Source organism: Sesamum indicum, linkage group LG12 (genome assembly GCF_026168435.1).
Source record: "Sesamum indicum cultivar Baizhima isolate 11 linkage group LG12, ASM2616843v1, whole genome shotgun sequence".
NCBI lineage: Eukaryota > Viridiplantae > Streptophyta > Magnoliopsida > Lamiales > Pedaliaceae > Sesamum > Sesamum indicum.
The window spans coordinates 16,169,471-16,657,689 of record NC_142668.1 but is presented as its reverse complement, the minus strand read 5'-3'; the positions used below and the strand labels follow the sequence as shown (position 1 = coordinate 16,657,689).

At 36.6% G+C, this 488,219-nt stretch overlaps 74 protein-coding genes, 3 long non-coding RNA genes, 3 other non-coding genes and 3 pseudogenes across 139 annotated transcripts; 37 read left to right on the top strand and 46 right to left on the bottom strand.

Moving 5' to 3' along the window:
- The first annotated feature begins 4,787 nt into the window (after positions 1–4,787).
- On the top strand, positions 4,788–5,943 carry LOC105175564 (ethylene-responsive transcription factor 4). Its single transcript, XM_088876751.1, has one exon. It carries the CDS (start codon positions 4,871–4,873, stop codon positions 5,570–5,572), a length of 702 nt encoding a protein of 233 aa, XP_088732877.1. The 5' UTR covers positions 4,788–4,870; the 3' UTR covers positions 5,573–5,943.
- Positions 5,944–13,496: 7,553 nt separating this feature from the next.
- On the bottom strand, positions 13,497–14,413 carry ERF12 (ERF domain protein 12). The gene has a single exon (XM_011098041.3). It carries the CDS (start codon positions 14,226–14,228, stop codon positions 13,776–13,778), a length of 453 nt encoding a protein of 150 aa, XP_011096343.1. The 5' UTR covers positions 14,229–14,413; the 3' UTR covers positions 13,497–13,775.
- A 2,371-nt stretch (positions 14,414–16,784) lies between these two features.
- RLP4 (receptor like protein 4) lies at positions 16,785–22,228 on the bottom strand. Its single transcript, XM_011098040.3, has 9 exons — positions 21,880–22,228; positions 19,949–21,007; positions 19,121–19,268; positions 18,710–18,781; positions 18,390–18,461; positions 17,880–17,951; positions 17,728–17,805; positions 17,449–17,630; positions 16,785–17,302 (listed from the first exon to the last, which is right to left on the bottom strand). The coding sequence occupies exons 1-9, from the start codon at positions 21,947–21,949 to the stop codon at positions 17,181–17,183; spliced, it is 1,875 nt and encodes a 624-aa protein (XP_011096342.1). The 5' UTR covers positions 21,950–22,228; the 3' UTR covers positions 16,785–17,180.
- Positions 22,229–26,149: 3,921 nt separating this feature from the next.
- On the top strand, positions 26,150–33,624 carry FES1 (Zinc finger C-x8-C-x5-C-x3-H type family protein). Of its 4 annotated transcripts, none has more exons than XM_020698302.2 (7): positions 26,150–26,493; positions 28,307–28,477; positions 28,638–28,851; positions 28,980–30,132; positions 30,232–30,444; positions 32,691–32,919; positions 33,055–33,624. In XM_020698302.2, exons 1-5 carry the CDS (start codon positions 26,277–26,279, stop codon positions 30,259–30,261), a joined length of 1,785 nt encoding a protein of 594 aa, XP_020553961.1. In that variant the 5' UTR covers positions 26,150–26,276; the 3' UTR covers positions 30,262–30,444; positions 32,691–32,919; positions 33,055–33,624. The 4 variants fall into 4 exon arrangements, with proteins under 4 accessions (XP_020553961.1, XP_088732439.1, XP_020553962.1 ...); XM_088876313.1 differs by having other exon boundaries at positions 30,232–31,658; positions 31,814–32,919; XM_020698303.2 differs by lacking the exon at positions 30,232–30,444.
- Positions 33,625–35,145: 1,521 nt separating this feature from the next.
- Positions 35,146–36,176, top strand: DYL1 (dormancy-associated protein-like 1). 2 transcript variants are annotated; one of them, XM_011098036.3, is made up of 3 exons: positions 35,149–35,315; positions 35,420–35,636; positions 35,761–36,176. In XM_011098036.3, the coding sequence occupies exons 1-3, from the start codon at positions 35,210–35,212 to the stop codon at positions 35,795–35,797; spliced, it is 360 nt and encodes a 119-aa protein (XP_011096338.1). In that variant the 5' UTR covers positions 35,149–35,209; the 3' UTR covers positions 35,798–36,176. The 2 variants fall into 2 exon arrangements, with proteins under 2 accessions (XP_088732600.1, XP_011096338.1); XM_088876474.1 differs by lacking the exon at positions 35,761–36,176 and having other exon boundaries at positions 35,146–35,315; positions 35,420–35,746.
- Positions 36,177–37,385: 1,209 nt separating this feature from the next.
- Positions 37,386–42,730, bottom strand: LOC105175559 (E3 ubiquitin-protein ligase). Of its 2 annotated transcripts, XR_848911.3 has the most exons (11): positions 42,443–42,730; positions 42,266–42,308; positions 40,644–40,702; positions 40,323–40,404; positions 40,122–40,242; positions 40,014–40,055; positions 39,187–39,708; positions 38,776–38,883; positions 38,480–38,674; positions 37,642–37,731; positions 37,386–37,551 (listed from the first exon to the last, which is right to left on the bottom strand). XR_848911.3 is itself a non-coding variant. In XM_011098035.3 (10 exons), the coding sequence occupies exons 1-10, from the start codon at positions 42,576–42,578 to the stop codon at positions 37,705–37,707; spliced, it is 1,335 nt and encodes a 444-aa protein (XP_011096337.1). In that variant the 5' UTR covers positions 42,579–42,729; the 3' UTR covers positions 37,386–37,704. The 2 variants fall into 2 exon arrangements, 1 of the variants encoding a protein (XP_011096337.1); XM_011098035.3 differs by having other exon boundaries at positions 37,386–37,731; positions 42,443–42,729.
- Positions 42,731–43,791: 1,061 nt separating this feature from the next.
- On the top strand, positions 43,792–51,304 carry LOC105175558 (uncharacterized). Of its 7 annotated transcripts, none has more exons than XM_011098029.3 (7): positions 43,793–44,003; positions 44,610–44,672; positions 44,784–44,900; positions 45,637–45,996; positions 46,082–46,340; positions 47,385–47,469; positions 50,942–51,304. In XM_011098029.3, exons 1-6 carry the CDS (start codon positions 43,941–43,943, stop codon positions 47,429–47,431), a joined length of 909 nt encoding a protein of 302 aa, XP_011096331.1. In that variant the 5' UTR covers positions 43,793–43,940; the 3' UTR covers positions 47,432–47,469; positions 50,942–51,304. The 7 variants fall into 7 exon arrangements, 1 of the variants encoding a protein (XP_011096331.1); XR_016063330.1 differs by having other exon boundaries at positions 43,795–44,003; positions 47,279–47,469; XR_016063326.1 differs by having other exon boundaries at positions 43,792–44,003; positions 46,082–47,469.
- A 5,506-nt stretch (positions 51,305–56,810) lies between these two features.
- On the top strand, positions 56,811–63,722 carry DEG15 (protease-like protein). 2 transcript variants are annotated; one of them, XM_011098028.3, is made up of 15 exons: positions 56,811–56,968; positions 57,097–57,237; positions 57,404–57,450; positions 57,586–57,757; positions 57,854–57,901; positions 57,994–58,059; positions 58,322–58,465; positions 59,730–59,852; positions 59,996–60,096; positions 60,253–60,338; positions 60,553–60,647; positions 61,212–61,941; positions 62,318–62,516; positions 62,742–62,833; positions 63,121–63,722. In XM_011098028.3, exons 2-15 carry the CDS (start codon positions 57,172–57,174, stop codon positions 63,381–63,383), a joined length of 2,232 nt encoding a protein of 743 aa, XP_011096330.1. In that variant the 5' UTR covers positions 56,811–56,968; positions 57,097–57,171; the 3' UTR covers positions 63,384–63,722. The 2 variants fall into 2 exon arrangements, with proteins under 2 accessions (XP_011096330.1, XP_088732035.1); XM_088875909.1 differs by lacking the exon at positions 63,121–63,722 and having other exon boundaries at positions 62,722–62,833.
- A 654-nt stretch (positions 63,723–64,376) lies between these two features.
- Positions 64,377–74,737, top strand: MBAC1 (Mitochondrial substrate carrier family protein). 6 transcript variants are annotated; one of them, XR_016062974.1, is made up of 12 exons: positions 64,384–64,799; positions 65,716–65,805; positions 66,105–66,206; positions 66,336–66,440; positions 66,515–66,613; positions 66,683–66,871; positions 67,022–67,120; positions 67,197–67,522; positions 69,147–69,369; positions 69,629–70,271; positions 71,086–71,462; positions 74,347–74,737. XR_016062974.1 is itself a non-coding variant. In XM_020698548.2 (8 exons), exons 1-8 carry the CDS (start codon positions 64,695–64,697, stop codon positions 67,253–67,255), a joined length of 840 nt encoding a protein of 279 aa, XP_020554207.1. In that variant the 5' UTR covers positions 64,377–64,694; the 3' UTR covers positions 67,256–67,821. The 6 variants fall into 6 exon arrangements, 2 of the variants coding, with proteins under 2 accessions (XP_020554207.1, XP_011096329.1); XR_016062972.1 differs by lacking the exon at positions 74,347–74,737 and having other exon boundaries at positions 71,086–74,167; XR_016062973.1 differs by lacking the exons at positions 69,147–69,369; positions 74,347–74,737 and having other exon boundaries at positions 71,086–74,167.
- Positions 70,088–71,360, bottom strand: SPL3 (squamosa promoter binding protein-like 3). Its single transcript, XM_011098026.3, has 2 exons — positions 71,068–71,360; positions 70,088–70,227 (listed from the first exon to the last, which is right to left on the bottom strand). Exons 1-2 carry the CDS (start codon positions 71,358–71,360, stop codon positions 70,125–70,127), a joined length of 396 nt encoding a protein of 131 aa, XP_011096328.2. The 3' UTR covers positions 70,088–70,124.
- Positions 74,738–80,619: 5,882 nt separating the features above from the next.
- Positions 80,620–82,600, top strand: LOC105175554 (dof zinc finger protein DOF1.4-like). The gene is made up of 2 exons (XM_020698520.2): positions 80,620–80,793; positions 80,969–82,600. The coding sequence occupies exons 1-2, from the start codon at positions 80,722–80,724 to the stop codon at positions 81,968–81,970; spliced, it is 1,074 nt and encodes a 357-aa protein (XP_020554179.2). The 5' UTR covers positions 80,620–80,721; the 3' UTR covers positions 81,971–82,600.
- A 6,240-nt stretch (positions 82,601–88,840) lies between these two features.
- Positions 88,841–91,094, bottom strand: LOC105175553 (uncharacterized). 4 transcript variants are annotated; one of them, XM_011098022.3, is made up of 3 exons: positions 90,734–91,094; positions 90,051–90,172; positions 88,841–89,966 (listed from the first exon to the last, which is right to left on the bottom strand). In XM_011098022.3, the coding sequence occupies exon 3, from the start codon at positions 89,960–89,962 to the stop codon at positions 89,087–89,089; it is 876 nt and encodes a 291-aa protein (XP_011096324.3). In that variant the 5' UTR covers positions 89,963–89,966; positions 90,051–90,172; positions 90,734–91,094; the 3' UTR covers positions 88,841–89,086. The 4 variants fall into 4 exon arrangements, with proteins under 4 accessions (XP_011096324.3, XP_088732127.1, XP_088732128.1 ...); XM_088876001.1 differs by having other exon boundaries at positions 90,860–91,094; XM_088876002.1 differs by lacking the exon at positions 90,051–90,172.
- Positions 91,095–92,498: 1,404 nt separating this feature from the next.
- On the bottom strand, positions 92,499–93,721 carry LOC105175552 (uncharacterized). The gene is made up of 2 exons (XM_011098019.3): positions 93,513–93,721; positions 92,499–93,416 (listed from the first exon to the last, which is right to left on the bottom strand). The coding sequence occupies exons 1-2, from the start codon at positions 93,642–93,644 to the stop codon at positions 92,634–92,636; spliced, it is 915 nt and encodes a 304-aa protein (XP_011096321.1). The 5' UTR covers positions 93,645–93,721; the 3' UTR covers positions 92,499–92,633.
- Positions 93,722–94,391: 670 nt separating this feature from the next.
- On the bottom strand, positions 94,392–107,355 carry LOC105175551 (transcriptional corepressor LEUNIG_HOMOLOG). Its single transcript, XM_011098018.3, has 17 exons — positions 107,085–107,355; positions 106,890–106,943; positions 106,470–106,567; positions 105,738–105,847; positions 105,262–105,653; positions 104,761–104,809; positions 104,586–104,682; positions 100,115–100,161; positions 99,811–100,011; positions 98,435–98,582; positions 97,908–98,017; positions 97,650–97,796; positions 97,141–97,296; positions 96,785–96,901; positions 96,509–96,709; positions 94,891–96,352; positions 94,392–94,807 (listed from the first exon to the last, which is right to left on the bottom strand). The coding sequence occupies exons 2-16, from the start codon at positions 106,913–106,915 to the stop codon at positions 96,206–96,208; spliced, it is 2,046 nt and encodes a 681-aa protein (XP_011096320.1). The 5' UTR covers positions 106,916–106,943; positions 107,085–107,355; the 3' UTR covers positions 94,392–94,807; positions 94,891–96,205.
- Positions 107,356–109,039: 1,684 nt separating this feature from the next.
- LOC105175550 (uncharacterized) lies at positions 109,040–111,266 on the bottom strand. Of its 2 annotated transcripts, none has more exons than XM_011098017.3 (3): positions 110,971–111,266; positions 110,672–110,829; positions 109,040–109,746 (listed from the first exon to the last, which is right to left on the bottom strand). In XM_011098017.3, exons 1-3 carry the CDS (start codon positions 111,016–111,018, stop codon positions 109,647–109,649), a joined length of 306 nt encoding a protein of 101 aa, XP_011096319.1. In that variant the 5' UTR covers positions 111,019–111,266; the 3' UTR covers positions 109,040–109,646. The 2 variants fall into 2 exon arrangements, with proteins under 2 accessions (XP_011096319.1, XP_011096318.1); XM_011098016.3 differs by having other exon boundaries at positions 110,938–111,259.
- A 424-nt stretch (positions 111,267–111,690) lies between these two features.
- LOC105175549 (Telomerase activating protein Est1) lies at positions 111,691–116,867 on the bottom strand. 4 transcript variants are annotated; one of them, XM_088876305.1, is made up of 7 exons: positions 116,512–116,867; positions 115,995–116,197; positions 115,439–115,540; positions 114,757–115,347; positions 114,451–114,573; positions 114,045–114,256; positions 111,691–113,832 (listed from the first exon to the last, which is right to left on the bottom strand). In XM_088876305.1, the coding sequence occupies exons 3-7, from the start codon at positions 115,463–115,465 to the stop codon at positions 111,828–111,830; spliced, it is 2,958 nt and encodes a 985-aa protein (XP_088732431.1). In that variant the 5' UTR covers positions 115,466–115,540; positions 115,995–116,197; positions 116,512–116,867; the 3' UTR covers positions 111,691–111,827. The 4 variants fall into 4 exon arrangements, with proteins under 4 accessions (XP_088732431.1, XP_011096316.2, XP_088732430.1 ...); XM_011098014.3 differs by lacking the exon at positions 115,995–116,197; XM_088876304.1 differs by having other exon boundaries at positions 115,439–116,197; positions 116,632–116,867.
- Positions 116,868–120,339: 3,472 nt separating this feature from the next.
- Positions 120,340–121,510, bottom strand: LOC105175548 (VQ motif-containing protein 4). The gene has a single exon (XM_011098012.3). It carries the CDS (start codon positions 121,312–121,314, stop codon positions 120,556–120,558), a length of 759 nt encoding a protein of 252 aa, XP_011096314.1. The 5' UTR covers positions 121,315–121,510; the 3' UTR covers positions 120,340–120,555.
- A 2,658-nt stretch (positions 121,511–124,168) lies between these two features.
- LOC105175547 (pistil-specific extensin-like protein) lies at positions 124,169–125,201 on the bottom strand. The gene is made up of 2 exons (XM_011098011.3): positions 124,805–125,201; positions 124,169–124,713 (listed from the first exon to the last, which is right to left on the bottom strand). The coding sequence occupies exons 1-2, from the start codon at positions 125,157–125,159 to the stop codon at positions 124,394–124,396; spliced, it is 675 nt and encodes a 224-aa protein (XP_011096313.1). The 5' UTR covers positions 125,160–125,201; the 3' UTR covers positions 124,169–124,393.
- A 2,646-nt stretch (positions 125,202–127,847) lies between these two features.
- LOC105175545 (eukaryotic translation initiation factor 3 subunit D) lies at positions 127,848–131,180 on the bottom strand. Its single transcript, XM_011098010.3, has 2 exons — positions 129,320–131,180; positions 127,848–128,209 (listed from the first exon to the last, which is right to left on the bottom strand). Exon 1 carries the CDS (start codon positions 131,061–131,063, stop codon positions 129,321–129,323), a length of 1,743 nt encoding a protein of 580 aa, XP_011096312.1. The 5' UTR covers positions 131,064–131,180; the 3' UTR covers positions 127,848–128,209; position 129,320.
- Positions 131,181–132,938: 1,758 nt separating this feature from the next.
- On the bottom strand, positions 132,939–134,112 carry LOC105175544 (basic helix-loop-helix (bHLH) DNA-binding superfamily protein). The gene is made up of 3 exons (XM_011098009.3): positions 133,853–134,112; positions 133,408–133,755; positions 132,939–133,294 (listed from the first exon to the last, which is right to left on the bottom strand). Exons 1-3 carry the CDS (start codon positions 133,970–133,972, stop codon positions 133,217–133,219), a joined length of 546 nt encoding a protein of 181 aa, XP_011096311.1. The 5' UTR covers positions 133,973–134,112; the 3' UTR covers positions 132,939–133,216.
- A 7,725-nt stretch (positions 134,113–141,837) lies between these two features.
- On the top strand, positions 141,838–144,047 carry LOC105175543 (uncharacterized). Its single transcript, XM_011098008.3, has 3 exons — positions 141,838–142,159; positions 142,612–142,843; positions 143,427–144,047. Exons 1-3 carry the CDS (start codon positions 141,908–141,910, stop codon positions 143,855–143,857), a joined length of 915 nt encoding a protein of 304 aa, XP_011096310.1. The 5' UTR covers positions 141,838–141,907; the 3' UTR covers positions 143,858–144,047.
- A 1,902-nt stretch (positions 144,048–145,949) lies between these two features.
- LOC105175542 (L-type lectin-domain containing receptor kinase VII.1-like) lies at positions 145,950–148,427 on the bottom strand. Of its 2 annotated transcripts, XM_011098007.3 has the most exons (2): positions 146,226–148,427; positions 145,950–146,143 (listed from the first exon to the last, which is right to left on the bottom strand). In XM_011098007.3, the coding sequence occupies exons 1-2, from the start codon at positions 148,309–148,311 to the stop codon at positions 146,085–146,087; spliced, it is 2,145 nt and encodes a 714-aa protein (XP_011096309.1). In that variant the 5' UTR covers positions 148,312–148,427; the 3' UTR covers positions 145,950–146,084. The 2 variants fall into 2 exon arrangements, with proteins under 2 accessions (XP_011096309.1, XP_088732506.1); XM_088876380.1 differs by having other exon boundaries at positions 145,950–148,427.
- Positions 148,428–153,754: 5,327 nt separating this feature from the next.
- LOC105175541 (strawberry notch protein (DUF616)) lies at positions 153,755–158,335 on the top strand. The gene is made up of 9 exons (XM_011098006.3): positions 153,755–155,018; positions 155,278–155,532; positions 155,668–155,878; positions 156,027–156,136; positions 156,217–156,416; positions 156,828–156,931; positions 157,214–157,401; positions 157,504–157,703; positions 157,901–158,335. Exons 1-9 carry the CDS (start codon positions 154,760–154,762, stop codon positions 158,138–158,140), a joined length of 1,767 nt encoding a protein of 588 aa, XP_011096308.1. The 5' UTR covers positions 153,755–154,759; the 3' UTR covers positions 158,141–158,335.
- Positions 158,336–158,699: 364 nt separating this feature from the next.
- Positions 158,700–161,158, top strand: NFD1 (Ribosomal protein L21). 3 transcript variants are annotated; one of them, XM_011098005.3, is made up of 5 exons: positions 158,709–159,220; positions 159,340–159,420; positions 159,885–159,986; positions 160,451–160,525; positions 160,679–161,158. In XM_011098005.3, exons 1-5 carry the CDS (start codon positions 158,813–158,815, stop codon positions 160,781–160,783), a joined length of 771 nt encoding a protein of 256 aa, XP_011096307.1. In that variant the 5' UTR covers positions 158,709–158,812; the 3' UTR covers positions 160,784–161,158. The 3 variants fall into 3 exon arrangements, with proteins under 3 accessions (XP_088732338.1, XP_088732339.1, XP_011096307.1); XM_088876212.1 differs by lacking the exons at positions 160,451–160,525; positions 160,679–161,158 and adding an exon at positions 160,241–160,444 and having other exon boundaries at positions 158,700–159,220; XM_088876213.1 differs by lacking the exons at positions 160,451–160,525; positions 160,679–161,158 and adding an exon at positions 160,214–160,443 and having other exon boundaries at positions 158,702–159,220.
- A 215-nt stretch (positions 161,159–161,373) lies between these two features.
- LOC105175641 (uncharacterized) lies at positions 161,374–164,674 on the top strand (annotated as a pseudogene).
- A 320-nt stretch (positions 164,675–164,994) lies between these two features.
- On the bottom strand, positions 164,995–171,704 carry LOC105175539 (callose synthase 11). 2 transcript variants are annotated; one of them, XR_848907.3, is made up of 3 exons: positions 166,006–171,704; positions 165,623–165,694; positions 164,995–165,273 (listed from the first exon to the last, which is right to left on the bottom strand). XR_848907.3 is itself a non-coding variant. In XM_011098003.3 (2 exons), the coding sequence occupies exon 1, from the start codon at positions 171,344–171,346 to the stop codon at positions 166,013–166,015; it is 5,334 nt and encodes a 1,777-aa protein (XP_011096305.1). In that variant the 5' UTR covers positions 171,347–171,703; the 3' UTR covers positions 164,995–165,273; positions 166,006–166,012. The 2 variants fall into 2 exon arrangements, 1 of the variants encoding a protein (XP_011096305.1); XM_011098003.3 differs by lacking the exon at positions 165,623–165,694 and having other exon boundaries at positions 166,006–171,703.
- On the bottom strand, positions 168,294–168,372 carry LOC148784914 (small nucleolar RNA J33). Its single transcript, XR_016063449.1, has one exon. It is a non-coding gene; the product is annotated as a small nucleolar RNA J33 (small nucleolar RNA).
- Positions 171,705–174,709: 3,005 nt separating the features above from the next.
- Positions 174,710–177,228, top strand: LOC148784913 (uncharacterized; annotated as a pseudogene).
- Positions 177,229–179,599: 2,371 nt separating this feature from the next.
- Positions 179,600–182,650, bottom strand: LOC105175538 (putative 2-carboxy-D-arabinitol-1-phosphatase). The gene is made up of 7 exons (XM_011098002.3): positions 182,269–182,650; positions 181,296–181,447; positions 180,737–180,856; positions 180,552–180,651; positions 180,195–180,334; positions 180,028–180,107; positions 179,600–179,934 (listed from the first exon to the last, which is right to left on the bottom strand). Exons 1-7 carry the CDS (start codon positions 182,411–182,413, stop codon positions 179,808–179,810), a joined length of 864 nt encoding a protein of 287 aa, XP_011096304.1. The 5' UTR covers positions 182,414–182,650; the 3' UTR covers positions 179,600–179,807.
- Positions 182,651–184,270: 1,620 nt separating this feature from the next.
- On the top strand, positions 184,271–191,460 carry LOC105175537 (DNA-directed RNA polymerase II subunit RPB2). The gene is made up of 19 exons (XM_088876244.1): positions 184,271–184,680; positions 185,529–185,750; positions 185,850–186,140; positions 186,237–186,434; positions 186,788–186,852; positions 186,941–187,027; positions 187,110–187,230; positions 187,319–187,363; positions 187,447–187,584; positions 187,679–187,751; positions 188,001–188,077; positions 188,182–188,289; positions 188,406–188,522; positions 188,751–188,906; positions 189,016–189,120; positions 189,202–189,327; positions 189,403–189,480; positions 189,562–190,764; positions 190,902–191,460. Exons 1-19 carry the CDS (start codon positions 184,429–184,431, stop codon positions 191,019–191,021), a joined length of 3,582 nt encoding a protein of 1,193 aa, XP_088732370.1. The 5' UTR covers positions 184,271–184,428; the 3' UTR covers positions 191,022–191,460.
- A 527-nt stretch (positions 191,461–191,987) lies between these two features.
- LOC105175536 (DNA ligase-like protein) lies at positions 191,988–194,895 on the bottom strand. The gene is made up of 8 exons (XM_011098000.3): positions 194,496–194,895; positions 194,302–194,391; positions 193,442–193,501; positions 193,279–193,318; positions 193,087–193,180; positions 192,564–192,623; positions 192,393–192,484; positions 191,988–192,310 (listed from the first exon to the last, which is right to left on the bottom strand). Exons 1-8 carry the CDS (start codon positions 194,603–194,605, stop codon positions 192,224–192,226), a joined length of 633 nt encoding a protein of 210 aa, XP_011096302.1. The 5' UTR covers positions 194,606–194,895; the 3' UTR covers positions 191,988–192,223.
- Positions 194,896–198,293: 3,398 nt separating this feature from the next.
- On the top strand, positions 198,294–199,766 carry LOC105175535 (E3 ubiquitin-protein ligase RMA1H1). The gene is made up of 2 exons (XM_011097999.3): positions 198,294–198,439; positions 198,889–199,766. The coding sequence occupies exon 2, from the start codon at positions 198,934–198,936 to the stop codon at positions 199,636–199,638; it is 705 nt and encodes a 234-aa protein (XP_011096301.1). The 5' UTR covers positions 198,294–198,439; positions 198,889–198,933; the 3' UTR covers positions 199,639–199,766.
- A 1,235-nt stretch (positions 199,767–201,001) lies between these two features.
- LOC105175534 (pentatricopeptide repeat-containing protein At2g20710, mitochondrial) lies at positions 201,002–203,369 on the bottom strand. Its single transcript, XM_011097998.3, has 2 exons — positions 202,867–203,369; positions 201,002–202,419 (listed from the first exon to the last, which is right to left on the bottom strand). The coding sequence occupies exons 1-2, from the start codon at positions 203,152–203,154 to the stop codon at positions 201,157–201,159; spliced, it is 1,551 nt and encodes a 516-aa protein (XP_011096300.1). The 5' UTR covers positions 203,155–203,369; the 3' UTR covers positions 201,002–201,156.
- Positions 203,370–204,453: 1,084 nt separating this feature from the next.
- On the top strand, positions 204,454–205,721 carry LOC105175533 (heat stress transcription factor A-2c). The gene is made up of 2 exons (XM_011097997.3): positions 204,454–204,831; positions 205,220–205,721. Exons 1-2 carry the CDS (start codon positions 204,598–204,600, stop codon positions 205,586–205,588), a joined length of 603 nt encoding a protein of 200 aa, XP_011096299.1. The 5' UTR covers positions 204,454–204,597; the 3' UTR covers positions 205,589–205,721.
- Positions 205,722–207,007: 1,286 nt separating this feature from the next.
- LOC105175532 (Tetratricopeptide repeat (TPR)-like superfamily protein) lies at positions 207,008–209,605 on the top strand. Its single transcript, XM_011097996.3, has 2 exons — positions 207,008–207,397; positions 207,942–209,605. Exons 1-2 carry the CDS (start codon positions 207,143–207,145, stop codon positions 209,139–209,141), a joined length of 1,455 nt encoding a protein of 484 aa, XP_011096298.1. The 5' UTR covers positions 207,008–207,142; the 3' UTR covers positions 209,142–209,605.
- A 1,609-nt stretch (positions 209,606–211,214) lies between these two features.
- GRXS17 (thioredoxin family protein) lies at positions 211,215–214,480 on the bottom strand. The gene is made up of 3 exons (XM_011097995.3): positions 214,185–214,480; positions 213,083–213,157; positions 211,215–212,638 (listed from the first exon to the last, which is right to left on the bottom strand). Exons 1-3 carry the CDS (start codon positions 214,365–214,367, stop codon positions 211,406–211,408), a joined length of 1,491 nt encoding a protein of 496 aa, XP_011096297.1. The 5' UTR covers positions 214,368–214,480; the 3' UTR covers positions 211,215–211,405.
- A 1,182-nt stretch (positions 214,481–215,662) lies between these two features.
- LOC105175527 (stem-specific protein TSJT1) lies at positions 215,663–217,347 on the bottom strand. The gene is made up of 5 exons (XM_011097991.3): positions 216,981–217,347; positions 216,655–216,890; positions 216,297–216,537; positions 216,079–216,199; positions 215,663–215,983 (listed from the first exon to the last, which is right to left on the bottom strand). The coding sequence occupies exons 2-5, from the start codon at positions 216,852–216,854 to the stop codon at positions 215,784–215,786; spliced, it is 762 nt and encodes a 253-aa protein (XP_011096293.1). The 5' UTR covers positions 216,855–216,890; positions 216,981–217,347; the 3' UTR covers positions 215,663–215,783.
- Positions 217,348–217,492: 145 nt separating this feature from the next.
- LOC110013000 (DNA mismatch repair protein MutS, type 2) lies at positions 217,493–222,262 on the bottom strand. The gene is made up of 6 exons (XM_088876143.1): positions 222,123–222,262; positions 221,174–221,688; positions 220,105–221,038; positions 219,478–220,002; positions 218,181–218,636; positions 217,493–217,915 (listed from the first exon to the last, which is right to left on the bottom strand). The coding sequence occupies exons 1-6, from the start codon at positions 222,189–222,191 to the stop codon at positions 217,595–217,597; spliced, it is 2,820 nt and encodes a 939-aa protein (XP_088732269.1). The 5' UTR covers positions 222,192–222,262; the 3' UTR covers positions 217,493–217,594.
- On the bottom strand, positions 222,069–227,651 carry ALN (allantoinase). Its single transcript, XM_011097994.3, has 16 exons — positions 227,236–227,651; positions 226,127–226,220; positions 225,883–226,003; positions 225,587–225,660; positions 225,073–225,149; positions 224,720–224,756; positions 224,557–224,642; positions 224,310–224,369; positions 223,945–224,078; positions 223,683–223,809; positions 223,187–223,342; positions 223,008–223,118; positions 222,769–222,879; positions 222,602–222,700; positions 222,383–222,516; positions 222,069–222,290 (listed from the first exon to the last, which is right to left on the bottom strand). The coding sequence occupies exons 1-15, from the start codon at positions 227,317–227,319 to the stop codon at positions 222,385–222,387; spliced, it is 1,503 nt and encodes a 500-aa protein (XP_011096296.1). The 5' UTR covers positions 227,320–227,651; the 3' UTR covers positions 222,069–222,290; positions 222,383–222,384.
- A 1,651-nt stretch (positions 227,652–229,302) lies between these two features.
- TRNAV-UAC (transfer RNA valine (anticodon UAC)) lies at positions 229,303–229,375 on the bottom strand. Its single transcript has one exon. It is a non-coding gene; the product is annotated as a tRNA-Val (tRNA).
- A 152-nt stretch (positions 229,376–229,527) lies between these two features.
- Positions 229,528–231,055, top strand: LOC105175526 (tetraspanin-19). The gene is made up of 5 exons (XM_011097989.3): positions 229,528–229,908; positions 230,099–230,198; positions 230,298–230,378; positions 230,476–230,580; positions 230,750–231,055. The coding sequence occupies exons 1-5, from the start codon at positions 229,658–229,660 to the stop codon at positions 230,891–230,893; spliced, it is 681 nt and encodes a 226-aa protein (XP_011096291.1). The 5' UTR covers positions 229,528–229,657; the 3' UTR covers positions 230,894–231,055.
- A 137-nt stretch (positions 231,056–231,192) lies between these two features.
- On the bottom strand, positions 231,193–234,653 carry LOC105175640 (sphingolipid delta(4)-desaturase DES1-like). The gene is made up of 2 exons (XM_011098143.3): positions 232,948–234,653; positions 231,193–232,351 (listed from the first exon to the last, which is right to left on the bottom strand). Exons 1-2 carry the CDS (start codon positions 233,110–233,112, stop codon positions 231,518–231,520), a joined length of 999 nt encoding a protein of 332 aa, XP_011096445.2. The 5' UTR covers positions 233,113–234,653; the 3' UTR covers positions 231,193–231,517.
- A 5,731-nt stretch (positions 234,654–240,384) lies between these two features.
- LOC105175525 (3',5'-bisphosphate nucleotidase AHL) lies at positions 240,385–245,193 on the top strand. Its single transcript, XM_011097988.3, has 3 exons — positions 240,385–240,924; positions 241,628–242,315; positions 242,590–245,193. Exons 1-3 carry the CDS (start codon positions 240,531–240,533, stop codon positions 242,891–242,893), a joined length of 1,386 nt encoding a protein of 461 aa, XP_011096290.1. The 5' UTR covers positions 240,385–240,530; the 3' UTR covers positions 242,894–245,193.
- On the top strand, positions 244,311–245,193 carry LOC105175524 (uncharacterized). The gene has a single exon (XM_011097987.3). The coding sequence runs from the start codon at positions 244,372–244,374 to the stop codon at positions 244,885–244,887; it is 516 nt and encodes a 171-aa protein (XP_011096289.1). The 5' UTR covers positions 244,311–244,371; the 3' UTR covers positions 244,888–245,193.
- A 447-nt stretch (positions 245,194–245,640) lies between these two features.
- On the bottom strand, positions 245,641–249,689 carry SC3 (secretory carrier 3). Of its 2 annotated transcripts, XM_011097985.3 has the most exons (13): positions 249,574–249,689; positions 249,376–249,465; positions 248,739–248,891; positions 248,571–248,633; positions 247,769–247,802; positions 247,512–247,634; positions 247,040–247,102; positions 246,872–246,965; positions 246,639–246,684; positions 246,481–246,548; positions 246,264–246,312; positions 246,061–246,126; positions 245,641–245,961 (listed from the first exon to the last, which is right to left on the bottom strand). In XM_011097985.3, exons 2-13 carry the CDS (start codon positions 249,430–249,432, stop codon positions 245,875–245,877), a joined length of 903 nt encoding a protein of 300 aa, XP_011096287.1. In that variant the 5' UTR covers positions 249,433–249,465; positions 249,574–249,689; the 3' UTR covers positions 245,641–245,874. The 2 variants fall into 2 exon arrangements, with proteins under 2 accessions (XP_011096287.1, XP_011096286.1); XM_011097984.3 differs by having other exon boundaries at positions 249,376–249,666.
- Positions 249,690–251,231: 1,542 nt separating this feature from the next.
- On the bottom strand, positions 251,232–258,082 carry LOC105175522 (uncharacterized). Of its 2 annotated transcripts, XR_016063241.1 has the most exons (17): positions 257,658–258,082; positions 256,298–256,391; positions 256,047–256,162; positions 255,821–255,856; positions 255,577–255,687; positions 255,288–255,371; positions 255,090–255,208; positions 254,589–254,690; positions 254,041–254,157; positions 253,891–253,956; positions 253,324–253,390; positions 252,711–252,764; positions 252,309–252,398; positions 252,023–252,126; positions 251,915–251,941; positions 251,730–251,756; positions 251,439–251,523 (listed from the first exon to the last, which is right to left on the bottom strand). XR_016063241.1 is itself a non-coding variant. In XM_011097982.3 (16 exons), exons 3-16 carry the CDS (start codon positions 256,134–256,136, stop codon positions 251,389–251,391), a joined length of 1,125 nt encoding a protein of 374 aa, XP_011096284.1. In that variant the 5' UTR covers positions 256,137–256,162; positions 256,298–256,391; positions 257,658–258,077; the 3' UTR covers positions 251,232–251,388. The 2 variants fall into 2 exon arrangements, 1 of the variants encoding a protein (XP_011096284.1); XM_011097982.3 differs by lacking the exon at positions 252,023–252,126 and having other exon boundaries at positions 251,232–251,523; positions 257,658–258,077.
- An 861-nt stretch (positions 258,083–258,943) lies between these two features.
- Positions 258,944–262,879, bottom strand: BRD4 (bromodomain 4). 4 transcript variants are annotated; one of them, XM_011097979.3, is made up of 6 exons: positions 262,742–262,879; positions 262,507–262,669; positions 261,264–261,313; positions 260,824–260,901; positions 259,734–260,334; positions 258,944–259,633 (listed from the first exon to the last, which is right to left on the bottom strand). In XM_011097979.3, the coding sequence occupies exons 2-6, from the start codon at positions 262,666–262,668 to the stop codon at positions 259,088–259,090; spliced, it is 1,437 nt and encodes a 478-aa protein (XP_011096281.1). In that variant the 5' UTR covers position 262,669; positions 262,742–262,879; the 3' UTR covers positions 258,944–259,087. The 4 variants fall into 4 exon arrangements, with proteins under 4 accessions (XP_011096281.1, XP_011096280.1, XP_088732265.1 ...); XM_011097978.3 differs by having other exon boundaries at positions 262,507–262,814; XM_088876139.1 differs by lacking the exons at positions 262,507–262,669; positions 262,742–262,879 and adding an exon at positions 261,884–262,475.
- A 1,074-nt stretch (positions 262,880–263,953) lies between these two features.
- Positions 263,954–272,671, bottom strand: LOC105175519 (Transducin/WD40 repeat-like superfamily protein). The gene is made up of 18 exons (XM_088876138.1): positions 272,359–272,671; positions 271,630–271,760; positions 270,783–270,900; positions 270,261–270,487; positions 270,081–270,183; positions 269,913–269,983; positions 269,022–269,096; positions 268,795–268,938; positions 268,499–268,682; positions 267,914–268,402; positions 267,026–267,082; positions 266,550–266,947; positions 266,091–266,216; positions 265,704–265,778; positions 265,500–265,612; positions 265,163–265,279; positions 264,977–265,045; positions 263,954–264,349 (listed from the first exon to the last, which is right to left on the bottom strand). The coding sequence occupies exons 1-18, from the start codon at positions 272,381–272,383 to the stop codon at positions 264,289–264,291; spliced, it is 2,583 nt and encodes an 860-aa protein (XP_088732264.1). The 5' UTR covers positions 272,384–272,671; the 3' UTR covers positions 263,954–264,288.
- A 1,150-nt stretch (positions 272,672–273,821) lies between these two features.
- Positions 273,822–279,073, bottom strand: LOC105175518 (protein STRUBBELIG-RECEPTOR FAMILY 1). Of its 4 annotated transcripts, none has more exons than XM_011097973.3 (17): positions 278,674–279,073; positions 278,389–278,560; positions 277,967–278,096; positions 277,815–277,886; positions 277,571–277,636; positions 277,362–277,433; positions 277,190–277,261; positions 277,033–277,104; positions 276,804–276,869; positions 276,653–276,718; positions 276,141–276,517; positions 275,702–276,054; positions 275,170–275,441; positions 274,851–274,989; positions 274,574–274,695; positions 274,333–274,489; positions 273,822–274,195 (listed from the first exon to the last, which is right to left on the bottom strand). In XM_011097973.3, exons 2-17 carry the CDS (start codon positions 278,489–278,491, stop codon positions 274,121–274,123), a joined length of 2,214 nt encoding a protein of 737 aa, XP_011096275.1. In that variant the 5' UTR covers positions 278,492–278,560; positions 278,674–279,073; the 3' UTR covers positions 273,822–274,120. The 4 variants fall into 4 exon arrangements, with proteins under 4 accessions (XP_011096275.1, XP_011096276.1, XP_011096273.1 ...); XM_011097974.3 differs by having other exon boundaries at positions 278,719–279,073; XM_011097971.3 differs by having other exon boundaries at positions 278,779–279,073.
- A 4,486-nt stretch (positions 279,074–283,559) lies between these two features.
- Positions 283,560–284,655, top strand: LOC105175639 (uncharacterized). The gene has a single exon (XM_011098142.3). It carries the CDS (start codon positions 283,703–283,705, stop codon positions 284,546–284,548), a length of 846 nt encoding a protein of 281 aa, XP_011096444.2. The 5' UTR covers positions 283,560–283,702; the 3' UTR covers positions 284,549–284,655.
- Positions 284,656–285,755: 1,100 nt separating this feature from the next.
- On the bottom strand, positions 285,756–289,086 carry LOC105175517 (uncharacterized). The gene is made up of 2 exons (XM_011097970.3): positions 288,400–289,086; positions 285,756–286,202 (listed from the first exon to the last, which is right to left on the bottom strand). The coding sequence occupies exons 1-2, from the start codon at positions 288,700–288,702 to the stop codon at positions 286,044–286,046; spliced, it is 462 nt and encodes a 153-aa protein (XP_011096272.1). The 5' UTR covers positions 288,703–289,086; the 3' UTR covers positions 285,756–286,043.
- A 6,717-nt stretch (positions 289,087–295,803) lies between these two features.
- LOC105175516 (large ribosomal subunit protein eL34) lies at positions 295,804–297,623 on the bottom strand. The gene is made up of 4 exons (XM_011097969.3): positions 297,456–297,623; positions 297,168–297,247; positions 296,235–296,344; positions 295,804–296,137 (listed from the first exon to the last, which is right to left on the bottom strand). Exons 1-4 carry the CDS (start codon positions 297,532–297,534, stop codon positions 296,044–296,046), a joined length of 363 nt encoding a protein of 120 aa, XP_011096271.1. The 5' UTR covers positions 297,535–297,623; the 3' UTR covers positions 295,804–296,043.
- A 2,391-nt stretch (positions 297,624–300,014) lies between these two features.
- On the bottom strand, positions 300,015–302,905 carry LOC105175514 (protein GID8 homolog). Its single transcript, XM_011097968.3, has 6 exons — positions 302,732–302,905; positions 301,944–302,103; positions 301,737–301,843; positions 300,889–301,020; positions 300,528–300,684; positions 300,015–300,345 (listed from the first exon to the last, which is right to left on the bottom strand). Exons 1-6 carry the CDS (start codon positions 302,780–302,782, stop codon positions 300,224–300,226), a joined length of 729 nt encoding a protein of 242 aa, XP_011096270.1. The 5' UTR covers positions 302,783–302,905; the 3' UTR covers positions 300,015–300,223.
- Positions 302,906–308,800: 5,895 nt separating this feature from the next.
- Positions 308,801–314,373, top strand: LOC110012996 (uncharacterized). Of its 7 annotated transcripts, none has more exons than XR_016063375.1 (4): positions 308,801–308,904; positions 309,365–309,593; positions 310,113–310,244; positions 310,815–314,373. It is a non-coding gene; the product is annotated as an uncharacterized LOC110012996 (long non-coding RNA). The 7 variants fall into 7 exon arrangements; XR_016063377.1 differs by having other exon boundaries at positions 308,840–308,900; positions 309,136–309,593; XR_016063376.1 differs by lacking the exons at positions 308,801–308,904; positions 309,365–309,593 and having other exon boundaries at positions 309,600–310,244; positions 310,815–311,027; positions 311,344–311,451; positions 314,136–314,373.
- Positions 314,374–318,771: 4,398 nt separating this feature from the next.
- Positions 318,772–324,351, top strand: LOC105180249 (uncharacterized). 4 transcript variants are annotated; one of them, XR_016063386.1, is made up of 6 exons: positions 318,772–318,882; positions 319,343–319,571; positions 320,091–320,222; positions 320,793–321,005; positions 321,322–321,429; positions 324,130–324,351. It is a non-coding gene; the product is annotated as an uncharacterized LOC105180249 (long non-coding RNA). The 4 variants fall into 4 exon arrangements; XR_016063385.1 differs by having other exon boundaries at positions 324,114–324,351; XR_016063384.1 differs by having other exon boundaries at positions 320,793–321,429.
- Positions 324,352–325,138: 787 nt separating this feature from the next.
- On the top strand, positions 325,139–335,140 carry LOC105175513 (helicase-like transcription factor CHR28). Of its 4 annotated transcripts, XM_088876271.1 has the most exons (14): positions 325,141–325,376; positions 325,448–325,601; positions 326,555–326,597; positions 326,957–327,409; positions 327,544–328,161; positions 328,270–328,685; positions 329,592–329,663; positions 330,700–330,789; positions 330,863–331,730; positions 332,290–332,420; positions 332,515–332,736; positions 333,389–333,994; positions 334,076–334,285; positions 334,539–335,140. In XM_088876271.1, coding segments are annotated over exons 1-14 (3,993 nt in total). In that variant the 5' UTR covers positions 325,141–325,374; the 3' UTR covers positions 334,647–335,140. The 4 variants fall into 4 exon arrangements, with proteins under 4 accessions (XP_088732396.1, XP_088732397.1, XP_088732395.1 ...); XM_088876270.1 differs by lacking the exon at positions 334,539–335,140 and adding an exon at positions 334,352–334,532 and having other exon boundaries at positions 325,139–325,376; positions 327,544–328,685; XM_088876269.1 differs by having other exon boundaries at positions 327,544–328,685.
- Positions 335,141–335,687: 547 nt separating this feature from the next.
- On the top strand, positions 335,688–335,759 carry TRNAQ-CUG (transfer RNA glutamine (anticodon CUG)). Its single transcript has one exon. It is a non-coding gene; the product is annotated as a tRNA-Gln (tRNA).
- A 391-nt stretch (positions 335,760–336,150) lies between these two features.
- On the bottom strand, positions 336,151–337,450 carry LOC105175512 (alpha/beta-Hydrolases superfamily protein). The gene has a single exon (XM_011097965.3). The coding sequence runs from the start codon at positions 337,195–337,197 to the stop codon at positions 336,205–336,207; it is 993 nt and encodes a 330-aa protein (XP_011096267.1). The 5' UTR covers positions 337,198–337,450; the 3' UTR covers positions 336,151–336,204.
- Positions 337,451–340,750: 3,300 nt separating this feature from the next.
- Positions 340,751–345,277, top strand: LOC105175511 (serine carboxypeptidase-like 31). Of its 3 annotated transcripts, XM_088876328.1 has the most exons (11): positions 340,751–341,043; positions 342,294–342,431; positions 342,986–343,093; positions 343,297–343,392; positions 343,525–343,617; positions 343,699–343,781; positions 343,864–344,151; positions 344,260–344,390; positions 344,473–344,568; positions 344,663–344,768; positions 344,894–345,277. In XM_088876328.1, exons 1-11 carry the CDS (start codon positions 340,947–340,949, stop codon positions 345,041–345,043), a joined length of 1,386 nt encoding a protein of 461 aa, XP_088732454.1. In that variant the 5' UTR covers positions 340,751–340,946; the 3' UTR covers positions 345,044–345,277. The 3 variants fall into 3 exon arrangements, with proteins under 3 accessions (XP_088732454.1, XP_011096266.1, XP_088732455.1); XM_011097964.3 differs by lacking the exon at positions 340,751–341,043 and having other exon boundaries at positions 341,062–342,431; XM_088876329.1 differs by lacking the exons at positions 340,751–341,043; positions 342,986–343,093 and having other exon boundaries at positions 341,270–342,431.
- A 1,979-nt stretch (positions 345,278–347,256) lies between these two features.
- Positions 347,257–348,838, bottom strand: LOC105175510 (NAC transcription factor 25). The gene is made up of 3 exons (XM_011097963.3): positions 348,554–348,838; positions 348,158–348,465; positions 347,257–348,065 (listed from the first exon to the last, which is right to left on the bottom strand). The coding sequence occupies exons 1-3, from the start codon at positions 348,738–348,740 to the stop codon at positions 347,478–347,480; spliced, it is 1,083 nt and encodes a 360-aa protein (XP_011096265.1). The 5' UTR covers positions 348,741–348,838; the 3' UTR covers positions 347,257–347,477.
- Positions 348,839–350,813: 1,975 nt separating this feature from the next.
- Positions 350,814–352,073, bottom strand: LOC105175638 (putative 2' cyclic ADP-D-ribose synthase BdTIR). The gene is made up of 2 exons (XM_011098140.3): positions 351,405–352,073; positions 350,814–351,162 (listed from the first exon to the last, which is right to left on the bottom strand). The coding sequence occupies exons 1-2, from the start codon at positions 351,896–351,898 to the stop codon at positions 351,072–351,074; spliced, it is 585 nt and encodes a 194-aa protein (XP_011096442.1). The 5' UTR covers positions 351,899–352,073; the 3' UTR covers positions 350,814–351,071.
- Positions 352,074–357,537: 5,464 nt separating this feature from the next.
- Positions 357,538–362,260, top strand: LOC105175509 (disease resistance protein (TIR class)). The gene is made up of 9 exons (XM_011097962.3): positions 357,538–357,819; positions 357,929–358,111; positions 358,462–358,595; positions 358,898–358,935; positions 359,016–359,062; positions 359,148–359,300; positions 359,547–359,764; positions 359,971–361,664; positions 361,760–362,260. The coding sequence occupies exons 1-9, from the start codon at positions 357,761–357,763 to the stop codon at positions 361,976–361,978; spliced, it is 2,745 nt and encodes a 914-aa protein (XP_011096264.2). The 5' UTR covers positions 357,538–357,760; the 3' UTR covers positions 361,979–362,260.
- A 136-nt stretch (positions 362,261–362,396) lies between these two features.
- On the top strand, positions 362,397–367,357 carry LOC105175508 (uncharacterized). Of its 3 annotated transcripts, XM_011097961.3 has the most exons (9): positions 362,397–363,252; positions 363,645–363,839; positions 363,944–364,039; positions 364,114–364,237; positions 364,331–365,804; positions 365,899–366,064; positions 366,161–366,325; positions 366,447–366,599; positions 366,713–367,357. In XM_011097961.3, exons 1-9 carry the CDS (start codon positions 363,187–363,189, stop codon positions 366,899–366,901), a joined length of 2,628 nt encoding a protein of 875 aa, XP_011096263.2. In that variant the 5' UTR covers positions 362,397–363,186; the 3' UTR covers positions 366,902–367,357. The 3 variants fall into 3 exon arrangements, with proteins under 3 accessions (XP_011096263.2, XP_088732426.1, XP_088732427.1); XM_088876300.1 differs by lacking the exon at positions 362,397–363,252 and having other exon boundaries at positions 363,813–363,839; positions 364,151–364,237; XM_088876301.1 differs by lacking the exons at positions 362,397–363,252; positions 363,645–363,839; positions 363,944–364,039 and having other exon boundaries at positions 364,125–364,237; positions 364,326–365,804.
- Positions 367,358–370,066: 2,709 nt separating this feature from the next.
- On the bottom strand, positions 370,067–372,066 carry LOC105175637 (aureusidin synthase). Its single transcript, XM_011098139.3, has one exon. It carries the CDS (start codon positions 372,025–372,027, stop codon positions 370,270–370,272), a length of 1,758 nt encoding a protein of 585 aa, XP_011096441.1. The 5' UTR covers positions 372,028–372,066; the 3' UTR covers positions 370,067–370,269.
- A 5,405-nt stretch (positions 372,067–377,471) lies between these two features.
- Positions 377,472–396,558, top strand: MOR1 (ARM repeat superfamily protein). Of its 2 annotated transcripts, none has more exons than XM_011097959.3 (54): positions 377,472–377,890; positions 378,064–378,169; positions 378,310–378,433; positions 379,206–379,285; positions 379,376–379,553; positions 379,689–379,753; positions 380,257–380,339; positions 380,515–380,600; positions 380,724–380,837; positions 382,050–382,169; positions 382,667–382,769; positions 383,336–383,472; positions 383,863–383,928; positions 384,023–384,140; positions 384,233–384,273; positions 385,171–385,242; positions 385,427–385,531; positions 385,645–385,750; positions 386,203–386,315; positions 386,401–386,488; positions 386,740–386,840; positions 387,819–387,926; positions 388,037–388,142; positions 388,219–388,298; positions 388,380–388,529; positions 388,615–388,690; positions 388,764–388,888; positions 388,969–389,079; positions 389,163–389,312; positions 389,418–389,492; positions 389,582–389,663; positions 389,775–389,902; positions 389,979–390,080; positions 390,164–390,238; positions 390,544–390,639; positions 390,725–390,826; positions 391,129–391,230; positions 391,446–391,628; positions 391,734–391,845; positions 392,011–392,087; positions 392,170–392,249; positions 392,962–393,024; positions 393,172–393,295; positions 393,548–393,670; positions 393,751–393,828; positions 394,000–394,158; positions 394,264–394,422; positions 394,583–394,680; positions 394,776–394,932; positions 395,018–395,137; positions 395,239–395,334; positions 395,457–395,528; positions 395,628–395,922; positions 396,008–396,558. In XM_011097959.3, exons 1-54 carry the CDS (start codon positions 377,731–377,733, stop codon positions 396,259–396,261), a joined length of 6,084 nt encoding a protein of 2,027 aa, XP_011096261.2. In that variant the 5' UTR covers positions 377,472–377,730; the 3' UTR covers positions 396,262–396,558. The 2 variants fall into 2 exon arrangements, with proteins under 2 accessions (XP_011096261.2, XP_011096260.2); XM_011097958.3 differs by having other exon boundaries at positions 377,474–377,890; positions 395,628–395,925.
- Positions 396,559–397,537: 979 nt separating this feature from the next.
- On the bottom strand, positions 397,538–399,128 carry LOC105175506 (uncharacterized). Its single transcript, XM_011097957.3, has one exon. It carries the CDS (start codon positions 398,690–398,692, stop codon positions 397,811–397,813), a length of 882 nt encoding a protein of 293 aa, XP_011096259.1. The 5' UTR covers positions 398,693–399,128; the 3' UTR covers positions 397,538–397,810.
- A 2,588-nt stretch (positions 399,129–401,716) lies between these two features.
- LOC105175504 (proline-rich spliceosome-associated (PSP) family protein) lies at positions 401,717–408,257 on the bottom strand. The gene is made up of 18 exons (XM_011097956.3): positions 407,880–408,257; positions 406,506–406,625; positions 406,261–406,383; positions 406,086–406,148; positions 405,341–405,448; positions 404,505–404,582; positions 404,307–404,399; positions 404,057–404,143; positions 403,858–403,959; positions 403,617–403,736; positions 403,467–403,529; positions 403,214–403,356; positions 402,965–403,046; positions 402,818–402,876; positions 402,679–402,724; positions 402,349–402,440; positions 402,198–402,267; positions 401,717–402,098 (listed from the first exon to the last, which is right to left on the bottom strand). Exons 1-18 carry the CDS (start codon positions 408,117–408,119, stop codon positions 402,027–402,029), a joined length of 1,761 nt encoding a protein of 586 aa, XP_011096258.2. The 5' UTR covers positions 408,120–408,257; the 3' UTR covers positions 401,717–402,026.
- A 784-nt stretch (positions 408,258–409,041) lies between these two features.
- LOC105175503 (putative polyol transporter 4) lies at positions 409,042–411,765 on the top strand. Of its 2 annotated transcripts, XM_088875951.1 has the most exons (3): positions 409,042–409,563; positions 410,124–411,001; positions 411,240–411,420. In XM_088875951.1, exons 1-3 carry the CDS (start codon positions 409,362–409,364, stop codon positions 411,249–411,251), a joined length of 1,092 nt encoding a protein of 363 aa, XP_088732077.1. In that variant the 5' UTR covers positions 409,042–409,361; the 3' UTR covers positions 411,252–411,420. The 2 variants fall into 2 exon arrangements, with proteins under 2 accessions (XP_088732077.1, XP_011096257.1); XM_011097955.3 differs by having other exon boundaries at positions 410,124–411,765.
- A 416-nt stretch (positions 411,766–412,181) lies between these two features.
- Positions 412,182–414,813, bottom strand: LOC105175636 (uncharacterized protein At4g19900-like). Its single transcript, XM_011098138.3, has one exon. It carries the CDS (start codon positions 413,733–413,735, stop codon positions 412,371–412,373), a length of 1,365 nt encoding a protein of 454 aa, XP_011096440.1. The 5' UTR covers positions 413,736–414,813; the 3' UTR covers positions 412,182–412,370.
- A 136-nt stretch (positions 414,814–414,949) lies between these two features.
- VIP5 (plus-3 domain-containing protein) lies at positions 414,950–418,179 on the bottom strand. Its single transcript, XM_011097954.3, has 2 exons — positions 417,964–418,179; positions 414,950–417,165 (listed from the first exon to the last, which is right to left on the bottom strand). The coding sequence occupies exon 2, from the start codon at positions 417,153–417,155 to the stop codon at positions 415,272–415,274; it is 1,884 nt and encodes a 627-aa protein (XP_011096256.1). The 5' UTR covers positions 417,156–417,165; positions 417,964–418,179; the 3' UTR covers positions 414,950–415,271.
- Positions 418,180–419,927: 1,748 nt separating this feature from the next.
- On the top strand, positions 419,928–422,096 carry LOC105175501 (epoxide hydrolase 3-like; annotated as a pseudogene). The gene is made up of 4 exons (XR_016062986.1): positions 419,928–420,332; positions 421,155–421,322; positions 421,426–421,661; positions 421,765–422,096. The product of XR_016062986.1 is annotated as an epoxide hydrolase 3-like (transcript).
- A 140-nt stretch (positions 422,097–422,236) lies between these two features.
- Positions 422,237–423,411, bottom strand: LOC148784912 (uncharacterized). Its single transcript, XR_016062987.1, has 2 exons — positions 423,189–423,411; positions 422,237–422,554 (listed from the first exon to the last, which is right to left on the bottom strand). It is a non-coding gene; the product is annotated as an uncharacterized LOC148784912 (long non-coding RNA).
- A 657-nt stretch (positions 423,412–424,068) lies between these two features.
- Positions 424,069–426,157, top strand: LOC105155235 (epoxide hydrolase 2). Its single transcript, XM_011071107.3, has 4 exons — positions 424,069–424,479; positions 425,115–425,282; positions 425,428–425,663; positions 425,754–426,157. The coding sequence occupies exons 1-4, from the start codon at positions 424,192–424,194 to the stop codon at positions 425,998–426,000; spliced, it is 939 nt and encodes a 312-aa protein (XP_011069409.1). The 5' UTR covers positions 424,069–424,191; the 3' UTR covers positions 426,001–426,157.
- Positions 426,158–428,444: 2,287 nt separating this feature from the next.
- LOC105175500 (epoxide hydrolase 2) lies at positions 428,445–429,948 on the top strand. The gene is made up of 4 exons (XM_088876394.1): positions 428,445–428,833; positions 429,002–429,169; positions 429,250–429,485; positions 429,569–429,948. The coding sequence occupies exons 1-4, from the start codon at positions 428,546–428,548 to the stop codon at positions 429,813–429,815; spliced, it is 939 nt and encodes a 312-aa protein (XP_088732520.1). The 5' UTR covers positions 428,445–428,545; the 3' UTR covers positions 429,816–429,948.
- Positions 429,949–430,545: 597 nt separating this feature from the next.
- Positions 430,546–433,306, bottom strand: LOC105175499 (4-hydroxy-tetrahydrodipicolinate reductase 2, chloroplastic). Its single transcript, XM_011097952.3, has 8 exons — positions 432,868–433,306; positions 432,434–432,671; positions 432,202–432,335; positions 432,033–432,107; positions 431,685–431,786; positions 431,240–431,349; positions 431,045–431,132; positions 430,546–430,847 (listed from the first exon to the last, which is right to left on the bottom strand). Exons 1-8 carry the CDS (start codon positions 433,090–433,092, stop codon positions 430,779–430,781), a joined length of 1,041 nt encoding a protein of 346 aa, XP_011096254.1. The 5' UTR covers positions 433,093–433,306; the 3' UTR covers positions 430,546–430,778.
- A 2,092-nt stretch (positions 433,307–435,398) lies between these two features.
- LOC105175498 (RNA polymerase II C-terminal domain phosphatase-like 1) lies at positions 435,399–446,292 on the top strand. The gene is made up of 17 exons (XM_011097949.3): positions 435,399–436,165; positions 436,915–437,391; positions 437,699–437,909; positions 437,996–438,153; positions 438,240–438,310; positions 438,404–438,509; positions 438,736–438,819; positions 439,031–439,603; positions 439,701–439,764; positions 440,315–440,445; positions 440,523–440,576; positions 440,784–440,880; positions 443,771–444,003; positions 444,128–444,214; positions 444,528–444,593; positions 444,794–444,867; positions 445,620–446,292. The coding sequence occupies exons 1-17, from the start codon at positions 435,905–435,907 to the stop codon at positions 445,726–445,728; spliced, it is 2,856 nt and encodes a 951-aa protein (XP_011096251.1). The 5' UTR covers positions 435,399–435,904; the 3' UTR covers positions 445,729–446,292.
- A 140-nt stretch (positions 446,293–446,432) lies between these two features.
- Positions 446,433–449,494, top strand: LOC105175497 (clathrin light chain 2). The gene is given in 4 exon segments (XM_011097948.3): positions 446,433–447,399; positions 447,401–447,670; positions 448,666–448,819; positions 448,924–449,494. Coding segments are annotated over 4 exon segments (936 nt in total). The 5' UTR covers positions 446,433–447,307; the 3' UTR covers positions 449,344–449,494.
- A 43-nt stretch (positions 449,495–449,537) lies between these two features.
- Positions 449,538–454,184, bottom strand: LOC105175496 (cold-responsive protein kinase 1). The gene is made up of 7 exons (XM_011097946.3): positions 453,909–454,184; positions 453,024–453,241; positions 452,617–452,729; positions 451,761–451,971; positions 451,433–451,667; positions 451,073–451,223; positions 449,538–450,205 (listed from the first exon to the last, which is right to left on the bottom strand). The coding sequence occupies exons 2-7, from the start codon at positions 453,106–453,108 to the stop codon at positions 449,879–449,881; spliced, it is 1,122 nt and encodes a 373-aa protein (XP_011096248.1). The 5' UTR covers positions 453,109–453,241; positions 453,909–454,184; the 3' UTR covers positions 449,538–449,878.
- A 1,567-nt stretch (positions 454,185–455,751) lies between these two features.
- SFR6 (sensitive to freezing 6) lies at positions 455,752–466,490 on the top strand. 3 transcript variants are annotated; one of them, XM_088876162.1, is made up of 16 exons: positions 455,752–456,517; positions 457,419–457,487; positions 458,185–458,273; positions 458,543–458,655; positions 458,842–458,943; positions 459,038–459,122; positions 459,828–460,424; positions 461,464–462,085; positions 462,242–462,321; positions 462,815–462,897; positions 463,044–463,280; positions 463,407–463,578; positions 463,716–464,236; positions 464,358–464,534; positions 464,695–465,072; positions 465,688–466,490. In XM_088876162.1, exons 1-16 carry the CDS (start codon positions 456,189–456,191, stop codon positions 465,832–465,834), a joined length of 3,801 nt encoding a protein of 1,266 aa, XP_088732288.1. In that variant the 5' UTR covers positions 455,752–456,188; the 3' UTR covers positions 465,835–466,490. The 3 variants fall into 3 exon arrangements, with proteins under 3 accessions (XP_088732288.1, XP_088732290.1, XP_088732289.1); XM_088876164.1 differs by lacking the exon at positions 455,752–456,517 and having other exon boundaries at positions 457,463–457,487; positions 458,566–458,655; positions 459,043–459,122; XM_088876163.1 differs by lacking the exons at positions 455,752–456,517; positions 457,419–457,487; positions 458,185–458,273 and having other exon boundaries at positions 459,043–459,122.
- A 775-nt stretch (positions 466,491–467,265) lies between these two features.
- Positions 467,266–469,699, bottom strand: LOC105175493 (stem-specific protein TSJT1). 3 transcript variants are annotated; one of them, XM_011097942.3, is made up of 5 exons: positions 469,460–469,699; positions 468,601–469,381; positions 468,137–468,377; positions 467,910–468,030; positions 467,266–467,775 (listed from the first exon to the last, which is right to left on the bottom strand). In XM_011097942.3, exons 2-5 carry the CDS (start codon positions 468,810–468,812, stop codon positions 467,591–467,593), a joined length of 759 nt encoding a protein of 252 aa, XP_011096244.1. In that variant the 5' UTR covers positions 468,813–469,381; positions 469,460–469,699; the 3' UTR covers positions 467,266–467,590. The 3 variants fall into 3 exon arrangements, with proteins under 3 accessions (XP_011096244.1, XP_011096245.1, XP_088732070.1); XM_011097943.3 differs by having other exon boundaries at positions 468,601–469,350; XM_088875944.1 differs by having other exon boundaries at positions 468,601–469,699.
- Positions 469,700–472,058: 2,359 nt separating this feature from the next.
- Positions 472,059–474,053, top strand: LOC105175634 (CBS domain-containing protein CBSX5). The gene is made up of 2 exons (XM_020698258.2): positions 472,059–472,528; positions 473,041–474,053. The coding sequence occupies exons 1-2, from the start codon at positions 472,203–472,205 to the stop codon at positions 473,867–473,869; spliced, it is 1,155 nt and encodes a 384-aa protein (XP_020553917.1). The 5' UTR covers positions 472,059–472,202; the 3' UTR covers positions 473,870–474,053.
- A 210-nt stretch (positions 474,054–474,263) lies between these two features.
- LOC105175492 (uncharacterized) lies at positions 474,264–477,363 on the bottom strand. The gene is made up of 3 exons (XM_011097941.3): positions 475,284–477,363; positions 474,988–475,078; positions 474,264–474,649 (listed from the first exon to the last, which is right to left on the bottom strand). Exons 1-3 carry the CDS (start codon positions 477,249–477,251, stop codon positions 474,459–474,461), a joined length of 2,250 nt encoding a protein of 749 aa, XP_011096243.1. The 5' UTR covers positions 477,252–477,363; the 3' UTR covers positions 474,264–474,458.
- A 1,378-nt stretch (positions 477,364–478,741) lies between these two features.
- Positions 478,742–481,104, top strand: LOC148784911 (uncharacterized). The gene is made up of 3 exons (XM_088876702.1): positions 478,742–478,836; positions 479,029–479,160; positions 480,848–481,104. The coding sequence occupies exons 1-3, from the start codon at positions 478,761–478,763 to the stop codon at positions 481,039–481,041; spliced, it is 402 nt and encodes a 133-aa protein (XP_088732828.1). The 5' UTR covers positions 478,742–478,760; the 3' UTR covers positions 481,042–481,104.
- Positions 481,105–488,219: the final 7,115 nt, after the last annotated feature.

The window sequence follows — 488,219 nt, the reverse complement described above, 5'->3', positions numbered from 1 at the left end:
TAATAATAGTAATAAACAAAAAGTGGTAAGTTAGAAGGTAGCTTTCTCTTAGGTAACAACTTGACAAAGTTTAAGTCTCTTCTTTATCTTTACGCTTGAAATCAGAAATGGAATGGAATGTTCAAAGAAAATATAGCAAGTGTCCATATGTCATATGCCCATGTTGACTAGCAACTAACCTCTCCAAATACTTTTTTTATTTAAATTACTGTTATATTTTATGTATATAAAAAATATATACAACCAGTAATATATTTTTATTTAATATGTGCATAATAGAATATTAAATAAATTAAGAATTTTAGACTGATAACAAAGTGATAATCAAGAAATAAAAATTCCTTTCCGGTTCTAACCTAAATCGACTTCGTAGAAAAATAAATAATATTATGCAAACAGAATAATTTAAAATATTTTATGTGTTATTTTTGGATTTTAGTAAGAAAATTATTCCAAGTCAAAAAAATTTTATGTTTATATTATTTAAAATTATGTAAAAGAAAATGAAATTCTTTACTTTTATTTAATTTAATCTGAGAATATAGTGGATTTGATGTGAATTTATTGCCCTTGATTTTATTTGAAAACATGTTGAGTATTACTTTTTGTCGCCCATAGTGTGATGTTGACTTTGACTATGTAGCAATGTGAATGGAGGGTAGTGGAATACGGCGGCTCGTGACTTCTGTAAGGCTCCGGCTCCACGCCACATGGCAACCAGCTACTTGCTACTACTCCCTATTTGAAGTTTTAATTGTTATATATTTACCAAGAAAAACAAATAATTAATTTGGTGACATAATTTTCTTTCTATAGTGAAATTGCTGCTGAATTCAACAATTAATATTAATATAATTATGTTTTACGGAATATAATTTAAAATATTTAGTAGAGACAAATAAGTTAGCTAAAAAGATAAATAATTAATTAGTGGGTAGTAGACGTCCATCTTTCCACATCATTCCACCATGTTTCTCCTTTTCAAGTCGTAAAAGGTTGATATGCTCCAACAGCTTTACACACATATGCAGACAATACAAGTTAGAACTATTAACATTAAATAATAATATAAATTAGTACGTGAAATAAAGGAAAAGAAGACAGGTTTCCTCGTATTTGCTAATTAATCCATTGATTGATGAGTGGGTGGAATGTGGGAATGTGGGAATGTGGAATGTGGAATGTGTAGCGTGGATGGAGTATGAGATGCGGAGGAGGCCTTGTGCTTCACGGGCTACCTGAGTCTGAGGATTCGTGGAAAAATAGGTAGTAGACCTCAAAATATTATTATTATTGTTGTTGTTTGGATTAATTGCGCAGTAGCACGTAGTAGTAGGTTGTTAGATCAAAGTTGGCGCTTTGAAAATTTGGCCCCACATACTTACCAACATATTTTAACGCGTACGATATTAATTTTTAGGGATAATTACACTCACTTCCTTTGATATTTGGAGTAACCGCATTATACCCTTTATAGTTTGTGAAATTATATATAATATTTTTGAAATTTGCTTCCGTCTAACAAATAAATCCCTTTCATTAGTTAAAATTTATTTAATTTGTTGATATTAATAAAACAATTGAATGAAAATCAATATTAACGTCAATTGACTGATTATTAACTTATTGCAGGCCAAACAATTCTTTTCAAACTAAACTATTCTTATAAAGGTGAAGATATACCTCATCACATGCATTACGCGTAATGATTTATGAAGATAATTTGATCATAAAAAGATTTAGTTGACCTTCAATAAGTCAATTAGAGATTAATATAGATTTATTAAGTGAATTTAAACTAAAGGGGGAACTTATTTGTTGGACAGAAGCAAACATCGAGAATGTTAGATATAATGTTTCAATCCACAAAAAATCTGCGTGTAGTTACATCAAACCTTAAGAGATGAAAGTGTAATTATCCCAATTTTTTATTAACTATTTTATCAAAATAATTAATATATTCGCTGTTGTAATGGGAATCAAAGACTTAATAGCGTCAGTCAACTCATCCAGATATTACTTGCTCATTTCTTTACCTAATAATAATATTGCATATATACATATATATATATATATATGAATTATCACGAATACATCAACATAAGTCAATCAGTTTATACATATATATATTGCTGTAATAAAGTGTTTGAAAACATTTAATTCATACTCATATTTTTTATGGATCATTCAAATTGAACTAAAATATTAGTCGTATTTTGAAACTTATTCTTAATTACAAGTACTCTGCTATTTTTGAGAGATGTTTTCATCTTTTAAAGTTGTTCTATGACATTAATTTACAATTTACACGGCTATCAAATCCTAGTACACATGCAGTGCAACTTCATGTGATTTGAAGTTGATCGTATCATTAGGAAATAAATTCTTACAAGTGATTCAAGTGTTGGATGAATTAATAGTGAAAATGATGCGGGGAAGTAGTTAAGTTACGGACATATGAACGCCTTTGTGACTAACTTTGAATTCATGGTTGAATCAAACATGAGCCGCCAAAATATATGGGTGGTTGGTTTTGTTTCCAAATGACTTTTCCCGCGCCCGTACCCTCACCGACCCCCACTCCTACAATTATTGATTTCAGAAGTTTCGATGCAACGCTGTCGTTTCAAAGATATGATTGTGTTATTTCTTTTATGAGTTAAAGTTTTGATTTGATAGTACGAAATGGATCTTTATTTAATTGTCATTTCGCTAATTTCAGAAATAATTTAATCCATAATTGTAATTCCAAATTTACAGATTAGTTTTAGAAGGGAAAAGCCTAATTCAATTATTATTATTATTGATTTATTTTATTAATATATAATTATCTTATTATTTTAATAATAATTTGAGATAATTATGAATAGTTGATTAATTAACTAAAAGAATTAGGACAACAATTCCACACGTTACTAGAGATTATGGGGCCTAGAGAAAATAATTGAAAGAAAAGAGAAGCAGGATACACGAGGCGCGTGCCAGGCAACAGACATGGAGCGAGTGGCGTAATGACGTTTTCAGACAAAAAGCGAAAACTCTCGGCTGTCATACAATCATGCTGGTTTTAGCAGACCCTTGGGCGGGCATGCCGGCTTTGGGGTGAGTAGTATTCTACTTTTTCCCAACACGCGTACACTGAAGCCCCCTTACGTGTCTAATTTTTATTAGCCGGCTGTCTGTCCATCGAACGAGCGGTTCTAGAGGGAGTGCCCAAAAAGCGTGCGCCACCGTCGGGAAGCGAATACGATAAACCAGCCGCCGCTGTAATTATCTAATCCTAATCTGAAAGCGAAACGGATCCACGTCATGCGGCGAGATAACGGAATATGCCGATAATTAGTTTTACCGCCTGTCACCCATTTCCACTGCACTGCTCACTCGCTTAGCTTCCACGTGTACTTGTTCATCTTTTCCTATTTCATTTTCTTTTATTTTTAAATCTTCGTTAAGAGGAATTTAAAATTCTTAATTAGTTTAAATAAGTATACGTGTCCATTGTACATAGAATTTTTAACTACTGCAAACTTTATAGTGGTACGAATTTATCAAATAAATAATTTAAAATAATTTTATTAGTATGAATATTTTTGTTTTATGAATTTATTTTACTTAATTATTAAAATTTTATAAAAATATGTTATTAAATGAACAGTAAATTATTTGGTAGTGTTTAGGGGAGGCATTATTATAATGTTTAAATTCATTTTCTAAATATTTTGTTAGATAAAGAGAGAAAAATAAAAATAAATAAATATGTATTAAAAATAGTATGTATGTTTGGATTTATTTTTTAAGATAATTTAAAATAAGTATTGTATGTTTAATGTTGTATTTTGAAAGACAAAAATTACTATTCAATGTCAAATCATATCTTTTTTTATATATATTTATGTATATATATAAGTATATATATATGTATGTATTTATGCTAAAACAGTTTAAAACAACTAGATAAAGTATTTTTGAATAATGACAAATATTGGATATGTTTTGACTCGTTTTGAAGATAACTTGAAAATGAAAACAAATATAGTGTATGATATTTTTGAGTGAGATCAATTCCACTTTACTTCCTTAAATTCCGACTTTTTATCATCACTTGTTTCCCATCATTTGTAGTGTATTTCAAGAAAATAAAATTACTTTTATTTTAAGAAAAATAATAATTAACTTATCCAGAATTGCCCTCACCAAACCAACCAAATAAGGAAAGAAAAACTAATACCGACCTCGGAATCCAATATTGCTCAAAATTTTGCATTTTGAATTTGAATATTTACAATGAATGATATTATTGTGTATTTATGAAGATGATATTAGGTGATGAATAAATATTAAATGGCTATAAATATTTTTTTGTTATCAAATAATTCAATCGTTTTGATAAATTTTAAATATATTTTTGGGAAAAAAGTGTGAATGGATAATTAATTCAATCCAACAATATAATGAATTGGTAGTAGGGTATATAAAATAGTGAAAGCTGGTGAGAAAGAAGGAAAAAAAGGGATAAAATAGGAAGAGGGAAAAAAACAAGAAACACCTCCAAAGGTATGGAACACATGCCGATTAGGCATCATAGTACGACAATACGCCATGCAAAGTCCTTACAGCAGTCAGACACACAACATAGACACTCCTTCCCACCCCCACGTATCCAATTAACTATGCCGCCAACAAATCCTTCTTGCCACGTAAATTCGCGGGTCCCCCTACCCCCACCCCAATCCCACCTCATGGGCCGGCATTCCTATCTCACCTTCTATTTATTTCCCCCTCTACCCTCTGCTCTTTTCTCCATCTCTTACCCTTAATTCTTCCCCCCTCCCAATAATCAAACATCCAACTGTACAACTGTGTACATGTCATGGCGCCAAGGGTCAGGACGACGGCGGCCTCCGCTGGCGGTGATAATGAAATGCACTTTCGTGGGGTGAGGAAGAGGCCTTGGGGCAGGTACGCCGCCGAGATCAGGGATCCCGGCAAGAAGAGCCGCGTTTGGCTTGGGACATTCGACACAGCGGAGGAGGCTGCCAGAGCCTACGACAACGCCGCCCGCCAATTCCGTGGCCCCAAGGCTAAAACTAACTTTCCTCCTCCAGATTCGGACGTCAAGAAAGCCGCCGCAGATGGTTTGGTCAACAATCGCAGCCCAAGCCAGAGCAGTTCGGTGGAGTCCTCCAGCCGGGAGACATTTCCTCCGGTGGCGGTGGCGGTGGCGGTGCCGGATTCCACACTATTGGACCTCACTCTCGGCCGGCGGCGGATGAGATTTCCCTTCCAGAATAACCACAACCAACGCCCCGCCGCAGCCGTCGCGGCATCCTCCGCCGGTGGATTGGTCAGGATCATGCCGATGCAGAACACGATGCTTCACCTTCGGCCCGAGTCGCGGCAAGAAATCATAGAGCTAATGAACAAACTGCGACGCGTGCCCGCAGAATTCCATGGCGGCAGTGCGGCGCAGAGCGAGTCCGACTCATCATCCGCCGTCGTCGACCTGCCCAAATCGCCGCTCAGCAAAGGCATCAATCTGGATCTCAACCTCCCTCCGCCAGAAAATCTTTGAGCTTCGGCCCCAGAATCTCTCCATCATAATTAACTATAAATTAATTAATATTTTTATTTCTTTTTGTCAAAACCCAGAGGCGAAAAGAAAAAAAAAAAAGAAAAAGAAAATAGAAGATATGTAGATGGTTTAATTCACAACGGTGGCTAATTTTGGTTGATGAGCTTGTTTTTGTGATGTGATTAAAAGCTCACCGTTGGATGTGAATAGTTAAAGCTAATTTCCCCCTTTTGATCCGCGACGCCCAAATGGAAAACCCGACCCGATTTGGGGCTGTTGTCCTATTAACTGCACACTCTGTCTGCTTCATCCCAATGTAATTTCCTGCTCTCTTAGCTTAAACAAATTTAATTAAAAATATATTACTGCTACTTTCTGTCTCTTTTATTTTATTTGAATTTTTAATAAATTGTGGTGATATTAATTAGGAGGAGTAGTAAGTACTAACTTAAACCAACCGGGCTATTTTGGCGGTGCAGTTAAGGCACGTGTGGTCCACGTCAGTACGGACAGTGCCGTGATTCTAGTGTCTGAACACGGGTGTTGGATTCCCTGCCACGTACTCTGCTTTCTGTCCCTTCCTTGACAGCATTTTTCATCCTTTTTTCTTTTTCTTTTTCAGCTAATAATACTTAAAAGAATTTAATTAAAAAGGTTCCTTTTTTCTTATTTTAAAAAACATAATGATTTTATATACCGACAAAATACGTATGCCCATAAATGAATTTTATTATCAAGTCTAGATGCATTAATTAAATAGCGTAAAAAAACTGGAGCAGAAAGTTGTAAACATTTAAGGATGAGGGGACTACACTGAAGTATCCAAAAATTAAAGATAGGATTATGCTGTAAGAAGTAATTAGAATTAATTAGCCGACAATAATATGTCAGTTAAGATTGAGGAGGACAGCTATGTCTAAAATTAATGGCCCAAAAAGTGATTAGGAAGAATAATTCGTTCACTGCCGTTACCCTCACTTCTCTCTTCTTATTTAGAAGAAACATTGTTTCTACCCCAATCACGTCATATATTAATATATACAAGTTATTATCTTGTAGACACAATTAATAAGTGCATGAATGTGTATCAATAATTTTTAAGATAATTTATCCGAGTCAGATTTGGGCATATCCGTAAAGCCAATGTTTTTATTAACACAAAATGGTAATAATTCTTAAAAACTATTCATAGGACATGACACTCACACTCCCCCCTCTGATTCAAATGTTGGGCCGCCACAAATTTTCAAGATATTTGGGCTGGAAGAAAGATTACGAGAACCACCCATAGGCCGTTGTAAATATATATTACTTCCACAATATCTACAATTTTAAATAATATTATCCTATATATTGAATCTTATCATACACTTATTTTCTTATTCAAGAAAAAAAAGTAAAATACTTAAAAACTCGAGAAATATGGTCCATACAAGAATTTAAATTAGTTATAAATATGAACAAAGATACTTTTTTGGGAACCTGACATATTTTATTAATGTCTGAAAAAATGGGTGAAAACTTGGCCTCCGCCATAGTATAAACAAGTGGACTAAAATAACTGATAATGATGTTGAGTATGAAATGATTTGAAGTCTGAAAGGTATTTTGGTAGCCCACAATAGACCATCACATATATATATATATATATATATATAGTATTGAAAATTAAGAATAGTTGAATTATGATGAGTCAAAATAAGGTTCTACATCTCCCTCCACTTCATTCATCATTTAATTCTGTACTTTTAAAGCCGCGTTTGCATGCAAAATGTGCATATAAAAGTACCAAATTTTCAATTCGAGAATAAAATCTTTCAAATATGTCGCGTTGTTTCGCCTCATCAAATTGAATCTCTTGTTATTAGAGAATTATATATTTTGATACATCCACAATTTGGTTTGAGAATTCTGTCGTAAATATTTTTATTAAAATAACTCGTTTTGAATTACAAATAAATATATTTTTAAAAACTTTTAACATGTTTGATTAATATTTTTATATTAATGTAAGATAAAAGAAACTAAATTAAAATATATTGAATTATATTTTTGAATGAATTTTAAATAGTGAAAGATAGAAAAACAAAGAGAGCCACATATCCAGATCTGTTGCGGCACTGTACAGGACGGAGCAGTGTGCAAAAGTGGGAAGATGAGAGTGATGTAAAGGGTAGGGTGGGGTGGGGGGTGTGGGATTAAGACAGGCAGTTGAGAGGGTGAGGCGGCAGCGTGTAAGACACCAACCTCATTACACCCACCAATTTCGCTTTCCATTCTTTTTCAAAAAGAAGGGAAAAGTAAATCATAGACATTATCCCCCCAAAACCGATGAGAGTTAGGTGAGGGCGGCTGCTTCTTCCGACCATCACTTTCTCATTACTCACATAATATTAATCTCATTCCATTTAATAATTCATGATTTTATGTTCTGTGTTTAAATATATTCTTTTTACAAAATTATATGTACTCATTATTTCTTTGTCTAAATTATATATGTGGCACTAAATCTTATTACATAAATACGATAATTGAAGATGTTTGATATAAATGAAGACAGATTGTACGAACAAATATTAGGGAATTATGTAAATTGTTTCTTCTTTCTTTTAGTCAAATATATGTTAGTTTCTGACGTACAATTATTCCTCAACCTCTAATGAACTACAAAATGATATATAGTTTGGAACTCATTAGTTTTGTTACTAATTAGTATATTCATCAAAGTTAAAATAAAAAAAAATAGACATTCTTGAATTATCGAGTAATTTGACACTGATAAAAATAAAATTTCGACTAATTAGGAAGGGAGGATTATTTAATTAATTAAGTAGTCAAAAGTTAAGAGTCCCAAACATATGTTCTTTTAATTGCAAAAATGCGCGTAAGGAATAGTCAAAATTATGTCCGAGGAAAAGAAGTTTGAGGAGCGCAGTGGAAACTTGAGGGAAGGGTGAAACGGGGGATGATCCCTCGGTCAACGCATGGCGGCGGCCACCCACACCCTCTCTGCTCGGATTCCACAAACACCCAAAATAAAAACTCACGCTACTGTTATTATTATTGATATTATTGTTTATGGGTAATTATTTAACGTAAGACGCAGGCAGCCGCGGAGTCTCCCCTGTTGCCGACAATGTTTCTCTATTGCAAATCGTATCCTCCCTGTCCCTGTCCCTGTCCCGGGCCCATTTTGATTCACCGTATCGCAACCGCGCCACGTACCCTTACCCGCCGCTACCATCTCCTTAAAACTTTCAACATTTCCGGCACCATCTACCATCAAAACGTCGTCTTTCGCTTACCATTTAAAAAATAAATACAATTAAAGACACGCAGAATTTCATTAATCAAGATCCTGAGACGTAAGAATTAAGTTGTACTACTAAATATTCTGGAAGTTTTTTGTCTAAAAAATTATATTATTCAGTATTAATTAAATGAGTGAGGAAGAAAAGAAAAAAGAGACGTATCTGTACGTAGGCAGCAGAGGTTTGATTAATTGATGTGGTCCATTGCCCATTCCCACTGTCCCTCGCAATTTTATATCTGGGATTCTACTTTGCCCAATACTTACTTTTTGATCATAGTTATACGCCTGAGTTTGAGCACATATTCTATTGTAATAGGATGTACACTTTTATTACATTCGTTTAAGTCCATCAACATTGTACACATGCGGAAAAATATACTTGCCAAATTTTTTAGGGATTTTTTTTTTTTTTTACAAAAATCAATTTTAAAATGAAAAAATGATCAGAATTTCAATTGGGAGGTCGAGTTTGAAAAATAAAAATAAAAAATTTTGAAAATCAAGTAAAAATACGGGGACTAAAATAAAAATAACCAGGCTTAGATCTAACTACTAATCCACTTCCCATACTTTAAATGGAATGAGTGATTTATGAGTCCGCCCACTATAATCAACTTACAAATAATCTAACTATAATTGATTTCATATTTTTTATATTATACATTTAATTTTAATTTATTGTATTATCCAATTATCTCATAAGATCATGTGAATGGGGCCATAATAAGAAAGAAAAGCAAAGTATGAGCAGGTTGGTAGGTGGGAAGGGTGGAGTGTTGAAATGACGGCCGGCTGTGGGTGGAATGATAGTTGCATTTGTATGTATATATATAATAATAATAATAAAATGAAAGCGGCGGGTGAGGGTGAGGGTGAGGACTGAGGGGTCGAGAATCTCAGACTTTTCTGTGCGGCTGCTGCCGCTTTATTAGGTTTAGTGAGAGAGAGTGTTTGTGAAATGTGGGGACTTGCGTGTCTTACTACACAAAATTTCTCACCCCCCCCCCCCCTACATGTCATTCCTCACCCTTTCTTCTGACATCAATCTCTCTACCCCCAACTTTTTCATTCTTCTTTCTATTATTTCCCTCCTCACTTCTATCAATTTACTCTAAATTCAAATCTCATTTCAAGAAATTAAAACTTTTAAAATTAAAAAATTATGAATCAATTCGAATATCACAAATATAATTATATGTATTTAAAATTATTAAACAATATAATAAATTGTATTTCATTAAAAAATAAATAATTTCCACTATTATGGTCCTCAAGGTTGCAGTAGTGCCATATATGATATGGACTACTCGTAAAAAAATCATTACATAAATATTAACTTTGAATTATAACCCAATAATTATAATTTGATTTCATTCAAATCCCTCGTACTACTCTACATGCTTTTAATTAGTTAATGTCAACTCTACGGAATAATTTTATTATAATATGGTCATAAAATTAAAGTGAATAAAGTTGTTTGAGTGAATATGACAAGTTCAACACATAGTGATTATTTAATTATATATAAATATATCCAATCTTGATTATAGTATACATAAACATGCAATTATTAATAACGGTGGCCGCCCGCGTCCGGCCCTTTTCAATACTTGTTGGTCTTTTCTCCTCCCTAATTAATGGACCACATAAAAAAACATGCAAATAGCGTATTGGTACAAGGAATTAAGAAGGTGGTACAATTAAAGAATGCATGATTATGACATCCAAACATAAATTTATCCTCTTTTAGCACCACTTTTCCACCCCCAAATTACTTTATCATTAATGTTCCCTATTGTAATATTCAGTTGGCATCGCCAGTAGCAAACACCTGACAACATTTAGTAATGAACTTAGACTCCATTTTGGAAATTTCGCTACTGCCCATTCAGCTATTCAATTCATATTTGTTAATACCCTTATTTATATAATTTATAATAGATATTTTGTTCGATTTTATCGTTCGTGCAATATTTTCAAAAAGTATGAAATAAGCCTGAAATCAATACAACACATTAAAGGTGCCTGAATTATTTCCAACAAAAATAATTAACCATCAAATTATGTGCAGATGCTGCTTGGGACTCCAATAGATGATGTGGCATGCCATCCATTGGAGGGCTGAGATCTAGGGTCTTGGGAACGAGTCGATTTGATCCCATCTGTCCACAAAAGATACAAATTCTAGATTAAAAAAAAAATTGAGATTTTATTATTTTGTTTTTATAAGATATTAATATGTCAAATCGGATTTGATAATACTCACAGTCATAGCATAAATTATTGATATTATTAATCAGAGTTTAATGGTCCGTAATTGTAGGATAATAATGTAATTCTAAATAAATAATTTAGTGAATGGTAGTAGATATAGGTAATATGTGGGGAAGGGGCGATTAGGGGCGCAGCGCTGGAGATATTGCTATAGGTTAGAGCTACCCTATATTTAATTACGTTAAGCATAAGACAAATCACTATCTTAGGTTTGGTCCTATAAATCTACCAGAATTGGGAATTAATTCAGAGACAATTAATATTTATTTATTATTATTTTAGTTTTTTTATTTTTTGTGGAGAGTGGGGGCTGATTAAAATTTTCTCTGACACTGACGTTAAATCTTGGGCCACTCCATCCACCATCTCTTTTATTAATTTATTATAGATATGGAAATTAAATTATGTCCCATACGCTAATCTAAAGATAAATTATTTAATAATTATTTTACCAGCCCATCACATAGGAGAAAAGCATGCATCGCCTTTTCATTTGTTTTTGTTATTTTTTTCGGAATTACATTAATTTTGTATTAGAATTTCAGATCTAATCAATTTTGAGTGGCTAATTTTCCATGTATGTCCTTCTATAAAAAATTAATTATTGGAAGAATGAATCTTTATTATTTGCGGTCGGTAAGTCATTATTTCGAAAACTAGATAGGTGATAAATTTGATTTAGAGGGTATTCGGCTAAATTTATTTATTTTATAAAAATTTTTTAAAGTAACTAACTACGTTCATGAAGTATTTAAATAAAATGGGATCATAAAATTGATGAAGATATTAATAAAATCAGGATTTGTTAAAAAAATAAATTACAAACTCCCTATCTTTTTTTCAAAAAAATACAACATAATATATTATTTTGAAAATTTACAATTTTTTTAAATAAAAACTATTTATAAATATTTTAAAATGCTTATACAGTGAGTCACCTAAACATCCTGTTAGTCAAAATAATAAGAGAATTATTGAAATAATAATAATAGTAATAATAGGGATATATATATATATATATATATAGAGGGGGGTGGGAGAAGGCGACAGATTCTGAGGAGACAGAGACTCAAAAGCCGGCATGCACATGACCCACGCGTCCGAAACCCTTTAACTATGACGTCTTCCATTCTCCAAACTTTATCCATTTTCAATTGCACCACCAAATTCTGGGCATAAATCAATTTGGTCCCCCACCATACATCAATGTCCTAACATCCATCATATCTCGTTTCTATCTCCTCTCTCTCCTCCTTGCAAACAATTTTATTCATGTCAATCTTCATTATTCTTTCTCTAACTACCTTATATGCATCTAATATTTGCGTATTCTTAATACTTATTTAACAGCTGAGCTCACACCCTGTAAATACAATCCACCTAATCATAATTTTTACATCTCCTTAAAATAGTCAATTTCTAATTTTATCTTGTTTTTTTTACACATAAAGATCTCCGCATATTATCATATATAATTGATCAATATTCGAAGAAGGGCAATATGTTTTTTACATATGTATATGAATATGTATGACGTAATTTTAATGATATACATATATGTACTTTAAGATAAACCATTGAATCGAATAAAATAAAATCTAAATCATTATTCTACTATTTAAATTTATACCCTCAAGTTAAATCAAAATCTTTTTATTTTTGAATGATTGTATAAATATCAGTGTATAATTAGGAATAATGTTTTTATATAGGCAGAAATTGAGACCTACCCACAAACAAAGTGGTGTGAAGGACAGGCAGGTAAATGACGGGCATTTCCATAGGGCTCAAACCCACGTGAACCGAAACCCCAATATCCCCTCCAAACAAATCCAACCGCAATGAATATACTGTGTTCATACAAAGTGTATACTGCCTCACCCCGCGACAACTTTGTACGATTCACCCTCTCCCTATGAAAATTACCAATCACTCCCCAACCCACATCCCATTATATTATTATTATTATTATTATTGTCATGCCCACACGCTTGCTTTCCTCCATCTTTTTCCATCACCCTACTCTCATCCTTTGTTTTTTTTTTCTTACAGCTTTTTCTCAACTCTTGTTGGTTGGCGCGCGAGCCACCAGAATAGTTGTGCGTGTAAACATATCCATGTGTGCCTGCCTACACTCACATCCAAATCAATGTTGGTGTCAAGCATTAAATAATTAATTACTGATTATCGATTTTGAGATTTGGATTAGTGGGACAAACACAGCTTAACCGTTGCCTAAACAACTGCTTCATCCACTCAATTGTTCATGTTAACAGCCCCGACAACCATAAAAATGTAATTCAGTATAGACCAGAACTGTGCATGGATTTCAAGGGCTGTAGTGAAAAATTTTACGCCATTCATTAAAGGAGAAAAAGGGCATTCTCCGGAACACAACTCCGGTAATTCAGTCTCATGATAATTATCATAGTAATAAGAACCTCGGAAACCAAATATGTACAAGCGATGTGATATTTCGTCTGATCACAACGACTTTTGCTAAGTTAAGAAAATCTCCGTTTGTCCAAAACCATTAACATCATGAGGACTTGCTAAGAAAATCGTAACCTAGCGATACCCAGCCAGCTGAGCCCAAAAAAAGAAAAAGGAGAATGCCTACATCCAGAGAGGCGGAGGTTCATTCAAGTCTATAGGCAACCCGCGCTTCACAATCCCAAAATACTTCGCCGGAGCGTCTGCCTCAGCCACTGGAGCTCCGGCGGTGGCAGGCACCTGGCCGCCATTGCCCTGAGGATTCACATCTTTGAGCACCCCGGTGTGGAGGAAGTCGTTGATCACGAGTCTGCCGGACGGCGCAATCCACCGGTGGTCGGACGGCAGGTTGAGGTCAAGGGACAGTCCCGATGCAGGCGCTGGGAAGTTGGTCTTGGCCTTGGCGCCGCGGAGGGATCTGGCGGCGCCGTCGTAGGCTAAGGCAGCCTCCTCAGGGGTGTCGAAAGTGCCCAACCAAACACGTGTTTTCTTCCAGGGGTCGCGTATCTCGGCGGCGTAACGGCCCCATGGACGCTTCCTCACCCCCCTGTAGTGGCCCTCGCGCGTGGAAGCCATGGACGAGAGGAGGTGATTGTAGAGAGAGAAAAGAAGATGGGAAGGGGGGTAGTGAGAGAAATAATAATGGGTTTGGTTTGGTATGGGGGCTGAGGAGGTGAGGAGAGTTTGTAGAAAAGAGAGAGGAGGGAGTTATGTTATGTGGCAGTGTGTGTGTGTGTGTGTGTAAAAGTGGGGGGGACCCACCGAGTCTCCCGTAATCGTCGGCTGGACGGCACGAACCGCTCCTTAAATAAACAACTGCGAGTTATCGTGTGTGAGTCGAGACCAGGTCTTGGCGTGGGCCTTCGCCGTTGATTTTGATTGAAAATCTCGTGGCATCAACGGATTCATCATTCAACACGCAATTAATTCCTTTCTTTTGCGGTTCGGCGCGTGAGCCCATCGTAAATGGGAAATATACGTTCAGACATCATGGACGACAAAATTTATTCCTTTTTTTTTAAAAAAAAAAAGAAAAAATAAAAATTCAAACTATTACCAAAGTATTGTGTGCGGAAGTACATCGCCATTAATTGTTTCTTCTTAATAAGTGAATGAATTTACTCATTACTTTGATTGAAATTAATGGTGGTCTGGTCAAACAAGGGACTCCCTCCCCCTCCATAATAATTTCATCATTATAAATTTTTTAATTAATAAATTCAATAAATGTGATGTTATATCTAAAACTCAATGGTCTGAATTTATTCAGTTGTTACAAAACTCAAATTTATTTCCCTTTCATCAGCTCAAATACTATTTCTTTATGGTATTAACAAATATTACGTCGCTTTGGGAATTAAAATTGAAATTTTACAAACAAATCTGAGATAATAATTTTGGATGTATTCTTTTACTTTATATAAATTTATTGATTTCTAATGTATTGAATTGATGTATTATTAGATTGATATATGATTAATTTTCAAAATATTAATACAATTATGCTATATCATAAAAAATAATGATAATAATAATATAATAAGAAGGAAAGCATTTAAAGGAGCAGGTAGGTTGCAGTGGCACCAAATAGTTGAATGATTGCACACATAGGTACAGTAATAACAAAAAGCAACTACCTCCGCTTCGGCGATGACTAATAATTATTAGTGCAGGGCGACCGGTCCTGATCAACACACAACTCCCCGAGGAGCACAAAGGGTAGAGTAGGAAATCAAATAATAATAATACACAATGGTGGGCCTTACCCTCTCAAACAATGTTGATGGAGAGAGAGAGAGAGAGAATAAAAAAAGCAGTAGGCAGTAGGCAGTGGGCAGTGTGCGTGTGTGTGGGGTTGGAGGAGGCAGGCAGAAGCCGCCGCCTGATAAGACGTGTCGCGGCTTGGAGGCGTGGGCTTTTGTCATCTCAGTCTTCTAACACGTCCCCTACACCCATGCTTACGTATGCCCTACCACTCCCTTGTACGGCGCTGCTCACCGGCGCCTCCACCTTCTCCCCCCCCCCCCTTACTACTTTTTTAAATAAAAATATATATTTTATATGTTTTAATATTATTTATTGATTTTGGAGACTTTAGTCCCTTTTGTTTTTTTTTTCTTTTTTAATTTTTGAATGGATGATGTTGATATCCAAGATTAGACAAATTATTGGGGTATGTATAAGTGCGGACTAATCATATTCTCTTTTTTGTATTTTGTGAATGGAATTAATTAAGCGTATTGCTTATGTGGGCGGCTCTCTGTAAACTAGATATACATACTTTGATTATAATAAAGTCCGATAATATTTAAATCATGAGAAATAGAACAATATCATAATATTCATAAATAAATCAAAGGGTACACAATATGTAATAAATCAAAGTATGGGGGAAAATTAAAAAAAGAAAAAAGAAAATGGAAGAGGGTGTGAGGGAAATGGTGTCAGGTGGGCACGTGGGATGGGGGTGCATTAGGTGGTGTCCGAGTTGAAGGAGACAGGCCAGTGACGTGGGGGAGCGAGCCCTTATTATGGGGTCAAATCAACTTTGTGTGCTGGGTTGGGTGTGTCCCTACTCTTTCTTGTACCTTATTTTGACTCCATTCCCTCTCTCCCCAGTCGCCCTCTTTTTTCCTTTTTACCCAAACGGTGAGATAAGTTAGAAACTGCTGTGGTAATAAGTGACGTAAGTTTTGAGTGTTGAGTGGGACTTGTGCTGCTGCTGCTAGCGCCGACTGGATTTTGCGGTGCAGTGTTCATCAAACACTTTTTCTAATTAATGAATTAATTTAGGTTTTGGGGTTGTGGTCTGGAACGTTATTGTTTGATGGATGGATTGAACAGGAGTTGGGGAAGACACGTCTGCGGCTCTGCCTCTCATCTGTCTCTTTCACTTCCTAATTTCCTTATCTCTGTCTTAATGCTCCTCGCAGGCCATGGCCTTTGTACCCTTAAACACAGCACACGCCGAAAGAAATGGGCAGCCCAGTATACTGCCCACTATACATATCATCACACTACATTCAAATACTAGGAAGCAACGTCTCAAAACCAATGTTTGGACCGCCTCATATTTTTTCTCTAACTCTTTGATGTCAGTGCAATATAAATTTGAAACATAACACCAAAAAATTAACAAGGAATAAGCACAAGATGTCCTATAACTTACACTAATTTATAGTGAGATACATATGGTATAAACATAAAAACAAAGCATTGGACATCTGGAGTTGCCTTTGTCCAAAGCAGTAGCCAATAGGCAATGTGGATGTTTATGGAACCAATTTTCACCATTGCATCAGCTATATTTCAGAACTACACTCATATACAGTTCTTCAATCAGACGCAGTGAGTTAATCTTCACAATATAGCACTTTACCTGGGAATGTAGGCAGGGACATCCTGTTTTTTACACGCAGGACGACATAACATTTGATGTAGCATCGTAGGCTTCTTTCCCGTTTTCACAAAACAGACCAGGAAACTTGCACATGTATAGACTGCATGCGAATATCTCATGGCCATAAACTAGGCGAGCAAGCTAGGCCCATTCTCAGCTGCTGTCCGTGCATGTTCCTGGCTATGATGTCTTCCCATTTGTACTTCACGATTGAACTGTGTTCTGGCCTTTGCATATGGGGCGTCTCTCGCTGAACCAAAATCAAGAAATTAAGTCGAGAAAGAATGCTCTGATGTTGCAAAATTGGGGAACGTTTCTACGTTTGTGTCATTTGATTTATTCTTGAATCTCTGGATTCAAGAGAATAGACCAGAATCACACTAGCTGAGAGCTTACCTGCAATTCTCTGGGCTCGAAGAATATTCTGTCGCCTTTTCCACCAACACGTCAAGCAAGTGGCGATAAGTAGAAACGCCACACAAGCTCCAAGTGCGATGCCGACTTTAGCACCAGCTGAAAGATGTGGGCCACATTGTGGTAATCCAGGGATGCCACAAAGACCTGAATTATCAGTAAAGCTGCAACCGTCCACATATAACTATTCTCAGATAACAAAGAAAATTAAGTCTTATATTGGCAAGGGAAGGGATTATTAAGACATTCGGGAGAAAGTACTTGAAGCTAGCTCCGTGCAAGAGCCTTCCCCCAAGCGCAGCTGGGACTTTTCCTGATAATGAGTTGCCATTAAGGTCCCTGTGACAGAGCAGCACATTAGTCCACGTAAACTGTTATCAATTCAAGGGCAAATGAGAAGTTGAATTCCTTACAATATCCGTAATGAGGTTAACTGCCCGAGGCTTTCAGGAATGGATCCATTGAAGGAGTTGAATGAGAGATCCCTGTGATTCAAAACTTAAATCAGCATTCCGTGATGATATACCCCAAAACTCGTCACGCTCCAGACTCCAGTCCAAACTTGAGATTAATTGAAGTTGGACAAAATATATATTCAACTCAACTGAATGCAATCTTATGCCACACTTATTTGGTCTGGACTATGAGCAAGTTATGCTATAGAATAAAGTCTGCAAATTGCATCTTGCAGCATATCCTGGGGATAAGTGCAATGAACTGGAAAAAAGGAAAATCCTGATTCCTCTGTCAAGGTCTACATCATATGGTAGAAATCAACCAAATAAAACACACGAAATTAGACATCGCCAAAGAGAGAGTTGCTAACTTTAAAGTATTATTACTTTAAAATGTATCTTCTACCATGGGAAATCAAAGAAATAAAATGTATACAGCAGAGAGATGGTGGTGTAAAGTTTACTTACAGAATCTCCAGACTAGTAATTGTTCCAAGTGAAGACGGAATGACCCCAGAAATGCTGTTCCCACTCAAATTTCTGAAAAAAAAAAAAAGAAAAAACTAGTTAGAGATGTATGAAAACTGAGCTAAAAACTGAAACCAGATAATGGAGTGTTGAAGATATTTGACAGGTGGAGAATTGTTTATTTTAATTAACTCGTATGAAATGAAAACTTGATGTTTAGAGAAACTGCTCGAATCCACAGCCAAAAGAAAATACTTTTTTGTTCATGATGAGATGCATAGAAGGAATATCTTCAGTACCCGGCCTCTCATTTTACTTACATGCTCTGGAGATGACGAAGTCGGGATATATCATTTGGTAAGAAACCCTTCAACCCCTGGTTGTCAAGACCTCTAACCTCACAAATAGAAATAAAAGCATGAATAAGAAACAAATTCTCTAAACCATGTCTCCGAAATATATGAAAAGGACAGATATTAGCATATCAAACAAAAGGTGGATCACATACTCATTCAACAAAGTTGCTAGAAACTTATGAATTTTGGAATTCAACAAAGCTATTGAGCTAAAGACATTTGCAGGTCCCATTTTAGTCATTTCCTTACTTGCTCTTGACCAACAATTGTGGCAGTTTAACAACTGTGCTATCTATAGAATTCTGATTCGGAAGCAGCAGTTTTCTTATATGTCTTTACTCATACAAAAGATCTTTCTAGAGATAAGAAACATACAGTCCATCAATAACATGTTTTCTGATACTTCTGTCATACTGACAATCCACTCCACTCCATGGATGCTGTTCAGGAACACAAGGATCTCCATTCCAACCAAGCCGCAGAGGAAGGCCCAGTGTGCTCTTCAACTTTTGCAAAGCCTTAACTATAACAATGGGAAAAAGTTTGTTACAGTTGAATTCGAGGTTCTCAGTTGGAAAGAAAATAATATAAGAATGGCATACACCATAAGTTTTAGTTAGATAATCACCATCAAGGAAATAAACAATTCAAACAACAATCACAAACATGAATAGATGCAAGAAAAAGAACTGGTGGATTTGACACGTTAGCAGTAGCCCATACGAATCATTACTATCATTCCAGTATCATCAGACGCACAATAGGCCACTTTTATCATCGTTGCATTAAAGATATATGCTACAAGCTTGAAAAGTGAGAAAAACAGGATGCATGGCGGAAGTATTCAAGTGGATGGAACTTTTTCAAGAGCGAGTACTGGGCATACAAATAGGAGTATGATAAGGCATTGGCAATTTTCTTGGTGGTGGGGAGTACAATTAGTTTTTCCTCTCCTCAAACTGTATTCAAGGAAATTCTTTATCATGCAGAAAACTATATCCTTGCATCTCATAATGCACATGGCCATTGATTACGATAGTTCTGTGAGAATCAGGCAAACTACAGACCAACTTCTCAATGAAAAGCAAATGGGATAGAAAGTCCTATGTCGTTGAGATTATCATAGAGCAGAATTCATATAAAGTTTGATATGATGCAGAAAATAAAGGTGAAAGAATGTGAGAGAAATACGACTATGCTTACTTTCATCTGGCAATGTTTTGGATTCAGCCAAAACAAGCTCCAGAAGCTCAATAGCGCTGATTAGGGCATGATTTCCTTTTGTAGGGTGCAAGGTTATTGTCAAACTCCTGCCACTAACAACAACTGTTGTATTCAACACAAGAGCAGTATTAACACCGCCAGCCATACTGACAATGTCAACATCCGGAAATGCAATATCACCATTAAGCAGAATGTCGAATACCCTTTGTCCTGCTCCAGTGACTGAAGGATCTATTTCTGCAAAGTGTAACCAAAGAGAGTAATTTCTAGTGGGTTCAACCTCCATTGTGTATGCTAGATCAGGTTGAGTATCAGTGCTAATAAGTGCTGTTTGATAAAGAGCCTCTGGATAAAAATTGGGCGACTGAGAGATCTGTTTGATGCTGCTTTTGGTAGATATGACTTGGTCAGAACTCTGTCCAAATGTTGGGAGGGAATTCCAGAATCTATCCCCACCCCAGCGGTCTGCACTGTAATCGGCACCAAATTTCGGGTCCTTAGCACCACAGCTGAGTCTTCTGTCAGTTCTGAGAATCGTTCCTTGACCATACCCTTTACCAAAATAGTATGCTCTGTTATCTATCTGAAGAATTTCAATTGCAAGTATTGCAGGATCTCCATGTCCAGTGCTGTGGAAGCAAAGAGAGGCAGTTCCATCCTTCAGAAATATGAGGGCTTCAACAAATGCACGCTCGTCATCGTGGTTGCTCCAACCAGATGGCAGTGAATAAATTAAGGTTCCTTCAATAGACACATCAAACAGAGGTTCGTTGTCGAAGCTAGGTTCTGCAACCAATCCAAAGTAGATCCTCACCACATAATGGCCATGGGGAACCCTATTTATGCCGTAGCAGTTTTCTGTACCTTCAGACAAAGGGAAATAGCGAAGCGTATTGAGTGAAGGAGAGATGAAACTTGGGGGGGTTGCATTAGCAGGAATTCCGCCTGTGTAGGCAAAATCCTTATTCCAGAAAGTATTTGTTGGAGAACTATGAACATCATCACGAGCTCCGCAGCTTATTCGCAAGGCATATGGCGCTGTAGAGAATGAATAGTTCAGATACAGTAGAAGAGGGAAAGGGGTCTAAAATAGTTAAGAAGCACGTTCCGCTAAAGATAGCTACTACCTACTTAATTTATAATAAACGACAACCATTACTCAAGACCTAAAGCTCAGGTATTTTGGTATTCTAAAACATAAAGAACCATCATCCAAATATATCATGCACAGGCATGATGAATTGTCATCAAGGTTGTTTCAGCTGAAGACAGTGTCCTCAAAATAGGAAATGTCAAACATTTTCTGATTCCTCTTCCAAACAAAGGGAAAAGTGAACTAATGCTGGTCCTCTAGCAAACACAAAGGGAACTGCAAGCACTATGCATGCCTTCAGTCCAAAGTGAAAATTTCCCCTTAGGGCCTAGATCCACCGAACCGCTGGGCGCCCTGTTAGAATGTTGACAGACATACATTCTTTGTACTGCCCATGTAAGAACGGCATTACTACAGGTGAAGTTAGAATTCTCAAAGTTTGGCAAATTGACTAAGACCCCAACAAATCAGAAGCTCCCGAGTTTAAATTACACATCAAAACGAAAGAACTCCCCCAAATCAATTCTTGCATCAACCCAATCAAACAGTTCACTTGGTATAAAGCCAATTATATATAATCAATCTATACTCAATCAAGAAATCCAACAACTCATAACATTTGTCTGCATCAAAACAACTGCTGCCCCCACAATACACACACTCAAAGAATTAAAAGAAAAAACCCAAATCAAACTTGTAAAGCTCTATTAAATAATTGAACACCATCCCACCAAACCAACCAGCCAATTAGTTCAAGAAACTAAATTTGCATAAACTTTCTCCCGAGAGTGTGTTTTTTAATTGCGAGAGAGCTGACCTCGAGAAAAAGAAGGTCTGGGAGCCAAGAAAAAAGCAAGCAGAAGTAAGATCAGCCGGGCTTTCAGCATTGTGGCCCGGAGTTGAGATTCGCTAAATTGGAGTTATGTTCTGCTTTATCTACTTCCCATCCAAGCTTGAATTATTGAGGAAAAAACTGTGGCTTGACATTCTATCTTGGATCTTTCCTTTTTACTGCTACTGCTCAGATTGTGGGAGAGGGAATCTTGAAGTCTTGAATAATGTTGAAAAAGGGAGTGTAGTGTGTGGGACGTGCTGTGCAGGTAGAAGCAGTTGAAGCTTTTATTCTATTTTATTACTTAACAATTTTTGTCAAGTCCAGACAACAACTACTACTTTGTGCCCCCAAGAGATAAAGAATTCTGCAACAGTTGTGTTTTTTCTTGAGCATGTTGGGTCTTGGCCCGTGAAGTTGTATGAGGTAATGCTAATATGAGGTTGAGGGTTGTTCCTGGTGATGCAACCTACAATGGATAATTTCCACGTGGCCCAATGATCTCCTAACGATCAAGCTTTTCTTAAATTATCATCTATTTTAAATATTTCTAACAATATGGGAAAAATTATTTAAAAAATACATAAGGAAAAGAGGAAATGCCAATCGCCAATTTCTAGGAAAGTTTCCAGTATAAATTCTGAATGTATAAACAATTCCCATCACGGAGGGCGCACTGTAACAGCATGAGCCGACGTCGCATTTATACCCACGAATTAACGAATTAACTATTTTCACTCCATTTCTCGCTACTTCCAGAAACATGCACTTTCGCGACAAAAAGCGACGCGACGGATGAGGAAGATTAAATTGGGTGGGGATGGATCATAAATGTCCATAATTTAATCGGACGGTCCATATGATCCTGCAATTTTAAATGAGACTTTAACGATTTTTTTCTTCTTTGGACTTCTAAATATTGACTCTTTCATCGCAATCAACCTACACGAAAAAGAGAAGTTGCATGAATTAATGCGCAATCAACGACACCCGGAACCCGAAAATCCAAGCCCATTTAACAATATCGGGTTTGGTTCGGTTGTCGCTTCTATACAAGAAATTTTACTGAATGGGCTATGTGGGCATCATCATGGGCCGTGAACTCTTCGGTCTACGACTGGGCTGGGCTTGAATATGGATGAAAAATTAATGATTGATTCTATAATACCGGCCCAAAGGGCTTGGCCCATTAATACAAATCATCGATGTCAAAACGAAAATAATAAAATAAATATAACACTTCCTAATTTGTAATTCCTTACATTTAACATAGATATAAAATTCAAATTTGAAATTTTGTAATCGAAATAGTCGAGGTGAAATAAGAATATAGAATTGACTCTAGGAATAGAAAAATATTTAATTACAAACATTTGGAAATTTAAAATTGGACAAAAATGGCTCGTTAAACATAATGCCAGCCCATTAATTCAAATCAGCCATGTCAAACAAAAAAAATAAAATAAATATAACACTTCCTAATTTCTAGTTCCTTACATTTAATATAGATATAAAATTCAAATTTGAAATTGTGTAATCAAAATAATTGAGGTGAACTAAGAATATAGAATTGACTCTAGGAATAGAAAAATATTTAATTACAAGCATTTGAAAATTTAAAATTGGACTAAAATAATATGATGCCAACCCATAATGGCATTCAATTTTGGAAAGGCATAATTACTGCATTTAAATATATTCTAGCTATAGATAAAATTTGAAACGGTGCATGTGATGTACGGATATTTTTAAAATATATCACATCCATATCAAATACTAGAATGCACTATAATACTTCCAAATATTTATCTAGTATATATATGTATGGTACTGCATAATGCGTCCAAAATAGTAATAAAATATTGTTTTAAATAAAAAATGATGTACATATGTTGGGATGTGCCTAGTACAAGTAAAATATGAGTTATACAGTGAAATAAAATATAATATGTAAAAGTATTGTTTATTTGATTATCAAATTATTTGTCCCGTGACATATTCTTAAATATGTTGCCTTGTTTTAGTACTTTTTTGTGTACATTTAATTAATAATTCATTTTTTTCACTAAGTCGTAATAATATTTTAACATATTAACAAACAATGTTTTACTTATGATATTTTTAAAAAATTTAAAATAAGATATATTATTCAAAACCGCGAGCAAAAAATTGCTCGTTCAATAAAGTCCAACTTGAGATTTTTGGGCTTAACTTTCCACAAGTCTTGGAGAGGAGACCTATAAAAAAGTACGTTAGCACGCCAACACTCAAATAAGTAAACGCTGATAAAAATAATAATTAGAATTGAAAAGTTATAATAGAGATTAACAAATTACTGCTATGGAGTTCAAGTAATAGTATTTTTGCACATGTAACTGTTGAGATAACGTTTCTCTTTTATCGAGGAAAAATGACCTCTTTTTATAGCACTTGCCCTCTACCAGGTGGGAGGGTTCGGTTCCCTTGGGACTAGGAAGAGAGTTTGTTGGAGAGTATACACTCTTGTCTTTGAGGGGGCCTCTCAACTTCCAGCTTGGATCCCTGACCGTTAAAGACTTATTGCATCCAGATAGGTATGACTTCTTCTAGAAATAAGGCTTCCCACATTCTCGAGGGGCGATTGAGATTGGTTTAAAAAACTCCCTAGATTCTTCAATATCCTTTGTGGAAGAAAAATTGTCTTTCATTCGAGCTGTCCGGCTAAAGCTTGACCACGTGCAGGGAAGACTTTCCAAGTGTCGATAGGGTAGCCACGCCTACAACCCCTTAGGTTGTCCACGAGCCTTTCTAGGCTTCTGTGCACTTTATTGCTTAAAAGACCTCCTCCTAAGCGTGGGGTTTGAGGTCCTTTTCTCTTGAGGCCGCATGTAGCATTGGATCCTTATTGTGCTTTCTTTCACGTTGGGCTCTTTTTTGGCCCTTGCATCTATAAATTTAGCATGTTGTAATCATATTTACGTTGATGTGCATGCAATACTAAGAGACCATTGAGTACTTTCCTTTTTTATTCTATTATGATAAATATAAAGAAAACCCGCAGTTATGCTGGTCGTACATCTCGTCAGGCTTATTCAAATATAATATTGAATCGAGAAGTAAATAACGCGTTGAGAAAATTATCGTAAATCTTGATTAATCACGAAATGTAGTTTATAGAAAATAAGACTTGTCTAAAAAGGAGTCGAGCAATATAAAACTATAAATACTTATAATAAATGCGGATAAAACATTGGAGCTTGAAATATGAAGCTCATTAAATTAAGTGAAAATCATATGAACGTGGGAACTACTCGTGCTACTACTATCCACGACGAAATTCATTTATAATGAAAGTTAATCATTGTATTCAAGTCATACAATACCCAATAAATTTAGTATATCATAATCATGTTTGCATAATTATGCATACAATATCAAGCCGTTGCCTTCCGCTTAGTAGGATGCTCTTGTTGCTAGTTTCTATGTAGGGAATTCTATGTCGATCGACGTGATGATAGCTCTATACTGAAAGTTGATGCAAGAAGTATCCTAGTTCAAATTTAAGCTTTGGATTTTGTGACAAATAAAGCATCCAAGTGGTGAATCTAAACAAAGGGAGGCTCTCATGTTTCACACTTCAAGAAAATCGATACAGGAAGTAGTCCGACTGCATTAATCTCGATAGTTACAGCCTCCCCTCTTTCCTATCGACTGCTCTTCATTGCACTACAACACATTTGCGTCAGTATGCATGCGATATAGAATTTTACGTATAATTTTTTATATCAAGTATGACAAAATAAAGAAAATAGTGATCCTAGTCGTAAATCTCATTGGTCATAAGACGTTGAAAAAACTATCATGAACGTTGTGCTCATTACCAGAGTTTACATAACACATTTGTCTGCATTGAAGTCAAACAATATAAACATAAAAAAACACTTGTAATAAACGCGGGTAAGGTATTTGTGCTTGAAACGTAAAACTAACAAAACTGCATGAAAATTAGACAAGAATTGAAACTACTTGACTATTCCACCACAACGTTGACGAATACAATCCATGCACGTACACGTGATTATTTTTATCCACCCTAATTTATACCTTATTTTTTATTTATCCAAAATAATAAAAGCATAATTATTTCATCAGTTATCTAATATTACGTATTTTTTTTGGGCAATGCATTCAAATTATATTGAAAAATAGTTGGACATTGTTTAATAAATTTTGACGTCCGCATTTCGGGTTACTAGTATAAATTAAACAAACGGGCTCAAACCAGGCACGCTGACGTCAAATTCACAGACCTACACTCTCACACTCGCACACAAATAGAGAAAGATCCCAAACATTCGTACAAAAGCCGCCGCAAAAGCTTTTTCTGCCGTTGTAAACCCCTAATGGCCTCGGTGATGCCGCCCCCGCCGCCGAAACCCTCTACTTCCGGTATCGACGATGGCGAGGATGAGATTGAGTACGAGGAAATCGAAGTAGAAGAGGAGGTTGAAGTCGAAGAAGAGGTAGGGGAAGAACTCGAAGGCGAAGATGTGGAAGAGGGCGGCGAGCATGAAATTGAAGAAGGCTTAACTCCAGCATGCGACGAAAAGCAAGGAACGGGTTAGTTTTTCATTATAAATTGTTCTGGGATTCGTTTCTTTTTTCTTTTCTTTTTTTTTTTTTTGGATTATCTTGATTCGATGCGTGTTTAATTATCGGGAATAATTTGGTTTACTATGGGTTACATTGCATATATACTTGGAATGCATCCGTGTTTTTTCGTTCCTGACGTCTATGCTCTTTGATCATTGAAACGTTTGTGCGTTTCGTTGGTAGGTCTTTCTGGACATTAATTTTTTTTTCAGTAAAAGTTTCTGATTATAGATTTATTCCACTGATTTTGCGGGTTAGACTGTATTTCGACGCACTTAAATTTCCGCTTAGTTTGATTCCCTCTAATTCAAAACAGAGAACTCATATATCATTATTGTTGTTCCTTGAGATAATAGTTTCATAAGTGTGTTAACAGTTGTTTGGATCCGTTCAGTTATATTTCATAAGGGTATTTATGTTGCTAAATTTGAAGACTGATGCAGAGTTTATTTTTCTCGTTCTCTGATTCTTTTCTGTTTTGTTTAATTTTGTATTTTCTTGTTAAGTGCTTGTGTTACCCTTCCATCCTTTATAAAATCGACAGAATTAAGAACACACATGTAATTTAGAAAATCATTTCCCAATGGCTGAAAGAAAGCATTGAGTGGCTTGCACACCTGACTATGTTCACCTTTTCATGATCTGTCAAAAAGAAGAGATATCATGAGCACATTGTGTTGCGACATTTTTATAAGTGCCAAAACCTTCAATTTCTCAAACAAGGACTCTTTTGTAGGATTATTAAATGATCAGAGAAGTATTTCCGTTGTATAAATGGACGTGCATGTGAAAATGTCATGTCATTATGTAGTTTCATGATTATGCATAGCTGGTCAAGTGTAAGGGAGGACTTTGGGTGAATCTAGTTTCCCGATCTTGAAGATCACATCTAGCGGGAGACGTATCATTCACATGACACGTCATGCTTGGCACTTGGCATTGAAGGGCCGCCTTTTAGCAATTGGTTGAAAGGAGAGGTCCCACTGAGGTGCTTTGTGTGTGATCCACGTTTCATACGGTATTTGAATTTGGCTTGTCACCGGATGAAATACATTTGTAAGAATATTAATTAAGATGCCCCTACCTTTCAACATTACCACATGCCATGTGCATCTCAGGAAGAAAGGGAATAGAAAAAGAGAAAACAGTAGTATCCGGGAAGAAAGAAGAAATAACAAAAAAGATGACGCTACCTGAAGAGGTGGAAGGAAAACATTACTGTTTGAGCAAAACTGGCATACATTAGGGTTTTTCCCATCAACCCTTTATTTTATAACCAGACCAGCCTTTTAAGGTTGGGGTTTAGCCACATGCCCGAGAGAAAGGCACCCTGGCGAACACCATCTCTAGACCAAGCGAAAGCCCAGAGCCATCTTCTAAAGATGTTGCTAGGCTCTCACCTTTGGTGCCATGTGCCATGGTGATTAACAGCGTGCCATTTATAACTAGACCAACGCCATTTAATGAAAATGTTTCAGATTTTAGCATTTGTGGTACTACTGTATAGGATTCTTTGCTGCCAATCTTGGCATAGTCTGAGCATTCGGATGTAGTTGGCTTGTTTAGAATAAAAGTTTGCACCTCACCTTACTTTAAATGGGTCATTAGAGAAATAGTTTCGTGTCTTTGTATTTGTATTTCTTAGCACTACAAAAGCATGGACGAAGCCAGTCTGTAAGCTCAGACAACTTCCACAATTCTTATCAATCTGAAGGTATTGAGATCTATGTCTGGTGCTGTCTGTTCAATATTTACCTTGTTTTCTTTCTTTGCCTTGTAGCTACTGTTCAAATGTTGGAGCCTGCGGGACATCCCAAACAAAAACAATCAGGTTCTGCGAGTCAAAGCATATCTATTTCAAACCCTCCAACAGGTATCCCCAAAATACAGACAAGTACTGGTGGTCTCAAAATTTCTGGGTCAAGTGAGAAAGAAGAATTACATGTCTATGGTGAGGTTTTCTAGTATTTAATGGTGTGGAGATATGAAGCTTTCCCTTGAGGAGAATTATAAAGATTTATGTTCATTTCATGTCACACTGTAGTCTCTGCCCTTTCTGTCATTTGACTGAGAATCAAAACTCTGAACTTATTATCATGGGGCTCTTGCAGGGGAAAGAACCTCTAGGGACAATGATCCAAAAGCTCCTTTTTATCAAATTGGAGAAGTGAATCGTGGGAGAAGAAGTCCTTTTATTGGCGATGTTAATACTGCATTAACTGGTGACGCTTCTAGCCAGAAGGATAATGCTATAAATTCTGTTACTACAGAAACTAATCACAGAGCTGCAGAACCTGTGGCCAAAATAATGCAAATGTCACCAAGGTTAAATTCTGTTCTAATTTCAAACGTCACACACTGAAATATTGATGCATAGAAATTCTAGTTTTTCTGGCAGCCTATTTCTTTCTTCCTAGCTGGAATTATGTCCTAATGGTAACTAGGTTTCTCAGGCTGCATGTCCCTCAGATACGGCTGAGGGATCCTTCCCCTAGTGCTGAATTTGACAGGGATAACAAAAAACTGAGAATTCCCTGCGAATTCTTTGCGAAGGGCTGGTGTATCCGGGGCAATTCCTGCCGATTTCTCCACATCGGAGATGGATCAGCAGTGGTGAAGACAACCAAAGGCACATACGAAGGAAATTTCTCCGGTTCCTCTGTTGCATCGCATGACAATCACCATAATACTAGAATTTCTGCTTTTGGATCAACATTACAGGAAATGATTGGTAAGGAAAGTGATATAGAACACAAGGGTCCCAGGTCCACAGAGTTGTCCCATTCTCATTCTAGGCCTCCTTTATCTTTTGGTTCACCCTCTTGGAACACCAGTGCCCTTGGGACCCAGAACCTTTTGAAGAGCGGTGTAGAGCGCCATGCATCAGTATCCTCTTCCTTTAAAAGAAGCATTTCATCTGTTTCTGGTTCTGAATCAGAAAGGCTGTCAGAGAACCATGTCTTCAAGGATACTGATCTGGCCAAATATACATCTAAGATATCTTATGATTGGGAGCCATCTGCTCCTTTTCGCCCATCCCATGCTATAACTCGAAATTTGTTATTGAAAAAAAATCTATATAACCCCATACGTGATAGCATTGAGCACACAGGTGTCAAAGATGGGCAGGTGAAATTGTCAAGTTCCGACCAAGGATCAAATAAGAATGTAGATGTGCCATCAAACAGTTCGCGAGAAGAGAAGCTCTTGAATTCTGTTCATATTGAGGGTACTGTGAAAGATAATATATTTCTTTTGAGTTCTGACAATAAACTGAATGATAATACAAGGGACAAGGCAGAACTGAAAGTTGATGGGTCTGACAACAACAATGAAGCTGATGTTGATCTCAAGGGAGCTGATCAGTTGCAAAGTGAATCAAAAGCTTTCAAGTATTTCCAATCTGCACTTATCGAATTTGTTAAAGAATTGGTGAAACCAACTTGGCGTGAGGGCCTTATGAGCAAGGATGCCCATAAATTAATTGTTAAGAAGGCTGTAGACAAGGTTCTTAGCACATTACAGCCCAACCAAATCCCTAGCACCGGTGAATCAGTCAACTTATATCTGTCTTCATCCAAGCCCAAGCTTGCCAAGCTAGTTGAGGTTAGTCTCTTCACTGAATGCATGATAAATATTCAGAGTGAATTCTGTTGGTATCAATACGATCCTTCTCTTTTTAATATCTGGTCATTACCATTGCAGGGATACATTGATAAGTATGGGAAATCTTGAGATTGCTGAATGATTAGTCTTTGAACCATTTCCTATACCTTGAAAAGGAAAGTTTTGAACCCTATTCTGCGGGCACTTATTTTCCTTTATTTGGATCACAGCTAAGACACAGGCTGGCAAAACTATAAATGCTTTTTTTTCGACTTTTCTATTGATTCGCTTTGGAGATGCTTATTGATTAATGTGAGTTTCTGGAGCAAATTTTGGTGAATTAAATTGCATAAGTAGCTGCAATATTTGTGTGCTAACGCATTAGAGGCAACTATGTTGGTGCATGATGGTACAAGTTTTTGCCTGCATCTTTACTATAGGAGCCTTAGTAATTTCGACTCTTGATGAATGTTTTCTATTGAAGTTCTTGTGTCATCTGAACCTGATACAATTGGATTTTGGGGGGTCAATGGGTGGTGGAACCACTCTGCCCCTATTCTTTAATGGCCACTAGTGGACATGGATGCGTTGCACCCGAGCCACTGTAGAATCACACGTTAGCCTAGAGATCCTCATGGGTGGCTTATTAATAGTTGGCTGCAAATGATTATCTTGATTTCTGGTGGTGAAATAATAAGATGTAGCTCATCTAATGCAATTCACATATCTGTATGGGGATATTGCATTTCTTGGAATGGGATGGGATTCTTTATTCTAAATCCTATAATACTTAAACGTACATATGCGTACGAGTTATATTATATATTTTATTTAAAAAAGAATTTGTATGCATATACGTAAATTGTATTAGGAGACGCACTAAGATTTACAATAGAAAATCCAGACCCCTCAGCAATATGGCTTACTTGTAGTGTTAACTGTAAGTGATGTGCGAACCTACAAGTGGCAGTAGATTTTGTTGACTGTTTTAGCTGTAGGCAAAAGTTCTTGATCCGTATATGAGATGTAGAATCCCTGTATATATATGAATCTGATTCTGTTCGCTTACGGCTTTACAAAGACACTCAAAATTGAATAATACTTTTAAGGATAAAATGCTTCTTAGAATATTTCATATGTCCTTAACCCGTATGGGATAGGTGCAGTTTGGACATTGTCTACTGCGAATCCTAAACAAACGAAATTGATGTATCATCTAGGAATGATAGAATATCTTTCTGCTGGCGCATGCAAGGATACTAGTGCGGGTCTCGAATAATAACTCCCACTACCACTTAGTATTACTAGATCTCGAGTCAGACATCTAGCTCTGACGTCCATCATCATGAATGATAGCTGATCAAATGATAATTAATCATATTCTTCAGAAAAAGGTCTTCACTGGATTAGTTCATTGTATCGAGACCCACTATCATTTGAGGGATTGCTTACGGGTTTAGCATATGGGTCCACCCACATATAAACCCCCCAGTCCCTTGAGCGGCAGCTTGCGGTTGTTGGGATAGGTCTATATTAATCTGCCTATTCACTAATCTCATGTCCGTAAGCAGATTAATATAGACATATCCCAACAACCGTACGGTCCCTTGAGCGGCAGCTTACGGTTGTTAGGATAGGTTTATATTAATCTGCGTACGGACGCTTACGATTGTTGGGATAGGTCTATATTAATCTGCTTACGGACATGAGATTAGTGGATAGGCATTCATACAATAAATGATTTCTTTATTGCATGCTGTTGATTACAAGAATTGAGGATGATAGATGAATGAATAGAAAACCGAAGCACATTTCAAGTGTTGAGAAAAGTTGCTACAGAAGTCATGTGATTTTAATCAATCCGGCAAAACAACCTTATTTAATAGTAGGTGCTAATTAGATGCAGTTATGTGATCATTATATAAATCGTAGTTATTTATAGTTGTTCGACATAGATATTTGATATTGTTATCTACTTATAAAAGATAAATGATATTTGATCGTTTTCACTTAAAAAAAAGGGTGTGAATTCAACAAATAGAAATTAATGACGAGTTGAAAATGTTCTTTTTGAATTTGTAACCAGGTCAGAAAGAAGGAAAATTTTATAGCTTCCCCTTGGTTTTTTGTTGTTGGCTGTTAGATAGATACGGAGATAGTGTGGAATGAACACGCTTATCAATAATTGGTATTGTCAAAGATCATTGTATTTAAAGTGTCTATCAACAATTCAAGTTGCATGACAACATATTTTAGGAGCTGAGGGATTTATCAGGTTTTGTTTTGAATTTCATGTAATAACATGTGCTGGTGGATGTGTAGCCGTATGTCTTTCGGGAGTAAGTTCTAGGTTATGGTACGTTCCATAGAAATAAGAAGGAACATAAGAAGGGTGTTCTGCATGAGCTCTTATTGACTTGCATAAAGTTCCGGATGCACAATATTGAATGACTGATGTAACTAATTGAAGAGAAATCTTAAATATCGTACTGATAAGATGTTCTGAATTCTTCTAACATATTGCCTGCTAGAAAAGCCCTAACCTCAGTAATTTGCAGATGTGATCTTACCTGGATATGCCGGAACAGTTCGGCCAGACAAGGCATGAGCAGTTGCAAACTCGATCAATACAATGATGAAATGAAGAGAACGAGGGCTGGTATTTTGCAGTTTCTTCATTGCAATATATTTGTGTTCACTGGCCGGTTTGGTTCGAGGGTGCGACAATCTCTGCATGGGGTGGCAAATGACGAGAATAATTTTTGGCCTAAACTTTTTCGCCCTGCGGTGCGCTTCTCCTTTGCTATCCTTTTAACTTCAGAATTTTGCTTACCGTATGAACTTCTTGGATTTGTTGTCCTCCTGTGGTCTGGAACTGGTGACAACAAATCAGCTAAACCTATTTGCTTTGGATATGAACAGGTTTTTGCTGCAAGTTGACCGTCCGGAAGCTTTTTCCCCGCAGGAAAGTGGTTTGGGCTCCCAATTATGGAGCTGGCGTTGGAACGGCTGAATTCGAATTCCTGCTCTTGTTGACGCATTCCTGGACTTCCTTTTCCACGAGTTGTGGGAAGCAAATGCTCTGAAGGGCGTATTGAGTGCTGGTCTTGAATGCACACAAGGCCTGTAAAGGAAAGAGAATCACTTGAGGTAAAATCTGCACAAACAACTGGAGACATTTTCTTTGGCACGTTAGATTGAGGCATTTTGCTGCAGATACGCTTGCTAGATTTCTGAGCTTTTCTATATGCGTAGCTTAGGAACAGAGTCCATATGCTATTTATATCTCTTAATTTTGGCTTGTTCTAAGATTGTAATTGTATGTATTTATGTATGTACATTTCTCGTCCGGCAATTCTAGTTTCAGGTCCTCTGTCAATTTTGTGTAGTTTTCTCATTTCTCCTGTACATACGATTTCTTTTGTCCCATCCGAGGACATTATGTAAAACAACTGTTGGTTAGAGTGAAATATGATTCTTGATTTTTACGTACTGATTTCAGCTATCACTGTCACAACAACGACTTTTAGTTTTTGTGCAGAATTAAGTCTGCAGATTAATAACAGGTGATAAATTCAAGAAATTGGTGTGAAGTTGCATTACAGATTATTGTACGCTAGTTGAATTTGCGAAACAGGTTTTATTGGCGTCTGTATCATTAAACTGAAAACTGGTGAGTATGGTATAGATGACCGAATGGCCACGAGAAGTTTCTCGTGTTACCCAAAACGAGAAGGTGGGGAGGGGGGGGGTGATTAAAATACTAGTTGAATTCGAGAATCTGGGATACTCCGAATCATACTTGGAATTGACTTGCATTATTGCCGCATCTGATTAAACCCACTTACCGTGTCATTTTCTCTAGTGAAATAAAGCCAAGAAGCCGATTTTGTGAAGGTGAATGTTCCGAGGCAAACTATTTAGCAAATTTCAGTGAAAACATTCCCTGTGGGCCTCCTGATTTTTCATATTTATAGCCGTCCTTGTGAAATTACGTCTGAAGCCTAAGGTTGCCGTCAAGAAAACAATACATTAGATTAGACCAATCAAGAAAACCGGGGGACAACGATTCAATTGGTAGTAAGATCAACTCAGGTGCATTTTAATTTTTCTGGCGATAAAAGTTCCATATTTATTCCGAGTACCGTATTCAACATCCCATAGTGAATTAACGAAGCAAATCAGGTAAAGAAAAAAAATCTAATATGCATGACATAAAAATAGATTAAATATAAATTATATCATATCAGTATAAGTAATTTCACAACCCGTGCACGTCAAAATTCTCCAACGATGCTGGGTTAGATTAATGCTATATGCAATCAAATTATTGGTGAAGAAGAAAAATTTGGTATCTTGGCCTAATAGAGGTGGGTAAGACAACCCACTACAGAAACGAACTCTAGTCCATTGCATACGCAAAGCAATTGCATGTCTATGGTGTAGAGTGAAAAATCAGAAAAAGTACGCAAAAAAAAAAAGCCGCGATCGCCTGTGATTAGTTATACCCATTTTCGCTATAGCTAAGCTCACTCCTAATGGTCCTGATTCTGATATGGACACAACCCCACATGAACTACACCCATTATTGCATTTTTACAATCAATTAAATCACATCATTATTTAATTAAAATCCCTTTTTCAAAGATTGCATTACTTTTTCAAGATTGAAATTTTAATGTAAGAATTTCACTTCCCCCAGAAAAAAAAAAAGGGACAAAACCAGACACTTGCACAAAGACCCTTCACAATCTCACATCCCATGTATTATTATCTCAGGTCCCATTTTACTCGGTCTTCACTTTCATCCTTATCCACATTCATTTCCTCTTCTTCCACTCTCACTTTCCCTATGACCCCCACCCTCTTCAATTACTTACTTCCACCCTATTATGCTGGAAGTAGAAGTACTCAACTTGGAAATATCAATCTTGAAAATTTCTTCTGGAGAAACTATAGGAGATATTTCAGCACCGACACCAGATTTTTGTATTTATAAATACAAATCCAGGTGCATGGGCAACTACCAACTTCATACACACTTCACTCAAGAAGAGTAAAAACAAAAGAGAAGAAAATGGTGCTGCTTGATCAGCTTTGGGATGATGTCGTCGCCGGGCCTCAGCCCGAACGCGGCCTCAAACACCTCAAGAAGGTTTTCACCACGCCCTTGGACGTCAAAGGTCAGTCTTTTCTTTTCCTTTCTTAATTACTTGAATGCAGATAGACACACACAACACACGATGCGTATGCATGCGTACGTACTATGTTTTTTGGGGGTGGATAGATGGAGGAGAGGGTAGTATGGGAAAGTACCAGAGGTCTCAGTCGATGCCGAGTAGTCCAACGACGCCCGGTACCCCGACTTCTCCGACCGCGGCGGCCGCGCGTAGGGATAACGTGTGGCGGAGCGTGTTCAACCCTGGGAGCAACCTGGCCACCAAGAACGTCGGCTCTGAGTACTTCGACAAGCCGCAGCCCAATTCCCCTACTGTCTACGACTGGTATGCGTTTGATCTGATATCTCCTCCAGATCGATTTTACACAAAAATACATCTCTTCTCAGCTTGTCACAAGTAGAGGTACGTAGGTAGGTACTAATTATATGGATTGCATGGGCCGGGGCAGGCTTTACAGCGGGGATACCAGGAGCCGACACCGCTGAAGAACACGTGTTAGACTCACCGGCGGTTGCATGTGCATAGTGTCTTGGGTACTCGGCGTGTGGCCAGTGCACCAGCTAGCTATATAGCTGCAGTTGCAATGATTTTGGTTTCGTCTGATAAGTAACTAGGTTATGTTGGGTGGCTCTATCATCATCCTTGTGAAAGCTTACGCAATTCGGCGGTCACTTCTTGTCTGCCATGGACGGTGCAGATCATCACCCATGCTGTCTTTATCGTTTTCTTATTTATATATATATGCACCAAATAAATGGGATGTAAATTTAAGTTTTAGTATGGACGACTCCTAAATAGGAATCGCTATTTAAACTTAATTCATTCTTCTATTTGTTAATAAATTAATAATAATTGTTGAGACCATTAGATAATTGTTTTTCTCCAAATTCTTCTTCTTCCACTCAAATTATGTTCAATCATGTTATATTATGTGTGTTATTTTATTTATTTTGTAATTAATAATTATATATCAATTATCCAGACCAGTTTTTTTACTGACTGCAAAGTAACGAGAAAATACGGACAGTTCAACCATTTAAACTCCAAGATCTCTTAGGTGCGGGGTAGAATTTTTTCTCTTTTTTCCCCCCCACGAATTGTTTAAATTTGATTTTAATTTTTAAATTGGGTTTAAGATAGGAATTTAATTGAGTCTAGTATCAATTAAATTGAATTAGCTGATATTTTAGTATATAATGTTGATTTTTTAACTAGCACAGTTAAGTTTCAAGCGAATTTTCAGTTTTATCAGACCAGAAAAGTGTGTCCAAATGATGTGCTAATAACTGAAGGGTCGAATTTATACAAACTTGTAACAACTATTTATGAACATCTGTTTTAAAAAGATAAAAATAAAAAGATGCATTGCATATACTATTAATTACTAAACTAGTGTATAATTAACCGGTGTACGGAATAAATGTATTTTTTATCCTCAAATATAGTTACCAATGCGATTTTGATCCTCAGACAATTTAAGATTGCATTAGTTACTATAGTTGAAAATTTTAAATGCATTTATCCACCAATATACAGTAAAAAATACTGTTAAATGAAGATCGAATATCAACTATGTAGTTTCGGTTCTTATCGATCTCTAATGCCCTCTATCTGGACCCAACTCTACCACACACCACTCCTTTTGGAAAGATAATGCTGCGCAGGAAAACAAACTTCGACCGCAGTTTTTCCTTTGAGATATGAATTGGGGGCTTTTCCTATAGTACGTATGCAGAACGAAAAGGAATCATCAAAAGAAGCATGAATATTGATCTGATGGAGGTCCTCAATTTCAAACAAACATGACTAAGAGCAGCATCTAGGACCATTTCCTCTTGAAAGATGAAAATTCTGTATTACTCTGATCGCAGATAGAGCAGAAGAACAGAATCCCAATGTTTGTTAAACAGAAGCTACTATACTTATCTTGGGATCATAAGATGGTATATTATGAACAGATTCTAAGAGAATGAATGTTAAGGAAAAACACTGGCAACATGGAGTCAAAATTAAAAATGGAAGGACCAGCTTCTCTGGGAAATAACATTTAGATTAGGTATCAGGTCGCATATATAACAGGAACAACAGCTCTTTTCCATGCCATCAGTATAATTGCATAAACACAAATATTTGACATTTTCAAAACTCTACATACAAAGGCCTATACCAATATATAAAGCTATCGAATGCGAAGCCATCATAGAGGAACATTTGACCAGCTCTCCTAGTATCTAGTTGCCTGTATAAAAACTTTTAACTTGTAAAACCACTAAAATTCAAAATATACATGAATATGTTTAAAATATACTCCAGCAAATTTCATTCCTACATCATAGTTAGCAGCTTCTTTCAACATGAAGACATCAGCTCCACCTCGCCAGTTTCCTTAGCCTTACGCCTTTTGGCGGTATGCTAAAACCTGAACAAAGAGAATTCGAAAACAATGACAGTTTACTTTATATGCATGACTGGTGAATAACCTGATTTATTACCGAACAACTGTACAAACAAATCAAACAGCATTGAGACTATTGATAAAAACACAGGCATAGTACACCTCGATCCAATTACTTGTTACAGCTACGACAAGATATAAGAGCGTTAGTGGGTTACACTACATAGTCCAGAGAAGAAAACAGGCATGTCTCGCACTGGCATATTTTCATGGCTGCTGGTGGGGATAAAGGAGCCAACTGACATAGCTGCTTAAGAGTTTTCAAACGAAAAGTTGAATTTTAAAAGTTCGGTTCCTTTCCGCAGCTACTGGCCACTTCACTTGCAAGGTGGAGGCTGTTACATTCAAGCACTGGACTGGACTGTTTGCCGCACACAAGTCACATGCATAATAATATGCTTATGGAACAGTTACCAAACTGCCCAGGCATTTCTTCAACAGGGATGAAAGATAGATGCTAAGGTCATAAAGTGAAGTACTAACATCATCCTGCATAATCCAATGTTCTATACCCAAGTTGGGCTGCTATCCACATGGGCAGCATCGAAGCCCACGTACAGCTTAAAGTTTAACCCCCTATACCCCAACCCCCACAAAACAAAAAACAGAAAACAATAAGATAAACAATTAAAAGCTTATATGTATAAAAAGGCAAAATGGGGACCAGGATAATCTGTTTAATTTTTTGCACATCACAGTGAATCAATCTTACCAGATTTTGCTGAGTGAAACTGGCATGAATTTCCCCCAATGTCTGATGCTCACTCAACAGCTGCAACTCATGTTCGCAAGGGTTTAAGATGACAAGTTGGTTTTTGAAACTCAAAGGGTTGTTTACAGGATGAAAATCTTTTACTATTAGTATCTCAATTTCACCAACTTCCATGGATGTCTGCATAGCCACGTACTGCAAGAGAATTTGGATTTGAGCCATTGAGGATTCGTACATTACTTAATAGTTCGGAATAAAAAATAGAAGATCAAGAACTACAATGTTTGTGAAAATACCTGGCATAAGTGTCTTACTGATGATCTGGGGCTGCAGCAGAGATAAGGACGCTTCAGGCTGGGTATTTTCTCCTCAAGCAATGAAACAAGTGTGAGACTGATTTTCAACTGAAACGAGAAGATGAAACCCTTAAGTTACCTTGCAGAAAAAAGGGCAAATACTCTAATCAGATAATCTCACAAACTCAAATGTCCAGTTCAGTCAGCAACACGCAAGCGACTGAAGTTGTTCAACTGTCCGGAGGTTTCAAGATTTGCTTATATATCAAATCAAACCTCTCCCCAACCCCCTCGCCACCCCCAACCCCCCAGCCCATCACTATTAGAAAACCAATTCCATATTAAAGATAGACAAACAAAGTCAGGGTCAAATTTCCAATATTGAATGGAAATCTATTCTACAAATACCACCTCATCATTTTCATTTGAACATCGCAGATGATCTATTAACTTAGAGAGTCGGTTATTCCGGGAAAGTTTGCCGCCCGCCCAACTGAGACCGCCATGTCGGGTGTTACTACGCATTCCGCCTCTTCCCCAGGCAAGAATTTCTGTACCTGCAATAAGGCCAACAGAAGCACCAAGTAATTCTCTGTTGGCCTCTGAATCATTATCATCACAACCTCCATCTCCATTGGCTCCTGATGATTGCTGTGAAGTCCGACCTCCTCCCCATCTTTTATATCTCTTTGATTTGACTTCCGGAGAGCGCTCATCAGCGGACGACGTGTCTTTGCTACCATCATTCCCATTCGCTCCTTCCTCTTCATCAGATCCTTGGTGTTCAGGAACTCGATGGTTTCTCCGACCTCTCAAATTTCGATAGTTGCCCTGTCTCCTAACAAATGCCGCTGCTGTGACTCTGGCTGATGTACGTTTCTTCCCCAGTGCCTCTGCTTGACGACGAAAAGTCTGAGCAATTGAAGCTTGGATCTGTTACAGAACATAAACTTAAGCAGATGGAATATGGTTGTAGCAACTCAGAGATAGAAATGCCGGCATGCAATTCATGAATCATCCTATTGCAGCAGAAAAAAGAACACAACTGGTCCTCCCAGCCAAAAGAATGGACCCAAGGGAAGCTTGTGATTGATCACATTGCAGAGAGTGAGGGAGATGAGCTTTTCTAGCACTAACACATGCAGCACATTGATTGAAACATAGAACTCTGAACAACCATTAAGATTACACTGCATGATAGCTGCAGAAAGAATGAGACTAAACTTGAGAAACATCACCTGCTTATTACGAGCCTTCTCCTCTTCATGGAAAGCCAGTTCCTGCAGTGCCAATAGAACGGTTATTGATGAAGCAAAATAAAGTTAATAATACCCAATAACTACTACCTCTTCCTCGTATTTATCAATGTCGGGATACAAAGCAGCAATCAGGGCATCATAGTTTGGATCATCTCGCAAAGAACGGCGACTAGCACAATGTGTGCGGCAAGCCGGACATTCGTTATTCCTGCATTCAAGTCAATACTAAAATTAAAAGGCAAGATATAAGTAGTTGCTAGTCAATATATAAGAAGCACAAGAAAGTACCCTAGCCGCATGGATTTGTCAATGCATTCTCTGCAGAAACGATGTAAACATTCCATGACTGTCCTTGTCTTCCTAATGATACCTGTTCATGGTATATTTTCAATAGCAAGGCATCACACACAGGCTAGAAGCAAAGAGAAAGACAAGTTGCAACCTAAAGGACTTCCTCTTGTTTATTTCTAAACACATTATCATTTTACAAAATAATGAAACAACCAATAACAAGATGCAGATCTGATTGTAGCTTCTAACTACATGTACTTTTGTTGCATGAAGTTGTTATGTATGTGACTTTGACAAACTAAAATTAGAGAATCATACCTAAACATATTGGACACTGGACTTCCTTGCGTATCTCTGCCAACTTCACAACAATAAATCTGGAATTCAACAACATCATCTCTTAGAGTAATTCATACAAAATTTTAAGTGCAAAAATGGCCAAATTTGAAAGAACATATGCATCTAGTCTTTCTTTGCCTCACTGTTGGCCTTAGCTATCAATGTGAATGCAAAACAGAAATGAAGTGAATCACTCTATAGAGGTGCAGAAAAGAGTTCAGTTCTTCAGAAGGAAAAAATATCTCAAGATAATACACTTGCACTTCTCGTTATCACAAATATATTTTCTGCAACATTGTGGCACTTCTAGGTTTTGGCTGGTCATGATGCTCTTTTCATTGAGGTCTTCATTCATTGGACTAATACATTGTCTCTCCGCTCCAGCTCATAAATTGCTAATTTGAAGTATTAGTCAATATCTTGGACATGAATCATTCTTAACAAAATATTAGTATGTCATCTATGTCAATGCCCCCACAATGTGATTACTATAACCATCATAAACAGAGACACAGAGTTCCCTAAGCACAAAATATCAAAACCACTGCCCACATGCTGCATTAAAGTTGTCAAAGTTTACAGCCCACATAGAGGGATATTAAATATTCTCTACATCCTGGGTGTCAAAAGTATTATATTCTTATTAATCAATTCTACCCAATGGCCCAACTCTTTATCACGTTGTCCACATGGAAGAAAGCCGCCCTTTACCAGTCAACTACATGCATGGCAACCCAGAGCGGCCATCTCCATCAAATCAGATGAATAGTAGTTTAAACTGAAAGTGGCCAACTTTTGGAAACAGAAGCCACATGTGATTGCACAAAAGACCTAACTGATCTCAAAATTTTGCTGCCTCCACTCCTTAACAAGAAGCCAATATAGGTGGATATTTTCATATGCTGTATCAACATTCTAAGGTTGTGGCAACAATGGTTTGTGTAAATATCATGGCAATGATATTAGTATTGGGAAGTCAACTATCACGGTGCCACTACAAGTAAATGCAAAAAGCAAGAGCACAAGCACCTTATTAGGCCACATGTGAAAGAACTACGTAACTATGAAAAAGAGATTCAAATATCGATATAAAAATGCTAAAGACACTAGCAACACCAGCACAACTTTCATGTAACTACGCCTCACAACTTAATCCAAGTACAGATAGCATAATTCTGGGTCACTTCTATATAGACCACGCATGATCTAACATACAATGATCAAGTAATGAAAGGGGAGAAGCACATCCATCAGAAAATTCCAAAATCAAGGTTCATCGGCCTTCAACAGGAAATCAAAAAGCACTACAGATCTAAGTGTCTAATAATTCAAGAATAAGCCCAAAACTAGTCTTCAATGAAACTTAAGTAAACAAATTATATGGCAAACAAAACATGCAGATCTCAAGCTATACCTGCTCATACAAACATCAACCCGCGCCAAAATGCGCAGCATTAGCGAGCGGGTCAGAAATTTAACACAAATACATACTGTCAGTTATATGTATGCCTGAGAATTCGTACGTGAATGTGTGCGTCACCGTGTGTGTGTCTGTGTGCGTATGTAGAAGTATGGGCAGGAAGAGATAGAAATAGACGTACTCGTCTTTTTCTCCATCGCTAGAGTAAGGACTCTCATCCGAATCTGAGAAGCAAAAATACGTACAATAATAAATAATAAAAAATTCAGATGAAAATGCTGACCAAAACTCGAAATTACTGTAACCAAAATAACGCATGTGGGTAGACGTGTACATGAATACGCATTCAAGCACGTACCGCAGTCGTCGTCGGTTTCTTTATGGTTGTTCTCCTCGCTGCCTTGCTGTGAATCATCGGGTTTTTCTTCCTCGTGCGGTGGCGAAGGAGAACGAGGTGGAGTGGTGGTTTCGAGGGGACGCTTTTGGGCGGGCATTGACTTGACTAGGCGGTTGAGGAGCTGGGCGTCGGTGGCGGAACCGGTGGCGGTGGTAGAGGTGGTGGAGAGACGGAGTCAGCGAAGAAAGGGAGGCAATTGAGTGTCGCTTCGTTCTGGTGCTTGTAGAAATAGAATGAATATGTATTTTGTTTCTGTGTGAATTGGGCTAAGGTTACCTCCGGTTTTGTCCTGTCCAGTATTCTCCAATTTCGAGTGGGTGGTCCCATGAAGGATAATATGGGCGTTCACGATTTGCGTGTTTAGATTAGCACTTTCAACCGGTGGAATTTGGAAATGTGATGTGGCATTTGCATTGTTTAATCCAAATTTTGTAGAAAAATAGGCTTTTTATGAGGATAACTTTTTTGAATAATTTTGAACGGTTAATGATTTAGAAGAATATAAATCAAATAAATTTCATTTAAAATTTAAAACATTAAAGTACTTAATAAATTAGACAAAACCGATAGAAGTATTAATATATATTTAAATTAAATATTTTATATTTACTTAATTTTTATTTATCTCTCTTCTTTCTGTCATCTTCTCCATCGCCGACGGTGATGAAAATGGAAAAGCTTGTCCTCGTTGGAATCGTCTCGATGAGAGGAGTCGAACAGTGGCAGTCTCAGGCCGTGATGCGTCCATATGGTGGCGTATCAATGGCAAGAAACTTCACGACATAAATGAATTTAAATTATTTTATAGTTGAGATTAATATATGTCCACAATTTGCAGTAAATTCATATGTTTATAAATGTTAGCATTACATTGATCTAACTATCATCTTACATTGTTGAACCACATGGGTTAATCGGACCATCAAAATTTAGATCAAACCGTTAGATATGATCAAACTTATAGAAAAATACACTTGGTAAAGTTTTAGACATATTGAATATACGGATGTCAATATATTGTATTTGGAACATAAGAGTAATCATTCAAGTCGGTGTCTCGTAGAATCAGGCCATGTGATTTTAAATCAAATCGTCCGATATGATCTAATGTACATAGTCTTATATATATTTAAATTTAGTATGAATCGCATACCCAAATTTTAAAATATCGTAATTATTGATTAAATTTTTTGATCACATTATATATATATAATAAAATAATAATTAAAATAATTAAAGTTGTTATTAGAATTTGTACGCCTTAGTTAGTGAAATAGCAACTTTTAGTCTTCTAGCCGTTGAGAGTGTAGTCGTGAAACTGCTTCTTCCTTCTTCCTTCTTCTCTCTATGTATCATTTGGTGAGATACTGGGGAAATCGATTTCTTGAATCATGGAGTTAAAAACTTCTTTCCTCTTCTTCTTCTTCTTGACACTTTTTCTTTTACCAAGAATTGTTGAATGCAAGAATTCAATGAGTCCCAGAGGACGAATTCAACTGGAAATCGAAAGATCAAGATTCAGGTATATACGTGGCTGGTGTTTTTGGTGTTTCTTGAAAATGTTCCGTTAACCGCTGCGTGTTGTTTTGAATTTTTTCTTGAAGTTTTGCGTGGAGATTCCACTCTTTGGCTTTTAATTCCTTATAATATTCGCGTCTTGCTTTTCATGGAGGTCTCGAATATGAACCCACTTTCTTGTTTTTAGTTCTGTTATGTAGGGTTTGCAATTGCGAGTACATTGTGCCGCATGGTTTCTTGGTCTGATGAAATAACCGGTTCCCTTTTTTTGTTTAGTTTTTTTTCCCCATGTTTTCTTGTGGAGACGTTAAATCTTGGAAATATCCACAAACGAATTGGTGTTGTTTACAAGAGTTTACGCCATTATCTCTAATTTCCTTTGAAAGGATGTTCACTGTCGTTTCTGCTTTTCATTTCCCTGTTTTCATGGATGTGTTTTTCTATTATTTTCATCTTTGGTTAAAGAAAACTTTGCGGTCGACAAATTGTTGTGAATTAGATATGGTTCTTTTTTCTCTTTTTGGTTGCAGTGAATTAAATATGATATTGCTGGCGCCTCGTGGTTCTATTACAAAAATGAAGGAAATATTCTAGTATTTTCTATTGTCAGGCTCCAGTGCCTCTAGAACTTCTGGGAAAAATGAAGAAGATGGCACTTTCATTGTATCCCCAGGTGACTAATTACCTTAGTTTATATTTTTCAATCATCATTGTTAACAACATAATGATTTATTGACATGCTAATTCTAGAGCTGATAACAATGATACTAATACTGGTTACCAGAATCCATTGGTGGGGAATGGCACGCTGCCGTTCCATTCCTTCAATGGTTCATCCGTTTCTAGTAATGGGTGCTGGTCGAAGCATCGCAATGATGTGAGCTACAATCAGCTGCAGAAGGTATAAGCGTGTAAATGTATTCTTTACTTTGATTAAAATTGTTCGTACAAGAAAAATAATGGTTGTTCGTGGTATTTTCAATTGGATTGTTAAGAGTTTAATTTGGATCTTGCGCGTAAAAAATGTTATAGAGTTGAAATCTTAAGATTGTAACTGCATTGGAAGTCATTCCTATAACATTTGGACAAATCCAATTTAGTTCATCATGCGGAATTTAAATAGAAGTAGTTTTATTTTGTTATGTGTTTTGTTGATCTCGTGGGAAATCAGTTCTAGAAGGAATGCCCGTCCAAACCCTGTGTGATTCTATTAATCTGGTGCTGTGGAATTTGGAAGGTAGACAAATTTTGTAGCTAGAGTCTATTAATTTACACGAGCGGATTAAATTAGCATGTTCTCTGCAGCAGTGTGCATATCTGGAACTTTGCTATTCTGGTAGTCTGCCTGATCATTGAATAGCTCTCCCGCTAATACACAGGCACCACTTACACAAGTACATGCTAAGTTTTCAGTAGTAGGCAGCTCTGCGTTATATTAACATTTATCACTTATTACATTCTCATATCCTTGACCTGCTTCCTCTAGTATGTTCAGAATACGACATTATTTTTATTAGCTATTGAACCAGAAATCAAATAGGATTTGTTAAGTATTGATCAATGGCAAGCCTCTTTCTTAGTTTGCAAGTTAAGTTAAACTTGATTAGTTATGGAAGGTGTTTCTGATTTTCCTGCAGTTTTGGTGTGAGCTGACACCACAAGCTCGAAGGAATCTTCTTAGGATAGATAAGCAAACACTCTTTGAGCACGCTCGGAAGAACATGTATTTTTCTAGGTGCAATGGTTTGTTGCTTGAAGGTTTTTTTCAGATTGTCATGTATGGGAAGTCTCTACAGCAGGATGCAGCCGGTGGCCGCTACAGTGCGAGAGCAACAGACAATCAAAGTGATGGAGACCTGTGTATGGCAAATGAACGCCAAGATGATGCTCAAGATCCATCTGTCCATCCATGGGGTGGATTGACTGCGGTCAGGGATGGGACACTCACGCTCTTGGATTGCTATCTTTACTCAAAGTCTTTAAAGGGGTTTCAAACTGTAAATCTCTTTTTTGTGCTACTGATTCTCTGTGCTTATAATTTCTTCATGAGCACATTTAGTTTACATGCTTCTTGTGAATCAGGTGTTTGACAGTGCTTGTGCAAGGGAAAGGGAACGTGAATTGCTTTATCTAGATGCATGTGGGGGAGGTGGACGAGGATGGATAAACCAAGGAATTGCAGGATATGGTAGAGGTCATGGAACAAGAGAAACATGTGCTCTTCATACTGCCAGATTGTCTGTGGAGACTTTGGTGGACTTCTGGTCTGCGCTTGGGGAGGAGACTCGACACTCTCTTCTAAGAATGAAAGAAAAGATTTTATTGAAAGGCTCATGTATAGGTATGTTATGGTGTTTTCTGGCATTTCCTTTTTGTTTTTTTGGTTTATTTCAGTCTAGATTGATGTCAGCACGTATAAAGGTTATTTTACCTTATCATTACAGCCCAGTCTTGGTCGGTTTTGAATTGGTTTCTTTATTGTTTATTTTTATTTATCTAAAGTTAAATTTGTCACATAAGAAGCAACATTTTTTTTGGCGTAGGACTGCCTTTTAGGTTGTTTTACTCCTTAAGGAAGATAAAGTTTGTTTAGCTCAACAGAAGGCATTCGCTGTTCAAATTTTTGCAGACTTCATTTGTTAACAACATAATGATTTATTGACATGCTAAATCACCCACTACATGTATCTGATTCATAATGTGTGAAATCTGAAAGCCAATTTACAATTGAATTGTACATTTTGCACTTGTTCTTGCAGTCATGTATGTGACGTTTTGCCAAGTTCACTTATTCTTAATGCTAATCAATGGTTAGGCTAGCACTAAAACCATGTTCTATGGGCCGACTGCCATTGATTGTGGATGAAGTTGGCTCTAGGCAAATTTGTTAGATTATATATAGCTCTCGAAGTGATTTTATGGTTGAAGAATTTCAGTCCTCCACCTGTGATTTTCATGGTCATCGAGGTCTTGTTTTCTATGTACTTGATTACATTGACATGTTTGCTAGCCTTCTCTCTTATTGATGACCTAATGCTTCTAGCTCTTATATGAATATTTGGTGATTGTGTTCTTTTTTTAAACTGGTGGCGAGGCCGTGTATTGTTTTGTAATCTTGGTGTTTGGTTGATCTTCCCACGATTGGGATGGGAAAGAATAGAAGTTTTAACAAAATATAACTGCTGGTCTTTAATGGTTCCATGTTTATCTTTGCGATTGTAAATGGTACAACAATTTCTTTCTATGTCCAAGGCTAATTTTTACAGAATGGCTCAACAGACTGTTTGAGTTTGAATTAGTTGAGGATTCCCTTGTTTTGGAGAACGATGGACAATCATGTTTCTCTTCGGATTTGCTGCATTAGAGCGCCTGATAATGTTCGCAGGATGCAGAAACTTTCTCCTCATGGGACATTGCTGGGAAGCCGATTAGCACCATTATCCACTTATGGGCCATCTAAAACATTAAAGGTAAGAGAAACATCACTTTGCATCACCTAATCTGATAACAACTAGTAGCTGCACAACTGCCACAAATAATGATTCTGTAGTTTCTTCTTTTGTTTTTCTTCTTTTAATCTTGAAGAACAATTTTTATTGGTAGTATTGGAGAAATTACCTTATGAATGTGCTTAATTTGTTTGATTGGTATTTAGATAGAAAATCTGTTCGCCTAACATTGAACCTAAGTAATATTATTCCGTTCTCTGTTTTCACTGGGCACGTACTGTGGTAAAAAAATAACGGAAATGCTCTCGTCTGTCTATCGAATATTAGATGTTGATTTTTCATAGAAAGAAATCTGCACTTCTTGAAATTCGATAATTTCCGACTCTTTGTTGCAAGATGTTTACTTTTAATGTTTCTTTTCTAAAGTTCGAAAACTCACAGCAAACTGCAAACCCAAGTTCGGTGAGTTTTATCTTCAACTACTTAAAGCAAAAATCAAACAACCATTGTCTATATTGTATGTTGAGTTTGTCAATTATACCATGGTGATGGTCTTAACTACTCGAAGGTAATGGGAACTCATGTAGTGACAGCTTGACTTTAATCAACATATGTGTCACTTTCTGAGCCATAAGTAAGTTTTTATTTCCTACTATTATCCTTGTTACCATCAGTTTCAGCCCATCTCCTAACTTTGTATGTGTGTGTATATATATTAGACTGTAAGGGCCATTTGTATATTGTCTTTCAGTTTGAGTTTAAAAATCTGGCCGAATTGACGGGCCAACAAAGCATACTTTTTTATGTGCATCTTGACACGTTTCTTGATCGTGAAGTACTTTTGCCATGTTGTTTATGCCTTTCGACTGGAGAATGCTATGAGTAATGATTTCAGTCACAGGCGGACACTGTGGCACCCAATGACTTTCATATCTCAGTTTCTTTACAATTTTGTCTTAATGCATAGTATATGATATGAAGGCAATATCTGTTCTTTTTTTTTTTTTTTTTTCGGCGAGTATAGCATGCAATTACAGAAGGCTATCAACTTACATGAGAAATTGTTTTTCAGTACTATGTGTAACATGCATTCATTCGATTGTATAAGTGAAGCATGTTAGTGAGTATAGGTGATCTACGCTCGTTTATTAGAAGGCTGGGGGTTGGAGTCTAAACTTGGTTTGTCAATTTTGTGCGAACTAAAGTAATCTCATATTCTTAAGAATTGTGTGGGAATCAAAAGGATTGAGTAGGAAATTTAAATACTAAACTGAAACACACATGGGCTACAAAAAGTATGTATTTTGACAATATTTAGAGCTTAATGGTGGCCGGTGTGGCTATATGTTTCTCTTTCTATTTTTCTAACTGAAAGGTAAGTCATGTTTTCTATTCATTCTTCTCTGTCAATTTCTTTGCCATATTTGAAAGTCAAGATAAAGGTGAAAAACCATTGCTTTTATACTTTGTAAACTTCAAAACCTAAAGCTCTGTCTGGTTTCTGTGAAAAGCTCAACGTTATCATCGTTGTAATTTGGAAGAGATAGGAATTGCAATTTTTGGGGCATATTAGAATACGAGGATGCAAGTGTAGAGTTGAGTGTTAAATTGAAGAACGAACCTCCATTTGTTTTTGTAAATTTATCTTGGTTTATTCGTTGTGTTGGGTTTTGTTCATGGGCTTGCGTGGGAGTTTTTTGATGTCATTTATTTATCGTTTTGTATAATTATGCACAAGCATCATGTTTATTCATGTTGTTGACATCTTCGACTTTGCAGGTGTATCACATAAAATTTTGTTGGAAAATCTTTATTGTTCAATCATGTACTGTCTTATTTGTGAACTTTGATAATGGAACACTATATCAAAATATAGGATGGTTGTCTACATGCCAAGTACGTCTTTGTCAATATTATATAATTTGCAAAATTGTGAAACGATTTTAAAGAACATAGAATTTTGGTAACTATAATAGTCTCATACATGAGAAATCATATGATTTGCATTTGAGGAATTAACTATAGTCTATATTTCACAAATTTGTTTTGTCTTGTCAAATGCTTTTGTTTTTTAAAATAGTGAATTTACTACAAGCTTTCTACTTGCATATGCATGAATTTTGTCCAATTGCTAGTATGAAAAAATGTTTTTCCACCATCAACTCTTTTGTTTTGTCTTATCAAATGCTTTTGTTTTTTAAAATAGTGAATTTACTACAAGCTTTCTACTTGCATATGCATGAATTTTGTCCAATTGCTAGTATGAAAAAATGTTCTTCCACCATCAACTCTTTTGTTTTCAAATCAGCAAGAGATTAGATTGCACAATTTATTTAATTTTTTTTAAAAAATTTCTATATATTTGTATCTATAAATATATAAATAATTAAGTATAAAATCTATGTAATAATTCTTTTTCCTTAAGTGCATGATATGGTCGCATATTTAGACCTCCAAGAAAAACTATATATTATTTTTGTTGTAATGAAACTAAATATGAATAGCTTTTATAATTGTAAAAAGTACTTCAAAATCATTCGTTTGATTGAATGGACGAAATGTCACATTTGTATTAAATGTTTTATAAGTTTTTGAAGACGCTAATTAACAAGAGACATTATTAACTCTATTAACATTTGCCAGTATAAATATACACCTATTTGAAAAATAAATGAATTAAATTGGCATGTAGACAACCGTTCAATATTTTAGTATATGATGTTTTATTATTGATATTTACAAGTAAAATAAGTTGTGGTTTGTACAATAACGATTTTCTAGCAAACTTTGTTGTGGGGCACTTGCAAACTTCATCTGTCAATAACATGAATAAATATTGTGTTGTGTAAAATTTGTACAAAATTTTAAATTTATGACAACGAAAAATTTCTAAAAAGGCAAATCTTGGAACATAACTTAACACAAGAATAATTGAGAATAAATTTGCAACATCAGTGGAGAATTGTTCTCCAATTTAGGCTTCAACTCTCCAACTTGCGTCCGCAGTATTCTCTAAGGCCTCAAAAGATTGTATTCCCAGTCTTTCTAGATTATAATAGCGAGAACGTAGAGCTTTAATAATAGAAATCGGGGGACTTTTGGTTTTTAAAGTTTACAAAGGGAAAATGCAATGGCGTTAAACTTTACTTGATTTTCAGATATGAGAAAAAAATTGACATAGAGGAAACAAATAGGAACTTGGACTTATTATTCAGTAAGAAAAGTGAGAGAGAAATGTGTAGTTACATAGGTTATCATTTGGTTTTAAATGTTGTCAAGGTGCATCCTTTGAGCCGGCCAACGTGTGTTTAGTTTAGTATTTAAGTTTCTTACAATAATCTTTTGAACGTCCACACAACTCTTAGGAACATGAGGTTATTCAAGTAAGCACATATTGCAAACCAAATAAAGACTCTAAACACCTCAGCCTTCATGGACGAGTATGTAGAGAGATTGCATGTTTTTCTCATTCTTTTCTTTTTGATTTTTACAGGCTGACATTAGATCGAAAGATTGCAATTGGAAGTCGACATACTTGAAGGGAATGGCTTTCCGTACAACACCTAACACTATCGAAGACGATCTCAAGTTCTCAACACAAGAGCTTTTCCTAATTGTACGCACCAGTATCCACCTGATGAGTTCAAGTGATTCTGAATACGAGGCTCTCGAGGACAAATGAGGAGTCTTGCCTACTGTAAATTAGAATTTTCTGTTAGTATTTTAGCTTTTCTGGTATTAAAAGTTAGGCGCCTTAGAATTTTGAAGTCATAGTCAGAAAGATGTAAAAGGAAGGTTTCTCCAAGAAAATGCAATGCCACGTTGCTGGTTGAGATGAAATTTTAATTTCGCATAATTTTCGTCTATTTCCTCTTAATTTTCTCTATTCTTTCCACCTTCTTTTCGTCACTGTACCACACTGGCAACGTCCTCCCCTTTGAAACCACACATATACATGAACTTCTCATCTCCAAAAATATATGAAATACTGAGAGTTACAAGGAGTGAGTTCGTGTAACAAAGTCCACATGTCGTAGAATAAGTGAGAAATACCTAAAGAATTCTGTGTTTTCCCTCTTTTTAGAGCATATGAGTTTGATTCTGATCAGAACGTCTATTCTCACGTTTGTGATCTTGTTTTCGGTTTCTATACCAAAACAGAAGAAAGTATGTATTTCAATCATCTTCCTCCAAATTTGGTACAGTAGATATACGTCACATCTTGGCCTCAAACAAATGGGTGTTAAAAACTGCTTTCTTGCATCAAAATTTGGATGAACAAATATACATGAGTCAACCTTTTGGTGTTGTTAATAACAAAAAATTCAGATTATGTGTGCTTACTGAAAAAATCACTTTATGGATTAAAACAGTTTCCTAGACAATGGAATAAGAAGTAATTCATTCTTCAAAAATTCCAAAATAGCGCCTATGATCCTTGTCTGTACTTTAAATCCGATAATCACGTCCCTCTATTTCTTGTACTTTATGTGGATGACATGATGAATGTCAGTCCTAGCATAAGCATGATTAAATGTTTTCAAAAAAGAATTTATGCAAAAACTTTGAAATGAAAAATCTAGGTAATTCAAGAAAAATTTTGGGAATGACTATGGAAAGGGATAGAAAATATTCTACGATTTTCCTAAACAAATTTTTTTATGTAAAATCCGTGCTTGAAAATTTTTCTATGTCAAACTCAAAACCTTCTCTATTCCTTTGGCTGCTCGTTTTCAACTATATAAAGATCAAATTCCAAAAAACAGATTATGAGAAAGAACACATGAAAAATATTCCTTATTCAAATGCAATTGGTTCTGTCATGTATCTTCTAGTTAGTACTAAACCTGATATGGCATATGCTGTTAATTGCTTGAGTAGATATATATCAAATCCAGGTCTTCCTCATTAAAAAGCTCTTAAATGACTTTTGAGATATTTGAATGGCTCTATTAGTTCTGGTATTAATTCTCAAAATACTTTGACGGTGCCATGTGGATTCCAATTATGCAAATGATAGGGACAGTAAGAAAATCAACTACCTATTATGTGTTTACTTTGTGTGGAGCATGCATTACCTGGAAATCACAACTTCAACACATTTTTCCACTTTCTAATACTGAAGCTAAATATATTGCTACAATTGAATCTTTTAAAAAAGCTATTTTGCTTGAAGGATTATTATAAGAAATCAGTTTTCTAAATAAAAACACTTACAGTTTTCACTGATTGCCAATTATCAGGGATCCAATTGTGTAAAAATCCAATCTTTTCATTTCATTAGAGACATTTGTCATAAAAGAAATTATCAATCTTGAAAAAATCAATTCTGAAGATAACCTAGCTGATATGGGCACTAAGTGACTCCTCATTGAAAAATTAAAAAATTATCTTGACATACTCAATTTGTTATAAACTATTATTCTCCGCATATTTTGTCTTATCTCTTGTCGTTTTTGCAGGTATCTCTCAGGACTCCGAAATATTCAGGTTCAGATGAAAGCCCATTTTAAATCCGTCATCTTGGATTTGGTCCAAGGTGAAAATTGTAAATAAAAGTGTGGCCCAAACCGAAATGGTCTAGGCCCATCTCACTGGATGGTTTAAACTACTAGGCCAACTCCACTTTAGGTGACCCACTCAGTATACCCCAGTAGGTTTGACCCGGTCCGACTGCTTTAAATACTAACTCTTTCTCACTTTCTCTCATAACCCAAACCCAAGTTGTTCTCTCTCTCTCTCTCTCTCTCTCGTTTTAAACACTAACTTTGTTCCTCGTCTATATTGTGATATTGTTTCAGATATCTAATTTTAGGTTTAGATCTATATTATTCTGATTCTTTATTCTCGTAATTCATAGATCTGTAAACCCAGTGATATCTATAATTTAATTCGAGAGTTTGTAATATTTTGTTGGAGCCTGGTGTTCATCATATACCCAACAGTGGTATCAGAGCTTAAGTTAAGTTTCTGGCTCCATTGCACTCAAATGGTAAAATTGTTACTAATTCATAAGTCTATATTAACTGTGATATCTATTTTTTAATCTGTTAATACTTCTTATTATTCTCTAACCAAGATCAATCCTTGCTATTTTCCTCGCTTGGTCGGGCTCCCTGAAGCCGATGGGTATCTGGTTTGAGGGGTAGTGAGGTTCCCTCATTTCTCTGTTATTAAATTGTTGATTTTTCTGTTATTATTTTGCAATCTATAATATGATATTCTATCAATTTTTTCTGCTTATTACCCTGTGCTCTATGATTATTTTTTCTGTTAATATGAGCATAATTTCCAACATTTTGATGGTAAGACTAATTTTTCAATATGGCAACAAAAAAGTGAAATGAATTTTAATATAACAATTTTTTTTAAAAGTTATTGATGAAAAATACGCTGATAATGTTTATGATGATAAAAAGCTTGAAAATGATGAATATGCCTACTCCTCTATTATTTTTAATTTATTTGATTCTGTAATTATGAAAGTTGGAAAACAAAATTCTGGTAAAGAACTTTGGAAAAAACTTGAAGAACTTTACATTTTACTTCAAATGTTTTTTAGATACAAACTTAATCTATCTAAAAACATTGAAGAAAATCTTGATGATTTTAATAAGTCAATTCAAGACATTAAGTTAACTGGTGATAAGAGTATGAGAAAATTGCATAATACCCTCTGTGTTATGCTAAAAATTGCACAAGACTCACCTGTGTTAAATAAATAGCCATAAACGACCCTATGAATTTTGAAACCCTGCAAGAAAGACCCCCTCCTTCGAAAACTGACGGAAGGTGCTGTACACACGGTGAAAATGAGAGTAGGGGCCTTTTTTTTTTTTACCCTATTTCAGCTTTTTTAGCAGTGCAATGGTCCAAAATACCCTTCTCCTCCACTACATATACAACTTAACATCCTCCTACAAACATACCACACAAAATTAGAGTTTTAAGTGGGCAAATGTCCAATTTGTCCCTTTTGTTTGAATATAAATAATATTATATATTTTTAATTAAATTAAATTACTATAATTTAAATATATTTTAATATTTATTTATAAAATATACTAATCAATATAACAATACTTAAAAATTATATCAATTTCTTTTAACTTATATAAAATGTTATATTAAAATCATTAATATATATTTAAATTAAACATTTAATATTTTTATTATTTTTAAATTTTGTTAAATTAAATAATTCCATTTGAATATAAATAGCATGTCGTATTATATTTAATTAATAAAGTTTTTTACATTCATATATTTTCCTATTTAAATTAGAAAAAAAATCATATATATTTGTAGGAATTAATAATTTGAGAGAAAGACAAAGAAATCTATAAGTCAGATAAAAGTATGTTTTTATCCAATCTACAAAATATTCAAAATTTGTTTTCGTTATCTAACTAAATATGTGCATTTTTTTACTTAACTTCCAATTTAATTGAAACAGACCCAATCATAATATTTAACAACTTAAAACAATACAAGTCTTAACCAAGTTAATTATTTCAATATTATTAAAAATATAATTTATAAAAAATATATAATAAATTTATAACGAGTACTCAAATTAATCAAAAAATATTTAAAAAAAAAATGCATGTTGACTTGATGTTGTGGATGTCATCCACGACATCTTTATAAATTAATTTTATTCAATTAATTTTTAATAACATAATAAAATAAAAAAATTATAATGTTAAAATTGTATTAGTTTAAAAAGTACAATGAACTATAAAAATCTAATAGTGTATATTTGTTTATAAATTCTAAAAAATTACAATTAAAAAAGTCAATTATTATTGAGAACCCAACACTGGCACATTTGATTATGTAGAAAATCTCTTTGTTGGGTTTGTTGTCTTTCACGCGTTTGCGGTCAATCCATATCGTTGTGAATACGTGATGTTTGGTTTCGATCAAGGCGTGTAAAGATACATGGTAGTATCGTGGACCAACTCAAATTCCGGGGCATCACAATAATCTTCGTAATGCCACGTTCAAATGACTTAAAATATATATTTTGTAAGCCATTAAATCATAATAATCATTTACATTTGATGCAATATTAAATCATGTATGCAGGGCATACTTTTTTAGCATGACTGCAAGGATGCCAAATTTAGTCTACTTGCTGCATTAACATTTTTGGTTCGCAATTTTAACAATATTGGTATTCAGTTGAAGACCATTCTGACGTTTGTAACAATCAAAGCGGACTATTGAAGTTGATGGTATTTTATGACTGTATGCTCAACAGATACTTGTTGCCAACGTGTGAACATCTTGTATGTAAAATTCGTCCACAGTTGGTTGTTGTTCAACATTACACTACTCTTCGCAAACCTCTCACAAAAATAATGGACAGTATGTTGAATTGTCATCTCACCTATTGCTGTCAACGGTAGGCGGCGAGCCCTTCTTCAAAACTCCATTGATGCATTCTGACATGTTGGTCACCAAAATACCACATCGACATCCACTATCATGAGAAACTATCGATTATTCCTTGTTAATATGGTCTAAGAATTCAAATGCACCTAGTTTTTGGCTCTTTATCTTTTTTATAATTCGTTTGGATTTTCTGATTTGATATTTAGGGCCAACTCTCCAACAAAGATCATTCAATACGACATTTTTGTAATGACTATTTAAATTAGAACATATATACCTCAAGCAATATCGGTGCACTCCTTGAGCTGGCATAAAATTCGACTTTCATCTATTGCTTTAATGATACCGGGGTGATGGTAAAATATAAAGCACATCCAACATCGCCCCCTTATCACATGTCTGCTCATATTTACAATGGTGGTTTTCGTGAATATAAATAAGATAACTTAGTTAATACCTATTGCAGTTTTTCTTTTTTGTTTCGGGGGATATAGAATAAGGTAGCTTTAATTAATGGTGAATATAGTTTTTTTTGTGGGTACTCGATGATTTTTGATACATGTATCAAAATATGTTTTCACCTTTCTTCTATTTTCTCTTTGGAATACTTATTTAGTTATTTCTGTGAAAATAAGAATTTTAATTATATTTATAATTTTTTTCTTATTTATGTAGATGAAAGGTGAATCCATCTAGAAGTAAGTACAACTACAAATTGGAACGATTCGTAAATATAAAGATTTAATGTATGAATAAATTTCACTTAGTTCAATAGAATTCTATTGTCTTTCATTTGAAATTTACTCTTTGTAAAAATAATTATTTTATTGGAATTATTTTGTTTTCAGATTATTAATATTAATTTTTATAATCAATTTAAAAAATATGAATAATTTTAAGATTGCATCCAATAAACTTACATGTAAGGAACACCGTTGCTAGTTTGATAAAACATAAAGTTTGGTATACTAATACTGTGGTATTCCACTTCCAGTTTCTAATCAAATCATCATATCATACTGATTATGGAGAAAAAAAGTCCACGGAGACATATGTACGGGAAAAGATTCCAAGGAAGGAAAAGTTGCGGCGGACCGGAAAACGTCGTCGTCTACTCCTGGTATGCCTCGTGAATCGGAATTCTGCTCTTCGATTTTTATCCCACTAATGTCATGTCAATACATCACCACCAGGCTCGCCTGCGTAACGTTGTTATTCAAATTATTGATTGATTTCTTGAAACCCTAGATAAAAAAGGGGTATTCAAGAGCTGTATGCAGCTTCATCGCTAGACCCTCTGTTCTTACACCCTAGTACCTGGATATGGGTCTTCCTGAAGTTGCTGAATTTGCTCGCAAGTTCGCCGTAATGGTCAGAGTCCAAGGGCCTGTGAGTTTCTTTCCCCGCTCTTCACACATATCTAGTCGTATATTTTTGTGTAGCTTATTACTATGTATTTTCTCCCTTTCTTTAAAGTCTACGGGAATCTTGAATCAGTTTTCTTTGCAACGTTTCCATTATTATGCGTTGATGGGTTTGTGGGCTTTGTATTCAGGACCCAAAGGGTGTAAAAATGCGGAATCATGCTTTCCACCATTACAAGTGAGTCATTAGGACTTATATACACACCTCATAGATCATCTTATATTGTGTGTATGCGTGTCTGTGCTTGCTTGAATTTGGATTAGAACGAGACACTTTAATTGAAGCGAAAACAATACGGTTGTGTTTCTGTAGTTCTGGCAAAACAATGATCTCAGCATCAGGAATGATTTTCCCAGCCTCCAATGAAAGTGCTACTACAGGTAGTAGCTGTGACCTCAAATCTTCAGCGACTGTTCTGGTTTTGACGGCTGCTTCTGTGATCGAACCATTTGTATCACAACAATATCGGGAAAACACATCAAAGGTTGGAGTATTGATGCACTTATATCCGCAAGATGGTATTTCAACTAGTTGCTTAGGTCATTGATTTCTGTGAGTCTGTGCTCTTCAATCCTTGCAGGACAAACCTCGTCTAATACCGGGTGTTCGGATTGATGTACTAATGGAGGTATAACCTGCTATCAGAGTGATTAATGTCTAGTTAACTTTTTTGGGTTCGCAATATGTCGGCTGATCAGTGTATGTACTTTTGATGACTAGGGCAAATCTATGGTAGATGGAAACATGGAGGCTTTACCTTGGATTCCTGCCGAGCTACTAAAGATGGTAGGCATATTGCTACAATGCTGACACAGTTAGATATCTTAAATGCCTCTGAAACAAAGTCATTAAACTATTCATTATTTTAAGCCGTTTTCCTTGTGTAGTTGCTTTCACACTATATTAGTGAGTACATGAATTGTTCCTTGGATGTTATTCTGCTAGATTTTTTCACGCACAATATCTTTTTATGCATAGTTCTGTCATTTTTTACTGTTTAATATCTTTCAAGAAAGCTCTCAACAATAAATTTGTGGATCCTCTGAAGGTTAACATCCCCCAGTCATCTGCTGCTGTTCAATCACTGATTGAAGCTTCTTGTGGTTCACTGGAAAGTACTTGGGAAGTTGGTTGGTCTCTAGCCTCTCACAGCCGTTCTCCTCAGCATATTCCGGATAGTTCTCATGCACAGGTAGCTTGGTTACTTTTCATTTTCCACCTTCTTATCTGTTGTAAAAGTTTTCTCAAAAATTAAAGTTTACTATTTTCCATCCTTTGAAGGCAAAAGGTTTTCTCATGGGTTTAATTGAAGCCACTCTGCATCTCAGTTATTTTATTTTGTGATAGTAAATATAATTCAATTTTTGCGGTTGATGCTTAATGTCAAGTTGACATGCAGGGAGTGGGAACCAGTTTAAGCTCTCTGTCACATTATCCTTTCTATGCATGAAGCAACATTTGAGTACATGTTATATTGTGTAAATAAATACACATATAAGAATCACAGTTTCTAGTTACGAAGTACAAAAGAAAATTCAAAATAGAAAGTTTTTAGGGTAAATTACAACGGGCTTCCCTGAGGTTTGCCATAGTTACAAATACCTCACTGTTGTTTGAAAAATTGCAAACTACTCCCTGAAATTGCAAATACCCTAGCAAATACCGCCTTGTAACAGCTAATTGCAGAGGGGTATTTGTAGTTTCAGTTGGGTATTTGTAATTTTTCAAACAAAGAGGAGGTATTTGTAATTATGGCAAACCTTAGGGGGGCTTATTGTAATTTACCCGAGTTTGTATATGCTTTTCATGTATTAAAAATAACATATTTAACTTGCTTTTGATATTACAAATTGATAAGTTTATATTCACATGGTTTGACATACGTGGTTTCTGAAATCTGAATGTGAAAAGCATCCTTGCTGCACCATAAGTAGCTTTAAAAGGTACGATATATTCTTTTCCAATCACTTCTACTCCACACTTCCGCAATGGTTAATGAAGTCTTCACAGATTTCATTTGAGCTCCATTTTCATGGGAAGGTAGAACTTTTCCCTAATACAAAGCCTTTTACATCCAGTTGAACCTTGGGTGTATGCTAATTTTACCATTTTGAGTGGCTTCAGTCATTTAACCATGCATGGGCACTTGCTTTTTAACCTATAAGCCTCTGAATCTAATTTGATGTCTATGGTCAAATGAGGCTAGCTATTCATTGCAGCATTTGACAGCACATCTCGCACTCTGAGGCCTTTCTACTTTCAGGGTTCGTGTCCATCTAATATAGTATGCCCATGTTGGCTATTGCAGGAGTTCCTTAGCAATGCTAGTCGGCTTTCTTTGGAATTTTTTGGGTCTTGTATAAATAGAAGTTGGAAGTGTTTCTGAAAACACATAACAAAATTTGACTACATAGATGGTGTATTATGTAACAGGAACTATCAACTGATGATTTCAGGTTGAGCAATCATCCTTCCAGAGCCACTGGCCCATGGCGAGGATGGAGTCAAGCGATCCTAATCTTATGGGGCAATCAGCTACGAGGATTGCCCTACTAGCAATTCCCTCCAAATTTTCCATGGTACTATGAGATTTCCCCACTGGCTTTCTCAATATAATTGCATAATTATAGCAAGTTCTAATTGATTTTTGGTGCCATCATTTATTTAAAACAATTATCAGTTGCTATGTGCTGATAATGATAGCATAAATAATTGTTTTCAGAATTCCCTGAAGTTGCAAGCATCTATTCCCAATAGAGGAGACATTCTTCTGGCTATGGGTTCTCCTTTTGGCATATTATCACCATTGCACTTCTTTAACAAGTAACTTCTTTTTGTGTTCCTCCAGTCAATTTTTGATTATTGGCTAATAAAAGAAAATCCCTTTACACTCGCACACATCTTGAATGTCAAGTTGTGATGCACAATTGCTTATTATGATGATATCCTGATATAATGTTAATCCTGCTCTGACTGCAGTATTTCTGTGGGGTCCATTGGCAACAGCTACCCACCCAGTTCTTTCAGAAGATCTTTGTTGATGGCTGATATTAGGTGTCTTCCTGGTGCGAGCAACTAGCCTCAATATGTTATCCTTGAGGGGAACTTTATATGCACTGGGTATGAAAACACCAAGAGGTGTGCTTATGCACTGATATAATGTGGAAAGTAACATAATCCACAGTGTTTGGTTTTCCATGCCCGGTGTGTATAAGGTTTCCCATCCTCGAGTCATGTATCTTGTTGATCCTGATAGCATTCAAGCTCTGAATCTTTCAGGGATGGAGGGTAGCCCAGTTTTTAGCGAACATGCTCAATTTATTGGTATTCTGACAAGACCACTGCGGCAAAAAGTTAGTGGTACTGAAATTCAGGTAGGGAGGGTGTGGTCTCTCCCCCCTTATTTACTGAGCATCTTGTGTTGGGTTTATCATATGCAAATATGTGTCGGTCATAAGGATTAGTTTTCTACAAGTTAAAACTTAAAATTATTTATGATCTGACCCCTCTTGTGTGTAGCTTTCCTAAGCTATTATCATCTATATGCATCCAAATTTGCCTTTTATGGTCTTCGTCTTATTTGATGATAGAACAAAACTGAGGAAACAAGTTAATCCCGTCAAGTTTGATTATGGATTTGGAGAACAGCTGTAGTAACTATAGAATTTTTGTCATTATATTGTGAAATAATGAATTGAAATTTTGCAAGGTGGGCCTCTTGGTATGGACCTCTTTTTTCGGGGAAGGGGGAGGGGCATTATCTTTCTCGTGTCTTCTAAGAAAGTTTTTCTTAGTGCTGCACACAATATCTTCTTCCATGTTGAGGACACTGCTGTTTACTTTAATGTTTCCCATATTATTAACACCAAAACTGAACCTCTTTTCCTTGAAATAGCCATATGCCTACTTTATATGATAGTGGCTTTTTGGTTTGACAGATGGTGATTCCATGGGAAGCGATTGCATCTGCTTGCAGTGACTTGTTGCAGGAGGAGCCTCATATTACATGGAAAGGAGTCAATTATAACAATGGAAACTTGAACGCTCAGGAGAATAGTGTACCTAAAGGCTACTCAGATGGACTCTCAAATCATTTGCACGAGCAGATTCATTCTGGTTCCCAGCTTCTGTCTCCAGTTGATAAGGCAATGACTTCGATTTGTCTTATTACCAGTGATGATGGATCATGGGCATCTGGTGTTTTGCTCAATAAACAAGGTCTGGTCCTCACAAACGCTCATCTCCTGGAGCCATGGAGGTTTGGCAAAACAGCTGCAAAGGTTGACCGAAATGAGACCAAGCCACAGGCCAATATAATTCCAAACATTCATATGAGGCTCGAGACTTTTACTGGTGAAAGATCAAGTCAGAATCTGCTGCGAACAAATTTAAAAGCAGAAGACGTTTCTTTGAAATATGAGAATGCCCTCTCTGGATGCATCTCAGCCAACATAAACCACAGACTACGTGTGCGCTTAGACTTTATTGATCCTTGGATGTGGACTGATGCTAGAGTAGTATATATTTCCAGAGGTCCCTTAGATATCGCACTACTTCAGCTTGAGACTGTTCCTGATCAACTTTGTCCTATTATCATGGATGTTGGTCGCCCCTTACCTGGATCAAAGGCATATGTTATTGGACATGGACTCTTTGGGCCTCGTTGTGGTAAGCATTTCATCAGTTCTGATGTCTGTTCTGTTAAAGTTTGTATATGTACGTATTATAGAATTGTATCGGTGGTGGTCTGCAGTGGAATATTTTTTCATATAATGGCATATAAAAGGTTCTTGTGACTGATACTCTTACAATATGTGAATCTACTTTCTAGATCAATGTCTATTCCATTAGACATGTGGCTGGCTACAGTGGCTTTGACAATTAGGTTCACATCATTTTCCATTTATGGCTGAAAACTATTTATATATGCCTCTTTAAATATGTTAGTGATGGATGCGTATTAGAATCTCTCATTCTGATTGTTTAATTCTATATTCCTTTACAGTTAGCTTGACAATTTGATGGCTCTTTGGAATTTCTTCAGACTTCCTTCCATCTGTCTGCGTCGGTGTAATAGCTAAAGTAATTGAAGCAACTAGGTCTCTGCAGCCTACAACATACTGTGGACTGAATTCATGCCAGCAATTTCCAGCCATGTTGGAGACTACTGCTGCGGTCCATCCTGGTAGTAGTGGTGGTGCTGTTGTTAACTCGGATGGTCGCATGATTGGTCTTGTCACGAGGTATTGTATTCTGCTGAGATAATTGGCATGCTGAGTAGTTTTAATTAAGTTGCTTTGCAAGTTTGTATGCCACTTTTAGCACTTTTCTCTAACCCATTCCCCTGCCATGGACACCATTTTGTTTCTCTTTGCATTCTCTGATTTTGGAGTCTGTTCTGCAAATGGTTGTATTTGTGTTGGCTTGATGCACATTGAACTTTTGTAGTTATTGAATTGTTCTCACAGCAATGCTAAGCATGGAGGAGGGACGGTTATCCCGCATTTGAACTTCAGCATCCCATGTCCTGCTCTTGAGCCTATCTTGAAGTTCTCCAAAGGTTATTTTCTAACTTTTTGAGTACCCAATAGCATTTTTCAGTCAATTTGAGAAAGTAATGGTGATAAAAATATGATAAACCACTTAAATCAACTCAACATATCTTGGAGAAGTTGCTGGAGCAATCTTACCCTGGTGGCACTATTTTAGTTGAAATGCATGTGAAAAATAAGGATGGTTACAACATCCTCTGAGGATAGGTCCAATTACACCGTGACCCCTCAGTCTGGAAAATTGCATTCAGAAAATTTTCTGATTAATTCTGATGAATCCCTACTTCTATATCAGATATGAAGGATCTTTCGCTTTTGGAAGAACTTGACAAGCCTAATGAACACCTTTCTTCTGTGTGGGCATTGATGCCGCCACTATATCCTAAGCCCGAGCCTTTACCTGATACACCACAATTTCCTGCAGAAGACAACAGCAAAGGTACTAAAGGTTCTCGTTTTGCCAAATTTATTGCCGATAGAAATGAGTTGCTGAAAAAGACAGTGCAGCATGGCATGGCTGGAACCTTTACTAATGAACTTATACCCAGTAAGTTGTGATTGTTCGATACTCTTCTTCCTCAAATGAAAGGTAAACACACAACCGCACGAGCATTATACTCCTACACATAGAATAAATGGCACCACCAAATAATTATCTGGAGGAGTAATTTGTTTGTTGTACTTTAATCATGAGGATAATCCAGGCGTCATTAAGCTTGTCATGGACTATCCACCTCACTGTTTGGGTTATTTGTATTTATATACGGCAATGTTATATTTTTTTAAGTGATTGCATTGCTGTAATGTAACTTTATTGCCTGGATGTTTATATGAAGTATGTACAAAAGTATTTTGTGTATGCCAATGACATTTCGGAAAGTAATGATTTTATTTTAATGCTTTTCTCTCATTATGATTGCATGGAGGTACTTATAATTATGCCGCGTTCATGGCTCGCTTATATAATTTATGTGAGCTTTGTAACTTTTGGGCTGAAATTAGCCAAGATAAAAGTGGGCTGAAAGTCTTGGTCCGTGTCATGTGGTTTCTTCCATCCTTACACAGAAAGGTTACATTTTCATGTATTAGCATGTTCCTCCATAAAATTAATCAATACGATGCATATGTACGTGCAAATCTTCTCTTATTTTGTGCTTATGTGCTTTATTTTTTTTAATAAAATATAATAAGTAAAATATCTTTCTGAGTATTCTGAGTACCAAGTGGGATCAAAGTGGACAATTTAATATCTGTTTTCGATTGTTTTGGGCACGTCAAAAGTCCAAATCAGATTGAAAAATGGTTTTTGATTTTGGATAGTATTAATAAAAAAAGTTAAATTAGCATGCATGACGTATTATAATACTAAATGCTAAAACTATACTAAACGAGGTCCTAATAGGAGTTGATTCATTTCGAATTCATCCATTATTGACCCTATTCGGATCTGCCTTTTCGTGGAACCAAACCCGGACATACCATTTGCCAACATGATGAATAAAACTTACGAAACTGTAGAATTATAAAGTCGCCTATTTGTAAATGCGATTTAAATGATCCGTTGGAGGGGTAGAACGGGGTTTTTCCTGCTCATCCGCTTGGAACCCGAAAGATAATAGACGCAATTCAATCTAATCAATCAAGAAACCGCCGCCGCCGTCCCCGCTGCGATTGTTCCACCAAAGACCTACTGGGCCGGCGCCCTCGATTCGTTTGATCTGCGAAAATTCGTGGACATCGTGTGGTGATTTACGCCAATTTTTCATACAATCGGCTACATGATGCAGCCCATTGTGGTTTTTTATAGGTTCATATCTAGAGTTTGAGATTCCGGAGAGAGAAAATTCACTCGAGATAAGAGAATAAATAATGGGGGAGAGTTCGGTGTTGCGTTCGAGTTACAAGGAGTATGTCGCGGGTATGCTGGCGGGAGTTGCAACCGTCATTGTTGGTCATCCCTTCGACACCGTCAAGGTCTCTCTCTTTTTCTCAGGCGCACACACTTAGAAGCATACGTTTCTCTTTTGACTCCTTCGATTTTGTTCTTCCGTACTCTTCTTTGCTTCAGAGTCTGGTGAATGTGATATTGTACACCGCAATTTACTGACTGCTTGGTGTTGAGAATTGATTGTTTTAGTGAATTTGTTTAATCACAGATATCATATAATATTGACGCTGAATGAAATAATACCCCCCTTGGGTTCTGTTGACAACTTATCAACGAATTGGCTGATGTAACAGAGTGGAAGAATAGGCTGATGTAACAGAATGAAAGTGCCTTAAAATGCTTTCCGTTATCCTACTATTTTCAAATGACTTCTCCATCCTAAGTTCTATTAGCCTTAGGCAAAGGCACTATGAAAGTCCGATCGCTAATTACTAAGCAGAGAAATCATTGGTTGCCCTTTTTCATTAGAAACTCCTATAGAAGCTTCATCAGTGAAAGAATCCAGCCATGCTAGTATTCTTCACCTTTATCGTTAGTACTGATTGGGGTGAGTCATATACACTGCTGTCAAGATTCAGCACTTATGCTGTCAGTATTGTTTATCTTCATTGGGATCCGAGCTTTGACAATAAAAATATGATGTATAATGATTATTGTTTGGCATTTTGCAGTTGTGCTATGCACATTGGTTTCATAGATCTTTCATGCCACACCAAAAAAAAACCGTAAAAAAGGAGAAATGGTTTGGTACCTTTCTGAAGTTCTGAGTTGCATCGGCATTGTGGTTAAAGTCTTGAACCTATAACTTATTACTTTTATTAGTGGGAGGAAACCCTTTCAGTTCAGTGCATTGACGTAGTTGGTTAAGAAAAATTTGAAGCTAACCCCATTATTTATCTTCGCAAGGCCTTTACCTTTATCCATCTTGGTCTGTGTTATCAGGTGAAGCTTCAAAAGCACAATACAGGAGCTCATGGGATCAAGTACAAGGGTGGTTTGCACTGTACTGCAAGAATTTTGAAGACAGAAGGAGTACTCATCTCACTCCCTATGAGAGTTTACTTTCAATGTGCCACAGTCTTTTATTCGTGCATGCATGTGTGTCTGCTTGTCTCATCCAAGCTATTTCAAGATCTTTATGCCTCCATATTTTTACTATGCTATGTATAGAGTCAATTTTAGTTGAACTATTCTTCATTCTCAGTTTCACCATTGAGGATGTCATGAGCCTTATAGCATATTCTAGGTGATTTTGTGGGTTTGGTGTGACTAATATATGGTAGCACGTGCTTCCTCTTTTTGCTAGCACCAATACTTGGTTGTTATGACAGGTGAAAGGGCTCTATTGTGGTGCTACATCATCTTTTCTGGGAATGGCCTTTGAAAGCTCACTTTCCTTCGGAATTTATTCCCAGACAAAGAAGTCGCTGCAGGTTTTATTACACTGTTATATTTTGAATCTTTATAGACATCACCGTCCTCCATGCATTGAGTTGCTTCTTGGTTGAGGTTTTGATTACATGATTGATGTAATCAAATTAATACTTTTGTTGCCTTTATAGGGAGAAATACGCAATGAAAAGCCACAGCCTCTTGCTATAGTTCCTTCAGGGGCTTTTGCTGGAGCTATTATCAGCTTAATATTGTGCCCATCAGAGCTGATAAAGGTAAGAGCATCAATAGCTTGATAATTTGAACACTGAGCTGTTAAGGTTCGTTTGTGTAATTATGTGATTTTCAGTGTAGGATGCAAGTTCAAGGCGTTGATTCTTCCCTTCCAAGCTCCAGCAGATATAGTGGTCCTATTGATTGTGCTCTTAAAACTGTAAAAACTGAAGGGGTGAGGAACACTAGGGTCAGTTAAAATTAAATACTGGAGTACTTTCTAGCTGATAGAATTTCTCTTCAGATCACAGGCATATTCCGGGGAGGAGTTGCTACCTTATTAAGAGAATCTATTGGAAATGCAATCTTCTTTAGTATTTATGAGCATGTGCGCTATTACATGCATCTGTCGGTCGGGGACGGTTCCGGTGATCCAGAACATCTTATTGATGCGGGAATTGGGATTCTTAGTGGTGGTTTAGGTGGAATAGCAGTAAGTATTCAGTTAATTACACATATCAAAGACTATTGACTCGATTTCTCTTATTAATACTTGACCGCTTTCACTTTATCTTTTCCCTTTTTATTTCTATCTTTTCTCTTCTGATACTTTAAATTATCGGAATATTCTTGCACATGTCAGTGTTGGTGTGCTGTTCTACCGATGGATGTAGCAAAGACTATAATTCAAACTTCACCAGACAAAAACCATACAAGAAATCCATTTCGGGTTCTAGAATCTGTAAGCAACGAGGATCTTTCGTTTTCTAGGAAGTGCAGTAAAGTAGCAGCAAGTGCTGATTCTCTTTTATTGCTAGATTTACAGGAGATCTGGACTTGGTGGATGCTATACAGGTCTTGGTCCTACAATAGTTAGAGCATTTCCTGCTAATGCTGCTGCTATTGTCACATGGGAATTGGCTATGAAAATGTTAGGGATCAAGCGTAATTAAGCCTGGTGCATTGTCACCAGATCTGATGCAGTTCTTTCTTGTGATCTTGCTAACATATGGTGCTTGATTGTCATCGGCATTCTGTGTGATTCTTTCGGGACATGACGATCTGATGTGATACAATAGTGTTGATTGATTGATGTAATGAACTGAAGTCTGTATTGTTCAACCTCATGCTCTGCTTATCACAAGTGAGTCTCTTTAAAGTTGGATCACTTCATATCGCTGGGAATTCCATCTGGCCGGTTAGTTTGGCAGGGAACTGTTCAAGCATGTTTGAAGGTTTTGAAAGCTCCCTCAACTAACTGCAAATGATAATATGCTGGATGTTTTCGGTGCATTCTTCTTGGGGTTTGTTTAACTGGAGAATTTTCATTCTGAGGCTATCAACTGTTTAATTCTTTTTAATAAAGAACTTGTGAGTTCTTGATGTAATTCATAAACAATCTATTTGAAGCTTATCCAATGAAACAATGAATATTTTGTAAAAGGGTTGTTATTGCCTTTGTCTATTCTCTGTGTAGACTTTTGGTAACTCATGCTGGCATTCATCTTATTTTGTTCACTCTTAAATTCTGGTTTGTTTAGCGGGAAAATCTTCATTGTAAGGAAATCAACTGTTTAACTCTCTTTAATAAAGACTTGTGAGTTCTTGATGTAAGTCATAGACTATCTATCTGAAGCTTATCCAGTGAAACAATGAAACTTCTGTAAAAGGTGTTGCCTTTTGTCTATTCCGTTTCTGGAATTTTGGTAACTCATGCTCGCCTTCATCGTATTATGTTTACTGTCAAATTTGAGTGTCATTTTCATTTAGAATCTTATAATATCTTCTGGGATGGACCTTGTTGACTTATTTTGGTGGTATCATGAACTGATCTTGACTATTAACTTTGTGGGTTAAAAATCAGCACTACCAGGCTCTTTTCTTTGTTCTTTTCTCTTCTTCATGTGGGGTGATAGGTGGAAGAAGATTAATACTTTTGGTTACTTCTCTAAACCATTAGCACTGCCATTTGAGGGTGTCAACTCTGAACTATTGTAAATTGTCTTTTAAGTCCACGTGAATGAGCCAAGATTGTATGGTGAAATCAGTTCTATCCCGCCCAGATATGTTTGCAAGCGAGATAATTGGCTTTTCACCACAGCCGCGTCTCTTTCCGGAAGAAGTCATCCCTGCGTCATCTTTGAAGCTCTGAAATGACCTTTAGCTTCTCCCCGGTTCTATGTACCAGCCCCCTCGAATCAGAGTTGTTCTCCACCAGACCCTAATAATTCACCCTTTAGACCTCTTCCTTTCTCTTGTTGCCTTGGCATCCTGAGTTTTGGCCTGTTTTCCTGTAAAGAAGGTGTACACCATGTTCGACCTATAGGAGAGACCTTTTCAGAGTTGTGAGTAGCAAATGTTCTTTGTAGCTTGTTCCTTGGATAGCAGGTTTTGAAATGTTCGTCTTCTTTTAAGGTTTCCGTTGCTGCATTGTCTATTATTGATATTAGATAAATCTAATGTGCCTGATCTGTGCTTATGGTTGTGAATGAAAAGTTAGCTTCCTTTCTTAGAATACACAATGTGTACTAAGTGGATTGCATATCTTTTATAGCCATCTGGATATCACACAAGACATAAGATTTAAATAATTAATCATTTCCTTTTTATTTTGCCTATTGAAGGTAGAGGTTCTTGGACAGTACTGTTGTTTTTTCCTTGAGGTAGTGTTGAGAGTGGTGACTGCATTTGTTCTCGCTAAGGTTTAGAAACATTAATATATGATGGCTGTTCTTCATGGAAGATGTAATTTTGGTCGGTCTGCATAGGGGATTTGGAAGGCATAATTGTCCTTGTGGGGACAGCGCTTGGTTGTGGGCCTTGCTTACTGGACATATGTTTTTGTGGAACTCTGTCCTTCCAAACAAGCACACAAAATGTATCATCAGCAGATTTGCATCCACCGCCAAATATTCAAAGATGGTGGAAACAACAATTCTTTGTATCATTTGGTGACTTGGATCAGATCAACTTTAGCTTTGTATGATCCGGGTAATTGAAATAATGATAGTTGGTGCATTTTTACAAATTTACTTAACTGAACAATTTCCTGTAGCATCTCTTACTCAGTTCTGTGCTTTCATGATCACTTTAACTGTTCTAGAAATAGTTGTCTGTTCATCTGAATAATTGCTGAATTGGATTTGTTATCTTCAAAACTTTATGATTACAGAATACTAACTTTTGTTATTATGAAGAACAAGTATTGCAAAATGTGGTATTTGCTTGAAATTGGAGGTTGTGATTGCAGGCACTTGCCGTTGATTGCCAGTATGACTCTGCAGGATGTTAGCCAGGCATATGTTTGCTCAGTTGAATTTTCTAATCCTTGGGAGATCAGCTTTAAGCACATAAAGCAAGTGGGAATCTCAAATCTGTTAATTATTTTAAAGCTGTAGCTGTTGAGGAACAATAAGCAGTGTATTGCAAAGTATTTGGTGCATCATTATCGGTATTCGGTGTGGAAGATGCATGCCTATTTAGTACCCAACACCAATGTAAGCAAACCAAGAAGCAGGAGCACAGTCCATTTACTTTTTTTTGCTGATTGAAAAGTAGTTTGACTAATACAGATAGAGCTAGCGCTTTCTGAAAGAAATCTGGAAATTGACAGAAGATAGAGAGCATTCTCAATGATCAGAATGTTAATGCTTCGTTCTTCAAGACTGAATATGAGGCAATCTTCATTAGTGTTGGAGTTGATTTGTGTGCTCCAGAAAAATGGCATTAGTTTGATACGTCTCTTCTCAATGAGAATCATATGAGCTCTTGCGGCGTCGCTCGTTGTGTCCTGCCAAACGCCTGCGGCAACTTCGTTTAGCTTCATCAAACTCTTGTAACTCATGAAACCTGTAAGACACGGTAGCCAGAGGCAGAAAGTGAATGTTGAACAGGTAAAGCTATATTCCCTATTTCGTTCCTCATATCTCCATTTTACCTTTATCCTGGCTAAGTGAAGTGCCCATGGGAATTTACGTCTAGTGGTACATTGTAAGTGTAGATGGATAATTGACTATAACAATTACATAGTAGATTAAAAAGAACATATAAAGAATCATTTGAATGACATGCAGAGTACAATTTTGCTGATTTACATGAACGACTGATTCCTGACTGAGATGGACATGTACTGAATCATTCTAAAGTGACAGTACACTAGGAAGTGTTAATACAAAAAGTCTTTTTCTCGTTGAAACCTCAGCCAAAGGCCTCTGCGTGGGAATGCTTAATTCTGGACAATTTTATCGTTCTGCTCTGATTTTGAGTCATAAGCCATAGTTTTGTGCCTAGTACAATTTCCATTTTATTGTTTCACTATTGTGATATGTAAGGGTTCTCTTAATACCGTAGATCTTTTTTCTTTACATCTATAATATATCTCTTAGATACAAGATCCCAGTATTTTCACAGAAGTCTGAGCTATTAGAAATCTATCACTTCTTCAGTTAATTATTACTGTTCCATATCTGCTACTTGATGTTGTGCAGCATTGAAGTCTTATGTTCTATAGTCTGTCAAGTATCTCTGAGCCTGTTGCACGTCCGTTTTTATTTGTTGAATAGTATATGGTCTTTGCCTATTACCTTAAACCAGGAAAAACCAAAACCCAAAAAGCCCCAATACTTCTGTATTCACAAACATGTGGTGCAGAAACATAGAAGAGAACTTGAATGAATTTAAGAACTGAACCTGCTGCACTGCTGACAGAAGCGTTGTTGTAGCCCAGCAAGGAAAACCACTGCAGCCTTAGCATGGAATTCACAAACTTTATGCTGACGATGGTATGGCCTGGCATCAGCCATATCAGCCGTGCAGTCTTCCACCTGACAGGAACGCTGCGTTGACCCTCCTGCGCCAGACACCCTTCTTTTAGAGGGACTCAGAGCTCTTTTTTTCTTGTTATCTTCACCAGCGTCTTCATCTTCTTCACCTTCCTCATCCAATTCAGCGATCCGTTTTCCTGCTTCTTTGCTTGTTTCCATTTCTTTGGTAAGGAGAACTTTGGTGTCCGGACAAGTGAAACAAGGTGAAGAGAGTGAAGTTGAATGGTGAAAAAGAGATGAAGAATATGGCGAGGACCACAGGTACCATTCTTTTTTCTTCAATGCCTAGTCTACACTTGTGTACTGTATGATTTTGATGTTAAAGTTGCTAAAGTTCTCTAATTTGGTAGGGGTCGTTGTAATATGATTCTGGAGATGTTGAAAGAGAAATTGAAGTCCCCTCTTAGCCTTCCAATCACACTCAAAACTTTAATGCCCTATATAGTTTCTTGATAAAAAATTATGAGTGTACAGGAGTCGTCTGCCAGACTTGCATCTCTCAAGACTTCCTTTCACAGCTTTACGTTAGCTATAACTATTACAAGATTAATAAGAGAAAACTTTTTCCCAGAATTGGTAGACAGCAAGTTATAGCATCAAGATCACATTTGTTTATGCCCTTAATTTGCCTCTACTCAGTAATTATTTCTTGCTGATTTTGGCAGTCTTAGTCTAAGAGGCAGTTTCCACACAATTTCTTTTAGGTACCTGGCTGGAAAGTGAAAAGTGGAATAATAAAAAGAATTAAGCCCCACTCATATTTGGCCACGTGTTGTGCATGTGTCTGTTTCTATGATATGTCCTTGAGTAAATTTTTGCCCACATGAATTGTTGGGATGCTAGATTAAGTGCAACCAATAGATTTGAAACAAAGTGGGCACTTACCCTTGGTTGTGAAACTGGTGCATCTACCAATGTTTTGGTACCCTTATTATTAAATTAAAATTAGGCCAGTATATATGTACATGGTTTGGTCCACCCCTTGTACGAGGACAGCTGTTTGACTGATGACCCATCTAAGGTGCCTTTAAATTTACCCCAGTGGAATAAATACGTGAATGTGATTGTCAATACGGATTATTCCTAGTAACGGGAATATGTACGTCTGTGTTGGTCACGTGAAATTTGACGGTTGACCATTTTATTTAGCTAGCGTTTTAATCTATGGCACGAGTCCTAAGCAAATATGAATAGTAGTCCTTGTCTTGGTAAAGTTAACTTTGTGGTGGGAACTAATTGGAGTTTATTAGGCACCGGCGATTCCTTTGTTCTTTTGATTTTCATGTTGTTGGGTGTGTTATATGCTACACCCACTGCGTTCAACCTTGGTTCTTGTCACATATCCTCTATGGAGACACGTGGGGTGAAACATGTGGTGCAATATGCACCTGGTGTAGCATCTCATGAATCATTGTTTGTACTTTCTTCGTTATAGTTTGTTTATACAAATTGTTTCTTTTTTTTTTTTTTTCAACAATTGCACGTAAATTCATCAGAAAATATCAATATCATTTACAACAAATCATTAGGGTGTTCAGTTCGATTAACTGAATCTAACCAAAAGTTTGGTTAACCGAAATGTAATGTTAATTTATTGATTATAAATTATATAATAATTAGGGAGTAACTATAAAATTATTATTGTTTTGTTGTAAATGCAAATATTAAGATATTTAATGTATATATATGATATTTATATATTTTTTAAAATTAGGCATTCGATTTGGTTAATTGGCACAAAAACTGAAATTGAATTGAATATGAAAATTCTAAAAAAAAAAAAGATAACCAAATATTGGACAAAGATTAATCGAAAATTGCACACTCTCTACAAACCATCCATGTTTTTTTTGAAATTATACATATATTCTCCAAAAATATTAATGTCATTACGCAAATCATGCTTTGCTTGTTGGTTGTTAGGGGGTGTTTTGTAATTATGCAAGAGTGGTTTTTATAATTATGTAAAAAATGAGTGGGTTATGTAAGGAGATCATAGGTTTGGGATGTAAAAGTAATTATTCTTTTATTATTTCATAATGATATTTCACTTACAAAGAAAAGGAATGCCAATCAAAAGAAAGAAAAAAAAAAGTTAGTTAGAAATGTTGTGCTATAGTTCATTTCTGTCTTTCTGTGTGATCATCTTTTTTTTTTTTTTCTAAATATAGTGATGTCTTTAAAGCAAGTAATATATTATTACAACAGTCGATACGTAGTACAATAATATTTCTAAATGAGTCAATAATTGTAGGTGAAACAAAGAAACATCATACACATACTACTATAAAAGTATACAAACACATACACGCATATAATTAAAACTCAAAGTTTTTTAGTTTTGAGATCTCAACCTCATTATCCAGTGTGATTTAATGGGTAGGAACAATCGTATATTTTGGCTGAGTTGGTGGGAAGATTGAATACTTTGAATCACTTCTCCTTTTTTTTTTTTCTTCTTTGTTTTTTTGGATTTAATAATACTTTGAATCCCTTTCTTGATGTGAGAATTGCGTTTGGTGATTAATTTGTAAGTTCCACTATAAATAATTTATGCATATTTCTTGAGGTTTGCGTTGTTTGGATTTTGGAGAGTATCGGATTCACTTTTACCCTTTTCCTTTTCCGTTTATTTTTTCTTAAGAAATAGAGTTAATCATACAGTAAAGCATTTCGATCGTACGATCAAAAGCCAACTTTATTGGTGGCTGGTCTGTCGGCCGAACATTTTTGTCGGCCAAGAAGTGGAGAGAAGCCCATCTCAGATTCGAACTGCGGCCTACTTATTATAAATTCACTGTTGAGGCTCAAATTGAAATGTGAGACTCCAAAGCCCAGTTTAGACTGCGGTTGGTTGGGCTTTGCCATGCCATGCCTGTTTAATTTTGGGAATAGTTACATTTGCTACTCATGAATACATGTACGCATATAAATAATTTAATGGATGATCAGAGTTGATTCCTTGATTCGGGACTCGAATCCAAGACCTCTGTTATTTATGAAAACACAAGTATATGTTTTTGAAACGTCCAAACATCTTAAATTCTATTTATGAAAACTTATTTTCGCAATCATGAAGAAGCTTGGACTTTTTCAGTTTTGTTGTGGTGTTATGGAATTAAAAACAAAGTGTTCAATCATATAGGATGTGGAGGACCACAAATCCAAGACACAGACTTGTGGCGCGAAATGGTCCCCTGGGGTTTGGTTTGGCAATCAGCAGGTAAAATCAATGGAATTTTTCTAGGACATGCACTGTCGTAAAAGATTATTTGAATTTGACCCTCATAAGCTGTCATTGTATACATGCACTAAGTATGGATTTGTGGTCCCGTGACTACGGCAGTTGTGCTTAATTGCCTAGGTTTTGGTTCTGTCCAAATTGAAATTGCAATTGGGAAAAATGGGTGTAATTTCTACGTCCTAACCACCACAAAATTAACAGGTGATGTCTCTGGGTTTTTGTTTTTTATTGTCATGACTCATTCTTCCAACTTGCAATTTCTCCATTTTATTTTCATTCGAGTTTTTTCTTCTGTCCATGCTCTGTTAGCGTTCACTAATCATTTTGATAGTGATGTTTCTTTTTTCTAATTTGGGTGGTTTATATGTCTTTAGAATCGTAGATCATTTATAGAGATACTTATAGTTTATTCATCAACACAATTTTTTGGGGAATCGAAATCACAACCTTTTGATTGAAAATGATCTGTCTTAGTGGAATTGGGCCAATTGGGCCAACAAGCTTTGACGCTGATGTCTTTTGTGACTCTTGTCTTTTTCTTCACCTGCTGCCATACGTTGTATTTAAATTTTAAATGCAAGAGTGTGTACATAAACATTATATTTTGCAAACCTCAATTATTGACTACCTCATTTACATTCTTTCTTTAATTTGACAGTTTATTTATCATACATTGACATTTAGGTGTACAATTTTCTTAGTTTCCAAAGTCAACTGACAACTTAATTAGGAGATAAGGACTGTTGTCAGTGGCACATCATTAGTGTGTTTCTGCTGTAAACCTGTCCACTTCAATTTTAAGTGTAGTCTTGCTGAAGAAAATCTCCATCCTGCATGCTTAAGACCCCACACCAAATTCCCTTCCAATTACATGGTAGCCTCCGCCTCCGCCTCCTGTTTGGGTTTTGACTTTAGCCTATTCCCAACCATTTTAGACTATTCTTCACAGAAGAATGATAAGAAAATTTGTCGATCGTATCAACCGTGTGTGGTACCGTGTCTGAACTCACTCTTTTGTATCGATGCATCTTACTACGAACAGTTTTTTTTTTTTTTATCTATGATTGTCACATGAGGCTGCGGTCAAGCTCTCTTAGCGAAGGTCGTCTCAATGGTAATTCAATCTCAAGTTGTAATTTGAGTCTTTCGTTCCTATAGATCATGGATATAGGGCAGAGAAATACTAGGACAACTTCAAGTATAGCTCTCTAATGTCTGATTTGAGAATTAAATCTGCGGAAGATGCAAATGGTATAACATATTATAATTTCTGTTCAATTAGGAGCAATTCACGTGAAGATGGCGTGTATAATTGTAGGATGTTGATTGGATGGATATGTAATGATATTATTGGGTTGGTGTGGAACATAGAAAAGTTGCAGATATGTGGAGCGTAAGGTCATAATTACTGGAGGTATTTTGATCTTTTAACTGATAAGTTGATGGATCTCCGCACCAACTCATGTTCTAAATGTTTTGTTCATGTTCAAAGAATATTGACCCAAACGGTGCTGTCAAGTTGTTCAGAAATTTAAGAGCTAGTGTATATTGGTTCTATTCAAAATATGATTTACGATTGGTGGGTTGTTGAAAATCAATTTTTGCATCCTTATAGGATTTCAAAATAAGGTAACAGAGAATACAAAATCGTAAATGACATTCTGCTGTTGATACAAGAAAATATAACTGTTGATTCTTACCATCTTTCATGGTTGCTTATTTATTTGAGGTGAAACTAGAAAAAAAAAGGAAGAAACAAGGGTTTTGAGTGAATGGAGACGTTTGTATTTTTTAAGGAACAACTCAATGATTTAGGTTCAAAATTTTCTTGAAAAGGTCTTGTATTCGAATTTAAGGATGAAAAAAGAAACCTCGAATAGATGTGTCTAGATTATTTCTGATTTCTTTTTGTGTGAAAATATAAGTAGTTGAGTTGTACCATTTTGTGGGTAAGGTTAGAAAAGTCCTGAATTAGCAGTGGGGCCACTGTCCTCGCTATAATAATGCTTAATATAGTGAAGCATGTGGACTCATTTTGACCAATGCACTTTGGCGTGCCATAATTGAAAATTGAGGTGTTAGGTAGTGGGTGCAGCTCACCCTACGTACGTGTGACATTCTTTCTTAGATTCTAATTAGGATTGCATAATACATGCTCTACTACTACCACTACCAAAGTTTTAAATTTATGCAACATAAATATTATAATCAGTACCAATACTTAATGCATTATGCTATGATTAATAATAAACTAAATTATTAAGTTTTTTGGAGTTTCATTAAAAAAAATTATCCTTTTCTTCTTTCGTTTTTTGTTGGATGACCCTAATTCTAATCACCATTATAGATTAGCGCATACTCTGGGATTGTGAATCGTTTTGGTGAAATACTTGGATATTATCTTCTTGTATAGCTCTCACGATAATTAGTAGAAAAAAATCAAAATGAGATACATTTGATTCAAAGTTGATACGGTAAGCAATTGGAAATTGTTTTGCTTTGGAACTAAGGAAATGCATAGGAAATTAAAGGGGGGGAGGTTTGTCTGGACATGGTTTGTTTGGTAAAGGAATGATATGTTGATGGGTAAGGTTGGAATGGGAGTTTGGTCCCCCTGAAGAAATGAGTGTTTGCCAATTGTATTTGTGTACAAACCGTGCACGTTGAGTTTCTTTCATGTTCGCCATTTGGTTGGGATGGAATGGAATCTGTGTTGTCCCTTCGCCTCTCATGGACTCATGTGGCTGTGGGGTTGTCAGTGAATGAGTGATTGAGGGCCCTATAATTCGCATTCTAGTTTTTACCAAGATTTCGAAATCAATCATGTCCTAACATCACTTTTTCTTTTTATTTATTAATATTCATCATCTCATAATTTAATATTAAGTATGTTATTTGTTAACTACTGCTGCCGGATATATTAAGAAATCAAGGAGATTTGTAATGAGTATATTTTATTTAACTTGAGTTTGTTATATTCTTATATTATAATTTTGAATTTATTTATCGAACCGATATACGATCTTTAATTTATTGATATTAATATAATTATATAATCACTGTTTTTATCAAAATAAACGAGATTGTGCATTTTTATATAAAATGATTGTTTATCTGGATCCTTTCATCGATGTAATGGTTGTATTTGATGAGTTTTGAGGTCTGTCCTATTCATAGTGGTAATTAAAATTGAAATTTATAAAAGAAGATATTGTGAACAAAACTGATATATATTGCCATCTTAGTCAATATTTATAAGTGAATAAATAATATTATATAGTTGGAACTGATATTTCCAGGAACCAATTTTATGACGACAGTTTTGAAAAATTGGTTTCTTCTTCTCTCCTCTTATATCCATATCGAAGAGTATCTGAAGATAGGTGCAGTCTCAGGACATTATTAATTATAGCAATTTGTCGGTTTATTTCTGTATGTAACAAGACAGGAGCTTTAATTGTTGAAAGCAAAGCAGGGGAACCAGCTGATGACTCTTCTCAAATACTATAGAAATTTTCGCAATACCTTCCAAAAAGAGTTAGCTTATCATCTTTACATATTTATATACCAAGATACAATGAAAGTGAAAGACTTGTAATCGTTGACTTTATAATAATTGAATATTTTTAGTAAAAAGGAGGTATAATTTGATCGTAAAAAAAATTATTTAATGCGCAATAAATTAATAATAAGTCAATCAGGAGTACATATAAATTTTTTTATTATGTTTTTGTTAATATCAGTAAATTTGATGAATTTGACTAATAGAAGAATTTATTTGTTAGATGGAAGCAAACGTCAGAATTGCCAGATGTAATTTCTCAAATCATAAAAAATTTACGTTAGACCAAATTTTAGGAAAGGAGAGTGTAATTGTTCCTTCGATTAATACATCAAATAAATATAATTTTATATAAAACGGGACAAATATACATACGTATGTAGAATTTAAATTCATAAGATTAAACTTATTCATTATTTGTAAATCAGTTATTTTATTTGTAAATAAGTCACAATACAATCAATTCCAATGAAAACCAATCAAGTAAAGGAGAAGGTGACAGAAATAATTTATACACATAACCATGCAGCAGTTGGTACTAAGTCTGTTCGTATAATAATTTCATTAATTAAGATGCAAGATGTTGTTAATTATTCAATTTTTTATTATTAAAAAAGAAAAAAGAAAAAAGGAAAAGTGCAAGTGAGGAATAATGATGGGATTGTTAGAAGAATGAGAAAATCCCTTGGAAGACTACAAAATCGGTTTGTTCCACTTCCTAATTATTCTTTAATTTAAATTTTGTTTAATGCCTTTTCTCTTAGGTGCTGCCACCACCACATGCTTCCTTATTCATTCTCTCTACACTTTCTCTACTTTTATTATACGCACTTCACATACACTACACTCTACTCTCTACTCTCTACTTTCTACTCTCTTGTATTTTTTAGTTCAAGTTCTGCAAGTATATATGTCTTTAAGTTAACTTACGATGTTGTATTTATATAAATTTTTTAGCATATTTTATAATTTATAAAATGTTGTCAATATTTCTTAAAGTTTTTGAAACAACTTATTTTAAATATATTTTTTTAAAGTAGAGTGCTGCAATATATATATATATATATATATATTTAAACGGCAACAAAAAAATCTAATTGTTTGTTTATATTTTAAAAAATTCGTGATTTATATATATGTCTATGTCTATTACAAAATAATAATAAAAAACTGTTCATATATATATATATATATTTAAAAAGATAAAGATTTCCAGCAAATAAGGGTTGTGAATAAAGGCATATATGTATGTATTTATGTATAGATGTACGTAGGTAATGAGCAGAAGATGGATGGATGGAACCACATGGGATCTCTTGTCCCTTTTTCTTTGGAATTTTCGAGTCTCCCAATTCCAATTCTTTAGTATTAAAAAAATGGAGCCCGACAGTGTAGTTTTCTGCAAAGTTCACTCAACTCGTTTTTGCCATCTGAATTCTGACGTACTTGCAAATTCTTGTCAGATTCTTTATACGCAAACACATACACATACCTATATATATCTACTCCTCCATTTAAAGTCGTGAAAAAGCAATACATACACCCAAAAAGACATTTCACGACTTCTCTCTTTTAATGTCCCAGTAACTAGAAAATTTTGTGGCGTTCACATATGTAATTTGCGTTTTTAATTATTAGTATTGGAATTGAGGTAGAGGTAGAGGTAGGGCAGCCCGTATTAGGGAATTTGCTTCACTTTTGTTAGTGTGGAATGTTTTAACTTAAAAAATAGCCGACGAAATTAAGGGAGAATTGATGATGTGCATAGTTGCAATTATTTTAATACAAGAACAATAAGTGGGATTTGCTGTTCCAGCTTGGGGTATCGAGCCCTAGGGATTCCCTCTATCTATGTCTCTATCTCTATCTCTCTATTCTATAGTATTCTCAAGAACACTAGAGAGTAGAGATAGATAGATATATAGATACAGATTGTTGGGGTTGGGGTGGAGTTGTGTTGGGGTCTGCAAATTCCATGTAAATTGTTCTCTTTTTATTACTTTCTTGAACTTCTCGAGATTCATCTGTCATATGCCGCGCCTTTACTTCTCTGTCCTCTTCTTGGATTAAGAATGTCCCTACGCGTACCTCCCCTGTTTTATTATAATCATATATATATATGCATACACATTCTCTCATCTTAATTTTTTTCATTTAAGCGCTAATTACTTAAATATTTTGATTTTATATCAAGTTCATGATTTCTGAATTATTAATTGCTCAACCGAAACTCACATAAATTAACTTATGCCCTTATTTTTGGGCATAATATTATTTAAATGATTCATATTCGTGGTCCAGTTTTATAATTAATTATGATCCAACTCAAATATATAAATCAACTAATTTTATTTTTATGGAAAAAAAACAAAGTAATCAACTGGTGAAGTAACTGATTATTATTATCTATTTTATATTTGGAGAAAAATATTTAACTAAAATCTCTTATATATAAATACATATATATATATATATTTGACAAGAATCTAATTCTGATTCTGAAAAGGATATATAACATGCATCAACGCCTAGTTCATATAATTTATAATTAAAAAGTGAGTAATTCACGTGAAATTAGAATTAAAGAATGAGTGAATTCCCTTTCTAATCATTCTGTTTGAAAATATTTGAAGCCCGTCAACGAGTTCTCACGTCGTCACCTGCTCCTTGTCTTCTTACTCTTTGTACTCCTCTTTCTGTGAAGGAGAGAAGAAATGGTAGGAAACTGTGAGAAGATGATGATGATCGCTCCCATCTCTTCAACCACTACTAATCAATGGCCACAGGTTACTCTCTCTCTCATCTCTCTCTCTCTCTCTCTCTCTCTCAATTATTTACACAAACAAGATGACCCCATTTTTTGTTTCCTAGCATTTGTCGTAGAATATCCCTATTGTGTTGTTAATTTTTACCCTAAAAGCACGCCATTTCCTAACCTTTTCTTTCTCTTTGTTTGTTCAGAACCAGATACAGCTTGATGATCACAAAAGTTTCATGGCTTCATCATCAGCAAATAAAGCTATGGAAAAAACAACCCAAGATCCTCATCACCAGCCCCTCAAGTGCCCCCGCTGCGATTCCTCCAATACCAAGTTCTGCTACTACAACAACTACAGCTTGTCTCAGCCCAGACACTTTTGTAAAGCTTGTAAGCGCTACTGGACTAGAGGGGGAACCCTTAGGAATGTCCCCGTCGGCGGAGGTTGTAGGAAGAACAAGAGGGTGAAGCGCCACAGCGGCGATGGGATTTCCTCCGCCAACTCAACTGCAGCTGCAAACCCTAGTGTTCAGCCACAAATAGATCTGCCTCCAGCTTCAAACCATAGTAACAATCCCTTGTTTTACAGCCTGCCCACTAATCCTCTTGAGCTCAACTTTCCATTTTCAAGCTTTAGTTCAACTAGGGTTTCTTCCGACAGTACAGGTTTCGATCTTCATCATCAGCCTCAGATGAATGGTCTTGGAATAGGGTTTTCGTCAGGGCTCATGGCGACTGAAGCTCCGAACGATGAATACAAGAATGGGTTCAAGCAAATCCAGGATGTTATCAGTACTTCAAGTTCATCACTTTTTCCGAATCCTGGTAATAATTCTATCTTCTTCGGATCTTCAAATTTTCCCTCCACTTCTACAATGGCTTCTTTGCTTGCTTCTAGCCTTCAGCAGCAGAAATTCGGTAGTATGGGTCTAAAAGATAACGTTCAAGCTGCTAACAGTAATGTTCCGGGTTTGATGCCTTACGAGGATTCCCATGGAAATGGTATAATAGGGAAAGAAGTGAAACTAGAAGGAGAAAACAGGCTTGTCTGGAACCCGAATCACCCGAACCCGAATCCGAACGCAAACCCGATTCATGAACAGATAAATACTTCTGATCCTTCTTCCCTTCTATGGAACACAACCAACGTTGGTGCCTGGTTTGACCCTTCGAACATTGGTTCTTCAGTTCCATCTCTGATCTAGAACCTATATTTCTTCGCTTAATCTCTCTCCTTATTCATTGACTTGGATCTTTCTCCTGGAGGATAAGAGCTTTTTGCTTGAGTCTTTTTTTTCTTTTTTTTTCCTTTTTTTCCCTCTTTCTGCTTCTTTCAGATATAATAAATTACCAAACAAAAAAAAGATTAATGGAACTTAACGATGGTGGAGATAGTGTGATTTGGATCCGAGTGATCATGTCAGCAGCAAGAAAATTCAGCCTGCGTATTTTTTACCCGGAAGGCTGAGTATGCCCTTTTGCGCTGAGAGGAACCTCGGATCCTCTTCAACTCATCGGCCGAGGTTTCGTCATCAACCACATTGTCGGAAGGTCACATTTCCAGTTCCTGCAGGAATTAATCATGATGGGTTGATGAATAGCTAAACCTTTATATGTATGTATATATCTTTAATTTTCTTGGTGTATTTCAGTATGTTAATTTGACATGATATCGAAGAAACCCCGGAGCCTGGGTCTCTGATTAGGAAACGGTGTTGTTTTCTTTTCTTTTTGATTTTCAGTTTAGCCAAAATTCAGGGTTGGGTATAATGGTATAGAAGAGGGGGAGAATTCATGCTATTAATTTCAATTTCATTTCAGAGTTAGTTTATTTATATTCTGTTGGCATGCTAGCTTATACGTATGTACGTATTCTTCTCTACCTACTGATTTTCTTGCAATTACTCTACATAATTCTTTTATTCTCTTTTAATTTAATTATCCTCCCCAAATGTTCGTAACATTACCATCATATTTTTTGGCATTAATTACGTAAATTAAACTTGTGCATGAATTTGGATGGTCCATGTACAAAACTTGTCTTGCTACTGTTCTCTCCATCACTTTATTAATGTTTCTCCGGACAGTAGTTGCGCGGAGGGTTAGAATATTTACCCAATGATTAACTGATTTCCAGGAATTTATCTCCATCATAGAGTTAGAGTCCTTTTTTCTGGATTTGAATTTCTCTTTCGGCTACGATTTTCAGCGTCTGCTACTTTAGTTTGCTGTTGCACCAACGGCGTTTGATTTTCGAAAAATAGACATTTCTTGAAGCCATGAATTTGATTTCATATGATTAGTGTAGAGTTTAAGTTCAAAACAATTTGGGATTTTCGTTAATTACAAGGGATTAATGTCAAAATGAATTTTTACGAAAATTTAAATTTTTGACACTTTAATTTATAATTTATTAGGAATTTGAAATGATTATTTATCTTTTTTAGTTTATAACAAAGTTGATTAGAATTATAATATCACTTTCTGACCAAACTTCAAAAATTTCGACTAATTTTGTTGAGAATTTGTGAAATTAGAAAAAGCGAACAACTAATTTACAAACTGAACAAGTTCCAAAATTAAATTGGTAAAGCGATATATTTATAGGACTAAAAATATAATTAGATTTATTAATAATTCTAACCTAGGAAGTTAAAAAAAGAAGAGGAGAAATATATAAAGAAGAAGGGTAGAATTTCCCCATCTTCTCGGCCCAAATTACTAGATTAAAATGGGCCCATATAATAAACTAACAGCGTACGTGTAATCCGATGACCCCGGACTCTGTCAAATTCTTATTGGCTATCTCTCTCTCTCTCTTTCGACTAGCAATTGAGACACATGCAGTATGTTTGGTTGTTTGGGCATTTTTCAAGACAAGATAAAATATATATAATATTTATTTTTGTGTTGTTTACACTTTATTTGTATGTTTTTTTATTTTTCAATTTTTTATATATAATATAAAAAAAATATGATTTGATAGTGAACAATAATTTTGTCTTCCAAAAATCCCAACATCAAATCTACACTATTTATTTTAAATTACCTCAAAATGCAAATTCAAACATATTATTTATTTCTAACACACACTTATTTATATTTATTTTTTCTCTATTTTTAAAATACAAATCCAAACACTGTGATGATTTTCACACATATCTTTTCTTGAATACAATTGAGAAACAAAACAACTTTTGTAAATTAATGAAAATTACAGTAATGCCTGATTTTCAATTAAAATCTAATTTGTTTTACTACCAATTCATCATGGGACCTGTGGCCTGTCTGTTATTTAAGTTGTGCCAATACGCGGGAGAAGGAATCACGCGGTACATGCGTTGAAGCAATGGAATATGGACAAACTTACGAACTGACATCACGGCTGCAACATTCTTCCAGTTCCCACCACCATAAATGACGCCAGTCGCCCGCCACACCACAAAACTCGGGATTAATGTGTTGGGTCGTACTCTCGTGTCATGCAGCCTTTTTGGCTGTTACCACTACCCGATTTAATTTGTTAGTTTGGAGTAAAATAAATTTGGTACACTTCCACACCCATCCATCCTCCACTTTGATTTTCTTACATAAATTTGGTACACTTCTTCATTAATATAAGTAGTCAACTCAAACTGGTATGTCCGATCGAGGAGTGCACAGAAAATTCAAACTTGTCGCAAGGAATGTTCCTAGAGACGTGTTTTCGTTTCTAAAAAGCCACACACAAGACGACATCTTAGATATGCGTGATTAAGGAACATGCTCATTTCCGGACATGGGCAGTTGGATGTGGATGTGGATGTAATTAAATATTTATACCATCATATCATATATTCTTCATACCCTTAATGTCCACGTTAATGACGTAATAATTATAATTATGTAATACCGCCACAAGCGTGTTATTAGTGTACACACTTTTCCCCTACGCAACCGCATGTTTGAGCACTTTTTGGAAGGAAAAGGGTGGGGAGCTAGTTGGCTCGCTAACACTGAATTAAGTGGCGCAGAAAACATCATTAATTACTACTAAAGGAATAGATTACGGTAAAATTCTTATTTAGATAAAATTTGATTCAACCATATCAATCATATAATAAGTGTATTATATTTGTATTAGTCATTTGTCTTAAATTATATATCAGTTATACGATAATTGTATCACAGTACCATACAATTGATTCCAGTTATCATATCATTGGTTCTGATCTGGCCAAACCTGATTTAGGTTAAAAATTAACAATAAATAACAATTAATGCGTACTAGATTTTTTGCCACACCACAAAGATCGAAGGATTTCAAGAAAATTCTAAGGATTAGCCCTACAAAATAGATGTTAGCACTTTGATGCTTAAGTCAGTAACGATTTTCAAAAAAAGGAAAAATTTTGAATTAAAGTGAGAATAATGGTGTAACATGGTGATTAGGATATATATTAGTGTGAAGTGCAAAATATAAGGTCAAAATAGCCTAAAACCAAGAGAAAATTGAGAGAATAAGTGAGAATTTGAGTATGAAAAATGATGTTACAAAGTGATTGCACAAAACCTCTATTTATAGGCTTGTACAGAACATAATATAGGTTTAATTGCTGAGTTCCAGGTCAAACCGTTTATGATTTGGATAAATATTGACCAAGATATGTGAGGTTGGATTGACCAGTGTTGTATCTGAGTATAAATTTAGGAGTTTGTTATTTATAAATTTTTCAGTTCATTTGTCACCGATCCATTTGGAACTAACTGGAGATATTTCAGGGTGATATGAAAAATATGCTGATAAGTCATATGACGTATCCTTACAGTTGAAATGAGCTTAGTTCTTGAGTCTGTCAGTTCAGTAAAGTAGCAGGTAAGCCTGTAAGCCTTTCTTCTTTATCCGTCCATCTGATGAGCCAATTGGGCTCTTAGTCAATTGGGCTAGTATGCCTAACTTGTGGGTTTGACCCAATAATTTTAGGTACATCAAATATTACCTTTACCATATGCGTGCTTTATGCACCTTTGTTATGTGTATTTAATGACAATAATTTTTTAATAATAATTATAAATATCGTACAAAATAATCAATATTAATAATTGATGACGTACAAATAATTAGTACATACGGTTACCACAAAGTAAATACATATGTAATTAAGAAGATATAGAGAATTAAATATCAGATATTCTGAAAAGCATAGAACAAACAAAGTAAAACTAGTATAACTAAATTTGACATCCTTAACAGCGCCTTTTAATGTAATGATCATAGAAAGAATGGGAAGAAGTCCACATAATTACTTGGCAGGTGTATTAATAATAAAACAAGGAGAGAGAAGTTCTTGATTAATTACATTATGAAGCCGATGGAAAACTTAAAGTCGAAGAGAATTTGAAAGGCAAATAATTAACACGTGGGCTTGCAGAATCTAAGCTCGTTCTAAGCACTCACTACATATACATGATCACACACATATACAATCAAATGGAATTAGAATTATTCACTCAGTACCACTACATGCCCAAAAGCAGACAGTGAGGCTAGAAACAAGAAAAAAGGTGTCGAAATTGCTGTAGAATGGTTATCTCTGACTGCACAAATGAAACTATAATCATTAAACAGAATCGAATTGACCAGAAGACCTACGACCAAATGATGTCCCCAGCTCTCAATCATTTTGAATTGTCCTTTTCCAATATATATAATTACTTTTCCATCCACTACAGTATATATAATGAATTATTAACAAGATAAAAGACACAAAATGTGATGGGAATATCTTATGAAGGTCGTCTTACGATCTTCTTGAAAATAGTAATTTTTTTTATATAAAATCTAAAATACTGAATCATAAAAAAAATTAATAATATTTACCACATAAAAGAAAGTGCTTGATATTTTTTTTTAGCAATTAACATTATAAACACAAAACATTTAATTAAGATATATGGCATATAGTTATGTGGGGAATTAAAATGAAATTGTTGGCATGTAAAAGACAGTTGGGTCCCATTATCGTGCATGCCAAATGTAATTATAGGGAGAAAAAAGAATATGGACCCAGAGGCCAATGCGATACAAGGAATGGTAGTGTTAAAGGTGGACAATGGATTGTTCCTTGATGCACTTGTCACCAATCCCTTGCAAACATTAGGAAATTAAAGTTGTAAGTAATGGAAAAAGGAAGATTTTCCCACCAAATCATATCTATTTCGTGCTTTGCCTTTTATTCTCCTTAATTACTACTGCCTAATTAATTAACCTATATATATATATATATATACCACGGCCTTGTCAGTGTTGCCCACCATCCATTTTCATCCCTAATACCATAGCCTCTGAGGGTTTAATTTAATCAGATATGTTTACTGGAGTATTTCACGAAATTAACTGATAATTATCCCTTCAATTTGTATGATTTATTTTCTTGAATTATTTGGAGAAAGATGGATTTCGGTCAGGATCTCTATAGTTGAGTTACTGTCGTCAAAAACTATACATGGTCAGGACATTTAAACTCGGCCAATATCTTAACAAGAATTCAAACTCACATAGTTGGTGCGATAGCGTTCTACCTTAATTATTAAACTACAATGATGGTGGTGAGTGATGGACTTTAATGATCATAGTGCTGATTGCAGATTTTTAATGGTTCAGGTGCATGTCTAATTGTCAATGCACCCGCCAGTCTTGGTTAACCAAAACCATTGAAGTCGTGTTTCTAACATAGAAATTTGGAAAAGAACATAAACCATGAACGTGTGTATTAGTTAGGTGAGATCGCATGTAATGAGAAAAAAACTCAAGGGTTGTAGTCTCTCTCTCTCTCTATATATATTATATACTCTTTCGATTAATTAGTTTTGTCATCAATTTCCGAATGTTTACAACATACACACCAACTAATTATGTAACTTTTTTGCTACCACGGGCGGAGCATGTATTAATTACTATTGGTACTTTTTAACAAAACAACTATAATATATAAACAAGAAATTCTTAATTATATATTTGAATCCGATGTTCATATCCATTTATAAGTTTTAATTGTGGATATATTCTATATTGGTTGAATTACTAGTTGTTGAGCACGTCATCCACGCATGCATATAAATAAATAATTTTTTATATTAAAATATATTATAAATAAAAATAAATTATATAAATAAACAAATCATATTTTTAGAAAATAAAAAGGAAAGAAACAAAAGAAAACTAACTAAAAGTAATATTGATACAACAAAAAGATTTAATTTAGTAGTATTAAAATAACATAAAGTCACTAAATTTTTATTTAATTATATATAAGAGAAAAATATTAAATAAATAATTGATCAAACTAATCGATATTTTTGTAAATTTTTTTAACTTTAATATATATATATATATATATATGAATAGAATATTAGCATTAATAGAATTTTTTTACAAAAAATAAATTATTTGAGAATAAATAGGCTTTAAAGTATTTTAATTAGTGAATATTTTATCAGCCAAAAATAGTTACTCTGACCTTGTCGTTAAAGAATTATATAGGTGTAGATGTAAAAGAGATATATATTGGTAATTAATGAGTAGATGATATATACTGCAAAGTAATGGAATAATTATTATATATAAATGAGCATCAGCTTAATTTGTCGGTCGAATTAGGAAGTAGCCGCATGCCCACCACATTATTACACATATAATGAACCGTATTATCCAGATCAGCTTTAGGCTTTAGCTTTAGCCTGACATTTAGCTCATCCACCCATGCATTATTATTCTCTTGTCTCCGCCTCAATCTGTTCCCTTTTCCAGACGACTTTACACGCTCTACGAAACCCTAGCTATTTTATACGCAATAAAGCTACAAATTTAATTGGTACTGATTCAAATTAATTCTCCATCTCGATCGCTTTCTTGCTCACGACATATATGTTCACTTAGTAATCTAACTGAATAATTCTATAATGTCCAAAATGAAAATAATATAGCATCAACATTAAATATCCACTGATAAACTTTTTGATCAAAAAGTTGTAAGAAGAAAACCTAACCCAACTCAAATTAATTCAGGTTACGACTTAAAATACTTTCTCCATCATAACAAATTAATTTCCAATTCCTTCACATTATGCAATCAAAAGTTGAAGGGCTATATAAAGATCCAACCTTTTCCGAAGAAAAATAAAAACCAAAACGACTGGTTATACCCCAAGAACCCCAAATATTCGGACAAACAAAAGGGATGAAGCTGGGGAGATATCCACTGAAATTTGTGTACAAAATAGAAATTCTAGAAATTAATTTTTATGTTTCTGTCTTTCGATCGTTGCATGGCTGTAGCATTTCACTGTGAAGGATCAAAACCCGGATGATTATCCGACGACCAATGATTTGGATTGAAGGAAGAACTTCCCTGATTGCCTCCATCGGCGGCGGTGCCCATCCAGAAACTGGGGCTTGCGGTTGAAGAGCTGGCCGTGCCTCTGCTGAGAAAACCTTGAGTCCAAGAACTCAAAGACGGCCTTGGCGGAATAGTCAAGCTTTGGTGAGGTTGGAAAAAATCGTTTTGCAACAACTGTTGTGGCTCCTGTGGTTTCATAGTGGGAAGGACGTTTATCCCTTGCAAAAGCGCCATACTTACACCGTATTGGCCGCCGCCACCCAAATTCAACGCAACCCCTTGATTGATGCCGGCCGGTAAAGACTGCATGCTGGCCAAAGAAGACATAAACGCACCACCAGTGTAGAAATTAGAGTGACCTACTGACGGTATGACCGAGGGCAACGCCCTTAAAGCTGAACCCGAAATCATACCCGTCAAATTTTGAGAGGGAAGTGCGGGTGATAAAGATTGAGTTCTTGCGATCTCACTCGAGGATGACGATGGGATCGAGGGTTTCGGCCTCTTCGTTTTCCGGCAACCGCCTCCTACGGGGACGTTCCTTAGGGTTCCGCCTTGTGTCCAGTACCTCCTGCAACCCTTGCAAAAGTACCGCGGCTGCGAGAGGCTGTAATTGTTGTAATAACAAAACTTGGTGTTGGAAGAATCACACCGAGGGCACTTCTGAGGAGGTGGCGGTTGGTGCTGGTTGTGGGCTGCCGCCATCTGCATCTCTGCCGGCTTCAGCCGCCGCGACGGTGGCTGTTGCTGATCTTGCTGCTGCTTCAATAATTTCTCTTCATTTCTCCGTTGCTCCATGTTTGATTGCATAAACTGCATATACCTGGGGGCGTATATATAATAGTGAGTGATAGTCTTGGACAGAAGGGATTAGAGTGTAGATGCTTTAAGTGCATGTGGGCTTAACTCGAAGATTATTCAACGTTGGGGATATGTTTGTAATCCGGAGTTGTCTGTTGGGATTATGAGAATCAGAAATCCAGTAGGAAACATGCGGCGATGGTGCATGAGAGTTGATTTCTTCTATACCTACCCACAAAACAAAACCCACCTCAGAAACCAACAAGTCACTATTTTCCTGTAATGCAAAAAAGGCCAAATGAAATTTAAGAACTAAATCTTTCTTGCAATCTCTCTCAATACCAACAAAATCTGCACAGATTTACTGTCCTAAATGAAAGTTGTGGGAATCGAAAGAAGAGAGAGAAAGTAAAAGGTTGAGAGAGAAAATTTATGATATATAGAAAGAGCCACCTGCCCTTTTCTTGTTCTTCACCTTAAGACTTAAGGAAAAGAGAAGAATGTGAAAAGAGGGGTTATTTTGTACGGATATCACAAAATTAAGGTCTGTGTTTTCTCTCTCTTGATCATCGAGAGGGACACACAGGTGTGCAGATTCTGTTAAAAGTTCAGAGAGAGAGAGCAGAAGACATAATTTGGATTAATTCATTATGTAATAACCAAACCCCCCACCAAGAAATACAAAACCCTTTTCTATTTGATTTGTGGCTTGATCAGTGATCAAAGTTATCCAACATTTGCATTAATTAAAACGGCAGTAACATGCAGGGACAGTTGAGATTAACTAACCTCAAATCAGAATATTGTCACCAAGAAATGCAATAAGGGAGGAAAGCTATCTATATAGGGTTCAATATATAGCTAGGTTTAGAACAAGATATATAAGATGATAGGAGGAGACGTAGAGTGGACCACCAAGGGAGGAGTAGCAGAGACGGCGGCCGGCCGGCGGCCCGCCAGTTTGTGGTGGCGGAAGAGCTACCGGTGAGTGGTGGCTGTGTCAGCTTTATTGTCTTGGTCTTTTGATGACAGCACTGTCTTTCACTTTCTCTCTCATCCCACTTTCATCTTTGCTCCTTTTCTTGATGAGGATTCTATTCTATTCAATTGTTCTTTCTGACATCAGTTTGGCGGGGTCAGTTTGGACGCCCACCCTTTTGTAAATTCATGAACTAATTAACTGTCCTATTAAAATTGTGGGTAGACGACAAAACTTCTGTTTTTTATTTCTTTAAATTGAATCAAATAAATATATATTATTACTAATAATCAATTAATTTACGTAATTAGTAGAATAACAATCCCCACAAACCGAGTAATTAACTTCATAGCATATTTGATTTTCGACGGATTACAACAGAAAACCAACAGGAGAATGTTTTTCCAATAATTATATATATAACAATGTCCAGCATCCCTACACATTAAATTTATCGTATATATATAGGTTTCAAAATTAACCACCATTCACCAAATACGTATGTAACTTTTGTCAAGTGTTTTTCTAAATCATCGAAATTTAAGAAATCAACCGTTAATTCGTTATTATTTTGAACTGTATTTATTCTTATTAAAATTAATTTTCTTGAACTCTCGTTTTGTTAGTGCAATGGCAAATGAGGTTTGACATGTTATAGGTTTGAGTCTGGTTAATATATAGATATTGGTCCATTAATAATCATAATTGATCTGTTGTTAGCGTAGATGTCGATTTGTAAAAGAATTGTTAGGACAATGATATAACAAATTAATCCTCAACCCCTATTCCATAATCATAATTTGGTTAACATTTCAAAGTTTCAAGTACCGGAGACTCTTTTTAAAAAATAAAAAAAATTCAAAGTTTCAAATAGAAATTAATGCAAAAAGAAGTAACATGGTTTAGGCAGTCGGGACCGTTATCCTAAAACGTCGTGAGATTAAAGGACAATTGGGTAGTGTGCTTAGAGGCGAAGGCTGACGCTGTCTCCCGTTGGGTTGGTTAGAGAGGTTACACCTGCTCCACCCTGGTTGCTCTCTTGTCTTGTTTCCATTTTGGGACTTGGGCAACCCAATTGCTCCTGGGCCCAAATATAAGAGTGGGCTACTGCTATCCCGACATTTGCCCAATTCAATGTTGGTCCCAGTTACTGGTCAGAAGCCTGCGTCGAAGATGGGTCATATGTACATTGTCCATTTATTTCAGCTTTTGTCTTTTACTTCTCTCCTTCTCTTTCAATGTTCGATTAGTATCAATTGTTTCACCAGAATTATGTTCCAATACAATATGGATGCATGTACATTCACTACATGAAAGATGATTATTATTGTTGTGTGGCTCGAACCGCCTCATACACCCCCCGCCGCTAGTATCCTGCTCCGCTGTAACCCAACACCCCAATACATAGTTTACCGCGTGGCCCATATGCCTCTGCAGTTCAACTTGAGCATTATTCAGCAAAACCCTGCTTAACTACATATCGTTCAACTTATTTACTTCCAAAAATCAGATTTCCTGAATTTTTACCTATTTAATTTCGTGGTTAAGATCAAATGGACTTGGTAATCATCGTCATTATCCAACAAATAAAAAATTAACATTAATGACATTGAGAAGGCATACATTGTCAGAGTGATATTATTTTTTTGTCTTTAAACTTGCAAAAAGCAGAAATGGTAAGGAAGAAGGCAACAAAGAGACCAGCCCATTCTAGAGTTTGTTCTGGTCCTGCTTCTCCCCTCCCTGCCGCCTTAATTCCACCACATCTTCATCCATAGCCTTCTCCCGATCTTCTCTCGCCGGCTTCTTTACGTGATCCTCTATGTAATCATCCAAGTCCACATCGTCGGATTTCCCCACCACGGTCTCCTTAATCTTCTGCGTCGTCTCCTTCGCCGCACCCCACGCACCCTGCACTGTCTGCTTCGCCTTCTCCCCTAGGCTCTGCGCCGTGTCCGCCACGTTCCCGGCGGCATCCTTTGTCGTCTCTTTTGCCCCATGTGCATACTCCTTCGTCTTCTCCTTCGCCTTCTCCCCTAGGCTCTGTGCCGTGTCCGCCACTTTCCCGGCGGCATCCTTTGTCGTCTCTTTTGCCCCATGTGCATACTCCTTCGTCTTCTCCTTCGCCTCATCTGCGTATTCTTTTGTTTTGCCAGCCATATTCCCAGCGGCGTCCATAGTCTTTTCCCTCATTTCGTAGGCCTTGTCAGCCATGGGACCCAACTTCTCCTTGCTCTTTTCATTCATCTCGTGGGCTTTTTCTTTCACCTTCTCTTTGGTATCATGAGCGGAGTCCGCCGCCTTGGCTGCGGCATCAGACGCTTTGTTCTTCATATCCTCAGCGTTCCTCTCGGCTTTCTCCTTCATTTCTCGAGTCTTTTCTTTCGCTTTATCCATGGTATCTTGGACATCAGTACCTGCGGGTTCTTGGACAGACTCGTCCGCATTGTACGGACTGTACTCTCTTCTCCTATCATCATTCGCCCTTCCTCCCTGCAAAGCAAAATTAATATAATTAAAAAAACAAAAACAAAGAAAATGTTGAATATATATAGATGAATAAAGATGTAATGATAGACGCAGACGGACCTCAGAATATCTGGAAGCAGAAGTGAAGCAAACTCTAGAGAGTTTGGTGCGGAGAGGAATGGAGGGGTACTTGTGGGAGAAAGACTTGGAGAGGTTGAGGATTGCGTTTTTGGTTACAGACATGGCAGCCATGATGCAAAAACAAAACAGATGATAATTCAATAGGGTTTGATTGTTTGAGTTGATGTTCCAGTCTCAGCGATGTAGGAGGAGGCTTATAATGTGTAAGTGGAGAGAAAGGTGGCGAAGCAACAGTTGAACAGCTGTAGTGGGGAGTGCCACGTGCAGATAAATAAGTTTCACCAGTCAACACTTGTTATGCTTATCCCTTGCATTGCAATTTGCATGTATGTTCACTTGTTTTCCCGACTAGCTACCACTTTTATCACCTACGTTCCCCTGCCTCAAAACTCAAATACCTAATTAGTTGGGGTCTGGAAACTAGTGAAAACAAGTATACGTATAAGCCATCCATCTACACATTTTCTAGAGGAGTACTGATGCTCATTTTAAATTAATTTCAACATGTGTTTAAGTAATTTATATATACATAAAATTTCGGGATAAATTAAACACAATAAGAACATGTCAATAAATCTATACTTAAAATTTCCTGGGACCTTTTCTTTCAATATATATATTATATATTTGGTACTGCGTGTATTCATTATACTCGGAACCAACTTAGTTTCGAGTATATAAAATATCACTATTCAACTTATAATTATATTTTAATTTACTATAGTTGAAATATATCTTTTCTAATTTTAAAATATTTAAATAATTGAAAAAAGAAAATCTTTGACTATATAAACAATAAGAAAAATATTGTCCAAATATTTAGCGGGGAGTTAATTTAAAAAGTAACTGCAACCATAGTTGAAGGATAAATCTTTAATTAAAATCTGAATTGATGCATACTTGTTTTAGCCTTACTGATGAGTTGTCCTGTAAGCACTAAATATTCCTAACAAATAAATATAAAACCTGCTTCATGAAACATACTAGGTTGATAAATTAAGATGGAATTGCCAAAGATTCTGCAGCATCCAGCGATGACCTATCCATACCGAATCGCTAAAACTTTCACAGCAGCAGAAGCGCCAGCTGATTAGGCAGACGATGGTTTGGTCTCAACAATCGACATCCAAACACTAATGTCTTCACTCGTGATCCGCCCTGAATCCTTTGCTTTCATTCCCTCCATTCCTCCGGTTTTGTATTGTTTCGCTTACACTCTCATTGTCCTTGTGCCTCTCTCCTTCCTCTGCTGTTGTGAATAATTCTCTGGGGTTCTGTTCGCAATAATTATGTTTTGCAACTTAAAACAGCAAGGAAAGGAAGGAGTGCAGTATTAAATACAACTAATATACCCCACCTCGTGCTGCTGAGATGATTGGGAGGAATAATTGAGCTTGAGAATCTGCGGCTTTGGCTCATCAGGAGACGATGTTTGTTCCATAGATTCAGGATTGCGCTTTTTGTTAAACCCCTCTTTCTTCTGTCTATGGCGATTTTCTAATTTCACTCCACTTTTTCCCTGTTCCGGTGGGGAACCTGGTGGTAATATGTGGCGAAGCAAAGCTCCGACCACGACGCGCGTCTTTGTGGGCGGATGCTGGGGCAGCATGTCATGTCCACGCACTAAGAGTTAGGGTCCAGGCCCACTTATTCAATTGCTCGCCTTACTCTGCCCACAAACTGATGACAGGTGTAGGCCCATATTCAATGCTCAATTGGGTCTTGTATTTGAATTTTGTCCCTGCTGACAAAGTTGGGCTTATGTATCTTTCGGCTAGAAAATTTTCTAATAGCCCCAAAGGCGAACTACAATCCGGGGCCCTGCTCCGCCTATACCTCTGATCAAACACGTTCATGGCAGGGCAGCTGCTCTTCTCCTCCCTCTCCCCCTAACACCACCACCACCACCTCCGCCGTCACACTATTTTTATCCTATCTCAAACTTCCCTTTGTCTGCCACGAAATCAATTCCCTCAAAATACGAAAAGTCCCACCCCCCAAAGCTAACTCTCGGCGATGCCTCCTTAGTCCCCGAAGAAATCTTCATTCGGCCCCTGGAACCGCCTGAGGGCTTCATTCCACCGCCCACATTCGGCGGAGACCCTTAAATCAGAAAAAAAGATACTGCCAGATCGTATGAAGAAATATACGGGCCTGCTTATAATGGAAAATTTTCTGGGCAATGGTGTTTATCTTGTGACTTTAAGGTGACGAAAAATACTGGTTTGGGTCTAAAACGGAACCGAAGAGCTGAAGCAGACTATTGATCAGCGAAGATTACGACTGGCACTGGCCGGGTAGAGAATACTAAGGGAAGACAGTTTTGTAGCAAGAATGCTCTTAATAATGCCTAAGCCCCTTTGGTTGCCATTCAGAAGATGAGGCAATTTTCCAATTTTTGTAGGGAACCCGATAAGATGTTATCATGTTTTCCCATAACCCCTTTTGTCAATCTAACACAAAGTAACTGAATGTTTCCATGCATTTAAAACACTAGGCATCATTGTTGATATAAATAGAAACAGCAAATATGTTTGGCACTTATTTAAGGGTCCAAAGTCATTGTGCCTTAATAACTGCAGTCTTTTTCTATATGGTTTATTTTCCAGGATGAAACAGCACTTGTTTAATTATGTTGTAATATTTTGACTAAGCAGAAGAGTATAATTCATCTACTTCCAGAGCTTGATCCACTGATCATGGCTGACTGAGGCGATCATATTAGTCTCAGAAGCATTTGCCAGAGCAGAGATTATACCTTCATGGGCTTGATAGCTCCATGTCTTGTTTCCCATAGTTGGGTTCCAAATATCTATGTTCTGCAGAAAAAAAACAAGTACTTGAACTATTAGATTTATCTTAAATAATGACCAATGAAAACGTAGACTGCAGAAATGTGTGCAACCAGATGAACTGAGCTGTCCATTCAACTGACCGTAACAATTAGATTACTGTTGAGCTACATCATTGATTACCTGATAGGAACCCACAGCCACAACCTGGGAATAGGCGGGATGGAAGGTGCATGAAGCAAACTTGTTTCCACCCGACTTCAACTCATGCACGCATTTTCCACCTGACGCAACTGACCAAATACGTGCGCTGTCTTCACTGACAGAGACAAGGTATGCTCCACAGACATCCCAGCATAACGAACGGACATCTTTAGCATGTCCCTGGATTTAAAGAGGAAAGGTAATGTAATTTGTGCACGTAAGAATGAGACAAGAATCTTAATCTCCCTAGTATACCTCAAAGCGGTGGTGGATTATGCCAGTCTCCACCTCGAAAACACGGATGATGTTTCCTGAAGCGGCAGCCAAAAGGTTGCCTTGTCGAGGTTGGAATCTCATCTGTTGGTTGGCTCCCTGTCATTGCACCATCGGGGTCAGAAATGAATGGATAAACGAAATCCACAACTTCAGGAGAAAAACAGGTGTTACTTGAGAAACTCCAACATCCATATCATGATTCTTCGTCATGTTTAAAAACTTAAGATTTACTCTTTATAGGGAGAAAGCATCAGAAAGTTAAATAAAAATGCTAATAACACACAGGTAAGATGTGCACTGGGGACATGGTCTCCCAAACAATCACATAAATTGACCTTGAAAGAGTGAAAGCATGCAGATTCTTTGACGTTCCATAATCTGATCTCATCATTACTATCACAAGAGCACAGGAGATTGGGGTTCCTTGGGTGGAAGTCCACCGACATCACATGTTCTGCATGTCCAACAAAGTTGAAAAGTGCTCTTCCCGGCTAAAACATCACAAAATGAAACAGTAAGCATATTTTTGTAGCAGTAATCTGTTTTGGATGAACTGAATATACCAAACATTCTTTCTTCAAAATACTTATGACACCAGAAGATATTCCAAATTTGTAAAGAAGACCAAAACAGGAAAAAGAACTGTGAGAACTGTTATATAGCTATGAAAAGCTCAAGTCACTAGTGAGATATCATATCAGCAAATTTCACATGAACAAGAAAGTAGAAGTATTTAAAGCTTGGACGAAAATCAAGATGATCCAATGAAGTCATAAAGAATACTTAAAAAACAAAATCTGAAAGGTGACAACTATTAGACAGAAATGAGAGAAAAGTTTAGCACATTGGCTGCATCCCATATCTTCACGCTTCTGTCAAAGGAAGAAGTTGCAAACATGTTTGAATTTGGCTTGAATCGAATGTCTGTAATGAGTTGTGAATGGCCTAGGATACTATGCCTGGTTGGTTGTTTCAAGCTGCAAATGATCACCTGTTAAAAAATGGTAACTCTCATGAGAAGAACTCTGATGAAATATTCATCTGCCGAAATGCAACTCAGCACAAACAAAGAGCAGAAAAGAATTGAAGAAAACTGCAGAACCTTCTTCTCGTGCCCAGCAGCAGCAAAGAACTTTCCCGATGTTGAAAAATCACAACATAAGAGCTTGTTTTTAGTTAGGTGGAGACTTCTAACTTGTTCAAAAGGAAATCCTGCAACCACTTAAGTGTCAAGATATAAATCCTGATAAACAAGTTACCAGTAGCATACTGCTGCAGACAAGCATAAATACATTCATGATATCTCATATGCATGCACAAACATCCATGTACAAGTACGTACATGGACACAGACTATCACCTCCACAAAAGAAAGTACTCAGAGGATGAAAAATATTCTTCAGCAAATAGCAAAAGAGTTCATTAATTAAGAGTTGAAGGAAAAACATCTCATTTATAGGAGAAAACAAGATGAATAACCTATAGTTCTACAATTTTCTGTAGTTCTAATTTGGTTTGTATCCATTACTTTCATCTTAATTATGCACTCACATTACCCGTGCTTTTTTAGATCCCTAAATGACATACATTCTCACAGGAGTAAATTATGAAAGCAAAAGTTCATCTTGCCTTGCTGGTCAATCGTTTCGTGAGCTGAAGAACTTCGCAGGAAAGTGCGCCCAAAAGAAGTGCTCTTGTCCTCTGGAGCTTCATCATTTGAAAAAAAAGATTCAATGTCCTCATCCAATGGTTTCTCCATCTCTGCATTCTTTCCAACCTACAACTCAAAGCACAACATCCGAGAAACTAAGAAGGATGCAACAGATGAACTTTCTGTTACTAAACCAAATCTAATCAGCGAAGGATGAAAAATCTGAGGAAACAGTCCTGAAAAAGTGTAATAAACTCCAAAGGAATTCCTGGTCTAATTGTGAAGGACTTTCATGCTTGATAACCCACCTTTTGAGAATGAAATGTGGCTAAAATATTATAGTAACATTGAGATATGTTTCAAAGTCAGCAAATTGATTAAGACTACATGAATATGAATATATATATATATATATATATATATATTTGTGCATGAGGAGAAGTACAAACATGAAAAATATAAACCCAAACTGAAAGTGGCAAAATAACCTAAATGCATATATAATTACTATGTATCTATGTATACACAAATCAGATAATGCATCTACACACTATCAAGAATAGTAAGTCATGTACAGAAATGATGAATGTAGAATCAGTTAGATAAGAGGAAAACAATGTATTTTCAAGCTGTCCATGTGGAAGAACCTGAAATAACTAAAATCAATTGTGTGGCCAAGTCATTGCTCTCTCAGCACAATTACTCAGTCCATATGTGAAACAGTTCAAGCTCTACTGATGGAAATTTGCGACACAAATCCAGAAAGATATGACAGAGCTTCGTCCTAGTTCAATTATGACAGACTTTGATCGTCAAAAATAAAATAAGTATATTTACAGTGGAAGGTGCTCTGCATAAGTTCCTACAAGCTCTTATAATTCTTAAATGCGCAGTTCATTTCTCCATAAAAGTTAATTGTGATCATCATGGACTGGAAATCCTTTAAGTATCTTACAACTAATCATGTAAACTGGTGATTGTAACTCATTAAATATGGCACCTCCAAATTTAAGATAAATTTTCTTATTGTTTAATCAATAAGCAAAAATGGTCATCTCAAGCAGAGAAGCTACTGGGTGAAGAAGATCCAGGGGACTATGCAATAGAATGTGAGAAAAAGTGTTAAAGCCTTGTTCACAGAATAAAGGACCAGGTGAGAATTAATACACTGTCCCTAGAACCCATGAATGATACAAAACCAAATTATCATGATATTAAGATATTCTACCTAAAGGAGTTTGTTACAGCTGAGAAAGCTGGCATGGCAGGTAAAATGGTCCATGAAAGCACAATGATTTTGAAACAGGACAAGGATTATGTGTATTTAAAACTTGAAGTAACATTGTTAACTTACTTGTAAATCTTTCTCCTTTGAGACATCAACAACTAGAGCAGGACTCCCTGGCTTGGTTGAATGTTCAGTGGCAGATATTATCAGCTTTCCTGATGCTTGTGCTGCCAGCCCAGGAGTAGAATGTTGTTGAAAGTGGGCTGAAGCTGAAACTTGTTTCTGTTGATTTGATACTGGAGAATGGTCAGCAGCATACCCAACCCCCTGGAAAACATGAAAGAATAATTGAATTCAAAATGAAAAACATTTAAAACCAATCTTGCATCAACCAAGATTACTTGAGATACAAAAACTTGCAAGCTCTTACCGTTAAAGAACACCCCTGTGATGGAATATTGCCAACTTTGCCCCTTCCTGAAAAGGAAAGACCAAAGCAAATCAATCTAGAAAATAGGAAACTTCAGAAATATGTGAACTTTCCTTCGTATAACATGTTCACATTAAATAGGACAAAAAATCCATCACTTTGATGGCAATGCTTATGTTGGAAGAAATTCATGAACATACTACTTTGCCTGAAAATCATTTCAGTTCGACAATTTTTACTTTCATTGCCATAACAATGCAGGTGTAATTAATACATTATTTGCTGCATATGAGGTGACATATTTGTCAAAATAATTAATACTTTCAGGAATAAATATCACTCATCCTACGAACTTCTAGACTCCAATTTAGAGTTTAAGCACGAATTTAGAACATTGGATTGAAAACGATACAATTATTTATGTGGTTCAACCAAATTCAGCTACATTCATTCACATGTGAGGAGATGAGAATATCTCCGTATCAGAAAGAGGTTCAAAAAGAGTACAAATTACGACTGTAAAAGAAAAACTATAACCTAAAAGAGCACACAAGAACAGCCTGTTTACATCTACTTAAAGAGCACAGAAGAACAGCTTGTTTACATCTACTTAACAAATACCAAGACACTACCAAAATGGATATAGGAACGGATATGAAAACTCCCTATGTCCATGCTAATAAGTTTTTAGCACGCTCCGCAACATACCCCCCCAAAATGGATGTCTGGTTTGGTTTATTTGATAAGACAATATAAATGCTTGCGCACAACCAACTAAAAGCATTGGCAATCAAACTAAAACCACAATTGTTGTCGTGGCAAAAGACCAGCACCAGTCATTAAATTGGAAATAATTTTGTAAAGAGTATTCAATTGATGCATGTGAAAGATATATGAGAATGGATTATCATTTACACAATGGATCGCCATGTTCTCCCAAGTAAGCAATCATTTGTTTCGTGCTAAACCTAGGAACGGGGACTTCTTATTGTAACACAAGACTTGGGCTAATGTGAAGATTTGAAATTTTCAAGACCATAATTGCTAACAACTCTTTATTAGAAAAAAACAAAGCTTTTGGTTTTGTAATTGATATCAGATCCAACTAGTAGATTTAGTTTTATCATAAGGACATCTTATTGGAAAGCGTGTTGTTGGCTGGATATGACCACAATTGTTGTTGTGCCAACGGATCAATATCAATAAAGTCAAATTAGAAAGTGAAGCGTAAGAGAATTTTGAGTAGCAACACCTCTAACATCTAGCTCTTCTCAAGAAAAGCACACTTATGTTACATCTTAAATGCATCTAATTTGATTTCAATTCAGACTTAGTGAAGCATGATAGGTATGCTTCTTATTAAAGGTGTATGAATGAATATGTTGCATCATTTTATTTTACTAGCAATATTATATGGTTTTGAAACAATCTTTGTTTTTTGCTTTCTATTTTCCAAGAATATAATGGAGCTTACCATACTATTACAATTGTCTAATAACTATAGCTATTTTCTAAGAATGTAAGACATAGGATTGGCCTCCGACCATAAAAAAAGGGATAGGACTCAGGTAGGCAAGTCACTATCTATAACTCATTTCTCCCATTAAGCAAGCATCAAAGCCAACAAGTTATCTATCTTTCGGAATAGGCCCTGAAATATAAAGAGTTGTTAACTAGGACAGACTAGTGCAAAGAAGTGATGACTTTCTCTTCTCAGGCAAGTCACCTTCACTATCTTCGGTGGAACACGCCTTGATGTACTTCCGTCAAAAGAAGGTGGAGAGATGAGTTGCAAGATTAGTTGATGTTATTGAATGTAATGATTCATGTCCCTAAAGACTCCGGGATGGCATATTCAACACAAGATGAACCTTGTCCATCAATTGACCCTCCTAGAGGCAGGAAAAGAGTAGTGATCTACTTCTTCCGCGCATGCGTCTCATCCAAGGGCACCGTGACTGGTTGCTTTATTCTAGACACGCTCTTCTTCATTGTTTTATAGAAACCGTAACTATCCATTGAAAAATTTTGAAGTGAATTGGGACGTCACAATGTTTGATATTGTGAATGTCACATTTTGTACCTCTCCTAAGTTGGACAATGTCGTGTTACTCATTAGTAGCAACCTTTGGAGTAGATCATGTTCATCAAGCTTTCAATCTTAAAACAAGAGAACCTTGAGGAAAGGAATTCCAAGTCCGAATATAATTTTCCTTGTTATGTAGATATTTCAAATTCGGCGTTATGTGTGGTCTCACATGACACATTTGAGACATTGGTACAATATTAAGAGGTCTCCGTGACCACACAAAATATGTGAGATGGGTCCAATAATAAGAAGTATCCTAGATAACTTATACATATTTGGAAAAATACATTTAAAAAGGTTGTCATTTCACCAAGTCTAGGTAGTGACTTGCCTTGATGAATTCTTTTCCATTAATAATGACTTCGATAGGAAATTTTGATGCAAATATAGAAAACCTACAAATTAGAGGAACTAGATTTTGATGCAAAGGCATGAAAGAGTTTTGTATCATTGCATTAGGAACATGTCCGTTGCAAAAACCATTCTATCCTTGGACTAAGAGATCGGAAAAGTTATTCTTTTGTGTGGAGAAATTTAAGATAACCACCTCTAAAACATCTTAGTTACCAGAAGAGAAGATAGATTTAGTTGGAGCAACTAAATTTGGAAGCAAGTGAATTACACCTATACCACCTCTAAAACATCTTAGTTACCAACTCTTTTATAGGACGAGTGAGTCACGCGCATTCAAGACAAAATGCAAGAAATCAACTCGTCCTTTGGTAGAGAGGAGAGGCGAAAGCACTGTTTACTGGGGGACTAATAATAGTAACATCAGCACCGCTCAAACTTGACCAAATATTAATAGCATCAACCAAATCACCATCCAAACCATAGATACCAGATCCAGTCTTATATATAAATATGCCGAATTTGACTCCGACTACAAAGATGCTTCTCATATCCTGGTACTACAGCACCTACCCAGTAACCCCATAATAGCCCATTTTCGATATACACAATGCATCAAAGTACATTTTCATCCATGCCGAAACTCGAGCATTTACTAAAACGATACCCATGTCCATTAACGAACTTTATCGACTTCTCGATGTCCGTGAGGACTTCACCATTAGTAGCATTGCAACCAATCGCCATCCAAACCGTAGATACCACACCCAATGTTATATATAAATGTGGCAAAATTCACTCCAACTACAATGATGCTTCTCATACCCCAGTACTATGGCACGTACCTAACAAGACCGTAATAGCCCATTTTTCAACATGCACAATGCATCAAGTACATTTTCATTCATGCTAATACTCAAGCATTTACTCGAAAGATATCGAAGTCCATTAAGAACTTAATTGACTTCTCATGTCTTTGAGGACTTCACCATTGTTTCTATAAAAGATCACTTATGCCTGAGCTTCTCTTGTTGTAGCTCTTGGAATAAAACCAAGCTACACCCACCTTGTTATAAGATTAATCTAGATGGAATGCACATCAAATAACTCATGTGAAATTGAGTGAAACTAAAATTGAAGTAAAAGTAATTTCATAGGTCCAAAAGAAAAAACACAAACCAAATTTTGTCTAGTGTACAGATGTCCATTAATTTATTCGCATAACACTCTTACGATAAACATACAATGTTCTCAAGGTGATGATGGACTTTGCTCTATTTCAAAAGGCCAATAAGATTTCTTAAACACCAAGCTTAGAAGATATAGCTGCACATCGCTTCATTGCGTCGCCATAAGTTCTTGAATTCAGGTGCTGGTGCCAGAATATGTAGAGTTGGAACTTGTTGAAGAGCCTAATACCAGAACAACAGCAATTTGCTGTCATTATGAAGTGGCCAAAAAACTCCAAAATAATCGGAGTATTTGACACATAGTCTTAGAAGAACAAGCGTGATATTAATATATACCAACTTTGCTTCACCATTTTGTGCAAGTATATAAAAGGTGATTCTGTAGAGTGTAGGGAAATGTTTGTTGTGCATCCTCATTTCCGAAATTTCGCCTCTTCAGTTTAACTTGGGACACTTTTGAGATGAATTAGAGGCATCTTTAAAGGAACTTTGACAAGCATAACATCTATCATAAATATCAAGCTTTGAGGATCCCTTTACAGAATCAGGGGAAAAAACGAGATCTATATCTAACATTCCTAATTCATTGAAAGTCCTAAGCTTTCGGAAGATGATTTCAGATGTGAAAGATAAAAGATAGTGACTGGCAAATCCTGTATCTAGCGTCTCCGATGATATACACGAAAGCAAAACATTCCCCAAGATATACATGTGCACCATCAAGCAATTTTCCTAGATCTTCTATTCAAGCCAACAAATAATTGCAAGAATTTAACATGAAAACTATACGATCAACATACTTAGCAAAGATACAAGAAGATGAGTAAGCATGTAAACAAACCAGTATCTGCCCGTTCCATGTTGTATTTTATTAGCTTTGATGGATGAGTTGGCTCTCCAATGGTGGATCCCCTTAAACCAGTACCAACGTTGTCATCCTGCACAAAACAAAATATTTTATTATCTCATCTTTTTCTATGATGCTAACCAGAGATTGTATATAAATGTAGACCTACTCTGATAAGAGAAAGCTGTCGCTTACTATTAACTGCCTTCTGAGCATGGCTGCAAGATGGGATGCCCATTAAAGAAGAGATTAGCATCATGCAGTTGATATGAGTGAACATTTGTAATATTTGAAAAATAAAACCTGGAAGGAAAGGAAAGATTACGTTCCTTCCCTAGAATCATGCAGACCAAGTCATTGCAAACAAGATACTCACAAATTATATCATGCAAGTTAGTAAAGTTTTTAGCTAAAGTACAATTCCAAGCATATGAGAGTAGTTATAGATCATAATTCCACTACTAATCAAGCTAGTTGAGGTTCACCTTCCTACATGTCACGTTCATAAAAGAGGAGATTACTGATAATGTTAAACCTTTACACAAGTCACCCCCTTGCTAGGCTCGATCAAACTGATTGCTGACTCAGATGGCCATGAAAAGAGACATTGCGCCAGAAGTTGGTAGCAACTTTAATCAACAGAGAGGCAGTGGATTCAATAGAGCATTACCTAGAACTGGGAGATGGCAGCACATAAGCTAATTGATCAAGTGCGTTAGAATTAAGGTCCCTGGCAGGAGGCCTAAGATGGTCTTGCTCACGCATTGTTGCAGCCATAAAATTTGTTATACTTTGGTCCTGCTTCATATTGATGTCTGGAATAAGAGTAGGGCCAAACCTATTTGGGTTGAGTTCTGTCCCGACCATCATTGCTGAAAGAGCATCTTGTAGCATATACCCCATATCTGGGCTTGGCATTGTGGGTGGACTGACATTTTGTAGCGGATGAGGAAATGGTGGCCTTAGCACTGCAGGGCAGGTGTTCTGCAGCATATAACTCACATCTGGCATTGGCACAACAGGATGAACGTTTTGTGGCACATATCCAGCATTCTCAGTCGCCTGACAATCATGGGAAAGTCACCTCGAACGCATGAGTTTGATACATGAATGAGATAAAAGATAACAAAGTTCAAGTAATAAAACCTTTGATGAGGAGGGCTGTGCTTCCTGGGCAAGCTTCCTAAGTTTACCAGAGTATAAATCCCAAAACAAGGACCACCACTCTTGCAGAAATCCTTCAGGAGGATCGATAGCTGGAAAAGAAATTATGAATTCTAAAATGAGTGCTCACCACTATCAGGTGATTTTCTCACTATAAGTTTTCAAAAAAGCAAAAATTGAATGTGAAATAGGACCAACTACTTCAGTTAATGAACAGAAAACAATGCGACAAAAAAGAGCATCTTGAATCAATGCATCTTTCATCTTTGGCCATACACAATGCAACTTATTAGACAAATAATGCTGTAATCAAATAGAATACGGCATAACTTCACTCAAAGTCATCCTTATCTATCATGAAATTAAACATGCAAGAAAGTAAAAGCAATATTAGTCCTGAATTCATCAGGGATATAAACAAAAGAAGGAAAAGAAAAAGCAAACTCACAGGATCTGCAATTACCTCTGCTTTCTTTTTTATTTATAAGAAGTCTTTCTCAATTTAATTCAGCAACTGAGATACACTTGAATAGTTATTCAAAATGTCCTTACCTCTTGAAGAATTAAAGAAACGTAAGCAAAAAATCACTGAATCAAGAATGAAAAAGAAAAACTGCTTGCATTAATACATACATTAATTTCAAGACAACAATAAAATTCAAAAGTAAATGAAAAGAATCTTAAAAGAAGTGGCCACCGAGAGTGTATATATACCAACGGACTTGGGATGAACACCAGCCTCCCTGGAAAAAGTCTCGGCAGTGAGGTGCAAGTTCTTTCTGATCAGGTAATCGTAGATGTACAAGTCCAGCCTGCCCACAAAGAAAAAAAAAAGGCAATTAGAAAAGGCAAAAAAAACTAGCACATGATTTTAGAAAAACAAAGCAAATAAATAAATCAAGAAAACCGCAAAAACCCTCAAGAAAATCAAAGAATTTTCTTGAAGAAAAAGCAATGGCATTGAACTTGTATGAAAACTCACATCTTCTGATGATCCTAGTATGTATGACATATTAAAAAAAGAAAAAAGATAAATAAATTGATAAATCACGAAACCACAAAAACCCTCAAGAAAGTCGAGATTTTTTCTTGAAGAAAAAGTAATGGCTTTGAACTTGTAAAGCAAAAACTCACATCTTCTGAGGATCCCACTCTTCCATGACGACAGAAATCAAATCCTTCGCTTCACTGCAACAAAAACAGCAGAAGAAAGAAAGAAAAAGCCAAAAAAAAAAAAAAAAATCAAGAATCTAGCAGATGAACAGCAGTAGAGCGTTCTTGAAAAATCTTGATTTCTTGATAAGAAAAAGATAAAGGAAGAAACTTCACCCAAAAGACGAAAACCCGTATAATTTGGAGGAAGAAAATGAGATAATTTAGAGAGTGAAAGTGAGTGAGAGAGTGGGGGGGTGGTGGAGGTGGAGGTGCGTGACGAAGGAAGTTGGTGCCAAAGCCATGCAAAATAGTACTAAAGAGAAAACAAAAGGGATTCACTATTACAATAATCCCATTATATAAACTACGCTCCCACTATTTACTACTCCTGCAAGAGACAAGAATCTAGAGAGAAAAAACAGTCTCACTCCGAGAAAACAATGGGCCACTCCCGCTCATATTTTTCTTTTTCCTTTTTTCTTTCAATTGTTTTCCTTAAAACAAAACACACACACACACTATAGTATATAGGTTTCAATTATATTCCACAACTCTGTGTAATATTTCTTAATTGTTTGACTCTCTCTTACCATCTAATTTTCAAAACCAAATAACTATTCTTTTAATTATTATAATAATTATCAATATCCACCAAAAATTACTAATAAATCATTCATGAAAATAGAAAAAAAGGGATTACAGATTACAGTGATCAATAATAATTGTGTCTGTCTCCAGTTGTTGAATTGAATTTGAATGAGAAGATTTCCAAAACGACGACCCGATAAAGTTTGCTTTTTGAAATGAAACGGACAACCTAAATCAACTAATGTACGTACTCTCTGTCAATACCAATACCACCCCAATTTGTGGTGGAAAATAGGACAAAGATTTTGTGTAATGCAGGTTGGAGATAGAATCACAGAATCATGCAAGCATCAACCTGCTTAATTACATACATTCCAGCAATCTTCTTCTCTGCTTCTCCTTATCATCATCCCATTAATTATTAACATAGAATGGATTATGGGAATGAATTACTGCCTACGTACTGCCCGAACCAACCCCAGTAAGTGGTTTTGCACTATCTGACAAACACCCATTCAATACTCATATACGTTAGAAAACCAGCTTACCTTCCATGCACTAAAACTGCTTTTTTCCTGAATACAAGTAAATGTGGTTGGACTCAGTTGGCGTTGAAACCTATGACAAAATTACCAGAATATTGTTGTCATCACATATCCAGATGCTGATCTCTTCTGTTCACACTTATCCAGACTCGTGAATTTTACATAAATTTCGAGTAAGAACGTTTTAAATTCGGTCTGATTTTGGAGTCATTACATATAAATTAGTTTCTAGAATTGTCAAATGTGTGTGGATTCTGCATGCAAAGTGTTGTGTCCAGGTCCGACCTGTAATTATTGTATGATTGGATTTAATGTGAGTATGCAAGACATTTTGTGAATTGAATTTAAGGTACCTTAATTAGTAGTTTCCTTAAACTGTAGAATTGGATTAATGTATGACTCATGAATTTATTGGTTATTATTTTTGAATTAATTCGTGGTTGATTAATTTATCCATAATGTCAATTGAATTATAGAGTAGTGTTTATGAAATATAAATATAAATGGTAGTCAAAAGTAGGTACTACTCGAGAGAATCTTGAAACCAACTCATGAAATTAATCAATATTCCCTGATAGATTGCAGGTACGAGGAATGAAGTTGCAGTACGTCAAATGGCCACGGGTTTAATTATAGTATCTAGATCTCCATGGGTGTTGGTGTTTTTTTTTTTTTTTTTAATAATAATTTAGATATAATTATAAATTTGAAATTATCAGTTTATTTAAATATTTTTTATATTTGAATAAACTAAACAACATAATGAATTGTAGCTGTTTAATTAAAAAAAAAAAGAGAGAGAGGTTGATCATTAATATTTGATACTAACAAAAGAGTTTGATTGATCAAACAACAGGATCCTTCACTCGGTCCGGCCCAACATGGCAACACTCTCCCCTATGGGTTATATGGGCTCGGCCCAACATGAATTAACATTTACTGGACTTCAATTGGGCCCCTACACGTAAACACCAAGCTTTATTTAACACTAATGGCTTCTGATCAGAACAACAAGCATTCCTGTTTCTTATTTTTCCTTCAAGCAAAAGAAACTCAAACTGCATATACCTGGTGTCAGACTGTATCTTTCCTTGAATGGAAAGAATGCGAAAAGACTGCCTTTCCAGGGTATAGACTATAGAACAAAAGAACATAACAGAAGAATTGATCTTGAGCTGGACAAGTTAAGAATTTCTTCTGTTCTGTGAGAGAAGCTAAGCATCTTTCTATCTAAATGGAATCTAATCACAATGTACTGGTGGTACAAGAGGCAAGATGATGAACATCCTATATAATCGTGGTTTTACGTCAAAATAACAAGTCATCCAAGACTGAGAAGAAATGAAGTTCATGTTGCAGTTGCCATGGTGCTCATGTTTCTGCTTCATCAAGGCCAAAAAGAAAAAGTCAAAGGAGGAAGCCAAGGAACGCTGAAGCAAGATGAAGGGCAGCGGGGAAAGTATTGAAGAATAAACTGGAAGAACTTCAACAATCATTGACAGTTAACAAATTTTCCTTTGGTTCTTGCTAGAGAGGTGTCAACGTTGCTGATCTTTGTTAGGTCTTCCATCTGAAACTGTATGATGTAATGATCAAACTCGGATTAGTTGCTCTTCTTGCTTCCGTCCTTGACATCTTTTGATCCTAACCCCATCTCCTGCATCTGGTGTTCAACAGAGACAAGGCCAGTCTCTGCAAGGTAGCTACAGAACATAGATAACGAAATGTTAGAAATCTTAATAATCAATATTATGGCCTTCATTTAAACATGTCGAGTAATATGGTTATAAGCAGCAGAATAAAGATCTTAAATCACAACGCATACCATGTCTATTCATTTCTCAGATCACATGTTCACAATAAAAAGAAGTGGCGTAGAAACACTAGACATCAAATCGAAGAAAGGAGGATAACAAAAAGTAATGCTGCCAAAATTGCCACCCTGCACGAGTTTGTTAATAATGTACTATATGGCTACACCAACAGTTCAATCAAGAACCACCTAAGAATTATAATAGGATCTTGAACCACCTAAAAAGTTAGACTTTTTCACTCAACTCCTCAAATCTTGTCCCTGATCAGCAACAATAATAGGATCAGAGAGAGTAAAAAGTTTATGATAAACTAAATCAACAGATAGGAGCACTTGTATTATGCAAATTCAATCTATACAAAATTCACATTGCTCTTGGAGCCAAAATTTGCTGAGTACTACTTGTCAGGAAAGCGTATATGCTAGGAAACAAAACAACCCGTTTAAAGAAAAATTATTTCTTTGAGCAGGATCCCTACTCATATGAAAAGCCCAGACACTTCCACAAACAAAATACCAGTGAGCAACCAAAGAACAGGGGAGAAGAAATTGAATTTAAACTTTTTGATAAATTCAAGAAAACATAGCAATCCAAGAAAACACTCAGAAGTTTAACTTCAATGGAAATGAATATCAAGTATAGATTTCTATCTGTTTCTAGCAATCTGATCTAAGCCCCACACGTGATAAGGTGCTACTTCAAATAAATACAGTAGAAAGTATTCAATAACTTCTTGGGGCGAACATTTGGAGAACATAAAACAGAACACAATTCACATTAGTAATTGCAAAAATGAATCAAGACGTTAAAATACCCGCTAAGAAGCAAGAAAAGGGTGGCAGCGATCAGGACAAGGAATGTGACATGGAACATTAAGGAAGAATCACTAAAAGATAAGGCTAAGCCCAGCATAGCAGCAAGACACAGACCCAGCATAAGAAAGGCAATCTTCAGTATGTTCCAGGTGGGACCCTGAATTTGAGTTGCCAAAGATCAGAGTTCTATATGGTAGAAATATAGAGAAAAAGTTTAAATCTTGATTGAGGAAAAAGTTCTATATATGAGAAAACTTGTACAGACGTTGACTCCAGGTGCTAAGGCTCCAAGCATTACCGCTTCGGCTGAGGAGAAACGTTCTTTACTCGATGGCGTGGCCTCCATTCTTGGGAAAATTTAGATCGTAGAGTGCAGATTTTTGTGGGTGGAGCCTGGAGGGGAGGTGCGTGCTTGTGTGTGCGCGTCTGTGTGTGAGAGAGAGATAGAGAGAGAAGGAAGGAAGAGAGAGTTGGGCCGAGAATATTAAGAAACGCCGGATTTACGGTCCTTCAGTTTTCGTATAGGTATCAGCCCAATACATAACTTTTAGTCTTCATTTGATTTTCCCACCTTAAGGTTCTTGCTCTTTTTAGTTTCTCTCTTAAAACCCTCAATTGACTGAAAGGGGCGTTAATAAATACCATATGACGTATCAAAATTTTTGCTATACGCTGGCACTTGGATTATTTTTATAGACTAGGAAGTTGGATTGTTGCATAGTTTTCATCATTTTCTGATAAAAAAACATTACAGATTGTTTTCTCGTGCAGCATAATTGTTGAATCATGATATCCGAGACGATTCTTCTGCAGTGACAAACAGGTGGTGTTCATCAGTCATGCTCTATACCCCGATTCTATCTAGATTTATTGTCGACTTTATTTCTGAATAAGATTTCAAAAATTCAAACTAGACAGCAGGAATGACAATTTTGTAATTCACAAAATATATTTAAGAGAAAACTAAAGCAACATAGCAGGAAGAATCCCTGGAAAACCCTCCAAGAGAATGCAGTACTGCATGAAAATCAGCATGCATAAAATGACTTGTGTAATATCAACATTTGGAACAAGAGACGTGTGTTAACAGGTTACATGAAGACAGATTTAGCTGTGTATGCATATTTCAAGTATTAAATACTAGATATAGTTAACTCAGTTTCCCATGAAAGTAGGACCCCTTAGCTGTGAGCCTGGCTGCAGTTGTCTTTCTTTCTCTTTAAGATGCTGCAGCAGAGGTGGCTGTTCAGAGCTCAGTTCCCTACCAATGCCGCATACATAAGGAAATGGTCTTTGATAACCAAGGAAGAACTTATCCCTCTTTTGCTCTTCTGCTCCATAAACGAGAGGAGATTCTGGATAGATTTGTGGACTTCCAAAGTAAAGCATAGGACTTGATACCAAATGGTTTCCCCATTGATCACATAGATCAAAGCTGGAAAGCTCGTGGGGGTGAAAATTTCCAAAGGCAGGAGCACTGTAATGGATTGGAGATAAGTGATTGACGGGCATATTCTGACTGTTTCTATAGTGATAAAGCCATTCAGAAGAACTCATCCCAAGATATGGAGGGTATCCATCAACAAGACCTGACAGTCCAGGGACAAAACCTACAGGTGGACGAACAGTAGACCGGCCTATGTAGCCGCCAATTGGTGGTGCCCCTAGGATACCATCTGCCTCATTCCCAGTAGCAGTCTTGTACTCTGGTGAAATTAATGAATTTTCCCTCATCCAAGCAGCATCATCAGGTAACAAGGGGGCTGAAGGTGTTGGAGTAACACACGGAGAAGAGCTGTGAATTATTGTTGAAATGTGGCCCATTCCTACACCGGAGCCTGTGGTGTCATTAATAGAGAGATCAGAGAAGGATGTAGAAGCCATTTCATCGATAGGGCTTAGCTTTAGCTTATCAAAATCGTTCAGCCCTTTATCTCGTTCAATGTTTGAACTTCCTCTACTGAGGACCCAAGCACTGAGGGAGGGAGGTCCTGTGGGGTGTGTGGTTGAATCCTTCACTAGAGGTTCCTTCTGCTTGAATGACCTTTTGTGCCCAGAATTAGATGTAGTTGAGCAAAAACTGAAAGAATCAGTATCTTCCGTATTCTGACCAGATGACAATGATGTGGCACGTCGCAACCATTCATCAGCAAGTGTCGTTTGTATCTCTGTGCCTTCAGGACAAACTGGATCCTTCGCAGGTTTAGAAATATAAAGTGGCGCCGAGTTACGTCTCGTTATGGGCTTGAAGAGAATCACTTCTTCCTCTTCCATCGTATGTTGGGTTTTCTGATCAGAGCAAGATTCAATTTCCTCAGACATAGGTTTACCCTTGTTTCTTGGAGATCCATCAGCCTTCGCATCAGGCTCTTTTACTTCATGACTTGAAACAGATGCTGCATTTTCGGCATCCTGGTCCAGAAATTCTGTCGTCTTTACAGAGTTAAAAACTCTTCCCACTTTACCATAAGAGATCTGTTCCCAAGAACTTTTCGACATGTCCATAATTCTTGTTGCAGCATGATATATGCGCTGAGAACGACACTGATTTCTAATACTGTAGTTGTCCATGCACTCCATATGAGACGTGAAATCCAGCATTTCATGAACACGTGCTAATGGATAGAAACCCCTCAACTCATGATCTTCCCAAAGAGCAGTATGATCTAGAGGAGTTTTCTTCCCATTTTGCTCGATTCGGTCCAAGAGACCAGCCAAAGCACCAAAATAGTAAGACAAAGCATGCACAACCTTTTCATCAGCATCATATGCTTCAACTGTATCAAGTGCTCCCACTAACCACTCCAAAAAGACTAGCACAGCTGGTAAAAGTGGGCAGGTACCTCCATTAATTCCCCTCAGGCATCGTTCTGTAAGGCGACCCATGCAAATAAATATGGCAGCAAATGCCAACGGTGTCAATGCAGGATGCTTCTGATCATCTTTTTCTTTTGATTCCTCTCTTTCTTGGCTCTCCGTCAGGCTATGAACAACAAAGATGAACATCGAAACAAGCTGAATAGCATGGTAAGGGCCTCTTCTAGATGAATCCATTTTTTGGTAAGACTCCAAAGTGAGACCAAGTCTTGTATCATCCATTGCCAGCAGAGATTCTAAACTGTGCAAGGCTGAAGCAAGGGTGTAGGGAAATTCCTCCAAACTGCATTACATGAAAAGATTGCATCCAATAGCAGAACTCAATTAGAAACCTCACAAGACAACAGAGTGAGATTTAAATGTCCCGAAATCTAGACAAGCAGATAGAAAGAGTATTAAAATTCCAGTGTCCCAACTATTTAATTAACTGTTATTTAAACAATATGATAATAATGTAGTTTATAACTTAGAATACTAATATGCTACGACAGGTACCTGGATCCAGTTAAAAGGTAGCCTACAGTTCTGACAAGGATGGGCCATAAGTGGAACTTTTCAGGACAAACATTCTCCACGTCTTCTGATATGCTGTCCTGCTGAGAGCCATTCTCTTCATGATCTGTATTCTGCAAGTAACTTCTTTTGGAAGGGTTTAAGAAGTCAAGCTGCATTTGACTAGAAAGCGATTGCAACTTGGCAGACCTGTTCTGCAAATTCACAATACAGAATTGAAAAGTACACGCAAGGTCAAATAACAACCATTTCAATCCACAAGCAAAACGAAAAGAAAAAACAGTGCTATAAACTGACTATAGGGATTTGTCATTCTATGTGTTCATTAGAAGACTAGGTGTTGGACTGGAAAAGAATTATTACAAGAACAGATTATAAGAAGCTTTACCTCTTCGAAGAGTAACATAATGTTTCTCCAGGCATCAGGAAAAGGCTCCTTCACCGCCAGACTCCTTACACAATGGTACAATGCAAGGAAAGGATCACCAACATATGTTGCCAATAAAGCCAACTGCAGACATGCTCAAATTTGTAAAATTCATAGCCAATAGTGGTGTAAATAGTATTATAGAAAGCTTCAGAATGAGAAGGAGAGAATGATAACCAAGGTGCATAAACTATGCATAAACTAATCACACGAGATGGATGACTTGATATCCTGGATAAGGGGATATATATATATATAAGCATATACCTGATTATGGGGATTTCCACTATCTGGCCAAGTTCTGGTTGCTTCTAGGTAGTAGGTGGCTGCAGTTGACCACTCAGAGACATCAGGTTGCTTGGCAATTTCAGTATATCTAGCAAGATCCCCCAGACAAATTAAGAGGCGATGGCATGTATGCTGGCATGCATGCAGCTCTGTTTGCTTGGTAAAAAATGAGCTTTGGTTCTTATTGTCAAGGAAGATTTCTGCAGGAAGCCCACAACTTTTCCTAAGTTTTACAATCAATTTTGCATAGAATTCAGTTGCTTCAGATAAGAATGACTTGAATCCTTCCAAGCTTTTAACAGTGTTGCTCCGGGAATCGATACTGTGAGACGGATTTTCTCTTCTTATATTTTCTGACTGCTGCCTAATCTTTTTACGGAATTCATCTATGAGCACATAATGTAGCTTCCATAAATGATACTCAACTTCTTGACGCTCAACCACCTGATTGCTGTTCAAGAGTATTTTCTCATATCCAGTGCGAATTTTGCTGTATAGCTCCCAAACATCACCATGTAAAATACCCTTCAAATAGATCAATGTCAACATCTGTTTCTCACTATTAACAACCTGTAACACAAAATATCAGAAGCTAGTGAGTTTTTATTTAACGCGCTCTCGAAAAAAGTAAGTTCATACAAATGCAGCACCAAGAAATTACCTCAAGGAAAGACTTCTTTTGTTCCATCTTGTATAGCTACCGCCAATGCTACCGGCCAAGCTTCTTTCTTTTACAGCATAAACAACTTCCACCACAAATCAACTGTTAAAGCAATTGATTCAGCAACTAAGTACGGGATGGGAAAAGTTTTTACTTCAACAAAAGAACCCCACACACATACACTCATCACTATTTCACAAAGCATGTTCTTTCTCTTCATGAGTTCTAATGATCTAGTTTGCAGTTTCTTATAATAGAGAACCAAAATGAAATCTATACATTTCAAAATAATAAGAACAATAAGTGTTTTGAACAAGAAATAATCGAGTCGAAAGTAGAGAGAACAGTAATTGGCACTCTAAGTTTCAAGTATAATTTAGGACATGAATACGTGAACTCAATAAGTGGAGATTAATTGTGTTCATCTTTAATTTCCTGATAGGTATTCAATTTCTTGATAGGTCCACTTCTTTCGACGAGTAAATACATTCACTTCCAGTGTCCCCTTTAGTTTCTTTACGATCTCAACGACCCTTCTCAGCTCCATCACCCTTACCTCATTCGTGACCCAGAGTACATGTTCGAGGATATGAATCATAGGTATCTATCTCACTTCCTATTATTGCTCAGTACCATCAGAAAACTGGCAGCAGTTTGTAAAACAGAACACGGTGTCTGAATTACAAGCCTAGCTTAGCTTCTCTGGGTGATCCAATCATGATCAACTCGGACTAACAAAAACAGTTCCTAAGCCCAACCCTGAAGAAAGAAAGTATGTAATAAACAGCCAGAGGTAACCCTGAATACACAAAGACTGTGTTGATCATCATCATCATAACCACCTTTACCACTCAGTGAAATACTAAAGTCTTAAATTTTAATACAATACTGTAATAACCCATAAATGCACAAAAATAGTTTAGGTACAAACTTCACTCATCCAAATCAAAAGCAGAACAACATAAATCCGACTATAATTTCAAACTCCTCCTTGGGTGAAGAGGGGGGGGGGGGGGGCAGAAAACATGAAAACCCCATAATTCAGAAAGCATAAAGCAGTCAACCACAAGAACCTGAGGTTAGCTTCATTTATTCAACCAAACACCCCCACCAAGGCACCAAACAACACACAGCAAGAAAGTCGGTCTTTTCTTTTATCTGAGATACTGTATAAGCAATAAAAAACAGAGCACCTCAAGAATTTGCAGAGTCTAATAGAGTCGGACAGCAGTGATCCCTCAAGAATTGAGAACAAAGACACGTTTTACAGAGAGAGGCTGAGACAGACTGAGAACTGGCAAAGAAGGACATGGGGGTGTGTTTAACGGTGAAACAGACAAAAGGACATAGTGGGATTGCTGTTAATGAAGTTCGAGAAAGATTTTAGCTTTGCCCCTTTCTTTCTGGCACCTATATTTGAATTTTTAAAATATAGAAAACAAAAAGAAAAGTCGTTTACGTTAAAATGGACCCATCACCACAACCATTTTTATCTGAATATTTTGTCCTGAGATCACTTGAGAGGATCACTTGTAATCCAAGCTAAACTCCTCTAATTAGATTACACCACCTTTTCGAAAACACGCTTCTTTCTTTATTTTATTCATCACTGGCGGTTGTTGAATTTCTTTTTAGCCCTCATCAAGCCCCTATGTTAATACCTCGGAACAACTTTAATCTTCATCGTCAAAGGTTGTTATCATAAGGGAAAAAGGAATTATTATATACCTTAATCTCACATAATTTCATACGTTATCAGCGGCAAGAAGCCACTGTAATTAAATGATTAGAAGAAATTGGCTGGCTGTGGATTTCAATGGTTGGTTTTGAACTTGAACTTGTGTTATTTTATTATAATAATAACAATAATGAGGTCATTAGTTCGGGCCCTTATAAAATTTAAATTTTATTTGATAAACACATAAAATAATATTAATTAATATAATATTTATTGGAGACGGAAGCTTCCAGGATATTGCGGCAAGTGATGCATCTCCTTTGGACATTTTGGTGAAAGTATATATATGGTGGTAGGGGAGCACCAAGACAGAAACTAACCCCCATCATGAGATAAAGATCATAGGACGACATAACATGATATTAACAAATAATTCGTGGCTAGTCAAATTAATGCATGTAAAACAAGAATGGCCCCCACTGTAGTTGGTGTTAGGTTGTTGGGTTTTGTCTAAATCAACGCTTATTAATTACTGGGGATGTTTTCTGCTGCTGTACGTGTTTCAAAATCCTTCATCTTTGTGTAGTTGGATCACGCTTTGCTCTCAAAGATCATCAGATATTTATGGGTTTGGACGGTTAGATCGGGATAGCAACTGTTGTCCGAAAACTGAGCCACGCCGTATAGGCGCAGCAGCGTCTGAGTCTGAGATATTGTGGAAAATTCAGTGCTGATAATGTTCTTTGGTTGAAAGGTGGTAGTGGATGAATGGTCAATGGTGACCCGGTGGGGCCCCAGAGTTTGAATAAATAAAGACTTAAAAGAGTTCTAAAGCTACAAGGATAGCAGAAGTCAAAATTTTATATCATTTCTTGACTGCATGCATTTCTATTATGGGAACTCTTGTGTCCCCAAAAAAAACATTGCCAATTCTTATCTAAATTCAGATTACTAGATTTAAATTAATTACAAAATAAATATAATATATTTATTATGTAATTATAATTAAATAAAAATGGTCAATCACATTACAAATGTAATTCAAATTTAATTTGAATTTTTTAGAAAAATATTCACAAGATACATAGTTTTTCTTTTGTTATTTAACAATATTAGCTTCAAAGTAAATTCCATATTAATCTTTTTCTTTTTTTTGGGGGGGGGGGGGGGGGGGATGTGATGAAGAAGTGGGTTGAAAAGCAGTTGGATGATTTTGGCAAAAATAAGAATGCCAAATCCTGGGTATAGAGTACTAATATTACAATGCATTGTTTAAGAGAGAATAGTGAAAAATGAGGATAAGACATTGTTATAAGTAATTATTGGGAAATATCAGAAAGATCCAAAGAAATTATTTGATAGGACTGATCTCATCAATCAATTTCGTACCGTGTCATGGACTCTATCACTTAGGTATAGCCAACGTGCTGGTGGGTCATATTTTAATTTCTGAATTCATAATTAGTGGAATAAATTGAAATCAAATTCAAATAAAATTAGGAAATAGAAGCAGAAGAAAGTGAAGCGATTAATAGAAGTCCAATTGACTCACCAAAAAGAAGTCCATATTGTGCTGGGTTCGGGTTTTACTAATATAGAAGTAGAAATGTAAAAAGTTAGATAATACATTCAGATTAAAATTTGTTTTTAGAAAAGCGTGTTTCTGTTGCTTGATAGCTAGAAATAAAGCCTCCATTTTTAGGGTGAATTGAATTGCAGGCCACCAAATTGTTCGACTTTTGAGAGTATATAATACAACCTCTCTTACTCTGTATGCGAAAGAATAGAAAAAGTAGGGCCGGCCCAGACCCAAAAAGATGGATCCAAGTCTAGAGATTGAAAGAGTTGGGTAGGATCGGAGCATTATCTAATAATTTAGGACAGTCCTGGGCCCAATAGAGAAGGCTTGGTTCAACTATATTCATTCGAGCAGAAACTCCGAATCCGATCGAGATAACTGGGTTTGAGTGATTTGATGGCCCAAACAGCGCAAATGAGAATTTAAAGCCCACAAATAATTAACTAAAAAATAAAAAGCCACCCACCAACTCTCTCTCTCTCTCTCTCTCTCTCTCTCCATTCATTACCACACCACACTCCATTCGCTCCTCTGTGTTTTAGGTCAAAAGGAGAGATGAGTGTGTTTGGGACAACACATAAACGAAGAAGCACCTTTGCATGATTTTTTTCCAAAAGTTGCATTTAAACTTTAAACACCAAACATATTTCGATCCATTCATCATCACCACTGTTTATTTCTATCCCACTCAATCATTTTGAAATTCACAAATATTCACACTCTATTTTTTTTTTAATTATTAAAATATATATCCTATTTAGAAGAAGAAACTGAAACATGAGGTGGAAGCAAAATTTGAAAGAAAGAGAGTAGTTCAATTAAATTTAAATGTTGGTCCAGAAGTGAACAGCCCGGACTATAAATGGCATTGAAATGCAAGTAGCCGTTGCCCAACATTAATTAAGCAAGTCCACAGACAGACGCAGATGGAAATAATTCAAAAGTAATTATAACAAATCTCAATAAATCTATATCTATACACAAGCGAACATGCATTTCTTGAAACTACAAATATATCTATATATATATAATGCAAAATCAAAATAGATAAAAATCAGGAGCGCAATAATGCAAAAGGGCTGCCCCTAATTTGGTCCCCTTACAAACAATTCTGTCCTAAAATGAGAAAGTCAATGACTTAAAACTTGTAAGACTATTTGATAGCGATATGGCGCAGTGATAAAGACATGTTGGAGGAAATATATAGGTACCAAGAAAATTCCCATTTCAAAATTATGCTACAAATTATAATATAGAAATACAAAATCACAGTCTTCATTTATCAATTCTTGCAAAGAAAGAGAGTGAGAAGCGCATAGTAAAGGTGGGGGTGGGATGCCAGGCCATATCTTGGCATCTTTCCTTCCTTATCGGAGAAACAACAAAAGAGTCAAGATTCCTTGCCCCTTCTTTTACTCTTCCACTGACAGCTAATCCCATGTCCTAACCCCACTAATTAAAAAACAAAATAGAAAAAAAGACCCTTTTTTCCTCACTGTTTGCTCATGTGCACTAAAATTCTATCGTTGCCAATGCCAATTCAAAGTTTTAGCCCAAAAAGTAAGAATTTTATTATTGACTATTAATTTATGCATTCCGAAAACACCAATAAGAAGGTATTAAAGGTAAAATTCACGATAGATATGAACATTTTGAAGCAAAGATGGGTTCTTTTTTACTCATCTTTTTCTTTCAAATTGCCAATTACAGAACAATCATGAAATAACAACACGAGTTGCCTCATCCATCTCAAATCATATCTATCTGCTTTTACATTATAGAATGGTACATCATAAATTAAAACACAACTATTCCAACCCCAAAAAAAAGAATTTAAAAAAAAAAAAAAAAAAAACTCACTCAAGAATCAGCAGTAGTAGATGAACCCGCAAGTCTGGGTGAGGTAACCGGGAATAAGGGCAAAAGTCGGGGCTCCGAATCCCTCGGAGTATTCGCCGGCGAGGGATGCAAATAGAATCCCTTTTCTTTAATTGCCTTGTCCTCCGCCACCATGTCCAAGTTGTTATTCACAATAATATTAGAATTGTTAGCGCCCGCTACGCCCCGGTTAAACGGGTCTGGAATAAGTGGCGTAACCGGGCTGAGCACCAGCGACGGGAAATCAAGAATACTAGGGGAAAGAACTTCCGGCGTGCCGGGTCGGGGCGAGCCTGCGTAACCGGCCAAGAAACCCGGCCTCGTGTTGACCAACCCAGGAGCCAAAGGGCTGATCTTGAAGTTTTTGAGACTGTTTCTGCGTTCGTAGAGCTTGGAAGCGGATTTATCTTTTCTGGGCCCAGTCTTGATTGGCGGGATAGGGTTTCTGACAGGTTCCGGTCGGGAGGCGAGACGGGCTGTTTCGGTGGACCCTGTTAACATTTGAACAACCTGTTTGAAGGAGGAGGTGTCGGCCTGGACGAAGGTGGTCGGGTAAGGGTTATTAGGGTCGGATCTTGTTATAGGTACGTGAGGTGGTTGTGGTGTGGGCGGCGATGGGCGGTGGTGAAGGCCATTGCTGGTGGTGCTGCAACTGCTGCTTGAACTATTGGAACTATGGCTGGTCGGGGACGGAATTAGAGATGGGTTTAGGTTTTCTTGTAGTAATGATGAGTTCTCCATTGGTGGGTTTGACGTTGTTTTTGGTTGGAGAGTAGAGAGAGGAAAGGGTGTGTTTACGGAGAAGTGGAGATTTTAAGCACAAAGTATAGGAGTAGAAGTAGAAAGGATGAGAGGGAGAGAGAGAGATGGGGACTCCAGCATTACTTGCTAACTTTCTTTGGTTTGGTAGGAAACGTTCAGTTGTGTGTAGTTGAGGTCACCCCCCGTAAACCCCAACCGCAGGAATGCGCGTAAAATCCATCCATCTTCCTATATACTTCAAATATGAATTTCTATGTTATCACATATAGTACACTAATCTGTTATTTTCTTGATTCAAATTTTCCAATGATAGAATTTTAATAAAATATTAAAATGAATAGCCATCAGAACACTCAAATAATGTAAACAATACATACCATTTCAAACTTATTTTTGACCTCTTAAACTACCTATAAGTTATGCAGGAGAATTGGAGTATTTTTAGCGTTGACCGCGGACTCAATCATAATATATATTTACTTTATCTAATTCAAGTCCGCATGATAAAATTCAAATTTGAAATACATCCAAATTCAACTCTATCAAATCACATTTCACTTGAAGTAAACATAAATTATGAATCTTGCTGTATTCGTGTATAATAATAATATGAGATAATTACATTGTTCTCATTTTACATTTGTGTAATACATTATAAGATCGTATTTTATGCTTATTTCATGTGATATTGTGACATCTTTTGTGACTGAAATTCTTCTAATTAAATATTATTTTGCAGCATTAGTCTATTAAGGAAAAATGGAATGAAAAATGAAGAAATGAACCAAAATAAAAATTGGAGAAGACTCAAACTCGATTCCTGACAAGAATTTGGAACTGCTTGGACTGCCTTTTTTATAAATGAAGAGTTTAATCAGGATAATAATTTTATTTTCATTATTCTTTTAGTTCAATTAGAAACCTACATTTTTAATCTTAGTTGAATTAGGTATCTAGTTAGTATATATATGTGATGTAATTCTTTCATCATTTTTTGCCTAATAAATAAATTCATTCTTCATTTTTTACCAAAACTAATGATATTAGCAAAAAAACTTAAATAAAATTAATATTTAATTCAAATTGGCTTATTACAGACTTATTACATATCAAAATAATTTTTTTTCTGACCAAACTATCCTTAAACATCTTAAGATGGTAATGAATGTGAGATATCTTCACCCTCATAAGGGTAGTTTGGTTTGAGAAAAAAATTATTTAACCACCAGTAAGTTATTAATTAATCAATTTATAATAAATATGAATTTTTCGTTCAATTTTTTCATCAATATTAACAAATTCAATTAATTTAACCTAATAAAAAAATTTATTTATTAGATAAAAATAAATATTAAAAGTATTAAATATAATTACACCAAATATGAAGGGGTGTACTAAACAAAAACAAAGATAGGAAGGGAAAAGATAGATGAAGTTGACGCGGGTGAAGAGAGAGTAGGGATGAGATTAGAGTGAAGTCCAAGTGGAAGCAGGGTATTGGTGGTAATTGGAATTTTGAAGAGGAGGAAATGGTGGGAGTGGGACAGAGAAGAAATTGTCAAACAAGTTTCAATATTTGGCATTGACTTGAAAGTTGAAAGACCCCTTCCTTCACTGTACACATTGCTGCTCACCCTTACCTTACACCCCCGTCAAAATGGTGTGAACTTAATAGTCAAAATCAATTAAAAAATAAATAAAGAATTTGATGATAGTAATACAAAGTAGGGGGTATTTTGAAATACAATGATTGGGGGGGTGCTAATAAATAAATAATAAAATAGAAAGTTGATCCAATCTTAGTGTAGCATTCCAAGGAGAAAGCAACACCCACAAACACAAAATCAACCCTAAAATCCATACGCATCCATCTTCCCTACTATTCTAAATTATACTATCATTGTTTCACTAAATACGACTTATTTGGGTCCGCATAAATATTGATAAATGAAGCGAGGAGAACGTGAAAAAGAGCGATGAATCGTATTCTCCATTACTAAGCAAACAAAAGAAAGAAAGACAGAAAAGCGCGACTTTAAACAGAAGGGACCACCACCACCACCAACACCGCGAGCTTTTCCCTTTTAGATGTTCCGATGAGACCTCTACTCTATTTTTCCATTTTGCTGCTTTTATTTGTGACTTGAAAGTTGAAACACATCTCACCCTATATCATTTTTTTACTCTGAAAAAGGTATCCCTTTAATCATTACTTGTCTTTTTGTTTTTTTGGAAAATATTAGATCATAGATAGAAAGTTTTATTAGACGTTAAAACAATTAAAATATAGTAATGGATGGTAAGTCAGTACAGATTTTTTTAGAAAAGAGATTTTTGTAAATTATTTCAGTAGAGGTAGTCAGGGCAGTTATGGGCTAAGGCCCATAATTGAAAGCTGTATTGATGTTTGCTGTCTGTATTGTAGTCCTATTCATTTCAGGTTGTTTGTTAGGAATAATGGGCCTGTCCGAGGCTTGCTTGCTGAGGGCCAAGTTTATTTTGATGTGAACGTCAAATCCAAGAATTTGGCATTGGATACCAAATAGGAATAGGGAGGGGAAGAGAGAGAGTGGGTCAAACGTCAACTTTAAGAGAACCTGACCTGCTCTGCTCTGCTCTGCTCCTCTGCGCTGCTTACTATGTGTATGAATTCCTCTATTCACCAAACAAAACCTATAACTAGATACAAAATACACGCCGGGAAACGTGAGAGCCATATTTGAACACCACAAGCACCTGTGTCAATGCTCCTCCTTAGGGTGAATCCTTTGAAACTTATCTAATATTATTATAATTTAATTTAATTAAAACCATTTTTAATGAGAGAGAATCATTGCACCAATCCAACTTTATTGTTATTGTCACCAAGTTCGAAACGCTGCGTTTCACAGTACTGTACTCGCGACACAACATGCAATGCAATGCAACTACGGCCGAAAAGCTAACCCCATACCATAGCAAAGCTGCCAAACAACGTTACTACATAATTCAAATCCTGTAAAATGGAAAACAAATTAAAGAGACATGCACTTTAGCTCTAGCTACTTAGCAACAGTTTCTAATAATGGCATGGCATTTTCTTGTGCGGCTCGAAGGCGAACGGGCCAACGGTAAAGAGCTCAAATGGCAGCGGCTTGGTTGGGGCGGGGACGGGTGGCTTGGTGGTTGGCATCAAGATAGCCCCGACGGCTCCGCCGTGGAGGTTGGTGGGGACGCTGCACGTGGCCAGGGGAGAAGAGATTATAAACACCTTGCATTTGTGGGAGCCGGCTGTAGTCAGCTTCTGCGGCATGAAGAAGAAGTAGCCGTTCTTGTCGGTCTTGGTTTGCTCCACCAAGCTGTACTTTGTGTTGTTGCATTGCAGTTTCACTACCGCCCCTGAAAAACCAAACCAGTAAAATACAGCGTCAACAGCAAAACTTTAATACTCAAGAGTGAAGAGTTAAGAAAGCCTCGAGGGCAGACTAACCAGCAAGAGGAGCAGCTCCCACGAGTGTGTCGACACCCCTATACTTGCAGGACTTGCAGTAGACAACACCCTGAACAGCTACCTTCTTCCTCGGAAGAGGATAACTAGGTGGCTTCACGGGTGGGTAGGTCGGGGGCTTAACGGGTGCAGGAGCCGGTGGGGAGGTGGGGGGAGGGCTCACAGGTGGGTGGCTTGGGGGCGGTGTGGGAGAGTGGTGGTGGTGGTGGTGGTGATGGGGAGCTTCAGCCGGTGGGTAAGTTGCCAGCGTTTCATCACCATAAACGGTGAAGGAGGTGGAGAAAAGCAGAGAGAGCTGAAGAAAAAACAAGGCATTTGGTAAACGAAGAGAAGCCATTACGTGTAGTGTGTGTATGTGTGTAGTGAGAGCTGAAGAGGGAGTGAATTTATAGGAGTTTTTGGAAGCGGTATTTTTGTGGAGTTATTAATTGGGACAAAATAGTTTGGATGAAAAAGAGGGTTGCTGGAATCATAAGCGTGGGCCCTACTGCTGACGAGGCCCGGGGAAAAAGCGCCTTGTGTTTTGCTCGATATCTGATTTTTATTATAATAAGTGAACATAATATTGAAAAATCGTTATATATGATTGTAATCACAAAAGAGTTTGCATAAATCGCATTTAGGGGTTGAGTGAGTGGAGTGACAGATGTCTTCAAACTTCACATGCAGAGGGGAGAAGAGGACTCTCATTATACATCTTATTTAATTAATTATTTCGCACATATTTCTAGGCCTGTGTGGAAGTTTCCAATGACCCCTTTTTTTTTACTTCTCCTCTCTATAATAAGATTCTCTCGGATTTTAATGCTCAAGTTTCTCTGACAAAACACCTATTCATAATTTATAACAGCATTAATTATGAAAATACACATTATAAATAACCACAAATTACATTAATATCCCTCAAACTAAATTCCATTATACAAACACCTCCGTATACTCTTTATAAAATTACGAATATAGTTTTTAAACTATAGTTATCATTTTAATACTACATATAAATCCTTTAGGTAACACCGAGTGTATATATAATTCTTTTTATAAAAATAGAATTTATTTATATAATTTAATTTGATTTAAGAGAAAATACAAGTAATTTGCTTTGATTATAAAGAAAGAAAGGTAGAAAAATTAAAGTTTCAAAGGGTAGAGCAGTGGGTTGCATATGTAGATGGAAAAAGGACAAGTGTGAACCTTGGTGTATTTATTTATTCACTAAGTGGTCAGGCATTTCATTTATAGATAGACAGAGAGATAGCCACGGCCTTACATATATATATATATATTAATCCGGAACCCCCCTTTTCAGCACTATTTCCAGCAGACAGATTGCTTCACTTTTTTTTATTTCCATTCATTTCAAACTTATTTCTGGTGTAATTTTTGATTTTGATCTATTAATCCATTATTTTTGGGTCCAAATCTGATAACTTTTTCTTTATTTAATTAGTATGATTTGCAAATAAATATTTATGATTGAGTCAGAAAATAAGTAAATTATTAAGAGTTGTGAATTGCGTAAACGTAAATAAACAGTCAATTACAATTCATTTTTTAAATAAAAAACAACACCATTGATTTACGTGGAGAAAAAAGCGGTGGGATTAATGAATATTTCCAAGGCAATTAGCAATAATTGTTCACGTGACAGTGAGAGTAACCAATGGACAAGGAGAATAAAGGAGACCCTTTTTTTTGAATTGAATATAACACATTAAGACTCGGTATTGGTAGCATTGGATTAATACTATTCTCGTAATCTCACTCAGATCCCGCAATTAATCTCGTGTTTGAAGCCTCTACTTTTATTTATTTAGTTTTTCGATTTTTGCATCATTACTTGGCGCTTCTCCCCTCTGTTGTTTGTATATATTTTTGTTAACATTGGAGAGGGCAAAAGGGAAACTGTTGGACGTTGGATCCAAATAAGTTGAAGATGAATCGCTTGTTGGAAGATTTTCAGAATGAGCTTAATTTACACAGACCAATAAATGTTGAGAGATTCAAGAACCAGCAAACTATATACTTGTTAAGTTTGCAACAGGAATCTATCAACCATTAAAATAGAACACAACATACACAAACACAACTGTTGCATGGGAAAGCTGAAGAAATCGACGTCTAGGGCCAGACTGAGTCGACGCGCACACGGGCTTCTTCTTCTTGAACTTGATCTGAGCTGTAGCTTTTGCATTTACTCGGCAGACTTTTTGCAGTAGTACCACCGGCTGCCGTTTTGGCGGCTGGAGATGGTGATGAGATAAGGTTGTCGACAAGGTTTTCATGGCGAAGAAGCTCAGACAAGAGAAGGACCAGAGAAGCCATCTCCGACAGCTAAAAGAGATTAGTGGATTGCGGTTTAAATTTAGGAAGAAAAGGGAGTTTGTTGAATTGTAGACGCGAAAGGTGGTTGTTACAACTTCCGACGAATCTATAAGCATGGAATAGTTGTTGAAAATTAAACATACTAGTCAAAGTTAAACTTCCTAGAAAAAGAAAATAAGCGAGGCCGCGTGTAAAATATTTTTACAAGTACATAATATTAATATAAAGTATCAATAGTCAATAGATACTAATTTACAATCATAGTAATAAATAAATGAAATAGCTACACCAGAGATAGTCGGTGGATCTCATGCTGATGGGTTTTATTTATTTCCTTCCGGAGATGATTTCTGTTTGTGTAAAATGACATAGAAAGAGTAGTTGCGTAGGATTTATCAATTGTGTGCGTTTGTTGATAGCTTGGGGAACAATCGCATTTTGAGGACATCTACGAACAAGTTTGGCAGCCATCAGAGCATCTCCAAAGAGAGTCGCAACCTTCTGAATCCCACCAAAATCAATTATGTAGAGACGATTCAAAATGTCAAGACGCACTACTGTTGGTGATTCCAAAACCATTCATCTGGGTATATAAAGGCATGAATACTTGTGTAATGGATAGCATTTTCAGATGCCAAAATAATCGCTCACCGGCAAGAAATTTATAGACAGCAAGGGCATAATGCTACAATCAACAATGTGGACAAAATAATATCCCGCAATTTTATTTGGCAGCAAAAATAAACCCAAGTCCTTGATTAGCTCAGATAACTCTTAGCACCAAAATAACATTTTATACCGCAAAACAATAATAAAAATATTTCTCAGATGAGAAGCAACATGGATGGCGATTTTCAAAGGTCGTCATCCCTGGACAATAAAGTCAAAATTCGCTTGCACCTAAAAAGATCAGCAAAACATCACAGATGATGCCTCCTACAGTTTACGGGTGCTGGTTTTAGTTGCCCCCTTAAACAGACATTAAGGCAACGCTGGAGTTGAAGGTCGACAACATTAGCGACTGCAGGAGACTTTTTCTTGATGCCTCCTATGGCTTGTGGCCTGGAAAAGAAGACAAGTCAAATCTAAATATCAAGATGGGACAGGCGGAGTGTTAAACAGGAAACTTTTGAAGGAGCAGGTGATCGAGTAAGCAAATTGTTCCCATATCTATTCCAGCTTATAAAGCAGGAAGTTATCCTGCAGGGTGCATAAATGTCATTGCTAGGTTCGAATAAATCAGGAAACCTCATTGAGCCACATGAAACTGCACAATCACTAAGACAGGAATGAAAAATTATAGAAAGAAATGAGAAAATACAAACAAGAACACTCACTCTAGAACAGTAAATGAGAATTAGTGAAATGTGGTTATGCAGCATGCTAGAGATGTCAACTTTCAGACCGTAGAACTAATAAATAAGCCCAATCAGCATCATAAAATGACCATATAAAAAAATACTCGCACCAAAGGACACAGTACCATGAATGATACAGTTCTACATTGCCTAAAGTGGTCGCTAATCAGAATTACTACTCGGGAATAATACTGCAGATTCCACATAAGTATAAAGAATGCAATTAAGGTACATCACTAATACAACAAAACCAACAAACTAGAAGTTAGATGCAGCATGAATAAATTAATTACAACACATAAAACTTTAATATATGAGAATTCAAAAGTTACCTTTTTTAAGCAATAGAACACCAAAAAGACACTGAAAGACCATCAGACCATATCATATCATTATTCTGATATCATTGCGCACAACTCACAAGCCTATTTATAAAAGCCACCCACATGTCTCCTATCTTTCTTCTTACCCTATAGGAACTTCAGAGGAAAAGAATAAAACAACCGCAACATATCACCATGAACAGCCAGAATTTAAATGAATGCTGAAGAATCACTCAGCAACAAATACATAACTAAGGAACATCATGTGCAACATTTGTTGCAGACAACAGAATGATAGATATTGTATCATAAACACATAATACAGAGTTAAAAACTGTTGGAGCTGAAATATGTATGGTGACAGAGAAAATAAGAAAATAATCCTTAAAGCAGTATCACAGTTAAAAATTTCTGCCGCAAATGAACTATTTCACCATGATCATCATAGAACTGTCAGGATAGTAAAAAACAGATGTTGATGGATTAATAACCTTAAGCAGCTTCATCCTTGGTTTCCTTGTCTTCTCCATCATTCATACTAGCATTAGCCTCCCCTCCATCTGCATCCTCCGCAGGAGGCTGAACCTGATCCTCCTCTGCCAATGGCTCCTCTACATAATCATTGTCAAATGCGTCCTGTGGGACATCATATATTCTCACCTGAGGTTTAGATGGATCTTTAACAAGCACATACTTGCCTTCTTTCAGTTTCATACACAAGTCCACAATGCTCTTTACTATACCCCACATGTTAGAAGTGTTGAGGTTGATCTGCGTAGCAAAATCCCTTGGTTTGTACCCCACAACTGCCAATATTACATGATTAAAATGATCCCTAGGGTGAACCCTAGAGACATATCCCAATTTCATCATATCAGCACCTGCCAGCAGAGCCTGCGCAGTCCATTTTGCTAATTTATTAGCATTGTTCTTCAATTCAGTTGCCAATACAGCACCCCTTTGGGTCTCCAGCTTCTGCCTCCAGTCCACACCTGAATACTTGGGATCGAACTCATTCAAGGCATTAAGTGTTAAAAACGACCTCTGATTATTTATGTCCACCACACTGTGCACTTCACACCGTGAAACCAGATACATATCATCGTCCAATTTCCACCTTCTATACCTATAGCCAACTGGGGCGACCTCCTCTCCTTCACTTGCGAATGGATTGGGCTCCTCAAACGCCACTTTATTCCCATCCCTAATCAAAACCTGCTGCGAAAAGTTCTGATTAATATAAGCAGCCTCTACGCTCAATGAATGTATAGAATTAATATCATCCTTAACATCAGGCAAGGGCTCCTGGGAAGTCTCATGAACAGACAGCAAATCCAACTGCGACCCATCTCTCTTATCAAAGAACAACTTATTCCCCACTCTCTGAACCACGATATCCCATGAGTAAACTGACCTGGGGGCGCACATTAGTGTCGACAAAATAGTATCCGTAGCAAAAACTGTAGCTTTATCCTCATTAGCCAAGCGCCTAATAACTGGATCATCAGTTGTTGTAACTTTAAAGAAATTCCGACTCTTGAAACGCTCCAATGCACGGCAATTCTTTGGGGTAATCCGATCATAAGACCTGTCATAGAACTCGAGACCACCACAAATCAGCAAATCCTCAGGCTCCGGAACTGAAAAGGATAATTTTGAGAAAGTGGAGAACGGAATCTGATCGAGCATATTCCATTCAGGTTGAATATCAACCGAAGACTTAAAAACAGATGATTCACGGCGCTGCGGCATCTGCGAACGGTTTTGATGGTACAGCCTGTCGCGCCGGGCACGTTCTTTCTCGGCTTCGCGCTTGCGTGCCTCCACTTCTTCATCTCGCCGTTGGGGGAGCTGAGAACGCGCGTTGTGGGCATTGAATCTCCACCTTGGATTGAATTTGGGGCGATTAGGATTGTAATGGTGAGATTTAGCGGAAGTGTCGACAAGGCGGAAGGACGAGTCTTCGTCGGCGGCGAGGGTTGCGAAGGAGTCGTCACCGGAGAAATCGAATGCAGAATCGGAAGGGTGGTGAGCGCCCTGTTTTGAACCGGGCCTTCCAGGGTTGGAGAGTGCCCTGGTCCAGTCGGCGATCCGGCCCAGCTTGTCGGAGCGGGAGAAGGGGGCGAAGGGGACGTTGGACGGGTGGTTAGGGACGGAGAGCGTGGCGGACGTGGAATCTGGAGGGCCCCAACCGTCGGGGTTGAACGGCACCGGACCGACTTCAAAGCGCGCCATGATTTTTCTACTTGTTCAGATCGGAGCTAGGGTTTTTTGTCTTCCGCGCTTGTGATGGTGAGGTGGGGAAAGGAGAGGCTAGGAAACCCTAGAAAGAGGATTTTACAGTTGACAGAAAAGCTTTGAACTGGAATGACGGTTTTGTCCTCGGATACTGTGTTCGAACGCTTTGTCCATTAATGGGCTTCTTATATTCTGTGGGCTGGTTCAAAAGGACTAGTAATATAGAAGAGATCCATTTAAGAGTCCAATTGACAATTGGGCTGCCTTCATTTTCCATCACACCTCCTACTTATTTTCTTGTCCTAACTTTTAATTATTAGCAAATTAGAACAATAAAACTGTAAATCAACAATTTTTTTGTATTAATTTCAACAATGTTAACAAATTCTTCATCAGATTTTTTCGGATATATCTTAAATTCAATGTACTTTAAAATTTCAACTCTAAATTTAAATTATTATTTTCGTTTAAAATTTATGTATTTCAAAATTTTCTAATGTAGAATCGTTTGAAATGTTTGGTATAATAATTTATTTTCACATGAGTTATCAGTTGGAGGCAACATTACATAGAGTTCTCAGAATCCATAGATCAACTGAAAGCCAGATATTTTGTCGCTCCTATTGTATTGCTTGATTCTCTCAGTGACACCTTGATAACGTCTTTTGTCAAATTAATTTGGCATGAATATTAGGAAGTATACGTGTATATTTATCTTGTTTTATGTGAGTTTAATTCTAACACAAAAATATGACAGAAAGATCCTAACCCTGGTTCATTAATGCAGATCAAAAATTTCTTTCCGGCATTATGAAATTAGTAAAACTCTCATCTTGATATAAATGGAAAGCTCAAAACTTATATTGCCCTTGATAATATGTGGGATTAATTAACAGATTTTTTATCTTCGTAATTAAAAAGAATTAAAGTCGTGGGTCAAACTGAATTTTGCTTGGCAACGATGATTGGAGTAGTGTGGATACGTGACACTGAACTGGTGTTGTTTGTTGGGCACAGGGAAGGGGAAGCAGCAGCCATGCGAATGGCAGTGTGGAAATGGGACGCCGCATTTCAATTGTTGAAGGTCATTGTCATGATCAGCATAGCATGTCAGAGGAGAAGTATTTTGGGGTTAATTGCTCCCTGTGGCCTTAATGCTGCTGTTCTAATTCACCACATCTCCCACCAAATTGTTGTATTAACGTTATCAAGGATGAAGCACATCAAACATTAAAGTGAATCCACACAAACACACTTGAATTTGACCAAAAAAGTTGGTGGATGGGAAGAAACTACTGCTAAGTAACACTTTTCTCACACAGAGAATGCTACGTAACTCAATTCAAGACCACTCAATCATATCTATACCACTGCCCTTTACCTTCAAATATCTATCTTCAAATTCACTTGTCCGTATCAGTATCGTCATTTCCCTATCCCCCGTCCACCCCTTTAATTTCTTTTGCTGAACAATGCACTATCTATATATGTTAAATCAATGTCAGCAGATTCCACATAAAGACAACTAAACAACTTTATTTCTTACGCTACAACAAATATTATAAATAGTTAGTAACCACTTTAACCCATTATTTGTCCGACTGATTTTACGAGTGTAACTGATATTCGTCGTGATAGATAATTATATTTTTATATTGATTTTATTTAATTTTTGTTTGATAATATAGTTATTTACTACAATTTTTAAACCTATAACCATTAACATGTAGACAATATATAGTAAAATTTCTTCTAATGTTATATATATGCATGTGTATGATCGATAATGCATTGTAACAAATATAGGCAGATGGTTGAAATTTGCAGTTAACAAGCTTTTTATGAAGAAAATAAGCTATAATCTGATGCATGTAATTATTAACTTGTTTGCATTTCTACTCCAAGAAAGCTTACATACACATATATATATATATATATAAATTCTGTCTTTCTTTAAGCAGCCCAGTTCTGATAGAAGCGAGCGGAAAATCGATGGACAAAAATCCAAACAGCTGAAACTTGATGAGGAAAACACTACATTTATTGAGAAATGAGAATGTTGAGTCAGACAACAATAAATAGCACATGATCTACATATATATTAAACATCACCACATGGATTTTCAAATAAGATGTCTGGACTATAATGATCAATTAACGTCGTACACATACTTTCTCAGCCTCTCAGAAATCCTTGCGGCTCCATAACCTTGTGCAGGCTCTCCAATCTGGAAAAGAGAAGGATCAAAAACACATAATTAACTTCACCCCACTTGCGATTTTGGTAAGAAACTAAGTAAAAGCGCACAAGAACACAACTGCAACTTCAAGAGTTTTATACCTGGCAATGTATAGTATGGAAGATGGAATTTTCAAGTACAGAAAAGCTGGCATTGAGGACCTCCGCACCTTCTTCATGAAGCAGTCGGAGCGTTTGAGTGAACATGAATTGAGAATTGAGTCCAGTTACCAAAGCCACCTCCAGGGCGGAGCCCACCACGCGAACGTCGACGTTGGGTAAAACAAGGCCTCCAGAGTTTGAACAACTGGACCTAGCACTTGAATTTGCAGTTGCAGAAGACAGTCCCACGAGGCAGTTTTTCTTCTGCTTCATTTTCTCAATGTTAGTTTGCAGCTTCTTTATGTAGTTGGTGGCTCCTTCCAGTTGGTCCGGCAGCGAAGCAACTTCCTACACACACAACTCAGATATTAGGCCCTGCAGGTTAAAACACACATCTCTATGTCGTGCATGTGAAGAAGAGTAAAAGAGGAAAGCAAGTAAGAACCCTAGGGGTTTGATGGGGCACGAGGGAGCTGAGCCTGGAGCAGAGGGTCTTCATCTGATTTCTCCGGTTTTTCTCGATGGTTTTCCTGTCTGCTTTGGAGGGATTAGGGTTGTGATCCATTGTGTACGTAGCTCAACTGCAGATCGCGAGATGGATGCCGCGGAGTGTATTAATTTAATTTAGATTGTTGAAAAGTAGTAGAGAGTAGTAATAATATATAGTAATTAATGTCAAAGATCTGATGAGATTGGGAAGGTAAAGTCGAAGATGAAAAAGAGAAACAGCAATTAATAGTGCTTTATTTGTGGCGCCCACCTTTTCACCATCTTCCTCAATCCATCCATTTCATACCCATATCACTCAATCTCATCACCACTGTTTATATTTCGGCTTCCACATTACTATATTAGTTCACTGATTAACAAATCATCATTCATATGATCAAACTAATTTATTACATAAACTTACCTAATTTAATATGATCACATAAATATACATATATATATAATGTTTAGATTTGTATTTTGAAAATAGTGAGATAGAAAAATAGGCCCTTAAGTCAAAAGAATGGTTTAGTGCCATGAATGAGGAAATGAAGTCTCTTAAAGACAACCATACTTGGGAACTAGTGCCTAAACCTAGAGACCGCTCCTTAGTTACTGTTGATTGTCAAATTATATATCTTTTATATTATATATATATATATAAATGTGTATATATATTATATAGAAAGTTGAAACATAAAAAAAAACACACAGATTAGATATAAAAATACAAAAGTAAACATTAAATGTGTTTTATTTTGATTTAAGAAATACAAAAACATGAAACCAAATTGTTTTGTTGGACTGTAAATTTGAACTTGATCACATATTAAAAATTAATTAATAGCTCTTAATTAAGGGTGTGAAATTAAAACCAGATTGATCTGAACACGTACATAATTCTTACCTCATCCTTCTGACATCATATCGCTTTATCATCTGCGGCATCATCGGACCCAAACAACTTTTCTTTTATTATTATTATTATTTTGTATACTTTTTACTTAATTTGTTTAATAAAATGATCAAACACGTCCATATATTATTGATATCATTCAGTTATGGAGAGACAGAATTTTTAAATAAATAAAAATAGGGAAGACGTATTAGAAAATAACACGTGGAATTAGCTGTGTGAAAGATATGGGATTGGATTTTCTAATTTATATCTCATTGCATCTTATAATTTATATTTAATATATATGTGTCATATGTATAAACATATCATTATGTATTTTATTAGGATAGTAAATTATATACGTAGAGTGTATATATTAAATAAAATTAAAAATATAATAAAATTTAGGGAAAATAAATTCAGTACGTTAATATATATATACAGTAGGAATATATTTTATAATGGAGTAATGATCAGAAATTGAAGTCAATGATGTGAACGGTGTGACAACATAAGTCATTATAGTTCAATCCGATCAAGATCTGTGATGTAATAAACGCGTTTATGAACATAAGGTAGCAAGCAGTGTTGGGTCATGGAAATAAGTTAAAAACGTTTCTCAAATTAACGGACTTGATGATGCCAGAAATTGGAACTATGATTGGATTTGGTGCTATGGGATCAATGATCTCCGAACTTATGTTTGTCTCCTCAGATCTCCCACAAAAATTAAAAAAGCCCCTCAACTTCACAAACATCGGTTAATGATATCATCGTATTAATTTTTGTGAAGTCAAAAACACCCTTCAACTGATAAAATAACTAATTTATTCAATTTTTCAAATTTTACAGTAACTAATAAATTGGTTTTCTTTCTTTCTTTTATTTCTTAACGTAATGTACTGAATTACATATTTTTCTTTTATGTAAGCAGAAACGACGTGGTGCAATGATTAATATGTATTAATGCTATAGCACAGTTGGATGTATGGACAAGCGGTTACGAGACAGAATAGTGTAGGTGTGAATGGGGAAGGGAAGGGCAGGGCGGCCCCCAAAAAAAGCCAATATAAGCAGTAGGAGCATGCACTCATTCATATACAATTAGGGGGAAGACGAGGATGAAAGATGGCGGTATATATTCTTGGCTTTACCTTTAGTTTTCCAACCCAGTCCCAGGTCCCAGGTCGCAGGTCCCCACCTCCTGCGCCCTTTCTTTTCCCTTTTTATTTCCTATCAATTGTGGTTGTGTGTGAAAGCTGGTGGGATGGCAACCCTTGAACCCTAATTTCCTCAATTTTTCTCCTACCAACCTTACCTACAACCACATTGGACAAACACAAGGCACAAATTCCAAATCAATGTTGGGTGGCTATAATTATAATAAAAAAATATATAATCAATTAAATTCAACTATCTTCTATGACTGCTTCATTCTCAAATTATTCCATTTAATTAAGGCGTGCTCATTGGTGTCTTTAGTGTGTAATAATGTCAAATTCAAACTATAATTAGTATCCAAATGATTGTCCCTTTCACCCAGCTGCTACCAAATACAAAAATGGAATAGAATCAACTCTCACAATAATTAAATTATGGATCTACTAGTACTACAAATGACCTCGATTTCTTCGAATCAATTCAATTACCTTACCTAACTTGGGAGACGACACAGTCTGCTTTATTTAGACAACCACCTAATCAAAATTCTAACAGTCCACAATTCTCAACCGCTACCCCCACAACTTCTGATTGGGCCCATATGGAATTCATCTCAAGTTGGACTTTTTTAACAGGCCCAGTTTACGGGATTAAAAGCCCAGCCCATTAGGCTCGGTTTCGACGTCAAGGGCTTGTTAGTGGTGACTCTTTCAGGAGGGTGGATGTTTTGGAGGCTGCGGCGGATGAAAATCCATCACTAATTTATTTTAATGGTAAGGCCCTTTTTTATTTTTTGGCTCTTTTTCAATAAAATCTATTATTTTATCTTTTAGGACATTCAAACATAAAAAAATTAATTTTGTATATTGATATTTCTGAATCAACTAACATATTTAGAAATTATATACGCCATATTTGTCGGGTTTGTATCTATAATCTTTCGACAGTAAGACCCAACATTACCATTCAAATAAGAGCTTTTTATATATATATGTACAATTTAAAATTTCAAATATTAAAAACTTATATTATTTTATATTTTCATAATATGTATCTATACATACATTATAATAAATAAAAAAAATATTAATCGAGTTAAGTGCATGTTGAATGGAGTCAAGAACTCATTATTGTTTTTGTTCCAAAATCTTCTATAAACAAATTGAGTAAAGATCCCAATTAAATCAGGACCCATAATTTTCCCCCATTTGTACAGCGTTCCTTGCTAATAATAATAATAATAGGGTGGAAGTGGCAGGCACTTTTGTCCTAACATAAACCTGGTCACCTCACGTGAATCTTGTACCATTTACATCATCAGTCATCACTACCAGTACAGTACCTTAATTCCTGTCTATCCATGTGTGAAAGATATCATTCTGGATACTCACCCATATTTTTACTCCCCTCTTGACACCTAGAAGCTCCCCATAGATCTATGAACATCATGCACAAACATGGACACATTCCTCTAATTAAGTTAGCTACTTAGTATAAATTATGTGTCTTTTCCTACAACCTATGCAACATGACTATTGAGTGCAATTGTGGCCGCACCTGCGTTAGGTTAAAAGTGATTCTTGGAGTATGAAAGTGTATAATAAATTATATTATGTTAACGTGACATAAATGTGCATATACAAATAAATGAGGCCATAATTTTGTGTGTCGTATGTATTATTTTGTTATTGTCCCTTTGCAGCGGGTGTCAATAAAAATGGCCTACTTGCTTGCGAGTGATTGATAAATATTATTTTAGATAAATAATGAAGATGATGAAATAATAGAGTTACATAAAAAAATTAAGATAGTGTATTATTTACACTCGTTTCCATATTATTTATTAATAGGTATAATTACACTCACCTCTTATGAGGTTTTGTATAATTACATGTAAAATTTTTGTGATTTGAAAAATTATATTTAATTTTTCGTAAGTTTGTTTATGTCTAACAAATACGTTTCTCCATTAATCAAAATTCACTGAATTTATTGATATAAACTAAAAAAATATTGAATAAAAAATTATTTTTACCATCGATAGATTTGATGCAGGTCAAACGATTTTTTTTCTAATTAAACTATTCTTATAAAGGTGAAAATATACCTTCTCATATGTATTAATGTGTAAAAATAACGTATAAAAATAATTTAATCATTAAAAAAATTATTCGACCAGCAATAAATCAATCGATTGTAAATACGAACTTTTATCCAATTCATTTAATTAATATCAACAAAGTAATTTGATATATTTTAGCTGATGGAATAATTAATTTTTAGACGAAAGCAAACCATATAAATATTAGATGTAATTTTTAAAACTATATAAAATTAATTAATATATAATTATACCAAATTTTTAGGACAAAAAAGTGTAACTATCTCTTGTTAATAATATATGGTGCAGTGTATGAACACATAACTTATAGTAAATGTGAATTAATAATAATGATAGCGAGATCTACTAAGACGCATCAAAAAATAAATATAAGAAAAATTCTTGGGGTGCGTCATTGTTGAAATGACTGCCAATATCTTTCTGTCAGAATATTATATTACTTGTGGGTTTTCTATAATCCAAGTGGACTCTAATTAAATCTGTTCGATAACGTTTTACTACTCTTATTATTACCAAGTTTATTAGGTTGTCCAGTCCACCTAAACTATCTTTGTCGGATAGAGCTTTCTGGATTCCGGGTTCAGTAACAAAGTTCCGGGTCAAATCGTGATCAAACCCATATCCCCATTTTCGTGGATATGGGCAACACGGCAGTCATTAATTCCACCACCTCTCAGGTTTCCAGTGGAGTAAACTATGTGTGAAGACAAGACATACATACCCAGTACCCATGAATCATACCGTCCATTTCCACGTGTAAAATTATTATTTTCTCCATTGACAGCCTGTGCTACTTTTTTCTAGAAATAAATAATTACAATCAAGATTTAAACATCTTGGTTTAATTTTTAATTATTTCCTTGATCTAAGTGACAGGTAGGGTTTTGATTAAAATCGTGTAAATATCCTGTCAATATTTCCATTATTATGTTGATTTACACTACCACAATAACTTCAACATATAGTTTCTCGATTAATCATATTTGATCAAATTATATCGGAAGAGACTGTTTCCAAAACCTATCCGAACTAGTAAGAATCCGATAAAGTAATTGAGACCATTTAAGTGCGTAGATTTTTTATTATTAAAAGTCAACTTTGATCCCAATTGCTCAATTTGGACCGAACAGTGAAAACTAACAATCATCGTTGTTATCTATGATGTATTCGTGGCTAGACTCGTCTTGCGCACATATGTATAACAAATTGTCGTATATGATATTGCGCTCGTATATATCACTACATTCTATATATGAATGCGTCATAGGTCATTATCGACGAACATAATTCGATATTTGAATAAATAGATCTCACAATCCTAGTAATAATTCTTAAAGTTTTGAACTATGATATTATATTCCAAGGTAATAGACTAAGAGCAGTGGTAGTGAAAGTGTAAATTGCTTTAAATTTTAATGAGTAGTGTACCAATAAAGGTAGCAGTAAAAGAAGAATACTTTTTCATTTTTTTAAGGAAAAGAGATGAAAAAAATAGGACCTTTCTGGTAGGTCCAAGTGCTGGGGATAAGGACTTCATGCTACCTCACCTCACTTACTAAGTGTTTTTTTTATCTACTCTAAAATAATATAGAATTGGACCTACGTTTCTCAAACTTATCTCTTTACTATGTTCATAATAATAATAATGTAAAGGGAAAAGTATTATTTTAACCCGCTGAGTATGCCCAATTTTAATTTTAGTCTGATAACTATGTCCATTTGTGTTTAGGTCCAGTAACTTACGAATTGATTACTTTTAGTCCTCTGGCAGATTTTCGGACAATTTTATCCCTATGGGCAGTTTTAGTTCATATGCACTCATAGGGGTAAAATTGTCCGAAAATCTGCCAGAGGACTAAAAGTAAGCAATTTCGTAAGTTACTGGACCTAAACAAAAATGAACATAGTTATCGGACTAAAATTAAAATTAGACATATTCAACGGATTAAAATAATACTTTTCCCTAATGTAAAAAGTAACATTTGCAGTGGAAATGCAGAGTTGATTTGGTCAATCACAAAATGAAGCAGGCACTATATGTATATTTGATTTGGTGCAATTGGTTTGTGTGTCCAATCAGTGCCGATATGTTAATGTATTGGATAATATAAGTGGGCGTCTTTATAAAATTAAAAGAATGAGCGGTCCTTTTTGGAACAAGTTAAAAGTTTGGGTGTTGCATGTCAGGCTCATCTATGAGGACTTGATGTTGGTGGTAATTATTAAAGCAAAAATAGTAGAAAGTTTGTAGTGTATGCACATCTAAGGAAACTTGTGAAAATAACGGATATCTTATTTCATGATCTATGATGTAAGATAACCAACTTAGCCCAATTTCCAACAATTAATTAAATATGGCTATATATTTTAAATACATAATATTGTACTCAACGTTTCTTAGCATCTAAACTTTGGGGAACACTTATGTTTATTTTTAATTTTTATTGATGAAATATTATGTTTTTTTACTTTTTTTTTTTTGAATTATTTGACCCGAAATTGAAACTATAGTATTAGTAACCAGACAAGTAAGCTCCAATTAAAATTTTGATTTTCTTTTTAAAAAAGGAATAGTTACACTTTTCTCCTATTAGGTGTAGTTTAATTATACGTAAACCTCATTTAGTTTCAAAAATATCATCTAGCACCCATTAGATTTGTTTTCATCTAACAAATAAGTCTTTTCGATAGTACAAATTCACCAAATTTGATGATATTAACAAAAAAATTAAATAAAAATTAATATTTATCTCCAATTGACCTATTACTAACTTATTATAAGTCAAATAATTTTTTTTCTGACTGAACTACTCTTATATGATATACCTACTCTCATGTATTAATACGTGAAAATATATGAGAGTAATTTGATAATAAAAATACTTATTTGACCTGCATTAAATCAGTAATAAGTCCATAAGAGGTAGACATATTTTTATTTATTTTTTATTAATATCAACAAATTTGATAAATTTTAACTAATGAAAAAATTTATTTATTAAATAAAAATAAATTTTAAAAGTGGTAAATATAAATTTCAAATCACATAGGTCTACATTTAATTATATAAAAGGAGACTTTAATTATCCAAAAAAAGAAAAAAAAGGGGGGGGGTGTTGGGACAGTGAGAGAAATAATTGCGAACTCCACGCAATATTTGTCTGTTCGCCACATTCTTTGCTCCTACCTTGATTGACTCAATCCTGAAATGATTGAGCAGCAGAAAAACAAAAATACCCTCGTGTTTTTGTTCACAAGTTGAGGGGTATATTCCGGAACTCACCACCGGAAAGCAAAAAACCATGAGCCTGGCGCCGCGTAAGTATCGACAATGATTTTAGGTAGGAGAACAAGTTGGGCCCACCTCATCGGATAAACCCAAGCGGTTAGACGTCTCCGATGGCGCCACGTCCCCCTCCGTGGCTTTCCAATCCAAATTGAGGTGCCCCACAGACCACGAGATTAGGATAGGGTAGCAAACACATAATTACATTAAAATATTAATTTAAGAATATTCGAGTATATCCAAATGAACTGAGCAGATGAAATTATTGACCCTGACTGACGTGGATCCTGGTTGTCTGGTCCACCATATTGGACCACTAGATGCACTTTCACTAATCACAACTGAACATGTGGATCTATGTGGGGCCAGAGATGACCATGTGCGCCTCCTCTTGTTTTGTCCACGTAGGACAAATGGGTCCCACGCTTGCTTTTCCCCTGGTATATAAACCCATTTCCATGGATCGTTGAAAATGCAAGTCCTCTGATCACCAACAAATAAAGAAAGTAAAATTAAAAAAACAAGTACAGGCGTCGGCGGAAAAATGGGTAGAGTTCCCATAAACCACCGGATTCTGACTTGCAACGGCCGGGAGACGGAGTTCTCCGGCGAACCGGCGATAAACTTATCCGACGACACCGTTTTCCAGTTCCTCAGTGAAGAATGTGAGGGGTTGTCGCCGGCGAGTAGCATCGATGATAACGAAGATGATGAAGAGAAGGAAAACCAGAATGAAAACGAAAACGGAGGCTCTGAAGACGGCAAATTCTGGGAAACTCAACATCAGTTGTTGCAAGTAAGTTTTTTATGTATAATCATCCTTTGTTTTTCTCAATTATTATGCACGCAAAACAAAAACATCAAAATTCCACTAAACTAATTACCATTTTTTCAAAAGGAATCCAAATTGGTTTCGTTGATGATACATTCCTTTTCTGGATATAAATTTTTGTTCGACTAATTATACTTGCTCGTTCAACAAAATTGCTTATTGGACAATAGTTATGACTCAAACCAGAGATTTCGGAATTTAGCGTTCCTTTCTCTACACCCTTCAAAAATGTACAATGAACGATGAATCAAGCAATAATTGTTGCCTAATGATCAAATCAGGCAGCCTAATCAGTTCATTTCAGTTTTGTTAACGTAAAGACTAATCATTCCTAGCTACCTACCTAACTAACTAATCATTGGCCATTCGTATTCTCATGATCATCTACCTAATTATTGTTTGTCAATCTTTTGCAGTCGATAATATGCAGAACAACCTCTCTAGAGTCAAGAATCAGAAGTATCACTAAGGAAGCAGTGAACGAAGCACAAGAATCCGGCAACGTGTGCGCCTGCGGTAGACCATTTGACGACGACAATGGTTGCCGGAAATGTCTAATGCAGGTGGTTTGCCGACGTCTCCAGAATTCAGGCTTTAATACTGCAATTTGCAAGTCCAAGTGGAGGAGTTCACCCGATATTCCCTCAGGTACTTCAATTTTTCTCTTAATTCTAATAGCAGTACGTAATTGGAAATGTTAATGTGTTTATGCTGTATTGTACTCTGACAGTTCTCTTCTCTGATTTGTGACGGCAACATATACCATTTTAAATGATCAACTTGATTAATTATAATATATCATAAGATTTTTTATAAGATACATGCCTGAAACAGTCTGGAAATTGCTTGTTGATGTGAAGGAAGTTTCTTGTTTCCGGGGCCCGGAATTCTCGGTGGTTCTTGATGTATGATATTTTTGTGAGCCCAAACTGTAGAGAACCGCAGAATAGTTCTTGTTTTTATTCAATATTGAAATTGACATGAATACAAGAGACATCTGGAGAATTCGTCCACTACCACATAAATTTAACAAAATAATCACGTGCAGCATGGATATTGGATATTATTTGTGGAAACATCTAAAAATCGCATTCAGGGCACATCTTGAAAAAAGACATGATTTTTTCGTTTATTTTCTTGGTATTTGTATGTAATAATTTTGTCCATTTTTTCAATTGACTATAGAGATATTGATTCACATCAATAACCTTTTGGCCTGTAATCGTTGCAGGGGAACACACGTTTTTGGATGTAGTGGACAACTCAAATCCCAAGAAAGGAGAAGTGCGAGTAATAATTGAGTTGAATTTTCGGGCCGAATTCGAGATGGCCCGAGCCAACGAAGAGTACAACAAGCTGGTCAAGAGGCTGCCAGAAATATTCGTGGGGAAAATCGAAAGACTGTTGAGCTTATTAAAGATTGTGTGCGCAGCCGCGAAGAAGTGCATGAAGGAGAAAAAAATGCACATGGGCCCGTGGAGAAAGCACCGGTACATGCAAGCTAAGTGGCTTAGGACTTGTGAGCGGTCGGCTGCCGCTCCGCCGTTGTCGTCAGAGCACTCGGGCCCCCCAGCTCGGCCAAGAAGATCCATGCTCACCCTTGACATGATGGAAAAGGAAAACTTCTCCAGTTTGCATAGACCTGCGGTTGAAGTGGTGTAAATTTGGAGATTTTTGAGTTTTCCTTTATTATTATTTTCTTTTTCGTTTTCCTGTGTTGGCCTTTGATAAGGTTGTAGTTGAAGAGAAAGTGAGAGATCCATGTTTTTGGCAAGAAAATATGCGAGCTTCAAGTTTTGCGATACCATTACATCAAGAATGGAAGAAAAATATAAATTGGTTGAGAATGAAACTGCTGATTTACTACAAGATAGTTTAGCGTACCCACATATATTGGTCTAACTACCAGATGAAATTTAACATAGATTATTGCATAAATGTAGCAATGCAGAATTTACAGGAAGAACTCAATTTTTTGCATTAATGACTAAGCACAACTACAAGAAAAACTTATCCAAGGTTTGCACACAACACTCACTTCCAACTCAGACGCTAATGAATGTTTTTAAGTCGCACAAAACTGTAGTGCACATCCTCCAACTGATAGGAAAGACACTATCAATCATAATCAAACATTTCTCGAGCAAAGCATGCAGTTATCCACCATGTGTCAGCAGTTGTCATCAACGAGACAAGCACAACTGCCTCCACACGCACCGCAGGATTCACAACTGCAACACAACTGTTGTACTTGTACATCAATGAGCCTGAGGTACGGTGTTGCATCTGCTGGTTCACCAGTGTGCACACCTTCTGCCAATATGTCGCACTCAGAGTGCTGTTTGCGCGCACAACATCCTGTCATCTAAGTGTTGCCTATTGTGCGGTATATCCTGCTGATATAGGTCGCACAAAATCCGGATCGGGTCGCTAGATTCTTCTTTCGAGCTACCTGTTAGTGGATCCTGAAAATAAAGTAAATGTAAGACTAGTCGAGTAGCCCTCGGCGATGGCCCTCCGATGCCTAAGTTAGAAATGTGGGGTCGAAAAGGTGAGATCGAAAATAAATCGAGGTCGAATGAGATCAGAAAATGGTGATAAACAATAATAAATGTGTGTCTTTAAATAATCATAAATGAGATTATTTATAGCTATACAATACTGTCTGGGAGGGTGACACGTGGCTCTATTGAGATGTTGCTACCTCATCCAATCCAAGGGCAGCCACTGGAATTGACTTTCAACTTACTCAAAATTGGTCAAACTTGGTCAAAAATGATCAACTACAGATATATAAATGCCTTAAAAGGCAGGAGTATTTAGGTAATTAAATAATTTTCCTCATCACCTGCCTTCCGCATGTTGGATGCTATCTGGTCACAAAGCATCCAGCTTTGTTGTGCATGCCTGCTAGTTGTGCGCGCGGCACCCCGTACAACACATCCTCAACTTGGCCACCATCTAGCCGATGCCCGCAACCTTCCACACAGCCCACATTACATGCACGGCAAGCCTGTTTTCAAACAACCACAATCATGTACCACAACGAAATGAGACCACGATACCAGCACATTGCCGTCGAGGCCCTGCATAACTATTACTCTAACCGATGAACTATCTGCCTTAAACTTGTCCAACACAGCTAACTCGGGTGTCGGCACCCCATGCGACACTACCATGCAAGCTGCTTGTGTCAGCATAACTGGTTAATTGTGGATAAAAGCTAAAAGGAATGGCCGGTAAAATGGCCCATTGGGCTTTAGGGAAGAAGGACGCCAATCAGGATATACAAGGACTTTCTAGAGTAACGGGCTTGACGGTGTAAAGTCCATATACTTAGGTCCCGAATATTTCGTCTACTGTGGAAGCGAGCCCAACAGTTCTGCTACGCCACTGCTGCTGCTTTTCTAATATTTATTCATTACCAATCTGTGATGTGAAAAATTACAAAGAGCATGGAACTCAATTAGTTTATTAAAACTGAATCTAAAACACAGATCGACATAGTCAAAGCTGAATTATTGTTAGAAAAAGAGAAATACAGAAATCAGTATAGAATATGAGGAGTAGGCCTAAACCATTGGCAACGAAGACTAACTCAGTATTGAACATTAACAATGATTGTTCTAATTTTGTAAGAAATTCCCACCTAATCCGTTAGAGCAATCATCATCTTATACCAAATGATTCAACCTAATCATTGATCCATGTTTCGTTTAAGAAAAAGGGTAAGAGCCATGAGCTATCCATAGACTTTGTCTGTAAAGCCAACATCCAGAATATATAGAGAGCACCACCTTTTTACAGAGATCAAGTACAGTTTACAAGAATGAAGGTATCATAGATAAAAGAAATTTTCCGACAACCAAAAGATTCGTGATTCAATACTCTATGAGATCTGCATATGAACATCAGCACGTCCATTTCCACTCCCACGCAATTCAGGCCCTGAAATTTTGTGTAAACATTCAATCCACGAAGATTGATACAGGCAACTAAAACCAGCAGTCAATCAGTATTCATCACCTACCCTCTACAATATTGGTATTGGACCAAGAGAGTGACATTGAAGTGGACAATCCCCGTCTAATCTCTTCAAACGTTGGATGTGAACTAGAACCACTGCTAAAGCTCTGAGGATATATAGACCATATTTCGTCTGTTTTCATCCTTTCTAGGAGATACATGTCCATATCCTCCCCTTCCAACTCATCAACCTCAGTATTCCCTTCAAACAATTTCACTACTTGTCTCATTGTCGGCCTGGCGTTGGGGTCCGGATGCGCACATAACAGGCCTAAATGAAGCACTCTCTCCACTTCCTCTGTATCAACTCCTCTATCTCTTAATCGTGTGTCAACCACATTAAGCAATTCACCTCTTCTCAAGAGCTCCCATACCCACTCTACCAATGGTGGCTTGCCTTCTTCTATCGGTCTTCTACCACACATGACCTCCAAAACCAAGACCCCATAGCCAAACACGTCGGTTTGCGTTGATGCCTTCCCGCTCTTCACAATCTCCGGCGCTAAGTACCCGACCGTTCCCACCACGCGTGTAGTCCCAGCCACCTTATCATGGTCATGCATCTTGGCTAACCCGAAATCACCTAGCCTTGCATTCATTTCTTTATCGAGCAGCACGTTGCTGGCCTTAATGTCTCTGTGTAGCACCTTGCGCTCCCATCCATAATGCAAATACAGGATTCCGGAAGCTACTTGCTTTAAAATTCTGATTCTGTCTTCACAACTCAGCATCTTGCTCTCATCACATTCAAACACCCTCTGGTCAAGACTTCCGTTTTCCATGTAGTCATATACCAAAATTAGGCTGCCCTTCTCTTTTTTGCACCAACCTCTCAATCCCACCAAATTCCGGTGCTTTAATCTTCCCAAGCTTGATATTTCAGCCAAGAATGCTCTTATCCCTTCACTGTTCGCATGAGAAATGCGCTTCACTGCGACCTCTGATCCTCCAGGAAATGACCCTTTGTAGACTTCCCCGTTTCCACCAATACCAATTACATTTTCTTCTGAAAAGTTCTTAGTTGCTGATTCAATTTCTTGATAAGTGATTCTATGAGGCCAATACTCAAATTCCCAATCTTCCATTTTCTCCCTGTCCTTTCTAATTCTCCTATTCCTTCTGATCAACAAGAAAGCAACAAAAGAACCGGTACCGACTAAAACCAAAACACCCAGTGTCAAGCCCGCAATAAAACCTTCGGTTCTATGAATTGGAGTCCCGGGGAGCTCGAACGAAGGCAAACCCCTTGTGATCAACATCTCGCTAAGCGAAACATTTGTATTGCTAAAGCTCCAAGCTAAAATCTTGTGACTTTCAATCAAAGCTCCAGTGGCTGCAGTGAATCCCACGTACATTTCATCCTCAAGAACTTGTGAAAGATTAACAGAAACGCTCAACAACGGTTGATTAGGCCTTTTTATCCCCACAGGCGCCATAGTGACATTAACAATATCGTCGGCATAATCAATCCATACTTGGAAATTCTTCCCATTATTAAGAGTCAATTTCTTGAAGGAGTTCTCATCAGGGCTGCCGTCCTCTTTCCTCCGGTGACTATCAGGCCAATAGCCCGCTTCATAAGCGCTTACGGAATTGAGTGAGTTCACATCAACACCGACATGATTAGCATTAATATCCTGAAACTCTTCGTTCTTGAAAACATCAAACTCAACACCGAATACATGGTTATTAGGATTCCCGTTATTTGTGAAGTTGAACAGGCCCAAGTGTTGAGCTGAGCTGGCACCTTGGATTCCGTCATGCGGCACAAACAAGAAAACGATGCCGTGTCCAGGGAGCCTGCCCTCGTAAGGCGCCATGGCAAAAATGAAAGAAGTTGAAAACGGAAGAACGAGTGATGAATTGGGCTGCTTCGTGGGGATCTTGGAAGGATAAAGGGCACGTCCGATGGAGAAAGTCGTGTCATTAGTTAGTGTAAGAATGCGGGATTCGATTGTGGCGTTGCCGTAGAGTGATACATCAGAGGGGCCGAAGCCATTGAAGAGAAAATCGAGGGCGGAATTGAGTGGGATAGCAAGAATTGCAGTGAATAGGCATAGCAGAAGTTGAGGGGTTCGTTGTTTCTTCATTGGGAGCGTAGCGGAGATGGAAAGAGGTGACTCTCGTGGAAATTATTTTCAGAAAGTGGGGAGGGAGGAAGAGAAAGGAAATCCAAATGGAAAAGAAAGGGTGTCATGTAATGTTAGCTGCCGTGTGCTCCTGTTGAATGTTTTTTATCAAATTAATGTGGTCAGACTTGGCCATCGCAATTTACCTTTTTGCCCCTCGTAATTATATTTTTCTTATTAGTTTTTTACTTTTTCTGATGATTGATTATGTTATTAACGGGGCGGTGGATTCTTAAAGCTCAAATACGACATGCCAATGAGTAAAGGTTCAATCATATAAAATTTCTATCTTTTTATTGAGATGGGAATGAGATAAAATTACAAAGCAGCAATTGGCTGATTTATGTAAAGACAGTAGTTGACGAATTTGGAAGGTTGGATGTGGACAAGTGGATGACGAAAGGGCAATCCGGGGATTCTAGATAATGGTTGAATAAGGAAGAGGGAGGAGGGTCAAACTTCAAACAACAGGAAGCTTCCTCCACCTTTCATACTAAAAACAGGATCATATTAACATAAACACAGCATCAGAGGAAGTTAGCTGCCGTCGGGCCGGGCCCCCATTAACCTTTTGGCTCTACCAATTCAAAGTTATCGAGAAATTGAACGAATATAACTATATAGTGAAGTTGGATAACAGCCAATTTGTGGCTGGATATGTTGATGTACGGAGAGGGGGTCCGCCTGGCTATTTCGGCATAGCTTGTTACTATCGCCACATCTTTTAATATTGTCAACCCAAATAGTGGGTTGGTGATACCCCGGGCCCAGGACCCAGTTAGTCAACGCTTGCGGCTCCAAAATGAGTTCAGCCATTTCAACTCCACCAAACCCTAATTCTAATTTAAATTGAATTTGATTGACTAAAAATTAATTACATATTAAATATGTTATTTAAATAAGAAAAGAATTGTTCAAATAGAATTTGACCAAATCTACCCATTTCCCTAACCAGTGTATTATATAGAAAATATGATACACTTTTTATATAATTAGTGTATAACTTTTAACAAGACAAACTAATAACATAACATATATTTTACACGTACAACACGGTTGATTTGAAAAAAGGTTTTCAGTGCAGGTTGTCTTATAGTATTCGACTTTTAGGAATCCATTGCTCATTTATTTGAAAATTGAGCATATTTATGAAGTGGGACTAATTTGCCATAGGTGGGCGTGTCTCATTTTCAACAAGTTCTGAAATTTGCAGATAATTGTTGAAGGTTTTATTATTTTTGACCAACTTCGATTCCAGCCATGAGAGAGGGAGGCATCTGTAAGACCACCAAGTTCAGTTGTGTGAACTAACTGACCTTCAAATCAGGACAACTTTTTGTATGCACATATTTGTATAGTTTTGGATTTTTAATTTGTTGGACACCTTTAAATACATTGGAGTTGAAATTTTTGACAAGGAAATCTTCTTTCAGCATTTAATTATGAATTAGGACGGATGAGCTGACCAACTTCATTATTTGGTTAAGATAATAATCTCCTCACGGACTACTGAGAAAGGAAATGTATGGCATTCAAAAGATTTTGTTGGTACTCGTCTGTCAGTTCAGCAGCAAGACTTCTTGTACGTCTCTCCGGCCATTCATTTTTGGTATTACACACTGTATTTATTGTTTTATTTAAAATGAATAAAAATTGAAAAAAAAAAACTCATCATGGTTAAAAAAAAAATACATTTTTTTAAAAAATAATTACACTCCCCTCTCCTGAGATTTAATGTATTTACATATAAACACTTTGTGGTCCAGAAAATTACATATAACACCCCTAAGATATGCTTCCGTCTAACAAATAAATCCTCCAATTTATCAAAATTTATTGAATTTGCTTAAATTAACTAAGTATCTTGTATTAATATGTAGATCTCGAAAAATGTATTAATGTGGATTTGACCAAAATATTTGTAGAGTTCACTCTCTTCATGTGTACTCTGTGTATGATGTAAGATTAGCAGAAATAGGAGGCGGATGGTAAAAATTTATACTTAAGTTTTCAAAGTCCAAAAAAATTGGTCAAATGATTCAAATATAGTAAAATGGACATATTAAACATCCTTCCCTGTATGGACATCCAGAGGAATGTGTCTTATTTGGGTAGCTTATATCAATATTATATTATTATTTTTTGATTATTTAAAAAAAAAAGTTATAACGAGTTTTTGTGAAGCTCGTATGATTACAAATATTTTATCGTTGTCTGCAAATTTATAAATAGACCATTAAAATTAATAATCGTTTAACGAATATTCTATCGTGACAGCTCATGTATGGGAGTATTTATTAGACAATTATTAATTCTATAAAATTATTTGTACTTTTTTAAATAAGAAGACAATATTTATAATTACGATAAATATTAGGAGAGTATTTGTAATTACCAAAAAAAAGAAAAAGGAAAAAAGTAATTAGAGCATTTCATTAAAACCCATGAAAAGCAAATATTGGTCAACGTCAAATTGCATGTGAAAACAGTTATATATGGACAAAGCGAAATATATTCTACTCATTAGCTTTTAACTTTTTCATTGAAAATGAGGTGCTCTAGCCTCTAAGCTGTGTGCTAAGTGGAAGATATTTTCTTACAACTTACGAATTTTTGGACCACCACCACAAAATATTCATGGGCTGAAACTGAATGAATCAGCTCAAGCCCATATTTCAAAAGTTGGTCTCTGCCCATTAAAACTTCTGGTCCCATGTAACGGGTCGGAAAGCAACGAACCGAGATTAAGTTTGGCATAATTCAAACTAATTATATAATTAATTCGATTAAGACATATCTATACTCTATACTATTATAAAAACTGAAAGCCCTCCACACTCACAAACGACGATTAATAACACCGTTGCATTAAGTTTTTATAAAATCAAAAATATCATTCAACTAATAAGATAACTACTAATTATTCAACTTCTTAAATTTTACATTCACTCATAAATTAATTTTTTTAACTATTACATATTGATTTATATATTTTAGTCTTATGTATAATATATTTTAAAGTGTAAAAATTTATTTATTATATGCATGCAAGAACCAACGTGCCACAAGGATTATTAAAATATATTTTATGAGACCATGTTAGAATGCATGCAACCTCCTGTTTGCAGATGCTTCTGCCCCAACAGTCTGTTTTAACCCCATAATCAACGACTGTTTTTAGGAAAGCATTAACGGAACCCAATAACCCTCGTCATGTCTCCTGATGACGTACATATTCTCTACCAATATCTTGTGCACTCGACTGTTTTTATAGTTTACTGTAAATGCAATAATTAAAGTAATTTTGATTTAAGTACGTGAAATCATGTGCATACATGAGAACATGTTTATATCAAAGAAATTTCGTTAATGCAGTTTAATATAAAATTTTGGATTCAGGTTCCAATAATATCTAGGTCTCAATATAATTTAATGATAGTCATTTTATTATTTTTATTGTAATTATTCATTAATTATATAATAGTGTTGGGAATTTATCACCAGTGAAGAACCCGCAAAATTAAAGCCCTGGTTAAACTTTTACGAGTAATTACGAGTTATGAAAACTCTTAATATTACAATAATATTAACAGATCTAATAATACAGAAATGATAACAAAATATAATTACAGAACTAAATAATAATATCAGACAGTAAATGAAAAAATAAGAACAAAAAAGCAGATAATGGCTCAGGGAGCCAGATCCGGTGGGGATAGCCCACAGCCACCAAGGCCGACAACCACTGCATTGGTTGCTTGAAGCTAAACTCACCACACAGGCTCAGTCACTCAAAACAGCCACCAAGGCTCAATCACAACAACCACTCAGGTTTTTCCACTAAGAAACTAAGTTCGCAGAGAACTTTTGAACAAGAGAATTCTAATTACAATGCTTACAATGCTTTTTCTTTTTTATTGATGATAACTATAGAAAATTCTAATTATTGAAAACTAAATGGGTTTCATTGAAGTGATAAAATTCACAATTATAAAGTTGTGAGCATCAATTTCACAAATATAAACATTTAGTTTATTGTATATAATAAATTTTTGTGTTTCCTATTAAATGCATATCTTATCCAGAAATCATCGAATTTGGGTTTATTTTTGTAATAAAATATGTGTTTCATATTTGCTTATATTTATAAAAATAAACCCAAAATTAAAAAAATTAATTTAAAATGTAGAGAAGTTAAGTCTTTTTCTTAAAAAAAATCTATTACTACACCATTCATTATATTCAAACTGAAATATTAATTTAATATATCTGAATATTTTTAAATTAACAAAAATATTCAAAATAATTTAAAAAGAATTATATATCCACATTCGTAGACTGTGAGGCCTCCAATGACCGCTAAATCAAAACCTTAATAGCTGAGAAGTTAAGTATGTGGGGATTAATTGGGTAATGGTCGTTGTCTGAATTGGGTAATGGTTTGGACGACTCTATTTCCTTCACAATGTCCTTTTTATTTCCCCTAATAAGTAGGTACTTGTCACTACCACTCTAAAAGGACACTTCTTTTCACTTTTTCCTTAATGAAATATCTCTATCATCTGTAATGTTAGACTTAATTCATCTTAAAGACTTTCACAATAGTACACTGAATTTTGGGTTTTTTTTTTTTAAACCATATTTTTCAATGGGTCCATTCTCCTATTTGTACATTAAAATAATTGAGACCCACATCAATAAATGTTTGATTTAAGTTTTATTTATTTAATTGATTGTAATGTTTCTATAATATAAAACAAGGAAAAGAAAAATAGAAAGAAGTGCAATTTATCCCCTATAAAAATTCCATTGGTTAAAAAAATATAATTACACTCACACTCCTTATTTTATGAATCATAAGTTAAATATGTTAAAAATTATTAATTTATACCTACAAATTCTTGACCATTTATTTTAATCAATGGTTTATAATGGGATTGTTTGAGGTTTGTCTTAATTATAAATACCCCTATTGTATAAAAAGTTATAAATACTCTTTCTAAAATTATAAATACATTAACAAATACCCCATACTATTAGCTGTCAAAAAGAGGTATTTGTGATATTAAAAAATACCAGAAAAATTCATTGTAATTTACCGTTTAATAAAATAAAATCCTAAAATTTATAAATAAAAGGTATAAATATAATTATCTAATTAAAAATTTAAAATATTAAGAATTAGCACGTGTTTTGCATTCCTCTAGTGAAAGAGATTTTTTACTTATAATTTTTTTTATTAAGGGATTTATCAATATATTTATTTGTTTTTTGTGGGAGAAGTTAATCGAAAAATTGGGCAGGGGGTAAAATTGCAATTCTTGCATCATTGAGAGTGATGATTCAAATCGGTACCAAACAGCCGAATGGCCAAAGAGATTGCTCGCCGTCTATAACTCTGGCGCACATGGCGCATGTTAACCTCAATGATTTTCCCACTGATTTTATTGCTCTTTTTTTATTTTATTAAAAATTTATTATATTATTACAAGCTATATATTCCCAGAACTGCTTTGTCTTCTTGATCTCTCTATATATACCATCAAAAGAATTAAAAAAAAAAAAAAAAGAAATATCGAAACAAATACATTCCCCAAATAAACGCGATTCGTGAATCGTGATCTGTACAGAACTCAGACAAACCCTAGAAAGCAATCAACCCAACTCAGCCCTCAATTTTAGGCTTATTGATTTTTATTTACTTACTAATTTATACTCTCTTGTCTCCTCCATATATCTTTTCCTGTTCAGTCCATTGTAATTAGTGGACTTGGAGTTGAATGCCAAGTATTTCCTTTCTTGATGGGTGGATTTGGGAACCATTAGTGGGTTTTGATTGGATGCAAGTGTTTTCCTTGGACTTTGCTTTCTTAATCATAGAGTTCTGATTTGATTCAGTTAATACTTGTGTCTGTGTTCCCATTGGATGTTATTTATAAAGATTGGTATTTCATCCGGGTTTTTTCTCCAAGAATTGAAATCTAGTTGCGTTCTTGGAGTTCAAGATTCTACTTTAGTTAATCTTTATTTTATTTTTTTCCTCGTATACTGCGCCGCATTGGAGTCTAAAGTGGAGACTCGTCATTGTTCTTGATTCTTGATTTTGGGCGATTTCTTGAACTGGGTCTTAAATTCTTTTTGGAGAATTCAGCAAGTTATATTGTTTGCACGATAGGATTGGTTTAATTGGATTTGTACAGCGGCAAAGCGATAAAGATTTCAAAATCTGGTGAGTAGCCTTTGTGATTTGAGTCTAAGTTTGGAGGTAAAATTGGAGAGAGGGATAAGATACAACACAAATTGCCTTTTTGGATACTTCTTTCTTTGGATTGAATATTCAATACTTGGTAAAGTGTGAATGAGGGGAGGGGGAGATGAAAGGTGAAGCTTGGGGACTGAGGGGTCAACTATGACTACAGGGTCATTGGGTCTTCGATCTTCAGGAAGTTATGGGTCATTGCAGCAACAGCAAATTCAGAACGGTCCATTATCATTGCCAATCCAAACTACACCACCTCTCTCATCGAGAAAGCCTCCAAAGATGCTTAAGGAGAAGGATAGATTGTTCCACTGGATCTGCAAATTCGCCCCTCGAAAGAAGGTTGGGATGCTGCTCTTGTGTCTTGTTTCTGCTGCAGTTTTCGGCTGGGTCTTATATCTAGGCAAAGGTTTGGCTTCCTTATTTCTTTTCCTACTTTGATTTGGGCTTTAGCTTATAGTCAAGCATATTCAGGAGAAACCGTGAAGAAGGTGTGACTATGTGAATTGATAAGTCCAGACATGGAGAATAGTGGATAGATTAGATATTCTGATGTGTGGATATGATATGTTTGAGTACTGAACCATGCATAGTGCTCAGGGGATCAAGATGTTGATCAGTTATTTTATTTCAAGCTTTCTTTAGTTCTGATTTCTGGTTATTTGCAGGTGAAGATGCTTTAGAAACCATCGTTCAAAATATAAATATTCAATCTGGCCCAATACCTGGGGAGACGAACACGAGTGAGACTTTCTCTTATGAAGTTAGGGAACTGGAGGGAAGTGCAAATGCAACCATAGCACCTCCACCCCCACCTGCACCCCCTGCTTTTTTTACGGGATACACACTTCCTCCTGGGAATCCATGTGAGAGTTTTACATTGCCTCCGCCACCAGCAGATAAGAAAAGGACAGGACCGCGGCGTGAGTTTGACTTATCTTGCTTATTTGAATTTTCTTCTTTGCTTGAAATAAAATTGGTGTATTAAGACTCTTTGAAATTTGTCCTGTGACTGAGATTTTCTTTTTGGTGAATATGCTTGCTGTTCGTTCTCGCAGCATGTCCCGTGTGCTACCTGCCTTTGGAAGACGCGATTGCTCTTATGCCGAATGCACCATCCTTTTCTCCAGTTCTTAGAAATTTGGAATATATTCATGAAGAAAATTTAACAAAATCTGAATTTGGAGGTTCAGAATTTGGTGGATATCCTTCACTGAGACAGAGGAATGATTCGTATGATATAAGAGAGTCAATGAGCGTGCACTGTGGGTATGATAATTCTCTTTTGGGATAGTCTCACCACCTTGACTATTAACTTTCTTTTCTCTAAAAGAATTTTTTGGGCATTGTTTGCTTTATCAATTAAGCACCAGCTATCTAAATTGCTGGTTTCTGCTGTTTGTTGAACCTGATCAAGGTTTGTCAAAGGAGTGCAACCAGGCCGTCAGACAGGATTTGATATTGATGATTCTGATCTTCTTGAGATGGAAACTTGTCAAGGGGTGGTTGTCGCATCGGCAATTTTTGGTACTGGCCCCAACATTGTGGTTCACTTTTAATATCATTTATTGTTGTTAATTAACAACAAAAAGTGCATTTTTGACCAGGAGCCTTTGATTTAATACGTCAACCGCAGAATATCAGTGAATATTCCCAAAAAAATGTCTGCTTTCATATGTTTGTGGATGAAGAAACAGAAGCTTTTTTGAGAAATTCTAGTGAGCTTGACCATAACAAGAAAGTTGGGTTGTGGAGAATCATTCTTGTTCACAACCTACCCTACTCTGATCCCAGGCGCAACGGAAAGGTAAATGTTCTGAAAGACAGTTGGTAGATGTATTGTGCTCAGATAAGAGTTGTGTGTTCACATTTCCAAGCTAGAAGAATGAACACCATGCACATAAATTTGGGGGTTGTGCTGGGGTTTGGTGGGAAGAAAAAACTCACAACAAAAAATGATAACTTTTTAGGATGCTTGAAGGGGCTAAGATGGGTGAACTAATTTTGGTTGATCTTTTAAGATCAAATAACATTGTGTTTAGTGATCTTTTAGTGGTCGATGAATTCAACTTGCCAATTCATAAAAAATTGACTGAAGTCAGATGAGCAAATATTCGATATTCAGCAGATAATTTTCTGCCTTGCTGATATAATTTTACATTTCTAAGAGAACTTTTTCTGAAAATCTCCTAACTGAGGTTTACTCTTGCTGTGGCAGGTCCCAAAACTACTGCTTCACCGGCTTTTCCCTAATGCCCGGTACTCACTGTGGGTTGATGCAAAACTTGAGCTGGTTGTGGATCCAATTCAGATCCTTGAAAGGTACACGACTTGGTACAAGTGTGGTCATTGTAATTATGTAATATGCTCCTTTTAGTGGTCTGATGGTCGAATTCTCAGGTTAAGCTTCTTTTAGCAGACTTGGCTTCGATCTTCTTCTTATTGTTCCCCCCTTCTATCTTCCGTAAAAGCATGCAATAAGTTTACTGGCATAAATATTTAGTGATCATATGGATGATTGACACTGACATATTGGTTTATTGGATTTAAATTTCTCATTCTCTGTGAGAAATGTTTTCTATATTGAAGTTTCTTCTGTTTCAGGTTTTTATGGAGGAAAAATACGAGTTTTGCAATATCAAGGCATTATAAGCGGTTTGATGTATTTGAAGAGGCAGAAGCAAATAAGGCTGCTGGGAAGTATGACAATGCTTCCATTGATTTCCAAATTGAATTTTACAAAAATGAGGGTTTAACACCATATTCTGTGGCAAAATTTCCCATTACTAGTGGTAGGACACTGCTTGATTCTGTTTTTTCCTTTTTCTTTTATGCCTTTTTCATTTCTTGGTTATAGCTGCTACATGAATTAATGTTGATGATCTGATCTCCAGATGTTCCTGAAGGTTGTGTAATAGTTAGGGAGCACATCCCAATCTCCAATCTGTTCACCTGTCTGTGGTTTAATGAAGTGGATCGTTTTACATCCAGAGACCAGATAAGTTTTTCCACAGTCAGGGATAAGATCCGGTCGAAGACCAATTACACTATTAATATGTTCTTGGACTGTGAAAGACGCAACTTTGTTGTCCAGGTAATCTTGATATTCGGAATAGATAATTCACGTCTGCTTAAGTGTTGAGTGTTGTGAATATTTCTGATAATGTCTGGTAGACATGTTCAACTCAATGTAGTAGATATGGTGGTTCTGTTGAATGTTATCTTTCACATTTCAGTAGCTTTTTGGTTTTGCATATGCAACTTAACAAATCATTCACACCACTGCTGCAGGGTTACCACAGGGACTTGCTTGAGCACTGGTCTGCCCCTGCACCTCCCGACGGTGTTCATCCTCCACCGCCAATTACATTAATGGATGAAAGTCCAAAGAAAACCTATCCTGGGCTTTCAGCTGGCAATGATCTAAGTAGTAATCCAATGAAGAAGGCTCCCACGAGACATGGGAAAGACAGGAGGCCGAAACGTCATCGGAAAGTCATTGCTGGCAGTAGAGATGTCAATACCAAGTAAAAAATTTTGGTCTAGCCGAGATTCTTAATTCTTTCCTTCCCTGTTCCAAGATTGAGAGGTGCGGGGCTAGGAGCTTGTGTGAGACGAGAGAGTTATAGTTATATCTCCATACAATTATCCGTGTTGTTTTTTTTTTTTAAAGTATTTCTCACAGATGTCACATTTATCTATTTTTTCAATGTACATATTTATATATGATGTATTGGTTGGAATAATTAGCACATCGTTGAACGTGACTACTTAATTTGTTGAGATCTTAATTACTTACTGTAATGATACGATTCTATACAAATGAGCCCCATAATCCGGCCATTAATTGTATTGGTGAAGTGGGTGGTCGTTCATATACAAGTATTATTAGTTTGAAGAATGGTACGGTTACAGTCTGTCTACATTATAAATATTTTTCTTTCTTGTTATTTTTTATTTTCTCCTTTTAATTTTGCAATTGATTTTCATGTATCTCCAATCTCCATACAAGGACTGAAACCACCAGAGAACCATGCATTGGAACTCGTCAGATGGAATATCAATATACAACACTAAAGTCGCTTGTTAGGAAAAGCGCCTTTCGGTCTAAAAATTTAATTCCGTGTCATAAACCCTAGATTCAAATCACCTCTCAAAACCCTGCAAAAGGCAGAACGTTAAAAGAAATTCCCACCCCCATCAATGGCGAATCGACGTTGCTTTCAAACCCTAACCCGTTATTTCCATTCCATCAAATCCCCAACTCCGTTATCCCAAATCCTAGCTCCTACTTCAGCCCACGCCCTCCGTCAAACTCTCACCCAGAAACTCAGCCGCCACATTTTCGGAAACAAGTTTAGCCTTTATCCACCCTCTGCCCCATTCACGCGGCATTTTTCTTCGAGGGATACAGATAAAGACGGGGACGACGATGAAGATGACGAGAGCGAAGAAGAAGAAGAGGAAAGTGGGAGCGAAAACGAGAGAGCTGTTTTATCGGCTGAGGATAAAGAAAACGACGCTGCTGAAATCGGGTACAAAGTCATTGGTCCTCTCCAGAAACTGGAACGAGTTTTCAAACCTTATGAGCCTGTATTTGCCGTTGTCCAGGTTAGAAAGTCGTAATGCTTGTTAGTTTGTTTTGAATTTCTCCGATCACAATAACAGTACATTGACAGAATTATCATATTTTTGCCAATTTTTGCCTCTTCTCCACTCGAAATGTTTAGATTGGATCGCATCAATTCAAGGTCAGCAATGGGGATACCATTTACACGGAGAGGTTGAAGTACTGTGATGTCAATGACAAGGTCAGTGTTGGTTTCATGAACTTATTGTTGCATAATAGTTGGTTAGCTTCAGAATAAGATGGTTATTCCGAAATTTGAAAACGACTAACTGAAAATTTTGAAGTTTATTGGGATGAAGGGAAAACTTGCGTTGTTGATTAGATGGTGCGTGAGGATTGAGATTTTATATATTTGCACATGATACATCATGGGTACCACAAGTGAAAACTCCATACTTCTAATATTGAAACCTTTTCATATATTTTGAACTGTCTCAAATGTTTACCATTTATCCTTGAGAAGCTTCATTAGAAAACCATGAATCTTCTGTATCCTTATGTTTTGATGTTCATGAAGAAGAATGAATTAGGCTGCTTGGCTGTCTCCTTGACATGTCTGATGTTGATTACCAATTCTTTTGTGTAGTTATCTGGAGATTGCTAAATTGCAGTTGGACTAACAGTTAATGGTTTTATTTCATGCAGTTGGTTCTCAATAAGGTTCTTATGCTAGGTTCGAAGACTCAGACAGTCATTGGTCGTCCAATTTTGCCTGATGCAGTTGTTCATGCTGTTGTTGAGGAGCATGTAAGATAATTACCCATTGTACGTTATTTGTTTGCAACTTGTATGTGGTTTGACTATTTAGGACTTTTTGTGTTTTGAAATTGAAGTAATTCTTTATACCTTAAATGCATGTACGGTATTAAGAGAAAAACAAAGCTCCAGACACCCAAGTCTTTTGAACTGTCAGCTCATCCATTGCTTTTCTGCAAGCTTTTTGTAACTTAATATCTGTAACTTATGAGTATCAGGAACACTTCTGTTCATTGTGGAACTAGGTGAGCTGCCAAAGATTTATGGTGCTTCTTGTGAAAAGATGCCTTGTATAAGTTAAAGAGTGCATAATCTGACATTTGAAACAAGAAAGAAAGTGTCCTTCCATCATCAGGCAACTGCTACTCAGTTTTCACGATATTACCTATGTTTTGCTATTTTGTCTGGCTCATCTTTTAGAAGATTATTTGCATTTTATTTTATTCTTCTTGCAGGCATTAGATGCAAAAGTGATCATATTCAAGAAGAAAAGAAGAAAGAACTACAGAAGGACGAAAGGTCATAGACAGGTAATCAAGATGAGATTAATATAAAGATAGTTTCCTAATTTTTACGTTGGTGGTTGTGTTTCCTCCCATCTTTTGCTTCTTGTTTCCAACAGCAGCCTAATGAGAGATGCAGTAGATTCTTTGGCTCAAAACCTCTCTCCCTCCCTGTTTCAGGAATTAACTAAGTTAAGGATAACTGATATACAAGGGATCGAGAAGCCAGAAAAGATTACACCTGTAAAGATGGAGAAGAAAGAAAAGCTGGCTGTTGGAGCTTGATAGGGTCTTTCTAAGCACAAATGGCAGGCTGCTTTATGTTTAGGAACTCGCCTCCTCTGTCATCCATTTTGAAACTTCTTATTATTTCTCCTTGGTTTTCCTCCATTGCTGCCCATTTTGTCGAAGAGCTGAAGGCTGATATGGTATTTGAATTATGACATGGCTGCTCCTTGAGATACCTTTACTTCTGCATTCCTGTTTAGCAATTGCAAGGAAGGGGTGTGAGACAAAGAATAGTGCCCAAGTTGAGTTGTTGTAGGATTGACATATTGAATCTCAAGGTTTTGTATTTAGTAACAGAAATAATGTGAATTTTCTTGAATCAATATTCTTGAACTACTTGTATACTAAAAAACTTTGTTCGTGTTTCGTTTTTCTTGAGCGTGGTGATGTAGACTGATGTCTCATGTAGTTTGTGGGGAGACTGACTCTCTTTTTTAGTCCATAAAATTTGTTTCTTTAGTGCAGGATATGTACTCATGATTTCCCAGCTGACTATACTTCCTGGAGAAGGGGCCGTCTTTGTTGTGTTCTTGTAACCCTGCTTTTGCAGAGACCTGGCACGACATTACCTCTCTAATTGACGATCATCAAAACTCCGTCATCTCAATATGGATTTACTTCATACCCCAGTTCTGGAGGAAACTCAATAATTTTCCTCCATATACTGTTATCACTTTGGTCACTGGAGTATTGATTATTAATGACATTAATATATATAACAGAAAAATCAAATGCATCGGGGGCAGGTCAGGTTGAGTTCCTATAAGTCTTTGCTCAATCATCATTATTAGTGTGCGGGGATATGCTGTGCTAATGCTAATGCTACAGAAGAGGGGGAGGGGGTGGTGGTGGTGGTGTGGTGAAATCCTTCAACTCAGTGCTCAGATTCAAATCATCTCATCTATGAACATTCTCCACGCTCTGCTTTCTTCAGAAAGCACTATAACAACCAAGAAATTCCACTTTTCAGAACTACCCAAATGCATTCGGCGGTTCCCCGCGTTTCCCTTCTCGGCCGTCCTCCTTTTCCTCCTTTTGCCATCTTAACTCCGCCGCCGCAGGAGTCTCGTACTCGGATCACTGCGGCGCCATCTTACGCGATCCGCCCTTGTTTCCAAGCCGTAATCCTCCACTTCTCACCCCTAAGTTTCCCGCTCTTCGCCACGCCCATATTGATGGCAGTGCAAATAATATGAACAAGGGTATTTCTAAAGTCCCCAGTTCTCTATCATTCTCCTGCCACAAAGCCTACAGAACCCAGAAAGATGCTGTCTTCAAAATCGAAGCTGTTTTGAGCCTGACCGGTGTGGGGTACTCTCGTAATTTGACGCGCCGGGGATTACGCCTTGTGTATTTCCGGCCGCCGAGGATTCCGATGACGTCAGGTGCGGCGTGGAATTCGATCAGTTTTTCATTGAGTGGGTATTGGGATTCCATTTCAGGGAAGCTCTGTATGGTTGGGTCTGGTTTTGGCACATTCAGCTCTAATCATGCTGTTTTAAAGCTTGATTATTTGAATTCGTCCAATATATTTAATAGTCTAGTTAATGGCACTTTGGAAAGTATAAATGTAAATAATGAAATGAGTCTTAACCTGAACTTGATATCAATACTGGGTGTGAATTTGAGGACTTATAAGTATGAGTTGATTGATAAAGAAATTGAAAGTAATGGGTTTCAGTTGTTGGATGACCTCACAAGTGTTTCTTTAGGAGTGGAGGATTTGGGGCAGAATATGTGTACATATATTATATCTGCTGGAATAGTTGATCTGGTTTATAAGAGTGATTGCAATAATGTGAATTGCAATTTTCTTGGAAGAGGAAAAGTGGTAATTTCACACCGAGTCTGATGTATTTTAACCAAATTGAGTGTTTGGATGATGGTAGAGCGAGGTTCTTGTTGGGGTTTGGGGATGTCGGGCACAACGGGTATCGGCTGCCGTTTGAACCAAATCGGACTTTGGTTAGTGAAGGGAAGGGATGGGAGAACAGAAGGCTTAACATGGTTGGTTGCCGCATTTCCAGTGATGGGGATGAAGGTTTTGTTGGAGAGTGTTTGATCAGACTAAGTTTGAGATTTCCTGCTAGGTGGACATTAAGAGAGAGAAGCTATATAGTTGGGGAATTGTGAAGTAGTAGAACTGTTAATGAGTCGGGCTATTTTGGCAGAGTGTCTCTGTCAAGTATAAAGAATAAGAATGCCAGAGCAACAGGCTTGGGATACTAGTATAAAGAGATTGAGAATGCGAGGAAATCTTGTGCAAGTAAGACGATACGGAAAGGAGAGGGAGGAAATTACCCAGTCCCCCGTTATCGCCTGATATGAGATTTGACATGTTTGGCGGCAATGAGAAAGTTAAAGATCTTTGGGGTTATTCTTCTCCCCTTTATGTAGATAACCAGCCTTACCTGTTATCCGCTATGGTTGGAAGAGAAGCAGGGTCTACTCGGGAAGGGACGCAAAACCTTAGTAAAATGATAAATGTCAGCTATATACTGACCCTTGCAACTTCTCATGATTTCCAGCTCAACAGTGAATATTTGCAAATCAAGTCATTTGAAATCTCTGCTGAAGGGACATATGACCTTGGAAGTGGGCACCTTTGCATGATTGCTTGTATGCATGTCAGGCCACCTAAAGCGAGAATAGGGCGAAACTCATAATTGTGAGATTCTGGTTGACATCCAGTATCCTCCACTTAATGTGAGCAATGGAGGTGCCTTGAGGGGCACTATTGAAAGCACACGAGAGAAGTCTGACCGTTTTTACTTTGAACCTTTTGAAATTTTTTCACGTTCAGTTTATGCAGGCCAAGCAAAGGAATCCATATGGAGAATGGATTTGGAGATTACTATGGTTCTTATGTTAAAAGACATGCAGATTTCCTCCCCATGGTTTCTGTCATAATGCTTATTGTGCTCACTCTAGGACATCTTGTTCCACTGTTATTGAATTTTGAAGCTCTCTTCATGATGCGCCACAGCAATGTGAATGTTTACTTTGGTAATGACGGATGTCTTGAAGTGAATGAGGTATTAGTGAGGATAATAACTATGATAGCTTTCTTACTGGAAGTTCGACTTCTCCAAGTGGCCTGGTCTGCAAGATCTGGTGATGGAAAGCCAGAAGGACCTCTGGATATCTGACAAGAAAGTACTGTATCTGTCTTTACCTATGTATATTGGTGGTGGGTTGATTGCTTGGTTTCTTCACCTGTCAAGAAAGTCAGATCAGAGGCCAGGGATCCACCATCTTGGAGATAAAAAACAATCTTTTTGGGGTGATCTCAAATCGTATGCTGGGTTGACATTGGATGGCTTTCTGCTCCCCCAAGTACTGTTCAATATATTTTCCGACTCGAAGGAAAAGGCTCTTGCTCCTTCATTTTATGTTGGAGTAACTTTTGTTCGTCTACTGCCACATGCATATGACCTCTACAGGTCTCATATCTCTACTTGGTCGTTCAATTACATATATGCAAACCCAAGACTTGACTACTATTCCACCGCCTGTGATATTATCATATCAGTCGGAGGTCTTCTATTTGTTTTCGTTATTTACTTGCAGCAACAGTATGGTGGGCGTTCTCTTGTACCCAGAAGATTTGGGCAAAGGTCCACATATGAGAAACTACCTGTAGCTAGTGCTGAATGACTTTGAAAGTGGCATGGCTTTTAGTGAGTAAACAGTCTTTACCTAGGATCCATTTTGCCTCGCTCCTAGTGCTACACCCTCAAAGCATTTCATTGTTCATAACAAGAACAGTCAGGAAGTACCAAATTCTTTAGTTCCATTTTTCAAAGTGTCTATTGTACGGTGATATTCGTGGCCACTTGTTAACAAGTTCACAAACACTGATCAAAGCGAAGTTTTATCCTCTTATCATTTCTTCTTATATGAATTATGTGGGTTTTCTTGTATCCTGATGCTAATTTTTCTTACCTGCTGGCAAGGCAAAATAAGCCAGATTAGAAATGGCATGCAGCTTTATTTTGAGCAGCATAAAGCATGCGATCTCTTTTATATCACTTGATGGTATACTTTGAAACTTGACTTCTGATATGTTGTAATTTAAGTTGAGCCTTGCTTGTGATTTCGACAAAATAAAATCTTTAAGATTTGAGATTGTATTGTTGCCATTTGCCATTTATAGCCGAGACGCAATTGGATCTAATTGCTGTGGTGTTTAGGCCAGAGCCATAAAAGGCGAGAGAAAACAGAGACGCTGGTCATTAACTGATGCACAAAGGAAGCTACATTACTTATGTACAATCCCAAAACGTATTACCAACAAGGTTCTTTCAACATTTTCCTGCTTTTCCTACTGCTACCCAACTATTTTTTCGAGCTCATTTCCATAAGTAGACACCAGTCATCATAGTCATTTGATCTGCACTTTTCATTAACCAAACAATATTGGCAATGACCACCATCTGAACCAGCGCTGCTTGAATTCACTGAGACCCACGCCACAGTACCTGCAACTGTATGGATTAAAGTGTTATTCATCAGATGCAATGAACAAACAAAAGGCAAGCAAGTCTAGTTATAGAAATTTAATGGCTGTTGAAAGCACAACGAAACCTATTTTATTCAGCAGAAGTTTTGTGTCAATTATGTCCATCCAACAAGGCTATTTTCTAGAATATCAAGAACGTCGTCTTTATAAAATAGACATCAGACAGATAGGTGTTTGAAGTTGTTGGGGCGAGTTAAGATCTTTGTTGGCCCATTATTTTCAAGATTCAGCCTCAAACTTTTAAGGAAGTAATAAATAGTAAAATGCAAAATCTAATATATTGAGTAGTACATAAGACGAAGAAGAGTACACACATATGTTCTCTAACTCCGCAACTGGAAATGACAATGCAATGATCACGCATTTCTCATTTGAATTCAGATTTCCTGGAAGACACATGGACGCTGATTAATGGAACTGTCATTAATTGGAAAAGCAACAGAGATATACATAATCCATATGGCATCTAGGATTATCTGCTCACACGAGTCTTATTTCCAATTTGTCTCTCAAAGCATTTATGCAGAAGTCATGTGTTTGAACAAAATCTAAGGGGCAGCCTTAAATTACAATTGTGACAGCCTGACAGGAACGGCATCATGGTTATCTACCTCCACACAACTTGATTACCACTTGCCTGGTTCACTCTTTCATGTGTGCGACAGATATGAAGTAAAAGAGCCAGAAAAAGTGTTACCTCAAACTCACGTGTCGAAATTGGACTTCTTTCCAGTCAGAATACGAGAAATCTGAAGTCCCCTGCTAAAAGCTTCATTGAAGAGTATCCTTGTTTGCATTTCTTGAAATCCAGGCATCCATGAGAGAAATGCTAGCGGAGCCATGACTATTAATCCAAAAATCATATCATACAAACGAGCCAAGGAGACAACAGTTTCCCAAACCACACTGGACTGCAGAAAAGGTCTAAGGACCTGAGCAATAAGTATAATGCCCCATCCAGTAGGGACAAATGCCAAAAAACTTTTAATGAAATCAAGAGCACTGACGTCGGTGAAGTGAATGAGAAGAACGATCACAAGTATTGTAAGTACAATAACAAGGAACTGAACCAGCCTATAGTAGATGTGCTCATTTGCAGCGTATTTATCCCGAGCATATGCCATTACAATATATATACCCACAGCCACAATCAGATAGATCCAAGATAACAAGTACACAACAATACTTGTGTTGCCACTTGCAATATTCAAATGGTACACAATTCCATACTGGAAAAAGAAGAACCGAAGATCTAAAATAATCTCCAGCAATTTTCCCCAAAGACCAGTTGTCCTGAAGTGGTCTTGTTCCTCGTACCACCACGTTTCCCAGCTCTGGTCTGCTTTGACTAAAATTCCTCTGTACCATATCCAGTTCATAAAATCATCAAAGTCATACACAGTTTTCAGCCAGTCGAAGCCAGATGGATTAAAGACAAAGGGCGACATCATCCATGATACTACAAGGAACCAACTAGATATAGTCATAGCAATGTAGACAAAGGTATTTGTCGCCAAGGGGCTATTGGATGCATACACAATCAAAATCACTCCAAGTTCAATAGCCTTCACGAAATGGCTGCGGGCATATAGCCTGTAATTTTCAGCGAAGCTCTTGTGCTGCACAACAAAACCACGCCCTGTTGCCCGATACTTGGCACCCCCATGCAGAATGGTCCTACCAAAGAAATGCGAACGTGTTCCCATTGAGAAAGTATAAAAAACTGAAGCAAGCTCCAACTGCATTGTAACAAAATCCCAAACTGCAGGAAGGAACCCATGTTCCAGTGAGTTCTCCACAATCATGGGGAGGGCTGTGAAGACACCAATCTGGATAATGAACTGCTGATTCAAAATCGAACCAAGGGCTCTATTGTTATTGGCATTCCTAGCATAGTCCTCAACACCACTGAGGGCAAGGTACAGGCGTCCCCAGAGAAATGTGTAGACCATGACCACCACCATCATGGTGTTGAAGAAGAAGCCCACTGTTGTATAGAAAACAGAGAGCATGCGGAAGAAGTCAAGTCTGTGACCCAATCTATATATATCTCTGCTCAAAACCTGCTCGCCGTTGCCACTTGCAACCTTGGCCTCAAACATGGAGATCTGATTCAATCCAACATCTCTTCCCTTACCCACTTGTATGTATTCATGATGCGTCACATTGCCACCTCTCAGTGTACAATTGAACCCAGCATATATATCTTCACTTATATTAATCACTCTTGAAGCCTTGCTGATACCACCCCGAGTCAGAAACCAGAACCTGTCAAAGACATCAGGATGACCATAGTGCATTCTGACCTTGAGAGGATTGGCTAGAACACGTTGTCCCAGCGTGACAAAACTCATCTCTTGTGCAGACATAAACCAGGCAAGTGATGAAACAGAACCAGTAAATATATTTTCACGAACTCCCAGAATTGTAGGCTTCCTGATGCCATAATTAACTTTAAACTCCTCCAACAGATTCCGCATCTTGAGTGCCTCCTCGAAGTAGTTGTCCTGGTTCATGTCAATAGCCTGCAGAGCGTCACCACGGGTGAATATTATTGCATGGTTTTGATTCTCAGGTTTACCCTCCCCAAGCTTCAAAGGGCCAGGTAGTTTAATGCGATATATTTCAACTTCTTTCTGTTGCTGCTGGTCATACTTGACCAAAACAGAGTAGTACTCCACCTCTTCTCTTCCCAGGTAAACCTCATCGACATAAGCAACTCGAAGGGCCTCATTGTTTTTCATCAAATATAAGATCTCCTCCGCACGTGGATCACCTTTCCCCTTATGGACCCCATACATTTGGCACGCAACTACATAAGTGTATTTCATAAGAGCTACACCAAACTCATGTCCTTTAAAAAGCAGGCTAACACTGCTTCCTGCCCTGCTAAGGTTCCTAGCAATTGGTGTTGTGATGCCTTGACTATTGAATCCACTGTTCTGTTTCAGCGAGCCAAGTGAAGAAACATCTCGGGACCCTTGTCTTATATCCATCTCTGAAGCAGAGTCAAGAAATGAAAGCATTTTAAGAGCCCTGTAGTAATACATCATTCCTCTCACAGTACGAGACAGTGTCTGTCCCCTGTAGGATGCCCAGAGTCTGAGATCCCTTGTTTTGGTTGTCCATATCTCACTGTCATCCTGCATTCCTTCCTTGCGCATACGTTCCATAAAATTTTCCCACTCATCTGCATAAATCTTTTGCAGATAAAACAAGGTGGAAATACCATCTTCATTTGGACTTCTAAGCATTTCTTTTCCAAACAACACTTCTTCATCATAGTAAGGAGTCAAGACGCTGAAGGCCATCATTTTCTCAACTTGGGGTGCACGAGGCATGTTCATGAACAGTGAATTACTAAAGAAAGCAATCCGTCTTCGTGCCTCAAGATTTTTTGGGACATTGTGCATTGAATCCCGAGAATTGAGAATTGTGTGCAGACGACGCAGTTGCCTATAGAAGAAAGCATCATTAACATCAGGCAATTGAACAGCATTCTCAAATAGCAGCCCATCATCAGTATTTAGATTCACGGGTGCCAAACCTTCCTGCCTCAACTGAATCACAGACTTCTTCACCCTCGGAAGTTCCCGAACTGCAAGCTCATACAAGGCCTGCAGTACGTTCACCACTCTATCCATATCCTTTGCAGGCATGAGGAGAAGCTCAATAAGAGATATTAAATGCTCATGAATTTTGGGCAGAACTGTTGTCCTATAGGCTGCCGTGAATTTTTCAAATCGAATGTGATCGTCAACCTCCATGAAAAATTTTGTAGCTATGGAATGCTCTTCTGTTCCGTATTTAATGATCTCAAGAAGCAAGTATTTGATGCTATCATAAGCTTCTGTGACTGCACACCTTCTATACTCATTCTTGCATATACGAAACCACACCCATCTATCAGGTGCATCCGCCAGTTCTCCAGCCTGGCTCAAAGCAATCAGCAGCTCATTGCATAAAAGAGCACAGGGCCAACGTATCACTTTGATGTCCCAACAATTAGGTGGCAATTCAAGTAGCTCCAGTTCCTGATCGCTGATGAGGTCTTCTTCTCTTAAAGTGATGATTATTTCGTTCCATATTAATGCAAACCTAGTAGCCTCAACCTGACTCGATTCCATCTTCTTGTATGGCTGGCCAAGCCCATACCGGAGCTTAACACGATGAATTGCATCGCGTAGTTTATGCACAACGGTTGCCTCCGTACTAAGAGTTTGATCCTCTGGCATCAGATTGAACTGCAGAGCACTTGCAAAAAACTGGAATCTAAGTCTAAGCTGGTTAATATTTCGAATCTCCCCTAAATGTGAGAATAACCCTGTCATTGACCCCACAATAGAGGAGAATATTGTATACCAAATTTGCATATCCACTAAATATATCAAGAGAACAGGAGCCCACAACATTGCCACTGCCACCCTGTTGGTTCTAGTGAAAAATTCATGCCACTGGTATGTGACATCTTTGAGATTTAAGAAAGCCCTTGTTGGTCCAACAAGAGGTCTGATTTGAAGAAAGTAACTAAAAGTGAATTTCGAAGCCAGCACCATGATCCAGAACACAGTGTACTTTATGTTGTCCAAAAGCCCCTCCCTGACCCCTCGGCCCACAAATAATCTGGTGTGAAACCACCATGTTAAAACGTAAAGAATTGGCCAATCCGCCTCTTCAATCACATTGCGGATCCAGGGAAGAATGAACAAGATCAATGCAAGTAATTCTGGAATGACGAAGACTAAAGCAGCCTTAAGAAAAGTAAGAATTCTTTGGTTTGCCTCATATGACCATGACCCATCAGAATTCTTCTGGCTCCAAATCCTCCCATAGTACACACCAAAAACAATACCCCAAGTCAGAGCAACCACACTTTTCAAAACCATTCTGATCCCAAGCAACTTTGTGTCCCTCGTAACCAAACTATACTGAGTACCAGCATCAAGAATTGATTGCACAAATCTTAAACCAGCCCACGTGATAAAAATTGTAAGCAACTGGACTTGCACATCCCTGCTTTGCAATGCCTGCCACGGATACTCCCTCCCTGCCCAAGCAACAATGGCAGCAGCCTGAAAATACAGAATTAACAATACCCATAACCTGTCAAAGCTCCTAAACACATTCCAGAATGTTCTCTGCTCCACAAACCCCGTCTTCCCCACCCTGTTTTCACCACTAACCAGAAAAAAGTTGCTCGACAAATCAAAAGGCCACTTCACCCTCTTAAAGCATCTCCTACTCCAAAAGTACTCATTAATATCATCATAGTTCCTCCAGGCAGAATGTGGGGCAGTCCCATTTCTACTCCTCGCAACCTCACCCTTAATTGTAGTATAAATCGGTGTAATAACATCATTCAAGAAACCAAATTGTTTGCAAGTAGAGGGAACGAAAAGCTGTCCAGTATTCTCGTCAATATGATCATCAAGAATGTAATTGAGTTCCAATGCCATGTGATGATATATATAACACAAACACTCTGGGGTGAAACGCAAGTTTCCGGCTTCACCCCATATCAGTAGATAAAGACATACATACAAGAGCTCACGGCGTTGGAGATCGGGGTTGTGGCGATTGGGGAGACGCACTTGAGACCTTTTTCCCAAGTAAGAGCACCAAGAATTGTAATTCTTCAAGAGCTTCACGCGGAAGCGGCGAAGGACGCCGGGGTCTAGGCGGTCCGGGGCGGCCGGCGGCGGCTGAAGGCGCATTTGCGAGTTGGCCAAATGGAGCACCAAATGCTCCCTTTGGTTCCGAACGTTGTCGGCCTGGAAACCAAAGAAGAGCCCCAGCCAGTCAAAGAGGTCCATGGTGTCATGCCATGCGGTAAAAGGCGGCTTGCGGAGGTCCCCGGCTGAACGCAGGGCGGCGGCTGCGGCGCGTACCTCTGGGTACCGGAGGGAAGGATGGTCTGTGAGTAGGTTATGGATGGGAATAATGTTGAAGGGCTCAGACAACATCGGGTGCGGCGGTGGCTGGGGCGGCGCGTGGGGGGCACGGCCGCGCGTTGGAAGTGGGCGTTGCCTCAAATTCATGGCATGAGTTTCTTGGACAGTCAATTTACGGAATTCTTCCTCGAGATAAAAATATCTGCAATTTCTAGAGCTTCCAAATGGCGTAGGCGCAGTTGAAGAGCATCCTCACCTTTGCAGTTATTGTTCAAGAATGTGTATATACGCATATAAAACTGCCCATGTGCGTATCTATCTATTCCGGAGTGGAATATTAAAAGTGAAATTTGGGGGGTGGGGTTAAAAAGGTGAGACCTTTCCGCTTCCCAGTTGACTGGTTTAAGCTATAATGTGAGTTGTGGTGCGAGGGGGGCTGGGCTGGAGGAGGCCCGCCCGTTACACTAGTGAAGGAGTAAGTGTTCGGGACGCGCAACAGGGAAGCGAGTGTGTATAAAGGGAGCAAGGAGTGAGAAGTGGGGCTCTTTCTTTAGTTGGGGCAAAATCAGTTACATCAAAATGAAAAAATTTAACTATTGGATAAGACTTAAAAAAGAATGTAATAATAAAAAGGTAGATGCATTATTTATTTGATTTGCTGCTATCAATATCATCATATTCATCACTCATCCCTCCTCTCCTCTTTTTTTCATTAATTCTTCATAATCTCTGCCTGTAAAGCAAAAGGTGATTCCATTGCATTAACTAATGAATTTTATCCATTATTTATTGTTAAAACGTGATTGTAATTAATATTTATTTTTATGATAAATAATTTGTAGAAAAGTATGTGGATCATGGATCTCACATTATTATATCCATGTCCAAAAAAATGGAGCAAGAATAAGTGTAATATGTTCAATCATAGTGCGTTTTGTGTATGTTATGTCTTAAATACTTGTGTATATGTCGTGTGCGTTAGAACTTGGTTAGAAGAGAAAACAGGAGATGTGTATATGGATGGATGGATGGATGGATGGATGGCATAATGAGGGAAGGCAACAGTAGGACTTATGCTTATCCTTTGTCTGTCTTTTTCATGTTGATGTCGAAGCCACGCGCCCACTAGGGATGATTTATGAGTTAATTATTTTTTAATTATAAAAAAAAAAAAAAAAATTATCATAATTATTTTTAAATATATAACAAAAACATGACGAGTCGTGATTTCAAATCGCGACTCGTCATTAAATTAATCCCGGAAAATGCAAAATTTCCCAAGTCGGGAAACAAAATCCCGACTTCAAGTCGGGAGTTTGAATCCCGACTTGGAGTCGGGATCCTGAATCCCGACTTCAAGTCGGGATCCTGAATCCCGACTTGAAATCGGGATTTTGTTTCCCGACTTGGGAATTTTGCTTTTTTTTTTTTTTTCGTTTAAATTATTATTATATAATTTAATTTATATATAATTAATTTTAACAATATACTAAAATCCAAAATTAATAAAATTAACATTGCATTAACTTAAAAAATTACAATTAAGGGTACAAATGTAATAGTTATTTATTTTGTATAATTGTAAAAAATTACATTAAATTATACAATTACAAATATCAAAAATGTCCACCCGTTCCACAATGTCGTCTGTGGCGTTGACGTCGTGGTCTTCTAATTTCCTCGCCCACATTTTGAACTGGCTCATTTTCCGCCTCATTTTCTTCCCCAACAAACCGACTTGATGTTTCAGAACTTGACTCCACATTGTCACGATATGCACCAAATGATGGAAATGGAACTGGTGAAATATTATATCCTTGTGTATATGGTTGATTAAAACCAAGACCAAGGTCAAGAGAAAAATCTTGTGTTTGATTTGACATATATGGAGTCGATTGAAACCAATCACCTTGAGATGGTTGAGGCATATAATAATCTTGAGGCGGTTGAGGTACGTAATAATCTTGAGGTGGATATACTGTAGAAGGACCAGCTATATCCACCCCAAAATCACGACGTTCAACTGAACCAGTTGACATTCGGCTCGAACTTCTTCTTTGCCTGTGGGATGTTGTGGGAGCATCATCGGATGGAGAAGCAATTTGTTGTGGCTGTTGGGTTATAGCCTCCCTGATAATATGTAACCCATGTTCAAATCTATCCACCAATTGACTATATCCTTCGATATTTGGTGGTCTAGATCGACATAAAGTTTCAAGGGCATTCACCTCATTTGCCTGAAAAGTGTAGAAAAATAATTAGCCTTGTGTTGTTAAAAATATATATAAAATAAAACATGTAATAGTATATAATAACGTACCACAACTTGCAACATAGGTGCTTCTCCAGGTTGGTACCCGCTTTCCACACGTCTATCAGTAGATGACGACACGAAATTTCTTGTTATGTTGTAGTACCACTCCCAATAACCTCGTTCTGTTTCCCTTCTATTAGAAATGAGTGGCCTATGTACAACCGTGTCATATCGTCTTTGCCATCTATTGATGTATTGTATGTGTTACAGAGACCAATCTGCGCCCGCGTGATTTTTACGGGAAATCTGATGGAGGCTCATATCACGGGTATCCGTCGATTCTGGTACATTCTGCCTCATCCCGAATTGGCGAACAACTCGTTCGGGACGATGCATTTCAACTATTGCGTAGAATATTAACGAAACAGATGACCTCCACAACTGGGGGTTCAATTCATCGGCGTAAGCCATAATGACATCCGAGTCCATGTCATACGGCTGCCATATGAACTGTAATAAAAACAAAGATGTAAATTAATATGAATTTAAGGAAACGGTATAAATATACGAATAATATTAAAATTTAGTTACCTGATCCGCCTGCATCTCATCCAAAATTTCTCGTATTACTCGTACAGTTCCCCGAACTGTAGTGGTGAAAGTGTGCTGACAATTCCAAGTAGCACCATATGGTGCTGCTGGGAGCCAGCGATTATTGTCCATTTGCACTTGGCCCATAAATAGTCGTTGGGCACCAAGTCCAGGACAAAGTGGCGTAATCCGTGACCACGCCCAAATCTACACGAACAATACAAATATGTGTTATTAATGAATATCAATAGCAAAAAAAAATAAAAATATGTAAGACTTTTTAAGTAAATTTTACCTGTAGCAATTGCAGCGCTCCACCAATTGCCGCTTTGCCTTTTGTGCTGGCATTGCACAATTCGCGATATAAAAATGCCAGCACAGCACTCCCCCAACTGTAGTTCCTCGCGGTTTCTATATCTTCTAATTTTGAAAGATATAGTAATGAGACATAGTTACCTGAGGAATCTGGGCACATCAATCCCCCAAATAAAAGTAATGCAACGGCACGTGCGTACTGGACGACGACAGCCTGTGGAGTATTATATGTAATTTCGACCGCCGACAAATGAGATGTAATTGCCGATGTCTGTAATCTCGAGGGAGCTTTCGATTCCCGGCAGTTGGTGGATGACAACTCACAAATGAGTCAACAATGGGGGGAATACATGGCGATGTTATCCAATCAAGGATTTCCGTCTTCCTCCAACTACGAAAATTTCACTGGTACCTATAACTCTAATTTTGATGCAGGTACTTCTAACCCTGATTTTGGTGCATCACATTATGATACAGATTGTTATACTCCGAATGTGGTGTCTGTCACACAAGGGCTCGATAATATTGAACTTAATTACACAGAGCCCACCCACTCACATACTCCATCCACCTCCCATTTTATACCAACTTCTGCACAACACATTGCCGAGCCAGAAGACCCTATTGCGGACAGCCTGGCTAATGAATCAGATGCAGCTTCCGAACCGGATGAAGTGGATTATCCAATTCCACCTGAGGATGGAAACGAAGATGTTGACATAAATGTTGTCGCCGAAAATGTTGCACAAGGTACGTCAACATCCTCTCAGCCGGTTACGGCACAACGAACTTCTCAGGAAATATTTTACCGCTCCATACCATTTTTTGAACAAACATTCCCGGAGGTACCAGTGGATTCCATTGATGTACCGAACTTAAGGTATGCAAAATTTTATGACAAAAACGAAGGCAGACTTGATGTGGGAATGCTTTTCAAAAATAAAGAAGCTTTAATCGAGGCGGTGAAAGATCACTCAATACGACATGCCCGACGCGAGTATTGGGTACCTGAGAGTTCAAAGACCAAGTGGAAAGTATTGTGTAGGCATACCACCGAAGGTATAAATATATATATTTTTTTGTCGTATATGTCTAAACATACAAAATTATTCGACTGATTCGTCTTTATTTTTTGCAGCTATGCGGTGTAGATGGGAGCTGCGAGGCATTTACAAACCAAAAATGGGAAGGTGGACAATAACAAAATACGGAGGGGACCATACATGTATATTGAATCAAATGTCCCTCGAACACGGTAATTTAGATAGAGTATATGTTGCTTCTTTATTGTTAGGACATGTAAAATGCAACCCGTCGTACGGAATCAAGCATGTCATCCAGACTGTGAAAGACCATACCGGATACGATATAGCATATCAAAAGGCATGGTACAGTTTGAAAATGGCACGTGAGATGGTTTATGGCACATGGGAGAGCTCCGTTCAAAAGCTACCCAAATACTTGGGAGCTCTCCAAAAATATAATCCAGGAACGATTGTTGAATGGCAACATAAAGCCCGCGACACATCAACCGGTGCATATGTGATAGGGTACGTATTCTGGGCGTTCAAGCCGTGCATTGAAGGGTTCCAACACTGTCGCAACCTTATCAGTGTAGATGGGACCCATCTATACACAAAGTATAAGCACAAGATGTTGATTGCTGCTGCCATGGATGGAAATCAACAGGTACTTCCTCTTGCTTTTGCTGTTGTCGATGAAGAATCACTTTTATCTTGGAAGTGATTTCTTAGACAGTTGAGCAGACACATTATACGAGGGCGACGGGGTATCTGCCTTATTTCTGACCGCCATGCTGGTATCACAAGAGCTGTACGTGAATGTCCGGATTTCGTGCCACCTAACGGCGTGCACCGATATTGCTTGCGGCACGTGTGTTCCAATTTCAACAGTAAATACAAAAATGTCGTGTTGAAGGATCTTTGTTGGAGAGCTGGCTCTGAATATCAGATCAGAAAATTCAATCGCACTATGGAGGAGATAAAGAAACAGTCCCTCGAGGCGTTTCAGTGGTTAGATAGGATCGACAAGGAAAAATGGACAGCATCACATGACGGTGGATGGCGATGCGGAATTCTGACGACAAATATGTCGGAATACATAAATGGAGTATTGAAAGGGGCTCGCCGCCTACCGTTGACAGCAATTGCTGAGATGACGTTTCAGCGAAGTGTCCATTATTTCCGTGAGAGGTTAGCAAGAAGTACTGTAATGTTGACCAACAACCAACTGTGGACGGATTTTGCATATAAGATGTTCACACGTTGGCATCAAAATTCTGTTGAACATACCGTCACCAAATTCCATCAGTTCCAACAGTCCGCCTCGGTTGTTACAAGACGTCACGGTGGACATGGAGTCAACACCCATGTTGTCAAAATTGCGAACCGAGAATGTTCTTGCGGCAAATGGAGTCAATTTGGTATACCTTGCAGTCACGCTCAAAAGGTATGCGCTGCATTCATGATTAATGCTGCATCAATGGTGAAGGATTATTACGATATAATGACTTATAAGAATACATATTCTAAGTCATTTGAACCTGTACATTCCGAAGATTATTGGGATGTACCGGGATTTGAGTTGGTCCACGATCCTACTATTCGCATCTCTTCGCGCCCTGGTCGAAATCAAACAACACGTATTCACAACGAGATGGATTGGGCGCAAAGGCGTGCACGACAACAAGCACAACAAAGAAATTCTTCAACACAATCGGATGTGCCAGTACCGGGTAGCCAGGATTAATTGTATATTTTTTGTTTTTTTCACAATTGTACAAAATATTTTTTGTATTTAATGTAATTTTTTACAATTATACAAAATAAATAACTATTACATTTGTACCCTTAATTGTAATTTTTTAAGTTAATGCAATGTTAATTTTATTAATTTTGGATTTTAGTATATTGTTAAAATTAATTATATATAAATTAAATTATATAATAATAATTTAAACGAAAAAAAAAAAAAAGCAAAATTCCCAAGTCGGGAAACAAAATCCCGACTTGAAGTCGGGATTTTGTTTCCCGACTTGGGAAATTTTGCATTTTCCGGCATTAATTTAATGACGAGTCGCGATTTGAAATCGCGACTCGTCATGTTTTTGTTATATATTTAAAAATAATTATGATAAAATAATTTTTTTTTTTATAATTAAAAAATAATTAACTCGATGATTTATTATTGTGTTGAAAGATGATGTAAAGTGGATTCTCTTTAATTAGAAGGGGGCGGGCCCCACTTATCATATGTATATCCCGCTACGCTCCCCACCCCCCAACTATTTATATTTTTATTGTGAATTAAAAATGGTTAGTTTACCCGACCCGAGATCTGGCAATGCAACCGTTGCCTTGTCCTGTATCGCTCCACGTCACCATGCATAGCCCACTCTTCCCCCAAATATTCAAAATTCCCATCAACACTGATTCATCAAAGCATCTTTCCAAGTCTTTGAATCTTGAATTTTGTGCAAGGAATTTTTAATAAACAAAAGTCTTGCAAATATTTCACAAAACATGTGTATGTTTGTGTATATTTCTATACTATTTATAAAGGAATTCATTTACCCTTATGTTTCCGTGGAAAAAAGAAGTCCGCATTCCACCAACCAGTCTCCATCTTCTCAGTTCCAAACCCTCGTTCCTCCATCTTCTTCCTCGACCCACTCAATGGGCCGCGATTGTTAATGGCACAACCAGAATAGGGGAGACAAGGTTGCACGCTCAGTGTTGGGGTGGTTCTGTCCAGGGGTTTCAAGATGGGCTGAGAACCCAACTCATTTTGAATTGAGTTGAGTTGAGTTGGTTATATTTTAAAATGAGTTGAAATTAAATAAAATTATTTTTTATATGAATTGAATATGAGTTTTTATAAATCTAATAGATCCCATCCATAAACTAAAACGAGAATCCACTATTTTTCTTTTTTCATATACACACTCTGACGCATCTTTCACACACACAAACTCTTCTTTTTTGATATGCGCACCCTCACATCTCTCTCGCTCACACGCATCCCTCTCTATCTCTATCTCTCTCTCTCACACACACACACACAAGAACAGGCTCTCTTACACAACCTTCTTCCCCCCTCCCCCACACTCGCACAAATACTTGAAGGTTCAAGTTTATAATGTTATTCTTATTATTTTAAATTATTTAATAATTTATTTTATATATTTTTGTGATTATTTTAGTTTATATTTCATCTTATGAAAGTAAAAATTATCTTTCAATAAATATAGTGAATTTTATCATAACATAATATTTTTATATAAAGGTTAGTTCATTTGAGGAGCTAATATTGGTTAGTGGAGGGCTAATTGGGAGTCTGGTACAACTCACACATTAGATTAGTAGTGTCCTGAAAATTTAATTTAATTTTCACCACATGTGTATGTACAATGTCTACCAATCCCCTCCCACACTAACTTGTAAACTTGTAGAAAAAAGTTGAATGATTGAGTGTGAGGATGTGTACATAAAAATGTGAAGTTCAATTCTTTTTTCAAAGCTTCATCTTCTCTTTCTTGTAACTCAATGTTTTGTTGAATAACCTTTTTCATATTCATAAAAAGATTATTATGCATTGAATTTCTAATTTTTTTTATATTTATGTAGGTTCCAGATTAATCCAGCAGAAAACAAGTACAATTACAAATTGGATCATCAAGTTATGATTTTATTTATGAAATTTTTCATTTTAGTTCACAAAAACTTCATTGTCATTCAGTTTTCATGGACTTTTTTTTGTAAGAACAACCATTTTATAGAATCTTTTTTGTTTGCGATTGTTTACCATGTGCATTCAATTTTCTGATCAATTATAGAAGCTATAGGTAGTTCTTGCATTGCATCTCACAAAATTATGTGCTCGAAAACCGCATGCCACCGTTGCTAGTCTGTACTAACATATCAGAGAAGGTCTTTTCTTTCACAAATGATGGTTATGACACCACGTCACTAATTTTATTGCTATACCGATAGTGCCCCTAAGTTAATTTTTTTTTTGTTGCTTTCTTTCTTTCATTATTTTTTCTTTTTTGAAAATATGATATATTGATTTATATATATATTTTTATTCATGATATATTTTAAACATATGAAATAATATTTATTATATGCACGCAGTGACGGCATGTCACAACGGCTAGTTTATAAATAAAAAGATGGATCACAAAACTTGGCAAGAAGGAAGCTCCTAAAATAAAACTCTTCCGCCAATCAAAAATTCTTAGTCAAATTAAATTTAGTCAAATCAAACTAATTATATAACAAATGTGATATAGTTGGTTTCGATCTGGCTAACCCTTAGAATTTCTATCAACCAACATCATACTTCACTGCTTCTGTATAAATGCAAAAACATTTCCAAAATGACAAGCAGTAGTTTTTGTGTTAGAGAGCATGATCTCATGCAATCTCAGTAATGGTATCTGTGATCAGTGTACATATGGGCAGTCATATTCAAGGATTTGAGCATCGCCTCCCCACGTTTATTAAAGCTAAACACAGACAATCCACCATTGTTTATGTCGATTGCACGGAACCTGGATCAGCCAACAATCTCAAAGATCAGCTCTATGAAGTGTTCTCAAACTCAACCAAAACAAAAGAAAAGTCTGTTGAGCTTTTAGGCATACCTCTCTGGACCCAGTCCGAGAGCTGTGCAGATCAACGCCCTCAAGATTGATTTATGAGTGACAACCAAGAAATTCTCCCCCTGTCAGCCAGTCAAAAGGCCGAGGAAAGATGTAAATATGCATGTAAAGAATATGAAGTAGACATACTCTGAAGAAAAAAGCCATACCGGTGTGAATAAAATTTCCGACCAAGCTTCTCGAGCTGTCTCCCACAGTTTTCTTACAGGATAGACGCCATTAACGCAAAAATTACAGGGATCTTCTCTCCATTGTGTAAACTCCTTGGGATATTTCTCCCTGGCATCCACTGCCTCCAAACACTAAATGTGATTTACAAAGTGATCACCTGGAGATCTATCAAATTTTGCCTAAATTTCATTGTGAAGCATGTTAATTTTTTCCCCCTTTTTCCCTTCAATATTATTACTTCTGTATAACTCAACCTTCACTCGTAAGTATGGAAGTAAGAGTATTATATTCGTAACAAGCTCATTGAAGACCTAAGAGGGAGAAGGGAGACGTACCATTTCTCATGCCTTCAAGAAAATACAAATGAGCCTCCTTTAGCGAGTCAAGATAAACCAAAGGCTGCTCCCTCCCTTGCCATAAAATTTCAGCAGTAGACTGCATAATAAAGTGGCATTTTGAGAAGTTGAGGAAGTAGTTCAAAGCCTTGAGAACTAACCAATTTAATTGTAAGCAATAAAACCTTGGCACGAGTTATTGGACTCGAAAAACACTGGTCAAAGTGCATATCCACTAAGGCTGCCCTGCATCTTTCTGCTTGTCCAACACCTGCTTCAGTTAGGATGGACAGGTTTGAGCTGCCCTACATGCATAACTACATGATTAGCAGCTATAAAATTCAAGACTGGATGGTTGAACCGAAAAGGCACAGAAGGTAAGTAAGATGTTGGTTCATTACTAGATTTTACTTTTAAGCATTGTATCAATGTTTTTGTTCTTGTCATGATCTCACATGGGAAAAAAAAAATTATTTTTATCTTGTAAGAGGAATATTGTGGATGTCAAATCAGACCTATCAAAAAACAACTATGGTGTAACAACTTTGACAATTGAGATCTTTGGAACGTATTCCTGGCTAGAGACAACTGAGAAGAATATGGAACTTGACAAGTTCAGGAAATCATAGACTTCACTTGAAGCCAAAAGAGCAATTGGGTTTTCAGAAAAAGAAGCAAACCTCCTTAGATAAAACTTCTAATAATAAGCTTTGTGTAAGAAATGGCAATTATAAGGGAACAAACCTGAACCCTGCCTTCTTTGTTCCAAGAGCTAAGACCGTGTCGTACAAGTGTTACCTTCTTTGATGAAGACAACAATTTGTGTGAAAGTGAAGTAGTTGCTCTTTCAAAATCATATGCGCCACCAGTCAACGAAGCATTGTTTCCAGATGTCTCTGTGGTTTGATTGAGTTATGCATGCAGTCAAGCAAATACTCTGAACAATGGAGTAAACGAGAGAAAAAGATACAATAGAAAAAGAAGGCAGCATCTTTTTTTATTCACAGCTAACTTCTAATCATCAACAATGTCAAGGCCTAGAATTTAGGCATCAGCAATTTTAACATTTTTCAAGTCCATATCAATGCTATTTCCTGATTGATCAGTCTATCTGAATATATAAACTCATGAAAATGGCTGTTGGTGATCTTTGACGAATGTGGAGTATAAATGTGCGATCAATGGAACGAAATGCTATATTCTGTTGCGTTTGTAGCACATAAATGGAGGATTTCAAAGACATAAAGGATTTTATAGCAACTGCGCTCCAAGAAACATCTTTCAGCGGAATCCGCAAACAGAAACCATAGACCTCCAGAAAACCATGCTATTTGGCTAATGAAGAAACATGATTAGCAGTGTCTTAACTAAAGAAACATCATTACAATGGAAAATTTTAAGCCTTACGAGGAAGTCTACCAGCATGTTACATTTGTTTGGTTATGGATATCATATCATATTCATGAACCCAGAACTAATCTGCCAAAACCGCCATAAATTTGACTAAGACAGACAGCATTACGCTCCGACTGTAATTTATCGACGTTCCTTCAAGTTGGACATTGTTAGCTTATCGAAAGACTCCAGCCCCTAAACACCACATACAAAGAGAACAACATTTTCCAACACCAAAATTTCAGTAGCCTCTGTTGTTGGTTCATCGCGAAACACACATAAATAGAATAAGATTCAAGAAACGGAATGCTATTGCGAGTACCAGTTGCGGTGGAGTGATCTGGAGCGGACGATGAACAGAGAATTCGAACAGATGGATTTGAGCAGGAAAGAGCATTTGGAGGTTTTCTTGATTCTCTAATGGTGGAATTGGAGAAGAAGGGATTGAACACAAGAGTACAACTCATTGCGGAAGCTTTATCCTTCGTCCAGTTTTCTGCTAATGCTTAGGGAGCTTGTGGGCACCCCATTTCAAGAAAATCGGGAGATATTGGCTGAAAAAATATCATGAGGAAGACTGGGGTGTTGATCGTGTGGCTGTATCCAATTCCATGGTCAGGATTTTTCCAACTTATATCTTGATCCTTTCTGGAGGGTGAAGTAATGGTGCTGGTTCCTTGGTTTTTAATCGGCAATCTGAAATTCGTAGCGTAGTCAGGTATATACTTCCAAGTGATCAATGCAGATTCTTATTAGTCACCAGTCACCACCATCTTCTTTCTTTAAAAATTCCCACACGAAGAACTAATAGGGGCCCAAAGAGAAAATGGGCATTCAATGCTTCCCACTCCAGTGTTAGCTCAGTTTAATTACATACTGCTGACATCAAATATGGGCCTTGTCTGAACCCAAGCCCGATAAGTAGTTTCATGAGTTAAAAGTGAAGTGCACATTTCCCTTACGCCTGTGTAACTCATATGGAGTAGCCCAAACTTGAATAATTGTAAACAAATATAATATATTTATAATGTAATTTGTATATAATGAAAGGAAAGTGACTAATTACATAACAAGTGAATTATATTTGTTGTATGATTAATTTAGTTCGATTAAATTTGATTTAGATAAAAGTTTTTCAAGTATGATTAGCATGTTATATATGTATACAAAATCGCCATAAGTGAAAAATAAAGAGGTCTTGATGATGACAAAATTACAAGAAAATATTCTTGTGTTCCTCAATATTTAGTGCATGCACGGGCGCACGTCCACACACACTATTGCTAAACGCGCGGATATACTTGAATCCCAGCAGCAACCCATAATCTACATACATATAATGAAGAGGAAGAGATGACCAAATCAAAAAGCAAGATGGAAGTGAGCACATGAATTCCTGGAAGGGTGAATAACCACTTGCTATTGCATTCATCAACACAAAGTACCTGAAGTGAAGCCATCCGTATACATAAGATCAACTAGCTAGCTAGACTTAATTATTAAAGTATGCGTATACAGGTAGGTGTAGGTATAGATGATGAGTGAACGTGAATTACGTGTAGGTATAGATGATGAGTGAACGTGAATTACGTAGTTGAAGGTGGGTGAATTTGTATATCTGGATTCCAACTTCATGTTGAAGACGTCATGACTACAATTGCAGAAACAACAGCACCCAAGGCCACCAGCTTCACTGCAGCTACTATGGGAATTCTCTTAGACAAACTCAATTTAGATACAGATAAATACATAACGTAATATTTGAGGAAGCATATCAGGTGGTCAGCAATTAGCGTCTCATGGTCTGTTGAACTACTAGTACTACCCGATTACATGTATACGGCCCTTACCATAATTTATATATATATATTATTACATCTTTATTATATATGTATATTACATTATACCTCATAATTCATTTCCGATTATTATATATAAAAACTTATTGTATATTCTACAATGTACATACGTACAAATAATTATGTTAAATTTATATGAAACAATTTTCTATAATATATTGTATATATTACATGTCATTAATTTATTTTATATTTTTATTTTAAAATAAGATCAGAACTGATTCTCCAACAATTTCGTGCATATAAAAAAAGAGTTTGAATGAGTTTCAAAAAAAAAAAAGAGTTTCCATAAAGAAATTACAGAATATTAATAAAGATGGAAAGGGAGTAAACTGTAAAAGATCCAGCCCAGAGTGAAAATGGGCTTCCAAATGGGCCTGACCTGAACATGAGGGAAGGCTCGCGGCCCAGTACCCTGAACAGCTGGCTGCTGTAGCGACAATAAAAGACCGGACACTCGCCTCGCTTGTTGTCCCTCTTCTTTCGCAGGAGCGTCTCCCTTCCGGACAGCGAGACACTAATCCGTGTATCTATCTATCTATACTATAAAGGAGGGTTTTGACACTTGGGTTGACTTGAATTGAATCAGAGCAAGAAAGACAGAAATTCGTTACAAAAGAAAGATGGAGGAGGAGGAGTACTATGACCAGGACTACAACGAGGAAGAAGAGGATGAAGACGAGGAGATAACGCAGGAGGATGCGTGGCCGGTGATCAGTGCTTACTTCGAGGAGAAGGGTTTGGTGCGCCAGCAACTCGACTCATTCGACGAGTTTATACAGAACACTATGCAAGAAATCGTTGATGAGGCCGCCGATATCGAGATCCGACCCGAGTCCCAGCATAATCCGGGTCACCAGCCCGAATTCGCCGAGGTTCATTCATTTGTCGCATTCTGTAACTGGTATTCAAGGTTCTAAGAGAAACAAGGATTTTGCTAGAAGATTGTTAGGGCTGGACTAGAAAAGTTATCGGAACAGGGTTTTTCTAGTGTTTTTTAGGTTTTCTTGAGGAAATAGCAATGTTTTAAGAGAATATACAATTGAAGGAAGGGATCTTGGGTATGGTATATCTTGGCAACTGACGATGTTGTTAGGGTTTTGGAATGATTTAGTTTAAGTGGTGGTTGATTATGGTAAGTATTTAATCTTAAAATTTCAGGACCTCAATTAAATTACATAAAATAAAAAATTAGAAACAAGCGAAGCTTGACGATGTCCCCTTGTTTCCAGTCTTTTGACAAGGTTTTGGGGATAGGGGACTGGATTTGTAATTAATAATAGATATGGTGTTGGTTGATGATGCTGACCATATGCCACTTAAAGACCTCTAAATATCGGTTAATAAATTTTCAGTTCTTGGTGGTCGCGTGTAAAAAGATTTGAGGTTTGGATGGCATACTTTGTCACTGAGATCACTTTTAAAGTTCTTGAAGGTTTGTGCACAACTGAAGATATGGATGTTTTGTAAATTGGCTAATAAATTATTTCACTGGAGGTGAAGCTATAACACGACTCTGAGTAACTTTTGAAGGGGGAACTGGAGAATATGCTGGAATGGCATTTATTCATTATTTCAGTAAACAAAGTAAATACTTTATGTATTCAGAATGTTGCACAAGACTGAACTGTCTTATCGATACAATGAAGCTATTGGTATTGTGTATGCGAGATGCTTCAGCTCAGAATCTATCTAACTTGGTGTTGCTTCGTTATTTTTGCAGACTATTTACAAGATTAGTTTTGGCCAGATATACCTCAGCAAACCAATGATGACAGAGTCAGACGGAGAAACTGCCACATTGTTTCCTAGGGCTGCAAGATTAAGGAATTTGACATATTCAGCTCCTCTGTATGTGGATGTCACCAAGAGAGTCATCAAGAAGGGTCATGACGGTGAAGAAGTTACTGAGACTCAGGATTTCACTAAAGTCTTCATTGGAAAGGTACAGTTGTCCAGCATTATGTAATGTACTCCTAACATTTGATGGTTCAGGTTTTGCTTGAAGGTGCCTTGATCATATTTCTTTTCTGCTCTTACTTAGGTTCCTATAATGCTTCGGTCGAGTTATTGTACGCTATATCAAAATTCCGAGAAGGATTTGACAGAGCTGGGAGAGTGTCCATATGACCAGGGTGGTTATTTCATCATCAATGGAAGTGAAAAGGTGTTAATCGCTCAGGAGAAGATGAGCACCAATCATGTATACGTATTCAAAAAGAGGCAACCAAACAAATATGCTTATGTGGCAGAGGTCCGGTCCATGGCAGAGACCCAAAACAGACCCCCAAGCACAATGTTTGTCCGGATGCTTTCTCGGGCTAGTGCAAAAGGGGTAATGGAAAGATTTGGCTTCTGTCAATGCAGGATTGATGCTTATGTTTTGTTGCCTGCGTTGTTCTTTAATATATCATACTGTTTGTACTTGCAGGGTTCATCAGGCCAATACATACGGGCCACCCTACCATACATCCGCACGGAGATTCCCATTATTATTGTTTTCCGAGCGTTAGGGTTTGTTGCTGACAAAGATATATTAGAGCATATCTGCTACAATTTCTCGGATACTCAAATGATGGAGCTGTTGAGGCCCTCCTTAGAAGAAGCGTTTGTCATCCAGAATCAACAGGTACTTACAGTACATTGTTGCATCATATGTTTATGATTGCAACTGCTAGTTGCTGTTCCTTCCTCCATATTCTTGAATGGGTTCTTCAAATGGATGTGCCGGCAGTATGAAACAGAACCTGCCAAAGCCTCAGGTGGCTCCTTGATAATAGTTCTTGAATGATTAGTGTGAACATTACATTACATGTAAATATTTTAAGCTCCTCTGTGCTTAAAAAAGAAGATTGTGGGCTCTTCCTTAGACTTTGCAACACAATATCAAGCAAGCTGTATATGCCATATAGGTGTTCTATTTCTTTTTTTTCTTTATTCCTATTTCTTGTTTGGCAGCTTAATGACCAAACATAAATGCAGGTAGCTCTGGACTACATTGGAAAAAGAGGAGCCACTGTTGGTGTCACCAGGGAGAAAAGGATCAAGTACATGTTACTGAAATTGGGTTACTCATCTTATGGTTTTTCACTTGCGTCCAGATCTGATGTAGAAACTTTTTGTCTAATTGTGCAGGTATGCGAAAGAGATTCTTCAAAAAGAAATGCTTCCTCATGTTGGTGTTGGTGAATACTGTGAGACAAAGAAAGCCTATTATTTTGGGTACGTAATTTCCTGTTTGGGTCTGTTTATGTGGCAATGTTGATGTTGATGTTGAAGCAATGTTTGTGGTCACAACGTCCAGGTATATCATCCACCGGCTCCTGCTGTGTGCTCTTGGCCGAAGGGCAGAAGATGATAGAGATCACTATGGCAATAAGAGACTGGATCTTGCCGGTCCTCTGCTTGGTGGCCTATTCCGTATGGTGTGTTTCATAATGTTGTCTGATTATCATTTAACTGTACATCATAAACTTTGACATTTTGAGTTTTTCCCTTCAATTTATGATGCAGCTATTCAGAAAGTTGACCAGGGATGTGAGGTCTTATGTTCAGAAGGTTTGTACAAATTCCTAAGCCTTTCAGTAATATGTTAGATGTATGCCATGCTTTCTAATTTTATTTTACTTGTGCTCCCTCAGTGTGTAGATAATGGAAAAGATGTGAATTTGCAATTTGCAATAAAAGCAAAAACCATTACCAGTGGTCTAAAATACTCGCTTGCTACTGGCAACTGGGGCCAAGCAAATGCTGCGGGTACCAGAGCTGGGGTTTCGCAGGTTGACCCTTATGCAAATAAGTCGCATTAGAATATGATGTGCTTTAGAAATTTGTTTTCATGTGAGGCATTTGTTCACAGTGGTCATGTTGCAGGTGTTAAATCGTTTGACTTATGCCTCTACGCTGTCACATTTGCGAAGACTCAATTCTCCCATTGGCCGTGAAGGTATTTGTTGCTCTTGTTCCTGCTTCAGTATTTTCTGCTCGACTCTGATTAGCACCAGTAGATCTCCTTTTTGTTTGCTCTCCTCGACTCTGTTTCCATACGTAAAAAATTTATGACCCATGCAAGATTCACAAAAAGAATTAATGTGGCTCACATGGATTCGTATCTTCAATGAAGATTATGTTGTGTTTGTTCAGTGATCTCTTTTGTTGTCCTCTAGATTCAGCTCTCTCTTGTTTGTTTTCCCAGGGAAACTGGCTAAACCGAGGCAATTGCACAATTCACAGTGGGGAATGATGTGTCCTGCAGAAACACCTGAAGGACAAGTAGGTGATTTGTTTTAGCATGTACTGGATGATTCAGTTGCTTCTTTTGGTTTATTTATTTTCCCAATTAATAACCTATTATTTGTCTGGGGCTATATCGTCAGGCATGTGGACTGGTGAAGAACCTTGCATTGATGGTCTATATAACAGTTGGTTCAGCAGCGTATCCAATTTTAGAATTTCTAGAGGAATGGGGTACTGAAAACTTCGAGGTCAGCAACTTTAAAGCCTATGCCAATTAAGTTCCTTGTCTCTGTCTGGGTGCCTTGTTGAGATTATATTTCTATTTATTACATCCTATATTGACATGATTTTTCCTTGATTTAAGGAAATCTCCCCTGCTGTGATTCCTCAAGCAACAAAGATATTTGTGAATGGTTGTTGGGTTGGTATTCATCGTAACCCAGATATGTTGGTGTCAACTCTGAGACGTTTGAGGAGACGTGTAAGTGTTCACTTTTTCCAACTTTGCCGTCGGATGTATATCTCTACTGTGACCGACTCACATCTGTAGCATTTTTACAATTCCAGTTTCCTGATCTAAGCCAAGCAGTTCTTTGTTAATGAAGAAACAAATTGATTTTCTGTTTTGCGTATAACCAATACTGCAGTGGTAATTTTATGATGACAATATACCGGCTGATGGAGGTTGGGACTGTTGTTATGTGGACAGGTTGATGTCAATACTGAGGTTGGGGTGGTTCGAGATATTCGTTTGAAAGAACTTCGAATTTATACTGATTATGGTCGCTGCAGTCGTCCGTTGTTTATTGTGGAAAAGCAAAGACTGCTTATCAAGAAGAAGGATATTCGAGCCTTGCAACAAAGAGTGCGTGAGATGCCATATTTTGGGAACATTCCATTATCCTCTTTCTCGAATTTCCGTAAAGTTCTAATTTTTTATTTATGCTTTTGCTTATTCACATATTTGTTTCCAGGAATCTCCTGAGGATGGTGGTTGGCATGACCTTGTTGCAAAGGGATTTATAGAATACATTGATACTGAAGAAGAAGAAACAACTATGATTTCCATGACAATAGGCGTGAGTGATTTGACATACTGTATAGTATTGCGGGACATTATAGCTCTTGAGATGCTGACATGATTAGTTCTTTTGTTTTAGGATCTTGTAAATGCGAGGTTAAATCCAACTGAGGCTTATTCTGATACCTATACTCACTGTGAGATCCACCCATCGTTGATACTGGGTGTTTGTGCTTCAATCATTCCCTTCCCAGATCACAACCAGGTGATTTTGAATCTGCAATCCATTCAGTTGGTCAAAGTTTGTTCATGTAACTGATATCTGTTTTTCCTTCATCAGTCCCCTCGTAATACGTACCAGTCAGCTATGGGTAAACAGGCCATGGGTATATATGTCACCAACTACCAATTCCGAATGGTATGGATCTGATTTCTTCTCAAGTATTTCTACTCTTTTTCAGATCTTTTAAATTTTACTCTTCTTAGCCTTTTCTTTCAGGACACCTTGGCATATGTACTGTACTATCCACAAAAGCCTCTTGTCACTACTCGAGCAATGGAGCATTTGCATTTTAGGCAGCTACCTGCTGGCATTAATGCAATTGTTGCCATTGCCTGCTACTCTGGATACAACCAAGAAGATTCTGTCATTATGAATCAGTCATCAATTGACCGTGGGTTTTTCCGCTCATTATTTTTCCGTTCATATAGAGATGAGGAAAAGAAGATGGGTACATTGGTCAAGGAAGATTTTGGACGCCCTGATCGAGCCAACACCATGGGTATGCGCCATGGTTCGTATGATAAATTGGATGATGATGGACTTGCTCCTCCAGGTACTAGAGTTTCTGGGGAAGATGTGATTATTGGGAAAACCACTCCCATTTCTCCTGACGACGCCCAGGGGCAAGCTGCTCGCTATACAAAGCGAGATCACAGCACAAGCTTACGTCACAGTGAAACTGGAATTGTGGATCAAGTCCTGCTGACCACAAATGCTGATGGGTTAAGATTTGTAAAAGTGAGGGTGAGATCAGTACGAATACCTCAAATTGGAGACAAATTCAGTAGTAGGCATGGTCAGAAGGGAACAGTGGGCATGACGTACACACAAGAAGATATGCCATGGACATTGGAAGGCATCACTCCTGATATCATTGTAAATCCCCATGCTATTCCTTCCCGTATGACTATTGGTCAGCTTATTGAGTGTGTCATGGGAAAAGTTGCGGCACACATGGGAAAGGAAGGTGATGCTACTCCCTTCACTGATGTCACTGTGGATAACATCAGCAAAGCTCTTCATAAATGTGGCTACCAGATGCGTGGTTTTGAGACAATGTATAATGGTCATACTGGCAGGAGGCTTTCAGCTATGATATTCCTTGGGCCAACCTACTATCAGAGGCTGAAGCACATGGTGGATGACAAAATTCACTCTCGTGGTAGGGGTCCTGTTCAGATCCTCACTAGACAACCTGCGGAAGGACGGTCTCGTGATGGTGGTCTCCGATTTGGTGAAATGGAACGAGATTGCATGATTGCACATGGCGCTGCTCACTTTTTAAAGGAAAGGTTGTTTGACCAAAGTGATGCTTACAGGATCCATGTCTGTGAACAGTGTGGATTGATAGCTATTGCCAACCTCAAAAAGAACTCATTTGAGTGCAGAGGCTGCAAGAACAAAACTGACATAGTCCAGGTAATATTTGGATGTCACTCTCCATTAGTTTATCTGCTTGGTTGTGAGTGACTCATCTTTCATGTACTATAAACCAAGGTTTATCTGGAATTTCAAAATTGTTAAGTCTAGACTGAGACATTTTTCTTTTCTTGCAGGTTCACATTCCATATGCCTGCAAGCTGCTTTTCCAAGAACTAATGGCTATGGCTATAGCTCCAAGAATGCTCACAAAGGATATTAAACAATCCAAAGAGCTGAAGAAGAAAGGAGCTTGATGTTCTGTGCTTGGAGCAATTATTTTTCGTGGCAACGACCCGGAGATGCCAGTTTCTTTGCCTTTGGCAGCCTTATAATATATATGGATGTGAGTTCCATTGACAGGGGAGTGAACTGGTTTACTTAACTAAATGTCCCTCAAATTAGAGAGCGACTGGATAGAGAGGGTGTTTGGTTCAATGCAAAGCTTTGGCGTGGGAGTTTGAACTAAATATATTTATTGACTGAAACTCATGCTCCGAGTGCTTGTATGCCCTTATATGTACTCAAGATGTTTAGAATGACTTTTAAATTTATATAGCAAAGTGCTTGAGATTCAGAGTAGAAGAATTCGGAATCCATGGCGCCATGCTGATTTTGCAAAATATTACCAACTTACGTCAAAGCGCTGTTGATGTCATTTGACATTCAAGTTGCATTTTATTTTTTGCCACTTCAGGCGGTTTGCTCCTGCTTTTGAGTTTGATATGTCGTTCTTGTTGATTTCTGGCTTAGGAATATTTAGTGAATTTCAGAATGTGCAAAGAATCTTGAGAAGATAAATTGTTTGCTCTTGGATCTTATAGGTATGATCCAGGTGATAATTGTCAAACAGGTCGGGCTTTAATTTTGTCGAGCTGTAAGGAGGGGAAGACAAGAGTGCTACATCCCATATTAAACGAAGCTGTTTTCAGACATTTATGCTAATAATTTGCCTTTATATACAAAGTTAATTACGTGTTGCGCATTAAATCAGGACATCGAATGAATATTTTTTAAAAACAAATTATCCATTAAATACAGTCAGTAATATGCATTACAAACTACTTCATTATTTCTGCCGTTATTACTTAATTCTATTTAACAGTGGTAAGTATTCTTTCATAAATAATTACTTGAAATTTGGATGTATTTTAGTAATAGTTGAATATTTCAGACGGGGAGAGCAACTTCAAATGGAGCTCAGTTGTATTTACATCCATGTGTTGCAGCAGAAAAATGAAGATTATGGAGTAACGACAACCATCAACAACTCGACACATTGAAATCCAGTTTAAGAATGACACTAGCTCAATGAAATTCAGGGTTAACTGAACTAAAAAGCTTTCTGAAGGGGTATTAAATGCTCTGCATAAAAAGGTTGGATACCATTAGGTAGATTGCTTTCAAGCCGGGAAGTTAGAAACGGACTTCCCTTGCGACAGACCAATGGAAATATCCTTCAGTCATCGGGAGGGAAGTCCTCATCTGAGGCATTTCCAAAAAATGAACCCAGGGTCTTTCTTAGAATGGTGAAGGTTTTATCGTCCTGCATACAAAAAAATAAGTCACTGCAACTTCCTTCTGGACTGAACGAGCCAGTGAGGATGATTCACGTCGAGTTATTTCACCTGCTTCTTCTTCTTCAGGGATTCTTCCAGTTGAGCTATTCTTGCTGCACTTGCTTTCTCATGTTCAGATATCATACTCTTCTCTTTCTTCCCTAAGAACAGGTTTTAAGAATTATTCGTGCATTTTCTCCACATGCAAGGTAGTAGATAAGAAAAGTTTCCTATGCTCACTTAGCTGTTCATATCGCGCAAAAAATCTTTCCTTCTCTTCTTCATATTTGGCAATTACATCTGCCAAAATAAGATTTAAAAAATGTTACATTAGCTTAGAGCCCCAATTTTTAAGGTCCTTTCTGGGCCGGTACGCAGAAAATTCAACACTATTTGGTTTGATTATATACACTTACAAGCACTCTAACATGTGTAAATAGAGTAGAGATGTAACACTATCATTAATATAGTGTCTAATTCTAAAGAATGGTGTTATTTCAGGATAAACCAGCATCGCAAACATCACGTGAGAACATTTTTTATCTCTTAAAATGAATTCCATCTTCTCATTAAATGGGAGTAAGCAAATTTGTCACTTCCATGCAGCTGCGAGTCCTCCTATTTTCATCTTTTTCAATATTCTAATTCTGAATTTGAGGTAGTTATCAAACAAAGAGCATCAAGCTGTTACCCAAAAATTCAAATACTTTTTCACGGGCATGTTGTCCAGAAATAAGAGACAAACAAGATTTGGGAGAATTACCGTTCAGAGCCTGCAGATGTTCAGCTTTCTCCTTGCAGAACTTCTCATACGTTCCTTGGAACTTTGCAGTCTCATTCTTCAGTAAGTTTTCACACTGTACAGATGCAAAGTTCATTGGGTCAAAGTCAAGCATGGAATGTGGTATGAGATAACCAAATCCAATCACTTTTCTTTTGTTATTAAATAATAAACCTCTTTCGAGCTCTTTAAGAGTCCCTTCGCAAAGCTTTGCCTTTCAATTGGATTGAAGAAACAAGTCGGAGAATGTGAACCAGAAATTAATCAGACAAGTGTATTGATTATGTGATTGTGCAAACACTATTAGTACTCAGTTGATATGAGGATTTCATCTCACCTTTCTTTATCAAGTTTTGACTTCAACTCATCAAAACTTGATTTGATCTCTGAAGCCACACTGTCAAGAGAAAACATCAGAGTTTGCTTGAGCAACCTATGCTTGTGGTATTAATAACATAATGCAGGGCATGCCATAATTGAAAGAGAGGCAAATTACACTGTTAAGAGCCATTAGTATTTGGTAACTTATCTCTCTGCCAAAACGGAATTCTGATTCAAGGATCTCATTTATCTACAATATGAAGGATGTGAAAGTGATGGATTATACATAAAAGTGAATTCCATTTTTCTATTGGATTTTATGTTCACCTTTTCCTGGTTTTCCATTATCTTTCGATTTCTATGTATGAGATACAAGCAAAAATATCCTTAGTACTTATGCTTCCTGAGTCCAATTTTTTGGACAGCTTAGAGACACAGAGTTTGGTACGATAACCCACTAAACTTGAGAAGTTAACAAATGCGTGAAAAGCATGCAAGTTAACTAGATTGCTTAAGCATGTATTCGGATACAAGAAATGAGTGCAGTGACCTGGTAACAAGTTTCCATGTTTTAGTTTTGTAGTTGTACAGCTGAATGAGTCTGTGTGTTGAGATTGATAAAACCGAAAACAAAAAAAAACATAGCGTGAAAATTTCAAATTAGTTACAAAAAGCAGACTAATAACTGCACATACTTTAAAAGATGAATTCAAATTAAGTCCACGTAATTTGAAAGAAATAAGATCGGACACTCCTTTCGCCACAATGTAAATAAATCAAAACTTCATTCGAGATTAAAATATTATCGTCAAGATAAATAGACTTAAAGATACATAAAATCAATCTAGGTCTGAGGAAAGATACAGAGGTTTCCACCTAGAAATTGTCTCTTCATTCTTCTTCTGACCATCTTTCTGCGCCTTCTCTTTGATCTGCTGAAGAGCGCTCATAATACCTTTAATATCACTGCATTTGATCAGAACTTCATCAGCCTTATCATTTATGAGGAAAAATATTTGATAGAACTATATTAAATCAACAACGAGAAAGAGTGAAGTGTACAAGTCGACCTTGAGATGGCCGCATCAAAATCATCTTCTGCAATAACTCGCTTTCGCCGATCCGAATTCAAATTCTCCGACTCGGAAACTCGCTTCACGCTCGCTTTTGCTGCCGACATTGCGAAGCTCTTCTGACTTAAATTTTTAAAATTCTTCAGTCAAGCGAGCATGTACTCTGTTTCTGAGCCAACGAGAGACGGATGAAAAATTGTGCTGAATTTGAAATTGAAAACCGATATAGGTTAGTTATTTTTGGCGGGAAACAAGCTTCCGCGTGGATTACTCCTAATGGTGCGTTTAAACTTTATGTTTAAAATATCGCATGAAAGCAATCATACCTCACTCCTCAATTACTTAATTAATTAAACTAACTACACACAAACAATTTCCGTGATCTGAATATTATAGACATACTCATCAGAGTTTCATCATTTGAATTCTCATTTAAAGTATCAATCAAATATTATCAAAATAAACAATAAAATAAAGTAAATCGAGATTAGAATTTCTGTGATATTTAAACTGGACAAGGTCTCCGCCTAGTGTCATAAATTCCAGTAGTGGGGCCTATATTTTTCGCGTGTCGCTTAGTCTCCACTCTTCACCGACTCCACAGAAAATTCAGAGGCCAAAATGCAACGAAATGCCTCAATCACGTTCTCTATGTATACTACTATTTCCTACTCTTCTTTCTAGAACACAACACTGTTTGCATCGGCTCACAACCACAGTTGCGCATGAAATTTCCCACACTTTTCTTACGTCCACCAAAATGAAAAGTGATATGGGCTCCACAAAATTAATTATCAATGTCTCAATCTATCCATTAATATTGATTGAGAGTTTAAATACCCATTCGAGATATGTGAGTGTTTGTCTCATTTTATATAAATTTATTTTATTATTAATTTTTAATTATATTAATTTATTAATTGAATATCAGAAGTGCAACATTTCGTACATTATTTTGATATGATTAGACTAGGTGGACTCTAATTATAAATACCTTAACACCCCTTTAATAGATATGTAATTTCGATATTATTTACGTATGTTAGGCACCGCACCTTATGTAGTGGCGACATTCTAGAAGACATCGCTTTTCAAAGTGAAGTCCCTTTCGCAAGGCCAGCCGGCCACGATTAATCACTTCTAGAACCCATCAACTCACCAATTTTAATTTAACATAACTAATCTCTTCACCCAACCGAATTTAAAATTCCACCTACATAATTAAATTAAGTACATTGTCCTTATTCTAATGCAATAAATAATTTTACCTTTAATTTTTATGCGGTTGATAAGTCCAAAAGTTTGCCGCAATTTTTCGATTATTAAGACGAATGTGGCGAAAGTAAATGTGGGCATATTATCCTCATTTAAAAAATAATATAAATAACCCTCCAACAATATTAAAATACCAATAAAACATAAGAATTTCTGTCTTTTATTTGGGATCGGGATCCATTCAATAATTCGCTCCAGCGACTTAAAATCTATACCACAAGTCATCTGATAACTCATGATTTGAGATAATGACACGTAAATCAGACAAGTGAGCGCACATATAACTGTATAAATACCCTCATTTCTTGCGTTTATAGTGCAATACATTTATCACTTTTTACCTCAATTTGAATACATATATCTTGATCTTGAACTGATATTGGAGGATTTTAGCTGAAAATCTTTCAATTAATCTAATGTATTTTCTTTTTTCAAGAATCATAGATTTGTTTGAATTTATATAAGGAGATCGAGACATGTGACCTCATAAAAATTGTTATATTCAACCCGGATCAATTATAAAACTCTCACTTGTTTGTAAGTCTGGATCTACAATTTGTCATGGAATCAAATGAGCTTTAATTTGAGGATGGGAGAAGATTTAATGAAGAAAGCGAGGAGACAGATTGAAGTCAACACGTACATACATTCGGTTCCCCAGTGTGAGATGTGGTGGTGCCTTCATTTAGACATTTAGTATGATTTGGCAACTTCATCTAGAAGACCAGCTTACAAGATTTGGGATTTGAAACTGATACGGTGTTTGACTAAATTTTTTTAAAATATTTTATAATCTCCTATATTTTATAAGATATTTTAAAAATTTATAAAGTCTTGGATCTTATTTTAAAAATAAGTTTTTAGAGTGTTTGGATAAAATAAAATGTTAAAGTTTATAAGATATGAATATAAGGTATTAGAGTGTTTGGCATACTAAGATCTTTTATCGATAAAATGATATATATATATATATATACCATTAAAATCAAATAAATTATTTTTTTAATATATTTTATATTTAAATATTTTAAAATACTTTCACAAATAGTTCACATTAGTTTAACTCTAAATAAAAATTTAATAGATATTCTTTTACAAAAATAAAAAAACGAATTATTACCTAAAATGTTTGCTAGTGAATATTAACATAAATATATAATTGATATTTTCTTTATCAACGACTATTTCTAGTTGTAAAATTTATAATATCTTGAATATATAATTTTTTTCATAAATATAATTTGAATAGCAATTTTTTTATATTAATTATATATAATATTTTTTTATTAAAATAATGAAGTATTCTTTTTCAAATTAAAAGAAAAACAATAAATTTTTTTAATATCCTAAAGAGAGACCTTTAGAGAGAGTGTGTATATGAGAGAGATTCTAGGCAAACACCCTCTGAGTCAGACAAAATAATGAGATTCTAGAAGCGACGGTGTATTGACAAAATTGCCCCGCTCATGCCCATTTTGTTGCTCGCCTGCACACCTTTTTCACAGTGGTTTCTATTTTTAATTCACATGCAACTTGCATTTACAAATATTTACTCTCGAATTTTATTTTCTTTTATAGATAAGATTTGATACGTCATTTAACATATTTAAATATGAAAACCAAATTCAGATTAAAAAATACAACTATAAATAAATAAATATTCATATATTAATGTGACTCAAATTCAAAAATCTCGTCAATTGTAAGAACTCAACTGATTGTATTTATTGAATAGTTGACCATTTTTAGAATTTATCTCCACAAATTGGAGTAATATTGTGATCGCAAAACATCTTCGATTATCAAATAAAGTATGTATTAAGAAGATGTTTGACTAAACTTATAGGCTTCTCAAAACATCTTATAAGATATTTGAAAACTTATAAGCTCTAATAAAGTATTTGACAATTTCTTTTAAAGAGCTTATAAGAGAAAATGCATTTTTTCTCTCATAAACGACGGTTATATCACCGGAACACCAATTTTATTGTTATGCCAATAATATCCCGAAGTTATTTTTTTCTTGTTATATATATATATTTATTAATAATATATTTTAAAATATAAAATATTATTTATTATATGGATGCAGGGACGACTAATTTTTATCATAAGATCCAATATCTTATAAACTCGTAAAATATCGTATAAAATATTTTAAAAAAATTAGTCAAACACCCTATAAGTGAAATTAAGCCAATGCTTTTAGAATTTAGGAAGTAAGTCTAAGTTTAATGTTAAAATTGAATAAGTAGAATAATAGAACTTTTAATGATGACACTAAACAAGAAGTTTCCTTAGTATTTTATTACCAAAAAAAAAAAAGATAGGTAAAAAATTCCAACATTTATTATACATTAACGTGGCAAGGACGATCAATAATACATCATAGGCATGTAGTCATTGGTACATCTAGAAGCGAGCATAGTACCACCTATTTTTATTTTTATACAATAAAATAATAATAATAACACCTGCCCCGTCAGCGGAAGTCGTTTTCAGAGATTGGGTATCATGAAATGTCTTCTCCTTTATAAAAGCCCCTCAACCACCCATCGGCAATCAGCGTCTCTCAACAATTTCTCTCCTTTCTCCCAACTCTCATATCCCACCAACCGTCAAAAGCTTTGATTCTCTGAGAAGAATTTTACTCTGTTCCTCAGCTGGTATGTTTTCTAATTCGTTTTCATTTGTATGAGCTCATTTGTTTATGCGAAGAAGAAGCAAGGATTATGAGTGTGTTAAACGGCCCCTTTTTTTTCTTTTTTTAAAGATGTCGAACTGTATCGGATGCCTGAAATTCTTGTTAGTGTTCAATTAATGGTTTTTTTTTTTTTATAATCTAATTTTTTTCACTTCTTTTAACCACCTCGGCTCGGCGATGAGGCTTTACCTGGTTCTGAAATTGGATGAACTACTTTACTTTTTTCAATTTTTTTTTGGAGAAACAAATTTCTTTGCCATCTGTAATCTAGAGCTAAGCGAGTGTTTTAATGGTTGTGTGACTGTTGCAAAATTGGAGTTGATCCTTGCTATATTTACCATCAGATCATAATTACATAAAATCATTGATCATCTTGGTCACCAATTTGATGATTTATTCCTATCATTTCAGAGGTCAAGCAATTGGAAGCTAGGACAAGTTTTCAGAACAAACGCAATGGCATTTCAGCAGTATTTCGTGCAGGAATGGGAATCTATTCCGAAGCCAGCCACAGAATCCGAAAAGACTTCTGCTTGTTTTGATTGCAGTATATGCTTAGATTTCGCATGTGATCCAGTGGTGACCCTCTGCGGCCATCTCTATTGTTGGCCTTGCATATACAAGTGGTTTGATTCCCAACGTGCTTCCCTTGGTTCAGATGAACTCCCTCAGTGCCCTGTTTGCAAGGCAGAAATATCTGAAAAAACCATGGTCCCTTTATATGGCCGCGGACAGTCCCTTTCAGAATCCAAAACTGAAGAAAAGGTTATACCTCCTAGACCACCAGCCGGCGGTATCAAGGGTCTCATACAATTGTTTAATCCTGAACGGCAACCTGCATCTCATGATCAGTATCAGAATTCACACAATTTCCCAAATCCTTATACCACCTACGGAGAAAGTTCACCACATCCATTGTTTAATCTCCGAGGAACTGCAACAACTGCTCTTTCTCATCCTACAGTGGGAATGTTTGGGGAGATGGTTTACGCTAGAGTATTTGGCAATTCTCAGAGTTTATACACATATCCCAATTCATACCACTCAGTCGCCAGCAGCTCGCCAAGGTTGAGAAGGCAGGAGTTACAGGCTGATAAATCTCTCAACAGAGTTACAATTTTCTTATTCTGTTTTTTTATATTGTGCCTTCTAGTATTTTGATTTTTTTTCGAATGATCATCCCACCCGAGTATGTATACATTGTACAAAAATTACTCGACGTATTGTTGTGCCCATGGATAGATGGGATGACTATCATAGTGTTCAATAATGAGATAAGTTTTGCCTGAGATGCGAGCCTTTTCACTGGAGCCCATCCAAGTTTGATTCTTTTCTTGGCATTTGTAGATCTGTTACTAGAGAAGTTAGTCCGGATTAGGATTCTGCCTCAGGCCAATCGAGCAACTTTTTCTTGCTTATGGTCCTCTTTACTGTTTTTTTTCAGTTTCGTGTCAACTCTGGATTGCTTGTCATTCTCACCCTGTTCCTTATTTGATTTGATAATTAAATCTTAGGGTATGATCTGCCAAAGAAATCACTATATTTTATCTGAATCTTCTGCGTCATTAACCTAAAAAAGAAGATAACCGGTGATGCACGATATGTAGTAGATATTTGTTATCCAATCAAGCTCTAAAAGAAAGCTGTTTACAATGTTTGATTTTGTGTTTTGGCCCATTTTAGATATGGGCCAAAACACAAAACCTTGTTTGTTTTTGTGTTTTGCACACCTCCACTAGGTGTGCAATTGTAATTTAATTTTTTTTATTAGTTTTTATTCTTCTCTTAACATAAATATTTATATTATATTTCACTAACAAATAAAATACTATATATACATACATATATATATTACTAAATATATATATTAAAAGACATGATTTGACAATGAATAGTAACTCCTGTCTCCCAAATCCCAACGTCAAACCTACATCACTTATTTTACATTATTTTATATTATATCAAAACACAAATCCAAACATACTATCTATCTCAAAACACATACTTATCTCTATTTTTCTCTCTATATCTCCAAAACCCCAAAATAAAAACATTCAAAACATTAATCTAAACATAGTGGTTGGTTTCTGGTCCGAGCTTGGACTCCGCTTCACACCCAAGAATTTATTTAGACCAGAAAAAACAGAGAAACATCATTATAACACGACTCTCAGTCAAAACAGTTACTCTATTTTAATATTCTGGCAAATAGGTTCCGTTGAAGAATGCCAGACATCTGTATTCTGCCACGTATACAAAAATTCATATCAGAAACCTAATATAGTTAGCATTAGATGCATTGGCTGAATTCTTCACATGCTTGAATATCAGGGTTTATCTTTTATTTCATCACTAATCTTCGATCACTAAAGTAGTCCCCGCTTTGAATGAGAAAGTATCTATCTCCCCATGGTTGGGGAAAAGAGACAATTAATCAGCGAGAGCACAGCCCATGAGGAAATACCCTCTGCCTCCACGAAGCTTATGACTTTTCCATGTTTTTCCCAATATTCCAGACAGGAGATCCACCAGAACAAACAACTAAGTCAGATAATATATTTTGATCTTGGTGCAAAGTTCACAAGTGTTTCGCCAACATTATAACATCTCAACTTGCATGTGGTAGCATAGAAGCTGACATCTAAATATAAACTGTATAAGTTTATTCTGTTAAATCAATCATCCAGACAAGTGACGCCTGCTTGGCTCCCGCTCTGGGTTGAGGTTTCCATTATCATGTAATTCTTCATCTTCACAAACATTCCTTTGGATATTTTGGTCTTCTCCAAAGTATTGTAATTCCCCATTGTTAAACAAACTGCACAAGCCATCTGAACCAGCACCCCCTTGGAAACCCCACATCCTTATAAAATTTATTATATCCTCCGCCTTATCCATACAATCCCCATTTTCCAAATATCTCAAGCAAGTGGTCAAGGAATTTTTCCAAGCCATAAATCTAGCAGGGCATGCTGAGATTGCCTTCTTTAACGCTTCCACAGCCTCAGGAACTTGATTCTTTTTGAGATATCCTCCGGCCAAATGACACCACGTTGTCACCAGTGGTTCACCACCTCTTGATATTCCCTTGGTTAATAGGGCTTCAGCCTTCTCCAAATGACCATCTCTACAATAAGCATCAATCAAGAAGTTGGGAATCCGGAAATCAAAGAACAATACACCTGATTCCCACTCCTGAAAGATCTTCTCCATTCCTTCAATGTCATCAAGCTTCTTAAGTGACCGCAGCATGCCAATGTAAACTTTATTAACAACCACACCTTCTCTCTTGAACAGATTCCAGATTCGGTACAATTCAGCCTTCTTTCCAGCTTCAGCACATAGTTTGAAGAGGAAAACGAACAAAATGCTCTTTTTCTTAACGTTAGTTAATTGCTCCTCCAACTTCTTCACTATTACCAAACCTTTATCAATTAAGCCCATTCTCAAGTAACCTTCTGCTGCAATAACATATGTTCGCCAATGCACAACAACCTGTGGATTGGATTCCATATTCTTCAAAATTTTATCCATTCCCAAAGCATCAGAAGCCATAGCACATGCATTTAGGCGGACAGAGTGTGTGAAGTGGTCATAAGGGATGTTGTTTCCTTCCATTTCAATCAATAGATCAGCCAGCTTTTCCCTGTTTCCTAATTGGTAATGTAGATTCATCATAAGGTTGTACCATATTGGTTTAGTGGCATACCCCAAATCTCTAGCTTTCTGCATAATGGATTCTGCTTTATCCACAGATTTAGCAATGGTAAAGCAGTTAAGCAGGGCAAGATAGACATGATGCGATTTTAAATTTTCTGGGATCTTATTGAAGTAATTCTCAACTTCTTCCAAGCCAAAAATTTTGAATATCAATTTCAATCTTAAAGCAACATCAAAAGGAGCTATGCACAAGTGTCTTTTATTAGTCATCCAGAGGGATACCTGCAAATGATACAGAAAAACTCAAAGAGTTGAGCTACACAATAATCTGAGATCATAACATTAAGGAGAAGCAGCCATTAGAGGTTAAGTAGGCAGACCATTATGACAATGATTTCTTATTTGTTAAATTAAAAAAAAAGCTAGAATATTTCCAAATTTCCAATCAACTAATCCTTAGGCAAACAGATTGTGATTTATGGCCTGTTGGAATTTCAAAAATTTGGATGAACTCAAATATTTAGTTAACCAACAAATAAAGTAACCCTAAATTGAAGTAAAATAAGCAGAAAAACTACTAATACTTCCACCACCAAAAAATAAAAATGGTGTTAACAATGATAACTAATTAGAGAAATGAGCTAAAACCTGGGGGGGGGGGGTTGAGTAGAATGAGGTAAATAAATGCAAGCAATTCGGTAAACAAGAATGCAGAAGAGAAAAAGTAACCTCAAGGGCGTGATTGAATCTTCTATAAGCTGTCAATTCTTTGATAATTCCATAAAGCTCGTCTCTGCATGCAGTATTTCCTTCTCCAATCCACCGGTCAAGAGCGGGCACCACCGAAACACTGGGGTCACCCATGGGTGAGATTCTACGATACAGAGAGGCAGAAACGGACCCATTTTTTGAGAATCGGGTTCGAGGAGGTGCAGTAGCGAAGAGCTGGCTTTGAATCATTCGACAGAAGGAATATGCGCGCGAACTGAGTGAGGAAGAAATAGAGAAGAGCTTCATCAAACGAGACGATGGGCCGCGCTGGCGCTGGCAGTGGCACTGGGGGAGAAAGTGTTTTCAGAAGGGATCCACTACCAGCACAAGGACTTCACATGGAGGTTGAGGCGTACTGATTGGGACATTAGTAGAAATTTCTGAAAATTGGAGAGTTGTTGGTTCCCAGGTGCCTTTATTGGATTGTGGAAGTGGAGGATGAGGGCCATGAATGAAGCCCATTCTAAGAGCTGAGATTGAAGCCCATTGAGTTGGATCCATAACAATATGCAGCCCATTAATAGAAGGAAGCTGCTGCTGCCGTGCTGTAATGAAAAGCAACCAGAGAGGTAGAATGCGCAGCAATAATAATGGAAAAGGCAGAATCCCGGAATGATCATGCACGTGGTGTACTGTCGGCGGTTCTCCAACTGATCGGACCCAGAACCGCCTGTTCAGTCAAATAAAGTATGCTATCCTACCAACTCCTACTCTGCGACTGCTTCCTAATAATAATAATAATAAAATTGCTGTATGTTTATATATATATATATATATATATATATTGTTACAAATATAGAGTAGGGGCAAGTCCAAATAGATTTTAGATGATGTTGAGGAGGAAAAACATCAAACACAAAAACATGAATAATGTTGATCTCATTTCATTAAAATTGAAATCAATAATGTAAGATAGAATATTATATTGTACATGTGAGGAAAGTAGTGGTAATGAGTGTAGTGTATCCAAATCACGAAATCTTACTTCAATACTAATGTATACTGAGGATGATACATTACATGCACAAATATGGGAAATTGAATGTTTTGTGGAAATTGAATGATGGAGTCACTTTCCCAGATTCTTCTTCCAGTTCGTGTTTTCTTCTTTCCATTTCCACCTGCTGCTCTTTTGGAGTCCCCCCCCCCCCCCCCACTAATGCACACATTTTTTTATTTTCCTCTTCTTTTTCCTTGAGAATAGACAAATCCAAGGGCCTTGATTCTTTGACTCATCATCAGCATCACAAACTAATTTAATTATTGAGAAATACGGGAATTTCGTGCCAATTTGTATTTAATTTGAAGGGCTGATATGATATCATAATTACTTTCTTAATTTAATTAACTAATTAAAGATAATTTAAAAATATCATATAATTTGGTTGGGAGGGAAAATATACACATATATATATATTCTGGAACATGTATGTAATAATTAATTAGTCCAAGAGAAGACAAAAAAGTCGGAAGTAGCCTCCAGAGTCCAACACCCCCACCCCCTTATTAAAGAAAAGTGAAACGAAGAAAAACACCACTATATACAACTTTCCTAGAAAGATAAACACAACAGCTTTATTAATTGTTTAAATAGAGAAATATTTAGAGGGCGGGGTGCAGGCAGATGGTGAGTATTTACTGCTGCTACATAGATAGATAGATGAGCAGTAGGTAGTTGATTGAATTTCCATGAGCTGCAGGAAATCAAAGTGCCCCGCTCCATTTCTGTCCAAGACGTATGATCTCTTGGAAGAAGAGCGTGAGGCTGAGCGTGTCGGCGGTGGTAAGAAGAAGATAGTGTCCTGGAATTTGGAGGGGAATGGGTTTGTTGTGTGGTGTCCGGCAGACTTCTCAGACCTCATGCTCCCTAGATACTTTAAGCACAACAATTTCTCCAGCTTCATTCGGCAGCTCAATACCTATGTAAGTACCTACAATCTACATCCATCTACCTACCTTCTCTTCTCATCATCATGCAGTAGCTCGTCCTTGTTAATTTTGTGGAAGCTTTCATGTGATGATTCAAGGGTAATTAATTAATTACCGGTGATGAATAAACTCTCATGCATCTCATCAGATATTGTCATAATGATCTGTTCCTCTACTGTTGAGAGTCAAAATAGTCCTGCTACGCCCTTTGAACGTATTCCAGGAAAAAAACACAATAACAAGGATAGTGGACCCACTTATAACTATCCTCATCCCTCTTTTCTCATACTTTGTATATTTTTATACAACACAAAAGAACCCGGACTGGTCTTGCATGCATGGAACAATAGCATGTTATTATATTGTGTGTGTATATGTATAGGGTTTCAAGAAAACGGCTTCGAAACGATGGGAATTCCAGCACGAAAAATTCAGGAGAGGGTGCAGGCATCTGCTGGCGGAGATGAGGCGCAAGAAGTGCCAGCCCAGTGCCTTCCCATCCTATCTCAAACCTTCCGCTCATCATCCACCTACACAGGATAATAAATCCATTGCTGCTACTGCTACTGCTAGTGAAGTACTATTTATGGAGCTGATGGAGGAGAACAAGAAGCTAAGAAGGGAAAGACTCGAATTGGAATTGCAGATTGCTCATTTCAAGACTATGGAAATGAAGTTGCTGGAATGTCTTTCCCACCCCACCCCCACCCATCACTACCCACCTTCAATCCCCATAAACTATCTCAATTAATTAATTATCAGCCCCCTTCCTTTATTATATATAATTATATCTTGCCTATCTATCATCAAATAACCCAATAATGTTTAACAAGTTCCTTGCAAATACATACTTAATTCCACCTCTTTTTTCCCTTTTGATCAAATTCATGCTATATTCAATATTTCTGCACAGAATATCTAGGCCATGTTTATATCTTAGGTCCGGCACAGTTCACAATTATTTGTTTACTTTCCCAGTGTTCAACTCAAGATCAATTGCAACTTAAGGGCCGATACTGGTCCCAAAATCTTGACATACTATAATCTAGCTCATCCCACATCGATCTATCACCATTTCATCCTAGCTATATTACGATATGTAAACATAATCTTAGATGATTGACACATTATTTGGAAAAAGTTTGTATGTTGCATACTAAGCATAACATCTACAAAACCTGCAAGGAGAATGCATTGTAAGATCAATTATTTTGTGAATATTGAATAAGCATGGTGAGGAGGACGTGGGTGCACTTTGTTTTTCTTTTATTTTGACTTTCAAGATTGATTTATAAAATGTTGCTGCAATTCGTGGATGTTGTTTGTCCTTATATTTTCTTTTCCTGATTGTGGAATTTGGAGAACAATGTTTCTGTTTGATTTGGTCCAGGCCCGCTTATAAATGCATTCAATTAATTAAGAGACAGGAAGAAAAAGTTGGTATTTTCATGTTCCTATTAGGACCAGAGAGACATATACATACATAATGATAAATAAATTAAAATAATTCATCTCAATAATTAGGACGCTTATATACCTCAATTCAATCAATATTCATATAATTAATAATAATAGATAAATTTTAATAATTTACGTAAAATGAGATAAATACTCATATTTCTAATATTACATTCGTATAATTGTTCTAAGGTAGCCATCGCATTTCCCAAAAACTTGAACAGCCACTGTTGTCATCGCCAAATTATGGCAGCCTATCATCCACTTTTATGACTGAAAATGAGATATTCCATTCTAATTTCGCTTCTGTAATCGATTTTCATTGCAAAATCCGATCAAAAATTACATGTCAACAACAAAAACAGCATTGTAACAAATGTTGAGTTTTTCTTTCCCAAACTTTGAAACAGAAGTAAAATTGATATAACCTCTTTAATTAGTAAAATTGATCATATGATATGTACGTACAGCATAAATAATTATTATCTGGTAATATACATATATATATATAATATAATATAAATCATGCCATATTTTTTTGTACATTAATGATTTATTTACAACTTATTTTTGTACGTTTAGCGTTTCATTTGTGTCTTAATAGTATGATTGAAAGAAGAAGGACTAATCTGTCTCATCAGAAAAATTTTGGGCTGTAAAATGAAATGTTACAATTATCTGTTTAATCCTTTCAGATTCTCTTCATTACCATTTCACCCCGTCCCCTCCCCTAAAAGTCATAAACCCTCCCAAAACCTATTCAACTCGACTCTGCTGCTCTGCACTCTCCCCAAATTCCTCTTTGCTTATGTGAACGAGCAAGGTTCAGCTCCGGTTCCAATCTGAAATGCGATCCACTCAGCACGCATTCAAAGCCCTAATTCGAAATTACATAATCAGCAGCCGATGGTACTGCACGAATGGCACGCAAAAGAAGAAGGCGTCACTGTACGACAAAATCAGCCCCTTGGGAAATCCTAAAATCGACGTGACTCCGGAGCTCCAAAAATGGGTTGACACGGGCTATAAAGTTCGATTCGCGGAGCTCCAGCGCATTATTGTTGATCTCCGAAAGCGTAAACGTTTCTCTCAAGCCCTGCAGGTATGATATAAGCGATCATATTTAGTTTTTGGGATGTACTGCTGACTTGGTTAATTGTGCGAATTTTGTGTTGAAACCGCTGCTAGATTTAATTATTTTTAGAGTTAGATTCTGAGTGATGCGTTTATGTTGTACCTTGCTATGCATCTGTCGCCACCTTGCTCTCCCAGAAAATGGTTATGAGTCATGACCTTAGAGGTTCTTGCAATGATTGTGCGAATGCCAAGAGTTTGAACACACATATTTTGTGTAGTAATTTCATTTCTTGGGGGACGCAAGAATATATATTCGTTGTTTTACGACTCAAATGTATGAATTTCGTCTATTATACATAGATCATGCTGAAGAGTTGCTTGTGCATCAAATCTGTTTGCAGTCTTCTGTGAATTTGGCTTAAGCGGCAATACACAAGTAGGTTTTGTGCAGGACTTGCATGTAGTAGTCCTACAAGTTAACGACAAGAGTAATATGGCTCGCAAAATAAACCCACATATAAAGGTTAGAAAGGTTGCTCGGTTGCTGATATCCTATCTATGTCATACAGGTTTCTGAGTGGATGGGAACTACAGGTACCTACATATTCACCCCAGTTCAGCATGCTGTGCAGTTGGATTTGATTGGCAAGGTTCATGGATATTTGCAAGCAGAAAGATACTTTAACAGCTTGAGTGAGCCTGATAAGACTTGTAAAACATATGGTGCTCTCCTACATTGTTATGTCAGACAGCACCAAACTGAGCGGGCATTGACACATCTTAAGAACATGAGAGAGAAAGGTATTGCTTTGTCTTCTGTGACTTACAATGACATTATGTGCATGTACTCCAGTATCGGACAGAATGACAAGGTCCCGGAAGTCTTTAACCAGATGAAAGAAAATAATGTTCAGCCAGATAATTTGAGCTATCGCATCTGCATTAATTCGTTGGGAGTCAGATCTGACATCGAGGGATTGGAAAAGATTCTGACTGAAATGGAAACCGATGCCCATATTGTTATGGACTGGAACACATACACAGTCGTGGCAAAATTTTATATTAAGGCTGGCCTCAAATCTAAGGCGAACATTGTACTTAAAAAGGCTGAGGGAAGACTAGATAATAAAGATGGACTAGGATATAACCATCTTATCTCGCTCCATGCACAACTGGGAAACAGAGATGATGTTTTTAGATTATGGTGTCTTGAACAGAAATCCAGTAAGAAATGCCTTAACCGGGATTACAAAAATATGGTGGAGTCTTTGGTGAGGCTTGATGCGCTTGAAGTAGCAGAGAAAGTGCTTAAGGACTGGGAGTCATCTGGCAACTGTTATGACTTCCGGGTGCCAAGTGTGCTCATTGTTGGACATATGGAGAAGGGTTTCTGTAAAAAAGCTGAAGCATTACTTGAGCACTTGATGGAAATGGGCAAGGCAACAACACCAAATATTTGGGCCAGGTTGGCAACAGGATACTTTGAGAAGGGTGAGATGGGAAACGCCTTCGAGTCCCTAAAGGTAGCCCTTTCTTTACATGATTCGAGCAAAGAGATCAAGCTTGACGATAAGGTAATTGCAGAGTTATTAAGGGTGGTCTGTAAAAAAGGCAGCCGTGAAGATTGTGAAAAAGTTTTTAGTATTTTGAGACCAGTCGTACCATTGCAGAGACGGACGGACTACTCATTGCTGAAAGACTATGTTGCCAGTGGTAGGGAAATGGACAGACTAGGCCCGTCAATGGAGACATCCATTTCATCAGCTTGATTTTTGGTTGCAAGGAGGAAGATGTATGTACATCAGACGTGTTCAGGATAAAGGAGCCAAGATTAGCTGGCTGATGTGATCTCTCTCAAGCATGAATATGGATCTTAATAACAAAATTCTTGTTGCTAAGGGACTCATATCAAGATATACCAGGACATTAACCAAAGTAGCAATGGAAATTTTCGGTGAGTATATGTACAGTCCTTCGGGATTCATCTGATAGTTGCATATTTGCTCTGTGTTCCAATCACATGCAGTAGTAAATCCATATCCTTGTCATCTTTGCTAAGTTGTCCCATTGCTACCGTTCATCTTAAGGTTTGCTCCCTTCCAACTCCAAGTGGCCTGGACCTGTCGACGGTTGTCTTCCGTTTGCCGAGCACAGGCTCTCAAAGAGCGGCAAATTTTTCCTGTCTACTGATTAAATTTGATTAATTTATTTCACCAATAATTAGAAAAGAAAATTTGTGTTTTTTTTTTAATATCACTGCTCTCTAGTTTCGTTGCAGCTGAGACAATAGCAACATGCCCACCACCTACGTATACAATCAACTCAACGGGGGAAATGGGCGAGGTGGGTCCGATTTGGATCGGATTTAAAATGGGTCTAAATGAATAGATTTAAAATGACTTGGTTGTAAATGGTTGGGTTCGATTAGTATAAACTATTTTATTAATTTGAATATATAGATTCTAAAATTTCATACAATGGAAAGAGAAAAGAATAATAATTGAACTATTGAGAAGGTAATTATTACTTGTAATGCAATATGATTAAATTTGTATCACATGTCATTTTTGTTTAATGATCATGTACATTAAAATTTATTTGTTAATCATAAAATAAAAAAATTCCACTAAGTATCTAATAAAATACTATATTTTATCAAAATAATTTATAATATTTTGAATACTTATCTTTAATGAACAAGCCGTGCAACTAAATTTTCTATATTTGTTAGAGAGACATTTTTCATTTGTGTATGGGAGTCTGGAGATAGTGTATGTGAAAGAGATATGTGAGAGTGTGTGCATATAAAGAAAGAGGACTTGTAAAAGGAGTTATTTTGGAAAAAATTATTTAAATAATGCAAAATAAACAAAATTAAAATTGGTGTTTAAAAAATTTATGAAGTTAGGCAGAACTGCATTTTATTATTCTTTTAGTGCAAGAGGTTGATCTATTTGAAATAACAGTTCTAAATACTTATTATTCTTCTTAAGTTTTTGAAGTAGAAAATATATATATATATCTATACCATATATAAAAAAAAATTATTTTTAATTATAAATAGCAGCTACTTATACAATGATACCAATATTTTAAATCCATACCATACCAAAAAAAAAAAATCTATTTTTTACCCACAAGTAGCAGCGCTAGACCAATTCTTAATTATATACTATACAAAAAAAATTCTATTTTTACCATATAAGTAGCCGCCATTTGTAAGTGAAAATGAGTTTTTTTTTATATATAACATATATATATATATATATTCTACTTTAAAAACATAAAAAATAATTAATATTCAAAATTGCTATTTCATAACAATAAAAAATAGCAAAGCTGCAGTTTCATAAATTTAAACGCAAATCGCAATTCTGCCTAATTTCATAAACTTTTTTGAACAACACCAGTTTTATATATTTTTTTACTTTGTATTATTTAAATAATTTATCCATTATTGCCTGTGTATGTGTGAAGAAAGAAGATTGTACGCACGAGAGATGTAAAAATGTATATGCATATGAGGAAAGAGGTGGGTTGTTTTAATTTTTTTGTTATTAATTATGGATTAACCCATTAAAACTCATTAAACTAACATCTAATCCATTATCAGTCCATATCTAACCCATACAAAATATATTTCGCCTTGTTTTAGAATATAATAAATCCAATCCAACCTAAATTTAGTTAAGTTAGGTTGAACTCATGGATATTAACCCATTTTGCACCTCTACAATCAACCATGAGATCACAATAGGACTTATATTGCTCCTAAAGTAAGGTCGTAGGAGCCTTCAGCAGGTTAACAATTTATATCAAGCAACCCCACAAGGTCCAGGATATATCACATGAGAAGTTAATACCATAAGGAACAAACAGCAGTTATAGCTTCACAAAATTCTGCTAACACTTTCATGCACTCGGTAAATTAAAAATGTTCCTATTCCTTAACATCATGAAAACCAAAAGGACACCAAGAGGGACTACATGCATGGTTCATGCGGCAAATATTTTTGCTCGCTATTTAGTTCATTTACTCAGACAAGGTAACCTTCAATTCCCCATTGTTATGCAGTTCCAGCACAATATCACAGCCTCCAATCAACTCTCCTTTATAATATAACTGAGGAAAAGTTGGCCAATTCGAGAATGTCTTCAATCCTTGCCTCACCTCCTCATCTGTCAGAATATCAAAAGAACCAAATTCCAGACCATCCTTCTTCAGGGCATTTACTACCTTTGAGCTGAAACCACATCTTGGAGCATCTGGTGTACCTTTCATAAAAAGCATTATCGCTGAAGAATTTATCAACCGCTTCAAGCGATCCTTAAGAGTCTCACCAAAAGAGATCCCTTTCTCCACTAACAACTTATTAAGCTCTCCACTCTTTTGCATCTCCAATACTATATCTGATCCACCAATAAGCTCCCCCTCTATATATAGCTGAGGATAACTTGACCAATTTGAATACACTTTTAGACCTTGACGAACTTCATCATCTGTAAGAATGTCGAAACTCTCAAATGTAACTTTCTCCTGTCTTAGGATATCAACAACCTTGCGGCTGAAACCACAACGCGGTTCATCAGGTCTCCCCTTCATGAACAACATGACTGGGCTTGAATTAATTAGGTTCCGAAGGCGATCATTAAGAGCTGTACTCAAGCCCGATGCATCAACAATGCCACCCTTCCCACCATCAGGTTCAATGAGTTTCCCCTCATTTGGATCAAATACATTGATTCCATGATCTCTAAAGATCTCCCGAAGTTCTCCACTTTCATGCATAGCTATCGCAATGTCACAACCACCAAGCAGTTCTCCCTTACAGTAAAGCTGAGGAAATGTTGGCCAGTTAGCAAACTTCTTCAATCCCTCACGTACTTCATTATCTGTTAAGATATCAAAGCTTCCAAATTTGACCTTTTCTTTCTTCAAGATATCAACTACTTTTTGACTAAAACCACACTTCGGGGACTCAGGGTTGCCTTTCATGAAGAGCATGATCGGATGAGAATTAACAAGCTGCTGAAGTCTCTTCTTCAGCTCATCACCTATACCAGAAGGCAATTGAATAGGACTTGGTGATGCACCATTCTCTTTGGCAAGCTCCTTCACTGTTTCAAGGACGGTGGGCCCAGCAGCCATCCCAAGGCTAGCCGGAGCTGCAGGCTCCTTCGTACCGATTGATCCTGCAACTTTAGCAACCTTGTTGGCCAAACTGGAGGGATCAGCTCCTTCCAGTGTATCAACTGCTTTGCCATCCTAATCAAACCAAAATCACATCTATGGTTAGTGTGCTGACAGAGAGGAAAAGCAATAATAATGCCCCTACAATGCATTGGCTGGGAAGTACAGTCTGGCGGAAAAAACAGGTGCCATTTGGAAAGTGGGAAAGGTCCCAAATGTTGAGGAGGATCTGATTGTTTATTGGATGTCAACAAAGTTTGAATTCGTTAACCAGTACACAACATGAAAGCCATCAACTAACCAAAAAACTGAAAATGCTCTTCTCAATCCTCAAAGCACATCACGATTGGTTGAATCTGTTAAAAGGTTTCCAAGAATTTCTTGAAATAGTTGCTAATATTTATGCTAAAACAGGCATCAGCCACCACACTTTCAGAAAGGGAAAGGCCCTCTGCATGCAATAAAGTGAATTCCTTGTAGGGAGAGAACTGAAACTAATGATATCCTCTATCATCATACCTTAAAGAGCACAAAGAAAGGCACAGCAGAAACCGAGTACGCCTCAGAAATTTCAGGTTGTTCTTCAGCCTCTACCTATTATCAACAAGAAATTATGTCAGCAAGGCAGCACATGCTTGTACAACTTTCCAACAGCATTATGTTCCCTATTTGTCTTATAACTGATGTCACAAATTCAGTTCAGGTGCATTAAATCGATTCACAAGAGCAAGAACATCAACATGCAAAAGCAAAATATCCATGCGGAGACAGAAAGAAAATGAAATCAGGCAAGGGTCAAAACTGGAGCCCCCATTTACAAATTAATATGCAAAAGCAATCTCTATGACAAGGCTTATGCGTAAAGAAGATATCAAACTTGTTTTTCATATATACATACCCACTAACTTCCATAACAAATTTTTTCTCATCTTCCCATCTTCCAAAAAGGAAGAGGATTGAGATAGCAAATCCCCAGTTCTTAAGCCTGGGTTAGTAACCGAGGCATTGTAAAATATTTTTCCAATTGCTTCCTTTCAGGGGGTCAATTTTCAGACTCTTACAACCAATCAAACTTAATTCTGTAGAAATAGGGTAAGATGAAACTGATCTTATCAGCGCGGAGGACACACACAACTCTGCACCTTTAAATCCCTTAAATTGGTGCAACTCCTTATTTTTCAAGCATTCAAATAAAACTGTACACTCTCATCTTGGCTCAGAAATAGACTTAAGTTACCTTTTATTCAGAAGTTACCACAACAAACTGGGATTTGAAGCTTCAATACTTAATCGAATAATATATTTAAACTGATAATATATCAACATCACCCCTGTTGGTCACAAAAGTTAAATACTGCTTTCAAAATTTCCACGGATCGTAATTTCTCTATTCTAGAAGTTGAAAGTGTTAATGATCAACTGCAATCCACTCGGGCAATCATTTCTTAAAAAAAACCTTAAAAAAACACAGGAATAATAAGAGCATTCCCAATCATAAATCTATAGTTCTATATGCCAATACCCTTAATCAAACAAACACATAAACTCAATTTCACAATCACTCAAAACCAAGCGAGAGGGGATTACAATAGATATGACGAGAAGAAAAGAACATATATACCCTCAAGAAGCGGGCGAGAGGGAAATCGATGGAGAGGTGGGAGAACACTTGATCCATGTGCTTGGATGCCTCGCACCACGATGCCCAGAAGTGTAAAACTACCGGAGCACCCTGGGCGACAGTAGACTCAAGTTCCGCCTTCGATTTCACATCCTTCAAGGCTCCTCCGCCGGCGGCCGCCATATTGTCTGTGCACGAACTTCACCGGAGTAAAGGGCTACGCGACTGGTGAGAGCGAATCTATACTGTGGCCCTGGGTTTTATAAGAATATATAAAAAGGACTGATCCTCTTTACTGCTTTTCTGTAATCGCGTGTTTAAAATAAAAGGCGGTGGTTCTGGGAGAACTGCGACTTTTGTCCTTTCCAGAATGACGACTTAGAGTTGCGTGTGGATCGAACCGATATGATAATATCATAGCAATTGAATCAAAGGCTAACACCCAATGACCAAAAAATTAGACAAACTCATTTTTGAACTATCAAAATTTTCATTTGAATTCGCTACCATTTTTTCTTCACCTCATTCAAATTGGGTCTCATTATGATTTGGATGGTTTTAATAAATTTATTTTGAAAAAGTTATAAATTTATAAGATGTTTTTAAAGTTTTATAATATACATATATATATATATATATTGTGTGTGTGGGATATAGCTTATTATCTTGTGTATTTGTATTAAATGGTATGGTAACTTACGATAATTCAATGAAATGCTGAATAAATAAATATATTTGGAAGTCTTGAATATACTGAAAAAGATCGGGAGTAGGCTGCTCACATCACAAATGAATGTAGCTTACTATTTTTTTTAGTAAAAAATCAATTTACTCCATGTGATATGAGAAATAATTAAAAAAAATAAAGTAGTAAATTATTTCCTGTGTTTAAAAAAATAAAGCATATTACTCACTATCTAAACTATTGATAGGGGTAATTTATTTTATTTTTTGAAACACATGGGAATAATTTGGGCTAATTTTTTTTTACAGGGATGGTATTTGCTTATTTCACATAATACAAGAGGATAAATTGCATTTAACCCTTATTTTTTTCTTTCCAATATGATGGTTGTGATACTGCGATATCAATTTTTTTTATTGTATCGATGACACCCCTAATTTAAATTCTTTCTTTAATTTTTCCTTTTTTTTGTGAAATATAATAGATTAATTTATATATTTTATTTTTATTTATAATATATTTTAAAATATAAAAAATTATTATTATATGCGCTTAGGATGGCTTAGCACAAATAACTTTTACATAAAACAATCAATTATTGCTCAAGTTCATCCACTCAATGTGCTGCTTCTTTGAAAAAATAGCTGCAATAAAATGGCCTGTCCTTGCATTGATTCATCGTCACCACGAGCCAAACAATGTTCGATTGATGAAATTTCGACCACTATGATTAAGAAGTTGACCGTTTTGAGGAGAGGGCAACCATAGGTACTTGACATTATTCGCTGCCAGGTTGAAGTTTAAAGCAAACATGGGAAATCCCAAGTGTTTGAACTATATTATTAACGCACTAGAGTTATTACAAACAGAACAAGTAAAGTGAATCTTGGCACTAACAAGGAAACCATGAGCTCTTACTCTCCTTCGACGACGGTGGCATTGGCCCAATTTGCTGCACTGCCACTACGAGGGATGCTGTGAAGTCTGGTGAAGAGGTCCACTTGGAAAATAACAGCACTTATGTTTCCTTCCTCATCCTCTCTTGGGATTCCTCTTACCTTGTTCAGAGGATGATCAAAACTGATTAGCCCGTTCCCGCTAATGAATATGCACCCTGCATAATTTTTGGCAAACGAGATGGATAAACACTTTTCACAAACGACCGACGATTCAGAACACTAATGAGTTGGTAGCAAAAAGTGCCTTTACCAGGAGGGAAGGGCGTATAACATTTTCCACAAGCTGCAGATATGACATTAGGGTCATCCGTGCATACTAACGACCCATCGGCTGCAGTTCCCCAGTGAAGTTGCACGCATCCATCACGGTCCTGGAAAAGTTTTATCCAAGAATTTCAATCAGAAGTTAGCAAAATATTTTCCAAATAGCGATCTAAAAAGGAATCGAGCATGTAAAGTTTGGACTACCCTGGCAAGGAAAAGGGTTGAAGTTTTTGAATCAAACAGAATGAAAGCAAATTTTCCTTCGAGTTCTTTGACAACTTGATCGGGAGGATAGGGTGCACGATCGCGTAAAACTTTATAAGCCTCGATGATTATCATGGCTTCTGTAGCTTGTCTCGACAGCCCGTAGTGTCGTCTGAGGTCACAAGTGTTGTACAGTGCGCCAGAGAATATGCAGAAGATATCATCCATCACTATAATACACCTGGTAACAGAAACGATGATGATAATGAAGAGGGGTTAGGAAAAATTGATTGATAAATGAAAAAGTTTCCACACTTCAGATTCCTGTACTGATGCATGAGAGAATTGAGTGTAATACCTGGGATGTGCCGGATTTTCATCTCGATGCGACAAAGCCAAGAAGTTCCCACTGGAGAGGTTGTAAAAAGTGGAGTCTGATCTCCATGAGCGGAAAATTTCTGCAATTTCTTCAGGGGAGCTGTTCAAGTGATTCCTCCCAACAGGAAGACTCAGCTCTTTCGGGGGATTAGCGATTGATCTCTCGAAAACGGCCAACATCTTTTTGGAGCTGGGATTGGAAAACTATAGGCAATACTGGTAATGAAACTAAGCATAAATTCAGAATCAAATTCAAGTAGATAATGATGATGTTCAAGATAGTTGGAGCAGTCCTTATCCATATACCTATTTTCTGCAATTGAAAATAAATGAGAGCTGACAAAGTGACGTGCTACCACCAAAGGCAGTCATGTAGGTGGCACCTACTGCTCTGCTCGTTTCTGCGGATGTACGTGTAATAAGAACCTGTGAATAACAAGAATAGAACCAAGAGTGAAGTTGGTGCCATGTGCGATTTTGCAACTGCCGAAAATCATTTTGCGCTCTTCAAGAAATGGATATGGACTCATCTGTGTCACTGCCAGATGAATCCAAATAATTCTGCAGCAAAATTAGCTCGACCCATGCTGTTAGGCCTGGCCGTGTGATGACATACATGATAACTCATGTTCACGTGCTTGGTTCTGACTTCTGAGGTGGTTAACTGGCAATGCACCCACTAGTTAGTCGGAGTACTCCTCTGAGGGCCATCATTGTAAAGCCACATCTACAGTATACAGACGTTCGACTTGCTTGAACTTGAGGCTTTCCCGTCGTGTATTCTCCAAACACATTTTTTTTTATGGTCTTCAAGGAAATAACTCATCATTTAAACTATACATTAAAATAGAATATATTCATGCCTTTCACAAAATTCAAAGAATATCACTGCCTTCTTGATAGCTGATACAATCACACGTTCACTTGATATAGGCTACTGTACAACCATAATTCATTGGGCTTTCCTGTTCAAACTTTGCAATGCGTGGATGGTTTCTTAGTAGTTCAAGCACACGCTCCTTCAAAACTCCAGTGCCCATTCCGTGTATAATGAAAAGAACTGACTTAGACCCTCTGGCATTGATAGCCATATTTACATGGAGAGTAGCTTCCTCGAGTCGCATGCCCCGCAAGTCCAGAGTGTTTTTTGATGTCTGTACTGCCGGGCCATAGGAAACCTCATCATCTTTCGTGGTTTCTGAAAGACTTCTCAGATTCTTGAGTCTCTTCATCCCTTGACCCTACAATATTAATTCAATTACAACAAGCCTTTACAAGTCTCCATATTGCCATAAATTAACATGACATTAGGAAATCAATTTACATTAATTCTGTGCTGAATACAAAGAGCAAACACCCTCATAATGCACTATAAGTTATATGTTGATGTATGGTTAAAATTTGCATCCACATAGTGCACCTTTTTTCTGGAGAAAAATATGTTTTTATGGTTGTTGGTAGACAATTTCTGTGATTGCCAAGGTTCAGTTACCGTGCACAACATACCTTTCTTCTTGATCGTGGGGCTGACACCGTTGCACCATTACCATCTGCCTGTGGACTAATACTGTTTAAGTTCAAACGGACTCTGATTTTTCCGTATTGAACAAGGACTGTGTTATCATCAGATGGAGCTTCAACTACAGTAGCCAACTTATTCCCTAAACCCTTTATAAGGACTCTCTCTCCAATCTGAAGCATATGGGAACTACTGGCAGTTCTATCAACAGGAAAATCACCTGGAGGCTGATGAGCTTGAATAATGGATGTTATGGCAGATTCCGATTTCTTCAAAAGCATATTTAAGTGATCTGGGCTGCTATTTCTTAATTGCTTCTCAAACTCTTGTACTATAGTATCAATCTCAGCCTTCACAACCTTCAGCTCCTGTTGAATCAGTTGGGTTTCCTTTGCCTTAAGAGCTGCTTCACGCACATCAAGATCATCTGCCTCTTCATGAATCTTCAGTAGGGGGAGAGAGCAAAATTAAACATTAAAAAAAGCATGAAATATTGTGATTGTAAAACTGGGTACTATGAAGGTGAATAATTATTCCAGCACAAGTGCCCTCCTCCCATCACCTGCTCTTGTTAAGCTCAAATAGAAGGTTCCAAGCCTAATATCCACCTAGTCATAGGCAGCCTTAGATTATCAATTTATCACATCACAAGTTGTGTGAGAGTTGGTTATGGAGATCATTGTTTATGGAATTACCTCAGTGACACCGCTCCACTCTAGAGGGCTGGAAAATAATTGTACATGACAGTCTGAACAACCGGTCACATTATCACCCATACATGGAACAAAAATATAAATAAAATGGAAGCTTGGGCCAGAAAGTAATAAGAATTAGTTTCTGTCGGAATAAAATGCATGTGCATACTTATCTACCGTTTCAGTAACTTTTGGAGCTCTTCAGCGTGTAGGAAATGTTTGGAATAGCTAAGTTAATCGAGTTGTCAGGACAAATGCAGGCTCATTTTGATGAAACAGTTTGACTGGAACTGAGCTCTTCATTCCTAACTCAACTAATACAAGCATGCAATAAATATCGCTTCAATAGGCATGATTAGGAAGTAGTCTTCAAAACTTTAACAACAGAAAAACTAAATACATAGTTCAGTGCTAAGCCAAGTACAAATCTCATATAAGAAAACACAACATACCCTAGCAGTAATGGGGCCAAGACACCTCAAATAACCCCAGATCCTTTGGGACCAAGAATTGAACTTAAGATCTTGATGTATATGTGTTCAAAATAATAACGAGAATTCAATTTTCCACAAAATTTTGGAAGTCTTACCTCGTGATAAAGTTTCATTATGTCTGAACAAAGAGTGGCGGCTCTTTCTGCCTGAATTTCTAGTTTATTTCTCTCTTCAGCTAGAGACTGATAGAGCAAACTATTAAACTTCTGCATCTTTTCTGGTGTTAGCTTCTTTACCCAAGATTGTGCCCGCTCAATTATTTTTCCATCAAAGCCGATGGTTCTGGCAATACTTAGTGCATTTGATTCACCCATGCTTCCCCAAAGAATCCGATATGTAGGCTGCAGACTCTCCAGGGAAAACTCCATAGCCGCATTCTCAAACCGTGCATCTTTTTCTTTTAAACGAGTTAAATCCGCATAGTGGGTTGTCACAACAGCCAACTTTACTCTATCCTTGAGATATTGCAATATGCTGGCTGAGAGAGCCACACCTTCTGAAGGATCAGTTCCACTTCCAATTTCATCAAGAAGGACAAGAGATCTTTCAGAAGCCACTTTCAGGATTTTACAAATTCGTGATATATGTCCACTAAAGGTTGAAAGACTTTGTTCTAGAGACTTCAATAGGACAAGAGAATTTTTACATCAATATGTGTTCAACACCATGTTAGGGTCAAGTAAGGAAACAGCAAATGAGGGAGTGGTGACAAAATCGATTACCTGATGATCGCCTATATCTGCAAGAACAAGATCAAACCAAGGAACCTGTGGATGCTTTTGTGCAGGGAGGTACATACCAGCTTTCAACATTATAGAAGCCAACCCTAGAGTTTTCATGGAAGCAGTTTTGCCTCCTGTATTAGGTCCTGAGATTACAACCACTCGTACTCCATCTCCAATTTTAATGTCAACAGGCACTGGAGAAATAAAAGCACCAGGCACTGTATCAGATTCTCTGATGTCAGCTTCTGAAGAACATGAACTCCTAGACGTTGAAAGATCAAAAGGTTTCCTCAGTGAAGACTCAAGCAGCAACGGATGTTGGATACTATTTACATCTACTGCGAAAGAACTATGCTCAGAGTACTCACAACTTGCTGAACTGAAATTCGGATATACCCCATTCATCCACCGAGCATGAGCAGCTCTTGCAAATGCAAGATCTACTTCCAATACTCTATCTAACAAATGCTTGATCTGTCTACTAGATTTTGCAATTTCGGCGCTAAGAAAACTTAATATGGCTTGCTCCTCTACCTTTTCAGAATTTGATAGCCTAACTTCCAGATTATTCATGTCAATTGCCTCTCTCGGTTCCATAAAGTAGGTTGCTCCAGAGCTGCTGGAGTCTAATACTACTCCATTAGGAAGTAATGATCTATGTGTGGTTCTGATAGCCACACACATCCTTGATCTGCGTTTGGTAACCAGAGGTCTATCAACTCCGCCAGCCTGAAAGATTTTTGCTGAGACCTGCTTCAGCATTGCCTCTAAATTTTCCATGTTCGTTTTCCTTTCTGCCCTTATTATTTCCAGGTCTTCACTAGCTCGGTCAAGGACTACTGAAAAATTACAATCCAAGCAAAATTCTATCTTTTGTTCCAATTCCATCAGAAAATCGCAGTTTTGAAGAATTTCTAGCAGCGCAGAATACCTGTATGAAGACACAAAAAAAAAACTAAGAAACAGCCAATTACTTGCTAACCAGGGAATTTGCACCAATTTTTATAAAATTCTTTTCCCTTTCGACATACTGAATCAATAATAAGGATCAAGCAATACCACAAACCTGTCGGACGAGTTACTGCGCGAAGAAATCTCCTCCAACTGTTCGATCAATGATCTAGCCGATCTTAGAGTCCTACGTACCGAACAAAGCTCGCCTATCGAGAGCATTTCACCTGCAAGGGACACTTCAATAATCCGCGAGACATCTTCGATTCCCGAAAAATCCAACGGCTGAGAGATTGCCACGGCCGCGGAGGTCTGGGCGAGGAGACGCCGGCTTTCGCTTGGGCTTTGTCCCAAGGGAATACTTGCAGATTGAGCCGCTCTGAGGCCCATAGAGGTGGAGGTGAAGGCGGAGAGCTGGCGGCATACTGCGGGCCATTCCAGGATTTTGAGAGTCTCGGCTTGGAGTGACTCAGCGAGTTTGACTCGCTCGGTCAGCGGCTCAGCGGAAAGGACAACGTAGGATGTGGTGGTGTGGCGGGAGAGTATACGATGCGGCGGAGATGTGTTGGAGATGAGGAGGCTGTGGCCGAGTTTCATGGAAGGACAGTCGCAAGATTTGAATTCCTTTCCCTATCCAGAAGGAGAAGAGAAGAATTGGTGCGAAAATTCAGCTCAACATTACTCTAAAATCGCGACTTTTGAAAACGTGCACGTGAAACAACTTCTGGAAAGCCCATCAATTTCAACTCAAACATGAACCATCCATGGCATAATTTTCCAGAGATCAACCAATAATCGACAACTAGAAACATAGTTATAATAAGCAATCAATCATGAATTACAGATTATCAAGAACTCACGCATATTGAGGTGTTCTTTTTACTCAAAATCCAAGTTCTTGAGTTAGTTTGAGGAGAATGGTGGGGAGGGAGGGATGAATCAGTTATTAGGCAAAAGTAAACAAAGCAAAGAAAAGCTACATTATTTAGCCTTCTATTCAATTCATCACATTAATGGAATTTGAATGGAAAAACTTGCTCATTCAAGACCCGAATGTCAATTACATCTAGTCGTTCATGAAACTTCGATACATCTTTTGGGCTGCAATTCATTATGTACACTTCAGCCTTCATCAACAATTCTAGAAATTCACAAGCAGGATTGTGAGCAGAGTCCTAATACATTATTCCGGCAGCTGCTAAACAATCTTTTCAGCCATCTAACATGAAAACCTGGTACAGGGAAAAACAAAAAGAGGAAGAAACGATGAGAAGATTTCAATAAGGTGAAGTTAGCAAAAGCAAGAAGATGTATTCTGTTATACCTTCATTTGGCCAAGATTGGGACACCACAAGCAACAGGGGCATGCTTCCCCCCCTCTTGGTAGACAAGGTTACCGCTAACAAACGTTGCTAAAACCTTTCCAGAGAGTTTTGATCCCATGTACGCTGAAATATTCTGCATTCACAAGTAGAATTGAATGAGTGAATGGAGAGTTGAGAAAAAAAAACGAGTTAAAAAATGAAGCCAGAAATATGCAGACCGGATGCTTAAGGAATACGGGATGATTATCATCAAGTTCAAATTCAACTTCAGGTTCCCAGACGACGATATCAGCATGATTTCCTGTTACAATGGCACCCTGCAATAGCAACAAAGTTCATATTAAGCCTGACACTATCGACTCCAGCATAAGAACTTTGTTATTACCTTTAGATCTTGGCCAGCAAGCTTTGCAGGCTTCTCACTCCACCATGAAACTAATTGATGGAGGCTGATTCCGTGTTTACGTCCATATGACCATGTTACAGGCAGAACAAACTGCAAGAATTTAATGATGATAATGATTAGGATTCAGTAGAAACAGCTCAACAAGAATTTACATTGACCAAGAAAAATTAGATATTAATTAATTGGCCTGGAATGATTAGCAAGTGGTTGTGCTGCACCTGCAGAGAGGATATGCCACCCCATGCCTTGAGGAAATTGCCCTCATTGAAGAGCTTAAGTTGGGGAGCTGAGGGTGAGTGATCGGAGCTCAACATATCGATGTCGCCATCCTGAAACATAATAGTGAAAATTTGAAGATGTTTAATAGTGTAAAAAGAACTACCAAACTTGATATTACCATCAAAGCAGCCCAGAGTTTTTCTTTATTATCTGCATCACGGATTGGTGGAGCACACTTGAAGCGTGTATCTCCATCTTGGATTTCTTCAGCTGAAAAGGCCAAATAGTGGGGGCATGTTTCAACTGTAATCCTATCACCGCTACTCTTAGCTTCCTAGAAATGTAAATTTCACTCTTAAAAGGGATGAGAAAAAATGAATATTACTATAATAAAGTCATACCTCTTAAAACATTAGTATCTGAAATTCAAGAATCAAGCAGGCTTCAGAGTATGTAATGAGTTCTTTCTATCATTTCTCAGCACAATAAACCAGTACATGTCCCAGTTAAATGTTTGTTTAGGTGTCAATTCACAAATAGAAGATTATTATTTAGATGAATCACATTTCCTTTAGGATTAGTTTCCGAACTTTTTCTTCAACTTTGGCTTCCATGAGCAAATACACAAATGACATATCAATAAGTCAATTCCAACAAGCAGATGGAGAAAAAACCTTTATAAGTTGTAAAGAAGATCTGGCGTCAGCTAAGTGAACAATGTGAAGATGAGCTCCTTCAGAAGAACCTCCGGCCCTAGTGTCTTTGGTTACTGTTAAGAGCTCTTTTATTGCTGCTTGTTCCCTGAATAAAAAGCAAATGCTATCACAAAAGACTTGCCATGGTTGACATTAGCTAAGTCTTGAGCTCATCCTCCTAATTTGGGGCTAAGTATACCAAAAAACAATGCCTTCAACACAATATAAACTCAGATCTCACCATGACGCAGGCCTACTCTTAAGATAAGTGGAATAAGATCTAGGATTGCCAGCAAGGTCGTCTTCGGCTTCTGGTTGAATCTCAGCATGTACAAGCAATGGCCTTTTATATTTTGCCAGTACTGAGAGCCCTTCCTACAGAAAGCTACATATATCAGACCTTATCATATTAATGGAGGGAAACGAGCATCATACATGCTCATATATAATACCTGATGGCATGATGTTACATGCAGTGTAAGCTACATATATTGAGTACCACTTGCATGAGAGATATCTCAAAGAATTTCAATATCATATGTGTACAAAGTAATTGAAGGATCCATTAACTTTTATCTGATGGTAGAAAAATAGCCATCTGGTTACCTTTATGTGGCTGGAATTTGTCATGGGAAAGTCGTTGATTCCTGAAGGACACATGAAGGACTATAGAACACGAACATAAAACGTCAGATGGCATTCATGAAGTACAAATTGGACAGTAAAAGCTGAAGTATATGACAGTATACTCTGATCAAACATCTTTGGTTGTGGCCTCATCATAAAAGTGAACATTTTCATAAGTATATTAGTGGTAACAGCGTATTTATTTATAATTAGTGTTTGAGTGAACCTTCAGGCCAAGTGCTCCAGCCTCAAGAAGACGCTCCAAAGCAGTTGCATTAAATGCATTTTCCGGCACCAGACCTCCCCAGAAACCTGGTCAGGAAAAGAATCAATAGTGCGTACTAAAATTAATATGCCAAAGTCAATTGTAGTAAGTAGAAACAGCATACCAACATCGACAAAAATCCTCCCTTGAGCAGCTTTTGTCTGAATTCATGAGCAAAATGGAAAGGACAAAGTCAGAGTGGGCAACAATCAAATATAAATAGGTAATGACCATTGGTGATCAACCACGACACCTAAGAAAAAGACAGAGTGACAGCTAATATACATTAACTATAAGGCATAAAACCATGCCTTCTTTGTTATCCTCTACAAGTTTTAGCAGAGAACTTCAACTGATTCAGAATGAGGATAACTGCTAAAAGAGTGAGTCATTGCAAATGAGTAAAACCAGAAGCCAATTATGAAGTTGGGTAAAGGCTCCAGTTGGAGGAATTCGAATAAAATCGCCATACTGTACCTTAAGTTTGAGTGTCTCTTCTGAAACTGTGGAAGGAAAATTATTCAAAGGCATGTCAATCAATGTTGTGATCCCACCTGCAAAAGCATAGTGAAATAAATAGTTCATTTCACAAGAAATTAGGAACATAGGCATCTAAAAGCCATGTCATTTAAACACCTCCAGGTGTATGTAGTGACTTGACTCATTAAGAAGAATGGCAACAGTAAACACATATATGTTCTATTCACAATGAAACAGCAGGGCAAAGCAGCTGATGATTCGTATTTGGAAACTGGGTCCCGAACTTGATTCTACAGAACTTCTACATCAGTCTAATCTGTCCTGGGTGTATTGACGAGTAAATTTGAAACACGAAAGATAAGAAAGTAGAAGGCACAGACATGATTGGATGTTAGAGTCGTATGGACAACTTATTTTTTCCATATCAATGTGTGACCAGTCACAAAATTAAGTAGCCAACCAGAATGAAGAGCTGGAAAGAAAACCAATAATCTACTTAATATCTACCTACCAGCAGCAGCTGCTCTTGTCCCTGAAGGAAATCCTTCCCATTCTGTTCTTCCAGGATCGTCAAGATGTGTGTGCCTGCCATGCACAGAACAAATTTTCTTTCTCTCAAAATCTTTAAGAAAGTATCATTCATTAAAGGGGGCAAGGGTGAATTTTTCTTTTTCTAAAATAAAAGGGACCTCAGCTTTTTTACTCAAACTAGGAAAATTCTTAATTGAGTTAGTTCCCTAATCATCGATATTGTAAAAAGAGATCGTAAAAGGTAAACAGGTAGAAGGAAACAGTTTTAAATCTTACACATCAATCAATCCGGGCATAATAACAGCCTCCCCATAATCAATTACTTGCTTACTCCAGGTATTCGCACGCCAATCATCTCCCTCAACAATGGATTTGATCTTGCCTCCTTTTACTTCAACTGTTCATAATCCACATTCAAGAAATAGATTATGATCAAGCCAACTAAAACTAAATTAATGACATAAAGCTGCTGCTTAATAACATTAGCCAAAGAAGAAGGAAACAATATCAATAGACTGACCTGCACCAGAAATGATCGCACTTGGTGTCACAATACGCTTGCTAGCTATCCAATAGTGTCTGTACTCTATAAGGCTGCACCTGGTCCTGTAAGACTGCCAGAAGAAGCATTTATCCACTCTGAGCAATAACATTGAAAGGGCAGTGCTTTGAGAACAATATAGGAAGGAATTTGTGGTGTTGAGTTCTTCTTGAGGAGGGTTAAAAAATTTTAGAAAACAACAATCTGAGAGGGAAGCTGTTTCAAAATCATTTATTCTTTAGCCTTGATTCTTCTCTCCCATCAGACCCAAGAATCTTTGATTTTTTTCTCGTGGAATTCGCTGTATGTGAAGCATAATTATTTTCATGCCCTTTAATTCAATCAATGGGAGGTTAATTGAATGGCCACCGCTTTCAGTATACTTGAAATTATTTCACCAAGAAACAATCCGCTTTCAGTATTCTTGAAATTATTTCACCAAGACACAATCCAGTCACGTAGCACAACAAAGATCAGAAATTAGTATCAAATTTACAAGTGCAAAAGGCATAGAAACTCACAGGGGGCCAAAAATCAAACCGTGATGATATTCTTGGAAAATCTTTTTTTCTGGAAATCAAGAACTCGAGAAAACACTATACTCAAAATAGATTTCGGACATGCATGCACGATACACTGACAGAGACGACGCTGCGTGTTGCTAAAGCACAAAACTCGTGAAAGATTACTCCGATTTGGGAGAAAGGGTATCCAAGAATTTCAAGAAAAGCATATGCATATTCATGTGGTGCTGGGGAAAGCAAAATCTTGATGATCTTGAATCATCAATTAACCAAGAAATCAGATGAATATTCTTGGTCGTGCATATCCAAGAATTTCAAGAATAACATACATTCATATTCATCTGGTGAAGGAAAACCAAACTCTCGATGATCTTGGATTATTGGGTAACCACAAATCAATCCAAGAAAACGATATCAATATTTGTATAGCCCAATTTTCTTGAATCGTGTATACCCAAGAAACCATGGCGAAACAGCTTTTCCCATTAATGGAAAACCCAAGATTTTCCAAGAAAACAAGAAAAGAAAACATGGGCCTTGAAAACAGAAATCAAAGCTACAAACCTGCGGAAAGATATCGAAATACAGTAGGATAAGAGATGCAAGAACTGGCAGAAGAGCAAGAAGTCTCAACTTTCCAGACTTCATGTTCTCCGCCACGCTTTCTCTCTCTCTCTCTCTCTCTCACACACACACACACACACACACACACACACACACACTCACCCTTCCACTCCCTCTCGCTCTCACCCTCACTCTCACTCTTGTCTTATTACTTTGGTAGTTTTCTGTCATTCAACGCATCGACCTGTGTGTTTACATATATGTACTGCTATTTTCCAACCTCTATACGCAAAAATAAAAGGAAAGAAAATATGAACCAATAATAGCAACTCCAAATTTCATGGAACCAATAAAGATTGTGCGGTTCAAGACTGGCTCGACCGGTTCGCTTATCTTCGCCATAGTTGTAAGCCACTGTGTCACCAACCAATTAGATTGCACACAAGTTGTACCCCGTGACAGCCATCATCGACCTTATCTTACCACCTTACCTTTGTTTATAACCAAATAATTGCAAGATTCCAGTGGCAACTAAGACAAAGATGACCCCACATTTCTTTAAAATACCAGATTCCACTGGTTGGTGCTGATTACGACGTTTGTTATTAGTATCCGTGCAGTGGATCCGTCCCCAATTTTAAATTCATTTTTTGTCAGAATATTTATAAAAATATATTTTTAATTCCACACGCGACAGAGGTCAACATTTTTAGTTATTCGATTTATATGAATTTTAAAACATATATTTTTCAATAATTTTTTTTAAAAAATTGTGTAAAACGAATGATCAAAAGTGTAGACTCGTTGTTATGTGGGAGAATAAATACAATTTGCGATTTTGGTACAAAATAATTGAATTTAATAAGAAAAGGTAATGTGGAGTGATTGAGAATTAGAAAAGAGGTTGAAATGGGAAGTAGTGAATATTAGTGGATCATGATTCATGTCCCATTTCATCTAATTACAGTATCAGTAGCTACCTTTAGTTAAGTGGACATGAGGGAGCAGGGAATTCCCGCCAACCACTAGCATTAGTATACTACTGTATTGTTATTGTTAATAATTAAAACGACGGCGTGCGCATAGTTTGGAATAGGCCAACCAAGTGCTAATTGGGTTCACACAGTACAGACTACAGTTCACGTGACGGCATGGCGGAAACCTTTTTTTCTCTGTTGCGTTGCTTTGCTCCAATCAACACTTCCTAGTGGGGACTGACAGGGGTACTAACCCCCGATAAAGAATGGCAAAAATACCCCTCAATTTCAGACAAATAACAAAAAAAGAAAAAGATCCGCGTGCTAATTATTTGGTCGGGACGTTGAATTGACCCGACCAGTTCGACCTGAGATCCATACCCAGATTATTATCCGTTGGATCTTCTGACAGGTATTCTTTCAGATATTGCCACGTGAAGCAACCCAATATAGTATGAAAAACTATAAATATTGCAATCATAAACGTTTATAGTATGTGTATTTAATACTCTTTCGACCGCATTAAAGCCTTTCAAATCGTTTTTCACTCCACTTATTCTAACGTAAGCATCACGGGCCTTAGTTGGAGGCTTCACATCAGGCCTAACATGTTTCTTTGTTCTCAAAATTCACATAACAGGGAGCTTTTGGATCGTCAACGACCCGATCTACAACTATCAATAGTTCACGACCCGACCCATTTTAACGACCTAGATGAGGAACCACCAAAACCAACAAATCAATAAACAATTATATCCATATATTAAAAATTATTTAATATTAAAAGTTCACATTTTTAAGGGATTAGGATCCATAGTATCATACTTATTAATGGGCCGGAATAAGTTCTCAATTTCTTTAATTATGAAAAATAATTTCATAATATTAAAATGAAAAGAACTTCTTTTCATAAAATTATTCACTATGGATATAAAAATATTAACTTTAGATGGGATTCGAATCATAAAAAGGCCATATTACCGGGCCTGTATGTAGTGATTCGGAGCCCAAACCCAAATAGCTCTTGCTGGTAATAGATATTTTCAGCAAGAACCTCCTGATAAAATAAAAATATGATACCAATGAAAAATGATGCTGCCCAGGATCGAACTGGGGACCTTTAGTGTGTAAGACTAACGTGATAACCACTACACCACAGCATCAATTGACACTCACATTTTTTATTACACCACAGCATCAATTGACACTCACATTTTTTATTTATTACATACATATAAATCAGCTTTGCTGTCTCTATCATGTGCTACCAGCTATGCTTCTGTTGCCACTTTAGAGTTGAAATCACCTTTCGTCCGCCACATACAAACGCACGCTAGTAATTTCTGGGAAATTTCCTCACTCTTTCATCCATTCAATCTCTTGTTTCAAATAAATATCCATACCTAGTAAATCCTCCCATCATTACTCAACAACAAGAAACATAAATGCATGTGCTGACTCTTGCAAACACTTCCAAGGTATTACAAACGGAGCAAACTGCAAAAGCCCGTAACAGAACAGCAACAATTAAGCAGCTGGCTCAAATGGTTACGAATTGGCTCAAGTTAGCCCTCAAATTCTACAATTCCAGCATGGGGCTGGGGGGCATTGCCATAATCGTATACGGTGTTCTAATGATCCGAGTTTGGCAAACGGATGAAAATGGCTCGTCTTCTCACCATATTTCTATTCCATGGTAAACTTATTCTCATTCTTGATTATAATGTTACATGTTGTAGACATATATATGTAAAGGGGTTAGCTCGATTCTTGCATGGTGCCCATGAGAGAATTTTTCATCCTATTTCAGTTTGAGTGCATGTGTAAGTGCTAATCCCTTATTCTTCTTCCTTTCTAATTTTATCTCGTTCTTGATGCTTGTGCAGGTTCTTTCATGCTTTCGTTGTTGTCGGCATTGCTTTGTGCGCAACCACCTGCCTAGGCCACATTGCTGCAAAAACAGCTAACGTTCCTTGCCTCTCTTGCGTATCCAACCATCGCCCTTTTACTCATGTTGTGTTTCCACTCCGCTAGTGTTTTCTTGCACTATATATGTACCTTTGATTGCCTTAACACCAACCACAGTATATAAGTGTCGTTCTGCTGCTGTTCCTGTCAGAGATTGTGATCATGGCAGATTTGTTTCTGAATCCTAACTGGGAAAAGGTACTCGTGATGCTGAATAAAGACACGCTTGTTCCATTTCCAGACCTCTTAATTCTTCATCTTCAGCTTCTCTGACTGCTCGTGTTTGTCTTGTCAGGAGCTACCAGAAAATCTATTCGACAGGATTGATGAGTTCAATGATTTTGTCAAATCAAATGATTCCATCTGGAGATGGGTTATCTGGTCGATTTTTCTAGTCCAGGTATCATGACCGATTGATCGAATTATGTTATGCCCTGAAGTAATGAGGATGTCATGATATAGTTTTCTTACTGGCAAAATCAGGCAGACATTTTTTGTTGTCATTTTATTTTCGCTAGAGCATGTTTGATAACCTATAGTATTACAATGAAATTCTCCGAAAAATGCAGGGTGTTTGTGTCCTCTTAGCCACAATTCTGAGGACTCATGAAACAAACGAGGTTGATGGCTACGACGGTGAAACGGAAGACAGGGATTCGCGACAACCACTTCCACTTTTGGCCCGTGCGTCAGTCGATGCTTACATCATCTGAAGTAATCTCAGCCAGAAGGTGAAATCCTGGGATAAATTTGCATCTACTTGTTCTTGGGGATTTTCGACAAATTACTGATACTAAATTTTCATACTGTGATATGCTGTTCTAAAGCGTGATAACTGATCTCACTTTTAATAATACAATTTGCTTGTGGTATCATTTTGGTTTCTAGTATTTTTGTCTGAAAAGAACTTGTTTCTGTGAGCTGGAGAAGTGACCCAAATAGCATAACAAGGCATATTATAAGCAACAGCAGCTATTCATGGCAGGAAAGGTCAATCGAGAACCCAAAAACGCAGAAGAAATTATTACTATCTTGCCTAATGTAAACGAGTGCAGTATCTACATTCTGCCCGAATAATTCCTAGTAACTGTGTACTTGTAATTAACCCCAAAAAAATGACCCATGTTTATGGGAAAAACATTCGATTTGACTCTATTTGTCTCAACAAGAAACAAATAAGATCCACACGTCTAAACAATGAAAATTAATTGGCACCATATACAAACTAATCATCTAAAATGACAAAAACAAATGAGAGTATAAAAAATGAAATCACTCGTAGTAAACTAGTAAAAATGAGGGCAAGAGGGATTAGATAAACTTGCACCGCAGAGCACCTATTCAGATTTATTTGTCGACTTTGTTGATATATTCCTCTTCATCCGGCTAAAAGGGCCGATTGTTCTGTCCATGATATACATGTAGATGACCTGGCTCCAAGATCTATACGAATCCAAATGGTCATAAAATTCGGGTGCAATCTCCTTAACCTTGTGAAGCTTGCTCCCAGGTATTCTTGGGAAATCGTGGTGCTCGTTGTGGTAGCCTACGCTCCATGTCATCAGATTCAGAGGACCGTAGTAAGAGTAGGTCTCTTGATCTGGACTGAAAACGTAGTGTTCTGAGATAAAGTGGCCGGCCATCGGGTGCATCCCCCCTCCAACAAAGGTAGACAGAATCAAATAACCAAAAGACTTCCAGCTCCAGAAATAAACCAATGCAGCATCAAGGGCCAGTTGGATGATAAAATTAATGAACTCCCATAGGCCGGGAGGTTTTGGCTTTAGAAAGAGGGGCCGGAGTGCATAAAAGAATAGTTGGAGTACGACCCATATTGATTTCGTGATGACATTTCTCACAAGCTTGGCTTCAGTGAGACTAGGAACGTCCATATCAACTCCGTCCACACCTTGGAACCGGTGGTGTTCGAGATGATACTTTTGGAAGGTGACGGACATGGGAACCCCAATGGGAAGGTTAGCAAATATTCCTAGCCATCGGTTGTTGACTGGAGTTGAGAAGGCTAGGTTGTGACTAAGCTCATGAATAGCCAAGAAAAGATTGTGATTCAGAAAAGAGCCGAAAAAATAAGCCACTATTAATATATTCAACCAAGATGCATTGTAGAGGAAAGTTGCGGTCCATAGCTGAAGCAATACAACTGCGGCGATCTGCAATTCAAGAAACGACGATGAATAAACAATTGAAAATCCCATACTTTATTTCAATTAATGATCAACCCTGCAATGTTCAACTATGAATTCCACTTCCCAAATGTGTAACGAGGCCATAGCATTACAATGCGGAGGAAGATCAGCAATCATGTTGACGTCAAATATAAAACCATATTTTCACAAAAAATTGAACAAGAAAACAGGATTTTGTCTGAAAAGAAAATGGAAACTCTCGCCACCGTTAAACCCGGCCTAAAATACAACATGTGAACAAACAACATAGAAACTAGCAGTAAAATTGGATATCTTGACTTTACCAATCAAACAGTAGCTCAGCGGAAGCATCAGAGACAGACCAATTGTGCAATAAGATTAAATCTTTGACCCCATTACTAGGAAAACAGCAAGAAACAAAAATGTGGGAACACAAAAACAACAGAAAGAGACCCAATTACAAGAGTATATTACTATCATCACGGGTCTCCAAAACCAAAAGACGAGAAACAAATAAGAAACACTGATGTGATGAAAACAATGAATTTTGAAAATCTAAGGCGACCATTTGAGAATTGTAGGAAGATGAAAGTAGTTACCTTGAGGAAAGCAAAGGGGTCAGGGCCAAAGAGTTGTCTGATTTGAGGGTATTGAGAGAGGATCTGTCTTCTGCGAGAGGCGTGTGGCTCATCTGTGTATGACCAGAAAAAATCTGTACCCATTACGCCCTCCTCTTCTCCATTCTCTTTCCCTCTGTACCCCATTTCTCCGCTCTCCTCTCTCTCCCTCTCCCTCTCCCCCCCTGTTTTTTCACTGTAATAAGTTGTGTATTTTTTTACTTTCTCCTAAGAGATATTCTTGATGCTGTGTTGTCTGGGGGGATTTATGCAGATGAAAATCAGTATATTGTCAACTGCAGTCCTGCTAGATTAACGGGTTGCCTCTGAATCTGGTCCGAATATGATGGATAGTTTGGGGTTATCATGAATGGACCATGTTTCTTCATCGAAAGGATGGCGGTCTTACAGCTGAGCATGGGATCGGGGGAGGCGGTATGTTCCCTGTGTGAGGCCACGTGACTCGCCAAGAACGGCGGTCCGCCGCAAGAATTCATATATTAATGGTTGATTATCAAAATTAATAATATAATTGAAATCAATTCACTATTGGGCCTAATAAGTGATAACTTTGACTACTATAACAAAATGAAGTCACATTAAAGCCATTGGGCTTAAGAGAAAAAGTCGTTCAGAACCCAATATTTGTACTGGCCCTGAGCAAGAGGTCCATTATAGTCCGGCAGGTATCGCCCACCAACTTCCAGAATTTGGAATGTCGCTTTCCCTTTTCTAAATGAAATAATAATTATGAAGAGGGATTGATTGTGCATTGAAGTTCAAGTTCACATTCATCACTCGTAATTCTAATTTCTTGATCAAAATTTATGGTTGCTAATGAGATGATGATAAAGTTTAGGAACAGATAGCTCCCCAGCCATACAACTACTACATATGACTGGAATGGACTTCAAAAGGTCGTCCCCCTTTCTCTCTTTCCTTTTTCCTCTTTCTGGTTAGTCCAAAGCTCATCTTAAATTTTCGTAGCGCAGAAAAAAGAAGTATATCGGGAAACAGGAGACAGAAAACTCATCAATATCTCGATTAAGTTAAAAAACACCAGGGAACAACAACTCAACCCTCAAAATCTTACTTTAACTGCCTAAAACTGTACAAAGGATCAGCGACTTTAGAAGGGGGAAAAGAAAAAAAGAAAACCAAACTTCACATCACTCATCACCACATCCTCCAAAAATCGGCTCAAACTCTTAAAAATTGCCAAATTTTGGGAATTTTTTTTTCTTCATTCTGATCTTTGGTACCCAGACTCAGAGCACCATTCAAAATCACAACACCTCAGGAGTGCGAGCGAGAACCGGCGGAGAAGATAGAAGACAAAGAGTGGGCCAATCCCGACACAATCGCCGCCTTCACTTGCCCCCTCTTCGGAATCGGACGCCCGTACTCCATCCTCTTCCACGAATTCCCCCTGTTGAAGTTCATCATCTCTCTGCGTCCTCCTTCCATCTCACCAACTCAAATTTTCTTCAAATCAAATCGATTACCTCTTCAAAAACTTAAGTTAAAAGTCGCAAATCTCTTTCACTTCGATTTCTGCTAGTGACTTGGATAACAAATACGACGCAACCACATTATATATAGGCACTCAGTTCCGAAAATGCCCCTGGAGTTGCTCACAACTACCACTTTTTCCGTAGTGAGAACACTCACCTTGTGGAGGGCACTAAAGAATGAAAAAAAGATGCTTGTATTATGATCCCCCCCCCCCCCCCCCCACCAGTTGGTAGAGTGGTAATAATAATGATTAATTATTATTTAATTCTACACCTAAATTGACCAGCATAAAAAGATCACGTGGGATAATTCTATAAGTGGGCATGGCAGGGAGGGGGCCACGGTGGCTTTATGCCTGCATCTCATCTTTATGTCTCAAATTCACAAGTGTGTCGGATCTAATTAATGTTGTTGCAGGAATTAATAGCTCATACATTGAATTCTGACCATAGTTTTATAAGATTCCATGTATCCGGATTTGGCTTTTGTTCCTCAATTATTGTCGGAGGAGGCGGTTAGTGCTTCATAATTGCAATAAACTAATAACCATGCTTATCAGATTGCAATATTTTTTTGTGCCCAATAATATTATGTTTGTGTCTACCAGCAAGAATTGTCTTTAAATTCGAAAACTACACTTAATACTTATATTATCAGTTCATAATCAATGTGAAATATGATATTATAAATAATAAATCTTAATATATAATATTTTTGTTCCGTGTTTATTTATCTTAATTGTCCGGAAAGGGAAATTGTTCATACGTGGAATTTGGAAATACAAGTTTATAAAAATAAATAAACTTAGTTTAGGAATTGGGAGCAATAAAATTATGAGATTTGAGGTGGAGGGGATTGACCAAATCTTGACCTCTACTATGTTCACACGTCTTTGCATTATGAAAATAGCCGCTTGTTCACACTATACGGCATTAATTATGTAGGGTCTGAGGGTCACAGACCTTCCCTTTTTCTAACCCTGATATTGGCTGCATGGGCGGTTGGGCTTTGTAGGAGTACGAGGAGCGGTTTCAGCTATTTAAGGTTCCCACTAAAGTTTCAAGAAATTTAAGTAGAAGTAGAACAACATAAAAATAAGTAGGGAGTGTTTAAAAATAAAAATAAAAAGTGGGAAAAAAAGTTAAAATTTTGAAAAAATTGTTTAATATTATAATTTTATTAATAAATTGTTGAAGAGGGTATGGGTCACTGATATTAGGCTTAAATGGGTATAATTTAAATAGTTTAGAAACTGAAACACTAAAAGAAAATTATTATTTTTAATTTGTTTTTAAAAATTAAACTAATAATCGTTTATTTTGAATAGGGTCAAATATTTCTTTATTCCACTATGAATCTCTTTAATCGAAAATAAGTAAAGAATATCATTAAATTAGAGTAATATTTGGGATGGTAATTATTCATAACCACTATAAAATAAATGTCTTAATACCCAAATTGTAAAAATTATTTTGAAAAAAGTATAGAATCTAAAAAATTCCTAGTAAATTGCTAAGAAAACATAAAAATTTTACTAGAAAATTAATTTAAAAAAATAGAGAAAATTGGTATTTGACAAATGATTATCTTTTATTAGGTTAAAATAATCAATCATATTATTTGAAATAATAAAAAAAAAAAAGTAAACAAGTTAGGACTTAATCCTAAGCTACCATATTAGCAAAATAATTTTAATTTAATCTAAATGGTCTTTATCCCATACAAATTAGTAAACACGGCGTAGGTATGATGGGCTCCCTGCAATTCAAGCAACCCATGAAATAATTGCCCTCCAGGAAAAAAAACAATAAAGTAAAAATGTGGTGAATGTACGAATGCATGTACAAAATGTAAGCATATATTCACACAATAATCACATGGTACTGACACAAAACCCACATGGCTTGTTTCTCTCTCTCTCTCCCTCTCCTTTTGATTATCATTTTTGGTTAAGATAAGATGCCCTTTCCAACAGGATCGTACATTATTAGTCCTTCCTGTCTTCCCCTTCGCCGTGCAATGCATTCATCCATCATTCAAATCTAAATGCACTTATCTTTGGTTAGATTTAATATATTTAAATATATGTATAATAATCTTTTTAATAATATTTCAAGAAAATAATACTCGGGAAGTCAAAATATAATATTTGCGGTTTAAGAAATGTGATGGGGGCTTATTTGATAAAAACTCGATCCATAAACACTTAAAAATTCCTCAAGAACGCTGCTATATTTACCTAACACGACTAATAACAAACTGGATTAATTAACAGAAATTTCACAAAAGGAACCTCAAAAAGCACAACATTAATCTTGGATTTTTGGCTGTGGAATCCGGAAACAGTTGTTATAATTAATAAAAACACACATGATGCTGCTGTAAAGGAAATCTATTATGCGCTGCCTCATAATTAAAATATTGCTTACTCAGCAGTACTTAGCCACCAAGCAAACCTATTAACGAATGAAAGCAACACAAAGATTTCGAATCTAAATACGCATTTGCTTAACTTGGTGCAGCTCTTATCCCCATTGTCTAAAGAATCCACACACCAATTTGACAGAGACGTTATTTATGTATTTTGAATTAATGGAAATTCCATGATAGAATATTCTTAATTAATTTAGTCTACACAATCCGTATATCATGTGTAGGGATATACACACTCGACAAATCAATCATGTCGAATCGAATTCAAAAATTTCAATAACCAATTGTAGTGAATTTTTGTATTTGTTATTGATATACAATACTGTACTGAATTTTGATTGTTTTTTAAAAAAGCATAGATATTATATATTTATGTATAATTATGTAGTATTATCTTTTTAAAAAAATGGTTTAATTACAAATCAAACTGAATAGGATTTTGTTTGATTTTTATTGAATCGAATCGGATAATTTGGATTAGTATTCCATATGCTATCTTAGCGTATTAAATTTAAATTTGGTCATTATACACCCAAAATAACAAGTGCAGCCTCTCTAAAAGCCACTTTAATATGGTTCAAATATTTCCTGACCTTGATTTGATGCCCAACTACTTTTTTATTTTTATCATTATTATTTGAGCTCAAGGATAGTGAGTAAATTGAGAAAAGTTTCGGGGTTAATAAGGTCATTTAGAGGGCGGGGAACATGAGCAACGTGTGGGATTTGTTTTGATTCCGTCGCACGTGACAAGTTGGCATATAACACACGTGACTGACATTTTGTGATTCTGTCCTTGTCCTTTACAGAAGGTGCAGAGCATTTTATTTTATTCTATTTTTCTCCCTCCAATTATGTAGTTGGTGGGTCCGGAGTTTTTCCATCTCTTTCTATTGGTTACTTTAATTTGATGGCAATTGTGTATGTGCCCAAAGTTAGGGGTGTCAATTAGATCTGTATCTGATAGAATCTACCCTTGAATTTATTCTTAATGGGGCGGGTTTGGATTTAAAAGAAAATATTAGTGTATTTTCATCATTGGTTGTGGAATGAGTTAAATGGTAAGTAAAATTATAATTATTTTTTTGACTTTATTATATTAATAAAATATTAAATTTCTTATTTGTTTATTGTTAGGTACTTATTTAACAGTTGAAAAATTGAAAAATTATCTCACAATTCTTGACAAGAAAGAAGATGAATGATGATGTTGTATTTATTTTGATTTGAGAATTTATTTTTGGACTTGAATATTTGAGAAATAAATTTATTTGTAATTGATATGTTGAATTTTTTTTTAATATTTATACAATAAATAAAAAATAAAAATATAATTGGGTCCATTGAGTTAGACCCGCTCTTTTGTACCGAGATGGGACTGGTCCCGGATCCTTCCCAAAGTTGGTGGGACTGGTCTGGCTCCACCCAAACACACCCTCGACCTGCCTCGTTGCCACTCCTAGCCAAACCCCAACTTAAGATTTTTTTTTATTTTTCACATAATTAATTTATTATATTATTTGATATATTAATATAATTAACTATATTGATTATAATTATTATTTATATGAGTGGAATTCAAAATCCCCGACATATTAGGCTCTACTTGAATTATAGATTACAAAAAGAGTGGAGAATGAACTACATGGGCTGGTCTGGGCCGCTTTAGTTTTGGGTTTGGAAATTCATTAATTTCAGCCCAATAAAGAATCTAAGATCAACAAGTGAAAAACCTTGACCTGACTGTGACTCCTACCATGAAAATTAGTGGTCCTCTCTCGTGCACACTTTGAATTCATGTCCAATCACAATCACCCATTTCATGTATACTTCAACTTTCTATTATCTATTTTCATAATTTTGTATAGATTTAACATATCTGACTTTACAGAATTAAAAATATTGCAAATACCATCCCAAAATCTCACAAATTTAGTTTAATAGAATTCTTGCATAATCTTGTACGACAAAAATGTTAATTTTGTAAAGTATGGGACCAAATGTGCAAAATTATCTATTTTATGGGTATTTTACATAATATATAATATTAATTATACTTAAAAATGCAATTTTGACATCTAATTTTGCTCTAAACAAATTGGTACCTAACATTTATCTTAGTCCAAGTTGCTATTTATGTAATAGAATTGCATACCAAACTTAGTTTACAACCTCCCGACCTTTGCACATGAGACAATACCTATATCTATAATCTATTCTCTACACTATTATATTAAGTCCAAGTTAACTAATTTTGACCTCTAGAATGTAAAATTTTATACTATATTCCTTTAATAATTTAGCCACCAATTTAGTGTGACAAATGTGAAACTTCTAATATATTCCATTTTTTAATGTATTATTTGTCGTGTAATTTGTCGTAGTACATCTCTTTTTTTGGACGTATAATAGCTTATTTTTCATATTTTAAAATATATTATAAATAAAAATATAATATATAAATCAACAAATTACATTTAAAAAAAATTAATTTAAGATATTATCAACACTATAAATAAATTAATATATTGGTGTTAAAATGGAGTGGAGTGACTTTTGTAAAAAAATAAAAAAAAAATACATTAATTTTTAAAATGATTTAAATAGGAGTATTATGATCATTTTTAAAAATCAGTGTGACAATATCATTAACCACTATTTATAAATTTAAAATTTTTATTTTTATATTAATATATATTACCATTCTTATTGTACGCACAAATCGAGTGTGTCCAATTCTGTAAGTATTTGTGTCTTATTATAATTGAAAAGTATTTCTTGTGTTTTTTTTTAAATCAACCATTTTTTATTTTTTAAATTATTTCAACAATTTTTTTCCCTTTCCTCAACCTCGAATTCTTTCTATATTTCTTTTTCTTCCCTATTTTTCTCTCAATAACTATTTATAATCTCTATATTTTTAATATTTTTTTTCTTACTAAAATATCTATACTATTATTAAAAAAAAATCATTGATCGTACCAGTTTTTTATTATCCCATTTTATCATTTCAAATAAAATTGCCCATAATAGTAATAGTAATATTTTTTAATTATTTTATCTCAACCCATTACTTCATTTTTCTTTCTCATGTTCTACATATTTTTTGTCCTCATAAAATTTCATAATTTAATCAATCCTATTATAATTAATATTTTATCTCTCACATTCTCCATATTTATTTTTTCTTGCAAGCTTCCATATTTTTAATAAATTCATAATTATAATTTTTTTCTTTCTTACTTCACCTCACGATTCGTTTCTCTTACATACTTATGTTCTTTTTTATCACCTCGCTATATTTTATATTTTTTTGATAATTTTTTTTCTCTTCATTTTATATTATAATTTTTTATATGATTGCAAAAATTACGCGTAATAATAACTAACATATTTATTATTAATATCTTAAAATAATTGCACACATAGACAGCTATATTAATAAGGTGTGTTTACCCAACCAAATCACCGCTCACTCCCTTATCAATTATCAAAACAAAAGAGGAAAAAGACTAAAAAGATCATCACCACCATTCATCATCCATCAGACGCAAAAGTCCCCGAGAAAAAAGAGATTTTTCTCTGCGGTCCGCCCCAGTTCTGATTTTTTCTTTAAAATGTCGATTTCTTGCCCGAATTTCGCCTCCCAAATTCTCCGCTCACACGCTTCGTTGATTGCAAGAAAGAACATTTACGCTCCCCAGGATGTGGGAATTTTCCCGTCTCCTTCACACACAAACCTCCGCCCAACGTTAAGTAACTACCCGTTTGTCTTCCCTTCATCTTGCAACTGTAACCAGACCTTTTCTTCTACCACTGAAGATTATTACAGGAATAGTGCATTGGAATTCGACGACATGGACTTGGGGAAGTACTCGAAAGAGTTGGAAGTCGCAGTGAAAGCCGTGCAGATGGCGTCTTTGCTCTGCCAGAGAGTTCAAGAAAGCTTGCTCTCCAGAAGCAATGACCACGTCCAATCCAAGGATGATAATTCTCCTGTTACGGTTGCTGGTAATTCTCTTACTAACCATTCTGCTTTTCTTTACTTTTATTGAAATGGGCTGTCTTTGTTTTCCTTTTTAATTGTTCTTAAAATCGTATTATTCGGTTAATATTTCTGGTTTAATTGTTCTTGTAGTTGGATGGTTGTATGAATCTTGTTTTACTTTTCTGGTGGTGTTTGGCGCTGTTCGTTTTTGACCAGCTTTGAATTTATAATATATAGAGACGATATTCTGCATTACTAGTTTTGGTCATGTATATACTGTACATTACCACTAGGAAGTGGAGAAAGACAATGCATTATATTAGCACGCCAGAAACCGGATAGGAAATATTTATAAACTAGAGAATGATTGATTTGGGCACTAATCTTTGTTTAATATATCCCTAAATGCCTTTTGAGCTAATGAACTGAAATCAATTCTCCACCAAGCGTCTACAAAGTGCTTTCTCCATTGGACTTAGCAGGAACAATTAGTCAAGTTGTTGAATTCTCATAATTATAAGATCTTTGTAATGATTTGATGTTCTATAATGGTTTTTTATGTGCTTAGTGCACATTGACGAAACTTGAAAAAACTCCCAGATATGAGGTTGTGAGTGATAGGAAGCTTTTTGAATTGCGTCTGGTTTCTTCTAAAACGTCCAGCTCTAATAGGTGTGTATGACATAGGTTGGGTTGGCTAATGCTCCAAATGCTTCTTGTAAGCAGATTGGAGTGTCCAAGCAACTGTGAGCTGGGTGCTAACAGAGGCTTTTGGGAGTAAAAATGTATCAATTGTTGCTGAAGAAGATGTTCAAGCGCTGTCCAAGGCGGATACAGTTGGCTTACTCGAAGCAGTTGTGAAGACAGTGAATGAGAGTCTGGCAGAAGCACCTTGTTTTGGTCTTAGTGCGCCTTCCTCGGGTTTGAGTGCTTCAGAGGTTCTAGAGGCCATCAGTAGATGCAACTCAACTGGTGGGCCGAGTGGAAGATTTTGGGTGCTGGATCCAGTTGATGGTACATTGGGGTTTGTACGTGGTGATCAATACGCAATTGCTCTTGCTCTGGTTGAGAATGGTGAACCTGTTCTTGGAGTTCTTGGATGCCCAAATTATCCAATGGAGAAGGAATGGCTGAGCTACAGTAATGGATACCGCAGAATGCTATCCAAGTTGGCCTCGCCAGCATTGGGATTTCCAGGTAAAGGCTGTATAATTTATGCAAGAAAAGGAAGTGGTAAAGCCTGGATGCAGCCACTACATCAGAAGGACAAGAAGTTTATTTGGCCAAACTCTGCAAGAGAAATCAGAGTCTCAACCATTGACAACCCAGCATTGGCCACCTTTTGTGAACCAGTTGAGAAGGCAAATTCCAGCCATTCGTTCACTGCAGGAGTAGCTCATAGTGTTGGACTTAGGTGAATACATATTTACTTCTTTTTTCCGGTTTTGCACATGAAGTCCAATATACTTCATTCTCAGTCCACATACATTAAACCTGCTTCTAATCTAATCGCAGTATGCCAACAATCTAAACTACTATTTCAGGATATCTAACATGAAGCACTAAAGATCCACAGGAAAGAAGATTTATTCTACATGACTCTTTTAAATCTCAAGTACTCAGAGATATCCCTGCTATGTAATTGAGTTTGTTTAAGTGAAAAACTCAAGATGTGCATTAATTGGCAGGAACCAACCGCTACGTGTGTATTCCATGGTGAAATATGCAGCCATAGCCCGGGGAGACGCTGAAGTATTCATGAAGTTTGCACGAGCTGGTTACAAGGAGAAGATATGGGACCATGCAGCCGGTGTTGTTATCATTCAGGAAGCGGGTGGTGTGGTAACTGATGCTGGAGGTCACCCCCTCTGCTTTTCCAGAGGTATGTACTTAGAAAATCTTGATCGAGGTATCATTGCTTGTTCTGGAGCTAGCTTACATGAGAAGATCCTTGGGGCTGTTGATGCTAGCTGGAACTCTTCTAGCCTCTAATTTCTCCTGTATATTACCATACCATTACAGGTGTTATATTGCAGTATATATGTGATAATTATAACATGGGGCAGAGAACAAATACATGATCGTTATCATCTGCCAAAATAAGACATGCAATATGAGTTATTAATTAGTCTTCTCCTCTTTGCAATTGGCATTTCCCGAGTGCTGAAAAATGTAAAGGAATTTTTCGTTGGGAAGATGTTTGAGTAATAGGCAGACTCGGTCCTGAAAACTGCTGTAGCTTAGAAGACACGGGTTCTTCAACATGGACCATGACACTGCCCCGTCTGTTGAACAAGTAGAAAGTCTTGGTGCCAATCGTCGTTCATGTTTCTTGATTCTCGTTGTGGGTGAATTCGTTATCATGTTTGCATGACCACAATGACAAACATGTTCAGTGGGTAGCCCTTTGCTGCCTGGAGATATGAACTAACATCGATTGAGAACAGGTCGACCTTTCAAATCTGATGAGAAGTAAGCGCGTTAGAAATCGGAGAACTTGTGCTGGAAAATAAATGCTCGTTGTGCAAGTTGTATAATTTATTAATAATGGATGTGCATTCAAACCTGTCATCCAATATCAACTAAGTGGTCGGCCCCCCGACTTCAATGCCACGAAATCTCCTTACCAGTGGATATTTTTTCCATGTGCTCCTACATCGCAGCTGCTTCACTTTCAGTTTCTGATTAAGTTATTAGGAAGAAAACAAGTGCAGGGATTTCATATATCCTTGTCTTCTGAATTCTTAACCATGATTTCAAGTCCTGCTTCCAGTTGTTAGAGCTTGACTGGAGAATAAAGTCTCAGTTTTCAACGACATTGTAATACCAAAAGAAAATTGTTTTATGAAATCAACATGTGAGCAAGGAAGAAAGCTGCTTCTTGTCAGCAGCCATTCAATCCCGTCATTTTAGAAATTTCTTTATTTTTTTTAAAATTAATTTTTGTAAAGATAAAATAAACTTTAAAAAATGTCAATTATATCTAATACCTTATAAATTAATTGATGTGAGGTGAATGTTATCTGTATTTAGTAACTGGGATCAAGATTTTACAGTCTTTTGACTGGGTAACTGCACCTTGTACTGGGTGCCAGCCAAGATGATGCAAGTGCTTCATCAGAAAAAGAAAACGATTTCTTGAAATTACTGAAATTTGTAATAATACATCTCAATGTCTACCGTGGTCACATGCTACCATTTTCTGTGACCACTCTCCACATTTCGCCAACATCGCACAAAGAAAAAAGTCATAAAACAGTGTCCATATCATAATTACATATATATATATACACACACACACATAAGCAATTATCTCAATTAAAAGTTTTAAACAATAGTGTTTATGCATCTGAAAATAGGTGTCCATCCATCCGAAGTCCAGAGTTGCAGAGTAGCAGACTTTTTATGCTGTGCGAGTGCGCAATAACTGCAGCCCTACCTACTCTCTCCCTTTCCCCCCTACTTGACAAATGCCAAGTACTGTACTCTACTCCCTCTCAACTTCCATCCACTTTTCCTTCTCACTCTTCTTAAATGCTTTTTCACATCCTATTTCTTCTCTACTTATACTCCTCTCCTCCCCTCTTATCCAAACTAATCACAACATGACATCTAGTCTTCTCACTTTTCTCTTCTCCTTCTTCCTAATCTCCGCCACCCTCTCCCTTGCAACCCGACCCCAACCTGATGCTGGGCCTGGCGGATTCTTGGGTCCCGGAGGCGGGTTCAACATACCGGGGTTTGGGCCGGGTTTCGGTGGAGGGTATGGATCAGGGTATGGGGGCCCGTCTGGAGGCCACTCTAAACATGGCATAATAAGGACTTCTTTTGTGTGCAGTGAGAAGGGCCCGTGTTACAAGAAGAAGCTGACGTGTCCGGCCAGGTGTTTCAGCTCTTACGGCCGCTCTGGCAAGGGGTACGGTTACGGCGGCGGAGGTGGCGGGTGCACTATGGATTGCAAGAAGAAATGCACTGCTTACTGCTGAGGAGCTCATCGGCTTCTTAAGAACATCTATATATAGATGGTGATGGTTTCCATCATTACCACTACTACTACGGTACTGCTCTGTCTGTCTCTCTCTCTTTCTCTATATATACACAAAAAAGTTAGGATGTGAGATGTGGGGATGTGGTTTCCAGTTTTCCACTGTAAAAAATGTTGCTTTGAGTTTAGTTCTATGAACAATCTTATGCAGCAGAATTTGGGTTCTACAGCTGTTCCTGTAACATGGGCTGTAATAATATGATGATGATCCTATTCCTATATCAGTATCAACACTTATTCCACTTTATTTTGTTGTTTCTCTTCTTTCTCTACCTTCGTTTTCAGTTTTAACCGCTTTTCATGTTTGGGGAGGGCGGGTTTCATGCAATTTTTTTATCAACCCATTCCACGATAATCGCGATCAACTTATCATAATCTCGCTTCGTGAATTGTATACCACTTATTGTATAATTAATTCAAATTCGACTAAACCCAATTTAAATTTCAGTTCAACTTGTAGCTTAGGTGGCAGCGGTAGTAATGTTGGGGGGCAGAGAGGTCGATGGGACCTAATTTGATTTGAGTCATTTTCAGTTGCGGGAGTTTCAAAGAAAGCATCAACTCAGGCTCCAAACTAGAGTTTTAGGGGCCGGCCCTTTCAGTTTCAGAGGAGGCACATATCTCTAAATATGGATCGAGGTGGAAAAAAACACCAAAAAAAAAAAAAAGAAAAAAAATATGAAGCTTCATAAAATGGAACGCAAACGAGAGCATTAATGCAAACAACACCATTTACAAACATAACAAAGGTCGGGCAGGTTAAGGTAGAGCTTCTATCTCTTCTTTCTACTTCTTCCCTCACAAGTCTTCTCACCAATAAAACAGTAAACTTATTATCATTACAAAAAATGGAACACTCAATACATGAAATACTCTTTACGTGGGCTAAGCAATTCGTCTGTCTACATTCATTGGAGTCGTCAGTCGTCTATATTGCTGCTCTCATCGCTCCCCTAGCAGCTTCGCGCTTCATCTCTGCTGCTTTCCCACTGCCTCGGAAATACATGTATACTTGCTGCATAATCAGAAGCATTTTCATTTCATGCATGCTCTCTAGATATACAAGCAGATTTGTATTATAAAATGAATTAAGCGTAGGAAAGCACATTTGAACCTGTATAACCCAAATGCTGAGGACCGACTCCAGGCAGAACAGTCCGAAACCAATGAAGTAGAAGATCTGCGCAGCCAAGCACAATGTTAGTAGAGAAAAAAGTACCGCCAGTACCTCCAAATTTGAGATCAGGTCATTAAAGAGATCATGTCATAATTTAGAGTTATGATCATATCCTGCCCATTTATAGGGATTGAACCTACCCCAACCAAAACATGCTTGCCTATGAGATCCACGGCTGGCAGGATACCTCTGTACAATCAACATCCACAATCAGATCAGAAACTATCAATTGAAATGCTAAAGATCGTACTCTGCCGAAATATATATCAGAAGAGTAATTAGCATCTTGGAGTACACATTCATCAAGCTGGTATGCCGAAAACAACTGTACTTGAAAAAATTGGAAGGTGCACTTACGCCAGAGATTTTCCTTTGAAAACGACCGGAGGCGCAACCGCAGCAAAGATACAGAAGCCAATGTGAAGCTGCAGCAGCAGTTAATGATAAGTTGTCGTATATTCAGCAACCAGTTGAAGAAAGAAACTCATCAACATCGAGTAAGATAGGAAACTTACCAAGTAAAACATGAAAAACCACCCAAACTTCAGAGCGCTTTCATTCCTGCAGTACACATAAATATCATCCCTCTCATTAAAATATGTTATTTTGCAATCATCATCTAAATGTACAAGTCTATCATTGTAGCTACAAGCCTTTGAATCTCCATGGGTCCAACAGAGAATAGAAACAGATATCATGTCCATTTTACATGTACAAGTTAGCTTTGCAACAAGATAGGAGCACAAACCTGAAAGCACGGTAGAGTGGACGATACCATAACACATAGGCTCCTGGAACCCCAGATATCAAGTAGATAATGGCAAGAAACCAAATCTTTGGATCTGGTCGAATGGATCTAAAGTTAGGACATCAGATTTTAAAATTTGTCCTCTAGAAGTGATTATTGAATACCGACCTCCCTGTTTAATCCATGCAGTAGTCACAGCTATGACGTTCCATAGAAGGGAAAACGCAAGTCCTGTTTACCACTAGTAAATACATCATTAGTAGAGTTCTGGGTGCTGCTGCTGAGACCCCCAAAGAGGTGGCGCAGAACCAACACAAGTATTTTTCAGCACCAAGATGGGTTCAGAAAAGAAAAATGCTTGGATATGAAAGTATGCATGACATTTGGAACTTCACCAATTCCTTCAACAAAATACCTGGGAGACTTTATCTTCAAATGTAGCATAAAAGATAGCCAAGCAACATTAATTTTATTAATTCTCAGTAAATGCATAAACAGGCATCTTGTTGCAAGTTCAATAAAATTGCAAACCACTTCTCCATCGTTTACAGACACCAAAGTATAAGAATTATAGTGAGGAGATACCTACTAAGCAGAAAACCACATAACTGCCACAATGCATTAGCAGGTTCTGACATACCTAAAAAGGTTGTAAATGCAACATACTGCAGCTTCTGAAGATGAATCGGTATTTCATTTGCAATATCATGATGGATAATAGGAAAAAAAGGAGGCCAGTTTTTCTCCTCAAGAACAATGCCAGCTGCAAAAAAAACAAGAAATCAATGGGAATGCCTCTTGATTTAGAAGTTTCCCATTATACAAAGGAAGGATGATTTTTTTCCTTGATAAATGGCATAAGAAGAAACTAATATAAAGATCCACAAAGCAAAGCACCTCTTGCAGCAGCCTCTTCTTTCCGCCTTACTTCCTGCATATCATCATTGATGCAAATTAGGAACTATATTCAGGATAAAGGGTAATCATGCTGGTACTCTAGCCGTTTAATGTCTTGCAAGATCCCCAAAAAAAACAAGGGACACTCTAGAAATGCTTATAGATCTTTGTCAACAATTTAGTTCCTTTTCCAAGGTAACTTTGTAGCTATCCAACAACCAAAAACTAGATGGAGAAGTTCTTTTATGCCATGTACATAATTTACATATCATGTATTAGGAGCACACAAATGCTTTTCGCTCATTATAAGCTTTTCAATTGTTCAGCTTGACTTCACACGATGCTCCAAATTTGATATTTTTTCTGAAGCAAAAATGCATGCTGGGAGTTGTGTACTTAAATTGAAAAACTATACACATTCAGGACTCTTAAATATGGGGAGGATTTTTCTTGAGAAATGAAAATCTCTTATAAGTGGTCAGATGAATATAATGAGCATTAACCAGACTTCAGGTGAAAATTTACACCTTTTGTCACTGAATTTAAGGAAAAGTTAAAGAATGAAAGAAGTTATTCACAAACAAAAATGCTGAATTTTGATTTCAGCAAAAAGAGCTGTTCCCTTATCAGCAATAGCGCCATCAATTGCAAACGTTGTAACACAGAATACTACTAAAGGATTAAATAGAAGAAATAGCATCATCTTTTCCTAAAAGTACGACACCCTACCCCAGAGAGTACACATAAAATGTACTTCTACTAATGCCAGCAGGTTAATAGGGACTATGACCATCAATAATACCTGTTCCCTCCGTTTCAATTCAGCTTCCTTAGCCTGCAGTTCTCTTTCTTTCTTTTTCAAATCCTATTGTGCAAAACTTTTTGGATTAGAAGACTAGGTAAAGCTGTGACAAGAAAAAGAAAAAGTGTGAAGGTGCAGGTTAAATAATTCCGAAAAAATTGCATGTACCGAAGTACTATCAAGAGGAATATTGACTGGAGCCGTAGGATTGTAGAAATCAGCAGGCTCTGGAGGAAGGGGTGAAAGCCTTGAGTTTGTAACAGGAGGAACACTCCCAGTATATGTTGACTGATTGGATGTTTTTCCTCGTCCACCTCCATCCTGGATTCAGAAAAATATGGAAGCAATTAGCATGAATATGAAACCACAACTAACACCTACAAATTTTTCTCGGTACCATAAAGTATCACCTAGTACATCTAAACATAACATCCTTCTATTCTATAATCAGCAAATTTGTATGGAACATACAACTATATGTATCTTTCAATCTCATCAACTAAGAGAAAGCAACTTAAATGCTAGCAGTAACACCAAAAGATGACTAAATTTAAAACAAATCCTACTCTGAAGCTGAAAATCGTCACAAGCTCTACACGGAACAAATTGACACATGCTCTCCAAAACAACGTCTCAGAGTCAACAAAAATTATCCCCAAACCTCAATTTCAAAACCCTTTTTTCAACTACAATTTTTTTACGTCTAACATCACACAGAATTTCAGTTTCTGAAATTAAATGGAAAAGGAAGTAGTTTCTTCTAAGCATTGAATACCTAATACGAGCACGAATACATGGAACTTACAGCAAAGGGGTTAACTTCTTCTTCTTCGAAAGGATTGCTATCATAACGACCGGCCATTTTCTCGATGACTGTTCACTTCAATTAAGATCACTTGCAGGCACCAAGAAAAGAGATATCTTGAGATCTAAATAGTGAATTTGGTCTGATCTTAGAAAAGTATAAAAACGTATTGAAGCTTAGAGGAGAAGAATTTCATACAATTTCGGATTCAAATGTCAGGGAAGAGATTCTAAAGAGAGAGAAAGAGAAAGGTGTGGACTTGTCCGTGGTGGTCAGCTTGAGTTGCTTTGAAAGAGACGACTTTTCCTTTGCAAAAACGCAAAAAGGGTGTAATTACAGTTTACCCCTTAAACTATAGCCACAAAATTCAGAATCTCACCTCCTTGTTTTCATCTTTATCACTTTGCCCCCCAAACTTTTGAAAATACTGCAAGTATTCAATCAGAAACTATGCCTTAATTTAGCAACTCACTTCCAAAACATATCACAAATGTCTTAAATTAACGGGCAGCCCTTTTACCCACCGCAGCCACGACACTCCCCAAGCCTGTTCCTGTGTTTCAACATTAGACTACAGAATTTATCAAGAAAAACAAATAAGAACAGGTATTTCGCAATTGCAGATTGTCCTTCTTTCAAGAGGATCGCCATTCACGACAAAGTTGGGATCTTTTTCAAAATCAAAGAAAGAAAGAAACGTGCATATCCAGTTCAAGTGTTGCTGATTCAGTTTGCAAAAATTGCCTCTTTTATTGAGAGGAACTTGAAAGGAAGGGTTTGAACATTCTCCTTTTGTGTTTTCTGCAGTAGGTAGCACTTCGTCGGAGAGCCGGGTCCTTGGACCTTCAATTAAGGGGCGAATGTAATATAATCGACAAATGAAGGCGTCATTCTGTAGTAGAGATAGAACTTATGGGGCTAAAATACAATTATTAAAAAGAAGAAGATAACCCTCTCAGTAGCCTGCCTGCTTTTCTTCACTTTTTCTCTTCTTTTCTTGTGTTATCTGTTTTACTGATATTGCGGGTGCAAATTATCGTGATTGTTGTTGAAAAGGATGTTTAAGAAACGGTAACTGTAAAACTAGTTGTACAGTTTAGAATTTACTTTAACTCCATACTTTGTAAAATTTTAAAATTAACCACAAATCTTATTAAAAATTATAAAAGTAGTCCAAATACATTGCAAAGAAGACCCCATGCACATGGTAATAAGGTCTTATTTACAAGATTTTTGAACTATTTTTCTTTCTTGCATCTCCATCTCTAATTTATATTCATACTAGTTTGATGATCAGTCATGTATGGACCTGTGTCACGCCTAATACAACTTCAAACCATTCGAATTTAATATTTAGCGTTTTGTTATAAAAAGGTTGTAAATCAATTCTTCAGCTTCTCATGTTTTTTAGTAATATTCTTGACGTTCTTATTGTTTTGGGATTAATTCGACTCCCGCACATTTCTTCCTCGGGATAATCATATCTACTTCCTATGATTTATTTTTATAAATTATTTATAACTTTTGAAAGATTATGCATACATTAACTTTATTTACACAAATCATCCTTACTTTTAGAAAAAATTACACATATACCAAAAAAAAGTATCAATATCAGTACACAAGCTAACTTTGCTTTTTAACTACCATGAGTAATTTCTGTAATTATGAAAAAAAAAAAATCAAAACCATTTATATAAATAAAACATAGATCAAAGTGGGTAAATTAACTATGCCTTCTCTATACCATCTTAAGTCTGTTTGCTAGTGGCTTGATACATGTCACATGAACCAAACTTCTAGCTATGAAATTTGTAGTTAATGAAAAATTCATGCTCGTTGTTCAACTCAAACAATTAACAAAATGAATTTGAATAATAGACCGATCATAACTTCGTTTTCACTGTTCTTTCACTTCTACAACTTTTGGCCTCTCATGCTTTCTTCATATTGTCAATTGTCAGGCTATGCAAACTACGTAAAATTACAGGAGGGTGTAACAGATTAAACTAGTTAAACCATACGGTTGCGCCAAAAATAGCGAAAATGGGTTGAAGCAAATGGATCGACCCAATTCTTGTCCTCCTTAACAGCTCGTTCCCATCGGTCCTTGAACTTTTGAAGTTCTATTGCTGATTGCCTCCTAATCTGCACCATTCAATTCCAAACAATAACACTTAGAACTAAAATGATATTATTTTGAGTATTTTTGTTTCACTTAGTTTGACATTCAAATTCAACCTATTTTCTTAAGACAGAGGTACTCAAACCTTCCCACATATTACACTAGAGAAAGCACACACATTTTAACAGAGAAGTGAGAACAGAATCACTAGTCAGATTTGGTGTCTCACCTCTGATCTCACGTCAACAGCGTGCCTCTGTATGAATGAGAAAAACCGAAAGTACAAGCAAGAACAGAAAAACATTCTCCATGAGTAAATTTTCAGCTGGTAAGGTAGTACTTTTTTGAAGAAAGTAGAGAATAAATTGTATGCAAATGAAACAGATCAACTAGAATAACCAATGGAAGTGATACCTTGGTGGTCTCTTCAGGCTTTGCAACCTACAAAGACATCAGATATAATAACTTAGGTGAGATGAAAATGCCCACTAAATGCTAGCGGATATAAATCACTTAACTTACATATTTGATCTGGCTGCAATTCCAATTATTTTAGATGCCGATGCCTATGCTTTAAACCATTGAATCAAATTTTTCTTTGAATTTAGTAGAACCAAAGATATTCTCTTCAGTAGTATCATCCAGGTTTATTCACGAGCATGATATCCATCAAATGGAATGAGAATGATTGCAGACAACAGATGCAGCATGTATTGGTAGAAGTTCAGTCAAAAGGCACAAAGATTCTGGTAACCAAAAAGATATATCGAGGTGAAAGTCAAAATTCTAGACAGAGTAAGTTACTCACCTTTCTTGCAGATGCCCCGCCCAAAGTTTGTATACTCTGATGAACTATGTATTCGCTGTCAACTACTCCCACCTTTTTGGTTCGATCCCCCTATAAAGATCCAAATTTATACAAGGAAAACACATTAATAATGTTAAGCCCAGGAAAGTGATCAAGTCATATTTGGTGGTTAGCAGAAGTAACTGAATAAGAATTTATCATGGCAGGAACATGAAAAGAGAATTACCCATTACAGTCTAACATGGGAAAGAAGCTCCACATTAGAGCAACAGTACAAATATTATCATAGGATTTACTGGAAGTGGAAGGCATAAAATAGAAAAGAACAAACCAGTTCACACAAAAACAAACTGAAACCCCCACCCCCCCAAAAATGAAAGAAAAAATGCATATTGATGTTACCTGTGCACAGTAGCCGAGTTTCATGTCCATTCCCCATCCATGAACAAGATCATTCTGACATGAGAGGAAACCTCCGATTAAGATTTATAGGAATGAGAAAGCAATATCAAACTTCTCTAGATTGGAAGGTAGAATAATACTGATTATTTCAACTACAACCTAAAATAAATTATGCCCACATTTATTAGCTATACTTTGGTGGCCTGAAAATTTCTCAATCTTGAGGAAGTGCAGGATGCAAAAGTTCTATGCAACACAGCAGATAACAATTAGGTAGAGACCCCAAATTAGTCACTCTGAATTGACTCCAAAACAGGTTACTCTTCCCCAAAAACTGGGAGAAGAGAAGTGCAATGCAATACTCCTATAATCATCTCAATAATAATAGGTCCCAGATGGCCCTTGAGCAGGGTGATGCAGAAGTTTTTTTGTTCTTTTATCATTTGTAATTTAAATATGCCTTTACGATGTGTAAGGCTGTGCACAATTAAAAATCTACCCAAAAATGTTGACAAAGCTTCTACACATGGTTTTCAAATATTTGATTCCGCAAAATTCACATTTCTTAACCTACAGAAAGGAATTTGTTCAGAGAATAGCAGCAAAAAGTAACCTGTATCAAGTGCCAGGCACAACGCCATGCTGATCTCGAAAATACAGGAGCCATACCTTCCACAAAACTGCAAATTCCAAGTGATTAGGATTAGAAAAACAATTGGTACTATAGCTCGTATTTGACACATGGATTGCCAAGGATAGAATAGTCATTCGAGCTGTTTTTTTCCGTTTCTCTATTCGTATGTACTAAAATGCTCAACAGCAGGTGTTATTTTCACGATCAAAAAACATTTTCACAATATTACTTAGGAGGTGTCATGCACATGTTCATGATTAAAATCATATCTATGCATGTGAAATAATACATGTTAAAAGTTTTTACCATCACAACTAAAATTGTGAAAATGTCAGTTTTATGGAATCATCATATATTACCATGATATAGGGGAAATAGTTATATGTAGTGGATAGGAAGTTGGCGACAAGTAATTATATTACAAGAAATTAAGAGAAAGCGAAATGTTCACAATATAAAACAACATGCACAAGCTGCTTGAGGCACAAACTGCACATCAGAATAAAAATAAACAATGACAAGATTTTCAGGGTGATGATAATTTACCCAGTGCATGGCGGCCCCTCGCTATCATCTGAGCACTTAATACTACCTCTGACATCATAGACTCTTCTGCTTAAATCAGAATATATAAGAACCAAAAGAACATACATGGAATTAAGAAGTCAAATGACATAGATTCTGCACCCGACTAACCTATGGAATATATTCATTCTATTTCTTATTGTGATCCTGTGATGTATACCAGTTGAATTTGGGTCCAAAGCCGGCTGAGATATTTCAAGTCCTTCTGATCTTACAATGTCCAGGTACCTGCCCGGAGTAGAAGTAAGAAAACTACCAAAGTGGCTTCCAAAAGGTATTTTGAGCATTAAGGCAAGTAAAGCTTACATGACGGGAATTTGTTCAAAAATATTTTACATGGGTTAGCAAGAGCATGCAGGAGAGTGATTTTAGGAATGAACCCTTATGTTGGTTCATTTATCAAAGAAACAGCATACTTTGGGAAGGAAGAGAAGAGAGGAGAGTTGCTGTTAAATCTTTAGAATAAAATTTCCAATGAAAGAAAGATAGTACTTAAAGCTCTTAATCAAATTTCAAAATGACAAATTACAAGTGGCAACTCTTTCTGAGAAGGAAAATGTAAAAAATATCTTGCTAAGGAGAATAATATACAAACACTATCTTTGCATCTAATAACATTAAGCAGAGAGATACAATGTCATACAGTAATGCATTAGTACCTTCCAGGATGGAAATTCTCCACCCCCAAATCTTCATCCCACAGGAATATGTAATCATAAATAGACACGACAGCGGGATGTAGAAAGCGTTTTGCAAACCACCTGAAACATGAAGGAAGAAAGAGTAACAGAAATAACATCTTATTAGAATAGAACCTAAAGCTGTGAAGAAAATTGGGATCAAATTTACAACCTAAGCCCTAATATAACACCTGCTAGTTACAAAGCACAGACAGCATAAGGAGCAGTCTTAACAAACCAGTAACCATGCTTCATCCCCAAGACTAATGAGTTGTAACCATGCTTCATCCCAAAAATGAATTAGTTAGTTTTTGTTAATACTGAAGGCATGGAAGCATCAGCTTCAAATTCTCCACAAACCACCAGATTTCAATAATTATTTCCAAGTAAATTTACTTAATTTCGCATAGATGATTGCCATGAAATGTTTTAGTAAGGAGGGTTACATGGAAGAAGTGAACATTCAATTATATGGCTAACCATTTAGTTTGATTGTGCGCGACTATATGAATAGCTTTCTTACTCCATTCCAGTTCCCACCAACCATCCAAGTTGCCATCATAGTGAAACAAAACAATTGTGAAATTTTCTGAAAGAAACTGAATCCAAAAGAATTAGTCCATGAATTTGAACAATTATTGTAGTAACAGCTCCCCTTTGAAAAATTGGTAGTTGTACCTTTTGAACAATAGTATCAACATTCTGCTTTTGCTCAATTCCAACAGGCATTGCTAGCAAATTATTAGAGCTCCGAACACTGACCTGAAATTTCAGAGGGATGCATGTCAATTCGAGTTTGATTATTGATTACAGAACCATCATATTTCATCAAAAGACAGCAATTGCCAGTGAAAGTTTATGAAAATCCATCAACAATCAGTCAAATCAATATTGGATCGCTAGCAACTGAATCTAGGCATACATATGAGCAATGGCGTACAACCTGGACAGTCTAAATAAATTTTACCATTGACTTGGAACTGCTAGTTGTCCACAAAGGCTTTAACTCCAGATCTGACCTTGCTTCGATGATACCTCGAGGCAAACTCTCCAAACTTTTGGACTCCATGCCTGACTCCTGGACAGACCATCATTTCATCTCAGTAAGGCAACCAAAAAGAAAAGTTTTATTTAATAAATGACTAACTTCAAAAATGGTACTCAAAGGGTTTAATTAATGTGACAAGTAGAAGCTTCAATTGGAGAAATACCTGTAATGTGTAGAATGGATACAATTTTGACTCCATCTGATGAAAATGAAAGAAGTGGAAGTGATTATTGTGGAGAAGGATTTAAAAGATATAATAAGTTACCATGGCAATGATAAGAAGATTCCAGCTTTATAATATTGTTAGAATGAAGTAGATCAAAGCAGCAGTTAGTGCACATACATAAGAGAACAAGTAAGGTTCATGAACAAAGTATCCGTTGACATACCTCTGTCTGTTGATACTGATATTTTGTTGTCCTGTATATAATGAACAACATTATTGTACAGACAACTCCCATAAACGGCAGCTGTCTCATTTTTGCTCCAAATGCTCCCTGCGATTCTGTTTACTTACAAGTTAAGCATGTGATATTACTCCTACTTAAAGAGGTGAAGAACTTTTAAACATATTTAAGTTCCACAATCATGGTTTGAGTCAGAAATTAAACAAATAAAAGTAATGACACCGGCAACATACCTTGTCAAAAAAGAAATGTTGTTTCTTCGTCGGCCACCTCCATGACTTGGGTGCCTTCATAGGAAACTACATAGTCCATTGAGTCTCATGATAACTGCAAGAAATTCATGCATGCCTAATGTCATTATTGATCTACCCACACATATGAATCTGCGAAGGGCCTTCCAATAGCCACTGATGTGTAACAAATACTAGATTTAATTTGATAACTATTCTGTGCTCAAATTCATCATGATAATTGGAAGACGCATAATGTAGGGCGTTACAAATATCAGCATCATTATCAGAAGCCATCTATCGACTCAACTACAAAGCAAAAGATATAAATACACATAAAGGAGGCTGACTAGAAACCTCAGCACCATACACACTACAAGAATGACATGACTCTCTAAGCAAAACTCCTGTGCAGAGCACCTAGTCAATTTTATTGGTTCGCACATTGCCTTGATGCAAAAAAATTCTGTTACCCCCTCAATCCTGTTACGAATTACCCAGTTCTACATATTTTCAAATGCAAAATGGAAGCTGGACCTGTGTCATGCACGTCTCATGAAGTGCTCATGGTGCATTTCTACTTGTGTGGATGTGTGCTCACATGGACTAGGGGTGCCAAATTGTACTCAAGATGTCACAAAGAGCGCAAGATGTCTGTGCAAAACTTAGGAATAAAAATGTACTACATTTTCATTTCCTTGCCTTCTTGAAATGAACTAGTGTGGAAAGAGAAAAAAAAAGAGGAAACTGGAACTCCTCTCAAGTTCTCTTTTTGCTTTTTATTTTCTTTACTGCGGTTTGTTGTTTGTCTTGGTTCACTTAAGTGCACAAGATTACAAATCTAACAAGAGTGCAATTGGGCCTGAATAGGGCACAATAAAAAAACAAAAAAGAGCCTGAGTTACAGAACTTGTCATTTTTATTTAATGAAAATGGACAATTTCCAACAAAAGACAAGTTTCTCTAATACGAACAATGATACAGACAACCAGAAAAATCAGAAAACCTGCATTTCATGTGCGTTTGGCGTTTGATATGACCAAATAACATCATTATTAGAAACAATGAGTAAATTAACATGAATGACTTTTTAAAAAGAAGAGAAATATTTTGCTTGCTTTTCCTGATATCTTAACTCAAGTGAACACCAAATCCATTTAATCAAACAGCACAAGTAATCAATTAATGACGCGTATCTACACTAAAGCATCTCAGTTACAAAAATGTAGCGGAAAAATTAAAAAGAAACAAATAATCCAAACTTTACGCCTTCCGGAAACAAAATTTAAAAATACTGGATCGAGATTTCATCGTCATTCCTTCACTGCACAAACAGAAACAGTCAATAACAGAAGACGCATACCTATCTCGCCACAGATTCGATTAATCCGAGTCACACGAGTTCAGCTCGGGAATGAATTCCCAGCTGAAATAAAGCTCCACACAGAATCCTGCTTGGGTATTCACCTCCGTGTTGGGGTATCAATATACGTATATACCGAAATGGAAGACGTATAGATAAAAGTCAGTGTGTGTGTGTGAAGAACAACAGGAAAGCGCGAGAGCTATGAAGCGGAGAGAAATAGAATTGTTGGAGGCCGCACTGACACTACTGTGCAATGAATTCTGCAACAATCAAATATGAATCTGCGGAAACTCATACACCAATCTCATTTCCATTAACCAAACATACCACTTTTATTTAATAATAAATAAATTATAATATTTGGACTCCGATGGCGCACTAATATTTTTATTTTTATGCTACGACGCCACAGAATAATAAATAATAATTGTATGGAGCGCGATTTATATTAAAGAGCAATATAATGGTTGGTATCTACAGACACGTACGTGACAACAAGTACTGGGCCACCTCCTTTTATATTCTCCCACAAACACACAACTTACACTTAATTTATTCGAGTGGAACCATCTTTCATTAGTTTTAAAATTATGACAATTATATATAATATATGTTGAATTCATATCACAATTTTTGTGTCGCGTGTGCCACTAAAATGATATTCAAATAAAGAATTTGTATATTGCTTTTAAAAGACAGGTTGGTAGAAATTAAGTCTTATTTGGCTTAAAGAACATGAAATACATGCCCAAATATCTCCGAATGGAGGTTGGTCCCGTAGGATAGGGGTTGGGGGGGGGGGGGGTGGGGGTTCGCCTTATTTAGTTGTAATATGTAGGCAGCAACTGCAACTGAAATTAATTGTTGAGGTGTGGGTCTGGGCTTAGGACATTGAATGCAGTAGAAGCGTCGGCGGTTGGGGTACTAAAATGATTTAATCGAATTAAAAAAGTAGGGTTTGAATATGAGCACTGACATTTGGTCGATTCCATTGAAGTCTCTCATCAGTTGATTGGGTTGCTTTTTCCCCTCTGCAATAGTGACATGTGTGCTGGGGAAGGTCTGGACTTTGGAGTGATTTACAAGTTAGACGTCACCAACTGCACTCGTATTTATTTATTTATTTATAGCAGCTATAATCCAAAATGCACTACACTCTCCAGCGAATTGAATTAAATACCCTTACGATTCATATGTTGTAGTAAATTAATTTAGTCCAGTCGTCATATTATTATTATGATGGAAATGAGAAGAGCTGGGTGGGTTTCTGCTTTTATGGTCACTTTATTAGAATATCAAGAATTGCATGGAAGTTGCATTATAGACAGTAAACTCTACAGGGCGCATAATGTGTGAACCCTAGGGAATTCTTTTTATACAAGCATGCTTTTATGCACAGAGTTGGTGACGATGTTGATAAAAATGCATTACTTTCTAACTCTTTTTCTTTGTTTTACAGGAGAAGTTTTGGGTCGTGTATCAGCCAATTCAGGTTTACCTTTTCCCGGCCGCTTCATTCCTTTCTTAGGCTTCAACAAGGATTTCAGTGATACATTTTTATCCGTGCATGGTTTTTCTGATGTCTTGGGATTACTGGGAGGAACTACTTTCTCAGCATTGGGCAACAATTTCTCTGACGCCACCTTCTCTTTACATGATGGAGGGCGGGGGCGTGGGCGAGCGCGGGCGCTCCGTGGCTTCACCGGAGGATTAAATGGAAGAAATGCTGATGTAGCTTCTTGGCAAGAACCCCTGCACTGCTGCTTGTACTCTTTCATGACCAATTGCCTGAGACAGAGTGCTGATTTGTACTCTCGTGTTCGTCTCGAGTAAAAGACTAGGGCATTGTTTGCCAGCAAAAGCAGATCGCGGAAGAGTTCTTTTGCTGATTTGATGGATTGCCCCATTATTCTTGATCTTATCGTGCCAATATCCAGGTGCTGCTTTATAACCTTCCTGTATCTCGCTCGTTTCTGTTGTTGACAAGTAGTATACTTCAGTCTATAGGAGAACAATTTTTTCTACTATTACTAATCATTTTGTGGTCACCAATGTAAACCATTGTGCTCGTACCTGGCTGTCCATCCGATGTCTGAAGACTGCTGCTGGTTCGCTCCGTGCAACAGATTGGAATATCTCCATCAAGTTGTGTCTCTTGACAGTGTGTGAACCTCCATTGCGATTGTTGATGCAAGAGTCTCTAATTGTCTGAGCACAATCAGTGGTGGATGCTTCCTTCTGTGTAGTAGAGGTGATGTTATACGAACCTAAGTTGTCGCTCTCACCCACACTAGCTTCTTTAACAGCCCGATTACAATCCTTCCTCTTTCTCTGACCTCGTCTCTTCCTAATAGTCACTCCTTGCCCATAACCCACTCCAACCACCTTCCCGATGCTTAAATCTTTATCCTGCTCAGAAGAAACTGACACATCAGGCTTTGTATCTGTCTCCATCTCTTGAGGATGGCGTTCGCATAACCAACTTGTCCTTGTCCTGGTGTCTTTGGTGAAGCTTCCAGCAGAGTATTCATCCTTCGATACCTCTTTGCCGGAGGACTCGGTGCCATCTGAGTTTAATGCAGGTAAAGGTGATTCAGTCTGGCTTGAACCATAATCTGCATGATTGGAACTTTGTTTCTCTGCCTCCAGAGATTTAATTTTTGACTCCAGTGACCTGCAAATGCAGCAAGGTTAAATTTGTTGAAGAGAAAAACTGTAACTCCTAGATAAATTATACGGAAACAAAAGAGAAGTAGCTTCTATTAGACAGCACCCAAGTAGCCAATCAAAGTTACCACAAGCAAGGCATGCACGACCGCAATTATGTTAGACCATTCAGATATTCAAACGGACCTCCTACTCCTTTATCTTTTTAAGCATCAAGAAACAAATACATTTTAGGGGTCCATCATTATTAGAATTCTAGGCCTCAACGTCCAAATAGCACTTTTCAACCGTACAAGTCATGGATTCACGAGCAAAGGTAGTGCAGCAGGCACAATTTTGCAAAGCATGATTTGTACAGATGCTGTGCTGCTTCTGTGGCAAGATGGCTCTATATGTTTATGGCTAGCGCATGTAACAATCAATTTTGCCAGAAGTACTGATAAACGGGGACGTAGTTTCATTGAGCACATAAAAATGCATGTATGTTTGTGCTAACCCTATTGAATCTTCAGATCTTGCCAGTTCTCTCTTTAGCTCTGCCACTCGTCGTTTTCTCAGCTCTTCAAACCAAGCCCTGAGGCATTCAGAACAATGTAGCATAAGGTTAGATAGTATAGACTGTCTTTACATGCTTCACATTAGCAAATGTGATTAGCCTAACTTGCGGTGCCTTCTAAAGAAACTTAATTTTTTTTTTCAAATGAAAGGAAGTGAGAGAGAGACAGGGGGTGTGGGTGGGATATGAATGTCTGCACTACATACACTAGCAAAAGGCATGGAAGATTGGACACATCAAATCTGAACATGATGCTTAGCGACTGTAAGTCTGTAATATGCCAGCAAATAGAACTTCAATTTCATAACGTGCAATGCTGACTGGATTCTAGTTAGCACACAAAAGATGAAGTTCAATCATGAGAGGTTTAGTCAACTCACGTGGAGCCACAATAACGCCTCAGCAAGTCCTCATACTTGGCTTTACAAACCTGAATTTAGAGCCAGGTTAATTACATTTTCGAAATTAAAAACACATGAAAAAATAGTTAATATGTCATTGATTCTTCTCCCTTTTGTTTTTATTACAAGAAATAGGTCTCATAAGAAGGTGCATGATCTATTACACTGCATTTCCGGATTGGCATTGCAAGTCTACCACAGGTTTACATGCAAACTTTCAGTGGGTTGACACAGTGTAAGCACGGACATCAGTGTAAGATGACCAACACAAATGAATTCAGCATATCAACCAAACCTGAAGATAATAGAATTTTATCGCAATTGCATATGAAACACCAAAAGTTCAGAACTCATTTTGGCCCCCGAACTTAGGACATCGATTAACAACGTGCCACTGCTATGAAATCCTTTTCAAGCCTCTTCAGTTATATTAGCTAAATTCACCCAATAGCCTGTTAGGCTGTAGCATACATCAAAGAATCCAATTGTTCCAAACATCTGTCGTAACTTTCCTACATTTCCAGCACACTTGAGGTATAAAACTGCGGAATTCTTTTTTAAAAAGCACGACATTTGTTACTCTGTACTTAAATATATACCTTATAAAATGTAAGAAGCTGATTTTTACATGGCCAACCCCACCACTGGACCTTAACAACCACAAGAACATTGGCACAGCCCCTCTTGGCCACCTCTTGTCCAAAGTACATGTGTCTCGTCCGCAATCCAATTAATAATGCAAAAACTAGGCAGCAAATGGTCCCCTTTCCACTCATTAATGTCATCATACCTCAAAGTACGTAGACCGTCATGGCCCATTTATTAATCGAGAAAATCCATCTTTTTTATCAGAATATTTTTCTTGCCACATGATAAAAGTTGCATCCCCACAAAAAATTTGACAAAGACAGTGGCCAACTTTTACAACCACTAAGCCTACAGTATTTATATTCCTCCAGGTCAACCTAAGTTGGAGCAAATATTGAAATAATATTTTTATGTTTGAATATGTCAATTTCGGAAATTTCCTAAACAGGGCAGACAAAGACTCCTGCTGCCGAAAGGGCACGTACGTACCACACATTCCACATTGTACTACTTTACTTACATACATACATACATACATGCATGCAGAAAAATGCAGATGAGAGGAAAATGAGAAATGCAAAATGGTAAAAAATAATAATAATAATAAATAAAAAGAGAATTACAAGATGTGGACCTCGGGGGTGAAAGAATGGGGATAAAGGGTACGGGCTTGAAGCTCCGAAGCGACGACGTTCCAGTCTCGAGTGCCGTGCCTCAAAACAGCGCCTCCAAGGATAAGCTCCTCCCACGTGCCCCAACCCGTCTTGGGGCCCAACACCGCGGCCTCCGCCCCCATCCTGCCCTCCACGTGTACGGCCACTAGTAAAAGTTGATGGAGTAAAAAAAAAAAAAAAGGAAAATTCACGAACCAAAAGAAGCGCTTTCAGAAACTTTCGAATTTCCGCCAACCGACTCTCTCTCAACAACGTCCATTCACCCCGTGAGCGTGAACCCGACGCTCCCCACCGACGGAAAGAAGGAATTCTCCGACACGGAAAACAAAGAAAAAAGCGTGGTTTAGCGAGACAGAAGGATGGTTTTCCGAATTGAAAGAAGGCGGTTTCGGAATAGAACTTTAAACTTTTTACTTGCTTTCTTTTGTCTTTTTTTTCTGTTTGGTGGGATTTTCTTTTTGTCAGTGTGTGTATGGGGTGGGAGGGTTAATTTTTAATTGTTAGTTATGAGAGAAAATGATGATGGGTAGGGAAAGGAGGAGGAAAGAGGAGAAGAAGAATCTATGAAAGAAAGAAGAGAGGGAGAGGAAAATAAGGGGGAGAGAGAGAGAGAGAGGAATTGTGATGGTATTGGTGGTGGATAACTAAAAACGGGATTGTAGAGACCTACACAAGACCAAAACCCATTTACTTGCACATTTCTAAATACCAAAACTGCGCAAAATTATATATATATATATATAATTAACATTTACACACATATGTATGTATGTATATATATATGGCTTACCTCATATGTCTCTCTCTAAAATTTGTTTGGACAACAAAAGAAGGGTATGGGGACTAATTCGCCAATTTTAATTTTTTTTAATAGAGCTTTGTTTTGGCATGTCGTGGACGAATGTTTCCTTGTGATTTTCTAAAATCACGTAAATCTCCTCTCTCTTTTCTTAACAAAAACTAATACACGTTAGTTAGTTCGTTCTATGTTAGCGACCAATCACAAGACATGTTCTTTGGATCAAGATTAAATTTTCTTTTCTCCAGCAGTCTCTCAGACTGCAACAATGCAAACTTAGGAATGTAATGGAAATTTAGATCTCTGCTCGCCTTGCAAGATTATTCTTTCCTCCTCGGTGAAAGAGGGCAAAGAATTCTACAAGGAGAGAATGAAGTTCATAAAATCACTCTCCAACCTTTCTATCTACCACACTCTTTTACACAGATGGTGAGAGCTTCAAGCTTTCCGTACAACCTGTTATTGATAGCAAAACACACAAGATTATTAGTTCAATACATACTTTCAAATTTTGAATTGACATGTGAGACAGACAAATATGCAATAGAAAAGACATGGATGGAAGAAGCTGCCTCAGAAGTAAGGGTCGTTTTTGAATTTTTCCTAGGTAAGTGTTAACAAATATATATATATATATATATAAATCATCATTTCATTTAACACAAGGATGTGCGTCTTTATATTTCCAACCACATTATATAATGACTGCACATAATTACACGGAAAATGCTGCACAAGCCTATCGACACCGTCTCTATCCGAACAGGGGCCGATGCTGCATTGAACTCGGGTTAGCTCCGAAAGCACAGACTGGAGGCCGTGTCAGCAAGAGAAAAATTGCTACATGCCCGGGCCGAGAGACCAATAATATCTCCTGTAAAATTCTTGTCAATTTGTGAGTAGCTAGGTAGTTCTCTTTACTTCGTCATCTGCATGTAGTAAGCTATGTTTGTCGGAGAACCAGATTGAGCTGCTGTGAATATCTTGCTACAACACCTCCCCTCCTACACCAGCAACATAATTACAATACATAAGTGGAGCTAAATCAGTGGGAAGAAAACCATGATGCTGACGATGATGTTCTTGCCTTTCCGGGAATAATTTGCAAACTTACTGACAGGCAGCAAACAAACTCACAACTGTAAACATAATGAAGGCAAGTCGAAAATGCAAATGGATTCCAGGTGCACAAGCGTCAGAGGATTTTTCTATCCATATCTCCCAAGAGTAACTAAAAGTTGAGTATCAATGAACTTCTATATAGTTATAGGTGGTTCGTATGCCCTGTTTCTTTTTGCACTAAGCATAATTAACTAGTGAAACATAATGATTTATGATATCATATTCACACATAGTATATGTCAACAGAAACTAGCAGAAGTGCAGCTAGCAATTAATGACTCGAAAATATTATGACCACTGGGCAAGTGGCAACCCCTAAAATGGAGAAAATTCGTGACACCACCATCAGCTACTTTTACAGAATAACAGCACAGCAAGGGAAAAGTGAACTTCCGGTGTTATTATGCTCTCTGTTAGAATAATCAAGGTTACTGATAACCTGGAAACCCATTAAATTAACTCAGGGGAATGCAGAGTGCAGAAGTTCAAGAGCAGATACTCGTACTCACTTCACAAGTTCTGGAAGCATTTTCTGTACATTCTGGAGATGGGCAAAGCATTGTTTGCAGGATTCAAGTCTGCCAGCAGAAAAAAATCAATTGTATCAGAAACTAATGGAACTTGGGCCTATTTGGATAGCAAATAAAAACATGGCATGAGGGGAAGATGAGACAAATTCACATCAGAAGGACTACCTCTCCTCTGCATGAAGATCAACCCCAACTGCTCGAGGTGCTGAGACTGTTGAACGAACTACTGTACCGAAACCTGCTACCAGCTTCAGAAGCATCTCCAAAGAAATGCTGGCATGCCTACGGAAAAAGAAGATTTTCTACCAAATCAGGACACATCACACAGCAAAAGATGAGCTTCCCCATTGACTCAACACTATTCAACAAACAGAATGATGCTGGTAGCTCCACCAGACAACATCGTTTGACTTCGAAACCACTTGGAAGTTTATTTTCTAAAAGCTTCGGATTTACAGATTTGAGAACTGTATGTTTTCACATACACTGCAGAATCCGTTACCTTTCTACTTTGCTGTCCAATAATCCCAAAAGCACAGGAAGCAAGCAAGAAAACAGGTCCAACGTTATAACCTCCATCCTTTCGATGAGAACACCAACTACATCTGCCTGTACCTGCAGCGGTGAAATACTCTTTTAACAAAAATTGTGCAGTTACAACAGTTACAAGGTTTAAATATAATGCATTGCAGCAAGAAATACCCACAGAATGGTCAGGCAGTTTCCTCACAGCATTTATGGCACCCTTAACATCATTCCTTTCCCAGAAGTGCCGTACCACCTGCACCATGGTAAACATAATTTGCACCATCAGATAACTTCAGGCCCAAAAAAGAACTTAAAAACAATTGGAACCAGGACAGATACAACTCCAGAAGGGTATTGAAGTTAACCAATCAAAAAACAATTGTATAAGCCAAACAAATCCTGTAGTTAAGCAATACGCCCTATAATATAAAAAATTAAATTCATCAAATTGTCAGCTCATCTAAGCCCACCAAAAAAATTTCACGACTTCATCATATGAAAAAATTACAGGCAACAAGCAATTGTTTCTCACTTAATATTATTTAACCACCTCCTGAAAGCTTACCTGTAACTTTGTCAGCCGGGACCGAAATGTACTCAATAGCACATCATGATTCTGCATTACATTCTCAATGACATTATTATCATCCAAAGTTGACCGCTCCGTCAAAGCAATTTGCTGCCCACTATTCTGCAGTCAGCAAACTTGCTGGTTTAATATTTATTAAAAAGATAATTAAAAAAAAGGCATAGGAGCGTAGGCAAGTACTATTTACATGCTGAAGTATACAGCACAGATCTGATTGATCAAAGGTTATATATAAATTAACTAGAAAGGTATGAAATCCCTCGTTGGTTGTACTATTAGTATCCAAAGCCAGCTCAAAGCAATCTGTGACGTCGAATCAAAATTTCATGAACCACAGCAATTCAATTTGGAATTTTGGAGAAGGCCCAGAGAAGTTGTGACACCAGATGCAAGATGCAATATAAAAGATGAAATGCCAGAAAAGCATAATTCTACCTGAGACCGACATATTTTTACAGGCTGAGCAGGTACACCAGAGCTTAGTTCTAACTGAGACGGGGGTGTTGCAACAGGCTGAGCAGGCACACCAGATCTTAGTTCCGCCTGAAACGGGGGTGTTGCAACAGGCTGAGCAGGCACGCCAGAGCTCAATTCTACCTGAGGCGGGGGTGTTGCAACAGGCTGAGCAGGTGATCTTAGTTCTACCTGGGGCGGGGGTGTTGAAACAGGCTGAGCAGGCACGCCAGAGCTTGGTTCTACCTGAGACAGGGGGTTTTCAACGGGCTCAGCAGGCACACCAGAATCCTTGTTTGGCCTGATTTCATCCACATCAAATTTTTCCTTTCTTTCAAACCTCTCAACCAAACTTCGCGTCCTTCCACGCACAACTGCCACTGCCAGTATCAACGCACAGGTATAAGTACAGATTATGCATTTCTTGTTTATGTCTAGATAATAATGTTAATAGCAACCTCCATTGACAACTTTAACAGAATTCACCCCTTTACTGGAATTGAGGATCTGATCACCTGGAATAATCAAAATGATGTTAATGTGGGACTAAAAATCACAAAGTAGGTATCAACAACATTCTGTCACACATGAATAAGGAGTACCAAGAATTGACAGAACAATAAGCATAATAAAGAAATACAAAACTAAACCTCCTAGATTGTAAAGACCAGAAAGATGCATTTAGGGTAATTAATAATCATACATCTCCGGAAAAGCTTGTCAGGAAGCAAATTGCCAGCAGAAACTATGTGAGACAACATGGCATGAAATTAAAGAGTTCAAATTTCAGAATATAGCAGGGAGCACCACGACTATATGCGGAGCACTTGTTTCACTCTTCCCAATACATTAATTCACGATAGGCACTAGATACAGGAAAGAGCTTCAAACCAGAATCCAGATTTATCACCACATTAACAACCTTGAGTATAGATTATAGTCAAAGTAGATTGCACAGGAGTAGGTAACCTCTTGCCATTTCCTCATTATAATTCATTGTGAAGTCCATCTTATGTGAACATGGTAAAGGCCTAAATGAGTTTATGTTTAGCTTGTTAATAATAATGAGTTTATGTGAATATGGTAAAGTCCTAAATGAGTCCAACTTATAATTCATTGTGACTATGGTAAAGGCCTACGCAGGTGGGGAGAGTTCGCTTTTTGTAACCTAAATAGGATACAAGGCTGTGAAGTTTCTAGAGAAAGCCAGATACACATAAATGCACACACCAAACTATAAATACAGAGTGGTATCAACCGGTATGTGCTACAATAACACAATGATAACAGTGTAAAGAAACACAATCAGGAGCTTTTAGAGAGAGAAATTTAACAACTTCCCATACTTGGTGCTGTTGCTGGCGGTGAAGTTCTATCAATCTTTTCTGCAGCAGTGTTGATATTTGATTGTTGTTTCTCCTCAGAGGACTCATTCGCATTTTCATCAGCAACAAGCCTATTGCGAACTTTTGAATCCTTTTTACTGGGCAAAGGCACAGATTCAAGGGATACTGACATTCTTTCCATATCAAATCGACCGCTTGATAGCCTCCGTGTATGAGGCGGCTTAGCAGAAATACCGCTGCTGACCTTACCCGAGGCAATGGACTCCCTTCTAGACCCAACTGAATCTTTTCCATCAGGACCATCACGAGGTACAATGCTGGGCATAATGAGAGATCTATTAACAGCTGACGCATTAGATTTTGCAGGCAAGTTTGCCGCAGGACCACGCTTCTGAATTCCAACAGCGTTGATTTCCTTAGAGTCAGATAGATGTACAACTTTAGGAACATCAACAGGGTCAACTATCTTTGAAGTGATAGAATTTACACCTGCAGTTTCAGAAAGCTAAAACATTAACCTTTTGTTAAGAAGTTAGAAACAGCCTAAAAATTACGGAAAAACATAAACACACAATAAAACTTTACGGTCAACATATATTGTTTTGATTTCCTTAGAATCACTATCTGGCGTCGTAGACCGCAGATCTGACTTTAACTTTAACTTTACATGGCTTTCTTCTTTCTCCATAAGCCTTTCCTCAGTGTCACATTTCTGCTCCGACTGGCTATGTTGCTCTGGCGCCAATCTTGTTCCATACGGCTCTATAAGCTAACACAGAAGTGCCACTTGATTATTCTAGGAATGAAATTACTGGCATGCAAGAATAAACAACAAACAGGAGACTGAAGATGATAAAATATCATAAAGAACGGATGAATACCGAAACATCTGCTACCCAAACTGCAACAGAGTTTTCATAATATGCACCACCCAAAAGTTTTCCATCGTGAATACAAAGATCACCAAGCGTTGACCATCCCATATCAACTGAATCATGGCAAATTACAGGCTCCCACGAGTAAACCTACAGTGTAACAGAGATAACCATCTGAGCCAGTATTTTATACAGAACAGCAAACAAAGAACTGAGCATCCAAAAAAAAAGACCTTTAAAGTATCATCCAAACCACAGAAAAGGGTTCTTCCATCTGGGTGGAAGGTAATTGCTCTGACTCCTGTAGCCTAAGGTAAGACAGAAACAGATTAATTTGGCCTAATACAATACTTTGGAACTTTGATAGAAACAAAAATACGGTGAAAGAAATATATAACAGGAAAAGGACTGAGGGAGGTTGACTTACATGCATAGCAAATTATTTACAGGATCAGATTTTGATTTCTTTCATATACTTATTGGGAATTTTTTCCCCAAATTTATTAAATGCTCAAGAGTAATGAGAAACTTAACATAGAAAAATTACCACTAAATGGGAAATTATTATTGATCCTGTAATAAGCAAGGGGAGTAGAAAATATAGATGCTATGTCTCACAGTGACAATTAACAGATGCTTCGACCTTCAACTATGCCCAAGCCAATTACCGGACTTAGATGGACTATCTGAAGACATGTAATAATTCTACTGGCATGTAAATGTTCACTTTGCACAGTCCATTTCCTGATCAGTTTGGAAGCATGAGCCACAGGACAAATTATCCATATACAAGGGCTTCAATGTTGGAATCTTACTGATAGAAACTTCAAGCTTAGATAATGGATTAGTTTGAGCTTGTCCAAAAATATTCAACCAAAGCAGGGATGGTTGTACCAAAATATTCAACCAAGCAAAGGTGCTAGGCTGTAAAACTTGGTAAAGATATCACAGCCTGTTGATGGTGCAAAAAAATTGGTCACTATCTTCCAAGAAATCATTTTATTTCGTACCAATCCTTTCTTTCCATTTTATCATTCTAGTTCGAGAGGACTTGCTTGCAGGCTGATTTTGACATTATCTGAGTGAGACAAATACTATATTCAACAGATAAGTTTAATAAACACCTCACGCCTGGCAGATCCAATCATCTCAAATGTCTCAAGATCCCAAAATTTCACAGTTTTATCTGCTGAACCTGGAAAACAGATTTATGGTACTACAGTTAGCAAACCAAGAAGCACAGAGCAAACAATTGGCAGGTGTAGTAAATCCATATGCATACAGCATTACACCTGTTGCTAAAAGAAACTCAAGTGGATGAAATTCTATGGAGCGAATATGTCCTTCATGGAACTTGAAATCATGCAGAAGTTTTCCTGCTGTCAGGTCCCACACCTGGACAGAAATTGATTTCAAGATAGACAAAAATTAATTTTGTATATCATTTTTTAACCAAATCCTAGCAGTAATACCTTCACGACGTTATCAAATCCACCAGAGACTACCCAGCGGCCATCAGGAGTGAATCTGATTGTACTTATCCCTCGAGTGTGGCCCTTATATGTGTGGATGCACCCCTTTTTTCTAATATCCCATATCTTTAGATTAGTGTCCATGGAACCAGATGCAAAAAACTCGCCAAATGGGTGGAATTCAACAGCAGTGCAGTAGGATCTGTGTCCACTAAGAGTGCGAACCACTACATGTCAAAGCATTAACTAGATCAGAAGCGATATCATGTTTGATTGCTGAATAAGAATAGCACTTAGCAAATGAGCCTATATACAGAATAACACACTAGAAAACGTTTTACATAAAGTACTCCAATCTCATAGATGCGAATAGGATATTCAACTAAATCACACGCAAATATAAGGTTCGTAATCAAAATTTATTTTAACAAGCTCTTGTTTCTGAGTCATGTTCAAAAGCAAATAATCGACCCTGACATTACTCTACAATGTTGAGGGGATAACGAAAAGAGATTAACTTACTTTTTGTTTCTTCCAAATCCCACAATTTTATGGCCCCAGAAGAAGATCCAGCTACCACTAAAACCTCAGCTGAATCAAAAGCTGCAGACTCTACTGGACTTGTGTGACCACAAAGGCTCTGCAATCACCAGAAGGTCACTTCCTTCAGTTGTCTAATGTGACACAAACTAAAGACAGTCCGATGACCTAACCAGTAATTCCCAAAAGGAAATAGCACAAGCTTTAAATACAAGTTTGCAGATATCACCTAATTATTTAGAGTTAGCAAAGACATCAGACAACATGCAAATTCATGGAGGTCAGAATTTTGCCATCCGCAATTAAGTTGTGCAAGTGCTTTTGAAGTTGTTTCCTTAAAGTAACTGTTAGAAAGCGAGAAAAAACAATTATGCCTCTTTTGAAAAAATGACTTTGAATTTAAATGAAGCTGAAGACCTACACCGAACGAGAAGAAATTTATAAAACAAGGTTTACTGAGAATAGACTAGCCACGTCATTAATTAAGGAACTCTCCCACCCCACCCCGCAAAAAAAAGAGTTTTCTCTTGGTAACATGGTAGTGCTTTATTTGAGTATGCACTCAGAAGAGCATGTTTGTGATCATCCAAAGATTTCCATCAATTCTTACTCCATAAGTTGTGTTGCCAATTTACACATCATAAAATTTTGCCCAACACTTGTTTGTTGCAGTCGCAGCAGTCCAGAATGATTCTCAAAATTATTTAGAAATGATTCTGCCATTTGGTGAATGGATGTACATCATTCCAATGTTCATTGGGCAAATTGACATGAAACACGTGGTTCACATCCGAAGTGATGTGCGAAAATAAATGCCAAATTAACTGACCATCAGCGATGTGGGCTTGCCAACGGACCAAAGATTTACTTTCTGATCATCTCCACCTGTAATAAACACTCTGCAATTCTTTTTCCCAAAGCTCAAACAGTTTACATTCCCAGCATGTGCCACAAATTCCTCTAAATTACACTCAATCAAGGAGAGACATTTACCACAGAAAAAAAGAAAACTGCAGGTTATTACCTAAACATCTGAAAAGTAAGTTTAAGGATTATAATCCGCTAGGCTCCTGATGATCCAACCAACAAGAAATAAAATTTGAAATAAAGATTAGACATAATAACCCAAACAACAACAATCTTAAAACGTGCTTCCAGTCAGCAAACTTAAAACACACCACATCTGAGAAACATAAGATTTATCACATAGAAATTACGAAATCTTTTTACTCAAACTCCAAGAAAGCAAGAGCACGAATCAGAATTCCATAACAATCAACACCACCTCTACAATTCGAGTAAGCCTTAATGAAGATATAGTCCCAAGAAAGACGCCATAACAATCTTTCTTGGCCAATTTCTGAATTCTTCTCACTTACTCAATTCCCTTAAATTCAAGAAAACTAATGCCGAAATATCTTAGATCACTGAAATCCAAAATAAAACCCTAAAACACATTCCAAGACCAAGCATTCAAACTCACCGACATGCACATTCACATTAGGCACACATACACACACAAATACATAAAAATAAAACCAAGCAATCGAGAGGATACGCAGTTTGTATCCGCGCTTCGCCATTCTCCTCAAACCAACGTCGGCACCCCAACCACGCCGTCGTCGGCCCCCGGCCAATAACCAAATCCACCGCCCACGCAAAATACAAAGTTCAAACTACACAGATACCAACAACTATACGTACAGCAGAGAAAATCCAGCAAGAAAAGATAAGAATGGATTTCTCAAACGGTAACCGGAAAAAAGGAGAAGACAAAGAAAACGGAAAAAAAAAGAATTGCAGAGCAGAGAGATTTCAATAGTGGACCTCAAGAAAAGAAAGTATGGCGAAAGCAGAAAAATATAAATTAATATTAAAACCTCCGACTTTCACTTTATTTATACTCAGCCGCGCCTGGGATTTACCCTCCCTGATGACGTGTTTTTACCGCAGAGATGGACCGACATCATTGCTATATATACGCAGCGGTAAGTTCTTTTTACTGTGTTCAGTGTAGGGAGTCTACGGTTCTTAATTACAGAGCTGACAAGGATTTTTACCCGACATCATCAGGTCAAGAAAATCTTTTCCACTCATATTATAGTTATGTTTTGTTTTTCTTTCTGTTTATTAATAATTATTTATTTATATGGGGTTTTTTGAGTGTCTTTGTATTGACTTGTGGAGACATTCCGACCACTAATATGTAACAATGTTTATGGCCCTCGATTCTTTGTTTTTTCTTATTTTTTCCATTGGTAATTTTAAGATTAAATTCGATTTTCATTACTGCAGTTATTTGGTTGGTCCCGGTATTCATTATTGTATTTTTTTACTATAGTTAAAAATTTAATATTGTATCTCTAGATATAGTTAAAAATCTAAATAATAAGATAGCAAGTCATTTTCCAATCACATTTATGGAATTTTTTTGGATAAGTTTCTGGCAGGTAAAATAATTGGTGCACTAGCAGTTGAAAAGGACCAAGTATTCAACATAGATATACGTATAAAATATAAAGCATTATCATTGAAAATACGGTTGGTTGTGACTTTCAGTAGTTATGTCTTCAATCAATTTTTATGGTAATAATACTACTAAAAAAGTGGTCTTCATTTAGTGGAAGGTGTCATATCAAGAACTAGTACAATCTTAATTCCCACAAAAAAAGAAATATTATATTTTATAATTTAGTAGTATAATGAATTGGTTTATAATTATTAGGTGAATGATGCACAGCTAATATTTGTTGGAAGACTCAAAAAGTGGACTTCTGTCACCCACTAGAAAAAGGTTAATCCATGTTAATTAATTCAAGATTTATGGTCAGACACATTTTTCCTATTTTAATTTAATGAATATGTATGTATATATATATAGATGTTTATATTATTTGGGGGGTGGATGGTCCTGGTGGAAGGGTATCATGTGCAGAACCACCGTCCAACTGTATTTTTGTCCAATAGTATTGTGCTAAAGACAGATGATTTGATGTCGTTGTATGAAGGAATTCAACATACTGTAAGTAAAAGAAATTGCTACAGTATAGGCATGAAATAGTTGGTGTAATTACAAAGTTTCGGGGAAAACTGGGAAATAGACATGATTCCCAGATACTGCTAAAAAGTGCTAACACAACATTGAAGAGCAGCAAGCCGCCGCTATCCACCACTCATGAAATCCTACGGCATCATCATCGTCGTCTGTGTGTCTGAACTAATAAGTTGGAGGAAAGAGTTGTAGTGATTACAACAGCTTGGACGATTGGATTGGACGATTGGCCAGGGTTGCGTCCAAGTGTAACTCACCGGCCTCATACTCAGGGATCTCTCTGTATCATGTGTAAGAGCTTCTGGACAATCTCAGACATTGGTGGCCTGAATTCGGGTTCAGGCTGTGGCAAGAAAAATAGAATAAATACATACACAAATTATTTTTGCATTTGTTGAGGCAAAGATAAATTGCACAAAAGATTGAGTTTCCTCCTAGACAAGACTATGAATTCGGGAATGGCAAAGAGTGAGTAGTCACCTGAATACACAACGAAATTATGTCCGCAACCCGTGATAGAGATTTAGATGGATAAGCACCGTTCAGAGAAGGATCGACCATTCTCGACAACGCGTCGATATCATGAAGCCGTGAGAGCGCCCATCTAACCAGATGCTGCTCGCCTCGAGGACGAAACCTGATTTCATGAGTATGTTATTACCCCTTCCTCAATCATAGTTAAAAAGTCGGATATCATCAATTTTATAGAGTTTTCTCAGACCTGTCATAAGATTTTCGCCCTGTTAGTAGTTGTAACATCACAACTCCAAAGCTGTAGACGTCACTCTGGCAAGAATAGCTCCCTAACTCGAGTTCTGGAGCACCGCAGCCAGACTCTTGCAACTAACAAAGAAAAAGCTGTGTCAGTAAAATTTCAGTTCAATGAGTGTGTATACTTCTTCCCTGCTGTAAGATGACATTGAGTAAAACATCAGGCTATTACCAATTAGAGAATCAATGAACCGACAAACAACTTCAGTTTATCAGGACAAGATTACCTTAGTCATGGAGTTGGTCGACAGCAAGGGAGCCAAACCACAATCAGAAACTCGTACAGTGAGATCATCTTCTAGTAGCACGTTACAGGACTTGAAGTTACGGTGCATGACAGGAGGCTGGCACACCTCATGCAAATATCTTCACAAGAAAAAGAACAAGTGAGTCTCCAATAACAATTCAAATAATGGGAAGTGCAAGATTTGATTTGGCGGACAACACAAGAAAGAGGGAAAAGGAAAAAAAAAGGGCATCAAATCAGAAAATTCACATAACTAATTCACTGATCAAACTCATAACTAAGTTTCTAAATGAACATACTCTAGGGCTTTTGCAGCTTGAAGTGCCAAACGCATGCGAACATTCCATGAAAGCTTTTTATTGATCTCATCATCCAAGTTTAGTGCTTCATCAAGCGTCCCATTTCTGCAATAATTGTAGACAAGCAGGCGTTGTCCATGCTCGAGGCAATAACCTACGAGTTGTACTATATTTTCATGTCGAAGTTTAGAGATATTTGACACCAGACCAAGGAATTCTGGGTCGCTTAGATGTGCTGATGCTGCCTTATCCAGTTTCTTGACCGCAAGAACCTGGAGATTTAATGAGAAGTCCTTAGTGAAACATATTGGGAAAAAGAGGGAGTAGATGGTCTTTGAGCACATATTTTGCTTGATGTTCCCTAATATTCTCACTTATGCAACTTATCAAATCATATTGTAACCACGTTGAACTCCCCTATTGGTTTCAAGACACTAAAAACAACTACTAGACTCATATCAGGAGTCATGACATGAAGCAGGAAGACCTATCTCTCAGCAAGAAGTCCTAGATAATGCCAGAAGATCTGTACCTTTCGATCAGGAAGCTGGGCTCTATACACTGTGCCAAGCGTGCCTCTCCCAATGAGATTTTCTTGAGAAAAGCTATTTGTATACTGCTGAAGAGATGCAATTGTAAAAAACTTTGAAGATTCTACAATTTTAGAACCATTTCCCCTTGCGGTTAATGGAGTAAAACTAGGATCTGCAACAATCCTTTCGGCGGGAAGAAGTGGAAAAGGAAGGTGACTGGGTGGTAAATCAGTATCACGCGATCCCATCATATCTATTCCGTGATCCTTCCCCTGCTTCTGGAATGCATTATTTGACCGACTACCTCCAATAGCTGGCTGCAAATCCATTTTCTTGGAAGCTGCTTGGGGGCCTGAAAGAGAGTTTATACATTGAGATTAAAAGAAAACTATGACTGAGATAAATGTGGAATAGCAAAAGCATTAGGAAGTTAATCACCTTTCTCTACTTCGTAGAGAGGGTTTCGCGAAGACTGATCTCGCCTATGAGTCTCTGGGAGGACACCGTATGTCCCCATTTCATGCCTCGTGCTAGTTTTCTCACTCAATCTCCTTCCCCTGCAACATCTTGACATAGAAAGACATAGTACCACAAGAAGTACTAAAACCACCAACAAGCCTCCAACAGCAATCCACGTGATTTTGTTTGTTGTGTGTTTCTTCTCGTCCCTTCCCGATTCTGGTAATGGGGCTGATGGTATATGCACTTGAGCTCCAGGAACTGATTGAGGTGAAGGTGCCCTGGATGGAGGCAATATTGGAGGTGGGGCTGGTGGAGAAGGTAAGATGGTAGTGTTAAAAGGGTTTCCAGCTCTCCTGCACCAACAATAAAAGAAGTTAATCAAACACAAAGTGAAATAAGACACTACCATAACATGCATACGGAGAATGAGAGCTGTATTCCAAAATGATAAGTAAAAGCCAGATGATAAAAGACAACTGCAGTTACACCTGAAATTGGGAATACTTAGCAATCTGTCGGGTATAGGCCCAGAGAACAGGTTATTTTCTATGTTCCTGAGGGGCATCAAAAACCAGTCAGCAAATGTAACTTGATGAAAGAAAAGTTAAATCTCTTAATTTAAAATGTTGAGAACAGTACAAATCTACAAGAGGAAGATCTTGAAGAACATCCAGCAGTCCTGTAAGCGTATTGTTCTGCAAATGCCTGCACGCAGAATTGAAGCATGAGAACACAGAAGAAAATGTGAATCTTCAACATAAAAAAGGAACTCCAAAACCTGCAAATTTCAAGAAGCATATACCAGATTGCAACCATTTTAGAAGTGTCATCACCTCTTTAAGACGACATGCCAGAAACAGTTACTTACAGTGTGGTAAGAGATGACAAATTCCCCATTGAAGAAGGAAGCTGACTGGTCAAACTGTTACCCGATAAATCCCTGCATTGTCAATCTATACGAAATCAATCAATATCCTCCAACTAGATTCTATGTGAGTTAACATTATTATAAAAAGAAAGCCCACATGTTAATCAGATCTTTAAGAGGTTCAAAGGCGTCTGGAATTGGACCAGTCAATTGGTTGTTGTTCAGAGACCTGAGAAGGATGTTAACAGCACAAAGTAAATGAATATTTTTTGACAAATGGCGGTAAAGAAACCCATCCATGGGAAATAGTGATAGAGCATAGAACTTACAAATCCGTCAATTGGCCTAACGAAGATAGTGTGTCCGGGATGCGTCCCGTAAACTGATTATCTGAAAGAAAGCTAGTATGTGGTTTCCAGGAAGGAGAGGAGCATTATCAGACTGATATATTTAGGGAAAAGGATTATACTTAAACTGCTCTACATAGTAACAAAGCCATAAGCTCAGTAATGGAAGAAGATTTAAGTTAGAAACATACAAACTCCTAAGAGTGGTTGGCAAATCGGTTGGTATACTGCCTCCTATGTGGTTGTTGCTCAAATCTCTGCAGAAAGATCAAAATCTTTCATGACCCCCATAACAATTAGTTGCTAATTCCATTACGTAAAAGCACAGCTATTCAGAAACCACCTTGACAGTAATGCTAATCTGAAAAGCAATTCCAGATGAAAAACAGGATAAATATAAAAGCAGATGAAGATAGACAATTGAAATGGACTCACATAAGTATAATTGAGGCAAACGACCCCAAGTCTTCGCTCAATTCACCGCCCAAATTAGCACCATTTAGTTTTCTATCAACCAGAGCACAGAATTCAATCAACAAATTGTACACGTTTACACTATAAGGAAACAAGAAGTGTAAAATTCATACATTGCAGTTATATTTGCATTTACACACTCCACCCCTTGCCAACTCGGCGGCCCACAGGGGTCTCCACCAGGGATCCATCCAGGAAGTAGTGGGAAGCCCAGGGAAGCATGTAACTGAGTTATTGCATAAACTGGCAAGAATCATTGCAAACAGACTTGTTATCACAATTCCATAACATAAAAGCGATTTATCGCATAAACTGAGAGGAAGTACTCCAAATACACTTTGTCCTGACAAGCACCATGCAATCTTAAACTGAAACAAATTCTTATATTATTGCAGTTCTCAATGCAGAAGAGATTAAAAAGAAAAAAGGAAATCCTCGAGCATTCAAATTCACAACAAAGACACATGAAAACCAAGAAAATGATAAGTGGAATTATAGAAAGAAAAACAGAGCGGGATTTCTTCTCATGCCTTACCGTCACGAGGGTCGGTAAATCCCCAGACAAGGGGCACTGCGGCAAGAATAAGAAAAACACCAAGAACCCACGTATGACTCCTCCAATCCAAACATGCCATCATCACTTATGACCACCCGACAACTCAAGATTTCTTCTCCTTCTTGTTCCTTCAGCAAAACCCCTCAAAAATCTGCAGGCACAAAACCAGCAAAACAACAACGAACTCCAAGAATTAAGATATGCACTCAAAAGAAACCTTGAAAACGAAAAGAGTAAAGAAAGAAAGAAGAGAGAGAGCCCCACACACAAAATACACTTCACTAAAGCATGTAACAGTCAAGCACAAACCCCAATAAGTTTTTAGTGGGGGGGTGGGGAGTTCAAAAGGCTTCAAGACGACATCTTTACCCGGAAATATGACAAATCATTCAAATTCCCTTTTCGTCCAAAAAAGAAAGAGCCTAATTCACAAGTAAACAACAATCCAGCGAATTGACAGTGTAGGAATGAGTAAGATGTCTGAACAAACGGTAATAAACAGTTGGTTTTCTTCTGTTTCTTGCCTTTCTCTCCTTCGAAAAGCGGACAAGGAGAATAAAAGGATTCAAGGGGGTGATGGTTTGTGTATATCCTTTGAGAAAAAAAGATTATTACAGCTATATAGTTCTCGAAACAAAAGATTAGCAGTATATGTTTATAATTAAATTCTTTGAGGTTTATCATAAAAAGAGGTAATTATGAGGTGGTGAGGGCAGTGGCATGCCATGTTTTTGAATTCTATAACGTAATTTCAAAAAGGGGAAGTTTTAGTGTACCGTTGAGCCATCTTGGTGGGGTGAGAAAATCTTGATTTGGGCTTCTTGAAAAAAGAACGACCCGGCCCATGTGCATTGCAGAATCCACACTTTGGATACTAATCGCGGGAGAAGAGATTTTTCCGACTTCTTTGAGTAATAATATAGATAAAACAGGCTATTCAAAATTACTTTTAAAATTTTATAAGGAAAAAAAAAAAAAGATTAAGGATTAGAAATTCGGTCGTCTCCTCAAAATTGCACAACCATTGCACCTCTCACACCCACACACTCAAACTCGCTCTTTCTAAGAGACTATTAGTTATTAATTCGTGTGAGTAATGAGTACGCTTTTCACATGGAGTAGGCCCATCACCACATAATTGCAGATCAATTTCCATATATTTCATAATTATATTAACCCGATTTAGTTAATTATGAGTGGATATGGGATGGGTAATTGTATAATTTGTATTTATGTAAATCTTGTTGACGTGGTAAAATAAGTGAGGCCCAATATATCAAATCAAGTTAAAAAATGTTTGAGGATAATATGAGTCTGCAGGAGTAAAGGTTCAAGAAAGCCCACTAAATATATAGGAAGGACATGCAGTAGCATCACCTTAGTAGTCCAGCCTTATCCGTACGATCAGTCCAAAGTATTAAAAAATCTCGACATTTAAGATGGTCAAGGTAATTAATCCCTAAACTCATATTTATTATCCATTCCGATATACAACCTACTTCATATTAACAATCAGATTTGAGCATTTGAGTGCTCACACTTAGTAAGTTTGGCACGTGCTTCTCTGCACAATATTCAAACTCGTTTCTCGTATCCCAACCCCCAAACGTCAGACGATATCTGAACTTTAAAATTCATATTTCATCACTTGTTAAGAGAGATTATTAAGTTCTATCTCTTACTTGTGTTAAAAGGTGATTATGACGGTCTAACGAAACCATAATTATGTGATGGGATTGAAGTGTTCTATCAATCCCTCACATGGGGAGGAATCTGAGTTCCAAATTTTGAAATTGCAAAAGTAATTTCTGTAAATTTGTCAAGATCATAATGTGGAATGTGTAAATGGGCCAAGACTCGTGAAAAGCCCATAGCCTAAACAACTCATGCTTTAATACTTGCAAAAAGGTGTAGGCCCATTAATAAACACCGTTTTTGGGCTTTTGGGCCCAAGCTTTTTACCACGGACATGCAAAGATAAAAGATGGGCCGCACAAAAGTCCAGATGATTACATGAGAATTAACATTTTTATGTCAAAATTTATCACTTCTTCCCCTTTTTCTCACCAACATCGTAAAATAGTTTTTTTATGTATCAAAATAAAATTTTAATTTAAAAACCACACTAACTGTCTCTAAAACAGTGATTTAAAATGATTAGCATTGAATTTCTACTTTAAAGATAATCATATTAAATAATATAAAATTTTTACTTTTTATTTCAAATCAAATAAGCATGGGTTAAAAATCCTTTAATGTGGCATACAATATATAAATTGTTAAATTAAAAAGAAAGTATGAGTAGCATGTGTTTGACTCCAATATTGTCTACCTTATCGAGACACCAAATAAATCATATATAATAATTTCATAAAGTACATATATATATATATTAATATGAATGAGTTGCGCTTATATCTTTCTCATACATATATATTTATTTTTAAATGCACTATAGATCTCCTTGAAATTCAAGATTATCTGATTCATGGCTTCTTAGATCTATTCGATAATAATAAATTATAAATTATTTATATATATGTGTATTGTGAAAAGTAATTGAAAGAACAACGTGGTCTAGTATTTTCTATGTGTGTATTTGAATGACTTGTCTCAGAGTGAAAAAGGTTGAATGAAACACGGAAAATTCTAGTTTGGATTGGATTGGGTTGAATTGGAATCAAATATTGTAAGTTAATATACTTGTCGTATGATTGGTGGTGTACAATTTAAGAAAAATAACCAATCACATAGCAAATATGATATAATTGTTTTGTGATTGATTTCATTCTACGAAATCTGATTGGAAATTTGTTTTTCCATAAAACATTCGAGTTGACAAGGTATTTGAGTTGACAACTAAATTACTACGATGGGGAAAGAAAGAAAATCCCAGTCTCTCCCTTGAGTAGAACTCCCATGTCCTCTCTGCAGAACTCCCCAAAAACAGAGGAGGATTGGGTCTTCGAAATTTCTTTGATTTCAATAAGGCCCTCTTCTCTAAAATCTCTTGGCACATCCTACAGAAATCAAACAAATTTTGATGTCAAATCCTTTGTGCTAAATATCTTAAAAATGACACTGATTTATTTTCCTGTTTGCAGGTCAAAGGGGCTTTCATGGATTTGGCAAGATGTGATTAAATGCTCGAAGGTTGTCCAACTGGGGGCATGTTTTCCGGTCTCAACACGGTCTATGGTCCGAATTTGGGAGGATCCTTGGATCCCGCAATCAGAAATTTTACCCCCATCCCACTGACGGAAACTTGCCCTGCATGGCCAACCCATGTTAGAGGTCTTGTGGAACATAGCGAGTCTCAATGGAAAATTGATCTACTTTGCCACTTATTCTCCATGTACGAAATCAATAAGATCCAAATTTCAGCTTCATTGGAAATCCCAAAATCGTTTTGGGCTTCCTCCAAGTCAGGAAAACTCTCAACCAAAGCGGCTTTCCAAGCAATCCATGTACTTCCATTTCAACAAACAGTGATGATAAAATATTGGAAAAGAATATGGGACCTTGACATGCATAACAGACTCAATCTATGATAAAATATGCAGCATATAGCATTAGAGAAGGGCATGTTTGAATTGGATTCAGCAAACGCAATCAGGTGGATCAAAGGACCCATCGAAGAAGCTGATTGTGCATTAACATTAGATACCCACAAAATGTAATGATTTGGCACACAGTCTCCAAATTCCATTGGGATGGTCCCATTCCCCCTCCTCTTGTTTCCCAACTGATATTTTTTGTGACAAGGGCCCAACATGTTGAATTTCTTAGTTTGTGATTAATGAAATATTACTAAATAAAAAAAAAAAAAAAAGAAAACCTCAATTATTACAGTGATGAAAGAGGGCCCCCTGCCTGCCAGTTTGTGCTGCATCCATCATCGGCAATTAATAATCACACTCAACATCACCTCATTCAATCACCTTCACATGTTTTCACTCCCCCCTATCTCCACCATTCATTACTTCTCTACTCTCTACACTGTTAGAAAAAGTAGTCAGCATCGTCATTTGATGGATCTGGATCTGTTGCACCCGATCAATACTCCTAATTAATTTGTATATTATCAATTATTATGGATAAAACGTGTTTATGACTTGATCAACAATGCTTACTTTGATTGGACAGTAATTTGCACTTTATTATTACTGCGCCAGTCCACATGTGATTGATCAGAAGAGACAATAAAAAACAAAAGATTGAGCGTTGGTGCATGTGATTGGAGCAACAATATTGAAAACTGCAGAACATGCCCATATTATTATTGTTAGTGAAACCAAGTTAATCATGGGACACAAATCACGAGACCTTAATTGTTACTATTAATATTTAATTTGAATTATTATATTAAAAAGGTATGACGATGACAAGAGCCATGTTTGGTATATTAAGAATATTGTCGTGGTTGTAATACAAATTGAATCATCAATTCTAACACGAGACATGGTTACTTATTACATATTTGTCACAAAATTTCTGTTCCAATAAAAAAAACTACTATGAAATTAAAGTAACACTGCACTTATATTAGTGGGATTAGTAGATTAGTTGTACAAACATCCAATTTTGCCATGCATTTAAATAAGTTTTTGTAAGTTCGTTGTTTATCTAAATATTTGTCTGTTCAGATGATTAATTTTTTTAGTATAATGAGATAATTAAGAAAAAAGAAACTTAAATTGAATTCAAATTAAATATACGGCTAGTGAATTGATTTACAATATGATTAATATGTCATTTACAACATAAAGCTGACAAATTACTAATGATATGTGATGGTGTTTTTGGTCCAATAATCTCGATGATATGAATCACTCGCAACAGAAAAATTTATCCCAAGTATTTATTTTGTATGTATAATTATATTAATATCTTGATCAATTAAATATATATGACTCAAATAATAAATAAAAAATTTTAATAATTTATATAAAATAAATAAATATTCACATATTTAATGAAATTTTAATTCATAATTTTTATATTGGTTCATAAAATATTAATTTTAATCATTAAAATAAAACAGTATATAAGAGTAAATTGGAAAGTAATGCAACATTATAAATGTGTTTTTTTGTTGTCCTTCCTTTTCCTCCCAACCGCAAAAGGCCGCAACCTCACTCACACCCAACCTATTAAATACATATTCATACCATTGACTCTTCCCATCTCTTTTCCAACTACTTCTCCATACATCCGACCTTCAACTCCTTACTTCTCCCTCCACCACCGCCGTTCCTCCATGTAAACGCTCCAAGCATTTAACAAACATCCAATGGGTTGTTGCGTTAGCACTACAGCACCTCCGAAACCACCCCGCGTCTCCGACTCCAAGGCCACTGCGAAACACAGTGGCATTAGCAGCAAATCTCCACCGCCGACGAACCCGGTCTTAGAAGAAGAAACGGTCAAAGAGGTACTCTCCGAAACCCCCGCGATTCCTAACCACCCGTCGCCTGTCATCCCCAAATTCCAGGAGAATCGCCAGCATGAGAGCCCTTTCATCAAAGCTGCACCTCTATTACCCGACTTCTCCAGAAATGCACATGACAAGAAGCACCCAAACGGCGGGGCCTGCAAGAAGCCATTCATGGCATTCAGCAACGAGGATCTCTCCGAGGAGGTCTCCGAGATCTGCAGTACTCACAGCGAGAGTGTCAGCATTTCCACGACGATAACAGAAAAGAGAGAGAACGACGAATTACGTGAACTCCGGCAGAGGTCTCCTGCGAGGTATAGGAACAGGTCAATTTCCGGTGAGGTAAAGAAAGACAAGACCGTGGGCAGATCTCCTGGCCGGAAATCCGAACCCTCTCCTAGTCGTGTTAGACCCGGAATCGGATCCGGGTACGGTAGGAGAAGGGACAGCGGGGAGAGCTCCGGTAGAAGGTCAAGGTCCCCAGTGACGCGTACGGAGTCGGGGGCATCAAGAACTGGTCTAACCCGGAGTCAGTCGGGGAGGAAAACGGGTAAATCCCCCGGGCGGGTTGGATCCGGATTGGGAGAGAGGACCCGGAAGGCGGACGAAGGGAAAGAGAGTAGAGATAGCAAGTGGCCACCGACAAGTAACGAGTCGCTCGAAAATCCACTTGTGTCCTTGGAATGTTTTATCTTTCTGTAATATTAAACCACCATTAGGGTTATTTTTGGCATGTAAAAAGCGCCGAGTCCGGTTCTTGCCTTGGCCGCTTTTGTAAATAAAAGTCAAAAGTTAACTTTGGAGGGAAATCCTTTCATTCCCAATAATTACTTACCCCATTTACCCCCGCTGCATAATTTGCCATTCTGCTGTCTATTCCTAAGTTCATTATTGTTTGCATTTTCATCTTTTCTTGATAAAAAGAAAAAGAAATAAAATTGAATTTGATTGAGACGAGATGTATCTCAAATATAAGCTTAAATTCCCATTATTATTACTCCAACTCTTTGGAATGCACTTGTATTTCGTACGTCACGACATCAATTGATTAGGTAGATTGGACAAAGAATGATACATATGAAAGGCTTCAACCTCGTTACGCATCTCAATCAAATGAAGTAAACGAGGACTACGAATTCCTAGTGTAATACGTTTAAGAATAGACAGCTGTTGTTTGCCAACTGAAAGAGTACGACTTCATTCGCTGCATTGTGTAAGATAAGTGGGGATTGACAAGATTATACCCATCTCCCTACAGCTACTTAATAAATAAAGCGACCACACCTACACGGAAGAAAATAAATTGCTCTCAGAGGAGTGGTCCCAACTTTTTCCTCATAGGAGAGACGTTGGTTATTTTTGTTGTATTCGATCCACATTGAATCTGGGATTTTGGTGGTTTCCTCTTGGAGATTTGGATTGTTCTTGTTGTTGTTTTCTGCCCTTTGCTGACATACGAAGGTTAGGACATCAGAGTCTTGGAATTGAGTGGGAAGGAAAAAAGAATGTTCGGAGGGTTCAAAATTCAAACATCGAGTTTGCAAAAGTAGCGGTTGATATGAATTTTGTATTGTAGTGTGGTGTTTTTGCACTTTTTCGGCACTCGCAAACAAAACTTTTTCGAAGCGTGGGAATGGATTTGTCTCCATTGGAAAACTTTCCGATTCGGGGACCTCATCCAGGCCCATGTCCTTCTGGAGTAATTAATAAACTATGTCGTTTTCAGCTTTCGGCCCAATTCACTGATGCAGCTCAACATTCGTGCGTGGTTGGATGTGTTTGTAGTACCTGGATTTGAGTTGGGTTACATGTTTGAGTTTGCTTTTGAAATGGGGTTCTCCGTATAATCAAGCAAAACCCGTTTCAGACCACTGGAGAAAAACATCATAACATAATGCACAGACAATCATCAAGAAAAGAAAAACAGTGGTTTGTTTTCCAATATGACGCCTCCCATGAAAATATGTTTTCAAATGTTGCTAGAGACTTGCGGAAGCCTGCAAAAGACCAGAGTACCTATATGTACACGAACTGTGATCTTAATAGCCTGTAGACAAAACGGTGGCCTCCGTTCAGGTTTTCAACACTTGAATGTGCATATGTACCAGTCCCTATCTCGCTCAATTCTACTCACAACAACGGGTTGTTGTGAGTTTAATAAATGGTTCAAAAGACGAACTGTTGATGGCTGCTGAGATCAATTAGAGCTGAGAGGAGCATGTAAGTTGGATTGCGGTTGATGTGAAGGCCATGCAATCCGCTCTGGAGCACAGGGCACAGGAGCTGGATGTGCGATAAAGGTGGGAACGTTGTTACCAGGCATCACCACTGAAACTTCTCTGGCGTTGGCTGATATCTGAGATGATAAAATTAAGCCAGTTAATAAAAACAGGGTGCGGAAGTGTTAAGTAGGAACAATTTACCAAAAAATTCTAAGCTGGACATGAATAATTAAACGGGCTACAGTGCTATTACGCTCTCGAACATAATTATTCAGACTGCTACTTTATACTCCTTAGGAGTCTAAGACAAAACTTTTCTAGGAGATGGCAAATAATGTGAGGAAACTTGTGCTTGGTTGCTCTGCAATTTAAGCTGGACTCTTGACTGCCAGACCAATGTTATGTGAAATTGTGTTGGACTTAAGGAGTCAGTGTACATGGTAAGATTCAGCTAATCCCTCGTCAATAGGTATGGAGAAGTTCAACTTGTTCTAGAGGTAAGCCAAAGCCATGTTTTCCTATCATCATCATGTCAAAGATAAATCTATACGTGTGTTTCCAACGGATGCTGTTACAGAGATATTCTGCCTCGTCCTTACCTTTCAAATATTGTATTTTGCGGAGTTTTCCCGTGTGTGCAAAAGAAAAACTAGCTTTTATGAGTTGTAGTAAATTCTAAGCATTTCAAGTTCATTAACACCTTTAAATGTCGAGCCAGGGTGCTCCGTTTGAGTGCTCCACTCAGTGGTACTTTCCCTCTAGAATTTGAAAATAATAAGAAAAAGAAATGGAGAACAATAAACCAGTTGACAAAATGCAAGTAAGGACAAGAGAAATACAGACCATTTTATTTCAACTGCATCAATGGTGGGTTCGTGACAGTGTGTGATTATGCTAATGCAGAGGTAACAAGATTATCCCAATCCCGAAGTAATTTGAGTTGTTGCATATTAGAAGAGCATTTTATTAAACATAAATTCCCCAAAGAGATGGAGGCAAATGACTTTCTGATACAGGTGAAAAAGTCTCATCACCGAGAACCAAGCAACACCAAATTGTAAATCAAGACTTACTATCACAGCGGATCAGATGATAATAGTTACAAATTTAGACAGCTCTAAAGATGGCCATGTACCGTACCCACCTCATTCCAGAGACATTATTCTAAAGTCCAAGGTTTCTAAATCGAGCACCTAATCCCACAAACAACCCAAACTTTTAGCGTAACGTGCACATCAACTCCACTCAAGATGGTGCTCTTTATCGAGACAGCCAAACTAATTAAAATTCCATTTGAATAAAAAATAGAACGAATTAAGGTTGTTGGAGAACCTATGATCATTGGGCTCTTATTATAAACAAAGGTGAAAGTTAAGTAAGTCTGTATAGCTATAATCCACTTACAAGGAACCTAGTTGTATGTATTATTAAAGTTACAAAGAAGACAATAAACTAACAGGAAAACAACGAGATTCATGGTTGGCAAGACTGTCCCCGAACGAGGGATTTGCCACGCGGGGAATCATAAATATTGGTGTGTGATGGGCCAAAAGGAGATCATATAAAAAAGAGTGGGGCTGAGCTCCAGAATATGAAGAACAATACTTAAAACTTACAGCATCACTTCTCATTAATGGATGTAGGACCAATAAACCAACTCAACTTCATCCATGGGCCATTTCCAAGATATTATATACAAGGGTGTGTTCTTAGTGCACCAAAATCCCAGAACATGCACATGCAGTTATCTATAAAGAATTCTAGACTACAAAACAACGGAGAATTAGTTAATCTGAAGTTCCTATTTCAAATGGTATATTATTATACCCGAGATCCTATGTAAATAATGCGAGTATGGTGCTTGCAAAATTTTCGTCCTCCGATGTCGGAAGATGTTCCGCGACTTCCTTGCAGCATTTAGGATTATGATAAATTGATGTTCTCTGTTAATGCACACAATCTTGCTGTAAAAATGTAAAGCCTCAGAGCAAATTACACTTGTTAGACGTTTTCAATGCCCGCATATGTTACCTGAGCGGATCTTCCCCATACCATACCCCCGGGCCCCAGCCAAGAAAAAATAAGTAAAGTCAGGGAGTGAACAAGGTGGTATAGTCTGGAGAGCGAGTATTTCAGATTCACCATATACAACATTGCTCTCAAGTATGATGTTAGCGAATGGGTAAGAAAAGCAAGAACATATGGACTTTGTCAGAAAAGCAATCATCATTTGTGAAAACCCAACACCTTATCCAAATTGCAGGACAATCAAAGAAAGGGCAAACACAAGGCCAGTAAAAGATACAGCTTTTTATCACGAGAAATACTCACTTTAGGAGATGGGTAGCCGAGCTTAGCATTGATTAAGCCACCAACATGATTCTGGGCCTCAATGTCGGAGTGTCTCCGGCGGCCACCGGCCGGAGACAGAGCCGGCGAGGTGGTTCTTAGAAACTTCTCAAATATAGCCATAACAAGAAACATGGAAATGAGAATGGCAGTGGCCACAAACCCAAACGAAACAGCATTGACGGAGTTGTCGAAGTGCGTCCAGTGATCATCTTTCTGAATGTAGAGCGGGGAACCACTCGGCGCCGGCGGCCATCCAACCCACCCATCGTCCTCCCCACCCATCACACACACCAGTTCAACTCTTTCTCCGCCGTGCAAGATTTAAGGTTGGGGTGCAGAAGAAAACTGGACCGGTGGGGTGGTCAATATCTTTTAGGGGACAGTTATGGCAGTTTGGAAAGACAGGGGGGAAAGCTTTTTGCAGGGTATTCTTCACGGCTTTATCATCATCTGATCAAAGCAAGAGTCTTTCAAGGAAAGCTAGGTTGCACTAAACAAGGTTCCTTTCTCTTTCTTAGAGAGACTGAAGAGGTCACCGGAGGTTGAAAATAGAGGACGCTTCGGGATTTGAGAGAGAGAGAGTGTGTTTTGCTTTTGGACACTCGGAAATAGCACCTCAGCTATATGTGTTTAGACAGTTGAAAGGAACGTCTCTCGTCACCCTCAGCACATATATATATATATATAAAAGTGTGTGTGTGGATGATTTTAATTCACATGCAACTTGTTTCTTTTAATCTCCTTTTTGCTTTTCTCATACCATAAAGTCTTCAATTCCTATTATAAATGAAAAAAGGGCATATGAAAATATAAAACCCAATTTTGAGTAGAATTTATTCTCTAATTTCCCACTGTGAATTACATTTACTTCATGCTTTACCTACACCCCCATTTTTTCATAGAAAAGAGCTCACTCGATTAGACTGCAGGGAGGCCGGCTAGAAACCTAATTTTAGATTTCATTAGACTGTTTTGAGGATGGCCGTAAACCAATTTTAGATCTCATTAACGAGGACTTTATACTTATAGCAATGGGATTGCTTAAATTAATCTTATATTCACTTATTTATTTTCTTAGACAATACTCGGTGAATTTGTGTTATACTACTCGACACAACTACTTGAATATGAATAAGAAATACCAAATTTTGTTTCTGATATCCCTAAATTTGACAATTAGAGATCGATCCAAAAAAGAATAGCTCAGCACAATCAGAAACTTCGATACAAATAAAGACACATGGTGGCTCCCTGGAAGGCTACTTACGTTGCAGAGATGTTGCTAACTCAATGAAAGAGAATGAAAGTGGGTAAACATGCACCCTAGAGCGTTTAGAACATGTGGCACTGAGGAAAGAAGGATTAGGATCCTCTCCAACTACCAGCTAAGAGGCGAGAGCTTTCTTGAAAACCAGAGATCCACCTCAAAAATGGGAAGATCTATCCCAACATAATCCCAGAAAACAAGAATTTGATCATATGTCATTTCTTATCCATTGTTTGCTTATAAATAAAATTGTTATCTATATCTCAAGTTCAACTGCCCTGTCCCATTTTTACTGCTTAATTTCATTAATTATTTTCACTATCTGATCTGTTGCTGACTTGATTTACAGAGTGTTCGTCTCTGTTTTGCAGGTCATCTTCATTAGAAACTTGCAAAAGTCTGGTAACCCATACGAAATTCATTTGGTTCAAATATTTTTTCTTGTATCAATTAAAAATCAACTGGCATAAATTAAAAATAATTCAATAATAATATTTATATCACATTAATATATTAAATAATATTTTTTTTTAGCATTAAATAGCTTGAAATTGAACATGTGAACACCACACCAATAATTGGAGGCGTCTTATGAACACTAATTTACGGCAGCGTGAATGCCAAAGGTTGACTTGCTAGTCCTTTGTCATAACAAGACAAATAAGCCAAGAATCGTGGGATTGGTCTTTCTGAGTCCTGGTTATCTACTGATCAACCATTATTGTAAAATTCTCATTCCACTGAATTTAATTGTTTTTCCTTTTTAATTATTTTTCTAGTGGAAATTTTAAAATGACTATACTATTTGTCGGAGCTTCAAATTTGTAGAAGAATAATTTCAATTGTGATGAGGAAAATTATCAAATTATCTAAATATTCCTGCAATTTTAAAGTATTTACACATTTATACTTGACTATTTTGACTATCTTGACCAATTTTGACCAGGGAATAAAGTATATCTTTGGAGGGCCCTTGGATTGGGATGACGTGGCAACATTTCAGGGGAGATACGTGTCGCTTTCCTAGACAGTACTGTACGACTATAAATAGTCTCATTTATGATTATTCAAATTACGTTGTCTCATCACTTTTACCGCCATCTTTTGATCTCATTCGACCTCATTTTTATCTTTTCGACCCCACTTTTCTAACTTAAGTATCGGAGGGCCATTGCCGAGGGCTACTCAACTAGTCTCACGTTTGTTTTGTTCTCAAGATCCACTAACAGGTAGTTCGAAAGAAGGATTCAGCGACCCGATTCGGATTTCGCGCGACCTACATCAAATTGAAACAACTTTATCTAAAGATAATCAACTTTATCTAATCCAAAAGCATCAAACAATCAATTATCAATTCAAACACACCTAAATAATTAATTACGAAGAAAACTCCCATAATGAAAAGCATAAGTATTTAAACAAATACATATATAATTAAATATTTTATATAACAACACACTTAACTACCATGAATTCTTTTTTTCTTCAAAAAAAAAAAAAAGGAAAAGAAAAAAACAGGATCAGGTTGCAGGCAGCATGAGTGCTGCACCCGACACGAGCACACCGTGAAGTTTCGCGAGCGCGTACATAGTCTCGGCCCATTCACTAACAAAACAGTGGGAGGATGTCGGCTTGGCAATGGCATGTACTGTCCTCCCCACCTCAATTTCTTGCTTTTTTCATTCTGTTTCGACGGGTCCAGCCCATTAACTCCCTACGCATGTTTCTTCTTTTTGCACAACCCTGGTAAGTAGATGCTTCGTTTTGAGCTCATAAAGTCCGGAGTTGGGGTGAGAATTATTTTAATATTACATCACACACGTCTATTGTAGTTGATACCAAATTATCGTACAAGATTTATTGCGCAAAATAGGACGCAACAAATGTTTATGGATTTTATGAGTGGAAAAAGTACAAATTTTATCATTTCTATAGACCATATATACAACATTTTGCCTCAAACCCACAAATTTCCACCGTTTCCATGCCCTCTTTACATAATTGCCAAATACTTAACAAATAGATCATCCTTAGTACCCCCAATAATTAACGGGTAGGGTTTGTCTTTGTCCTCCATTTGAAAGCAGAAATTTAGACAAGACGATCCAAACCTCCTAATACCTTACATATCCACACATGCTTCATGTTACGGTCATTTCCTCCTACTAAATTATCTCAAACGCCATACATATTATCACATTATCTCATTATTATTTCATATATGTTACTTGACATTTTTAATTATTTTAATACATCCTCAATACTTAATTTTGAGACGCCGATAAAAATCTTGATGGGTTTAAGCATAAATTGACTAACTTATTTTGAATTTCCTCGAGCAACAATTAATTTTCGACTGCCCTTAAATTATTATAATTATTAATTTTTACAATAAAAAAAGTTATAATTATATCAAAATAATATATATAGCCACATGCATCAAAACAAAATTTTGTGTACATTTAACACATGACATGGTCTCCTCAAGTACTAATCAGTAGTGACTGATCAGTCCTATATTTTGTGCCAAAAAAGAGCACCAAATTACAATAAAAATAATAATGATTTAATAAATACAATTGAAACTGGTGCATTATTAATTATCATGCAATTAGTTGCACACAGATTCTGTACTCTCGATCAGGCTGCTCAGCTTAGCCGACATATCCTCTCTCTAATTGTCGGCCTTCGCAGGTTTCGACCAACCAACGAGATATTCTATCATGAGATTGTCGCCTCAATTTCTACGGTCCTGATCCCTTCGCTTATCACTAACCACTTTTGTCATCCGTCGATTAAGGAATGAATCCTCTCATCCATCAAGTGTAAGTGTGTGGCCCAGCAGCAACTCATGAAAAGAATACGGTGCGCGTGCAATGGAGCAGCGTCGCACGTACGTGAGCTCACGCGTGTGTAAGGTCTACCACTCATTATTACAACAATAAAGTTTCCAAACAACAAAATTTTATGTGGGGCCCACCCTTTTAATCAGACTGGCAGCATCAGATCAGACGGGCCGGAGCGGTCAAACAAGTGGGGGTGAGGTGTTCGTGGGTCGTGTGTGGCTGAGAGATCATGGCCGTAGGCCTCAGACTGATTTTCTCACTTTCTCGTCTTTTAATGCAGGTGCAAAACTACTGAACTCGTAGACCTATAGTCCTATACTTATGATGTTGTATTGTGCTTTTGTCTTCAAATTTTGTAGCAATTGCAAAGCAACATCTCCAGCTACAGAATTAGGGTTTATGATTAAGTAGGAAACAACATGATTAAGTGAGTAATGTAGTTAATGTAATAAAACAGAAACATAATCATGTTCTTGATACATTAATTAATCCCCTTCCCTATTCTGGACCAGCACTCTTTACCTTTCATCTGCAATTCCCATTTAAGGTTAATGTTGTAAAAATAATAATTTACAGTTTTAAATATAAAAATACATTTTCAGACGGAGACGTGAATATCTCGCTCTTTTTAAAAAATTCAAGCCCACTACAGCAAACTTCTTATTTGTTGACTTGTCTTTTTCGTGATACAACAGCTCGACAACATCATATGACTCTAACTCTTTTTATAAATGCATGTAGTATATGTATATAAGTCTGTGTCTCAAAACAAGTAGAATCATGCGCTCTTCTATAAGTGTAGAAATTATCCACCGTTTTGATGTGAATTAGTAGACAATAATATTATAGATAATTGTGATAAATGGGTAGTAACGTACATGAACATGGTGGTGATGCTATTGAAGAAGAAATGTTACAAATATTATAACCATAATCAGCCACCAACACCACTAACTTTAACATAAATGAAAAAAAATATATTATAATTTAAATATTAACATGCAATATATATATATATATATATATATATACTAAATAGCTAATAATAATAATAACAATAATAATAGAGCTATGTACCACAACTTTTTCCAATTCCTGCCTTTACTTTTGTTAACACACTTTTTTAAGTCATGATGGATCACCACTCATAAAATACCATTACATATGATATTATTTTATTTGATAAATAATATATAATACATATATGTCAATTATTTCATCTTTAACCAATCTGGAAGGATTTGCACACCACTGAGAGAAAAAAAGGCACCTAAAAAGAAGGGGGGAAGCAAATCCAGCTAAGAGATACTAATCCCTCATGTTTAATTAATAATTAAAGATGATTGATTTCATTTTATTATTAATCTCTAAATTTGAATCACAGTTTTATTATTGCAGTACAGAATGCGACATCCTTAATTAAGATCCTCTAAATCTGCTTTTCGGCTTATGCAAATATTAATTAATCAGCCCAATACGAAAAAAATGTAAGAAGGGGTGTGGGGGTAGGATGAGAATAATTGATATGTTGTAGCTTCACTTTTTCACAATATCTCTTCAACTCATCTTAAGTTGATTGATTTACGACATATGTGTTGTGTTCAGAGCACTACCTTTTAAATAAATCATAATATTTTATTCTGACTTTTCTGCCCATCACCCATTTACTTTTATTTATTTATTTTTTTGTAGGTAAGTTTCCATTGGTAGAAGAAATTATTCACTCACTATGTCAATTTCTTTAATATTTTTTTTTTTAATTTTTGTGTAAAGTCATGTCAGGCTAGATTTGTTGTCATGATCCAATTAAAAGAACTTAATCGTCAAAAAACATTTATTCTACCACACTCCTACTAATACATTATACATCAAATTCAGTCTTAATTAGTATTAATCACCACCACCTAATTATAACATGTCTGCATTATGTTTTCAATAGGGTTTTCGATATCGTGACATTCAAATAAAAAATTAATAATTTAATCATCAAATTATTGTGTTGGTAGTAATTTCTTTGTCATTTTCATAAAAAGAATTGACAAAAACTGCAGGGGAAATGGGCCCATGGGGCATACAAGAAAAGTCCGAGCCCAGCATAAAACCTGGGCCTGGTCCAGCTGATACTATAAGCTGGGCCTATAACTAAAATGGTAGAAGACAACCCATCTTATTCCAATTGCCAGCGGCCATTAAGACCAGATCAATTCTATTATTGGAGCACAACATTGAGCCTGCAATTCGGCCTACTAATTTCTATTGGGATAAATTTTTACATAAATCACCATATCTTTTGGATAATTACACCTGCTTACAACAACCGTCAGAATTATTTACACAATATATTCATATTTTTAAAAAAAATTACACATACACCCCCAAAATGTAAATTTCATAAATGAATTTGTTTACATAAATGATTTCACCTCCGTTATAAACCTGAGGAGTTGAGATTATGCAACTTGAATGGGTTTTCGTTATTTCGATAGAAGTACTTTCAGTGAAAGTGATACTGGTTGAGGTTTGACTGATCGACTCACAGAGAACAAGAGAGCATATCAGCATACTTTCTTCTTGAAAGTCTACTACAGAAAATCAGAGTATTTTTTGTCCCACAACAGAATCTAAACAAATTTGCACAATTCATGCATTCCTGCTCCGCTGTTTGATGAAACAAGCGACATAGATGCCAACCTCTAGGGAGATTTGAGAGATCATTCCAAGTGATCAGTAGGCAAAAAAGAAAAAGGCTTCGTAACAACATAAAACTGCATTCCTTTGATACACTATTGGGACAAAAATGTCTCTGAGCCCACATTTGCGCAGAACATCATCTGTGCAGCATGAGATGGAGAAACGAGTTACATTTTCACAGAAGATTGCCAGATTCCACGAGTAAATTCTGGGAGGACCTAATGTTGGTCTTACTTGCATCAACAAATCTTAAAACATACGATTGCAGTGATCTTAGGATGGATATTGTACGTTTTCTGAACAAAGATTCACACTAGGATACAACAAAAGTCTTGTGCAGTGACCAGAAAAAGTTTAATCTTCACATTTTAAATTCTGTCCATAAGTAACGCATGCAAATGAAAATCAATATACTTCCATATATTATTGGGAAACATTGCATCAGCTTGTGAGTTCCTCTAGGTTAACGAGAGTAGACAACAGAGGCCTAGCACAAGTTCCTCCAGCCTCAGAAACAACAGTATGCAGCCAATTCAAAATCAACCAATTAAAACCCACCAACGAAGGAAATACAATGACTTAAAATCAATGAGACCAAAACTTTAAATCACATAAAAGCAATCCAAAGTTAATTGCCATCAACTGGCTGAAAACCCAAAAACCTAGCATCACAGATTTCTCAACAAACTAAGGAAAATCAAAAGTCATATTCCAAAGAATCCCAACAAAATACAGATAGTAGTAAGCTTTTAAACCTCACAATACAATTCCATAATCCTTGGCTAATTTTTTCTGACACTATCTCAGCACCAGTGCACTTTAGCTCTTAGCAGCAAGCTTTTCTTTTGCTTTCTGTATCTTCAAAACCTTCTTCACAATCTTTTGTTCTTCCACCAAAAAAGCTCTAATGATCCTTCAAAACACAAGGAGAGACGATCTCAGACATTAGATAAAAGAAAGCAGAACTGTGTATGATAAATGGCAGTCATTCAATTAATGAAACAACCAACCTTTCCCTCACAGCACCGCCAGACAATACGCCGCCATATGGACGGTTGACAGTCCTCCGATTTCTGGATAATCTAGACCTCTTGTACTCAGCAGGTCTCAAGTGAGGAATCTGTAAATATGGAAAATTGGTGAGAATGGATTCAAATAATAAACTTCAAAAGAGGAAGAATACCATATTTCAGAATCATAAAACATAAAAGGACATCAAACTAACTCCCGAGCATCATATCATATTATTCTCAAATCAGAGAGCTAGATTTTTAGCAATCTCATCCTCCCCCAAGTACTCAGGTTACAATTAAGGACACAAATCACTGCTGCACTCTTATTTATATATAACCAGTCAGGGCATAATTTAAACCAAACATGAACATGCTTCATGCACCATAACTGTAGCTTATGGAACTACAAATTTAGTCATAACAATCAAGTAGCTCCAGATGGAAAAAGTAAAAAAATAAAATAAAATTAAGACTTCCATGAATGCTTGAACATAAAATTCCAAAATAATAACACCACTAAAATGGTCATCCATTAAAGCTATCCACAAAACCCAACGGTTTTGTCTACGCATTCAGAACCTAGATGTAGCAAGGAAATTTTTTTTAAACTTGTGTGGATTTCGTTGATAACCAATTCAAATTTCAAACAGCATACGAACTATTCAGGACACTGTAAATGATCACCAAAACATCCAAAACAAATAAAGGCAAACGTTGTCCATGTTTTGGCCCATCTCCGCCCATCTCACAGATGGGCCAAAAATGAAACCAAACACTATGCAAGCTTTTTTCGAAAGGAAAACTCTTGCACGCTGCAATAATACATGATTTTGCTTACTACAACAAAATCCTAGAAAGAAGTGATCTTACATTCCATAGAAGCACATTAAGATAGACATATCGAAAGAATTAAAATTGAAGTATACATACCCCTTGGATTCTCTTGCCAGTAACAGGGCATTTCGGACCGCTTGCTCTTTTCTTAGTACTCTGGTATACTAGCTTCCCACCTATTTTTCACACACAACACATACTCTATCAATCTAATTAACAATACCCACCTACAAGAGGAAGCCAATTGCAGGGGGAGAACAAAAAAGCTAAAAGAACACATTTAACCAGAAAAAAATCAAATCCAACCCGTTTAACCTAATAAACAGAAATCAAAGCAGAACACGTAAAATACATTTGAGTAAAGGTTTTCGTATGGGTTATTACCGGGTGTTTTGACGACCCGGTGTTGGTTGGATTTCGTGGCATAGCTATGCCGCTTCCTGTACGTCAGCCGCTGCACCATTTCCCACTTCAATCAACTTCTTGGATTCTGGAGTTCTCGGCTTTGGGGTGGCTGAAGCAGAGAAGAAGCTTGCAGTGGCGAGAGAGAGGCATATAAGTCGAATTGTTTGCAGCCCTAGATTGAACGGTTAAGATGTTTTTCTCAAGTTGTATTTGAAATCTACGGCGGAGATTTTAGTGGTCATTTGATAGGTCGAGTGGGAGTACTGGGCTGTTCTCACATTTAGCCCAATACCTTTAGGCCCATTAGACTTAATAATAAGGGGCAATTATTTAAAAATTGTCAAAATAAAATAAAATAAAATAAGGAATTGCAGTGAAAATGAGATTCTTAAAATTTTGCGTCGCACCGCTGTCTTAAAAGCGGTGCCACAATTTTTGTAAAAAAAAATACTTAATTAGTTATCGCTAGTAGTGATAGCGGTGACTGATTTTATTAAAAAATATATATATATTTAATCCGTCACCGCTATTAGTAAAATCTTTGTCTCTAATAATTTAAATTTTAAAAAGAAATGGTTGTTCAATATCTACCAAACAATCTAATGAAAAAGAATACTAATGAGAAAAAATGGTGATTCCTCTCAGCCTTACAAAGGTCAAAATACACCAACAGAAAAGAATTACGAGGGGCAAAAGGCAGAATAGAGCGTGTGGATTGAGACAAGAAAGAAATTAGTGAGGATATGGGGAAAGGCACAAATGGCTTTCCATACATTGACAAAACACCAACAGCAGAAATCCCACTATCTTCTATCCCTCTGCACATTACCTTATGCTACTGATAAAAGGAGTCATTATAAAGGGTTTCTTGATTTGATGTATCAGAGGAAGATTTCATTGCAGATTCACCACAGCAACAAACTTTTACATATTCTAAGGATGGACCATAAGTTTTGCTCTTTTACGCACATGGGTTGTGGATCGTTATCTTCTTAACATAAAGAGAGTTCAAAGCTGTTTCCAATCAATTCCAGACACCAACTTTCTGTAGGTTTATGCACATAGTATCACACCAATGAGCAAAGGATTCAATTCAAGTTCCTGAATATGTTAAACACACTGGGCGGTTAGACGAAAGTGTATGTGATAACCATTCATACATACCACTTGTTGATCCAATCGGAGTATGTGAAATGAATGAATATTTAATGAGAAGTGGGATTTCAATGTTTAAGTTTGACGACATTGCAGTTTAAAATCGGTTTCAGATAAATGCAATACAAAAATGCAACATAAAATCCAATCAGTACGTACAATAAGAATTTCTACTTAAGCATTTCAACAATAAGACAGTTCCCGTCAATGAAACCTGATCCAAAGCAGTGGAAACATGATAGCGGCCGGTGCATGCGATGAATTAATCAAACTTTGGAGAATAGCATTACTACAGGACACTTCTACATGCTGTTAGTACATGTAGCTCAGAAACAAGCAGTCTACATTAATTTGTGCAACGAACATTAATAATGTATATACCGACTGTACAATGAGAGAGATATTGGGATCGCTTACATTTACTGCCCAGGAATGGAGCTCTGACCTTTGTACTTGCAGACAACACTTTTTGGTTGGCTGTTACTGCTAACCAATTTGATAGCGATAAGACCCTGGACTAGGCCCTTTCCCCACTGTCTCACACACACAGCGGGTGTGTGATTTTGTGTGTGTGGCCTGATGGAATTTGAGTTCCCCGATGCAAGAAAAAGTGTACTAGCACTGCCGTTGAGGAGCCTACAGCTCGAAATGAGAGCAAAAAGCAGTTTCTTCAAAGGACCAAAAGCATTTGCATTTTGTGTTTCTTGTCTGTTTTAGCAGTTCCCAGTTCCCCACACACTCTTTTTTCATCTTTTGTTTATTTATGGTCATCACCTCTTTGCATTGCGAAGCCATTCGGATCTTCTCTTTCAGAGGGTGGAGAAATTTCTTCCCTTCTCTTTTCCTATCTACCCTTCACAAACAACCCTACAATTCAACCAATTTGAGGGGAAAAAAGATAACTTCTTTTTTTCTTAATGGGGTTGGTGGAATGTTTTGGGTGGATGCAGAGTCGTGACAAGAAACAGCGTAAGAGCCTATTCTGGAGGATAAAAGCAGCAACGAAGAAGGCAATGAGGTATGGGGGCAAACAGCACGTGAAATTCCAGTATGATCCTCACAGTTATGCCCTGAATTTTGATGATGGTTTTCACCCAGAAATGGGGGGGAGAGAAAGAGAACTTGACCCAGCAAAGTTTCAAGACTCACCTGAATTTACCATTTGGATTTATCTTCTGTGGGTGGAGGGCCATAGCAGCTTCAGAGGTATCCCATTTTCCAGGAGCTGCCTGCAGTTTTTGTTGATACCAGCAATGTGACTTCATGTTTCATTTTTTTCCAGATTATTATGTAGTTTTGGTCTTGAATATTGGAGCTTTTGAACTCTTGCGGTTATGGGCCCATGAATATCGCGTATTATTAACTAAGACAGGGAAGAGAGTATGAGAGATAAATATTTGATTTTTATTCAGATACAGATAGTTCCACAGGAACAACAGTCTATACACACCCACTAAACACTGTAAGAGTTCGACAATTGGCGCCGAATTCTTAAATGGATACAGACATTTGTAATTCGCACTAAATTACCTTTCCCTTACCAACTAAAGGATACATGCCATTTTGGACTCCTGGTCATTTTGGTTCGGCTCTCAAACAGCAGGATCTTCAAGTGCTGCAGTAGATAAATCGTTTATTCGCGGATAAGTAGCTTTCTCATCGAGCTGGTTCTGTGCCCATATTAGCATTTTCAGTAAGCTTGGCAGCTTTGGATCTGTTATGCATTGAAAGATCATTTGGTGGCTCGAATTATTTGTGGTGAGGTCACATAATAAAATAGATGCTCAGAAAGTTGAGCATAATTTGATATTGAATTCCCCACATCAATAATTCCCAGGCCAAGAATTGTAGACTGATGATGACGAGATCCATTGCAAAACTTTAAAAGGGAGTCACCTTTTTCATGGCTCTGACTGGTAAGGATGGCTGCATTCACCTCACTAGCAGTCTTGAGGCGCTGCGATATATCTAGCAGATCACCGACAGGGCAATTGGTGACGTCTTCAAAAGCAAGCAATGCAACAGTCCTCTCCAACTCTTCTAAAAAACCTTGCTGAAATTATGTATATTCCTTGCAGTGAATACTCAAGATAAGTATAATGGAAATAATTTCCGAAGGGAACTTTCAATCAAATAGGCTGGGCAAAAATTATTACAAGCATGCAGATAAGGAGTAGAACAAACAAGACACACTAAAACTATTATAACAATCATTAAGAAGGTTACAGCAAAATAGGCATATCAGTCTGAAAATTACATTTTCCTCTCCCCTAGGAGCAAGTTCCTCTTGAGCAAACTCCAAAGCTTCTTCCACCTTCCCATTCCGGATCAGCTCTATCAACCGTTGCTGTTGGAGATGGAAAAAAAGTTGGGGATTTGTGTCCAATATCTGCATCCAAAACAATCAAACTGTATTGCTTTGATATGATGTCCATAAAGCCAAGCAAGTAAATCGAGTAACTGCAAATGATTTGCTGCAAGATATACGATCACCAAAATCAGACACAAACCTGATGCATAACATGTTTACTACCTGTACTTTATGAATCATTGTAAATTGTAGCAAAATGAAAATAATAATGATGAAAGCAAATGGCAGATCATAATAGCACGGAATGGAAGTTCTGCCACCATCAATTAAACTTGCAGCTACCCTGCTCTGCCGATGTGTTTCTGGTACGGCCTTAGCAGGACCAGTCCCTCATGCTTCTTAGGGCTCATGGGATTGTTTCCAGAGGAGATTTCTGGAAAAAAGCATGGCCCCTTCCTGGCTCCCACCTTCGGTCCAGTTACAGTTGGCTTACCGTTCTTGCCCTGTAGGGGTACAGATCACGGGTTCAGGAGGTACTTATCCCTACCAAGATGCTTTGAGCTCGATCACAGGTCGGCTCGCTTCTCCCCTCTCTCTTTCAACATAACATTTTTAGACATGCATGAGCCACTTACCATCTTATATTCCATTTCTATCAAGCAATACAGGTTGTATTCAAATGTACTAATCTAAAAATAAGCAAACATGAGAGCCCAATAAAATCAAGATCATCATTGGCATTCATATTGTTTCTTATTGAAAAACTAAACTGAAACAGAAAAAGACAATCCCACCTCAGGGTTCAAGTCATTAACTTTTTCAATAGCATCCTCCACATTACCACTCTGTACTGCCTTCTTAACTGCCATACGATCAGTGATAGTTGCAAGATCTATATCTGCTATTTTTCCAATAAGGAATCCATACAATATTCGAAGTTAAATGTAAGTAATTAAAACAGACAGAAAAGTAAAACAAGAAGACAAAAACAAAAAAGATACGTTCCGTCCCGGACTCCAGTCGGAACTTTTCAGCAGCCTCCACATAACCCTCAGTAACCAGAAAATTCATCACCAATTTATTCATATCCTCTTTTCTAACTTTGACATTACTGAGCCTCTTCTCCCACTCTTCCCTCGTTATAACTTTTTTCGATGAGGCCTGTCGAAATAAACCAGGTTCACAATAAAAGGATTGCCACCAACAAATTTTACGCATTCAGCTTTATTGATGATTAGGGGACAATGAATGGAAAGGTTCCACAAAAAAACACTCGATCAACCTAACATAAAGCGTAGATAAAGTATGACATCCTCTAATATTCCTGAAAAAAGTTCGTGAAGCTAATACATTGCCACCAAAGTTTTAGGCATTCATCATCTTCAATAATAGACCAAAAGAAAGCTATACAAAAGAATAAGATAAGCAGCAGATATACAGAAGTTCCTGACCACTTTGTATACAGGAAATAATTCACAACCAATGAATAACAAAAACAAAAGATTCGCATATACACCGACGCTTTTTCTAGTCAATTTACCTAAAACACAACAGTCGAACAAAAGAGTTTTTGAAATTACAACAGGAAATCCCGGTCCATATTTGGATCCGTACACATTGATCGTCGACTTAATCATAGAAACACTTCAATAAACCCAGAAACCAAATTTATCCAGTCAATAAACTCAGTAATTGAATCACCAAAGGGAGTAAAGTAAATCGACAATTATGGACTGGTAATGTGGCTTTTCAGGGGTGACCGGCGTGCGGCGGAGTGGGGGGTGTTTACCATGGCTTGGAATTCAGCGAGTTGACGAATGACGATGAAGAACAATGACATCGGTATTAACCGCCCGGCGCCTTAACACCCATGTAAGAAACTAAAAATTATTGTCCAACTCTTTCCTAGAATTTTACTCTCTGTTCAATAGTTTTTGATTCACTGCGCAGTCTATAGACTATAACTATCTCTGCCGTTAATAAGGCAAGAGGTGATTTTGATGCATTTTTGTATGTTCTCAGCTCACACATTAAATAATTAAGGGATAATCAAAGGTGAATATTAATTTTTATTTAATTTTTTTATTAATACCATCAAATTTAATAAATCTTATCTAATAGATGAACTTATTTATTATAAAGATGCAAACTCAGGAGGGTTAAATGTAATTTCTTAAACCACAGGGGTCTACGTGTAATTAATCAAACCTCAAAAGATGAGAATGTAATTACCCCAATAATTAATTAGTAGGACAACTATGAATACATAAATCTCTAATAATAAAAAAATAATAGATTTAGTACATTTGATATTTATTTTCTTATAATAAATAAATTACTTCATTAGTTAACATTTATTGAAATTATTGATATTAAAAAAAATATTGAACGAAAATTTATATTTACCCCATATTGACTTACTGCTTATTTGTTTCGTCAAACAAATTTTTGTGACGAGACTAACTTTATAATGTTGAAAGTACACCTCTTTGTGTGGAGGGACGGAAATCGAACTCAACTTTTTGAGGCCCCACCTTCTATTATTGGGTTCAAGGTGGGTTCCGGCTCTAAAATATTGAACTCGATTGGAAGTGGGGCGGGTTATGGGCTTTATGCCGGATCAATTCCAATTTATTTTTTTATTATTTATTTTCATATATAATATGTTATTAACATAAAATTATGATATTATAGGTAAACTTTTAAAGATTTTTGCATATATCCAACTCTATATATGAAATACCAAAAAAATAGTTGAATATATATTTGTATTATATAATTTATTTTAGATAAAAAAATTATACTAAATTTTCTAAATTTACAATGATATTTAGTACTACTATAAAATTAGTAGAATCTATTACTTGTATCATATAATATATTTTAAATAAAAGATTATGTTAAATCACTAATTTAAATTAATATGACTTAATTAAAAAAATAAAAATTTAAATCGGGCGAAGGGGGCGAGGTGAGGTGGGTCTCATGTCTGGCCATCCTAGATCCGCTTGCTGCTATCACTATTTACATGCATTAATGTGTGAAAATGTATAAGATTAGTAGAATCTATTACTTGTATCATATAATAGATTTTAAATAAAAGATTATGTTAAATCACTAATTTAAATTAATATGACTTAATTAAAAAAATAAAAATTTAAATCGGGCGAAGGGGGGCGAGGTGAGGTGGGTCTCATGTCTGGCCATCCTAGACCCGCTTGCTGCTATCACTATTTACATACATTAATGTGTGAAAATGTATAAGAATAGTTTGTTCAAAATAAATTTATTTAATTTACAATAATTCAGTAATAAGTCAATTGAAAATAAAATAATTCTTTTTTTCTAATATCTACAATTTTATGGAATCCATTTGTCAGACAAAAATAAGTATCATAAATATTAAATGTAAAATTTCAAATCATAAAAAAATTATATATAATTACATAAACTCTCATATATAGTAGTGTAATTGGCCTTAATTATTTAGTATCATTATAAGGGTGATAAAAAAAAAGAAGAAGGATATTCTTAATTACCACCTCACATTAAATTTCATATTATTTTCAAATATACATCTAATTTCATAATTGCCACTTTATATTCTTAAATTATTGCAATATTTAATAAAAAATTACTTAGCTAAATTTAAAAGAATATATAGAGTTTAGTTAATACCCTTTTGCAAACATACATAATTATGATAAAATAAATAAATATTATTTATTTTATACAGTAAAACCTCTATAAATTAATAACCTTGGGACCATGAAATTTTATTAATTTAGAGAGATATTAAATTATCGATAAATTAATATTTTATTAATTAAAAGAGAGACTTTTTAAATTCAGCAAATTTAGTACATATGTATTGAAAATAAATAAATTCATATATGTTTCATTGATTATATTCATGCAACAATGAACTATTATATTCATAGACACATGTATCAATTCATTGGAATTACTTAAATATACATGTTTATATTAATTCATTGCACTTAAATAACTATTATAACCAATTAAATATATTCATGCATGATGAATGAAACATATACTACATAAATCTCAATATGATAATAAAATAGTTCATAACACCCAACCATGTCTTCTCATCTAAAAGGCATCGCAAAATAATCCATGAATGATCAAATGCGTAAAGCATTACAGATTTCATATTTTAGTAAATTATCATAATATTTATAATTGTAATATTTATGAATTATTAATTTAGAGTTTTAATGGGACCTAATATTTATAAAGGAATTTTCTGAAAAATTATTATTTTATTATCTTATCGAATTTGATGATTTTTTACAAAGGCCCAAGTCGGGACCGGAGGATTTTATTATTTTAGAGAGTTTATTAATTTATAGAGTATTTTTTATAGAGGTTTTACTGTATATCAAGAAAACTTTTAAGGTAGAGTCAATCAGCAAAGCTAGCTTTTATGTGTTCGTCCACATAAATAAATTCGGCATTTTATTAGCAACTTTGGAATTGGATTAAGTCTCTAGGTTATACATAACTACAGCTCACGATTATGCCTATGATGGTGATTGTAAAATATATGTATAAGATCTTGGTTTTAAATGTTCAAAGTTAAGAATTATTAAAATCGGATATCAATGATCTTGTGGGGACTTACCGACGTGATATATGGGTAAGGAAATTTATTTTTTTATGGAGACTGAACAAATATATTTTTACAAGTAAATATATTATTATAGTTAGTCACAAAATATATTAAGTTCATGATATTATTTATGTTTCTGTCATTGAAACATTTATATTATACAATTATATTTTCAAAACAAATTGATAATAATTGCTTTATTGATAAGGAAACTATTTACTTCTATTATTTGTAATTCACTTTCTAAATTTAATTGGTACTACCAAATAAAAAATATTTTTTAAAATTAAAATTGTACTTCGTATTCATAAATTATTATATTTTATTTTGTATTCAAGTCAATTAATATGAAAATATAAATAACAATATTCAAAAACTCAATAGTAATATAAAACTAATTAGTCAAAACTTCTTATTGTATATTGTTTTAATAAGAAATTCCAAATTAGTAAATTATTGATAAGAGATTGCAGGGTTGGGCTTCGATTCGGCTGTCATTTGCAGCTAGAATTCAACTCATTAAATCAGTATTCATGTCACTATAATTTATTGTGCTATGACATTTATTTTGCCAAAAGGAGTTAATAAGGAAATAGAGAAACGGTTCAGCCAGTTCGTGTGGAATGGTGCATCAACCTTTGGATATCCGAAGGTTTCCTGGAATCAAGTGTGTCGTCCAGTGGAAGAAGGAGGACAGGGAATCATGAATGTAGCATCCCTCAATCGGACTCTTATGAGTAGACATATCTGGAGAATAGTAAGTAGATACCGCGGTTTTATATGGATAACATGGATTTACACCATGAGACTTCAAGGCAAATCTATATGCACAGTTGAGGCCAATTCCGGGGCATGGGGTTGGCGCAAATTGCTTAGACTTCGACATATACTACAATCTCATATCCATTATAAGATCGGTAATGGAGAATTTATATATATATATATATATATATATATATATGGCAGGATCCTTGGCATCTTATGGGGATTTTAATGACTATATTTCCACACGACCCCTATCACACCCACACACGGGCGGATATGCTCCTTAGAGAGGTTATTCACAATGGAGTATGACATTGGTCATTGCTGCTCACACCCAAACCCACACAGGCGGACATTATTATGTTGGACATCATTCAAAGTTTGCCTCCACTACGTGGCACACACGACTCGATCACTCTGAGGGGAGGCCCCTACACCAACAGGAGGGTGTATGACATTTTTCGCTCTTCAGGCCCAAAGGTAGGTTGGTATTCACTCCTTATTGGCCCATTCAAAATCCCCCGAAATTCGTTTATCTTATGGCTAGATCTACATGAACGACTCTCGACCATGGATCGTCCGTGGTTACAACATTTTAATAGAAATTGTGTTCTTTGCTCGTTGGATACGCTGGAGACTCACTAATAGTTGCTATTTTCTTGCCCTTATTCAAAGCAGTGTATTCAAATCTTACGCAGGAAGGTTCGATTTGCATGGACAAACAGAGGATGGATGATTGATGTGATGATTGCTGCGCGAAAGTGGCGAGGAAAGCATGTAGTTAACACCGCCTATCGCAACCTTTTAGCATCTCTAGTATATCCCATTTGGCAGGAGAGCAATAGGAGGAAATTTCAGCAATTGGATCGAGACCCGTCGGCATTGGCTATCATTATTTTAGACAAAATTAGATTACGTACACTTAGTGCAGAATTGCCGAATAAAATTAGTACGGTAGCATTGTGTAGATTATGGCAAATTCCATGGCACACAACATCAGTCATACGACTGTACATTATAATTTTTTTAATGCAATTTATCTTTACCGAAAAACGATATAATTCAATAAGAGCATATTATGAAAATGTACCCCAATAAGGGTGTGGATGTTTTTTTATTATAGGAATAAACACTCAAGGGATTCTCACTATTTTATATTTAATCACAAGTTACACTTATTAGAATTCTAAAAATGATACGTCTATTATATTATAAAAAAAAATTATAATAAAAAAATAATTATCTAATATTAATTTTAAAATAAAATTAATTAGTTGGAAGCCACTTAATTTAAAATTTTCAACAATACTTTTAATTTAATAAAATTGAGGATATTTATTCCATATTATATTTTTATTTTTTGAAGTTTGGGTTAGTATTTATATGTTATTCATATGCTATTCCTTTTAAATTTTAACGTGCCCTCTAGTAATTCATTTTTTTGTTATAAATATATAAGATCTTTTTAATCAAATTAAGCGTGTCAAAATATTATTTGCCTATTTAGTTAGATACATCATTCATCTTCTAAGTAGTTTAGAGGAATTAGAAGTACTATATATATATATATATATATATATTGTTAGAGTTAAATATTATAGTTAATTCCTTATGTTTCATTTAGAATAATTTTAGTTTCTCAAGTTCATTTCTTGACGCTAACATCTCTAAACTTTAACTTTATCTCAAATTGATCATTCTGACCAAATTATAATTGGGGATAAAATGATCAGTTTAGATTTTTTTTTCTCACTTTAGTCCCTAAATTTGTAAGTTGTCAACGTGGAGTTAGTGTCACTACAGACATGGAAAATCAGATACATAGAGTTAAGATTTGTTCATATTTAAGAACTAAAATGGGTATATATCTACAATATAAAAAGTTTTATTTAAATCAGGTTCGTCCAAAATACGACAGTTCATAGAATAAATATGCTATATTTTACATGTAATAGATCACTTTTCTTAAATTGTACATCAATTACCTGACAAATATATTATATTTTTTGTGTAATTGTTTGATGTTTCATTAAATTCAATTTAAATTAAAAAAAATTTACGCAGAACACTCCTCGTGATACATTATGATGGAGATAATTTCTTGTAATGTATCTTCCAAGGGAAAAATAGTCACTTCATATTATGCTCTTTTTTTTATAGACTGATTTTTTATTATATTTTCAATTTTGGGTTATTTATTTTCTTAATGAGAAGTTCAAAACTAATATATTTCAATAATGAGTGAAATTTTATAATGATTGTAAACAAATATTATGCGATACATTATTATCACACAATAGTAATGTAGTTTTGTGATTATTATATATATATGTATATAATCGGAGGCCCAAGTTATGTCAAACACATTTTATTACTAAGCCCCAATAATTGTTGTTATTGGACCCTAGTTTAATGGAGAGTGACCCGGCCCGGCCCAAGAAAGTACAATAGGGTGTATTTAGATATTTAACGGGCAAATTTTGTTTTACCGTTGTGAAACTCACAACACACCCTTCATCCTCCTCCAGCCCCCAGCCTCGGTTTTCTTCTTCTTCAGGTAGGTACTTCTTGTAAGTCATCAACTCAAAACAAGTGAGTTTTATTTAAGTTTCTTGATTTAGGGTTCTTGCATTGTGAAATTAAATGTATCTTGGTTCAATAAATTTGTCTGCCCGACGGAAAACTTTCTTGAAGATCACCGAATTCTTGAATTACACTGTTTTACTCTTTTTTTTTTTTTTTTCGCTGTACTTTTTTTGGCTATATATCTTCCTTGCGTGCCCTAAATGTAGGGAATTCTTGTACTCTCTTTTGTTTGGATGAAGAATGGGAAGGAGTTTCTTTTAACTGACACTGTTGGCTTCATCCAGAAGTTACCAACAACACTCATATGAACATTTCTCCTATGTCATGGTCATTCCCCGTTATTTCTGATTGTGTTTTGTTATGTTCAGTGAATTAAATCTTGGCTGTTTTATTTAATTGATGTTTCTTTCAACCAATCATTTTTCTTCTAGGTAGCTGCTTGTAGGGCAACTCTGCAAGAGATATATGAGTCATCACTTCTAGTACATGTGGTGGATATTAGGTATGATTGACCATTTGAGTAGTAGACTGCAAATCTCAACTATAGTACATTGTTCAATTTGGATCAGGCATCCAGTGGCAGAGCAACAGATTGACGCTGTGGAAAAAGTTCTTCCAGAACTTGATACATCATCAATCCCCTAAATTAATTATGTGGAACAAGGTAGTGGGATTTATTTGTCATTTGTGCTTAAATATGCACAATTTTGAGGAGCGACGTTGAAGTTAGCTCAATCATTCTTATGTTCTATTTATAGTTTTTGGTTTTCCTATCTGATAACTCGTCAACAATATCGCCGACCCAATAAGATAGTGCGAAAACTCAAGATTGCACTACACAATGATACCACCGTGGTTGAGGATAAGGCATTCAGATTAACTCCATCCACTTTATTGACTGCGGGTTGCCTTATATATGTTTCTCTCTAATATATGAACGTGACTTATTGATACATACCCTTGGTAGTAATTGATTTCTTACACGACATTAGACTGACATTAACACAGTGTGCTAACCTAGTGTGGTTGTCACTGACTGAATATGCTTGGTTTTGTTCTTAATTCTCAAGTTATTGATGGTTTAGATTTATAACAAACTTCCATTCAAAATACGAGAGGTTTGACTGGTTGCAATGGAGTGTAAGAGCATCACTTCCTGACTGGTTAATGCATATCTCTACAGGTCGCTAATGCAAAGGATCCGGAAAAGATCAAGTCTGAAGCTAAGAAAAAAAGTGGATGCCATATGCATCTCTGCTTTAACTGGTGAAGGGTTAGATGATTTCTCTGTAATGCAGTTCAGGAAGAACTAAAGGTACTTCTCCATGGCTATCTTGCATAATTACAAATTGGTTTCTGATCTTCTTTTCTCCGTCCTCTTTTATATGGGACATATCTACCAGTAGATTGAATGTTCTTATGTGATCCTTGACTTTTTCCTTCAACGGGATATGATGGTGTGGGCGGAACCTCTGATTCCCTTTGATAAAGGGGAACTCCTATGCAAATTTATCTGGTATTTTCTCTCGGAGGTAATAGGAACAAGGATATGCTAGACTGATTCATAATAAGGAAGCAACTTTTTGCTTTAGAAAATTGTGAATTCGGGTAGAAGAAAGAGAAAAAGAACCTAGAATTTCGCATCATATGTTGGTCCGATTTTGTGCAGTTGTAATAATGCAATATAAAGGGTATAGCGGTCGTAGGTTGTCTTCTGCCCATGCTTGAGTCAGTGCCAAATTCACCATAATTTTGACAATGCGATGATAAAGGTTGTAGCATTCTGAGGTGTACTTATGTCCGTGTTTGACTCAATATCCAATTTTTTCTGTTGTTAAACAAAATATAATCTCAGAAACTTCAATGTTTGACAATCATTCGATAGGAATACATCAAAGGATGGAGCTTTGGTTTAGAGCAAATGTTCCACTCCGCTTTGCAAGGCTTCTCACTCCAAAGAGACAAACTTGAGTGTCATAGCTGTTTCCAGGGCTTCTTCCAAGTTGTTCAAAAAGGTTTGAGCGTTTGAAGAAGGCACGATTTTTTCTGGCCTTGCTGTGATTGATGCTTACAGCTACAGAGACAAGTGGCCATGAATGTATGCATTTTCTGTTCTTTTAATATGAATGTGACTGTAGCAATAATATGAATGTATGCATTTTCTGTTTTAGAAAGTTCTTTGCTGGAAGTTATATAATCTAAACGCATGCAAAAATGCAACGGAAATGATTTTCTTTTTTTTTTTTCTTTTCGGAAAAGATTATTTTCATTGATGTAAAAGGATTATATGTACACTTACAAGCTTTTCACAAAAGTTTTCTTTAGAAATGATTTTGTATCTATGTGAGAGGTTTGTCTAGTGATATCTTTTGAAGTTTTCTGAAAATTCTGTCAATGATCCTTGGTTCTCGTAGGACTTTGGTGCCGAAACTTTTTGGCTCCACTTGTTAACATATGGAGCTATATGAGCAAGATGCTGATGTTGTCAATTACACAATCCAGAGCAAAACTACTGCTTGAAGGTAATGGAAAACCATGTATATCTTCATTTTGATTAGTGACTCTTCGTCTACTTGAGGAGCAGAAAGTAACATTATGTTTGCTGATCAATTTGCCTACTTCATCTCTTAATGCATATATGTGATCCACTGCTAGCTGAACGCCATCCTTCCACTCTCTCTTACTCTTATTTGAACTTGAGTTTTAAGTATCTTAATATTCTCTTGGAACTGTGATGGAACTTCTTTATATGTGATCCGCTGAAAGCTCAGTGCCACCATCCATCTCTTACTCTTAATTTAACTCGACTTTTAGTATCTTAATATTCTCTTGGGACTGTGATGAAACTTCCTAAACCAATTAATGGACCAGCAGAATATTTTCTCTCAAGTGCCATCTAGAAAGGTATATTCTTGGTTATGCAATATCTGTTTTTATGCTTCAAATTAGAGCATGCCGCAGTGACATTTATGTTGTTTTCTTTTGTGCCTTACTTCGTTATTATGTATTAATGCAAAGGATAGATGTCATACGATTTATAGTCTCTTATAGAAGTGTTGTTACTGGTAATTTAGGAGGAATTCTTTTATTTGCAAGTTTTGTTGTTGATATATCATTTTTCAGTAATACTTGTAACATGCGTTTATTTGATTCTACAAGTGAAGCATGTCACTTGGTATATGTGATTCATACTTGTCCTTTACAAGAGCGAGGGCTAGAGTTTGAATTTGGTTTGCTAATTTCGTGCAAAGTAGATAACCTCATATCGATAAGGATTGTGTGGGAATCAAAAGTTTAAGTAGGATTTAAATGCTCAATTAAAACATATGTTGGCTGCTAATGTGTGTTTTTTGATGATATTTTAGAACCTAATGGTAGCGTACCTATCTTCATATTCGTCTCTTCTAGTTTCTAACGAAAAAGCAACCAATGCCCCTATTAATTCTTCGTTGTCAATTTTTCTTCCATATTTTGAAATCAAGAAGGTTGAATCATTGAGTTTTACACTTTGTATAATTCAAACCCAATTTTACTGCTCCGATTTCTTTGAAAAGCCGCGTAATCACCATTCTCGTTTGGAAAGAAAAGAATTGTGGGTTTTGGGGCTGCTCAAAATGTGAAGGATGCAAGGGTAGAGTTGAGACCTAAATTGGAGAATAAACCCTCCTCTGTTTTTGTAAATTTGTTCTTGGTTCGTTTGTTGTGTTGGGTTTTCTCTTCATGCGCTTGCCTTAAAATTTTTTGTTTTTGATACATTTGGCATTCTTGTATGGATTTACAAACTCCATGTTGGTTCATGTAATTATCCTCTTATTTTTGCAGGTGTATCATAGAAACATGTGTTGAAAAATCTATTTCATACAATCTTGAATTATTTTATTTGTGAACTTTTAAAATTAAATGCTATGCTAAAATGCGAAACGGTTGTTTAGATGCCAATTTAAAATTTGCTTTTCAAAAGGACTTGGTAAATCTTTTCTGAGTATTATATAATTTCATGAGTTGATAAATAGTTTTTGAGGAAAAAAGAGTTTTGGTAACATATACAGTGTTTGAAGAACTTTTTAATTCTTATTTCTAAATAATAATACTGGAAATTAGTTTTCCTCTTTCACTTAAAGATTTGTTTTCCTTGTCAAATTCATGTTCTAAAAATCAATTTTTATCTTTTACTCAAATATTTGTTTTTCTTGTCAAGTGTTTTGTAATAAACTCATGTTTTCGCGATTAGCTTGAAGTACACTTGCAAATATTGAAGACAAATTAACAAAATATTTTGATTAGCAATAGATGAATTCATTTAATTATTTTTGAATGAATGCACGAAAAGTCATATGTTTTGGACTTTGTGAAATTTGTTATTGAATTTTATTTTCATAAAAGTGATTGAAACTGTTTTTGAAGTTTTTTGGAACATTTTTAAGAAGCATTCAGTTTACTATTTCTAGTCAAATTGCATTCAACGCCATATTTATTCATATTTTCAAAAAACTACATTATTAACTTTTCTTTTGATAAATGATTATTGTGCTGATACTTGACAAAATGTATTGAAAATTCTTTTAAGATATTTTTACCAATAATTTAAAAACGAATAATGAGATTGGCATCTAGAACTGTAACGCAATTTAGTATACGACATTTTATTTTTGAAGTTCACAAATCAACTAATTTGTGATTGTGTGCTATGGAATTTCCAACCATGCTTAGATATTAGATACACCTCCAAAGTTAAGACGATGAGGATACGAACAAATATGGTGTTTCTGTAAAATTTATACAAGAGTTTTAAATGTATCATAAACAAAAAGTTTTAATAAAGCGACATGGGAACAAAACCTAACATAATGAAGAAATCGAGAATAAACAAGAAAAAAACGGTGGAGGGTTACTTCTCATTAAGGCCTCAACTCCAAATTGTCTTGCGCCCGTCATATTTAAAGCGGCCTTAAAATTCGTAATTCTATTGCTTCCAACTTAGAATGTTGAGAACGTGAGGGTTTCATAGAAATCAGACACTTTTGGGTTTGAATTATACAAAGGAAATTGCAATGGTTTCAACTTTACTTGATTCCTAAATATGGGAAAAGTTGATAAAGAAGATGTAAGTTGTTATTGCATGTCATTATGTTGCGTGTTTTTCACTTTAATTGTTAATTCTGTACACGTTTTTTTGTTTGTTTTTTTTTTTTTCTCATTCTAACAGCTTAATGTTGGTGAAGATGATCTTGCACCAGCTTTCAATTCAACTCGGGTTCAAGTACCTCGGAGTAGGAGCCCTCTTGCACCAGCTACCATCTATGTAAAAAGTTTATTGTAAATAAGAATTAAGTGTGTTCGGTAGTACTTTTGCCTTCTTTGTAGTATGTGGAAAATTGTTGCTCTACCCAACAAGGTCCGGCTTATTCTTAACAAGAGAAATAAAAGTTTTGATTCAAAACCAATTTCTAGTTGTATAATTATTACTTGATTAGCTCCCAAAGCACATCAAAATCAGCTCAACTCAACAATATAACAAATTGGTACATCAATGAAACTCAAATTCATTGTTTTCGAAAATATTTTTGTTCTGTACTTCTACCACTACTCTGCTTACAATTGGAACATCTTTGAACTCTTCACCATACGAAAGAAACACTGCCAACCAATAGCAAATAAAAATAAAAAGAAAGAGAGAAATCGTTTATAGTATACAATCATCATCAACAAACTATCCTCCCAAGAGGTACAGTAAAACCTCTATAAATTAATAACCTTGGGACCATGAAATTTTATTAATTTAGAGAGATATTAAATTATCGATAAATTAATATTTTATTAATTAAAAGAGAGACTTTTTAAATTCAGCAAATTTAGTACATATGTATTGAAAATAAATAAATTCATATATGTTTCATTGATTATATTCATGCAACAATGAACTATTATATTCATAGATACATGTATCAATTCATTGGAATTACTTAAATATACATGTTTATATTAATTCATTGCACTTAAATAACTATTATAACCAATTAAATATATTCATGCATGATGAATGAAACATATACTACATAAATCTCAATATGATAATAAAATAGTTCATAACACCCAACCATGTCTTCTCATCTAAAAGGCATCGCAAAATCATCCATGAATGATCAAATGCGTAAAGCATTACAGATTTCATATTTTAGTAAATTATCATAATATTTATAATTGTAATATTTATGAATTATTAATTTAGAGTTTTAATGGGACCTAATATTTATAAAGGAAATTTCTGAAAAATTATTATTTTATTATCTTATCGAATTTGATGATTTTTTACAAAGGCGCAAGTCGGGACCGGAGGATTTTATTATTTTAGAGAGTTTATTAATTTATAGAGTATTAATTTATAGAGGTTTTACTGTATATCAAGAAACTTTTAAGGTAGAGTCAATCAGCAAAGCTAGCTTTTATGTGTTCGTACACATAAATAAATTCGGCATTTTATTAGCAACTTTGGAATTGGATTAAGTCTCTAGGCTATACATAACTACAGCTCACGATTATGCCTATGATGGTGATTGTAAAATATATGTATAAGATCTTGGTTTTAAATGTTCAAAGTTAAGAATTATTGAAATCGGATATCAATGATCTTGTGGGGACTTACCGACGTGATATATGGGTAAGGAAATTTATTTTTTTATGGAGACTGAACAAATATATTTTTACAAGTAAATATATTATTATAGTTAGTCATAAAATATATTAAGTTCATGATATTATTTATGTTTCTATCATTGAAACATTTATATTATACAATTATATTTTCAAAACAAATTGATAATAATTGCTTTATTGATAAGGAAACTATTTACTTCTATTATTTGTAATTCACTTTCTAAATTTAATTGGTACTGCCAAATAAAAAATATTTTTCAAAATTAAAATTGTACTTCGTATTCATAAATTATTATACTTTATTTTGTATTCAAGTCAATTAATATGAAAATATAAATAACAATATTCAAAAACTCAATAGTAATATAAAACTAATTAGTCAAAACTTCTTATTGTATATTGTTTTAATAAGAAATTCCAAATTAGTAAATTATTGATAAGAGATTGCAGGGTTGGGCTTCGATTCGGCTGTCATTTGCAGCTAGAATTCAACTCATTAAATCAGTATTCATGTCACTATAATTTATTGTGCAATGACATTTATTTTGCCAAAAGGAGTTAATAAGGAAATAGAGAAACGGTTCAGCCAGTTCCTGTGGAATGGTGCATCAACCTTTGGATATCCGAAGGTTTCCTGGAATCAAGTGTGTCGTCCAGTGGAAGAAGGAGGACAGGGAATCATGAATGTAGCATCCCTCAATCGGACTCTTATGAGTAGACATATCTGGAGAATAGTAAGTAGATACCGCGGTTTTATATGGGTAACATGGATTTACACCATGAGACTTCAAGGCAAATCTATATGCACAGTTGAGGCCAATTCCGGGGCATGGGGTTGGCGCAAATTGCTTAGACTTCGACATATACTACAATCTCATATCCATTATAAGATCGGTAATGGAGAATTTATATATATATATATATATATATATATGGCAGGATCCTTGGCATCTTATGGGGATTTTAATGACTATATTTCCACACGACCCCTATCACACCCACACACGGGCGGATATGCTCCTTAGAGAGGTTATTCACAATGGAGTATGACATTGGTCATTGCTGCTCACACCCAAACCCACACAGGCGGACATTATTATGTTGGACATCATTCAAAGTTTGCCTCCACTACGTGGCACACACGACTCGATCACTCTGAGGGGAGGCCCCTACACCAACAGGAGGGTGTATGACATTTTTCGCTCTTCAGGCCCAAAGGTAGGTTGGTATTCACTCCTTATTGGCCCATTCAAAATCCCCCGAAATTCGTTTATCTTATGGCTAGATCTACATGAACGACTCTCGACCATGGATCGTCCGTGGTTACAACATTTTAATAGAAATTGTGTTCTTTGCTCGTTGGATACGCTGGAGACTCACTAATAGTTGCTATTTTCTTGCCCTTATTCAAAGCAGTGTATTCAAATCTTACGCAGGAAGGTTCGATTTGCATGGACAAACAGAGGATGGATGATTGATGTGATGATTGCTGCGCGAAAGTGGCGAGGAAAGCATGTAGTTAACACCGCCTATCGCAACCTTTTAGCATCTCTAGTATATCCCATTTGGCAGGAGAGCAATAGGAGGAAATTTCAGCAATTGGATCGAGACCCGTCGGCATTGGCTATCATTATTTTAGACAAAATTAGATTACGTACACTTAGTGCAGAATTGCCGAATAAAATTAGTACGGTAGCATTGTGTAGATTATGGCAAATTCCATGGCACACAACATCAGTCATACGACTGTACATTATAATTTTTTTAATGCAATTTATCTTTACCGAAAAACGATATAATTCAATAAGAGCATATTATGAAAATGTACCCCAATAAGGGTGTGGATGTTTTTTTATTATAGGAATAAACACTCAAGGGATTCTCACTATTTTATATTTAATCACAAGTTACACTTATTAGAATTCTAAAAATGATACGTCCATTATATTATAAAAAAAAATTATAATAAAAAAATAATTATCTAATATTAATTTTAAAATAAAATTAATTAGTTGGAAGCCACTTAATTTAAAATTTTCAACAATACTTTTAATTTAATAAAATTGAGGATATTTATTCCATATTATATTTTTATTTTTTGAAGTTTGGGTTAGTATTTATATGTTATTCATATGCTATTCCTTTTAAATTTTAACGTGCCCTCTAGTAATTCATTTTTTTGTTATAAATATATAAGATCTTTTTAATCAAATTAAGCGTGTCAAAATATTATTTGCCTATTTAGTTAGATACATCATTCATCTTCTAAGTAGTTTAGAGGAATTAGAAGTACTATATATATATATATATATATATATTGTTAGAGTTAAATATTATAGTTAATTCCTTATGTTTCATTTAGAATAATTTTAGTTTCTCAAGTTCATTTCTTGACGCTAACATCTCTAAACTTTAACTTTATCTCAAATTGATCATTCTGACCAAATTATAATTGGGGATAAAATGATCAGTTTAGATTTTTTTTTCTCACTTTAGTCCCTAAATTTGTAAGTTGTCAACGTGGAGTTAGTGTCACTACAGACATGGAAAATCAGATACATAGAGTTAAGATTTGTTCATATTTAAGAACTAAAATGGGTATATATCTACAATATAAAAAGTTTTATTTAAATCAGGTTCGTCCAAAATACGACAGTTCATAGAATAAATATGCTATATTTTACATATAATAGATCACTTTTCTTAAATTGTACATCAATTACCTGACAAATATATTATATTTTTTGTGTAATTGTTTGATGTTTCATTAAATTCAATTTAAATTAAAAAAAATTTACGCAGAACACTCCTCGTGATACATTATGATGGAGATAATTTCTTGTAATGTATCTTCCAAGGGAAAAATAGTCACTTCATATTATGCTCTTTTTTTTATAGACTGATTTTTTATTATATTTTCAATTTTGGGTTATTTATTTTCTTAATGAGAAGTTCAAAACTAATATATTTCAATAATGAGTGAAATTTTATAATGATTGTAAACAAATATTATGCGATACATTATTATCACACAATAGTAATGTAGTTTTGTGATTATTATATATATATGTATATAATCGGAGGCCCAAGTTATGTCAAACACATTTTATTACTAAGCCCCAATAATTGTTGTTATTGGACCCTAGTTTAATGGAGAGTGACCCGGCCCGGCCCAAGAAAGTACAATAGGGTGTATTTAGATATTTAACGGGCAAATTTTGTTTTACCGTTGTGAAACTCACAACACACCCTTCATCCTCCTCCAGCCCCCAGCCTCGGTTTTCTTCTTCTTCAGGTAGGTACTTCTTGTAAGTCATCAACTCAAAACAAGTGAGTTTTATTTAAGTTTCTTGATTTAGGGTTCTTGCATTGTGAAATTAAATGTATCTTGGTTCAATAAATTTGTCTGCCCGACGGAAAACTTTCTTGAAGATCACCGAATTCTTGAATTACACTGTTTTACTCTTTTTTTTTTTTTTTTCGCTGTACTTTTTTTGGCTATATATCTTCCTTGCGTGCCCTAAATGTAGGGAATTCTTGTACTCTCTTTTGTTTGGATGAAGAATGGGAAGGAGTTTCTTTTAACTGACACTGTTGGCTTCATCCAGAAGTTACCAACAACACTCATATGAACATTTCTCCTATGTCATGGTCATTCCCCGTTATTTCTGATTGTGTTTTGTTATGTTCAGTGAATTAAATCTTGGCTGTTTTATTTAATTGATGTTTCTTTCAACCAATCATTTTTCTTCTAGGTAGCTGCTTGTAGGGCAACTCTGCAAGAGATATATGAGTCATCACTTCTAGTACATGTGGTGGATATTAGGTATGATTGACCATTTGAATAGTAGACTGCAAATCTCAACTATAGTACATTGTTCAATTTGGATCAGGCATCCAGTGGCAGAGCAACAGATTGACGCTGTGGAAAAAGTTCTTCCAGAACTTGATACATCATCAATCCCCTAAATTAATTATGTGGAACAAGGTAGTGGGATTTATTTGTCATTTGTGCTTAAATATGCACAATTTTGAGGAGCGACGTTGAAGTTAGCTCAATCATTCTTATGTTCTATTTATAGTTTTTGGTTTTCCTATCTGATAACTCGTCAACAATATCGCCGACCCAATAAGATAGTGCGAAAACTCAAGATTGCACTACACAATGATACCACCGTGGTTGAGGATAAGGCATTCAGATTAACTCCATCCACTTTATTGACTGTGGGTTGCCTTATATATGTTTCTCTCTAATATATGAACGTGACTTATTGATACATACCCTTGGTAGTAATTGATTTCTTACACGACATTAGACTGACATTAACACAGTGTGCTAACCTAGTGTGGTTGTCACTGACTGAATATGCTTGGTTTTGTTCTTAATTCTCAAGTTATTGATGGTTTAGATTTATAACAAACTTCCATTCAAAATACGAGAGGTTTGACTGGTTGCAATGGAGTGTAAGAGCATCACTTCCTGACTGGTTAATGCATATCTCTACAGGTCGCTAATGCAAAGGATCCGGAAAAGATCAAGTCTGAAGCTAAGAAAAAAAGTGGATGCCATATGCATCTCTGCTTTAACTGGTGAAGGGTTAGATGATTTCTCTGTAATGCAGTTCAGGAAGAACTAAAGGTACTTCTCCATGGCTATCTTGCATAATTACAAATTGGTTTCTGATCTTCTTTTCTCCGTCCTCTTTTATATGGGACATATCTACCAGTAGATTGAATGTTCTTATGTGATCCTTGACTTTTTCCTTCAACGGGATATGATGGTGTGGGCGGAACCTCTGATTCCCTTTGATAAAGGGGAACTCCTATGCAAATTTATCTGGTATTTTCTCTCGGAGGTAATAGGAACAAGGATATGCTAGACTGATTCATAATAAGGAAGCAACTTTTTGCTTTAGAAAATTGTGAATTCGGGTAGAAGAAAGAGAAAAAGAACCTAGAATTTCGCATCATATGTTGGTCCGATTTTGTGCAGTTGTAATAATGCAATATAAAGGGTATAGCGGTCGTAGGTTGTCTTCTGCCCATGCTTGAGTCAGTGCCAAATTCACCATAATTTTGACAATGCGATGATAAAGGTTGTAGCATTCTGAGGTGTACTTATGTCCGTGTTTGACTCAATATCCAATTTTTTCTGTTGTTAAACAAAATATAATCTCAGAAACTTCAATGTTTGACAATCATTCGATAGGAATACATCAAAGGATGGAGCTTTGGTTTAGAGCAAATGTTCCACTCCGCTTTGCAAGGCTTCTCACTCCAAAGAGACAAACTTGAGTGTCATAGCTGTTTCCAGGGCTTCTTCCAAGTTGTTCAAAAAGGTTTGAGCGTTTGAAGAAGGCACGATTTTTTCTGGCCTTGCTGTGATTGATGCTTACAGCTACAGAGACAAGTGGCCATGAATGTATGCATTTTCTGTTCTTTTAATATGAATGTGACTGTAGCAATAATATGAATGTATGCATTTTCTGTTTTAGAAAGTTCTTTGCTGGAAGTTATATAATCTAAACGCATGCAAAAATGCAACGGAAATGATTTTCTTTTTTTTTTTTCTTTTCGGAAAAGATTATTTTCATTGATGTAAAAGGATTATATGTACACTTACAAGCTTTTCACAAAAGTTTTCTTTAGAAATGATTTTGTATCTATGTGAGAGGTTTGTCTAGTGATATCTTTTGAAGTTTTCTGAAAATTCTGTCAATGATCCTTGGTTCTCGTAGGACTTTGGTGCCGAAACTTTTTGGCTCCACTTGTTAACATATGGAGCTATATGAGCAAGATGCTGATGTTGTCAATTACACAATCCAGAGCAAAACTACTGCTTGAAGGTAATGGAAAACCATGTATATCTTCATTTTGATTAGTGACTCTTCGTCTACTTGAGGAGCAGAAAGTAACATTATGTTTGCTGATCAATTTGCCTACTTCATCTCTTAATGCATATATGTGATCCACTGCTAGCTGAACGCCATCCTTCCACTCTCTCTTACTCTTATTTGAACTTGAGTTTTAAGTATCTTAATATTCTCTTGGGACTGTGATGGAACTTCTTTATATGTGATCCGCTGAAAGCTCAGTGCCACCATCCATCTCTTACTCTTAATTTAACTCGACTTTTAGTATCTTAATATTCTCTTGGGACTGTGATGAAACTTCCTAAACCAATTAATGGACCAGCAGAATATTTTCTCTCAAGTGCCATCTAGAAAGGTATATTCTTGGTTATGCAATATCTGTTTTTATGCTTCAAATTAGAGCATGCCGCAGTGACATTTATGTTGTTTTCTTTTGTGCCTTACTTCGTTATTATGTATTAATGCAAAGGATAGATGTCATACGATTTATAGTCTCTTATAGAAGTGTTGTTACTGGTAATTTAGGAGGAATTCTTTTATTTGCAAGTTTTGTTGTTGATATATCATTTTTCAGTAATACTTGTAACATGCGTTTATTTGATTCTACAAGTGAAGCATGTCACTTGGTATATGTGATTCATACTTGTCCTTTACAAGAGCGAGGGCTAGAGTTTGAATTTGGTTTGCTAATTTCGTGCAAAGTAGATAACCTCATATCGATAAGGATTGTGTGGGAATCAAAAGTTTAAGTAGGATTTAAATGCTCAATTAAAACATATGTTGGCTGCTAATGTGTGTTTTTTGATGATATTTTAGAACCTAATGGTAGCGTACCTATCTTCATATTCGTCTCTTCTAGTTTCTAACGAAAAAGCAACCAATGCCCCTATTAATTCTTCGTTGTCAATTTTTCTTCCATATTTTGAAATCAAGAAGGTTGAATCATTGAGTTTTACACTTTGTATAATTCAAACCCAATTTTACTGCTCCGATTTCTTTGAAAAGCCGCGTAATCACCATTCTCGTTTGGAAAGAAAAGAATTGTGGGTTTTGGGGCTGCTCAAAATGTGAAGGATGCAAGGGTAGAGTTGAGACCTAAATTGGAGAATAAACCCTCCTCTGTTTTTGTAAATTTGTTCTTGGTTCGTTTGTTGTGTTGGGTTTTCTCTTCATGCGCTTGCCTTAAAATTTTTTGTTTTTGATACATTTGGCATTCTTGTATGGATTTACAAACTCCATGTTGGTTCATGTAATTATCCTCTTATTTTTGCAGGTGTATCATAGAAACATGTGTTGAAAAATCTATTTCATACAATCTTGAATTATTTTATTTGTGAACTTTTAAAGTTAAATGCTATGCTAAAATGCGAAACGGTTGTTTAGATGCCAATTTAAAATTTGCTTTTCAAAAGGACTTGGTAAATCTTTTCTGAGTATTATATAATTTCATGAGTTGATAAATAGTTTTTGAGGAAAAAAGAGTTTTGGTAACATATACAGTGTTTGAAGAACTTTTTAATTCTTATTTCTAAATAATAATACTGGAAATTAGTTTTCCTCTTTCACTTAAAGATTTGTTTTCCTTGTCAAATTCATGTTCTAAAAATCAATTTTTATCTTTTACTCAAATATTTGTTTTTCTTGTCAAGTGTTTTGTAATAAACTCATGTTTTCGCGATTAGCTTGAAGTACACTTGCAAATATTGAAGACAAATTAACAAAATATTTTGATTAGCAATAGATGAATTCATTTAATTATTTTTGAATGAATGCACGAAAAGTCATATGTTTTGGACTTTGTGAAATTTGTTATTGAATTTTATTTTCATAAAAGTGATTGAAACTGTTTTTGAAGTTTTTTGGAACATTTTTAAGAAGCATTCAGTTTACTATTTCTAGTCAAATTGCATTCAACGCCATATTTATTCATATTTTCAAAAAACTACATTATTAACTTTTCTTTTGATAAATGATTATTGTGCTGATACTTGACAAAATGTATTGAAAATTCTTTTAAGATATTTTTACCAATAATTTAAAAACGAATAATGAGATTGGCATCTAGAACTGTAACGCAATTTAGTATACGACATTTTATTTTTGAAGTTCACAAATCAACTAATTTGTGATTGTGTGCTATGGAATTTCCAACCATGCTTAGATATTAGATACACCTCCAAAGTTAAGACGATGAGGATACGAACAAATATGGTGTTTCTGTAAAATTTATACAAGAGTTTTAAATGTATCATAAACAAAAAGTTTTAATAAAGCGACATGGGAACAAAACCTAACATAATGAAGAAATCGAGAATAAACAAGAAAAAAACGGTGGAGGGTTACTTCTCATTAAGGCCTCAACTCCAAACTGTCTTGCGCCCGTCATATTTAAAGCGGCCTTAAAATTCGTAATTCTATTGCTTCCAACTTAGAATGTTGAGAACGTGAGGGTTTCATAGAAATCAGACACTTTTGGGTTTGAATTATACAAAGGAAATTGCAATGGTTTCAACTTTACTTGATTCCTAAATATGGGAAAAGTTGATAAAGAAGATGTAAGTTGTTATTGCATGTCATTATGTTGCGTGTTTTTCACTTTAATTGTTAATTCTGTACACGTTTTTTTGTTTGTTTTTTTTTTTTTCTCATTCTAACAGCTTAATGTTGGTGAAGATGATCTTGCACCAACTTTCAATTCAACTCGGGTTCAAGTACCTCGGAGTAGGAGCCCTCTTGCACCAGCTACCATCTATGTAAAAAGTTTATTGTAAATAAGAATTAAGTGTGTTCGGTAGTACTTTTGCCTTCTTTGTAGTATGTGGAAAATTGTTGCTCTGCCCAACAAGGTCCGGCTTATTCTTAACAAGAGAAATAAAAGTTTTGATTCAAAACCAATTTCTAGTTGTATAATTATTACTTGATTAGCTCCCAAAGCACATCAAAATCAGCTCAACTCAACAATATAGCAAATTGGTACATCAATGAAACTCAAATTCATTGTTTTCGAAAATATTTTTGTTCTGTACTTCTACTACTACTCTGCTTACAATTGGAACATCTTTGAACTCTTCACCATACGAAAGAAACACTGCCAACCAATAGCAAATGAAAAAAAAAAAGAAAGAGAGAAATCGTTTATAGTATACAATCATCATCAACAAACTATCCTCCCAAGAGGTGTATTTTACACAGATGGCAAATATGTCCAAATATTAATATAAATAACAACATGTTCTTATATTATTAAATAATTTCTTCAATACAAGAAATTATAAAGAAGAGCGATAATTTGAATGATGGCGCCGAATCTAATTACTCAATATATGCTATTTATCAAGTTCAAATATACACAATTAATTTATAATTATTATTACAATAATCCAATAATTAATATTAAAATAAATTAATATCCATGTATTAATAAAATTTGAATTCAGAATCTTTTAAATATGGATCCTTAATTTTGCTAACTGAAAGAGGAATCCATGTTGAGATGCAAAACCCTAATTAGTTTCCTTAAATAACAAGGCAATTAAGGTTTGAAAAACACACACACACACACACACACACACGTGACACAACAACTTGGTGACTTTCACAATTTTTACCAACGCTAACGGGAAAAAGACAACGGCGGCGTATATTAAAACAACGCTCCCATTAAAACTCCAAGAAAAAGAGAACAGAAAAGTCAGAATTATACTCCTATCCGGGATTTAAAAGTCCTTAACATACGCCCCCCACTCCGCCCATCAAATTCTTCTTATCCTGCGCTCTCCCTGCATCTTTTTAACTTCTCGTTAATTTTTCTCCAAAATTCTGGAAATCCTGCCAAAATTGCAGACTGAATTTTTCTACGTGATAATTCTGGCGCTTTTCCTGTTTCTGCGCCGTTTCATATGCGGGTACCGCCCGTGCATGTGAGTGTATTGAATAATAGGGGTTGGAGTTGAAGTTTTGTGGGGAATTTAGGGTTTGTTTTTGTCGATAGGGTCAAAAAGATTGAGATGATGACGGCGAACGTGGATGATGGATCATCGGCGATAATGGATGAGTTATTCAGTGCGGACGATGAATGCAATGATGTTTTGATCGATCTTGAATCTTTCTGGAGAGTCATGGGAGCCCCCGCTGAAGCGTCACAGGTTATTTTTAATTGTAGAGTTTGTACATGGTGACTTCTTGGTCAAATCTGACTTATGTCGTTGGAATTGTGAGTATTAGAGTGCATGATTTCTTGTTATTGAATGTCATGAAAGTGTGAATTGATGTTTTCTAGTTGTAAGTGTTGATGCTTTTATACTGAATAGTTTTATGGTTGGTTGGAATTTGGAGTAGTAGATAATCTTGATGATGCATATTGTTCCAATCACTGTTAGTTGACTTTACTTGAGTTTATTAAATACGGATTAATCTGAATTCAACTGATTTCTTGTGCATTCTTCCCAGTATGCTCTTTGGAGATTTGGGCCTTTGTATGAAGATTGGTATTGCATGATGGTACATGTTGAATTTTCAGTACAACTGTTTCAAAGCATACTAATGCACTGATATGACTTTCAGCCCTTTTTCTGTTTCCAGCATTAGAACCACTTCAATAATGTTCTTAGCTTTGAGTTGCATAATTGTATACATTGTCAGTAGGAATGGAGTATACTAATTTGGGGTATAGATTTGTTTGGAATGTTTAGTATGCGGTGCACAGAATCTTATTCCAAAGGAGAAGGATGTCCCCTGAGATTGGGATAAAGTAAGGGTAAGCTGTGCAGAGAAGATCTGGGCATCATGCATACACGTATGAAAACTTAAAAATAGAAAAAGAAAAATAAAGGTCCGAAGTATCATGTAAATGGCTTTATATCATTTACTATCAGTTCCTTCCTCATGTAACTGGAGTACAAAACCTTTTGCTACATCTTTTCACACCAATTCCCCTCTCTATTTCCTCTCGTCAGCTTCCCCTTGCCCTTTTGTGTAGTTGTGCATGTTTTAATCTCTGGACTAAATTGCCAACTTTTTGCTCTCTCGAGTTGGCTGATTGCTTTACTATTTTAACCTTGTAAATCAGTGAATGAATTTATTCTTTGGTAATTTACAGGGGACTGTGTTTGAAGATTTACCTTTTACCAATAGTTTACAAGGTTGGTAAGCTGTTTTCAGTTTATTGCTTTTGTTTATTCTTTGAAAATTCTGTCCTGTTTACTCTTCATACGATTCCACAACTATTTTGGGTATGTTACTTGGTCAATTTGGAATTATACCTGGATGAAATATCATGGGAAGATGGCCAATTTGTTATACTGATGAGGTTTTGTCAAGTACAACTCTTTGAAATATATTATTCTTCTTCTTCAAATGAGCACCAATAGTCTTTCTTCGTCTTAAATAGTACTCTACCATTTTGCATTGTGACAATTAGGTACAGGTAGCGGGAGTCTTTCTCTTACATGCACATTTGTCCGAGTAAAAGTTTTAAACCTTCTAGATGTTATTTTAATAGGACTTCAGAATTCAGAAGCGGTACTCTCACCAAGACCAGGATTTGGTGTACTATCACCGGTGCAGAATTCCGAAGCTTCAGATTGTAGGACAGGATGTTCAGATGGCTCCTCAGAATCTGCTGGGACTTCTGTCATTGTGGATGGTGAAAGGCTTGAACCTCCTTCCCAGCTTAGTCTTCTAGAGCAAAGCTGCTCCAGAAGTGCCACTGATTGTATATCTGTTCAGAGAAATGCCAATTCCTACACTTATACATTGGGTGGTTTTCAAATTCCCTCCTCTTGTAGCCAAAATTACTGTGAGATAGCTCCATTTGGGACACCCAACCACAGCGATGCATTGAGTTCTTACAATGTCAATAATTTTATCAATGATGTTGAGTCTTCAGAAATCTGTCACCTGAACAGTGGAGAAGAGCTATTGCGGTGCTCAGGGACGTATGCTCATTCTGAAAGTAAGACTTTGTCATCATACTTTATGATAGTTTGTTGTCCTGTTTGTGCAGAAACTTTATGTTACTTTTCTGTTCATTTTGCACATGTGCTCTGAATCTTTTTGGTTTTATGTAACTTCTATTGTTGTTTGTAGATTTCTACTATAGGAATTCTATGGAAAAAACTAATCTGAGGAATTATGTTACGCACATGGAGGGTGCATCTATTATAGATGGAGACAGGACTTCTCATGATGCTTCTCATTCTAGTTCTTGCGAAATTAATGTAGCAGACATTCCAGATACTTTGTCCGAAAATTACGCTCCACATCTTTTGAGTCCCAATAATCCACCATATTTTCCTCACAGTTGTGGAATTAAATTGTCAGCGTGTGATGGAGGTAGGATGGTCAATATTTTGGATGACGAAAATTACCATAGTGACGATTTCATTAGAATGATGCCTTATGAGGACCTGGTTCGCGATGAGTTAGGGCACCGTATAGCCAACAGTGGAAATGGTACCAGTGTTTGTTTAGATGGTCAAGTTCGAGTTACCAAATATAATGACATGCATGCAATGGGATATGAGTCAATGAGGCATTTTCCTAATACTTTGTCTGATGTCTTCAGCAAAATACAAGATGACGTCAAGGTCAAGAAGATTGAATCAATTACATCTCGTGAAATAGTTTCTAGAGCTTCTGAAGTAATTGATGACGTAATTAGTAGGAATCATTGTGGGGTTGCAAGTAAGCTGCCTGCTACTGAAGGTATGCAATGGTCTTCATTCAATTCTTTGTCTGCGGTTTCTTATAAGAACCACGCCAACCGTGTCAAGGATGAAAGAGAAGATTTGAAGAGACCTAACCTTTCTCCAGGTATGGTTGGTGAGACTCCCATAAAAAAATTAGCTATTGGTGCGCATGGTTGGCGTCCTGCTCTACAGGTGTCAGGTCAAACTGGCATACTTCCTCACCGTTCAATTAAGACAGAAGTTCAATGCGAAAAGATGGAAATTGAGGTTGCAAAGTTCAACAGTTATTGTCTTTCTGACATCACTTTCCAAGGGGTTCAGAGTAACATGTCAGGGACAATCAATATTGAGGATGATTCTGACGTGTGTATTCTCGAGGATATGAGTGCACCAGCACGCCCAAGTCCTACTGTATTGAATGGCAAATTGGTTGCTGCTTCACAATTTCCAATGTGTCGAGACTCCGTTGGCCAGCTGGCAGTGGGGCATTCAAGGCTTAAACCAAATGATGAACGTGTCATTTTTCGAGTTGCAGTGCAGGTGAATTCTGTAATCCAGGTTTTTGCGTGATATGACGAAATTAATGTGCAATGTTGTTTCATGATAGTGTAAAGGTTTTTCAGATGGTGGTTCTATCAAACAATTGCTGTATATAATGTATCTTCTCTCATAAAGAGAATTCATTTTTTTCTTCCTTCAATATTTGTTCATCCTCGATTAGTATTTTCATCAGTTTCTGCATCTTTCTGATCTTTCTGTGTATGGTAGTCTCTTTCTGAGATAGTGTACTTGAAAATATTATGAAGAGGAAGGAGGATATTGTTCTCCCTATCCCGTGACTGGTGTCCCATTTCAAAATTTGGCTTGGATGATGCTATTATCCATTGTTCTAGTGGAAGGATATTTGGTGTCAGCTACAGATGCTCATGATTAATATAAATGTTTTTGGTGCTTCAATTATCCTCAGCTTTCTGGAGCTTCTAGATATAGCCAAAAGCTCTTGTTTTGTTGGTTTGGCTTTGTTTATATTTGTTTTCTTTCTTCTTTCCTTTTTTTGGTTTAAACATATTTTTGCTGCAAGGGGAATCTTAAGCTGGATGGTTTTGCTTTCAGTATGGTCTTTTGGTGTGAGGTTACAAGATTCTTGGAGGGGCAATATGTATATGTAATCATTCAATATTGGTGTTCTATTACCAAATTTGTAAATTCGGATAACTTTCATCATGTAATGGACCTAATGGTCACTTAACCCATTTTTGAGCCTTCAGGACACTGTAACACTATTTTCTTAGAGTGAAGATATTATGTTTTTCTTTCATGCTTCCATTTTATGATGTGATGAGATGGCAAGCAGTTGTACATTCGAATTCTATTTCTCTGAAGTTTTTAAATTTCTTGTTCATTAATTGGATAATTGATTATGCAGAAGTGTTGCATCTATTGCAGGATCTTTCGCAGCCAAAGTCAGAAGCTACACCACCAGATGGTGTTTTGGCTGTGCCTCTGCTGAAACACCAGGTATCAAGTTCTTTGGGTTTTGTTGAATACAATTTTGATGTTTGTCTGTTGATTAGTTGTGGTTTGGTCCAGAAGAAAAGTTACATATGAGAGATACAGATATCTTTAGAACTTTTAGAATCATGTCCATTTCTCTATTGTCATCGTGCAATTAACATTTTTTTATTCTACTATTTTTATATATTTAGTTTTTTCTTTAACTATGCCTTCGTGATCTTCCAAAGCTTCAGTATGCAAATTGTGGTTATGGTTGTTTGAGTAAAAATGCTGCTCTGGCTGACCCATCTTTTAATTTTGAAACTTTGTAGAATTATCTGAAAAATTTACTTGTAGAAAGATGTAAAAAAATATCGCATGTATTCTTGGAGTTACTTTATGTACTTGTTGCAAATGTACTGTTGGAGATACTTTATGTAATTTTGACAAGGGTACCTTTGATTGCAGAATTAGGTCAAGAAGCAAAAATTTATATCTTAAACTTTTATTAGTATTACATCATAATATATATATCATCATTAATTATTGTCAGAAAATCACTGTTGTCCGGATTATTATGTAATTTCCAGTATGTATGGGTTTGTAAACTTGTAATTCATTTCAACTGATCCAGGAACAGATGTGATCTTTAAGATTGTTGAAGTGCATAGAACAAGTTGGTTTTAGAATTTTGCTGTTTGAGCAGGAAGTATATAGGCCTTCATTGACTTGGAGTAACTTGATTCTGTACTTGCATATCTGCCCTACAAATCTTCTTCTTGAGAAATTGCTTTAGGACAGGCCATATACGCCTAGAGTGCTGTGCTCTCTTTGGTTCTGCGATATGTCATGGTGGTTTATATTACTAATTGGAAATGTGGAATCCCAATTCAGATTTATCTGCTACTTCTTTTGACCTGTATCACATGGCTTATATTTCTATTATCTACTTTGGTCAGAATACTTAAGATTGTGGGGGTTTATTTTCTGTACCAAAGAATATGGGGTTTAATTTTCTGGTGCAGCATTCCTACTGATTCTAGTTGATCTTTTGGGGCAGCGAATTGCTTTATCGTGGATGGTTAACAAGGAGACAAAAAGTGCATGCTGTTCTGGTGGGATTCTTGCAGATGATCAGGTTGCCTTGAAGGTTCATATTTTCCTTCTTGAGGTATGCTACTGATCATTGCCATGTAACTATCTTCTTATTTTAATTTTGACAGGGACTTGGGAAGACAGTATCAACAATTGCTCTTATACTGAAGGAAAGGTCCCCATCTTTCAATGCGCCTAAAGCTGGTAAAAGTGAGACTGAAATGTTAAATTTGGATGAGGATGATGGAGCATGTGAGACCTACCATGTGAAGGAACCGCATCAGATTACTGGTGGTAACACTTGTCTGCAAGCAATGGGCAGGCCTGCTGCTGGCACCCTTATTGTATGTCCAACGAGTGTCCTCCGGCAGTGGTCTGACGAGTTGCACAATAAAGTGACAAGTGAAGCTGATCTCTCTGTTCTAGTCTATCATGGAAGCAATCGTACCAAAGATCCTCTTGAGCTAGCTAGGTATGATGTGGTGATTACAACATATGCCATTGTGAGCATGGAGGTGCCAAAGCAGCCTGTTGTTGATGAAACTGATGATCAGAGAGGTGTTCCATTTAAAGGGATCTCATCTAGTAAGAAAAGGAAGTTACTCGAAACCCATTCTTGTACAAAACCCTTTCTGAGTAAGAAGGGTAAGAAAGGGATTGACAATGAATTACTTGAAACTCTATCTGGACCCCTTGCCAAGGTTGGATGGTTTAGGGTTGTATTGGATGAGGCTCAAAGTATCAAGAACCACAGAACTCAAGTAGCTAGGGCTTGCTGGGGTCTTCGTGCTAAACGTAGGTGGTGCCTATCAGGGACACCTATCCAGAATGCTATTGATGATCTTTATAGCTACTTCAGATTTCTCAGACACGAACCATATGCCATTTTTAGGACTTTCTGCGAGCAACTAAAGGCGCCAATCCATAAGAGTCCTCAGGATGGGTACAAAAAACTACAAGCAGTGCTGAAAACTATAATGTTGCGTCGAACAAAAGGTTAGAATAATATCATCCTCTATCACCTTTTCTAATTATGACAAGTTGATCAGCTTTTTGAATTCATGTTACCTTTCTGTTCTTGAGGTCTATGCATTACCCGAATTCTTTCTTGATCTTCGAAACTATGAAGCCTTCTAAAGGATGGAGGCTAGTCAGCTTCTCCAATTCTGATTCGTATTATTTTGTTTAGGTTTGTTATGTTTTTCATAGGCGTGTCAGTGTATTAGAGTTCCTGACTCACAAGGGCCAGGAGTGCTGCAATATGTTTTTCCTTAGTTTTCTGCAGAACTATGAACACGATTATTTTGGGTGGTTGATGCTCATTTTGGTTTCTGTGAACCTTATTGCCCTGTTTTGGCACCCCGAATAATGAACGAGCCTTGAACTAATTGGAAAAGATACTGGCTTGATCAATCATTTCCGAAATAAACTTAGGATCCGAAAGGCAGTCCCACATTATGCTTTTATATTGCTTTTGCAATGTTTGCATTTCAGCTTAAACTGAAGGAGAGTCCGCCTGCAGCTTATGTTATTTTGGTGGTATTGTTCAATTCAGGTACTTTTATTGATGGAGAACCCATTATCAAACTTCCACCCAAGACTATAGAATTGAAAAAAGTTGATTTTTCCGAGGAGGAGCGTGATTTCTACTGCAGACTCGAGGCTGATTCGCGGGCTCAATTTGCAGTATGTTTCAATATTCTCAAATGCAATATTCTTAGCAATTAAGTTTGGCGTTTCTGCAAGCCTGTTATTAACCTATGTTGCTGCATTTTGACAGGAATATGCAGCAGCAGGCACTGTCAAGCAGAATTATGTTAACATATTATTGATGCTTCTGCGTCTTCGACAAGCTTGCGATCACCCTCTCCTTGTTAAGGGGTTCAGTTCTAATTCACAAATGACTTCCTCCATTGAGGTGGCTAAGAAACTTCCTCGGGAGAAACACATCTTCCTTCTGAATTGTTTGGAAGCTTCTTTGGCTATTTGTGGAATTTGCAGTGTAAGTAGTTATGTATAGATCATATCAAATGCTACCACAGCTGTTGCTTTTGCTGAACCTCGATGTAGAATGTGTGCAATATTTTAGGTTCTCTTCTCCCAGTGATATCTGCTTGGCCCTTGTCATTTTTTTTCATTGCTGTTTCTTTTGGGTTTCCTTGGTGGTTGCGGTGGTGATTTCTTCTTAGTTGAAGGTATATTATTGTCCTCATACATCATATGCGGATGCATCTTATCTTTTCAGACTTGTCTTTTATTTATTATTTTTTTTCAGATGATAAAATTTAATTAATTTGAAGCCTCAATGCTGGTATCCCTACTCATATTAAGGAAAGGTTACTTGTGCTCTGCAACGATATTTGCTTTAGTCCTACGTGATTGGCTGATACGAGGAGCTTTATATGAGCTCTTACCCTTCTACCTGGTTTTTACTTATTGTAGAATGTCGAAGATGTGTTCCCTAACAGATGTATTATAAAGTGTGAGTGGGAATTTAATTAACCAATTTCCCATTTTAGTAATTTTGGGTTTCTTTCTAAGGATATAACAAGTTGTTTGACTGTTACCACTGGAAGTGCCTCAATTGTGATCTAGAGAGCTGTATATGCCTTAAAATCTGAAATTTTGAGCTCAAAATGTTCAATACTTTACAGGATCCACCTGAAGATGCTGTTGTCACTGTCTGCGGTCATGTCTTTTGCAATCAATGCATATGTGAGCATATGATAGGTGATGATACCCAGTGTCCCACCAAGAATTGCAAAACTCATCTTACGATGGCACATGTATTTTCTATAACCACGCTGCGGATTGCTATATCGAATCAGCAGAGTGTGGAAAATACCCCTGATTGCTATGATTCTGAAGTTGCTAAAGTTTCTGATTCTTGTTCCTTAAGCTGTCCACACGATTCTTCCAAAATTAAAGCTGCTCTCAAGCTCTTGTTATCTTTGTCTAAGCCACACGATCCTGCATTAAGAATGAGTTCAATAGAGACCATGGGAGAATGCTATAGTCCAGAAATGTTGCGTAGTTGTGATCCGGTGGGGAAAAATGGAACTTCAGACATGACCCTAGTTTCGGAAAATTCAGTTAAGATTGTGGGAGAGAAAGCAATTGTTTTCTCCCAGTGGACAAGGATGTTGGATTTGCTCGAAGCTTGCTTGAAAAATTCTTCCATCCAGTATCGTAGACTTGATGGCACAATGCCTGTTGTTGCCAGAGACAGGGCTGTGAAAGATTTTAATTCTCTTCCCCAGGTTTGCTGGCCCACATGATAATTTTGATTGATTAAGCTTTTGCACCTTCAGTAGTGATTATATTCTGAAACTTTGTGCTAGGTTTCTGTCATGATCATGTCTCTGAAAGCTGCCAGTCTTGGACTGAACATGGTGGCAGCTTGTCATGTCATCCTCCTGGACCTGTGGTGGAACCCAACAACTGAAGATCAAGCTATTGACAGAGCACATCGAATTGGGCAGACACGTCCTGTTTCAGTTTTCCGGCTGACTGTTAAGGATACAGTGGAAGATCGCATTTTGGCCCTGCAGGTAGCCCTTTTATTTTCAATATTTTGTTTAAATTGCTTGTTTGCTTGATTTAATTGCAAAATCCAGAAACTTGAAGATCCATCATTATGTGCCTAAAGCTCCGCCCACCCAAAGAGGCTAAATTAGAAGAATCAGAAAGTGGCAGTAGAAAGGAATGAATTGTACTGAAAGCATGTACTTCATTCATACTCATGGGCTCCTTCGGTTTCATTTCTTGTGATACCATTGACTCAGATATTTTGCCTCTTTTCAGCAAAGAAAGAGAGAGATGGTCGCTTCTGCCTTTGGGGAGGATGGGACAGGTAGCCGACAAACTCGACTTACTGTGGAAGACCTCAAGTATCTATTCAGGGTCGATTAAGACTTCTCTAACTCTTCAGGGTTATTCTTTCTATTCTTTATATGCTAACAATTACAGCAGCATTTTTTCTTGAAGCTTTGGAATACAGATCTTTAGGATTGACGGGGAAACAATATGCCTTAGTATATAGCATGTCTTGCAAGATTGGCCTCAAGGATTGTTATGTTGTTGGAGAAGCAATTTACTTGTTCTTTCTTCTGTATAGGATATAGAGTTTTGTTTACAACTTTACAGAGCTAGTTGGTGTACTAGGAATTCTTTCCATGTAAATACCCCCCTCCCTCCTGTTTTCTTCCTTGTAGACATTTTTGTACCTATTACTATATTCAGTCTTTTCACCTGGGCAACTCTGGGGAATTGTCATATTCATGATTTATGGTTGAATGATTCTCGGGCGTTCTAAGCAGCAGAGAATAGAAAGGTGAAAATGACAAAGTTTACCATGTTTAATGATATGTATACCTGCAATGAAGCAGAGGCTCGACTTGTTAACAGATCCTTCCGTTTTTTCTTTTAGCTTTTCCTTCTCCATTGACTTTGTAGTTTTTACTCTGGTGGTACTGTAAGATCATAATCTATGTGTTAACTGCAGCCATATAAAAGCAACAATATTTATATCATCTGTTGGCTAATTCGAATACTTGACTTGTGATTGACCTCGTCAGGTATTGCATCAGTTCTTTGTTTATGCGACTTATGATTGAACCGGCAGGTATCAGGACTCTCCAACAGCTCTTTTCATACTTGTTCCATATCACATGTACTGCAGGTTTCATTGCCTGTAGGCATCCAAAATTAACTTTGTAATATGACAATTGACACCGTCAATTCTCAATTATCACTAATTTTTGTTGGAACGTTGACAAAAACTGGCACTGTAACTATAGATTCTTCAGATTCTTTTAAGCATTTGGATCTCTTATCTTAACCGAACTATTTCGTCGGCAGCATAAGCATCTGATAATGCTGTGGAGACTGGGATAACTTCCTTATGAATAAGAAATAAATATGTATGAGAGGAGGAAGCATGCATGTCATCATGGTCCCATGGTCTAGTGGTCAGGACATTGGACTCTGAATCCAGTAACCCGAGTTCAAATCTCGGTGGGACCTCTTTTAAATTGTTATTTGTTTTTTTTGTCTTTTTGTTTCGGAATTATCTTTCTTGGGGACATTTTATGTTGTATAAAGTTTGATAGCTAAATGGAAAATATTCGAGAAACAGGCGGAATCTCATCCTGCGTTGTACAAGAACGAGCGCGAGGCGAATAAGCTGTCGTCAGAAAGCAGAGAATTCTTTGAGCTGTCCTCAATTCTGTAATTTCTTACTGTTGGCTGTTGCAGTGCAAGGTTTGTCCAAACATTCATCAACACCTTGTATGAAACAGTAACATGAGCAGATGGCGAACTAGTTAGCAGGAGAGAAGCATGCCAAAACCAGTATAAATTCTTGGAAGAACCAGAATAAGATCATTAATAGATTCTTGAAAAAACTTCTGAACAATTTTTGAGTAGTTTATAATCAGAACAATAAATCTGTTAAAGAAAAATTGCAACATCATATAGCAATTTCAACATCCTGGATACTCTTGAACGAGCATCTATCATTCAGCCACTTCAAGATATCACCACGAACAATCGCAACATTTTCATCAGTTTCCCCAAACAACAAAGAATGCATCATACCCTCATAAATCTTGATACTCTTATCCTCACTCTTAGCCACTTGATACAATTCTCTACTCACTGCTGGATCAGTAACCACATCTGCACTCCCATGGATCACAATAAAAGGAATGCTCACATCACTCAGTTTACTACTAACGTAATCTGTCACCCGCAGGAGTTCAAGAACCGTGCCTAATCTTGGCTTCCCCTGATATCTCATGGGATTCATTACCCCAATTATTTTCTTTTCTGGGACTTTGACAGATTTCTCTAACAAATCAGCGGTCGGCACAATAGGCAAAGTGGGGGCAATTCCTGCAACAGCCGTAAGGATTTGTGGAATGGGCCATTTTGGCCTCACCTTGTCCGAGATTCTACACATGGGGGCTATCAAGACCGCGCCTCTGAAGAATTCAGGTTGCTTGAAATGGATCAGTAAACAAATTGCGCCTCCCATTGACTCACCAAACAAGAATCTCGGAAGGTTCGGGAAGTTTGGATCTTGGGTTAAAATGCAGTTGAAGAATGAGATGCAGTCATCAACAACAAGGTCAACATTTGGGACATAGGCTTTGAGGCCTCGGGAGCGGCCATGGCCTTCAAGATCAAGGGCAAAACAGGCAAACCCATTCTGGGCAAGGAAGATTGCGGTGCCCTGAAAAGTCCAGCTGATGTCATTGCCATAGCCGTGGACCATACAGATGATGCCGCGTGGAGGTTCGGATTGGAGTGGCTGCCAGGATCTGGTGAATAGGGTTAGCCCTCTGGGTGATGTGTAGTAAGAATTGGATGATTTGATGCCCTGTTCTTTGTAATACTCCTCCTCAGGAGTGTTTCCCCAGTAATGGGTTAGGCCTTGGTTTTGACGTTTTTTTTCCTCCATTTTTGTTTCTCTTTTCTCCAAAAATTTGGTATTTTTTCTTCTTCTGGGTATTTGCCCCGAAAGAGGGAGTGAATTGGGATACGCTTGACAATAATTACCTGTGGAAGGTTCTGGTTGGTGGAGAGTCAATAAACGTGGTGGAAACAGGGCCTCCTCCTTTTATTTAGGTTATATCTTTTTGACGTCAAGGTCAACCATTTTTGGGAATGAAAGCTTACTTTGCAGTTGGAGGTTCATAATTATGCAGTTGAATGCGTGCGGGATTACAAAGCTTTATTTCGTCAAAAGAGGGAGTAATTAAAGGTGTGGTACTCTACATTGGAAGATAATTTCTCTGACTTTTTGGTATTATTCGTGTTTAGTCTGTTTTTCTTTCTTAATTATGATTCAAATAACAGTGTGATCATTGATGATCATCTGCTTTAAGTCTGCGTTTCTTGTCTACAATTTGGAAGCGGGAGTGCCTTTTCGTATTAGTTTTTCTTTGTCTTGTTGTAGAGGCTGAAGAGAAGAACTATTCTAGTATTCATCAAGTCATTCGGAGGAAAATGTTAAAGGGCAAGTGCCACCTTCTTGTCGAGAACAATGAATTGTTATTTTTGTGCTTTGGTATATTGCTATTGCTTTGAATTATGATAATTGGGACGCTCTCGCTCAGAACAAGCAGTTTTCTTTTTCCTGATTATGATGCTTTTCACCTTTTAGCCGAGAAAACTTAATTTACTGAATAATTTGTAGATAGAGCTATTCAGTAATAAGAGTGGAGAATGATCAATTCTCAAGAAGCTATACAGAAGTAAACCGTATGATGTAGTCTAATATATTATTCCAGATGCATTTGTTCACAACCTTATCCTTTTCTTCTTCCAATCACAAGGCAACAAATTCCTTGTCAAAAAAGTATAGAATAAAGCAATAGCATATATCCTGAGAGGACCGAAAGTTCCTATTCTGGTCACTGTTGGCCAAAGTTGAACTACAATCTGAGGAAGATAAAGAGATGATTAAACACATGAGAAGTCCTTTCTCATCTTCAAATAATACCTTCCTGTTTCTAGCCCTTTGATTTTAGGAGGCACTTTTGACTGAGAGCTTAATTGAAGGGAATATAATCATAGCTTATGTTTCGTGATGTGATGACTGATATAAAATGTGCATTTTAAAATATGAGAATATACACGCTCCGGTTAGTAGCTGCCTATAAAGGAGCTTCACATGGCTTCATGGTTCTTTTTGTTAAGTGGGAAGGGTATCTGTAGGAATTCTGGGCCTTTAAGAAAGTAGCATTGTAGTCTGGTATGATCTCAGTTTTACTTTATTTTAGGTGGTATACTATTGGAAGATAGGATGAAATTTATCAGTGCAAAGATGATCAGGACTGGTGCCTTGCACTTTCTTGTAGGGACCAACATTTAAATCACAACAATAAGATATACTAAATTGCCAATGAAATCAAAGAATAGGTAACTTATTGCAGGCCTAACACAAGCACTTCCAGAAGTTGGCTTTATAGTCTAAAAGCTTCAAAGCAGATCATTTTATCTCTTGCAAATTTCAAACCGGTACTAATGAACATATAGCTCCTACCATCACTAAGATCTATCTCCAGGGACAGCTTGGTTCTTTAAATTCTATTCCTCCTGTTTTTATCTTTCTTTGCTTGTTCATTATCTTAGTTGACCGAAAGCAGTTACAGTTGTTTATGTTCCCCCCAAGTTATATAGGCCTTCTTAGGTAATTTTTTATGTGGGCTGCATACTTTCACATGGTTAGCTAAAAAACTTAGAGATAAAGCTTAACTACTTTCTTCTCACCGTCTACATCAATTACATCCATATCCCTCTCTTCTCACTAGTCACCATCCATCCATTAACCTACGGCTAGAAGTATAAAGTGTGAAAGTTTTAGAGTGTAAAATCTTACAGACATACTATTATCTACCACCAACTATGTGGAGTTAGGGTCCATGAATTTCTTGGAATAGGATATTCATCATCGATCAACATTTTTATGCTGCGGGAGTCAAGCTAAGATGGATAGGTCCAGCGCATCCTGTTATTTTTGCCCTTTTTATCTTTGGCAGAGAAAGGTCCAATGGAACTTCTTTTCCAGCCAATTCATGGTTGACTTGTGGAAAGGACTGTAGTGGAATATGGTTGTGCCACCTTTCTCATATTTTATCCAAACCCCACACCACACACACACACAAACAGAGCACACACCATCCATCCACACTGCACACAGAAACATGCAAACAAACTGTTGACTAATGCATGTTTTTCTTACCTTCTAGCATTCATTTGCTCTTTTCATCAGAGGCAACGATGATGAAGAAACATAATTAAAGATTAATAGGTTCCTTGATATCTTGGAGAAATTACAGAAGTGGAAAAAAGAAAAGAAAAGAAAGATACAACCTATGTAGAATTATGGTGCTATTCTTTTCTTTTGTTAGTGGCTGGTTCGCATAATTCTTGGTTCAACTTTAACCATTATCCGACAGATTGCCACTTGAAAACTGCATAAGGTTATGATCAAATTCTAAAGATTATCCTTTTTTCTCTTTGTTTCCTTTTGGTTAGACAGGAAGTTATCTGTATGTGAGCGAACTTGAGATGAAGGGTCAAGTTATTGTATTCTTCTTCTCTCTGTGCACCTGTGAACTTATGTCTATCTTTACTATTATGGATCTAATTGGAAAACCTAAACCTGAAGTTTACCAAAACTCTCATGATTTCTGCATAATTCAGATAATGACATAATGTTTCTTGAGAAAATTAATCTCCCACTACAATAAGTAGAATCCAATTTTCATATCATGCTTATTGACCTAATACCACAAGCTTTATTTGATTATTGCAATCCATGCAATGAACCATCTTGTCCAGAATAATAAAATATAAGTGATATGACAACGTGATACACTACTTGTTGATTCACAGTCAATAGCTATTGCAATATTTGCTTTAATAATCCTGAACATAATAAGCTTAGGACATGCCTTCCTTGCTTTAGATCGTGCAACACATTAGTGGTTCTGATTTCACACCTAACAAAATGTTCCACTGAACTTGTTCAGCCTTCATTGTTCCAACAAATAAAACTTATTATATTTGCAGCTAATATAATAATGCATTTTGCTACTTGCTTTGGCAACATAGTTCTTGTCCCGTTAGAGTTTGCATATCAAGGTGCTGAGTACAGTATAACATATCAGCAATTAAAGGACTTACTATTGCCGACAGATACCTTTATGTCTGACAGGAATCTTTGATTCAAAAATCAAAGTAAAGCAGAGTTGTCATAACTTGCTATAATGCATTACAACATTGCATGTCAGACAACTGCCACATGTGAAATGTAATTTCTCAATAGATTGTATTCTTCATCTTAAATGAATTTATTTGTTTATTTCAGATGATTTCCTTCTCATTGTTCAACTAAATTGAAGTTGAAATCCAAGTCATGGTTCATATCCAAGTTCGCTGTTTGCAATCATATCTTTCCAATAGCCTGATTATCAGACGATAAAGTCACAGCACATAAGGTTCGCCACAAAACCCCTTTCTTTCTTTGCTCTGATGATGAGATTCCAGAAGAATATGTCAAATTTTATCCGCATACTGCACACACCACCAATTTGGAATATATACCGTAATATCATTCCACTTGCCACTTCCATGACAAAAGAAGGAAAAAAGAAAAAAGACTGGTTAGCATATATGTGGTCAATATGAGAAAAATAGTACATGCTGCGAAAAATAGTTCCCATTCAAAGTACCTCGATGTCAGAAGAAAGTCAGTACCTTGATTTGAATGATGACATCATCCTTCAACAAAGCAATGGTAATGTGGGTTTCTTTGACCCTTCACCTCTTTCGTGGGTACATATGAAACAGTGACCGATGGTGCAGTCCGTCTGAATATGTCACAGAACGACATTTATATTTAAAAAACCTCCATCAAGATTCTTTTTTTTTTTTATTTGGCATATTCATAAATTCTACATGCATATAATACCAAAGCGTGCGTTATCTGCCATAATGCTTTGTCTTTGCTCCTATCTTTCCAGGCTAAACTTCTCATCTAGTCTAATTTGAGATTATCGGAAGCAGCATTTTTTATGCTTCATTCTGCTCAGCAATCTGTGCGGTGTCATTTTAAGTACTAATAAGTGACATGGGAAGCTTGATGAAGAACTGCTTAGCATCATGTTATTGATGTAATGTCATGCCCAATGACTAGAGAATTAAACATAAACCAATGCCTCCTCACAACTGAGAAGAGAGTTTAAACTTACCCAATTTTCAGTTTGCTGATATACTTTAGCTCTCATTATCTTTTCCTTATACTGCTTATATAATATACAAATCTTTGGCTTCCTTGTCATCTTTGCAAAATGCATTCCTATACTTTCTGGGAGTAGGCAGTAACAAGAATAAACAAAAGAAGACATGATTATTAATAGAAAAAAGTAAAGGGCAGTTGAAGACTAGTGAAGGGTAAGATCGACGCTAGCTCATGAAAGTTGATATTAGAAATCTAGAAACATATATCCATGTGATTTTGTTGGATGAAGGATAAAATCTTGACTAGGTCCTCAAAGTTTGGCAACAAAAATGTGGAAATATATACTTTAGTTTATACTGGATATCCACGTGATTTTGATCCAACAACCCACATACGAAATGGAGGCTCCACTCTACTTCATGCTAGTTTTACTTTTAGAACCTGCATAAACTTACGTCAGATGCCATAGAGTTGCCGACCAAATTAGAGAACAGTGTGTCACATAGGACGTCTTCACTAAAGACAATCTTGAAATTTAGACCCCCTCTCGTGTTTCCTTTAGGACAACTAGTTCTCCACAAGTATAAATAAACATCCTGCTCTTTCCATATTTTTACCTTGGGTAGCAGTAACCATCTCCAAATTGGTGTCTAGTGTTATTAGAATGGGTCTTGTTAAAGTATTGTTTGTCCTCTCTCTGCTTATGGTTTCCATGGAACCACTAGTAACTGCTAGATATTGGCACTGGTCTAATGAGAAAAAATCTAACTTTGAGGCTGCTGAAGATCTTGTGACTAGTCTTCCAGGCCAACCCCGTGTAAGTTTCCGACACTATGCTGGGTATGTGACAGTAAACGAAAAGAACGGCAGAGCACTCTTTTACTGGTTCTATGAAGCCACAACCCTTGCTGATCAAAAACCTTTAGTGCTATGGCTAAACGGAGGTAAGGGAAATAACAATAAAGAGACAATATCACCATGGATTTTCACTTGCATGCAGTTGATTGTTAACACTTTCCAATGAACTGAAAACCAGTGCATGCATAATTCATATAAACATCTTGAGCATGGCAATCAGCATTTAAAAGTGTTCTAGTTGTATTAATATATGCATAAGCACTGAGTATATCGGCTTTCTGGTAGCAACTGCATTTTTCATGTTCTGATGCCAGTAGCAATCTTTTAACTAACCTTTTTATCCATATTTCAAAATACAAGATTTAAAGAAGTTCTTAACGCCATATTCTTTTAATAATTAGATTCCTCATAAATAATCTCATCTTGTGTTAGCTTCACAGGGTCCCATACGTTACACAAAGGATGATTCACAAATAAACTCTTTGAAATTGTAAAGGGATTAAGGTTGCCTTTTCCTTACTTAAAACTTAGTGGACATATCGCTTTTCCCATTATCCAACTGAGTCTTAGTATTTGTATACTCTATTTGGTGCTTGGTTTCGTGTTCTCCATTAAGGTGACAAGGTACACTATGTTCTAGGTCCTGGTTGCTCTTCTGTGGGATATGGAGCAACACAAGAGATTGGACCTTTCCTTGTTGACTTGGATGGACGTGGCTTAAAATTTAATTCTTTCTCATGGAACACAGGTTTAATTTCTACCATCTCCCGACAGCATGTTTTTGCATGCAGATTTCTTGAATAGCATATCAGTTAAGGTGTATCAATTTGCAACAAGAAAATCTTGTTTACTGATTTAAGACACAATCGACCTCCAAATATTACCATGCTTTCAAATACACAAACACAAAGGAAGTGGATTTTGATCTATTTATCTTGTTTGACGCTACAGAAGCCAACTTATTATTCCTGGAATCTCCGATTGGTGTTGGCTTCTCATACACAAATACTAGTGGTGATTATGATGGTCTGGGAGATGACTTTACAGGTAAGCCATTCTATATTTTACTGTAATCTGGTACCTAAAGCATTTGTGTGGGGCCAGGCGAGTTTTCGAGTATGACCAGATTGATAAAATAATTGTGTGTACTCTGTGCCCATATTGGACTACTCTAACCAGCAAATGATGCTTATGGTTTCCTGCACAAGTGGTTTCTCAAGTTTCCATCATATCGGACCCGGATATTTTATATTGCGGGAGAAAGCTATGCAGGTATATTTTCTTACCCTTTTGCCATCATCCACCCCTCAGTCCAATTTGGTTATTCTCATATTCTTGATGTGTTTAAATTAGGGAAATATGTTCCAGAGCTGGCTGAAATTATTCACGATAAGAACAAAGATCCCTCCTTGTTCATTGATCTTAGGGGCATTCTGGTATAGTACTTCCACCACACACACAAACGTTATATCGCGAACTATTTTCAGAAGAAAGTTATATTTAATAACTTGTTTGTAGCTGGGTAATCCTGAAACACATGATGCTGAGGACTGGCGAGGTATTGTGGACTATGCCTGGAGCCATGCTATTGTCTCAGATGAAACCCACAAAACTATCATTCGGACCTGTGACTTTTACAGTGATGATCCATGGAACAATACCGATTGTAACACTGCTGTGGAAGAATTATTTAAGCAGTATAAGGAGATAGATATGTATAGCCTTTATACAACCCTCTGCCAAAGTAATTCATCTGCTTCAGCAGACATGTCGACTCTATTCAGAGCGAGGAGTTCATCCAATATGGTTATTGAATATCCAATCCACTGAGCTTTTTGTTTTATAGAATTAGTGCATGGTTCCTTTATTACCACTATGATCAAGAATAAAACAAGGTTCCTATATTTTGCCTAGATGCCAAGGCTCATGGGTGGTTATGACCCGTGCTTGGAGCACTATGCGAACACCTATTACAATCGACTTGATGTTCAGAAGGCCCTCCATGTTGCTGACGGAACTAGCCTCAGGAACTGGACCATCTGCAAGTAATGTCAATTTCTCCTTTTAATTTCATCTATAGTCTGGTATGCGAAATTACGGCCACTAATTGGATCTTCCATGATGCAGTATGACAATCTTCTATGGATGGTCGGATTCAAGGACATCCGTCCTTCCCATATACAAGAAGCTCATAGCTGCAGGACTAAGGATATGGGTTTACAGGTTAGATGCTTCCTTCCAAGTCTCCTCATGTTTCTTTAACAAGTCAAAGCTCACAGTCCAAATTTTGACATTTTGCAACAAACTTTTTTGGCAGTGGAGATACCGATGGCAGAGTTCCTGTTTTGTCAACGAGATACAGCTTAAGCTCCTTAGGACTTCCAATCAAGAAGGCATGGAGACCTTGGTACCATCAGAAACAGGTAACAAACTCTTCTTTTTCTTTTCTTAAGTAGTAAAATAAGGGGCATGTTAGTTCCTCAAAAGGCCTTATGCTGGACCAACAGACGATGATTTTTCCTTACTGAAAAGGATTTTATTAAACTAGGTTGGTGGGTGGATTCAAGAGTATTATGGTCTTACGTTTGCTACATTCAGAGGAGCAGGCCATGATGTGCCCACATTCAAACCAAGCGAGTCGCTTGCTTTCTTTGCATCATTTCTTTCAGGTGAATCTCTGCCCTCCGAGAGGGATTGATGATGAATTCGCTCGGCTAGTTCTACGAGAAACTTTGCTGTTCCGATGTTAGTTTTACGACAAGTGTGAAAACAATGCTGTTAGAGAGAGTTTCTCCTTTTTTCGTGTAGTGTTACTACTTTTGCGTTGGCTGTGAAATCAGAATAATGAACTTCATGTACAAGTCATTAGACTTCACAAGAAGACTGTGATCTTCACCATGGTGTTGGATAAGAGTTTTTGGGGTTTTCTCAACTTCCATCGCCTTCTTCCTCCTCTAAAAACACTTTCATGCAAGGTATATGCATGTGTTTTCACGACTTCGGCATATCAAGGAAAACGCATTTCAGGAATTCTTTCCTTTTACAAATCTCTCTTTCGCATGAGCGATTGAATCTCCAACGTTGATGTTGGGTTTATTCTATCTGGAGAATCAATGAATGAAAACAAAATCACTTACTAAATGTGGGCCACTCTCCTATTCTCTTGGGCCTTTAACCAAGAGGGCCCAAGTGATTTTATGGTGTAGGCCCAAATTTGCTTCAAACATAGATTGGGCGATTTGATGATTTTAGTCCTATAAATCTCCGGCCCAATTAAATATAAACTTCAAATGCAAACTCGGCCCAAACTTCCTGACTTAGACGTACCTGATGGGCCTGGCTGCTGGTAGTCTGGTCCGTATCCACAAAAGTTGGAAATACCAAGAAAACCCTCAGCAAGCCTTCATATTACTGGATTCCCATGTGTAGCTGATATACTTAGATGCATTTGGATTGATGAATTTGAATTTTTAAAAAAAAATTCAAATAACTAAATTTGAAACAATTTAAAATAAATTCAAAAAGTTATTATTTTAAACAAATTCTTCAATTCAAATGCAACTTCAAAATATTTAAATCATTTGACCTATTTATGCTTATTCTTAAGGAATAATATTATGATGCATAATAATTAAGAAGAAAGTGTTCACTTAGTGGAAGTAGTCATTATTGGAAATGTAATTTTCAGTCAGTTTGATATCTATTTCAGAATTTATTTCTGAGGATATATATATATATATAAGAGAAATAGTCCAGAAGACAGAAGCTAATAAGTTTCTTTCCCAAATTAGAGGTCTAAAATGACATTATTAAGACGCATAATTAAATTAAATGGTCCCATCCTAATTACTTCTTAAGAATTAATTTCCCCAAAAGCATGCATTTCTATATGCCTTCATCAATCCCAATCTTCTATTATAAAAGTAGTCGTAAACTCACACTCCACATATATATTGCATAATCTAAATTTTCAATATACTTATGTACTATGAAAATAATTAAAATAAAAAACTGATGAGAATGGATAATTTCTTAAATAATTTTTATTACTTTTAAATGAGAATAAATATAATTAATATTATTGACAGAAGAATTTAAAGGGATAGTCATTAAATTAAAAAAAATATATATATATATAGTATGTTTGAGGACATTTTAATCCATAATCATCCAGCTAAAAAAGGTGGTTACACTAACCTCTTCTAGCTTAATAAATAATATAAATATTTAAGAAGAGTACTTTATATTTGTCGTGCGTATATTAAATGAAATATTAAATCCGATACTGTTTTATAATTAAATTCCATTTAATGTTCAAAAAAATGAATTAAACAAATACCCCATCTCCTGGCTGTGCTTATGTCGTCATGACATATTATAAAGATTAGTTAATTAAAAGAAAAAATAAGTGTATCTTGAACCATAATTATAATAATTGAAGCTTCAGATTGGAACAACGAATAGGAATAATCTTACGTCAGGAGCAGAAAATGTGCACCTAAATCCCCCCAATTTCGGCTATAGGTATATTCCCAACTTGATTTTTTTGAAATTTTTACTTACCTAGTTATAATTAAATAACATATATAAATTCTCAAATTATTTAATCCTATGTTCAAACTTCTTCAGAGTATCTCCCAGAAAACGTTGGAAAAGCTCCCAGAATTAATTTGACTTTCGTGTTTCAGACTAATAATTAACTTACATCAAATGCTACGGAAAAATGTATAGATTGTTCCGACGATGCTGTTTATGTGTGTTTGTACTCACATGAATTATCAATTATTGAATCAGATATGGTAACATATATATACATACAAATTCATATCAACGATGTCGACGTGGAAATTACAATATAATAAATACAAATTTGTTTATGCTATGATTGGATAGGAGGATTCAGCAAGTAGATTAAGTTCAAAACCAGTATTACTGCAAGAATACGAGTAGGAACCAAACCCTGTTTGTCCTTAATTATGTACATAATTATCTCAATAACAACTAATTCATGAGAATTTGAATGGCTTTGTACATATCAGATTAATTGCCAAAAAATAGTATATATGCGAGTATGTGTATATATACGTCACCTGGGATTAATTAATATTCGTATGGGTGTCGAATTTTGCTGTTTATTGAAGGTGGGAAGTGGGAAATTGGTATGATTGATGATGCAGGAGCCCTTCCTCTGGAGAATTAACCTGCAGCTGTGAGTTTTGGTGGAATGCTTGGGGGTATTGCTGATTCAGCAAGGAAATGAAGGAGATGTTCCTGTCATGATGATGATCATGAGCTGGATTGCTGCTAGGGTTTTTGTAATCATCATTGGCTTCTGAAGTGAGCATTGATGTTCCATTTATAGGCACTGGACTCCAATACTGTGATGACGATGACGATATATTCCTGGGAAAGTCGGATTTTGATGAACTTGAAGATGCTAATGGAGATATAGAGATCGGGATGTTGCTAGGAATTGCTGATCCACTTCCAGGGAGCATCCCGGAAAAGAAATTATTCCCGTGATCATCTTCGAACGTCAAAACCCTGGAATCGTGATGGCTGGAGGGTTTTCCAGGCCCCGGAAAGGAACTCTGATACCCGACGTCCATCGATAAAGTCGGCATGGAAACGGGCATTTCTTCCATGGAATCATCCATTTCGATCGGTCGACTGCTCGGATTGCCTTTTTTGAAAATCCGGCATAAAACCCAATCATCAAGCTACATAATCATACAGATTAACAACCACAAAAAGTTAATAAAACTTACGTATTAATATGCACTAATTATTTGATAGTCCATATATACAGTACCTGTAAAGAGCCTTTCTTGGTGAGAGATATTCCAGGGGGTTTATTAGCACTGGAGTTCTTGTCAACGAGTCGATATTCATGCATGATCCAGTTGGATTTGATGCCCTTTGGTGGCTTCCCGCCGTAAAAAACCAGGGCCTTTTTCACCCCGATCTTTTGAGTGCCATTCGCCGTCAGGATAGGCTTATCGGTGCCAGTGGCCTTCCAGTATCCCGACGTTGCGGCACGATTAGGCCGTTCGCCGTTAGGGTACTTCCGCTCTCTCGGGCTGAAGAAATACCACTCCTGCTCGCCAAAACTAGCCTTGCCTAAAAATAACAATATCAAATCATAAATCCTTATGTTCTTATCAAGAATTATAAACAAGAAAATAGTGATGAGAAGTCTGATGATTACTTGGAAGTTCCCATGGATCATATTTGTAGAGATCAACCTCAGCTATGATAGCAACGGGCAAAGGGGCGGAGGCGGCTTTCTTCTTCAGGTAGTGAACCACCAGCTCCTCATCCGTCGGATGGAACCTGAACCCGGGCGGCAGCCGTGGCTGATGGTGGCTGCCACCGCCGGAACTTGTGCTCTCCATGGATCAGATTTTCAGAAAGTTTGTCTTTCTCTCTCTTTTGTCTTAATGAAATTTCTTTATGGTATTTATGTAATAAGGATTTCATGATGATAAGGAATGGCAAATGCTATTATAACATGATGATGTGGGGGAGAAAGAATATCTGAGTGAGGGGGGGGGGGGGGGCGCTCAGGTGCAGAAAGATACCTAACATCTACCACTTGGATATGGACACGTGTAGAGATGTTTCCAGGGGACCACATCGGTTGGGATCACGCGTTTTCTGTGTAACAGACAAGCACCCCTCTCCACATCCCTTGTTTCAGTTTGGGTGTTGGGGGCTGTTTGGCAATTGGCATTTATCTCCCCCGAAAAATTCCAAGAAACAAATTCTGTCTTGTTGTTGTGCGCGTGGTGGGATCGGCGGAGCCGGCGGCCGCGCCGCATTCCAGCATCGGTGATGCTCTTGCAGTTTTATGTCCACATCACAATGACGATAATGGCAATAAGTAGTAGAAAATCAATTAATGCCTTCGCCCCATTTCAATTATTATTATTTTCTTTATGTTTTTTGCAGAATTATTGAGGACAACAAATACTTGTATCATGGTTCTAGTACTATAATTGAGTAATAATAACTCATGGTTAGGTGTGCGGATCAATCGAGTCGAACTCATCAACAAGTCATTTAAATTTTAATTTTGTGCATTTTATTTATTAGTTTTTTTAACCTTTTTTTGGTCGGACTTCTCATGAATTCAGATTATTTTTGTATATTTGGAGCATTCCGTTTAAATCACTGAATATTCAATATACCTCCTTTTTATCAGCTTAATGTATTAAATGAGACAATCGTTCGAACATGATATCATAGTTAATTAGCAAAACTAAAAGGTTCTGAATAATAATAATAATCTGCACATAAGATGTTGAAGAATTTAAAGTCTTAAAAGAGGTTATTGTTCAGCAAATCCGCAAGAAGAAATATCATTTGTTGCCAGAGATTTGTGGAGAGCATAAAAAATATATATATGTTGTAATGATGCAAAATAAAGGGAGAAGAGTGATGTGGAGTGGCGGGGGGTTTTGTCGGAATTGGAAAGTCAAAAGTTGTGCATGAAACAGAAAAAAGATAGAGATGAGGCAATTAAAATTAGGATAAAAAGAAAAGATATGGTTGTTTTTGAGAGAGAGAGATAGGAGAGAGGGGAGTCCAAATGAAACGTTGAATTGTTAAGAGGAGAGAAGACGCATTGGCAAACAATTGGAGACCAAAGTAGCTTTCGCGTATGGGTTGGTTTGTCTTGATTTAGAATTCCATGTGGTGGAGGAATCTATGCCCTTAAAACGACACATCATTGGGCCCAGCAAGCAGGCTTTACCTCCGTCTCATTTTCTCTTTTTATATATGGGCTCACACTATATATGGGCTATAGCCCCTTTTATGATTGGAAAAACAACAAGGCCCACAATTATGATGAATTTATTTATAATCATTAATTAGTCATAATTAAACACCAGGATATCATGATAAAAAAAAAAAAAAAAAAGAATTAGTTTAGAAAATTAAAAATACACATTATATATAATATATGTGTGGAAGGGTGGGTGTAGGTCAAAAGGAAGACGACATGTCAAAGTTTTCTACGTTACCATTTTGTAAGGTAGCTAGGGGAAGGGAGAGGGGCAGTCTCTTCCTACATTGTGTGGTTACTGTTGACTTGAAAACCAACATCAAATCTTCAGCACGCTAACATTAATATACATTCATTTCATATTATTTTTATTTGTCAAAAATACTTTTCCAATTAATCTACCTACATTATATTATATACATCTGTCTGTCCTATGTACAAACTATTTGTACTATGTTTCACATATACATCATCACATGTATATAACTTTATTTTAAAGATCGAATGGGGTTTCACATTAATTTACTCTTAATTAATGCAGCCCTCTTATAGCCTTATATGGCTGCATGAATATATATATACATATATATGTGTGTATGTGTGTGTGTGTCGTGGTTGAATTAGAATTTTGTGATATAAGAGGGCAAAAAATTCTGAAACAAAGACATGCATTATAATGTAGTTGATGAATGGAAACTTTACAACTTTCATTGCCTAATAATTGTAGTAATTCCTGCAGGACCAGTAAGTTGACAACCGGCCGTCTTCAACTTTGAACTTTGAAAGAATAATGAATGTGTTAGCCATTGTCCTGCTGCTATTCCTCTGAATCAAGTTCATCAAAAATTAGGACTAGCTTTAGGAAATTAAATGAATGAAAAGAATGATTTATTTTTTTAAGGTTATTAATTCTGTGACAGCGCCCGCGCCTTTTCTTTTAGAGCTTGCTAATTAGCTCCTCTTCTTCCACCTCGATCAAGTTCTTGATCACCACGTCCGTTGCATTAGCAAGGAACTCCGCCCAATCCCTGAATCAACCAAAAAAAATAGAAATAATTAGTTAAATTATTAAATACGAGGAACATTTAATATTTAATATTTTAAAATTTTTTAGCCAAATCAAGTTTGATCGAACTAAAATTAGTAAATATAATGCATTCATCATGTGATTAGTCATATTTGTATTTGTCATATAATTAATTTAAATTCGATCAAGTATGATTTGTTATAATTTGTTTATTATAAAGTGCAGAAGTAGTGTACTAATTACCCTCTCAAGGTGTCGAATGTTAGTCCGACGGTATTTTTGGCCTCCTCAAGGGCCGATCGAAACTTGTCGAGGTCCTTTGGCGGGCATGACCCGTCGTCCTTCACCCGGAGTTCCGAAGGTTTTACGTCGCAGAAAACCGGCACGATTTTCTTCCCACACTCCGTCATGAGGCTCAACTCGTGCAAACAAAAATAAGAGTCGCAATACATGGGAGAGAACACGGCGATCCCGACCTTACATTCTCGGATCGCCACGTCGATTTTGTCGAACAGCTTGTCTCCCGGCTTCATGCTCTTGCTATCCAGGAAAGGGCGGAGGCGGAGGCTGCGGAGGTGGTGGTACAGCAGCCCCGCCACGTTTCTTTTCGTGTCGACCCCCCGGTGGTTGATGAACACATCGCACGGGGGTACGGATTTCTGCTGCCATTCGACGGCTTTGGAGCGGAGGATGTGGCGGCCGATGTTGGAGACGACGGCGGAGGATGAACGTTGCATGGTCCGGTTGAGGCAGTCTAATTAACTAGGGGGGGTTGTACGTGTTTCCTTGAGTAGAATATATTTTGTTTTTAGCTGTTCCTGTTTGGGTGAGAGATTTAAATTGTAGGGTCTTGATTACGCTCCGGAGAGGGGATTTATAGTGAAACTGGTGTAGATTTTCTTGGGGTGGGGGTTTGATTTTGAATGGAAAATTTTGGACATGTCTACTAATCAGAATGTTGGACTGTTTGAAAAATAGTTGGGGTTCTTGTTTTGACAATGACGATGATGAGGGAAAAAGAGTAAGCGGGTTTGAATGAATTGACTATCTAGGCGTTAGCGTTACCGAGGAGTGTTTAATCCTTCAAACACGCTTATTATGCATTTTATTTATTTATAACTCGTACATATTTTCATTTTTAACAAACCAATTGACGACCCAAAGAAATTCAATTTCCAGGCAGCATTTCTTTTATTTTTTTTTTATTACACTTTCGTATCATACGTTAGTGTCACATTAATAAACAATAAACACATATTAGTGTGACATCAGTATGCAACAAGAATTTGTAATAAAAAAGAATATGTACAACTTTTTTTTTTCTTTTTTTTTATGCATGATTACAAATTAGATTCAACAATTGAGTGTTTCAATTTCCAAATCCTTGTTGGCTTCTTAGTTCTTAGTCAGAATTTTGTGAATTCAGACAGCCTATTAATTTTTTCGAAATATTCTACTTTGAAATTAATCACTGTACTTCGAACAACAACAAGGTAGTAATAACCCAGAAGGTTAAAACTACATCTCGAAATAACTGCAGAATGCGACTTCAGAGCATAAGGCCGTATTTAAGTGTCACCCTCTGGATGTGAAATGCAGCAGGAGTCGTGGTTTAGAATTAAGTAATGTCGCTCTCGCCCGTGTCCCGGACATATGCAAGTAGCGTTCTTTGTGTGTTTATGTGATTTTGTTCTAAATATTGTGTGTGTAATAAATTATAGCGTGTGTAATACACACATAAATACAATGCTATAGTGAAAATATATGTATATATTTTTAAGGAATAATTTATACAGTCATCTTTTGAGATTTTATGTAATTACCCATAATTTATAAATTTCTTATCATTGAAAAAATTATATTTAGTATCCTTGTGTTTGTTTTTTACCAACAAATAAATACCTCAATTAATCAAAATTCATCAAATTTTGCTTATATTAACAAAAAAAAAATGAAAATCAATATCTACCCTCGATTGACTTATTACTAACTTAATACAAGTCGAACAAATATTTTCTGATCAAACTATCATTTTACATATTCACACCAGCTAATGCATATGAGAAGATGCATCGTCACTCTTATAAGGGCAGTGTAAATTACGTGTAATTATATCCAAAATTGAATTACTTGATAAAACCAATTTTGATTTCTTGTGTAATTAATATCCTAGTACATGGGGAAGTATACACATTCGTTGTAAGCACTTACACAATAGATTTATCGACAATCTTTGTCGGGAAAATAGGTTTGGAATAATAGACGCCCATGGCCTCCAAAATTTAAAGCCGTCTCCAAATAACTATGATTGGGGTTTATGTGTAAATTACAAGCCAACAAGTGATGTGGCAATGTTGGCACAGAATTTCAGAGAAACAGCCTAAAATGCTTGCCCTTTTGGGGGGTGGAGGTGGACAGGGCGGTCTACTTTTCTTGATCATTACAACAATTTCTCGTATTCTTATTTGTTCCAATCTTTAGACATCAATCATTTTTTTTTTTCTGGTAAATTAAAAAGGAAGGAATGGAGACTCAAAAGCACAATGTGGAGTCGACCAAGGAGTATTTGTTTAGTTAGTGGGGGTGGAAATGGAAATTTGGACCAATTCAGCTCTCCTTAGCCGCCCGGGGAAACGAACCACTCCTGTATTTTCCTCGAAATTAAAACGTGACATTTTCCCTTCTTTTTTTCTTTATTACATTAATTAATTTTACTTTTAATTTCCCTCTTACATTCTGACTCAAACAATCAATTGTGCTTGAATCATTTTCTTTATCATTGTTTTTTGTTTTTTCTTGTCCCCGCAACTTTAATCGAAGGTAAGGCGGTTTAAATGAATTCTGACTGTATCATAATTTTTAATTAAAGAAAAAAAAACATATCCAATAACATAATTTTAGTTATCGTCTCTTGAATTAAAATGGGGTTGGAAAATACTTTGATCATCTGAATGAACGGATAATATATGAAAGAAAACGATAAACACAGAAAATCAATCTGAAACAATATATATATATATATGCATCAACTAATTAAATATTATTGAAATGTTATAATTTACATGGAGGAATTAGTTTTTTATTCTTAAAATTAAATGTCTAGTACTTTTTTCCAATAAGAAATGGTCAAGACGGTCTTATTCTTTTTTTTTTTTTTTCAATTGTAAAGTATAGAGGTTGAAGAAATAGGTCTTGATGGATAATGGTGCATACGCCTGAATCAAATAGTATTGGCTTCAGTGTTTCAAAGGGAAACAGTGAGGAAAAGAAATTTCAAGAAATATATACACAACATATATATATATATATACACAGATAAAGATTCACATTTGATGCTGGTATTTAAATAATTATTCACATAACTTAAATAATTGTACACTAAACCCCTTTAGCGAAGCTAGCTAGTTACTTTTTAAAGAGCGGGACTTATTAACTTTAATTTTTTTTTAATTAATTTAATTAATTAAAAATATTGAATTTTTTAAAAAATATGTTGATAGGTCTAAATCAATAATGAGGGGTGGTGGCAAGCCTGTCGGCTAACAGGGCTTGGCCCAAGACCAAGAGCTATTAGCCCGTGGTCAATATATATATATATGATTGTTAGGAATTTAGGTATTAATCAAGAATTGACGAGGCTTGGACTAAGGGCTTTGGGCGTAATGCTCATTTTGAATTTTCTTTTTCCTTTCTTATTATAAGTTCATGTCTATCTGGTCAACTAATAACTTGATATTTGACGAGAAAGCACCAACAACAAAATTCCGTCATATTATTTTATTCAAATATCTCAGGCCAAATAAACAAGCTTAAATATGAAAATTGATTGTGAAATTGATAATTATATAAATGTAGGTTTTAATTTTCAGGAAATGGATAAATTTGCAGTGATTATTCAATTCAGAGGCAAAATTGCAAAATTATTCCCACAATTTAGGAGGATTTAAAATTTGACCCCTATGTTTTTACAAAATTTTAAATTTAATCCTAAAGGAGGCCAAATTATTGCAAGAAAATCCCAACATTAACGGATCTTCAAACTAACTGCAAAAAATTATGTGGGTAAAAAGAATGGTCAACTGTTAGTTTTAACGTCTGTTAGTGGGAGATTTTTTTTTTTTTTTTTTTGGGCTTCTTTTGGCAGATCTTAAAGAACATGAGTTTAAAATCTAAAAATCTTGTAAAGAGTGGAGTCAAGTTTAAAATAATCTAAACTGTCGAACTAGTTTGGCAAAATTTTAATAGGACTTATCTAAGTTTCTGACTTTGCCTTTGCCACAACAACCAATATACTATTAATATAATATTTAGTACACAATATATGAATATTTCTAAATTAACCAACAAATTCGATGTAAACAAATAACAACATATTACTATTTAAAAATAAATTAAATACATACACTCGTACCCCACCACTCATGCAAGAGATCGATAATTTAAAATATTGAATCTACCTTAATTTCTGTCATTTGAAAGAAAAAGCAAAAATCACTATCAACACAAAGTGGTTAATAAGGAAATTAAGGCTTGAGTCAATTTAATCTAGAGATAGAGTGGAGACAAGATTGGTGTATTAATTTTGTTCATGGGATGGGAGTGAAAAAAATGTTCTTGCATGTTTCTCAAGTATTCTTGTGACCCAAACTTCCAAGTAAGGTGGTCTGAAAAGGTCAGCATTGTGATGGAGCAACAGCAACCCTCATCCACACTTTGTTGCCCTGCGCCGCCAGGTTCCTCTCTTCCACCTCAAGCAATAACAATCACCCATGTCATGTGCATCCCCATAATTTTAAGAATTCGAATCTTCTTGTAAAAAGAGGTTGAAATTATGAGGCAATTTCAATATTTTCTTGTTTTTTCTTTTTTTTAAATATATTTTTATTAGCCATCTAAAGGGTACTTTGGTTGTACAAATAGAAAAATTCAATATCTTATAGTTTCATTAATTTATTTTTATTTTTTTTGAAGAATAATTATTATGTTGGGTTGATTTATTTTTTTTAATGTTATTATAGATAATAAATCGACGTCGTTTTCTTCTTTTTCAACCTATCCAATATTGGATGGGCAAAATTGATGAAGATCATGTGCAAGCTGGAATCTACAATGGTCGGATAACTGTAGGCCACGACACCATAACTATAAGACAACCTAATATTTTGTTCCTTCTTGCAAAAAATGCCCACTCACAAATCCCTTTCCTTTTTAACTGCAGTAGATCGACACCCAATTTGCAATATTCCATTTACATGTCTTGGCTTCCTAAAATAAGCTTCATTGGGTTCCACATCTCAGACACCAATCATTCAAAATTATTTTATTTTAGTATAAAAAAGAATTCTCTTTAAATTGGTTATAATTATAATTATCTTTTTATTATTTAAAAAATTATAAATACAACATAAAATTAACAGTCATCTAACAAATATCTCCCGCAATAGTTTATTGTACGGAGTATTTATCAAATAACAGATAATTTCATAAAAATATTTATAATTTTTTAAATAATAAGAAAATATTTATAATTATGATAAATCTCATAAAAATTTATTGTAATTTACTTTTTTAATATATATATATATATATAATGCACAAATATGTTGATTTGCATTGCCCAACCTGATATTCTTAATCAAGTGGCCCCCAAAAAATTAAAAGAGAAATCTGAATGATTTCTTGACAAGAATTGGAAATATGAAAGAAGCCAAAAAGTCAAAGAAATATGATTCATTCCGCACTATCCTTATAATTCAAATTAGGGATGTGATTTCGATAAGGACAACCCAACCAATGCGTCCCCATCCCATTCCCATTCACCGAATTAAAGAAGGGAAAAAAAAATATCTGGCGAGTCATTTTCTTTTGTTGCTTTATGGGTCTAGAACAATTAAACTCTATTAATGATTCATTAATTTGCCAAAGAAATCATCATGAGTGGCTTTATAGGATGCCCCATTTTCATTACTTTTGCTATTATATTCTATTTATGTAATAATATTGATTGCTTTTATTTTACAGACTTTTAATTTATATTATGTGTGGCGAAAAATAAAATAAAATGATATTTTTTACAAGGAGGAGTATCTTTTTCTTTTTATGTTATGAATACAATTAGAAGAGAAATAACTTGTTAATTACTATAAGAATTTATAATCAACTAATTAATGAAGAAAATTATTACCAATATATATGGGTAAGATGGGGGGGGGGGTAGGTGCTTAGACAACATAATTAGGCATGGCATGAAAGAAAGAAGAGGGTAGTAATTGAGAAATAATGGAGGGGGAGGTGGTGGGGACATAATGGGGTGGGGGCCCACCTCCATATATTATCTAATGTAATCAAGAAAATTTGCTCCTTCACTCAATCCTCTCTCTCTTTCTCTGTGTCTCACGGTCTCACCCACACAGTCACACATACTGCCCATGTGCACTGCTCCATCACTTCTTGCTGGCTCTTTCTCATGTCCAGTTAAGACTTGAAACACAGTTAGTAAATATGTCATTTTCAAGAACATGAACTTGGACTTTGCCATACTAGTACAACTTTAGAACTTCCATCTCTGTCTCTCACCCACACAGTGAGTGAGTGAGAGTATGGATCCCAATGCCCTTCTTGATTATGCGCTCTTTCAACTCACCCCAACACGAACAAGGTACATTTCTCTCTTACTATGTGTTTGTCTCTGAATTTTTGTGAACAAATTGATTGTTGTAGTTTAGATACTGATAAAGTTGTGATCTTTTTCTTGAATGGGGGAGAAGATGTGATCTGATTGTGTTTTCCGGGAAGAAAAGTGAGAAACTGGCATCTGGGCTTGTGGAACCCTTCGTCTCTCACTTGAGATATGCGAAAGATCAGATTCCAAAAGGTGGATATTCAATAACTCTTCGCCCACCGCCCACTGCTGATGATGCCTCATGGTTCACTAAGGTTACATTTCAGAGGTAATATACTATACCGTATCATCTCTTAACTCATTACAAACCTATATTCTCTCTAATCTTGATTTGCAAATGTTAAGTGTATAATCTGTTGTTATTTTATACCTGATTGAGGAATAAGTTTACTCCCCTTCTAATCCTTTTGAACTTCTATGTGTTCTTGGGTACTAACTAGATTTGTATTTGATGCGACAATCTTGACATTGCCTGAATTATGAAAAGGAATGGTAAAGTAGTTGAGAGTAGATTTTGGAGTAAAGTTCAAATCCTGGGGAAGAGTTCTTGTTTTTTAAGGTTTTAGGTATGGTTTAAAGAAGATCTAATTTATCTTCACATTGGTTTCTGGCTGGCAGATTTGTGCGATTTGTGAGCACTCCTGAAATTCTTGAAAGGATAGTGCGAATAGAACGGGAAATTTTGCAGATTGAGAGTTCAATTCATCCTAGTGAAATTTCCAACACAGAGCAGACAGGACATCCGGGGGAAGGTACGATGAGTGCTTCTCCATAATAAGAAAATAGCATATATATGCAAAAATGAGTGTACTTGGGACTATTTATTTGAGTTGTAATAGTTTGAAAATGATTTTGGACCTTATCCCACAACAGACAGCAACGAGAACTTGCAAAAATTATGCTGGATATATGGGATTTCGAGCCCTTACGTTTCTGGCCTTTTTCCCTTTACCAAATTACAAGATCAATTTTTTTATTATGGTTTTGTGCATCTTTACATAAATTTCCAATGTATTCAGTGTTAGTTTACTTACGAAGCACATTGTTTTATCAGCTGATGGGATCATGAAGAAGTCAACTGGTTCCTTGAAGGTATTTAATTAACAGAAACAAGTAGATGATACCTTTCATAAGTTTTCCATCTAACTCCAGTATTTTCATGGCTTCTCTAGTTAACCTCTGAAGAAGAAGATGGGGATGCACCGAGAGAAAATTCCAGGTAAATGATCTCTCATTTGTCAAGTTCGGTGAATTACTTTCTTATAGATCTGGTAGCTGAGTCATTTACTCCTTGTTCTGAGAAGGATTCGTCTTCAACGTGTTATGGATACTCGGAAAGCATTACTACAGAAAGAGCAAGCCATGGCCTATGCACGTGCAGTCGTGGCAGGATATGAGATGGACATCATTGATGATCTTATATGCTTTGCTGACACATTTGGAGCCTCGCGTCTAAGGTACAAACTTTATTTTCTTTTTCCATATTTAAGTATTCTAAGTACATGAGGTCAGTAGTGTGTTTCAGAATCCCAACACTAACCCTTCTTTAAACAGCTACTTCAGTAATATAACTCCAACCAAAATGCACCGCAAACCATATCTGCAAATATATGCTTGTGCCTTGGTTTGAGAGCATCAAAAAGGTTTATTTGGATAAGTTGATCTCTTAATATTTTTAGAGTAACTTACATTTTGTCATTTAGAGTGGCATGTACCGATTTCAAGGAGCTTTACAAGAAAAAGCATTCAGATGACCAATGGATGGATGAACTAGCAGCAGTAAAAGCATGCCATGTGACTGACCTCTCATACTTGGGAGCATCTGGAATTATGCTAGCAAGTGATCCACTTATGAGAACTGGTTCCTCCGAACCTCTGTCCGATTTGACCACTACTCCTACAAATTCGGATGGAAGCAAAGGTGCATTCTGCATTATTTACTTAAAACATTTTTTGTCTTTACGAGGCAATTCTTTCTGGTCATTACTATCAGTTATTTGATGTCGTGGAAAGGAAAATCTTACACACTCGACTTATGACTTGAAACTGACTTGTCAATCCATCTCCTCTTAAGAGTAATTCCTACAGATGTCAGCGTGTCCTAATCTTTGAGTTTTGCTGTCGCAGAAAATAATTTGCAGGCACCAGAAAAAGCACCAAACGGTCAGCAGCAGGTTCCGTGGATGAATCAGATTCCACCGTATATGTACAATTTTCAGGGGCCCATTCAGCAAATAGCAGCATACCAAGGTTATCCTTTCCCTGGTATGCCTCCTGTGCAGCCATATTATCCGGGCCATATGGGGTGGTCACCTTCTGGCGGTCATATTCCATCTAAAAATCATCAAAGTCGTAAGTCGTCTAGGAAGAAGGATAAATCTTTAGATGCAAATGGAACAGATGCCTCTGAAGCAGATGAATTAACTGCATCTAGCGACTCGGACAATGGGACTGATTCAGATGAGCCAAAAGAGCATGATAGGAAGCCTTCGACAAAGGGGCACAAACATGTTAAGAAGGGCAAGAAAAAGAATTCAAAAACAGTTGTGATCCGTAACATAAATTACATAACTTCCCAAAGGCACAATGGAGAAGAGGATGAAGTCTCTGAAGATTCTTCAGAAGCTCCATCACTTGATGAAGCTTCCATCAGAGAGGGGGTAGACAATGCAATTGCATCTTTGGAGAAACATTCCCACCCAAGAGTACATAAAAATAGAGGAAAAAGGGGATCCCAAGCTCAAAATGGAGATGGTTCTGGTGAACAGGATTTTGGAAACGACGTAGATGCAAATATGTCCGAAGGAGGGAAAGCAAATAATGCTTGGGATGCTTTTCAGAATCTCCTCATGAGTCAAGAAGAGACAAATTCTAGTGAATTATCCAAGCATCACCCTGGGGATTCCCTGGATGAACATTTTCTCATGGAAAATTCCAATGGTGGGCTTTCACAGAAAATCAGGAAAAAACCTTTGACTTCTGATGATTCAGTTCTTGTGATTCAGAGAGCGGGGGAGAATGGTGGTACAGCTCACACTGTGGATTTTGCAAATGGTGAAGGAATGCACGCAAGTATGAAGAAAATTGTTTCTGAAGATGAAAATGCATTGTTTTCACGACAATTCAAAGAATCAAGGGCTAGCACACTGGGGAGCGTACCAGATCTTTCTGCAGAATTATCCACTATCAAAAACTGGAAAGCAGAAGATTGGTTTATTGTTAATTCCTCTGGAGGATCAGAAACACAAGAGGCTAAGTACTTGGAATTTGTAAATCATGATTCTCTGTCCTATAAACCGGACTCAACTAAAGGAACTCCTGTGGTTGATGATTCCTTCATTATAGAGTCGAGGTCGACTGCTGATGCCTATTCTTCTCATTGGAGAACTGATATTAGCATGGATGCTGATATTGATGTAGCATTCCATCCAGATAATGGAAATCCAACTATTTCCAGAGCTGGGATTTCTCAGTCTGCTGAACCTGATGACCTCTGTGTGGTTCTTGTAAGAGAATCACAGGAATCTACTGCATCCTGGACACCAGAAATGGATTATGAAGTTGAAATTTCTTTTAGCGAAGCCGATAAAAGATCTTCCATTGCTAAAGCAAACACCGAGACTGTAGAAGATACTCTGGTGAATGGTAAAAATCCCAATAGCAAGAAAACTGCAGGTCCGACAACAAAAAACATCGGAAGAGATATGAGGTCCAAAGCTTTGGCAGGATCCCTTGCTAAGAGCAAGCAAGATTCTCTTTCCAAGACCAAGAAGACTACTTCAGCAAGTAGGTTAATGGGGCAAAAGGGCAAGTTATTGAAGGTATATATACTAGTCAAGTTGCACCTTGATTCTACTTTTATTTATTTTTTCCACTTTTCTTGTTTGACACTCTTGATGATGCATTTTCCATACAGGAAGAAGAGGAACGCAAGAGAATGGAAGAACTACTGATTGAACGCCAGAAGAGAATTGCTGAAAGAACAGCTGCTAGAGGTTTGACTCCTGCAGCATCTAAGAAAATTCCAGCAGGAAGTAAAACGGCTCCTGCAAAACTCGATAAGAATAGACCTTCTGTGGTCCACGATACGAAAAAACCAAGTCAGCCTAAACTTACTACCAAACTGGTAGCGTGATCATGGTGAAATTTCACATTTGAAAATACAACCTAAAAGATACTCTTGAACTAGCAAATTGGAGTAGCCTCATCTGAGCTGTGGTTGGCGTGCTTGTCGGGTCATGCTTCTTCATGGTGTTCCACTCTGGTTTGGCCTGGCTGTACTTGTAAAGTCTTGGTTTGCTTATACCATTTTTTGAGATAGTATATTCATTTATTTATTTCTGCAATAGTGTGTATCTGCAATAAACAAATGGATTTGATACTTGTTGTCGGAATAAACAAAGAATTGTTAGTTCAACACTAGAGATTTTTCAATTTCTTAGACCCTGTATGTGAATAGCTTTCTGTTCAAATTCATGATGTATAAATTTAAGTATTTATTGGAATAATCAAGTTATTGCTGAAAGTTTCAAGAAGTTCTATTGGTAAGTGACTGGAAACTTCTTCATGATCGTTGATGACATGTTTGCTCTCCACGTTTAAACCTTGAATGTTTCAAAGAAGTCCATGTACAACTTCGGAGGGTTAAGAAAGAACTTTGAAACATTCTGTGCTGTCCGATTTCTGCTGAAAACTGATGTCCCTTAGAATCTTGTGACTAAATACCCAAAACTTTCGTACACAATATTCTCCTGGATCATGTTAAGTTTTCTGAATATGGCAACAGACACTATATGCTTTCATTCAAGACAGCTAAAAATGGAGAAAACCTGTTTAGTCAATAATCACAAAACCTCCGAATCTCCTGTTATTTGATCAGCCGTAGGAAACCAACTCCAAAACGAGGTGAAATGTTATTGTCATAATTAGGGACAGAATGAGAGTATAAGACCCCGAAAAATCCGTTGGTACAATGCTTTGGTCCTCAAAAAAACAAGAATCCATTTTCTTTCAATTTGGCTCTCATTCTCTCCTCTTTTGGAAACAAAGGGAGACGAAGAAAGTTGTCCATTTAGGATTTTTGAAGGGACACACAGCATTGGGGCTGAACGTTATTATCTATTATTATTTTCTTTTTTAATTATTGGGAATTTGAATGGTTTTCTTCAATAGAATATTCATTCTTGACTGTTTCTTGTTTTTATTTTATTTTCTTCAACATTTTTTGCCAAAACAAAGCGTGCTAAGTAAATTTTCCCTGAGTTGGGTGATAACAAATACAAAAAAGCAGCAGCAACTTTGGTTTCTTATTGAGGACTCTATAAAAGTTGTCATTACTTGGCCATGTCGACGGGGGCACTTTGTGGTGTGGCACCTTTCTTTTTTCGTAAGAAGGCTTCTGGATTTGAGGTCTGTCTTTCTTCTTCCCAATTTTTGGTCTTCTTTTGTGAAATAATTCTTGTAATGAAAGATGATGTTGTTAGACCCGTTAAGGTTGTTTATTGAACATTAAATGCATGAATTGAACCTTGCATTCTTCATCAAACCCCTACAACATGGAGAGTTTTTCGGGTTTATTGTGTGTTTTGATATTCTGATCATCGTATGGAGAACCGGAACCTGTCATCATATTTACACGTTTCCTTTGGTAATAATAGAAGAATTTGGAAGGTTGTGAAGATGATCACTTGATAATGATGTATGGGTCTGGAATTATTGTTGGACACATAGTTGATGATAAAATGTCATTGAAAGATAGGAGATGGTGGGTTTTCATTAAACATGTGCTGGAAAAATGGCAGGGAAAAACACGGCAAGATTCCAATAAAAACTGTAGTACATCAAAGAATGTTAGGGACATGAAGGCTTCCACGGTTTGCAGCTCGAGTGGAGTAGCAGGCAACTTTGTAACCATGATTGAGCTTAGGAACAAGATTTCCACCTTTAGGGACTTGCTAGATTTCTCTCCTTGCGTCGGGTCTGCTTCTGCAAACGAGGTAACTCATCTCATCGTCCCCATTAGTCTTTGTTACTTTTTCTTTAAGGTTGAAACACAAGTGTTTTCGTGATTTCTCATATGTTTGTACTGGCCTTCACACAGTTGCTTGTATTGACACTCAATGATCTCTTTAAACGGTATCCTAAAATCAAACCAGACGTGTCGATGTCAGAAATTAAAGGTGGATCTTCGCAACAGGTTAAGTTTCAACAACACAAACACTTTTACTTAATCGTTGTGATACCAATATGACGTTGATTTGCCGGGAACAGGCTCTTAAAATCTTCTGCAATGCTCTAAAATCACTAGGAGACTTGTGGACAACAGAGGACTGGATGGTTAAATGCAAAAACAATCCATCTATGAAATTAGAACAAGTTGATTTGGAGCAAACCGGTATGTTATGTTCATCTTGAAACTAAGAAGAAGTAAGTATGCTTGACTGAATCTGAAGTTGATGACTTTGTCGTTTCCTTGGATTAAGTCTAGTACTGGGAATGCTTGAAGACATCATCAAGCTGGCAAGAGAAAGATTGTTTGATGAGATGGATGAGGATGAAGACCTCAGAGACTATTGCCCTGCATCAAATGCATTTGGTAAGGCTCTGTCTGAATCTTATTGCGATAGCAGGATGTCATTTTCTGGCTCTCCGGTAACGCCAACTTCGGTCCTTCCGGAGGCCTGGAAAGCTTCTGCTATCCGCGAGAAGACGTCTTATTCTCCACCTCTACCCCTGCCGCTAAGAGTTCAAGCAGTTGGAAAACTGAGCCCAATAGACGTAAAGCGCCTCTCCTTCCATATGTTCCCTCATGCAGTAAATGTTGCTCAGGATCCAAGATTCGTGATCCAGATGAACAAGAGAGAAAGAGAGGAGCAGCAGTCTCATCAAGTTAAACCAGATGATGCCGAAAAGGGTAATCAAGACGATGAGTTGATGGGCGAAATGGAAATGAGCAATGAGGTTTGTGAAGACCAACGCCCTGAGATGAAATTTGACACTCCAAAGATTCATAGAACGGGTTCTCTTGGGGTAATTGATTATACTGGAAGAAACTGGATTGGTTCCCCATGCATTCACTCATCGCCAACTCCACAAACCTCAGCTAAACAAGAAAAGTATGTGCCTCGTCTACCATTAGTTCCCACGTCCTTTCCAAGTAATGATGTATTATCTCAAATTCCAGTGCCGCATATGCCAAGTAGAACGCTGTCAGAGCCATTGCTGTGGTTGCCGCCACCATCACCACCACCACCACTACTAACAGCTCCATTACCGTTTCCAGCAGCACCATTACCGCCTTCACCACCGCAGTTGTCTCCCATTACATCAGAATCTCTAGTGCCGGTGCCACCATCACCGCCTATTACACCAGGAAACTTGGCAGCACCACCACCTCCGCCGCCACCGCCACCACCACCACCACCTGGAGCATCTGGAGATAATGCATTGGCTCCACCTCTACCCCCACCACTACTCCCTGGAACATCTGTAAATTATGCATCTGCTCCGCCCCCGCCCCCGCCCCCGCCACCACCCCCTGGGACATCTGGAAATAATGCATCTGCTCTGCCCCCACCCCCGCCACCGCCTCCTGGAACATCTGTAAATAATGCATCTGCTCCGCCACCACCTCCACCGCGGATGGCATCGAGGGATGGTGCACCGCCACCCCCTCCTCCACCAGTGGGCGCGTCAAGAGGACGGGAGCCACCAATGCCACCACCACTGGCGAATGGAGCTGCTCCACCACCCCCTCCAGGGATGACGTGCCTCCGTCCCAGGAAAGCAGCCACGAAATTGAAGAGATCGTCCCAAATGGGCAATCTGTATCGATTTCTCAAGGGGAAAGTGGAAGGGTCGAGCTCAAGCGGTAAATCATCAGGACGAAAGGGTAAAGTTGGAGGAGCATCCTCTGGAGGAAAACAGGGAATGGCTGATGCATTGGCAGAGATGACAAAAAGGTACTCCCTGTCTTGAATTCCAGACTAGTATGCCTGGATTTCGTAACAGTTTCTTTCATAGTGTCAAAATCGTTTCCTAAAATTGTTGGCTCAGGTCGGCATACTTCCAACAAATCGAAGAAGATGTCAAGAACCACGCGGGAACAATTAAGGAAGTGAAAACTGCCATCAATTCTTTCGAGACATCTGACATGAATGAGCTCCTCAAGTTCCACAAATATGTGGAATCTCACCTTGAGAAACTAACAGATGAAACTCAGGTTTGCCCTCAAGAGTTTCTTTGTCGTTTTGAATTTCAACATACCATGCATGATCACTCTTCAAAGAATTACATTTCATTAAGATTTATGTGATAGGTTCTATCAAGATTTGAAGACTTTCCCGGCAAGAAGTTGGAAGCTTTGAGAATGGCGGCAGCCTTATACACAAAATTAGATACGATTGCTAATACTTTACAGAACTGGCCGGTCGGTTTGCCTCTTGGCCAAGTCCTGGACAAAGCTGAGGGCTACTTCAATAAGGTAACCCTTTCGTTTAGATCGTGGAAGATAATTAGATTACACCATCCAACCAACATATTCATAGTTAATCAAGTTCCACGATTGTTTCGCACTTTAACTAACAAAATGCTATCATATCCAGATAAAGGTGGAAATGGACGCGTTGGAGCGGACTAAAGATGAAGAATTAAAGAGATTTAAGGCTCAGAAGATCAATTTTGATTTTGGGATCCTAATACGGATCAAAGAACTGATGGTGGACGTCTCTTCAAACTGTATGGAGTTGGCACTCAAGGTTCGTTCTTTGAAAAACTAGATAATCATGCATTACAAACTACACTAATACTCTGCGAACTACTTCATCCTACCCTACGTTGATAAAAGATACACATCCGGATGTTAATTCAGGAGAGGAGAGAAGCCAAGGCCGAAGAAAATGAAGAACTTAAAGCTGATGCAAAAAAGAAAGGATCTATAAAAATGCTATGGAGGGCCTTCCAATTTGCATTCCGTGTTTACACCTTTGCTGGAGGGCAGGACGAACGGGCCGACAATCTGACAAGAGAACTGGCCCAGGAAATCGAAACCGGTAACTGATTACAACAGTATCCATGTCCACTTTGTCACAAGAAAAATGAAAAGTAATAAAAAAAAATATTGAGGCAAAAAAACAAAAAACGAAAAAAAAAGAAGATAAAATCTTAGAGATTTGAGACATCCATTTATTTACCAAACTGCAGCCCTTCTTGGCTTTGTCCAAGTCGATGCTTCAGTAATTTTCTTACAGGTGGAGGAGTAGAGAGGCTGTGTGGGGAAGATTAAGCTAAAGTATACGTACTCCAGCTTTTTCCTTCACCATAATGGTATATAGCATCGTTGTGTTGTTGTATCTCACCATGTGATTGATTCATTTGATCTTTGCACTCTGCATATTTGTCTTCATCAGACAGACACAGTATGTGGTCAGGCAGATTTGTTGGTTTAAATGGTAACTTTTACTGTTAGGTTATTACAAGTCTGAGTTCAGTTGTCAGAGATTGATTGGTTCAGTTACATGGCTTTCATGGAAACTTTGTTTTGCTAGCTTTAAGTAGTTTTTCAAATGCATCTTAATTAATATCTTACTAGTAATTGTCTTTTTGGAACTGAGTGATAATTTTTAATCTATTTTATTTTATTTTAATTTTTAGCAATACCAATTATTATGAACGTTTGAAACACATATAATTAAATCACGGGCTTAATACAATTTATCCCTATATGATATTACAAATGAGTAAATTATCCCCTATAATAATAATAATAATAAAGTAGCAATTCACCCCCTGTGTTTTCTAAAATAAAACAATTTACCTCCCTATCAAGGAGGTTAATTGCAGGATCTAATGCAATTTATCCTTCTATGATATTGAAAATAAGCAAATTACTCCTTATAAAAATATATAACAATTTACCCCCCCTATGGGTTAAAAAATGAAGCAATTCCTTGCCTAATGAGGTAAATTGTTTCGATTTTAAAAATATATGGAGGTAAATTATTACATTTTAAAAAATATAGGGAGATAAATTACTATTTTATTTTTCATAAGAGAGTTGTTTGCCAATTTTTCATAACATGGGTAGGTAGATTGCAATTTACCCGTAAATTGCATTATTTTAGAAAGCACATGGGATAAATGGTTGCGTTTTAAAAAAATACAAAAAGGTAAATTATTATTTTAATTTTTATCGAGGGGTGACTTGCTCATTTATAATATCACATGGACTGCTTGTATTTTTTTTTTTTAATTGTACGCACAAAATTTAACAAAAAATAATTTTAATTTCAATGGCGAAGCTTCAATTTCTGGATACCAAGCACTACAAGTTGGTTGATCAAATATGTATATATCTCTGAATTAATTACGACTCATGAATAACAATGTTGAGGCTTCAATCCTATAATCAATTGATGTTATTAAAAATGACAAAAGAAAAAATACAATTTATCCTCATGTGATCTGAGAAATGAGCAAAAAATCCTCCGATAAAAAATAAAATAGCAAATTATTCCATGTATTTTCAAAAAAGAAGAAAATTACCCCCTGTCAATGAATTTGTATAATTTTTTAAAATAACAGATGATAATTTACTAATAATTTATTCACAGAAAGTATTTGCTTATTTCACATAATACAGAAGTAAATTATATTTAACCCAAAATTAAAAAGGAGTTGCGGTATATAATAAGAGAACGGGAGGGAATATATATACAAAACAGCCAATTTCGTTCTTTTCTACTATATATCGATCATAATTAAGATGTTCTAAATCAGGATCAATATATATATATATATATATAAATTCAAGTCTCTTGACAAAAAATTCATTAGTCAAAAAAATACGATGAAATAATAAGGAAGCCACGGCACATAAAATCTGCCAAATCTTGGAAACTTAGTGGGGGGAAAGTCAAAAGAATGGCAGAACACGGAATCCCAATACCATGTTTTATCAAAGTTTTGGTATCACTGTTCCTCTATTTTGATTGCACGGCAAAATTACATTTTTAATCACCTATAATTGCTTGTTTGTATTTTTAGTTTTAATTTTTAGTTTTTGAAACCGTAATTAAAGTGAAAATATACTTACATTTATGTCTTTTATTGGAATTCTAATGATTTAGCACCATAGTTTAATATAAAGTATAATATCATTAATTAATCTGAATCTATTCTATTTTTAAATAAAAATCTATACAAAATTTTTTTTGAAAACTGAAAATGAAAACACAAACTAAGGCTGGATTCACAAAAACTTTGAAATAATTTTGAATTAAAAAATTGACACATTTAGTCTTGTACTTTATGAATTTGCAAAGTAGTTTCAAAATTTAAATAAATAGAAAAAACTCAACAGCTTTAGTCATATGCCTTTCGAGATGTTTAAAATGATTCCAAAATTGAGAAAATGAGATACGTTTAATTCTCACTTTATATAAATAATGTATCGAGATTTTTTAATTTTAAAATCATTATGAAAATCTCGTAAAACAAAACAATAAAAATGCTAAAACCCTTTTTGTTCCATACAATGAAAAGTATAATTTTGCCCAACAGGAAAGTTAACAAATAATAAATGAAACAACTAAACCAAGGATAGCTGATCAGTGCAATTAAATTTCGTCGATTAAAGCTAGTGATTTAATTATAAATATATAATTTTTAAAAAATAATTAATGACCTAATAAATACAATTATTTCATAAACAAGAATATCCAGCAAACCCTAAATCATAGCAAATTTAAGTGCCTATTGGGAAGAGGGCTGAGAACCCAATACCACAGTTCCACGCAACTACTGTTCTAATCTTTCAACTCTTTTAGCAACTCGACCACGTGAACGACAGATAAATTAAAGTTGTCTGAAGGAAAATTATCTAATTAAAAGAGAGAGCAGGTAGATTTAATTACCTTTTTCCCATAGTTTATATTAACCTAATCTGAAGTAAAGCCGACCAACGTGCAACCCACCTCGTCATTTCTGGGACATCATTATAAATCTAGATAGTGGATCAACATTGATTATTACAAAATTACTTATCTAATTAGTCCACATGCAATTCAGATCATTATCTTCTAAGCTTTTTTGTAGCTGTCAAATTGGACGTTTCTAAAGTCACATTCTTAAAAGTTTTCGCTCTAATAAAATAAAAAATAGAATATCATTGATTATGGAATATGGGGAAGAAGTGGTCGAACAAGTTAGCAAATGGCCTGATTAATAACTCACAAATTTGTACTTAAATTAATCCAAAAAAACAAGGGATATGATAGTATCCGCATGGATTATTACAACATTATTCTTTCACAAATGGACACCAAATGGTTCACTACAACGTGGATCGCAGTTCAAAGGATCGAAAAAGCCATGATTGAGTCCAGGAAATTTAAAATCAATAATGAAAATGATGATTCAGATCGATGATCAGTCATCAAGCTCAATCTTGATACCATGGACGGTCACCGCGTCGCCGGCGTTCGTCGGAACCAAAGTCACCAACACATGATCATCATCGTCAGCGTCTAAATCCTCCATAATCTCAGTAATGGACAGCCTCAACTGAGTCTTGATCTTCTTCCCATGCTTATGCTTATGCGGCACGTTCACGAAACTGCCGGCGAACTCAGTGTTCTCAGGCGTGGTGATCTCATCATCTTCGTCGTTGATGTAAACATCGAACTTGGCGTAAACATCTCTGTCCAGCTCAATGCCTTCTATGACCAGAATCTCTTCCAGCTCATCCTTTTCCTTCTTGCTTCTCTTCTTCTTCGGCCTCTTTACCATTACCTTCAGAACCTTGTCAAGTGTAGCCGGGAAGACGTCTTTCGGGCTGTGGGTGTCGGCAGCGTTTGCTTTGCCGAGCTTCTTCAGCTTCCTCAGGACAGAAGAAACTCTTGGGGTTGGGCGAGAGTCCAACCACGGGATTTCCACATCTTGATAAACGTACCCGAGTTTGGTATGATCCAAACAGTCCCGGACCTTGACCCGAACCATTTGCGCGTTTTCGTCGTAGAAAACGAAAGATGCATCAAGGAAATCACGATCTGTTATGTCCTGACGCCTTCCACCTAGGGTTTTCCAGATGCTCCACAGTCTGTCAATATTCGAATGGTGAGCGTAGAAGATCGGGTCTCTACCCGCTGAGTAGAAATTACCCATGTTCTCGAAATTGGGTTGGTTCCGGTCACCGGTCCACACGTGGACAGGACCGTGAGGAATGTTCTCAATAGATCCGCTTCCAGGATTCGGGTCGTCGCCTCGCCGGTACGGGCTGCCGAAGAAAAGCCGAGCAGTTCTGGAGTTGGAGACCATTTGCCTGTACATGACTGTCAGGTTTCTCCTCGTCTGTTGATCAGCACTAATGGTGGGATCAGTGCCGCTATAGTTCAAGTCGAGCACCGTCGGCGGCTGATGTCTCTGGTCACGAAGGCTGTCATACAACGGAGAGTTGGGATTCGCGTACATTGCTGGGATTCTCATTCCTCCAGGAGAATCCCAGTTCCAGAACGGCATGGCGAAAGTGGGGTCGTCGATTAACTTTCCCAAGATTCTTTCGAAGAAGTACAGGTAATATCTGTGGAATGGGAAAAACAGCCAAGAGTTGTGGACCTGAAGCTCGAGATTCGGGAACCCGACTTGATCATACGCGCCGTCGCAGTAAGCACAATGGACACTAGCCTGCTGCTTGAAACTGCGGGGATCGTCTTCAGGTAAAGCCCGCATCAGCTCAACTGCTTTGTTGAATTTGGCTATGTAGGCTTCGTCAGCTAAATGAGCGGCGGGGCGGACACGCATGGTGGTGGAAGGCGGAGGGAACTTGAAATCAATAATTTTCGCCGTCGGAGGGGGGCAGCAGTTTGTCGGAGCTGCACCGGGAGGCAAGTCCGCAGGGCCGCATTTTGTGATGTCGGGAGCGGAGATAGGGGCCGCAAAAGAGAACGGAGAGGCGGCGAGAGTGGTGGCTCCGTACAGGCCTCCAAGCCCAATCAGTACATTTCTCCTGTCAAACTTGCCAGGTGCTGCAGATTCTTGATCATTGTCTGGGGATTTGCATGATACCTTGGGGCAGCGATTCTGTTTTCGGATAGTCGGAAAATGCCTTGGTTTGGGAGTGGAGGAGGTGGTGGTGGTGCGGGCGGGGGAGAGGGTGGTGGCAGGCCGTGGGACAATGGAAGAAGCCATGTTCTTGGCTATAGGTTGATAGTATGATTTTGGAGAATGAAAGGGATTAGTATTTATAGGCAGAAGTTGGGATTTAGAGTAATAGACTATTCTTTGGAGGTTGACGTGGGATAAATAGATTTTAAATACACAGAACAGCGAGTCTTAAAAGTCGGGTTTCGTATTTTAAATGACTTTCCCTTTGGTTTTATTTGGCAAGTGAATTAACGACTCCATTTCATCAGTCCAAATTGATCCACAAGTATTCATAAAAAGAAAAGGTATTAGTTTTACAAGGATTTGAAGTCTAAATTAAGAGAAAATATAAAAGTTTTAAATATATTAATTTCAACTTGATATATTTGATTATTTGAGTAAAACTTATGTACAAGTAGAAAAAAAATGGTAAGCATCAAATGCATGTAAGTACGTACTTTCCAGTTTCCAGAATTAATAATGGATCCTTCTATTGGGTTTACTTTTACTCTAGCTAAGCTACTAGAACAAATTGATTTTTTAAGAAAAATCAAAATTTAGTTGGTATATTTCCTTACATCCTAAGCAATAAATATTAATATAAATCTTGAATTAATAATTAATAATATATGATACTTGATCTAAATTATACCCCATTTTATAGACTTGCAAAATGTTTCGTTTTTAATAGAAATATTGACTTTTCATCATTTGGTACATATGATTATAATCAATGCCCATAATTTATTCAAACTCAGACCAAATTGTTCACTAAGGTACACTGAAATTGAATAACTAATCATAATTGTTCAAACCCTACATTTAAAATGAATTCATTATCACCATGATACATATATATATATATAAGCATAATACAAATTTTAGAAATATATCGTATTGAGATTTATATTATATATATTAATTCTTAATGGAAGTCAAGTTCAAAAACTGAGATTGCACCAGAACTGGACCAACTTTTCATTCAACTATCAATGGAAAAAAAAAAATCATTCAAATGGTAATAAATTAAGACGTGTGGAAAACCCTAATCTTATCCTTCAAAGGATAAAGCAATTAATTAGCAGCCCCCCCCCCCCCAACCCAGCCCCAACCAATCCAACCCTATTTCAAAAGAGAGGCGGCCACTCTACAGCACATTCAACCCATAACATTACTTTTCTATATGCCCAAATTGATATATTATTATTCGCTTGCTATAAAGTTTAAACATAATTATAATAATAATAATAATTCCATTATTGTCTATGAACACGTTGAATAATTCAATTTCCATAACCTTAACAATTTTGACTCAACTCATTCCAGTTTCATAAGATATGGTACTTGTCATTTTCTATACTATAGTTAATAAAATAGACCCACAAATTAATTTTTTCGTCTCAAAAAATAGTTCGACACAGTTAAAAAATTAACGGCAAGGATCAGGTGAAAGTCATGTGATGATTGTAAAGAGTATTCACAGACTATCGAACAGCATAAATCTCGTATCGTGCTTGGAAACACATAAATATGAGTAATGATGCTTCAAATTAAAGTAATTAATTAAAAATAATAATTTATGTTAGTTCTTGTACAAATTATGAGACTTGAATAAGTAATTCCACCGACACTAAACTCAAATGTTATTGATAACAGAGCCCAACAAACAAACACTGACGCATCGGACTTAGATTAAATTAATATATAATATATATTATAAATAAATCCCGACTCCTGAACGTGGGAATATTTTCAGATAAAAGCCACGTCTATTTGTGATGGCTAGGTTCGAATTATTCTCAGATATAACGACGTGGAATAAAGTTAATTTTCAAATTCCGACTGCGGAAAAAGAAAAAAGGAAAAATTAAAGTTCCAAAACTTCACCTTTATATATTGGTTTTATCCCCACATGATAATACTGGGAGCATCAGATCTTACACACAGTAAATCACAATATATTTTTTTTTAATTTGTTATAATTATAATTTTTTTTATTTATTTGTAACAGTTTATTATAAATGAAGTATTTATTGGGACATTTACAATTTTAAAAAGTATTTATAATTTTTTTTTAAAAATAATCAATTATAATTTACCCTCTTACAAAAGAAAAGTGGACTACGTAAGTTTTGGTGCATTTATGTTACCATATATAATTGAGATTGGATATGTGGATTGTCAATTTAATTAAATGAATAGTTTCAGACATTATTGGACTAATTTTTGTGCATGTGATTCAGTGTATATTCTATAAATATATATATATATATATATATATGTGCATTACATAGTATTTAATTATTTCATATATATATATGGCATGTTATGTATCTACATTTTGGCATAACATCCATGTGGATAGTCTGAACTTTCCTCAAAGGGAGCAAATCTAACATAGGAGGGCAGGTAATCAATGTGAAAATTCTGCTCTAAGTTGATTTTTGAATGTTTGGCTTTGAATATTCAAATTTAGCCATTTTCATGGTATTTTATTGAAGTATTATTCTTAAGGATAAAAAAAAAAGAGTTGATGATTTATCAAAGATCACGAGCGATTATGAATTTTGAATTTGACGGACAAAACAAATTAGAAGAGCAAAAAGTTATCGACTATAGAACTTTGAAGAGAATAATATCGAGACTTGGCAATACAGACACAACATCAGGTTTTATTTATTTTTTATTTTCATTTGTAGAATTTCATAAATATTAGTCTATATATTTATAAAATGCGTATTTAATACATCTTAATTTATTTTTTATTATCTTACACTAACACAATGTCTTAATTTATTTTTAATTTGTAAAGTTAATGATGCCCTTCAACTAATAAGATAACTAACTTATTCAACTTTTAAAATTATATTTAACTAATAAATTAGTTTTTCTTTTTTTATTTAATATAATATAGTCATTTATATATTTTGCTCTTATTTATAATATATTTCCATCTTAAAGATTTATTTATTATATGCACGCAGGAGCAAAGTGCCACAACGTATGGTGTATATATTTATCCACACACTAGTCCATGGGCCTACTGGTGTGAAAAAATTGGCACAAGAGTTTGTTCTTTCCGTTGGCCTTTCAGATATATGGCCCAATCCAAGACCCAAACTTAATTGAGAAAATGTTGTGTGGGGTTTCCTAAACTACATTCATTCATTGATTATCTCATTTCTGAGGCTCAGGTAGTCAGGTTGTAAATATTCGTTTAGGATTGCTAACATCAAAACTTTAGAATAAAATTATCAATTAAAAGTTTAAATAAATTGATAAATAATTAAGTTTTTAGAATTAAAATTTATAATAAATTTAGGCTTTTCATATTTTTAAAACGACAAATTCACATAAGTTCTCATATTAAATTTGGGTCTTATGTGTTTTAATTAATTGATTTAAGATAAATATAATTTTTTTTTATTGATTAAGTGGGCCAAAGCATATGCAAAGTACAAGTCTTCAGGAAATCGATTCAAGTCAAAGTCCATAATATTCAAACACAATAGAAATAAGCTCAAACTACAAGTGAAAGCATGTTCATGCCTATAAATGAGTGTCTCTACCATACAACAATAGAGAAAGTACAACATTACACGCAAATCATTCCATACAATACAACAAATCAAATGAGCCTAGTCCAAAACTCTCTACAACAATGAAACACTACGGCCCCTGATACTGAATTTCAATTTGACATGCGGTTTGCTCCATAAATTCAGAGAGATTACACATTCATATTCAAAAACAAGTTTTAAACCCTTAGATCAACATTTGAGCGAATAATCAGGAGATTAACTTTCAACAAATATTATTCCACCTCTTCATCTAAATCAATAAATTATATTGCGTCTTCATATTTTTTTATCTTATTAATTATTTTAATAAACACGAAATTTTGTATCAATAAGGATAATGGGAAATGCAGTTGCTTCACATATGTCTTAAATAATTTAATCCAACCCTCTAAGTTTATTGCAGTATAAGATCTAATAAACAACAAGACATAAATAAAAATGCCTAAGGAACATAGTTAGGTATAGCTATAGTTTGTTTTATTCATATTTTGGGGATAAATGTCCTTGTCCAACTATTGTGATAACGAAAATCAAATGTTTCATGGGACCAACTAAAATAAAGAATAAAAACGTTGTCATTTTTAATGTAGTAGTAATCCTAATTCTAAAATCACACGTTAATAATATTTTCATATACACACGTACTTAAATAACTAGAGTAATTTAGAGCAGTACTAAAGATTTATCGACTTTTCAAGGGGGTTTGATTAAAAAGGCAAAAGTTAGAGATATCTGCATCAATAATATAGTTATTTTCTAGATATCGTGTCAAATCTTATACTCTTAGCTCAATTTAAGAAAATATATGCATAATTTTTTTCAGGGCCGCCCAAACCCTAATATTCGTAAATTCATTGTATCTGAATCGATAATTTCATAAAATATGGTTCACATAAAAATCACTCATTTATGAATATCCATCTTTTCATGCTTCTGGTACAACTACTTTTATCTTAGCATTTTTGAGTTTAATGATAATTATTTAAGTCAGGCCTAAAAATATTATAGAACTATAATTGGTGTATTCCCAATGTAATCCTAACGATTTTGTGACTTTTAGATCTTTTATCGGAGAAATCAAAGTATATTCAGCTCATTTGAAAAAGTATAATACATATTCATTGTCCCAATAAATTTTAAGCAAAAAAAATTAAAAAAACAACAATATTAAATACCAAAAAATATTAAAATGCATTTATGCTCCAAATATAGTAAAACGAATACATTGGAATCCAATAAAAAATTCCGGCAAACACACCAAATATCATCATTAAATGTTTTTCATGTAAAAAAAGTAAAAGTTAAATGTCCTTCACATTTTGTAAATAGTCGTTTATTTTTTTTGATCTGATACTAAAATAGTCGTTGATTTGAAATAAAAATAGCCGTTTAATTAACGGGGAGTCAACGTGCCGGCGGAGTAAATGTAATCACGACGCCGTACGCTCACCTCATCCGCCCTGTACACGTGTATCCCCTTACAGCAGTTGGATCAAATTCTTGAATCCAATGATTGAGCTTGGTGATGACCTCGACCCATCGACGGCGGTGCAAAATCAATAGCGTGGAGGGTGTCGCAGGAGATACCCTCTCCACACTTAATTAACCCCGTTGGTATAAATTTGAATTGCAAATATTTTACAAGCACTTTGTCTTCTCTCCGCTCCTCCAGTGGGCCCCGCTCCAGTCCCCTTCAAATTACACCGCTCAACCACAACAGATGAAGCCAACCCCAACCACGCGCTTTTTCGGAACCCTAACACTAAACCGCCATATAACTGGCCCGATCCTCCACGCGTAGACTATCCGTTGGGGGTTTGTTTTCACGCGATTGTATAAAAGAGTTTCTTTCCTGTCCCGAAACGTAAAACATAAAATTAGCTCTCTCTTTTCCTCTCCTTCGTGTTTTTTGTTTTCTTTTATTTTTTTGAATGAGCGAAAGGAAAAAAGATATAGATTTTATCGTACGCACCCCACCCCCCCACACTCAACCCTCCATACAGACTCGCCGGCACTCGGCTGAGTGGATACACAGGCGAAGCGGTGAAGGACGAGAGCATTCCGGCGTCGTCGTCTCATTCCCGTTTGTTTTATATATACACATCGCCAGATTTGGAAGCAACTTTTTTTTTTTTTTGTTGTTGGTATTTATCGAACGAAATAGGAAATGTCGGAGGATGAGAAGTTATTGAAGGAGGCGAAGAAATTGCCATGGGAGGATCGATTGACGCACAAGAATTGGAAAGTGAGGAATGATGCGAATATCGATTTGGCAGCCGTTTGCGACTCCATCTCGGATCCCAAGGACCCGCGACTCCGTGAATTTGGTGAGAATTTAGTTTGATTTTTGTGGTAGATCTGATTTCTTGTGATGCTTGATAGTTGTGTAGCTGTCTGTCGAAGAAACTGATGAATGTGATAAGTGTAATGTGCGTGGATCCTGGCGTTTTTGAATTATTCTAGTATTTTTTTTTCTTTTAATCTTGGAATTTCTGGTTAGGTCCGTTTTTCAGGAAGACTGTGGCGGATTCTAATGCCCCCGTGCAGGAGAAGGCTTTGGATGCACTCATTGCGTATTTAAAGGCTGCAGATGCTGATGCTGGAAGGTATATTGTTGAAACTTATTTTTGGTTGGATTTTATCCGTCAAGTTCACTTAATTCCTTGTCATTTAATTGTGATTGCAAAGTTTGAAATTATCAAACGTAATATTCACTTATTTATTTTTGGCTTTGTCGTGGGTTTAGATATGCGAAAGAGGTATGCGATGCAATAGTGGCGAAATGTCTGACTGGAAGGCCTAAAACAGTAGAGAAGGCACAGATGGTCTTTATGCTATGGGTAGAGCTGGAGGCTGTTGAAGCTTTCCTGGTACGTGTCGATTCAAGATGCTACACATTCGTACTAACACTTTAGTTTAATAATGCTATAATTTTATGTGTACTATAATATGCTGGCTGTTGCAAGGGGGCATTCAGCAAGATTAGCTGCCGAAGTTAGTCTCATTACATGGGAGAAGTGAATATGATAATATTGATATGCACCACAAGGCATTAAAATCTGGGCTCGGTTGATAAAACAATGACTAGTTGTAATCCAAGAACTAGGATCTCCATTCACCTATAAGCAATTTAGTTGCAAATTTATGGTTATTTTGTTGAGGAGAACTTCTACTATTTGATTTCTTATTCTGCTGGAGCTTACCTGCTGAATTTCTCCGGTGTTTTGAACATTGAGTCAGGAAACTACATGCCAGTTATTGCTCTTTGACGAAATGGATTTCCAGACTAGGTTTTTATCTGCCAAAAGATTCTGTACCTGCTAGTCTTATGAGACGCTTGCTATTTTTCTTTTGGTGGTACTTACTTGCTGACATGAATGACTTGTTTCATGAGCTAAATATTTGGAAAGTGGATAAAAAATGTAAGCAAGTTGGCCTTCTTTTCTTGGCTGGTTATATGCAGTTCTTTTCATTTTGTCTGAATCACTTCTGTTCACTGCTAAGACTTACTTGAATAATCTTTTAATACGTGTCAAACTGACTTCAAAATCTATATGCTATATTTTGCTCATATTCATTGCTTTCGAATGTTGCATTCATTTTTTGATACTCCTAATTGAATGAGCAATCTATACTTTGTAGGATGCTATGGAGAAAGCAATAAAAAATAAAGTTGCCAAAGCGGTTGTCCCTGCAATAGATGTCATGTTTCAGGCATTAAGGTGTGCAAATAATGCTGTTATCCATAATTGACTCCAACAATTTGCCTGTCGTTCTGCATTATAATGACATTTGGGTGGATAATGAATCAGTGAATTTGGCTCAAAGATAGTGCCGCCTAAAAGAATACTGAAGATGCTACCTGAGCTTTTTGATCATCAAGATCAGAATGTTCGTGCTTCTTCAAAAGGGCTGACACTAGAGCTTTGTCGTTGGATAGGAAAAGACCCTGTCAAATCTATATTGTTTGAAAAGATGCGAGATACAATGGTATGCCAATTTAAATTTGTAATTTCTCTCCCTCTCTCTCTCTTACTTATCTGATACTTTTTTGGTAAGTCGGTACTTATCTTTATTTCTTATACCGCTCTTTTACTTATTCTTCCATGTTGTGTTGTACTTAAGAAAAAAGAGTTGGAGGCGGAGCTTGCTAATGTAAGTGGAACTGCAAAACCAACCCGCAAAATTAGGTGATTGATTCCCTCTCTTTTCCATCAGCAATATATGACAATTAGGATCTGATGTTGATTTTAGAGGAGATCTTTGTTACTTTTTCGCTTGTGAGATAAACCTGTGTTCGTGTGGTCTTTATCTAATGGATATTTGATTTATTGATTTGACTGAGAGTTGGAAGTGTATTCCTTTGGTACTTCAGTCTCCATTTGTGGGTTGGACTCTGATGTTCTTGGTCTTTCTGAGTTTTCTTGCATCTATGGCATAATGTTCCACTGACTACATTAGGTGTTTAATTTCAATGTCTTTCCTTATTATGCAACAAGCATGCCCAACTGCTGGACTCTGATTCTATTTGGTTATCTTTTTAAATGACTGGATTTTAGAAGCTTGATTTCTGATAGAAATGCAAGTTTATTTGGATATTCTATTCCTACCATAATATGTCAGATCCAGCTTTCAGCGTCAAGTACTTCTGTGTTAACAATCTTTATTTACTTATTCATTTGCACTTTGTCAGGTCTGAGCAGGACAAGGAGCCAGAAATAGAAGCTGTTTCTGAGGTTACGGCATCTGGTCCTGCTGAAGAAAATGCAGCTGATGGTATGTTCTTACTGGGCTGAACTGTGTCTCTAATTCAGCAATGTTTCTGGTGCAGGCATCTTAAGCTAATTGTCGAGCTCCCCATCAGCAATGATGATGCTATTTCGTTACCTACTCTTTTAGCCTGGTTCTTTTTTCATTGTACTTTCCTGGTCTGACATGTGTTCTATGTCAGTTCCTCAGGAGATAGATGAATATGAACTTGTTGATCCAGTTGATATCTTGACCCCTCTGGAGAAGTCTGGATTTTGGGAAGGAGTGGTAAGTAACATTCTGGTCAATCATTTATAGTATTGCAATATTTACGAGTTCTCATGACCTCCTGATGTTACTATATTGGAATGAGTTTTGCTTATGGTAGTCTCTGTTGTATTTGTATTTCAGAAAGCTACAAAATGGTCTGAGCGAAAAGACGCCGTTGCTGAATTAACCAAACTTGCCTCTACTAAAAGGATTGCTCCTGGAGATTTTGCTGAAGTTTGTCGAACCTTAAAAAAGGTCTGCATTGGTTTTGCCTTGTGTATTTTTTAGTTTATAATATATGTTTTGGTGTTGCTGTGTCACTTACTCGAGTATTTGGGTCATATTGCTTTGTTTGGGTGGCTGGGCCTTTTACTGGTCAAGATTAGATGAAAGTATTCTTCTCATTTCTGCACATTGATTCATTTTGGTTGCAATCAGACAAAGTGACTCAACTAGAAGATAATACAACAGTTAGAATTCTTTTTCAGTAGTGTGTTGGTCGAGTGAGTTTATAAAATGGGTGACACTGGGTTGTCTCGAGACAAGATAATAGTGTAAGCATACGAGTAACCTGGTTTACTTCAAGTCTAGTGGTAAGATCTAGGCAATAAAGAAAACTGCTTAGAGCCACTTTGTTCTTGGTCGTAAAATTAGTTCATAGGTAAACTTTTTTGAAGAGAAGAGTTGGTGCTTCATGCAGGTTTTTCTTTATTCCATTGCCATTCTGTTATTGTTTCTGGGATTAAAGAATGTGTATTGTTAACAAATATCGTGTTTTATGAGTTGTTTTGACAACTCTTATGTGGTATGAAGGGGATGAATGATGGTTAAGAGATGAATTGTAATGAATAAGTCAAATATTTGTTGTTAAGGCATACTGGTGGCAGTGGATTGAAAGGATAAACACTATGATGATGATGACTGGTATGCGTAATGTCGCACTGCATACAATTTGGATATGTTGCTGCAACAGTGCGAGAAAAGAAATATGCAACACAGGGATAGGAGTATAGGCATGTGGATTTGGAGGAGATAAAGTATAATTCTTACTCAGCTGATTTTTTAGGGCAAAAATAGCAGCCTAAGATAAAATACGCTGATATTATATTGATATATCGAGCAATCCATGTGCAAAGTTCACTGAAATTCATTTTGCTCTGTGTTATGAAGTAAATGGACCATAAATTGCCAAGAAAGTGAATTTTTAACGGATTTGTCCAAACATAAAGCATACAAGACCTTTGTTTGGATTTAGACTGGTCCAATTTTTAATTTTGCCGATTACTTTGTGTTTCTCAAGGACTGGATTGAAGCATATGGGTCTATGATTACTTTTAATTCTATTCTATTCGTATCATGATGTTTAATGCATCACTTTTGCATTTGATCTTCCTTTGTCACCTCAACTTTGGGAACGGCAATCAATTGATCTGTCCAGTGATTACATTATGCTTGTGAACTTTGCAGCTTATTACAGATGTGAACATTGCTGTTGCAGTTGAAGCTATCCAAGCACTGGGAAATCTTGCCAGGGGCCTGAGAACCCATTTCTCAGGAAATTCTCGCTTTCTGTTACCTGTTCTACTGGTTAGTATACTATTGTGAATGTATTTGTTGTAAAGTGGTCTGCAATAGTAGACTTGGTCTAAGGATATTTTAGAAAGTATTCTTGCACCTTACTACCATTGCTGAGTTCCGCTGAGTAGAAATATATGCGAAAAGGGCCTGGGAGAAGGTGGGATATGGAGGATAAGTTTCATAACTTCTCAACAATGATTGGCAAAGCGTAGATGTGTAATGAGGGTGATTTAGCCTTTTGGGTTTTGATGGATCCATGTGGCATTAAGTCTTCCATTTAGTTACAGATTCTGTACTTAGTTCATTTAAGATCTAGGATTTGATGTCCCAGAAAAAATCAAACTTTTTAATATACCTTAGCTACTAGTGTTTGGTAAGTTCTTTTGTTGGCCTGCTGCATCGTGTAGCTGCGCTGCCATAAAGCCTGGACAAGTTTCTGTGGCACTTGCTACTTTGTGTTAAGTTCGATATTGACTTAATTGAGCTTTGATCTGTGATTATTGTAGGAAAAACTGAAGGAGAAGAAACAGTCTTTGACAGACGCTCTGACTCAAACTCTTCAAGCAATGCACAAGTCAGGATGTTTAAATCTCACTGATATTATTGAAGGCAGGATTTGTAACTCATATCTGTTTTCAATTTTTATTGTGTATTGTTACAAGTGATAGTTTCCGCTGAATCAGTCTTTGGCTACATTTAGATTTCTTGTTCTTGTTATGTATCTACATAAGCTGGTATGTGTCATATTGTTTTGCTCATTTTTTTTCTATTTACCTATTTGGTCTCTTGTAGTTGTCTTGCTGCATGTTGGACATCAGTATCTTGGTTTCTGTTATTTCATGACAATCGCTCGCTAATTTGCATCTCTGCAATCATTATGTTCTCCTTGGTTGTAACGAACATGATATCTTGTAATTTTGTTGCAGGTGCATTTCATGCTATGTAAAGTCAGTAAGGTGTTGTAGGAATAACTTTCCAGTTTCTCATGAATCTAGACATATATTCTGATAGTTTTAGTCCTTTGCTGTAAAATCTATAGCAGTCCACTTTATCTTTGAATCACCTGAGATGTACTGCCTATTTTTTTTCTCACTAAAGACATTCCTGGCTGAAGGTAGCGTGCATACAAAGCGGTGCAGAATTTCAATCTTCTGAAATAACTTGTTCTCTTGCAGATGTTAAAACAGCAGTGAAAAATAAAGTTCCTCTTGTAAGATCATTGACGTTGAACTGGGTCACATATTGTATTGAGACAAGTAACAAGGCAGCCATACTTAAAGTGCACAAGGAATATGTTCCGATTTGCATGGAGGTTGGTAAATAGATGCCGGAGTTTGTGTGCCATACATGCGAGAGTTTTGTATTAGCTTTAATTCTTTTTAGTCAACTGTTTTCATTTTTGTGCAATTTGATATTGATTTGTCTCCAGTGTGAAGGAAAAGTGCATGTTCAAATAGATTTCATTGGTAAATAATCGCTATAATTCACATATGCAAATGTCCATCCGCATGGTTTTTGACTGCAATGAGAAGCTATATATGCAAATTATGAAGTCAGGAATGGAATTCTGTTTATATAATTGCAGCTATTCCTTTTGTAACAGCTATTTTGGTCTATTTAATTCTTTGAACATGTCGTTTATATCATTTTGCATTTGTAATTTCTTGTCAAACCCTATATTGAACCTTTTCGAATTATGCAGTGCCTTAATGATGGGACACCTGAAGTGAGGGATGCAGCTTTCTCAGCTTTAGCAGCTATTGCTAAGGTGTTCTTTATGAGGATGTTTGTTTGTCCATTTGTCCAAGTTTTTCCGACGTTCCCCTGTTGATGTGACTATCTAACTGTTTTGACTTCTTTAGATGGTTGGTATGAGACCATTGGAGAAGTCACTGGAAAAACTGGATGATGTTAGGAAAAAGAAGTTATCTGAAATGATTGGGGGTTCGACAGGGGATCCATCAACATCAACAAGCTCAGGTTTTGATTGAATTTTTGTCATTTTCGGTGATTCATCTGATACTGTTCTGTGTTATTTATTTCATTATGTTTTTCTTTTACAATAATTTCAGCTGCAGTTCAGTCTTCTGGTGGAGGTATGGCTCATGCAGAGGTCAGTAGGATTTCTATCCAAATTAGGTTTCCATTGTTTCTTGGACTCCAATTGACAGAACCATCTCATGAAGAAATAATGGAGATAGTTTAATCTGGCATGGGGAAGAAATTGTTAATTCTTTGACATCTATTTTCTGGTTCAACAATCTCCTTGCATATACAATTAGGCCACAGCTTGATTGTTTGCTTCATTCTGCCCGCAACTTATGCATACCACTGCATCCAACATGTGCCCATCTTAAGCAGTTGTGATTTTAGAGCCTGGCTTAGACGCTTGGCCTCTGGTATAAGGACTTAAGGTGGATTAGAGTGTTTATTTCTGGAGCAAATGGTTCCTCCAAGAGTTTGCACATGCAGGTCATGTTTCCCTGAAAATTCATTATTTTAAAGAAATTGAAGTTGTTTTCCCTCCACTAAATGCTGGTAAGGGAAACAGAAATCACTATGCCATCCTTTATATGCATAGACCAACTTTTTAATATGAGACCCAAGGAATTCTTGGAAAACTTCTCCTGCTATATATGTTGTTAGCGACTAGTAATTTTCTATCCCATTCTCACTGAAAAAGGGAATTTCAACACCTCTTTTTCTTGTCATTCTACAAATACTGTGTCCTGAAGAAAGCTTGAGGTCTTCACATATTTGGGCTTCTTGCAGAATGGCTTTTTAACCTTTTACATTGTTCAGTAATTTACAAGCTTTTCGTGTGGCAACTTGGTACAAGCTTTCTTCTCAAAAAATCAAAGCTCCCAATTTTCTGTTTATCATTCTGTGATCATTGATGATCAAATCCCTTTGCAGTAATTTTCTGAAGGCATCTTCTGTTCTTATATGAGGTATGACGTGAATTAGCTTTATGTTGAATGGTTTTTGCTTTAATGTTCTCTTGATGCAGGCCTCTGATGGATCATTTGTTAGAAGATCAGCAGCTAGCATGCTTAGTGGGAAGAAACCTACTAATGTAGCTGTAAGTTACATCTTTAAACAATCCCACTTCCTGTTGGTGTTGGCCATTGTTGGCAAATTTCCTTCCAAACATAAAAAGTAAAACACAGAGCACTGGTCCTAAACATAGTTTTGCCCACTGATGCTTGCATGGCTATTGATGACCGGACTTTCCCTTTGTTTGTGCTATGCTTCTGATTGTTCAGCCTGCTGCTACAAAGAAAGCTTCCTCTGCCAAAGCTGGTACCAACAAGAAAAGTGATGGAGGGCAATCAAAAGTTTCTAAGCCTGTGGAACAGGAAGACATCGAGGTAAAATTCAACATGTTTATTCTTCACTCTACCTTTTGTGCCATGATTAGATGGTATAGTTGGAAACTCCAGGATGTCATTTGTTCGGTTACATGATGCACTTGTTTTTACAGCCAGCAGAAATGAGTTTGGAAGAGATTGAGAACAGATTAGGATCCCTTATACAAGCAGAGACGATTACTCAGCTAAAAAGTGCTGTGTGGAAAGAACGACTTGAAGGTTTACATCTTTAAATTGCTGCTTAACTTGTTGACTTTTAGTTATCAGCTTACTTGGTTCAAAGTTGGATGATATTTTATCATTGAATTATGAATTTGCATTGATGATTCATTTTGGTTGTTTTGGACAAAACTTAGCTAAGAATGCATGTTTTCATTCATACAAAGCCTCGTGTTTTTCCATGGAGAGAAATCTTATACTTCAATCCAATTTGTCGCGATCAGACTCTTGTTACTTTAGGTGAATGTTTGTGCTTTTCAGCTCCTTTCTCTATTGTTTGTTTCTTGTGGGTCAAGATAATGCTTCTGGTTCTGCACATTTAATCTTTGGTGGTGAATTATGTCCATTTTAACCAATTTTTGAAGTAATTCTCAAAATGGACTGCCTCTTACAAATTTAGTTTTGCTTCTGACTAAAATGTGGAGTTATATTTTCATAAATGTTTGTTGCAGCTATTGTGTCTTTCAAAGAGCAAGTGGAAGCACTCAACGACCTGAATCCATCAGTTGAGGTTTTGATCCGCTTACTTTGTGTTGTTCCTGGCTGGAATGAGAAAAATGTTCAGGTAAAAGATTGAAAGCACAAGCTCTAATTGGTGTACTGCTTGCTTGAATGAGTTGGCTCATCTTCTGCATCATGTTGATGAGCAGGTCCAGCAGCAGCTTATTGATATTATTACACACATAGCATCAACCGCGTTGAAGTTTCCCAAAAAATGTGTTGTGCTTTGCCTTTTAGGTCTGTATTTCTAGTACAACTACTACCATGATAATATAGTTTGTTTTGGTATTATTCCTATTAATAATTTGCTTGACTATTCTTGTTCTTCTAGTTGTTCTCCTTTTTCCTACACCTATTTGCTTGTAGTCAACAATGGTTTTGCATGTGGCTGTTTTGACATCTAAAATTGTTATTTCCTCGTTTGCTTGTGGCCTAAACTTACTTGCTTTTAGCAATTTCCTTTATCTACACTTTTGACTTGTCGACAGGTATTAGTGAAAGAGTTGCTGACATCAAGACTCGTACTCAGGCCATGAAATGCCTTACTACTTTTTGTGAAGCTGCGGGACCAGGGTTTATATTTGAGAGGGTAAGTATACAACTGACAATATTGCCTGTGTAGGGGAAACTATTTTGCCTTCTTCCTTCAACTTCAAGTGTCTTGTACGGTGAAAAATTGTTGTATAACCTTGAGAATTTGAACAAGTCTCTCTCGACGTTTTCTTCTTTGTTTTTGTTTCACCTTCCTATTCCACATCTAATAAAAGATTGCCTGGAATACTCTGCTGGTGAATCTGAGATGAGAAAGAAAGAAAGAAAGTACTCGACATTCTTTTTTCCTGCTGATTTTCCCAACGTTGGTCACCATTCCTGCAGCAACTTATTGCAGCAAATGACATCCCTTACATTAGCATTTATTCCACATTTGTAATGGGCAAACTAAACACCAGAATGCCGCAAACTATACTGAAGGAGGAAGATAAACACCCGCAATTCCATTTTGTCTTTGTCTATGACTTTCCGGCATTTCGTCATCACAAATGTTGGGTGAAATTGCAACTACTTAGTATTTGTGGTTCTTACTTTTTTTATCAATCAAATAGATTGAGAGGTAGATCTTAGTCGATGTCATACTGCTATTATTGGATTTTCAAACCCCAAGAAAAATATGTTTTCATGGGTAATTGGATATTTTCTGTGTTGTCGGGCAGTTGGTTTTTCTGATCTGAAAAGTGGTAAAGTGCACCCTTACTTCTTAAGTTGCACATGCATTTTCTATGGGGAAAAGGGTAATCATGAAAAAGGACTGCAGTTAATGGTCAACCTCTTCTATGTAGCGGTTTAAGTCATGTCGATGACTTGCTTGGGTAGTTTCTGAAACTGTCAATGACAAGCATAACTGAACTAATATAGATTTATGGAAAAAGTGGTCCATTTTTCGGAAGGTGAGGTGATATTTTTTTCATTTTCTAATATTGGTAGGATTGGCACGTTGTTCAATATCATTGGAACTCTTTATTTTCTGTAAGCACATTTGAGCTAATTCCTTGCTATTATTCGGTTTCAGCTGTATAAAATCATGAAAGAGCACAAGAATCCCAAGGTTCTAAGTGAAGGCCTATTGTGGATGGTTACTGCAATAGAGGACTTTGGTATTTCATATATTAAACTGAAGGTGCTTGAAGCTCCTTTGGACAAATTCTAATTTTTGCTTCTGATTTTGTTTCTTTCAGAAATTGCTTCATGAAGATTATATTAAGATGTACTTTCTTTTTCTTATCACAGGATTTAATTGATTTCTGCAAGGACATTGGTTTACAATCTAGTGCTGCTGCAACTAGAAATGCTACCATTAAGCTAATTGGTGCTTTACACAAGTTTGTTGGTCCTGGTAATAAAAGTTTCTGTCTGTTATTTTATCATGTTATTCAGATGTTAACAGGGACTGACAACTACTCTCCTTATAGATATTAAGGCGTTCCTCTCAGATGTTAAACCTGCTCTTTTAAGTGCCCTTGACGCGGAGTATGACAAAAATCCGTTTGAGGTAATCCTTGGTTGGTGTTTAACTGTCTTCTCACAGGCATCTATCTGGTTTGGCCTTCACTACTTTATTATTGGTATGCAGGGAGCATCTGCAGCTCCTAAGAAGACTGTGAAAGTAAGTGATTCTACATCATCCATGGCTGCTGGTGGTGTAGACGGTCTTCCACGTGAAGATATTAGTGAGAAAATCACCCCCACTTTGTTAAAAGGCCTGGAGAGTTCAGACTGGAAGGTGTGATTACGTATAGTAGAGATAGACATCAAGTCAGTAAAATATTTAAAGAGGTCATGCTGACTTTTCTTTGTGTTTGTCCTAGATTCGCTTGGAGTCTATTGAAAGTGTAAATAAAATTCTGGAAGAGGCCAACAGGCGTATACAACCAACTGGAACTGGTATAATTCCTTATTCTGGATTGGAATCTATTGGGATTCTGTATAATGTGTTAACTCATTTTCATGCTTCCAGGAGAGTTATTTGGAGCTCTTAAAAGTCGTTTACACGACAGCAACAAGAATTTGATTATAGCAACGTTGTCTACAATTGGTGCTCTTGCATCTGCAATGGGACCGCCGGTTGAGAAGTCAAGCAAGGTTCATTTTCTCAAATATAGTCTATTATCATTTTGTCTTAAAGTTTAGTTAGATAATTTACATTGATATGGTTCATGCAGGGCATTCTTTCGGATGTTCTGAAATGCCTTGGCGACAATAAAAAGCAAATGCGAGAGTGCACCTTGAGTACTTTAGACTCTTGGCTTGCTGCTGCTCATCTCGACAAAATGGTCAACCTTACACTTCAGAAATTCTTTTTCCTTCCATCCTTGTTTCATGTATTGTTAACCTTGTTGCATTTTCTTCCCTTTAGGTCCCTTATGTAACCGCTGCTCTCACGGACACTAAGCTTGGTGCGGAAGGGCGCAAGGATCTTTTTGACTGGTTGTCAAGACAACTTGCTGGATTGTCCGATTTTCCTGATGCTATACATCTGCTAAAACCCTCTGCATCTGCTATGACGGTATTTTTCTCCCGCAAAGTTAAACTTGTCCTGTATAGTTTTCACTGGTTGGCATTTGCCTCTATATCAATTTTTCTCATGATATTTGTATGGTTAACTTTCCAGGATAAATCAGCAGATGTTCGTAAAGCTGCTGAAGCATTCTTTAATGAAATATTGAGGGTTTGTGGACATGAAATGGTATGTGTGCCGCGAAGTTCTGAAGCTTTGTTAGGGATCTTTTGACTCCACCAGGGATCATAGTTTGATCGATTTTGTTCCTCGTGTAGGTGACAAAAAATTTGAAAGATATACAAGGTTCTGCTTTAGCTATTGTTGTTGAACGACTGAAACCATATGGGGCTTTTCAAGGTATTCTATTTTTGTGCTCTAGCTCGACCCAACTCCCATCGAAAAGATAAAAGGGTTTTTCTATCTTGCGAATCCCTTCATTGAATTTTATGGCTGCCTGTGGGCTCGCAGAAAATTTCGAAACTGGTAGATCGATTTCAGCAGGCATAGCATCCAAAACCAGCTCAAAGGTTGGAAAGTCCAATGCTTATGGAGATCGTGCATCTTCATCACGGCATGGGAACAGAGTTGCATCTTCAGTATGTTTTCATGTGGTTGAATTGCTTAATTTTTTGAATCATGGCATATATGTTGATCAATATCCTGTTCTTGTAGAGAGCTGTTCCTACCAAGGGACCAAGACAAGACTCAATCATGTCTGTTCAGGACACCAACATTCAGTCACACGCTTTGCTCAATGTGAAGGACTCAAACAAGGTATGAAAACTTTGGCAGTTGATATACAATAGCTTAACTATTCCATACATACTACATATGTGAACTGACTGATTGTTATGCAGGATGATCGAGAGAGAATGGTCGTGCGCAGATTCAAGTTTGAAGAATTACGTTTAGAGCAAATTCAAGATCTTGAGGTTTCTGCTTGAGCATCTGTTGCTTGATTCTATGCTCTATCCTTTCTGCTTGAGCATCTGTTGCTTGGTTCTTATTATTACTTGGACTAGCATACTTATCAAGATGAATAGGGATTATAGAGCTTTCAGAACCTTTGTTTTTCGTCTACTCTTGTGATTGTTAGTTGTTGTAGTATAGGAATAAGGTCTTGATCTGTTTTATTGATCTCAATGTCAGGATGCAATTAAGGCGCTTGATCAAATTATTGCACCTGAAATATTTATCCTCTTGATGTTAGTAAATGCTTCTACTTACTTTTCAACAGAATGATATTATGAAGTACTTTAGAGAGGATTTGCATCGAAGGTTGCTAAGCACAGACTTTAAGAAGCAAGTTGATGGGATTGAGATGCTGCAGAAGGTTCTTTTAGTGTAATTTCATGGTTTTGTTAACATGGCATCTGAACGGGCTCTTGTTTGACCTGGCATTCTTATTGGCATTCCAGGCTCTTCCATCAATTGGAAAGGAGTTAATTGAAGTCTTGGATATACTCTTGAGGTGGTTCGTGCTGAGGTTCTGCGAATCAAATACATCATGCTTACTAAAGGTACATGTATATATAGCTTCTCAAGTGTCAATTGTTAGTAGTGCCCGCTATCATGTTCCACAAAACATCTCATTTCGTAAACTGGGTACTTTAATATTTATTCTAGTTTGGCAAACTATAAATTAATAATTATCTTACAAGGAATATTCTGATCCAATATTCTATTATCTTATTGGCTCAGTCTTATATCACATTGAATACTTTTGTTCTTTTTTCTTCTAATATATGTTCTTTTCTTGTCTTTTCTTTTTCCTACTGTCACTCACTTTTCGCCACTTACGTTTATCCACAACATTGTTAAGGTGCTGGAGTTTCTTCCTGAACTCCTGGAGATGTTAAGGAATGAGGGTTACACTATGACTGAAGCAGAGGCTGCAATTTTTCTTCCTTGTTTGATTGAGAAGGTAAGAGTCCTGTTAACTGTTAGAAGAGCCTTCCTTTTGTAGGATTTTCCTTTCTTTAATTTGATGGCTGCTAATGCCTGTGATTGCTTCATAATGGAATAATTTTTATTTTAATTTGCTTTCATTTTTCATGATTGACAATGATTCTTCTATATATTCTTTATCTGAATGTATTTGGTTTTTCTTTATCTAATGGCTATTACGTTTGGCTGCAGTCTGGACACAACATTGAAAAAGTACGAGAAAAAATGCGGGAATTGATGAAACAAATTATCCATGCATATTCACCCGCAAAAACTTTTCCTTATATTTTGGAAGGCTTGCGTTCTAGAAACAACAGAACAAGGATTGAGTGTGCTGATCTTGTTGGATTTTTGCTGGATAATTACGTAGCTGAGGTAACTCTTAATGTGCCATTGTATTGTGGTTATCATTATTTATCATCATCTCAACTCTTAATGTTTTTCCTGTTTTGATATGCTGTACTTGTTTTCTTGTATCAGATAAGTGGGCAATTAAAGTCCTTGCAAATTGTTGCTTGCTTAACTGCTGAACGAGATGGTGACACTAGGAAAGCAGCTTTAAATACATTGGCAACTGGATACAAGATTCTTGGTAAGTTACTAACTGCAGATAGAATGGTGAAAGTTTAGACTTCTTGTTGGTACAAATAGCTTTTCAATCTCTTCAAATTGGTGGGGGCTCCAGCATCATTAAATAGGTACAAATTCATGTTTTTCATTTTTTGTTGTCTCATATGCAAATTAATACATGCAATAGGTGATGACATTTGGAGATTTGTTGGAAAGCTTAATGAGGCACAAAGAAGTATGTTGGATGATAGATTTAAGTGGAAGGTTTGAACATCTTCGTGCTCTGCGTTTACTTCTGTTTCCTTTTCCCCCTTCTACAGTCACTATACTTATTTGTATTGCTCAGGCCCGAGAGATGGAGAAGAGAAAAGAAGGCAGGCCAGGGGAAGCTAGAGCTGCCCTAAGGCGTTCAGTGAGGGATAATGGGTATGCTTTGTTCTAAAAAGTTGTTGCTTTTACCATACAGAACTTTGAGCAATCTCTTGGTGTGTTCAAAAGGTTAAGAATGCTATTATTTTTATTTATTGCACATTCCATTATCAATTTTTAGCCTAGAAATTATTATCTTAATTTAAGAGGGATATCTTTGATCCGGAAAGGGAAGTAATTATTGTCTCGTTCAGCTCATTAGCTGTGGTTTGAAGTGGTAGGTGAAGTTTCCATTTAAAAGCTTATTAGCTTGCAAAGTAAGGTTTACCAGAAACAACTGGACGCCGGCTTCTGTGTGTGAGCTCTGTGGCTTACATACTAAAAGTCAAGGTTTTCCTTCAATTTACTCACTGCAGACACTCTGAACTAATATCACCAAAGGTCCTCTGTTGCTCTCTTTCCTTGACCAATTCAATTTTCAAGCCATATAATCTAGTCACAGGGAATGATATAAAAACATGTGCAAGGAGCAAGTATCAGAGAATATGTAGATACTCTAGAATGCAAATATATTTTTAAAGTACATGTGATATGATGAAAATCTCATGAAACCGATTCCAACTCGTTCCATTAAGGCCAAGCATGCCTTAATGATTTTGTGGTTAAGTTATTGTCTTGCCTCTATCATTTGGTCCTGAAGGAAAGAACACTTAACATATTATTCTTTTCACTTATGATTTTGCAACTTCTTGGTTTCAATGACCTGCAGGTCTGAACCTGCCGAGCAAAGTGGGGAAGTGTCTCGGTCTACAACTGTCCCAATCTTGAATCGGTATTTGATTCTTTTTACTTACATATATTCTGTACAAGCACATGCACTCAGTGGTCCACTACTTTGCCTTGAGCACGTCCTTTTCGTAATACAGGACCAGTCTTACTCAGCTTGCTTCAACTTTATTATTATGATCTTTTGTTATAGGGAGAATTATGGTCATTCTGAAGTTCACACAGAGAGACTGCCGATCACTCGAACATATTCTGGTGTGGGCCCCACAGACTGGAATGAAGCTTTAGACATTATAGCATATGGTTCTCCAGAGCAGGTTGGCTTTGCATACATATGTGGAGAAGCTTAGGAGTTTATGCCAATGATGTAGAAATTATTAAGTACTATTATTATAGACATTATGGCCAAATGCTTGAATGATACCGAGATCTCTTTTCCATAACTTCCCAACTTTGTCCAGCTGAAGATATCTCAAATAACTGGATTTTTCTCTTTGATACCATACCAGCATTTAGTTACTCAGAGATTGATATTTGGTATTTATCAATGGAGGCCTTGTTTACTGCAGTCTGTAGAAGGAATGAAAGTTGTATGTCATGAGTTGGCACAAGCAACGGCTGATCCTGAAGGCAGCACAATGGATGACATAGTAAAAGATGCTGATAGACTTGTTTCATGCTTGGCAAATAAGGCAAGTGTTCTATTATTCTCCTTTTGCAGCTCCTAGTTATATTTATCAGAACCCCTCAGAAATAGTGTTTCTTGTTGCAGGTGGCAAAGACTTTTGACTTTAGTCTTACTGGTGCCTCTTCTAGGTCTTGTAAATATGTGCTGAACACTCTGATGCAGGTAGGAGCTCTACTTTTTATTAATCATATGAATGTTGCACCTGATTCTTACTTTAGTACAAGTTGGACCAAGAAATTTGGACTCTGACTTGAACTTACAAAGCTAAAAAATTGAGAATAGCTTTATTCCAGTCAACCTGTGTCAATTTAGTCTCAATTCTTTTTGGTGCAGGCTTTTCAGAACAAGAGACTTGCTCATGCAGTTAAAGAAAGCACCCTTGATAGTCTCATCACTGAGCTGTTGCTCTGGCTTTTGGATGAAAGGGTTCCGCAGATGGATGATGGCAGTCAACTTTTGAGAGCTTTGAATGTTCTGATGTTGAAGATTCTGGTAACCTTTTGCCGTAAAGTTGTCTATAAGGCATGGGCAGGCGCGAATCTTTACTTTTTAGAATATTTACATTTGCTTCTTTGCATGATTTGATTTTGAGTTCAGGATAATGCCGATCGTACCTCATCATTTGTTGTGCTTATAAATCTCTTGCGACCTCTGAATCCATCAAGATGGCCTGCTCCAGCAACAAATGAGACTCTCATTATTAGAAATCAGAAATTTTCAGATTTGGTCGTTAAATGTTTAATTAAACTTACTAAGGTAAGGGTTTTTTTTTATTTCTTTTAGTGATTTTTGGTATTGGGTAGAACATTCGGATATGTTGTTAGGAATTGTTTCTTTTTTGTTCTTTGTATAGTTTTATTGGCTTGATCTGTACATACAATGTTTGTTTAATCTGTCCCACTGGTATGTGATATAGGTCTTGCAAAATACAATATATGATGTAGACCTTGATCGCATCCTTCAGAGCATCCATATATATCTTCAAGAATTAGGAATGGATGAAATACGGAAGAGGTACACCTGATAACTAGTTTGCTGTGCTGTAGTGGTCCGCGTGACTGAATGTGTATTAATAACATGTTTTTCTCCTTTATGTGTATTTCTTGAAGAGCGGGAGCTGATGACAAACCGCTTCGCATGGTTAAAACTGTTCTGCATGAGCTTGTTAAACTTCGTGGAACCGCCATAAAGGGTCATCTTTCCATGGTCCCAATTGACATGCAACCTCAACCTATCATCCTTGCCTACATCGATCTTAATCTCCAGGTATATGGCTTACTCTTGACTATTTGGTTGTTTGGTTTGTAATTTGTAAATCATTGCCTCATATACTCGCAACGAAATTGAGCAGACCTTGGCAGCTGCAAGAATGTTGACGCCAACTGGGCCTGTTGGGCAAACTCACTGGAGTGACTCGACTGCCAACAACCCAGCGCCTGCTGCAACACACTCTGCGGATGCACAATTGAAGGTACTTTTGGTCTGTAGTTAGTTGCGGACCAAGTTTGTCTTGTTACTTTCTGCTTTCGCCCTATGTTGTTCTTACGTTTCTAACATGATTTCATATAACAGCAAGAATTGGCTGCAATATTTAAGAAAATTGGTGACAAGCAAACTTGCTCGATTGGTCTTTACGAACTATATCGCATAACACAGTTATATCCCCAGGTAAATAATCTGCAGAGAAATTGATCTGTCCTATATTTATTTTTATTCAGTTCAGTACAGCCTGTGAATGCCCCTTATATATGTTCACCTATTCATCTTTCATTTGCAAACTTTGCTCTCAGGTTGATATTTTTGCTCAGCTGCAAAATGCCAGCGACGCCTTCCGCACATACATTCGAGATGGTTTGGCGCAGGTTAATGTGTATATATATATATATATATATAGCGACGTGTTATTTAGTTGATATATATAGTGACCTGTTATGAGCTGTTTAATGTTGTTTCTCTGGCAGATGGAAAGAAATGCAGCCGCAGGGAGGACACCTTCGAGTGTGCCCCTGGCTACTCCTCCACCAGCAGCACTCAACCTTTCCCCCAGATACGGCCCTCTATCCCCTGTAAATACAAACCCATTAAGCGATTCAAGAAATATGAATACAAGAGTTGAACCAACAAATTTTAGTTTACCCCCGTCGTATGCTGAAGATGACCGGCATGTTAATGCCAGCTCTCCAAGAGTTTCCAGTTATGAGCAAGCAGGGCTACAGCAGAACATGGAGGAGTCCAGAAACGACAGATTACCATCTGGTGGTTAGTTAATTTAATCTAATCTGTTGCAGTCTATTTTTTTTTTTTTGTGAGGATATCACCAAATTATGTGCTTTCATTGCAGTCTCAAATGGAACATTAGATGCTATTAGGGAGAGGATGAAGAGCATCCAATTAGCAGCTTCTGCTGGGAATCCTGAGTCCAGAAGCCGGCCATTGATACAAGTAAATGGGAATCTTAATCATCCTCCTGTTACAGAAGGGCATGGCAGTGGTAATCCTGTGCATGGTGGGATTCTTCCTATGGATGAGAAGGCATTATCTGGCCTCCAGGCTCGTATGGAACGTTTAAAGAGTGGGTCATTTGATTCTCTGTAGGGACGGGATACGAAGTTGCTATCATTCTTTATTGCGGTAGAGTACCCCATGATGTGCTGATTTTGTAAATGGCGAGAGTGTACTATTGGCAATCCTGCTTGATTCTGCACATGCTCTAGTAATTTTTGTTTCAGAAGCTTTGATCTTTAGATGAATTGCCTAAGTTCTCACTGTGTGGCAGTATTAGTTGTATATTGAATTGGTAGCGACGAATATCAGGCATGCAAAAGCAGGCCTTTTATATCCAAACTCGAAAGATTTTGAATTATGCATGGCTTGAAATTACTTCTCTTTCAACGCCAGTTTGCCATTCTCCGTCCTTAATTGTCGCTTTTGTATATATTGAAAGCTTTGAAGTGTTTATTATTGAGAGATATTTGATAGAAAGAAATTCAACATTTTACTTTCTCACTGAAACTCGAGGTCTTAAGCATAAAGGCGGTCCCAAGGATAGGGGTGTAAATGATCCGAGTCGAGTCGAACACGTTATTGTTCAATTTTTTTGTTTGAATTATTATCGAGTTTTAAAAATTGGGTTTGAATTTGGTTTTATTACTATTTGAGTCGAGTTTGAGTAACTTCATATTTTTTAATATATTTTACTATTTTTGCATTATAATCCAATTGAGCTTGAACTAAGCTCAAAAGTTCGCCGAACAAAATTTTTTTGTTCAAATTTGGTTTGTTAAAATTTATGAATCTGAGTTTAAACGAGTTTTTATCGGTCGATTTTAAATGAGTATCAAATAATTTGATTATTTTTCAGCCCTACCCAGGGATGAGTGTTCGGGCCCGAGTGTGTTTGGTGTGTGCGTGCCTAAGGGTGGATGGCTAGAAGCCTAGAACCGGGAGCAACAATTGGATCCCGCTGCATGTTTCATATACTGAGAGAGTCATAGAACAAATAAAAACAATGTCCTAAAAACGCTTAGAAAAAGATAATAAAATTGCAAAACAAAGTAGAGATATGTTGCTTCAAGAAAATAAGCCCTTCTCAGCTGATTACAACTCAGTTGCCTCAACAAGGTCAGAACTATTATTATTCTCCCAACAAATGAGAACAAAATCCAGACTGAAGTGCTGAACATATCTACACAAACACACATATCCACAAGAATCTTCCCTCACATATCTAGTCACCCCACCCAGCTGTAGAAGGCCCCATTCGCCGCCCCCCCCCCCCCCCAAAAAAAGCAGCTATCAAAATCCACCTCCTAATCCAACAATCCAATCCAACTTTCACATGGATGAATCCTTTCTCCAACAGAGGAAAACACAAACACCACAAATTGGACGTACTACGTATGTCCACTAGCCTGAAACTGATACTAAAAAGGACAGCTTCAAACTATGGCATGTAACTAACTATCATAGTTACACATTTGACAGCCACAACTGTACAAATGGAACTCATGACATGGTTAAGGTTAGGGCAAGCCCTCCTTGGACTAAATGATCGAACTCAAATCCTTCAGAAACTTATAACTCACATAGTCTTCTTCATTTAGCTGCGATCATGCAGTATTCAATCAAGATCCTTCAATCTTGTCTAGGGTTTGGTCTCCGCAACATCATCATCCCATGATATATTCAGGTCGGCTGAAGTTAACGCATCGATCTCATTCCAGTTCCAGCAGTTTGGCAAGTCCATAGGGCTCATGCTATCCGGGCCAGGCCACGGCACACTGCTAGTACTCGGAATATTGACAGTGGTGATAGATGATTCCTCCAGGGAATCAAGATTCCCACCGTAGTTATGATCATATGTATAATTTAAGGATTGATAAGATGTTGGAATCAAAGAAGCATTCATATCAAAAGTGCTTAAACTTGAGAATTGAAATTCTGTGTTTGAATTCTGAGGCGCTGATACATTCAAACCTGTAGAACTGATCGTGTTTGTGCCATTGCTCCCCATGAAAAGCTTCTCGGGGATGCTAATACTCATGCCGTCTGTCGTTTCATGCAATAAGGGAGACGAAGAGCGAATCAAGGCCTGGTAAACAATCTCAGGGATTCTTTTCTGATCACCAGTAGAGAGAAAGTTGGGGAATTCTTGCTGGAGCGTGGTGGTGGGGAGTGGGACTGTGGTGGCGGAAGTGGTGGTTGCCACTTTTGAAATAATCTTGGGACGCTTGTTTTTGCGGCCACCGCCGACGGGAACATTTCGGAGAGTGCCACCCTTAGTCCAGTGCCTCTTGCAAGATTTGCAGAAATGGCGAGGCTGAGATTTGTTATAATTGTTGTAGTAACAAAACTTTGTATTGGTTGAAGCACACCTCGGACACTTCAAGGGCTCCGACGACTGGTGGAGTGGCTGTTGCCGCCTTATAGACGGCGATTTTGACAGCTCCGCGGTACCTGACTGCAGCAAAGTTCGTCCCCAGTCAAGCCCTTGATCGCCGGAAACCTGTTTACTACTCAAACCCATTCCTAAACTGAATCCACGAAGCAGGATGATCAAATCAAGATTGTAAACAAACTCTTCTATATATGTACCCTCCTTCCGGACAAGAAATTAAGAAATGTGTGCGTGGAACAAGGAGAGATATATAAATTAACGTACGAGGAGTATTAATTAAATTATGCAGATCACCAAGAGAAAGAGTAGGTAGTAGGATGTTGCAAGGGATGTAATAATCATCATAGAGATGGGAATGTAGGTGTGAGTGTAGTGTAGGTACGTGGTTGGAAATTAATGATCGAAGATGGGTGTCTCAGATTGTCTATCTCTTTCTATATACCTCTTTTCCCTATCACTGTCCATCAATCTATCTGTAAAACATTAATAATTCCCGGGGAGAAGATCGCAATCACTCAAGCTTCTGTGGTCCACTCTCCCACACCCCTCTTCATTTATCTATGTGGGCTGCACCCTCTCTCTCTCTCTCTCTCTCTCTCTCTCTCTCTATATATATATATATATATATATATAATACAAGCACAATTACTAGCATAACACTTACTTCAATCCTAAGTTTCAAAAGAAAGACCAATACAAGAGAAAAAATACACTTTTCCACACAGTCAATAATGGGTTCTATATTGGGTATAATTTAGCAACACTCACTAACATCACATGCCACCAAAAACCTCAAAAGAAAAAAAAAAAAACTGATTTTGAATGCAAGTTTGACGTATTTATACGCTAGCTAGCTACCACAAGCATATATAAAAGAATTAAAGAATCCTAGTTGGAGTACCCGGACATGCATATGTCAATATTTTGGTCGGTCTGCGATGAAATTACACAGATGCAACAGAGTTGTAAATGGATAGTAAAGTTGCAGCGGAGTTGTAAACAGTTAGTAGAGTTGCTATTCTACTAACCACGCTTTTAACTAAAGCTGCAGTTATTAGTTTGTTTTAGTTAGGTGATTAATGAGTTTAACTTTCTGAGCTTATTTAAAAATTCCAGACTCTAAATCTTTTCTTGTACACAATGAAATCACCACCTCTCGTCCAAGCTTGCGCATTTCTTCAGTCTGAAACCTCATCACGTCTGCTGTCAGATTTGCATGTATAGTGTTGTTGGTGGAAATCCTCATAACACTCTCAACTAGTGCGTGAAATAAAAAAGGTTGTAAGAAGTATAAATAGAAAACAATAATAATCAACTTTGCAAAGGTTGAGAAGTAGAAAGTTGTAATAGTAGTAGTTTAGGTATGGTGGTGAAGTGAAGGTGATGGGGTTAAAACCCAGTTGTCAACATGTGATTCCATCCCCACCCCCACTGGCCCCCCCACCCCCATCCCCTATATGTTTGAGGCATGTTATCACATGCACAACTTTAAGTATGAATTATGATTTTAGATGCTATGCGCTATTCTTGGGATAGGGATATCGCCTCTTATAGCTAATTGGGTGGTCTACATACCTACCAATCTTATAATAAATTAAAATCTGAATGCACTATACATTATAAATTATTCGACGAAGAGTATGTTATGATCAGTTCAATTCGACTAGTTGATGTGTAAATATTTATCAAGAGTCAGGTTATTGATTGCGAAAACGTTTTTGTAGTGTGTGTTTCTAGAAATGGGACAGATGAAGATAACAAATAATATACATCCAAGGGAAATTGTCAATGGTCATGTCTCGTAAACGCATCAACAGTTGAGTAGGATATGAAAACTACTTGTAGTGACTAAAGTCGGCATCATAGTCACAAAAAGAATAATGATCCATCAAGAATTAAATGTCTGCCCCCATAACACGACTACTCTGACAATTCTTGGCGCTAAGGAAACTTAGAATCGCGTTTGGGGATGAGTCCAAAATCGAATTACTTACTGGGAAAATTTTGTGTGTAAATGAGAGTGATTGGTCGGTTAGGGAAAGACGCCGTCAGCGAATAGTTTTATCACAAGTGGCCCTGCAACCGAATAATTGTCGGATACATCATATGTACAAATTGGATTAGTATAGTCGAGGGTGGATGACCATTGAATTCTTGGTATTATATCCACCTTAAGCTTGTTTTGTTAAATAATATAATCATGATTACTGGACGACTGTGGAGATCAGTGTCTGTCTTGAGACCTATTAATTTTACCCAACCCACGTGCTCTCATAATCTGGTGGCTGCTTTGGCGTTGCCGGTGGATTGATTAGCGTCATCCTCCCAATTTTTTTTATGACTTAGGATTATATTTTATTTGGTGTGTTGGAATGATCAAAAACGTTACGATTGCCCTACCAGTGTCGAGAAAATGCGAACATGTGGCCAGTAGTCTTAGTTCATCTCAATACAAGAGAAAGGCTTAAGGCAAAAGCGACATGTTCTCCAAAGGGTTACAAAAGAAATTCCTGTTGCGGACTTTATCATATACGAGTTACCATGTACATAGAACAACCCACCCGATAAATCTCATAGAACCAAGATGCTAGAGCTAGACAACGGAAAATGTTAGACTGAAAGTCGCTGCTGAACAATTCGTCGGCTTTATGTGCGAAGAGCTACATGATTCCATCATTACAAATACGACACATGTGAACCAATATGCAGCATGTTAGAAGATAAAATACAAGGTTGGTAAGCAATTCCTCGGACCTTTTATTTCTTTATGATTCCAAGCGACATGGATCCATCATTACCTAAAGAGAAGAAATGGATTTGTTTTGTAGACATGTAATGATGAAAAATATTGAAGCTAAACGGGGACAGATTTCCTAAGATACAGCCACGGAATGTGATTTGATACCCACTCCTGTCTTTTCCATCTTAACTTGGTAAAAACAAGCCCTTCGCATGAGTCATGCCCGTGCATCACAAGTGCACTAGTTCCTGCTGGTTCATACGGTTTTACCTTCAGACCTGTCTACCCCTTTACCGTAATTTTTCATTGTCAACGAATTTGTAGTATTTCTTTGTTTTTTTTATAATTAATTTATAGCATTTCAGTTTGTCTCAACAATCTGCCACTCCCCAGCAGGAATTTAACACAAGACATAGGGAGAAGATTTTCATTTCCCCAAATGAGAATATATATATAAAACAAAAGACAATGACAAAAGGCATAGGTACGCCCATGCCCAGTCCACTACGAGATACTGAATCGTACATCATTGAGTAAGAATCCTGCTAACAAACACACAGCTCTAGTATGATGATCAAAGTCGGGAAAGGACAATGGTCACAGTCGTACATGATTTTCCATGGTGAAGTATAGCAGCAACAATTACATTGGACAGTACAAGCAGCAGCATTAGCCCTTAACATCTCCCAAAAGCAGCTGCAAGTAATAAAACCCAAAACATGCCTAAAACTTGAAATCCTTCTTCTTTGATTTGCTCTCCTTTTCCTGCATCTTTCGTTTCCTCTTCTTCTCATTCTGGGCCATTTCAACAAGTCAGATATTCTTTCTCAAAAACAAGAGAGACAACAGAGAAAGTACAAGGGACTTAAAAAAGAATTGAGATGCTGCATGTACCTCCGCAACCATATCACTGAAATCTTCCCGCTGATTGCGCAATTTCTCTTCTTCTCTGGCTTCCTCGTACCTGTGACAGAAAGAAGAGTATAAGCTAGGATTACATGTAACAACCAGTCAATCTGAACAAACAAACTTCTCATCCACTGACTTGGCAGGCAAAACATTCTCCATGACATCCAACTCTTCTGGTGCTAATGTGACATCAACTTTATCTGATTTCTGCCCTCTCAGCAAATCAACCTGACAGAGTAGACAGTTAACAGAGAACATCAGGGGAGCACCACATCAATATACAACAATGCATTTCTTAATATTTCCTAGTAACATGTCTATAGCTGTTTCCACTTGCTAGTGACATCATACACACAAAAAAAAAACAAAAAAACAAAAACAAATCGATGTGAATCTCATAACGCAACCAATATCTGAACCTTGTCAGGTAAAAAAATCAAAACACAGAGAGGCTCAGTTTCCTTACCCTTTTAGCACCAGTTTTATCCTGTGTGCCAGTGTTGATCACATACCTGTGGGGGAAAGGAAATATGAGAGATCCATTAAGAATGCAAGATTATATTTCAAATGAAAGTTGAATTCATCACTAGACGATGAGGGCATACGTGTGGCTTGGTGCAAGCAATGTTCCAGGTGCTATCTTCTCTTCTTTTTCTTCAAGCACCTAATGGAGAATTAAACAAGAGTCACTTCCTCCAGAAACAATGAAAAGAAAAGGGCAAGGGGGTGGTGAAAGATCAAAAGACAATTACTTGATAGAGAGGCCTATCAGGTTCCTTCCTCTGTTGCTTCCGAAGATCAATAACATCAGGAGTTTCAACGCCAGTAGGAGTGCTAAAACCCACCCATTAAGAACAAGCAGGTCAGAGCAACTCAAAAGAGATATATACACAAGATGCCTTACTGACAGTCATAATTACAAAAATCATCCATATTGCTACTATCCAAAAATTCATCGTAGGTACAAATTTTTATAGAGCAAAAGAATGTATGTATATTACCTGGAAAGACTGTCAACAGATTGAATGCCATCCTCCAATTCTGCTTCCTCCATCTGTTCTTCCTCTTCTACTTCCTCTTCCTCCTCCTCCTCCTCCTCTTCCTCCAGGTCACCCCAATGCTTTGTCTTGTCAACTGGTTCCTCCTGAAAATCAGTCTCCATACGAGTCACATGACACAAGCAAATGCCTAACATAATTCATTCCGAAAACAGAAAGCATGGAGGAACAGTTGTCAAATACTGTACCAACTTACATCATAATTGGGCTGTTCTTGTTGCAAAACACCAAAAACATCTCCATAGAGAGGGCGCCCATACTAGTTCAGAAACGAAAATACCAAATGTAAGAAACATGGAGAATAAAAGCTCAGATTAACAGTGAAAGAATTGAAGTTAAAACCTACTTCATCAACAGGTGGTTTGCCCCAATCTCCATGCCCATAGCCAAACTTAGCTCCAGGTGGAATTGGGGCATTCAGCCCCGGAATCTTCAGATGAGGATAAGATGGTGGAGGACCATACCTCTGCCGTGGCAAGATAGTATACCAATTGCAAGTCACCAACTCATTCTCAAATAACAAATTCTCAATGAAATATACGTATGAGACAAACTGAATATCTTAAACAAAGAAATACGTCCTCAACCTGCATATTGATGAGCCAAGGAGGAGGGGCACCTTCAGGCATACCAAGAGCCTCTTTTAACTCCTGTGAAAGTGTCCCTGGTTTCATTTCTCGCAGTTTTACCTAAAGCAATAACACAGGCAATCAATACCACTAGATGATCTTGTCAATGGTACATTAGATAACCAGGGATATCTTAGTAAATATTCCCAATATGTACCTCAAATTCCTTGCCCTCGTAATACAAATCACCATGAGTAGTCAATTTAGGTTTAGTCTGATGCTTGAAGAAGGCATCATGGAGGACCTAAAAAAGTTGAAATAGAAAGTTGTGTCTCAAAACCCCAAAAGGGAAAAGTAAAAATAAGAGAATGTGACGAGTAAACCCCACTGAAAACCAATTAATAACAGAAAATTACATGAAAAAAATTTGGACCGTAACAGCAAAACTTATAATACTTTCAAAAGACCTGATAATCAATGTCCATCTTTCCCATTTTAGGCTGCATCCTCTCGCGTTGTTTTTGTTTCAACTTTTTACTGTCCTCCTTCTCAATGTATGCCTGTCAAAAAGTTACAACAAAAGGCAGCAAGCTTAGAAAAGATTGAACTATCATATCAGGTCAATGAATAAGAAATAACCACAGTGAGGAAAAACTGAGTCTCACTTGTCTAATTTTCTCAATTCCTGTGGCAGCAATAAAGTCAGGAAGTTGAAAAGGTTGCTTTTCAATACCTCTCTTTCCCTGCAAAGCAATTAGAGAGGGGATGAGATAGATATTAAACCAGCATGCAAATTATAAGCACAAAAGCTAGAAATAAATTAGATAATTAAAATCCTAAAGAAAACTAATTGCAACCTTTTCCCAAATTGAATGCTCTGGACATCCACAAATAATATCTATTTTTCCAAAAACTAATTCTCTTCTTTATGGAAGTACCCTCTCACTTAAATAATGATGCCACCAGTAATCTTCATCACAACATTTAAGGGAAACTATTGTAGGAGTTTTAAGTCCCTACATATTTAAAAAATTGTGCCAATTAGGGTTGTCCACTCAATATGTATGAGATGCCATCAGCTAGTTTAAGATTAGTGAAAGCAAGAATATCAAGTCCGAAAAGATTTCCTCAGCATCCTGCTACAAAAAATTACGGTTTGTTCCTAGACCAGGTTCTCTGAAAGGACATATAATAAGCAACATAATATGGACTACACCCCAACCCAAACCAGCAAACACATTGAACAAAAATCATGCAAGGTTCCCCTTGCAAACACCTACATGTCAAGGCTCCACAGGTGCCACCGCAGCTCCCCTGCAAGAACCATATATACAAATAAGACAAACCTCATTAACTTATTGTCCATCACACTCTTCCCTAAACCCACTATTTAATTAAACCCTCATGCCCCCTCAAAACATTTCAACATGGGACTAGTGCAAACCTAATAGTAATACAAGATATACTTAACCAACTATGAACGTCTGCCACAGTGGCTCACCTGCAAAAACTTCCTTTTCTGGCACCAGTGTCGTGGTACTGCAACAGTATTTCGATATGACTTCAGATATACCAACAGCTTTGGATCAGCGGCAGTGGCATCCCATACCTAGAATGTCATAAAAATAAGTGTTACATAATTAATACTTACTAGTCACAGGTAATATCCCCTCCATAGACAACAATAATAGTTTTGACAATCATCCAAGATTTGGTTTTATAGCTAGCAACATATACAGCACCTTCATCTTAGAAGAGTATGGACACATACCAACACAATGATTAATAGTAAAAATAAAAAAGAATCAACAAGCAATAAAACCCTTTTTGCGAGAACTTATAATAGGGACTCCACGCAGTGTAAGATAAGCCCAATTTGTGAGTGTCTGTCTGTGTTCGTTCTTTTCCACGGGGGGTGGAAAGGGCTTACATGTAACAGAAAATTAATATTGATTGGGGTCCAATAACAAAAGTGTAAAAGGTGAAGTAGCATAATTTGATTTCTCATGTGTTTACTTTAGTTCAAAGACTAAAAAGGGTGGTAGATACAATTTATCCCACAAACGGATACCAAAACTACATTAAGACAATCGGGCCATTTGGTTGATTCTGCAATATATTGGTGTCACCTCGTAGATGCAATTTCAAATTTGAGAAGCAGCAGCATAACTTAGATCATCAACCACTTAGAAAGTCTAGACAGGCTGCAATCCAGAAAATAACCAATGACAGAAGTTGATGTCTACCTCAACAACATCAGGTCTTGTACAAATCTGTTTCAGTTCAGCAATCTTCATACGCCGTTGAAGCTGTAAGAAAGCAACATCACTTTAGTCATACGAATGTACAGAAATATGACATAAATGCATTTCCACCATATGAAAAAGGGCAATACAACAAGATCAACTGTAAGAGAGCAACCTTTTTCTTTTTATTAGAGACTCCTTTTTCTTTTTGCTGGGTGTCCTGTTCCTCCTCTTCTGAATCTGAGTCAGCTTTCTTCTTGGCAGCGTCAGGAGCAGCAGCATCCTTCTTATCGTTCTCCTGAAGAAACAAGGGGGAAGCCATGGTGCCGAAGAAAGATAATTAAAAGAAAAGAACCAGGACAAAGGGGTTCCAGGTCAAAGAACCAAAACAACATACAGATCAAAGGAATACTGTCTTACCTCAGTAACACCACTTTCCATAAAATTGAATTTCTCGAAGACCTTCCTGAATTCTTCATCCAACACGCCATCTAATTCTGCCTTTTCTGGTACATACTCAACCTCTACAAGTTCTTGAGCCTGGGAATTAATAAGACAAAATGGTGGTAAGTTCATTTACATATGAGAAAACAATTTGATTAAGCTCTCTAATGATATGACTAAATCAGTGCACTTATCACCACCATCACAATTATATTCAAATCAATATTATCAAAAACACAAATATGTCCACAAGACCAGCTAATCACAATTGACATTAGCAAAAATCAACTATTATATAGGTATTGATCATCAAGAAAAGAAAACAGAGGGGACTAACTCATGAATTATTTTCTCCCCTATTGCACATAATGGTTCCAAAGATTGCCACTCCACAAAAAGAAAATATATGATAATAATAATAACAAAAAACAATCACCCAATATTACAAGCTCTGGAAGAAGGCATGATGAATCCACCCAAAAAAGCATGCATCTCCAAGAGAATCAGCTAACAAAATACAAAAGACGAAGTTATGTAATAACAAACTTATTAAACTCCTCAACTTATTGAATCCACTTTCCTTCTAGAAATCAGTTTATCATTCTATTGGCTCTTTACACAGGAGAATCACATTTGGGTATGATATTGCAACCCATGAAGCCAAGAAAATTGAAAGACAACATTCAGAAATACAATAAGATCGAGAGGTGCTTCCATTGGCTGTAAAACTGTCTTAGATTGCAAAGTCGTTGAACATCTAAGATGATTTGTAAGAACATTATTCCTGCTAGAGAGCAAGTAGATTGCAACTTGTGTATTAGCAAACGCTTAAGAAGCTCCACTTTGTATAAACTATAACGCTATTCCTGGTCAGTTTTTAACCACAAAAAGACAGTATCAACAAGTTCAAGTGAAATCTCGAGGAACTTGGTAATTTCATCTACCTTATCTACAACCATCCTACAAAATTTTGTGGACCAAAAACAAATAAGTTGAACTGTATCCGTATTAAACACTATTCATTCATCAATTAAGAAGAAACACATTATGATAAAACCTGATGCAAACGAGGTAAGTTTAAATTTTTGAAGCCAGATTCCTAAAAATTATGACGGCCTGACATGAACTCTTTCTAAACTACATTACATTTCCAGAATAGCATGTTGGATTGCATGCAACAGGTATAACGGAGTACCTTCTGGTAGTAATGTCAATTTACGAAACCCTAAATTTGCAGATGTACAATGAAATCAAAGAATAACGTCGATATTCACATCCAGCGCCACTCAAAATGCGCGCTAATTCGGAACTCGAAGAACGAAACATAACGCTGACGAAACTACAAATTACCTTCTGAGGATCGAAGTTCTCTTTAGACACGTCATCGGCGGTGCCGTTGGCGTCCTCTGCAGCAGTGTCGCTTTCATCCCCAGCAGCGGCGTTTTGCTTGTTCTTCTTCTGCTTCCGCCGCCTCCTGCGCCGCTCGGTCTCCCGCGATTTCTTAGCGGCACCATTAGGGTTTTGGGATTTCAAATCGCCGTTGGGGTGCGTGATATTCTCCGCGACGCCATTCGCTACTTCCACTGGCATCTTCAGTTTTCTTCACAGTATATCTAAAGACTAATCTAATTGAGATAAGAATGGAAACTCGCTCGCCAATTCTCTGCCCTTTGGTATCGAGAGTTTAAAGAGGGATGGGAAGGGGACCTCGATGAAGGTCTACGAACAACGAAATACTCCCGTAAGTTTCTTAAGCGGATCAAAAAGCTGGGCCACATTACAAATTGGGCCTTCATCGTAACCATTGTCGAAAATCACAAAATGGGCTTTCAGAATTAGGCTTCAACATCCATCAATTTAATTGGGCTTCATACATTGGGCTACACATATTTGCTAGGCTTTTAAATAATACCTCATTAAGGTGAAGCTTTCAACATGTGGGCCTTCTGTACAATATTACCTTGCTGGGCCCAATTCCTTCAAACTAAATACCTAAACCATAATAAAAACTAGTATATATTTTAATTGCATAAATAAAAATATTAGAAAAGCCAAATAAAATTATGAGAAATTATTAAAAAAAAATAGTGAAAGAAGAGAAAGAAAAATGGGAAGGTGAAAAAAGAGAAAAAATCAAAATTAAAATAACAAAAATGACAAACAAAAAATATTAAAAATACTAAAATGATGCTTTTAAATTATAGTTTATAGATCATATTTGCTCATAAAACTATAATAATGATAATTGTGGTATATAATCCACGTGTAGTTGATTTTCTTTTCATGTTGAATTGTGATTTTAACTAAAAAACGACGCAAGAGAAGACGAAAATAATTTAAATTAAGCCGAGATCTTGGTTAAATATAAATTGATGTTCCTTAAAGTTATAGTCATCAAGAAAAAGGAAAAAATTAATTACATCCTAATTTTATTTATTTCTATTGTTGACTTGTAAATGCATATAAGAATTAGTAATATTTAAGACATTTATTGCTTCTTGCCGTAGAAGTCAAAAGCCATCACCCACAATTCCAAAATCAACGATAAGAGTACTTGTTCTTGTCATGTGCATTTCCTTCGTACCTAACCTCTCTTCACGGCCCTTTTCCTATCCCCGTCAGCGTCAAGCCGTCAACAGATCTACCAAGAAAATGAGTTTAGAACAACCTCTGAAATATCCAGCATATGTTCAATAATCCTAACCCGCAGCGCACCGACCAAAAATTATTCACACATGGAATATTCGTCGTCCTCCTATGTTGTCATCTGCTGATGTTACAATATACGCAAACAATTAGAAACAGAAGAAAGAGATAAGAGAGGAATAGCACATGGGTGCCCAAGAAAATGGGAAGGAGCGTGGGCAGAAGTACGTGAGGATGGACTCGGATACGGCGGCGGAGGAGGAGGAGGAGGAGGCTGTCTCTGTTTCTCATCCATTACAAGAAAATGGAAAAGAAAGCAGCGGCAGCAGCAAATATGTGATGGCCTGTGCCATCTTAGCATCTCTGAATTCTGTGCTTCTTGGCTACGGTTTGTGCATCTGCCTTTCTCGTGTTTCGTTTTGGCTTTAGATTGCTTTTATTGTTGTTTAGGATTCTTAATCTTTTGCTAGTTTTGATGTTTACTCGTGTTCTGTCTTATTTCTTTGATTTGGTTGTCCTGGAAGTACATTGCTTAATTGGTTATGGAGGCTAATGGACTGACAGAGCTAAAGGAAAAACTCGCTTTTCATGGCACCAAAAGAGAAAAAGCATATCTTTCAGAACCGATCATTGTCCAATAGCAGCAAGAAATAGGAAATTTAAACCAGGCACAAAGCACTTTTGAGTATAAACGTGATATGTCGTTTTTTTTAGCAAAAGATAATCTAATCTGGGAAAAATGTGATTAGCTTCCTGAATTAGCATTCTTTCTTCTTCTCAAAGCAAAACAGTGGTTGCTTTCAACAGTTATGACTGTTTCATCTGGTATCTACTCCAAGACAAAAAGTTTGCTCAACAGACATGGTATTAGAATTATTATAGTTTTTGCCTTCTTTATCTTTCATTTCCTTGTCTGATGAAACACAAGGATGCTTGCTAATTTTTCAGACGTGGGGGTAATGAGCGGAGCCATTTTATTCATTAAAGAGGACTTGAAGATCAATGAGGTCCAAGAAGAAGTTTTTGTCGGAATCTTAAGCATAATATCTCTTTTTGGAAGTTTAGCGGGAGGTAGAACTTCAGATGCCATTGGCCGAAAATGGACAATGGCCTTTGCAGCTGTTATATTTCAATCAGGTGCTGGTATTATGGCTCTTGCCACATCTTTCAGAGTATTAATGCTCGGCAGGTTTTTGGCTGGAATTGGGATTGGCTTCGGAGTCATGATTGCACCTGTATATATTGCAGAGATAGCACCTACTGTTGCAAGAGGATCACTCACTTCCTTCCCTGAGATTTTCATAAATTTAGGTATCCTTCTTGGTTATGTCTCGAACTATGGCTTTTCAGGATTACCTTCACACATAAGTTGGAGGATCATGCTTGCCGTGGGAATCCTTCCCTCTGTTTTTATAGCCTTTGCCCTGTTTATTATTCCTGAATCCCCAAGATGGCTTGTTATGCAAAACCGTGTCGATGAAGCCCGGATTGTGCTATTAAAAACCAACGAAAATGCTAGTGAAGTTGACGAGAGGTTGGCAGAAATTCAAGAAGCTGCAGGATCTGCAAACGCTGAGAAATATGAAGAGAAATCAGTATGGCATGAGATACTGAATCCCACGCCAGGCGTCAGAAGGATGCTGATAACGGGATGTGGGATCCAGATTTTCCAACAGATAACAGGCATTGATGCCACTGTATACTATAGCCCTACGATCTTTAAGGGTGCTGGCATTAAGGGCAACACTCAACTCCTGGCCGCAACAGTTGGCGTTGGATTTACAAAAACGATCTTCATTTTGGTGGCCATATTTCTCATTGACAAAGTTGGTAGAAAACCATTACTTTACATTAGTACCATTGGAATGACTGTGTGTTTGTTTTCTTTAGGTGTAACTCTTTCCACAATGGAAGATAGTAAAATCGGGATTGTTCTGTCAATTTTATGTGTTTGTGCTAATGTAGCTTTCTTCTCAGTGGGGATTGGGCCGATTTGTTGGGTTGTTTCGTCTGAAATTTTCCCTCTGAGACTTCGAGCTCAAGCCTCTGCCTTTGGTGCTGTAGGAAGCAGAGTAAGTAGCGGCCTGGTTGCAATGTCTTTCCTATCCGTTACACATGCAATAACAGTTGGAGGGACATTCTTACTGTTTGCAGCAATTTCCGCTCTTTCTGTTGCTTTTGTTTTCAAATATGTTCCAGAAACAAAAGGGAAATCGTTAGAGCAAATTGAAATGCTGTTCCAGAATGACAGTCATTGGACGGAAGGTGAAGTTGAGATTGGAGATATGAAGCATCTGATGGAGAAGCAATTACATCAGAGCAGAGCTTGTTTGCCGATGTAAAGATGATAACATACTCAAAAACTACGATTGAAAGATGTGCTGCGTGAGGGTTTGCATTGGCATCACTCCAACAATCATCTTTCTCTCTCTCTCTCTCTCTCTCTCTCCCCCCCCCCCCCCCTTTTTCTTATTTTTGTGGGTGGCGGAAGATAAATTTTGGCGTTTCTGGATTTGATTGTCACCAACCAAACTGCATATCTACTTGTACATTCTTTTTGCCCAAATAGAAATTATTCTTGTTTCAAGCATGTGCACTGCGTCCACTTCTGATACAGTTCCAGAAATCTTTCTTGACTTTGTGTATCTATTCCTGAATACAGTACACATTATCTTAATTCTCTGATGCATTAAATGTCAACTGTTTGGTATGATTTCATTCTTCAAAAGTTACTTAAGGCCGTAATCAGTGCCATATCGTATGGGGAAAGGAAATTTTTGGAAGCCGATGAGGGAAGAAGGGGTCCAGCACTAGTTAGATACTAAAAGTTGAATCATAGCTTCAGATAACCTCAACGATAAATCCAGGAAGTAATGGATCTATGAATACAGCACGTAGAATACTAGTTTCTCGATCGCTCTACCAGGAACTTTCTGAGAACGGAATATTTGTGTCTCAACTAAGTAGTAGTATGAGGTTTGGCATGACTGAACTACCAGCATTAAGTTGTTTGCCAACTGCTCTGTCCAATTTGCTATTCAGATGCATACACCACAAATACATACAAAACAAGAACCAGTATGACAAGAATTGATCTAAAATGTTGTCAGAAGGGAATTATCTGTCAACTTTTCTATGACTAGTTGACTGAGTTGATCCATCACTTAACATTTAAAAAAATAAAGTAAAAAACATTCACACCTTTAATATCCTCTTCCTATCATCGGAATTCTGCAAGGACGACTGATGGGGTATCACGCGAGAACTGAACATTATGTTTTCAATGATACTTCCGTGTTCAACCTTAAGCCGCCTGCTCTGTTTGTTCCAGAGATGAAGAGCAAAGCTCTGGCTCTGAATTTGCCTGAGCTTTGCAATCAACCATTTCGAGTGATTCAAACTCTGAGGTCCCTTAAAAAGGCTTCCGATTTTACTCCAATCCACTGGATAAAACGCCATAGGCGGCAACACTGTGATGTTGTATCCAGATTTCCAACTCAGCCTTGAAACTACTCTTGAAACCAAGTAGGGTCCATTATGACCCCATTTATTTCCATCAAATGTGAGTGCGAATTCTTCAATGAACTTGTGAAGCAGTGGATGACCCTCATCGAAGATCATCACAGCGTTGTTCAACCTGCTCCAATTTCCTGTAGCAAGATCGATAGTCTGAGCTCCAATCACATTCCTGAGCCCCACAAAACTCTTCAAAACTATAACATCGGTGTCTACATAAGTGCCTCCAAACCTGTAAAGCAATCCCATCCGAAGCAAATTTGAGAGGTTTTGGCCTAAAGAAACCTCTCCAGGATCCACATTTCCACGCTTTAACTGGTTGTACCAACCTTGAGCAGCAGTGCCCTTGAACAAATAATTGAAGTCAGGAGAGATTGCAGTCACCTTAAACCCCTTCTCTAAAAAGGGTCTGAAAATTTGCATCCCCTTTCTTGAATCCAGTGAGCTGGAAACGATGATCAAGCAGCCATTTGGATGCGCTTTAAACAAACTTTCCACGGAGCACAACTCTCTATCACCAAAAGACTCCACTGACGAAATCCAAGTCATAAAAAACCGAAACTTACACCAAGAATCCGACGAATTCTGTGTGAAAAACCTCATCACTCTGGCTTCAAACAGCTTCGTATCTTCAGACCCCAGAATCTTTACATGGGGCCAGTGCTTTTTCCTTCGTTTCTGGTGATGCATGGAGGTTCTGTTCGTGAAAACCACCAGGTTTTGGTTCTTACTCAGAAGGGGGAAACGGGTGTTGAATTTTGCGCTCGAGCTCTCTTCTTTCACTGACTGTAGCACCGCAGAAGGCAGTGTTCTTGAAGACTGCACCGAAGTATACATTCTTGACTCTCCAGTGACATTTTCCGGCACGAAACTCACCGGCCCCGGCGGAATTCTTGCAGGGAAAGGGACGTGGATACAGAATATAGCAGCACTATTGTAAGCTAAAAGACAAAGCAAAAGAAGAGAAATCAAAGCATAGAAAGATCTCTTGCTTCTCTGACAATGCAAAAGAAGCTGAGACAAGAAACTAATGATATTTTCCATAGATATTTCTGGAATGAAAAATGGCTTCAGCAGCTGTCATAGTTCAGGTCTAAGATTAGAAAAGAATGAAAGAGACTGAGAGTAGGAGCGGACAGTGTACATTTTGTCTCTTTTCTCTTTCCAGGCGCATTAAAAACTGCATGTTTGTGTGTTTTCTGGGGTTCTGGACTCTCTGAAGCAAAAGAGTGAGTTTCCAGACAGGAAACTGTGCTTATTCGATAGTATAGAGGGTCAATAAGTATTTGTAATGCGGACTCCAAGTGGGAGACTGATGAGAATTATAGCCTATCACTCATTGGCATTTACATTTTACACACTGAAAGTTGGCCACAGTTTTCTTCTCCTACCGTGTCTTTAACCACTACAATACTTTAATAATAATTGGATAATCTGAATGTATATCATTCTCGTCCATCGACGATTATGGTTGATTAAAGAAAGCCAGAAATGATACTGAGATGCTGACAGGCTATCCACACAATTATGGTTGTTTGATTGGGGAAAAAGATTCCTGAACGAGAAGCAGTAATATGTTTTTTTGCAATTGTTTAGTGCAACAATGAGGCACGATCTCCTTGCCCTGAGCTCGCAGGTAGTTGGAAGAGCAATTTTCTACTATTCTCTGCCACAGAAGTCATAGTATCATGTTCTGTATTAACTTTGTTTTGTTTAAAATAATAAAAGGAATCTCGTTGCTTAATTGTACTAAGGCATTCACTAATCACACGACATGATTACAAATTAAAATCAGAAAATTCCGGCAATTAATAATCCACTTTTGTGTCTCTATGTTGATCTTCTTGTGCCCACTTGGTACCTTCACAATAAATTAGCTAATGAAATAGTTTCTCTCTTAATGTACAATGCTAATTTGTGAAAACATTAACAACAAAGAACTATCCACCTTGCCCTGCCACATTTTCTTGCCAGCCCAATAGAGGATTTTCTTTTCCTTAATTGCTGGCAGACAGGCATGGGAAATACAGATCATGCATACAGTTCATAAATGGGATATCACTGTTGTGAAAGCTTCAGTACCTGAAGTATTAATTTAAGAACCAGAGTAAAGAATGAGGAAGCAACGAGCCAGTAAGATAAACCGGAGAGGACTAATGGTATTTCACATCTAACAGAGAATGAAAGGTCAAGGGAGTCGAGCATGCCAATTGAAACTGGTTACTTGAGTAACTAATTCATAAGTTTCAGGCATCTCATTTCAACATAACCAAGTTTCTTCGCATTATCATGTCCATTGTCCACCCAAAATTATATATCCTGTGGTTCTGATAACATAAGAATGCACATAGCAAAACATGAAAAACAGAATGCAAGAGTTAACTAAGCAGTATATAGGCCTATCCAGTTGAGTCCATAGACCGAGCCATAAGCAAGAAAAAAGGCAGGCAGGAAAATACAAGCTAAGGTTACTATAAATCACTCATTACCCACTCCTAGCATCTTTAGGAAGCATAAGGTGCACGCTCTGCACATGGGAAAAATTTGTAGCATGAGACACAACAAGATCAACAGGCAGACTCAGAGCAGGCCCCTTCGTCTCTTATAGTCACTGACAGTCAAGGTCAGTGCATGTCTCCTCCCATCATTCTCTGGAACTTTCACCCCAAGAGTAGCTTCAATCCTCTGCTTCCTAGCCATAAATCCAGCTTGGGCTCCTTGAGGCCCGCCAAACTTCTGAAGAGCGGCCAATGAGATGGGCAGTTCAAAATTATGTAGCATGTTTGATTCAGTCCCTTGATCGACTGGAGCACTTGTATCCACCAACTTTCCTGCACCAGCTGCGGCTTCCAGGGCTGCTGCAGTAGCTGCCACTCCAGCCTCGGCTGAAACTCTACCGCCCCCATTACTACCAGGCAAAGCAGCACTTGCATCACCATTCGTCTCACCAGCTGCTTCTCCTCCATTGCTGTTTGCCACATAGTAATTCCTCGATCTAGTCCATCTTCTAGAAAAGGGATCATAACCAGCCTCACCAGCCTTTAAACTTGTATTCACTGGCTTCAGCTCTGATGCATTTCTGAAATTCTCAACTCTGTTCCTTCTGTTCATTTCTGCCAGCTTAACTGCCTTAGAATCTTTTTCCTGGGGCTGGCGAGAGGCCTCCAGCTCTTGCAGCCTTGCCTTGAGCCTCTCTACCTCAGCCTCATCTTCATTCTCTTTAGCTACTTCCAAGGCCCTCCTCAGGCGATCTTTCTCTGCTGCAACATTTAATGGCCTCCAGGTGGCTGATTTTTTCTCCTGCAACATCTGCTTCACAGTGGCAGCGGAGTAGACAAATGAGTTTGTTTTTTGTATGGCTTCCTTCTTTTCCAACACCTCCTGTTTCGTAGGCATGTGACCACCACTGCGCTCTACCTCCCTAACCCACTGATCGAACTCCTCCTTTGTTGGAGGAGAATCTGAAATCATTGCCATCTGCCACCTAGCAGCAGAGGTTTCATTGCCCCAAACAACATTCAGGTACTTGTATGTGGTTTTGTTGTCAAGCTTATACTGTTTATCAGGGTCTGTCGCGTCAACATTGCGCACCACACAGAGCCTGTAGATAGGCCCAGACCTTGACTTCCCAATTCCAACTCGCACAAAACAACCAACAATCAATTCATCAAAGAAGGGCTCCATAAACCATTTTGCTAGTTTTGACCTTCGAATGGTAATTTCCCTGATGTCTTCATATGTTGGCACCTTGGACTCAGATGTCTTATCGTCATCACTATCAGCCATTCCACCATCACCTGTTGATTCTCCATCACTGTGAGACCCACTCTCACTCCTGCTTGGGCTACTCAAGGTTGCAGCAGTGAAAGATCTCCTCTTGACAGGTGAATATCGGCTTCCAGATCCTCCCTTAGCTGCATCTCTTCTTCGTTTTACTAATTCATCCAATGCACCTGCCCTTTCAGCTTTCGAGCGCATGTTACGAGTATGAGCTTTAGGGGGGCTTCCTTTTCTATCTTGGCCCTTCCTCTTCTTCAATTTTTCAGTCAAATCTCGGTCACTTCTCTTTGTTGCACGAGCTTCTAGTATCATTTCTCGCTCAAGCTCTGTGAGCTTTGAGAGTTTTTCTCGATCATCTTCATCCTTGTACAGATCACTCCCAACAGAATCATTGTCACTGTCACGCTCATGGTCATAATCATCATCTTCATCACCCTCTTGACTACTACGATCATCATCTCTATCTGCGGGATCTAACCTCTTCTTGAGAGGCACTTGTGAGCCTGAAGGCTTTCTATTTGGATAGGCACGATCTCCATCTGAATCATCATTTTTTGAGTCACTTCCATCATCAGAATATGAACCTTTTCGCCTTCTTCTAGATGGTGGGGATGAATGGCGATTCCTCCCAGATGCAGTTGTTCTTCCAGCTGCCTCCAGGAGCAATTTCTCTAAGTCCGCCATGGACGGCAGGCTGCAGTAGAAATAAATCTTAATAACCCAATGAAATCGATCATGTACAAAGAAATAATCTATATGATATTCAAAATTACTCTGACACAGAGACCATTTCAAGGAAAAAGCAAATTAGAGAATCCATCCAAATAAAATTCCCAATCAATTAACCAACCCCAGTGCTGCATGAAATACTTAAGAATTGCCATCTTTGACGCCATTGCCCAGCATCTTCAGCCACTATCAAGATTGTTTTGCAATGCAAACCTCATGTTAAAAACATACATGTCACTTTCATGAGCAAAATTAATGCCCAGAAACAATTTACCCCCTACATCACGCCTTCAATACAAATGAATGGGCGGTCACTCACTGATTAAACGTCAATCCATATATGTTTACTCAACAAACTAACAACACTTGTACCTAAAAATAAAGTTAATCTAAGGGCACCAATGAAGGAAGCCCCAATTTTTCTCATTTTAATTTCTTCAGGAAATCCAACCTTGAGTCATCGTTTATGGTACATCTATTCACAGAAAAACTTACAGCCTCAACAGAGAGAAATAAACGTCAAAGTAGTGTGTATGTCAATGAAACAGAAGTGCGCCCTGGAACCTTATCGCATAACAGTAGCAAATACCTAGAGTAAAAATTGAATCACTCTAAAAAAATATATCAATACCAATTCAACCCCAGTCGCAAAATTTTCAGTTTCAACCACTCTTTTTGGGGAAGGGTTCGGGGTACAGATACACAACCATGGCAATAAACCCATCAAAACAAGCGAATTGAACAAATCATATAAGCGTAAAACCTGAATGAGGGTTAAGGCGAACCCACGCAGCAGAAGTATTATCCGATATTTACTCGTCGGTAAAGATCACAAGAAAAAGAGGAAAGATAAATGGGAGAGAATTGGGAGTCGCCGATATGAAGAGGCGATGGGAACGATGTTGGTGCGCTTTTGAGGTTTGCTGGATACAGATTCACTCCTACCAGACAAGCAATTTTTGTTTTTTCCTAAAAGAAACCGAGAAATTTGCAAAATTTCTGCGCTATGTTTGTTTTTAACTTGTTTTTTAGTGGCTTTTGGGGATAGAAATACAAAAAAACAAAGATAAATAAGTATGAGTTATAAATAGTTTGTATGTTTGAATTTATTTTTTAAAATAATATAAAATAAGTATGTGATATTTGATATTGGTTAGTGGGAGACAAAAAGTACTGTTCATTGTAAAATCATGTTTCATTTATATACATTTATATATATATGTATGATATATATATATATAATTTATTTAGTTGTGAGTGGATTAAAATAAATAGTATTTTTTAATTATATATGTACGAAAATAAAAAAATATAATTTATATAAATATACTTTTATAAATAATTAAATGTACTCTAGTAATGGATTAATAATATTTTTGTTAGACGGTCTATTTGAGATGATAAATTTAAATACATTATTCAAATAATGTAATATATGAATTAATCGCGTAGAGTTGATATAATATTTTATGTTTTTTAAATTTTTTAATTATTCCAATGATGTAGAAAAATACATTCAGTTGTATTTGGATTAAAAAATTTGAAATCCATGACTTCAAATTCTTCATAACAAATCATTTAGACATGTTTGGATAATTCTAAATTCAAAAAATTTCAAAAATTCTTCCATTTTAATTATGAACTAAGTTTTAATAAATGTGGATGGATTTTCAAATTCCTTTTTAAATAGCGTCATTTGAAATCAATTTTTTAAGTTCTTCATTCAAATTCAAATCCATCTATCCAAATACAGCCTAATAGTGTGATTGGTATGTATGAATACAAGTGAAAATGAAATGAGTATTTCCAAATCAATTCCTATATCTTTAATTGGTATGCTTTACTCATTCCCATGAGAATTCTAATTGACTTAGACAAGGGATTAGCTATTTCCAACATATTGGAAATCAAAGTTTTCTCTCTCTTTTTTTTTTAATCTTATATTAATTTAATATTTAGTTTTAATTGATATTATATTTAACAAATTTTTGTATTGGGTAATTGAAAAATACTTATGTAGGCATGGTAAGAAAAAATGATCAATTTGATATTTCATTATTTTTATTAATTCTTGAGTACTGAATAAATAATGATAAATGTATCGGTTAAATATATCAGTCCATTTGATTATTTAAATTAATTTTTTTTATTTTGGTAGAAAAATATTATCTATAAATCTAACAAATGAGATGTTTTATAAATTGTTTATAACCTTATGTAATTAATTTTTAAAATACTTTTGTTATACAATTGAATTCCACATTTAAAAAAAATGAATAAATATTAGTTCTTTTAAAAAAATAATAATAAAGAAAAATTTTGTCATAAAAATAATTTTATTTTATTACTGATTATTAATTATGTTAATAGAATTAGCTAAGGAACTAAGGAACGAATTATATTACATTATAATTTATTGAGTATACCAATTATAAGAATATTATTCAAATATGATTTATTTTCTTTCTTTATTCCATTCCTTAAAATCCATTCTATTATCATTTAATTTCATTATTTACATACAATTATGTCCGAAGTGATTAGAATTTAAAATTTCAAAATTTCAAAAAAATAAATTAATAATTAATGATATTTTTTATTAGAATAGAATCAAAACAGGTCAAACCCGCCCCAAAGAGTCCGGGGCCCGACCCCGGTTTACCGAGACCCAAATCCATGCATATTAACGTCCATTGAAGAAGAGGAAAATCGCTGAGGTTTGGTTTAGCGCTTTAAACTAATGATTAGCGTTTACCTGGCTCAAAGTTTCCACCAGCTTTCCCGCTTTCTGTACATAATACTGTTTAGAGAACCCACTCCTCTCAAGCTCTGTGGCGTTGAAAATGGAGGAAATAGGGCACAACTACATCCAAGTGAACGGACTTAAGCTCAACGTGGCGGAAGTCGGAAGTGGCTCGTCGCCGGCGGTGGTATTCTTGCACGGCTTTCCAGAAATATGGTACTCGTGGCGCCACCAGATGATCGCCGTCGCCAAGGCTGGGTACAGAGCTAATAGCACCCGATTACAGAGGATATGGACAATCCGATCCGCCGCCAGATCCCGAGAAAGCCACGTTCTCGGATTTCCTGGCTGATCTCCTTGCGCTTCTTGACACTCTTTCAATCCCAAAGGTATACTTTCAGTATTTAGCATCTAGTCACGCTCTGCCCTGTGTTGGATCAAGGGTTTTGTTTACCAAAACTTCTTCGGGATCAATTTGGGGCAAAAATATCGTCATAACTAATCTTTTAACTGGAACAATATATCGTCTTACGCATTAATTTTGTAGTCAGTAGTTATAAAGTTAATAAGATGTCTTGTTGTTATGCGTACCATTAGAGTTTTAACAAGGAGCAAGGAGTGATTGTAGCGCTGTGTTTAAGAAACCACACGCTATTTTCGGAAAGTTGGACTGATTGTCGTCGATATCCCGCTTTGTGGAATCTGCTTTTGTTAGTCGAAACATATACAAAGTGGGGTTAATTTCATTCATTTAAAATGGCAAAAGATAACTTTAGATGTTTGGAACTTGATAAGAGTTGATGGTTACTTCATTTGCAATTGCCATATTTTCACCTTGGTTAATTAGTGAGATTACTTGACAGTTATTTGAAAATAGAGACTGGATTACTTTGTCGAGTTTGAATTATGATCGGTCCATGCGTTGATAGTGTTTGCTTTTAGATCAGAAGTTGGAAGTGTTAAAGTGATAATTAATTAGATTCAAATGGACTTACAGGTGTATATAAATGGAGGATATATATGGGTTGTTGCCCTTTTACGATGTCCCGTTTGCCTATATTTTCGATATCTCATTGCTGATCTCCTCACTACTTGAAGCCCAGTGATGTTAATTTTGTTCCACTGTTGAAAACACATAAAAAATCCTCCCTTTTACATAAAACACAGTATGATGGATTTTAACTTTTTTACATGTGAATTATAACCTGTAGGTTTTTCTAATTGGTAAAGATTTTGGAGCCCGTATTGCGCACATATTTTCACTTGTTCATTCTGGGAGAGTATCAGGAATTATTACATTAGGTGTACCTTTTGTCCCTCCAACTTGTACTACTGTTCATAAGCATCTTCCTAAAGGTTCCTACATCTCAAGGTGGCAGGTACATACAAATGCAGTTTTTGTTCTCCTGTTACGAATCAAATACAACCAACATTGTCCAGATCAACCTGATAATTCTCACAACGACACAACCTCCGTTTCAGGAACCCGGAAGAGCCCAAGCTGATTTCAGCCGTTTTCTTTGTAAGACAGTGGTTCGCAACATCTAGATTCTCTTCTCACGGAATGAAGTCCCAACAGCTGAGGAAAACCAAGAGGTGATGGATATCGTGGATCCGTCTACTCCTTTACCCCCATGGTTCACTGAGGAAGATCTTGCAACATATGCTTCTCTGTACGAGAAATCCGGCGTCCAAACTGCACTGCAAGTTCCTTACAGGTAAGGAGCGGAATCAAGCTTAATTAATTGCATATATAGTAAATACAGTATCCTGTCTTGAATTCATTTGACTGTTCCTCAAGTTGATTCGATTTTTGTTTAGGTGTCTTGGGGAAGAGTTCAACATAGACAACTTGAAGATTGAACTTCCTGCATTAGTTATCATGGGAGGAAAGGACTTCTCTTTGAGATTTCCGGGCATTGAAGACTATGTAAGAAGTGGAGGGGCGAAGGTGTATGTGCCTAATTATCAGACAGCGTAGTTGGCTGAAGGTTCTCATTTTATGCAGGAGCAATTCCCTGAACAAGTAAATCAGCTGATGCTTAACTTTCTCAGCAGCTGCAGTTGATTTATTAGGAATGCAGCGCAAATTGTAAATTTCAAGATTGCTGATGCTTTTCTATTAATCTTGTATTTGGGAGTGTGGTTTTCTTGATGGGTTGCGTCAGGTGCTACAGGTAAGTAAGGAGTAATGATAGGGGGCCTGGGTCAGGGTATTATTTAGGGGTGTTTATCTGCTCTCGAGCCGGCTCGACTCATCTGTCACCCTAATCCCGTGTAAAGAATGTTGAGATTATGAAGTGAGCAGTAATACGATATTCACCAGTCGTGATTCTCCAGTGTTTCCCCCCACCCCACCTACATTATTAAGTTTGGTTCGCTTTAAACAAATGAGACACAAAAAACCAGCCACCCCAGTCCTAGGGGTGGGTGTCGGTTCGGGTACCCGACACGTCAGGTTTAGGAAAAATGTTGGTCGGGTATCCGACTTAGTCGGGTTCGGGTCTTTGAGACCAACCCTTTTAGGCTTGCCATTTTTGCCTCCAATAGTAGTAGAAATAATGTGACCGGTAATTGGATCATTCCCCTCAACCATAGACGATGGCATCTCCTGCAATACAAACCAAGCCAGGTTATCAATGCTTTAGCAGAGTTGATATCCACTTAAAATAACCCGATGTTCATATTATCACCCTATAGATCAGCAAAAGAAAAAATGATTAAGGAAATATGAGATTAAGTAAAGGCAAAAAGGACAGGGATCTATCTAGATATACTGAGTGTAGAACCAAGAAAAAGCAATGTCTTCCATAAACTTTGACTTTGAAGAAAGCATCATATGCTAGATAACTTCAGAAGGAAACAAGCAGACTCTATAAACTTAAGAAGAATCAACCATCAGCCAGCTACACGAAACAAATCCCCATTCAATAGATTGAAGCATAATTCACCTAAAGTTAAAGAAAGGCAGCTAAAAGTTTACCTCAAGAAAGTAAACAGGAGATCAAAAGTCCGAACACTTCAATTTAGAGCATTTCAAGTATAATCAACAAATACTTCAATTTGGCATTTCAACAAACACTTAACATGCATAGAAAAATAGAAATGTAACTTCAAATAAAAATGCAAAACAAACCCAACAACTAACCAAAAATCTTATCTAATTTCACAAAATATGCATCACCATTAGGTCCATTACATGATTACAAGTTTACAACTCCATTAGTCCATTATTAAAAAATTACCTAGCAAAATAGTGACGACGAACTCTATCGGCGAAGAAGGAGAAGTCGCGGTACTGGTGGGTCGGTCGTCGGAGTTCTGGTCGTCGGCGGCATCAGTGAGAGTAGGCTTGGCGCCGGCGGCAGTGGAGGAAGAAGATTGTGGGGGAGAAGAAAGGGGAGAAATATTGAGAACCCGTTGTGAAGACTCTGAAGAGTGAAGACACATACTGTGACTCTGACTTATTTCTTTATGGGTTCTTTGGGTAGGGTTCTACAACCCGAACCCGACTACTCTTAGTTGGGTTACGGGTTAATTCGAACCCGTTCAAAAACTCGATATACCCGATTCGATTTATTGCTATCCGATCGGGTCAGGTCGGGACCCGAACTACCCGACCCGTTCGTCCACCCCTACACCCCACCAACATTATTAAGTTTTCTGAAAAATTTAAATTCAACAGCATGATAAGTGTAATATATTAATTATATAATTTGTGTATAATTAAAATAATAAATAAATAATATTACATTTACACTACAATTAGTTTGATTGGAAAAAAAATTACACCATGTTTCTTTTTATTTTTAAATTATTTTTGGAATGAATCAAAACATATCCAATATTGCCATCATTTAGAAACACTTTATGTGGGTATTTTTAACTATTATACATATATATACACACACATATATACATAAATATATATAAAAAATATAGTTTGACAATAAATAGTAATTTTTATATCTCAAAACACAATATTAAATATACAATACTTATTTTAGATTATCTTTAAAATCAAATCTAAACATACATATTATCTACAACATACACTTATTTATATATATATATATATATATATATTTTTTTTCTATCTTCGCAAAACATAACAAAACAATGAGAAAATAAATTGAAACACGAGCTTGACAAGATATTCCTGCTCTCTTAGTAAATACATGTTAATGTTAGACAACCAACCAACAACCCACTTCAGTTCTCTCAAGGTCTGCGTCTGTGGCGTTGAAAATGGAAGGAATAGCGCACAACTACATCCAAGTGAACGGACTTAAGCTCCACGTCGCGGAAATCGGAAGTGGCTCGTCGCCTGCGGTGGTATTCTTGCACGGCTTTCCAGAAGTATGGTACTCCTGGCGCCACCAGATGATCGCCGTCGCCAAGGCTGGGTACAGAGCTGTGGCACCCGATTACAGAGGCTACGGCCTATCCGATCCACCGCCCGAACCCGGGGAAGCCACATACGCGGATTTCCTGGCTGATCTCCTTGCGCTTCTTGACGCTCTTTCTATCCCAAAGGTATACGTTCAGCATTTCGCTTCTGATCAATCTGTTGGATCAAGTGTTTTGTTTGCCTCAACTTTTTCAGGATCTAGCTTGGGATAAATAATTCCTCTGTTTTTGGGGCGGAGGGTGAACAAAATATCGTCTATAGTGTCGTTATGTGCAGCATCAGAACTTTAACAAGGAGCAAGGAGTGATTGTAGCGCTGTGCTCCAATCTGCTTTGTCAGTGGAATCATGTACAAATTAGGGTTTCATTCATTTAAAACTAGCAACTGTCCTCGCGCATATAACCTAACTGAATGCAAGACCACAGTTATCTACCGTTTCCTTGGTTAATTGGTGATTACTTGACTGTTATTTGAAAACAAAGACTGGATTTCTTTGTCCGAATTGGGATTAAGAACAGTCGATGCGTCAGAATTTGGCTTACATGTTTGCTTTTGGATCAGAATTTGCAAGTGTTGAAGACATAATTCATTAGATTCAAATGGACTTACATGTGTGTATAGTTAGATCAGAATTTGGAAGTATCCCTTTTCTTGACCTCCCATTTGTCTGTATTTCCAATATCTCAACCATGTGTTGTAATTTCATCATCTTCCAATTTACTCCCTATGATGCCTGTCTCTCCTCAATGTGCCGGCACAGGCTTTTCTTGTCGCCAAGGATTTTGGCGTCCGGGTTGCTTGCTTATTTGCATTTCTCCACCCTGAAAAAGTCGAGGGAGTTGTTACATTGGGCATACCTTTTCTGCCTCCAACTCCCATGAACTTTCAGGAGCTTCTTCCCGAAGGTTTCTATATCTCAAGATGGCAGGTATATTCGGCTTATATTCTTCATTCATCTCTTAGAAAAATATGCACACACGATGTGTATATATTTGTACTCATTTGTGCAAATATGCTAAATATTTTCCTGCATGTGAATCTCTTTTGAGCTCAACTTCATTTCTCAATTCCAGAAACCTGGAAGAGCTGAGGCTGATTTTGGCCGCTTTGATACCAAGACGGTCGTACGCAACATCTACATACTCTTTTCGCACAGTGAAATACCAATTGCAGATGAGAACCAGGAGATAATGGATATGGTTGCTCCCTCTACTCCTTTACCCCTTTGGTTCACTGACGAAGATCTTTCAACCTATGCGTCTCTTTACGAAAAGTCTGGTTTCCAAACTGCTCTCAAAGTTCCATATAGGTAAAACCCGATTAATTAATATACTTCCTCGTTCTATGTTCATGATATTAAATCGTGTTTCTTGGCTCACTTGGTTCGATTCTGACATAGGTCGATGTCTGAAGAGTTTGACGTCACAAATGTCCAAGTTGATGTTCCAGCACTGCTTATCATGGGCGAGAAGGATTATTTCTTCAAGTTTCCAGGAGTGGAAGACTACATCAGAAGCGAACAGGCGAAGATGTTCGTTTCTAAGTTGGACACGGTGTACTTGCCCGAAGGCAGCCATTTTGTGCAGGAGCAATTCCCTGAACAAGTGAATCAGCTCATACTCAACTTTCTGAACGTCCATAGTTGAATTCGACGGTCGGATTTCGGTGTTCTTGTGTGTTTCTACTAATAAAAAACTGTGTCGTTGCTGTCTAAATTCGATACTGCTTGATTTTGTCTGTTCTTGGATTAAATATGCATGCAACGGCAGGAAAACTTAAATAAACTCGTGCCTTTCAGCTAAAGTGGTCAGCTAGATTTGAGAGTTTATCAAGATAAAGAAAACTCCTTATGACTAAAATTTTCAAATAAATTTTGAAAAATAAAATCAGTAGATAATGTAAAGATAGATACTTTCAATTAAATATTGAAAATTTGGCAACTATATAACTGTAATATATATATATGTACACATATAAACTTCTATATCTATATATCATGTAAATTTTTTATTTAAGTTATTTATTAGAATAAATTACAACAACCTCTTCTAAGGTTTGGTATAATTATGAATATCCGCTTGTTATTTGAAAAATTGCAATTACCTCCTAATGTGTGATGAAATACGTAATTTTTGGATGGATGTATGAAATTGTTAAATTTGTTCGTATTGTAGTTTTTGTTTTTCTTTTTTAAACTCAAAAATTTGTAAAAAAATTGAATGGAGTGGATCGAAAATTTTTAAAAATCATTCATTTAATTCATAGAAAAATCAAAGAATTTTAAAAAATAAATAAAATTATAAATCTTAATTTACAAGGGTATCTTTGTCAGTTCGTTATAAAAAATGGATGAAAACATAACGAATTGAGTTAATTATTAGACAACAGTTAAAATTAGGGGTGGGTATTGGTAATTTTTCAAATAATAAGGAGCATTCATAATTATGTCAAACCTCAAGGGAGGTAGTTTTAATTTATCTTATTTATTATATTTTACAAAATATTACGAGTTTTCCTGATGTTTGACATAATTACAAATAATCTATTTTTTTTTAAAAATTATCAATACCCTCATCTTTTTACTCGATCAATAAAAAAAATTGTTATATTGTGTATTGTTGTTAACCAAAATAACTAATAATTTTATTATTATTTATTTGAAGGATGTAGACAAATATATCATGTTAGTTGTAAAAAATGAGTTTGAGTGAATTGCAAACTCTAATACCTTCTCTCTCTAGCAAGAATTGTAAAATTTTTATAAAATTAAAACGAACAATATATTATGTAATGGGATTCAGAAAATCGCACTCAAGTAAGGGAATTTTACGAAAAGGAGATAATAGTTTTCCTCATACAAATAATGGATAATTACACACCCCTCCCCTAAAGTCTAGTTTAATTATATGAAAATCCTCTATAGTTTGAAAAATTACATTTAGCACTTTTAAAGTTTGCTTCCATCTAACAAATAAGTCCTTTCATTAGTCAAAATTCATTGAATTGTTGATGGTAACAAAACGAATAAAAAAAAAATTATATTTACCCTTAATTAACTTATTATTGTTTTATTGCAGATCAATTAAATTTTTTTAATACTAAATTACCCTCTTATGTCTTCACGCATTAATGCATGTGTCTTCACGCATTAATGCATGTGATGATATTTTCACCATTATAAGGATAGTTTAGTAAAAAAAAAATGACTTGTGATAAGTCAATTGGAGATAAATATCAATTTTCATTCAGTTTTTTCGTTAATATTCAGTGAACTTTATGTAACGTAAAAACTTATCTGTTAGATGAAAATAAACCTCAATATTATTAGATGTAATTTTTTAAACTATAAAAAATCTAAATATAATTATATTAAATCTCATAAGATGGGAATGTAATTTTTTCTACAGATAATGTGAGTAGGAGTTGTATTAGTTTGTAAGTACTACTTTTAATGCAAATTATTTTTTGCCAAAGATTTTCAGCGCCATTAATCAAAATCTTTATAGGAAAGAAAGATGGAGAGTTGAGCACTCCGAGTAAGACAAAAGAAGGGAGAAGGCTAATCACTCACCGTCACCAGAGGGGTCCACACCACCGACCTCTTCCTCGGCTTCTTCGCCAATTTTTTTATGGGACCCTAAGGTATGTTGTACACATAAATATTTTTATAATTATAAACTTATATCAAACACTTTTCAAATCTACTTACGTCCAATGAATAAGTTTATATATTAATTAAAAATTTATTAATATTAATAAAAATTAAAAAAAATATTTATTAATATTAATAAAAAATTAAAAAATTATATTTACTTATAATTGATTATTTTGATTTATTTTAAGTTACTAAGTCTTTTAATAATTAAATTATTCTCCTATATTTTTACATGTTAACATATATGAGGAGGTATATCTATTATAAAAATATTTTAAAAAAAAAATATTTAACTGCAATAAATCAATCAATCAAAAATAAATATTATTTTTTTAAAATTTAATAAATTTTAATTAAAAAAATTATTTAGTAAATGGAAGCAAAATTCATAGTATTAAACTTAATTTTACAAATCAAGAGTATAATCATCCCTTTATTTATCTTTAAAGCAATCAAAAAATTTCTGTCGGCCAAGGCGTGAGGGCTGTAATTTACACAGAAAGGAAGAGAAAGATCTGCATCTGCGAGCTTCGATAATGGATAAGATAGAGCACAAGTACGTGGAAGTCAACGGTCTGAAGCTCCACGTCGCAGAAATCGGAAGTGGATCGTCGCCGGCCGTAGTGTTCCTGCACGGATTCCCAGAGATATGGTACTCTTGGCGCCACCAGATGCTCGCCGTCGCCGAAGCCGGGTTCAGAGCTATCGCACCTGATTATAGAGGGTACGGGCTCTCTGACCCGCCGCCCGAACCCGAGAAGGCCACGTTCCTGGACTTCGTCGCTGATGTCCTTGCGCTTCTTGATGCTCTTGCCCTCTCCAAGGTACAAATTTACATTTCTAATCTCTCTACTCCAAAATTAAATATGAAATCATTTACCTCTGTGTTTCTAGAAACAAACAAATTATTAAGGACCTCATGAAATTATTACTACCTAGCAGCACTGCAACTTCGTTAAGATGATGAATGCTTCGTGCAAATGATTATATAGGTTTTTCTCGTCGGTAAAGATTTTGGAGCTGCGGTAGTATCCATATTTACCCTTCTCCACCGAGAAAGAGTGTTAGGCTTTGTGACTATGGGCGTGCCCTTCATGCCGCCCCGTCCTCCCACACATCATCAGCACCTTCCCGAGGGCTTCTACATCTCAAGATGGAAGGTCCATCCTTTGCTACAATCCATGCTTTCTTCATCTTCTGTCTATATTCACTGATTGCTTTTTCTCAATTTTTGCTACAGGAGCCTGGACGTGCTGAGGCTGATTTCGGTCGTCTTGATGCCAAAACAGTGGTTAGGAATGTTTATATAATGTTCTCCAAAAGTGAAGTACCAACAGCTCATGAAAACCAGGAAATCATGGACTTGGTGGAACCATCGGCTCCTCTGCCTCCTTGGTTCACCGAGGAGGATCTTGCAGTCTATGGAGCCTTGTATGAGAAATCAGGTTTCCGGACTGCATTGCAGGTTCCTTACAGGTACACTAATCTAAGATAATAGTGGCCATCACAGATCTGAATATATATATATATATTTTTTTTGGTTTTGCGTTTTGTTGTAGGTCAATGGGTGCAAAGTGGGACATACCAGATCCTAAGGTTGAGGTTCCAGCTCTGCTGATAATGGGCGAGAAAGACTACGTCCTGAAATTTCCAGGAATAGAGGACTACATTAGGAGCGGGGCGGTCAGAGAATTCGTGCCCAATTTGGAGATCACGTTCATGCCCGAAGGAGGTCACTTTGTTCAAGAGCAATCACCTGATGAGGTGAATGACCTCGTCCTCAAGTTCCTCAGAAACCATCATTAAGGAAGGGCATGAAACTTTTGTAACTTTCAGTCCGATGTTAGCACTTGTAATTCAAGGAAGTTCTTCACTATGTTTGAATTCATGTTATCGCATTGTTCAAAATAAAATAAAAGACACTCAATATTTATTTTTATATTTTTATACTTTATTTGTATGTTTTTTTGTTTTTCAACTTTCAATATATAATATAAAGAAACATGATTTGAATAAATAATAATTTTTATCTTCAAAAAACATAATATTAAATATTATATATATACACATATTTATATATAAAAAAAATATAATTTAACAATGAACAGTAATTTGTCTTTCGAATCCCAACATCGAATTTACGCCACTTATTTTAAAATATTTTAAATTATCTCAAAACACAAATTCAAATATACCACCTATATTCAACACACTTACTTATCCCTATTTTTCTCTCTTTATCTCTTAAACACAAAACAAAACACTCAAAAAATACAAATCCAAACATTACGCTTGTTTTTCTGTGATCACACTGAAGGATCAGATCAGCAAGTTTATTATAAGACAGTATTGAATCTCATTGTGGGAACTATAATCAAACGATTAGTAAGTACATAAAAAGAAGGCACAATGCCCTTTTGGCTCTGATGGAAGTTCTTGAAGTAGAATCCTGATACCCTGATCCCATATAATGCCAGAGAGGTGAGAGCATGGCAAAGTGTGTGATAACAAAATATATCACAACTTTGGCGGAAAGTGGGAGTCCAAAATGACCAGGGCCATGGCCATGAGCATCCGCTCGTAACTCGTTGCTTAAAAGTACACATGATTTTAAAGTTTTCAGTCCTTAATCCCATGCCATACTAAGGTACTAATTTAGTTGGCCATGTTAAGTAACAACGAGGTCCTAGCCAAAACATGATTCCTAGTACTGGGAATAAAATTTGGAGGGTAAGGAGTGCTACAAGAAACAACACAAAAACTGATTCTTCATCTCATATTACCCTCCCGGAGAACATCAATCATATCATATATCCGCTTGTCTGCATTTGAACTAACCTGCATTTTAGAAAGAATTTACAAGATTACGAAACTGTGAAGCAAGATTATAGCAGAGCAATGAATCAAAGTAGTGCGAAATGACTATGCCATTGTCATAAACTAAATTTCTTAGAATGTAGTTTATAACTGTTTGCTCTTACATTATTACTAACAGGTAGCACAGACATCATATGATTATATTAAAAAACATATACCTTCTTAGCGAGGAAAAGTACGGCATCAACAGTTCCCTCTGCATAGATTGATCTACCACAAACATTGTGCTGAAACTCAAAGGAGACACTTCGCCCATGGGAAAGGATATACACAAGTGAGGATCAGAAAGTCTGGAGCTTGAAGAGTAATTCGTATCAAAAGAAATCAGAAACAACGGCAAATAGATGTCTTACGTTCCATCAGGTGACGTTAGGTGATACATGTGGAATGCATGACCAGACAAATGCTCTTCTGGGACACCTACCATCTCAACTTGCAACTTAGGGTCCCGTATTTGCTGAACCTGGTGGAATTCATTCAGAAATCAATTTTGAGATCATAATTTAAAGACCTATTCCCAACAAAAATGCTCCAAACCCTTGTCTGCATTAGACTCTTATATTTCAGCTAGCCTGTGGCATTCCACATTAGGACACGACTTACTCTGATTTAATGCTTAACATTGCCACTTGTCATTGCATTATCTAATTGATTAAAAAAGGACATTTGCAACTGATTAAAATGTGCTGCAACAAAACTCTGCGAGGACCTACAGCTCTCCATGGCGCATGATTCAAAGACTTGCTTCTTGAAGACACATGGAAAAAGTAGATAATCACTTGTCTGTAGAAAACATACCTGCTCCAGTTCAAATGAGGCACCAAGCTTCTGGAAACAAGAAATGACCGCCTTAGCAGTTCCAGATATATCTAACTTGCTGGCTTGATGTGACTCCATCACCTTAAAAAATGGTTTCAGGGAAGGGAGAGGCAGTTAATGAATGTCAAGAGTCCCAGACTAAGACAAATTTAACATAAGATGTTATGCCAGAAAATTAGTACTGGCGGAATAAAATGTTTAGAGCTTGTCAAGAGAGGGGTCCATTCAAGAAACTGACAGAAATTCTTGTATTACTATAGCAAAAGATTAAACGGTTATGCTTAATCAAATATTGTGACTGATATCAGAGAAGTATGGAGAATTTACTTGTAGGTTATATCCAGAAAATGCACCGGGAAATTGTTCTGCCATAATTTCCATGGCTGCAAGAAATGCTACCACCTAAAAGGATAAATATGAAAATGTTATATATGTAAAGCACAAGAAAATAAATGAATGGAGTCCACCCAAAAATAATTTCCAAGTATTCTAGCACCTGTTTACCCATTTGGGGGGATATCACAGCATAAACCTTTGAGTCAGCCACGGTCTTATACAGAAGTTCCCTATCTCCTCCAGTGGTTCCCATTACAAAGGGTACCCCAACTTTGCAATACAATGTAGCATTGTCTATATACCAGACCAAGAAATGTGCAGAAGCCAATCTTAAGAAATGATAACAGGCAACAGGTAAAGAGTTGGATAGAAAAAAGTCAGAATGTGCTTACCATTCACAGCAGCCGGCACCGTGTAGTCCACCACAATCAGGTTAGGATGATCATTCAACGCAGAAGATAGAACAGATTCTCTATCAGATGGACCGTGCACTTCAACCTGCTTCCCACCAAAATCCAAAATTTTCCCTGCATCCTCTGGGCCGCCCAATGCTACAGGAACAGGATTAAGCCCAGCAGCCATGGCGGCTTCGAGCACAGCCCTCCCCATTTTTCCAGTACAGCCATTCACCTGCAACCAATACAATACTAATGATCAAAGTGCAAAATAGGAAACGAACACCGGCATCCCACAGTCAGCATCCGTTGCAATTACCTATAACATAGCCAATAACTAGGAGTCCATCCAATTCAACAAAACTCAGGCACGAAATTACTCGTAACAAAAACTTGATTAAGAAAATAAGGAAAAAGCTAAAAAATTCTACCATGATAGGGATCCCAACACTCTTCGATGGAACTGTGGGCGGGGAAGATTGTACTTGGGTGCTTGCCATTGAGGCCACGAATTTTCGAACACTTGGAACTCTATATCTAAATCTATCCGCCACTCGTTTTGCGATTTTCAGGTCGGAAATTGGATTTAGCAGATTATTCTGTTGGCGCCAACTCGCGTGGCTGGTACTTAATGGGCTTTTAACAACGAACGCCATTCAGAAACAAACGCGGGTCCAGAACTTCTCTGAAATACGCAACAAAATTCCAGAGAAAAACCAGTATGTTTCTAATGGAGCTAGCACGGCGGCGCCGACGAGAAAGCGGGCGGCGTAAGGTAGGAAGAGAAATTTGGCGGCGGTTAGGGTTTGGGTGGAATTTGAAATGATAATTTTAATCTTTGTGTCCCTAACTTTGGAAAAAGATTAAAAATGTAAAATGCGTACTTCAAAGAGAGAGAGAGAGAGAATGGGGGAAATTGTGTTTTTTTTTCTTTTTAAATGATTAAATTTGATACCATAATTTTTCAAATGATTAAATTTGATACCATATTAAATGGGTTGTTTGCATATTTCATTAATATGTTACTTTTTTTAATGAAATGGTTATGTGCAACAAAATTTGAATTAATTAATTGTAATTTTACAACCACATAATTGCAGTGCACGTGTCCATTAAACACGTTATTTTGTCATCTAAATATCACGTCGGCAACAAGTATTAAATTTAAGGTTATGTTAAATGAGGAAACAAAGATTACTATTAGAAAAAAAAAAAAATCATCCCCCAAATCAATTTCCCATCAATGAATCCTAACACTATCCAAGGATCATAAAAAATTAATAGTTGATCCTTTATTCGTTTATTCATCTACAATAATCCTAAATATACATTAATAATATATCAAATAAGTATTATTGATATAGTTTAATGAGATATTATGTACTACTCATTGTTATGAATAAGGGATGTTAACCGCACCCTGCATACCTCCCCCTTCAGAAAAAATAAAGAAATTGTTAAAAGATGTCAAACTCTTATGAGATAAACGAGGAATAAATGAATTAATATATATTCATGCGTGGATTTTTAATGATTCTTGTTTATGGTTGGTGTTTATAGATGGTTGGCGTCAAACCCCACCACATGCGGCTCACGTGATATTTTGATGTTGAAATAACAATCTTGACAGTCACATACACTGTTCCATTAAAAAAAGTTTAATGAAAAAATATCTGTTATACATATGATAGCATTTACATGGTATCATTTTTAGTCAATTAGAAAACATGAAAGCAACCATGCAAATAGCTCTACAATATGTACCAATATGGTTGATTGTTGTCAATTAAAAGAGCATAGTACCAAGGTTGTAAAGTGTCATAGCTCTTGAAATTATTTCATAATTCTTTTATTACCTATTCACGGTATTGAAAATCTAGCGAACATCTTTCTGAATGGAACTTTAAGAGCACCAAACATACTAAAATATAAAGTGAAAATAAAAAAATATAAAATATTCGATTAAATAAAGTTAGTTCACGATAACAAATTCCTTCCCAGTTCCCCCTCACTGAGGCTTTAACCAAGACAAAAATCATATACTTTAAGGCCTTGCTTACATTCAGGATTAGCGGGGGATATTTGAACTGATCAATGATAGTGGGCTGTTTACTTTTTTTAATTGTCAGTCCAAGAGATGAATGTTGAGCCCCGGGTTAACCTCCACTAAACCTTGATTTGGACTCTCTCCCAACTTGACTTATCTAGCTATCAAATAATTTTTCCTTCCCAAATTGCCCACGTCGTTAGATGGTTAACTATATCTAGTTACATGCCAACAAGATCTAACTCAGTTGACGAAATTAAGGTTTCATGATTTTATAGGTCATAGGTCTAAACCTCGCTAAGTGCATTTGATGTTATCTGTTGTATAGCAAGAGTCGGTCTAATGCATAGTAGGTGATTATTATAGGTATTATTGAGTAGAATTTGATTATTGTAATAATCTTTGTTAGATATTGATGCCGGCATAAATGATTATACTTGTAATTAATTTATTTCAATTAATAATAATTCATCACTTTCACGTAAAAAAAAAAAACTATATGCAGTTACATATTTATTATTCTTTCTTTTTATTTTTGAAAAATTTCAATTAATCGAACTCAAAATATTCAGTAAATTATTGAATCGAAGCCAATTAATTCAATTTACTTTCCAATAAGCAAGTTTAGTATACTGAACTTTTAATTTTAACTCGTCGATTCGATTTTATAAAAAACACGCTCCTAATCATGTGTAATTGATTTTAAATAAAATTGTTATAAAGATAAGTATAACATTTATTATTTTGGCAGTTTGTAAATTAATTTCGATAAATTAAACCAAGCGAGTGTGTTTTGGTGGATTCCAAACTTGGCGTCGGACGAAGGTCACCTTCTTGAAACAAAACTAAAATAGGGTAAAATTCCAAAGTTAAAAAGTGAAGAAATCGTTCCCAAGAAAGTAACAAATTTAATGTGCACTATAATTTCAGTACGTACAATAGGAGGGGGAGGGGGAGGGAGAGAGTTTGACCTTTTCAAGTTTTCTGGATCTAGGGTTTTCTCCTAATCGTCACAATACACTCGAACACCAGTACCATTACATTCGATTTTAAACCTAGCTCTCGCATTCTGAATAAAAGTGTGGAGACGTCAAGAAAATTCAAGAATTCAACCATCGTCAACGAAAATCAATCTTCGCCGCAATCTTGATTTAAAAACCCTAAATTTCTGTATAGATCCCGTGATTTCATCAGCAACCGATCTTTTTTTTTTTGTTAAATCTGGAAATATCGGACAGATGAATTTCAAAGAGAACTATCGGAGAGAAGGGGGTTTCCAAATTTCTGGACCGATTGGTTGATTGATTTACTGAATGATTGATGTTCCCCAAATTTTACACAACCACATTGAAGTAGTGAATCAATTTGGGAAAGAATTTTGAATTTGTTCGTTAACCCTTTTCCTATTGGAGGGTAAAAGAATGTACCGAAAATTGGTGGCGGTGTACGAAGGGGAGAGGGTGCTCGGTGAGGCGGAGTTGCACCCACCAGATGTCGTTTTGGGGAACGAGCTTAGGGAAATTCGGATATCACACTATTCACCACCCAGTGAGAGGTGTCCGCCGCTTGCCGTGCTTCACACCATAAACGCCACCGGAATATGCTTCAAACTGGAATCTACGGCCAAGAATCAGGACTCGCCGCTTTCTCTTTTGCATGCTACCTGTCTCAGAGATAACAAGGTATTCCACTGCAACTGCATTGCCCACCATAAGCACGGAACACAAAACTGACTGGAAATAATCTCAGTTGATTCAGTTACTTAAGTCTCCCTAACTAATTCGAAACCCTAAATTTCAACTTTTAGACAACACCACGAACCCTACATGGAAAAATGCAAGTTCTAAATTCTAAAGAAATTGTGATTCAAGGAAACTGGAAACATTGCCAGAAAAATAACCGCGGAGAAAGGGACAAGGATTTAGACGTACTTTCTCTGATATATTTAATCTAGTTCATAACGATAATATGCTTGCTAGACTGTTATGACGCCTTTGAAGTGCTAAAAGAGTATTGTTTTGATATTTGTGATGGTTTAAAGGCGTTAATATTGAAGATGTGCTATCTGGAAAAGGTATTTCAATTCTTCTTGGGAGAAAAGCAAGTTAAGCAAACCCTTAAATCTTGGAGAACCTTTTATTCGTTCAGATTTTAAAGTTTCTTGAAGACAAGGAAACAGTTATGGATTCAATTGTATCTGAACTTTTCTGCTTCTAAAATGGTTATTGCGGTGATATTTTTGCCTCTTGTTCAAACTACTTTTACAAGTAAACCTGTATATATGTTTACTGGGATCTATATTGAAGGGTTTGTATCCTGCAAAGTTCTTTATATTCTTATATTTTATTCTAATCCTCCTTTTCATCTGTATTTTCTTTGGAATTGAGTTTCAAAAATTTTGGTTTGAGACTCTTCTCTCTTACATTTGCAGACTGCTGTGGCATCCGTTGGAGGAGGGGAGATTCAATTAGTTGCCATGCATTCTAGGAAGTGTGAAGGGCAATACCCGTGCTTCTGGGGGTTTAATGTGGCATCAAGCCTGTACAATTCCTGCCTTGTCATGCTGAATCTCAGATGTCTTGGCATTGTATTTGATCTTGATGAAACACTCATAGTTGCCAACACAATGCGCTCATTTGAGGATAGGATAGAAGCATTGCAGCGGAAAATAAATTCTGAGTCTGATCCACAGCGTGTTGCTGGCATGTTAGCGGAGGTTAAACGTTATCAGGATGATAAAAGCGTTTTGAAGCAATATGCAGAAAGTGATCAGGTTATTGACAATGGAAAGGTTGTCAAGTCGCAGTCTGAGGTGGTTCCAGCGTTGTCAGAGACTCATCAACCTATTGTTCGCCCACTTATACGACTTCAGGATAGAAATATTATTCTTACTCGCATTAATCCACTGGTGAGTATGTCCATGTTTTCTTTTGCCCCTTTTAATCTTGTCAATTGGGAGTCTCCTGGTATTTAGCTTTATTTGTCCAATTGGCGTCTGGTTTATTTTTCATGGCACCTTGTAAGATTTTCCAGTTAGTGGAAGTAAATGGCAGCTGCGTTACATGTCAGCAGATTTCATGCGGTTGTTCTAGTGATGATCCCAGAAAGCAGAGAGCTGCTTGTGGCAATTAAATCTGAAAAATGATTCATCAAGACTGGTTATTTACTCATGATGTAATATCATATCACATAGGAAGATTCTCTGTATTCTGCAGATACGTGATACAAGTGTTCTTGTGAGGTTAAGACCTGCATGGGAGGATCTCAGAAGTTACTTGACTGCTAGAGGTCGAAAGCGCTTTGAAGTTTTTGTTTGCACAATGGCTGAAAGAGATTATGCTTTAGAAATGTGGAGACTTCTTGACCCTGAATCAAATTTGATAAACTCGAGGGAGCTTTTGGACCGCATTGTGTGTGTCAAGTCTGGTTAGTTTTTATGAGCCGTAGCTGTAACTTCAATTCTCATAGAGTTCATTTGTGATGGTACAGACACTCTTTTGATTTTTGTACAGGCTTAAGGAAATCACTTTTCAACGTTTTCCAAGCTGGAAATTGCCATCCTAAGATGGCATTAGTCATTGATGATCGCTTAAAAGTATGGGATGAGAAAGATCAACCACGAGTCCATGTTGTCCCTGCATTTGCTCCGTATTATGCTCCTCAAGCTGAAGTACTTGCTTTGCACTAACAACCTCTCTGCCTGGAAGAGTTAAATCCAGTCTTTTGCTAACGTAAAATGAAATTGTTTGCCTGTAGGCCAATAACACTGTCCCTGTGCTCTGTGTTGCAAGAAATGTAGCCTGCAATGTCAGAGGTGGTTTCTTTAAGTAAGTTAAATGTTAATGTATTGGTTATTTCTTGTTTCTCAATACTTGATTCAGGTATGTAGTATTGCATCTGACTTGACATATTGAGCACAGAGAATTTGATGATGGTTTGCTGCCACGAATTTCTGGAGTTGCATATGAAGATGATATGAGGGATGTGCCTTCTTCACCTGATGTCAGTAACTACTTGATTTCAGAGGTAAGTCCATGCAACTTTTAGCTGCTCATATCTGTTTGTTTTTGTTGTCTCTCGATTAGTTATTTCGTGTTCAAAATCATCTTGTTGGAAAACTATGTGCCGGCTCATCAAAAATTGCAATGGTGTGGGACATCTTTCCTTTTTTTCATAATCTTCTTGTTGGAAAAATATGATGCTCATAAACTATTGGTATGCCGAGTGACATCTTTCTACTTTTATTGCATAGGATGATCCTTCAGCTTCCAGCGGAAACAAAGATTCCCTTGGTTTTGATGGGATGGCAGATGCTGAAGTGGAAAGGAGACTAAAGGTGAAGTGCCTTATTTTATTGAATTCTTTTGTGCACTGCCAATGTCATAATTTAGAGATTTGTTTTGCTTAGTGAACTCTTTAGTGTAATTTTTCCCTTCGACATTTTCTTCATGCTCTGTTACTGTTCCTTTTCTGTGTTTCAAAATATGTTTGATAAAGTGTCAGCAGAAAATAATAATAGTATAACTCTTGACAATCCGAAAATTCAGGAGGCAACATCTGCATCTTCAACCGTTCCTCTGCCAATTCCTAATTTAGATCCAAGAATCACCCCAGCGCTCCATTATGCAGTACCATCTTCTTCTTTTACAGTTCCACCACAAACAATACACGGCTCAGCAATGTCTTTTCCTGGTCAGCAATTATCTCAAGTGACCACACTTCTCAAACCACCATTAGCTCAGCTTGGACAGGCAGAAACGACCTTGCAAAGTTCTCCTGCAAGGGAAGAGGGTGAAGTGCCAGAATCAGAATTAGATCCCGATACAAGAAGGAGATTGCTGATTTTGCAACACGGTCAAGACATGAGGGAACACCCCCCTTCTGAATCTCAGTTTCCTGCTCGGCCCTCCATGCAAGTGTCTGTACCAAGAGTGCAGCCACGTGGTTGGTTTCCAGTAGAAGAAGAGATGAGCCCGAGGCAACTTAACCAGGTGCCACCACCCAATGCAGAATCTATTCCTATTGACAAAAATCGGGCCCGTCATCCACCTTTTCTTCACAAAGTGGAGCCTCCTATCCCTCCAGGTAGAGTTCTTGAAAACCAGAGGACACAGAAGGAGGTAATTGATTTTTCTGTATCCTGCTTTCTACCATTTTAGTGGATGGAAGTCAGAGTGACTAACATGGTTAACAAGTTTCTCAAACAATATTATGCAGGCACTTCCAAGAGGAGATCAATTAAGGTTAAATCAATCACTGCCTGATTTTCATTCTTTTTCAGGTAAGTCACATAGCCTTGTTATAACTAAAAGGAAACTGCATATACCAAGATATTTAGTTTCATGAGCTTTTATTGGTATCTCCAGAATAAATAGACGCTTTCTAGAAAGATTTTGCATTTGCAGTTGTCAAGCACATCTTAACAGTCGCCACTCTGTAAAGCAATATGGTGTTATAATAGATAGAAAGAAATGATATTTCTTTACAAGTTTATCATCTGCTAGTTTTTATAACAGTTGATTTATCTATCTCATGCCTTTGCCTTCATTTGTGATTCATGTTTAAATTAAATTATCTGATGAAGCCTATGTGCAAAGTTACATCTTTTTCTTCCTCTTTCTCAAAGAGGCCAAAAATCTCTGTCCTTGTAGCCACTTGATTTTCCAAGAGGAGATGTTTCTTACTTGAAACGTATGATTGTTTCTTATTCTCTGTTATATGATATTTGCTTCAATTGAGTCTGGTAGTATATCTCAAATCACTGTCCAAAACAAAGTACTTGTTCAACTTCTGAAGTAGTGCCTTACTTTTGTGTATTTACAATTTTGAAGGTGAAGATGGTTCTGTAAATGAGCCATCTTCAGCAAACAAAGATCTTGATCTTGAAGCTGGTCAAATCGATCCCTATACTGAGACATGTACTGGAGCACTGCAGGATATTGCATTTAAGTGTGGGGCAAAGGTATGTCGGTGCCTTTTGTTTTCTGTTTTGTGGCTCACTTCTTACTCTTCCTAAGATGGTACCTCAAATACCTGTAGGTGGAGTTCAAGCAAGCTCTAGTATCGAGCACAGAACTGCAGTTCTTTGTAGAGGTGGTGTCAGACTTCCCCTTATAGTTTTCCTCCTCTACTAAGAAAGACATAAAATGAGAATAATAATAAATAACTACTGCTTCACCTACTCTCTCTCTGATCTATATATCTGTTTATCTATCTCACTGTTTTTATACGGCTGCCCTGAAGTATTTTTTGAGATTTTTGTCTAGCCAATGAAATTATTTTATCTGTGGTCTTCTGCAGGTTTTGTTTGCAGGCGAGAGAATCGGTGAAGGAGTTGGTAGAACAAGAAGGGAAGCGCAGCGTCAGGCTGCTGAAGGATCTCTTTTGTGTTTAGCTGGTAACATACAAACATCGGCTTCCTGATAGTTGAAATGAATGCGGTGTTGTATAATTCTTTTTGGGAAAGTACATCTATTTAATGCATATACGTGATCTTACTATATAAGATTACCGACTTCTGACTGATTTGCGTGCCCCCTAAAAAGCAAGAAATTAATTGCAAAGGTAAAGCCAACAGTGGAGAGTGGCATGGTGGGTAAGCTTAGAAGTTTTTCCCCCTGGTTCTCCTTTTACTTTTTTGAGGAAGTTATAATTTCTCCTGCAATAAGGAGATTAGGGCTCTCCAGTTCAATTATGACTTCCTTTCCTGAAGGTTCTTGATTAAGTTTCTACATGAATGTCCTTTTCCACCTAAAAGAGTTTGAATGCTTATATCTGCTTCTCTTTGGAACTATGCTGTTTCTGGCTTTAATCTTTTTCTTTCCTCCTGCTTCCCATTGGTTTAGATTGCGTAAAACAGTTTAATGTCTTTTCTTTATTCAGTTTTTTTATTCGTTAAAATAACCTTTCTTTTTCTTCTTGCAAGTATATTGACTGTAGAAAGTGGTATAATTCTGGAATGTTGGTGAGAAAGATCTGCTAGATTTTTATCAATTCTCCTGTAGTTTATAAAATCTTGCAATGATGGAGAGCTGGAAACCTGGGAGCAAAAAGGAGAGAACCAAGCTGGCCACTATCATGTTTTGGCAACATGTCAAATGCCTTTGGCCATGCAAATCTGAGATGATTTTGAGGAACAATTGTTTTACCACAGACCTTGAAATGTTGATAATATTTAGACCGTTGCTCAATTGTGTAGTAACCCGAGGTGAATGTCTCATAGACAAGAAGTATGCATCACCTATTCCGAAGCAGGTTCTGATCTTTAAAGACGGGAGCATGTACTGCATATGAGCTATTGCTATGAGAATCTTCTTTAGAGTTGTAGTTTTAGCAAGAATTTTCCGTTAACAATGCAGATTTGATTCTTCTGGCCATTCTCCAAGCATTTTGCTTCTAGCCGTAGAAATGTGGGAGCACACAGAATGCAACTGACAATGAGTTAATTGTCATTGACGGTCAAGAAGAATGGGATCCACTTACTAACTTACCGAACATGTCCATAATACTACTTGACATTTTTATAGACCAATTCAACTTGGTTCGTGGTATTAAATGGGTAACAATGTGTTGTATGTTATTCCCTCTGCTGAGAAGATGCTGTCATGACCTTTATTAACTTCAAGAAATTTCCCCTGTTTAGTCTTTCAGAATGTGTTGAATTAGAGGATTGTGGAGGTAAATTAAGATTAAGTTCCACGGATGTAGGTCTCCTTTTATCTTTTGGTTGTAATCATCACTAAGCTCTGAGTTGGCCATATTGAAGCTTAATTCTAATTACCTGTTGTGATTTCTTTGATATACTACAAAAAAGGTCATAAACTATATTCTGAATCTGAATTATTAGTTCTGCGATGTCTTTTCTTAGTCAGGATCGAGCTGTAAACTGCCACATCCTCTTTGTGTTTATTTCCTTTGCCTGCTGCAATCTTCTGTTTGCAATTATGAGAGAGAATTATTGCAAGTAAGATGAAAAAGTCCTCAATGAATTAATATGTAGTAATCTGCAAACTGACTGCGAATAAGTTACTTCTGTGGTTCTTGACATACTTAGACCTTGTCATATATATTTAGTATTGGGTTTAGTTGCCAGAGGGGGTATTGGATTGTCATGTTTGCTCTGCATGTGCTTTTGTTCACAGAATAATTTCCACTCAGATGCTTTGGTCATATAAGAACTTGAGGTGGCATTCAAGTTTGAAAAATCTAAGAAATACTGCCCATGACTTCAATTCCAATGGTAATCTTAAGAACTCTATAGCTTTAACAAACCTTTCCAGTGTTAAATGGTTAGATGTAATGTCTACATGGATAAGCCATGTTAAGTTGCAGTTTGACTGCTTATAGTCATCGAGAGTTCGTGGTGTGCGAAATAGAGATCTTTTCGGGCTCAATATTGCAATATATGGAAATAAACTTAACTTTCTATAGAAAGAGGTTGCGGTTATCATGGGAAGGGATGAATGGCAACCCTGACATTTTAGCGCTGCACTTGGTCCTAGCTGTATTTCAGGGAGCACTACAGGTAAGTATATATTTGTTTTCAAGGAATTACTAAGAAAATATATCTAGTGTAATTCTGATATCCAAACTCCTAGAGCGTAAACATGCCTAGGGTGATACTTGCCATTTTCAGCCTTGTGGCCAAATTTAAGTGTCCGTTTGACGCCAGCCCATTCTCCTCCAGCATCTCCCTGCAAGTCCTTCATGAGTAGGTTTCACCATGTTTATGGTGACTATTCTCGTGTTCAGCTTGCTACTCAAGTATAGGATTGCAAGAGCTACCAATGTTACCTACGAATTTGTATTGGTTTAATTGGTGAAACAGGATCAGGGACACAATCCACTTTTTAACTACGAATGTGCTATACAGGGACACTATGCTTAGATTACAGAAAAGTGAGATTTTGCAGTCATTTCATATCATAGTCTTGTCATAGCTTGTAAAGAAATTTTGTATGTAATTTATGATAACACATAGGGAAACTTATAATATATGTTTAAAGGATAATTTTTTATTTGATGTTTTTGGCTCATATTATATGTTTGGCTGCGGCATTAAAGGTGGCGAGATTTGCTTGGTGTTAAGAAATTCTACTAACACATAGCCAAAGTCTTTAGTCGCGAATTAGCTGGCTAAAGTGGCATAGCCTTAAGTGGCTAAGTTTATGTGTGTCTATTGGGTTTTTTCTGATTCAGTGTACAACATATTAAAAGTCAGAGTTCAGTAAAGTTCGCATCATGGCTTCCTGTGCTATTTCTGATTGTTACAATCTGTTTGTTTGTAGATAAATACTTATCGCAGCTTAGGCCTGATTCCAGCCATGTAACTGGGGATGGGAGTAGGTTTGCTAATCAAAAAGATAATGGTGTCCTCAGTGATACCAGTTCTTTCGGACATCAGTCAATGCTCAAGGAGGGGGCTGTACCCTTTTCAGCAGCACCAACACCAAGGATTCTAGATCCACGGATTGAGGCCTCCAAGAAGCCAATGGGTTCCATTTCTGCTCTTAAAGAGTTAGTAAGTATCATAAACTGAAATCAGTCTACTCCATGGCGTTCAATGCCTGTAATTGCAAGGTTTTTGTCCCTCCACCTGCCATTGATTCCATTCACAAACCATTGGTTAACTCTCATTTCTTCAGTGCATGACGGAGGGCCTTGGTGTAGCATTCCAAACTCAACCTCAGTTTTCAGCTAATCCGGGTCAGAAAAATGAAGTCTATGCTCAGGTCAGAAATGGCTCTTCTGTTTTGTTAACAACGGCATACAAAATTGTGTTACTGTTATTACTTATGAACTGTATGAACTTTGCATTTTCTGGTAATCCGCAGTTCAATGCTTAAAAACTTCCAGTTATTCTCAGCTCTTGGAAGTCAATTATTTATGAGAAATTTTCAGTTGAATAATATTTAATGAAACTGAAATCCTCCACTCTTAATTTGTACTAGTTCATATTTATGTATTTGTTGACCAATTAAATTCTGAGATATTCCTTTTATAAGTGTTTTGAACTCTTGTCTCTATTATTCCCTTTGTATTCAGGTTGAAATTAATGGGCAGGTATTGGGCAAGGGAATTGGGCTAACATGGGATGAAGCTAAATCGGAGGTACTATGTTTCCTATAAGCTTCTTCAGTATTTCTTCTTTTCCTCCCCTGCTAACTGTTTCCCATTTACAACCAAGTACATTTCTTAAAGAATCAGAAAAATAAAGGCCAAAATTTTTAGTATTTTGGTTATAACTGAATGTTACAGATTTTATATGTTGATTAGATTTTCTCGATTTTTATTCTATCCATTCTCCTTAGGCTGCTGAAAAGGCTCTTGGAGCCTTGAAATCCATGCTCGGTCAGTTTCCTTACAGGCATCAGGGTTCTCCAAGGTGAGTGGTTTTGCTTCTTGGTGGCATTTGATCATTATGGGACACCTGTGTGTATATGTAATAAAGTGTTATATATTTTAAAAAAATAATATTTTTATTTTTATTATTTTTAATAATAAAAAATTTAATAAGCCGAATGTATTAATGCTTTACAAGAGAAATTAATGTACGTGCGGCATTAATTTACAAGTGAGATTTGAGAATGATCGTGCCTTTCGGTTTAGAGGATGTTTTGGTTAAATTTATTTAAAAGATTCTATGCGCTTATACATCTTGTAAGATAGTTTTGGAGCTTGTAGATATTAGGTCTTATTTAAATAAGCTCTTCAGTTTCGGATAAAATTTAGTAGTGATAGTTATTTTTCAAAAGTTGTGATCAAATCTGAAGGGACTTTTTAAAATTGTAGCAACTCCTCCAAAATCCTTATATGAGTTCTAACATCTCATGTTTAGCTCTTACAATTTTACTTTTTAAAAATTTACCGAAGACTCAATGCCATCTTATAAGTTTTGATTGTGACATGTTTTAAAGAGTTTATTACCTCGCCCACATCTGCCCTTGTTTTTAGTTCGAATTCAGTTCAGTACCTGTACAAAAACTGGACAACATGAAATGTTGATTAGCATTAGCTGTGCAAGATGTGGTTCACTCATCTCTCACTGAACAAATGAATTGCTATCTTTCTGCTGCTGATTTGCATTTGTAGCTTTGTAATACAGCGACGCGGTGTTATTGAATTGTCTTGTTTCAGATCTGCGCAGGGTATGCCAAACAAAAGGGTAAAACAAGAGTTCTCTCGAGTTCCTCAGCGAATGCCGTCATCTGGCAGATATCCAAAGAATGGATCTCCTGTACCATAAGCCTCTGCATCCATTTCCTGATTTTGTTGTATAGCATGAGCCCATAATTCTACAACATACATGACAAATTTTGTAAACGGGAGTCAGCTGAGGATCAAGTCCTGCCAATCGGCTGGTGCTAGCTTTTTGCTTCCTGTAAGAGCTTACTGAAGCAGAACCACTATCGTACTACTAACTGCTGGAAGCCTGAGCAACTGATCACCTCCAATTGAAAGATTTACATCTTTTGCGATCTTCAGGAATTGTTGTGTCTTCATTTTTGGCCCTTAAAAGCATGCCCATTTTAGACGTCATGCCTGCAATGAAGAAGTGGTTTGAATGCTCAAATGAGCAGGCAACTAAAAGGGCAAGCATCGGTTTGTCGCACTGATAAGGGGAATCCCATGACTTCCGATATAGGATGTGCTAACTTTGTCGCCAACCCTCTTTAATCGTTTTCGTTGTTGAGTTGCTGAAATGGAATGAGAGGGATTTTTGGATTAGAAATTTAGGCGGCGATGCATTACGTACAGATCAGATGTATACAGTTTTATTAATGCTATACAGATTTTGTTTCTTGACTAACGATTGATTCTTTGCCTTTTTGTCAAACCACTGGCAAGTGACGCTCAAGTGTGCGGATATATGCGTGATTTGAGGATTGCTACTCCACCGGTAGTGTGATAGGAGGGTGAAAGGATGGGACAGTTGTTTTGGCAAAGGAAAAGAATCAACTGCTCTCTCTAAGCAAACAAGGTGAAATGGATCTGCACTTGCCTCATTGCTTGCAGGCCGTATAATTTATTTCTCTAAAATATTACTTGGCTGTCTTATATCTATACTATTAACAAGGTATGAGCAGAATTTTGGCTTGTTTTTATATTGTTTTACTAAAAGGCCCCCCTCCATTTACATATAAACTAACTATGCACATAGTAGTAGCACTTTATGAATGAATGTTAAAAAATAATATTTATAAATAAATGTACAGATATTATTTTTTATATTTTGCATATATATCAATTGCTAGTAAATGAATATTTGAACCATTTCAATCTGTACAGGTGAAGAGATGGTTTACCCTTGACTCTATATATATATTATTTTCTATTTAGTTCTACATAAAAAGCGCTTAGTAAGTAGTTGGATGAAATTTGATTGAATAAAAATATAACAATAATAATAGTAATAATTGTTAGTTGTTATATATAGCCATTTTCTTCTTGATTGAGGTGTTTCAAATTCAAATTCAGGACAATCTGACCTTGTCCTTGTGAAACAAAAAGTAGGATGAAGATTTGATAATCAAATTTACACATGAAATTACATAGAAACCCTGTCCTCTTCTCTTTTATATTTGCTTGCTTGGTAAACTCAACAAACACCTTCCACTTCAAATATAAAAAATGGAAAAGAAAAATAAGAACATTAGAGAGAGAATCAATTAATAGAAGAAGATGTGATATATTTTCACTTTTCGTTGGATGGTAATTTACACACATCAGTTCGGCGCACACTTAAGACTTACGTATGTATATATATATGCAATATCTTTCCTATATATGCGAGAGAAAGAAAAGCCGGTGTTCCCTGGTGAGAGATGGCATCTTTCGACCATGCGTACAGCATGGACGGCGACGCGTTGCCGCATCCATTTGACGACGGCGGATACGCTGCCTATGGCAATTCCTACACCGCCTCACTCCGCAGCGGCTTGCACCCCAGGGTACGGCGACACTGAGGAGGTGGCAGTGGATCACGTGAATAGCCTTGACCCGTTAGGTTTCAGCTCGAATCCTCAACCATTCGGATCATCCGGTTTGCTTCCGATCTCCAATGGCAATGGCAGTTTGTCTTATAACATCGGGGAAGATTCCGAGGGAATATTCAGCTCGGACGGACCGATCCTTCCGCCTCCTAGTGAGATGCAAGAAGAAGGATTTGCTTTTCGCGAATGGCGGAGGTCAGATTTTAGCTGTATTAGGTTTTTTGGTCTTCGAGGTTTTTGGTCTTTACATGTACAGTCGGATCTGCATTGTACTTGTGTTTCGTGAGTATTTAACTGATGTTCAAGTGGGACTTTTTGTTGGTTGATTTTACTTGATTGGGAATTTCTTTTTACTAGGATTTCAATTTCATCTTTCAGAACCATGACGCAAAATGGATCTGTTGTTCTTATAATGCTTGATTTTGTACTAAGGAGGGAAGTCATGGATAACCCGATTTCCTGTGGATGAATAGTATCGAGGAGGATCGTCCGAGAACAAACATTAAAATCTATTAGGTTGTTCATTGATCAGTTTGCATGACAGCGTTTGACTTGGATTGTTAAGAAAGATGATTTTTGTTAAAGATCTAGCGTGAATCTCGTGTAACACCTTGGTATGGATATAAACGCAATGGTCAGCTGATGACCTCCAATTTTATAAATTCATCAACCACATTCCATGTCCTTTCCTTCTCGGCTCCATGAAATGTGTACATAGGTTATAATTTCACAGAGAGTTGGTAAAATTATTATATTGTAATTGATTATAATTTCAAGAAGGAAGCTGTGGTGATAGCCCTTAGATGGCCTAGTTACAAAGTTGATGGAAATTATTTGATTGTAAACCCAGGATCAGAAAGGTGAGCGCTATCGTAATTGATGATGATTGGAGTCATTTTAAAACTTTGCAGGAAAATGTTAATCGAATAAAGTAGGAAAAGAGAATTCCAGGGGTGGACTACATAAATAATAAGATTAGACTCTATTGAATTTGGTGGAATTACATTATTTTGATTGCTAACTATATATATATATACAGTATGTCTAAGATTGTGGTAAGACTGTTTCCAATGATTTAAACTAGCTTGAAATGTACATAACAAACCTGGTTTAAGTATATGGTTGAATGGCTGAGTCTGGGATAGGTCGATAACCAAATTTCTTCTCACCACTGTGGTTCCTCAATGCAGGCAAAATGCCATTAGGCTGGAGGAGAAGGAGAAGCGGGAAAAGGAAATGCGAAACCAAATCATAGAAGAAGCTGAAGCGTATAAACAAGCTTTTTATGAGAAAAGAAAGCTTAATTTAGAGACTAGCAAGACTAACTACCGAGAGAGAGAAAAGGTTGGATTTCTTAGCATTATGCATTTGATAGAATCCATTTGTTTTAATACCTCTATCGTCGAAGCTAGTAGAACAATCTAATGATTCATTTCTATTTCGAATAGTTATTCGTGGCCAGCCAAGAAAAATTCCATGAAGATGCTGATAAACAGTACTGGAAAGCCATAGCAGAGCTCATTCCTAATGAAGTGCCCAACATTGAGAAGAAGGGAAGGAAGAAGGATCAAGATAAGAAGCCATCTATCACGGTCATCCAAGGGCCCAAACCTGGTAAACCAACTGATCTTTCAAGGATGCGTGGAATATTGGTGAAGCTCAAACACAGCCCCCCAGCTTGCATGTTACCACCCCCACCTGCTCCCGCTAAGGATGGGAAGGATGACAACGATGGGAAAAATGCAAAAAATGCTACGGATGCAACATCTAATGCTGTGAAAGAGGCCGTAGCTGCAGCTGCTATGGACTCTGTTTCGAATGGAACAGCAGCAGAATCTGTTGCCCCAGCTAATGCCCCAACAAGTTGAGATTCTTTGTTGTTGTGTGATTGTTTGATGAACATTCCTTGGTACTGTAATGATCTTTTCTTTTCTTTTTTTGTTTTGACATTATTTGAGCCTGTCAATTGTATTTACCTTCCAGCGCAGAAACTGTTGACACTTAAGTTCCTTATTCCTTTCACCCAGCCTAATTTAGAAATGAAGGTTTGTCGAAGAGAGCATTCACAAATGCCAATGAAATATTTACCAATGAATAATTACATATGCTATGAAAGAATTAAACCAGAATCATGTGTTTGAGGACAGAATACGGGAAGCTCTCAGATCCATGTCTCCATAGTCCATTCTACATATGTACCAAAAATGCCCCCCAGAGGCAGGAAAGATCTAATGCAGATCATTGAGAATTCAATAAACAAGGCATGAGAAATATCATTAGATTGAAGGCCGGTAAAAAATGCCAGCTACATACCATTTTGGAGCTTAAATGCAAATTCGAGGAAGCTGTGGTTCATAGAGGATGAAAACATCATCTTGAAGAGTACTGCATTTCGGGCTCGTCTCATCTTGCGACCACCTGAGTGATTGTGATGGGAACAGAACTCATTTGGTGGCTAGTTGAGGTTTCGGATGACTTATACTTTGATGGTTTACCACTTGCTTCTCGTGAATCTTCGAAGAAACCTGGAGCTGTGAGTTCTTTTTCATTTAGCCGTACATTTTTGGCAAGCATCTGAATGACTTGGCTCATTGCTGGCCTCCTGCTGGCATTTGCTTGAGTGCAGAAGAGGGCCACTTTCATATACCTGAGGACCTCATCCTCCCGGAAGTCCTCAAGTTCTGGGTCAACCAGATCCAGCAGTTTCCCTTCTTCATAAAGCTCCCATGCCTACGAAGCAACCCACTGACATCAGTAAAACAGAGCAAAGGTTAAGAAGCAAAGAAACAAATAACATTAACTAGTGGAGAAAAACCACAAATAAGACTGAATATCAAGATCTAAAAGTTCTGAGTCTTCATTTATCTTTTTGTTGGCAGCAAGCATAAAGTGGTAAATGGTCTAAGTACAGGTCATGAACCTCAAAGAACATTGGGGAGACCATTGCTGGGCCGGGGGATTGGCAATGGGGGATCGAGAGTGATGTTGAATCTAATCTTACACAGATATTACCAAAAAATGGAACTTGGCAATTAAACCGAGCGCTAAAAGTAGTTCATTATCAAGCATAGAAAATTGTTTTAAAGCCCATTGAAAAGTTGATATTTTTATTTTCTTCTCAAATTGTTTCAACCAAATTCCTACATTCATCATATTAAGTTCATTAAACTTGCCTATTTTTGCACCATGCCCAACTACCTTAACCTACAGTAGCTTCCTCCTTTTATCTTTTTTGTGTTGAGCAGGACAAATGAGAGAAATCTATGTTTGGATGAAAGAATAGTCCATGTCAAAAATCATGCCGAAGATTTGAGAGCCTACCATTTGGTCTTGCACTATGCACTATGTCATCCATATGTCCATAATCCTGGGACATGCAAAAGGTAAATATGCATACATGCAATTCCTTACTTAATTCTGGCAAATAAAGTATCCCTTATTTGCATGCAATGGAACGCGTAAGCTTTCAATAACCAGTCATCCACATGCTCACTGACTAGCATCACTTTTAGTGAGATCAAACTCATGGTAGCATTTTAGTTACCCCAAGGTGGATTATATCTAAGGCTATCAAAGAGAATAGAAGATGTTACCCACCCATTCGACTAGCAACTTCTGGCCTCCTCCATAATTGGTGTTTGCACTGCTCTTGCCGCTTACAATTTCAAGTGTTAGAACCCCAAAGCTATACACATCTGCCTTCATAGTTAACTGACCACCTAAGACATACTCAGGTGCCAGGTAACCGCTGCTTGGAACAAACCCAAGGTAAGATTTACAAACATATCTCTGAAGATATAAGCCAAGCTTCAAAATTGAGAAGAGTATCTAACACCATACTACGAGCCATTTTTAACAGAATTGTCCAACAGAATCTGATCCAACTTAAGGCTGAGGTAAGAGCCATTCTATATCATGTAGATGGGGTAGAATCAAGAGAAAGAAAATGATACATACGTTGTTCCTGCTATTCTTGTGCTAATATGAGTAATATCATCAGGAAAAAGTTTAGCTAATCCAAAGTCTCCAATTTTCGGTTGAAAGTCCTTGTCCAGAAGTATGTTACTAGCTTTGATGTCTCTGTGGACAATGTGAGGGACAAGTTCTTCATGAAGATACGCAAGCCCTCTGGCAGTCCCCATGCAAATGACAGACCTCTGTTTCCAGTCCAATTTTATTGACCTCTTTGAACCTGTAAATACATAAAAAAATTTTGTTCAGCAACCATTGAACAACAAAAGATCTTTTAACTTGCTTGAAGCTCCTAAGGACAGTACCAAGATACCTAATAGTGCACGATCAATGCTGTTATTTTCTAAATATTCATACACCAAAATCTGGTTGGGTCCATGGACACAGCAACCAAGCAACTCAACGAGGTTCGGATGTTTGACATTAGATATGGTATCTATCTCAGTCAAAAACTCGCGCACTCCCTGTTTTGACTCAGCAGAAAGTGTCTTTACAGCAACTTCCGTTCCATTTCCAAGAATTCCCTATGCAACACCAGTGGAGTTAATAGAGAGAAACACTATTGCATGAAAGACAGATCAGTACACTAATGGACAATTGGGACCATCAGAAATTAAAATTAATATCCATCAATTTAACAAATCTTTGAGGCGATGTATCACAAGATAGATTACTCCAAAGTCGAGAAATGCTTAAGACACCTACATACCTGATAGTCTAGTGAAAAACAGTACAGAGAGCTGTTTCCACATTCAATACAAGCTCTAATCTACTTCAATATTCTCAATGATAAATGCATAAGTTGTAGAAAGATGATCAATCTGTAACCCATTTTCTGATTAAACTCAATTGTGGAAGCACTCTCATATATATATGTCGTCACAGATGTCTAAATTTAGGTGACACACCAATCATTAGATAATTTGAAGCATGGGTACAAAGTGCTTAAAATTTATTGGACTGGATTTTTTCTCTCATATTGAGCTTTTAGAGCTTAATAAAAGCTCCGTCCCTTCCCACATCATAATTCCAGGAGAAGAGTATGTTGAAGTCCAGTAAAAACAAAACTTGGTTTTAGTCTGTAGCTGCTTTGGGAAAGAATGTAACAGAGATATCAGGTTAAATTGATGATGTAAAGGTCACAAGAACAATGTAGCATTGACTAATACCTTGTAAACTGTACCAAAACCTCCTCGTCCTATTTTGTTACTTCGATGAAAGTTGTTTGTTGCTGCTCTTAATTCATTGTATGAGAAACTTTTTGTCTTTGCACTTAAGGCCCCTGGATAGGGAGGAAAAAAAAAGCATATCAGGACTTAACAACAGAAATATAAGAGTGCATTGCTAACGTAATGACTAAAGCTTATATGATCAGAAGCATCAGTAAAATAATCATTAAGGTCAGCAATGAAGTCCTAAGTTCTGGAAAGTATTTTACCAGTGTATCTATGGTTCCAGAGTTCCAGTATTACATGAAAGATAAATAGGTGAAACATTCAAACCAGTGTGAAGGGAAAACGAAAAACCAGAAAGCAAAAGCACCAAATGCGATAGTACAACTCAATGAAGTGATTACCTTCTTCGACTTGTTTGGGTTGATGAGCCTGCCTATCACTTCTCTTCTGGCGAACAGTGGAGGCCCCAAAGCAGCTACAACCCATGTCTTGTATGGTCCACGACAATAATTAAGTAATCCAACTCAAGTGTTTTTCAATCTGGACAGAAACCAACCACGACATATCCATTTGCCATCACCTTCTTTTCTTATCCATACCCAGGTCACCTTTCTGCTCCCTGCATACAATCAGAACACATGATAACAAGCTAAAGTTTACAATCTTCTAAATCCGTCACGCATATACCCCACAAACAAAGTGCAGTATTGTCTGCTCTTGTGAGTGGAAACGTCAATTAGCTTGTTAAATACTACATAATTAAAGACACAATATCAGTGGTGCGGTAACCAATATGTGAGAGGTGAGATGTAATACTGGGGCAAAATACAATTGTTTGTTATGACGAACCATTTCAGTTTTTACATAATCAACACGTGAATGCGTACATGCTAACCTTAATCTAACAGGATTGCCAGATATATAAAATACTCGTTCGGTAGAAAAAATTTCTTTCTACCACAGCAATCAAAAATCTTAAATAGGTGCAGTCGTATGGATATCTTCAAACAAAGTAAAGCATATTCCTAGAAAACATCACCAGTTGAGATACAAAAGTCAAGTACAAGTCAGCGCATCCACTCAGATCGCCTGATCCTAATTCATACAAATTTTAACACGGACTTCGGCACGCTCAAACAAACTGAGATCCATCAATTAAAAAAATCTAAAATACATCCGACAATTAAACTCGAAAACGTAAAAAACTATAGTACTCACAAACTAATCGGCTGTCAGACGCAATGAAGAGGAAGGAACCGTAAATTAATAAAGCGTTTCGAAAATACCAGCTGGGGAGGTCTTCGAGAAGTCGTCTCACTTCGCGGAGTCGTGGTAGTGGTGGTGGTTGAGATGGCGGTGAAGAAGAATATCGAGCAGAGCGAGGAAGAGTCAGAAGTCATATCTCGCGCGAGAAATTTGCTTTGCGTTCTTACCTTTGTATATCAGTGTGTGCAGTGCGTGAAAATTTTTGATAGCGACTCTTCTTCCTTTTTTACCCCACTTTGGTCTCCAACCTCCTCCCCAGCACAGCACTTCCCTCGCCGAACGTTGCAAAATTTCCACCTGCTCTCCCTCCTTTTTCTTTTTTAATATATTCTCTTTTCCATCTATTCGATGTTTTAAATGTTTATCAACAAAAAATTTTAATAGATTAATTTTAAATTAATTATATAATAAATATAATATATTTACTATATATAATTAAAAAAGATAATTAATTAATGCACTTGCAACTTGATTGTTTGGTTCTACAAAATTTAATTTAAATAAATTTTTTTTTTCGGAATCATCTACTTTTAAAATCGATTTGATTATACGTTATACAAATCATTATCACATTTTATTTAAATTTTTATATTTGATCTAAACTTATGTGGTTTTCTTTATTAAGTTTTGATATGATACACTATTCTTAAAAATAAGAAATTAAAATTTATTGATATCAGAACCACTCATATTTATTAAAAAAATAAATAAATAATTATTTTTCAAAAATCACAAAAATGCATCTATTTTCTTGTTACAACAAAGTTAAGTCGAAATAATTGACTTATACGATGCATTCAAATCAACGATTTATAGTTATTTACGTTATGGTCTTGATATAATTAGTTCAATCCAACCAAAATTATAAGTACTCTAACATTCAATTGTCAAATTATTAGTTCATTGAATAATTTTATTTAGTAATTTTTATTAATTGAGGTACCAAATGGTATGATTATACTTTTAGAATTTGATGACAGTACAGACGATTTTGGCATCAAATTTAATTATTGGACGCCCACTGTCTTTATATACAGATGAATTATAATCACAATATGTGCCATCATGACACTATTATTATTATTATTATTATTATCAGGAAGACGGCTACACACACATACACACGAAATCCAAACCTTAAAACTCTTTAATAACGTGGATTGTACAAATAATTCATTAATTGAGCAAGACATGTTGGCATTATTACAACCTTCTTACCGCTCTGGGTAGGACTTTCAACTTTGAATATTTGAACAACCAAACAAAAGCCCTAGTCTTGTGATGAATAAAAATATGACAAGCAAATGAACAACCTTGGCGAAATATCTCAGTTGCTTTTAGTTTCAGCCACATTTTTAGTCGTCTTTTAACTGTAAATTGTCTTCAGCTCAAGGGAAAAGCAATAGAACAACCCGCCCGGTCTACGCAGCGACATGCCTGTCAACAGTGGCAATTTTGATTTGGTCTTCAATTATTATTATTATAATATATTATGTAGAAAGTCAATTTCTTAGTTCCCACTATTGACAGAGACCTCAGAACTTTGTCGGAAAATATGTTGGGAGAAAAAAACACATTGAAAATAATTTTGGTGGAAATACGAGTAATTAGGTATTTCAATTTAAGAGTTTTGGTGAAATTATTCTTGTATGAAAGCAGATTTATTGTGACGGTAAGAAACATCTGAAGGTAAGAAGAGATTAAGGGATGGCCCAATTAGTAAGCCCATTGAGAAAGGATATGGGCTACAACGCTTAGGAGGCCCATTTTGGGTCAAAGTTGTGTGCTTGGGCGGCCCAATCTGTAACTGTCTCAAATCAACATCACATATATATTAACTACTGGAAGAAGAGAATTGTGGGTTACTCAGTGTCGATAGAAAGCAGTGAGTCACACTGGTGGTTCATCCCTCCAATCATCATCACCAGCAGCACTTGAATTGTAAGTTATTTTACAGAGTCTGATTCCGGACAATCAGTGAAATATTATTTGACGCGTAGAACTTCAAACGTAAGTGCTAGTGTGTGTGTGCGCGCGCGCGAAAAAGCGAAAGAGCGAAAACCCCAACACCACCTGGAATCTCCTCAGTACTTGGCTTGACAACAAACCCTAACCCCACTTTCCACCTAAAGCCCAAATCCTCCAATCATCCATCCCTGCCCCTTTCTTTCTAACTCACTACAGTCATTCCTGTCGCCTTCAATTGCGACTTTCCCACCTCTCCACTCTCTCTCTCTCTATTTCTCTATATACAATTTTTATATATATTAGGGTTTTTGGTCATTTGGTAGTCTTTCTAAATGAATAATACTATCAATAATACCACTCCTAATCAACCCCCACAAGCACCAGCATCAGCCACTGGTGCTAAGGAATCTGAGGAGGAATCCGCTTCTCCTGGATCTCATTCGTCTGCCAAGAATTCTTCGGAAAAAGCCGACGCTGCCACAGGGGAAGAGGACGTGGTGATGATGGAGAAGGACTCTGCGGCGGCCGGTGTGAATTCGGTGGACGACCCCATGGAGGAGGATTCTGTGAACCCAGCTACCGTTTTCTGCATCAAGCTTAAGCAGCCCAAGTCTAATTTGCTGCATAAAATGAGCGTGCCGGAGCTCTGCCGCACTTTTAGGTGTGCTTTCGATATTAAATTTACATAAAAATTGTGCAATATTGGAATCGTTATTTTGTCGTTCGTTCACTGCCTAATTTGGGTTTTGGAGTGAAATAAAGTTGCAGAATATAAGTTTGAATAGATGGTTTGGTCTGAGAATTGGGTCATCTGTTAATGCATGAAGACTTTTGGTCAAGGCTGAAGACATCTATAGACTGTTATAACATGTAGAAACAAACGTGAGAATTATAGGGGAAAAAAAAAGATGCTAGTCCGAATTCCTAGATGAATACTGCTTTTATGTGGTTTTTGGGCAATAGCAAGATGGGAGGAATCTTGTTCTTTGATGTTCACCATCCACTGATGATATTTGTCATTGCATTTCTTCCTAGCGTGTTAAACTAAAACTATGTAACTGCAGATGTTTTGTCTACTCGAGTGGCCAGGTCTGGTAATCCAATTTCTTTGGGTGACATACTGTTCAGATAATTCTGTTCAATGGCCAAATAGAGCATACAATATCATTCGGCAATCTTTTGATTTTCACTTACCAGCAAGTGAATTGGTTGAGGGGTCCCCTTGGGATTGTTTAGGATTCTTCTTATTGAACATTACCTGAACTAACACGGGCTTGAGCTACTATCAGTGGTTTTTTCAACCTTGAAATGTCAGTTGATTAGCTGTATGTATATCCTTCTAGAAGGAAGAATATATCTTTTCTCCTGGCAAATGTTTGTTATATCCTTCTTTGCGTTTATGCACTGTAAATCTGCTTATTTTGTTTTTTCAGGTTTTTATTTATTTATTTTTTCTTTTTGGTCTATCTAGAATGTGCCCCTTCTTTTGTTTTACTGAGGCTTATTTTACTTGGTGCCTTTTTATCTTTAACTGCTTGACATTTTTCTTTGTTATCTGGTAGTGCTGTTGCTTGGTGTGGGAAGTTGAATGCCATAGCTTGTGCATCAGAAACTTGTGCAAGAATCCCAAGGTTGAATCATCAGCCTGTACTTCTTTCCTTCCTTTTTTTGAATCTCAGTTGCATCATAGAAGTTTTGAATTTGTCCCTGCCCACTAGTTCACATAATTCTAAATTGTTTGTATTGCAATATTTATTAGTTGAGATCCATAATACAAGATATCACTTGGTTCTTGTATTTTGGGACCTAGATGGCTGTATGAGGATTGAATTTCCACAAATTTGAGAACAATGAATAGAAGAGTCACCAGTATTTTATGTTGAAGTTTGTGAATTCTGAGATGACAAATTTGTTTATGGATGAATCCTTCTCTTTCTAATCCACATATTATGTGGAAATCTTGCACTTGGTTGTGACCTTTCCTGTAAGGAGTTGGTAGTAGTTTTTCATTGTTCATGCCGTCATGAAGCATCTTGTGACAACTATTGAACGCATCTCTGTAATGGTGTTATCATTCCAGGCTGAATTGGTCTGGAATACTATTGGTGCTTAGATATCCTAGGGGCATACTTTAATAATACATTGTTTCTCATTGTTAAATTTCTGTTACCTGCTCTATATACTGTTGCATTGTAGATGATCTCATGCTGAATGCTCAGTGTTAAATGGTTTCTGATCCTCCACGGTCTCAACCTGTATCATGTTTTGAATTGATCTATTTATAAAGTTGTTAACACATGATTAAGAGATTCATTTTTTTACGTGTAGTTCAACTACCAACCCTCCATTTTGGATCCCCATACATATCGTAATTCCAGAGCGACCAACCGAGTGTACAGTTTTCAGTGTTATAGCAGGTATATCCGCAACTTTGTATCGTGTTGCAATATAATGCTAATCTAATCTTGAATCGCCATTAGCATGAGTATTCCTCTTATTTGGTATACTAGATATTATTCATTTTCACATTAGTGGGAGTTTTGATATCCTCTAGTCATTTGCTGCTGTGATTGAGGTACTGGCATCCAGATGTTTATTTAGCTTCTAGAAAGAGATGTTGGTTACTTTTCTATCCTGAGATAAAATATATGTTCATAGTACTTTTTGATACTTGATGTTTTGATAGATTCCCCTCGCGACTCTGTTCAGTTCATTGAGTGGTCGCCTACTTCATGTCCCCGTGCACTGCTTATAGCTAATTTCCATGGCCGGATAACCATTTGGACTCAGCCTTCCCAGGTATGCTAGTCCTTTGAGTCTTGAAATTTACAGTTGGGAGAATGACAGTCTTTACAACTAGAGTGTGAAATATCATTGCCTTTTACTTGAAGTATTACGTTCTGTAATTCAGTGCCGTAGATATCCTGACTGAGATGGATTTTCTGTCATCTATTCTTATTGGGCTAACTTTCTTTGATCATCCAGGGACCAGCAAATCTTGTAAAAGAGGCTAGTTGCTGGCAGCTGGAACATGAGTGGCGACAGGATATCGCAGTTGTTACGAAGTGGTTGTCAGGAGTTTCTCCAGTATGTAGTTTTTTGATAATTTGCATTGTCCAAATAAAAAAGTTTTGAATTTGATATTAGGTTTTTACGCGGACTTGGTTTGCCATAAAATTAGTATAGGTGGCTCTCAGCTAGATCCAGTGGTTCCACAAAGTCTACGTTTGAGGAGAAATTCCTTTCACAGCAACCAAATGTGCCAGGTTCATCTTTCTTTATATGCATTTCCATTGTTGCTAGCTTTCGTTGTGAACACTGTTAATTACTTTGCACTTTAAACTTTAGTCTAACTTTGTACTTGGCATGTTTGCATTGTATGGAGGTCAAAATTGTTAAATACTTGGTATTTGTTATTAGTTGTAGGCAGAATCTTTTTTAAATGGGAAAGCTTTTTGTGCAGCGTATTCTGCGTTTAAGTTTCATATAAGCGGTTTGTTTGATGTTAAATTGTCCCTTAATTATAACTTCTGGACAATTGATCTTCGATTTGCTGGAAACAGTAAGGAAATAGATCTAACCACTCCACCCCAACCCACAAACACAATCCCAATCAAACCAACTAAGAAAGATAGGAAAACAGCATACGAGACAGGGTGATTTATTTTTCAAACAATCTTCTGCAGGAAAATATTTTCTGGACTTGGAGAACTACAGTTTGTATTTATTGTGTTGATGAAGAAAAGTCATTTAACTTATTTAGAACCTGAATGCTAATTTACATTTCCTGGTCGACGAAAGCATTGCAATCTTAAGTTCCTAAATTATATTTTGGTGCCACTTGTTTGGTCATATTTTCTTTGCACTTCAGATAATGATCTATAACTAAAAAATGGTCAGCATTTAACCTTGATGCATCTTCATTGATCAGTCTCCTATCTGAAATTAATTTCCTTTGTATCTTGTGACAGCTGGTTGGCCAAATTTTCTTTGTGTTTGCTCTGTTTTCTCTTCTGGCTCTATTCAGCTCCACTGGTCCCAATGGCCACCTAATCAGACTGGTGCACGGTCCAAGTGGTTTTGCACAAGTAAAGGTCTTTTGGGAGCTGGGCCTAGTGGAATAATGGCTGCTGATGCTATTGTTACAGATTCCGGAGCCATGCATGTGGCTGGTGTTCCCATTGTTAACCCATCAACTGTTGTCGTCTGGGAAGTCACACCAGGCCCAGGCAATGGTTTCCAAGCGACCCCAAAGTCAAGTGTGAATAATGAAGTTCCACCATCACTTAACCCTCCTTCCTGGGATGGTTTTGCCCCGTTAGCTGCATACTTATTTAGTTGGCAGGAGTTTTTGTTATTAGAAGCTAAACAAGGGAAAAAACAGACAGAGCAAGATTACAGTGATATGGTTGCACTTCATTGTTCTCCAGTTTCAAACTTTTCTGCATATGTCAGTCCTGAGGCTGCTGCTCAATCAGCAGCAACCACAACTTGGGGTTCTGGTGTTACTGCAGTTGCCTTTGATCCAACACGTGGTGGTTCGGTGATATCTGTTGTGATAGTTGAAGGTATTTACTCGGATGTTGATGCAAATTAGTCATTCTTTTACTCTAATATCTGCTTAAATTCTGGTGCAGATTGATGTAGATACAGTTTTTTGGACTACTCGTATTCTCGTAAACAGTAGTTGAAGCTATATATTGTGAAACCGTAATTAGAATTAATCAATTAACATTTGGTGGTGAATCCATGCTTTACTCACATACAAATGCTAATAGAGATCTTTATCCATATTCATATTACTATGTATCAGCATGTTTGGGTTGGCAGGTGAGAGTTTCCTGTTCTCATGTGCGTCAACACACCCATAGCACAATAAAAGAAACATCTTAAATTTGCCGTTAATAGGTAGTGGTTGATGCTTGATCCATTGTAATGTTATATATCCCAACTGGCAAGTTCTTGTGTACCTTCCTTTATACCAGGAAAAGAGATTCAACAGGGTTGAAGAGAAGGAGATCACAATAACTGTGTAGATTACATTATCATTAAGTAAGAATTGCTAGCACCTCCTTTGGAGAGGCATAGGCTGTGATGGGAGGTGTAACCTGAAGACTAATGATATCCTCAGTGCCTAGTGAATCCTTTGAGGTTTTGCACCACTTCTGTATACGGTCTTAATAGTGCACTTATAACATTATTCATGATTCTATACTGCCACTCAGCCCATTTGTAATTATTAATGCCTTTAGATTCTTCTTTAGATTCATCAGCTTCTGAGACCTGAATTGTATATTTTACCTTAACATTGTGATGCTGCCATCAAGATGCCGATCATGGTATGCAGACATGAGCACTGATATACGATCTTATAGTTTATGGTATGTCTATATAAGAGGCAGTCTAAGTCAGCTATTGGAGAGGTTATGATTTCAGGGGGGAAAAAGGGAAAACCAGTTCAAAGTTACTATAGTTTATTGTCGCTTTATTAGTGTTCTCCCATTGGCCCCCCAAAACTGAGCATTGATTTGACATTTTGCAGCATTGGGGGAAGTTCTCCTCCAAGCCCTTGTTTGTTTACTGAAACACCAATTGGTGTTTATGCAGGGCAGTACATGTCCCCTTATGATCCTGACGAGGGTCCTTCAGTCACAGGCTGGAGAGTTCAACGTTGGGAATCAACTGTTGAGAATGTTGTGATCCATCAGATATTTGGAAACCCTAGTTCTAACTTTGGTGGGCTAGCACCTAAGCAAACAGTGTGGGTGAGTAAGGTGATTAAATGCATTCCAGCATCTAGCGAGTTTAAGTGTCCTGGAGCAGCACAAGTTCCAGCAGTATGTGATGGAAAAAGTACTCTTGAATCTGGTGTTGAGAATGCAAAAAAAAGGGTCAGTTTTGATCCCTTCGATCTGCCTAGTGATATTAGAACTCTTGCTCGGATTGTATATTCTGCTCATGGTGGTGAGATTGCTGTTTCTTTTCTACGAGGTGGGGTTCATGTTTTCTCTGGTGCAAACTTCACAGCTGTTGATAGCTACCAGATTAATGTTGGCTCTGCCATTGCTGCTCCTGCTTTCTCTTCTACTAGTTGCTGTTCAGCTTCTGTTTGGCATGATATTAGCAAGGACTGTACTATATTAAAAATTATTCGGGTTCTTCCTCCTCCTGTTCCGAGTAGTCAAGCAAAAGCTAATTCTGCCACATGGGAGCGGGCTATTGCTGAGAGGTAAAAACTGAATAGATCTTGGCAAGGTTGCAACAAGAGTTTGAGTAGATGTGATTTATACAAACTTAATTTGAATGTATCTTAGAGTGCAAATTGATTTTTTAATTCTGTGTATAACGTGCCTCTGCATCTTAGTATATTACCCTATGTTGGCAGATTTTGGTGGAGTCTTTTGGTGGGAGTTGATTGGTGGGATGCTGTTGGCTGTACACAGAGTGCTGCAGAGGATGGCATTGGTAAGAAGGCCCAACTCTTTTCTTCACGTGGAAAAGCTATTGTACCTGAATTTATGGCAACTTGTAGTTGTATCTCTAGGTAATGTAGCGAAGCCATTCTCATGTCATTTTCCCCTGCCTCAAAATGGCGCAGAGTTTGCATGTTGAGGAGAAAGAATGTTTTTTTGGTGCATTTGACTTAAACTATGATGTGCATGTAGTGTTTTAGGAAACAGCCTATTGTTTCATTTTATCTGCAGATGGAACTACTTGCCTCTCCATTAAAGCAAATATGAATAAACATTTTGTATTTTTAAGACGTCATTCAGCTGATTATGCTGGTCACGCCACTTTGGAAAATTTGATGTTAATTATGTTAGTTTCTTTCCTGTTAATCTTCTTAGAATAAGAAGTGGAAGGAGCCAAATAAACTCTAAATGCATATGGCTGATTCAAGAAATAATTCATTGGGTCCTGGTCTTTGCTTTCTCTTGCTGATGGCGTATTACTCCAGTTTCCTTGAACAGTGTCATTGCTGTGTTGGATGCTGATTTCCACTCTCTTCCTTCCACTCAGCATAGGCAACAATACGGACCTGTAAGTTGGTTTATTCTCATGCTAATTCCTTAGCCTTTTGGTGTGCATCATATGATAGGATGCTCGTAACCTATTCTTGTTAAGTATCTTCAGACATGGACTCTAGTTAATTTTATATATGTAATATATATGTTTGGACACTGCAGAATTTGGACAGAATAAAATGTAGGCTACTAGAAGGTACGACTGCTCAAGAGGTTAGGGCTATGGTCCTTGATATGCAAGCGAGGTTGTTGCTGGACATGCTTGGTAAAGGAATTGAATCAGCTTTGATAAATCCTTCAGCCTTGGTGCAAGAGCCTTGGCAAGCATCCGGTGAGACATTATCTGGTATTGACCCTGAAGCAATGGCTGTTGAACCAGCTCTTGTTCTTAGCATCCAGGTTAACTTTTCAGAATGCCTTGCCAATTTTCCTGGTTTTTTTTTACAACAATCTTTCAATTGATAAGCAATTCGAGTTGTGCTACATTATGTTCACCAGCTGTTAACCCTCTGTATAATAATGCAGGTTTACGTTGATGCAGTCCTTGATCTAGCATCGCACTTCATTACACGTTTGCGACGTTATGCAAGTTTTTGCCGTACACTGGCAAGTCATGCTGCTACGGCAGGCACAGGTGGCAGCCGTAATTTGGTGACCAGCCCCAGCCAAAGTACTTCCGCTCCTGCTACAACTCAGGGTGAGTGTACCCTGCTCAACTCTTTCTAATTTGAGTAGATTTATTCTTTCTTTTATGTCTTCCTTAATCTTCTGACCTTTTAAAACCTTGCCTTTTCTCATCTCAAGCTGTGAATTTTGTATTGACTCCATCTTCAGGAGCCCAAGGTGGAACTGCAAGCTCTACAGGTAGTACCCAGATGCATGCCTGGGTACAAGGAGCTATTGCTAAAATTAGTAGTACGACTGATGGTGTTCCGAATTCTGCTCCAAACCCCATAAGTGGTCCTTCAACCTTTATGCCAATAAGTATCAATACAGGAACCTTTCCAGGAACTCCAGCTGTCAGACTTATTGGAGACTGCCATTTTCTTCACCGGTTATGCCAGCTCCTGCTGTTTTGTTTTTTCTTCCGGCGAACACAACTACCCCGTTTTATTGGAGCTGCTCAAAGAAATGCTGATTCATCTGGCCAAAAGCCTCAGCTTAGTGTGCCAGGCAAATCAGAAGAGACAAACTCTGTCACGGCAAAACCAGCATCAGCTATGATCAGATCGGAAGAAACGCAAGTAACAAGGACTGGACAGGTCAGCAATGGTTCAAAAGGGCCTGAAGAAGGTCCAACTAGCCGGTCAAGATTAGGTTCTGGAAATGCTGGCCAAGGATATACATTCGAGGAGGTAAAATGATGACAACAAATTCCAGTGTGTGGCTTGAGGGCGGGGGTTTGCTTGTGGCAGTTATTACAATTTCGGATACCCTTCTTCTGTTAATCTTAGTGTCATTTGGATTTGCATGCAGGTGAAGGTCCTATTCCTTATACTTATGGATCTTTGTCGACGGACATCAGGATTGGCACATCCATTGCCTGTTTCCCAGGTTGGGAGCAGCAATATCCAGGTCCGCCTTCATTACATAGATGGAAACTATACTGTTTTACCAGAGGTTGTAGAAGCATCACTTGGCCCTCATATGCAGGTATTTATGTTATGATGACAGTATCCTTAGTTGATAACTTCTTGTACTATTGGCTGCTGGTCTTGTTGGAGTTTTTTCACATAAAAAAACTTGGCATTTGAATGTTACTTTATTAGAGATAGGGACCTTCTCATGCCTTCTGCTTATTCTGTTTCCACAGAATATGCCCCGGCCTAGAGGTGCAGATGCCGCCGGTTTGCTCCTGCGGGAGTTGGAACTCCACCCTCCAGCCGAAGAATGGCACAAGAGGAATATGTTTGGTGGTCCCTGGTCAGATACTGATGATACGAGTCTTTCAGATGACAGTACTAAATATAGCAGCTCAATGGATTTGCTTGACTCAGGTTCATCTGAAAATGGTGATGTTTATAATGGAACTCCAACCTTGTGGCCGAGAAAGCGCAGGATGTCCGAACGAGATGCAGCATTTGGATTGAACACTTCGGTGGGCCTTGGGGCATATTATGGTATTATGGGATCCCGAAGGGATGTTGTGACAGCTGTCTGGAAAACAGGGCTGGAAGGAGTGTGGTACAAGGTAGCTTCTCAACTGGTTTCGAAATTGATATGTTCTCTAGTATGCTTAATTTATACTTAATATTTACAGGGTTGATTTTTGTTTTTTCATCTATTTATCCTCTTACAATGCTTTTTTGTCTTTATCGATCCTCCTATAGGTCCTAGGCGATAGAAGCATCAATGTACATTGTTTTAAGTTCAATATATCTAATTGTCTGGGAGTGTTTATCTTGATATGAATCTGACTTGAGCATTGCTTTGGCTGGAACTTCATAGATAGAAATCGAAAATTTTAATCGTGCAAATTGTCACCTTACAAAGTTATTAGGCTTACATCTGCACGAATCATGAGAAGTGGCAGCGGTGAATCATGTGGTCATAACTTAAATAATCAATCTCTTCCTTAATTGCTAGGGCTTTGAGATAAAGATGGATATAGCGAGAAAGAAATTTGAATGTTTATGAGAAAGAGTGAATTTTTATCTAGTTTTTGCTTAACTCAAGAACTGAGACGTTTATTGGACAGCCGGCTGTCTTGCACTGTAGTTTCATGTGTGCAGATTTGGTTGTTACTCCAAATTTTCTTCTCATGCATCATTTATCTTCCCCCCTGCCCTGGTTGTTTCTCATGTAGTGCATAAGATGCTTGCGGCAGACGTCTGCTTTTGCTTCACCTGGTTGTGGTAGTCATCCTAATCAGAATGAGAAAGAAATATGGTGGATCAGCCGTTGGGCGTATGGATGTCCAATGTGTGGAGGAGCATGGGTTCGAGTCGTGTAAAACATATAGCTGTCCTTGTGTTGATTCTGACAACATAATATCCACACTCACCTTATCTCACTTGATGGTAATGTTGGCGGGAAGATCTGGTTCCAGAAGGAGAAGACTGATATTAAGTGGTATAGCTGGCTTCCCTATGAATGCTATTTTCCTGTATATATCTGAAACTGATAATATAATTACCTGTCAATGGAGTTTCTAACTGAAGAATGTCAAGAACACTTTCCTGCTGTCTATGCTGGGTTCGTTGGTCATGCAACTTTGTCGGCAGGAAGTGTTCTACAGTACCTGGAAGGATTTGTATCCATAAAATGTAATTCTGTATCCTCTCTTTTAATTCTCAAAGCTGAGGCGATGCCACTATGTAAAATGAAGTCCAGATAGAATGGGTACTTCCCTACAGTCAGAAACATTTAGGAAATCTACATTTTTGCGGTCGTTTTTTCTGGTGCCAGAGTCGTGAAGGTTTTAGATGGCTACTGAGAGTGTAGAATCAGTATTTTTGTCAAATGCGTTGAATGGAACAGCAAAATCTTGCATCATTGTGAAGAAGTCCTGGGATCTGAAGCGTCTAATGTAAATCATCAATCTGGTAAAATATCTTCAGTAGTGTACTCTTGTGATCGGTTTAATGCTCCTCTCCAACTTATTGTTTAGAGTTTGTCTTAAAATTTAACTTGATGTTGTGAATAACAGCTTGGTGCAGTATTTGAAAATTTTATGCATGCTTCTCAATCCTTGTTGATTGTTTCAGGGAACCGCCCCCCAAAAATACATCCCAATCCCTGTCTTTTTCTACTTACTAGATGCACATCCTAATATGTGCATATTTTAAAATAATATTTATATAAATTGTTTTATTATTTTTGCAGAGTAAAAAAGTACCTAAAAATATATATTGACCAAAATTAGGTGATATATATATATATATATATTTAAAGAAAAAGTGCTCTCGCTTAATAATAAATTATAGGTAAATATACTGGTGCAGCAAGTCAATCTCCATTTCTATTCATTTCCAATTGAAAGAATGTCGATGTCAACGTGTAATTGCTTGTAAAATATTTTTGATCAGTTTCACATTTGTTTTGTGGTATTTTTTCCAGTTATGCTTCATATATATTTATTATTTTTTAAAAGAATATAAAGTCAACAACAATTATTAAGGCACCCAAAACAGTAAGGCTGTTCTGAACGCCAACCCGATCCTACTGAAATTAGAGTGCTACCTATACTGACTGTACTTCGATAAACAATTTTGTTCGGAAAAAACACCAAGGATGTTCTGAATAAAGGGCAAATTCTAAAGGCACCCAAACCAAAAGCCTCGTCTTCTGTTAGAGCAAATAGTTGTCTGGGCATTCAATGCTAGCTTCTTTGTAACTTAAAAGAGAAGCAACATGTTGGCCATTACACTTTCAGTCCAGAATATAATTAGAAACTGAAAAGTAATTCTTTTCAGATTAATTGCCATTGGAATGGACGCTACACAACAACAAACCGTCCCCTGCAAAGACCAACTGTACTGCAACCAAATTTACACGACTGTCGTCGAAGAGCATTTCTTCACAACAAAGTCCAAACACCTCAAAGATGGTATTTACATACTGAGGGCAAACAAAAGAAACGAAACCTAATAATGCCATTATACACATACCACGAGATTATTGAACAAAGATAATACCTAATGATAATAAGAAATTGTTTGGCTAGCATCCATGTCAATGGAGGAAACACCAGAAACACTAGAAGGCGGTCAGCCCCAGGTTGCCCAGTTGGCTTCACTCCCGACCCGAGGCATGCTATTAACCTTAGAATAGGCATCCACTGCAAAATATGCTCCACACATTGCCCCTTCACTATCAACTCTAGGCATGGCTTTCATCTTATACATTGGATGCTCAAAGCTTATCAGTCCCCTGTCGCTATGGTACATGCAACCTGTCGAAGAAGATCACAATCAAATACAACAAGAGAGTTTGATTATGATGAATTGTATTCTAAGGTTTATGGTAGTTTCTTCATATTTTATATAGAATTTTATCCTTTTTGGCATGGATCATAGATTACAATACCAGGTGGGAATGGAGCGAATGATTTTCTACAGCTTGCTTTTATGAGGGAAACATCATCTGAGATCATGACAGAGCCATCAGCTGCTACACCCCAGAACAGGTTCACTGCTTTATCAGCACCCTGCCAACAAATGAAAAAGTAAGTCTATCAGAAACCTCTGCTAAAATGAAAAGTTACTGACAGCATAAGAAATCAAGATTCTTGATGATGCATCCGCAAAACTTACAAGGGCAACAAACACAGTATCAGATCTGTGATCATAGATCACAAATGCAAAACTGCCCTCTAGCTCCTTAAGGACCTGATGGGCCGGAATTGGGCTCCTGTCACGGAGGGTCCGGTAGGCCTCAATCACAAACATGGCTTCATTTCCACCCTTTGAAAGCCCATATTGCTTATTGAGGTTGCACAAGTTGTTCAAATTCCCCAAGAACATGCAGTGTACATCATCCACACTACAGAACAACCTGTAATATAATCACAAGTTCAGATCACCCATCAAGATATCCCATTACACATATCATTAATCATTATAAAACACAATCAAAATTTTCATCTACCTTGCATACATTTTATGTACTAAATTAAATCAAGAAAAGAAATGCAAAAGAGTAACCATGCTTTCAGCAAATCTTCATCCCCAATTCTTATTTTTAGTTTTGCTCTCAAAATGGGAGATTAGAGGTTTACCTCTGGTGTGGCATGCCCAAGGGTCGAGGTGGGACGTAAGCCATGATAACCTTGTTTAAGAAATCAAGGGAGACGCCATTGTTAGGATCTGAAGCCAAGCAATCCTTGAGAGTCTCCTCTGGAGTCTTGTCTTTCCCAACAGCCTTGGATGAAGCTGGGCTATGCAACTCTTTTGGTGGATCCACCACACCATTCTTGAATACAGCCAACATCTTTTTTGTTTTTCTCGACTTTTTTTCTTTTGTCTTTTTCTCTTTGTTTACTCTCCCACAATAAACTTTGAATAAATAGGTAGAAAGGAAGAAGAATGAACGAATGCGCACAAAGATTGAAATGCCAAATTTACGAATGGATAAGAGAAATTAGTAGGAGAGCAAAAGTAGGTGGCAGGTTTATCCAAAACACTTTCCTCTTGTTTAATATATTACAACAGAAAGAGTAATCTTTTGGGGTTAGGATCCATAACAGAATACTTAATATAATAATCCCAATCTTGAGGTGGAAGTATACTGATGAAGCTGTATGACATTGGGGTATAAATGGGTATTCAAAGACCTAATGAATGGTTAAGGGAGAAAGACTATTCTTTTATTGAATGCGAAGAATTCGCGGATCAGGAAATGGTCAAAAGACTTATCCATAATCTGAGATGACATTGACGCCTATCCCACTCAGCAAACCCCCTTATGTCGGAAACACTCCGACATTCTCTTTGTGAAACTCTAAGGGATTCTGCCCATTCAACAACATCTACATTGGAGCAAACATGTATCATTTTTACCTGTATTATAAGTGATTTTCCCTCATTAAAATATCATAAATGCATAAATACGATCATAAACATTCAAACGCCACTTACATAATCTCACAGCAATATTTGAACAACGATCCAATAAATGTAAACTGACCGAAGGGTAACGAATACATATTTTTCTGCTAAGAACGTCGATTCAACGAATCCTATGGTGACGATCATCTGCAATCGTCTTCCTTACAGTAACGAAACGAGCCCTCTCCAAACCCTAACTCGGGGGCTTCGATCTTTGCACTAATCCCTAGCTTCATATTTTAAACTCTAAGAACTTCGATTGTTCCTGGTCAGTTGTTGAAACTTGAAAGGATTTTCGTAGTGTGCAGTAATCAAATTCCCGTAGAGAATATTAGATATTGGGCCTAACCATTGGGCTTTAAGGCCCATATTGAGGAGGATATTGATCAGGCCTAATTATCACTTCAGCCCACTATGAAAAATGCAGATGGTACCTCTGATTAACGCATTTGAAATCTATTACAATATCATAAAATACAGTTTAAAATTAAAATTTAAGATTTTAAAATTCTTGATATCATGGCTTTATTATTTTGAGTTTAAACACAACAATAATAACAAATCTATCTAACTCATCTCCACAAATTCATGTCAAAATAAATAAATTAATTTTTAAAATTATATTTTATATCATTATGAAATTACTTCAAACTGTGCCAGCCTAAAGTACATGTGCTGCCAATATGTGCACGTACAAAAGTGTACGGCCAAGTGAATACCTGACAAATATTATTACGTTTTTTTATGTTTTTCTCATAGTCGTCAGCCTCAGACAGCGATTGTACATTTCTGAAATGGTCCTAAAACAGCAATGTCCACACGAAATCAGATTCCCAAACCAAACACGCAAGCCGCACCTACTGTTATTTCCTTAACGTTGATACGTAAAGCATCAAAAGCATATTCTGTTTGATAACACACAAAGTGTACTGGCATGAAAATGTCTTAGTTCAGACACAGAGCAGTGAGGCAGTTGATGAGTACCACAACAACATGTGGCTATTGTTTCGCATATATACATCCCACATTATTACATTCAATCAACATCCAAATCCCATCAAAATATCTATGCTCTCTTGTTATTTCTCCTATAAATTAAAACCTATTTAATAAGGGTCTTGCATGAGATACTTTAATAAAGACAAAACTATATCTCATGAGACCCTTAAAATGTCCAAACAAGATAAGAATGGGCACATTTTTTTAACTGAATCTCGTCGCACTCAATCTGCCCGACTCGATGACCATAATTACAATCATCCATCACCTAACAATTAAAAGGCTGAAATCGATATTAATTTATGAAATAAATACAAAAAAAATTTGAACCGATAAATACTCCAAAGCTATTTTATGCCAATATACATCATTTTTAGCTGATCAAATCTTGCATTTCTTTCACTAAAATTTACACTCAATTCAAGTATCAAATTATGAATTTTAATTGAGGATGTCCAAACAAATCTAACACTCTATTTGTACTCTCATGTCCCAAACAGATTGACTGCCTCGACATCTTCGGATCCAAATCACTACTATGAAAAGGTAGGGAGGGAGTCGTGTTGGAAGAAAAATTATTGTTGGAATAAAATTAATCACTAAGTAAATATGATAATTAATTATTTTTATTAAATTATATATTAATCACATAATAAATATATTATTACTCAAGTTCCATCCAACTGAATTGGAATTGCAATTAGAAAGCGCGTTTGAAAGTGGGTAATTTTATGAGTAGTACTTATCCGTGGTACGAAAGCTTTTAGTCTGGAAAGCCAAAAAAAGGTTATATGAAAATGGTCAAAATGAAGAATGCAAAAACCTGACAAATTTAAACAAAATGAATTAATAAAGTTTGTCCTCTTCTACTAATTACATTCTATTCTTCTCGACATTCTTTATTTTAATTTATTACATATTCTCTGTCTTTATAAAATAAAGTGACATATCTATGACCATATATATTAATTAAAATTATAGAAATATAACGGAAAAAGGGTTGGTGTTAGTCAAAGTGAAAGTAGGTAGGTAGGTAGGTAGGTATGTATATATGTGAAATTAAAGTTAGGTAATTAAACTCAAAATAAATTCATTAATTAATATTTGTTTAATTGATTTGAGGATTTAATAATAATAAACCCATGAATTGTAATTTGTATGTGTATTAGAGGTGAGGTTTATTATGTATTTATTAGTGAAACCCAAAAGCATTTAAGATGGCTGACTAAAATCCAAGCAACCCTTTGGGTTGTGATGTGTATCCCGTGCACACCTGCTCCATTCACCCTACTCCTAACCAATCAATAAAAACCAGCTGCACCTACTGATACAACTCTTTCCTCATAATATTTACACACATATATAAATGCATTCTTAATATCATATAAAATTATTTATTCAAATCCATTTACCTTCAAAATTATTTTTTTTTATGTTCCAAAAAGCAATTAAAATTTTTATTACTAATTGTGTTTATTTACGGGAACTTATAGTCATCAGATTTTTCGTAAATATCCTCCAAATCCATTCTCAGGCTGTTTCCAAAACCTGATATTCCGTACACTCCAAATTCCAATATCCGTGCCTTCTCTCTCTCTCTCTCTATATATATATATATACACGCACACATGGGCCGCGCTTATATCTATCCCTTTGTATTCTGTGTCCTCCATCTCTCTCTCTCTCTCTCTCTCTCTCTCTCTCTTTCTTATCTGACAAATTCCCTTTTCCTAACTCCCTCTCCCAGATTTCCAATTAGAATTTGTGTTATTGCATGGCAGTAAGATTTCTGAATGGAGAGGTGTCAGAGTTGTGCTTAGGGAAGCCGGAGCTGACCAGGGTTGCGGCCAACGCGACCATTTCCGACGCCTTGGCGGCGTTGAAGACGTCCAGGGATTCGCACGTCAGCATCTGGGCGTGCGGCGGAGGCGGGCCCAATGGCTGTTGCATTTGCGTGGGGAAATTCTGCGCGGCGGATCTCATTCTCTTCCTCTGCAGGGAGGAGAATTTGACCCATCCTTTCAAGGCCTTTGACGCTCCTGTTTCCGATGTTTTGCCCAAAGGGTTACCCGTTGTCAGACATTTGGATCCCAGCTCCAGGTTCGTTTAACTCAACTTATTCCTTCTTTTCAATGATTTCTGGAGCTATTTGTTTTCTCCTCTCATAAATATGCAAAGGAGAATGAGAAGTTCTAATATTTTCCTAGTCTTGTGCTCGCTGTTTTCAGACTGAGTTGTCCGTAATTCGCGATATCCGTGTTTGTTAGAATTTTCTTTTGTTTTTGGACAACAAAATCATTTCTACCCCTAAATTAAAGTCGACTTTTCCGGACAACCTTATCAGATTTTTCGGAAATGATTTCTTGCGAATTATATGGCTGGATTTTTCTGGGCATTTGGATTGGCTTCTTGGGTTTCGGATCCTCTGTTTGAATAATGGTTCCCGAATTTTCATTTATCTTCTAATCTTGTTCTCTGTGACTCAAGAAATTAGGGACGAAAAATCTGTGTACAGATGCTTTCGAGTTCATATAATTGCTCGAAGAGAATTATAATTATCCATACCCTTCATTTTGAAGCCTGTAAATCATTCTTTTATGTATATTTTTCAGCTTGCTGGAGGCAATAGACTACATACTTGATGGTGCCCAAAACCTACTCATCCCAATTCAAAACCACCACATCCAAAGAAAGAATTTCCTCCACAGGCAAGCCTCTTCTGCTTGCACTCGCTATAATGGCCAAGAATACTGTTGGCTCACGCAGGAAGACGTGGTGCGTTTCTTCCTCAATTCTGTTGGAGCTTTCTCTCCAATCCCAACTTTCACCATCGAGTCCCTGGATATCATCAATCGCGACATAATGACAGTGCCTTACGACAAGCCTGTGTCCTCAGCATTGAGCTACCTTCATCGTGCTCTCATCGAGCAGACATCAGTTGCAGTCGTTGATGAACATAACAAGTTGATAGGGGAAATCTCGCCCTCCACTCTGGCATGCTGTGACGAAACGGCTGCAGCAGCGATTATGGCCCTCACGGCTATGGATCTCATGACCTACATAGACTCCAGTGGTCCACCAGAGGACTTGGTTCAGCTGGTGAAGATGAAGCTGGAGGAGAAAAAATTAGGAGGATTGGCTGAATTGATGGATGATTTTTGCGAGTCTTCTATGTCTTCAAGCTGTTCCTCAGACGATGAATATGGGTTCAGTAAAAGTGGTTGGCCGTCCAGCAGGAGTGGTGGGTCAAGCCGATCCTACCCTGGAAGGAGATCTGAGGCAATCGTCTGCAGTCAAGGGAGTTCTCTGGTGGCTGTCATGATCCAGGCGCTTGCACATCGCGTCAGCTGTGTGTGGGTAATGGAAGAGGATCGGACCGTGGTTGGGAATGTCACATTTGCAGGAATGCTGAGGGTTTTCCGCAGTTTTGCGGCTTCATAGATAAGAGATGAGTACTGCATTTGAACAGCAATACAGTACCAATTGATTCTTGCTCCATATATTTGAAGTGCTACGATGAAGAGAAACCATACCCTGTAATTCTTCAAGTCGCATATTTACTACCATATTTCTTTTTGAGGAAAATTACTATAATACTAACACTAATGCTGTATAATTAATATTATTAATCTCTACCGCCTCCATACTCATTTATTTGATCAGAGAAAAGAGTCGAGTTAAATAACGGGAGCACGCAGTCTGTTTCTCCTGGTTCCATTCCGTCGGAAAACATAAGATTGGTAATAAGATAACACGACAAGCAGAAAACGAGGCATATGGCAACATGCTTCCAATAGAAGGCTGAGCCTCACGGACTTACTGCAATAGAAACCTCTAGATGTGGATGTGGGCATTATTACTCAAAAAGTTTCTATAACAATATACTCAAATTAATGTTACCTCTTCGTTCTTCGATTTAAAATGGTTTGAACAAAGAGCAGAAGGCAACCAAAGGAAAAAGAGAGAATTGTGTTGGTGCAAAACTGTGACGGGGACCATAATTATTGATCTGATATTTTACTTCATATGCCTAAATGTACCAATATTCCAACTCAGATATACAGGAAGACAAGGCGTCTTGAAGCTGTGGATTTCCCGAGTCCATGTGAAGTGCGTCTTCGTATAATTGTCTGGCTTGCTGCAATAACTTGATCTTCTCTCTGCTATGCCTTGGTCTTAGTCGAGATCTGTGCTGCAATGTTGCACCCCATCTGAAAAGAGCTGCAACATACCAATTTCCACCACATCAGCATATACCCGATCAATCAAAATGAAAGTCTTGTATCTTCACTCTAGGATATAGAGTATTTTTAATGTAACTGTAATAACTGCCATTGCTCATTTTCAGCTGACTTGGACATTTTCTTAATGAGAGAAGCAGCAACAAAAATTTAAGGGGTTGGGTGTTTGATGTGTTGCATTATCTTTTTGTAGATAGGAGATGATATTGCAGTCTCCTTTGAACACAAGTGAATGATGTGTTGACTATCGTTTCGATAGGAGAAAACGGACCCTTAGTTAGCACGCAAGCAAACGTGGATAAGGCAGGTCTAACATACCATCAGGTGCATAAACGTTGCTCTTTGACATCATGGCATCAAATTTGTCTATGGCAGCCAAGAAAACCTTATCGGCATCACGAGCAGCACTCTGTGATATGGACGAAAGATCAAATAGAATTCTGAGTGAAACACTAAAAAGAATATTTAGAGAAAACTTCAAATGATATCTTCTGTCAGGTGGTATGGTGGAGGTAATATATCCATGCGTTTTAAGGGTATGCCGGGGAGATGATATGTGCTAAGGAACCTGAATGCGAACAAGAAAAGCTAGTCATATCCAAGAAAATACTCACAGGTCCGATATCTGCTATCAACTGTGCACGAAAAGAAAGGGCAAGGCCCCAATTATACAAGGCTCTCATATCATTCCCATCAATTGACAAGGCCAGTTTGTACTTTCTTCCTGCCTTAATGAGCAGCTCTTCACATTCTTCACAAGCATTCACAAGGGCTGCTGTAAGCTTGTCTTTATTAGCAAACTGATCATCAGACCTATTGAGTGATTTCCCCCACTCGTCATCCAACAATGGATTTGATCTTGCTAGTAGTGATCTCAATTCTCGACTCATTCTCAGTTTTAGTTCTCCGTGAAGAAGATACGTGTTTCCCAACTGGCCCACGGCCAATAAACTCATAGGCCTCATGTCTATTGCTTTCGAGAGTAATATTGCAGATTTATGTAGTGCATGCTCTGCACGACCATCATCAACTTGCTGTAACAAACAGCCCTTTGCTTCTTTCAAAAGATTATTAGCTTCTGCAACATACCTATTGAACTCCAAATCATCACCAAGTATTGAAGACGCAGAAGAATCAGATATTTGCTCATCTGTGGACTCTTGATTAGCAAAAGGATGTCTCTTTCTTTGACTGAACGTCCCTTTTTTATAAGAATATCTCTGAGACTCTCTTTGGTCCTCTTCTGTGTTCTCAAGGTGCAAATAATTTCTGTTCAGGGTTTCACGTTTCTGCTGTCGACCAAAAGAGGCTGCAGTCTTTATATGATTCATACTGATGCTAACATCCACAGAATTGTACGTGTTGTTCTGAGATGTTTCACTTTCATCCTGATAATCTTTCAAATATACTCGGTGGTTGTCGATGAATCTTGATGTCCTATTCCGGTAACTATAGATTGTCCGATCAGAAACTGTTTCAGCAGTATCATTTTCCTCAACTACATTCCTTATCTCATTATCAAAAGCTAAGTTTCCCATTCCAGCCCCATCAACAAAATCTTCAGCTCTATTTCGAGCTCTGGAAGTGCTATCAAAAGGAATTTCCAACATACTTGCACTCTTATTTTCCAAATTGCCATCCGGTGCAGATGTCAGATTTCTTTGTTTAAGGGGATTAATTAAGATGTTTTCTAGTTTATTATCATTTACCTGTACATCCATCATTTCCATCTTACCAGAGTCTCTCGTTTTAGCAGATTGTGAACCATCAAACTTCCCTCCAAACAGACCACCAAAATATTGAGAGACATTCAACCCAATTTCACCCGATTTCTTTCTTCGCCTTCCAGACTCATGAATCGAACCTCCCTCCTTTTCTTGTTTACCACCTAATACACTCTGTATACAACTTTCTACAAAATCTATAGCATTTCGGGAAAATATATCGGCAGATTCCATAACATCAACATAGCTTTCTAGATCACTCACGGTAACTTGATTGCACTCAATGCTTCTCCTAATACCATTCCTTATTTTAAGAACCTTGGCATTGTACCCCTTCAAATTATCCCCCAAATACCTGAAGTTCTCAATGGAACCTCTACAACTGTCGTCTATGAACTTTTTTCTACTCCCATTTAATCTCAATTCTTTCAAGTGGCCCCCTTTGACCAACCCAACCGAAAATCCAAGAGCAAATACAATAGCACAAGCTGGAAATACAACAATCGAGGAAACCTTAACTCGAGAAACTGCCAAAGCGCAAACAAATCCAAACAGATACACAAATACATACTTCTTATCACCAATTCCAAGAGAATTCAGAAAATTATCAAACTGATTTGACTGACCAGAATGGACTGAGTCACCGATGAGTTGAAAATCATCCCAGCCACCATAACCCAGTGATTGAGGAGATGCGGCAGAGTATAATCTTAGAGTCTTTAAACCATAACCACACTTTTTAGGGTGGATTCTGAAGAAATCATCACGGCTTTTATGTGTTTGTGAGAAGGAACAATTAGAAGAGAGGAGGTGGGGAGGAAATCGGAAAATGGGTTTCCTGTAAATTAGGGTTTGCATAATGGGACATGAGGAGATTACTTCAGCATCGATTGGAACTGAAAACCCCTCAAATACATTTGATCCTCTCCTGACTTATTATCGTTTGGCGATCAAAGTAGTTGAGAAAACTAACAGTGAAGAACCTGTTTTTGGTGAATATCATAATACACAAGGGTATTTTTGTCTTATTAATCCTGTACAAATAATTCAGGGTCTTGGCCCTAGACGAAGTGAATCAGTCCTTTTGGGCTTCAGTCTCAGGAGCAGCATCCTTATTGGGCCTTATTACGCCATCATGTTTTCTGGCCCAAATATTCTGTCACCGCATGAATACATAAATTACATTAGATAATTCAATATATATTTTTTTTTAAATCAAAGCGATATATTATTATTTTTTTAATAAATTAATAATGATCATTAGTATCAAATATTTATATTTAATAATAATCGATAACTATAACAATCAAAATAAAATAATATTTCAAACGTTGGTGGAATTCAAACTCATGATCTTAAAATCATGTGACCTCAAATTCATAAACTGAGCTCATGTATTCATAATCAACAATCTCTATTTCAATCAAATCTTTATCTTAGGTTCTAATTTTTCTTCCTTTTTAAGATAAGTGAATCGATAAACATTACATCACGAATTTAAATCATTAATAACCAATTTATCAATTATTGATATTAAATATTTATAATTAACAAATAACTACAACGCACACGCACCCGTGACCTTATAGTTACGGTGCCTTACTTTCACCTTAAAGAGCGCTAAGTTTATTTGAAGCTCTTATATCTTATAAAATATTTTAAATGTGTAAAAATATTTATTCTTATTTTAAAAGTATAACTTATAAAATGTTTGAATAATTAACATGACAAAGCTTATAAAAATATTATATTATTTGACATAATAAGCTCTCGATATTATAATAATAACCAAAAAAATCCATCAAAACTATTAGAATGTAAAATTATATAAGTAGATTACTTTGCTCCGAAGAGCGAGGGGGACCTCAAGGGTAAAAATATAATATTAACAAAATCATGAGTTTGATTTTGTTAAATAAATAAAAGTTGGGTGAAATAATTAAACCTTTTTTAGAAAAATTTACAAGATCCAACACATTTAATTTCAGAATCTTAAAAGCTATTAAAAAAGAAAATTGCCAAATAATAAACCAATTTAGTAATGAAAGACCCTACCCCTATTAGGCTCTCCCACAATATCTAATTTGGATCACACGTTATCTAATTTAGATATAAACAAAAATAAAATAAAACAAAATTCTTAGTGAAAAATATTTATAAGTGATTGCAACAATTAAACCACATATAATCAAACAGTAATTACAACAATAATTTGATAAGATGGTAACTCAAATTTCAAACCAACTGATTATTACCATAGAATACAAGTAACAACCAACATAATTGGTGGCACTGTATCTATAAATACGATAAACATTAGTGTCTGAATTAGTTCATTATTAACATTTTCTGGTTCTAAATTAGGCAATGGCTTCTAACTACAAATTAGCCAGTTTCGTTCTCTTCTCATTTACCCTTGCTGCCTTGCTACTTCCCCACCAATGTAAGTGCACAACTACCCACTATATATATCAATAACGTCTTAATCCAGTAGTTAATATTAAGGTTGAGATCTCATGAACACGTTTGAGGTATAAGTGCAGTAGTTAAATATATATGAAATATGTATTAAATTTTCATTTAATAATAATTAAATAGATAGACATATGTTTTTGTTTTAATTTTTGATGGACAGGTGTTGAGGAATTGAGTGAAAGGAAAAATGTGGAGAGAGGAGAAGTGGAAGTGGGCGAGAAATTTACTGTGTATGTGTGCAAGCACGAAACATGCACTGATGGGTCGGGTCATGACGTTGACTGCTGGTGTTGTAAGATTTTATCTAAATGTAGTGTTATTAAAGAAATCTGCGAGCGTTTCTGTCATGGATGATTATTATTTATATATATACATACACATATTTGCTTCTGCAATATTCACTAAATAATGTGGTTTTAAATGAAATTGAAGTGTCTCATTGCTTCATTACTTTGTGTCAATTGTAATTTCAGCTCATTTCAATTATTCTCAACCTCATTTTTCCAATTTTTAGTAAGCAAGAGAGAGAGTCCCAAAAGCCTCTAAGCTGAATGAGCGGCCCAAAATCAATTAAACTCTAGGGCTTGTCCCAAGTTAATATCGGGCCCCGCTAGGCAAGCCCAGCAAGGCTGCGTGTAGTGGCCGATGGTGGACACGTGTGCGGACCAGATGATGCCATTTCGTGCCCGTACGATAGCGTCAAAAACGATAAATAAGCGGATGGCCGATGGGTAATTTTTGTAATTCATTCCATCAAAATAACTAAATTATTTGAGTGATTAAGATCATAAAAAGAAAAAAAAGTAGCTAATATTTCGTAATTTAGATAAGTACACAACCAACCTAGTTAAATTCAAATCATTGATAACTCAGTACAATAATATTTTATGAAATTCAATCAAGAAATGAGTCGAGAATTCAACAATACTGATATAAAAATGAAAACTCACTTAAAAATATTGAAACTTGAAAATTGACCCAAGTCCTTAAAATTTCGAAAAAACCACCCTTAATTGAAAATATTAAAAAAAAAAATGAAAGAAAGAAAAGTAAGTTAAGATATTTATACTTTAGTGATGCTCATACCATTAGGATATAACTCAACTTTTTTTATTAAAAAGCTATATTTATATCTATATTATTATAAAGTGAAGAGGGGTTTGTAGACTTAAAAATGGTAATTTTGATACCATTATATCAAATTATTTTAATATAAAAAATATTCATCAACTTCCCAAAGTCATGTTAGCTACTCAATCAAGTTCATTTAGAAAAATAGTTCCATGTAATTTTGTCCCATTTTGTTTAGGCTTATTGATAATTGAAATTGAAATAACATATTAATATTTATTTTTCATGTAAATATGATTATCGTTATCAATATAACATATATCATATAAAGTATTAATTTAGATAGCCGCACAATTTGTCTGATCGAATTGAACTTATTGCTGACTCAGTCAAATGAATTAACAATTTGAGAATAAAAAGTAGTCTGATGAATAGGATCAGATATTATAGAAATTCGTAATTATTTAGTATCCTTAATAGGATTGGTATGTTTGGAAGAAAATCAACAATCGGATTAAGGTTGAATATTATTGACATTCTCAAAATAAAATTTTTGGCTTTTAGATAAGAAAAAACACTCATTTTTTTTTTATCTATAAATATATGAGAAAATTAAAAACATTAGTAATGAGTGTCAATTCATTACAAGTTTTATCTATGGCTTTTCATAACTCAGCCCAAATCATTCTCTTCTCACTCGCCCTCCTTGCTTTGTTAACTCCTCACCAATGTAAGTATAAACTTATAAACTAATCTTGATTTATTTTTATAAATATATATATATATATATTCAAATATTTCAAAAAATGATTTAATATATTCATAGTGTTGAAAATTTTCATTTAATAATAATTGAATATACAGACATACGTTTTTGGTTTAATTTAGGGTTTGGATTTGATGAACAGGCGTTGAGGAATTGAGTGAAAGGAAAAATGTGGGGAGAGCAGAAGTGGAAGAGGGCGAGAAAATTACTCTGTATGCGTGCAAGCGTGACAAGTGCACAATTGGTCCTGGTCGTGATGTTGACTGCTGGTGTTGTAAGATTTTATCTAAATGTAGTTTTACTGAGAAAATTTGTGAGGAATTCTGTCATGAATGATTATTAGTTATATCTCCACACACTCATATTTGCTTCTGCAATATGTAAATGTATTCACTAAATAATGTGGTTTTAAATTAAATTGAAGTCTCTCATTACTTCATTAGCATCTATTAATTGTAATTTCAGCAATAAATATTTTTTTATATTTTAAAATATAAAATAGATAATAATATGTAAAAAAATAAAAGAAGAAAAGGAAAAAATTGTGAAATATTAATAAATTTTCTATATTATATTTTTGAAACAAAAGAAAAAAGTGAAATATATAAACACATAATGAGAACAATTAATAGTTGGTTCATAAATTCTTTTTCTATATTATATTATACAATTTATAAGTCGTTCAATTCTTATTTTGAATTTATTTTATAAAATATTAATAAATTTTATTTATTTAATATAAAGTCATTAGAATCATTGCCGATAAAATAAAGCCTCCAAATAAGTCGTTTGAGTAAATAAAACCATAAAAAGATTAAAAGAATATCCCAAAAGCCGCCAAGCTGATGTGGGGTATAATGTAATGGGCTAGGCCTGTACCCTAAGATGAATGGGCCGTCCAAAACTCAAGGGGTTGTCCCAATGTAAAAATTGGGCCAGTCTAGGCAAGCCCAGGAAGGCCGCATGTAGTCGCGGATGGTTCACACGTGTATGGACCATATGAGGCCCGTCCATGAACGCACGATAGAGTTTATATGATTATACCCCTGTACTTTTTAAAATGAAACAAGTTACCTTATTCATTTTAAAAATCATAGGAGGGGTAAATTTGTTGTATTTTATAAAATATAGGAAGATAAATCGCTATTTATTTTTTCATAAGGGGGTAATTTGTTCATTTGCGATATCACAAGGGGGTTGCTTGTATTTTTCCCAACAAATCCTCTACATTTGTTAATAAATTTTATTTAATTTTATATGAAGTCATTTAAAAATGATTTTCCTAAATCATTGCTTCAATTTCTTGAACCAAAATCTACCCTCTAGATGGATTATTTTGAGTAAATTATAATAGAATACAAGTTATAATAATTAAAATCATTAGAAAAAAGGAATATATAGTAATTTGTAATTTTGGTAGCCAAACAATTGGTCTGTCAAATTCAACTCATTGGTGAGTCAGTCAAATTAATTAACAATTTGGGAATAAAATGTACTGTGATCAATAGGATCAAATATTATAGATTACAAGTCATTCGATTTCATAATTATTTAGTATGCATAATTGGGTAGTTATATTTGGAAGAAAATTTGTTGAATTTCATTGACATTCTCAAAATAAAATTTGTGGCTTCTAAATAAGAAAAAATACTCAAAATATTATCTATAAATATATGAGAAAATTAAACATTAGTAATTAGTGAAAATTCATTACAAGTTTTATCGATGGCTTCTCATAAATCACCCCAAATCATTATCTTCTCACTCATCCTCGTTGCTTTGTTATCTCCTCATGAATGTAAGTATAACTTATAAACTAATTTTGATTTTTTTTTAAAAGTAAAAATACGCTTTATTATATATATATATTCAAATATTAAAATTAAATGATTTAATATATTCATAATGCTGAAATTTTGTTTAAACAGGCTTGGAGAATTTGAGAGGGAGGAAAATCATGGGGGACGAGAAATTGGTGATGACAAGCGTGGGGCAAATAGGGAAGAAAATTATCATAGGCGGGTGAGACAAGCGGACCTGCCAGGAACATGCGGAGTGCTGGTGTTGTCTTCAACAGCAGTGTTATGCTACTAGATTAGACTGCGACAAGAACTGTCCTCACTAGGATAGTGTACAATTACGATTCCCCCCCTCTCTCTCTCTCTCTCTCACACACACACACACACACTTAAGTGTGTTTGATTTGCATTGGCATTTGACAATAAATTAAAAGTCTCTCGTTGATTATGATTTTGCTGTGTTAATTAACTTTTGAGCACTTACGTCGAAATATTTTGTATTCCTTATTACATTATTACATATGTGTCAAATGTAAGAAAAAAGAATAATTTTTAATATATAATTAGCAAGAATTATATAGGATTCGTGTGCATCTGCAAATGAATATAAAATAAAAGATCTTAAAATGGCATCAAGTAGGTTAATTATGTTGAAGATGATATAATTATCAAAATTTTGAGTTTTTAGTAAACATAATAATAATATATTACTTAACTTAAAAAAGTATTTAGTTTTTTTTTCATTTTTGAACGTTATAAAAAAATCTGAAGGGACTAAAGATGGTAATATCATTTTCAACTTACCAAAACATAAAAATTACTTTTTATGTATAGAAAATGCCTAATTTGATAATTTTACAAATTTAAAGAACTAAAACAAACTTGAATTGATAATTTTGTTCTCCAAAAAATGAAAATTTTACCATATTTTTGGAAAAAATGGTCAGAGAAACTAAATTAAGACAAAAACAAAAGTTTAGAAATGTTAAAATAAAAATTAATGAATATAAGGGGCTAAACTGAATTTAAATGCAAACTTAAAGGACCAACATACTATTTACCCTTCCAATCATTGATTATATAACTTTAGATTATTTTTAAATGTAACCTTAAAAGTGATTAGGGAAAAATTACGCTTCGCACATATTTTACCTACTTAATTGCATGACCATATTAACAAACACTTCACATAATTAATCGATTGGTAAAATCAACGACGTCTAGTTTAGTTGGCGAAGTTGAGGCCAAATCATAGGTTCGAGTCCCATCAACTCGTCTATTTTAAATAATAGTTGTTGATGTATAGTAATAATTATTATTGGTCAATTACACATATTTGATATTGATAATTAATGTATATTAATTACTATGATTGGAATTCATAAAATAATCGTCACTTATTAACTCAAAAAAAGAAAAAAGAAACGGTTGGGTAAAATTTGGCAAAAAAAATCATAGAACAATTTGAAAGCTTATATGGTATCCACTTAATTTCTCAAAAAATTGCAAGCAATATCTCTGTAATCAGTACTGAATAAAATAAATGGTCTGTCAATAAGGAAATTAGTAAAGTTCTTAGCCCAATTCTGGAGCTATAAATATATATATCAAACATCAGATCATGAAAATCATTACAAATACTTGTCCCGATTCTTGACAATGGCTTCACGTAATTTAGCCTGTTTCATTCTCTTTTCATTGATCCTGGCTACTTTGTTAGTCTCTTATGAATGTAAGAACATACCTGTCAACTCTATACATATAAATGAAACCTTGATTTTTGTCGAATACGTGTGTTTGCCGACTTTAATTGTCGTTGATTATTTTCATTTCCACAATAATTTCGACGTCTAAATGTTTTTTTCAAACAGGCTCTGATTCTTGGAGTGGAGGAAGAAAAACTTTGAAGGACGAAAAATGGGTGATGCGCGGCGACGTGAGAGGCGACAATAATAAAAATGTGGCGTGCTATAGGTCGACAAGTTGCATTGAAGGGCGACGGCAGTGCTGGTGTTGTCCCCATGTATTTTATAGCAAATGTTATGATACTAGGCTGTTCTGTAACACACATTGTACTTAGATTTCAAACTCAAATCTCCTTCTTCCAGAAATAAAATTTTGGCCACCAATATCTCTATAATCATTCCTCAATAAAACATTTGGTATTTTAACTTAAGGAAGTTATGTAGTAAAGTTCTTAGCATAATGCTGGAGCTATAAATATAACAAATATTAGGATAAGAATTCATTAATAAGATTAAATGGCAAGTATTTTAATGGAGGTTATTCAAAATAGAAAAGGATAAATTACGTTGATATCCCTTCTGATATTAGACTAAAATACACAAATACCGGTCTGCTTAATGGGATGGTCACTTCACTTAATTAATTGGGATGGTAAAATTTGGAAAAAAATCAGCCAACATTTTGGAGAGATTATAGAGTATCCACTTAAATCTCACAATTTTGACATCTTCATAATCATTACTCAATAATATATTATTGAAAATCTTAGCCCACCGCTGGGGCTGTAAATATAAATATAACAAACATTAGTATATGAAATCCACTACAAATAGAATTGTTGATTCTCGTAAAAAATGGGTTCCCATAACCTAGCATGTTTCATTCTCTTCTCAGTGATTCTGGCTGCTTTGTTTGTCCCTTATGAATGTAACTATACAATCCTGTATAATTAATCTCTCTCTCTCTCTCTCTCTCTATATATATATATATATATATATATGTGTGTGTGTGTAAAAATGAAAGTTTTATTATTTTTCTTGAAATATATGGATATTTATGCATGTTTATATGTGTATGTGTTGCGTATCTTTAATTTTTTGACAAGTCGTTGTGTAGGATCTGATTGTTGTAATATAGTCTCGTATAGGTGACTTTGATCAAACCACGTAAATTCTTTTGTGTTTTCTTTAATATTCTTGGAATCCGTTTAAACAGGCTCTGATTCTTGGAGTGGAGGAAGAAAACTTATGGGCGATGAAATATCGGGGATGCGCAGCGGTGATGCGAGAGGCCAAGGAGAAGCTACCGCCTGCTTTAAGTCGACGATGAGTTGCGGTCACCTGGGGCGGACGTGCTGGTGTTGTCAAATTTTTCAACGACGCAAATGCTATACTTTTAGATTAACATGTGATGAAAAGTGTGACAGTCAATTTCAAAAGTATTGATTGTGGTGTTTGGATAATTAATTATATAAATGTAAATTTTAATTTTTTAATTAATAAGAGAATATTTATAATTATGTCCCATCTCATGAAGGTAAATAGAAATTAATTATAAATTGATTTGAAATAATTTTGTTGGATTCGGACTTTTTTTTTTAAAGGAATTTATGGAAAAATAAAGCTAAATAATGTCTCATTTGGACATAGTTAGCTTGGTGAAGTTTGATAGAAAATTACCCAATATTTTGGACAGAAGATATTACATCAACTTAGCATTCGTTTGGTAAAGGGAAGTGAAACAGGGAGGAGGAAAAAAATAACAATTTTTTTAAAAATTGTTTGATATGATTGAAAAAGAAGTAAATTTTATATAATTTTACTTATTCGGTATGAGAAAAATAGATTGATAAGAAAATATTATTTTTTTATAATTTTATTGAATAACAATTCTCTTTAATTTGTATTAGTAAACAAAAAAATTAATATTATATTAAAATAATTATATACAAAAAATTTAAAAATCTTTTACTAAAAATATTTATCAAACAAGAACAAAAAAATTTTTTTATTAATAAAAATATTTATCATTGACTTCGATGCAATAATTTTTTATTTTTTTTATTCTTTTCTTTGACAAATTATGTACGTACAGTATTATCAGCGGAAATGAGAAAACAATTGGAAGATAATTATATATATATATAAGGTAATATAATAAAATAAAATATACACTTTTTTTTTTATCATATACTTTTCCTTTTCCGCTTAATTTTGTACAAAAACAAAATTAGCTAGACTCTGTAGGGGTTTTATATGTATCGAATTTTACTTCCCCTCCATCTTTTTCTTCAAACCACTTTTCACCCGAACCAACTCTTACATCTCAAAAATTGGCAAATAATATCTCTACTAGTTAGTGTGGCATAATTTATGCATGTACGAAATAATTAATTTAAATTATGCCTTTTGAATTTATAATTTCAGTAATTGATTATACAACTGTATATCATAGTTTAATTTCAAATTGGTTTTATATTATTTGGTTTTGGTATAATTTAATGGGTATAATAGACAAGTAGATTGATAAAAATAATTAAAACTACAAATGATAGGTTTTACCAAAAATATGGTTTCGATAGAATTTATGCCAAAGTAATTATTGAAAAATCTGGAAACATAGATTATATAGTTGGCATAATTAATTGGGCAGGCAAATTTGGTAAAAAAATCACTGAATATTTTGGATAGATTATATGGCATCCACTTAAATTTCACAATTTGCCAACCAATATTTGTACAATCATTACTCAATAAAACATTTGGAATCCAAATACAGAAATTAGGAAAGTTCTTAGGGCAATGGTGGAGCTATAAATATAACAAATATTAGCATTGCAAATACTTTTTCTTGATTATTGCCAATGGCTTCACATAACTTAGCCCATTTCATTCTCTTTTCATTCATCCTCACTGCTTTGTTGGTCCCCCACCAATGTAAGTATAGACCTATACTCTATACATTTATAAATAAAATCTTCTTTTTTCCTTTTTTTTGAACTAATTCTACCTGGCACACTATGTGTGTGAAAAAATATTTAAAAATTATAAATAATTAATATTTTTATTGATAAATTGGTTATCAATCGTGGGATACTGGCTTCAAAAATATCAAAGTGCCAAAAGTTGGTAAAGTTTGCGGGTACCTTAGTAAATTCATTAAAAGATATTGAAATTACTATTATAATAAAATTTTATTAAAGGGAAGAACTGAGTTAACGGGTAAATTGAATATCGAAATTCTCTTTTGTAATGGTATATATATATAGGAAAAAATGCAATTTACCCCCTTGTTATTTGAGAAATAAGTAAAAAAAACCTTTGTGAAAATAAAATACTAAATTACCCCCTGTGTTTTGGAATAAGGAACAAATTACCCCTCAATCTAAACCATAAATAGGGGGTAATTTACTTCTTTTTTTAAAACAAAAGAGGGTAATTTGCTAATTCTTTTTTTTATAGAGAGGTATTTGCTCATTTCACATATCACATGGGTTAAATTGCACTTAACCATATATATATATATGTATAAATTGAGTGTTTTTTTTTTTTAAATTTTGTGATAAATTGTAATATATAACCTGATTATTGTAAAATATCCTGTCCTCGTTGGCAGGCATAGATCTCATAAATGAAACGGCATAAATTTTTGTGTGTTTTATTTCTTGTTTAAATTTATTTGATTATGTTCCATTTCCACAATATTCCCACCTCCCCATCAATGTAAGTGCATAAATTTGAAATATACATACATACATACATATATATATATATATATATTAAAATCTTTCTTTAATAATGAAATAATTTTCTTTTTATTTGAACAGGCTTTGAGCATTTGATTGCACGTAAAAAAGTTATGGGAGGGGAATTAGTAAAAGTGGAAGAAGGCAAGAAATTGACTCTGTTTGTGTGCAAGCGGGACACATGCCTTGATTCAAAACGCCGTGAAGTCATGTGCTGGTGCTGT

What these genes read in the sequence shown, in the direction of transcription:
- LOC105175564 (XM_088876751.1), top strand. Translation starts at nt 4,871, where the DNA reads ATGGCGCCAAGGGTCAGGACGACGGCGGCCTCCGCTGGCGGTGATAAT.
- ERF12 (XM_011098041.3), bottom strand. Translation starts at nt 14,228, where the DNA reads ATGGCTTCCACGCGCGAGGGCCACTACAGGGGGGTGAGGAAGCGTCCA.
- RLP4 (XM_011098040.3), bottom strand. Translation starts at nt 21,949, where the DNA reads ATGCTGAAAGCCCGGCTGATCTTACTTCTGCTTGCTTTTTTCTTGGCT. An exon ending in AAACATGTTATTGATGGACT is followed by an intron (nt 18,782 to 19,120) that starts GTATGTTTCTTA and finishes TTGTGAGGTTAG; the next exon opens with AGGTCTTGACAACCAGGGGT. An exon ending in TCGAGCCCAGAGAATTGCAG is followed by an intron (nt 17,303 to 17,448) that starts GTAAGCTCTCAG and finishes ATTTTGGTTCAG; the next exon opens with CGAGAGACGCCCCATATGCA.
- FES1 (XM_020698302.2), top strand. Translation starts at nt 26,277, where the DNA reads ATGGCCTCGGTGATGCCGCCCCCGCCGCCGAAACCCTCTACTTCCGGT. An exon ending in CGACGAAAAGCAAGGAACGG is followed by an intron (nt 26,494 to 28,306) that starts GTTAGTTTTTCA and finishes TTTGCCTTGTAG; the next exon opens with CTACTGTTCAAATGTTGGAG. An exon ending in AGAAGAATTACATGTCTATG is followed by an intron (nt 28,478 to 28,637) that starts GTGAGGTTTTCT and finishes GGGCTCTTGCAG; the next exon opens with GGGAAAGAACCTCTAGGGAC.
- DYL1 (XM_088876474.1), top strand. Translation starts at nt 35,210, where the DNA reads ATGGTGCTGCTTGATCAGCTTTGGGATGATGTCGTCGCCGGGCCTCAG. An exon ending in CACGCCCTTGGACGTCAAAG is followed by an intron (nt 35,316 to 35,419) that starts GTCAGTCTTTTC and finishes GGGGGTGGATAG; the next exon opens with ATGGAGGAGAGGGTAGTATG.
- LOC105175559 (XM_011098035.3), bottom strand. Translation starts at nt 42,578, where the DNA reads ATGCCCGCCCAAAAGCGTCCCCTCGAAACCACCACTCCACCTCGTTCT. An exon ending in AGAAACCGACGACGACTGCG is followed by an intron (nt 42,309 to 42,442) that starts GTACGTGCTTGA and finishes TTTGCTTCTCAG; the next exon opens with ATTCGGATGAGAGTCCTTAC. An exon ending in GTTTCACTCAGCAAAATCTG is followed by an intron (nt 37,732 to 38,479) that starts GTAAGATTGATT and finishes CTCTTTGTTCAG; the next exon opens with GTTTTAGCATACCGCCAAAA.
- LOC105175558 (XM_011098029.3), top strand. Translation starts at nt 43,941, where the DNA reads ATGCAAGAATTCAATGAGTCCCAGAGGACGAATTCAACTGGAAATCGA. An exon ending in GCTACAATCAGCTGCAGAAG is followed by an intron (nt 44,901 to 45,636) that starts GTATAAGCGTGT and finishes ATTTTCCTGCAG; the next exon opens with TTTTGGTGTGAGCTGACACC. An exon ending in ATTGAAAGGCTCATGTATAG is followed by an intron (nt 46,341 to 47,384) that starts GTATGTTATGGT and finishes TAATGTTCGCAG; the next exon opens with GATGCAGAAACTTTCTCCTC.
- DEG15 (XM_011098028.3), top strand. Translation starts at nt 57,172, where the DNA reads ATGGGTCTTCCTGAAGTTGCTGAATTTGCTCGCAAGTTCGCCGTAATG. An exon ending in CATGCTTTCCACCATTACAA is followed by an intron (nt 57,451 to 57,585) that starts GTGAGTCATTAG and finishes GTGTTTCTGTAG; the next exon opens with TTCTGGCAAAACAATGATCT. An exon ending in TTAGTGGTACTGAAATTCAG is followed by an intron (nt 60,648 to 61,211) that starts GTAGGGAGGGTG and finishes TTGGTTTGACAG; the next exon opens with ATGGTGATTCCATGGGAAGC.
- MBAC1 (XM_011098027.3), top strand. Translation starts at nt 64,695, where the DNA reads ATGGGGGAGAGTTCGGTGTTGCGTTCGAGTTACAAGGAGTATGTCGCG. An exon ending in GCCCATCAGAGCTGATAAAG is followed by an intron (nt 66,441 to 66,514) that starts GTAAGAGCATCA and finishes TGTGATTTTCAG; the next exon opens with TGTAGGATGCAAGTTCAAGG. An exon ending in AAACTGTAAAAACTGAAGGG is followed by an intron (nt 66,614 to 66,682) that starts GTGAGGAACACT and finishes ATTTCTCTTCAG; the next exon opens with ATCACAGGCATATTCCGGGG.
- SPL3 (XM_011098026.3), bottom strand. Translation starts at nt 71,360, where the DNA reads ATGGAAACAAGCAAAGAAGCAGGAAAACGGATCGCTGAATTGGATGAG. An exon ending in TTCTGTCAGCAGTGCAGCAG is followed by an intron (nt 70,228 to 71,067) that starts GTTCAGTTCTTA and finishes CGTGTCTTACAG; the next exon opens with GTTTCATGAGTTACAAGAGT.
- LOC105175554 (XM_020698520.2), top strand. Translation starts at nt 80,722, where the DNA reads ATGGTAGGAAACTGTGAGAAGATGATGATGATCGCTCCCATCTCTTCA. An exon ending in CTACTAATCAATGGCCACAG is followed by an intron (nt 80,794 to 80,968) that starts GTTACTCTCTCT and finishes TTGTTTGTTCAG; the next exon opens with AACCAGATACAGCTTGATGA.
- LOC105175553 (XM_011098022.3), bottom strand. Translation starts at nt 89,962, where the DNA reads ATGCAGTTTATGCAATCAAACATGGAGCAACGGAGAAATGAAGAGAAA.
- LOC105175552 (XM_011098019.3), bottom strand. Translation starts at nt 93,644, where the DNA reads ATGGCTGCCATGTCTGTAACCAAAAACGCAATCCTCAACCTCTCCAAG. An exon ending in CTGCTTCCAGATATTCTGAG is followed by an intron (nt 93,417 to 93,512) that starts GTCCGTCTGCGT and finishes TTTGCTTTGCAG; the next exon opens with GGAGGAAGGGCGAATGATGA.
- LOC105175551 (XM_011098018.3), bottom strand. Translation starts at nt 106,915, where the DNA reads ATGGAAGAGTGGGATCCTCAGAAGAT. An exon ending in TGTTCATCCCAAGTCCGTTG is followed by an intron (nt 105,848 to 106,469) that starts GTATATATACAC and finishes TTTCTTTTCCAG; the next exon opens with CTATCGATCCTCCTGAAGGA. An exon ending in AGATATGGGATGCAGCCAAT is followed by an intron (nt 97,297 to 97,649) that starts GTGCTAAACTTT and finishes GTGATGTTTTAG; the next exon opens with CCGGGAAGAGCACTTTTCAA.
- LOC105175550 (XM_011098016.3), bottom strand. Translation starts at nt 111,018, where the DNA reads ATGGAGGCCACGCCATCGAGTAAAGAACGTTTCTCCTCAGCCGAAGCG. An exon ending in CCTTAGCACCTGGAGTCAAC is followed by an intron (nt 110,830 to 110,937) that starts GTCTGTACAAGT and finishes ACTCAAATTCAG; the next exon opens with GGTCCCACCTGGAACATACT. An exon ending in CTTTTCTTGCTTCTTAGCGG is followed by an intron (nt 109,747 to 110,671) that starts GTATTTTAACGT and finishes TATGTTCTGTAG; the next exon opens with CTACCTTGCAGAGACTGGCC.
- LOC105175549 (XM_088876305.1), bottom strand. Translation starts at nt 115,465, where the DNA reads ATGGAACAAAAGAAGTCTTTCCTTGAG. An exon ending in TTATGTTACTCTTCGAAGAG is followed by an intron (nt 114,257 to 114,450) that starts GTAAAGCTTCTT and finishes GTGAATTTGCAG; the next exon opens with AACAGGTCTGCCAAGTTGCA. An exon ending in TACCTTTTAACTGGATCCAG is followed by an intron (nt 113,833 to 114,044) that starts GTACCTGTCGTA and finishes CATGTAATGCAG; the next exon opens with TTTGGAGGAATTTCCCTACA.
- LOC105175548 (XM_011098012.3), bottom strand. Translation starts at nt 121,314, where the DNA reads ATGGAGAACTCATCATTACTACAAGAAAACCTAAACCCATCTCTAATT.
- LOC105175547 (XM_011098011.3), bottom strand. Translation starts at nt 125,159, where the DNA reads ATGGCTTCTCTTCGTTTACCAAATGCCTTGTTTTTTCTTCAGCTCTCT. An exon ending in GGGAGCTGCTCCTCTTGCTG is followed by an intron (nt 124,714 to 124,804) that starts GTTAGTCTGCCC and finishes TTGGTTTTTCAG; the next exon opens with GGGCGGTAGTGAAACTGCAA.
- LOC105175545 (XM_011098010.3), bottom strand. Translation starts at nt 131,063, where the DNA reads ATGGCGCGCTTTGAAGTCGGTCCGGTGCCGTTCAACCCCGACGGTTGG.
- LOC105175544 (XM_011098009.3), bottom strand. Translation starts at nt 133,972, where the DNA reads ATGGATCACAACCCTAATCCCTCCAAAGCAGACAGGAAAACCATCGAG. An exon ending in TGCCCCATCAAACCCCTAGG is followed by an intron (nt 133,756 to 133,852) that starts GTTCTTACTTGC and finishes TTGTGTGTGTAG; the next exon opens with GAAGTTGCTTCGCTGCCGGA. An exon ending in TCCATACTATACATTGCCAG is followed by an intron (nt 133,295 to 133,407) that starts GTATAAAACTCT and finishes TCTCTTTTCCAG; the next exon opens with ATTGGAGAGCCTGCACAAGG.
- LOC105175543 (XM_011098008.3), top strand. Translation starts at nt 141,908, where the DNA reads ATGGGTAGAGTTCCCATAAACCACCGGATTCTGACTTGCAACGGCCGG. An exon ending in CTCAACATCAGTTGTTGCAA is followed by an intron (nt 142,160 to 142,611) that starts GTAAGTTTTTTA and finishes AATCTTTTGCAG; the next exon opens with TCGATAATATGCAGAACAAC. An exon ending in TTCACCCGATATTCCCTCAG is followed by an intron (nt 142,844 to 143,426) that starts GTACTTCAATTT and finishes TAATCGTTGCAG; the next exon opens with GGGAACACACGTTTTTGGAT.
- LOC105175542 (XM_011098007.3), bottom strand. Translation starts at nt 148,311, where the DNA reads ATGAAGAAACAACGAACCCCTCAACTTCTGCTATGCCTATTCACTGCA. An exon ending in CAATACCAATATTGTAGAGG is followed by an intron (nt 146,144 to 146,225) that starts GTAGGTGATGAA and finishes ACAAAATTTCAG; the next exon opens with GGCCTGAATTGCGTGGGAGT.
- LOC105175541 (XM_011098006.3), top strand. Translation starts at nt 154,760, where the DNA reads ATGACTACAGGGTCATTGGGTCTTCGATCTTCAGGAAGTTATGGGTCA. An exon ending in TCAATGAGCGTGCACTGTGG is followed by an intron (nt 155,879 to 156,026) that starts GTATGATAATTC and finishes AACCTGATCAAG; the next exon opens with GTTTGTCAAAGGAGTGCAAC. An exon ending in CCAATTCAGATCCTTGAAAG is followed by an intron (nt 156,932 to 157,213) that starts GTACACGACTTG and finishes CTTCTGTTTCAG; the next exon opens with GTTTTTATGGAGGAAAAATA.
- NFD1 (XM_011098005.3), top strand. Translation starts at nt 158,813, where the DNA reads ATGGCGAATCGACGTTGCTTTCAAACCCTAACCCGTTATTTCCATTCC. An exon ending in ACTGTGATGTCAATGACAAG is followed by an intron (nt 159,421 to 159,884) that starts GTCAGTGTTGGT and finishes TATTTCATGCAG; the next exon opens with TTGGTTCTCAATAAGGTTCT. An exon ending in GGACGAAAGGTCATAGACAG is followed by an intron (nt 160,526 to 160,678) that starts GTAATCAAGATG and finishes TCCCTGTTTCAG; the next exon opens with GAATTAACTAAGTTAAGGAT.
- LOC105175539 (XM_011098003.3), bottom strand. Translation starts at nt 171,346, where the DNA reads ATGAATTTGAGGCAACGCCCACTTCCAACGCGCGGCCGTGCCCCCCAC.
- LOC105175538 (XM_011098002.3), bottom strand. Translation starts at nt 182,413, where the DNA reads ATGAGTTGTACTCTTGTGTTCAATCCCTTCTTCTCCAATTCCACCATT. An exon ending in AGATCACTCCACCGCAACTG is followed by an intron (nt 181,448 to 182,268) that starts GTACTCGCAATA and finishes ATCAAACCACAG; the next exon opens with AGACATCTGGAAACAATGCT. An exon ending in CGGAAATTTTATTCACACCG is followed by an intron (nt 180,108 to 180,194) that starts GTATGGCTTTTT and finishes ACTGGCTGACAG; the next exon opens with GGGGAGAATTTCTTGGTTGT.
- LOC105175537 (XM_088876244.1), top strand. Translation starts at nt 184,429, where the DNA reads ATGGAGGAGGAGGAGTACTATGACCAGGACTACAACGAGGAAGAAGAG. An exon ending in CTCGGGCTAGTGCAAAAGGG is followed by an intron (nt 186,141 to 186,236) that starts GTAATGGAAAGA and finishes TTGTACTTGCAG; the next exon opens with GGTTCATCAGGCCAATACAT. An exon ending in TTGTCATCCAGAATCAACAG is followed by an intron (nt 186,435 to 186,787) that starts GTACTTACAGTA and finishes ACATAAATGCAG; the next exon opens with GTAGCTCTGGACTACATTGG.
- LOC105175536 (XM_011098000.3), bottom strand. Translation starts at nt 194,605, where the DNA reads ATGTCGGCAGCAAAAGCGAGCGTGAAGCGAGTTTCCGAGTCGGAGAAT. An exon ending in TTTGATGCGGCCATCTCAAG is followed by an intron (nt 194,392 to 194,495) that starts GTCGACTTGTAC and finishes GATCAAATGCAG; the next exon opens with TGATATTAAAGGTATTATGA. An exon ending in TGCGCGATATGAACAGCTAA is followed by an intron (nt 192,485 to 192,563) that starts GTGAGCATAGGA and finishes ACCTGTTCTTAG; the next exon opens with GGAAGAAAGAGAAGAGTATG.
- LOC105175535 (XM_011097999.3), top strand. Translation starts at nt 198,934, where the DNA reads ATGGCATTTCAGCAGTATTTCGTGCAGGAATGGGAATCTATTCCGAAG.
- LOC105175534 (XM_011097998.3), bottom strand. Translation starts at nt 203,154, where the DNA reads ATGAAGCTCTTCTCTATTTCTTCCTCACTCAGTTCGCGCGCATATTCC. An exon ending in GATTCAATCACGCCCTTGAG is followed by an intron (nt 202,420 to 202,866) that starts GTTACTTTTTCT and finishes TATCATTTGCAG; the next exon opens with GTATCCCTCTGGATGACTAA.
- LOC105175533 (XM_011097997.3), top strand. Translation starts at nt 204,598, where the DNA reads ATGAGCTGCAGGAAATCAAAGTGCCCCGCTCCATTTCTGTCCAAGACG. An exon ending in TTCGGCAGCTCAATACCTAT is followed by an intron (nt 204,832 to 205,219) that starts GTAAGTACCTAC and finishes GTATATGTATAG; the next exon opens with GGTTTCAAGAAAACGGCTTC.
- LOC105175532 (XM_011097996.3), top strand. Translation starts at nt 207,143, where the DNA reads ATGCGATCCACTCAGCACGCATTCAAAGCCCTAATTCGAAATTACATA. An exon ending in GTTTCTCTCAAGCCCTGCAG is followed by an intron (nt 207,398 to 207,941) that starts GTATGATATAAG and finishes TATGTCATACAG; the next exon opens with GTTTCTGAGTGGATGGGAAC.
- GRXS17 (XM_011097995.3), bottom strand. Translation starts at nt 214,367, where the DNA reads ATGGCGGCCGCCGGCGGAGGAGCCTTGAAGGATGTGAAATCGAAGGCG. An exon ending in CTCTCGCCCGCTTCTTGAGG is followed by an intron (nt 213,158 to 214,184) that starts GTATATATGTTC and finishes TGTTGATAATAG; the next exon opens with GTAGAGGCTGAAGAACAACC. An exon ending in CTTTCTTTGTGCTCTTTAAG is followed by an intron (nt 212,639 to 213,082) that starts GTATGATGATAG and finishes TGGTTTGATTAG; the next exon opens with GATGGCAAAGCAGTTGATAC.
- LOC105175527 (XM_011097991.3), bottom strand. Translation starts at nt 216,854, where the DNA reads ATGTTGGCCGTTTTCGAGAGATCAATCGCTAATCCCCCGAAAGAGCTG. An exon ending in CAACCCTTTTCCTTGCCAGG is followed by an intron (nt 216,200 to 216,296) that starts GTAGTCCAAACT and finishes AAACTTTTCCAG; the next exon opens with GACCGTGATGGATGCGTGCA. An exon ending in TTATACGCCCTTCCCTCCTG is followed by an intron (nt 215,984 to 216,078) that starts GTAAAGGCACTT and finishes AAAATTATGCAG; the next exon opens with GGTGCATATTCATTAGCGGG.
- LOC110013000 (XM_088876143.1), bottom strand. Translation starts at nt 222,191, where the DNA reads ATGAAGGCTGAAGTGTACATAATGAATTGCAGCCCAAAAGATGTATCG. An exon ending in CGCAGTAACTCGTCCGACAG is followed by an intron (nt 221,039 to 221,173) that starts GTTTGTGGTATT and finishes GTCTTCATACAG; the next exon opens with GTATTCTGCGCTGCTAGAAA. An exon ending in CAGATATAGGCGATCATCAG is followed by an intron (nt 220,003 to 220,104) that starts GTAATCGATTTT and finishes GTCCTATTGAAG; the next exon opens with TCTCTAGAACAAAGTCTTTC.
- ALN (XM_011097994.3), bottom strand. Translation starts at nt 227,319, where the DNA reads ATGAAGTCTGGAAAGTTGAGACTTCTTGCTCTTCTGCCAGTTCTTGCA. An exon ending in AACTCTGGGCTGCTTTGATG is followed by an intron (nt 223,119 to 223,186) that starts GTAATATCAAGT and finishes ATTATGTTTCAG; the next exon opens with GATGGCGACATCGATATGTT. An exon ending in GTGGCATATCCTCTCTGCAG is followed by an intron (nt 222,880 to 223,007) that starts GTGCAGCACAAC and finishes AAATTCTTGCAG; the next exon opens with TTTGTTCTGCCTGTAACATG.
- LOC105175526 (XM_011097989.3), top strand. Translation starts at nt 229,658, where the DNA reads ATGCATGTGCTGACTCTTGCAAACACTTCCAAGGTATTACAAACGGAG. An exon ending in TGAATCCTAACTGGGAAAAG is followed by an intron (nt 230,379 to 230,475) that starts GTACTCGTGATG and finishes TTGTCTTGTCAG; the next exon opens with GAGCTACCAGAAAATCTATT. An exon ending in GGTCGATTTTTCTAGTCCAG is followed by an intron (nt 230,581 to 230,749) that starts GTATCATGACCG and finishes CGAAAAATGCAG; the next exon opens with GGTGTTTGTGTCCTCTTAGC.
- LOC105175640 (XM_011098143.3), bottom strand. Translation starts at nt 233,112, where the DNA reads ATGGGGTACAGAGGGAAAGAGAATGGAGAAGAGGAGGGCGTAATGGGT. An exon ending in ACCCCTTTGCTTTCCTCAAG is followed by an intron (nt 232,352 to 232,947) that starts GTAACTACTTTC and finishes CTTGAATTGCAG; the next exon opens with ATCGCCGCAGTTGTATTGCT.
- LOC105175525 (XM_011097988.3), top strand. Translation starts at nt 240,531, where the DNA reads ATGTCGATTTCTTGCCCGAATTTCGCCTCCCAAATTCTCCGCTCACAC. An exon ending in TTCTCCTGTTACGGTTGCTG is followed by an intron (nt 240,925 to 241,627) that starts GTAATTCTCTTA and finishes TCTTGTAAGCAG; the next exon opens with ATTGGAGTGTCCAAGCAACT. An exon ending in GCTCATAGTGTTGGACTTAG is followed by an intron (nt 242,316 to 242,589) that starts GTGAATACATAT and finishes ATTAATTGGCAG; the next exon opens with GAACCAACCGCTACGTGTGT.
- LOC105175524 (XM_011097987.3), top strand. Translation starts at nt 244,372, where the DNA reads ATGCCAAGTACTGTACTCTACTCCCTCTCAACTTCCATCCACTTTTCC.
- SC3 (XM_011097985.3), bottom strand. Translation starts at nt 249,432, where the DNA reads ATGGCCGGTCGTTATGATAGCAATCCTTTCGAAGAAGAAGAAGTTAAC. An exon ending in AAGAAGTTAACCCCTTTGCT is followed by an intron (nt 248,892 to 249,375) that starts GTAAGTTCCATG and finishes TTCTGAATCCAG; the next exon opens with GATGGAGGTGGACGAGGAAA. An exon ending in TGCATGGATTAAACAGGGAG is followed by an intron (nt 246,966 to 247,039) that starts GTCGGTATTCAA and finishes CCATTCGACCAG; the next exon opens with ATCCAAAGATTTGGTTTCTT.
- LOC105175522 (XM_011097982.3), bottom strand. Translation starts at nt 256,136, where the DNA reads ATGAGACAGCTGCCGTTTATGGGAGTTGTCTGTACAATAATGTTGTTC. An exon ending in GAGAATTTCCATCCTGGAAG is followed by an intron (nt 254,158 to 254,588) that starts GTACTAATGCAT and finishes TACTCCGGGCAG; the next exon opens with GTACCTGGACATTGTAAGAT. An exon ending in AACTCGGCTACTGTGCACAG is followed by an intron (nt 252,399 to 252,710) that starts GTAACATCAATA and finishes GGATCTTTATAG; the next exon opens with GGGGATCGAACCAAAAAGGT.
- BRD4 (XM_088876139.1), bottom strand. Translation starts at nt 262,072, where the DNA reads ATGATGACATTAATGAGTGGAAAGGGGACCATTTGCTGCCTAGTTTTT. An exon ending in AGCTTCTTACATTTTATAAG is followed by an intron (nt 261,314 to 261,883) that starts GTATATATTTAA and finishes CTCTAAATTCAG; the next exon opens with GTTTGTAAAGCCAAGTATGA. An exon ending in GACATCGGATGGACAGCCAG is followed by an intron (nt 259,634 to 259,733) that starts GTACGAGCACAA and finishes TGTCAACAACAG; the next exon opens with AAACGAGCGAGATACAGGAA.
- LOC105175519 (XM_088876138.1), bottom strand. Translation starts at nt 272,383, where the DNA reads ATGGCGAAGCGCGGATACAAACTGC. An exon ending in GCAAGCCCACATCGCTGATG is followed by an intron (nt 270,901 to 271,629) that starts GTCAGTTAATTT and finishes TGGTGATTGCAG; the next exon opens with AGCCTTTGTGGTCACACAAG. An exon ending in TGAGTTTCTTTTAGCAACAG is followed by an intron (nt 269,984 to 270,080) that starts GTGTAATGCTGT and finishes TCTGTTTTCCAG; the next exon opens with GTTCAGCAGATAAAACTGTG.
- LOC105175518 (XM_011097973.3), bottom strand. Translation starts at nt 278,491, where the DNA reads ATGATGGCATGTTTGGATTGGAGGAGTCATACGTGGGTTCTTGGTGTT. An exon ending in TTAGGCCAATTGACGGATTT is followed by an intron (nt 277,262 to 277,361) that starts GTAAGTTCTATG and finishes CATCCTTCTCAG; the next exon opens with GTCTCTGAACAACAACCAAT. An exon ending in TAATTTCGTTGTGTATTCAG is followed by an intron (nt 274,196 to 274,332) that starts GTGACTACTCAC and finishes TTCTTGCCACAG; the next exon opens with CCTGAACCCGAATTCAGGCC.
- LOC105175639 (XM_011098142.3), top strand. Translation starts at nt 283,703, where the DNA reads ATGGGTTGTTGCGTTAGCACTACAGCACCTCCGAAACCACCCCGCGTC.
- LOC105175517 (XM_011097970.3), bottom strand. Translation starts at nt 288,702, where the DNA reads ATGGGTGGGGAGGACGATGGGTGGGTTGGATGGCCGCCGGCGCCGAGT. An exon ending in TCGGCTACCCATCTCCTAAA is followed by an intron (nt 286,203 to 288,399) that starts GTGAGTATTTCT and finishes TTATCATCTCAG; the next exon opens with ATATCAGCCAACGCCAGAGA.
- LOC105175516 (XM_011097969.3), bottom strand. Translation starts at nt 297,534, where the DNA reads ATGGTGCAGCGGCTGACGTACAGGAAGCGGCATAGCTATGCCACGAAA. An exon ending in CTGGCAAGAGAATCCAAGGG is followed by an intron (nt 296,345 to 297,167) that starts GTATGTATACTT and finishes CCATATTTACAG; the next exon opens with ATTCCTCACTTGAGACCTGC. An exon ending in GGCGGTGCTGTGAGGGAAAG is followed by an intron (nt 296,138 to 296,234) that starts GTTGGTTGTTTC and finishes TGTGTTTTGAAG; the next exon opens with GATCATTAGAGCTTTTTTGG.
- LOC105175514 (XM_011097968.3), bottom strand. Translation starts at nt 302,782, where the DNA reads ATGTCATTGTTCTTCATCGTCATTCGTCAACTCGCTGAATTCCAAGCC. An exon ending in ACTGGAGTCCGGGACGGAAC is followed by an intron (nt 301,844 to 301,943) that starts GTATCTTTTTTG and finishes TTGGAAAAATAG; the next exon opens with CAGATATAGATCTTGCAACT. An exon ending in CAGTCAGAGCCATGAAAAAG is followed by an intron (nt 300,346 to 300,527) that starts GTGACTCCCTTT and finishes AATGCATAACAG; the next exon opens with ATCCAAAGCTGCCAAGCTTA.
- LOC105175513 (XM_088876269.1), top strand. An exon ending in CCCCCGCTGAAGCGTCACAG is followed by an intron (nt 325,602 to 326,554) that starts GTTATTTTTAAT and finishes GGTAATTTACAG; the next exon opens with GGGACTGTGTTTGAAGATTT. An exon ending in GACGTATGCTCATTCTGAAA is followed by an intron (nt 327,410 to 327,543) that starts GTAAGACTTTGT and finishes TGTTGTTTGTAG; the next exon opens with ATTTCTACTATAGGAATTCT.
- LOC105175512 (XM_011097965.3), bottom strand. Translation starts at nt 337,197, where the DNA reads ATGGAGGAAAAAAAACGTCAAAACCAAGGCCTAACCCATTACTGGGGA.
- LOC105175511 (XM_011097964.3), top strand. Translation starts at nt 342,152, where the DNA reads ATGGGTCTTGTTAAAGTATTGTTTGTCCTCTCTCTGCTTATGGTTTCC. An exon ending in TTCTTTCTCATGGAACACAG is followed by an intron (nt 343,094 to 343,296) that starts GTTTAATTTCTA and finishes TTGACGCTACAG; the next exon opens with AAGCCAACTTATTATTCCTG. An exon ending in TCTGGGAGATGACTTTACAG is followed by an intron (nt 343,393 to 343,524) that starts GTAAGCCATTCT and finishes TACTCTAACCAG; the next exon opens with CAAATGATGCTTATGGTTTC.
- LOC105175510 (XM_011097963.3), bottom strand. Translation starts at nt 348,740, where the DNA reads ATGGAGAGCACAAGTTCCGGCGGTGGCAGCCACCATCAGCCACGGCTG. An exon ending in TGATCCATGGGAACTTCCAA is followed by an intron (nt 348,466 to 348,553) that starts GTAATCATCAGA and finishes TGTTATTTTTAG; the next exon opens with GCAAGGCTAGTTTTGGCGAG. An exon ending in CCAAGAAAGGCTCTTTACAG is followed by an intron (nt 348,066 to 348,157) that starts GTACTGTATATA and finishes ATGATTATGTAG; the next exon opens with CTTGATGATTGGGTTTTATG.
- LOC105175638 (XM_011098140.3), bottom strand. Translation starts at nt 351,898, where the DNA reads ATGCAACGTTCATCCTCCGCCGTCGTCTCCAACATCGGCCGCCACATC. An exon ending in ACATTCGACACCTTGAGAGG is followed by an intron (nt 351,163 to 351,404) that starts GTAATTAGTACA and finishes TGGTTGATTCAG; the next exon opens with GGATTGGGCGGAGTTCCTTG.
- LOC105175509 (XM_011097962.3), top strand. Translation starts at nt 357,761, where the DNA reads ATGGATCCCAATGCCCTTCTTGATTATGCGCTCTTTCAACTCACCCCA. An exon ending in GACAGGACATCCGGGGGAAG is followed by an intron (nt 358,596 to 358,897) that starts GTACGATGAGTG and finishes TTGTTTTATCAG; the next exon opens with CTGATGGGATCATGAAGAAG. An exon ending in GCACCGAGAGAAAATTCCAG is followed by an intron (nt 359,063 to 359,147) that starts GTAAATGATCTC and finishes TGTTCTGAGAAG; the next exon opens with GATTCGTCTTCAACGTGTTA.
- LOC105175508 (XM_011097961.3), top strand. Translation starts at nt 363,187, where the DNA reads ATGTCGACGGGGGCACTTTGTGGTGTGGCACCTTTCTTTTTTCGTAAG. An exon ending in GGTCTGCTTCTGCAAACGAG is followed by an intron (nt 363,840 to 363,943) that starts GTAACTCATCTC and finishes GCCTTCACACAG; the next exon opens with TTGCTTGTATTGACACTCAA. An exon ending in GTATGGAGTTGGCACTCAAG is followed by an intron (nt 366,600 to 366,712) that starts GTTCGTTCTTTG and finishes ATGTTAATTCAG; the next exon opens with GAGAGGAGAGAAGCCAAGGC.
- LOC105175637 (XM_011098139.3), bottom strand. Translation starts at nt 372,027, where the DNA reads ATGGCTTCTTCCATTGTCCCACGGCCTGCCACCACCCTCTCCCCCGCC.
- MOR1 (XM_011097958.3), top strand. Translation starts at nt 377,731, where the DNA reads ATGTCGGAGGATGAGAAGTTATTGAAGGAGGCGAAGAAATTGCCATGG. An exon ending in TCTCACTGATATTATTGAAG is followed by an intron (nt 382,770 to 383,335) that starts GCAGGATTTGTA and finishes GTTCTCTTGCAG; the next exon opens with ATGTTAAAACAGCAGTGAAA. An exon ending in CTTTAGCAGCTATTGCTAAG is followed by an intron (nt 383,929 to 384,022) that starts GTGTTCTTTATG and finishes TGACTTCTTTAG; the next exon opens with ATGGTTGGTATGAGACCATT.
- LOC105175506 (XM_011097957.3), bottom strand. Translation starts at nt 398,692, where the DNA reads ATGGGTTTGAGTAGTAAACAGGTTTCCGGCGATCAAGGGCTTGACTGG.
- LOC105175504 (XM_011097956.3), bottom strand. Translation starts at nt 408,119, where the DNA reads ATGCCAGTGGAAGTAGCGAATGGCGTCGCGGAGAATATCACGCACCCC. An exon ending in TGGAAAGTGGTGTTACTGAG is followed by an intron (nt 406,384 to 406,505) that starts GTAAGACAGTAT and finishes TTGTTTCTTCAG; the next exon opens with GAGAACGATAAGAAGGATGC. An exon ending in CTGATAGGCCTCTCTATCAA is followed by an intron (nt 402,877 to 402,964) that starts GTAATTGTCTTT and finishes ATTCTCCATTAG; the next exon opens with GTGCTTGAAGAAAAAGAAGA.
- LOC105175503 (XM_011097955.3), top strand. Translation starts at nt 409,362, where the DNA reads ATGGGTGCCCAAGAAAATGGGAAGGAGCGTGGGCAGAAGTACGTGAGG. An exon ending in TTCTGTGCTTCTTGGCTACG is followed by an intron (nt 409,564 to 410,123) that starts GTTTGTGCATCT and finishes CTAATTTTTCAG; the next exon opens with ACGTGGGGGTAATGAGCGGA.
- LOC105175636 (XM_011098138.3), bottom strand. Translation starts at nt 413,735, where the DNA reads ATGGAAAATATCATTAGTTTCTTGTCTCAGCTTCTTTTGCATTGTCAG.
- VIP5 (XM_011097954.3), bottom strand. Translation starts at nt 417,155, where the DNA reads ATGGCGGACTTAGAGAAATTGCTCCTGGAGGCAGCTGGAAGAACAACT.
- LOC105155235 (XM_011071107.3), top strand. Translation starts at nt 424,192, where the DNA reads ATGGAAGGAATAGCGCACAACTACATCCAAGTGAACGGACTTAAGCTC. An exon ending in ACGCTCTTTCTATCCCAAAG is followed by an intron (nt 424,480 to 425,114) that starts GTATACGTTCAG and finishes GTGCCGGCACAG; the next exon opens with GCTTTTCTTGTCGCCAAGGA. An exon ending in TCTATATCTCAAGATGGCAG is followed by an intron (nt 425,283 to 425,427) that starts GTATATTCGGCT and finishes TCTCAATTCCAG; the next exon opens with AAACCTGGAAGAGCTGAGGC.
- LOC105175500 (XM_088876394.1), top strand. Translation starts at nt 428,546, where the DNA reads ATGGATAAGATAGAGCACAAGTACGTGGAAGTCAACGGTCTGAAGCTC. An exon ending in ATGCTCTTGCCCTCTCCAAG is followed by an intron (nt 428,834 to 429,001) that starts GTACAAATTTAC and finishes ATGATTATATAG; the next exon opens with GTTTTTCTCGTCGGTAAAGA. An exon ending in TCTACATCTCAAGATGGAAG is followed by an intron (nt 429,170 to 429,249) that starts GTCCATCCTTTG and finishes TTTTTGCTACAG; the next exon opens with GAGCCTGGACGTGCTGAGGC.
- LOC105175499 (XM_011097952.3), bottom strand. Translation starts at nt 433,092, where the DNA reads ATGGCGTTCGTTGTTAAAAGCCCATTAAGTACCAGCCACGCGAGTTGG. An exon ending in GGTGCCGGCTGCTGTGAATG is followed by an intron (nt 432,336 to 432,433) that starts GTAAGCACATTC and finishes TCTGGTATATAG; the next exon opens with ACAATGCTACATTGTATTGC. An exon ending in TACTTTTCCTCGCTAAGAAG is followed by an intron (nt 430,848 to 431,044) that starts GTATATGTTTTT and finishes TCTAAAATGCAG; the next exon opens with GTTAGTTCAAATGCAGACAA.
- LOC105175498 (XM_011097949.3), top strand. Translation starts at nt 435,905, where the DNA reads ATGTACCGAAAATTGGTGGCGGTGTACGAAGGGGAGAGGGTGCTCGGT. An exon ending in CCTGTCTCAGAGATAACAAG is followed by an intron (nt 436,166 to 436,914) that starts GTATTCCACTGC and finishes TTACATTTGCAG; the next exon opens with ACTGCTGTGGCATCCGTTGG. An exon ending in TTTCTGCTCTTAAAGAGTTA is followed by an intron (nt 444,004 to 444,127) that starts GTAAGTATCATA and finishes TCATTTCTTCAG; the next exon opens with TGCATGACGGAGGGCCTTGG.
- LOC105175496 (XM_011097946.3), bottom strand. Translation starts at nt 453,108, where the DNA reads ATGGGTTGTAGCTGCTTTGGGGCCTCCACTGTTCGCCAGAAGAGAAGT. An exon ending in ACCCAAACAAGTCGAAGAAG is followed by an intron (nt 452,730 to 453,023) that starts GTAATCACTTCA and finishes CTCCCTATCCAG; the next exon opens with GGGCCTTAAGTGCAAAGACA. An exon ending in ACAAGAATAGCAGGAACAAC is followed by an intron (nt 451,224 to 451,432) that starts GTATGTATCATT and finishes TGTTCCAAGCAG; the next exon opens with CGGTTACCTGGCACCTGAGT.
- SFR6 (XM_088876162.1), top strand. Translation starts at nt 456,189, where the DNA reads ATGAATAATACTATCAATAATACCACTCCTAATCAACCCCCACAAGCA. An exon ending in CTCTTGTTCTTAGCATCCAG is followed by an intron (nt 463,281 to 463,406) that starts GTTAACTTTTCA and finishes ATAATAATGCAG; the next exon opens with GTTTACGTTGATGCAGTCCT. An exon ending in TGGAAGGAGTGTGGTACAAG is followed by an intron (nt 465,073 to 465,687) that starts GTAGCTTCTCAA and finishes TTTCTCATGTAG; the next exon opens with TGCATAAGATGCTTGCGGCA.
- LOC105175493 (XM_088875944.1), bottom strand. Translation starts at nt 468,812, where the DNA reads ATGTTGGCTGTATTCAAGAATGGTGTGGTGGATCCACCAAAAGAGTTG. An exon ending in TTGGGCATGCCACACCAGAG is followed by an intron (nt 468,378 to 468,600) that starts GTAAACCTCTAA and finishes ATTATATTACAG; the next exon opens with GTTGTTCTGTAGTGTGGATG. An exon ending in ATACTGTGTTTGTTGCCCTT is followed by an intron (nt 468,031 to 468,136) that starts GTAAGTTTTGCG and finishes ATTTGTTGGCAG; the next exon opens with GGTGCTGATAAAGCAGTGAA.
- LOC105175634 (XM_020698258.2), top strand. Translation starts at nt 472,203, where the DNA reads ATGGCAGTAAGATTTCTGAATGGAGAGGTGTCAGAGTTGTGCTTAGGG. An exon ending in CATTTGGATCCCAGCTCCAG is followed by an intron (nt 472,529 to 473,040) that starts GTTCGTTTAACT and finishes TATATTTTTCAG; the next exon opens with CTTGCTGGAGGCAATAGACT.
- LOC105175492 (XM_011097941.3), bottom strand. Translation starts at nt 477,251, where the DNA reads ATGCAAACCCTAATTTACAGGAAACCCATTTTCCGATTTCCTCCCCAC. An exon ending in TGATAGCAGATATCGGACCT is followed by an intron (nt 475,079 to 475,283) that starts GTGAGTATTTTC and finishes TCCATATCACAG; the next exon opens with AGTGCTGCTCGTGATGCCGA. An exon ending in CAACGTTTATGCACCTGATG is followed by an intron (nt 474,650 to 474,987) that starts GTATGTTAGACC and finishes GGTATGTTGCAG; the next exon opens with CTCTTTTCAGATGGGGTGCA.
- LOC148784911 (XM_088876702.1), top strand. Translation starts at nt 478,761, where the DNA reads ATGGCTTCTAACTACAAATTAGCCAGTTTCGTTCTCTTCTCATTTACC. An exon ending in CTTGCTACTTCCCCACCAAT is followed by an intron (nt 478,837 to 479,028) that starts GTAAGTGCACAA and finishes TTTGATGGACAG; the next exon opens with GTGTTGAGGAATTGAGTGAA. An exon ending in TGACGTTGACTGCTGGTGTT is followed by an intron (nt 479,161 to 480,847) that starts GTAAGATTTTAT and finishes TTTGATGAACAG; the next exon opens with GCGTTGAGGAATTGAGTGAA.